Source organism: Acanthopagrus latus, chromosome 20 (assembly GCF_904848185.1).
Source record: "Acanthopagrus latus isolate v.2019 chromosome 20, fAcaLat1.1, whole genome shotgun sequence".
Taxonomy (NCBI): Eukaryota; Metazoa; Chordata; class Actinopteri; order Spariformes; family Sparidae; genus Acanthopagrus; species Acanthopagrus latus.
The window spans coordinates 2,181,010-2,599,105 of NC_051058.1; the positions used below are offsets into that span (position 1 = coordinate 2,181,010).

A 418,096-nucleotide genomic window follows, 5' to 3' on the forward strand; every position below is an offset into this window, starting at 1 on the left:
GCCTGACTTTTTTTTTTCTTCCTTGATGTCCATAGACTCTCTGCACCTTTTGCCCTCTTTTATGCCTCCAATCTATTGGTTGGTTTCCATCTCTACCTTTCCTTTGACTCTTTTTCCTTTGCCTGCCTGCTCAGTGGCCCGACAGTATTGTGTCTGTCCTTGGACCTGAAACGGAGCTGAGTAAACCATCCCAGGCATCCTAATCTCAGGTAATAGAAGAAAATTGGTCTCATCCTTTTTTTCCTCCTCCATCCTGAGCCTCCTGACCTCCAGGAGAGCCTATCCACCATTTTTTATTAATGCTGAGTTAAAAATAAATAGCAACATGAAATCCTGTAATCCATAGCCTGTTCAGGTCCATTTTTAACATCCAAGGCTTCTTCCTCACCAGATGGCAGAACGTTTCTCATTTAGACTAAATAAATTGTACATGACATTTATTTATTTTTTTCATACAGAAATAATTAAATTGTGTTTCATCCCTCAATTAGCCTGATTCATGAGCAGATTCATCATATAAGAAGGAAGCCAAACGAAGACTGGCTTAATTAGCAGAATAATTACAGAACAATGACCTTGACTTGAATAAGACACTTGCCTTCAGACTTTTATTATATTATATATTTCTGAAGTCATGTTAAAAGAGTAACAAATGGGCACAGACCGTGGGCCTGAGTTTGGTTTGAATATTGATTAGGACAACCAACGTGCATATTCTTTATTGTGCACACCATGTCACACTTACACACACAAAGAGATTATTCTGATCATGCAAAACAAATAAATACTCGTTCAGTATTTGCTCATAAAAAAAGTTTTTCTTTTTCTTTTATAAACGCAGCTATTTGCAGAATGCAGAGTTATATTAGTAACTAGAAGAAAGTTAACTTTTACCATCAGACTGCAGAGCAGCTTCTGTCCTCAGGTGCTGAGACTCTTGAATTATCCTCGGCACCCAGAGTAAAAATTATGATTGAGCACTTATTAATCTGGATAAATCTAAATCAGACCTGATGGAAGGCATTAAGATCAGCTATTACACTCTGCAGAGATAGCCACTGATGTCCTCTCACTGTCCTGGCATCAACATTAACGTGAGACTTTCATAACTAGTCAAATATATATGCTTTATGTCAATCTGAGACTAAACTTCATATTTGAAACGTATTCATCATACATTATTGACCAATAGACAGTAGGCCACGTGCTCTGCTGTGAGCCAGAGATCCTTTAGCTCTGTCCGTCTTTCACTCTGATTTGGGTTCAGAAGATTAAAATGATGCGTTCATCATGAAAGGTTACGCTCAAACATGAACCTCGCTTCAAACAGCCAAAATTCCACCCGGATTTATTATTCGGTCAGCTTGTGAATTTACAGTGATATCCACGCTCACCTGAGAGCACTGCATCTCAGCTGTGTATGTGTGTGTGTGTGTGTGTGTGTGTGTCACGACTGTCACAATTAAGCATAAATTATACACAAACTCATCACTTGGACACGCTGTGACAGATTTTGGTCATAACCTGTTTATATTACAATAACCCACACAATGATAACTCGTGACCCACTGACTTAACACTGAGGCCGTCCAGGTACATCAACAATTCCTGTTCCTGTAATCTGTGACAGTGTGACGGTCAGGGAGCATGAATGGTACCAGGACCCTGAAGCAGATTGATGGTACGCTACTATCATTCTTTTTTTTTTATTATATACACCGATGACATGTCAAAAATAACTACCCTTTTTAAAGATTATAAGTGTGGTGACCTTTGTCCTAGTCATGAATGCGCCAACCATGAATGTTGAGGTTCACTCATTAATCTGGATAAATCAGACAGCTCAGCCATGAATCACTGTGGAAGAAAAGGCGGTTCCAAACAAAAAAAGAAAGTACTTGATTTGTCTCACTCAGTCTGCTGGAGCCTCATGTTCTGATATATGCCTCTGATAAACCTTGGAAAGTATATTCCTGCTGAATGAGGACTGTGGATTTTGTCCTCCATCACAGGTTCTACTGTTTATTATGGCCATGTCCAGGTTCTTACTTTTATTTTGGGTGTTGTGTGTCATCTCTCACAAACCTGAGTAGGTACCGCCCGCAACGTTCCTTCAGCTCTGTCGATTTGAGGGTGGGGACTGCATAGTTGTGACATCATAACCTGACAGAAGTCCAGATGCCATTTAAAGACACAGTTTGAGAATACAGACCATCCATCCACTAATCTGAAGGTCACTGGCTTGATTCCCTGGATCCCCCAGCTGCACGTCAAAGTACCCTTGAGCAAGATACTGACCCCCAAATTGCTCCTGATGAGCAGGTCGGCACCTCTGCCATCAGTTTGTAACTGTGACAAATGCCGTAAAAAGAATAAAGGGAAAAGTGCTATGGAAATGCAATTCCATTTACATATTACTTATGCAGCACCTAGACATGCTATAATAATACAAAAAAAACAGACCTAAAAAATCTTCCTACATCATGGGAACTTTAAAGGACGAGATCTTTTGTGAACAGCAGGAATCATTAAGTGTTCTCATGGGCCCCTGACTGTTGTAAGACAGACATTAAGATATGTTTATCTCTCCTTTTTTTTATCTCTCACTTTTGTGGAAAACCCAGCAACCTTCTTGTGGCTCTGTGGAGACCTTATGGTATGTAGCAGTGTGTGACGGGAGCAGTGTGTGGAGGTACATTTCCAAGCAGTGTTAAATATATTAACAGTGACAATGCTGTAGCACCTTGGCACAGACGTTATATGCTATCAAGCTCAAGCAGCTGGCCCCGTCCAGTGAAAAGTGTGACATTATGTTCTAATGAAGCTGAGACAGTCTTAAAGATCTACTTGATTAACTTTTCATGCATCATTTTGTGGCGCCGACTGGAAGCTGCCACACGAAACCACTGATGTCAATTAGCTCTGCTCAGCTCAGATCAGGGTGCTGTTTGCTGTCAAGCAAGGCTGAACATCTGAGAGCTTCAAAACACACGCGCGCACACACACACACACACACACACACACACACTTACAGGCTGGGTGTGATTGGCGATCCGGACTGGCAGAGCTGCTCTGTAATTGGCTGAGCCAGCTTGTTCAGGACTGAGTTCCAGCCCCTCTGGATATTAAAGTTGTCCCTGAGTGCCCACCAGTTGCTCTCATCTAGACCGCCGCCCTGGCCCTTGAAACCAGACCCGTGACGCTGCAGCAATTAGAGGCCATCAGCCTGTAAACAAACTGCCATGCTAAACCATCCTAACTTTTTGTGTAGAAGGAAGGAGGTACAGTCAAGTACAGAAACCACGGCTGAAACAGACGCACGCTTTTGTTTCATCTGGGTTAGATTATTGCAGTGCCTTATTCTGGGTCTGTCACATGAGATCACAACAAGTCTTCAGATGGTTCAGAATGCAGCAGCTATGATCTTAACACGTACAGGAAAATGTTACCATATCAAACCAATCCTAGCCTCACTGCATTGACTCCCAATGACGTGCCTGTGCCACATGAGCACTCCCCTCCTTGGCACAAAGACCCACCCACTCTGTGAGTGCTGCCAGGGTAAGCCAATTAGAGGCAGCTTTGGCTTAGCATGTCATGACATGTTTCACGCCTTTTTTCAAAGAAAAATAAAGTAAAATCTATATCATATAGGTCTTTATTAAATAATAAAAAAAATAATGTTATTGGCCAAATTTGTAGTTTGTAAATTGAGTAGTTCAACTACAAAAAATGACCCAAAAAGTAGTTGAAATACTTGACGCAGCACAAAATATGAATGTAGTTTTAATTACCAGCAAGTTACAGCAAATTGTAGTTAAGGTATGTAGTTCAACTACATGTAGTTTAAGTCTCTCCAACACTATCGCTTCTTTACTGCTAATTATCTTGTGTGGCCTGCCCTCTTCCAGGTCACCACAGTGGAGAGGAGGTGGTGTGGCCCGGACACCACTTCGCCTCAGTCGTCTCCTGGATCCACACACTTTATATATAAATATATATATAGTTTTTTCTTTTTAAGGACAGAGGATGTCGCTCACTGCACAAACTGTAAAGCACACTTAGGCAAATTGATTGGAATTTCTGGCCATATAAATAAATTGACTTGATTTCAATTTCATTATTTGTTTGAGTCTCCTCAGTTTTGCACATTCAAATACATCTTTTTTTAAAATGTTTTTTAAATGAACCATTACCAATCAGCTGAGTGGAACAGCAGAAAAAAAATGGATCTCATAAGGTCTTGTTATTGGTAGAAACATGCCAGGCCATAAAATTAAATGGCTGCATTTATTATTTTGAGAGTATGATGAGAAAGTGTAACAATCAGATGAGATTCAGCGAAGGAGTCTATGAATCACAGCAGGCAGTCGGCTGAGGGCTTACTGCTGCTGTCAGAGATTTGAAGGGCTTAAGAGGAAAAGTGAGGTTGTTTATCTGAATCCCAGGTTGTTGTTGGTCCGTCCTTTTGCTGGTTGTCTCTCAGATTTCAATGAGCGTTTGATAGGAAATTGCAGGTCATCCGTCCAAATCGTTGGTCCCTTATCTGTCAGCTGCTACAGCCAGCGCTAATCCACAGGATAACAAGATAACTGTTGGACTTGTACTTTAGCAAAGCAGGGTGAGTTGTTACATGTTGAATATATATCAAAGTTTTAAAGGTGCAGTTCGCCTTTTTTCAGAATGATGCTTGCTTTGTCTGTTAGCTAATTTAGCTCTTCCTGAGAACTTTCGAAAGGACAGTTTGAGCCCTGGACAGCATCTGGGCCATTTACATGTCTGTTTTTTGCAAAGAGTGAACAAACAAGATGGAACAATGATAACTAGTGAGCCTTAGAGGTGCTGAGGGGCTGATGTTTAGGCCAATCTTCTCCTGGCCATACACTGACAACAGACGTTCTCATCTAGTTCTCTGCCAAAATATCAAACTATTCTTGTGCAAACTATTGCCTATTACTATTTATACAATGTGTGTGTGTGTGTGAGAGAGAGAGATTATGCCACTATTGCTAGTATTCCAAGACGTAACTTGAATAAAGGAAAGGGCAGTCTGATTCCGCTGTCCCTATAGTAGGATTAAAACTGGATATGTATCCAGGCGACAGTGATGGGAAAATTGGCCACTTTTGGCCAAATATGAAAAACATGTCACAGCCTCCTCAAATGAGCCTGACTGGCTGATGAATACAGAAACCACAGTGTGGGCTCTTAGATGCAGCTTGAAGAAGAATGCAGTGTGTGTAGCTGCGTGTGAGCGAGGCCGGCTGAGTGGTCTGTATCCGCCTGCGTCATCAGCGAAGGCTGTTGTTCAGTTTGTAACTAGCTGTGAGATAGTAGTAAACTTCAGAGGGACTTTGCTTTAGTCGCGGGGTTTTTGAATAACTGGTGCAACACATTCTCCGTGTCTCCAGCATTCTTTCTTTTCTTCGGTCCTTGGCTCGAGTGACTCTTTCCCTCCCATGGCATCCTTAGTGGACACCTGACAGGCCCAATGAAAGGCAGCTGGCGGGACAGTATTGAAGAATGAAGTGAATAATTTATCTGAGCATCTGGGCCCATGTCCCTCATTCATCTCAGCTCCCCTTCACCCCGTCTTCTTCATCTCGCCCCCCCCATCCCTCTTTCACCCTGCACCCACACATCCGTCATCCGAGCTTTTCTTTCTCTCGTTTGGATTAAAGCACGACTGAGACTCTCCCTCATTCTCTTTCTGTGTAGGTTCCTCTCTGATCGTGTGTGCAGGCACATCATTATTCATCCCCCACCTAATGAAAACAGGGAATTGACAGGGAATAAACATTAATGCTGACTGCTATGTAACTCTAATTAAGCTTGTGTTATATATCTGTGAACATCAATACTGACCCACATTCACTGACTCTGGTGCTCAGACAGGTAGTTTAGTAGGTTATTTGTGGTTGTAGAGGCGTCTTTTATGTCCTTGCGAGTACTGATGCACTTTAAATGGTTTACAAGGATTTCAAAACACTAAGTCATCTACGAAGACAATTACCTGACCGTGATAGAACACTTATAATGAAACCATACATGGTTATCACACAACTCTGGACTGTCAGCTCTATCAAGTGTTTTTGCATTGTGAAATACATTTTTTTTTTACATTGTGCTGCCTTACCGGTTTGTTTCACCTCCTCTCATCATCATCAGAAACTGCAGGCAGCTGTTTCTCTGCAAACATAAGTCTAGTGAACCTGTGTGCTTAGTGATTAACTGGTGAACACAGTGAAGCATTTGAAAGCTCATAGTCAGACATTTCTGTCAGGAAGTGGAGGGACAGTAACCACCAGGGCTGAAAAATAGAGCCAAAAACTGCAGTTCCCTGAATGGCCACTTCAGGCCGGCTCCAAATGCCAACCTCAACTAAATAAAAAATAATAAAACACCCAACTTTTCAGCAGAAATAACTGTGCTTACAGTGTGGGTTTTAGTCTCTATTGCTAATTTCGTTCATTGAAATGATATGAGTTAGGCAGAGGCACTTCTAAGATGGTCGGAGTTCCACACCGAGCTTCACAAAGGCTCTTCATCAACCTGAGGGTGACGTCACAGAGACCACGGCCACTTTATATTCCGTCTGTGGAGGGAACAGAAAGAGAGTACGTGTTGGTTCTTGGATTCATCGCGTGGCCGGGAACATGACAGCAAATGACTGATAATGTTGCTCCATGTATGATGGATAGTATTAATAGGCAACTCTTTGATAGCAAACATTTGAGCTTGTGGTGCTGTCCCTGAATGACCAAAACACGAAAGGTTACAGCTATAAAGCTTACTACGTTCTGTGTAGGTATATATTTCTGTTAAACTGTTCTCTTCAGACTGAATGCAAAATTTTCACCCTTATTTGTTTGAATTTGACTGCAGGACTGTTTGCGCAGTAACTGGCACAGGCAGCCAGTCCGCTAATTGTACAGAAATTAGCTGCACCGACCATTATATGTGGAGTGGGCCTGTTTAAGCCTTTTTACGCACTGCAGACTCCAACATTTAAGAAAACTCCAGCTTTTGTTGTAATCTTCACCCATTTTTTCCTTCTCTGCCTTCTATCTGTATTGCGGAGTTTAACATTTGCACCATTTGCAACTGATTCTACCGCAGCCTCACCGAACTTCATGCAAACAAGCAAAGTTCTGTCTTCTCTCTCCCACTTGTGTCTTTCCATTGACTTGATATGTATGTAATGCGGCGCTTGTAAAATTAGCGTTGAGCTTTGAGCTCGTCTGTCAGCAAACCTAAATAAGAGGGCATCCTGAAATATACACACTGCTGGGATGTATTTTAACACGTAGCTTCATTAGCTGACCAAAGAACAAATGCCTGTAATGTTCTATAATCATACATATAATATTCTACGACTTGAAGACAGGAGTATATAAAACAGCAGATGTGAAAGAGTGAGGCAGTTCAGAGAAATAGAGAGATTGTGTGAGGGACGATGACAGGGGAATGTATTAACAGCCTGGCAAGTTATGGAGGGTTGTTTTTAATCCCTTTGCCTGGTTTCATTAGAGCGTGCCGTCATTCGTCATCGATCACTGGTTGTCATGGAGGATATGTGGCAGCTTCGAGCCCTCAGCTCTGCGCCTCTTGCAACATACTGGGATCTTAATGGAAGGATTCGCACTGAGAGAGACAGACAGACAGACAGGAAGAGAGAGAGAAGGGAGAGAGGGACACTCACACAAGACAGGTAGCAGGACTCTTTAACCCCTCTGGCTAACAGCGAGACAGTAAGACGGGCGCACGGTGTCGCAGCATGGCCTTAATGACTTCCGCTGTTGCGGAGCGTGCGATTGGACAGAGTTGAGTACATTTCCTTCACGGGTCGAGACACACAACTGCCCTGGGTCTCCCAGTTGTTTCCACTTGACCATCAACCAGCTGATTACTGTGATCGTTAAGCTTCATTTAAACCAGAAAGCGCCCTGTGATGGGACCACACCAGCTGCATCATTAACATGCTGAAGACCTTCTCAGTGCTTGTTGCAACATTGTTACGTGAGTGCTGAGCACTTATGAGTCAGAACTAGGGTTGTCACGATTTTCCAAATGCTCAAATCGGTTAGATTTTCAAATTTGAAGCTCATTATTATCCGATTCTCAGTCTTTATTTTTTCTTTTAGCACCCATGGCTTTGCCATTTTTAGTCCAGTCTAGTTTACTCAAGGATCATTGATTTTATGCTATAATAACTCATTACAATTACAATTCTTATTTCAAAGGTGGTCTACATGGTATCACGAGTGGTATAATCTCCATTATTTGTTTGCCATGTACCACACTGAGGCCTCATTGTCAAATTTAAATAAGTCATAGACAATATAAATGCAACAATAACCTGTTTGACCAGTCAACTGGAAACTAACTGTAAACAAAAGAAGTCACAGATGGTACCTGCCACCTAGTGACTCTTTGTTGTAACTGCAGTGTGCACTCTTCACAGCAGATATGAGGAGTGCACACTAAATGCAGTGTTTGTGATGGTCACGTAGCTCTGTAATGCTCGGGAGGTCCAACAATCTGCCGCGAAAGCCACTAAATTTGCACTGCTAAGACCTCCAATAAGTTTGTATTATCACACATGGAGGACAACACCTGTGTGGTAAGATGCGACCTGCTTGGCATTTTGTAGCCTGGTTCCAGCAAGCTCATTGAATGTTTAAATCCATGGTTTTCCACCACCGAATAAGGTTGCATGTCTGATGCTGAAGATGATAACATAAGAGTTGACTGTGTTACCTGTGGAGATGTCTGGCCATATTAGTCGTGTTGCCTAGCATAGCTTACAAACTGTGGATTTCTTGCCGACAATGCAAACAATGTTGACATAACTCACCGCGAATGCAAAATATTTCCGATGATCTCAGAGAAGCAGGAGTGGGTTCCAGTTCAGTTGATGAGACCCCTGTATCAGCTGTTACATGGTGTCTTCTCATTGGCTGCAGCTTCAGGTTAGAGGAGGCAACCTTAACTCACCCATCTTTGAACTGTCCCATTTGGTAAAAACATGGCCGCCTCTGCTCGGGGTTGCTTGATTTCATGTGATTTGAACCAAAGAAAAAAAAAAAAATTCTGATGTGCTTTTTGATCACACAGACTGAGTACAACTAACTAACATGTGCCCAGCTAGAGACACTTCATTTGTCCACAGAGAGACAGCCAGCGACGTGCTGCAGTGATAATATTCAGGGCTGGTGAGTTACTGTGTGGCTGCTGTGGTTGATGGTTTCATTGTAAACTGGGAAGATTCCTGTGCTTCTGTGCTGAAGCAAATGTGTTACCATGGTTACAAAATGATTGCATTGCTATACAGATTGCATATACAGATTGCCTCTTCGACAGTTCGCTCTATGAGCAGATGAATTCAACAATAATTTAGAATCATGCTGGTTGGTCTGCTTTGCTTTTACATGGCAAACAAACAACACCAGTGTCCAGTGAGACAGATGTGAGGTGGTCATCCAACTGTTGCATCTGTAAAATGAAGGAATACGTTCACAATTCATACTTTCTTTCCTCTTAGGTAGAGTATGCATAATGTGACCACCCAGGCATTGGACATCATTACTGATCACACACATTTGAGTGTGTCTTTCTATCTGGGTAAGTCGGTGTTGACAATCTGTAGATAAAATCATACATTTAGGGATTCTAATCTTTTGATGAAAGATACAACATTAACATTACGTATCAGGAGAAAAGCAACTGCATGGTCATTGTTTGGTTCTGTTTCATCAGGTTTTATAGCAGAGCCATACCTCTAGTTCATCTCCTCATGAAATCCTCACAGAGAAATCCCCACAGAGACCTGGACTGAGTCCTTGTTGCCCTCATCCATCCAGCTGTGATACGTCACTGTTTATCCTCACTCTCCTTGCCCTTTAATATTCAAATTACAGTATAAATTAGCAAAACAAGCCAATATATGTAAACAAATATTGGATGAATTGCTGAAAATATGACCTTTCCCATGTCTTCCACAGAGAACAGTCTGAATCCTGCTGACTGCAGTGATCCCCTGACTCCTCCAAGTTTTTTTTATATGAAATGTCTCAATAACTCTTGCATGGGTTGTCATTTGAAATTTGGTTTAGGCATCCTTCTTCCCCTCAGGAGGATTTTTAGCTATGACTTGATTTTTCATCCAGCACAATCATTGGGTCATAAGTTTCATTTGTGTTTAGGGCTGGAGCATGTAGTGCTTTATGCAACACTGATGGGGAATTTGGGTTCAATTTAGCTATTTATAATAATTAATGATTATCAGGGACAGTATTAATTGTGATAAATAATAAGATCCAGTTTACATTAGATCACCTCGGGAGCACCTCCATTGAAGAAGGAAAAATATAGCCAATATGATAATTCTGTCTCATAAAAATGTACTAAATTGTCAGTTTGTAACATCTGATTAATAGTCAACCAAAATTACCAGCTGGTCGAAGGATTTTGGAGTCCTTGACACAGTCGAGGCTGGCAATATTCACTATTGTACAATATTAAATAGGCAGCCAGAAGGTTCAAGTCTTTTATTTAACACAAAACTAAAAACACACAATCTAACACAATCTAATCTGCAGCCAGTCATGGTTGTGTCATCCTCATACTACGTGTGAACAGGAGGGGGATGAGCACACAGCCCTGGGGTGCTCCGCTGTTGAGTATACGTGGCTTGTCATTTGTTTCGTGAACATTTTTATTGATTTGTGAAAAGTGACATGGCTGGTTCACGAGCTTGTCTTGTTGTTTAATATGCTGTGAAATTATAGTGCTATCTGTGGACCATACTGTTATTGTTACTTTGAATCTAGCTGTGGATACAGATACTAGCATTTAGGTAAGATATAGAATAAGACACAGGTGATAAAATCACTTTAACAGTGATTTTGACTTCATGGAAACTGTAAGGTCGATTTACAATTCAATTGTGTTATGATGAGACTCATCCCATTCTCCCAGCTTTCTCCTCGCCTCAGTAATGATTGTAATTTGGACCGGACCGTCCGGCAGTGTGTTCATGATCTTCCCAGGAAGAGTCCGGCTGCCACTCCATATGAACCCTGTATTGTCAGGCTGCTGTTTATATGCCTGACAGCAGCCTCCGCCTCTGAGGGGATTATGGTGCGGATCTGTTGTTCAGGAACAACAGGATCAATAATCTGTCTCTTCTGTCAGGCCTGAAGGGAGAGGAGTGGTGGAATTCGAGGAAACAGAGGAAGGAGGGGGGAAAAATGTGGAAAAAAAAAAGAAACAAAAAAACATAATAGGATCAAGAAATATGCCGGCTAGGAGAGGTACAAACTTGGCTCTTCCTCTCATCATACATCATTAGCAAATACGAGGCTGGCAGCTGGGATAAATATTTTGTTTTGTCAGCCAAAGGGCCGACAGAGAGGCTGTGAGTCAAGTGTAATCTCACCTGTCAACAGCATGACATCAGAGGTCAGAGACACTTTGAGAGGAGGGAAACAGAGCATGTGTGCCTCAGGCGAGCTGCAGCTGCTTTACTTTATGACTGTATCACATATCCTCAGTCTGACTGGTCTCACACCTGCATTCTATGGTGCCCCAAAATGAAATATTTAAACTTCGACTTTGTTTTCCTATGGTTGCACCACAGAGTTTCAGACTAAGGGGGAAGTGTTGGTTGAAGTTACCACTGTAAATTCTGCACATTAACTGATTGTTGCACTTGCATGAAAATGAGACGCCCTTATGACCAGCGCCCAAGAACCACCGGCAACAAGAGATTTTCTGGTTTATTTAAGGACATATCGAATTAACAGACAGACATTCTGGCGGTCCGGTTGAATTGGAGAGAGGAGAGCCCACAGGAACTGGGAGGAGCCGGCCTGTTACCTTCTGGTTTCTCGAGGCTTGACCATTTGGTTCTCTGGACAAGTTGCACTCACACTCTCCCAAACACACACACACACACACTAACACAGTGAACATGACAGAGGGTTAAGCAAGAGGAAATAAAGCATACGTGAAATGACCACATGCCTTTGGGGTCGGAACATGATGCTTCAGGTCAGAGCTGGTCCTGACCAATTTAATGCCCTAGGCAAGATTTCACCCTTGCCCCGTACCCATTGCATCTTAGATAGCTGCCATCGCACACAATGGCAATGAGGTATTGCACAAAATATTAGGGGTGTCACGATTCTCATCAAGTCATAGAGGGCACCTGCCATCGAGTGACTCTCTTTTGCAGTGTGCACTTTAATATTACTTACCTCAGCACTCCTGCCAGACTCACTTCACTTCTGTGAGCTTCATAGATGGAGGGAGTTTGAGCGACTGGATTGTCAGTTTCTCGATCATTACTGATGTACTGTTTGTGATGGTCATGTCATGTCATGTAGCTCTGTGTTGCTCCGGAAGTCCAGCAATCTGTCAATAAGGCCACCAAATCTACACTTCTCAGACCTCCAATCACTTTTTCCTTCACATTATCATACATGGAGGGCAACACCTGCTTCGCATTTTGTAACGTGGTTCCAGTGTGCTAACGAAATGTCTAAATGAGCTAAAGGAGTTAAATTTCGTGCACGTTTATCTCTAAATTAGAATGGAACAGTTGCCTCTGCTGATTATGTCGTTTTTTTCTAAGTTAAGTCTACTTCTTTATGACGCCTGTGGAGATGTCCTGTGGATGTGGATGCTACATGTGTACAGCAGAGCTTAAAAGCTGTGGTTTTCTTGTCGATAACGTGAACGTTGTTGACATAACTCATCGGAAATGCAAAATATTGTCACACCAGTGATTTCAGAGAAGCAGCTCCAGTTCAGTTCATTTGTCACCTACTGTATATCAGCAGTTGCCATGGTGCGTCTTCATTGGCTGCAGCTTCAGGATAGAGGAGATAACGTTAACTCGCCGCGCTAGAACATGCTGTGTGTGTTTCTTTTCCCACACCTGCCGGACGTGACACTGGGGGGCGTGGCTAAATCCCTGATTCCACCTTTTATTTCGAGGGTTGAGATTGTGACATCTGACTTACAATCAAGATAGTGACTCCCCTGCAAAATATAATATCAAATAAATGAGTGCATATTTATAGATAGAATATATATAAGACTATTTAAAAAAAAACAAAAAAACCCCAAAACTGTAATACAGAAACCGCCGTGCAATATGCATAATGCAGAGTCCAAGAGATGTTCTTTCCCCCATAGAAGATCTCAGATAGGTATCAATGAATTTGAGCCAGGCTGTGCTGACATGCATGGGGATGATGCTGATGCTGCCTCGCTGGGCTCCTCTGATGTGAGGGGGGAAACGAGCACTTGCTGCTCCGTCGCTGGAAGGTGCTTGGGTGAAGGGGTCAGCAGGTGGCTGAGGATCTGAATGGTAACAACATGTTTCAAAAATACATCTGAAGAGAGAAGAGGAGTATATGTGACCACTAGGTGTTACTGCATTCTATTAAGAAATACAGCTGTTGATGGTGAAACCAGCCAATAATAGCACCTAAATCACATTATATTATATAACATTATTATAGTGGTGGAAGAAGTATTCAGATCCTTGACTGAGGTATATAATACAATATTTGTTTTTTAAATGTTTTGGTATTTCTAATTCATTTTAGTACAGTAGTTGAGTAACTGTAGCATACTTAGTTACTTTCTCCCACTGATTATACCCAATAACATTTAAAACACAACCAGCAGGTAATCACACCTGCAAAACATGTATTCACTGAGCACTTCTCTCACATGATGCCTGTTGTTTGCTTTGAAATCATGAATTACATCACAGGCTGGGAATTGGAGAGCATTTTAATTGACTAACTTAGCTGGGCTAACATTTGGTAACTTCAATGAGATGTCAACAGAAATGTCCGCCTGTTTTCTGGCGGTAGACATCGGATACTTTGTGCATCACAAAACAAATTAAAATGTATTTTCTCAATATGATTTTGTAAATTATTCCCCAGACACCTTAATAGTCTTACCAACATACTCTGATGAATATGAGGTGGAGTTGCTGACGTGTTGACGGTGCTGGGTCAGAGTGGACTATGTAGCAGATGGCTCCAGGAAACCAGTCAAAGGTGTGAATCAGACCTACAGCAAGAGACCATGGTTACACACTACAGCATGGAGTTCACGCAACTCATGCAATACATTAATGAAAAAAACAACAGCACCTAGCAGCAATGAGGCACATCCCAGAGCACTTAGACAAAGGTAGAACATTCTTTGGCAGATGCATTCTGTAATATTCAGTGTGCTTGCAATCTTACTAACAAAATGTGATACTGATCATCACAGTTGTCATGGCAGACTCTGCAGGCCCTGAATCCTATTTAAGCCCTGGAATCCACCAGTGCCCTTGAGTATTCTGGGTCTTGCTGACCCTAAATTTACAAATATGTGACCAAAAGCTATAAAGGTAGCACACACATGAATTTCCAGGACAACGCAGCCTCTTTTCAATTTCACCAATTTATTCAAGCCACTTGAACCAAACGTGCAAATGTTCCAGTCTAGTTGGCTGGACACAGACAGAGCAGCAGAGATGCCAACTGTTACCAACACCTGATGAGAATATCTGTCTCTTTAGCTCAAAAATGCTCCACTATGTTCACCAGCAAAGTTGCTAAATCTGTGTGCTGGTGCTGGGCATGTAGCATACAGTAGGTTTTTCAAACATTTCTACAAGAAAGTGCTGCCTGCCTGCAGCTATTGGAAAAGTGTTTGGTGGGAGCAACGAGAGGGAAAGCAGTAAAGTTGCCGGCCATGAAGCCAAAACATTGTCCTTAAATGAGCTATAAAACTCTGTAGAGCTGAAAGGAACTGCAGAGCTGGGTTATAATTCTCTGTGGTCATTGTCAGCACAAACTCTCACTCAAGAAAGGCACCTCTATTTAAGTCTCTCTGACAGAGTTAACCTGACACCTTTGACTTTCACCAAATAACCTCGTGTTATATTATGCTAGTGCTCATCGTCTTTTACTGATGATTCAGACGGTACTTTGTATTTCTCCCCAAGCCTCAGAAGTGTTCTTGGGATGATTTTATACATATTTTCCCAAACTACAGCTTTACATATTTGGTTCTTTTGGAACTGTGGGCTCTCCAGTGAATTTCAAATACAGCTCTGTGGGTTGGAGGAATACTTGGCTGCACAGTAATGTTGGACACACTGCTGGGTCTGTCAGCTTTAAAAGAGTATGTTGCTTTGTGCCACATTTGCCTGAATTTAGGGATTTGTGAGCCCGGTGTTCATCATCAGTTCAAGGTGCACTGAGGTGGACTAAGCAGTCTTTTGAAATGTATTTCAGATTGCCTGATCTAAGTTTAAGTCTGTTGCGATGTTTAATGGCTCACTCTGCACTACATACATGACATGAGTGACATGCTTCTGATGACACAATAACACGTTGTTTGTGCACAGCGTTTGTAAGAATGATGAGTAATATGATCCACAGTAGGATCATTTAGAAGCAGGCCGTGGATACTGCATGCACAGGATCACCTTTAACACCAGTCATGTAGTCAAGAAGTGGAGTTTTCAAAAGGATAAACAATGTTGTACACCCTGAAATGAAAGCAAGGTAAAAAACCAATCCAGTATTTTGATTCCTAAGCATCACCTATTCAGATAATAATGATAGTACATCCCATTGTGCTCTGTTCCAGTTTTTGTCGAAGCCAGAGACCCCTGGAGCCACAAAATATATAAAAACAGAAGAGAGAGTGTGATACATGATAGAGACCACCACTGTGAGCAGAATTTTTATTTAGCATTTACTTCAGGGACATTTAGCCAGTTGGAATTTCTTAGTCAAAAACAAAATGATGTCTCTTTGGTGAGTGTAAACACAGTGAACTGTAAGCAGTGCAGACTCCTCACACTGTAAATAAAAACAGAGGAAGAAAAATAATAACACACATAATATATATATATATATATATATATATATATATATATATATATATATATATATATATATATATATATAAAGATATATATATATATATATATATATATATATAGACACACAGAATGACATGCTTTGCTAAAAACATCACATCTGTCCATAAAGCATTCTCCCAGAAGGATTGAGGCTTATTTAGGTATGTTCTTGCAAACTGCAGTCTGGTGTGTCAGAAGTGGGGGTTCTCCTCGGTCTCCTGCCGTAGCGCTTCATGTGATTCAGATGATGACGTATGGTTCGAGTTGACACCGTTGCACCCTGAGTCTGCAGGACAGCCTGAATTTGTGTGGAAGTTGACCAAGGTTGTTTATCCACGATTCGAAGTGTCCTGTGTTGCATTCTTTCATCAGTTTTTCTCTTCCGTCCACGTCTAGGGAGATTTGCCACAGTTCCATGGGTTATAAACTTCTTGATTATATTGCACACAGTTGACAAAGGAACTTTAAGATCTCTGGAGATTGACTTGCAACCTTGACATTGTTGATATTTTTCCACAGTTTTGCTTCTTAAGTCCCCAGACAGTTCTCGGCTCTTCTTTCTTTTCTCCATGCTTGGTGTGGCACACACCAAGCATGGAGAAAAGAATCTAGTTGATTTTTGGAGTTTTGTGTAAAATGATGTCAAATGTGTCTTTTTTCTTCTGCTTTTTTGTGTTGTCCCAATGCACTTAAAGGAAATAAACATGTGTATACCAAAACATTTGTAATTGCAACACTCTTGTGGGAGAAAATGTGCATATATATGTATATATATATAGCCTTCGCTGTACTGGAAGTAGGTGGTCGTCAGACAGAGGTCCAGTATGTCACAAATTAGGTCAGGGGTGAAGTTGGTCCTGTTGGACAGGACGAGCATTTCTTCACCATCAGCTTCTTGAGTGGGAATGCATGTAAATAGTGATGTAGCATCATAAGAAACCATTGTTTTGTCTGAGTCCAGTGTTTTTTCTCTCACCTTATTGGCGTAATCCTGTGAGTTTTTGATGTTTTGCGTATTACTGACCTCTTAAAGATCCAGAGCAGACGGAGAGGAGGAGACAAGAAAACGTAACAACATCGTCATTCCCTGTGTCATGGGAACATCTGAGAAACTCAGAAGGATCTGTAATAAACATCATATCCTGGTTTACTTTAAACCTAGCAACACACTGAGGCAAAAACTTACTAAGGCAATGGGAAACTACAAACTGGCAGAAAAATCACAATTACCAACATAATTGTTGATGTTCTGAACATACAAACACTCAGCAAACCTAACAAACTGCTCAACACAATGCATGATGGGAAAAGTGAGCTGTATGTTATGCATCACAGCCAGGTGGTGTCTTCTTTCAGACAAGTCTGTGAAATACACAGCAAGAAAAGTTAGTTGTGAAAGCTTCCAGAAATATGACAAAAATATCTCTCAATTAAAAAACAAATCTATTCCAGTACTTAATTCATAATTGTATCTTTGATTTACAATAATTTTAAATGTGACATTTTCAATTAAAAAAAAAAAAAAAGCGTTTTCAGAAAAAATAATTCTCATGAAGTGCAGCAAAATGACCAACATGCACTCCTCTTAACTTGCCATCCCCCCTCTCTATTCCCCTGATCAGAGAGAGTAAAGGAGCAGAGGGCTTGTTTAGTTGAATGTGTTAGACTTGTTGGTGCTTCATCTGACTGAGTTCTGTGCACATTCAGTCAGTTCACTCATCACAGGTGACTGAAACAAACCGCGTCCACCCCCCAACCCCCTAAAATGAAGATGTACAGCTACTGAGTAGAGTTAGAAGCAGCTGAATGTATCACCTGCAAAGGGATTCAGTTTCCTTTGTGTCATAAAATAATTAAGCAGTCTAGTGAAAAGTGACCACGTGCCACGCTAATTAAAATGCAGCATAGACGCTTATTTAATTGACGGCCAAATACAGGATGTGACCCTTCCAATAAGCACTATATTACACTGTCTGCATTTGATGTGTGCAGTTCTTTTAGAGGAAATACACGGAAGAAAAACACAAGAGTGTGACAGAGAGTGACTTAAGGCGCTGGATGAGATGATGCTGGGAGCCTCGGCGCAGTGAAATTCAATCCCTCACAGTGAGACAAATTGTTCCATTAGCGACTCGCTGTCCTTTCAATTTCTCAGCCTGTTGATTAATAGCTAAAGAGCACTGTCTGTCACAACGGGAGTCTAACTTGGCATGTCTTCCCGGCTACTCCTCAGCCAAGGCCCCCTATAATGAGCCGGTGCTCTCGGCGCCCAGCAGCAGATTGCTTTGATGCTCCTATTTACCGGGCTTCTGTTGGCTCACCATACAGAAATGCACAAATCCACCCACTCATCCGCTGCTCTGCCTGAAAATTAGAACTGTGCGCTCATGGTAATGGGAAAAAAAAAAAATGAGATAATACCATCGCTACAAATGAAAATCAGCGTGGCATTGTCACTCACTTTAATGTAACGCGCTGAGACGTGCATTTCCAATTCCCATCACCTCGTGGTTAGAGTTCTGGTCCTACGGCTCGGCTGGGATCACCGAGAGCTCATAGTTAGAGGATGGACGAACACGTCGAGCTGCATATTTCAACCCGTAAGATGAAATAAGAGAATGGCAGCAAGAATCAATTGGCTCTGGCTTAGACGTTCAGTAATGCCTCAATGTCGGGGTGGAATGCTAATGTTGCTCATGCTCTTGATCAGTGCCCTGTGGAGATGGACAGACGCTTTTCTCACTCTCTCTTTCCCCATTATCACTGGTTTTATTCCCAGCAACCCTTACTTAAGATTCACACTTTGTAACTTCAAAGATGATTATGCACATTTTACCCTACGTTTAATTTGATAATGTGACATAAAGCATCCCAATGTGTCTGAGGAGTTCATCTAAAGAAATCAACAGGATCAGTTAAGGTTTGTCACTTAACCATCAAAAATTAAAGGGGCAGCTGTGGGTTGTTGAACATATAGAGTGATCCAGGACTATCCAGTTTGATACTGGATCAGGTCTGAGTGAAGTAAATTAGATTGTTGGTACTTGTGTTTAAGAAAACAATGCAAAATGGGATTTATGTTCAAGTGACAAAACCCTGTGGGAGGGGAGGCACAGACAAACATCCTCCTGCTGACAGGGCTGTCAGATCAGAAAACACTTACATATGTTATCCTGGAGGACAAAGAACTAATATTGTTGTTTAACCCAGACCAGCGCATAATAATCTAACAACATTTAGGTATGTTTTGAGGTGTCTGAACACAAAAAAATAGGTTTGTCAGTGAATTTTCACTATTAATATCTGGTAACTTTAGAGATAATGTCATTACAAATGTCCCCTCGTTTGTAGATAAAAGACTTATGAGGATGGTACAAACTCAACTAACTAACTTTTTGATAACAGCTGCAGAGTAGTGTTGATGGCACAGTGTGGTGTGCACAGTGGTAGGGTAGGATCACAGTGTTACATATGTGTTTTCTTCAACATACACGTTTTCAACACATCTCACTGGTCTGATGTCATGAGTTGTGTTTGTAGTTAGCACCTTACATCTGAAAAACTGTTACACACCTGGGATTTGTATTTTCCACAGTGGTGCTGGTCTCAGAAACTGTCAGGGGAACCAAAAAGCGCGAAATGACATGACATTTCTACATAATGTTAATTCAAAATACGTAAGTTTAGTAAAATGGAAATGTGATTTTTTTTTTTCTAACTAATTACTCTTCTTCATTCGGCCCTCCCTGCTTGGTAAATGTCCATGTCTTTAACATCTTCAGTTCACGTCACGCGCTTTCTGTTTGCAGTTCCCAGGTCCAACTGAAATAAGGTACAACGACATACAGTATTGTATTGTTTCCACACACTAAATAGTGGTCCACCTATAAATTGATCTTCAGTTAGCTGGTGTTCTGCCCCTTTAGTACAACTCAAAATCACCAACTTGGAGGGCATACTGTGATGATCACCCTCTTCAGTTTCCAATCAAGATCAGAAGGAAATATTCAGATGATGGATGATAACAATAGCTCCTGATTTCCTGTGTCCAGTCTGAAGATGATGTACAGATCATGAGTCTAATTTACTGACTTTAACAGTTCAGGTGAGCCACTGTGCTGATACATCAGGAATGAGAGATGCACTATGAATGTCTTGTGTACTTGAATTGCCTGACTCTGGATCAGCCTGATCATTGATACATGTGTTAGTGTGTCTGCGTTGGAGGTGTTGGTGACATGTTTCACATTATAGGAAAATAACACATGTTCAGTGTTAGACCACACCTCTGCCTTTTACATTCTGCTGACTCTACTCACACTCTGATAGATGGGTAGGTGGTGGTGGTGGTGGTGGGGGGGGGTTAAAAAATTGTTTTCATGATTTCCCCGATGACAACTAAATGGAAAAACCTCCCTGATTGATTGCAATGGAATCCAGGCACTTACAGGCCAGCACGAGCTGTCAGCCACAGATAAACTGTTCTTACTCGCCTGAAATAGAAATCTACCTGACAGATATCAGCTGCGAGTGAGGACATTTCTGTGCATACCGGAAGCTTCGCAAAAGCACTTTAAAGAAATAAGATGATTTAAACAAAAAAAAAAAAAAAACACCACAGAAACAGCATTTAGGTATAAGCGAGTTGCAAGTGTGGCTCGCAATCAAGTCAGCCAGTGAGACATATGAAGAAGAGATGGAAGAGAAACTCATCTATTCCTCCTTAGTGGAGCGAGCAGTGAGCTGACTGAAATGAGCTGAAATGAATAATAAAAAGCTCCGATAAAATATGGATCAAAAGTTAAAAAAAAAAAAAAAAAAGGAGTTTTTAAATCCAGTGTGTATCAAAACTCTTGGTGAATAAAACCGGTCCGGTAAGGAAGCTTGTGGCAGCGGTGGCTTGATCCGTGTTTCCGATGACTTTAGCGCTGCATGGCAGGCAGCTCGTCTCTGCTGGGTAACGTTTTGGGGGAAAATTACTGTCACACTGTACTGTTATCCGCTTAGCAACATAATCCATTGAGCTTATCAAATACATTCAAGTAATCCAATTTCTTTGAGTTAACTACAGGATAACTCTGTTCTATCCGTAAAATCTTTTTATCTTCATCACCGTCGTCATAATCAAGCATCATTTTCACGCCGCACTGATCAATGATTATGTCCTCACAATTAAGAAATGACAGTGCCTTATAGAAAGGGTGTCTCTTCAGTTCACCTCATCTCCGCAGAGCTTTTGGTTTGGTTTTACAACCCACGACTTTAAGCAGCTTTAGTGGGAAAAAAAAAAAAAAAAAGCCCACGTGAATTTTGTATTTAATGACGATGAACCCGCAGGTTATTATCACTCATCTCTACAGTTCAGTTGTTCAACAGTCTCGTCATAGTTTTAACCGTTTATTGCTACAAATGGAATACAGTTGTGCTGGACACTGACGGCTTCTCTGAATTGTCTGAGCAGCACGCCAAGCCAAAACATGGAGCACAATGCAGAAAACCCCCAAAGCAAAGGAGCCCAACACCAAGCAAGGATAACGCCCACGCTAAGCATCAGGCTACAGCCATACATTATGTAAGAGGCCAGTCTACTATTATGTTATTCATCGGAGTGTAGCAGCAGCCTGTTGCAGACCTTATAAAGCATTATCTTAGGGATGTGAGCACGCATCAGGTGAAGGGCCGCTCTGTGATTATGTGAATTATCAATGCCTAGCAGCATGCCTTTTGCAGATCTCAAAAAAACATCACCTTAATATAGATGCAAGCATGCATCCTGTCAGAGGGCACTATCTTAAAGATGCATTCGTCACGTGAGGTCATACCTAAATTAGTGCAGTGCCAACCCCTCAAATGCAGCATTTTAACAGGATTCTTGCTGTTCTTCTTGCTTTGCACATGGGCGCATTCACAGCTACCAGATCATGGAAGACCTAGACCTAGAAAATTGTGTTAGTTTTGAAATAACAGTTGACCTTCACCCTCCCTTCATATTTTGAATGTTTAACGTGCTGCAGTAATATTAGTAATATTAGAATAATCATGTATAGGAATGAAAGCGACTTAGCTTGTCATGTATTCTTGGCACACAAGGAACCCATAAAAAACAGTGAAAAACACAGCTTCCAGTAATAAAACTGCGTAAAACCCAAACTTCCCTGCTCAAGGTCAAACACCAGATTTTTGGACTAAAGATAATGAGAAGGGAAGCTGATTCTCATTTCTTGTTTACTTGTTAAGGCAAGTGAACAGGAGATTGGAGGTGTTCCCGAGCAGGCCACATACTGAAGGATCTTTGAATACCTGCTACCAATATTTAAGGAAGAGAAGATTTTCCAGGATTCAAACTGTGAATGATACAAGTCATAGGAATATAGAAGGCAAGACAGACACAGAGAAGGCTGCAAAAATGATCACCATTGTAGATTCCCCCCCCAAAAAACCAATAGAAGGAGCCGCATGAGTAAGGACGGAAAGCAAGTGATTTTTCTGCAGTCATTGAAGGGGATGTGGTGTTTCAGTTATCACGCCGCAATGACCAAAGTATTGCATCTTACATCTGAAGATCTACATCCTTGATGTAAAGTGAAAAGATCATGAAGTTTATCCATTATTTTTGAGGGGTCAGATATGAACGCCCTTAGCAAAAAGTAGTACACTTGAAGTTCATTTTATTAAGTATGCTGATGTGAAGTTGTGAATTAACCCATAACCGTCTTACACATCATCTTATTCACAACCACATTCACGAACCATAATTACACCAACAACAGAATACCCAAGAGTCTTCAAGGGGCGTTACAGTATACTAAAGTACAAGTATAAGCTTTAGTATAAAAGTATAAGTGTAAATCGAAGTATTAATGTACTTAGTCTTAGACTATTCTTTATATTTTAAGTATAAGCCAAGTATACTTCAATATACTTTTACTAAGTATATAGAAATATAGTATATAAAAAGTACACTTCAAGTATACTGTCTCTGTTTTAGTATAAAATAAGTATACTTGTAGTACACTTGAAGAAACTACTTTTTGCTAAGGGTGATCTGCAATTCTCATTGCCACTGAAGGAATGTAACTAAGTAAAACTACTGAAGTACAATTCTGAGCTACAACTTACTTCAGTACTACCATTTCCTGCTAATTTATACTTTCACTCCACTAGATTTGACGGCAGATATGTTGCCTATCTCCTCTACATTTGTTTGATGACTTTAGTTACAAGTTTCTTTGCAGATTTCCTGCTGCATCAGAGCCAAAGTTGCATATTTTGATCCATTCGTTTAATCAAATATCAAAATAAAACATAAAGAAAATGCTAAATATCAGATGTGATAATTGACCAGGCGGGTTATTGATCAAACCCTAGTTACAGCATATAGGCCCTCATACATGTAAAAAAGATTTAGTGCACAGTTGATGGTGATGACTTGATGGGACTACTTAAGTACTGATTTAATATCAGATAAGACTTTAAATGAAGGACTTTTCACGTGGATGATTTCTCCAAATAGTCATTTATTTATTGATATTTTTACTTTTCATCAAGTATGACTTTAGGTAGACAACATTGATTATTAGGTTAAGGTGGTCTTAGTTTGGGATTGCTTTCTTTAAAAACAACTTTTGTCAACAAATAGATGCTCTGTGATAAAAATACAGATGCCTCAATTTGCCCCTTCCCAACCCGAGGCCCCTCAGCTGCCAGCCAACTACCATTTGCAACTACCATCAAGCACAACAAAGAAAAAGAGGCTATATTATACTTGTTTCTGCCCAAACAGTAGCCTCTTACTTGAGTCGCTCGTTGCGACTAGCGTGTGTCCCGTCTGACTCGGAATTCCAAGTCATTGTGGGGTGAGCGCGAGGTCAGCTATTGCGTCTTAAAAGCTGACGAAGGCAGGCAGCGATCGCACTGCGAGTCGATCTGATGAAGGACCAGACTCAGGGGTTTCGTCTCCTTCTGAAGATTATCTATTCCTTCTGCAGGCGGTGAGGAAACGGCTTGGTTGTGCAGCGTTCCTCTATGGATCCAAAACAATAATAACAAATGTTCAAACAAAATGAAAGTTAATCAAAAACAGTCTCACCACAAGTTAATGCTCCCTTGGACTGCGACGGGATTTGGGGTCTCACGACTTTTAAACTGGGAGTGACGTTGTTGTGATCCTGGCGGAGCTTCCGGGCTCACAGCCAATAGGGACCGGGTGAACGTCTTGGGGGCAGGTCAGCCTGAGTCACAGTTTTCCACACCTTTTTGGGCCCTGGTTTCATCTCTTTGTTCTTGAACTCCTCAAGCCCTAGTAGTTAGGCTTCTGATTTCTCCAAAGGCCTTCTCTTTGTTTGAGGCCATGTGGGGCAAAACCCAACAGACACTAATCAGGTGTTGTACTGCAAGATAAGGAGCAGACATTTCTGAACACACTCTTTATCTAGTAACTGCAATATACCCAGACTCCCTTAGGAGAAATCGTGCGATTTTGTGAGTTGTTGAGTTAGGAGAAACTTCTCTTTGTGAAACGACAGATTCTTAATTATTTTGGCTTCATTTATCTAGCACCTTTAAAACAGAGTTTACCAACAGAAGTCTGGTCTGAGGTGAGTTCAGTCAACATGAGCTGTCACAAGTAAAAGGAATAAAAGTGAAAAAACAAGCAAAATCACAGAAAAGACGGAGAGGAGGAAGAAAGAAAATGTAACCAAATTAAAATATATGATTTAAAAAAGGAAATGCTGAAATAGAAATAAATAAAAGAATGATCGGATTTATTTGTTTATTTGTGCATATATTTTGAGCCTTGTTTATTGTCTGCTGCTGTTGCATTTGACATAAGATGAAATTAGCCATACTGTTAGTACTTTACAATAATTGAGCTACCTCGAGATGTCGGGTGAGCTGTCACAGAGAGCATGTGTGTGTAAGTGTGTGTGTGTGCGCGCTTGGCTGGACAGCAGCCACCACTTCTGGTGGTCGCACTGTTAAGCTTTATTAGACTCCATTATAAATGCTTATTCGTTATTAGTGAGGACAAATTTAGATCTTGCTTAGATCAAACCTCTATATCTATATATATATATATATATATATATATATATATATATATATATATATATATATATATATATATATATATATATATATATAGAGAGAGGTTTGTTCAGTTGGCAGCTTGTGATAGAGCCAATGCATGATACCACATTATGTGCAATACACAATATAAAAATAAAAACAAATAAAATAGTATATCTGGTTCCAGAGGGAATCCCCCCCCCCCCCCAACTCCCTTGCACTTCTGCCACATCACAGCATCTTCAACACCGTCCTCTGAAAGGACAGATGTCTGTAAGATACAACCGGGTGAAAATTGTAGTCAAAAATATTGTATTGTAATCAGAACAGATTTTAAGAACTGTCACCGTCCATTCTGGGTCACCGCTGTGATGCCCGTCAGGTTCTGTGGTCAGCTGTAATTTGGCTGCTCTGACTCATTCTTTCAACAAGGCAACATCGTTAATCCACCAGCAGATGGAGGGGTCATGTTTACCAGCAACAGCAAGACGTCCGTATCATTCCCAGTGATAAATCAGCATCTGTGTCGCTCCAGGGTCACATACAAGGCAAACAGACTTAATGAGGGATCACTTGGTATACATACCATTTGTGACCAACCGCCTGATGGTTCATCAGATCGAAAAGTAATGATGAGGACGTCATGAAACAGATTAAGTGACACATCGTGTTTCTCATATGAAATGAATGATCCATCAAACCGATTGTGTAAGCTATGCTCACCATGCCTGAGGTACTGGCTCTGAAACGTTTGGTGTTGTATTCTTGTATTATTATTTTTGATTAAAACCTGTTTTGTTCCCAGGAACACCGGATCATTTCTGAACAATCAAACAGACTGCTATAGTATGAGGTTCTTGTTGAATTCAGCTCCAAATTGATCTTTTTTCTGAACACGTAGTACCCAGAAATAAATTGACTGGATCAGAGGGATCTGTGTGTCTTCCTTGCCATATTAATTGTATATGTAAACCCTCCCTAAAAGCCACTGTGTACCAGAGCTTTAAGGATTAGTTTGCTGTCACTTCCTCTTTGGAAAGCCTTCCATCGTGGTTAAGGGGATTAGGGCTCGGCTGGCCTTAAGAACACTTGTTTATTAATAAGTAATTGTGCTAGGCCTGACTGCAGTTGGGATCCAGCATACATGCTGAATTATAACTACATACATAAATCAAAGGAAGTAGGATACAGGCAGACCGGGTGCTTTGTTTGGTCTAAATCCAACCTCAAGCACCTTTGGAGTGTACTGTCCCAACGCTCACTGCCCAGGCATCCTAATGAGCGTCAAAATGTCACCGGCAGTTGAGGAGAGGATGGGAAATCTGAAAAAGCTGCTGGTATTTCCACATTTAGTATGCATCAGAAGCTCCTCCAGCAGTCTGGAGGAAGCTGCAGTTTTTAAGAGAAGCTTAACGGAAGTGGACAACTACTGTCTTTTTGGAAAACTTTCGTCTGTTTGGGGAGCGATATATGTTTAGGTAAATGTTTCTATCTATGTAAATGTAATAATTCTATAAAATGAAAGGCCTTTGTTTATTTTTAATAATCAACACTGTACATGTTGTGAACTACTGAACATTTTCCCTCCTCGTGATGCAAACATTCAGACTTCAGACTACTTGATATTAGATGTAAATGATAAAATTAAATTGATTGACCCATTAGAGCTATTTACCATCAGCTCGCCATACAAATGCTACAGCAGATTTGATTAATAAAACAGTGAAACAGATGTGATATCTTAAGTCTGTAAGTGGAGGGATCGAAAAAAATCTTTTTGAATTTGTGTGGATAGTCAATCAGAAAAAAAACAAACACCTTGTTAATTCATTAGCAGCTCCGCATTATGCTAAAGACAATACAGCAAGACAGTACAGTGGCACTACTGCAGGAACATAATGCACATTTACATTAATTAAGTATTGATTTGGTACAACGTCTTACACCATTAATAACTAAAAGAGGCAAAGTCCAGATATGACTATACTTTAGCCGAATCAATTTTTTACCTTTGTAGAGCAATTTTCAAAATAGCTATCAAGGCAAACTGTAGAAGAAAGGACATTAATAACTGCCAATATTACAGCAACCATAACAAAATTAAACCATGTTGAAAAAATACTAATAAATGAATGGTTGGACTGTCAGGGGAAACTTGTTTTGCTCTTGGGGAGGTGAGCTCTAGCTTTAAAATGGCTCTCTGCAAAAGAAAAGGTAACAGCTGCTAGCTTGTGAATGCCATTTACAAACAGGTTGGTGTTGGGGTAACTTGCCAGTTTCAGCATGTGGGTTGCTATCTTAGAGGTTGTTGTTGTTGTTGTTGTTGTTGTTGTTTCATGTAGCGATTTTGGGATTTTGACAATTGTAAGTGCAGGTAGCAGAGGGAAAAGGCGACCAATGACAGGCTTTATACTAACAGCCTTCATCCAGTAAGTCACACTACCTCTCCTTTACTGGCATTGTACGCCATGGGAAAGGTAAGATACACCGATGGTCAGAATAAACAGAGATCACCTTTAAAAATATCCTGGTCTGGGCATCTTCATGATAATTTTCACGTTACAGTTCTGATTCACTTTCACCACTCACATCAACCGTTTACAGGGGCTTTCAGCTGTTTTTGTGAAAATAGTCTAATAAACCAACCTGATACTGTACACTGCCTGCTCAGCTTCAACAAGTAAAGTAAAGTAAGCGACTATCAGGCGAACATTTACCAGCCAAAGAGCCAGATATTTTCCTCTGAAGACCAAACCAAACTAAAAGGAGAGTCAGTATTAACTTACATCCATCACATGGTGAGAAAATACACATATACTTCAAAGTGCTAATGTTAACAACTCGTTACACCGTCCACAAGTGGTTAAAAAAATGCACAAAACCACATGCAGGTTTAAACTGTGTTCCACTTTAATATTACATCCTTAGCATTAAACTTTTTCTGGCTCACAGGCTGTCTTTATTGTATTCAGATAAAAAAACAAACAAAAAACAAGCCATTTAATTTTGTGCAATATGCAACTGGTGCCTAACTGAAAGAAAAATTCCATCACTGTGAAAATGATTCCACCATAATGTACTTCTTTGGAGGAAGAAGAAGTAGAGAAGTAGTATGTTGATGCGTTTAAGGTCAGGGGTGAACTGACGGACTTAAAGCTGTAACTTGTGATCGACTCACTCAGGATGGAGGGACAACCAAACGTCAACAGTCTCTCTCTCTGAATTATTTATCTATCTGCGCCCTTGGTTGAGTTAATTTAGAGAACCCCACAAAGCTCAGATTACAACTTGAACCCTGGTTACAGATTCTAATTTACTCTGCAGTCCTTATTCAAGTGGGAACAATACAACATTATTTTCATTTAATTGGCTTATGGCAACTAATCATTTTCCCAATGTTTTTCAGACAGCAGAATACAGTATATAGATGTTAATCTACAGACTGGCATGCATTGCACAAAGCAGATCCACTGACTTTATTCATTAATTTAAAATTGCATTGTTGCATTAGTGTTGAGCCCTTGTGTATGTAAACAGAGGTCTCTTAACACTGGACTAGTTTCCTGCAGAATAAAATCACTTAAATTAACACAGCCTAATTGAGCATGTATTGTTCTGATGATGCTTAAGTGGACAGATGTTGGTTCATTTACCCTCAGAACCTCTCCTCTCTCCCCTCTCTGAAATGCTTTTCATGGGACCCATGAAGATGTGGCACAACAGCTCGCTGTGGGACTGTGCGTTTCAAGTGTGTTTGAATTAGAGGAACCCCACACTGTAGCTGACAGCCCCAGTATCACACTGTGTGCTTGACATGAAAGTTGCATTTTTATGTTGTTTGACGCTGAGGGCCAGAGACCCTGCACAGCATGTTTAATTGGAAGAGGAGCTTGTTACATCCTCTCAAGCTGAACATGATGAAATCTAACGTCGTCAGTCTGTGACACATGAATCTACGCTTTTTACTTCACTGAAATGGAGACAATTTAGCACTCCACTACTGTCTTTAAGACAAGAAATAAAGTCTAATGCACAATACGGATTATGGAACGTGGGTTTAAATTGACTCTATACTGGAAGAATTGTGAATTTTAGCTCCAGTGAAAATCCATTGTGAGTAAAACTGTCTGTTCTTTTTTTTTCATATTTGTGTGAATTCCACTGTGGAAATTACGCTTTAAAACCACCAGGCCCCGCGGGCACGTGGAGAATGACTTGTGCTGGTTCAAACGCTGAGCTCGGTGAGGCAGCGTCAGAACAGTATTCAAATCCCCCCACACAAAAGGAGTCGTGTCCTTGTGCTTCTTGCAGTAATGAACGCCTGCCTCCACTCAACTCTGCTGCTGGGGATTCTTCAAGCTGCAAATTCTCTTTCAACTTAACTTCGCCACAGACTTTGTGCCCAAGAAAGGTGGACTGTCAGCCTCTGAAGGGTTCATCCTCTGAGTCTGTTGGTTACATGTTAAGCTTTTAGACAAGAAGAAAAAAAAAATCTGTTGATATCACTTCAGAAACATGGACACAAAGATCATAAAAGCCCACCTATTAATAACAAGAGGAATACATTACAGAAAAGTTCAGTCTTGATGTGGTGTGGCAGGTTGGCATCAGACAGCTCCAGCTCCATAGCGTCACTCTTATTGGTTGACTGAAGTGAACTTGAAGGGAGCACTCTTTGATTCCTGACAAACAAAGAAAGTATCAAAGGGTCACAGCAAAGATCAAGAGAAAAAAGCTCAGGAGCACTGTTCAAAAAACAGCTACTTCACTGCAACTGTGCTCTGCTCTGCTTTCCAGTAGCTTCAACTTTTAAAGAAATAGTTCAACATTTTGGAAACTTTGCTGATTCACATCTTGTGGAGAGATGGATGAAATGATGGGCCAGCCACTCAACAGAATAGATGTTACCAATGTACACTGAATGAATGAAACTTTACGTTGTTTTATGATGCAACTTCATGTTTTTTGGGGGTTAAATTTACACATTTCTGTTTTGTTTTCTTCTGGTTTAGATTAAGTTACAAAAACCTTTTGGTTATGGTGAGGAAAAGATTATTTTTGGCTTACAGTGCCCGCTTTGGTTCCCGCAAACACAGCAGATATAAGGTACACGGTTATTTGGATGTATTTGACAATTAAGTCCTTGAGTCCTGCTACATCAATTTGGAGTGTTGTAGATAAGTTGAGATGACAAATGCTACTGATAGAAATTATAATGTAATGAGGCAGTCCTTAAAAAGAAAGGTACATCCAGACAGAGTGTGTATAGAAATCAGAGGTGGAACAAAGTCATTGTGCTGCAAGTCACAAGCAAACAATGTTTGTTTTTTTGAAATTTGTATTAACTTCTTCAAATAACGTTAATTCAGGAGCTAAATTGACTTCTGTTGACATTTTGGAGAGAGAGGTGGGAACATAACAATTGCAAAATCATAACAAATGCATCACCAGTTTCATTCACCCATAGGGTTTTGCTTTTTCTATTATATCAGGGCCCTATGATGTGGGCCCTATCGCACTTGCAAAAGTCAGTCATTTCTACACAGTGCAGTATGATGCCATGTATCAACAATAAAGCAGAAGAACCTTCTTCAAGATACAGGCTCATGGCCCAGCCTCATCAGATAAAGGACCTCATAGGCCAGCTGTGAAAACAACTCATTAGGACCCATACTGAAATTCCATTTTAAGCAGCTAAAACTATAATAGTACTAATATAGCAGCAAAGGAGGAAGTTGGGTGAAGACAAAGACCAACAAAATCTGCATAAGGAGGTTGAGAGGTTGGACACAAACAGGACTTTCACCTAGAAGTGTCTCCTGTAAAAACCCAAGTCAACAGTGAGTTCTTTTTACCTTAGTAACCTAGTTAAGTTACGTCATGTACATAATGTAACTTAGAAAACACATGTTCATAACGAGCTTACATCATAGTTATTTTAACTCAAACCTCCTGAACCTAACCAAACTGTGACAGTCATGTTGTTTTGTCAACGGTGAAATCAGCATATGTGTGTTGCTGATAGCTGTTGATATCTATTGATTCATCATGAATTCAAGGATTGGCAACACGTCCACAGCCACACACACTAGCTGTGTCCCAATTCAGGGGCAGCATCCTTCGCCGCCCGCAAAGGCCTTCGGAGCATTTCCTGGTTGTGTCACCAGATGTTCCCGCCCCTACCCATACATCAATATTTCTGCAGCCCAGGTCCGCAAAAGTGACAAGAAGCGTAAAGTTTGATATGTTTGAGCTACAGGAATTCCTGATTTCCTTTTTTTAGCCTCCTCCATGTGGAGGAAGAGGAGAAGCAGCTGGTTTATCTTTGGCTGAGAGGACTGTAGAGAAGAGGTAAACCTGCTATTGAACCCACAATTATGTTATCATTATCATCATTATTAGCTAGCTAACAGTTCAGGGTAATCAATATACTGATACATTACATTAATGCTGACATATAAACTGTTGATCGCCACATATGGTTTTATTTTAATCTTAAAAGCATTGTTGTAATGATTTATTATTTTTATTATTATCGTATTATGAAATTACCTCTTTCTTAAGAAATACTTAATGACATTGCAGTCGTCGATCGAGTCAGAACTGCAGACCCAGTTGATGGACGATGTGGTGGACAGAGGAGACTGGACCCCCAAACACCCTGAGTACCGACCCAGATGATGTCCCACTGACACCATCCAGCCCAGCAGGGACTCCTAACCCTAACCCAACATCTTTAACTGTTTTAATATTGTTTTTAACAATTATTGTTTTTGTTAATAGTGAATAATAATCTGTATATAGTCATTTATGCTGTTATTGTGTCATAAATTGCTATTATGAATTGTACTTGAGCTGTAAACACTGAATGGAATAGACAACGTGGAACAATAGAACAATATTTCATTTCATGAATTATATAGAATGAACAATTATAAACTAATGATTTAAAAACTAAATAACAACAGAAATAACGCAAGGATTGTCCTCTGGAGCGGAAGAGCCTCTCCATCCTCTCTGCAGCCTCATGTCCTCCTTCATCCTCCCTCCTCCTCGGCTCCGGCTGGCTCTCCTCCTCATCATCGTCTTCATCCTCCTCCTCCTCCTGGTCACTTGGCCCTGGTGTGTCCTCAGGGATGGAGGCAGTTAGGACAGTTAGGAGGCAGTGGAAGGCCGCTGTTCTAACACCTCATCCATGAGGTCACACCAGGATGCAGTAGCAGCGCTGGGCCTCCCGCTGACCCCCTCTCCTTTCCCCGGATGTTAGCAATTTTCAGGAAATTACCTATTACCTATTGCATGGGTAAAACAAATATAATCTAATTTCCACATCAAAATTTAAACCTGCACCTACTTTGTACTCGTTCTTTAAATGGTCCCACTTGTTTTTGGCCTGCTGGGGCTCGACCTTCCCCTGCAGGCCCGTTGTTTCCAGAACTGTTCTGAACACATAGAGAAGAGAAAAGGTAAACACAGGGATGCAAAGATTTACAAAAAGTGACATCAGGACTGACAGATCGACTGTTTATTATTTATTACCGCCTTCCTTCCATCCAGCCGCGGCAAAATGTTTCGCCCTGTGAACAATTCTTCGTTCTGACCTCGGACAGTGATGAAGCTCTCTGTTGCTCCCTAAAACACAATGAAATGTAAAAGATGTTTTGTGTTATGTCAGCAGACAAAACAGTTCTAATACAGCAAAGAAAATATATATAATCATCATAAGGATGATCATAAACTTAGCTCTTTATTCAAACGGTTAATTAGACTTTATAGTTTCACAGTCTGGAAATAAAGCAGGGATCACAGCCTGATCTGAATCAGCTCATCTTGGTCCATTTATGTACATGGAGTAAAACAAGTCTATAACATCTCCACAGTCACAATAAGATATGAGATATAAGTCAACCTCTGAACGTCTAGCATTTGAAAGTGAAAGCTTTTCAGGCTTTATTTCCAAAGGCATCACGCTGAGCATTACCAGCGCATTTTTACTGACATTGAGGTTTTAAGATCCCTTGAAGTTTAACATATCTGGCGTGTGATGTTCAAAGGAGTAAAAAACAAGTATAGACTCAATACTTACATTTAAATGCGAGATCTGCGCCACTTGAGGTCACCATATTTATTTATCTATTTATCCCTTATCTTCGGGTGCGCAACGAATCTTGGGCAATTTATAGCTGCAAAGGATAGTTTCAGTGCATTTGGAGGATCCTTTGTATTGGGACAGCCTTCTGCGCGGCGTTGTGACGTAATTGCACTTCAAATGCACACTCCGAAGGATGCTGCCCCTGAATTGGGACACAGCCACTGTCTTTCTCTGACACACAGTAAGACATTTGTCTGAACTCCCACCGAACAACTTAGTAAAACCTCACGGTGGCCATATTCCATGCACTCTTCAGAACAAACAAAAGTAAAAACAGAGTGGGAAAACAAATCTCATGCATAATCAAAGCACGCCAAACCAGAGACCCATGGGAGAGGGGAGAAACAAAGGAAAAGCTGTTCACTACCTTATCGCAGGATGAAACAAAGGGGGGGAAAAGAAGGAGGAAGTTGTGATTGTTGTTTGTAATTTCAAAGTGTTTGACCCAAGTTCTTGAGGCTTATTAGGACTTTTGTTCTGAGGGCAGGTTCCACTCGCTGAAGAAAGATGAAAGAAAAAGCAAACAACTTTGCAGTAAACGTCTCTATGGGAAAGAGCTCGGTTCCCTGAGGCGAAGCATACGTTGAAGTCAGCGATCACTCAGTTTTCTTCTGCAGTTCCCCCTCAACATCATCTATTAACCCCTCTCTATTGTTTTCAGTAAAAATGCTCTGATTGACTGACTGTGCCCTGCACCAAACACAGGTAGGCTAAGTTAATGACAAGCTATTGAGCATAACAGAAGAGTGAATATTGGACTTAATGTATATTCTCTATATATTCGCGGGCCAGATCCACCAATCTGACTAAATTGGAAGTAATAGTGTAATAGTATATGGAGATATGGAACTTCTGGAGAGAACTGTTGACTGATGGCTGATGCTAGTAGATCTTAAATATAGGTATGCGACAAGTTTCTCTGGCCCTTCAAGATCTGGCCGAACATTATGTTGGTCTGCCCAGCCATCAGGAAGTCATGCACAAGGAGGCATTTCAGAGACAGATTAATGACACTTGTTAGCAGCGGTCTGTAAGTCAACGCGCACTCATGTTCACGGTGTCACATTTGGCCTTCTTTGAAAAGTGATAACAGAATGATCAGAAGTAAATGCAGCTTCAGACAAAGGTTTTCATGTTGTGCGGTTAAAAATTGGTTGCCCTGCCGCTTCAGTGAACACCTGTTCAACTGTCCTAATTAAAGGGCATACCACACCTACAGATCATGTCACACTATCAGACATCCGATCATCATAATTATCATAACACCAACAAAACAAAACCTCAGCACAGTACATTCTAACACGTGATCAGCATAAGTCACATCAGAAAATGCACGATGTCTCAACATGATTGTTAATCAGTGCGGCAAATCTGCAAAATGGCTTCAACAGCACCATGGGTGGATCCAGGCACCATGTAAAAATGAGAAACTTTTTGTCAGCAGGTGAGACTTCGACACAGTTCCGGTCTGTTTGATGCTGACATGAAACTAATTGAAGTGGTGGTCAGCCTGTAAAAGGACATCCTGAAAACACTCATGTAAACAGTTTGAAAATGGTTTACAGATGAAAATGTGTGTGCTGAGAAATAAAGCAAGATTGATGATAGAGAACATTTGTTTAAATGTATGGGAACTTATCCAGGGATTTGTATTTACTTGGCTGTGTGAGATGAATGGGAACATTTAGATGTTAATGAAACACACTTTCATTGTTGATTTTGAAGCTCTGGAGGTGGAGGGGACGGTGGCGGTGTTACAGGTGAGAAGGCTGCCGAGCTGTGACCACAGTTTGAGTGTGTGTTTCAATATTTCTAAGTGTGAAACCACTGAATATCTCTACAGAGACTTTGGGACAATTTCCAGCTGAGTTCGAGGTGATGCTAATGCTAATGCCGGAATCAACAGACTTGGCTAAAAAATAAATAAATAAATAAATAAATTAATTAAATAACAGATAACTGCAAAATAACATAAAACACTGCAAAATTTCAAGCTTGATATGGAGTCAAAGACAGCAGATATCAAACTATTCTTCAGTTGGTACAGGTACTGGACCTTATTGAAAAGTACATAGTTAAATCCACACTTTTCCAGCTTGAAAAGTTGCCTTAGCAGCCCAACTGTTGTGATGACATTTCCATCTTAATCTAATCAAAATTAGAGTTAATCTGCTGGGTCTTGACATCCTCAGATGAGAGTAACACTTACAAATGTTGGAACAGTGTGTTCCCTTGTTATAACTGCGCCGGTCTGTGCAGCCAGCGAGAGAGCACCTGACATTGTGTTAGCGCTAGCAGCACTATAACAGTGAGTTTTTCATAATATTTACCCTTTAAAAACAATCCAACAGCATCAAGACAATAACTTCACCACTGTTCAGTAGCAGGACATGTGTAATCACTATTCAAATAGTCCTTAATCCTATTTGTATAACATTTCATACTTAAGCTGAAGTGGTCTCTCTAGCTACCACCACGATGATGGAGAAAAAAAAAAACAAAAAAAAAACACCTTGTTTCAGTGAATAAGACATTTTTTGATTTAGAGTCCAGATGGGACAGAAACTGAGCCTAAGTTGCCTTTATTGTTCGAAATACATCTTTATAATTTAAAGTTTCTCCTTTGACAGATTTTGACAGAAATGGGGAATTGCTGCTTCCAAGCAGCGATGATTCCACACTCATATTCATTCTTATATCACATTCTGATGTTCATAGAACAGGACAGCTTTGTGTATTCAGCCGTCCTCACAGACAGCTCAACAGCCTTTGTAAAAGAAAGCAATAATTTCACTGATACACAGCGGTCATCCATATTTTAGCAGCTAGTCCAGGTGTTTGAACCTGAAGCCCTCCTTTCATAAAACTCTTTTTCACCCTTTGGGTTTCTGCCACGCCGTGAAATAAAATTTGCAGTTACAATGTAATTTCCCCAAGACATTGCTCAAACGTACCTAACCTTGGTAACAGACACTTTCAGAATAGCAATGTGCCCTGAGTGCTTTCAGGGGTAAATACACAAAAAATCCATTCATCTGCTTCTTGCCACAGGTATAAACAGAGCAGCGGGAGTACTTTGTGTTGGCTGATGTTTGATTACAGGCCTGCAACCTCTCCTGCAGGAGCGCCAGATGACGTAAAAAAAATGTATCTGTATTTATCAATGTCCACATGGGTAGTCGCTGTCAGAGTGCGCCGATGTTACAGTGACGTCAGAATGCTTTCCCGCTCACAAGGCGTTCTGTGTCCTTGATGCAAGGGAATAATTACGAATCGATACGTAGCTAATCTCAGCAGAAAATGGATCTGGTCTGACTACATCTGTCAAAGAGATCTGTCCACTCCAGCTGCTGAATCGAGGTGCTTACTTGTAGGTCATTACCTCTCCTACAGCCACCATATGTTAACTATATCATAAGTGTGATGTCAGCAGTGTGAAAAACAGAAAGTGTTGGCCATCTGCTCTAACAGCGCAGTTAATGGATTTATGCATCCAGAGGACATTTTCCTAAATTAAAACTGCACTGAGATTCTTAAAAAGGAAGAGCCGGGCTTTCTGCAATCCAAGCGTTAAATGTCGTGCCGCAGCATCTTTAAATTCACAGCTCAAGATCAGAGAGACGCCCGTGTTGTAAATTTCTACATCACAAAAATAGCTGCCATGTAATGAGGCAAATAAAATTCATACAGTGTTCCGGGTCACCGGCAGAATACGGAGAAACAATTTTGGCACAAGAAAACAAGGTTAAAGAATTGTTGGCCTGCGTCGGTCGTCAGTGTCTCCCTGTACCTCTGTGGCCTCAGCCAGGGAGTTTAATATATAAATCACCTCCTCTGATGCACTCTGACGCTGTGTAGGTGTGGCGCTCATTCTCTGTTTCTCTGCCCCTCAAACATACTCCTATTTCTATGCTAATCCTTCAGCCAGACGCTCACAAGATCCCCAGAGAGGAAAACTTGCAGCAAGAAACAACATCACACACACAAAGCAAGCTGCACATGGACCAGCTGCAGTTTTTGAGATGGTCTCAGAAGAAAAAAAGGCACTGTTAAGAATATTTTCATGAATGAGCATCAATAAAGTGTGTAAGCTCTTGGAATTCTTTCTTTGGTTGAAATCACACATTAAACTGCAACAGGTCTATAATTAGACTCCTTTCTTCTTCTGTTTTGGAACCCGTCAGTTGTCTGTGTAAGTGTGTGTGAGCATGTGCATGTGTATCTGATGAGGATCAAATCAAAATCATCTTTATTTCAAATCAGTTCTATTTATGTAGCCCCAAGTCATGATCGTATTGCCTCAATGGACTTATTGCCTCAGTGGACAATGAACAAATTCTGACCGCTTGTGTTTTCGCATTCTCAATCTTTCAATTACTACCCAAAGTTCAGGGCCATAGGTGTAACGGGTTGGGTTTGGACCCAATTGCAAGACACAATGGGAAGAGTTAGCAATGAGTTTTATTTCCGAGACCAGCACCCAGGAAGGCAACACAGGAGATGTACAGCTGGCAGGAAATCCAGTAGAGCGAGCAGAAACTGAAATGAAACCCACCGGAGTTATAGCTAGAGACTCCTGTAGCTCAGCTGAGGCAGAAACAGGCAACCAGGAATCAGGCAGGACACAGATGAAATTTGTGGTTGGGAGAAGAAGGCGAAGATCTTTACCAGGGCAGAGACGAGGTGGGGAGGTCATGACAAAGAAGAATTGAAGCCTGGAAATCCGTCCAAGGAAAAACACTGGAAAGTCTCTCATGAAGGCAAAGGACAATCTGGCAATGAGTGAGCGAGCCAGAGGAGCCTTTACACTGTCTGACTGCAGATGAGCTGCAGCTGAGAGTCCAGGTGAGGTGAGTCAGGCAACAGGTAGGAGCAGAGGTGCGGTGAATGAGGAAATACTGGACTTTGACAACAGGTGGGGGTCAGAATGTGGATGGAATGGAGAATTGAGAGCTTTGCATTCGAGCTCAGCTCCCTTTTGACCACGATATTCATACACAGCACTGCTGAGGCCGTTCCAAACTGCCTTCCATCTCATGCTCAATATTCCCATCCCCTGTGAACCAAACCCAGAGATACTTAAACTCCTTTGCTTCAGATTTAGAGGTGCTGACCCTCATCCCAACCAATTCATACTCAGCTGCAAACTGTCCAAGCGCTCGCTGACCTCTAGGCAGACCGAAGAAGCAAGCAAAACCACGTCATCTGCAAAGAGCACGGACGCTATTCTGAGGTTCCTGAACTGGACACTTTCCTCCCCACGGCTGTGCCTTGAGATCCTGTCCATGGATAGGAGACAAAATGACGTTTAGTGGTCAGTGGAAACCAAAATCCTCAACCAAGTGAGGATTCAAAATCCCACCAAAAATGTAAGTAAAAAATAAAAATGACGGACTGATCTGACACTGTGATTCACTAGTGTGTATGGCCCCCTTGTGCCTCAATGCATTCCTGAAAATGCCTGGGCACACTCAGCAGATGCTGTCCTGGGAGATCTCCTCCCAGACCCTGATCAGGGTATCAGTGAGCGCTTGGACAGTCTACAGCGGTACTTATTGGCGTCGGACGCACCGATATATAATGTCTCATAGTTGCTCATTTGGATTTAGGTCAGGGGAATGAGAAGGCCAGTCGATGGTATGTCTTCCTCACCCAGGAACTGCCTACACACTCTTGCCACATGAGGTCGGGCATTACACCAGTATAAGGTCTGAAAATTGCTCTGAATATTTCAGCTCAATACCTGACAGCAGTCAGGGTACCATTGGTTTTGACATGGAGGTACCATCTCATGCTACCAGTAGTGACAAAGACACTAGCAGAACACCAAACTAGTGGAAATGGAAGAATTTGTTTTGTTTACGGGACAATGTGGTCATAATTTTGACTATAACAATATATATTATATGACAGGTTAAAAATCATTTTGATTGAGGTAAATAATGCTCATTAATGCTGATAGTGAGTGTGCATGGGGCTGATGGTGGTTATTGTTAGAGAAACAACCTGAATACTGTTTGTATAGTAAACTTTTCACCTCAGTGATTCTCATTCCTTCAGAAAAGTGCTCAGAGCGTCAGCCTGTTGAAGCATCTCCCACCTGTTTCCATGAGGCTGCGCTGCTTATCTCCAGGGCTGGAGTTAATTTTATCTCAAGCGCGAGAAACACGGTTCACAGCCTTGGAAAGGAGCTCTTATACTCTGCTGAGTGACGAACGAGGCTGATGACTGAATGGTAAGTTGTTTAAAAAAGGTCCACACGAGGGTTTCACAATTAATGCATACAGCCAAGAGCAATATCCAATTTACAGAAGCTAATTTCTGATAAAGGTAAAATGTGTGAAAAAACCTTCTTCTCTTGATGTAAGAATGCATGTTTGTTTGGTAGTGACACTGAAAAATTGCAATCAGAATTTTTTCCATGTCATGCAGCCTCATATTTCAAACGTACTGCTGTCATTCCTCGTTTTTGTTCCAGACTTTTCATCTTTCCTCTTATATTCTGTTTCATCACTGTCATTTGTAAATGGCAGTTTCAATATAATGATGACCATTAGGAGTGAATGTTGAAAAGCATTTTTAGTTAATATTGGACTGAGTAGGCTGTGAATGAAGTATTTAAATTAGGGCTGTCGTTCACTACATGGTAATTTTGGCCAAAAAATTCAAAATTCATGATAATGATAAAGGCTGACTAATGGTCTGGCTTTTCTAGCCCTTTTGTTGTGTTCTGGTCAAATTTGACTGATTTGAAAAACATAGTTAATTTGATTAAACTGACCTAAGATTCCATGACTTTGTCCACAAAGAGGATTTCAACACATAAAATAAATTGCATTAATCTGCATATTGTATGTTTTATCAAACTTTTGTACACTCTTGGTGTTCCCATTCAAAAAGGAAAAGTCATTATAAACACACACACAGACACACATGCGCACACACACACACACACACACAGCAATATACGTTAATTGAATAATAAGAAAATAAACAAACAAAAACTAAATAAAGTAAATGTTCATTTAACAAAATTAAAAAAAATTAATACAAAGAAGTCCCATTCCGTGACGAGCCATCTAATCACCGCTCCAAAGAGCCAGGAAGCCAAAACACACAGCTCCAGTGAGCCAAAACAGCAATGGGTCCAGGAGATGATTGCTTCAGTGTTTTTGGGCCTCACCGGCATAACATCATGGAGAGCCAGAAGGAATATTCTGAGGCAACAGTACAGAACAATGGCAATCAGCTGGGGGCAGAACAAAAAAGCGAAGAGCAGACAACGCCAACTTACCACGTGGAGACATCACTACGACACCCAGAGGGGCTTCCAGTGGGACAACCCAGCTCACCCAGCCCCATGCAACGAAAACTACTGTGTCACATTTACACATTCGGCATGTGAGTGGGAAAAAGGATCAGCAGTGCGCCTTACCGTAGTGACTGATATAGAGGTGCAGCCCCGCCTGCATCATAAAAACACAGTAGAAGAAGAAGAAGAAGGGCAGAAGAAGAGCAAGCTCCGGCTACATTTGATCAAAGGTGCCTCACAGCCTTTCAGGAGCAGATCCAAGGGTCCCCGTACCTTCGAGCCATAAAGCAGCTCAAATGGGGAAAAACCCTATTAATGCCGAGGGAAACTTCAGCAGCATACTACTGCATGCAAACCAGGAGGGACAGTGATCGTGTGTCGGGGAAAAGCCTCTGGGAAACTGGTAGCATAGTCACACACCACCAAAATGTACCAATATGGCCTGAGACCCTTTGCTGCGTGTCACCCCCTCTCGCTCATCCTATTTCCTGTCATCTCTGAAGCTGTCCTATCAATAAAGCCATACAAAGGCCAAAAATTAATAAGAATAAAAAAGCCACAACAAACCTTTCCCTACCCACACAATCACCTTTTGTTTTTCCTCTACCACCTTAGAAAACAAGAGATTCAAGGATTCATCTCGCTTCGGTAGCAAAGAGATATTATCAGCTATATTCCACATTTCATTAAAAGAGAGGACTGTGTGATTTGGTCTCCGCTGACCTCAGCTGCGTTTCATAGCAGTGTTGCCAACAGGACTTTTTTGGACTGTAAGTCCAGCAATACAGGTAAGACCCAGTCTAAGAAGGGCAATAACAGGCAACTTTGCAACCACCCCAACAGTCAACAGGTTATGCTGTTTATCACTGATCACAATTAAGTCAGCTGTGGGGTAAAGCTGCTTATCCCCATTAACACAGAGAATGTCCTTTTGTCTTTTTGTCTGTTGTAATCCACACTGCTTCCTGGCCCCAGATCCTGCCTAATCAGTGACAAGTAGGTACCACTGTGCAAAAGAGCAGTAACCGCTGGCTATTAACAGTCACAGTGTTGTAGCGCTGTGACCTCACTTCACCATCCACCACCTTTGGCCAGAGAGCATAGCAAACACAGGTGAGCTAAGCTTTGCATAATGGACACACAGAAGCTTTGTGGCCCGGCTGTTGACAATAAAAGCAATTTAGGTCCTTACCAGGTCAGTGTTTGTTTGGGGCAGAGCTGAGGTCACCTGGTGGCTCTTGGCTAGTTTCTCTCCTTTGTAGGCCAATGCTGGAGTGTAGCTTTCTTTGCTGCACTGTTCTATACTTTACTGCACTTGGCTGAGGTCCTCAACTCAGGGGGGAGCACCCTGAGTAGCTGCTCCAGGACGATGGTCTCACCGACCTCCTCCTTGTTGCGCCACTCTGGCCGAATCCAGAGACCCTTTTCCTGCTGTCACCATTCTCGGAGTGATAGCAGGGTATGGCTGGTTCAGAACGGGTGAGGCTGTTGTTGATACAGGGGCTAGGCGCTATGGGGCCTGCTCCATACCTGTCCTCCACCTCGTCCTCTTCTGATGACAAAGAAGTAGGAACTGTCTCCCAAGCTGTGACCATGTGGGGTGCTGCGACCTGCTCTAACTGCACGTGTTCCTCCAACTAGCCATACTACTCCTTAGAATATGAAAACCAATGGCATAATCAAAAAAATGTAGGAACAGTCTATTTATTCAAACGGCTTCCTAAAGTGCAAACAGTGTGAATATTTACAAAAGGTGAAACATGAAAAAGATAAACTTTACATGATTATCAGGATAACACTGAAAATTGACTCAATATCTTCCAGACAGAAACAGACAATATGCAGTCTGAAAGCGCAATTGCTTCCCGATTTTCACAATGAAAAGCGATAAACATGTTCTTGCTGATCGCGATCAAAATGCACAAAGCACTCCTTTGAACAGAGAGCTGTTATGCCCCTGTTTTGCGAGTCTTACGAATGGGAGATGACAACATGACTGTGCAGCGTTTAACGAAAGGGCGAGTGTTAATAATGTTTGTTTGAATATATGCATCCAGGAAACAGCAGAACAAACAGATGTGCACCATTGATTGCACCACTGAAATGGTTAAGAGGCGAGCGATAATTGTGAGATGTTTCCTTTTTGATACTCGGCGAACAGATCGGAGAAATGTGTGGCCATGTGCGTAGGTGCTGCCTGCAGCCAGCAACACAACGGAGAAATGCAGTGTGTGTGTGTGTGTGTGTGTGTGTGTGTGTGTGTGTGTGTGTGTGTGTGTGTGTGTGTGTGTGCATGTGTGTGTGCTGCCCACAGTCAGTCACAGAGCTGCTCCGTCACACTGATGAAGCAATACTGAGTTTTCCCCCTTGTTGCTATGAAGAGCCACTCTTCTCTTAATGAAGTTGCTTCATTTCTGGCCCCTCCCACCCCCAGCACAACTGAGCCTTAACACCACCATACATTAATTGATTCTGCCACACATACAGAAAATTAATTACACGAAATACAGATGCAGGAATATAAAACATATACAAACTGATAAATGTTGTGGCAGAGCTCGCGTGTAATAATTAAAATCATGCATTAAATCTCACAAAGCTAATGCAGCCATATGTGATGCAATATTAAGAGAGGTTTCAAGAAATTTCCGAAGGGATGCCATTCATCATTTTACATGAGATTTCAGAATCTCCCATTCAAAGACTACGGATGACATTAATAATTTTCTCAAGCATTTCACAACATTTCCGGATCTCTGAGTGAAACGTGTAGCGCAGACACAGTCGTGGACACACAGCTCAGACTCATCCTGTCTTTTTCATAAACCTTAAGAGCCCCGTCAAAAAGCTGTGCGACAAATGAACGAATGACCCATTTTCCACCCTAACGTGAGCGAGTCAGAGTTCCCTGATTGTCTCTTGGCCTCCAGCACAATGTGGTCTGATTTCACCCCCCCTCCCCCCCACCACCACCACACACACACACACACACACACACACACACACACACACACACACACACACACACACACACACAAACTCACACACACACACAACACTCTCTAATTGTGTGTGATGACTGAGAGGATAATGGAGAAAGAGTCACCTGTAATCACGACTTGTTTCGGGGACAGGAAATGAATTTGTGACAGGATTTGTTCCTCTTATTTGTGTTTGGTATCACGGGAGAATCCGGGACTCTCACCTCACTTCAACTACCGTTCTCTGCTGATACCGCACCGACTGTCTGCCAACGGCAAATAATTTGTTCTGTATTATTTTCAGTTGAGAAGCACATGCATGACTTCGTGTCCTCAGGCAGGCAACAGTCTCTGAGCCAAAACTATCATTTAAATACTCTCAGAGCTCAATAAGTAGAAGCAATAGAAACAGAGCAGCCAAATTACATAGGTTATGGAGTGTTCATGAAAAGTGGAATTTGAGTGAATAAAGAGCATAAACAAATAAGCTTGGTGGGAAATTTTAATTTGAAGGTTCCATGCGTCACACAACTGTCACAAATTCTGAAACAGTTTTACAAAAGACCAAATTGAGAGCTGCAATTTTGTAAAGAATGTGCCAACTAAGGGCCAAATGTAAATAGAAAAAAAAAACACTGCAAGTGCATCTTGTTTCTCTGACAACAAATACCTTGACAGCCGCCACTGTATGACGGACACTGCTCATTTGTGGTTTACGATCTGTACTACGCTGGTGGACTCAAACATTTTGAGTGGGCCTGCACCTATCAAGCAGCGATTTTATCGTTGTTCGGCAGACAAGTGCAAGGTACTGGAGTCTGAAGTACAGTACATGTTGGACAATCAGATTGCAGTCCCTTCATCCTCTAGTTGGGCATCGCCTAGCTTGCTGGTGGGAAAGGCAGATGGGTCACCTAGGTTTTGTAATGATTACCGTAAGGTCAACAAAGTCACGAAAGCAGATTCTTACCCACTACCACGGATGGAGGACTGTATTGATTTGGTGGGCTCTGCTAAATTTGTTAGTAAGTTTGACTTGTTAAAGGGGTACTGGCAAGTTCCTCTCTCAAAGCGGGCCCAGGAAATTTCAGCATTTGTTACGCCATTTGGCCTGTATGAATACACAGTGATGAGCTTTGGCCTTCGCAATGCGCCGGCGACATTTCAGCGCCTCATGAATCTTGTGACAGCAGGTCTGGTTGGTTGTGCAGTTTACCTGGATGATGTGGTTGTGTTTAGTGACACGTGGGTTGACCACATCCAACGCATTGCTGCGCTGTTCAGTCGTTTGGCTGGGGCACATCTCACCATTAACCTGGCCAAGTGTGAGTTTGCCAAGGCAACAGTGACGTACCTTGGTCGTGTGGTTGGACAGGGGCAGGTCCGCCCAGTGGATGCAAAGGTCAGGGCCATCTTGCAGTTTCCTGTGCCTGTTACCAAAAAGGAGCTCATGCGATTTCTGGGCATGGTGGGTTACTATCGCGCCTTCTGTAGAAATTTTTCTACAGTGGTGGCACCGCTGACAGATCTGCTGAAGAGTTCAGTCAAATTTGTTTGGGCTGTGCCATGCCAGGTGGCATTTGAAAATGTGAAGACCTTGTTGTGTGCTGCTCCGGTTCTCACAGCACCACGCCTGGAGGAGCCATTCAAACTGGAGGTTGATGCTAGTCATGTTGGGGCAGGGGCAGTTTTGTTGCAGGAGTGGGAGCAGGTTGATAAACCTGTTAGTTACTTCTCAAAGAAGTTTAACACATACCAACTCAATTATTCCACGATTGAAAAAGAGGCTTTGGCATTGATTTGGGCCCTCCAGCATTTTGAGGTTTATGTTGGGTTTGGAAGTAGCCCAGTGGTCGTGTACACTGACCACAACCCCCTGACTTTCCTCTGCTCGCTCAGTTGTCCAAACAGACGTTTGATGAGGTGGACATTGTTCCTACAGTCCTATTGTTTGGAGATTAGGCATATTAAGGGCAAGGATAATATTGTAGCAGATGCTCTTTCTCGGGCTCCAGTGGAGTAGTCCAGTTGTCTCTGGCTCATTAGTGGGCTACAGTTGGTACAACTTGGTACCTGGAGTTCTTTTGGTGGTGGCGGCTTGTCATGGTTGTGGTTGGTGGGTCTGGGGATTACCTAGTGGATCCAGGGGTCCCTGTTAGGGCCCCTGTTTTAAGGGGGGGGGGGGGGGGGGGGGGGGTGTGTGATGCCCCTGTGGGCATGTGTGGGTGTGGTTTAATTCCAGGGCTGATTACAATAACTCAGAGCACCTGTTCCCAGTGCCCTTTAGTCTTTGGCTGCTCCTCCTTGAGTTTAAAAAGAGGCTGTGTGAGGGCTCTCTCTCTCTCTCTGTGTCCTGTGTATTAACATCCCTCTGTTTTCCTCCCGCAGATGCCACCGGAGTGATCCTCTATTTGTCTGTTGATTATCAAGAAAAAATAAACTTGTTTTGTCAATGGCTGACATGGTGCGTCTACCTCTTGTTGCGGCCACTTGAGCCAGGTCGTAACAGTGTGTATTCCAGCAATCAGTTTTCCTGATTTGGAGTTTTGCCATGTGGTTGTCAGGAAGCACTTCATTGTTGCCAGGCACTGGAGATGAGGAGCACTCAAACCAGAAGCACCTGGAGCATCATGGGTATTAGTATTTGTGGTAGAGATATAGTCCAACTGCAACTTCAGGCGGTGTGAGTGCAAAACAAGTATTAATAGCAGTCGCTGTGTCATAGAAGTTCATAGGTCACACACACACACGCACACATACACACACACAAACGGACAAGCATATTACATGTTCAATCCAAATATTACTGATGGCAGAGACCAGAGGCAATTTCTTCAAATTAGGCAAACACATCCACTTAGACAGAATGATGAATTTGGTGCAAGGTCTCCCAAACACATTTTTCTCCATTACTTCAAGAATTCATGCACTAATTATGGCAAAATGTCACATGAATGTCTACTAGGATAAAACAATGAAGTCCTGAGATTATATAATGAAAAGGTCAACACCATGTTGACGTCATGTTCTGCGCAAACACTTTTTGGCACAATAACTCGGGAGCTCAACAGGAGACTGTGAACAGATTTCACATTGGTCAGATACTGAACTGATTGATCGGTTTACAAGTAGCTTTCTCGTGTCTGTGTTGTTTTTATTAACAGAATCAGCTTTATTTAAACATGAGAACACATACAAGGGATCTGACTGCTTTCTGTCTCTCTGAATATATCTAGACACTAGCAGACAGCAGCAGGCGTCGACCCTAAGTTGATTCTGAGTTGATAAATCTGTCTGTTCATCACATAAACTGGTGTAGAAATGACATTTTATTTTGTGCCGCTTTCACAACCTGTAAGCTGCCAATTACCTAAACAATATGAAACTTGTGAAGCTGTAATATCTTCAGGTTACACAGTAATTTGCAAACAGGGACTTTTCATGTATCAGTCTCATTAAAAAGGATGCTGAGGAATCATCATTTAATATTCTCTTCTGCAGCGGTAGGACAGACAGCAATAGAAGTCTCACTGATATAGACGATAATTTTCTTTGAGTCCATGTGAACATAAGTTGACTGTATATACACATGAAAAAAACCCAGGCACTACTCACTGCTGTGCTCAGGGCAGCAGACCTTTCCAGTCCTCCACTGCACTCTTCATCTTTAGTTTTTCTATAATTGTGTGTCAGTCTCAACTTGTTTTAACTGTGTCTCCCTGCTCTGCTGGCAGCTAAACAGAATTTTGCCATTTTAAGTTTTTTTTTTACCAGTGCTTCTCCAACTATGACACGTTGTGTTTGGATCCACAGATGAAGTCGTTCATTGTGGGATTCCAAAATGGACTCTGGACTGAAACTACTACCCTAGAATCCTACAATCTCCACACCTAGGTGCAAAGACTGCCAAGAGACCCAGATTTGAGCTCCTACTGGTCAGTAGGACAGACGCCCCCCTTGCCCCCAGCTCTTCTCACACACACACCTGTATATAGTACATGTTAGTTAGATTGTGTGTCTTCATTTTGAGTTAAATAAAAGTCTTCTGAACCTTCAATGCTGTCTATTTAATGTTGTACAAGAGTGAATATTGCCAACCTCCACTCTTAAATTAGCTGAGTGAGCTGTGCCTGAAGGTAATATAAACTAGATCTCATTATTTGATATGATTAATAATCATCACTGATCATCATTTAACAAAAGTGTCATATCAGTGGTGTGTAATGCCCCAACATGTGTTTCAAATTGTTTTTATTATTATTATTATTATTGCCACTAGAGTCGCACAGACCACTATACGGTTTCCATTTTTCCTCAGAGAGTCAACTACCCACAACACGGGACAAAATGTCACTTTATTCATTCATTCAGACAATAATGGAGGTGTGACAGCAGATAGTCATCGTGCCAGGCAACCAGCCTGATGCCAGTTAGCCTTCATTTTTCACACCCGCTGTGAGACAAAATGGCTTAATGACAGCGAGGATGTCATTATTCTAGAGCCATTACATTGTTCATTACATTGTCACTTTAAGTGTCTGCAGTCCTCACTGACTACTAAGTGATGAGGGGAGTCCTTTTATTACTGTACAGGCATGACTTCAGGCTTCTTATGTTTTATAATTAATTTAAAGGTTAAGTTCATCGAAAAATGAAAATTCAATCATCATCTACCATCCTATTTGAAAATATTTCATTTTTTTCTTTTCTCAACTCATGGTCGCTAGTGCACACACTTCAGACTGGGTGCACAGTAACGCTTTTAGCTTAGTAGGACGAAGATTTCTGACTTAAAAGGGCGTATTCCATTTTAAAACAAGTCTCCAGCTACTTCAGTTATTTAGGAAACCTGGTTTGTTGTGAAACAACAGAAATGTTTTGCGGACCACGAAACTTCACCTGACTTTCCGTCAGCATTGGGGGGGAGGAGATGATGACTGGATTTTGATTTTTGGGTGAACTGTTCCTTTAACCCTAACTCTGATCTTCTCACACCTCCTGCTCAGGTTAAGGTAAAGTAAACCAGTGTGCTTCCAACAGTCCTTTTCACCTGTTTTTTTTTTTCCTCCACATTCTTGCACATAACCTGCACTTAGAAGGTCTTGCAGTACCTTGAGCTCAAGTCTTTAATTTTAATCTTAAAATCAGGAACAATAGCCCGAGCACTGCTTAGCACTCTTTGTTACTGATAACTGGAAGAATCCCTTTGATTTACCTCATCTCTCATCTGTCATCCCTTCTTCTTTCATGATCCCTGCAGCCACCTAGAGATCAAGTAATTACACCTCAAGAGCAGCGAGCAAACGGACACCCCCCCCCCCCCGACACATCCGACCCAAACCTCGGTTTATTCATCAAGTGTCAGCCTGTGACCTTTCATCAGGTGCACGACTCGATCACATCCAACATGCTGACACAGGAGGAATATTCGACCGCTTCAGCCTGTTTTCGCTCACTCTGTTAGCTCTTCTCGGTACTGTACGTATGTTTACGGAGTCACTGCCTCTATTTTGAGGGTTATTACTTAAGATGGGTGCTTTGCTGCTAATTGTAATGACTGCAATTAAAGCAGGGGTGGCTTCATGCTGCAGCTTCAGTAAACTCACAGCCTGCGTGTCACTGATGACATTGCCTTTGATAACTTTCTGAATCAATGTATAATTACTCATTAAGCTGGCTAATTTGGACATAATCAAGGGCTGGTAATTTAAATGTCAAAATGGAGGGCAGGGGAAGAGATGATCGTTTATTTTTTTTTACAAGTTTGCTGAAGTGACAGTTTGAGGAGCTCAGCGTGGCGACGATCAGAGCGCGCTTCATGTGTGTCACAGTCACACACTCCCCCCCACACACACACACCGTGTTCACACTGGAGACAACAGGTGCAACACTGCCCCCTTCAGACCACATCTCTGGTGGTTGAGGAGCCGCTCGACAGCACACGTCGCTGGTCGAGCTAGATTGTTTTGGTTGCGTCAGTATTTCGTCTTCTCTGTTTTTCTGGTTGGTCTTGTTTGTCTCGCATTTTTAAATGGGTGAAAATAGGAGAGAGAAAACAGGGGGACACAGAGGCAGAGAGAGTGTTCCCATCAGACTTTAGAGCACTCACAAAGGATGACATTATATGTCGGTCTACCTTCTATACTTCTTCTTATTATTTGTAAAGGGGGAGCAAAGCCTTAGTGGAGGAAGTGGCCATGAAGACGGTCTGACAACAAATGCATCTCCACAGGATGATCATGACAGTAGTAGACTGCGTGCTGAATGTTTTAACTATAAAAGCATGCGGACACTTGAACATTACACACACGTAGGACTGCTGAACATCTTGCTCTAAACCCACGAGCATTAATCTAAAACAGCCTCCAGTCTTCTGGGGAGGTCTGGCTCACCCTCAGCATTCCAGCCAGTTCATCCCGAAGGTGTCGGAAAGGGTAAAACATTTCTCCTTGAACTGTAGTGAAGTATACAGTAACATTTAAAAAAAAACACAAGCAGTAGTACCTGTTCTATGTAACTATGTTTAATTGTTTTCCCCACTACCACAAGAAAACAGCTCCACAGTCTATAATAAGCAGATCACATGATACAGAAGCCAGAAGTATTTATAATGTACACAAAAACCACATGGGACTCTGGGTACAATGATGCAAAAGAAACTTCACACACTCTTGTGTTATTATAAATGAGTGGTTTTTTTTGCCCCCAGAGATTCTTTGATCAGCAGGAATAATCATCCACAGCATACGCAGTTTAATACTGCGATGGCCACAACACCAGGCATACAGCTAACGTCATGTCCTCTCACCCCCACCTGCACTTTGAGTTGCTCTCATTCAAGCTTTACATTCAGTGACAGTCAGTGTCAGGGTGCATATAAAGTCGACTTAAACTAGCGGCTGCAGCTCAGGAGGTAGAGCAGGTCCACCAGTAATCGAAAGGTCGCTGGTTTGAATCCCCGGCTCCAAAGCTGCATGTCGAAGTGAGCCCTTGAGCAAGACACTGAACGCCACATTGCTCTTGACAAGCAGTTGGATCAAACCTTGTTTTAAGCTGGTAATGTTCATGAGAAAACGCCTTCCAGTACAGTCGTTATTAAAGTCGTTTCCTCGGTTTTGCTGATGCTCAGTTTGCAGTGCGTTGCTCTTTTTGATTCGACCCGTTTACAGGCCCGCTGAGTTCTGAGGCTTCAATATTGAGGGAATAATTCATATTCTTATTGCCGTCTGCGCATCGGGAATACGAGTCTTCAGGCCCCGTCGTGACGTCTGTGACATTTTAAGAGGGAGGGTAAAGCTGTGAGTAATACAAACACCCCTGATGGAGCGTAGACACTGGTGGTGGTGGTGGTGGTGGTGTGATGAAGATGTGGGTGTCATGAGGTGGAGGTGAATGGGGTGGAGGGGGGTTGCAATGATTTTGCAGTGAAACTGAACAGCTATATAGAGAGAACTAGTAAAGACCATATTAATGAATGAGCATTAAAACCACAGAAACGGGTTCTTTATTTGAATACACTGAGGATCATTTCAAGGACACTTAGCTCCAAATTGCTCCATTTGTATATGTATGAAAACACCTAAGTTGCTTCAGACCAGCGTCTGTCAAATGAAGATAATCACATTCACTTTTCAAATAATGGTGCGTCGTTGGGTGACAGTGATGCTGTGACAGACTTGTACACAGCACAGCAGGTGGCACTGCGGTCTTTGATAAAACTCGGACAGACGTCACCACAGAGTTCAAGAGCTGTGTGAAGTAAATGAGAGAAGCCTGGCTGACCTTTAACTGAAAAGAGTCCTCTCTGCTGGTGCGAAGGCTTCACAGCTGTCTCTTAAGGCTTTGTTCGAAATCAGCGATTTTTCCACTTGAAAAACTTGTGTGAGAAACAAGAGCGCGGGGAATATACCGGGGGGACCTACCGCACTGCTCTTAGCTAAATTGACGTGGCGGTGATGGGGGCTGGCGCAGTGCAGCACCGAGGGACTGTCGGGGAGGGGCGAAAGCTGACATTTGACACTGTAACAGGTCTGCACAGCGTCTCCAGGCGTGGGATCTTATCTTCCTATCGAAGAGGAAAAAAAAAAAAAAAAAAAAAAAGCACTCCCATTATGTAATGGGAAGGGCCCTTCACTGGATCCTCAGTCTGCAATCCTTCTAGTTAAAGAATGTGGAGTCAACTGGAGCTGGGCCCCACCTTCCAGTCTAAATGGAGGGATTCCTGCGAGTAGACACATCCTTAGTCATGTCTGTAGTTGGGGTCATGTTCTGGGACAAGTTAGTAAGAGGGATAGAGGGAGAGAGGCTTCTTCCTGTTTCCAAACGGGAGACACTTGTGGCCAAATCTGGGCAGGATGGGAGAAACGACACAAACAGAGCTCAACCACGGGGTTTGGACGTCGGCCCGACAACGGAGGCAAAATTGATAGTGTTTATGCTGGGGAATTCTGGAGGGATGCAGGATGTGTGTTGATTTGTATCAACCTTTTCCCTTGAGCGTTCTTTTTACAGGTTGTTGAATCCATCTCCCGTGACAGTGTCGAAGAGGTATTCGAAGGCTTAGAGCTTCACAATATTCCGTCACAGAGGCCAAAAGTTCATTGTGTCCCTGCATCTGAAATTAGAAGGTGTGCTCTCTCAGGTCTGCACCAGTTGTTTAAAGACCAGTTTACCCATAATTACGAAATACATGTTTTCTCACTCACCTGCAGCGATCACCATGAGAGCAGTCAGTTTTTGTCCTATTTCCTGAGGTTTTAAAAGATGATACATCCTGAACTGGACAGTAGCTTGCCCTCCCGGAAAAAAAATCTGTGACAGTGGATGATCCACAGACCTCACTGTGAACGTTTTGATTGGAGCTACACTCTACTGAGAAGAACAGTTGCTTCGTAACTGTTTACCGCTTAATAACCAGGAGACTGCCTCTGGAAAGAAACTGCCGGCGAGTTTCATTTCAAGCACAACAAGCAAAAGTTCACTCACACTGAGCTGCTGCCAGGCGTGGATAGCTTAAAGCTTCCCGTTCTTTTCCGTAACAATTACAGTTAGCAGCTAATCAAACTAAGGCTCAGTTAGTCAGTGGGTATGCTTGTTTGCTGGAGGAGTTTGATGAAAGCTTAGTATCAGTTTGGTCCCTGTGTGTTCAGTGGATAGAGTGTCGGCATATAATATATATATATGGTGGGTGTGGTCATGGCACCATTATACTGTGTATGATTATTCTTGCTGATCAAAGAATCTCTGGGGGCATAAAACCACTCATTTATAATAACAAGTGTGTGTGAAGTTTCTTTTGTATCATATCATATCCCATGTGGTTTTTGCGTACACCCGGGAAATCCACAGGTTGCATGTATGCTGCAGAACGGTTCTGCTACAGTTTTGCTCCGTGGTCCGTCAACCCCCATCAGCTGCGTTTCAAGTGCCGGACAGCTAGAGTTGCTCGATCAAGGACTTCCCCATGATAATTACAGAATAACACACACCTGCAGCTAAACATTTGTGTTATAAACACAGCAAACCAACAAAGGTTAGTGTTCCCAATGGAAAAGCTAGAATAAGTGCTTGTATTTGTCTGGTTTTTTTTTTTATTTAGATTTTTGTGCTGGCATCAACACAAAGTGTTTTATTGTGAAAATTCACAATTCACAAATTCACGAGATGATATGTTTCAGTGTGTGTTCCTGTCTGCTTCTGCGCTGAATTCAGCTGAAGTGATGTGCCATGCTCCTGCATCCGGCAGAAATAGAAGTCTTGCATATCTCCTGGAGCTGCAACGGAGTAAATACACAGTGCAGCGGTGCCACTGGAAGCACACGTATAGGCTGGAATGAAACCCATCAGCTCCACTGCCATGGTGGATCGTAGATGGACTGAACATAGATATGGTGAAACGCGCCTCTGGGTGATTTAAAACCTGAGTTATGTACATACTGTGACCTGTAGCAGTGCCAGTGGTAGCTTTACATCTGGTTGGTCAGCCATCAGTTGAAGATGTGACTTTTCTGGTGTGTCATGTCTTCAGTCAGAGAGACTTAGCTAACATTAGCTGGGGATGGTCAGCAATATGAGAACCAAATGCAAAAATACAATACGTTTTTTTCTTTGAAAACTCGATCAGAAAATGATATTATTTTTAGTTTCCATTTTCAATTGAAGTTATTTTTTTTGTGTAACGCTGTGACACACAAAGAACTGAGATGACTACAGTTTCCACACTGTGAGCTACCAGCGCCCAACAGTAAAATGACAACGTTTGTTACTAGTGTACGGAGAAACTGTGTAACTGTTTACACCCTCCGTAAACATTTCTAAATGTCTAGCTTTGCGAGGCAGCTGGATTTGTGAGATCATGTGATCGTGGGAATCCTTCCCGCCGGGCTTCAAGTTACGTGCTGGTGTCTGACCCACAATGGTTCACCGGATGAGAGTCCTGTGAGGAGGTTCTGGGTATGGTTTAGTTGTGACGACCAACCATTGGAAGCAGCTTTCCATTTGGTGTTGCTATAGCATCTGCAACATGAGTTGACGTATATATGTCTAAATATACTATATATGTGTGATATGTGATTTACCAACCATCTCGGCTGGTGGTAGCGCTCTTCAACTGTTAACCGGATTGATTCAAGTTAGCCTGTGATAGAGAGTGATAAACTGATGGCTCGTCCAATCACCTGCCAAGAATCATACAAGTCCATTTTTCAAACAGTTTCCAAGGGTGACTTCCTAGATGGTTCTATGTGATGAACCATCCAGCACAACAGGTTTGTACAGTTGCAGCTTTAAAGTAATAATTCAAGAATGAAATACCAAACTTCACCAAATGTTGCAGTAGACCAGCTCTCCATTCAGACAAGTTTGGATGCACAGACAATGACTGAGATTCTCAGCATATCAGAACTCAGCAGCCACTTGAGAGAACACCATAACGGGTGTCCAGTAATGTAACCACTGGGCACCGAAACAGTACCAGACCTGACATTCTGGTGCCGGCTTGGCATTGTCGGCGCAAGACGTTACCTTGTGCAGCTTTAATGTCTGAGCCTCCGCGAACTGCCAAGACGATGAAATAAAACCAAGCAAAACACAGCCGCCACCATGTGCTTACAATAGCACTCCAATCCTTGGAAGCGTCCCTGTTGAAGTTGTGGTTGCTCCTCTCTGATCCTGTGTTTGTTTCTGGTCTCTCTCATTGTTAAAAGTGACTGCAGACAGACACTCCACCGCTGCGCTCTGCTCTTAAGCCACCCGGTGGATGTGCTTCCCAGTCTCGAGCTAATTGGCCGTGGAGATGAAGGAGCCTGGAGGGTTACGAATCATTAGCATCGAAGCGACTGCTGGGGCCGTGTGTGCATGCCACTGTTGGACTGTTACATGTATGTTAGAATGATTATTTATGTTAACCAAAAGCAACATTTATCTGAAGCAGACAGCTTCCTCCAACAGGGCTCTATAGGTTTAACCTCTTTTGTGAATGGTTCTGCAGAGGTGTGAACGCACCCACTGTTGCCAACTCTTCAGTATGGAAAGTCGTTATTGGCTGTCCTAAAAGTCGCTAGAAGTCGCTGAATGACATAATCACCAAATTTGAATCATTGGCCATGTGCATTTAACTGTAATGGATGCTGTAGGAGAGATGAATAGTGTCATGGGAGAGAAAAAAAAGTGAGAAGAAAAAATAAATATATTTAGAACCATAAATGTTTAATGTCACAGTTCCAGCCCTTCTCCTGATTTATTTTAGACAATGAAAATTTTGCATTTACATCCCGCCCCGACTGTAAGCCGGGGAGGGAGGGACTGCTGTGCGAGGAGAGTAAGAACGACATGTGCTTTCACATCAGAGTCGCCAAAAGTCTTCAATAGCACCGGAAAAAGAAGTGGCTTAAAAAATGGCAAAATGGATTCTGATTTCAGTTCTGTGTTGTATTGTCTTGAACCTCTACTTCAGGAAGATGAGGCAGGGGAAGTGCATTGCTGCACCCTGTCAGTTAAAACATCAGCTTATTTGGTTTCTGAGAGTGGAAATTATGTATATGTCTAAATTTGCATTTAGAGACAATGTCTGGTTTTAACTGACCAACTTGGAGATTCCCACTTGTCATCCAAGAAGTAAGTTACAGAGCCTAGTAATTGTGATAATTAATCAAGAACTACTGTTATACGGACATTATAAACTGAAATGATAGAGAACTGCATACAGTACATTGAGGTCCCCTCATGTAGTGATTAGCTTAGCTTTGCACAAACACCAGTAACCTTTACATTTTGTGTATTTACACATTAAATCTTGAAACAATAATAATAATAACCAGCCAAGTTAGCTGTTCCTCCTTCTCTCAAGTCTTTCTGCTATGCGAAGAATTTGTTGGCTCTCGCTTCATATTTACCTTACATGCATTGCTGATCTTCTTTGTAACTCATGGAAAGCATGTGAATAAGCATATTTCTCTAACTGTTCCTCTAATGTAGGGAAGCCCAAACCTTTCGCCTTAGAGAGCCAAAACTGAAACGTAATCAGAAAGTACCGTTAATGTTGTCATGGCAACATATAAAATGGTATGATACAGGAGCCATGAGAGACATTTTGGCAATATCATTTTTTCTAAATTCCCTATTGTTTTTTTTTTGTTTTTTTTGTCTTCACTTTTTCACTTGCCTCTCACGACTACCGTAGTACCTGGATCCAAAGTTCTCTGAGTTGCTTCACTCTGCCCATCGTGCTCAGATTATAATTTGGGATCCTACCTGCATTTATTTTCAAACTCATAAACTATTATTTATGTTATAATCTTCTTTTCTTTTCTTTTTTTTTTTTTTTTTACTAGAAACATCTGGTGGGCCAAATCAAACCTTACAGCCCGATCTGCAGCAGCCCTGCTCTAAGGCCTTCATTGTCTCAGATTACATAATACATACAAAGTGCAGAAAGCTGAAGAAGCCGGGTGATGAGTCGGAGCCCACAGCATATTCCTGGCGCCCCAGTTAACCCAGCCCAGAACCCATTAATATCTGCAGCCACAGAACTGGAAATTTAAGATACGATTATTGTTACAGCCCTCATTAGACCGCACTGACCTTGCAGCTGCACAATCAATTATGACTTAATGACGTGTTAGCTTGGTACGTGTTGGACTGTCCCCCCGCCTGCATCCTCGTGCTCTGCTGCGACTCTCGTTATCTCCCGCTGGGAGCACAAACAAAACAGAAGTTTTCTGTGATGAAACAGCGGCCAAAAATGTCCAGCTCGGTAGAGTGTGTGTACACAGAGCTGCCACGAGGAGTAGATAAACGTTTGAAATATTAATTATTTGATCGTTATCTGCACGCGAGAGCAAAACAATCCCTGGCTTGAAGCGCAAAAGCACGCTAACGGAGGGCGAGCGAGACATAGCTGAGGGAAACTGGAAATACACAAAGCGGCAGAACAGATAATAAATCACTAATATGATAAATAAAAAATAAAAAAAAGTTTCTCGATAATTTAATGATTTTTCAGTATCAAAGCATGTTGAATATTTGAATGACCTCACTGGAACATTTCGTATCCAAACGAAACCTTTCACCTGCTTGAACATGTCCAAGTTATCTTTGTCTATATAAACATGTCAGCAACTCTTCATGACCCCTCTCCTGAACATAAACTCCCAGCATGGATAAACATGTTTGATTACAATCACCGCTAAGGCTAATAAATTATCATTAATGCTTTTTAAGTCGTCAGAAGGCCCTTTTTTTTTCTCAATTGGCTCGTAAATTTGACTTTATTTACAAACTTTAAGTTGGCGATACGTGACAACGTGCTCATCAGAAGTTATTGTGGAAAAGTTCTATTGTAAATGTGACCATGTGAGGTTATTAGGCAGTGTTTGCCCTGTGTTTAGACTGTGGTTCTGAGAGCGTGTTTGGGAGAATGTAAATGGGTGATAAATCTCTGCTGTGCTGGCCTCACAACCCCCACTTTCTGTTTTCCTACACAAGAGCTAATCCCTCTCTCCATCTCCAGCGGCGGGCCTCCTTCAAAAGCATGCATGTGCGTAAATAAAATGAATCTAGTATGAAGGGGGAAAGTGGACAAAAATACACTTGAGTGTCCTGCAGAGAAGGAGAGAGCAGGCGGATGATGTGCTGCATTAGAGGCATCTCTTATTTCGCTCCATCAGAGCCCCAGGACACATAAAGCTGTTGAAAGGGAATTAGAGGGTTGAGTCCTGTGTCACAGCCCTGTTAACCTGCTCAATGGCCGCTGTGATGTCCCGCCGCAGGAGCCTGGATGCAATTGAAAAGCGCCTTCAGCCAGTTGGTTTGGGAAAGGTGTTCATAAGTCAGAACGAAAATCAGCATGGACGGAAAACAATGAGACAGCTTGAACGATTATTGCAGCCTAACTACTGCTGTCCGATGCTGAAACGTGACAGCGCGTCACATCGGAGTAGGAAAAGTACCAACCCGTCTCGTGTATTTTCGGATCGTCCTCGCTCCGCCTGCCGCATTCTCAGCGTGCTTCGTGTTTGCTTATCCTGTGTCGCTAATGAGTCAGACCAGGAAATGTGGTGTCATGACTACCCAGGTCAATGATTTCTCTGTTTGCTTGGCCTTTCGTCTCCATCAGCTCATTCCAGCGAATCTCACGGGCTGAAGCTGTGCAGTGCGCGTTTCTATAAAAAGCCCAAAACGTAAGCGCGTAAAAGCCAAATGTCAGTGTTATGTTCCTGCAGCAGTCCACATTCAGGACCTTGATGCATTGCTTCAAGTTGTTAACCAATCAAACACGGCGCGGCTGCTACAGCCGTGGTCTCATATGACTGGTAGCTTTATTGATTCATTTGTTTTTGAGTGTCTAAATCTTCTTTACCTGTCACTGCTACTGTTGCACCACATTTTAAATATATGACAGATGAAAGTTTCAATAATAACAGCATGTTTCACTCTTATTCTGCTTTCATGATAAGACAAGGGAAATGATGATCTGTAATGGACTAAGCTCTTACAGGGTTTTCGGCAGGGACACCCTACTCAATATATTGTAATACTTGTAATTCTACTGCATATTAAACTTAATGTATTTTTTTTTTCTAAATGTACCTTTACTATTTTTTTTAATTCATGTTGGTGCATATATTAAGACAGATTCACGTTTTTGAAGATGTTCAAACTTTCAGAATATCATCAAACATGTTCACACTTCAAAAGTGCTACAGAACAACCTATGGAATGTACTGAAAGTTGTTTTGTGTAAAACAGCAGTAGAGTTGTCCTCCAACACTCAACAGCTTGTGTTGCAGCAATGTTCCAGTTTCAAGGTCCACCAACCTATGAAAACATTACATTGCAACGTTACACATGCTTATCTATAGCACTGAAACTCACCAAATGAATGTTATTAAAAAAAAAGTTTATATCAAGTTTTGTATCTGTCGGGACATGTTATTTTAAACTTGTTTGTTCAACCAACAACACTGTCTGTTTTCATTCTTGTTAATAATCACAGCTTAGCATTAGTTCATTTAAAGCAGGGTCCTATCAGGTTAAAAGTCAGTTTTCTACCCAAAAACAAGTCATGTGTACCTTCAGTGTAGTGTGACTCTGACGTGGACCCTTTAAGTGGCAATTTCAGACAGCATTCTCCCTCCTTCTGCTACAGTATCTGCATGTAGGCGTTTTCAAAATTCCCTGTCTGTGCGGGACACAATGACCTCTGATCGAGCAATTTGCGTGCTGAAAATGGCAAGTTACCCTAACCTAACCTAACCTAACCTAACCTAACCTAACCTAACCTAACCTACTGATGAAACCCTAAGTCAGCTAGCAGTTGTTACCTTTTCTTTTGAATTTAGTCATTTTAATGTCAGGGCTCACCTCCTTATATGTTGCAACCTGGGCTTTTTTCTGCCAAGACGACTGTGATTGGTTTAAAAAAAAACAAAAAGCCAGAGCAGTTTCTCCCCAATAGCAGAACAATAAAGAGTGCCACCAGCACTGATGAAGTGACTTGTAGAGTAGCTAATGATCAATTAAAAACAATGTGCTTCTTTTTTTTCTCCTTTTTTTTTTTAACCAGTTCAGACAATTAAGAGTACATTTTTGCAGCTTGTATTTGTTACTGACCAAATGATTTCTGAAAACCGGAGAATCAAAGGAAACCGTGTAGGCGTAACACGGGTGGATCATGTGTCTCTGATGCCTTTCTTCTCAACACTGCTGTTCTGATTTTCTTGGTATCAGAAAAACAGCCATTTCCTGGTCAACCTCGGCCCCTCGGGGCGTCGACCACCTTGATGCGGCTCCGATGCTGTTATTTGGTGACGAAGCGATGCGCTGCCTCGGGCCGCGTCTGCTGTTGACCCAGGCCGACCGGTGGACAGGATGTTCCTGATCGTCCCCGGGCTCTGGGCTCTCTCTGCGGCCCCTCGGCCCTGTTTGTTTTTCCGGCTGAGAGCTGCTGTCGGCCCCCCTCCCCCCCCCCGCCATCACTCTGCCTCACCAAGAATGTAAACACACATGAGGATACATGCGCGTGTTCTGTACGCGCTGTATGCATTTATTCATGTACACACACACGTACACCGAACAGTTTGCACAATACGAGTGCAGATGTCAAAGAATAAATAATCATGTTTAGAATGATTCGCAGTTTCTTAATATCCTGCTTCACCTGGATGAGAGATCGCTCCACTAATCTGATCTTACACTGATTTTATTTTATAGTTTTACAGTTTATAAATGTAATTGTAATATTAATGAATCAATCCAAGCCATTACTCAAGGACGCTTGTTTAACTGCCCTGCATTTCCACATATCACAAAGTGTTTTCTTGTCAGCCGGCTTATACCATTACAGCATCGTAACAGCGGGCCGCCTCTTTACCAGGAAATGTTTGTACTCTTCACGGCTGAAGCTCCATCTCCCAAACACAGCAGGGCAGCGCCGCAGGCACCAGAGACCCAAACTGTTTACGCACCGCCACTGCAACCTGTTTAGCCTTTCACATAGCACCTGTCCGGTCTGCTAAACACTTCCTACCCCATTTGCAGGAGACCGTAAACATCTGCAGCGCTGTGTTTACCTAGTACGTGTAAGAACAGCACCCCCCACATCGGCCGAGGACGGACCTGCACTGAGGCGGGGGCTCGGCGAAGGCGTACGCACCGGCATGTTAATGTGGCTGACCTCTCTCAACTTTCTCTTGAGATCCACTGGATTTATGACTATTTGTGTGGGCTGAGGTGAACTTTGTGCAACTTATTCATAACAGAAGGTCAATTTGATGGGTGGGGAAAACCGGAGACGTTACATAATAGTTAATCCGACTTTATCAACATTTTCACCTGCTGTTTTAAAAGGTCACTATGACCTGAATTTTAAAGGCGGAATCCGCACTAAGATTCCATGCAATCATTAAAAACCCGCAAAACAACTTGGGATCTTGTTTTCTGCGCCATCAGTCCACCAACAGTAAACCCCAGTAGAGTCCAACACAGCAGAAGACTGGTGCCACTTATTTCTAACGTGTTGAGAAACTTGCTTGTTTACGTGCAAACTCGTCCATCTATTACTGAAGACAATTGTTTTTTCCAAGCCTCCTTTCTTAGAAAGTGAAAAACGTTTTCTAAGAAAGAGTAGTTAATCAAGGCAGATGAGGTAACACTTGATATGACAGCAACCCCTGGAATGCAGTGCATAACACAAGGTCATGATATATTAACCAGACGAAGATAACTGAAAGTGGAATTTGCTTTCATATATATCATTAGCACACTTCCACACATGCTTGCATTTAGGCTTCTGGTGATTCTGTCCTTCATTCATATACTGTGTAGCGGCGGACCAGTTTGCATGTAAGACCACATTCATGTCGAGTATATCTCCAAAGACGTTTGTTTTCTGGGTTCGCCGTGACTGAAACAGATGTCAGATAAAACTTTGTTACACATTCTGTCGAGTTGTGTACTTACATCATCCCAAATGTTTTCAACACTGTCCAAACTCAGAGGGGTCAACAGTTTCAAGAAATGACCAGAAAGCTAGGGAATTTATGGAACATTTAACTGGACAGAGACATCGCGTCAAATGAGTGATAGTGTTGCTCCACATCTACTGAATGTGTGGGAGTTGGTAAGTATACATATTTATCATGACACAGGTAGTATCTTTGGGCTGCTGGTGCTGCTGTGTCGGCTCCTAAATTATGGAATGATCTGCCTCTGCACGGTAAACAGGCCTCTTCTTTGTCGGTTTTTTAATCACTTCTGAAAACCCATCTCTTCTCCATAGCTTTTTGACACCTAGTAAGAGGTCAACTTGATCTTCTTGATTTTATTCCTTATTTTGATTACTTTCATTGCATTTTTTACTCATGTTTTATGCCTTTTAATGTATTGTTGTATTTTGCGCCTTATGTTAGCAATTATGTCTTTCTATTTATGATGTCTTATTTATTTTTTTCTGTACAGCACTTTGGTCAGCTTTGGTTGTTTTTAAAGTGCTTAACAAATAAAGTTGGATTGGATTGGATTGGATTGGATTGCTGGTGACATGTGCTGGGGCTTTTGACGGCATTAGCAAACAAACAAAAGCGTCTTCATAATAAATGGCTTTTTGGGAGCAAAACACTGGTTTATTTTTGAGAGGCAGCTGATCCCGTTTGGCGACAACAGCAACAGCAAAATGCGTCCGGACTGAGATGAAACGAGTTAAGTCAACCCAACAATGTCATCTTAAGTTGTGACAAAGTGTGGGGACTGATTATACTGCGTCAGAGTATGACACAGCTCTTTATTACATTTACATTTACATTTTGGACATTTAGCAGACGCTTTTGTCCAAAGCGACTACAATAGGTACATTTGTCACAAGAAAGACACCACGACATATCACTGTCGATAGAATAAAAAGAAAAATAGATACAATTGTCAAGCCCTCATCTGAGGATCTAGCTGCTGTTTATCAAAGATACCTTAAGTACAAAAGTGCTATTGATAAGCGCTAACGACTAACATACAAGTGCATAAACATTTTTTTTGCTTGTTTTTGTTTTTGTTTGGGGGGGGGGGGCAGATTACGGCACTATAAATAAAACTGATGTATTGTCTCATAAAGTGACATTGTAATTTGGCACAGTGCCGGTGACAATCTGCTGTCACTCCAAAAGTTTATAGATCGGGGTGACACCTGTCTCATTTGATTTTTAACCACCTGCAGAGTTGATATCAGCTCAGGGGACAAAGTTACCACTCTGTTCTACTCTGTGGGAAAAGCCTGCAGTTTCTTATTGTTGAAGACGGTCGTAACTTCAGTTTGTCACATTGAAAACATTCTGCCAGTGTGCACGGCAGGATACATCTGAGTTACATGAAGCTTGAGCTGTGCAGTCTCATACACTCCTGACACAGGCGGTAATGCTTCCCTTGAACAGTACAAATGTGCATACGGAAGTTCAACACTTGAGCTGTATTACAACCACAAGCTCAAGCAGGAAGTCTAATCCCAGCTCATTAGTTTCATACCAAACCATATCCAATTCTAGGCCTCGTATCTGGGTTAGATCTTTATACATGATTGTCACAATAGATAAACGCAGAGAGCCAGACAACTAAATTCAAGTTTCCTTTCTTGTTCTTCATGTAGGTGGAGGAGCATTAGACTTTTGATTTTTGTGTTCATATGAATCAATCCATTCAGTAGTTTTTTGTGTGATCCTGTTGACCAACAACCAGCAAGCGAGCACAGGTGCAAAATGTAACCTGCTTGGCGGAGCCAAGATGCACTCTCTTGATGAAAAAAGTCAGGAATATGGTTATTCAGTTATGGGTGGTTTGAAATTTAAAGTGATTCAGGAATAACAAATTAAATATTGGATTAGGCTTGATTGATTTGAGGGGGCTGCTTGGACTTGGCAGAGGTATGCTGTCTACTGATTTACATCCTATTTCTTCTTATTTTTTTTTTTCCAAATTATCAGCACTTATGTGCAGATAGGTTTATAGAAATAAGCACTGCTCCCAGTACAACTCAGTGTTCACCGTGCAATAAAAAACTCTATACACATAACCCATTTCTCTTTTTTTGCACTAACTAGAAAAAAAATGTTTACCCATATTTATTCTATCTATCTATCTATCTATCTATCTATCTATCTATCTATCTATCTATCTATCTATCTATCTATCTATCTATCTATCTATCTATCTATCTACAGGCCCCACATCATTGCCAAGAGAAAGCTGATGGGTTCTGAGATTAGCTTTTTGTTAATTTTGTTAACTGGACTTGTGATGACTGAGCTGAAGGCATTAGGGTTTACATCTAATGAAGCTCCGATGAATACAACCTTTTCTAAGAGACAACGGACCTCTGGAGAGGTTTCAACCATCATAACCATTAAGTGGGTTTTAAATGGGCACACTTGAACTCTCACATTACCTTCTCGACAGCCTCTTCAGCTTCTTCCCTTCCTCCTGGGTCCAGTTTTAAATGAGGGCCCGACCAATTCTATCACCCCGAGGCCATGTCTGCTTCTAACTGCTTCACTGCCAGTTAGATCTGATCAAACTGGGCTGCAATGAAATCTTTTGATATATGTATTTTCCCTTGACTCTCAACCTCGTCTTTCCTTTTTGTTAGTTAAGACACAGTGTGGACGAATGGCCCTGTCATGGCTGTATATTGTCATGCTTATGGAGCAGAAAAAAAAAAAATAAATCAATTGGACCATTTTTTCCATCCATCTCAGTCGCATATGGTTGGAACAAAATAATATTTAATATATTTTTTCCTCAATGGATTCTGTCACATCCATACCACAGGGATATTTGAAAGCTTTGTCATTATGTAATAAAACACAATTACATTCCCACATGAAGCATCACTGAGGGTTTCTTCTTCATTTCAAGCACTGAGTTTCTCCTTTCGTCTTTAATGTTTTTACCTTCTTCCTTATATCTTTGGCAATATTTGAAATTAAGCTATCCACTGTATTACACAGAGTGATTAGGTGCTTGTGGCTTCTGCGACAGCATTATATTTATACATTTATAACATGAATATATAGTATGTTGCTCGTAATGATGATCATACTAATAATGATAACTCAACTTTCAGCGGTATGGAGGTTTTTAGCCTCTTTGAGCTCATGTTTTGGTTCTCTGCCAAGCAAACCCTCAGTTGCTAGAATTCCCAGTTTTACGATTAACAAACTTCATAGTTTCACCGTTGGAAACTACTGGACGTAGCATCAAGGGTCAAAAACACATCTAGGAATTTTTTCTAGCGATGCCCTGTGTGTGCTTGATGTGTAGACCAAGGGACATATCTGCTAACACACTAGCGGCTCTATAAGGTAATGATAAATCAGATGTTGTCAGTTGTTTTGAACTCATTTCACCCATTAAAATCAAATGATCTGTGTCAGCAAACAGGATAGTCAGAAGTTGCTCTGTGTGCTGGTGGTGCGGCACTTAAACAAAGTTTACTTTTGCCATATTCCAGTTATTAATCTTACATAGCCACAAATAAATGTGTGACCACATTTTTTATGCATCCTGCAAACAAAAAGAAAAATGGCTCTAAAAATGTGTTGTAAACTGTTGTAAACTCAGTAGCTGGCCAAATCTAGATCATGACCACAGGACTACTGCCCTCGTCCACAGGGCCACCAGAATCAAAACAAAACGAATGTTCCTTGTAGCTGCTTTAACTATTAAAAGAAAATGTATAAATTAATGATGTTATTATCTTCTTCATGAAATAAAATGCATAAAAGCTTCATATATGCATGGCACGGAGGCTTGTGCAGCTGACTTCTGGCTCTCTGCTGTCCCATTTACTTGCTTGTGTTTGGCTTCATTGCTCTTAGTTTACACTAGATCCCCATTAGTGTCAGAAGTCCTGGTGATGCTCAGTTACTGTGTGAGATAGCTAAACAGACGGGAGGCTTCAGTGCCTCCCCCTCTGTCTACAGTAAAGGAAGTATTTGCTGGTGTATGTACACATTTGTTATGATTTTTAATATTTCTCCTCGTATCCAAGTGTGCATATGTCATCATGGCTTTATTAGACCTGTCCGGTGTGCCCATTAGCTCCTGTGCGATCAGTTTTCCTGGACAACGAAGTTAGTCCAGTTATGTAGCCGGCTCTCCCAGGGCCTTATCTTGATTGGTTGGGGGAGGACGGGGTGGGAGAGGCGATCTGTCGGTGAGGATCCACAGGCGCTCCCAGTTGCACTGCGTCTATAGGGAGTACAGACAGATCCAACTCCTTCACAGCCTGAGAGGTTCTCATGAACCGGAGGACGGAACTGCAGCCAAGGACTTCCACATCTGGGACAATCCTTCAAATTAGGTAGTAATTTTGTCTTGCCCAGTCAACAACCAGTTAATAGAAAGAGCATTATAGTAGCTGATTCTTGGGGAAATTGTTGGCACAAATTGAGAAGATTTAGAGGAAACTGTGGGATAACAGCGACGACAGAGATCGCAAACTGGAGAACACGTGCTGCTCCTGCGAATCATCCTCCAGCAAATCCTGAATCCACCTTTCCTGCGACGAGATCAAGCTCAAATCAGCTGTGCCTACCATGGCAAGGTGAGGTTGAGCCGCGCCGAGTGGATGTAGGGAGCTGAAACGAGGATGAGTTAGGGCCCTTGTGAGTGCAGGGGGGGGTGAGGTGTGAGGAGGAAGACCGGCTGAGGAACCAGAAACCAGACCGCTTTCAATGTAAACACACAGCACCATGCCAACCCCGCTGCCAACCTGGCACAAGAGGATCCCGACGCCAGCAGGACACACCTTCCCGCTCTTCCTCGCTTTTGTCATCTTCAGCCACCCGGTAAATTTGTATTTGACTTACATATGCATGCATTTCAATTTACTTCAACATTCAAGTTCAAAGCATTACTTAGCTTTGGACGTTACAGTGAGTCAGTCAAACCTTGGGCTGTCTGAGGACCCCGAATCTTCAGCATTTGAGTAAAATCTGAGATTTTTTTTTTTTCCAACAGAACTCGTCTCTGCAAAAGAGTTCTCCATCAGATTTACTGAAGGAGGCGGTCCAACACACTGTATTTCTCATGAAACACAGACAAGACATTAACATTTTAATTTGTCTTTTTTCATATGGAGTTTGGGCTACAGGAGGTCCCTCTGCTCATATGCATGTTCTGCAGTATCTGCCTCTGAAACCATTGCCTGGAAATTTCAGTGTAGTGAAATCAACTTGGTATCTGTTTTGAATTTAAAATAAGAGGCATGTTCTTCTCCGGGGACTAGAAAGGCACTTAAAATCTAAGACAAATATGATCACGGAGCACTTAGAAGTCTTTTTCAAATTCACTTTCATCTTCAGCATTATGATGCAGCGGGTAAGGGGAGCTGAGTCGGTGGCAGGATTTGAAACAGGCTCGGTCTCACGGGAGAAGACAGAGAAAGACAGGGGAGACAGCAACTCTTGTCTTTCCTTCCAGTGGTGATAGCTATCTGGACGGGGGTCCTGACAAGACGAGCCTCAGTGGATTTAAACGTCCTCTGTCAGCCAGCTCACATGAGAAATCTTTGTGGCGCAGGTGGCCGGTGAGCCGCGAGGCAGCCGAACGGACACACAAAAGGTTGCAGAGTTCAGCAGCTTTCTCAGCAGGGTGTGAAGATTGGGACTGTTCAGCCCAGATAGGAAAGCTACTGTCCTCAACCCCCCCGACACTGAATTATGAATGACAGAAATGGAGGCTGTGTTCAGTTGCTTGCTTTTCAAATGAAGGAAATCTGCCTCACTAATAGCAGCACAGTATGGGAATATCATATTTACCCACTGAGGATTAATTAATATCGTCGCCGTCAAATACAATAACCTTCGGTCAGGGACACGCCCACACACTGTTCATTACATTTAAACATCAGGACTAAACAGAGAGGTGTGTTTGCATCCCTGCAGTCATGGCACTGATACAGGGGACAACAGTGATAATCGCCTCAATCAATTACAATTTAGAATCAGGTGATAATGCCCCCTCTGTAAGTGAAGCTGGCTCTTATTAAATACCCCCACCATGTGGGTAAATACAAATACTGCAGCATCACTGCTCAGCCGTCAACCAGACGCTGCAGATACAGTCAAGTGAGGTGGTAAGCAAACACACTGGAAATGTACCTGTTAATATAAATATTGTCATTATATATCATCAATTTCTTATAGATACGATTGCCATGCTTGAATCATAAATTGTATCCACAATCATTAGAGATATAATATGTAGCATTTCTGCAAAAAAAAATGCCTAAAAATAAACTGTTTGAACTCAAGAAGTTGGTGAATGTAACTAAACGTACGTTAGAACAAAACTTGACAGTTCAGCCAGGTATCATATAACAGCAACGGTGGTTGTTAATCATGACCACCCATGATGCCACGCTATATTTAAGATGTTCTAATCATGAGATATCATATAATCAGTCTTGTACTTCAACTTAAGTTATTCAGAGCAAAGGTAACTCACGGCCCACCACACTCTGGTCGGAGGTCTCTTCTCTTTTCCAGTGTCTTAAACACTTGAACCAGTGATGATGATGATTGAACCCCCATGCTCTTCTTTCCCGAGCGCTTCTGCCATGAGTTACAAATAACTGAGCAGCCAAATTAGCAATTCTACACAATATAACAAACCCGTCACTGATTAAACCTAATTTCTAAAGTTCATTTGAGTTCACTCAGTGAGTATCACATTTAAGCAGCTAATGAACAAATTGAAATTACTGCTAATTCAGTTAAGGGCTACTGGGGCTCAGGAGGTAGAGCAATGGTTCCATCTTCGGCTCTACATGTTGAAGTGCCCTTGGGCAAAACACTCGACCCCGAATTACCCCCATCCATCAGTGTGCGAGTGTGTATGGATGGTTATGACTCAGCAGCCGGTAGCCTCTGCCACCAGTGTACGAAAGTGCGTGTTAATGGGTGAGTGTGAGTGTGTTGTCAAGTGCTTTGATTGGTTGTAAGACTAGAACAGCACTTTGTAAATGTGGTCATATATTAAACGGAAAATATTAAAGCTGCTCCATTTGACATTTTTCACATACTGCAAATGAGTTATCATATTACGAAGTGCAATATGAAATAAACTGCGTTTAGTGGTAAATTGTGTTGAATTTCAAGCGATTGTACAGGTTTCTACGGTAGAGCTCGTCTCACATTAGGGCTGTAATGATATACTGTTTTTACTATAATGTCCCAGCAAAGGGAAATCAGTGTTAAGTAAATGCAAAAAATGGGTTGAGAAGATGCCTTATTAATTATCCGTTAGACACCCATTTAGAGAATTGCCTCAGAATAGAACTTCAGGTCAATGTTTTTGACCGTGAGAGTAAGATGAGTATTTATGGAATAAGTTTTGTTTATAAACCTGAATGAATAAAGTTCAGTCAGTTACCTCAAAAGGGGTTTTCCTTCACAAGCCCACCAGAACAGAGACGAACCGTGGCCCAGAATTCCAGTTCTGGTTTATTCAGTTTGCTCTCGGCTGACATATGGCCACGCGTCATTCCACTCAGTATGTGGGCTTGATGATCGTTCTGGTGTAGAACAGATCTGGGCCACAACAATTTTGCCCAGAAGTGTTTGTCCTCCGCTCCAAACATTGTGGCCAGAACATTATTTCTTTAACCTGAAGGCAGCCATTCTCATTCTCTATGTAGAAGACTGTTCAACAGTGTAGGGGTCAGGATTCCAAAAGGCTATAAATTAATCTTGAGGGACTAAGGTTAAATATAATAATTCATGGACACTTCAATGTCAGCATGTTCTTCAGTGTAACGTTTTAGATCGTCCAAATGATGTTTGTCATTTTTAAATTAACACGCAGGTAACAGCCTCAGTGCTTGAAAGTCTGATAGCCAAACGGACCGAATACTTGGAGAACTGCAACAGGACCCTCGGCACACTCTCAGAAACTGGTGAGCTGTCTGTCAGGTGTTCCAGTGTTCATGAGCTTGATCTTGTTATTGCTTTTGTGGAATCCTAATAATTCTTGTTTTACAGGAATCTACTGTAAAGGAACATTTGACATGTTTGTGTGTTGGCCACATTCATCTCCTGGGAATGTGTCGGTCCCCTGTCCCGCTTACTTACCATGGATCGGCGAGGGTAATGTTACGTTTGACCACTCGAAAATCAACTAGTGTATCAGCATCTACACTGAAAATGTGTGGCATTGTGGCTTTAACTATATTACACAGTTGGACTCTGGTACTATTCAGACTTTCTCCGACAATTAATTAGTTTCAAATGAACTGATCACTGAGTGAATCACAAGACTGTCAGCTGCAACTATAGAGACGAACTCAGCGTAATCAGCAATCTCTGATTAGTTTTAAGTCATGGTTGGCTCTAGGGATGACAGTGTCAGGTGGTTGGTTGCTCCTGACTGAAATATCTCAATTATTGCATGGATTTCCATGAAATCTTGGAAAGACCATTTGTGGTGGCAGGATGATGATTTCTAATGACTCTGGTGATCTCCCGACTCTCATCTAGTCTTATGCCTCACAACGCATTGCCATGAATTATTCTTACAGACATTAACTTTCACCCTAGGGTGCCAGATTTTCTTTTTGGTGATCTTTTTTTTTTTTTTACATCTAGCGCAATCATCAAGTCAACATTTTTATTTGTAGAATTCATATCAGACTCTTAATTCTTAATTGCCAGTTGTCTAATATTAGAATGTATATTGATATATATTGGCTGATACACACACAATTTTAGCAATGATCAATCAAATGTGGTTATATAACACTTACAGCAAAGACATGTAATGGAGCAGGAAAGTTAATAGTTTAACAATAAACTTTAATGTCTAAAAGTGCACTGAAACAGTAAACTTCACTGGAAATGTGATCACTTTAAACTACTCCAAGTACATTTTTCTGCATTTAACACTCTTTAAAAAAGAAAGGTTTCATAGAGGACAACAAATATACTGATACTAATATAGCATAATTGTGATAGGCCAATATTTGGTTAATAATAATGGCCAGCTGATATACCAGTTGGACTCTAGAAGAAACCATGCATAGCAAATGTGTCTGTCTTTTACCTGCAGACGACTCCAGGAGGGCTCACCGAGAATGTTTAGAGAATGGGAAATGGCGTCGGATTGAGAATTCCTCCGATCCGTGGAGGGATGACTCTGAATGTAAGGAGGACCATTACTTCAAAGACAAGGTGAGGAGGACACACACACACACACACACACAAACAGTTTCTGCTCCCCTTAAGTGTTGGAACTAAAACCCTGGCGTGTATTTGCTGACCTGTGGTTTCTCGTATAGCCGTTAGCCTTTCTACATAAACCATCATGGATTGTTTCCTTTACAACGGCCCCAGAATGTCAGTCATTATTATTAACATCTGAAGAGGTATGTGTTCTCTCCATCAATTGTTTTTTTTTTAAGTGTGTGTGTGTGTGTGTGTGTATGTGTGTCCAGGAGGATGAAATGCATCGCCAGACTGCTCTCAGGCTCATCTCTGTCATTGGCTATTCCCTGTCCCTGTCCTCTCTCACACTGGCCACTGTCCTGATGGGCTTGCTGAGGTCAGTGGCCGGGGGTAGACAATTTTCCCGATGATCATGCAGACAAAAGTGTGCGCTTTGTGTAAGGAAAGGACAAACAAAGATTGATTTCGGTTGATCACGGCGGATCTTATTTCTCTCACGACAATATTTTCTGAGTTGACATGAAAAACAAACTATGGCCTCTCTGCACACTCACCTGAAGCATGTTCATGGTGGGTTGCAGGGACGCGCTCTTACACAGGCTGGACATGAACAGTCTTGAAAGCATTACTGAAGCAAGCATCACTGACAATGAATCATCCACTAGTCCTTTACCTTGACCTCACTTGACATGACATGCAGCCTCCATTAGTCATTCTCAAAGCAGATTTACAACCTCTGTCTACACTGATGATGTGCATGGATCCACGGCACTGCAGCTGGTCTACTAGGAAGCGGTGGCATTGGAGAGATATTTACAAGAGTATGAGGAGGATCAGTCATAACAAATGACATTATAAAAACCAGGAAGCATTAACCATGTAGATGCATGTAGCATGATCGTTTTTTAACTCCCTCTTATGTCATGACACATACCCTTAGTAATGCTTTTACAGTTGAACAGGAATCAATGCCCTCCTCAAATTGCTCCTGTATCTGTTTACCAGGAAGCTCCACTGTACCAGGAACTACATCCACATGAATCTGTTTGTGTCGTTCATCCTGAGAGCCATGGCCGTCATTTCTAAAGAAGTCATGTTATACGTCATGTATTCTAACCTGCCAAAGGACGACCCTGGTTGGAACTCCTACTCGAGCTCTGTGGTATGAAAAAAAATTAAAAAATGCTTCTTTATGTTCTTATGAAGTACAAGCTAACTGATATCTCAACTCAGTAATTACTGTCAACAGATAGCGCTGATGTGCAAATTCTCCAAAGTGTGCATGGAGTACTTTGTGGCCTGTAACTACTTCTGGCTGTTGGTGGAGGCCATCTTCCTCCACACGCTGCTCTTCACGGCTGTGCTGACCAAGAGACGTCTGCTGAAGAAATACATGCTGCTAGGATGGGGTAAACTTGATGTTGTTCTTCTGCTGTCCTCTACATTTTGTAGGTTTCGGGCTTTTCATATGATTTGTGGAGAATAAGCTAAATATATGCCAGCCCTTACTTCCATGTCCCTGTGGAATGAAAGTTCTTGCATCTAATCTATTCTTGCACCAATCTATAAATGGTGCAACATGCCAAATTTGGTGCACCCTAGGCGTCATTTTGAAAAAACAAAACAATGCATCACATTTTAAGCCGTCCTCACCATCAATCTAAACCGGGAACTGTGAGACCAAATGGCTAAAAGCTACACAGAGACTGAATCAATGTCCAATCAAGTCCCATTTTTTCCAGAAACAAAAACCTGTCATAGGTTTTTTTTCAGAGATGCTTTACTCACAGAAAAAAAAAAAAAATCTAGAGTAGTCATCTTGTTATGAGATTAAAGGAAAGGTTTACCCAAACATGAAAACAGTCGTACTTATAGTCCTTAAAACTGGAGCTTGTCCTCAGCCTGGGGGTGAGAAAGAGTAACGGCTGAATTTTCATTTTAGGATGAACTTTTCCTTTAAGATACAATAATACAATACACTAACCCTTCACGTATGATCAATTTGTGATAATTCATAACAGTGATCTGAGGGTAACATGCTGAGTCTTGCACTTTGTTACTTTTCAGGAACACCTGTCTTATTTGTGACGCCATGGACAGTGGTCAAGATTTTATATGAAAACACAGAGTGAGTGTTTCATCCCATACATCACAATTAACACGATAAATCAACTAAATTGTTCTCCATTGCATGACTTTTTAATCTTCTTGTCTTTCTAAGATGCTGGTCGATTGTGAACAGATGGTTCTGGTGGATAATAAGGGGCCCGATTACCTTATCAGTGCTGGTGAGTGATGTTTCTGAACCGGTCCTTGAAAGCCTTTCAATGGGCCGTTATCCAAGCCGAAGAGCACGTTTAGTTCCAGATGCATCTGGCTGCTCCCTGTGAGCCTTGTTCCTCTGGTGCCAGCTCTCAAGTCAATTTCATGCTGCATTTAACTCTTCCTGTCATGTGAGGGCATGTGATATTGAAGCTGTTGTGATGTCTAGCAGTCAGAGGCATGACTGATCACTGATTCCTCGGTAACAGAAACAATCTCAGATTAACATTTTCATGTAAATGTCATCTTTGTCCACCACAGCTTCTATTGGATGCATTTAATTTAAGGATGTAATATGTAAGATTTCTGCCTTAAACTGACTAGTTGGTTGTATATTTAACTGTCGCGTTGAGTTGTGAACTTATTATGTGTACTATCCCATATGTTTTTCAAGCAACGTTCTGTACCTTTAAACAACAGGACGCCTGTCACGAAACTTCCAGGAGACAGTCAGAGAAGTCGGCAAACGTGACCAAGCATAACGTGGATGAAACTTTAAAATATACCTCATCCATAAACTTCTGTGCCTGAGTCACTTGAAGAGCTTTGCCACAGCAGTGGTGGTGTAACAGTAAAGACAACAAGTCCCATGATCCCGTGCCACTTACGTCTTTTGTTTTGTTTAGAATAAGAGACCTTTAACAACAGACACTACATACTGTGCCTTAAAATTGTCATTGGATGTGTGTTGCAGGTCATTTTCTTCATATTCATCAAGATTCTGATGCTGCTGCTGTCCAAGCTGAAAGCAGACCAGGTGAAATTTACCGACTACAGATACAGGTACCTCTCCTGCAACGAGTCACCGACGTAACTGCTTCCAAATCCAGACGTCAGGAAACATGTTTGACCTTGACATCTATTTACTAAATGGTGTCTTTAAACAGCATAGCGGGCTCCTGGTTTAACATTTAAATGTTAATCACTCCCATGTTCAACACAAATTAAATCACCCCCATAAACTCTGGCTTCTTCACTCCACCGTAAATGTCACCACAGTGGGGAGGCTCATGCATACATTTACATACTCTCCTCTATTCTGTCCTTTGCTCTTTGGATCATGTGCCAGAATAAATTTTTATAATAATACACCACTCTATGCTTTTTTTTTTTTTTTTTTTTTCTGTTGATGTCCTCAGTTTGGCCAGAGCAACGCTGGTGCTGATCCCCCTGCTGGGAATCCATGAAGTAGTATTCACTGTGCTGATAGATGAATGCGTGGAGGGCAGCAGCCGCTACGCCAGGAACTTCATCAACCTCACCCTCAGCTCATTTCAGGTCACACCTGTAAAGTTACCTGCACACATGAGACAGGAGCCAAGTTGTTCTGAATCCACATTAAACACAAGTTGCGATGTGTATCCTTACAGGGATTCCTGGTTGCTGTGCTCTACTGTTTCGCAAATGGAGAGGTATGTCACTGTAAAAAAAAAAAAAAAAAAAAAAAAAATATATATATATATATATATATATATATATATATATATATATATATATATATATGTTACAAAAAATATTAATTGATAGTTTGATAATAAATAATTAGTAATTAGTTAGTCAATCAAGATATTTCCATTCGCCTGTGATATATGATTTAGGAAGGGATTCCATAATTAAATACATTTCCTTTCACTGCCACACAAGACTGCAGACAGGCTTTCTGGGAGAAGAATCCGCAACATTTTATTGTACCACATACTAACTGGAGATGGCTCAGACTCAATTCATTTAAATAATATACACTTCTTTGCAAGGAACAAAAGTTTTCCCAAAAGATTTAACTCAGTCATATTTGAATGTTTCTGCTGAAATGCCATTGCAAAACCATTTAATTCTAGGAGAAGACCAAAAGCCATTTATAAAGGAAGCAATATGCAACTTATATTGTTTGCACAATGGAGAAACCTGGAAGTTGAATTTCCTTAATATTGAAGATATAAGTTCCTATGAAAAATGTTAAAATGTTTTCACGTAGCCCATTGCAGATGAATGAGGAATTAACTGAGTTTATCGCTTTATTCCAGTCATCTTCATTCAAATCAGTTCCCAAGTCTCTTTCGATACAGATTTGGTATTTTCAGTAGTTTCTCTGGTAAGGGAGCACAGCATTTTATAACACTTATAACAAATAAAGTGGTTACTCTTATGTGAAGATGACATATGGCTTAAATCTGTAAATGTGGTCATTCTAAAACTGGGAATTTGAAGAAAAGCAAAACAGTGAGTGAGATGAAGATATTCCATAATTGGACTGAATCTGTTGAAATGACATTAGATGAGCTCCTTAATCTTAATCCCTTTGTGGTACCACTGATTAACCATGGTGTCCTCTATACCTGGTATGAACTCAGCATTTCCTATTTTAGGAATAAGAAGAGATGCCTCGTTTTATTCAACACAGTATTACATTATATCCTGCCAGGAACATAGTACTAATTATTATAGCGTTTGGGGTAATAGCTGTCCTGTTGTGTACGGGGAGTACAGCAGCAGCTATAACAACTGTGAGTTTATCCAAATGCACATGAAGCCACTGTGCAGCAATTCTGGCATGATTAGCCCAGTTATAAAATACAATGTTTGGTAGTTCAAGTCCCCCTGGAATATTAAGGCAACAGCAGCACAGCGGATCTCAGTGTCGCTTTCCTCGCTCACCATATGAATCTTATTAAACTTCTAAGAGTTCTTTTTCCAATTTTTCTTATCTATATAAACTTCTGTCATCTGTAAGATAACAAGATATTTTGATGGGGTCATTTTAGTTCGACACATGATGTCTGTTAAACGCTGCATATGGTGAGACAGTCTTTGCTGAAAAAAGCTAGTTTGATCTGGTTGACAAACTCAGGGATTATATTTCAGTTTATTTTGCAATAATCTTTGAGAGGATTTTACTGTCAACAATTATGAGGCAGACAGATTTATAGGTGATACTTTTATCATGAGATTTGCCTTTTTTATGTATCAAAACAACATCTGCCATAGCTAGAGTTTGAGGCAGCCTTTGTTTTCTACATTCTGGTCAAAAGACTGGATATTTCTTATAACTTATAACAGAACTCTGGTCCAAATCCATCCGGCCCTGCTGCCATCTAACTGCCCAGAAAGTCAGGAAATAATCAATTATTGAAAATGATTGAGGAGTCTGTGGGAAGAGAGTAAAGTCACTCTCATTTGAGTTAACAGTTCTCCAAACATCAAATAAGTTCAACTCCTTACATGAGTTAAATGTGGCCTTAGTAGTCACAACCAACTACAGGATTCAAATCACAGTTGTAGTCCCCGCCTGATATAACCAAGTCCTTGTCTACGGTAAAATTGTGACTCATACAAAGTAGGATCATAAGCACTTCAAATCAACAGAAATACATGCAAAGCAGCCCTTTTCATCTACAGTTACCTTTTTCTATTGTCAGAGGAAGACATTTATGTACCAAAATTGCAACCTATTTGCTTTTGGAGGAAAGAGTGGTGTAAGCCACTTGACAGACCCAACCATTTTTTTAAGTTTCATATATTCTAAATGATGTATGTGTGTCTCTTGAAGTAGGGCAATTTGAGTGTCTTGTTTCTTTATCCATGTGAGAACCTTTTTACGCTTAAGGGTGATTTAGACCTTTAACATTAAGTGAAGTGATTCTGATGGAAATCAGAATCACTTCCATCACAATATTGTCATGGTTACCTTACTTACAGGAAAAAAAATCTTCAGTCTTCATTTTTAATCGTTGTAAAAAAAAAAAGGGCTTTGTGTGACACACACATTAATATATAATCTACACATCATTCTGTGACAAAATAAGAAGAAGGCAAGAGAAGACAAGAAATATAAAGTAATCTGGGTTATGTAATACCAAAATAAGTTTAACTAAAACCCTTTATTTTTTTATGTAACTCCTTCCCCTGCTACAAATGAGGTCCAAGCAAAAATCAAACAACAGGCTGCTTTATATAAATACGGCCATAGAGAACAAACATAGTCTGCAAACAGGTGGACATAAAGAAATAATATTATCCGTTCACACTGAAATTAAATAATAGAATTTGATAGAGCATTTACATGTAATCGAAATACTTATAGTCACTGGCATGCCAATTCTCTGAATGTAATGTCATTTTCATAGTGACCTTGTAGAATTATTTATTTATTTATTATTATTATTATTATTATTATTATTATTATTATTATTATTATTATTATTATTAAGTCAGCTGCTGTTTTTAAGCAAAATAGTGAATGCTACCTGCTGGATACCAAACTGTGGGCAAAAGTAGCAAGAATTTAAATATTGTAGTCTAGGGTTTAAATCTAAAACAGATGTAAAAGTAGAATGAATATGAGACTAAATTAGTGACCATCTTCTCCAGATGTACAGTATGAATAAATGATACCTTACATCTAATGGTATTAGTGGTGATATTGTTCTTTGCTCTGGAGTTTAGGTCCAAGCTGAACTGAAGAAGCGCTGGCAGATCTTCCTGTTCACCAACCACTTCCAGGTCAGGAGCTGTTTTCGGGGCGTGCCCCTCAAGCACCTGTGGAAGTGCACCCGAGGACACCGTCCACAGTGCTCTCGGCAGAGTGACTCCTACGACGAGGGCGGCACCTCCACGATACACCCACACCTTCTGCAGGTGGCTGTGCGTGGAGGAGGCGGGGGACTTGGAGAGGTTAAAGGTCAGGGGGTGAAAGGGTGTGACACAGCAGGGCTTGACTTTCTCACCAGGAAGAGCCTGTCCAGTAGTGATGGAGAGATAACGCTTGGGGAAACCATGGAGGAGATTCTGGAGGAGAGCGAGTTCTGATCCGCTAACGTGGAAACTGACAAACTCATGTGGGAGACTGAAACAGTAGGACACACATCCTTAAAAAGCTGAGCGAAGGTGCCTGTGGCCCAAACCACCAAGTACCCCATGTTTACACTGAGCCAGTTGGTTTGTGGTAATTTGATATAGTGCAAAAGTGTAACATCAACTAGAGACTGGTCTGGTAGATGGGCACTACCTATAGAGCTTCATTATGGTTAACATTGCACTCAAAGGTTGTGTATTTCCATGTACAGCCACCTCAGACAAGATGACTTACAGATGACTTAAAGGGCTTCCTTACTGTCTGTTAGCAAGCTTGTTAGCTTGGTTGCAACTAGTACAATGTCACATTTGCAAAAATAGAACTGGATGGTGCAACGCAGCTAATGAGCTATGATGGTAGCTTTTTTTTTTCCATTTTGGACTCTCTGGCCTTAACTTTTGTACTGCCAGTGGGGTTTGCCATCAGCAAAGAGCACAACTTCCTGTATCACTGTTCACCAAAATTGAACGTACCATGAAAGATTAGCATGGGTTTACTTCAGCCACTCAAGCAAATTGATGGATTTCTGTGATTCCATCAGAATTTATTTATTTCGATGTGAGATTTCACCGATGCAAATGCCGGTGTAACTACGCCGTAACAAATAATTAGTAGCCATGTGTCGTCTAATATAGCGCACGGTCCTTGAAGGTTGTGTGAAGCGATAGTACAACTTTCTTAATGAGGCATTATCTGTTGAATCATGACAGCGAAGAATCAACCTCGAGTCTAAACCAGTCGGCTATTAGTTATGGAGAGAAAGGAATATTTGATTTAATTGGACAAGCATGGAGCACCTTGGTAGCCAAATGGTTAGAGGCCTTTGCGAACATCGTCATTTTGATTCATGCAGGCGACCTTTGTTGCACATCGTTCCCTTCTCTCTACCCCATCCCTTGCTGACTCTGTCACAAAAACAGAAAGGTATGCAAAGACATGTGACTGAAGGGCCTTTTAAGGAACCTGTAAATGCACTGTTTTCCTGGAGGATTCAGTTCCCATTTAATGGGAACTTAGAGACTACATGGTGGATACACACTGCATGGTGGGTGGGATCAAGGACAACTACATTTTTTTTTTTCCTTGGGGACCCACTAACAGGTTAATCCAGCTGAGCATACCCTCCAGTGAAGGAAGGTCTGAAAAATCATTCAGGTGAACTTCAATCTTGAGAATTTCTATAACATTGAGTTACAGAACATTTGTCCAGTGAGCATCCCCTTGATTCTACCAGATACGTGTCTGCTGCGTTACGGCTCCACCACGGCAGCACAGCTGATGAGTTTCACGCCTGTCTATAGTCCCATCCACACTGCCGTTTGGATGCAGATCCTGTGCCAATTCTCCACCTCCGCCTGTGTGTGAATGTCTCGAAGGCGGCAAGGGGGTGAAATTTTGCTCTGCACTGATAAACCTCTGGAGGTAGTATCAGAGGCGCGGTATTGGCGAACCGAACCTGTGGGAACAGATAAGCCGGTTGCGCGAGTCGATCTGGCAGTCTGATAACAACACACAAAATCTCAAAAAAGAGACAAATACAAGCTCTACTATTAATCCTGCAGTAGGGATCACTTTGTGTTGTTGATTTTATAACATATACAACTGTGGTCGTGAGTGCTGCGCCACACAAAACACAACTGGTATGAGTTGCCGGACGGTGGAGCAAAACCGGACCAGAGCCGGAATGCAGGGGACACGTATCTGGTGGAACCTCGGGGTAACATTATTTGAAATTGCCAAAATGCATTTTACAACTTTTTGTACATATGAACTGCGTTTGATTGGTCGTCAAGGACCAGACTGTATATTGAAAGAAAGGAAAGAATACATGTGTTGAGTAGATTTACTGAAGTCACAGTTAGGGTTAATAATTAAATCATTCCACCGTCAGTGACGACTGAATCATGTCTGTTTGCACCAATCCAGGCCAATCATCTATAAAAGGCCTTATTCAAAGGTTATAAATGGATATCTTTGATGAATACTCTACAGTTACAGCACAAACATACATTAAAATGCACTTGATGGTAGCCGTAATGTTCACTTTGTACATGCAGTAAACCTCACAGTGAGTCTCACACTATACAAAAGCAACAGAAGTGTTTTTACCTACAGTGTAAACTATAACATGTTACTGTCGGCCAGTTATAGATATTCATATAAAACAATATCTGGATGGAAATGTGCATATGAATACAATGTATTTGTTGTCTGAATGTGAATAATGCAAAAGCTCAATGTGCAGCAAGTTTTACAGGCTTTTCGTGTTTTCTATTCATATGGAGCTTTGAATGTATCAAAGGCATTGTTGTACAGTTACCTGTTACCTGAATAGCACAAGTAGTCTCACAACAATGTATGTACACAAACTAAACAACTGTGTTGTCTTCTTATTCACCTCCTACATATGGAGCTGACTGGCCTACAGCAGCTAAACTTTCCATAGAGGTTCAGTGAGCCCTTTTTGGCTATTCCCCAAACAAAATATCATATTCTAGTTCTCAACAAGTCCAGCTGGATCTCTTCCTGTCCTCCTTACTGGATATAATATCAAATGTTTCGATGTTTTTCTCCTTAAGATGTAAGTGGACAGCAGAGTCTTGACCTGAGGAGCTGGCCCTCCTGTGTTGGGCCATTCGTTTATTGAGAGGTTGTTTTGTCTCTCCATTGTACAAATCTGTGCCGTCCTGGCTGCTACAGCATCATCTACATTACCCTGTTTATGCCTGGGAGTTTTGTTCTTAGGATGGACAAGTTTGGTAGGTTTAAAGTGAACCAGGATATGATGTTTATTAAAGATCCTGCTGAGTTTCTCAGATGTTCCCGCGATATAAGGAATGATGATGCTGTTACATTTTCTCGTCTCCTCCTCTCTGGACAAAGGTCCAGTTTGGATAGCCACAGGTTTTAAATGCTCCTCTGATGTGACTGTACGCCTTCCAGTATAACACAGTTCTCTTTAGCATAGCTCCTCTTTATCTCAGAGAGAAGCACATCAAAAACTGGAAAGAATTATCCTTTACAAAACGACACCTTATTTGCGTTGCCCTGTTTTTGAACAATTGGAGTGGAAATATAATACCTTTCAAGACCAGAGCTTGGTGTGACCTGATTGCCTGGAGGTGCAGCGCCTATGTTGTATTGCTAAGCAAGGGTCACAGATTTCTCCCAAATCTCATCAAAGAGAGCTACCTCTCTAACTCCACGATTCCACCAGATACGTCTCCGCTGCGACCACGGCAGCGGAGCTGATATGTTTCAATCTAGTCTATGTGTTAACTTCCAAAGGCCAACAAACTTCAAATCTATTTGGGCTAATAGACCTCTTGCCTCCACAGCTCTGTCACCATTTCTGTCTTTAGATAGCCACCTTTGGTGCACATACGACCCTGAGACAAACGCATACAGTTTCTGCAGAAGGGAGGAGAAACAGTGCTTTCCACACTAAATTCGAGCAATGTGCATCACAGTGAACGCAGAATGATAATGGAGCCTCTGTTTTAATGCAGACCAGCACACCAGTGTGTTTACCACTCATTGCAGAGGCACGGTCGTAAGCTTGCCCTACAAGGTGGTGTTTACAATCAAGGCCATAGTCCTGCAAGACCTGTATTACTATCTTGTGCAAGTGCTGCAGCATCAAGACTCTCCGCCATTTCAAATGTTCGGAAACTTTCACGTACTTCTCCTTTATAATGGTACCAAACTACCAAAAAGGCATCTGTTCCTTCTTGCTAATGTCTTTTGTTTGATCAACTAAAATGCCGAAAGCCTCGCTTATTACTGAGGTGCAGACCATTTCTGCCAGACAGTCGATTATCTTGTTCTGTTCTGTGTGCTGTGGCCAAGGTAGGTCGCATTTAGGTTGAGTGGCTGAAACTTCACTGCTCTCTGTGGCTGAACTTGGCTCCCTGTTCCACACTTTCAGGAGAGTTATCTGAGTCTTTTATGACGCTAGAGATCATAAATGTTTCTATTGTTTGTCTCTGTTTCAGTAACCCTCACTGTCATTGAGAATGTGTTTGGTTGCAGGTGTGTCTGAGTATTTCAGGTTGTCCGGGAAGCTGACTGTTCCTGCCTTGAAGCCAAGAGTTTAGGGGCCAGCTCCTCCCAGTTCCTGTGGGCTCTCCTCGGTCAGCCAGACTGCCAGCAGGTTTGTGTGCAAAAATGTGTTTTTGAATAAAACCATTTCAAAATGCTGCTGGTGGTGCTTGGGGGACGGGAAGAGGGGAGCCTCATTTTCATGTTGCACCAGGGTTTCCACTAAACCCTGGTCGTAACAAAGGTTCTCTCAATCTGTCTCGCTGATCCTGCCTCGGCAACATGGTCATCCACCTCATTACTGTTAGGAAACTGCATCAGCAGTTCCTCCACTGTCGACTGATTCCTTTCTTTGCTGAGTCATTGGAAAAATAACAGATAATTGGAGGTGCAGCGGACTTTCTCTTTGTATGCAAATTAACCGGAAGCCATGCACATCACGGTCAGCAGCACACACAGTGACTAACGTTGCTCATGGACTAGGCCAACGTCCACTAACGTAAGCACTAAACACTAAGCAGATCAGTGACTTTGGTGTGTTTGGCACTACAGTGCATTTCCTCTTGCCTGCAGGCAAAATGGTGATGTTCCGGTCTCTTTTGAGTGCTACCAGGGCCTTCTTTTACTCAGTAGTGAGGCTGGACGGGGATGCTTTTGCATTAGCAAGAGCAGCTGATACAACTGTAGCTGTTCTACCTCTGTGTCTTGTTGTTTCAGGCAGATATCTCAACAGCTAATATCTCCAAAACTGTGTAACACTACAGATAACAGGAAAAATATGTGATTTTGACTGTGGGTTGAAGTATCCTTTTAACTAGGCTGAAAATTGCTTTCCTGCCATCTCTGGGTGTCAGTTTCATTTTTGTTTACCTCTGCTGCTGTGGGTTCTTGAACGTACTTTTTCACCTTTGTCACTGGCTGTGCTCTGACTCACCCTGTCACTGCACCAAGGTGACAACCTGAGGTCAGGAAAATCTCGATTTTCAGGGATTGCGGAGTTTCTCTTCATTAGGCCCTCTCTGCTGCACCAAGCATTTCCCAGCTGTCACATAATACACATCCATGTTGCCAACGGCATCTTAAAAAACTGTTAAACCCCCCCCAAAAACATTTGGTCTCTATCCGAGGATGCTGTATGCAAATATTTTGGTCCTTTTCTTTATTTTCACAGTCAGACTGGTGAACAACTGCACACTCACAGATAACTGTCTGAACATGTCAACCTGTAAGGAAGCTTTACTTCTACATATTTTACATTTAAGATGACAGTTTATAGCTGTGTAAGAGACATTATGTAACGACATTGTAAAGGAACATGTGCCCAATTTTCATTTTAGTTTTGGCCACCTTGGACTGAATGTATTTCTCTTTTCTCCCCTTCTTTATCACACCATCTTTTTTTTTACTCTTTAAAGTTTAAAAGTCTGTATAAATAACTTTGTGCCTCCAGCAAGCAATAAATATTTTTTAATATGCCTGCACACTAAAGATAATAGGCCCTACTTGCAGTAGATCCAGCTCTTAATAGCATCGCTCTCGGCACTAAACCCATTTCGTACCCAATTGTATTCAGTGCTGCTCCAACAGTTAGACAGCAGCCAGTAAAACTCAGCACTAGCTTCAGTTCTCTGCCATCCACATCACCTTCAGACTGCCCCTTACTGCTAGTTTCCTCCAGATGTTATCAATCACAGTGATTGATGGTGCTCAATGCTCACCACCCACATCTCTATAAATTCTGACATACCATCAGTTTGTCTGGAGCACAGCTCTCCTGAGCACACTCCCACACAACCGCAATCTTCATCAGACTTTATCACACCATAAACAGGGAGCTCAATAATGTCTGTTAAAAGAGCCCCCTGTTCATTCAAGCAGACATGTACTGTAAGTGAGCTGAGGACGGGGAGAGTTTCTGCTGGTGCTATCAAACAACACAGTAGAGCCTATTGCAACGGCAATGTACAGTGCGTGCTAACACACAGCACACACCTGCTAAAACCTGCTGACCAATGACATCACTAATGAACATCTGAAAAGAAAATCGGTTTCAGAAAAAAGTAGTCTATGTTAATGGCTTCATTCAAATCTTTTTTTTTTGCCATGGAAGGTTCACAACTGACTGAAAAGACCCAGAAGTATTAAAAATATGATGTTATTCTTATAACTTCTCAAGACTTCTATTTTTGGCGGATGCCGGAGCACGACGAGCAATTCTGCGCAAAATGCAGCACAGCGCAGACAGGAAGTCACGGACAAAACAACAGCATGACACGCGGTTAATTTTCAAAATAAGACACTCCGCAACAGAATGCAACAGACATGCATCCAGTGGAATCTTTTGGTAAGCGTCAGTAGTTGTGCTAGCCAGGTGCATGCCGATAAAAGTTACCTAAAAATGTGGATAACTGTAACAAACTGGGGTCTCTGGCAAGCGTATACACAGGTCAACCCTCAGTAGTGCAGCCTCCAAGCATTATAAACGAAACAGAGGAGGGAAACATGAGATAACAGACCCCATTATACTTTTTATTTTATGGTACTTTTACACTTATACCTCCGATAAGCATCTCCCCATGGCTGCTATCGTTCTCTGCTGCCCTGGAGTTTACATGTAGGAATTTCGACTTCGAGGTGACAGCTGGGGTCTTTTGATGAGGGGTTGTATGAGGTTCTTAACCCCGTCAGTAAGTGTGTTTACATGCACAGCTTAGTCAGATCACAGCCATAGTTCGACTCTGCCACTCAATCAGACAACTGCAATCATCCGAGTATACATGCCGGTGAGAAAATCGGATTATTGGGCCGGAGCATGTCATACCCCGGTACGCTAGGCGGCGCTGGACCCATTTCAACTAGTGGTGACAGAAACACCTCTGGCTGACCTCTTTACATCACCAGCTGCCTCAGCATTCGAGAAAGATGGCGTACAAAGAGCGAGACGAAGCTACAACTTTGTACACTTCGTATATGGCGTACATGAAAGTTACACAAACTAGATGCACAATGGTGCTCGTTCTTGCAGTGATTTCGGAACACCGACACGGAAGCAGAGCACCGTGCCGCTAACAGGACTGACAGCAAGAACTATTTTAGCACACCTAACAAAATATATATCCATTTAAATGAAAGGGCTGTGTGATGGAATATAAAGCCTTTTTTTTTACCACTGAAGCTATAAACACAATCTGAATATCCCCAGTGCAAATTCAGACTCAACCAAAATATCAATGCAGCAATTTTGTTTTTAAAGCTCCCATTTTACACGAGTTGAGGTAAAAGATGCAATCTTTTATCTGAGCTCACAAAAGGCTTATTACTCTTAAATTATGAGCACAACTGTGTTGCATTCCCTGTTAGTAAGCTCTTCTCATGTGGAAGGTAACTCCATCCATCTGACAGGTGTGGCTTATGCTGATGAAACAGCAGGATTACTGCACAGGTGTAGTTGGTCACAATGAAAGACCACTCAAACATGTTAAGGTTTACAGCTACTACTTTTACTAGTGATAGAGTATTTTTAACTTTTATTTCAAAATGCTCCTCTACAACTGCTCTATGTACCAATGCAACACTGAAATACTGTATACTGCACTTACTTCTGACATTCTGCATGGTGGACTTTGTGCTGTGGACTCATTTCTGATCAAAACTTAATATGGTCACTGGTTCTGCACATGCGCACTGATGTGATGTAACTGCGCTTTTTGCACTGAGAATTCCAAAAAAAAAAAAAAAAACGGTTAATAAGTAATAAACAGAACTCTGCTGGTGTGTCTCTCCTGGTCATCTGACAGACACACACCAGAACAAACAGTCGCCTCGCTAAAAGGCCACAACGCTGCAGGACTTGACGGTGCGTCCGGTCTCTAACCTTCCAGCCTGAGGGCTGCGTGCTGCCCTAGTGTGTGTGGGACATGTGAGTCGTATTTACGCTCTGTTTTTAACCAATAGCCTTGCAGCGTGAGTCACGGGGGGGTGTGACGGGCAAACACTTTATACCCCTCTCCGTCCGGCCGCTGCTCATCTCTCATCCCTCTCTCTGGTCTGGACATGGCCGACGTCTCAGTGAGTGACAGCGCAGCGGAGCGTGTCGGATACATCACCCGGGTTCAGAGCTTCAGCGCCTGCCACCGGCTCCACAGGTAGTCCGCCTCTTGTTGAGGAGACCCAGAGCTAGCGTTACAGCCTCTGTCTCCGCAGTGTGAGCTAACAGCTGTACGTTGTGTGTGATAATGAGCTTTAGCAGTCTTTATGTCGACAGATACGCGACCTGCAGTGTACACAGAGCGGTGTGGTGCGGCGGACAGCCGCCTGTCTTCACCTCATTACTCAGTGAACGACAACCTGTAGCGTTAGCATCAGTCTCGCGGGATTTGTAGTTGCGCAAGCGTACCCGTGCTGCCTTCAGGTGCTGTCGTAAAAGAGAGCGCGGCCTCCCCGAACGGTCTGTATGCATTTTGAGCACTATTGCTAACTGTGCTGCTAACTGAAGAGTTTATTTACCGTTTCTCTCCAGCGAAACTGATCTGACCTGTGCTGCTTCGCCTTTAAGCCAAAATAGCAGCCATCAAAAACACCTCCATAAGGTTTGAAGATCTGTCTGTATATTTCTTTGTCAGCTGTTGCAAACCTTACAAAGATTACAAAAAAAGATGCCAATTGTACAAACGAAATAACCCAGATAGCAAACTGACTCTATGTCAAGTCCACTTGCACAGCCAGACCAATCCAGATAAGGAGCACAGATCCAGACCAGTTGTGGTCCAGATACTAGTCTTATTGGCTCATGAGGCAGTTCATCTGGTCCGGATCCGAGTTTGATTGATTCATGCAGTGACTCATTTAGTCTGAACACATTCCAGATCCCTGGTCCTGAAAAAACTAGCAACAGATATATCCAAAACTGAACTAACCAACATCTACTTCTCTCTGTAAACACCTGAAAACTTTTTTATAATCCGACACATTGTCTTATCATTCTCTTTAAGTGGTTCAAATATACTGTGCGCTGCCTGATCTTTGAACCACCTGATCTAACCTGACCTTAACACTTTTAAAACATATCCAGTTTGATTTATGTTTTAAGTTGGCAACAGCATTTTCTGCGATAATCGATCACACAGGCAAGACGAATGATAGTCACGAGTGGAGACACATGAACCAGTTATTACACTATATGCTAAGACGCCTCTACTAATTGAATTCATCTATTATTTAATTATTCTCCTGCTGCATAATTTCTCACAATGTACCTTTAGTGCAAGCGGTGTACCTGAAAGCAGCACACTAGCAATACATCTCTGGCGCTTTGTCCATGTGTGGAAAAAAGACGATGTGTGCCGCAGGATTGATGACTAATCTTTAACTTCTGTCCAGTATTCACCTGAGTGACGAGGAGAACAAAAGAGTTTATGGAAAATGCAACAATCCCAATGGTCACGGACACAACTACAAAGGTCTGTGTGCTGCTTCATTCCCTCTGTTATGTAACTCATCAGTGTGAACGACTGCACAGCTGCCGCTTCACTGTCTCTCATTCACTCAACGCTCTCATTTCTGTCCACAGTGGAGGTGACAGTGCGTGGAAAGGTGAGTGTTTCTCTGGCCCTCGAGCACTAACTCACACACGACCGGATGTACTGTTTTATGTGACTTTCCTTTAAAATTATTATTAGTTAGTGGAACAGTTCACCCAAAAAGTGAAGTCCAGTCATCTCCCTTCTACACGCCGATGGAAAGTCAGGTGAAGTTTGGCAGCCCTCGAAACATTTCTGGAGCTTCACAGCAAAACGGCGTTACAGCATTCTCCTAAACAACCAAAGGAGCTGGACACGTGCTGTTTTGTTAAATGGGGGGGGAAAAAAAACCGACAGGAAAAAGCCACCGTTTACTTTGACTCAATGCTTGTAGATCAACAGAAATGCTCGGACACGTTTCACCTTCGTCCTGTTTGTGTCCACAGATTGATCGTCTCACTGGAATGGTCATGAACCTGACAGACTTGAAGAAGTGCATTGAGGTGAGATCATCTCAACTACCCTGTCTTCTTCTCACTGGGATTTCATGGTCATTTTGTAAGATTTGAGGGCAGTGGAGGATTGTTACTAAGTGTAGTCAGGCTCTGTCCTCATGTGTGTGTATCTCTTAATGCAAAGTGTTTTCCATGACTTTTGTCTGTTCCTTGACACCTAAACGGCATTTAAGGTGACTGAAAATGAACTTTTTGGAAAACTCACTCCAGCGCTAAGTTATTCAGAAACTCCAGCGTGAAGTATCTGGCCGGGAAGAAACGATGACGCTGACGTTTGCTTCCTCCCTGAGCACCATCACTGTATGCAATGTGGAAATGTGAATTGGGCATAGATCTATGATATTGTTAGAAAGGAGAGGATGCAAGCAGTTGCTTCCTCAAGGTTTTGGTTGAAGTTCCAGAGTAACGACGGATGATTTTTTTTTTCTTTTTTTTTTTTTCTTAAATTGTATAAACTTTGACTTTGTATAGAAGTTATAGCCGACCAGTTTGGAGTGTACAAACCCAGAGCAGTCCGTGTACAACTGTAAGAGCTTGGTGCTGATGGAACATGATTGAACTGAAGTATCCAATGTGGGCAATATGTGTGTCATTGCACTCAGTTTGAAAGTGCACACCACATCCTCAAACGAGATAAAAAGACAGTCCTGCTGTCACAGATATCTAATTCACCACAAGAGATGGCAGTCATACATCGTACTGGCTGCTGTGGAGGGCAGATGTTGATCGGCCCTTAATCTCCACACTCACATCGAAAAATCTTGTTTGACACGTGTTGTTCACGCCTCTGCTGTCTGGAGAATCCAGAGTCTGTTTGAAACAAGCACTCGGAACATTCAAAAATGGTTCGTGTGATTTCTGAGAGGTGTGTGTCCGGATACAGCCATCAGACAAAGCCTGGAAAATCAGTTTCAGTTAAGACCACAATAAATCTGAATTTCATTTTGCTCTTTGAAACATAATAATAAACCAGTAAAGGTAACAACAGCATTGCTGAAGCCACCCTTGGAATCGATCAGCTTAAGTACACTTTCGGGGGACAGTTGCCAAAGACAGTTACTACAGCAACACAATAGTGGAAGGAGACAAAAACTTATGAGTTACAGATCAAAGAGTCTATAGGACAGACGGTATTACAGACACATTTCCATGTATATATTTCTTTTTTTTTTTTTCCGCACATAGGATGCCGAAGACACGACCTGCACCACATTAGTGTGGTTCGGTCCTGTTACGTCGCTTTGTGGGTTGAAACGGGACCTTCCTCTTGTATTTGATGAGTGAAGGATGTGTTAAGTTGTCAGACCGACACACTCCTGTCCTGAGCTGTCGGCTCACACTTTCACACAGACATTGTCTCTCCTATGGCTCTGTTACTCTCTCCTCTGGAGGATCAGAACAAAACTCTCCCCCGATTTTTAGTGTGTTTTATCCCCTCTTGTCCTCCACGCGTCGCACCTGTAAAATTGAAGCCTTATTTTACTTATTCACTGGTATAAAGTTGACATGGCTAGCCTGAGACAAACAGTAAAGTTGCCTTAAAACAAAAACAATGAGTTGAAAAAAGCTAAAATGCTTCATAGAATATCTATGGTGCATGACAGTGCAGCTTTAATGTGCAGAGAGTTTAAAACAGTTTCCAGTCCTTCAGCCAGGTTAGTTTTACTCAAATATACGCAGAGTTTTTATGGAAAGAATAAGACCATGTTAGTGGCCTTGACTCCCGCTGCGCACCAGTGTGAGCTCTCCACCGATCAGTGTAGCAGCGCTTGTGTTGACACTTTGTCTGAAACGGTCTTCCGGCTCTGTTCAGCCTGCTTTCACACAACACATTTGTAAGATTCTCTAACTATTCTTCCTTCAGTGTTTTTTGTGCTGTATTTGTGCAACTTTTCCAATACCTGCAAGTGTTATTCTGCAGCGTTTTATCGTCTGATGGAATGACTGATTGATTGATTGATTGATTTCCTCCTGTAGGATGTCATCATGACTCCACTGGACCATAAAAACCTGGATAAGGACGTCCCATACTTTGCCAGTGTTGTCAGGTGAGTAGTCTCAACTGTTTTACCGCACTGTCCACAGATGATACGCACAATATTTACACATTTCTTTGTTTCTCTCTTCCCATCAGCACGACAGAGAACGTGGCTGTTTATATCTGGGACAACATGGTGAAGGTGCTCCCTCCCAACCTGCTGCATGAGATTAAGATTCATGAGACCGATAAGAACATCGTTATATATCGAGGAGAGTAAACAGTGTGCGCTGATGTAATATGATGTTTGATCTGGTAGCCCTGGACACGTACAAGTGCCATGAATTACTTGTTCATTTAACGTCACTGTTTGCTGACTCTGGTCATTCAGGCTGACAGGTTTATGAAGATTACATTTTGGAGTTAATGTTGTTACACTTGTACTTTATAGACCAAAGATTTTGTAGCAGATGCAGATGTTTAGTGTTCTTGTAGGATTTGGTTTGATTTTGTTTAATTCTCAAAAAATATTTTCAAATGTCTGAAGAAATTTGAAGACAAACTTTTTTGAAATATGTTAAAAAATGTAACTTTTTTTTTTTGTACCACACATGTTTTTCCTGCTTCGTCCCCTAACATTCATCTAATGATCACTTGGGCTCCGCTCAGCTTGAGAAACCTTTTTTTTTTTAAGGCCTTCACAGGCTGTTTAAGCCATCCACTGAATCAGTCATGTAGCTACAGGAAATGTGATTTTTAGTAAATCAGTTCCATGTATAACCAAATTGCTTTATCCTTAAGATGAGCAGTTACACTCCTCAGCTGTGCCTGTCAGACAGGAGGAAGAATTATTCTCATTTAAAGCCAAAAAATGCTTCATAAATATCATCTCAACTCTCAATGAGGTTTGAACCAATGTTTTACACCCAGACCACTCTGCAGCGCATCAGAGACACTGTGAATGGGACACATAGTGACATCTAGTGGTACAATTGTCTATGAATGTGTCATGGTAAACCTGCTTTTAGCAGTGAAGTGGCTACTTGTAATAAAGAAAAACAATGGGGTTTTTTTTACAACAAGTGAATTGATTATTGGTTTAAATGAATACATGAATGAGTGAGTGTGCTTCAGCTGGTGGTTTTGTGTCCACTTTCTTTACTTAGACATTTAGTTCACACACTCACAGCTTTGGGTCCTACAATTCCCATGATGCATCAGTTGTGAGACTTTATTCTCTCCACAGACTCTGTCTGCTGGCTAAAGTCATGTGATCTGGTCAAAAGGTCATAGACAGCAAAGAGCCAGTAGATGAACCTTGAGGTCAGACTGTCACAGATCAAGAATAAACTCTGAACTTCAACCTGTAAACCCATTTACTACAGATCCCATATTCTCAGGGTCACAACGTGATTGTATTTTTCATTCTGCTCTATTCAGCCAATGGTTTCATATCATTTCTGTACGCTGTGAAAATCTATCAGCATCCATCTTGCTGAAGTTGTGTAAGCCATCACAGTGAAGTCACAGCACAGAATAATACGAGGTAATGCAGCGCGAACGTTTCAAATCGAGCTGCTCTCGCGTTGCATAACCACACAGTCTTGTAGAAATTCTGGTTATATGCAGTTGATTTGAACGGCAAATGTGTTTTCTGGGACACAGTCCAAAGCAAATGACACTTGGTATGAACATAATGTGTGAAAATGTTTTAACCCACACATCAACAAGTCTTAAACTCTTGATAACGGTCAGTAAAACACTGAGTGTCAACTAAATGATTAGTTTTCTGCAAAAATAGGCAATCAATAGAGAGATGAAGCCACGCCCCCTCTGGTTTCCCCTCACGGGACATTATTTGATAAAAGCTTTGCCTGATAGTGGATTAAGACAGACAGATAATTTTTTGATCCTGTTTGAATCATGTCAAGTCAATAAAGTCAGTTTGTCATCAAACTAATGAAATACCAGACTGGAAACATGTCATTGTAAAAGGCGACACAGCCACCAGGGTCGTTAGTGACGTCATGTCCTAACCTAAACACTGTAAAAACAGAAATGAACCAGAACCAGCTCTCATTTCACAGAACTGCAGTTGTGAATATGACCAGATTTACTGTGACGTTCATCTTTCTTTACAACCCTTTCTGAGCCCAGCTGGCTCCACGTTGGCTACATCAGATTTTACTTTAATTACAACAAACTGACACTTTTGACTTGGGAATTATCTTTTAAATTGACAAACATATGTGTGATTCATGACAGAATTCAAACTGGATCAAACATTTATTTGTCTTCACCCTCGTGACAGTTTATTTTTCTGGGTTGTGACTTCGGCTCCCCTAACACAGTAACACTCACAATGACAGATTAGTCAGCTTTTCTACAGTTGTGTGTTGTCACTGGCAGCATGGGGTTAGGGAAAGATCAGCAGTGACATAAAGTTCTTCATTAACATTTAACTGAGGTAATTTTAACCAAAGTGCTGTTGCTGCATAAACTTAACCACAGACCGGATGCCAACTATGATACTGACATGACATCCTGCACACTGGACAGCCGCCTCCCTGTGACTCCAGCACGGACCATTAAACATAACCAGGAAAGAAATACATATAAATTTGCAATATACACATGTAATTTCTTTGAGACGGGGTTACAGAAAACACACAGAAAACATGACACAAATCAGTTTTAAAGTCTGTATTTCCATCCAATACATGGACTGGACTGCAGGTATTTGAAAACAGTCAAAAGTTAAAAAGTGAAAACTTCCAAACACAGTGGTACTGCAAATGCTCAGGAAACAAATGGAGTATTGAACAACTGGCCACATTCCAGTTATCAAAAGCCCAAGAACAGCTACTTAATGTCCCTCAAGGTTGTATTATTTTAGTCAAAAGGTACTGTGGATGATTAGCCACCAGGGGGTGACATGTGTTCTTCTGGGAAAACGCAGCACTTCCCTTTGGGATGCGTCTATTATTGCCAAAACATGTCTCCACAAATGACCTCAGATTTCCATGTTGACTCGAGCGAACGAGGTCAGATGAGCAGTTCATTATGCAGAAACACAGTTAGCAACACATTCTTTATCAACAGAAATGTGCTCCTCCAGAGATGTGTTTGTCATTTTTCCATATTTCCCAGCTGTTTCCACACATGCATGCTCCACTCTGCAGATCCACCTGATTTATGGAGACAATTCTGAGACTGTGCAAAGCTGTTGCGGAGCCGTCGGTAGCAGCAGCAGGTACTCTGTCTTCCAGACATAGGATAACACATGCAATCTGATTCATTACCCAGGGTTCAGCCCGGCACACGTGTAACTCTACTGCTGTCTCTGTGGCCGTGACGAATCGCAATGTAAACACAACTTGGAGTGTCGTGGAGTGCGTGATGCATCACAAGTTGTGTTATTACTGACACACTGGCATAGGCCGTTTCTCATGCGTATAATAGCACGAAGTTCACTTGAGATTGAGTTTTTATACACAGCAGAGGTGTGGCTCTTCACTGGCCTCGTGATTGGATTCGGATGCGAAACGAATCTTGATGCATCCAAGTATGTGGCATCCTGAATGAAATTTATATTACTGCGCACGGCTACTTTTCATCATTTTATTCAGAAAGTAAATGGACTCCACTCTATGCTTTAGAACACCTGTCACATTCACCCGTTTAACTATGAAGACAGAGGCAGCCGTGCAAGGCATCAGTCTGCTCATCAGCAGCAATTTGGGGCTCAGCACCTTGCTCAAGGATACTTGACGTGCAGCCAGGGTGCCGGGGCTTTGAACCACTGACCTACTGATTACTGGACGACCCACTCCACCTCCTGAGCTACAGCTACCCCAGATAACAGTCTACACGTTTGATATAATCTAAAATAATATTGCTTTCATGTAGAAGATTTAAGATAAGGCATTTACTGGCTCTGCTGCACACACCTCTCTCAGAGTCGGGCAGCAGATGTGACAGCGCCTCCTCAGATCCTGGCTGATGCGCTGGACTTGTTGTAACAGTTATAATTCATAGCTGCAGACGTTAGCTTCAGGTGAAAATAGCTAATGTGATTAGTGATTGCTGTCAGACTTCTGACATACCTCCTACATAAGTAACGTCAGGCTAATGTTCTCCCACAGTTCCAAAGCATCGGGATTGGTTTTTCAGAGTCCCACTTTGTCCATTTCCTCTTCCTGTGACCAGACATTAGCCAGCAGCCTTAAACCAAACTGGATGAGCACAGATTATTCAGACTCTCTACCTCTCTGGGATGGATGGTTGAAGACCCCGTGGGCCTCGACGGTCTCAAAGTCCGCTGCTCTTAATCCAAAATACCTGCTATCTTCACCAGATGATGATGACAGTCTTTCTGCCATTGGGTGGATGCACGTGATCATGTGTTTTTGTAGCCCAGAGTTTTAGACAAATTAGCATCAAATGAAGAAGTACTGGTAGCTATGACTGTGGTTTAGGCGTGATGGTTGGCAAGAGAAGCGACTATTTGAAAGAGGTCATCAGTTCTATCAGAACTAGAGAGTGTGATTTATGAAAAGTAGCACAAGGAACAACACTCCAATCACCTGCCAAGTATTTTTTTTTTTTTGAAAGATCCTGTCCTTTTCCGAACAGTTTCCAAGGACAACTTTGTTTCCCTCTGTCACAGCGAGGCTAGGTGTTTCCCTGTTTCCAGTCTTTATGCTACGTGAGTGGCTGCTAGCTGTAACTTTATATTTACAAGGTTGATTTACTTGTCGTCTAACGAAACTGGCTGCAAAATGAAATTTTTGTTTTGACTGATGCACAAATCGTTTTCTCCTGTAAGCCCCAGCATGACAGAAAATGAGAATATTTCGCCATTGTCAGCCTTTAACCACACCGTTAGAGAGCTGCCTCCCTGCTTACAGGGTGTCATGTAATCCCTTCGTCACCTTTGTGAATTCAGACCACAACATGTTTAAAATGTCACTGGATGCACATACATGGCTGATAACACGGGGGGCCTCGCTTTTGTGCCAAAGTTGTAATCTTTATGTCAGGATTCAGCTGCCAACTCAAACCTTTAATTAATCAGATTCCATAAACGCGTGTCATGTACAGGCAGACAACCTGCCACGAACAAGCCGGAGCAAGACAGAGAGGAGAGAAGTTCCCCCCACCGTACCTCTGATCCCAGATCAAAACCAGCCTCTCTCTTCTTCACCTCCTCTTATTCCGTGGTGAAGGTTAACTGATCCCAGACCTGCATTCGCTGACAGACTTCTTCACACAGACGGTAGATCCACAACAAATCAAACTCTGTAATTACACTGTGATAGAAGGTAGCTGGATTACTGCTATTAACAGGTAAAAGCCAGTGGTTATCCTGCTGCTTCATGGAAAAGTATTTTTTCACTTTATGATCTTGAATTCAGTTTGCTTTTATGTTCTGACAGGAGCGGCTCTGTCTTTATTGTTGAGCGCATTTAGCCCATAGCAAAGCAGATGGGTCAGATTAAATCTTTTATTTATGCTGGCAAACGCAACCACAGACGTAACTGTATCTCAAGTGCAAAGGATACAAGCTATATCTTAAAGGGATATTCCTGTGTAAGTTTAATCCATGGTCTAACACACCTTGACACCAAGTACGCCCCCCCCGTGAGATAAAGTTTTCTGACCGCTAGCTTACGTAGTTTTAGCATGCTCAGAAATGACCGCACAACAACAATACACTGCTGTAAATGGATCCAAGTATAAATCGCCATCAAAAAGCCACAAATAATGCTCAGGACAGCACCAAACTTCAGCAACATTACAAACAGGGTCCCAGCACATATTTCGAGGCATTAAACGTTTGATAGCGTTGCCGGCTTTGTCGGAAAAGATACACAAAACTCACCACCTAAGAAGCCTCCTTGTTGTTGGGAAGCAAACTTTATCTCTCGAGGGGGGGGGTCGCACTCGGTGTTAAGGTGTGTTAGACCACGGATTAAACTTAAACACCGGAATATCCCTTTAAAGCATGGTTTACAGAATTTCTGGTCGCGGTGATGGGGTGGTTTTGTCAGTGTCCGTCTGGACAGCTATGGGACGACCACCCTCCCTCCCAACAAGAGTGGGCGGCTGTCTCTGAGACGTGGCACCCTGCCAGGGCAAATCCTTACCAAAGATAAGCTCAGGGTGCAACTCAGCAATTGCACCTGAATGCAAAGAGCCCTCACAGACACAAGTGCTCTGTGAAAGGGCTCGGGAAGAATGGTTGATGGATACACGCTCTGTCGTTGGGTCATTAGTTGTTCAGGAGGGTAAGAGTTGCTCTTGGAAGAGGCGGGCTGGGAAACTGTCAGTACATGTCACTTTTGAAGTGCACTTGTCTTTTTTTTTCACAGCTCACACTCATTATGTTTGAATAAACAGAGAGTGACAGCTTTATGTTCATACATTCAGTAGACGCGGAGCAAGATTAGCATTCAATTGGAGTTGTATTTTTGGCCGCCTGATGAATGCGAGTTCAGTATTCGCTCTGTTTTAGCTCCTCTTAGCTCAAGTTCTGAGTACACCAACCTCTGCAGCTGATAAATGCTCCACTGTGCTCTCAGGATAACTAGTAACGCTGCGCGTCTACTTTTTCCTGCTGAATTGCTCTCTTAGAACATTTCTAACGAAGACGCCAAGCGGTAAAACCGATCAGCTAAAACTCCCCACAGAGCTGAGTGGAACGGCACAGTCCATTATCTGCACTGACTGGTCCAGATGGATCTTGACCCGGCCAACCTCCAGTCACCAAGTGAAGTCCCTACAGATCAAGCTACTTCCAGCCCCATGGAACTTTGGAATGAGTCAGTCTAAACTTTTAAATCACTTTTTGAGAACCTGCTTTTTGAAAATTGATTTTCGGTGATTTCATTTGCTTTAGGAAATGCTGTGTTACTCTCTTTTTGCTGCTATGTGTTTATTTTTTTTCTGGCTTTTAGCCTTTAATGCCCTTTTTTCACTTTGGAACTGTGTTTTGAAAGGTGCCACGTGAACTAAGTTTATTACTATTTATTGGAGATTTGTGTCTGGCCTCCTGTAAGTCTAATAATCACTTTTCTTTAGGCTCTGTTTTGATTTCCACCAACTCCAGAGAAAAACACCCACAGTGTCCTCATCAAAAACCTTTATCACTCCAAAACAGCTGCCTGGTGCACAGGCTGAACAGGCTGAACAGCCTTCTCATGATATGAGAATTTTAAACTTGATGCAATACAAGAAAAAAAGAACAATAGTCAATACTTCATTCAGTAAAAGGGGGAAAAAAAGCTCCAAGGCACAGAAAATAGGGTCATTCATTCTGCTTCAATATTAATATCCAGCACACAGTGTTGCTACAATAAAAGTCACTTTCACTGGGTTGAAATCTGATTGCAGATCTGTCTCTATTGAATACGGGTATTGTATTGTTTCAAACACATATTTAAAAAGTACTTAAGTGCTGAATCGATACCTTTTACAACCTCACTCTGCAGAGTAAATATTCTTTGTGGATTCGTCGCTTCCAGCAACCCCTTTAACATTACACTGGCATTTGGTCCATCGCTTAAGTTAAAAAGTGAGCCGTGCAGGTTTAACTCAATGGTCGGAATATTTAGCCATGACAAAGAGGGTAAAACAACTTTGAATAGCAGGAAATGCAACAAAAACTTCCTTGATGATTATTTTTTGGCTGAACTCTCCACTGTAACTGACATTTAAACATGCACTGCTTGGTGAAGTGCCATACTGTATATACAGGTGAAGAATAAATTGACTTTGACACGCAGTACGTTTTTTTCACGAGCACGAGGTCAAATTCTTGAACGCTGCACACATGCTGACATCCGCCCGACTTAGCGCTCTGCAAAACACGAGGCAGGAGCCGACTGTCATCTGATCCCCTTGTCAGACAATAAGCCTGTAAAAATCCCACGATTCCACTGCCAGCCTGATTAAAAACTTAAATGGCCTGTTCCCGTCATAGCTCTGAGATGAATGCAGGTAAATTAGCCTTAGCTGTCATTTGCCCTCTGTTGCAAAGTAAACACATCATTGTGCACATGATTTCGTCCTGCCTGCAGCCAGTGGATAACACAGCTCTGTAGTGAGGAGATGAACAACTGACACTTTGGCGCATGCAGGCAGACGAGCAGGGAAATGAGTTCTGTGGGAGAGGTTGACAACGAAGAGCAGCTCATTATTTGATTAAACCTCTCTGAGAACTGAGAGTTCCACGTGAATCATCTGATTTGGCAAAATGCTGCCTCGACAGGTCTGGTCTTTTTTTTGCGAAACCTGTCTCTTTGATTGTAACGTGACTGTGGTGGTGCTACAGCCACTTCATTTCACACGACCATGAAGAACAAAATGTTTTCTTCTGTGTCTGTTTATTGTTTTGAGGGGAAGTTGTGTAGTATTGTGTTTCAGCTGCTGTACTGTTTGTAGCCTACTGTAGCTACTGAGTTTCCCTCAAACATACTATTGGAGCCTTCATAGTGCTGCAGTGACCCACTTCTGTCATGTTTCACATAACATCACTAATTTCATATTTCATTGGATGCCATTAGTTTTGGAAATAAGGTGAAACTGCTGCAAAACCACAAATATGGTCAAACTGAACGTTTCTTTATGTTGCAACTTTACATTTATTCAAGTTGAATTTTCTATATATTTCTCTTGTCACAACACTGTGATTATTATCTGCTAGGCTTAGACATAAAAACCACTTGGTTAGGGTTGGGAAAACATCACAGCTGGACTTGGAATAGCCGACCTGTTTTGGTTGCCACAAACACGGCTGAAAATGTCTCCAGTGGGGTATTCCACAAGTCTGACCTAATTAAGTGAGACTTGCTTTCCATTACCGTGGCCTGAATGAATCCCTTCCTAGTAGCTGTGGTAATTCGTGCTGCAAAACAAGCCTGCTCCGTGGCAGGCTAGCTGTCAAACTTAGTTTAGCTGTGTGTCAAAGAAAGTCCGACAGGCAGAACCAGACTCCCAATACATAATATCAATAACTCCTAAGATCCTTCTACTTCTTATACTTTAGGACGTTGGCAAAAGGAACAAGCCACTGCTAACGTGAGTTGTTCAAAAACCTTCTTTTCAGTAAACTCGGTACACAAACAATGTTCTCAATGCCTTCTTGGTGTTTTGTGAAAATTGCGGTTTTGATGCTAACATAGTATTTGCCCCTAGCACTCCACTGAAAGTTATTTTGACCCACAAAATGAAAATACAGTCAATCTTAAAAGTAGCGCATTTGGTCGTAACTATGCTTTTAGACAAATGTTTGACTCAAGTACATTCAAAGACCTGAGATTGCATTTTGGTGAGAGTTGCACTTTAAGTCCATTTAAGTACATTTTCCACATTCCTTCCAGGGAGATCTCGGGCTCACAAATCTTTCCGTGCTTTAACCGCTGCGGGTTCTAGTGCATGAAGATCATCAGGGTTACTCCTAACAGGCATGTGACATTGTTAGCACCTGAGCAGTCCTCCACAACATTGCCATTATACGCCGGGAGAGACTGCCTGCAATGTTGCAATGAGAGGTAATCAACCTGACCATCCAGGGACCAATGAATGGAAGCAAAGTGAGGGACCTTTACTAGGACACTTAGTGCAGTTAATACCATTGCGATGATCTTTGTTTGAGACAGGTGGCTCCCAGGGTGGTGCAGGTGGAGGCCGGCTCAGGCAGTCAGGGTTGAGTGGGGTGGCAGAGCTGTGGGAGGCTGGGTGGTGAGTGGTAGAGAAGCTGGTCCACATCAATGGTCTGGTCACACTGGAAAAGGAGAGAAGCTGGATTAAGGTGCTGGCCTCTAACTATAAAGGCACTGGGAGAAACCAAGGCTCACTGGAGCTGGCGACAGTACACTGGCACTGTGCAGCGGGAGGGTCTGGGTGTGAAAGCGGGTGCTGATTACAACCAATGCACTGCAGGTGTGTGGACCGGCACTGCTCCAGCCAGCAGGAATGCCACGCCCAGCCTCACCAAAGCACCTTTGAAAAACACAGTGCAAAAACACACCACAGAACAGGCCACCACAAAGTCCGATCAAAAACACAATTGTTTGCACTGACTGCAGACAAGCCCAAAACATTTCACATTCGGCTCACCTCTGGCGTTTCAAATGTCTGCAGACACCGTCTCCTCATCAATGGCCCTAGATCTGACGGCAAGAAGAGGAACACTGCAGCTGCTGAAGCGCGAGAAGACACAATTGCATGTCATGCAGTGTTTTACTAAATATCAGGACCTACTCACACGTGGGTCAGGTGTGGCTTGAGGATCTATGGTTAGGGGGGTTTAGCAGATATATGGTGTCTCCTCTCACTGATTTTATTTTTACCTGTTAACACATTCTGTTCTGGCTACTGAGGTTTCTTCTGTTAAAATGTAAGAAGTGAAGAATGAGTAAGTGGGTGAAGGGTTACTGGGCCAGTGAGGTTCACACATACACACACCTCTCCAAATAGGACTAACTGACAACCCTAAATGCATTGTAGTTATAGCGATTGCAAGTTGTCCTACACCTACATTTCAAACATACATCTGAGACAAGATTACTGATGACACAGTCTATTGATCTATTTCTTCATTCATAAAAAAAAAAAAAAATGGTAAAGTGAATGTTTATTTGTACAGAGAATTTCATACAGAAAATGGAAGTGTAATATTACCCTAGGCTCTTTTATCTCCTGTAAAACAGGAGTCAAATATTGTACTCATGCAACAATTGTAGTACACTTGCATAACTTCTTTACTTAGTCTGCCCACTATATTTTGCTAAGCCATGTCCCTGGACATGTTCATGGCAGGAGTATTGTCTTTCTTAGTAAAGATCTCTTTATATTCTTTTATAGAGCTCCATTAAAAGCATTTATTCTGTTGCTGAAAAAAACATCACTATAAATTTTCCCTCTCTCTGTCTCATTTGATTGTGTTTTCATTCATCAGGACTTCTTATGTAGCCCGGGTGTGTGCGCTAAGCAAGCCTGTCTTGAGTCGGCCTTGATTAGATAAGGCTGTATTGAGTTGGTGGGATAACTTGAGGCTTAATTGGGAGATGACGCTTGTTTCAGCCTGACTTTCTCAGGTGAGCTGGGCTCTCTTTAGCTTCGTCGATGGAAAACCCCCCAGGACTCCTTAAAAAACCTCCTCTCACCTAATGGGCGACCTGCGATCATCTGCTCGCCCGCTTTGTGGCTTGCAATAATGCCACCTCCTGACCTGAAAGTCAGCTAATAAGAATTTATTGTGAACGTGATATGCCACATTTGGTACAAATGTCAACCTTGGACGTATCTGTAGTTTGCAGAAATATGGGCTGTTTGTTGATGTGGATGAGAAAATGTGACTCAACAGTGAAGGTCACTCACTGAATGATGAGCCTTAAACTCAAACAAATGACAGAGGTAGAAGTGTCACCTCCCTGCTAAAGCATTGTAGGTTTAATTTTACTTACTTCACACTTCTTGTTATGTTTTCAGCCACTGAAATGGCGTGGCTGCTGAGGAAGGTTTCATTCATTTCGTAAAAAGCTTCAAATCTACAAGATGAGCGCAGCACCTCCATCAGCCTCAGCTGCACTTTGTGATAATTTGCAAATAAGCAAATGTTAGCATGTTAAGACGGTTAACCTGGTATACATTGTAACATGTAAACACCGTCCGAGCATGTTAGCATGCTGACATTAGCATTTGGCTCAAAGCACCACCAGTACAACAGAGCTGCTAGCATGACTGTGGACTCTTTATACTATCATTAATTAATTCTAGCGATGTAGAAAATTGCTTGTATTTACTCCAGGACTGTACTTACTGTAAGGTTGGACGTACTTGGACTTTTTTAATAATAAAGTACATAGTTACTACTGGAACAGCTACACAGCTACATTTTCAATCGTCCAGTTCAGTCCATTTACATTTGTACTTGAATTCAAATTTCCTGACTTTGACTTGAACTTGTTGCTCAGGAACATTATACTGCAAACTCTTGAGTTTAGAATACTTTTACTGAAGAAGAGTTTAAACACTGAATTCTAGGCAACAATTATAGTTCCCCGACATTGCATTCTGTTGAAAAAACTTTTATTTTGCTTTGTTAAAGCACCATGTCAGTTTCCATACAGTGCAGTGTACACACAGTAGACTTGATGATTACATACTGTATACTTGTGTATCCGGGTGTTATATCTCTGCACAGGAATGTACTTTTTTTAAAGATGAGGTGTGTGTGTGTGTGGGTGTGTGTGTGTGCGGGTTGGTGGGGGTTGCACATTGCGCTGCTGGAGGCTGGCAGTCTGTCTTTTGTGTTGTACTGCTGTCAGACGGTGGTGTGGGCTTCAGGCAGGAGAGGTGTGTATGCACGTGTTGTCTGTGTGTGTGTGTGTGTGTGTGTGTGTGTGTGTGTGTGTGTGTGTGTGTTAGATGGGGGGGCTGTTCAAGCCTGTTCAGGTTTTCTTTTTGCTCGTCACCTCCCTCCCTCTTTCCCTCCCCACAGGGTCAGGTAGCAGGCGTAACACACTTTCACACACACACACACAGACACACACGTACACACACACACACACACACACTCCCACAGGCTCAAGAGAGCACACGCACATGCTTCACTTCCTCCCCAGAGCCTGTTTGGGTGAAGACAGAATGGGCGTCTGTGAGCTGTGAGGATGGAGAAGAGAGTGTGTGTGATCCAGACTGACTTCCACCAGTACAGACCCAACATCGCTCTGCACAGACGACCTGTGGCTCATGTAAGGAACCCGCCTCTCCTCCTCACACTTTCTCCATCTCGCTCTCTCATTCTCTTTGCCTAAAACTCCATCTTTATACTCTTTATCTGCTCTTCCTGGCAAACTCATTCTCCTTCACTCTCTGTTGTGTCACTGTGCTCTCCAGAATGCTGCAGGGCCCCTCCTCCGCAGGCCCTCACCACTGTGAACTGCTTTTTCAACAGGGGGCGTCAGAGTGTGTAGGATCATGCATTAGTGCCGTATGTGGTTGCTGCAGTGACTGTATGTGTGTTTAAGGGGTGTATCAGTTCACTCTTCTGTGTTTCAGTGTAATTGCCATGGTTATGCCAGACATAAGACTGGCATCAATCTTCTGTCAGCAGCAGAAGAAATAACTGTATTTTCTAAAAAAAAGTTGTCATGAAGAGCATGGTTACATATTTATCCACTATACTGGATCATATAGTGACCTTTTGATAAATATCTCTGAGTTATTTGTCCACTGCCTGGCTATGAAATGATTGATATATTTTATTAAGACAGTTTATTGTTTTTTTCCCTTTTTTTCCTTTTCAGTGATTGTAAATTCATTGTTCATCTCCATCAGCTTCAGTAACTCTTGTTACAATGGAGATTCTAGTGTCCTATGAAATACTTTTTCAGGCTGAGGGTCAAAATTCATTCTTGACCAGTTTTTGACTGTCTAGCTTCATCTTCATCCAGTTGGTATTTACAACAGATGGAGTTTGCTCGTGGAGCTGTCTCAAGTGTCATTCGTATAGAACCTGTTCACACCATAACAACTTGTTGTACATCAGTATGTGAACTTGGGGGATTAGGCGTTCTTCCCAAAAAGTTCCATATTGTGCTAATTTTTAGGTCTACTCTCTGTGCCTGTCTCTTTAAAGCCCCCCCTCTGAAAGAGCCTAGTCTCTTCTGATTGGTAAGCTCTCACAGGCCTGAGCAGGCACCACCCACCAGGTTTCCACATCAGCTCTGCTGTTGTATCTGCAATGATGGCTGTGCTGGAGGTGTGGGTTAGGGTGGTGACTGTATACTTGTTACATCACAACCTTCTAGAAGTCCTGACAGCTTGTTTAAGTTCTCTGTGAATTGAGCACTTTAATATCTATTTAGTACTTCATGATCAAAACTTTCTACAATATGGTACTTTGAAGTTTGGTCTTTCACCAAGCTGCATGTTTTTGAGAAACTTTCATCTCAGGTTAAAAGAAGTGGGTGACCAAGGGATGCTTTCAAGTCAGTTATGGTAGTGAAATGAACAATTTTAAGGACATGGACAAACGGTAAACTATGAAATACCACCTATAATTTGTATTATTTTTCAAAATATTTAAATGTTACAATTTCCATGTCAAATATTACAAGAACTCTTGTTTTCTCCGAATTAAAATGGAAGATTTGGACTATCATGGGAACTAACCCAACCAATGGATCTCCTTAAAAAATCAATATGGATTTTATAGCTTGTTCATGTAGCTGCACTTAAAGCTGTGGCTCCAAACCTGAGGTCCTCATAAGGGCTCACGAGATGATACACGGGTTGGGAAACAAAGCATAAATACATACATGTTTATACATATTTACTTTATTGCAACATACTGTAAGTTTCACCTCATTAGACCTTTTCAGCCTGTTTTTACTTTTTACAGCTTGTGAAAACAGGAAACTGTGACAAGGTGTATAGAGACACTATTACAAAGACTTACGTCCCATATCTCTGTCCAGTATCCAATGAAAAGCCGCTGTGTGTGTCTCACTCACTGCTGTGGGTGGCATTCTTGCCTGCTATCCGTCTATCTATGATGTATGACTATGTGACTTTGACCACCTTCTCTCCACTACAGACCATGATGGCTCTCAGTAGATGGATGTTGGTCTGATCTTTTTGTTCCTTTCTTCCCCTGTGTAGACTGTGTGTGTGTGTGTGTGCATGTGTGTGTGCTGGGTCTGCTAACAAAGGCTTGAGAAGCTGTGCACTTATCTCCTTTGATGACGCTGCATGTGGGTCATCATTACATCTGAGTGTTTTCAGGGTTCAGAGAAAACGCTTTGAACCTCGGTGTGTTTTATCTTATAGTACATTTGAAAGGTGCTATATTGAAAGGAATCCCAGTGATTTGCAGATAATACTGTGTCTGGGTCTGTTGACTTCAGCATAACCACAGTCTGTGTTGTCTGTAATCTGCCTGTGCTGCAGCCCAGCTATGTCAAGTATTTTCAATCAGCCTGATCAGGACAGTAAGTGCCACTGAAGAGAATTTATAATGTCAACAGATATCTCTCCAGTGCAATTACCTGACAACAGTCATGTCATTGATATGATTTATAAGCTGCTGTTATTGTAGCTGACCTGCAGTCGGTCGACCGCATGAGTGTAAGTGACCTATGAGGTGCTTCAGTGATCAAAGGCTGGCTGTGACCTCCTCCGTGGCCTGGATCCAGAGTTCAGCCAGAGGCCAGGCTTCACGCCGCGGTCCGCTCACCTGGGAGCAGTTTGCGCACTACAGTGTGAAGTCATAGTGCACGCTCCCCTGCATGAAGGCAGGAGAGTTGCTGAACAGAGACAAGGACACACTTTACGATTAATACGATGCACCCAAAATGAAGTTAAGCCAGTTATCAGATCTCAGCTCAGTAGCTCAGTCTGCAGGGACCTAGCTTGGGGATTGAAGGGTGGTTGGTTCAAAATCCCCTCAGACCAGTCAGTACAGAGGTTGGACTGGTTGCTGGAGAGGTGCCAGTTCAGCTCCTGGCAGCTGTCGAGGTGCCCTTGAGCAGGCAACGAACCCCTAACCAGCTGTTGTTTAACCCCTCGCTCTGACACCTCTCCATACACTAATGCATACTAGAGCCTGTTTGTGTGTTGTTCTTGGTGTGTTTGTGAGCATGAACACAGTTCCACCCTCAGAACTAAATGAAGTAATACATTACATTACCATATTACTGTGTGTAGAGTAATCAATTACTTATTACACTACTTCTTACATTCAACAAAGTGCCCAAAAAACCTTTACGGAACAATGAAATGGCCTCGACGTTTTTCAGTAAACAAAGGGCGTTGGACACAGGGATGAGCAGCAAAGTCTGATATATTATAAGACAGGAATAAATAGCATCATTACAGTACTGAAACATAATTAGTAACGCGTTATGTTACTCCGTTACCGCTGAAAGACATATATTACTGTGACGTGTTCCCCCGACACTCAAACCTTTGAGTGAGGATCCAGACTTTACAAAGCTGTCGTATTAAAATCACATTTTCCTTTCTTTGTTCAGAAGTAGTTTAGCTTGTTCCATGTTTGTGCAGTGTACACACAGAGCGGGATAATGTGCACTAACAGATCACTCAAGGTCTTAACCGTGTAGCCAGTAGCAGGTGGCGGCTTAATAGGAGATGAAATATTGAACAAGCTGTTCAAATAAAAGATAAGAAATGGAGATCATAGGATTAATAACCCAGTTAGCTCTGCTCATACCAGGAACACCCGGAATCAGAAGACGGGGATAGCTGTTCTTAGGAAATTTGCATTTCGGAAAAGAAAAAAAATGTCTATAAAAACATGATGTTTTGAACTCAACAGAAACAGGTTGTACGGAGCTGTGAATCTTGCGGACAATCGGGGAGTTTGTTTAACGGGGTGGAGAGGTGTGTTTGGCTCTGCAGGTTTGATCAGACAAACGTCTCTGAGCTTCAAGTCAAAACAGGAAAGCTTCACCAAACTGTAACTCACATTCATCACGCAGAGACGGGCCGCGCTGCGACAAAGGGAGCATTTCATTTGCTCGTTCTCAACAATAGCACTGGCTTAAGAGGTTGAGCCCTGTGATCATGCCAAAGGTGAACCATTGATGTGTCACATTCATCTTCCTCTGCTTTCTTGGCCCCAGCGTGCAGATTGATGTTGAGTGCGACAGTAAATCCTGCACTGACAGTGTGTTTTAACTGACTATAGGTAGAGGAAGTTCAGGTGTGTCAGCGGGCAGATCCTCATGGCAGTTAAAACACACATGTCCTAAATCTTATTTGAACATGGCAATTACCACCGCACACTTTGGGAAAGATGATACCACATTTCCTTGTCTAATTTCCCCACTGACAAACAGTACAGTTTGTCAGCTTTAAGAGATAAACTGACTGTCAGGACTCAGAGAGCTGAGCTAATGACAGCTCTTTTCCAATGGTGCAGATACCAGCACTCAAGCAGCGACAGGTTTTTCTGTGTGTGTGTGTGTGTGTGTGTGTGTGTGTGTGTGTGTGTGTGTGTGTGTTTGAATGTCTTTCTGGAACACACACTTTCCTTTTTAAAACTCTTCTTCTGATCTCACTGTGGAAAATCAGCTCACATCTGTTTTTCCAAGAGCGAAAACTACATTTTGCTGTTTTGCTTTGGAAGTAAGGCCAGATGCACTTGTAGAATCTTGTTCGGGGTGCAGATAAATACATGAGGACAGACTGTAGGTGGCATGAGTGTGAATGTGTGCAATGGACGGTTGCTCTCTGCGAGATACATTTGTTGCTTTGGATTGTGGTAAATCAAGGTCGCTTCCTTGTTGTGTAAAATGCATGGTGTGTTTATGATCATTACAAGCCCAACACATTGAGACCCTGCTGACATGACTATTAATGATACACATGAATAATACTTATCTCAAAAAATCAGCATATTAATGTCCTACTGGGGTGCTGCAGTTGCAAGGTTTGATGATGACCATGATATTCAAAGAATCTTCCTGTGGTAGTACTGTCGGGGCAGCTTAGCAACATGGCTAATGATAGCAAATATGATACTGTCCTAATGTTTAATCTCAAAACCTTGATCTCAATGCTCTGAAAAGACAGAGTAAAATTCTTTGTTGTATTAATAAGTAGGCAGGTTTTGCTGAACTTGTAGAGAGAGTGCCTGTTTTGAAGTGTCTCTAAATAATAATCCATTATTATTTCTGTTCCTTTACATTTTTGCTTTGTCACAGTTGGTTGCATGACTGCACCTCATCACTTGTTGCTGTAAAATGGAAAAAAAGAAGTTGCAGTTGCTAGCTAGCTACCAGTCTGTTGCAAAAGATGACAGGTGAGAGTGAGACACTCCCACTAAAAGTTAGCAAGCCCATGTGGAGCTTTTCGGATTTATCATCATTTCTATTGGACATCTCTTGGACAGTCTTGTATTGAAAATCCGATATAGTGACAGTCTGATTGTCCTATTCTATGCCGATGACACAATATTATAGCCCAACCCTTTGATGTCCATGCATCATTAATATGGTGAGTCATACAGATACTGAGGAATGTCTTCATTTGCAACATTTAACCAGTAAAAAATTATAATAAGCTAATAAAGTTAGTAAAGTTAGCTTCTGGTTGCTTGTCAAAAAAAGTCTATATGAACTTTCTTTTGACTCTGTTTTTGGTCTCCACCAACTTTTGATGGAAATAATCAGTTTACCTGCTTCAAACTCGAGTGTGGTCACTAGCTACTTGTCAGTGGGAAAACCATTAAGAAATCAAAACAGTAAAGTAGGTTGTAAAACCAAAACAATGAGTTGAAAGATGCGAAGAATCTCTGCAGAGCTGAAGGAAACTGAAGAGCTGAGTGATAATTCTTTCTGTTTGTGTCTCCAGGAAACTTCTTTCACATTGGGTATAATATTTGGTCCAGTGTTAATGTCTGATTTTTGCAGCTTTCAAAGACGTGTGTTGTTCTGTCAACTTTTAAAGTTTATCACAAAGACATTTTTTACTGTCATGCTACCTAATCCTCACTTCAGCCCTGTCAGTACAAGTTACACTGCTTTATCACCAAAGACCAATTTCACACTCGTCTTTGATCTTTGTATCACACAGTTGGATGGATTTCCTTTTTGAACAAAGGGATTAATTATGTTGTGATATTCATCTTTAAAGCTCTGCTACTCTCATACCTTTGTTCTCGTTCAGATTTGAATTACTACTTCACCCTAAATATCCCAGTGTTTGCATTCATTTTGGCAGAACTAGTTTCAGGTACATGCCTTCTAAATGAAATGAACAGTAAAGCGCCCTCAGGCTAAATTATTTCATTCCCTCCTTTTCGAAGATTAATTAGACCTACTTGCTTTTTTTTATGACTCTTGAATTGATATCATTAATTCTATGTTCATGTGGTTTTTGGTTGTCTGGTTTTATGTGTTGTTTCTTTTATGCTGATAATGTTGTTGACTTTAAATGTTTCTTGCCCTCAGATATCTCTTGAAATGATATGATGTTGATCATCATCTCAATGATACTTGATTTGATAATGTTAAATAATGCTGTAAATTTTAACATATTGCACCACTGAATGCATCACCTAATCTTTCCTAGTTCCTTGTTTTATTTGTTATTAGATCAGTTGGTTTTGGATTTTATGACAGGGAGTCAGAGCAGAATGTCTCTCTTTCCAAACTGATTTCCACCATAAATCTCCAGACTGGTGCATGTCCCATTGTGTGCAGAACATGACTGTGTTTACGTCAGTCTGTCAGGGGTTGACATGCATCTGTCTAGCATGTGAGTCTGTTTCTCTGTGGTTTGGTGGGCTGCTGAGGTGCTGCTGACAGAAAGAAGGACTCAGACCAGCTCTCCCCAGCAATAGAGTGCAGCTCACATACCAACAACATCTTCACATTACTGTCCGTCTCTGGTCAACTTCACACTGCTGGCTGAATACTCCCTCTGGCCTTTGGCCTCCGTACCATGTAGTGATCAGGTCTGGGTGACAGAGTACTTACAGTTCATAGTGTTTGTTTTAACTGGCTCGAAGTACCAGAGCGGTGATGGTAACTGAACAAGGAAAGCTAAACAAAGTGCTGTAAGTGGTTTGGAGGACTGGACCAAACTGAATGTCAAACTGCTGTGTACGATTAAAAGTCTCTGCTTTATTTGTCTTGTCCTATTTGGCTATTTCACATTGTGGCCAAGCAGAGTTATTACAACATTACATGATGCACAGGGGCCCAGTACTTTTTCCCATAAGCATTCATTTTAAAGGCGTAGTGGCTGTAAATCAGTGGCTCGATTTTGCTTTCCGAATTTCATCCATTTGGTCTGGTAACATTTAGAAAGTACTGAGGAGCTGCACAAGTAAATACATTTTTGCCCATTCAAGTTAGGCAAAGGCTGAATAGGACGCTGGCTGCTCGGTAGCTAACAGAAATCTCTTGCATACATGCTCCATAGGCCTGACAATGCAAAAGCCTTCAATGCTGTATCCAGTTGTGTAGCAGTACAGGATCTATTAGGCATTTGTTTTGCAGTCATTTGCACCATATTAGAGTCTTAGCATTAGTGTTTGTGTTCCTCCTCATTAACCTTGTTTCCAGCCACAGCAGGCAGCTGTTTCCAGCCAAAAACTCTCATAACCATACTGTGCACTTACCCCCCCCCCCCCAATAAAAATGTGGTCTTAATTTTGAGAAGCGCTATAACTTCTACTAAAACACATCCAGAACAGACCCCGTGCTTAAAACTACCACTAAGTTCCACTGTGGTGTCATGATGAATTTCTAATTGAATTATTAATATGACAGTTTGAGTTTGATATTGTTCTAGTGAAACAAGGCCAGTAGGAGGCCACTCTGCAGAGAGGGGAGGAAAGGTGGGCACACGTGTGTGTATTCACACATGCCTGTCTCTTTTAGAGCTCTTTGATAGAGTGTTGGTGTGTGTGCTGGCCAGAAGTACATGGAGGAGAGAAGGGAGAGCGCAGTGCCGGCAGACAGACGAAAGTGAACAAAAGTGAGAGACTCAGTCAGAGATCTGGCCAGCCAGCCAGCCAAGCTGAAATATCAGGCTTTCTGTATGTGCATGTGTGAGTATCTGGACGTGTGTGTTTCTGTGTGTGTGTGTGTGTGAATATTGCAGACTGGGTCTCTGTCGTTGCAGCAGGACATTCATACACAGCAGGCAGGGATGAGGGAGAGAGAGGAGCTGAGGAGAGCCATAGAGCAGAGTGACCGACTCCTCTCCAGGGTCCGCGAGCTAGAGGAGCAGAACAGCCAGCTTAACAAGGAAAAGAATGAGGTGGCCACTAAATACCGAGCTGTAAGTCTGCTGCTCTGCTCCGCTGCCTCCCTGTCTTTGCTTCTACTTCGCCTTTCTCGTTTTTGCCTTGAAAATAAGTCTTTGTTTCACAAACTTGATACTGTAGAACTCACATGATTTGTGCATTTGAGTCTGAATTTCTGCTTGATAAGGGATTTTGAACGTGGTCATTATACCGATCCCGGCTGAATGAAATTAAGTGGATAATAATACCCTAGAAGGCGGAGAGAGAGAGAGAGAGAGAGAGAGAGATGCAGCCACCATGGCAGTCACTGTGTTGGAGCTTGTTTTAATGCTGCGTTTCTCTCTGTGGCTTTTTACTGCTGTGTTGACCATTTTCCAGCTGATCGTTTTATTGAGAGAGTAAGTACAGTGTGTTTTTTTGTTTTTTTTTACTGAGACTGCTGTCATAGTGTTGTGAGGCACCATGCTGTTTCCTGGCCTGAGGCACATGGTATGACTGATTGGTTTACTGCAAGGAGGGCCGTTTGAGTGGCACATCCCCGGTGGTTGGGAGGAGGTGTTACCAGAAGTTTTATTGCGACAACTACAAAACCGCATTATTGTTTGGAAGTGTTCAGTCCATAAATGCAGCACATTTCATTTGACTGCTGAAAAGATCAAACGAACAATTCCAAAAACAATACTGTTTGTCCATTATAATGAAAAATTGAGGCTGCTCTAACCAATATTTTTTTTATAGGAACTATAAACCACATGATTGTGTAATGTAAAAAGGAGTGGTAGTGACGAACACAGAGAGAAATATCTCACAACTCTGCAATTCCTCTTCACTCTTTGGAGCTTCTGGCACCTTTCAACCCATTGTGTTGGTGTTGATGGTTTGCAACATTATTGTTTTGTTTCCATTGTTTGCTCTCATCAAGCTACTTCAACACATCCTCATACCTTAAGAAATGAATGGGTCATTTGCCAATGACTCCCATAACGATAGATATCACCGCTGCCAAAACAACATGACTGTTACGTACCAGCGATAGTCGAGCTGGACATTATTGGGTTGCAGTTTGCTTAGGTTTAGGCAAGAAAACCACTTGGTTGGGTTTAGACACTAAATATACTTGATGAGGTTTCAACTCTGAAACTACTTGGTAAGGTTTAGACACTAAAGACACTTGGTTTTAGTTACTTGTTTAAGCAGTGGCACAAACACTACTTAGTTTTAGGTACAAAAACTACTTGGTTTGATTTAGACCTAAAAAGTACTTTGTTTGGTTTAGACACCAAAACTACTTGGTTAGGTTTCAGCACATCAACTACAGCATTGGGTTTCGGCACTAAAACTACGTGGTTAGGTTTAGGCACAAAAGCTATCTGGTTGTGTTTGGAAAGAAACATTCGGGGTTGGGTAGAGACAAGTGTGTTTCTTATGTTACTTAAGTTATGTAGGTATGTTAGCTAGAATACGTCCACAACATAAGAGTCACAATCAGCTGCTTGCAGAGTTGTCCTTGTGGTTGTATTCTAAGGAGGATTGGCTGCCTGCTTCCTGCCAGAGTCAGCTGTTGTTATTTGTGAAGAAGGTCTGACATACCCACTACACATTTACTGACCTGAAATGACAAGGAAAGTTATGTAGTAGTTTGTAAACAACCTAGCATATAGGAGCTTGACATCCATGAGTACATGCAGACTTCGCGTTAAACAGTGATATGGTTAAGTTCAGTAAATAGAGAATAGATCCTGCATGCCTGCCTACAACAACATCTGTGGATTATCTTGACAACTCAATGGGAAAATAGCACTACACTTAAGAAGGGAAATATGTATTTCAAGTTTTTGAGTGAAGAGTTGCCCTCAAAGATTTACCTCTTCAGTGGAAGATATGGGCCTGAGGATGAGCGTTATAGATCAGAAGGTACTGAGAAACTTGGACCCCCTTGGACGGTCCTCATATAGCAAACAAAGATGACTCAGGTCTCATCAAGTGACCTCATCGTGGCATGTATAACAAGAACTTCATGACCAAATTTTCAAGATATCTCTGCAAGCTAGTTAATAAAGCTCCTTGTTACATGAACCCAGAGGTTAAGAGTGAACTTCCATGCTTCACTAGAAAAATATTAGATAACTCCAGATTTAACCATTGACATAAAACCATATCTAACCCTGCATAAATAACTGTCTTGTTTGTGAAAAAGAATTAGTGTTGGCATTGAATTAGTGCATAAATGTATCCATTCATCCATAATTTTTCTTCCTCTTATCCTGGATCAGGTTTAGTTAAGGTAGACCGTTCCTCCCAAACTCGCCCCCCCCCAGGATTTTGCCATTGGTGCCCACATGAGCATTAACGTCCCCCGGAAGACCTATGGAGTTCTGATGGAACCATTTCTATGACACCAATCAAGGACTCCAAGAAGGCTAGTTCTGTGTGTAAGTACAAATGACAGTCAGAGCCTTACCTGTAGCAACTTTCAGTTGCACGGAGGCAAATCTCACATCCCTGAGGGAGAACGCCATCACTGTGACACTCAGCCTGGGGCTTATGAGTATCCCCACACCTGTCCAGCGCTTCTCACCCTTGGCAACAAAGGAGTATAGTTCGAGAACCAGCGCTGTGCATGGAGGTGAGCCCAACTTTATCTAGCTGATACCTCCCGCTTCTTCCCCACCAGAGAGGTGACATAGAGGAATTGTCGCCTTAATGAGTGCTGGGGTTTGTGAGTCCCTGTGATTCTGGGAGCTATGAATGTCAATGCCGATGGGCATTGAGGATGGGGACCTGGGCCTCCTGAACCCCCTGGCTTTGCAGACTGGCCCTTGGTCCAAGAATTTTTTGGTCAAGTTAAATTAGGATTTTGGTATTCACACCCTGCTACGACTTGAAAGTGAAGACTTAAAAGTAAAAAAAAAAAAAAGTGCTTTCTGTAATGCCTTATTCAGGAACTTTGAAAATAATGTTAGGTTTTATCTTAGCGGTTGTCTCATTTTCCAAAAGTGAGTGGATGTCCCAATTTGAGGGATTCTCTCCTGGAGGCAGAGGATTTGTGCGAGATGGTGTGGAGCGGCACTGCTGCTGCCAGTGTTTGTGGAAAGCGCTCCAGGGTTGCCCACGGGATTTGGTCATTACTGGTGCTGAGTACCTTAGCAGACTCTTTAGGAGGCTTCAGTGGAATACATCGTAAACCGTCACTCTCTATTTTACTGCTGTCTGGATATGACAAATTCATGTGTCACTGCTGATCTTTGTCTGCATGCGCCTTTTAATAAGTTGACCTTGAATAGGACTGTACTGTCAGTTTAGATCAGAGTGGTAGTAAATTCAAGGATTTCTGTACAATGACTTATGCTTGATGATCCAAACTCCTGGATGTGTTCTTTTTCTTTACTGATATCGTGTCTAAGATTGTAACTAGTCAGTTTTCCCTCTAGAACTCTAGAACACAGTCTAGATACTTTATTTACACAATCTTTTATTTCACTAGAGGTAAAGAGTTAACCCTTTAGCTACTGACTCCTTTTTATTGCCCTTTTCCAGACAACCCCCTCCCCCCCCAACATTTTATCAAAATCACCAGGTGTGCTCTCTGGCTCCAACCGTTTCTTTTCTTCACTGCTTAGATTAGCCAGCCATAAATAATGGAGTTAATCTGTGGAGGAGATGCACCAGCCAGCAGAATTCATAGCTTGGAGCCCCTCTGATTTGACTGCAGTAGGAAATGTGACCCCTTGTCAGAGCTATTTAGTGCTGTTGCTGCCTATAGGAAACCTTCCAGTTTTCCAGAAGTTTGTCCCATTCCTCATTATCCTGTCATTTGCTGAAGCTGGGGGGATTCTTCACACATCTATTAAAGGGACTATGAATTCCTGCTTCTTAATCAGCCTTAATGCATTTCTGCCCTGTTAGGTCAACAGTGTCCCATCAGGCCAACATTCTTTTTTTTTATATACATAAAAGTAATTGATTTCTATGAAAAAGTCCTTTCCAGAAAAAAAAACTATATTACGCTATGGTGATAAAATCCAGGTGTGAAAACATTCAACACTTGGTGTTATGTTAGCTGTATGGTCCACTGGTAGCATCTTATATTTCCAACTTCACATTTCAGAAATGCTTTAAAGGCACCATGATCCAGGTGTGACATTGTTGGGCGGTGTGATTCGGCACTGTGTGAAAAAAAAGCTGTGAGTATTTGAGATTTTATGCTCATCTAAGAACCACTGGAAAGCGCATTGCCAGGCATGCTGTACACATCAACTGAGAGCTCACCAGCGCATTTATAGAGATGTGATTTTAACTTGCTAAAGTACTAACCTAAATTATGTATGTAACATACATATGTTCCTAAATAAATAACACTTACTTTAACCCAGACCACGATGTTTTCCTAAACCTCACTATAAGGCAAGCGTACAAAGGTCCTGTGTTTCTGTCATGTTGTTTTGGGAGCCAAGTATGGTGATCAGCATTGTAAGTCATTAAGGTATCAGGATGTTCTGACATAAGACGCTCAATTATTTTTTTGGCTATTTTTCATGTAGTTATCATAAGACTACAGATGCTTTAAGGCAATAAGAAAAAAAGCAATGATTGTTCCCTTTTATATTACCATAATGTCTCTACTGCAGTTGAAATTGATTTTTCTTTCATAACCTCCACCTTGAAGGCAGTACATTTAGTACTTGAATATTTTAAGTTTTGATTGTTACAGTTTATTTACAAGAGCATGCCATTTCCAAAGTTTCCTTGTTAAGTGAGTAATCCTGCTTGGTGCCATACCACCAGCTGGACTCTAGTCTCTGAGGGGAAGGGGTCTCACTGATGGACATGGCTTACAAATCCATTTCGTCTTCTTTATTTGGTTTATGTATGATGTGTGAACAAGCACGTACTTCTAGCTACTATCTCAGCTGAGAGGCAGTTTTTACTGGAATGTAGTTTCTTTTTTAAATTATATTTAGTATAATTTTGAACTTTGCCATTTTAACCCATGTTTCTTTCTCTTTTTGTTGTTGCTGTTTTTTTATTCTAACAAAGTAGTCTTTTCTATGTTCCTCTAATATGCTTTGGTTAATCAAACTAGATTTCTCCCTGTAGGGGTAGCTTTGCTCTAGTTCAGCTTCTACCAGTATGAATTAGTTAGTAGTTTGCCATGCTGTGCTTTCAAAGTAGCTTCTCCATCCCCATGGGCTAAATGTTAACAGCTAGTTAAGCAACTTTCTTGTGACAATGTGACAATGCTACTACATTGAGGATTAATAGGTCGGCCTGTAATGCTAATTATGTTTCCCATCTTAGCTCTGTGTGTTAGCATGCTAACATTTAGTAGTTTTGCAGGTAGTTGGCAACAACCAAAGGTTTGGACAAAAACACAATCAACCTAGTGATGGTGTTAGGGGTTCACCAAAGTTAATACAAAAGGACTGAATGTCTGCACCAAAATGAATGATAATCCATTCAACAGTTGTCGAGATAATTTGGTCTGGACCAAAGCGGTCGCCATCCCATAGTCTTGAAAAAAAAAAAAAAAAAGTGCCACGAAGGGAAAACTCAGAAAAACCACAGGAAAGAGATGTGACAGTCCCACCCACACTTTGCAATGAACCGCAGAAGGGCAGTGTAAAAATAACAACACAAACACTTAGACTGAATGTGGAATTTGAGGATTACCACTGCAAAAAAAAAGGAGGAAAACAAAAGATTTTTCTTCTTTTCTTCAAATCAAATCATCTTTGGTACAAATGGTTATAAACAGAGAAAAGTCCACTGTTTACCCCTCAATTACTGCTAATGGGAAATAAATGTGGAGCGTTCCTGCAGAGCTCTCCAGATGCCCCAGTTCTGCATGTGGAAAAACTTTCAATCTGGACTGGCTCTGAAGTTTCTGAGGCCTAAGGCAAACTGTGGGACAAAAGACTGGCAGGGAGAGATGAATCAGGGTGGAGAGGGGAGGAGAGTGGGAAGAAGAGAGGCTGGGGAATGGAAGACTGACTTGATGTCCAATGGCAAGGCAAAGGAAGCACTTCGGTGTATGAACAAATTGGAAAGGAGCGATCGACTTTGAGGTGAGTGTCAGGTGAAAGTCTAGGCCAAAAAATGACATGACAGTGTGTGTTGGACCAACTAGGAAACCACTCTAAACTTTTCATACTGCCTGTGCTTTGAGCTTTTCTCCTCTCTTTTTTCAGTTGGTTAATTTATTGTTGATTGTTTTTTTTTTTAAATATTTTTAGCCAAGCAAGCATGACTGTAGGGAGGGTAATGGACTTTAATTCAAACTAAAATATCTCAACAACTGAGGAAATTGAATTAGATTTAAAACAGATTTGTATGGTGACCCGAGGATGAACCCTATTGAGGTTGGTGTTCCTTAACCTCTCATCTTGCACCATTATGTGAAAAGTCCACCTTTTGCAAAACAAGTCTACCTGCAAAACAAGTTAGTGCTGGCACAAAAAATGAAGGAAAAAAAACTGTCTGTTGCTCTTCTTCTTCTTTTTTTTTTTTTTTTTTTTTTTACTGTGGCATGTACAGTGCTGTAAGCCACGTGGGTGGTGACTGGTTGACATTTATTTTCCCCTTAGAGATGATTGTAGCTGTATGCACTTGCTGCTGATACTCTTGACTGCTTCAAACACAGGAAACCAGCCTAACCTGCGTAGATTTGGCTGCAGCTGGTTCCTGTACATAATCACTGCCCTCTGCAGTTCCTTTACAACAAACCGATGCCTGTGTGCCTGGAGAAACCCAAATGGTCAGCTTTACAAGTTCTGAAGAGAAAAAGTCAGTAACGTGTTCGTTATGTCTCTGTTGTATGGCAAATATCCAAACACGGAACTGTATCTGCCAATCCTTGTGTTATTGTGCGCACAGATGTGATTCAGTTTCAACAGATTTGGTGCGGCTGCAGACATACTTCAAATAAGCATTGAAGAGGAAGATATCACGCTAAAGCACATGATTACCAAGAACAGTGAGCTTATCCAAACAGTAGACATTCTCCTTTCACATTTGTTCAAGTTCCTGGGTGGAATGAGCTGATCACAGGTAAACCATAAATATCTCAACAACTACTCCATATTCTGTGAGTATGCTCCGCACTGTCATGGTATAAAACATGTACATGACATAACTCAGAACTAGTATGTAAGCATGAGCCATGCCAAACAAAAAATAACCATGACTTTGTGATTAATAATAACGCTTTTCTAGAGATAGACTGAGGAACAGTTGGTCATTGCTGCACTAAAACTAATGGCGTTCCCATCAACCTCCGTACCTCTTGTGTAGTGCGTGCACATGTTAACAAGCTGAGGCTGAAAACAAAGACAGTAAATGTGCTAAACATCAGCATGTCGACTTTGTCGCTGTGAACATCTTGTCACGCAGATTTTAGCCATCAGCTCAAAGCACGGCTGCTCCTAAGTATAGCCCCATGGTTCGTGTCCACAGTGCTGTTCCTGCACACAAATGGTCGCGCTGCTGCCCATCATGGGACACTTTACCAACAAAGAAATCTCCCTCAACAACCGTACGAACACTCTCTGTAGGCACCTGCACTACCAGCTGCTTATGTATACAGATAATGAATGTAAAGCATGGGAATGAGGAATCCTGTGGAGACGTACGTTCACAGAGCCGCTATGCTTGTTTTTGTCTTGTTTTTTGTTTTTTTTTAACAAGATTTGCGGTAAATATCTTAGATCAAGAACATCCGGCAGCTGAGCCCAACAAACCCCCCTCTTCCCTCCGGTGTTATCACTCATCTGGCCTTCAGGAAGTTAAACGGCAGCTGGAAATTAAATGCCAGGCTTCTTACCTCTTACCTCATAGAGGTACTATTATAAACTCCGACTCTGAGAATATGGGTTACATTTAGCATGGAGCAGTCAAACATAGTCAGGGATCATCTGTGTAACCGGGGGGCTTTCCTGTAATGCTTTCATCTGCACTATCATGTCCTTGCATTACCCCCCTGACTCTGTAATCAGCATTAACTGCATTCAGATCTCCTGATGAATGAATGAATATGACTCAAGAACAGCAGTGTAAACAGGAAATTGGCCTCTCTTCACAGCGTTTCTTGGTTCCGAGCCTCAGAGTAGGTATGACTGAATCTGATGTGATCATATCTGATCCACTGGCAGAGCTTCTCGTCAGATACAAGAGTGTTGCTGTTGGATGGGAGCGGTGTCTGGAGAGGCAGCTCAGTGTCTCTGGCTTCTCCAGCTCAAGTGGGAGTTGCATGAAGAGATGTCTCTGTGCTGCCTCTCCACACAAGAACCCAGACCACATTGTCAAAATAAAATTCTCTGAAATCCTGTTCATGCTTTTCTTTAGTGTCTGGACGTCTTCCACGGCTCAGTGGCATTGGCAGAGTGCTTATCCCTGCTCATATAACTGCGTCCACTTTTGGGCAGTTTTTAGATTCAGTGTTATTCCGGCCTTATATAATTTAGAGAGGTTGCTTTTCTGCAGTCTTTGGGCTGGAGTGAGAATCACCACTGCTGTCAAACGCTGCACAGCCGATGAAGAGGAATTTGCCTCGGTGGTATGAGTAAACGCGACACAAAACTGTGTGGTTTTCTCATTTTCAAATCACTGCACCTGCCGTTCGAGCCCCAGGTGGCCTCTCCGTCTGCAGCTTCTGATGAAATGGATGGCGACCATACGTTCTCAGTTCTGCACATTCCATATGTGTTGACATAATAAAGATATATCACAAACGTGTATAGTTTAAAAAGTACGCATCTATATATGTAGATAGCCCATAAAGTAGAAATATATTGCTCTCTGGAGACCCATTCATCGTAACAGAAGTACATGTTTAGTAACTGGAGGTGTTCTCTCTACGAAGTTCTTTTTGGTGACATGTTGTAAATATTTTCCAGCTCTTCCAAATTCATCCAAATTTTGAGTTAACAATGCCACAAGTCCCAAATGATGATAATGTAGTTGGATAAAAAAAAATATTTGTAGCTTGCTGGAAATTTCGATCTAGTCTTGTGGTCTTCGTCAGCAGATGGTGTTTGCTTTGTTTTCTTGAGTCAGCTGCCATACCAGGGTCACATCCATCGCATGATCTGATATTCCTGGGTTGTTGGTGTTCTTGGAACATCTTAATTGATGTTCCTGTAACACTGTGCTTCAAGCAAGACCCAAAACCTCAGTCTCCTAGCTGAGAGACCTGTACTTAACCCCTTCAGCTACAGCAGTTTGCGCCACACTTGGACTTTTCTCTTTTTCATAAGTTGAAATGATGATGATGTAGGAACAACAGCAACACAGAGATATAAGATAAATACACCATTATTTACTGCAGTGCTGGTGGTGATGAGCTGTGGTGAAATCTCGAGGAAATGGAACTATCAAGAGCTTGAACTGAGTTTTTCTCTTCTTTTCCAAACATGCTTAGAACAATGGAGAGTTGGATGGAGAGACTTGTATGCTTCCACGCTGTCTGAGCAAACACGATCTGATGAGGTTGAAATTAGAAATGGTTGGTTGGTTTTTAACTGTTTCCACGGTCAAGTACAAACTGTCAGGAAGTTATTGTCCATTTTTGTATTTTCTCAGCTTGGATCTATTCATAGCATTTTTTAAAAAACTATTTTCTACTGCAAGACCATTGGATTTTAGTAGTAAGTTTCATTCTATCTTCAATATCGTCCCATCTTGGGACCCTTGATGTTAACTCTAGATATGAAAATGCCTAGTCTAGTCTTCGAGGTTCACATGCAAGAAAAACATCCACACTTGAGTCTAAAGCACAATATGTCTCGTTGTTCTTGCTCGGATGAATGCCGTGGCTTTGTGGGGGGACCATGTGGGCGTGGGCGCACAAGACATTTATGTCAATTATAATATAGGCCGAGAGGAGAAAAGGCACTTTTGACTCTGGAATACTGCCCTTGTTTTCTTGTCTCTCTGTGGTGGGGCTTTGATGGTACAGCTGAGGGCTGCGTCTCTGTAGCACAACGCCGAAGTCCTTTCTCCTGACCTGACATCCTACACCGACCGCCATCCCCGTGGGACCCCCTCGGATCCCCTGAAAGTGGAGGGAGCCACCTGTTTCTGGGGGAGGAGACAAGAGTGAGGAAAGAGGACTGGACCGAGCGGAGGCTACCTGCACAGGGTGACTTGAAGCAGTAAGAGGCTGTGGGCAGGCTGGGAGTACGTACGGAGGAACGACGCATCGGTGAATGGATTGATTGAGGAGGAAAGAAAGAGAGACAGAACGAGAGAGCGAAGCAAAAAAAGCAAAGGCACAAAGAGGGAGAGGGTTGAGGAAAAAATAAGGTAGACGGATCAAGAAGTGGAGGGAAGGCAAAGGTGATTGATGGGCCGTGAGAGAGACGATCAGCTGGACGAGTACAGAGTGGAGCCCCATCACTGACTGAAGTACTGTTCCTCCTGCAGACGCCCACCTGGAACAACCAGAACAGCTGTACGCAGAGCTAACAAAGAGACACAGGAGTGAATAATTAACTGTGCAGCGGTGTGGAAACACTGTCAGAAGCGGCGGGCTAGTTGGTACGCTGCCAAACAGGTGAGGTCTGCAAAGTAAGACAGCGTATAGACTGAAGATGATGTCTGCAAGGCGCCGTCAGCGTTGCCACTCCCTCTCGGATGACTCTGAGGAAGCGCATGGAAACCATACCAATCCTGGACCAGAGCCAGAACCTGAAGAACTGGCATGGGATAGCTATAGCACCACCCTGGAGCACAGATTAGCAGCTGTGGGTAACTCCCGCTGGTTTGTAAAAGACAGATTGTGTAGCTGATTTGAGCATGAACGTGTGTCAAGTTGAAACTATAATTCTTTGGTGAAAAGGGTCTGAACTACATTTTGACAGAGACGTTCATTATCTCAAGTTGTCAATAAACATATTTAACTGTAAACAAATGTAGCTTGATTACATCTGAAACATTTGCAAGGCTAAGTGGTGCTGTTCAGGTGCCAAATCTAAATTAACGATTTGCGTTAGTCCTAACCTGACGTGCCCGATGATTTGATACACTACGCTAGAAGCAGTTTGGTAACGGGCCAGCACAAAAATTACTTTGCAGGTGATTGGACAAACCATCTCCTTCTATCAAGGGCAAGCGTTAGCCAAAAACAATCAGAAAAGCCTTCAGAGTCTGTCTTTGCCCCTTTGTCAACTGAGTATACTATCCAGTTCTGGTATAACTGATGCTGAAGCAGCTACGCTAACGCCATTGTCGTTTTTAAAGGAATCGTTGCTTCTCTCACTGTCGCATCTAAACCATGCCTGTAGCTGTCCGCAGCTCCTGATAGGACACTGATTAGTTGAACCACTATGGGTTTGGCCACAGATTCATAGCTTGTAGCCTGGAGATGGAGATGAAATGATCACGCTATTTCAGCTTTTGTTCCGTTCTCTACGTGGCTTAATACCACCAGGAGAGTTTCAGAGGTGGAGCATCGTGCCTGCCTGTTGTTGTCTTGCTCGGATTGTGTATTTCATCGTTTTCCCTTGATTTTTGTGCTTCCTCCATGAACAAGCTACGTGTTTACTGTCTGGTTTTTTTTTGTGTGTCTGTTATTAAAGGAAAACTTCACTCGATTTAAACATGCAGCTTCATTGCTCAAGCTACTTTTGACTTGCCAGCACCGAAGACGCAAACACATTTGGTCCAACCATTACAGGGCTCCGCGAACGGAGCGTTAGCATTGACAGCTAACAGCATAGGGTCAGAACTTTACACTGTGTTTTAAGCGCCGAGCGTGTGCTCAACAGGCTTAACAGGCTCATGGCTCATGACAGGCTGTAACATGGACATGTACACTATGAACAGAAAAACGAAAATGCTGGAATACATTTATGTCTCCGCCAGTGAGGGACTAAGCACACGCTTGAAGGATTGACTAGTTTGGTCTAGCTACCGTCAACAAACCAGTATGTAGCTACTTGCACAAACACACTGTTTTAACTACTTTTTTATTAATTTTGAGTCATACATGCTACAGTGCTGTGTTGTAAGGTGTCTGTTGATGTTGCATAACTTTTGGTGTGAGATGTGGAGCATGTTAAGACGCTTAAAACACAGTGTAAAGTTCTGACCCCATGCTGTTAGCTGTCAATGCTAACTCTCCGTTCACGGAGCCCTGTAATGGTTGGACCAAATGTGTTCGCGTCTTCGATACTGGCAAGCCAAGGGTAGCTTGAGCAATGAAGCTGCGTGATTAAATTGACCGAAATTCTCCTTTAATATTTGAGACTTTGTTGGGCTGTAGCGCCCTCACAAACGTTTAAGTTCTTAAAAAAAAAAAAAAACCTAAACTGACCAGATTCTCGATGCCGTTCCTGTGTCTGACTTCCTGCCTGGTTCAATCTGCTCTGTGCAGCTTGTAATGGCTGCTGTGTGCTTCCATCAAAAATAGACATTTGGTGCATCTGATGGGACCAGGAGCATGGTCTAACACAGTCTAATCAGTGTGGCAGCTGCACAGCGATGTAGACGTGCCTAGTGGAAACAGGGTTAGATGTTGCAGTAAATCATACCACTGAGGAGGCACGTATACCAGGGCCTTGAAACATGAAATCCAACCATTATTAAGTAATTGATGACACTTTTCTTTTAAATTGTCTTCAAATTACTAACATTACAATACCTAGTATGCTTGGGCAGGGCTTAAATCTGAAGTAGGTTGTACACACTAGATGCATAATTTCATGAGCACAAACTGAAAGATATCTGACACATTTTACTTGGATGACACTTCTAATAAATGTTCTGATATATGGTATATTAGCTGTACTGGATATATGACAAAATGCATTCCAAACTTCCCATAACAGAAAAAGTCACCTAATCATCTAAAATTCCTTTGCCTTTAGTAGATGTGACATGTTCAGTTACATCACTTGTCGATGTTCAAGTGTCAGAAATGTTACTACATAGCATACTGCTGAGTAAATTATAATTTTTTCACAAGTCATGTAATAAGATAATAAATGAGGGTGACTTTGAAGACAGCAGAGGTTTTCTACCCTCATACCTGGGAAGTGTTTGTTAAGTACAACTACAGCCTTTGTGTGCTTTTGTGTGTGTGTGTCTGTCTTGTATGTGCATGAGCATGTGTACAGACACGTGCATTTTTCTGTGTCTTTTGCGAGTTGAAGCCGTGATTGATCCTGTTATCCTGTCATACCTGCCAACACCTGCTCACTCATCACTTGGTGAAAATCCTCAAGGTGCAAATAAGTTAGCACGAGGACACAAGGACGTGAGGAGGCTTCAGAAAAGGCAGGGAAAGAACTCGAGCCATGCACTTTTATGGAAATAAATGCAGATGGAAATGTGGTCGCCTGATCATTTCACAAATGCCCAGATATTTGGGTATGCTATTAGCTCGTTCCAAATGCCTGCCCATGATGACTGGTCCATGAGAAAGTAACAGTTACCAGAGCAGGCTCTCACAATCAGGTCCTTTCACTCCTGTTATGGATGGCTGTTGACTAAGTGATCTGGTGTTTGGTCGAACTTGCTTATCAAGTCAGAACTGTACGTCACTATGTTGCCTTTTCAGCTGTACTATAATAAGGCAACTGAAAATACACAAAGGGAAGGTTTCTTCTGACTTGAGGGAGGATAAGTTTCATCTTGTGGCACAACCTGCGGTAAGATCATCTTTGTATGACCTAATTGTCTCTTTGCTTCAGCCACTGTTATTCAGCTAATCTCTTAATCAATGCTAGAGCCTCCTCTGTCTTTTACTAAAGCCCTCTGCTTTTTGCACCTCATTTGACCTCAGTCACTCATTTCACTCTTCACTCTTCAGTCTGTTTACAGTTTGATGATCGTAATTTAAGTATAAGTTCAACTATCAGAATATTTATGTTGCAGGGATATATTATTACGTTATTGCACAAGCAACTAAGAGAAATGGGTTTAAAGATTGAATAGATTTTTTTGACCTTTCAGGATTGTCACACACACAAAAAAAAAAAAACTGCAAGCAGATACACTGACAGTGTTGTCAAAAGTAGTTGGAGGTCATACTTGAGTACAAGTATAGATTTAATGTTAAAATATTGTGTTGAAAGTGAAAAAGCACTTAAGTAAAAGGCTTTAAGTATCTAAGATAAGGTGCATGACTGAAAAGATATTGTTTAATATAATATACATATATATGTACATATATATGTATGTATTTATATATATATATATATATATATATATATATATATATATATATATATATATATATAACTGTTCATATCTTTGTTGTCCTCCAGGAGCAGGAGAGTGCCCAGGCGTCTGAGCAGCACTGTGTCCAGCTGGAGAAGGTCCGGCGTGAGCTGGAGCAGCAGCTTTCAAGCCTGTCAGACCGTCTGCAGGAGGAGGAAGCCTGCTCATCCCAGCTGTCCATCCACAGGGACAGGCTGGAGGTCGAGTGCAGCAGCCTCAGAAGAGACCTGGATGAACTGGAGAGTGCCCTGACTGTGGCTGAGCAGGCAAAACAGGTAGCATCACGTGATATTCACTAAAGGTTAACCTCCTGGTAATGATGCTTCCCTTCAGTGTTCTGTCACAAAGACCAAATGTTGAAAGATCTGTGAGTAAAACTATAAGTGAAGTGCTTGAAAAAGGATGGAGACATATTTACTGTTTCAAGTGATATTCATGAGTATAATTTAACTAAGAACTTACAATTGTTCAGAAATTTGACTTATGGATCCGTCACATGTTAACTCTCAACTCATTAATACATTGCTTTGTGGCTAAACTGTGTCGCTTTACCTACCCCTGTAGCATCAGTGTTGCACATCAAAGGCTCAGCAAGTTATCAATAATATATATGCAACATCTGGTTAGACTTTCAAAATAAGAAATTATATTAAATGACTTTTGTCGTGAAAATGTTGCAGTTTTGGTTAACTAAACTACACTACTCGGTTAGGTTCAGGCACAGAAAGTAATCTGGTTTAGGCGAGAAAACTTCTTCCCTAGGCTTAAGCCCAAGAAACAACGTGGTTAGGTCAGTCACATGCCACTGGATCACATTTAGACACCAAAACTACTTGGTTAGGTTTCGGCACTAAAACTACTCTGTTAGGTCAAAGCACAAAATCTACTTGGTTATGTTTAGACACAACCTCTCCTTGTTAGGTTAAGACACTAAAACTACTTGGCTAGATTTAGGTACACAAACTATTTTGCTAGGTTTAGGCACAAAAACTGCTTGGTCAGGTCTAGGCACCAAAGGTACTCGGTTGGGGTTCAGGCACCAGGCGAATTGGTCGGGTTTAGGCACAAAACAGTTTCCCTCAGCTTTAGGAAAACATCACCTTCTGTGTCAAAATTATCACATTCAGCCACACAACTTAAGTAAGGCAAGTTACATAAGTAAGTCACGTCATAAACGTACATTAACAAAGCTTAAAAACTATTTAAACTTGACACATGGTCATTTTAAATACTCAAGCACATCACTTCAACATGTGCTGTGAGAGGGTTACCTATGGCAGACTTGGAAACATCAGAAAATATTAACTATCTAACTCCTGTGTCATCACTTTCAGATCACAGTCAAATGTCAAATGCTTCCTGCTCGATGAAGCAGTTTTTCTGTGCTGTCTCTGCTGTAGACACTAATAAGCAGAGGCTGCGCTGACATCTCCATCACAGCCCCTCATCAAGCCCTTTATCTGTTTCACTGAGGTGTATTAAAGGATTATGATGCTATCTTTGTCGAGGAATGCCAAAAGAATGTGCTGTACTCACAACAACACTGTATGTGAGGATGGAGACAGAGTTGTCGGTGGTGCGTGGGTGGTGTTGTTTTAGCCTCTGCAAATGTATACAGGTTAATCTGATCTGGTGTACAATGTTAAGACCTGATACTCCCGGTTCATGATTGTTTTCTTGGCTAATTGCTCTCCTTCGAGGAAGAGATCATGTAAGAGGGAATTGCAAGAGGGCTCTGTCACACACAACAAGACCAGACTTGTTTGATAGCAGAGTTGACACGGGGCTTTGCAAAAATTACATGAACATGTCCAATATTTGTGGAATGCTGTCATAACAGTCATTTTGACGGTTTGATCCCAAGCAGCTAAAGCTTGGAGCAGAATACACTCATCTGTTCACCCTGGAGTTTATTGTAAGACAGATATTTGCTGCCCTTTTTGAAGAATAGGCGTAGGAACTGGCACCACCACATATCTTTGCCTCAGTCAGCTGGTTCACATTTACAGTCCAGCACTTTAACAGATTTTAAACTCACGTCTCATTAGGTCCTCATGTCTTCAATAGGAGACAGAATTCCGCGCACAAATAAAGCTTTTGATGTCTATAAGAGAGAAGCAAAATAATGACATCTGTTTCTGTCATGAAAGGAGATAATTGTTTTACGGTGCGGCTGCAAAGTCAGAGTCTGCAGGATTGAAACTTCTGTAATCACAAGCCATCGTGGCTGTTTGCCCGAGAGGAAAGCATCAATAACCATAGAAGTGTTTTAACAGGGGCGCATTAGGACAGATGCTCAGAGATGTCACTTAGCATATTTTTTTAGATATTCGATTGGTGACTTCAGAATATGTTATCACTAATATAATATGAAGTCACAGAAAAATACAGACTTTAAAGCAGATTTTCTTTGTCTCTCTCTTCCTAGTCATCAGACGGTCAGGTACGGAAGCTGTCAGAGCAGCTTTTTCAGAAGGACGAGGTGGTGCAGAGGCTGCAGAAGGAGAAGGAGCATCTGGTGGAGCTCAGCCAGGTGAGAGATGTTAATGTTCAGGGTAGGATATTACCGTACAGTGTGCAGTCAGCCTGGGTTGAAGGACAAGTTGCTGTGATGCTTTTAAAGGGTTACTCCACCAATTTCACACAGTAAAGTGAGTTGACAGGTCATACATGTGTATGCGCAATACACACACACACACACACAAAAGAAACCTGCAGTCAGCCTGTAAAAACAACCCCTTATATTTTACAGTGGTCAGAAACTCAACATTAATTCCATTTCCTAATTTGCGATGATGTGTTCCAGTCTAATTCCATCCAGTTTAATGCAGCCTGTTGTGACCCAGCAAATCACCTGCACACATAGGCCTTAAAACAAAAACTCTGTTTATTGCCCATTAAAAAAACTACTTTTGTCCCTTTGGTAATTTTGTTAGTCAGCTTATTTGACTGTTCATTAGTTATGTCTGTTGCTAAGCATAAAATGTTCAAATTACATTAGAACGTTTTAGCCCAGGCTGTTTAAGCAAAGTGACAACCTACTTCTAAGATTAAAAACGTGCCTTGTTTTTTTGTTTTTTTGTTTTTTTTTCCTGCCATTCTGTTTACTTTTTTGTAACAACTAAAAGACTAAGCACAGGAAAAAAAGAGATTGTCTTAAAGCTAGATTCGTAACCTTACAAGTCAGACTAGTGGAATGTAAATGGTGGGGCCCTTGGCACTTTTCAAATCTGGCCCCTTTAAAAAACTGCAGATTTATTCTATTGTAAGTTGTCTTTGAAAGTTCTGGAAACAGCCAGTAAGTAGACCTTGAGTTTGTTTTTTTCCTTTTTTCCTTTTGTTTCTATCTACTACTACTACCATCTATCTACTGTACTGTATACATAATGTACTGCTGTAATGTATACCACAAAGTCAGCTATTATTCAGATTTATGTCATGCTCAGTGTAAATTACACCAATACTTAGACAGCATGTCATGCTGTTAAGGTGTATTTGTGATTGTTTATTAGTGTAATCAATAGCCTCGTCCCATTTATCAGAGTATATAGAGATACCTCACTTGCCGCTTGACTGAGAATGAAGTATAAGTTTGGGAAAGTAGAACCACATGGCCTGAGGACCTGCCAAAAGTGGCACTCGTGATAAATGTGCTCGCCATCGCGCAGCACTCTCCACTTTGAAAAGCAGAGCAGATGTTTTGAGATCTATAGAAATCTTAACCCTTTATAACCTCGTCAAATTGTATGGCAGCTACAGTATGAGAGGCCCAGCACACAAACCTCTGCCAGATGCTTCGACGAACAGTAGCATTTGTCGAACATTTGCGAGGTTAGGGATTTTAGCCTAGAATACAAACAGAAGCTCATAAAAAAACACAAAATTATTGATTGAGCTGTTTCAGTGAGTTTAGGTGCAGAGTCGCTGAGTTTGACGTCCCAACCCTTTTGTTCCCAGTGGATGGATAAAACGGAGAGAAAGTCTCTGATATGTCAGATCAAACTGGAGTTGACTTTTTCTTTGCAACCAAACAACCACCGCCTTTCCACGACCAATGTGGCAGACAGATGGATATGAGGCAGTGCTGTAGAGGATGTGTGATTGAGGGACACATGTGCAGCCCAGGCTGAGGAATCTTGTTTCCCCTCTCTAGCAGGCCATTGAGGACCTGCAGTGTGAAGAGGAGAAGGTGAACCTGCTGACCAAAGAGAAAACCAAGTTACAGCTGCAAGCTGAAGATGTAAGTTCATATTCTTTAGTTTTCCTCATACTATACGATGTGTCTTTTTCTATTTCTAACTGAAATGTAGGGTCGCAGTCTGTTATGTCAGGGTGATATTTGATATGTCTACATTTGATATTTTACAGTAACACTTCCATACACCACATATTAAAGGCACAGTGTGTCAGAACTGGCCACTGGACGAAGGTCACCCCAAACCAGAGTACTGCTGCTCACAGTCCACCATATTCCTAGCCCCCATGATGCCTTGCAAGATTATGGGCTAGACTTAAGATGCATCCAGTCACTGAACCAAAACAGCTGTCTTGCATGGTACCAAGATGCTAATACTCCTTCTTAGAGTGATTGTTAGGATGGATCATTCATTCATGAAAATCTAGATTAGCGACTTTATGGAGTAAACACTGCTGACATTATAACGGTTGCTTAGCCCACCTAGCTCACACTTCTAAAGCCTTGGAAGTGCCACCATTGTGTCAATGATTTTCAATTGTGCTAGTTCCACAGGGCACCAGTCATTATCACCCTAATCGTATCCCCACTAAACTAAACTTCCTAGTGACATCACTGAAGAACTTGTGGATACTCTTTACCGTTTTGCTAGTTAGCTCATTGAGCCATAAAGCTAGCGGCCCTATTAACTGACTTGGGTCATATAGTGACGCTGCTACAGAAAATTATCACCAGAATCTGCAGTTCAGCTTTATGTCGTGCTCTAGAGGCTTTAGCTCATTGTTTTGGTTTTACAGCCTGTAACTGTACTGTGTTGGTCCAGTCAAATGGCTCTCAGCACCCTTGTTTCCAGCCATAGTAGGCTGCTCTGGTGAACAACAATTTTGGTCCAAATAAATGCTAATGTTGCTATGTGTCTTGGATGTGTAAATCGAAAACATTTAGCTAACTTTACTGTAATTAATGATACTAGTTACGATTATGAAACGATTGTTGTGTAGTCAGCTAGCTTTGCTAAAATGTGTCCGTCTCTGACTAGGTAAGACACAGTGTAACAGTACTTGTACTGGTTATGTACTTGTAAAAAAAAAAAAAAAAACTTTTAATTTGATGAAGCTGTGGTACAGCAGAGATGAAGGTGAAGCTAATGTGTTAGCAAAAAGTATTGGCACGCTCAGCGGAAATGGAATAGCATTAGCAATCACGTGGAATCGCACTTCTAGCCGTAGTAGAAATCTAAGTTCGTATTCACGCGATTCGTTTAGCTTTGTTTTGCCCTCCACTAGTGGACACTTCTAAATGTCCACTATGTTCACTGGCTGTTGGATAACTTAATGTCTGCTATGTGGTGCTGGTCAGGGGGGAATACTTGATTAAACTGATGTTTTTTTTGTTTTTGTTTTTTGCTGAAAATAGTCGTCTGCTTTTTACTGTAGCATTTTCAAAACCACACAGTTGATCTAAAATGAAGTAAACAGAAGTTGTAATGAAATGCTTCGACATATTGAGTGTATTGTTTATATTTCACAATTAATTGATTGCAATTGATTAAATATACATTTTAATTAAAGCTCAGGATGAGACCAGTATATTGCTCTAAGCTTTGATTCCAACAGAAGCACACATGCTGCTCACATTAAATGCGGTAGTAATACTAAGGTCATGAACTGACTGACACAGTAATATGAGCAGTGGAAACTTGCGGCTATTTAACTTAATTGTAACTCTGTTAGCCAATAGGCCTTGGCAAATCTGCTGAAACACTGAATACATGTAATTTTACGTCTCAAAAATGTCAAATGTAATAAATGGTGGATATAAAAGTTATTGATTACTGGCACAAAATATGTAGCCATTGGAAATTGGAAATCAGTCACGGCCTTCAAAATCACAGTCGAAACCCTCCTTTTAACTTTAACTTTTTAATGCTGTATCATATTGTGATCATTGTATTTTACATCTTGACCTACCTCTCACGTTGTCTGTGTTCAGTTGGAGTACCGACTGGAGCAGGAGCGCCGTCAGTGTGGTGAGCTGGAGAAGAGCAGGAGGAAACTGGAGGGTGACAGCAGATCCACACAGGAGAGCCTGGGAAAAATGGAGAAGAATAGGAGTGGGCTGGAAGACCTCCTCAAAAGGTCAAAGACAGACACACACGCACACACACTCTGGAGTCATCGATTTTGCAGTATAAGTGTCATTCTCAGCTTGCAAAATAAAATGGAGCATCACTTTACACCTAGCAAAACTGTGTTGAGCCTACACAGCAAAAATTTCACTTGCAGCTGAAATTAATTTCTTGTGTTAAACCCATTTTTAGCTGGCAGAAGATTGGTAATGTGTTTCTCATACGACAGGACTTTTACATGTATTGGAGAATTTTTACACTGAAGTATTTCACCTACCCAGTGGATTGAAACTTTGGGTACAAGCCTGCCATTGGATGCATGTTGCAGGCAGCGTGCTCCTCTCTACAATGTCTGTGTCTGTACTTTTTTGTTGTAATGAGTAACGTAACCCGTTAGTTCTCGGCTCAAGTAATCTAGTTATTTGGTTAGTTTTTGGGGGGGTTTTTTTTGGTTAGTAATCTGTTATTGAACCTGAAAAAATTGCTGCCATCCACTGCGCCCATAGAGGGGCTTTTTAGTCTTGGAAGTCTTGTCCTTACCCCCAGAAAGCCTCTGCCCAGTTTGCTGCCAGATTGTTAGCAGAGTAAAGATGTAGATGTGGTCTGTCATTCCTATTATTAGGCTGCAGAGTTACTGATTGTGGGCCGTAAAGCAGGCTACAAAATGATGGCAGAGTCAATACATCCAAAGGTTCATGTGAAGTTGGCTACATGCAATACAATATACCCCTTATGCGGCAAATGTAAACGTTAATGTAATGAGTTCATTTTAAAAGTAACATTACACAACACTGTTCAAGGGCTAACTTCATCAGATCATGGGGTGTGTGTGACCAGCTGCAGAGCCTGCTGGTAAATCAAATGCATACTGACAATGGTATAGAAGCTATACTCGCCTCTTGAGGAGACGCCATTGTTGTTTTCACACACAGAGTCTCTTGCTGGTTGTCACACCTTAACCACGCCCACGTATCTGCCGCTAGTTCCTCATGGGGACAACTACTGTGTGTTATGCTACAAGCCCATAGCTTGAGGCCTGGAAAAAAAAAATGGATTTGCAATAACACATGATCACTAATCCATCTGCCTTGCAAGGTAACTGTACTATGGTAACCAGCAACAACAACTTACTGGCTACCTGCCTGCACATTGCTACCCAAACAGTAACCAGGTCGGTAATGGTATGAACAAGCGGTGGTGTTTTAGCCATTTTAATACCAGAGTGCTAAAGAAGTACCCCCTGACATTATTTTGCAGGGGTAGCGTAGCAGCATGCTGGGCTTTAAAGAAATAAAAACATGCCAGAGTGTTTTTTCTTTTCCCTGATATCAAAATGAGAATTGCTTTTACGTCACACACACAGTTTACGTCACACTTTTGGATGCTCTAATTTAGCGTCCATAAGTGTGATGTAAACATAAAGCGTCCTACACTGTGAGTGGACTTTAGATTGAATTTAAGGACATATTGTGTCTAGAGGGAAAACTTAATTATATATTCAGGATTGTTTTAATGAGTGTTTGGAAGAAAAAAAAAACATATCAGTCAAACTGCAGTGTTTTATATACACCTTAAAACATGTCTGCAAGGGATATGTAAATGATAACAGCCTGGTTTTGTAAACATCAGCATGCTATATACACTTTACCGAGCCGCATTACAGGATTTTTTTTCTTTCTTCTTTTGAAGTTCAGGTCATAATTCTGAGGAATTCTCTATAATTTATAATCAGTCATGAAGTCAAGAGTTAACCGTACCTGTACCCATAACGTTCCTCCATAAACATTTTTATTAGCCCACAAAAAAATTTAACTCAATGCTAGAACTCATGCGTGAGACAACATGTCTTGATGTTCTATTGAAATGAGAGGTGCTGTGATCGTATCTGATAAGAAGCTCCTGTCCTGGAGCAGAAGAGCTTGGACTATGAGGCTCTGATGTGTTACATACCTGCTCAACAGTCCAGTCATCGCCGCTTTAAATCTACACCCCTCCAGGGATTCACTATCATCCCAACATGTAGCTATCTGCCCTCCGTAATATGAGAACAAATGAAATCATTCACTGTACTCTACCTCACAGCAACAACTAATTGAAGACAGGAATCAACTGTCAAAGAACACACACACACACACACACATACACACTTAACACACACCGGTCACTGAGCAATAACATCTGATTTATGAAGTTTAAACTTGTTCTGTTGCGTGATCCTCTTTCACTGTGAACATTAATAAAGTGGGTGACTCACCTTGTTGCTAAGGTGTTGTGTTGTCCAAACAGAGAAAATATCAAATCTGTCACTCAGCTGTAAACGCAATGAACCTTCATTGGCAGGAGGTTTTGATTAAATAGCATGTTGCAAAAAGCATAAAGCTGTACACTGAAGGAACAATGCATACAATCAATACATAAATATTTGGGAGACTCGGTACATGGAACAAAATCAGAATCAGTAAAAGAAGTGGAACATTCTGTGTATTACGGTATATAGAATTAAAATAGAAAAAACTAACTGTATAGATGAAATCATTTTGCATGTCTTGCTTTATCACAAAAACATAATTGATATTTTCTGAATATATGTTGTATCCATCAGGGCAGTTTGTATCCTATTAAAGTTAAAGTTAATTGAAAATCAAAAATACATGCGCATCAATCTAGTTAGTTTTGTGTGAGTTGAGGAGTTTTAGAGATTTCAGCTACAGTGATGTCAGCCTTTAATCTAATACAAGTGAATTAGATTTCACTCAGAGTGCCCAAAAAAACATTTCAAAATCTCATCAGCAATGTCTCTTTCCACAAATCATGATCCTGTTACTCAAGATAATCTGCAGACGTTTTTGTGAGCACCATTTTCTCTCCACCGAACTACAACCACCAGCTGTATCACCACATGGAGTGCACAGCTATTCACGGACGAGAGGCTCGTGCTTGTGCCGTGGGTGCAGGATGTAAACATAAATGTCTCCTTCCTCATCTGAGCTGTAACTTTAGCTAGCTTAGTTAGCTTAGTCAACTACCCTTTTGTCCATGCATAGATAACACGTAGTGGACACAGCTCAGCAGAATCACATTTCACAACAAGGAGATCGGTCTGGTTTCAAAGAAACTGATTCCTTCCCACTTAACAGCCACAATACTATCATTAATGACACCGTCCCGACTGGAGAGTATGACCACTCCCAAGGAAGGATGAGCTTTACAAGAGAGACCTGGTGAGATAACCAGGACCAAAAGGACAAATAACAGTCCCACGGGGGAGTTGGAGTCTGTTCTCCAGTTTGGGAATAATCAGACCTCATCTTTGATTGGTATAAACTGTAGGTTTAATGTCTGTGAACATCAACACGGAGTCAAAGTAACACATCATTGGGAAGCCCATTTTCTATAACAGCCCTGACACACACACACACACACACATGGACTCTGAAAGCCCCCTTTTTCAACTGCAAAACCTGGTGTATAACAACAGGGATCATAAATCTGCCTTCACCACCGCAAAGGGGAAGATACGGTAGAACCCACTGGCTGGTAACCACATATCACCTCAAGGATAACACCAGCCTAGTGCTGTGGGTTACGACTCAATTCCTACCCAGCTTTCGCAGCTCAAAGAAGACACAACCCATTTTCCTCAAACTACTCATGACCACATTGGGCAGACCTATTTCAAGGCAGCGTCTGGCCTATTGGTTAGTAGATCTAATGGCTTATATACATATGGGAGTGGACCCCCACCCCTTTCTAGGTTTGTGGCTCATTCTACAAGAGGAATAGCTGTGTCGTAGGTGCTTTTTCAGGGCGTTGGACATCCTCTTCTTCTTTCACCAGGTGTTATTGCCTGAATCTGGCTTCATCAGCTGTCCTCTCCTCTGTTCTTGTGGTCGCAGGGGATGATTGAGTTTTATGTTGCTTGCCTTGTCTGGGCCCTTTTTTTTGTTTATACATTCCAGATCGCTTGGAGCTGGAGTCTCGTCCGCCTTCTCAGTCAGTAGAAAGTGAGGAATGTGTTGGTGCGTGTCACATATGTAGTGTGCAGCGGCTGATACCGCATGCTCCTGATCCAAGGGTTATGGTCACCTGGTTAAAGGTTGACTTTCATTCATAAAACCACGTTTACATACGTAAACATTTGTTCGTTTCCTTTGGAGAGGAGAATGGAGAGCAATTTAATCAAGGAGTCACACTTCTGGATTTTGACTGATAACATGAGAAATGATTGATTCAATTTTTTTTTTTTTCCTCTTCGGAGGTGATGCCTCTAAAACGAGTGCAAAGCCACAGAGATTTCCTTCTGTACAAGTGATACAGATGGTAGGTGAGAACATTGTTCCCACATGAAACTACTACGTGGTCTGTGGATTATCTCGACTAACCAGGTCATGATTTGAAAAACTCTCATTGCTGTTTAGTTTTTCAAATGTATTCCTTTGAATGGGTGCCATCTCTTTCCATTATGTTGGAAAGAGGGCAGACATCTTTACTGCTGATATCTCGAAATCACAACTCAGCAACTCAAACCCAAACAATCGACATGTGTGAAGCACTGCAAGTAAGAAGATCAATATGTATTTTTGATTTTGGGGTGATCTGTCCCTTTATTTGTCATGCATTTATATACATTTGGGGAAATTTTCCAAAGTTTTTCCAAAATCATTTTTATTGGACATTAGGCATTCAACGCCACTTCACGAGCCAATCACTAAAGTTGGCTGAATTAAGGTGGTACAGTGCAACTGTCAATTGAGACTGAAAGCTGAAAGTCTTCTACTTAGTAATCAGACATGGTAAAATATAAATGACCTGGAATTTATTGTGAGTATGTCATAGCCCAACATGGCTCTGTATCACACTGTGGGTATATAAGTGGAGAACAGTATGTCCTGATTATGTACGGTACATAAATCTGGCGCTGAACTATGAATCAAACAATAAAGGTATCTACCATCCATCTTTCTGTTGCCAAGTATAAATCAATCGTCAGACTGTATGCAGTCTCATCTGAGCCAGTGTTAAATAAGTTGGTCTTTTATTTAGATGAAATGTTGGGCTATTAAAGTGACTGATAACATTCCAGTTTTAAACTGACTGCATTGGTTGTTTCCAGCTGTACGATTAAAGCAGCGTTTCTGTTTCCCTGTGAAGGAAGGACCTGGAGATCAGCAGCACCAGCTCCAAGCTAGAAGCAGAGGAGGCCCTCAACCTTGGACTGCAGAGGAAGAACCATGAGATGCAGGTTAGTGTACAGTCGATACAGCGCTGCTAACATGGTGTGCGTCATGTTAGTGTATAACTCGCACTACAGAGACGAAAATGTCACCCGTTCCTCAGGCTCCAAACTTAAGAATGTCTGTTTTCAAAAAGGGGTCTGTAATCCAGCTGGGCATTATAAAGTTTTGAACTATTGTTACTCAAACAGGAGGAAATTGGGCAGTAGTCTGGGACTTTTCTCAGCAGTGGATTAAATCACATTTGGTGCACTACTGAGCTCTGGATTTGGAGCTCTATGGCGCATTGGAAAAAGATTCATCAGGCATTGGATCAACACGTAGTTTTTGTTAGTAGGACCTGTTGTGAGCTGAAGCTGTTCTTAGTTCTTCCCTTCAGGTTGATAATCATCTCCCAGGCATCAGTAGTGGTATGTGCCTTCCATCTGCAGCCTTTAATTTAAGAGATGTGGTGAACTTTTTTCAAAGACTTGTGCAATTACGCACGTCACATCCAGTAAAAGGTACCTTGATGAAATCTTGATTAACCTGCAGCTGGCTTTCACGATGAGTCCATGCGAACCATCAGGAGCACTTAGTTCTGTTTTGAGGATATATCGGACGCCGCGACTCTGTGGAAGGTTTCCAAGGAAGACATGCGGGCAGCTCAGCGGTAGCTTATAGAACACTGTTGGGATGCATTCCTGCCTTTCAACAGAGCTGCTGGGCTCCGCTCCGTGATTGGAGCAGTCGCTTCACAGCACCACGCCTGTCAGGAGATGGTTAAAACACACCGCCTACATCCAAACCGATAACCATCTCCCCCTTTCCCTCTGATGGTGTGACTCGGGGAAGCTGCAGTCAGCAGCTTTTCTCTTCTACACTTTTTTAGATCTCGACGTCTTCTTCAGATGTGTGATTATCTTTTGCATTTTGCCAACATGGAAGTTTCTACCCCAAAGGAAGTGTCAGCGTTGATGTCTACATTATAAGTGTGTTTCAGCATTAATTTGAGAAAAAATGGTTTAGATAATAGGTCACTACAGCAAGTGATGATCAGGAACATCCTACATTTCCAACTTGTGAGTGTCCTTAATAAACCCTTCCCTGTATCATCGGGTGTTTTTTGAACTCTAGAAGCTCCTCCTGAGACACAGAAGAGAGAGAGGAGTGTCCCCCCTGTTAAATATTATTACTCTTACACACTCGTGCAATACAGTAAGCCCAGCTTCTCCACCTACTGGTCAAATGTAGTAAAGCTTGTTATGGCTAGCTGGTGATTTGTTAATTTAATTGGGGCACCCCCATAACATGAGAGTGAGTTAGAGAGTATATGGATAAACTGTACTTGGAAGAGATGCAGTGAGTCAGGCAGACTTGACTCACTGTTCAACTAAACAGCCCTTTGTCCCTGCAATCTCTGCTACCAATGAAATGTGGAGGAGGGACGGTGTCCTCCCTCAGATCATCTGCTGCTTACAGCAGAGAGAGACGGATCGCAGGCGGATGTATTGCAGAGGGCCCGTGCAGTGTTGAGTGTGAAGTTGCAGCACATTTAATAGAATAGAAGCGCAGTCATTGCTGTTTGATATGAACGCTGAGTGTATTGTAACAATATGTTTCACGCCTCCCGGAGTGAAGGCTATTAGAATGTACTAATATGTGACACACATACGTGCGTATAATTATCCTAGGCAACATCAACACGTGCAGTGCAGAGCAGGACATAGCTATTAACTTTACCTTCGATTCTGACATAGGAGCATGGGACTAGAGCTACATTTGTTTGCAGTGGATGTGCCAGCTCTGAACAGATTTTCTTTCACCTCACAAAGTAATGCTGGTTACTCTAGGTTACTGGAGGTGGTAAGCTAGTTAGCCAGGCGGGCTGAAACAAGACTCTTACATCTCATATAATGGGTATACTGATACTCACTTGAGCCCCAGTCACAAATCCCTCAGCATGGAGGAACCCAACGCTTGACAGAGACATCAGAGACTGTGACTGGTTTATTGACTGAAACCACTGTGGCCTCGTAGTGCAGCAGAAGAGTGGCACCTAAGTGAACCTCAAGTATCAACAGAACTGAGGGGAAAAGTCATTGCATTAGCAACCACGCAGATAATAAACGAGTCATTTTCGGTGTGTTCAGTGGAAAACGACCACCAAAGATGGTCTCATTTATACCACCACCTTACACGTTTTGTAGCACATGATCGTTGCACAATTAAAAGTGGACGGCAGTGTTTGCTCGGATTAAATCGGTTTTGGTGCACTGTTTAGCCTTGAGCCCGACAAGGAGAGCGAGGTTTACACTGAGGCTCTTCCTGCGAATCTCACTGTGTCATCCAGAGGGGATCAAGCGAGTCTGAGAGTCTTTTATCTGTGTCACTGGTGCATGTTGCAGATAATGTGTTTTGTCTGTGTCTTGTCGACGAGCAAAGGGGCTGTGAGGAGAGAGAGAGAGAGAGCGGTAGAGAGAGAGAGAGAGAGACATTTGGAGACAGTGGTTTCAAAGCTCGGGCAGCTCTCGTCCACTCCTCGATGCCTCTGGGAGCCTGATGTTTCATCCAGAGGTTTGTAAGTGGAAAAATAAAGAGCGCCTTTGTCTCTGATCGGACGAGCGAAAGGCGATCCGTGTGTCTTTGAGGGCGGGCATGTTTTCACATTTACTGTAGCTTTGGCATTCTCCCTATCTCACAATGAGGCCTTTATATGCGAGTCTCTGTGCGCCTGCATGTGTGCATGCACTCTTCTGCTCCTCCTACTGATAAAGGCGCAGGTGGACAACAGCCCGGCTGACTACGCGGCCCAGCTCCTCTGTCGCCCACTCACGTCTGGGTTGTGACGTAAAGGTCACATGAATATGTCCACAAACTTGGAATCAAAGAAAGAGCTTTGAAGCCATCCTCCTCCCTCTCTAGCGTTCTGGCGCTTTAAAGCAGTCGACTTGAGGGGGTCACAGGCGTGCAGTCCTGATTTCATGCCCCATGCTGTTAGTGGTTTTATTACATGGTCATAAAGCAGTTATACTGAGGGTCATCACAGTTTGAGGGGCTGGAGCTTACTCATGCCCTGTAGCCTGTTTGCACCAGATGTTTCACAGGAGGTGTCACATCAGATTGGGCCCGAGTGGTGACCGTAGTTAGGATTTAGGTGATGCTTTGCACGCAGCCTTTTCGGACTGAGGCACATTAAATTGTACATGGTTGAACGTATTAAAAAAGTAGCCGCTAACACATCTCCCACCGGGCCAGCAAGACCTAGAGAGCAGTTTCTGTGTGCTCACGTGTTCACAGGGGAGTGGGAGGAGGTTCCAAGCATGAGATGAGAAGATTGATATTTATCACAGGTCTGTTCGTAGGGACAGGCTAAGTTTAGCTTAGCCTTGCTTAACCTGAAGACCGGAAGCAGAAGTCACCCTGCATGCCTGGCCCAAAGTCAAGAACACGGGTTGTAGCTACTTTAAGCTCACTAACAACATTTCAACACACAAAAAGGAACAATTTTTGGTGTAGTGGGTGCTACGTGCTGGAATTCTTGCTGGATAAACTGCTTATGATACTGCTCCTGTCAAATAAGTACATTTCCAAAAACTATAAACTCTCTCTGACTTAATTCAATTTGAATGTGTAAGCACAGTACTGGACCGTTACCGTCAGCAGCTCCTGTGTTTATTTGCCAGGTGAGAGGAAGCTTTTGGGGCAAATACATCAGTCCAGTCTCCAGGGTCTAATGCTGGCTGTTAGCATTTCTGCAAACCACAGATAAATCTAAGGATGACATTTGTACCAAATGTGGCATATCATGGTCATATTACATGCCTATAGGGTGTTTTTCAAATCAGGAAGTGGAGGAGAAGGTGGTGGGGTCATTACAGCCAACAAGGCTGCCAAACTGCCAAGGACACCTGCAGATATTTCCAGTTGATTTGGGGGCAAACATATCAGGTAATTTCAGTCAACCGAACCCTAACCCTAACCCAACCTAACCAAGTGGGTTTTTGTGCCTTAACCTAACCAGAGCACTATCGCGGTGTTGTGAAAATTCAACCGAAACGAATGTTAAGTTGCAACAAAAAGAGACATTCAGTCTGGACTTATCTGCGGTTTTGCAGAAATGTCCTGAGCAGACATTTATTCTGGTGAGTGGGTCTGGAGCTGGAGTTGTTCTTTAGTGTCGGTCTCAACAAAACAAACATGTAAAGGTACACTCCCCGTTTCCTTTCTGGCACTGAGTTATGTTCCTAAATTGCCAAATTTCCTCTCTGTGTCTAATGTACTATGGTGAGCTGGGATCAAACTGCAGGGAATTCAAGGACAGTTTTGGGATCTGTAACAAACCAGGGAGTGTACGGTAATGATGCATTTCCTACGGTTGGTCTGGAACTGTGTTTGAAAACTCAATTTGTAACTCAAACACAATCATATATTACTGTAACTCTGTTTACATTAAATTATACACTCTAACAGAAAGAAACGTGAAATCCCCCAACAGAGTCTCCTTCAAAAGGACCCAGATCGCGCTGTGAGATCATGTGTGTCTCGTTCAAACGCCTTAATCTCTCTTGTGCGATGCGCACCTGCGCCGAGCAGGCGTCACGCTATCTCTAATTCCACTCATTCGACTTGCGTCATCTCCTGCAGCGAAAGGCTTCGACCAGTTCAACAGCGCCTGTCATCACCCGACCAATCAAACAACCGGCACTTCGGCTTGTTGGAGGCCGCACACTGCCATCTGAAGGCATTTAAGAGAACAAAGCAGATTCCAGGCCGGTCGCAGGGTCCTGAGTTATGCGAGCATGTGTGGACAGTATGGTGGACTGACTGATCAGCTGGGGGTCTGAAACGCTCCGTGTCTGGTGCGGAGGCACAACTTTCAATTGTTTGGATTTGTTCCCCCCACCCCACCCCTCCGACTGACATGGGAGGATCTCACAGGATATAACTGCCCACGCCGCTGAGTATCCCCTCAGACACAAGCACAGGGAGCCCTGAGGCCACATCTGATTGTAATTTATGGACAATTATTATGGTTTCAGAGTGCAGCAGGAAAACAGAGAGCCAAAACTTTAAGAACATACAATTATGGAGATCAAACCTCCGCGACCATTCTCAGCAATGATGGGCTAATTTTGTTATTTGCCCACAAACTCCAAGAGGGCTCCGAAGAAGAGACGCTTGTGTGGGCTCATTTCGAGTAGAATAAACGTGATTTAAAGAAGTGCACAATATAATGTATAAACTCTCTCTGACATGCACAAGTAGCCAAAATTGCAGTTATCCTCGCAGTCTGGCTCAGACATCTTAACACTGTTAGTGCACTGTGTTTTCAACAATTGTATTAGAGCCACAATATTTATTTTGAGGCTGTGGAAAGTAGGAATCTAACAAGAAACAGATATGCGAGTGGGGAACTGCGAGAGACAGAAAAAGGCAGCGCAAGCAAGGGGGTGTGGACAGTCAAATGCCGGAGGGGATCAACAGTGAAGCAGTGTGTGTGTGTGTGTGTGTGTGTGTGTGTGTGTGTAGGGGACAGTCAGTCAGTCAGTCAGTCAGTTGGGCTGCTGCTGCCTCACCATGGCTCTTCTCTCTGCAGATGTTCTACGCTGGCATGTGAGTTTTTGTGTCTTTTTTTTTCTGTGTCTCTGCTGATGCTTAACTTTTAAAAGTTCAAAAGTTGTACAAGTTGATGTTCCTTGTCTATTTTTTATTTTTTTTTTTTGCATTAGATCTGACCCCCCCCCCCCCCTTTTGGGACATTTTAATGAGCTGTCTCTGCACTAGTGACAAAATAATGATGGTACAGCTGGAAGGTCATTTCGGGCCCGTGTGCGTTAATCCTGCTCTTTAGTTTCTGATTTTGTCATGTTTGTGGAGCTTTGGGTGGCGTGTAGCCGCTGAGTGACTCTCACCACATCAGTGAGTGTACTGTAGGTGCTGTTGCTGTGAGTGGCCCCGGGCTACATGCCATGTCAGACACACTTCCTGACACCGAGACACAGATAGAGGCTGCAGATAACGCGGAACATGACACAACTTGGAAAGACGCAGCCATGTTGGCAAACTAGCCGTGCATTTTTATTAGCAGTGCAAAACGCAGCTCTGGCTCAAGATTAATGGAGCGAAATGATGTTCTGTGGGTGATTTAATTACGTTAGATCCGTCTGATTGTTATAAATGTTGGAGAAGAACACGATCAAATAATATGAGGAGCATGAAGTCATTGTTAGCAGAGAAGCAAAGTAGGAAATATTTATATGATTTACTCTAAGGTAGATGTACCACGATGTAAACATTCAACATCCAATAAAAGTAAAAGTGTTCTCGTGAGTGGATGTTTCACAATTATATATTATGTTATAGTTCATTAGTATTACTAATTTTCAGTTATTGTTGTAGTTAGTCTCAATGAAGCTCATTTTGACAACTTGATATCCTTTTTTGGAGCTCAGTTTCTGACATATTAATCCCATTTCATAAACTGATAAGATATTTAAAATATTCATTTGTAAAGTAACAAGAAACAGCACATGAGTAAGTATGTTTAGTTGCATTCCACCAACTATGTTTAGGTGTTGTAATTGCTGTCGTAACTGTCTGTCTATCACGTTTCTCATCAAAATTTGGGAAATTAGCAACCCTGGGAAAAAAAAAAAAAAGGAAATCTGTTTTGGTTTTTGGTTGACAAAATATTTAAAACATTTTATTATGAACTTCTATTTACCAGTTATAAGCAGTGCATAAAAAGTTCATTGATTTTTTTTTTTTTAGATATCAAATTGTATACCCTCGGTGATGTGTCAGCTCTTCTCTATAGCATCGTACATTCATCTCGCATGTTGCGATTTTTCAAGGTTTTGTGTTGAAGCTACAAATTCCAGTATCATGACAACACGAGTGTTTATGTAACTAAATTTAATCAGATACAATCTCACCGTGATTTAAAGTCAAGTCAGGATACAGTAGCAGCACCGCATTGATCGTAAGGATTACAGCGATAGACTGATGACAAAATACAAAGCTCATGATTGTATAATGAATCATTTAAGAACCGCCGCGCTGCATATTCAAGACCGTCTTTGGCAAATCCTCACTGACTCCCAGCCAGGACTGTAAAACCAAGAGAGAGTAAAAACACAACGCGAATTCCTCGAATGTCATGAAAATGGCACCGATGCTTTTTCGTCTCTCTGACCGGACATAGCAGACCCAGCCCTGGGTCAGAATACAGATAATGATGGTGACTACAGACATTCTTGCCCCTAAATTGCTACCTGAGGAAAAAAGCCAGAGGCGTGCCAAATCCTCAGAGAAAGCCGAGCGTATGAAACGGCCTCACCACACACAAGTGCTGCCCTGAAATAGCAAACAATCTGCGGAGGTGCCGCCCCATTTGTTCTCTGTCGGAGTGATATAGGCGCTGTGAAAGCAGAGGATAACAGCTCAACTTCAGATATCCTGCTCGTATTTTATGTTTTAGCGAAAGGCAGAGTGTTTTCTTTTAGCCCTTTCGATGAAATCCATTTCAACTTCGACTCTTCTGTCTTTAGGCCCGCATCGAGGAGCTGGAGGAGGAGCTGGAAGCGGAGCGGGCCATGAGAGCCAAGGTACGGTACCATAAGTCACGGCGAAACATCTCCCCTCTCCGTACATGAAACAAAGAGCAGCTGAGCCCTAAATCTGTCAGTCGGGCTGCGGGGCAGAGAGAGGATGATGCCAGGCAGCTCTGGGATGAGCTCAGCTCTCTGGAACAGTCGGGCCTGTGGTGCCGAGAGCCGTTTGTGAACCGAAGGAAACATTAAAAGAGAGGGAGAGAGAGAGGAAAGGAAAAGGTTGCCGATGTGTTGGCAGCCGGTGGGGTACGTGCGCTGGTGCTGCGCCTCCGGTCACCCCAAACTATCTGCACCTGTGATAATAAACTCAGGGGGAAGAAACCTTGTGTTTCTGATTAACATACAGGGCAACCCCAGAGGCATACAGGGACCCCGACATCCTCCTTCCTCTTTCTTATTTCTTATTTTCCCCAATCTTTCTCAACCCCTTACATACTCACTCTTCCTCTCTCTCTCTCTCTCTCTCTCTCTCTCTCTCACACACACACGCACACACACCTTCTGTTTCTTGTAATCTCCTCGCCTTCTCCTGGAAGAAACTTGGAGGAACAAGACATTTTTTCCACCTTCTTTTGCGCCACAGCAAACTTTCCAAGACATCTTAGTCGTGTAGAAAGGTTGCAGACCAGCATGCCTGCTTCATATAAAGATGCTCTACCAAGGTGGGCTCTTTAAGTGCCCGTCGTCTCAAGCAGGTCGCTCTTAAAGTGTGTGTGTATTCAAGCCGCAGAACCTGGCTGCCCCTCTTAACACCCGTCTGCACTCTGTGTTACAGTAGGCGAAGGCAGAAAATGCAAAGGGTACATATTTCACCCGGGTGTTGAATAGAGTGACAGCGGGCCCGAGGGCGTGTTTTGCGCAACTCTCCCCACTCTGGGTGGTATTCCTAATGGTGCTAGCTGGGTCTACCCCCACCCCCCCACCTCCACCCCTACCCCACCAGTCTCCATAGCCACAGAGCAGGGGAGAGAGGCAAGCAGAGACATGCAGGTCTTTATCTTTTCCACAGTCTTCAGGGGAGCTCAAATACAACATACCTCTGCAGCAGACAGACTCTCTATTGTTAAGGCTCTGCTCCTCAGGTCGCACAACGGGAGATATCACCGGGAGATAGAGGCTGACAGACAGCGCTGTTTTCCATCTGATCTTCTCCCAACTGGAATACCAGCTCGCCGTCACACACACACACACATGCACACATGAACATGAAAAGCACACATAGCGTTTACACAGTATGTAACTTTTAAGATGGACGTTGATATGACTTCGATATCTTTGACTTTCTATCTATCATCTTTGTCAAGGTAGAAATGCCTCGGAGACGACATTAAATGAGGTGGTACTAATTCTAATTAGGTGAAGAGCATTAGATAAAGTGGAGCACCTACTAGCCTCAAGAGTCGGTCATCATGTGTGGAAACATGACTGCTGGATGTGTAAATAGGCAACAATGTGCACCATGTCGAGTCCATGAGGTGATATATCATAGCTGTGATTCCAGCTTGTTCTGCTGCCACCAAGTGGCCAACAAAGAGACTCATTCTACTGTAATGCTACAGTAGTTGATAATGTCGGAGCTACACTTGCGCTCATACGTTGGGTCTCCAGATGAATGTCGGTCATATTCCGTCTCCTGGCTCGGGTTTGAGTTCCAACAAATCTTGGATAAAATATCTGGTTTAGTTGCTTTTGTGTTGGAGAAATGGCTGCTGAGGTCGGTGAGGCCGAATCAAAAGCTGTCGGCTGTCACACCAGAAACAGTTGAGGTGGACTGCCGAGCAGACGTGCCAGATGGTTTGTTACGTTAAATGGGGAGGAAAAAGAGCAGGCGTCTGTCAAACAAAAAAAAAAAAACCTGGCAGGTGATTGGAGAAACCATCTATCGCAGGCTAACTTCAACCAATCAGTCACCATTAGATGTGTCAGAAGACAGTTGGAAGGGTCTTCAGTGCTGTGATACTTCTGTCAGTGACATAAACTGAGCAGCATCAACACTAACTTTTCGACCCAGCGTTCATATGGAAATGTGCACAGGTTCAGGAACTCGTCGCTAGGATTAAATGTCGATTAAAGGCGCAATTTCAACAAAGTTCATAAAGAAAAACTGTGTGGCGCAGCTCTACTGCAGATAGTTGAGGGTTTTCTTCACATGGCTGAGACACCCTCCTCCACTCCATTACCGTGTAAATTACAAATGTGCGCGTTTGTTGGGAAACTATGCCCTGCTTGATCGGTATACTACCACGACGTGCCACTGACGGCCTTTCAGTGGAAGAGTACACTAATTTGTCCACTTAGTTGCACCCTCAGTCTCCTCCTTCTCCTAGTTAAGGGCCTTAACTCGGCATTCCCCACCATTTATCTCAGTCATGGTGACTTTTAACGTCACACAATCGCTCCTGAGATACGTGATTACAGGAAAGCCGTTATCAATAACACAGAAACGTAGCTGCAGCTACGCAGAACTGTGTGTTGCACAGCACCATTAGATTTAGATGTCAGATCCAGTATAAGTTTGTATTGAACTAGACAGGAGGTGTGTGCACTGGCAGCTTAATGCGCAATTGTAATGGAAATTGACACCTTCATATTAATTCTTGAGCATAAATGGCAACTAAATCTGGCATAAATTCGGTCGGGGCATGCGCAGACTGAACAGAGACACACTCCTACTCCTTCACGCTCTTGTGCTAACGAAGATGGATCTCCCCTCTCCAGCAGGAAGGCTGACCCTCTATGAGCATGTGGATGGGAGCGGGCGGTGTTGGGTGGTGTTAACCCGGGGGGGCGGCTGTTGACTCAGTCAGTGGTGCGGAGGAGAGCGATGAGTGAGCTGAGTGCTCGTGTTAACCCTCCACACAGAGCCAGGCCGTAGACACAGAGGGGTGGGGCTGGAGGCGTGGGGGTGGGGGTGAAAGAGGGGCCCACCCCACCCCCCCCCCGGTGAGTATCATCTGTTTTCCCCTCGTTCTTGCCTGAGGTGTGCTGACGGCTGTGGCTCATTGGTGCTATCAGGGAGGCCTGGGACTCCAGCTTTTTACGGACCGGTCTCAACATCTACGGCTGTCTTTAAAGCAGCTGTAAAAGATCTGCGTAAAAAAAAAACCAAAAAAAAAAACCAACAAGTGCTCATAACTACAGAGCTCTGGCTGTTTGTGCGTGTAATGGCCTAGCATTATAAACTCTCTCCGTGTGTGCTGCACCCCCGTTGGAGCGTGAGAAGGCTCTCTGACGACTCTGCTGAAGAGTTTGTCATCATCATTGGGACGCTCCTGGAGCTTTACACATTTGATTTGCTCTGAAATAGTTTAGTTTTTCCTTTGATTTGTCTAAAATCTAAAATATAAAGCAACTGCGACTCCACTGGTTTCAAAAAGAAGTTCCATTTTTTTGTACGTTTTTGAGATAATGACCCAACATCTTACTTGATTTAGTACCTCAGTCGAGCGCTAGATGATTGATTTCAATAACGTTTTGATTTCCTTCATTTTTCCTTTGTCGGCAAGTTAGTCCAGTTCAAGTTGAAGCTGCACTGATAATATTTTTATATTAACAATGAATCATATTACTGTGATAAGCACTCGGAACATTCCCACCTGACTCTGCATCCACCCTCGGTTGTACCGAGCAAGTCACTGCAGCTTTCAGGGCCATTATCAGCCTGCTGAGATAGAGTCCTCTTTCCAAAGTCTACCATTATATCAGCAGCCGGGCTTTTAGCAGCGAACAGAGCTTTGGACAGCTCACACGGGAAACATTAGTTCACAGATAATATTTGGACTGTGTGACAGCAGCTAACCTCTGTGTTGTTCCGATTGAATACCAGCTACTCCTCTGACCCCCGACCTCAGGAAAGATCACTTCCCCTTGCGGGCTGTCAGTCATGCTGATCCCCTGGTGGTTAAATATCCTGTCCTGGTGATGGGACCTCCTTAGGGTCAGAGGAGATGAAGTCCTCTGCGCGAAGGTCACTGCAGTGGAGCTGTTCATCAGCACATGTGTTCAGATGGAGGGATTCTATACTTCTTTTTGTTAATACATGATTTGATGCAGGTTTTTTTTTTTTACTTTACTTGCTCTGTAGCAAAGTGGAAATGTACATTCATGTGGATCATAAGAAAATCATTTCTGATCACACAATATTGAGTTGTGTTTAATGCTGTTTCCGGCAGGTTGAGAAGCAGAGAGCAGATCTGACCAGAGAACTGGATGATCTCACCGACCGATTGGAGGAGGCCGGAGGTTTCACCGCCTCACAGGTAAAACACACACACACACACACACACACACACACACACTTCGTAGAATAACGTCTTTTAAAACACTAGGCAAGGATACGATACGAGGTGAGGCGAGGGGTTATATGATTCAGTAGAATATGAGAAGATGTGATGTGATACGATACAGTTCGATTCGAGATGATTCAATGGAAAACCATTAAAGATGAGGTGATAGGATGATATATGACTAGACCTTATGAGACGAGGCAAGGCGAGGCAATATGATGATACGAGATGAGGGGATATGATACGCTTAGATACATTACGATACAATATGAGGCTGGGTGGGATGATGTGATAAGAGATGAGATGAGAAGTGGTGAGGCAGGACGAGAACGTTCGAGTAGATCAAGCTTCATTCTCAGTCTATACTGACATTTTTTTTTTGCAGTTCTGTTCAAGAAGTTTCCACACAAGTTAAACATTTACACATCACATATATTCATAGATTGCAAAATATGCCAACCTGTCATAACCACGACACAGATCACACTACATCCTCAGAGTCAGCAGCATCCTGATAATGGTTTTAGCAACAGGTAAGACTGATGTGTACAAGTTGTTGTTTAGCATGTTGCATTTAAATGGAGATGCTCACCTGTCGGAGGTGTTTTAGGAACATTTTGGAATTGTAATGTTGAGAATATTACTCAAAAAAAGGGTTTTCTTACATTAATACATCATGCAAAAATGATCCTGTGGCTGCTTCAGGACACAAGTTGCCTTTCAGTAAGGAGAGAAGTTGAACACTGCTCTGCAGCATTAAATACAGAGCTTCACGTGCAGACTGTGTGTGATTAACAGATGGAGATGAACAAGAAGCGGGAGGCGGAGCTGCAGCGTCTGAGGCGAGACCTGGAGGAGTCCTCCGTGCAGTCGGAGGCGCTGGCTGCCGCTCTGAGGAAGCGTCACGGTGACGCCATGGCCGAGCTGAGCGAGCAGTGCGAGGCCCTGCAGCGGGTCAGGGCCAAACTGGAGAAGGAAAAGCAGAACCTGAGGATGGAGGTGGACGAGCTGGCCGCGTCTTTGGACAATCTGCAGAAAGCCAAGGTCAGGAGGTCAGGGCCACGTGTAGCGGGGAGGCTGACACCGACCCGATAACAAGCCGGTAACGCTCAGGTCTGCCGGTGTTTGTGTTGCCCTGCAGATGTCTTCAGACGGCCAGATGAAGAAACTGGAGGAGCAGCTGTCAGAGGCCAACAGGAGAGGAGACGACCTGCAGAGGGCGCTGACGGAGCTCAGCGTAGCCAAGAACAGACTCACAGGTACTGGCCACCTGAAACTTCATGTGACCTTCAGATTAGCCCAAGTACAGTACGCAGAGAGCTTCATGGAATGGGTTTCCATGGCCGAGCAGCTGCAGCCAAGCCACACATCACCAAGTGCAATGCAAGGCGTCGGATGCAATGGTGTAAAGCACGCCGTCACTGGCCTCTAGAGCAGTGGAGACGCGTTCTCTGGAGTGATGAATCACGCTTTTCCATCTGGCAATCTGATGGACGAGTCTGGGTTTGGAGGTTGCCAGGAGAACGGTACATTTCAGATTGCATTGTGCCAACTGTGAAATTTGGTGGAGGAGGAATTATGGTATGGGGTTGTTTTTCAGGAGCTGGGCTTGGCCCCTTAGTTCCAGTGAAAGGAACATTGAATGCTTCAGGATACCAAAACATTTTGGACAATTCCATGCTCCCAACCTTGTGGGAACAGTTTGGAGCGGGCCCCTTCCTCTTCCAACATGACTGTGCACCAGTGCACAAAGCAAGGTCCATAAAGACGTGGATGTATGGCCACTGAACTATGTTCCCTCCCGCTCATGTGCTAAGGCAAACACAGCTAGTTAAGATCCTGATCATATGAAGAATACGGCGCAGATTCAAACAAGGAAAATCTTTATTTGTCACATATAAGCAACTTCTTCTTCTTCTTCTTTGTCCTCTTCTTCTTCTCTTTAAGTACTAGTAGTACCCTATGATCCTGATCACCTTGCACATTTAGTCTCTTCTCCAGCTTTTTCATAGGTCCTTGAAAATTTCAACTCTTGAAAAGTTTAGAAAACTTGTGACTCAAGGGTCAGTGACCACAGTTATTACATGTAGGCTGCAGGAGAAGCTGACTTAGACATCAGGTTTTCCAGGCCTATAAAGTTAAGAAATATTGGAGTTATCATCAGGACATACTGTAATGGAATCTCACTGTTTTTTTGTGAGGGGCACCACCTCCGAAGAGGAATAATGAAATCAAATCAATCTTTTTTTTTTTTTTTACATAATCAGTCAAACGTACAGAAATGTGACTTCTCGTTTAAATTGATCTCCATTCTCCGCTCCAAATGAATACACAGAACAACCCAATAACATTATCATTATTATGATATTTTGACATCAACCCAGTTAAGAGCATATTGAGGAGATGGTTCGTGTCTTCCTTGAGCTGCGAAAGGCGTGGCAGGAATCAGGAGCTCGGTCAGAAACCACCGTGTTGAACGAGGTGGATGGAACCTCCGAGGGTCCCATCGGGTCTCTTCCTCCTGCCGTGATTCAGAGATGGATGTCTGCCAGCAGACTTTGTAGGTTGATGGTAAAAAAATATTATTCCAATGCTATTAGCTTTGCTGGCTAACTTAAAAAGATTTGGTGCCGGCCAAAAGACACAAAACTTCATAAAGTCTTTGTGAAAAACGGCAAGGTTGTACAAACTGGTGGCAAAGTTACAATAGACTCAGTTGGCATTGAGACTTGATCGTCACATTAAGACTAGAAACTACTGCGCACAACAAAATTCAATAAGTGAGAACAAACCAGAGTAAAACAATAAGTAAAACAAAAGAGACGGAACTAAAAGACGCGGAAAATAAAGGAACACAAAGAGAAAGAGAAGAAGAACGAGCAGGCGGCAAGAAGGAGACGGCGAACACACTTTGACTTTACATTTGGAGGAAACGTGTTTACAGTTGGTCGACCAATCATGACTCTGTTCTCTCCTTTCATTGGTTGCGAAACTCTAAATTATTGAAACACAGTGAGTTTTGCATGCTAAAAAAAAATGCATGTGTGTCATCCTCCGTGACTCATTAAAATAAGCAATGTGGACGGAAAGAAAGAAACAAAACATTTACATGAGTAAATTCTTCTTTGAGGCAAATTATCAGCGAGAATTGTTCACTCCATGCAAATGGCTGTCAAACGAAGAGTAAGGATCGGGACTCTACAACACTTCCTTCACTATTTGTAATAAAAGATGTCCTCCTCACGTACCGTATGCTACAGTTTGCAGTGATAGGTGTCCTTGTTTGTCCCGCAGCCGATAATGCGGACGTGAGCCGACAGATGGAGGAGGCAGAGAGCAGAGCGAGCCAGCTGAGCCGCTCCAAGACTCTGCTCCAATCACAGCTGGAAGAGCTGAAGAAACAACTGGACGAGGAGGTCAAGGTTAGTGCACGTGTGTAGTGTGGGTGTCAAATCAAATATCCACGCCTCGCCTATAATGTGCCTGCTCTCCCGCTCAAAGTCCCGTACTGACGTGTGTCTCTGGCGCGGCTGCCAGTGTAAGCAGGCAGTCGGCAGCAGCCTGAGCTCAGCGCGGCAGGAGTGCGAGGTGCTGAAGGAGCAGCTGGACGAGGAGCAAGAGAGCAAACAGGAGCTGCAGCGCCTCGTCTCCAAACTCAACAGCGAGGTGACGCACTGGAGGAGCAAGCACGAGTCCGACGCCATCCAGCACGCTGACGAGCTGGAGGACACCAAGTGCGTTGCGTTGATCCCGGCGGCCCGCCGTCACATTTGACACGCTTTAATGCTTCTCAGTGGTCCGACTAAACATGTGTGTCACAGGAAGAAGCTGGCGACCAGGCTGCAGGAGGCTGAGGAGGCCGTGGAGGCCACCCAGGCGAAATGCTCCTCGCTGGAGAAAACCAAACAGAGGCTGCAGGGAGAGGTGGAGGAGCTCTGCATGGACCTGGAGAAGGTAGAGCCGCAGTCGTTTTGTGTGAGTGCCGCAGTGCGGCGAACTTCTCCATCATTAACTCTGTCACGCGCGCTCCCTTGCCCCAGGCCAGCAGCTGCGGTCAGGCTCTGGACAAGAAGCAGCGGGTCCTGGAGAAGCAGCTCGGAGACTGGAGGCAGAAGTGCGAGGAGCTGGTGGCCGAGGTGGAGGGCTGCCAGAAGGAGAGCAGGCAACACGCCGGCGAGCTCTTCAAGGTCAAGACGGCCCACGAAGAGTCTCTGGAGCAGCTGGAGGCCCTCCGCAGGGAGAACAAGGTCTACCAGGGTATGAGAAAACACAGACCAGGGGAGGGCTCCATTTCATTTAGGTGCACCCAATAATAATAATAATAAAAAAAAAAAGATGTTGCAATTATTTTGACAGGTGTTACTCCAAAATCATCCAAATCCTGATGATGTAACATTTGCTGGGGTCTTGCATGTAGAAACGAGACTCCACAGGGTTCAATTAGACCGGCCTCTCTTTGTCTGACAGAGGAGATAGCGGACCTCACAGACCAGCTCTCAGATGGGGGCAAAAGTGTCCACGAGCTCCAGAAGGCAAAGAAGAAGATCGAGATGGAGAAGGAAGAGTTACAGGCCTCACTGGAGGAGTCAGAGGCAGCTCTGGAGGTATGTCAGCCTCCGCTAATCCGTCTCAGTCAGAGCACACTGTGTCGTTGTTACATTCTGACTCTTAAGTCACCAAGCGTTGTTTGATTTGATATACCTGGCTTACCCCGACGCACAAATCCCCTTTTGTCCTCCTTCCTTCCTCCCCCGTCTCCCCAGGCTGAGGAGACCAAGGTGCTGAGGCTGCAGCTGGAGCTGTCTCAGGCCAAAGGAGACCTGGAGCGCAGACTGCAGGAGAAGGAGGAGGAGGCAGAAGCCACGAGGTACCCGAGCGTCCTCCTCTCAGTCCATCAGCTTCCTCCTTACCGAGAAACCCCTCAACCGACTGCTCCCCTGTGCTACACAGATCATTTTTTAGTTTAGTTAGTTTTAGTTTCAGTCTTAGATTCAGACCTACCTTGTAGTGTTATTTTGACAAGACAGAGGTCCTGTGCATCTGTCCTGAGCTGCTAAAAATGGAGGTGTGCTTTGATACTGTGGCTTTATTTATAGTCCAGTCATGTTTTTATGGACTGAGAGATAAATGCTCTCTTCTTCTTATGAGTTAATTTTAACTGTCTATTATTCTTCTTAAACTACTTGTCATCTGAACAACTTTCAAGATGAAGGATTATCTGGCTTTTGCTGTTTGGCTCAAAAAACAGATTTCCACTTAACGAGGTCACTGTCTCGCTATGAAATTTGATCTTTGGGAAATGTTTGTTCACGTTCAGACTTCAAGTTAGATTCAGTAAAATAATGCCACTCACCGGCTGCTGGCCTTATCAGATATGAGCGTGGCCAACAATGAATACCGGCTTTATAAAAACTATTTATGTCATTACCAGCAGCATTAACTCTCCGTAATTCTTAAACTTTCACTTTGTCCTTTATCTCCTTTAAAGTGAAACTCTCGCCATATTGCAGACTTTTTTTTGTGAATGTATACGAGTCAAACCTTAATTCAAAAGCATAATTAAGACGAAAGAGGCACTTTTTTTTTTTTTTTTTTTACCATATTTTGGTTTTCGGCTGTAACTCATTTTCAATGGGAGTGCATGGGGCACTGTTATGACAGCATCAAAATCTCTTTTTTTTTAAAAACACTAAGAAGGCTCGACACTCGTAGTATCACCATGGTCTCTACACATGAACACGAGCAGTGGGAACATCGTTTGTGTGCACAGAGTTTACTAAAAAGAACGTTTCAAGTTGTCATGGCAGCCCAGACTTATTTTGGGATCGACAAAGCTGGGCAGAGTGTATCTGGTTCAGTTGAGCTTTGTGTAGAGACCCCTGGTGACACACTTCCTCTGTGTTTTCCTTTTTTGTTTTTTTTTGTTTTTTCTGTCAACCCCTTCCTCGCCTCCTCTGTCAGAAAAAGCCACCAGAGGGCGCTGGAGTCCTTGCAGGCCAGTCTGGACGCGGAGGTGAGAGGCAAAGCGGACGGACTGAAGCTGAAGAAGAAGCTGGAGGCTGACGTCAACGAGCTGGAGCTGCAGGTGGACCTGCTGACCAAGAGCAATGCCGAGCTCAGCAAGAACAGCAAGAAGATGCAGCAGCAGATTAAGGTATTTTTATCTACTTTTTTTTTTTTTTAATTAGTCTGTTTTTCTAAGGCACTTTTCCCTCACATGGTTACTGTTCCCTTGTCCCAGGAGCTGCAGGCTCAGCTGGAGGAGGAGGTGCGGAGTCACGATGAGTGCAGGGAGGAGCAGGCAGCCATGGAGCGACGCTGCGCCCTGCTGGCCGGAGAGGGGCAGGAGGCTCGCGCTGCCCTGGAGAACGCCGAGAGGAGCCGCAAGGCCCTGGAGACCGAGCTCCAGGAGGCCAACGAGAAATACGGCGACCTCAACAACCAGGTGACACGTAGTGCCTTTTTTCGCTTTGAGACGTCACCTGCAAAAACTCGACAAAAAACTGACGACCCTTCCCTCTCGCGCCTTCAGTTCCAGACGGCTCTGAGTGGGCGGAGGAAGCTGGAGGTGGACCTCCAGACCCTGCAGCAGGAGCATGAGGAGCTGCAAGGGGAGCTGAGGAAATCCACGGACAAGACCAAGAAGGCCAGCTGTGAGGTAGAAGTCGACTTGCGTTCACTGAGACGTTATAGCAGCAGAGACGTAAGCACTCGTTCAGGTTTTCAATAGATGTCATTGTTTTCAGTTGGCGCGGGTCGGGGAGGAGCTGCGCCTGGAGCAGGAGCACACCCTCCACCTGGAGAGGGCGAAGAAAGGCCTGGAGGCTCAGATCAAAGACATGGGCGGCAGGCTGGACGAGGCCGAGCAGATGGCTCTGAAGGGAGGCAAGAAGATCATCCAGAAGTTAGAGGGAAAGGTACCGAGTCGCCCACCTGGTCCATCAGCACCTGGTGGGATTATCATCATGTTAAAACTGACCCTCTGATTCATAACGACACCAGCTGATCTGTCAGTGTCCACTGGTGTGCTGCGTGTCAGTCATTTTAACGGAGGTTTGATAAAACATCGATTATAATACCGCCAAAAAAGTAATTTGAAATATGACACCAGACTAACGTTACATTACCGAACATTACTCTGGGACCTTTGGGGCCCCGGGGTGCAACAATACATCCTGCTTTATTGGCCCAATGGCCAGTTAGTGCCGGCTTAGCGACGAGTCTGTCGTTTATTCTGTCTGAAGATAATCAAACTACAGGGTTATTTAGAGGAGAATTCAACCCATTTTCACAATCAGAGATAAATGCACCAGTCATGAGGAGTGCTCCCGAGTCTGTGATAATGGTGATGTAATGTCTAATGTGTCTGTGGAGGAGTTATTCTAAGTCTGAGAAAATATTAGTATATAGCATTACAGGAAGTCTGTGTTTCAAAATGATGAAACCCAGACGGATGATATAATGAGCTGCACTGGAAAGGATTTACGCTGTTTGGCAGATTTCATCAACTTACTTTAAGGAAACAAAGGAGATATACATCTAGCTGGGATGACTAATAGGATAGTTTTTATCGGGTAGACATCTGATTTGAATGAGCACGGTTCGATTGTGAAAAGTTGAGAACATGCAAAAAAACGCACACAGCATGCATCCTCAAACACACATTTCATGAACTCTCGCCGAGCAAGCAGAGGTAAAGTCCCTGCTGTGTGTCTGTGCTCAGGTGAAGGAGGTGGAGCTGGAGTTGGACTCGGAGCAGAAGAGGCACGCCGAGACGGTGAAGACCCTGCGGAAGAACGAGCGTCGGCTGAAGGAGCTGCTGTTCCAGTCGGAGGAGGACCAAAAGAACCAGCAGAGGATGCAGGAGCTGGTGGAGAGGCTGCAGAACAAAATGAAGGCCTACAAGAGACAAGTGGAGGAGGCCGTACGTCAGCTCATCCTCTCACCGACACACCGCACGTACCAGCTGATTGAATCCTTGTCTGTTTTGATCTCACACACACACACACACACACACACACACTGTCTGTCGTTACTGCAGGAGGAGCAAGCCAACATGAACTTGGCGAAGTACAGGAAGACCGTCCACGAGCTGGATGACGCCGAGGAGCGAGCTGACATAGCCGAGTCAGCGCTCACCAAGATCAGGACCAAGAACAGAGGCAGCTTTGGCAAGGGACACTCCTCTGTAAGTAACCGCTGACTGCCGCCCACCAGGCCAGCAGCTGGTGACTTGGAATCAGACGTCATCTGCAAGTTGATGTGACGATTTTTTGTTGTCCTTATTCAGTTTTGAAAGTCTAGCTATCTCTAGGATCGTATGTGCCAAAAAAAAAAAAAAAAAAAAAAAAAAAGTTACCTTGGTGATCCTCTGACTTACTGACATGCTTGTTTTCAGTCATAAAATCTGCACAATATGTCAGCATTCATGTCAGGGTGAGTTCTAATGGTGTTGTCTTAACTTCTCCTGCAGCACCACCATGAGGTCAACATGTATATTTGTGTCTGATACTTTGGCTTATGAGCAAACAGGCCTAAATGAGATGGTGAACATGGTGAACACTCTAACTCCTGCTAATCAACATGATAGCACTGAGTAGAATAGATAGAATAGATTTGTATTGTTGCTGTTTCAGAAAAAAACAAAAAAAACAATGAAACACAGACAGCAGCTCTTTGACAAATAAATAGACAAGAATGAAAACTAGATAAATGTTCTTTGGCATGTTAGCATGTAGCTGTGTCTCAGTACAGGCTCATAGCCGTTAGCATCGGGGAAACATTTCTCACTTCTTGTAGCTGTTTATCCCATTTTTTTTTTCTTTTCATTCGTTTTTGCTGTAGCACATTTGACTTCATGTGAGATTAGATTTAGCGGAGCTCTGTTGGACCTCTGTGTTGTGCTTAGTTTCTGCTAGCGGGCGCCGTTTCTGACCTAACATTAGCTACCGCTGCTCTCTGTTAGCGAAGCATGAAGTCACATCCTTCGGACTGTTGCAGAAAATATCACCCGGAATTTTGTGATACAAATTTACTCAGAACAAAGAGTTATTAATAACGCTGAATGGCTTTATGAAGGGATCATTTTACTGCCAGTATGACGAGAAGAACGATAAACAGCAAGAAAATCCTGCTTCCATGTTCATATGGGTTTCTGTTTTTAGATGGACTTGAAAAACTGTGTACCTATCCTTTAAATGAACCGAATTCAATTAGTTTTCAACAAAGCGTAAACTGAGTGTTAGCAACATGTGATTATGTTTAATAATGCTAAGTGGTGCATAGATTCACTGACTTGCTATTTTTAGATTGTGTTTTTCATTTTCAATCCAGAATTGTTGCTAATCACCATGACAACACCCTGAACCTCAGCAGAGATTTGATGAAATGACAAAAGAAAACAGAACTTCAAATGGTGTCTCTGTCTCCTGTGGTTACTCTGAGTGATGACTCTGAGGTTTGTCCGTCTTCGACAGGGTTACAGCACTCCGTACCGCAGCCTGGTCAGGTCCCCCAGCTCCGTGGGCTCCGAGGGCCGAGGGGAGAAGATCCTCACTGATGACAACGAGTCCGTCAGCTCCCTCATCCCGGCTTACCTCGACTCCCTCAAGAAGCTCATGATCGACTAGAAACACGCCGGCGACAGCTCCGACGCTCTCCGGGTGGAACATCGATGCGGGCTCCGATGCGTCTTACAGGAGTGAACGTGATCCAGAATGAAGATCGAAACATCAGAGAGGCTGAAACTGCGGTCTGACAACGCATTCAGGTCGTGTTGACTGGACATTCCTATTGGATTTTTCCTACAATGTACTCATTCCTTCCTGTCTTTTGTAGTCTGTAAGATCACAACTTTAATAACACACTCCAGCTTTAATAACACACACTTTGTATCCACTTCATAATGTTAAATTTGAATGTACAAACACATCTAAAACTGGACTGTAAGTGCTCTTAAATCCCACATAGGTAACACTTTATTACAACCACCAGTTAGAAGTCATTTATAAGCTGGTTTCAGTCATTTTGGGACGTTTGTATTGGCAGATTAACATCACAGAGAGGCTACATTAGAAATTAAAGCTTGTTAAATAAAGTAAGACAGTCTGATGATATAGTCTGCTGTTAGAGACGCTACCAAGCTTGAAGATGTGAGAGTTCCTACTGTCTATTGTAGTGCATCAATAAATTACATATATACATATATATATATTACTGATTTTTTTTTTTTTTTACATATACATAAATTATTTGTATATGACCATTTCATCATTAGCTAATGGTTTATAAATGACTCATAACCACTCATTATAATGAAGTGTTACCAGGTAAGACAACATGCCATCATCACATGGGTTGTTTTAGGTCAATAATGTCATGTGTGTATCTGTCTGCCAGATCTTTATCATTGCTGCCTGAACCTGTCACAGGGATTGGCCGATCCATTTTATTGTTGAATGTGTTGTGTTGTTGTTGTTTTTTTTTTATTAGGAAATAAAATACTTTTTTCATTTATTATACTGTGTTTTCCTCTTGCATTTGTCACACGCAAAGAACACGCAAACCAGAGCCGTCGGTGACATAAGATACATATTTTCATTTTATTAATGAAAAATGTCAACCTTTAGCTGTTAATGTACAAAAGCATCTGCATCCTCGTTTCTCAATAGTCAAGTAATACTAAGCAGTAATACTGATCGGGACATGGTGGTGAAAGAGCATTCTGTTCAACATTTAGCGTCTGCAGGCAGCAGCACTGACACTGGATCCAAAATGGCTGAATATTTAGAGGGCCAGCTATCTACTGCATATAAAACACTTTGTATGTTTCATATACTACCAGTACCAAATGTGTGTATACCAAGTCCTCGTGTAAGATTCTACTATTTACTGCACTGTACATCCTTTCACTCCACTTGCCTCCTTTCATTGCAAATCACACATCCCATATATTTACACCAGGCTGCCCTCGAACACACCACACTCCCAATTCAGAAAAAAAAAAAAAAAGCGTAACAAGTAAGCTCTCTCTAGAATCATTTTCATATGAACAGCAACTTACAGTATATTCATAAAAAAAAAAAAAAAAATCATTTGGCTATAAAGTGCAATTGGATGATTTTTAAGTCTTATTATGAATGAAGTAAAACACAGGTGGGAATGTTCTTGAGCTTTAGGTTTCAGATTTCTCTCAGAGGAATTAAGAAGATTGGTGATTTTAGTCTCCAGTGATTGACAGTCGGCTCACCCCGACACTGACTGATGATCACCGAGAATCAAAGCTACGGCTGTGACGCGTGGCGTGCGCCCAGTGTTTACCTGGCTTAGTGTGAGCTGCTAACGTTCACGCGTTACTGCATACCATTTGATTCACTACCTGTAGTCGTAACCCAGAGTCAATTCCAAAGACTAGGGGCAGATCATTAGCTAACAATAAATATGAAGTGTCACATAAAACCAACACGTATAAACATCCGCTCCATCAGAGATCATGCTGCTAGTATACCACAGTTCAGAGTAACGTTAGCGCTCCTTTGAAGCTCACAGCCAGACTTGTTGGATAGTGTTACGTTTTTTTTGTACTGGATGTGACATATACTATATCTTTTCTGCACACACTGTGAGGAAAATCACTTTATTTCAATGTCTTCTATGGCGATCACCAGTCTGTTAACATCACAAATGTTGTCAAGGTGTATATTTTGAGACTCTTTTACAGGAAAAGTCCAGCTGGGGAAGAGGTTTAGCGTGAGCTTAGACTCAACAGTCGTGATTAAAGTCAACACAGTTCAAATATCGAAAGCTGATTTTTTTTTTTTTTGTTAACGGGTGTAGCAACAGTAACAAAAGGGGTGGGGCTGCGCAAACAGTCAATACCTGCATATGGTGGGTATTAGTATTAAAATAGTTTAGTCTTACTCTGGTGCACGGTAATACAACACTCTAAGGTCAGACTGCATCTTGCTCAGCACAGCAGCACCTGTTAAATCTTTTTTTTTTTTTTTTGCCAACCACTTGCAGTTCTGAAGTCACAACAAGTGAATCAGAGAATTACCTCACAGAGCTGAAGCACGCGCACAGCTGCAGCGCCACACTGCTGCGGGACAGAAAGCTATTCAACATTTACACGTGTTCAATGTTCATCGTTGATGCTTCGCGATCGTTCGTCTCGAAATTCACACTCGTGGTTCCAATTTTCAGCTGACACCTGTTGCTACCTGACATCTTCATTCATCGCATCATTTCCACTCACTAAACTCCCCAAACACTGCCCTCATCCTCAAGCAGGCTGCTGTGGGGAGGTGAAGAGCCAGCGAGCGCTGACTGATCGATCGTCCCCCAGTCTGTTAGGAGTCACAAGTGGATCAGTGGTGGGGGGGGGAGTGAAGATCCCAGCAGATTTCAGTCAGGCCTCAGGCTGCAGCCTCTGCTTCAGTGTGAGCTGGGGGGAGGGGGGGGGGTGTAAAAGTGTGCATATGCAGAGCCGAGGTCAGATCTCCACGTCCACAGGCCTGATCTCTCCAGTCTTATTCTCCCGCACCCACAGCTCTCTGTCTTTGCACGGGTCCACGCACTGCAGGAGCTTGTCCACCGGCTCCATCGTCTGGACAAAGAAAGAACAGCCGTCAGTCAAAGCATCACGACGAACCCTCCCCTGTGTTCTGTTTGCCTCGGATCAGGTGATGCCTATTGTTCGAAACCGATTCTGCTCAAGTTGTATCATCCCATGAGAGAAATTTGGTTGCTTATTCTAATATGTGCATTCAAAAAAACATATGTTTTATTTAATATAAACTGGACGGAACAGAAGCTTAATAAGCATCATCGGTAACAATGTAGGCTGTGTTTAAAAACTGTTTTATGTCAGAACGAGTGTGTTCTCAGTCGTTCGGACAGGATCTTCTGTTAAAGTGACAGCTCTACTCGTTATCACTCGACACAGAGTCGTCGCTGGAGTTGAAGCTGTTCTTACACTTTGGTTGAACATGTCCGTCTCATGTCGAAGGGTGGTGTACTGACACAGATGCTGCCTGATCATCTCCACCCGCTCCACCTCCAGCCGCTCCAACTCCTGAGGATGAGAGCAGTTGGATCATAGAGAAATCTTCCATCTGTCTGCACTGATAAGAAACAACAGTCTGCAGCACTGACACAGGACTTAGAATGACTTAACCAGCATCATCACAGCAGACGATAGGCAGACAATGAAGCATACACGTTTAGAATAAATATTTGACACCAACAAAAATGAACATAATAAATGTATGTGTTTCCTGAGCTTACCTATTTCCAATAATATGTGTTCTTTATAGCCTTTTATTGCATTTGGTAAGTCAAGTGTATTATGTGGCACTTGTGGTTCCTTAGACAGTAAAAGTCAAAAGTTCAAAAGTTACGTTGGCGCAATTTTGGGACTGATTTCTTACCAGACTTGTGGTGACCATCTCCTCAAACCACTTGGACTGAGACTGGTTATAAAGGTCGACGCAGCGCATCAGATCGTCTCCTGTCACGAAGAATAAAAAAAGAAGACATGAAATACAGACAAAAATGTCTCTGCCGAGTCTGTTTCAGACTTTCTCCAGTAGGTGGTGCTGGTGCACAGCTAGTCCCTCGCAGCGGCGACGCACACGTACAGTATTTGTTCCACTACTCTCAGCAGATGCGATTATCCCAAACAGTGCAGACGATCTGGACTGATAGTGAATTTCATTATGATAGCATGAGCCATGATAAAAGGAAAGATCTAATCTGTCCGTTCATTAATGTCACAGCCTGTATCCTGCCGACAACACAAACGCACACTAATCATCTGGGAGATTCAATCAGAGAGGAAATGATCCTGATCACTCTGTTCTTCAGAGGATCATCTGCTCCACTAAATGTCCGCTGACACACCTGCTACTTCATATTATTCACACTAATGTTGTGTTCTACTTTTAGATGGAGGTGGCCCTTCAGAGGGTCCCATACCCCGACAGATCCACACAAATGTGACTGTTGATCTGAAGTTCCACTGTTTCCTGCCGCCTACAGGACAGAAAGTCATGATTGAGGTTTAACACATGAGAGTGTATTTAAACAATGATATAGAAAACAAGTCTTTGCTATGTGAAGCTGGTGGAGTAATGTCGTCCTGAGCAGAGAATGAAGTTACCCTCCGTCTGTGTGTGGAGTAAAGGAAGCTTTTCTGTTCTGGAGCAGGGCCGGATGCAAATGTGTGTTAAAGCATGTGAGCTACACGCTGCAAAACCTGGAGCTAACTTTTCTTCTCATCAATGTGCAAGTAAATGCACGTGAACATAACGTTGCAGGTCTGTTTTCATTAGTGACCAGCGAGAGCGTTCACGATAGTTAACTGCCCGTGACTGAAATCGTGAATTTGTTTGGCAAACGTTGCAACCGCTCCATGTGGCTGAATGTGGAATTAAGTTTTTAGAACACTTAGATATTAAAGCAAAAGGGTAAGCAGTAACTCAGGTATTTGCTCATCCAGTAGGCACAAAATTAGCATAATCTGAAACCATGTTTGACCCGTTCGACAAATGTAAGTTCGACATTCATGCTCCTTTCAGCTCTGTGTCCATGCAACCCATGCACCAGCTCACCGCTGACTGTGTCTGCCTGCTGCCTGATGCCGAGCATGTAATGTACCGTCAGTTTTCAGAGCTTTTTGCAGAAAACAGCAGCCAACTGCAACCCACAATAACGACACTAGAGTGTTAGGAAAGCCATTTCTGTTACATTGTGGGCAATAAATGAGTAAATATAATGTGCTAAACGAGGCTAAAATGCTCCGGAGAGCTGAGATGAACTGCAGCACTGGGTGATAATTCTTTGTGGCTTTCTCTTTATGAGCAACACCTTTCATGTTACACATAGTTATCAGATATATTGCTAATGTTCAAATATTGATAACAGCAGCTGTAAGAAGGTTTCACATTGGAATATAACATCTCAGAATATACACTTATTTTTCACCTGCTTGTATGTTCGTAATACATCTGCAGCTGTCTTTGTATGTCTGTCTTTATCTTTCTGTTCTTGGTAGCGCAAAACCAGAGTTCCTCGTATGTGTGCACATAGCTGGCCATTAAAGCCGATTTTGATTAAAGGCACGGATCTGGATGGATTTTCACATCAAAACGCTCAGTGTTGCTTTCGCAGCACAGTTTACAGTAAACAGTGTTTCCAGGTATGCTCGGAATGTGTTCCTGAGCGGGAAGTCAAGACAAATCAGAAGAAACCGCGCAAGAGCTGTTGTTTGTGCCACAGATAAGCCCATCGCATCCGCCCTCCAACCCTTAAAAACATGCGAAGAAAGCCCTTCCCTTAGAATAAAAAAAAAAAAAAAAAACAACAACAGTAATGAGCTCCACAATGAGTGTGATCATGGCCGCAAGTAGCTGATATAAAAACTTCAGGAAATCCCTGCTATATGGAGACATAATTGAGCAAAAGCCTTGCGTAATCCTATGCAGCGAGAGCTTGAAGCGATAATGAGTCTTTGTTATGAGCAGACAGATGCCGTGCTTTAGTTGTTTTGGCATCAGTCACCTCTCTGCTTCCCTCACACTGCAGTCATCGTCACTGGCAGCCAGACGCCATGAGCACCGTCAACAACTGCTGCTGTTTTTCTCCCTGGTTGTATAAGCAGCAACGGAGGAGGGCTGACTGCCCGTGTGTGTGTGTGTGTGTGTGTGTGTGTGTGTGTGTGTGTGTGTGTGAAGAGAGCCAGTTTGGAGGGAGGATTCGTACTCGTGTGTGTGTGTGACAGCATGTGGTCGTGCCGAGTTGAGTCATGACACCACACTCGGATGGAGAGCCGACATCTGTTTGCTCTTAGCCAGTCACTTTCTTCAGGTCGCACACCTATTAAAAGTTTCACAAAGCAAGGCGGCTGCCGCTAACGCTGCTCCTCCACCCGCCTCTCGCTCCTCTCACGCCCGTCCTCAGACTGTTTTCACAGCTGACCCAATACGCACACACGCTGCACTGCAGGTGAGACGGCGACATGCGTGTAATGAAGTCTGAAGCGCTGAAGTCCTGATTCAGGTTAGTGTGGACGTACGGTGGAAACCAAAGACACCCCCCCATTTTCAGTGTTCACACCCTGATTCAAGTGGTGAAGTCTCTACGCTACATTTACCCAATCTTCATGCAGACATGAAAACTCTCCCAACTGGGAATCGAGCCCAGGACCTTCTTGCTGTGAGGCGACAGGGCTAACCACTGAGCCACAGCGCCCCGACTGAGACCTTGAGTGGAGATTAACGACCCTCACATGTATCGGAATTCACTCAAGAGGTTTATCAAACAAAACATTTTTTCAATATGATCAGAGATCCTGAAGTATTCTCACTAGTTCTTCATACTTTACATCCCCACAATAGATGTAGTGCCTTTGTGGGATGGATGTTTCTGCAGTCAGGTTATTAATATGCATGTAAGGACCAAAGAGTTAGTCCATGTCCACGCCTCTGCCAGTCTGCTGTGAACACAGACCAGTTCAGCAGGGAATGTTTCTGGCCCCACTTCTTCCCTCCTCTTCCATCCCGGCCTTAAAAGAAATCTCTCAGTCTGGCTCGAAGTGCTGATAAAGCTCATGACTCATGTGAAAAGACAAACACAGTATCTGGGTTCCCAGCCGAACTCAAGTGACCGTTCCAATGCAGGGCTGAAGACACACTGAAGGAGGATACATGATTCTGTCCACTCAGTTAACCGTTCACTCAACTGAACGAGCTCTGCTGGTGGCGTGGAGTGTGATTTGCAGCTGGACTGACCACAAAACGCTGCTTATCATCCTCAGATGATCCCTGATAACTGGGAATCCTACATCTGGTGCAGATGGACTTTTATAGGTTGAGTGATGAATTCCAGATCCACGTATCTGCTGCGCAGAGTACCAGTGTGTTCCAAACAGCATTATCAGCCTAATTTATAAAGAAGTTCATCTTAATGTCAGTAAATCTGAAAACTGATTTAGAGGCCAAACAACGGTCTGTCTAACAGCTAGATTCTACCAGATACATGTCCGGTCCAGATCCCCTCCGCCAGGGCAAAAAAACAGATAATTTTCACTCTAGTCTATGTGTTAACTTCCAGCGGGTCAAAAAAAAAAAAAAAAGTAGTAAAAGTGGTAAAAAAAATACTTTTACTGAAATCTTTGGTAAGGATGTGCTCTTCCATTCACTCAATGAATGATCAGTGAACTGTTATTGTTAGTACTGCATCAGACAGACATGTCTGCACACACAATATCTGAAACACAAACACAAACAATCCCATGAATTTAACCAAGCATGTTCATCTTCAACAGAGGATGAACCATTTTGTTTTCAAAGACCCATGACTGTCAAGACAAACTTTACATTTTCATTTACACTGTTTTTAATGCCTTGCTTATTGAGGGTTGTAATAAACACTGTGACTTCTAAGGGGCCACTTGCAGGTATTTAAACAAAGCTGATCCGCACATCGTTCTGGATCCCCCTGCATTTCTTCCTAAGACCCCCCCCCCCTACTCAGTTTCTGATTGTCACCATGATACCTGTATCCCCTTACATCAGCTCTAACCAGTGTCACGGCTCGTGCCTAAACTGAACCAACCCGACCCTGAAAGCCAGCCAATCAAAGGTAGTGTGCGTTTTTGCAACGAAAGCAAAAGGATCCATTACAATGCTTCTTCAACACATTCTCACATAATAGACAGTGCTTAGAGTTTGATGATTTCGTGACTATTTGTAGAGCAAGTTAGTGAACGGCTTCATCTGCTGAGCCAACAGCCTTCAAACTAGCCAGCTGGGAACACGCTCGGTGAGTCAGTCACAATCATAATCATAAATGGTCTCGAATGAGGTATTTTGCTCATTATCAGGGAGAAAACTTGGTATCTTCATTGCTAAAGGGACAATAAGTCAGACAGTTTACACAGTGTTAAGATATGTATTTGTACTAAAAAAAAAATATGCGTCTTTACAGAGGAATTTTTACTTTGACAGAAAAGTGGCTGCAAGCTAAAATAGCATTCACCATTCTGGACTCTGGCTCTCTGTTCAGTCAAAGGGCGACACACACTGCCAGAACAGCTGGTGACTGACCAGTGTCAGAGTTTCCCAAAGTTTGAACGAGATGCAAAAAATGTGTGCAGATTAACTTCGCCTCGAGTCTCTCATTTTAAATGGTGGTGTGAAGCCTTTAAATTTGTGTTCATTTAGGGGCTGAAATATATAACACAGTGAAGTGAAGTGTTTTAAGTGTTTGGTTTTTTTTTTTTGTTTCCGTCTGTAGTAAAGTCAGAGAAAACTTTTGAAAACTGGATTTTTTGGAGGGCGTGACCATTTATAGAAAAATACAAATGACAGGAACTGATAATAATCACAAAAAAGTTCATATCTCTTTGTATCAGTAATCCACAGCAACGTCTGGTCACACTGTGTATTACAGGCGCAGACATGTGAGAGGCTGATGGGCAGTGCTCCCTCCTCTCTTCAACAACAAACACCTGAGTGAGACTGCGAGCCCACGGTGACCCTGCGGTTTGACCTTTGACCCCTGGCTCTGACCTGCTTGAGTGGATTTCCTGCGGGCTTTCTTGATGTCTTCTTCGATCTTGTTGCTGAGTTTGATCTCCAGCTGCTGAGTCTTCAGCTCCAGCTCCTTCTGTCTGTCTGCCAGAGCTTTACGGGCCTGCAGGAGATAAGGGACAGAGCACCTCATACTCAGGTCTCACAGCTGCACATGTGGAGAACCTTTTATACTAAAGCAAACCTCCTATGATTCTATTTTTAGTAAATGATCTGCTTTCCCTCAAGAAGACCTTTTCTGAAACAAAGGTGTAGTGTTTACAGTCTGCCACCATTCGTCACAATGGTAATGCAGTCTGCTGCGCACAGTGTTCATCCTTCATCCAGTGTCAAAGCTGTCTCATACATCACCAGCATCTTATTTCCTGTCCTGCTTTAAATGCTCAATTGTCCATCTGATGAGTACATCAGAGAGAAACCGTTTTGTCCCCTCTCTGAGCGAACGCTGCTCAGATGACAGATGATGTGAGAAAGATTTGCAGTTGCCCTCAGGCCTCAGGCGACTGCTTTTCATTGTACATGTACAAAAAGCAGGAAGACATTCCAGGGACGGGAAACAGCCGTCTGCTTATGGCAGAGATGTGGAATTTTAATCACCAGCAAGATGATTCCTGAAACTCTGCTGCTGCCAAGTAGAGGGACAGAGCTGTGCTGCAGCAGAGCTGCTGTGCTCGTTCTTCTGCCTGTAGGTGTTTGTGCGTACCTTCTCCACAGATGCATAGCGACCAACCAGCTGCTTCCGTAGGTCGGCGATGTGGTGGTCGAACCGCTTCATGTCCTTCTTGAAGTTCTCCCTGAAGGTCAGGAAAGGCTTCTCCACTTCACTCTGGAGCTGCTCAGACAAAACGCAACCGACGATTTAACACTGACCAGGAGATGACAATGAAAAGCTAATGTCACAGCTCAAGACCTTTCCAATGTAAAACAGCTCTGTGTCTCCTGGAGTGAGATGTGTTGTTTTATCTGCAAAAAAAGTTTCCTGCCAAAACTTAATGGAATAAGATTTAACAACGTCCAAGCGGCTGTTATGTTCAGGACATAAAGTAGCATTAAGGACTGGTTGAAAAGTTCTGTTGAACAGGGTAAAAGTCCAGGACTGTACAACTATGCGCCATAGATTCCAACTGAAATGTAACTGAAATGGAATAGGTCGTTCAGAAGTGGTTTATTACATCCATGGATGTTAACATTTGTGCAACTTTTGCAAAATCACCTTATGCAACATGCTGATGGTTAAATGTAAAGTTATTTTAGCAACAAGTGCAATATTTTGTCAGACATGTTGAACTGCTAACATTAGCTACTGTGCATTCAGTGACAAATATGTCACAAACACACCAATCTTTAATAGCACGTCACTTAATTTCAACAAGTACTGAAAAGGTTAGCATTAAGTTGGATTCATGCTACAATGCTAAGCAGTATGAGCACCACTGTCAACTGTGGTAAAGGTCTGTATCTGGTTAGTGTGTTCATTTGCTTTGAGAAGTGAGTGAAGGAAAGACTCAACATCTTCTTCATCATTTTTTTTTTTTTAACATAGCTGTTTGTAGGATGCATTGTTGAGGTCATGTATGCATCTGTGTCCATGTACGATTAATAATTATAATACATCACCCCTGGTGACTGACAACTTCTTGAAATGCTCTGGTCCTGGGAGTGAAAAGACGTAATATTCTGCTTTCTGGGTTCAAAATAGCCCAAAGTCCATACCAAAGGGAGTTACTCTCTCCCACAGAAAACACTGCTGCACTGCCTGATACACCTGGTTTGGATTCCAGCCCGCAATTTATGTGCATCACCATGTCACATTTATAAAATATATACACTCCAGTCAGTCAGCAGACATACGGCTGCTACTGCTGTAGCAACGTTATTTTAGATCACACTACCTTGCTTTGCATGACCCTCCCTACTCTCAGCAAAGATTGAACAGAGGCGAGATGTCTCACTCTGTGTGAGTGATGTCTCACTCTCAATGTGCAAAGGACTACTGCAGCAATGCACAATATGAGAAAAAAAAAAAAAAAATTTAAATGAAATAACCCTAACCCTAAATTAAAGTATTATTCTGCCAAGACCTTCAAATAAATATGTACAGGTTGTAGCAACCTGCAGATTAGCATGATATGATCTCTTTACCGTCTCAAAAGATCCTTGTATAAAATCCCTGTACAGAGAGTTTTGAGGTGGGACATGAATGCGTTTTTCACTTCCAGAACCTCACTGCTGAGCTCTCTGCTCATCCCACTGGCTTGCCTTGTTTCCTCAGGGGTGAGGGTATATTTGGACTTTCTCTCTAAATATTGAGTTTTGCATTTTGAGGCTATAACACTGTTAGTACGAGCTTGCTCAGCTCGCGCTGATGCTGAAATAAAGATGACCAGAACTGTATTCAGCCCCTCGGTTTATCACATTCGGTTGAACAGTGTCACATGAGGACAGCCAGTTTACAACAGGACAAATATAGAAAAGAATGTCTCAGAAAAGTCATTTCAACTCAATTTTTTTTTGTATTTCCCCAAATCAGGCTGTGGTAGGATAGAAAAAACGGGAAAGATTAGGTATAGCATACAGCTGAATTTCAATTTGGTGTCACTCAGTGATGATGCATTGTGTTCACTGGCCGAAAACATGCACGACTTTTGATTACTTTCAGATTCCTGATAACTGAAAAAAATAATAGTCTGTCAGGCAACTCTGAGTGTTGAACGACGATATGAATCCAGATGAAGATAGAGTAACTCTTCCTGCATTTAAAGTGGAGCTGAGGTGAAATGACTTCTGTCACCAGCAGCAAGTCCCAAAGACAATTATACTATGTAAGTTTCAGTAATGATAACGCTGTCAATCAAAAAAGGGAAATCACTTTAATCCCCCCTTTATCCATCTGATTGAATTATCCAAAAACCATAATTAGCTCAGCGCCCTGTAGTTTCTTTCTACATTATGTCATCATCCTCTCACAATGAGTGAGTTCAGATCAGAAAATGTGAGATTTTTGGAGCCAATCAGAACATTAGAACTATTTTCCGATTTTAAAGGACACGCAGTGGGAAAATACAGTATTATCGCGCTCTGACGATGAGACGCAATAATACTGTTTTTAAAAAGGGCGGTGAGCACTTCATTGGTTATTTGATGCTAATAAGTGGTGTGTTGTTGTAGCCCAGCCGTCAGTGATGAAGGAGATCTGCAGCTCCCTCCTGCACTCACACTGGAAACAATCGTTCAAAGTTCATTTCTACACAAGTCCTTCTTTCTCCTACAGAACCTGGAACTGTGCCGCACATCTGTGCATCTCTGGAGGATAACATCACCTCCTCCATTTCCTCCACCAGTCCAGCTGTAATCCTGGTCTTTATCTCTCAGCCTCCCTCTCTCTTTGCTCTCAAGACAAACCCATGCAGCTCTTCACAACCCGAAAATTAAGAGCAGCTCCCCTCCAAGATAGCGGTGAGGGAGATCACTTGAGCTAAGTTCTTGGGCTGAGACTGAGCCTTCAGTCTTCCTCACTCAGAGGCAGTCGCGACTAGAGTGGCGTGAAAAGATGGCGGCTGATAAACGTTGATAGTGTCGTATGTGTGTGCCTCAGCCCACAGAGTCATCAGGAAGCCCTTCACTGTGTGTACTTACATCTGAAGTCAGGCTGTCTGTCCTGTGAGTCATGCGCTGTAGGCTGCAGAGCCCATATTCAATATGGAATCACATACTGTACAACCAGAGGGGGGCTAGTGCTGTGTAATGTTCAAGGCTGGAAACCATCACACTATATACATTACATATAAGGAAAGCCGATACGGACTCTACTGACTAGAGTGACGCGATCCACATTAAAGGAACAGTTCTTCCAAAACTGAAAATTCAGTCATTGGGTTACAGCTTTTCCTATAAAATGGTGATAATTCATGACACACGTAGTAACACTTTTGTGTCATTCAAAACAGTGAACATGAAGAAAAAAGAAGGACTGAAGTTCTTGGAGACTCAGGTCCGAGTCTGAACTACAACACAAACACAGCAAAGCTCCCTCCACGTGATATGGCTGGTGCGCACATAGCTATCTCAGTACAGATATGCGTGAAAATTAGGCATGGGCATCAAGCAGGTGGCAGCTTCTTAGAGGTGGAGAGAAGTGTGGTGAATTACCTTTGAAGAGAACTTTAGGTGAACCTCAGCTTCGTCTGCCAGGCTCTTCTTCAGCTGGGCCCAAGCCTCCCCCAGAGTCCTGTAGCAGATAACAGGGAGGGTGAGGGGGAGAGTGTGCATGTTTAATATCTTACACAAGAAAGGACCACACACACTTTTATATAAAGACATGAGTTGGGGAACACACACACACACACATACACAGATGGGGTTCAGCAGCAGAGCCGGTGCAAAAGTTCACGGATACACAGGCAACCAGTAAATCTACAGAGCTGAGCCGAGGTCCACAGCCAGTTCAACAGATGATTAGGACGTATGGGACATGAGATACGGCTCAGCGTCGTCTCTCAGCTCAGAGTTCAGGCTCTCCAACACAGCTGGGGGCAATAACACTGAAGAGGACTGCCGCATTGTTTTGCAGATAAACGTTCAAATGAAGTTAGCTGATCAACAATCACACAACACTTGTCTTCTTAACAGGCCACACGTTTGTTTCCATCCAAAGAAAGTGAATGATTCATAATAAGCTCTGACAGGAAACGACCGAGGCAGAAAGCCTTTTCATATTTCTTCAAGCTGAGGACGGTTAAACAATCATGCAGCAGGCAGTCACAGCCTCCAGGCTCTGGGTCCAACTGACGCTCTTTATGGGTTAGCGGGTTGCTTCAAAGCGTCGCTGTGAATGGAAGACACGTGTGGAATTCCCTCTGACTGACATCTAAAACATTCCTGACACTGTCGGAGCGAAGTCCGGCACCTGCAACTCTCTGGCATCAAAACTTACATAGCTGAGTGTACAGTCCATCTTGCATATGACTTACAAATGCATGCATATAGGATCAGAGGCAGATCATATGTAAATCTCTCCCTGCTCCTCCCATCAAACGCTCTCCTTCACGCCAAAACGATGACAGAGGCTCAAACTGAAAAACAGCTACATCTCCGTGGCTACATTTAGAGACTTTTCAGGCCGTCTTCGCAACTTTAACGACTGGCGGCTGAGAGCGTCAAGGAAAAGGTGAGACATACATTTAAATCTATTATATTGTAATTCAGTCCCATGCCTGCTGCTCAGAGGAAGTCTGAGTCTCTCCCTCTCCTCCTGCTGCTGAATGCAGGGATGCTAAAACCTTTTCACTTGGACTGAAACTGAAACATTAAAGGTGTTGTATTGTATTGTATTGTATTGATGCATAACTGTGCTGGGATTCCAAGTTTCCTTGTTTTGCTGATTTCATGTTTATTTCACTAGAACCATGTGGAAGACCAAACCGATCCTTACAGTGGGTACACAATTTTGGCCTGCATGGTGTGGTGTTTGGTGCAGGGATTAGGACGTTGTGACTTTCTTTTGTTGTGACTTTCTCTGTAATTTTTTTCTACAAATACAGAGTGATCCCTCTCTGCAACTGACACAACCACTAAGCTTTATGCCACTTGGTACGTAATGATGTCATCAGTATGTATGAGTGTATGACATCATGTGGCGCTAATGCTAGCTACTTTCATTGGAAAACAGTTGGCAACACTGCAGACATGAAATAAAAAAACATGTCCAGATAAAATTAAATGTTTGTGTTCTGTTTCTCAGTGAAATTTGTTTTCATCACCAGCAGAATGTTTCCTTCTTCCGTCCAGTTTTCAATGCCCACTTCTTTTTTTGTTTGAAAGTAAAATATAAAGCCACTCCTCTGGCTCACCAGCAAAATATCATTTTCTGTAAATCAGTGAATTTTTTAATGATGACCTCCTCCTGCTCTGGTGGGCGTGAACAGAAAATGTTACCATTAAAGACATAAAACATGTTTAAGTAATCCCATCCTGCTGTTCCTCCCATCAAGTCAAACCTTTTCTCTCCTTAACTGACACTCTGCTGGTGGACGCTGCTCCTGAATGTGTTAAGTGCCGCCCAAACATGTTGTTTTAATATCTTAAGCATGTGAAGAGGCTTTTTCACGCCATCTTTAGTACGATTAACTTGAGCCAGACCAGACCGAAAGCTCATGGGTGTCCACCTTAAAAACAGAGCACAGACAGCTGCTTGTTTATAACTGACGATTCAAAGTTGCGAAAGTTGCGACACTCTGACACTGTAGGTGTGCCAGGTGTGACCCTGCTGAGTGTGAAGAGCATTTACAGTCCCCAGTGACAGAACATCAACTAAATCATAAACCTCAGGGAGAACTAATCTCCTGCCATGTACTTCCCCCATTCAACAGAGCTGATAAAGTGAATGGCTGGAGGCAATATAAAGTGGTCACACGCATCACTGCCACATCACTACCAAACAAATGGTAAATTCAGGAATAAATAGACGGCTGGTTCTAGGCTGCGGCCGGTCCGAGAGTAGGAACTGACCAACAAAACAGTGATTGTCCTGTCTGACAACAGAGCTGGCCTGAGGGACACAATAATGAAAGTATTGTGCTGCACTTTTCTGGGTGTGGGCAGACTGAGCCGGCTGGCATAATCTGGATTCTATATGGGACAATTCCAACCCACTCCAGCCCCTATTACCATGCTAATATGAAGAGCATTATCTTTAACAGTGCAGGGGAGGTTGAGCTTAGCTAAACCTTATTTACAGGCTGTCTCATTTGCACCGGAGTTCGCCCACTTTGTTGGTCAGATGTCAAAGTTTCAAATACGAAATAAAGTGTTCACACTCATCATTTCTAAGAGGGTACAGAGAGCCTGTGTGACGTTTTCTGAATTCAGAATTTCACACCACAATTGTCGAGGGTAGAGAGGACTAGCCTTCCGTTTGCTAATGTTAGCTAACATTAGGGACAATGACAAACTGGCTGTAAGCTAACAGACCAGGTAACATTGTAGGACCACTACACCTTGCGCCTAATCTCCGCGCAGTCTTCTTTGTCTGTAGTTAGCCTGCATATGCCCCCTAGTGTTCAACACAAGAAACTGAACTTCTGCACAGATGAGCAGAAACACCACTGCCAACACACAGCCGCGCTACAATACGTGCAGCTCGCACAAAACATAAAAATGGAGCTGTATGGCATTTTATGATTTACGATCACATGATTAGTCTGTTTTTGCGCTTACTTCCTGTGACACAGTGTAAAATGGTCTGAAAGTTATGTCAGAGCCGTGGTGCACGAGTGCCCGTCTGTCAGGTTGCTATGCACTCTGCCTGTGTCCTTGAGGAATCTCTTAATAAAGATAAGTTTAATAATGATGCCCGAGACTGTGTCCGTACAAATCACAGCTTCTTCTCTTTGTGGGTGTCGGTAGCCAACAGGGCTCCTCTCAGCTTCCTGTTAGTTTACTCTCCATGTTCCTGTGTCCCCTAGGAGAATCAGACAAAGACTTGCCCTCAGCATGATATTCCCTCAGCTGTCAAACTGGAGAAAACAGGAGTGGCTGCAAACTCTGTCTCCCCGCGGGGTTTCCCTGCATTCCCTGTCCCCTACAGCCCTCAGCACACACACAACTAAACGCCTGCCTCCTCAAATCTCAATACCCCTGTTCCAAATCTGTACCCCCTCCATCCATCCGCTCCTCTGCTCTCTCTAACTGTAATAACTGCAGTGTGCTTCAGGACAGAGATCAAAGCATGCAGTGATTTACAGGAAGGCCGTACTGTTTCACAGCATCTCTGACAGAGCCTCCAGACCCAGACGCACACCGGGATGTCTCGCCTGGTTGACTGGCTCGCTCACCGAGGTCCTGTCTGTCGACTGGCTAATTGGCCGGCTAATTCCGCATAAGCATTTATGTTCGCCAACCGGAGTCACTCAAAGCAGAGATCATGTAACTTCTAACAGACAAAATGACACATTTTTGTTACAGCATTACATGGCCAGCGCGTAACGTTCGCTAAATCTGCTAATGTAAGAAAACTTTCTGCTTATATCAGCCCTCAGCCTCTACATCAGGCTCTCTGTGTCTCTGGGGCTCATCACAAACTCATGTTAGCTCAGCTCTTCTCATCCTGCCTACCTGCTTCTCTCTGTCGGTGCTACAGCTCTTGGTAACGTTAGTAATGTTAGCCCTCTCCAACAGAGCGACACAAAGAAAACACCAACAGGCAATGACACAATAGTTTGACATTTTCCCGAGCAGTGTTGAATGAACACTTTTGCTTGATAAATTACTTAAAATTAATTATTTTTTCAACAAACTGATGAATCAACTACTCTCATGTTTCTCGTTACTCTGTTTCAAAAGAATGTTTCTTTTTGGTCATTTATATATTTCCCCCAGATTGTCAATCATCTGACACTGAATCTCTGCCAGCGTCATGGCTCTTGCTCTGCAGCTGACCTTTGACCTCACTGGTAAGAAATATGCCCTCTACAGTGCAATAAAGTGTCATTTTAATATTATTACTACTGGACCTACTGTGGAGGAAACAGCCCCAAAACACATAATTTACAGCCTCATTCCCAAAGAGGCTGCATAGTGGAAAGACCTCTTGTCCAAGTGTTGACGTGTCATTTTTGTTTTTTTTGAATATTGGTTCACATCTTCTGTGCAGCCGCCATGTGTGTGTGACAGGCTACTTTACAACGAAGAGGGTTGTCCTTCTCTGGAATATCCTTCAAGGTGGAGGGTCACTCACCCTTCTTCCTGGCTCGCGAGAGGGATCTGGGAGAGCTTGGATAGGTTCTTGGCGTACTCCTCTTCTATCTTTATCCTGAGAGGGAAGTAGAGAGTTTCATTACCACACAGCCTTTTACGCAATCTGACTGTTTCCATGTGCGTTGTCCGCGTTGTGCAACACAGTGATGCACATGAATGAGCAGAAAAAAAAAAGGGGGAAATGGTTTGTTTTAATGATAACTGTATGGTTTTCATGGTTACCCCAGATGAAGTGTGAAAAAAATAAATAGGGGGAGACGGCTGATGAAAAACGCTGATACCTTTCTCGTATGAACTCGGCCATCTCTTTCTGCATCTGTTTCCCCTTCAGCTGTTTCTGCAGCAAGACCTCGAATCCTGTGATGCAGCCGTTGCCCTGGGTGTCCCTCTTATCACCCTGCAAGATAAACACCGGAAGCACACGAGAAACACACTGAACAAGCAAACACTTTGCAACAAACATGAGAACATCACACCGGGAACAGCTAGCTAAGCGCCTCCTGCATGCCCCCTCACACACAGAGGCAGCACGCCAGATAAAAGCTGCTTTAACTGAAGCGACACCTCTAATATGATGGATATGATGTACATGGCTTGAGTTAATGATGACTTTATGTTGGTGAAATAATCAATACGTTTATATCAAATGTATTGATTGTTTAAAGGGTCTTGCTTTTTCATCTAGGTTTATGAAGTGTTTTAGCATCTTTCAGCTCTGTGTTTCGGTTTTGACTGTCCGCACCTTTACTAATGTGTTTTTCACCTCATCACTCAATAACCCTGTGCAACAACCGCAGCCTGTGACAAAATCCACTGAACACACTACCTGTCCACACCAAGTGACTTCAGACAAAGTGAGCGACTGCCTGGCGAACCTGGTGGAGCGTTTAGCTGCTGGAGACATATTTCCTGCAAGACTTTGCAGAGAGCTAAACGGAGCTAAATGGAGGGTGTGTTTGGACAACGTGTCACATGGACAGAAGTCTAACATGTTCAGTGTTAGGTGATGTCATGGTTGGGAAATGCCCTATGCAAAAGTTTAGGTCAGTCTTAATTCAAGCTGTGAGAGATGCATGTTTGATCTAAACTGATTTGTTTTACCAAAACCTGCCGTCTCCTTCTGTTCACTTTCCGCAGTCGTGCTCTCGTTCCACTGCACTGTCACCTCTGTGTGTTAGCCCCACACACCACACCTGGTAGAGATTACACTGCAGGAGTGAAAGATGTCCAAACAGAGCAGCGGAGGCCAGCTGGATCTCTGCACTGCAGCCACTTACATGTAATGTATCATCCTGCAGCACTGTCTGGTGGACCTTATTAAAGCCACTGCTGATTCTCAGCGGGCAGCTCAGCCAGTATGATATAAAAATGGAGTCATGCTGAAAGATGAAAAGGATCTGATGTTGTCTTTGTTCACATGGACTCTCAGGGATGTTCATTTAGCGATGTTCGGGGGAGAGCAGGATGTCAACAGAGGTAGAACGGCTTCATGAACGGATTGTGCTTCTTTCTTTGGTTTCTAGTTACTCACATTCAAGAATGTTCTCACAAAGTGTCCTCGTCTTGATATTTTCCTTTTTCTTACATGCAGGGCACAGAAGAAAACACACATTTCTAAGAGGTCGCTACCTAAGAAGTTAAGGAAGTACAAGTCTATGTTGTTTTTCCTACTCAGCGAGTAAGCTGTAAATTGAGATTTTGGACACTGAGGAATCATGGTTTTACATCATCACGGAAGGGCTGCTTGACTGTGAATACACACTATTTTGTCAATCTTGGACCTTTTATTTGCTCACATTGTGGGCTATCTGACAAATGGTGCCATATTAGCTACTGGCGGTCTGAATCTAAATAAAATAAATGTGAGGCAAAAATCTCAAGTTATGCATTGCAATCACGTCATCGCGATGTATTGGAGCGGTATGTGTATGTATGTATGTGTATGCGCAGAAGAGTTCCAGTTCTTTGCCGTTACAGTGCTGGTCTTAGTGTTACCCTTCAGAAAACACAGAGCCAGTTTGTGCTAAGGGGCAGCAGAATTTATAGCCTCTTAAATGTAGAGGTGAAGTTACCCAGAAGTAGTCGCAGTAGCTCCATTCGCTCGGCTTCAGCAGCTGTTGCTCCGGCATGCACGCAAGAGACGGGAACGTCACACAGTTAATCTGGGGGGGGGGGGGACAGAGAAAGAGAGAGAAGAGGGAGAGAGAGAGAATGACAGAGAGAGAGAGAGAGATGGGAGGGAGAGAGGTAGAGAGAAGAGAGAGAGAGAGAGAGAGCACCACAGGGAGGGCAGTTAATGGGGCAGTTAATAGCATCATGACACACAACTTTGCTTTGATGCCGCTGTGCTGTACAGCAGCACTACTAGAGCTCAGTGTGTTGACAGAAAATGTATATGAGCACACACACACACACACCCTTGCTCTAGTATTCAAGGTAGTCTTCACTGCGTTGCTTTGGCAACACCCTCACCTCGGCACCCCGGAGAACACACCAGAGAACAGAAGACATTTCTAATCGACCCGGCATTGTTCATTCACTGTTCTCCGTTCAGCCCGTCCTCAGGGGCACTGCTGTCAATACAGCGCTTTTTGAGGTTCTCACTCTTTTCGGGATTCATCGCCCAGCTCGCGACACTGTCAAACTTCTACTTTGGTCAAGAGCAATGGATGGATTCCCAAAGAATGGCTCTAATTATCCTGGTGCAGTTAATTGTCTGCCGCTTGTTCTCTCAGCAGCAGAGCTGCTGAATCTGTTGGCTGCAGGAGTGCGAGATGCTCGGTTCTGCTCTAGGGGTTACACTTAATAGGACGATGTGCAGTGCATGTCACTGTAGTTCTTTCTGTGCTCCGGGGCTTGGTGCAGTGCTGTTATAGTTATAGTTATAGTTTAAACCTCCAGGGTGGGAGGGAAGGTAGAAGACACTCACCTCTAACCTCTCCGCCTCATGAAATGCCGTCACAGCTGCTTTGGGTACAGCTTCACAAGTCAACGCTTCGGGGTACAGTGAAGCACAACAAAAACTCTGGTTTGCCGAGACAATTTAAAACCTGTGCTGCAGATTCTTCAGCCGCCCATTCAATTTTCCATGACAAGGTAAGGTAACAAAAGGAAAAGGAACAAACCACACGCCTCAAAGAGAAACCAAATTTAAAGCCTCATCCTCACAATAGAGATACAAGAGATACAAACAGACCCCAGGGTTAGCAAAGACTCCAGGCCAAACAAAAGGAGCTTTATCCTCTCTAACATTCATCCCAATTAACCTCAGGAGGTAAACAGCCTGCAGCGGGGATGAACTGTTTCTATTTTTAAAAAAAAAACAAAACAAAAAAACAACTTCTGTGGCACCAGACAGCACTGTGGTCTAATGCTAGAGCCTCTGCTTCCACAGCAGATCAGCAAATACGGGACTGCTGATGACTTTTCCAGAGCCAATATTCAGATTGAAATGCAAATAGAAGAAGAAGGAAAAAAAAGGCCTCTAATTCAACCTTATCTTGGCTTATGAAGCTTATAATTTGTTTGAGGGAGTTGCTCTCTGTTCAATCGCTGCTGAGGTCCAGAGGTTGACAGCTACCAGGGCTTTAAACTGACCCCCGCTTCCTCTGGTGAGGATGAGGGCAGTACTTCCAACAGTCTCCACTGAAGGGTTTACCCTGTTTGCATTCACACACACACACACACACACACACACACACACTGTTTCCAGCACTTTCTTTCCTGACCTTTGCTGACCTCGATCAATTGACATTCAATCAACCCCTCCTCCTCGTTAATGTCGAATATGAGCTTAACACTCTCATGAGGCGTGACAGGCCTGCCAAGCTTCAGCTCCCTGCACATACTTAAGTGGGGTGAACACGCATTCAGGAGAGTCTGGAGGGTCGCAAATGCTGTTAAAAACTTAAAACTTAAGAATGAGCTTGCAGGGACACAGTGCATTTATCTACTTTAACATAAGCTGCAAACATTAGCATGGCCAGGTTACAAGCCCGCTACACACGCAAGTAACGTAGCGTAGCCTCGAGGGTAAAGAGCAAGCATGTGATTAGCAAACTTCATTATTTTGCGTGGCAAGTTAGCAAACTTCATTATTTTGCGTGGCAAGTTATTTTAGAAAACACCTTGTTCAGACTGAAACACCCACCGCGTGCTGCTGTTTAAGATAATGCTAGCAGCTCGTTAGCTGGGTTAGTTTAACCAGCCAAACGTGTTATCCAAGATGGAGTCGCGTTAGCAGCGGCTCGTCCTCGCACTCGAGGTCTTTCATCTCGAGAAATGAAATATAATTTTAAAAATTAACAATGAATCTAATCCTGTTGCTTGTCCAAGTATGTTTTTTTTCTGCATATCCATAATTCTGTGCCATGACACAGTTAGCTAGCTTGACCTTTAGCATCCAGTATCAGTAGCAGTTCCATGGTACAAAGTCTCCTCTCTCCCCTCACCTCTCATGTTTCCTGTTACAACCATCTGCTTATCAGTAGCATCACACTGGTTGCTATGGAAGCTGGTACATATGTAAAAAAAAAAAAAAAGAAAAAAGAAAAAGAAAAAAGAAAATCACATTCTCACAGCAGCAGCAACACCATTATTATTTCCCAATCATGAGGCCCAACAGGATGCAACCACCTGACAACAGAGAGAAATCATCTGGACGCTGATCAGGATGATGTCACTGTGTATCTGTATACTAGCAACTGACAACAAGCTCAAACACAACTCACAGCAGTGAAGGAGGAAGTTTCAGCTCTCCTTTAGTCACCGTGTACTCTACATATTGTCCCAGTGAATCAAATGCATGTTTCGATATATCTTGTGTTTCTCTGGAAACGTAAATTCCACAGAGGCAATTTACTCTACTGGAAATTGAATTTTCCCAAACTATCCTTTCCAAACTTGAGGAAGAAATACTTAAGTTCTCGCCAGCTGGTGTCAAATCTGGCCCTTCAGGGCTACTGTAGAGAGCCAGAGTGAGTTCATTGTTAGTTAAGAGTTGCCGTTAGTTGCCCCACTCACCGTGACCGTGGTCTCCTTGTTCTGTTTCCTGGTGGGCGACGTTGATCCCGGGCTCTGCAGAGAGAAGAAGGATGCCCCGTCAAAACCTCCGTCCTCCGTGTCGGACATGACTGCTCAACATACACACACACTGTCACTTGCACGCACACAAACACAGTTGTTTTCCTGGCGAGCGCTGTTAGCGTCTGTCTGCTGCTCGCTCTGCTTCTGCTGCTGCTGCTGGTGTGTATGCATGTGTGTTTGTGTGTGTGTGTGTGTGTGTGTTGCTGTGCAGAGTAGGGAGGATAGTTCTGCAGAGCAAAGCAAACCATGGTTGGCTTTCTCTCTCTTTGTGTGTGACTGTGGATGTATGCGTATGTGATTTCGAACACTTGAGCCTATAATAGAGAAATTTCCAGCATCCTGAGATAAACCAACAGCGGGGGAGTTTATAAAGAGGACAGAAATTAGGAAGGAAGTATAAATATAAAGTGAAGTCTAGATTCTACATTTCCTCCCTTGGAAAAACAAATATATCAGAGGGACCTTGAATCATCTGTAGCAAGCGTGTAGGATGCAGAAAAGGGGCAAATGAGGATACAGAGTGAATAAGTGGTGGGTGGATCCTGTGTAACTGCACCCTGACTGCCTGCTTAATTATGATCAAGGGAGCAGATACTGTAGGAGGGATTTATCTGCTCCGACTGCCATCAGCGTCCCCATTAATAATAAGAGGCGTAAGATAGAGAGAGGGGTTTGATGTCTCTGAAATTTGGAGAGACTACGTCATGCATCATCATTATAACTATCAAACACAGGCTGTGTGGAATTTATTGTAACGGTACAAAGGTGCTTTGAGATGTAGGGCTGGTTATTAAACCATAAAGTTGCACTAATTCCGGGATCGGAAGTATGAAACAGGAAGCTTATAGTGACAAAACATCAGAGAAGTATGGCTGAAAAGTGTGGGTCATCTTCATCTACAGGGGGGCATTTTAATGTCTTTTAGCCCGTTGTTTTGCTGTAGGGCTGCTGTCAAAAATTTGCTGTTTCTCATTAACTGTGTTTCCAGCAGAAGGCAGCTAGGTGTTCCTAACAATCTTGAATAAATGTAGGAGGGATGTCCGAATACCAAATTTTGTCGAGTGACCAGGAACAAGACTGCAATTAATTGCTAATATTGTTTTTTTTGTATGTATTTTCAAACTAGAGTTGTTCTGATTCTGATACCAGAATCGGAAATGCCCCTGATACTGGAGAAAATGTAGGTATCGGCATTAGCAAGCGTGTGAGTCAATGCTGTCAATACCAACAGTCAGTCGCAACTGATCATTCTCTGCCAGGTTTTACCTGAGCCAGGTCATACAGCAATGATAGCAATCATGTCACATCCACACAGTATCATATACATCTAATAAAACACGCACTGGTATCGGATCGGTGCTTGGTGGCGGCCGATACCAGAAGTGACTGACTCTGTATCAGGAGGGAAAAAATGGTATGAAAACATCTCTTTTTCCAACAGCGCCAAATCAACTTTAGAGGGCGACACCGTGTCAGTCGCGTGTGATTTAACGATGCCACAAAAATTACTGCCGCTTTTTGTTCCAGACCAAAATTTATTGAGTTTCTAAAAAACAAAAAGCACAATAGGTCTCCTTTAAAAGAGAGAGAGAGAGAGAGAGAGAGAGAGAGAGGTCAGGTTACATGGTGATGCCTGACTATTGTGCACGTCACATAAGCTATGCTGGCAGTGGTTTAATGCTTTTTGGTGCCTGAATACTTTGGCAGGTGATTCGTGTGCGCACCACAAGCTAGTGGGAGCTGCGCTGCGAAATGATGAAATGACTTTGGCTAATTCAGGGGGTGCATGTGAAGGTCAGTGCTGTCTGTACCGAGACAGAGACAAACAGACACACACACACACACACACACACACACACGCACACACACACAGAGACAGGCAGACACACTGCTTGTTGTTGCTCTTGTAAATCAAACTTTTGACCCTAATTTAATTCCCCCCATCATTATAGCAATCCACAGACAGGAGGGAAACAACATGGGGGGGGTAACAGGACAGTCAAAGAGAGGGAGAGAGAGAGAGGGGAGAGAGGGAGAGAGAGAGAGAGAGAGGGAGAAAAAGAGAGAGAGCTACAGACCACAAACAGCTGTCTCTGAACACCTCCCCGACTGATTTAAGTGATTATTCTGAATAAATCTTTGTCATGGCGGTTTCAGTTGCCTTTAGTTTGAACAGCAGGCACCCAGGTGTTGTCCCATGTGCTTCAGAAACTGTGATCTGTGGAAACAGCGCCCCCTCTTTGTTGCAGGACCTCCTGATTTAAACTGATTTCATTTCATAATTTGAAGCAAGGAAAATAAGAGCTATTTTGTGTCTTCCTCTGTTAAATTTTAGTTCAGTTTTTAATCAATATATATCTTCAATAATTTTTATCCGCGAAGGTCAAGTGGTTTGACTGTAGCCAGGAGGCATTTGTTGCATCATCCCTCGCTCTCTCCCCTCTGTTTCCCATTTTCCGATTTCCCTCACTTGCCGGCCAACACAGATATCCCACAGTGTCCATGGATATAGGCCTACACGTGGAAATTAGACTGTGATGAACTTGATTCACGGTTGTCTTAAAATAAAGATCCGATTTCTTGTGCAGTTGCATTATTTCAGCTGCATTATAACCAGTCCTGTCCTGTCTTTGTACCGGTTTAAATATCTTTGAAGCGGACGGCAAATAGTTCTGCTGGATGATCACTCTGTATTTTTCAAAGGCTGATATCTGGAGAAACTCTCACAGCTGCATTTGTATCTCACCTCGCTGTCTTGTTTTGTGGTTTGTGTGAGTTCAGCTCCTGTTTCACTCTCACAGTTTTATCTCAGTGGACGCGTCGGGATGTTGAACCCACAACCTCAGAGTTCAAACTGTGGCTTGTGATTTACTGTGTTACCTGTTTAACAAACAGCTGTGCATGAAGAACAAGCTGCAGTCTGTGTTCATATCGTGTGCTGTGTATTTATACTGTGTACTGTGTATTTATACTGTGTACTGTGTATCTATACTGTGTACTGTGTATTTATACTGTGTACTGTGTATTTATACTGTGTACTGTGTATCTATACTGTGTACTGTGTATCTATACTGTGTACTGTGTATTTATACTGTGTACTGTGTATCTATACTGTGTACTGTGTATCTATACTGTGTACTGTGTATTTATACTGTGTACTGTGTATCTATACTGTGTACTGTGTATCTATACTGTGTACTGTGTATTTATACTGTGCACTGTGTCTGCTCGGAGGCACAGGAACCATTTCAACTCGCGCAGTGTGTTTATATATTGATTAATTATTTGCCTCTGTATTCAGTGATATTCTGATTTTGAAATCATAATTCATAAGTCAGAATGTGCTGACGGTGTCCAGCTGTTTCAGGGAAAAGTGAATGATGTAACATATGAGAGCCGACGCTCAGGAATGCTCAGTCTCAGGTGTTTAACACAGACCACGATAAAGAAAAATGTTTAATCTGTAATCTGTCTCCACTCCGCTGCGGCGTCCAATCAGTAACTGAGGGGGGCGTGCCTTCTGTGAAGGCAGCTCCTGTGTGTCATCGCTCCTCAGAGCACAAATAAGAGAACTGGGATGACCTGCAAGATGGTGGGCAGGAACCAGAAGTACTTTACGACCATCGTCAAATCACCGTCTTCCCTCATACGTGTTTTCACCTGCCTCATCATCTCTCTCAGATGTTTAGTTTGATGGCAATCGAGATTTATTAAAATCTCAATAATGTTTACATTGATGTAATAACGGCAGCGTGGCATTAACACAGCTCGATGGAAACTTTATCCTCTTCCAGCCAGAGTTGCAGCCTGCGGCAGGCGTGTGTCATGTTGTCGAGGAGTGAGAATGAGAACAGCCTCACCTGTGGCTCTGTGCTGCTCTTCCTGACCAGACTGTTGTGAGCGTGCTCCACATGATGCAAGGGACTACCCCCCGAGTGAAATCCATTCACTGGAGACATAGGGGAAAAAAAAAACAGAGAGTGAAAGATTAATCACCTGGTGAGATGAGCTGTAAACTGTAAAACTCAAATCTCTGTTTTATTGTTCAGTTAAAAAATGTCTTGGCTGGACCTCAGTACTAAAAGAGGTCCTGTGACATACAATATACTAAACTTAACTTCCATGGTTTTCAAGTGTAGGTATGACCTCTGTTTCTATATCAGCATTTATACAGAAATACGTGTTTATGATGTTTATAGTGGAAAATGTTTGCTAAACTTATCAACTTGAGCCTCGTTGGTCATGTTGTGCTACACAGCAGTTACAACGTGCACTAGAAATAATCTCCACAAGACAACCAGTTTTTATATGAAGAATTTAAATTGGCTAAATTACTATAGCACATCTCTACTTACTAAACACTTTTAGTCAAACAAAACAGGTCACAATAAGCGAGCTAGCATACAGTGTGACTAGGCGTGTTTGTAACAACTCACCTAAACATGAGAACTAGTTTTTTGTGGTGCGGTTTTTTAGTAAATCTCCAGTTACTTTAAAACCAAGCAAAGTCTGAACTATGAAGAGCTGGTGGTTCAAGCTCCTGAGCTGTAGAGGAACTGGTCGTGGATATCGTTCACACTGCCGACAAGAGAAGGCAAGATCCAGTCTATTATGAAACCTCTGCAATAACAGCAATCCAAGTATGTGCATGAGTTTCTGCTGTTTGAGGAGAAACTAAGTAGCTGTAGTCGATGTAGAGGTGATACGGACGCATGAGGGCTGCTCCCAACATGCCTCTGTGTTTATCTGCCTTTAGGAGCAAAAGGAAGACAGAGGAGGCCTTAGTTCTGCTGTTGATAAAATTTGTCACAGGAAATGTGTGTGTGTGTGTGTGTGTGTGTGTGTGTGTTTGGTGCGCATGAGCGCTTGCTTTGTGCCACTGTGGAATTTTAGGAGAATTCACAGCCCCGGGGCACTAAAACTTGAGGAAGCTGAAGTGATGGAGAGACAGAGGATTGCAGTACCTGCCGGCAGGGAGTTCTTGTGTCGGAGGGACATCTTGGGGGTCCCAGGTGTGCTGGACGGCCTCTCCCATGTCGTCTCTGACGTTCAGAAGGAGAGGGGGAAGGAAAAACAATGGCATTAGAAGAGTCCTGCTGTTCTGACATTTTGGTAACCGCGTTGCATCTATTTGTGGGCAACGATAAGAAGAAGTGATTCCATCCACTGGTGCAAACTTGGCATTTATTACAGTCAGCAGTTAAACTAGAAGAAAAAAAGCACAGCTCTTGCGGTGTCCTGCAGTACAGTAGTTGTGATGACTCGGCTGAAATGGCATTTTGTTGCACTTCACTCGGACATTGTGTTCATGTTCTGAAGTGGGCACTATCCGAAAGCTGTAGCAGCGTCCAGGAGCAGCTAATGCATGTCGTGACAGTTCTTTCTGTAAGTCAACTTAACAACCTGTGCAGCTGGGTCAGCCTGAACCACGCCCGTCACGAGTTTTGTGGCCTGGCCCTCTCTCTGTTGCTGTTTTTTTCCCCGTGTAGCTCGATAGCTGGCCAGCTTTGTAGACAGATGATTCTAAAAAAAAGCTGATATGACACCTGGTTCTGTTTCCACCAATGAGCAAGACGCCAGAGCAATCTGAACCAATCAACAGTCACTGGCTTACATTAGCAGAACCACACACAGGTTACACAGCAGTGTGTTGACTATCAAATACTGATATTTGTGTTTTTAGATGTTGGAAAATAATTAATTATACCTCCACATACCCTAAGTAACACGGTAAACTGTAGAATGGACACTTCTCACAAGTTAGCATATAAAGTCTCTAGATGTATCTGTGTTTTGTTTTGGTTTCTCAACAAGGACTATGTGTGTCAGTAAAATGGAAGTTTGCACTTCAGTACTGCTCAGCCACTGTCAGCCACAGTCTGTTCACCCTGCTGCCGTCTGTATAAAGATACAGCTGTATCTGCTGTAATACCACCGGACTACAGAGCAGCTCCTGTCCTCAGGATATGAGACTCTTCCTCAACACTCACGCCATAAAACAGAAGCAGGAATGGACCACAGCTTACTTCATTGTACAACCTGTGCTGTAAAATGACAATTAAACGAACATCTAATTTTGAACCTTAAATGTGAATGTATCACTGAATATGGTGCTCTACAGAAGACTGATCTCCACACACACCTCCCCCATCTGCTTGGTAGGCTGGGAGGAAATCTTCTCTCCCAAATCACATTTGATTGGATGAAGGTGTATCACGGCCCCCTGAGTTCAGCACGAGTTACCGAAAACATTCTCACATTCCACCCAAAAATCAGACTTTGATACAAAATACTTTTGAAGTTATTTTCATGACTAATATTAAGCATGTAACAAGGAACGGATCGACAATCTGCTCATGGACACAGGATTCATTTCACTCTGCGTGGAAGAAAAGCATCCCTCTGGGCGTGTGAACTTGATTGACAGGTGTCTCGGCTCAGGGGAACATTTGGTGTTTGTCACAGTTTTGCCACACAGTGTCTGTTGCTTCCTGGGTCCAGATTTTGTGGCTCGTTATCAACCAAGAAGCACTTGATATATCTTTTTTCTTTTACATCATGGCGGGTTGAAAACAAATTCATGGTGGAGAGCCTTAAACCCTGAAACATGGTTGTAAAAGTTGATGGTAAAACATCACCAAACAGTAGCCCAGCGAACGGATCTGAGTCCTGAATGTTCAGCTCAACGCTCCATTTTTGAAAACAGTTGTAGCACAAAGGACACAAGCTTATACAAATGACAGCAGGTTTATCCTTTAACTTGTGACATCTCTTAAAGATTAGCCAAGCTCTATAGAGGCACCAATACCGTTCCATCACCTACCTCCATTTGACTTCTGATGGAGAAGATGCCGGAGAGCACAGACACAAAAAGCAATATAGAAGGGCTCTCTTTGATTTGTACCGTCCTATGACCATTTATCACCACAGTCCAAGTTCAATTAGCCCTTTACTGTCAGCAGAGAAAGACGAGGTCCAGACATGTAAAGAGCTCTTATTTCATTTGGGTCTTTTGGCCTGGCTCTGCTCTGCTTAGCAGAGGAGACAAGTGAGCCAAGCCCATCAGCTCAAATGACACGCATGGAGGGGATAACTGGCAGCGGGCTCGTGAAGAGAGGCTGTGCCGTCCGTTTGATGCACAGCACCGGCGCGCCGCCTTTACTCACTGGCCCTAAATGTCTCAATTTCCCTCCGTTAGGTTGTCATAAACACATCAATACTGGGAGAGAGATAGGATATTAATGCACAAATATATAGTGTAATCTACTTAGCTCGGGGGGAAATTGTTTGTTACCGTGACTGTCTGCCTTGCCAAAGGGAAGGCAGTCAAAACAACATTAAAAAAAAAAAAAAAAAAAGACGATTCGTGTTACATTCGGTGTGTGGATAGTACCCAGCATGCCTGATTCAAAGCCAGGAAGCTCAAGTGAAAAGACAAATTGAGTTAACTGATCGATACATGAATCAAATCGAACAGCTTTTTTCTATTTTTCACGAGTCACATTAGGTCTGGAGATGTGAAGGCACGCTTGTTTAGTATAAAGTGTGACACCTGAGTGCAACTGGTTCAGTTTCTAGGCAACATTCCGAAATGCAGATTGCTGATCATTTCCATCAGACAGGCTGTTATGAAGGTAAGAGATCAGACTTGGCACCTGCTAGAATCAAGCCTCTAGATCCACGAGTGATTCATATCAGTGTCATTGTCAAAGACCAGCTGAAGTCTAATGTCGCCCTAAACTGTCTTGACGCTCTTTACTGTGGAATATAAACCTGAGTTTATTCACCTGTTTCATGTCTGTAATGGGTCGTTTTGACGCAAATTCAACGATAGCATGCAGCATCTAGTGATTGATGCTGCGGGAGGATCTTTTCCGGGACATGAAAACACAAACTGATGCTTTTCTGATTCACCAAATTCAGTCGTATTCGATCTACACGACTGGTTCAGACCCACCAGAGAGGAGCAGTGACTCGGTGGCTGACAGTGGGAGACAGTCGGTGCGGAGTCGCAGATGTGTGGAAGTGAATGTATGAATGAAAACAGCCAACAGCAGGTCTAAAAACAGAAATAGCCTGGCATCAGCTTACTGTCCGCCAACTACACCGCAAGTGAGGCGAGACATCGCTGATCGCAGGAGGAGAAATGCCCTAGTTAGCTCTGACACGGCTATATTTTATTCATAACCATATGACACATGGCGCTTGATGCATCGGCTACCTCCTGGCTCTGTTTCTTATCAATCACAGCCCATTAACACCTTTTATTATCTAAAGAGGAAACACAGGTAACAGACAGCGCTTTATAGATCTCCTCTCACAGCAACACAACAAGCAGAAAAAGCAGAAGATTTACTGTAGCTATTGTGGAAAAAAAAAATGTTGTGTAATACACAAAGCACTGGAGCAGGCAAGCCGGCGTACGCTGCCGACTGACAGCCGAGTCGGTGGTGCCATAGAGATCCGATGTAAACAAACCCAAGGACAGACAGCAAACTTCATAAAACTAATAACTACGCACCGAGTGAAGGGCTTCAGCTCCTTAAAGAAAGCTGGTGACATTTATCAGCTGGTGACGAAAAAGACTTAAAATAACAATGAACATTTCCCGCAACTGTGCTATTTATATGAGGTTTTGTTAACAGCACTAACAGCATCCTCCTCCCACAAGATCAAGACCACTGTGGGTTAAAGGAACAGTCCACCCAACCAGTTACTTACATCTCCTCTCCTCGTGTTGTTGCTGAAGTGTCGTAGTCCACAAAACATTTTTGGAGCTTCACAGCAAAAAACAGCGCTGCAGCGTTCTCCTAAACAACTGAAGCAGCTGGAGGTTTGTTTAAAATAGGAGAAAATCTAGGATCTTTTAAAGCCAATAGCTTCACCATAGCTCCTAAGCTATTTTTGGTTGTTTTTCCTGTTTTAAATAGAGTCTCCAGCTACTTCAGTTGTTTAGCAGAATGCTGCAACTCTATTTCACTGTGAAGCTCTAGGAATGTTTTTCTGGACTACGAAACTTCATCTGACTTTCATCAGCAAGGGGGGGGGATGACTTTTAGTTTTGGGTGTATTGTTCCTTAAAAGGTCACCAAGGACATGTGGCACCTATGCAGACAAGAGATTTACAGAAGCAGAACTAGTGGAATCAGCAGCAGCGCTCCTTGCTACAGCTGACAGGCTGATTAGCTGAGCAGCTAACATAATTAGCCCATAAACTAATGTAAGTAGGCCACTGCACGTTTCCCCTGCCGAAAAGAAGAAGACAATAGCTTGACTTTATTTCACTTTTGATGGCCATGTGACCAAAAAGAGTGACAGACTGTAACTTACTAACAAACCAAGTTCAGACAGAAAGTTAGTGGCTGGTTGTGAGTGGTGGGCTGCTCTCTGGCTGTGGACGGAAGATGACACAAACTCTCCCTGCATAGATTCGTGAGAAATGATTAAAATATAAAAATATAATGTCTTTCTTTTGAATATTCACACAGGAAAATCTGTGGGCAGCAGCAGCAGAAAAAAAAAAAAAAACCTTGCACTTTCATTTCTGCTGGACTTCACGTTATTTATAAACCTTTTTTTTTTTTTTTTTTGTGGTTTTATATGAAACAGGCTCCATGACTGTCTGCCTGCTGTAAATCTACAGTATGTGTGCTGGGACTGTTGAGTGTTGGGTTTGCTGTGTTTATGCAGCAGCCCCACTGGTCAGGCAGGGATGAGTGGCGAGTCTTAAGGAGAACGGCTGGCACAAACCGCAGCTCCGTGCACTGCTGCACCCAGCAACACAGGAAGGAAAACCTAGAAAAAAAAAAAAAACAAGCTCAACACAAGGACAGGCAGCCCTCACCCACGCTCTGTTACTATGGCGATGCTGAAACACAAACGCACACGCCAAACACACACGCCGGACCGAATCTAATCTAGCTGAACTTTAGAGCAACAAAAGGGAGGCCCGGTGAAAATAGCGGAGATGCTATAAATACCAAATGTTTCAGGAAAAATGTTATCAGATGGGTTTGTTTGGAAACGGCCGGCGCTGTGGCGCATTTGAAAGAACCACAGCGCCTGTGGTACAGTCAGAGTGTGTGCCAGGACCGAGCTTTCATTTAGTCATCACGCAGCGAAGACACTGAAAACAAGTCCTGGAGGGTTTCTGTGTCCTCCGTGGCCACTTTTACAACACCACAGCAACAGTACTGCTTTATTTATGAGCCAGGATACAGATGTTTTGATGTTGAGCTAAAAGTTATGAAAAATTAATCATTTTCTCTCTCAGGAAATATTGTGGAACTCCTGTCATATCTGTCTTTCTGGAATATGATCAGTTTACACCCTGTCATATAAAGACAACAGATCTGTCAGATTCTGACAGGGTTTACATTGAGACTATAGTTTTTGATGTTATCTCACTGTTAGTGCATCTAGTAATACCATTACAAGTGGTCAACCGACAGTGTTTAGGAATATAGTTAGAAGGATAAAGCCAGTATCTGATCAATCAACTGATACACACGCACACACACACACATATATTCATATTCTAAATGTTTTATTTCTTTTTTCAATGTAACGCTGTTGACATCAAACCATCCTTGGTCTTAACTTTATTGGAACTGTGAACATTAGGGCCCTCTCTCTGTCCCACCCTCTACGTGATTAGTTACAGTGAGACAGAGTAACTTTTAACAAGACACAAGATCTGGAAACGTGTGATGGAGTGGATTACATCGATTGGAATCTGTTCTACTGACAATGGACGGTGAGCTGCTCCGTGACTGTACTGGCCAGATTACTAAAGAGGATCCTAAAGTGTGCAATTTCATTTCATGAATGGATGGATAGTTGTGTAGCTGGATTATTTAGCTGAGAGAGTGTCACATGGGTAAGTACAGTATTAATTAACACAACATTAACTGAATGGTTTCTGATCCTGCCTGCTTGGCTACCTCAGCGCCCTGTCCCTATTGTGGACATGTTATATATTTGAGACTAGTTAAAGTGAAAAGGGGTGAGACGAGAGAGGTCTGGCTATGCGAGACTAGATGTCACTTGAATGCCACACTTTTCAGCCTGCGGTAAAATCAGCTGTTTCAACTTTTCAAGTCACGACGGGGTGGCAAAGATTAAAGTTAGCCCATATTTTCGAACCTCTTCGCCAGAGTAATGTGCAGAAGAGTGGAGAATTACTAACATCTCTGATGTAACGTTAGTCTCTTAGTCTACATTGAAAAACATGACGTGAATTAAAGTCAGCTGCACACGTATGGCTGCTGCGTAGCTAACGTTAGCGTACAGCAGTAACCTGTCTGTGTCAGATTGTTTACTTTAGATTAAGAAGATTTAGATCGTTTCAGCCCATGTGGGCCTCAAATGATGATGATGACTCCGCATATCCTCCATGCAAACTGGTGACATACTGGCCTGTGTGGTCAGTGGAGGCAGAACTTTGAGGGCACGGCTGAGAGATAAAAGGTGCTTCCACACATGTAGCTCGCTTCATCGTGGTGTCACTTGCTTCAGGTTCACAAATAAAGCAGGACCTGTAAGTCACAGAGACTGACAGGTAACAGTTTTTTTTTTATATTGACATGTAAATTCTGACGGCTGAGAGTGATTGTGCAGCTCTTCAGTGTGGCTCACTGTACGTATTTATTTTGTGGGGTGTCACAAATAAACAAATGATAATAAGCATCCTTAATCATGACTGTAACTAGACTCACAGACCACGTGATATATACTGTATATATAATAATGAACTGCTTTGGCTGGACTGCTCTCCTTTCACACCACAGTTCAAATGGAAGCCGACTAACACCACCTTTTATTAGCAAGGCTCAGTCCGGTTGTTCAGTCCACACTACAGTCCAGGGTGCTATCCTCAAACAACTCCACAATGACAAATGCTTTATTTTATAGATTCCAAAAACTGTCACTAATGATGCAAAAATATAATATTAGTAAGTGTGTGCTACAGCAGCAAAGGAGGAAGTCAGGTGTCATAGAATAAAGAGCAACAACTTCTGCATTAAGGATGAGGTCGGAGTGAATGGATGCTTAAAACAACCACAGGACTTTCACCCAGGAGACCAAACCAAATAGTTTGGTTAGGTTTAGGTTAGGTTTCAATTAGGTTAGATGTTTTCCTAAACCTAACCCAACCAAATAGTTTGGTTAGGTTTAGGAAAACATCTTTCGAATAAGATACATCTTTTGAATAAGTTATGTTAACTTTCTTGTAAGGTGTATTCCTCCCCTTTTCAATGAAACTCTTACTGAATAAAATGAAGCACAAACCCGTGAACAAAATGCCAGGAGGGAGTAAACAGCACAATACAGACAGATTATGAGGAAGCAGTTCCTGAACAGCACTCGTGATACCCTGAATTGCATGATAGCTTACCAATCCATCCCTGAAAGTTGTTCCTACATCGCCAAGCTGCATACATTTTGCCATGAAACACTCTGAGGTCAGTTTCGATGTGCCACACTCTGGTGAGTATAAGAATGCAGAAACGTTCCTACAGGAGGGCAAATTGTCAATCCGTCTGTGGGACTGGTGAGCACTGTGTCTGTGATCGTACACCTTAAACCTTTATTACATCCTGAAGTCAGAGACACATGAGAGCTGCCAGGACCACATATTAGTATCATCAGTCAGGTTTTACAGTGAGGTCACCCAGGGATAGTAAAGACAGGCTATGCTGCCATGTCTGCGGAACAGAGGAGGGCATTAAGCTGTTTCTGTGCCAGTGTGTGTGCATGTGTGTGTGTGTGTGCGTTTGTGTGTGCACAGGGAGACACTGAGTGGCGATTGTGTTGACAGAAACAAGGCACTATCAGCAGCATCAGTTCCTCCACGCCCCCTGTCTCTCACTGGTACCATCCCTGCTGTGCCGACAAAATGGAAGTTTAACTCCATTACCGACTGATGAAGTTGCTCAGGTGTCTTTTTTCTTCTGATAAATACAAGCTCCACCACGGAACATTTCTAATGAAAAACGATGTTTGATTCTTAATCCAAGGTGTAGCTGGGGAAATCTGTTTGTGCGAGGCAACAGATTAAATCTGGTAAATGAACGTTTCGAAGCACGTGTGTCGGAGAGTCTCAGGAGTGATCTCACAGACACGCGTTTGAGCTTTTTGTTTTAAGAGGTTCAGTCTTTATGTGAAACAAACAAACAGAAGCAAACCGCAAATTCTGGTGATAATTCCTCACTATACAGGAAGACTGTGTGCACGTTAACTACAGTAGGCACAGTAGGTAAGTTTAGCTTCAAACACAAAGTCAGACCGATTTTGTGGTTTAGCACTGAAGTATGTTAACAACAAGCAGTTGGGGCTTGTTTACAACCTGTCTAGAATCAGTTACGCTCTAAAACTATGTCACAGTGCACAACACCAGCCTGCACTGGCTGTGAGTACTGCAGCTGTAAGCAGTAGTACTGTAGACACTTCTGTCACAAACTAATGTCGCTAACTCCCCATAAGTTAGCGACAGGTAACCCCTCTCACTCCCCTTCATAATGGCTCTTTCTACATGTTAGCTGTTAAGCTATAAGCTGTGTAACTGAATCAGCTTCAGGGTGATAGCAAGCGTATTTTTAAATATATCTTTAAGCTGTTTTCCTCAATTTTCCAACTATATGCTAAGCTACACCAACCACATCCTGGCTGTAGTTCACCTACAGATATTATGATTAATACGCATCCCTATTAAGAGCAAAATGTGTCTTGGGCTGTTACATTTCATCACCTCTTACCATTGTTGGTGGTGTTGACGTAGTATCGCCGCCCTTGTGGAGACATGTAGCATCTCCACTGAGGAGGCAGGGGGTCCTTGAGGTCCTCGACAGGAAGCTGACTCAGGGATGCTGTCTTCTGTCAAAACAGAAAAGGCAATCAAAAACATTAGCGACCACAAATGAGCTCATCGACACACTGGAGGTGAACTTAAACACATCATTGGATCCGAAGACACAGATTTATTTGTCAGAACTGCTGCAGTCAAAAGAAGTAAAAACAAAAAAAAAAAAAGAAAGAAAAAAACTGGACCACTGAAGAAGAGACTACACAAGAGATGCAGTAAAAATGTGCAGCACTCAGCTCGAGTTCAATGAGGTTCTCATTTCCTCAAGCATTTCACAACCAGCGACCAATGACATCATAGCAGAGCAGGCTGAGCTGCGCCACTGCTGCACAAAGAACAACAGAGCGGCTCTGCAGTCGGGCTGAGACCCCGAGCTCCAACGCACAGCCCGAGAACACAAGAGAGCATGTAGGCAAGCTGCACACATCTGCTGCCGATTAGCGGGAAAACAACAGGCTGAGGCCGCTGTAACACATTGTGGAGATGCTGTTTGGAGACTTGGGAGAGTCAGATGAAATTCCATATCAGCTACAGTTACACCACATCGTAACATATCAGGACCAAGCCAAGTCACTCAAGCATCTAGAAGACGCTTGTTTTAGTAGGTGCAATGAAACTCAATCCAGTCTCTGGAGGATACGTATGATTCAACACAACACCGTGAGAGGAGGAGGCAGCTTGGCAACCATCATAGACAGAAATGACCATTCACTAGCCCCATCTCTGAACAGAGACTGTCCAATCACAGCTTCACAATCAGTGTTCGATTTCTCAGCACGCTGAAGTTGTGGTCATGATGCTCCTAAACACATGCTCAATATAGATTTGATGTATTTATTTTGTATTCATTTTCTAAACAAAAAAGAAGAGAAAATATGGAAGGAGTTTATCAAACTGCTCTAGTGTATGCCGCAAATGTGCTGGTCTGTCTAACTAGCTCACTCAGTGTATAGTTCACCACTATGCCCTGCTTTAGATTAGATTAGAAACCACAGTCACTCTCCACTCACTCACTCAAACTGCCTTGTTCTTAAAGGAGCCATACCATTCATATATTCTAGGAAGCCAGGAAGCTAAATGTAGCTTCATGTCAGGAGTAGCCCCAGTAGATAAGAGTCAGCATGCTGTCCTGACTGCCAGACAAAGTTCCAACCAAGGCAGAATCTTTGATGTTCTTAAACCAAGCAGGAGGCTCTGGGTCAGTGCAGCTTTTTGCATGATTGAGGAAGCCAGGAATGAATGAACCTGACACATCTGAATTCTCCTGGACCAGGGTGGATGATGGGAAATAAGAATGCTACTCATTATCATAAGACACTGACACACAGCAGAGGATGGATAAACTGTCCCCAGAGGTAAAAGCTGCATCACCTCTGAGAATGAAGTCATTCTCCGCCCTCACAAGATGAAGAACCAGAGCTCCCTGGTCCCACAGGACTGGAGACTATGAATCCATGTCAGCCCCGGGTGACTTATGACTGCATGTAATTACACAGTCCCTGACAGCATGGCAGCAATGTTTTCCCTTTGATGGTCTCGATGGTCACTGTTATATTTGTCCTTCGTGCGCCTTTGAATAGCGCTGTAATTTCCTACTGCAGTGCAAAGTAGTCATGGATGAAACTATAGATAAACTCCAACATGCCATTAAAGAAAAATATGAGCCCTTTCCAATCGTGTCAGTGATACTGGATCACATGTTTATGCTCTGAAGAAGAGATGGAATAGAAAAAAAGTCAATAACAGAGCCAAACCACAGTTACAGTTACAGCAGAGTCAAGTGCTGCAGAACATGAGTGTGCGCAGAGGCATGGCGCCCTTCACACAGAACATGGACCATAACACATTTGTCTCCACTGCTCTAGTGTGTAAGTGGCTGAAAACAGGAGCAGACTGATCTACTGGGGGGCCCCCACGGCAAAAATGAATAGCTGGCCTCTACTGCCCCCCCCATCTTCCATCCACTCTAATGTGTGTACCATCTCATTCAAGATAGCTTAACACTGATTCATTTAAGGATATGCATCAGTGTAATTCACAATATACAGGTGTTGACACAGAGGGCCACACAGGACTGGTCATAATAAAGCAGGCACCATCCAAAGGCCCTCATCATTTCAATGCATATTTTGTGATTTTGTATATTACCAAATCAACCTTTGCCGAACGAATGTGCTTTTAATCAACTGACCACAAAGAAATGGATGCACAGTTAACCTGAGGTATTCTGGTCTAGGTGATAACCAAGATGGTTATCAAGTCTTGAAAGTTCCTGTCTCGTCGTATAAATCACTGATCCAGAACCAGTATTCTGTGTGTCATGGCCCTGGATGTCCTCTCTGATGGAACCCACATGTTCAGCTGCTCAGGGGTTCATGGAGTATCGGCAATCTCTTCAGTGACTTTTACTGTGGTAATATGGCGAAAGGTCACGTGACTTTATTTTTTCTATTCTACAGTCTCCATTAAATTAAAACAAAATTAGAATAAAGTCTGCCCCCAGCTGCTCTGAGACCACTGTTCCAGAGCAGGAATACCTCAACATTTCTGGATGATACACATAGCTGTTTGAGCTCAGAGAGTGAGATAACCGGATCGATACATATCTCGTGTCTGTGTGTGTCAGAACGGGTTAACCCAGATCAGTACAAAGAGTAGACGAGAGGAAAACAGAAACAGAGAGTGTGGCTTTTTGCCGACTTCACAAAATACAACTACCACGGCCTCTGAAGCACAGGAATGTACATACTGTGTGTAATCTTTTAAAAATGTGCACAATTGATTTTTTTTATTGATTTATACATTTCCATCTGTTTGCATGTGACTCACTGGCTGAACTTCAGAGGACTTTAGAGGATTTTTCACCTCATTTTTGTGGCCAGCTGTTTTCCGCTGCTCCCACTGTTTATGCTTTAAAAATGAATGCTTCCCATAATGTTCAACTACTCTGTTACTCAGTAACATAACATGGCCCTAGTGTTTTTTGTTTTTTTTTATGTGTCCTGCACCGGTGGACTAGTCAGTGCGAGAAATCACTCTGATTGGCTGTTAAGCGAAGCCAATCATCGAATGAGACAGTAAATGGAAAAAGAAAGGGAAAGCCCCTTGAGCCTGATGCTGTAGTATAACCCTGTAGTACCCATGAGACCAGCAGCTAAATGGCGCCATTTGCAATTCATTTTTTATCAGACATATTCTCAGTTAGAAGTAGCTATATATAGTGTGAAAAACCACATTAGCCTTAACATAACAATCTGCAGTCCTGAGTCATCTAGTTTCCCTTTTTTGATTGGTGAACACAGACTACTGACACCTGGTGGAATGGAGACTTATCTCCTCTCACGCAAACACAGAACATATGAGCTCGTTGGCCATTGGCTGCAGTCTTTGCATTGTTTCCAAGCCCAGCTTTTTGGCCGTCACCACTATGATGACTGCCTTTAAAAGTCACCTACTGAGTTTAGGGATGGGTCATGTGGACATTAACGGCTATGGACGGCGTATTTTGTACTGTGGTGTCCATGTAGAACAAAATAGAAGTGAATTTGCTGGGAAAAAATAACTGTTGAACTCAACAAGAATGTCTGACTTTTGGCTGCTGTTGCAAACTTCATCACATGCAGGTGTCATATAAAAATCGAGCATTGTTCTATGAGCCAACCCTGCATGAGGCTGTATTGTCATCATTGGTCCCTGAACAGCTGAAATACCTCGGTTCAACCAGATTCCGATCCAGGGTCACTCTTCCTGGTGACTTTCCTTCAGACTTCCTGTTGTGTGGTCACATGTTCATTATCAGTGAAATTATACCACAGTATTGTTTTTTCCTCCAAGCTAAGCAGTTATGGCTCTCAGAAGCAGGCAGACAGATGGGAGTGGGACGCAGATAATATGCAAAAATCTTGGACGTGAAGACGATTTAGGTTGTTGACGTGGTTCGTTTCCAGTGATACAATTTCAAAAAAAAAAAAAAAAAAAAAAAAATTGTTTGTGAGTCTCGTGCGGCGGTTTGTGTCTCTTGAAACATCCCACAGATCTGCTTCAAAACGGGGCGACGCTTCGACCGAACACCGAGTTTAAATTCTCCTCCCTGACAGAGTGTGTGACAGACCTGGCAGTCCTGTCAAGCACATCAAAATAAACACACATGAGTGAGAGAATGGGAGCACCTTGGCGGTGGGGTAGCGTGACGGATCTCAGAGCCAGCTTGTCTCAGCATATGCAACGTTAAATAATGCACCATTCCAGATGGTTAACCTTCTAAACCTCAGACTGCCTTTGGCTCCACATTCACAGCGTGCCAGAAGAGCCCCTGGCAGAGAACACAAGGACTCATCCCGGGCTGCGATGACTGAGGAGCGACCACAACAATCACTGCTGCTGTCTGTGCGATCCGCAGACGCTCGACATGTCTCTACTCCAGTCGTGAGGGATGAACTTTTCAAGTCAACCTGTGTTAGTCATTACAGCAGTCACTCGAGAAGCGCGCAGAAAAGATAACAGCATCTAGGAGCGCAATCACTTTCTTCCCCAATAGATTGTGGGCTGGTGAAATGTGCTTTCATTAAAATGTCACCATCAGATACTAAATATGATGAATATGAGGGGGATGTTTTTTTTTTTTGGTTTTTTTTTTCATAATTATGTCCAGATTGCTCAGATGAATGATTTCCTACATTTTCCAAAACAACTTCAAACAACCTTTTTAAGATTGAAGGCGTTTTCGCATAAAGCTGACAGCAAAGAAGAAGAAGAAGAAGAAGAAGAAAAAGAAGAGGAGGAGTGACATGCAACTAAAACCCAGAGTGGAATTCAAACGTGGTTGTGGTTAAAGAATACATCTTCATCGCTGTGCCACCACAACACGCTGACATCCAACATGACACAACATAAACCTGTCGCTCTAAAACTACTGTAGCAAAGACTGAAGAATGAAGCATCTGTGATCGTCACTGCATCCCGTGCTGAGAGTGGTGGCTAGAATCTCAACGCTGCTGAATTAGTGTGTGGGCATTACTGTTGGTGGAGATATCGCTCTCGTATGTGATGGATTAAGGAACATCACAGCTGTTACAGCCCTTGTTCTTTTATTGTGAGTGACTCACAAGTGACGTTTACATGATTTTGTCATGACTAAAATAAATTCTAATTGTCCCTAAAAGGGGAAATGTGGCCGTCACTCAGAAGTCATAAAGGCAGTCATAAAAAACGTCAGCGATGAAACAGAAATGGCTGCAACATTCAGGCAAAAATACAGAACAACACGGTGACTGTTAGGAACTGTTTAGATTTTACTGTAACGGATATAGGCTACTTCTTTGTCCCCAGACTCCCTCAACAAATGTCTCATTTTAGTGAGCTGTCTCTGACTAATTCTTCATTATTTGGGACTTTCTTGTGAATTAAAAAAAAAAAAAGTTCTACATCAACGTCTTTTTCTGTGTAAAAAAACATGGTGTCTGTTTGTTCCGGTGATGTATGAGTTTATTTAATACGGAGCTGCTCCTATCAATGATTTTTTGTTACAAAAGAATCAACAGATTTAGTGTAATGTGAAGCATTGTTCAGGTTTGAGATCAGGCCCACCACACGCAGGAAACTGAAGGTTAGGTTTGTTGGAGTGAACAGGCTCCAATAAATCTACTGTACACACAAATTCCCAATGCCAAACAGCAGGCTGGCAACAAGCAACTAGTTAGCAACTAGCCACTAAATATGGTAGAGATGAGTTGAAGTTGAGCAGTAAACCAAAAGAGTGAGGAGTTTTTAAATAATCAATAAAGTTTATCAGCTGTTTCTATGTAGAGATACCCATATCTTTCCTGCTGCTGGAGGATCGCTGCAGGTAATGTCATTAATATGTTCCTCATCAAGGATGTATTTCATCCTCTCATCACACCTGTTATTGATCAGGATGACTTTTTATGATCCCATCCCATCTGATCCACAAACTGAGATTCACAGAGGGAAGCAGCAGTGCTCCTCCACCTCTGTTTAATATCAGTGTTGTTTTTTTTTTCATATGCAGTCAAATAGTGTTGTTGAATGGACAGATGATCACATCCCTTTCCCTCTGTGAAGACGAGTGCCACTGTTTAATAGCAATGCTTTTCTCCCATTCCCTTTAAGAGCCACACCTGGCTCCTAAAAGGAATGGGACATGATGCTCTGATTGGTCGCCCAGTGGTGGTGGCCCGCCCACCCAGAGCGCACATTTTCTCCTGGCCTAGACGACAATGAAGCTAAATACAACCCTTCTGCTGTGCGCCTTCCTTTGTGCCCAGATGATCTGCTGATAGCAACCCAGACGATCTTACTAGCAACTCTGACCTGCACGCGCCCTGACTGCACTTACACCATGTGCCTTAGACCAGGCACCATAGATCGTTTAAAAAGGGGCCCTCTAAGTTCAAAAATGGATACTTCAACACAAAAACTAATTAATTACAGAGGTCAAAATCATGATTCCAGTTATTTAATATCTACCCGCTGAATCCAATCATTGGTTTGTACATTGGTAATATTCCTGAGGATATTTGAACAATTCCTTTAATCATCTTTGCTTCACAGTGTTGTGGCTGCAGAAGAACTGTAGTATGTCAAATGTTTACGATGCTAAAAAAGAAGAAACCGAATACTTCAATGGTCTTCCTGGTATTATAAACAGATCCCAGCCCTTTCTTTCTCAGATTATAGACATTTCCCACACATCCCCAAACTCACACAGCATCTCTTATTATGGAAAATAAAATACCTCATGGTCTCTCTATTTCAGTGACACTGGCTCTCTGCCTGGAAAACCAAGAATAATTTGTTAAATCCCTTTGGAAAATGCTTTTAAATAAATAGCCAGCCTCGCTCTGAGGTCAGTCACAGAATAACAACAGTGTAGTAAACTTGATTGTTAGCCTTTCACCTTGATTTTAACAGCCTCAGCTCAGACCTGCACTCGTGAATACTTCTGAAGTTCAAACACAGGGCATTTTCTGACTGGTAAAAACAAATGTGGCATAATTGACTTCACAATAGGGAATTGAAAACATGACATCATTTAAAGGTCAGGGAAGAGAAACAGCGATTAAAAATGAATATTTGGATCCAAAAACCACTCCCTAAAGACCAAACATACACAACTTGATAAGTCAGGAGAACGAGTATTTATAGTGGTAAATATTTCCACCATTGAGCAACAACCAAACACTGAGTCGTCAGCGTTCAGGAGTTTCGCAGCGTTTCTACACAGACACCGATTGTCCTGAAAAGGTGAGTCATCAGATGCAACTGTCGCCGTCTGCGATCACATGGATGGTGAAACGCGGGTCACCCACTCACTGGCTGTGTGGAGGAGGAGCAATGTGCAGCCTCAGTGGTCCAGAGTTTCGACAGCCTGGATTACTGGAGAGGACTAACGTTTAGCTGTCCTCACACATGCCCGAGTGACTCAGCGCCTCCTGACTTGTGACAGAGGGCGGCAGCGCGTGGACATGTGCAATTTTGCATGGCGCAGCAGTGAGGGAGCTTTTTGATGCCATGTCGCTGTGACTTCAACTAAAATTGACCTCTGGTGACCCCCGGGGAAACATCTGGATTCAGGAAGAGGCGAGTGTGTAGGGGTCAAGGTCTGTAAGAGCAGCTGTCCAGTTTCCAGCTGGAAGGATACAGAGGAGGAGAGGGTTCCTGAAACATGAACGCGAGCTGCTGATGATGTGGGAGCGATCCTACGGGACAGCATCGGAGGCCGCGTGAAAAACAAGGTCTTTATGCAGCTCGTGTAGTTTTATACTCCAGATGATCCTGCAGGTGAATTCGGCACCAAACACTGACAAAGCATGATTCATAACAGTGACAATGGATCGCAGTTATTTTCTTTGCAATAAAACGTGTCAGCACCAGCATGTTGATCGCACATGTCATCGCAGGATGTACAGTTTGTCGCCAGTGATGGTCAGCCAGGCTCCCTCGGCATCAGATCGTGCAGTGAAGTCTGCGTCGTCGTTGCCAGTTTGTAGTTAAACATAAGCCGGCAATCCAGTGCAATTGAACATGAATCTGAGCAGGCTACAAGCTACAGGTTTTAAACCTGAAGGCCACCGTTTTTTACCACAGTATTCATCACATAACCTCATTTTAAGAGGCACAACAGTGGTCCTTATCACCGTTAAGGCGTTTCAGCCATCCATGAAGTTTAATCTACTTATCATGCGGGGAGAGTGTAATATTACACTGATCAATATCACAGCAGGGCGTCGGTATTAACAAGCGAGCACTGGGCGCGGGAAGTGTTTTGTTTTTGTCCCGTAGCCGTTGGGCTGTCGACAAAATTTGGCCAGATTAGTTGGATCGCAACCCGAAAGACATAATTAACAAAAAAGAGGCTCAGTCGTTTATTGATGGTCACAGGACAGATGAAAAACAGCCAAAGCAACATATTGGACGCCTCACGACGTCCTGACGAAAATACAAGAATGTCTAGAATTTTTTGCCCTCTGTGTGTTCTGTGACTTTGACCCCAGAGTGCGAGCACAGGTGACTCTTCCACACTCAACTGTGAACATGGTTAGGCCAAAACAAATTTGCGCTGGTTCCGTCAGATGGTGCACTCTGAAGTCGATCCCTAGCTACCCATAGGGGAACATCTATGGACATCATTTATGTCAGGACAGACAGAATGCTGCGATCGGTGTAGTTCGCTATTTGTGTCAGCTACACAGTCTCAGCCTCAACCAGACAGATACAGCAGCTCAGTCTGCGGCTTTAAACTTCAAACTGTGACTCTCTAGTGGCAGTTCTGTATCTATTGTGTTATACACTTTCAAAATATAGCTTGCTGAGAGATATTTCACATATTTAGACACATTGTGAATTCTGCACTGTTAAACATCGTGAAATGTTCACAGCTTGTTTAGGTTAAGCCACCAAAACAGGTTTAGAAAAGGATCCGATCTCTGGGTTTAAATGACTACGTAACATACCTAAGCGAATAAGGCAAGATACCTTCCAAAGTCAAACAGTGGACTCCTGGTCCAGCCACCCGAACCCTCTCCCAACATCAACTCTCTCTACCACTGCACTCGAAGAACGCCTATACAAATAACACCAGAAAAATGTATGTATGTAAGCCTGCCTAATCAGTGAAGAAGGTGATATTAAACATCTTTCACAAGGTTTTTACCATTTGCAACCGATCCACTGTTACTGATGCTCCGTTGCTCCCTCTATGAACAACCTGTGAGCTCCCCGAGCGACTGCTTGATCAAATTCCGCTTCAGTCCTTATTACCTAAGAGGAAAGTGTCCAAATAAGACCCTAGGGATACCTGCAAGATGTTTTCAGTGTGAACCTAATCAGGTCTTCACTTCATTTCAAAATGAGGGTGGCACAGCTACACGGTTCAGACGTTTCATACTGTGTACGGGCGTGCGCGCCTTGAGGAGAAACCAAACAAATTCCAGCTGTATACATACTGGAGCAGAGCTGTAAACAGCCACAAGCGAGCACACAGTCACACACGAGTCTCCTCATGATGCGAGAGGGTGGGCCGTCTCGAGTCTGCAGCTTCTGCTCAGTAGTGTCGAGGCACACGGTGAATGCGGACTGTGATGTTTTTCTCCCCTGCTCGCTTCTTCTCCTCCCTCGTCGTGTCAGAGGAACAGAGGTGTGACGGACAGGGGAAGTGTCTGTTTCCTATTATTCCCTCCGAAATACCTCCACCTTCCTTTTCTGTGGCAACACCGGCATATCTCCGGGTTACCGGGAAGTTCACACGCAAATGCTGATGCTAGTGTCTGTGAGAAAAGACACTGTCACAATACATCACTTAATCACTACGATGTGCTGTCGCTGTCACTGATTAATACAAATCTGATACCTGTTGAAGCTCAAGTTTAGTTCTCAGCTCAACACGGAGCTCTGAATGGTTTACTCTGAAATGATGATATATTTAAATCTCTTTAATTTTTTTTCAAAAATGTCATTCTGAAATCAGGGAGTCGAGCTTTTTTTGCCTCACGCGCAACCCAGCAGCTTCCACAGGAATGAACAGGCTCCGTCTCTGGGGCTCAATCTATATTTCAGTTATCATATCCGTGCCACAGGAACATAGCCTGAAGTCCAGCAAGATGGAGAAAAGAGATCACACACATTTTGGATCTTCTCGCAACTTGTAATATGCACGACCAGTAGTTAATGGTGGCTAGTGACAGTTAATGTTGTGGTTATATTTAAAAATGCCGTTTGGCTCAGTGGGTGTAGCAGGCGTCCCATGTACAGAGGCTTTGTCCTGTCGCTGCAGCAGCCCCGGGTTCGAGTCCCGGCCTCGCGCCTTTTGCTGCGTGTCACTCCCCCTCTCTCTCATCCTCTCTCCTGTCGTAACTTAAGCTGTTCTATCAATAAAGCTGATAAAGGCCAAAAAAATATACCTTAAAAAAAAAAAAAAGGACGGTGGTTTGGATTTTTTTCAGCCAATACCTATAATGGATAATTACCTGCTTTTCATGGCCGATGACGAGAAGAACCAATCATTTCACATCTTGTGTCTTAATGAAGTTCCTAACCTGTTGTTCATGCACAGCTGAGGACAGGAAAGGCTAAGATGTAGAAAGCTAAGAGAATTGATTAAACCTTCCATTGCCATCGTGTTGTCTCCCTCTGGAACTGTAACATTTGTCAGCGATCACATGCCCGGCCGTGAAGCCTACACTGCATTCTTCCTCTTCTTCTGATGGCAAACCAGCTTTAAAGGAGCATATTGCCACCTACTGTATCAAAGTGTGTAGACGCTGTAGTTATTAACTCAATAAATTTAGCTTCGTATTAGAGGCTCTATTCATTGGCTATAATTTCATTACCCACTGAGAGACAATTAATATAAACGTTTTCTACAAAATATATATACATATATATATATATATATATATACTATATTATACTATATTATATTATATTATATTATACTCATATATATATATCTCATCATCATCTTGGGCTTTAAGGAACTGTGATGATAATTTTTCACTTTTGTCTGACTAACTATATCTAATTATAGAGCAACCTAAATGACAGATTGATTAATCAGCAAATACATATAATCAGCATTATAACAATATAGCCCTCGTGAGTGTACTGTATCCTGCTTTCCCTCTACTTTTATGGAAAAAGTTGTAATAATTTGAAATGTATCAAGTTTTATCCTGTACATCCAAAGGCTTAAACAACAAGAGAAGAGTGTCCGTGCTGTAGGAACCAATGACATATACTGACAGGACAATTTGAGCCTCAGTTCTGAGGTAGCTGAAGCTATTTACATGGCACGTCTGTAGTTGCGGCCTGTTATCAACAGGCCTCGGCCAAAACTGTGACGCTAACCTCGTTCCCGGGAGGTCTGAAGCCGAGTCGAGAGCCTCTGGGATCACTCAGTGGGCGTTCAGGCCTCGTGTGAGAAATACAGTCGGGGAGAAATTTCTCACATGTACTCTGGCCGCAAACTACAAGACCTAGAGAGAAGAATGCGTCAAGATACGGAGAGACTGAGCTGGAGTGAATGGAGGAGGAGGAGGAGGAGGAGTGAAAGAATGAAGGAGTCCATAGAGAGAGACAGAGTGAGACGGGGAGAGAGCGATGGGGGCTGTGGAGCGTATCTTTATTTGGGAGACATTGTTTTGGTTTTGGGCAGATGTGGGAGTCTGAAGCGGAGCCGCATTCCCACATGGAGACACTTCAGACACTCGGAGACGGGGAGGGATGCACATGCCTGCGCGAGCATGCACTCGGTCGCACATGTATGCAGCGCATGAGCACATATGTTCACACAAACTGTCATCGGTGACTGCTGACTGCCTCAGCGCTGGTTTCATGCATGCTGGCGTGAGCGTGTGCAGGCTGGCATGGTCAGTATGGCTAACAAAGAATGTTTTGTTCCAATCCCGCCCCATCCACTTTACGTGACTTTCTCAAGCCTTGTCCAAGCTTCTACTTCAGCCATACAGTTACAGCACTGCACATGAAGGCGCGTGCTCTACAGTGTGCAGATCTTATCGTCACAGGCCTGCTTATGTTCTCAAGATCTGATATGGTACGCTTTACACTCAAGTACTAAACTCGCTGAGCACTCCGCAGTGAATAATGTATTTCTCGCCGTGACCAGTTGATAGCGATTGCAGGGTTTTGCAACTCCAGACGTCCTGGTTGTGTCCACATGAGTCAGGTCAGCTTTAAGCCTAATGCACACTATCCTCCTCTTTCAAAGAGATGCAGCCTAATTCTTGAGCATGCATGCCAGTGGTTAAGACTGTGTGTATACTGTTGGGAAATAACTACTGGTAGACTTCTGTGGTCGCACTGAAACCGGGTTTTCCCACCTGATCTGGATTTCCCCCTTCAAATGTCCCATGGTCCCCCATTCTTCTCAAAGCACCAAGCATGTGAATGTACGTAATATTCTGATGTTCACTGGGGACAAAGTTCTTGTATCAGATTTAACATTAATGATGTAGTTCTGCTGGTTTCATCAATGTGTGACCTTCAGGGTGCACTGCAGCAGTTTACAGTGTGATGGTACATGGTACAGAAAATTTCAGACTGGGAACTGAGTTGCTGCCCAAAGTGATGAGCTTCAGTAGCTCAGGGTTTTCCTGAAGTGGATTAAATGGATCTTCAGATCCAACGGTAGAACGGTTCAGTGAGGTAGCAGTTACGCCAGAGTTGTACCAGACTATGCTAACAGCTCAAAGTTCATTAAGCGTATATGCCAACCATGGACATGAGCTGGGGGTTTCTTGTATCAGTGGGTGTCTTTGCTTACCCTTAAGTCATCACACTTAAAAGGTTCCAGGTCAAGGTGCTACAAAAATACTGTAAAAGTATCAAAATGCTAAATCCACCCACAACCCCATAGTCACAAATTGTGGATTTAAATGAGCCGTCAGAACTTTGGGACGGGTCGGTTGGTACAGTCACCACCCTTCACCACACTCAGGAAAGGCCATGGTTGCAAAAAACAATGGCAGAACTGATGTAGAAACAAGGTGGGTGTTCCCTGCTCAGGCCTGTGAGAGCTGACCAATCCAGTTATCCAGCTATCACAAGCTGTTTTTATACCGGACAGAAATTTGGTCGTCCTTTTTGAAGCTAGGTCCATGGATTTAGACAGAGGGCAGTAAATTGGGGACCTGTTTTGGTCCGCCAATTTGCCGCCTGGAGGGTGCACTTATTTCCGCCTCGACTGCTAACTTAATCTGAGCCGTCAATGTGCCGGTAATTGCGTGAGATGGGCGGAGGTGTCGATGATGTGCACCGTTGTGCGACCCCCAGCCGGGGAGTTTTAAAACCAGGAAACAGCTGATCACAGCAGTCAGTCCATCATTTCATTCGCGGACGTCAAGATGAGCAACTGGAAAGCTGCTGAGATCCAGGAGATACTAGCGTCTCCTCGGTCTCTGTAGCTGTTTGGTTGTCTTAGCTTGTTGTTTTAGTGGCAAGCTACGAACGGTCGCTACTTTCAAATTAAAAGCCCCCCCACTAAGAGCCCAGTTCTAAACTCCAATGGGGTGCAATGTAAGGCTCTTATTTTGAAGACAAATTCATTGTTACTGTTCACTTCTTCACGTCACGTCACATGTTGGAGGCTTTTGGAAAAGGAGGAATATTACGCCTGCATTTTAGAAGGACAAGGCGGCAGATTGCTGCCCTTACCTTGGAGCAAATATGCCACCTTTTCTATTTAAAAAGGGCTACAGGGAGCAGTAGAGGTCCTGCAGCAACAGACAGTACTTTTCATGTTTTTTGAACATCATAGCTTGTAAACATTTTCTAGATGACACCCAGAAAATAACTATGAACCTGAAAATGAGATAATATGTGACCTTTAAAGAAGCCCTTAGCTCAACAGGGTGAAACACCAAAATGGACTGTCCAAATTGTGTGACACCATTCCTAACATGTTTTTCAACATCTGCAATCAAGAGTCCCAGTAGCTGTATTTGAATAACTCACCTTCCACAGAGAGGCAAATCATTTGTTCCGTAATGACTACACAATGTCTGGACATGCTCTTAAACTAAAAACCAAGCCATACATCAAAGATCGGAGACCAACAGTTGATTTTCACACTCTCACCAACACCTCCTAAGCAAGGCTTCCATGTGGGCGTTCTCTCAAATTAGCAGCCAACATAATTAGCTCAGTGAACTGATACAAACTCTTATACAGTGAGCTGCTATTGACAGTCCTAATCTCCACTCTGACCATCAGAGCTGAATGAACCCCAGTGATTCAGACTAAGAACAGAACTGATCCACCAATTTAGAGTGTTTGTCTTTGCCCTCTGAACCATATTTCAGGCCAGTGATCCCTGCAAATTAAGACTTAGAGCACTACAGAGGAGTACTTCACTAGTTTTTGGCCATATTCCATCTGTATGAAGGGAAAAAAAGGGGAAAATGAGGCCCAAGTTGAAAATAACTGTAATTACTCTTAAACAGCGCTAATGTTTTTCAGCTATAACTCAAAATAGCTGGGACACACCTCTGCCTCCATAACTTACAGCTTGTAACAATCTTGCCTTACTCTATTAATCATACTTTAAAGGTTCCTGAAGTGACTGACAGGCACTTGACACCAGGCATTTTTAATGCCTTCCTCTTTCCCTGCCCGTTGCTATGTACTGAGTCATTGTTTCTACACAGACAGCTCCGCCAGAGGATGTGTGAAAACCTCAAACCTATTCTTCGGCATCACAACAAACAACAGATTGTGGTTGACAAGGTGCTTTCTGGAGCGCCTCAGTGCTTCACAGTCACTCGGCTGATATTTCGTTGATAGTACGTTCCATGGAAGAAATGACTTTGTTTGGCACGATGTCAGCACAGGAGTAGGAGGTGGTGGTTTTCCAGCGTGCAGGGGAAGCACCTGGCTGTGTGCTGGAGGCTCTGCAGCAGCGGTCTGAACCCCAACATTCCACTACAGGGATTATGCCAGGCTACATCACCATCCAAACCTCTGCTGGAAGCCCCCCCACACTCTCTCTCTCTCTCTCAGCTCTGCAGTTTCATAATAAGCACATTATGGAGACAAAGTCATTCTCCATCATTTACAACTCTACTGCAAATTGCTTACAGTAGTTCCCCCTGACTACACACAGACATGGAGGCACGTTGTAATTCACACCGGAGAGCAGCAATACACGATGTTATAATAATGTGACACCAATATCAATATTAGGGGGGGAGAAAAAAAATCAACATTACGTCATTTTCAAATTGACTTCAATTACTGGTCTCGTCAAGTGGAAGAAAAAAGTCACACTTGACTGCGCAATACGTGGCAACCCGCACTCGACACATTGCATCCACGTGGAGGGAGTGTGGGGGGAGTCCCCTCCAGATGGCCCCTGGCAGGCCCAGCTGCAGGGTTTCTATTACATGTTAACTGGCCATGTTGATAGTTCAACACTTGTAGGGGAGCCCTGAGCTGTTACGGGGATGTCAAATGTAGCCTCAGAGCAACACGAGTGTGTTACTGCCCTCCAAGCACTCGTTAAAGGCTATAACCCAGTGTGTGTCACAGCTTCAGTGATTTAAACTGGTTTTATTACGGCCCCCGCATGACTTTTCTCTGTGACGGACCATCTCGTCGTATCAGTCCCAGCAGCAGCTGATGTGATGTCTTCAGTAATGTAAGTCAGCGAGCAAGCCATTTTTTCCCGCAGAGGGCAGAACAGAAATGGTGAACCAACGGGGTGAAAAGCAGGCACCTATTGTATCATATGGTTTAGATGCACAGCGCTGCTATACAGAAGCCCCGAGAGGCAAAGAATACATTCTGGTGATACGTTTTCTAAGACTGATCCAAGTTGTTTTCTCCTCTGTAAGACTGATTTCAAAATGGAGAAAAATGTATTTCCAGGATAATCTCACTAGGTTCCTTTAATTGCTACATCTCAGGGCTCTCTAGGATCCCAAGTTCCATTTATTGATCAATAATAATAATAGATAATAATTAATAATTATTCTACATATTTTAAACCATTAATACCTCATAATATATAAATATAAAAAACTCATACACTTCAGCATACATTTTCCTATTAATTAAAACTGCTGGAACACCTCTGGAAGACTAAATGAAACCTTACAGCAGGCCGAACGTGTCAAGCAGCCTTAATCTAGTATCAGTTTATATGGATTTTTTTTAATCAAAAAATTAAATCAAATCACTTCAGAGTTAGAACATTCAAAAAAAGAGCAAAGAAAAGTTAGCGGCGATTAATATCAGAACAAGGTTTACTGCTGAGTAGGAAAACAAAACTGTATACTAATATAATGTAGATGTCAAATACATGTACTTATAGTTAAACTGACTTCCAGTCAACAGTATGAGATATTGCACACTATTTCAATTGGGCAGGAATCAGAACAAAGTCCTGGGTGCATCAACTGTTTTGCTTATTGCATGTGCAATGATGCAAAGTGCCAAAGAGTGAGTGAGGTGGAGTGCGAGTGAGGTGGAGAGCGAGTGAGGTGGAGTGCGAGTGAGGTGGAGAGCGAGTGAGGTGGAGTGCGAGTGAGCTCTCTCAGCAGTCACATCACTGGTCTTATCGTTCAGAGACAGCTGAGCCAATCACAGTGAGTCAGGAAAACAATGTCTTAATGAAAGGAGACGTCTCTGCAGGAAGTCATATTGTTGTCTGGACGGTGCAGAGCGCCACGATCGCACAGCGCCATGGGGGTTGGTTTTTGGCATTTAATAACAACGACTACAGAAATAATAATAATGATAATAACAATTATACTAATAAGAAGAAGAAGAAGAAGGAATAAAATATGAAACCAACAAAGGTGGCAGGACACATTAATTAATAAGCTCCAGCAATTCACTGTCTCGGTCATGAACAGCAGAATACAGAGCTGCAGAGGAGCCACGTGGTGTGTGTGCGGTTGGTGTCGCCTGCAGATGATTTAATGAAGGTAAACACAGTGGTCGGCTGTGTGTCTTCTCGCATCAGACGCTGCAGATTTATTAACTTATGTGTCGCGCTGCCGTCAGACGCCGCAGCCGGTTAATGAAGCGGAGGAGAAAGTTTCATACGGTATGAGGCAGCTGTGGACAAGAGATCCTGTCAGAGTCACTCATGGCTGTAGCCACACTAAATGCACATTCTGGTTAAACACCTCTGCTGACCAGTACATTCCACCTTATTTCATCATTTCTGGGCATTTGCCACAACTGTTTATCTCCAAAAAGGCAGCAAAGTGAATCTGAATCTAAGACCCAATTTCAACCAGTAAACCAACAGCTGTCTTCGCACGGCCTGATTCAGATGAGCCTCCCGCCTGTTTGTTCCTCTGCTCCCACCTGTGGAGTGTGTTCTCTGCAGCGGGCACCAAAACACCACACAGACGAGGACGAGGAATCTCAAGGTCAGGACAACACCGAGCTGTCAGAGCGCTGCTTTTTTGCCCTGGCTGTTGCACTGCCTCAATAACAGGCCTCCCGTCGTGGTGATTCAAAACTATACGTGTGCAACATTATGAGCTTTACAATGTACAGTAATAGTACTGCAATAGCATTTCACAATAGGTATTTAGTAAGTACAACATGTGACCTTGTGTTTCTTAATTTGGATTTGCTATGTTGCAATTAGGGCTGCAACTACTGTTTTCATTAACGTGTAGTCTGCAGATGACTTTCATCAAGAACTGATTCAACAAAATGTCCATAAATGCTCAGCTTTATTTCCCCGAGCCCAAAGTGAGTTGTTCAAATAGCTTTTTTTGTCCAACCAACTGTCCAAACCCCAAAGACGCTTCAGTTATTATCATAATGACGAAGAAGAGTCCTCACAGTGAAGGGCATGTTTGACATTTTGGTTGACACAGTCAGACTGTGCTTTTATTTCAATTATTCTTTCTTTTTCTTTACTTGGCAGGAGTGAGCTTCTATGGAAACCTAAACGTCGAGCATTTATCTTTAACGGCAAACGCAGCCGCCATACACGGTGGGGTTTTAATCACGCGCTGCAGGATACAGACTGTAATTACTGTATAATGCCAAGAGACTTTTAGAGACCGGGCGGCTGTGAGGGACACAGAACTTTGTCCGTCTGCTGCTGCACTGAAGCCATCCCACCTATCACATCAATCTTCGGTGAGTTTACTGACCTGGATCAATCTTCTAATAGTTTTATAGCTGTTGTTAAAAACAAAAATAAACTACATAAGGGTGGAAATACGTCAGTGGAAATCAGCTGTCCCCCGTTTCAAACCCAAAAGCAAACGTGTTATTCATTTCTGAGCGCTGGAGATATCCTGCTGTCAGAAAACTGAGGCTAAGTAAGGTGAACATCTATCCTCTGTGACGTAGGTAAGAGCTGAAGTGCCCCTGAATCGCATGAAGGCGATAAAAATGTCACACTGTAATAGGACATTGCTCCATGGAATGATGGAGTAACAGAGCATTAAGACAGAGGCGGCGTTTAAACCTGTGTGTGGAAACAGTGATGACAGCTCCGAGCACCACGGTGGGGGGGGGGCTGACAAATTATTTTTCAAGCTAGCAGGTTGACTGAATGAGTGAATCAGTCCAATTCACTTGCGGATAAAAGCTCCCCAACATTAAGGCATTCGCGTCTGAACCGAACAATATCCCCCATTGAAGCGCGCGGGATGACATCACAGTCATCAGGCAGAAACTCATGGCAACGAGTCATCATAGACGGCTTTCAGCTGCTGCTTTAACTCCCTTTTGTTCTTGGCGCTTTCGTTCATTTCCTCCTCATTAGGTGAACAGTCAGCTCTAATGAGCCACACGGCTGACATGACTCACTGTCGTTACGGCTCAGGATGCTCTGGTGGTCGTTTGGATTGCTCCCAAAGTACAGTGTTCTCCGGGAGTAGATGAGCTAACCTTTGTGCACCCTGAACATCTCACTTTAAATCCAAAGTCTGGCAAGAGGCGGTCACGGCGTCCCTTTTTTAAACACCATCACCTGCTCACAGAACGGAGCGAAAACCATCATCTGTTTCATTTTTGTGAAATTTAAAGGACCAGTGTGTGGGATTTGGGGGAAGCTTGGTAGAAAGGGAATATAAAAATCATCATCATTTTCATTTTAAATGTGTTGATGTCATCATTTTAACTTTAATTTTACATCTTAATAATAGCTTTCCTGGGTGTAGAATCCCTTGAAACTAAGAATCCATGTTCTCTGTTACTTTACAGTGCGTCTTTCGCATCTAAAGAGGGAGCAGGTGCTCTTCTACAGAGGCCGCCATGTTTGTACGGTAGCTCAGTTGGTTTCAATATGCAACCTCACCACCAGATGCCATTAAATCCTACACACTGGACTTCTGAAGAAACATGTTCTGAATTGCTCCCATTCCCTTTGCTTCCCAGGATTAGATGAGAGGATCAGTAATACTCTCATATCTGTGTGTTAGGTACAGAACTGGAGCCAGACAGTGGTTAGCCTGTTAGGGATACAGTCTCCCCTCCCCTCCTCTCTCCTCTCTGACAGTCAAACCACAATATCTGACTAAAGTGTGCTAATATTATCAAGCTCATCATAAAAGGATAGCTGGGACTGTAGAGCCTCAGTCTACTGAAGCGAGCAGAGCTGCATTTACTGATGAGAATGAAAGTTTAGGTTTTGCGTCATCGATTCCTTTAATCGTCCAACTTTGCAGTAAACGTCTGAGAAACATCCAAACTGTGTGAGGCGCCAGGCAGCAGCAGGTCCTGAATGATTCATTATGTGTTGAAGAATGGGCTGTTTGTAGAACAAAGACACGAGACTGAAGATGACAGCGGAGTCAGATCAGAGCTGCGTTGTTCACTGTGCCAGCTATAAAAATCCCGGGCAAAGTGATCAACGTGCGCGCGCCTGGATTTATTATCATTTACGAATGAGAAAGTGAGGAAACTGGGTTTCTGCGCGGCAGCCTGTAGACGTGACGGCAGTTCCTCCGCAGGGCCCCTCTTGAATTGAATAAATGACCAGAATGAGGAAGTAGAGAAGTGTTTTTTGTTTCACCATCACAGTATCACCCTGCACCCTCTGACTGATCGGCCTACAGATGACGGAGAACCGGGGGGAAACCTCCAGTTTCAACATGATGACGTTCTGCCGCGAAGTCTGCGGTGAAACTCTACAGTAAGACTGATACTGATACTGATGCCCACAGATAATCGCATGATAAACCTATAATCACCACAGTGAGGTACAGAAATAGTCTCATAAAGGAGTTTGACAAGAGAGCTCAGCATTTTCCAGATCATGAAAACACCATTAAAGTACCTACAAAACACTTGTTTTGCAGGTGTCAGGCCTGATACTGTGTGTGTGTGTAGGTGAGACAATAATGCGAATAAACACTTCAACGCTGATTCTGACCAGCCAACACGACAATCAGTCCAGGACATCAAAAACCCGAACCTTCCTCAGTGCGCGACAGATATGCGCGAGATGCAACTTGTCTCAGTTAACATCTCTGTCAGAGACGCCTGGCAGAACTGGTAAAGCCAAGCTGATGGTGCAACACTAACCAAACAAAGCAAATCACTGAGCCAGTTGTCTCGTCTTTACTGCATATTTTGAGGCAGTTCCACTACAGCGGAGCGAGCGGTGGAGAGTGACAGGAAGGCTGGGTTAGTGGTGAGAATCTAAATACCGAAGCCACAAACGCCACAAACATCCGACAGCAGCTGCAGGCAAGCTTTTCCCCCGAAACGGAGGAGAATGTGACTGTGATAAGTCAGACCCCACATCTGATAAGCGTGTTGCCGTCGCTTAATTTAGCCCCGCTTTAGGGCTGAGCCCTTATCGCGCAGTGCATCGGCGTTTAATAAAAGGTATCCACACACGCCCAGCTGAGAAACAGTCAGACGTTTTAAGAAACCACACAATGCTTTCTCACATCCACACTGTTCGCTGTCATCCGTGTGTCACAACCGCAACTGAAGAGTCTTTTTCTCGCGTGTTTGACTGGGACAACAGCATTTTGACCAAGAGTGATCCTCAAGGTCCACTTAATAGCATTTTCTGGAGCTGCCACCGGCTCACCAGCAGCTGAAATGTCCTGGAGATGAACTCTGGTCACCGATGAAGGCCATGAGGCGTAGCTTATGTAGAAAAAAAGCAGGTAAGAAGACCTTGAGTTAACTTGTTTGATCGGGCCCCGATCACCAATACGTTACCCTAACTCTAACACTAAAATACAGCGTATCACTCATTGATGAAGATACGGTAAGGATCTAAATTAGTGACTCTATCAAAAGAATCTTTATTTAGATCATAATAACACTATGATTGTTGCTTAGCTCCCTCAGCTAACACCTCTAAGCCTCCAAAGAAGGCTCCACAGTGGGTGGCTGGAGCCGCCCCGAAACATCGCTGGTACCATCTTCAGAGCATCAGTGACATCAGTGAAGTGAGAATACTAAAAGACAGCACCCATCTGCTGCTGTAACACCCGTCTTCAGAGCCGCTCCACTCCTCGGGCTGACAGACTTTTTTTCAAGAACTTTCGTTTGAAAGCTGTTCAATAAAACAGTCGTCGGTTTATTTTTCTGTGAGGAGAGTTGACAACAAATCTTTTTTCCTGGATGAATCTGGATGAATAAGGACTGTGATTATATGCTACTTAACAATATCCACACTCATTGTGTCCTGATCATCAGACTGAATAGCCACTGACATTCTCCACTCTTCAAATCACTGAGCCAGGATGACTTAGTCACTGGCTGGCTGATGCATAACTGACTGCTCTAGAAGAAGTTCATTTTGCTTTGACCCCGCGAGAGACGGGTCAGACGAAGGCTCAGCTCCTCTCCCTCGAAACTTCACCCCTTCCCACAGAGCGGATGTCTGATGAAACTGAGACTCCCGGCCTTAAAGAACAGCCTCTCTGCTCCCTGCCACACCCTGCAGCTCCATTCCTCAGACTGGTCTCGGGGAACAGATAAGGGCTGTTGTGCTTGTCTGCTGTCTGCTGCCACAGGTTTACGTGATCCTACAGTCCCTGATGGGTCACACACACACACACACACACCACGGCTCTGCTCCCGTCCTCTCGCGTTCTGAGCGAAGACGTGACAGAAATGGCAGCGCCGGTGCCAGAGCGGGAGAACGCTGGCGTGGTGCCGGTCCCTCTTGGATACAAGCTGACTGTCAACAGGGCTGTCAGCATACTGGGGCGGTGTCACCGGCTCAGATCACTTCAATCACAGGCAAACATGACAACTTAAAAAATAAATAAATAAATACAAGAAAAGAAGTGTGGGATCTTTTCTAACTTGCCACAGCAGAGTGTGAATTGTCTGGAGGTGGAAAGGGGGAGGAGGAGGAGGAGGAGAGGGGGAGGAGGGGGAGAGCAGCATGTCCTGTGCATTCACGCGCACAGAGGAGAGGAGACCTGAGCTTTTCACTGGAATGTGTGTGGAATGAGGAAGTGTGCGGCCTCAGTCAGCAGGGAGCTGCCTGCTGGGAAGGCTAGAGTTAATCTGATCAGCACAGCACGGGAAAACGATTCATTAGTGCATCTGTCAATGCTGTCTTTATCCTCAAGTGTGTGTGAGTGAGTGTGTGTGCGTGTGTGTGTGTGTGTGACACAGAGAGAAAGTCAGGAGAACAGAAAATAGACTTTAAAAATGTGTTTTTCAGAAAAAAACAGAATCATTTAAAAGCAGACAAAACACAGGTCGGGTCCTTTCATTAACATCCAATTAACATATGAATTGATTCCAACATGCCATCATCATGAGTGTCCTTACCTCCAGGACCTGGACGTAACTGGAGGGGAACCATCCTCTGTCTCCATCCCTCTCTCCCTCCCACCAGCCTCCGGGCAGAGCCTGGACCACCTTGATGATATCCCCGGCCTCGAAGCTCAGTCCCTGCTGGTGCTGCTCCCCGCTGAACGGGTACAAACTTTTGCAGTACGCTCCCGACATCTCCGGAGCGACTTGTCACACGGTGCCCCCCCGCTGCTCGCAGCAGGAACACAACTTTCCCGAATCGCCTCGGAGTTTCTGGTCCGAGGTCCGAGCTCGACCGTCGCCCCGGCTCGTGTGTCCAGGAGAAGAGCGGTAAAAGTTGAGTGAAGTTGGTTGAACAGGTTGTTCCTCCTGCTGCTGCTGCTGCTGCTGTCGGGAGAGGACTTGCTGTCGGGACAGGACTTGCTCTCAGGACGGCCCTCGGTGCTCCGCTCCTCTGCGCTCCGCTCCTCAGCCTGTCAGCGCCGTCTGAAGGCTGCACGAGCCGCGGCGGGCTGCGCACAGCAGGACGGAGACCGCGGCGGAAGAGGGACGAGCGCCGCTTCAAAATAAAAGCACAAAGGCTTCAGAAGTTGGCAAACTGTGTCGTGTTTGCGAAGGGACTGTGAGCGGAGGCTGAAAGATTTACCAAAGAAATAAAAGTGGAACTTTAGATAGTTGTTTATTTTCTTCTGTCAAGCTAGGTGTCAACAAAAAACAGAAATGAACTTTTATGCTAATGTCATTAGTAGGCTACTACTAGGATTGTACTACTAATGGTGCTATGACATTAGATTACTGTTAGTAATAGGCTATTATTAATACGAGGCTACTATTGATAATAAAACAGGCTACAGTTGACATTACTATAGTAATAATGGTCACATGGCGACCCTCACCATGTATGCAGTAGCTCTTCTTAAGTAATAAATGTATTCCAATCTAAATTTAAAGTAGTGTGCGGGTATGCCGCCATACTATGTCCAAATATTACTATAATAAGAACTGACAGTTCCCACCCAATACCAATTTCTTCTTTTTGTGAAGTCAAACAAGTCGTTGTAAGTTTTAGATTGAAAGGTCACACCGGATGTTGCGTCTCTCATTATGTAGGACTTGACTTGTGATTGTTGATGGCTGCGACTACCCTCCACTTGTTCACACACACTGGGGAGATTGTATTTACTCCCGATGATTTAATGCTGAAACATTTGTCGTTTTATGATTTGAGTTCATGGTTTTACTGCCGAGCTGTTGCTTTGCCACTTTTTTTTCTTTTATGCGTGCCTCTGTTACGACGCTGGTGCTGAAGAAGAAGAAGAAGAAGAAGAAGAAGATGATGATGATGATGATGATGATGATGATGATATTACAAATGGAAGTGGTTGACATAAATGAAATCATGATAGGGAACTGAATATATTTGAGTCATAATGAGAGTGTAATAAAGACTTGTTTTTTTAATGGTATCTTAGCTCTTAAAGTTCAGCCTTATATACTAAATGCAGCAGCTTTGTTCAGAGTTAAAGTTGACCTGAACATGAACAAACATTTGACCCAAAGGCACACAAGCTTGATAGTTCCTTTTTTTTTTTTTTACCCTGGTGCTCGGTATTATGACACATCGCTGTTTATTATTGGCCAACACACATGACACTGACCGGTGACTCAGGTCACAGTGAGACATCAGGGAAGCTTTACTGCAATGAGTTGTGTGAGAATATTGATTCTACATTTCTTACTTGTTCTCTTCATTTGGGATCAATCAAAGCAGCGCTCACTACATGAAGGTGAGTTAGATCATGAACACCACAAGGTGGGGCTATCAGTATTCACTGAGCCTCCCAGTTTCATAGAAAGGAGGACTTGTTTTTGCCCACTTGTGCTTGTGAGAAACATCTAGATGTAGAAATGTGCTGTTCACAAGTAGTCAAACAGAAAATATAAATACATCAGGACAAGTAAACATAATGTAACACATTAATGGTGTGACACTTTTGGATAAATGTATCCAAACAATCTGCACACAATCAGACTGGAGAGTAAAATGAATGGCTAATGAAACATAAAAAAAAAGGGGTAATTGTAGTTCCACCTCTATCATCTGCAGGTTACTGAGAAGAAAGCAGTCTGAGCTCAGCAGCAAAGCCGAAATAAAATGACACCAAACAGAGAAAAACTCAAACACACATGAACTCAGGGAGCTCGTTCTGCTGCTGAAACAACACAACTCACAGTCTACGGCTCTTCAGGTTTGTTGTCACTGAGTCATTGCTGAGTTCCTTGTCTGAGGAAAGCTGTGAGACTTCTGGAAGAAACTAGTAAGCTCACCTTGAATTAAGATTTAGTTTTTGTTCCTTTCAAATACAGATCTCTTCCAGTCATGGAAAACCTGGAAAAGTCATGTAATTTTAAAAAATGTGATTTTCAAGGCCTGGAACAGTCATAGAATCTTGTTGTGTGTAATGACAGTAATGAATTGTTACAGTAAACTGTGAAATAACACTGACATGTTCTGTAATGTATCAGGCGGATCTCCACGCTCCATCTCTCTCTTCATATGGCCGCCGTCTGAGCTGATGTTAGTACAGTTTGAATCTGAGTGTCCCTGTTTGAATGTAAGAAAGCAAACAAACAAACAAAAAAATTTAAAAAAGAAGGAGGCACATCCAACAAGAGAAGACGTGAGAGATAATTCAGGCATTAGACATGAAAAAAAAGGCGCTATAATGATCTGAACTCAAGTGCAGCATATATACTGGGTATTTATGGGTTGTGAATGGTCATGGGAAAAGTTACTATGGGTTCAAGAAACATCCTGGAAAAGTTTGGAAAGTTTGTCCATGAAGATGTGTCAATCTCATTTGTGGACTGTGATTTTGTTGCTCAGTTCTGTACATGCAGCATCTACTACACGCAGATTTTCACTGTATTCACTGTACAGACTGTAAAGCCCACTGAGGCACAGTGAGTGTGAGTTTGGGCTACATAAATAAACTGATGAGATTTGATTTCTTTCATAATCCTCTTTAGTCAACGTATGACGAACACTGATGATAACATTTCTCACAGTTATGAAATGGTGGTTTTGCTTTCACCATTTCTCTAACGTTGGCTGCATAATAAATCACAGGTACATTAATAAAGGAATTATAGGACAGTCTTATCCTGGGTTGTTTTTGCGATCTTGCTTTCTGTTAAAAACGTTCAAATGAATGCTGAGTCATCAATTGCAATCAAGAGTATGAGTATGAACGACGTGGATTCAATGACCTCTCCCATTTCTGCTTATTAACCTGTTTGGTAAAAGACAAAGTAAGTATAAAGTATTCCAAGTTGAATAATATTGATAATCCTTTTGTGATGTTTTGAACGCAAATCCCACAAGACTCATCAGACTGATACATGAGCATAACCTTCGCGTTGTGTGTTGCAGAAGATGCCCATGAAGCTGCAGCGCCAAGTTCCCTTTTATTTAAGTACTGAAGATACGAAGAACTGGCCGCTGGCCGGACGAAGCTTCCTGGAAGAGTGAGTCCTCGGTGACGTGTCAGATTAAAGCTGACCGCAAACACACAACAATTTCCCAACAGGATGACATTTTTTTTCTTAATCTTTAAGGCTCCGGGGAGTAGCAAAAATGTGCAAGGGTCTCATGATGATGAAGGGTCTCAGGCATTTAGGTCACGGTAAGTCCAAGTGCTGTATTGTCGGCAGCTTGACGTGTTTCCGTTGTCATTCCTTTGAGGACAACAATGTGAACATCTTGTTCTGAGAAGACAGAGGGTTTGAAGTAGGAGTAAAGGTTTCCATCTATGTCAAACTGGAACGATCGTCTTTGAACAGAGGAGGTGGTCTACGACATTACTTGCATACCTACAATGCTGTACTGAGTTATCTCTCCCAGACAGCTTAACAACCATTCACAACCAGGCTCACCTAACCTTAAAAAAAAAAACCAAATGAAGGCCGGTTGGGTCAGCGACCCACAAGTTGCCCTAATGACCTCCTTAACATCTCTGTAAGGACACAGTTTAAAAGCCTGCAACTCCCCTCCAGTTAGTTAGACCTGAAGAAGCCTCTTGGATGAGAGGTGAAACATCTTCAAGACTCTGAAGCAGTTGCTTAGGAGACAGCGCTTAGAATGAACATATAGTGAAACTGTAGCACAAATGCAGACCAGTCATAAAGTCTGCAAAAAAGTAATGTTATCCTAAATGACCCGCTAACATACAATTAACTATGATTTGTAGGAAAAATAAACCCTATGTAAAGCCAAAAGTGTGTAATCACCTGATTATGATCAAGATTCAATTCATTTTGTGATTCTTTGATTTTCAATAACTATCAAGTGTGAATTACAATTAACCACTGATGAACCACGAAAGACCGCCTCAGGACACATCTGTATACTCCATGTTTGTGCACAGAAGATCTTGACTCACCATGAAGGTTTTAAAAGTCAGTATAAACCACAGGATTATAATGTATAAGGGAGACTTGAGCTAGTACTTATATTGCTTATTCTAGATGAAAGGAAGTACAAAGAGGTGAAGCGAGGAGCTTCCTCTGTCGAATGTGGGAGAAGATGACGTGTGTCCACTGAGGAGTGACTCACACCAGCTGCTCTCTACACTATATATCAACTGCTTACTCAAAAAATTATAATAACTACAAAGAGCAGCTGTATGTTCTTTTTATTGTCATATAGAATTTTTTTCCATAAATTGTGTAATTCAATGCATCAAAAAAAAACTGTGTGTGATGTGAAAGGTGCTGCTCATAATGATGAGCCCACACCAGTGGCAGAAGAAGAATTAAAGACTCACTCCAGGCGGGACAGAGAGCAACCAGTAAAAGGCATAGAACTGCAAATGGACTGTATGGACGTGTGCATAGCAATCTCAAATGATGGCTGAAATGTCCACACACCAATATCAAGGTTGAAGGGGGGGAAAAAAAATGCACCTCATGCAGCACACAAAGGCATAAAACCTTTCCCACTTCAGAACAGCCTCCCAGCTACATCTTTGAGACAGGTCTGTGTTTTTTGATTGGCTGAGCTCCCTGCAGGCTGTCCAAGCTGTTTCACTTGCAGGCTTTGCCAGTGTTGGCGAGTGGAGGTCCACGCTGTTCTCCTGCAACACATGTCCGAGGATGTCCAAGAAAAGAAAGGTGGAAGAAATTAGAAGCTATTTCACCAAACAAAGTGTAAGTCACCTGAGGAAAATAGTGCCCCCTTCATATAGGCTACCGCTAATGAATACAAAACATTGTTTCCAATTGTTTTCTCACTCTTAATGGTGATTGATTTGTTACTGTGTCAGGTGACAGAAGAAGCAACACAGCCGTCCCCTTTATCAGACAGTGGTGGAGTAATATTTAAAGTAGGCCTAGTGAATAAAGAAAGAAAAGAAAAAAAAGAATTGATCTTCTTCCAGATTTGATATATAATGTGGTCTAGTTCCAGGGGATAGTTCCTGAGGAGTAGAAGTAGTTACTACCATAACATTAGTACCTCAACACTGTACTCAAGCACAGTACTTGAGTAAATGACCTTAGTTACAAATAGATAGAGAGTTATCAACAGACATAGCTCCTATTTTGGTGTGAACCAAGTGTGAGCAGCACCTCAGTGACTGTATATGTGTCGAGAATATTTACGCTAGTCTGTCACTCTGTGGATGGAATATCTTCAGTCTTGGACTGCATTTCGTTTCTTTTGAGGCACAGGAACTCTTTGTGACACATGTGGATCTTGGAACAAGCTGAGCTAATGTGCTTGGGTCTTTCTGCCTCACTGCTTCTTCTGTTGTTCAAGGGGGCCCTCTAGCTGCTGTAACTCCAGTATTACACCTAAAGCAGTGTGGTGTGCAGAACTGAAGTACAATGAGAAATTCAGTATACAGTGTACAGGGATTTGAGAAATCTCTTGTTTACAGTCATTTTTAGTCTTACTATAAAAGTGACCTGATTATTAAAGATGTAGTACACACGAAAGGCCCAGAGTGAATATAGGATGCGCACAGGCGTCGTTTGGCCTTAATTCACTCATATTTCCTACTCACATGGATCATCCCTGCTGCACGATGGGTGCGATACAGAAACCTCACAGAGCCCGGCCCTCACTCTGTGGCCTCGTCCCGTCACACGGGCACATACTGTTATCAATCACTGGCTCAGGCTTGGACTCACGAGGACTGACTATACCGGTGAAGAGGGAGAAGACCACGGATATTCAAGATACGTGACTGTAAATGTAATGGTGTGGCTGTTTGAACTTTCGCCATCGTCAGATGTCACCATATTCACAACTTTTCAGATTATAGGAATCTGTTTTTTCCTTATTTGATTACTGATTCAAGACATTCATTTAAAAATGCTCTACTCTGGCTCTGATGCAGCATGTAAAGCAACTAGTGACCTATAAAATGCATAAATGCAGAAAACAGAAATACTCAGGAGAAGTACAAGTATGTCCAAACTTTACTCAAGTACCGTACTTGAGTGCAGCTCTGAAGTACTCGTACTTCATAGTAAATGTTGTCGGTGATTTCTGAATTTTGCTGTACTCGGTTTCTGTATCTGGTCTGTCTCTGTTACAGTTGCTGCACTCTGGTCCTGGTTTGCATGAATTTATGGTTTATAGACAGCATGTGTGGTCTGGGCTCCGTTATATGCATGACTCTACATGCTGTGTGTGGGAGTGTTTTTAAGGACACGTGTGAAACCTACACACACAGATCAATACTTGCTGATCGACTCTTAGAATGACTACGAGCTGGATGACTGAGGACCTTCATCAACGCGTAATATGCATCACACAATAGTAAATGAAATCGCTTCATCCATTTGTTTCTAATCAGTAACAACCTTAATTAAAATAATTACTTTCTCTACTAAAAAGCTTGAAATGTATGTGACATTTATGGGGTTCGACTCCTAACATACATTATTGTTGCACTGTATTTCTGCAGGGTTTTAACAGCTTCAAAACACATCTCCTGTTAGAGAATATGTGCTGCTAAGTTTTCCTTTGTGGACCTGTTGGCCTGAGAGACATGCTGATGAGGAATTCACTTCCATGTCCCACTTTAACTCCAAATCCAGGTCCCAGACAAAAGAAATTCCTGTCGCTGACAGAGAAACAAAAGCAAACAGTGCAGAATCCCTCCGTCAGGTTCAGGGATGGAGTGACACAGTTAAATACATGCTTCATCTTTAATCCGTCCCCCTGCAGCCTTTCTGATTGGTCCAGATTCTCCTTTGATTATAATGGTCTAATCGTGTTTAATCCACTTGTCCCATGCTAGCGTTAGGTGCTGTGTGTAGACGAGTGGCAGAGAGGAGGACGGCTATTTTAACTCGGAACGTAAATGTCAGGAGGCCTTCTGCTGGGCTCTGGACTGAGCTCTGCAAACAGATGCTCAGATTAGACACAAACTGCACTCATAGAAACCGCACACTCCAAACTGATTATCTGGTTCGCTGACTCCTCTGAGAGGCTAATTAGCACTACAGAGCCTACACTGATGTGCTAATACACCGAGAACTACGATAAACACTCAGTTTCCATTCATTTGTGGTGGTATTCAGAAACACACTTATGTTGGCTGATACAATATTTCTAATGAAAGACAATAATGCCATAAGATGTGGAGAAAAAAAACAACAAAAAAAACAGACAAAGCTGATGCTTCACACCACTTTATACTGCTACAGTCTCACAGCAAAACAGAAAGAGTTGTTCAATCTGCTGAGTTTCCACTTTCACTAAGAAGTCCAAGAGGGAAAAAGAGGAGGTCCTCTGTGTCGTCTAATCAGCTTCAGAAGCCTGACAAAGGAAAGGAAAGGAAAGGAAAGGAAAGGAAAGGAAAGGAAAGGAAAGGAAAGTTTTAATGCACCGCACAATCAATCGGATACACCTGCAGCTTCCTTTGTACAAAGCAATTCATACTGATCAGACCTGTTAATAACATCAGTCCTGAGTGATCCAATGTGGACAGTCCGTCAGCTCACGGCTGCTTTAACCTGCATCAGAGTGTGATCACCACCTGTGATCAGATGTCACTTCCTGCTCTACATGCTATGAAGTCATCCGTCACTGGGACAAACAGATACCATGTTTTTTTTACTCAAAGAAAGAAGTTCATGTAGGAAATTTGCTGAATATCCAAATAATGAAGAATTAGTCAGAGGCACACAGAGTTTATAAAGTGTCTCCTGACTCATCAACTCGATAAACTGACACATTTGTCAAGGGAGTCTGGGGACTTTCTCTACGGGGGACAAAGAAGTAGCCTATATTGTTACTGTTTAGTGTCTGTAAAATGTGACATGTTTAGATCAATAAAATGTTTCTTCTTTCATAAATGGAGTGTAAATGGTGAAATCAGTGTAAACAGTGTGTTCACCTCTGAATATTACCCCGTCCATGATGCAAAGCAGCACAGACATGAATTCAACTTTACTGAAGAGTGATGTAACAAGAAGTGTGACTGTTGACAATGGAGGGTAAATAATATAAACCAGCGTATCTGAAGGAACTTAGGACCAACGAATCATTGTAATTTGTTTCTACCTGTTGTATTAATCATTCATGACTGCCTCAGATGTTGACCGTCTATTAGATGACTTCACTGGTCAAATCTCTCAAACTCAGCTGATCATTAAATGTAGTGAAAAAAGTGTCACCTTTCCAAAGTCTCTGCTCTTGGTTCTCAACTTATTGACTTGGGACTCGGCGATGTCTGCTCGCTCCTGTGCCTCCTCCAGCTCGTGCTGCACCTTCCTCAGCTTGGCCAGGTGAGTGCTGGCCTGCTCCTCCTGTGGGCGAAACACACACGGGACGCTCTAATCAGCAGTTACCGTCGTCATTTCAAAAAAGACAATCGCTCCTGTTTGTTTCTCTGGCGGCCGGAACGGATCTCACCGCCTCTTCGTTCTGCCGTTTGTAGGCCTTGACTTTGAGCTGCAGCTTGTCCACCAGGTCCTGCAGTCTCAGGACGGTCTTCTTGTCCTCCTCAGTCTGGTACGTGAGCTCCTTCACTCTCCGCTCATATTTGCGGATTCCTTTGACACAATCAGCAGCTCTTTTCTGCTCACTCTCCACTTCGGCCTCCAGCTCGCGCACCTGCAACAGAGAGCCCCGACACCACAAACCCAACAGTTACAGCGCAAGTCCTCGCTAATGCTACGTGAATCTCATACGGCCGAGCGTGATACCCGATTTTCCAGTTTCTGGAGCTGTTTCTTTCCTCCCTTCAAAGCCAGGCTCTCGGCCTCATCCAGACGGTGCTGCAGGTCCTTCACGGACACCTCCAGGTTCTTCTTCATCCTCTCCAGGTGGCTGCTGGTGTCCTGCTCCTTCTTCAGCTCCTCGGCCATCATGGCCGCCTACATGAACAGTGCCTTAAACTGACTGGTTTGATATATGCTGCTTAATAACTATAGCTGTCTCTTTCGGTTGCTAATCATACTTTGCACAACTGTAAGTGTTAGATATACAGAAATAAGAGGTGAAGCATGTGATATCTACATCAGTGATGGCCTTCTTGGCTTTCTCCTCTGCATTTCGAGCCTCCTGGATGGCATCCTCCACCTCGCCCTGCAGCTGGCTGACGTCTGCATCCAGCTTCCTCTTGGAGTTGAGGAGACTGGTGTTCTGTAGCCAAAAGAAGGTTAGCAAACAGTATGTCATCATCTAGTGACGCTCAAACACACCTACATTTTATCTCTTTACATCTCAGCTCCGTGTCGTTTACTATCGAGCCAGTTTCTCTCCCCCTCTCTGTGTCCTGGTTAACACGAGGATTCTCGAGGAAGCACAGCTGAAGGAGAGACCGGTGAGGTGAGGATAACATTACTGGAGTCGAAGACAACTTGTAATGTTAAGTCTGAATAATTCTCTCTGTGTATTCTTCTGTTCGAGCAGGATGCAGGGTGAATTTGGAGGCAGTAAAGACGCTGGAACCTCTTTTCAGAAGCGTCAGTTTTTCCACAGCCAGGTTCAGGTGAGAGCTGATGTTACCTGACATTGCCTACCGTGACAGAATATTCATTAATAAGAATGTTATGAATGGATTCTGACCGCCTCATATCTCATATCTCCTGTTACATTCATTTGCACCATAAATATTCTGTTCAAGTCATTTTCTACCTGCAGAGATGCAGCGATGGGAGGAAAGACAAGGGGAAGATGAGACAGTGGACAGACAGGGAGGATTGTTTTACTCAGTCCTCTGAAGAAACCCAGGATCATCCTCACTAACGCATCTCTCACATCACAGCGCTGTCCCTTCAGATTTCAGGGGCCCTTATTGATAGTGTGTGATGTCGCTGCTCACCTGGGAGTGCAGCAGCCCCACTCTCTCACAGGCATCAGCCAGTTCCTGTTCAGCCAGTTTGCGGCTTCTTTCCGACTGTTCCAGAGCGGCCCTCAGCTCCTCCACCTCCGCCTGCATCAGGCAGCTCCTGCGCTCCATCACGGCCACCTGCTCCTTCAGGTCCTCGTGGCTCCGCAGCGCCTCGTCCAGGCGAAGGGTTTGTTCCTGCGGAGGGACAAGAGGGTGAAAGTTGTATGATTTACCCCAAAACAGCTAATGCCGAAGCTGAAGCTGCCAGTGAACAACATTTCACCTTGAGGTGGGCTTGGATGTTCCTCAGCTGCTTCTGGGCCTCAGCTGCCTGCCTGTTGGCGTGGCTCAGCTGGATCTCCATCTCGTTGAGGTCGGTCTCCATCTTCTTCCTGATTCTCATGGCATCGTTCTTGCAGCGCGTCTCGGAATCCAAGGCGGACTGCATGGTTTCCACAATGCGCTGATTGTTGCGTTTCATCTGCTCGATCTCCTCGTCCTTCTCAGCCACCCTGCGATCGACCTCTCCTTTGACCTGAGCCAGCTCCAGCTGGACACGCAGGATTTTAGATTCCTCATGTTCCAGAGAAGCCTGGAGTCCAGAGAAAAATTCAAAAGTATAAATTGATAAAAAAGGATGAGCCATGGCGTTAATAAAGTGTTCATGTTATTAATGTATTCAAGTTACTTCAGCCTCTTCCAAAGCGGTCTGGATCTCTGTCTTCTCCGTCTCACTTTGCTTCTTAGTCTTCTCCAGCTCATGGATGGCTTTACCATTCTCTCCAAGTTGTTCAGTCAAATCAGAGATTTCCTCTAAATGTGTCAAAATGTATTGGAGTATTAGAGGCAACATAAACTGACAATATGAACGTAACATCCCGTGTGTTTATTCAGAACCATCTGATCCGGCGTCAGATGGACCGTCCTGCCTGACAGCGGCATACGTACGTTGCAGGTTTTTATTCTCTCGCTTGAGGACCTCGAGGTGCTCCAGAGCTTCCTCGTACGAGTTCTTCATTTTGAAGAGCTCGGTGCTGAGGGAGCGAGTCTCCTTCTGTGATCCATCCAGCTCTGACTGACACTCCTCATACTTCTGCTTCCACTCAGACAGAATCTGAGGAGGACGCAAATTGTTGGTTACGTGTCTGCATGGCTGATTTTATGAGACCTGAAATCTTCTGTGACCTTCAAATGTAAAGGCTAGAAGTGTGTGTTGAGTCACTGGTAGGTATAGAATAGTAATGTTGCAGACTGTTATTGTTAGCATCTGTGGCCTGCTGTGATTGGTCCAACGTAATGAACATACATTACATCTTTGTTACCTTATCAAAGCTCCTCTGCTTTTTATCCAGGCCAGCCGCTTGAGCGTTCGCCCTCTCCACATCGACCATGAGGTCCTCCACCTCTCCCTGCAGCCTCTGCTTCGTCTTCTCCAAAGATGAGCACTTCGCGTTCACAGCCTCAATGGTCTCCTCAGCCTCCTGCAGACGCTGGGCAAGCTTTTTCCTGAGCGCAACGACATGCAGTGGAGCATCCGTTGTCAGCTATCAAATATCTCGTTTCATAATAATGTATTTGCGTGCGCGTACGACCCTCACTTAGCCTCCTCCAGCTCATCATTGCGCTGAATGGCGTCAGTCTCGTATTTGGTTCTCCACTGCGCCACCTCACTGTTGGCCTTGGACAGCGCTCTCTGGAGTTCAGCCTTGGCCTCCTGCTCCTCCTCAAACTGCTCCCTCAGCAGATCGCAGTCGTGACGTGCAGATTGGAGGGCGTGGGCGAGGGCGTTCTTAGCCTGACAGGGAGGAAGATTTGGATTTTGGCTGATTAAAGTTTTACTTAATCAAAGCAGATTTTCCCCTCAAGGTTCAAATAATCCTGTCATTATGAGTTTTATCCTGCTTCATGTTAAAGCATCAGTTCGCACAAAATTGTAAATCCAGTCATCATCTCCTCCCCAGCTTCTGATGGAACGTCAGGTGTCGTAGTCCACAAAACATTTCTGGAGCTTCACAGCAAAACAGAGTTGCAGCATTCTGCTAAACATTTGAAGTAGCTGGGGATTTAAGTTTTAAAAAGGAAAAACAACCACAAAAAAAAAACATCAAATGGCTCCATACAGCTTGTTTGCGGTAATCCAAGTCTCTGGAGCCCTGAGATCCAACATGTATCTGAACAGACGTTATTTAAACCTTTATAACTGGTGTGAGGCTGCTGAGCTTATGTGAAGCTCCAGAAATGTTTTGTGGACTACGAAACTTCACCTGACCTTCATCAGCATGGCGGGAGGAGATGATGACTGGATTTACAATTTTGGGTGAACTGTTCCTTTCAGCTAAGCTAACTGTTCCCACTAACCCTGGCTGAGCTTAGGAGTTCAAAATGTCCTCGCTACCTAGACAAAGCTAATTGGTTATCCTCCTGATGTTCAAACATTATTGATCTGACAGTCATTGTTTGGTTGCACAGCGCAGTAACGCAGCAAACCTTCGTTTCCTCTTCAACCTGCCTCTTCAGCTCCTCAATTTGCTGAGCGAAGGCCATCTTAGCTCTCAGCATCTGAGAGAGTATTGCTTCTTTCTCTTCAAGAAGACGAGAGAGCTCACCTGTTGAAGAGTTTTCAGGACACGGTGTGAGAGAAAAGTGCTCGACTCCGGGAGTCTCTCCGACGAGATTTAACTCTGCCGTTTACCGTTTTCGTTCTGAAGTTTTGCCCTCTGAGCGTTGATCTCAGCGATCAGGCGAGTGTTCTCATCGTGTTTTGTCTTGTAGTCTCCCAGCTGGTCATCCAGAGCGTGGCACATCTTCTCATAATTAATCTGTAATATTCATTTAAAAAAAAAGAAAAAAGAAACAAAAACTGTCATATTCATTTAACTACATACTGAATACTGTGCACAGTCCATACTGGCCTGCTTACCTTTGACTTGACCGTGACCTCTATGTTGCTCGACAGGTCATCGATCTCCATCTTGTACTCACTCTTCTCCTTCTCCAGCTTCTGTTTGACCCGCTGAAGGTTGTCGATCTGCTCTCCCAGCTCAGCCACACTGTCGGCGTGTTTCTTTCTTAAAGCGGCAGCGGTGGCCTCGTGGTGGAGCGTCGACTCCTCCAGGTCTCGTCTCAGTTTCTGAAACTCCGCCTCTCGCTTCTTGTTCATCTCCACCTGAGCGGCGGTGGCTCCCCCGGCCTCCTCCAGCCTCTCACTGATCTCCTCCAGCTCCCTGGAGAGGTCGGACCTCTGCTTTTCCACCTTCGCCCTGGCGACACGCTCCACCTCGATCTCCTCTTCCAGCTCCTCAATGCGGGCCTGGGTAGAGAGCATCAAAAAAACAACCATCATTCACTGGATTGCAGCACTTTTTCAGTCCAACCTTTTCAGTCTCTAAAGTACCTGAAGCTCCTTGATCCTCTTCTGAGACTGTGCCGCCACACTCTGCTCATCCTCGATCTTGCATACAAGCTGGCTGAATTCAAAGTCTTTCCTGTTTGCAAAACCACAACTTGTTGTTAGTGAATTTGTTCAGTAATGTACCAGTCACGATGCTTAGACACTGCTGCACCCCTACATACTTTTTAAGGCGTTCTTCCAGTTGTTGCTTGTCATTTTCCAAATCCATTATGGATTCTTGACTCAGTTTCAGATCGCCTTCAAGCTTTCTTTTGGCTCGCTCGACATCCATCCGCACCTTTTTTTCTTGTTCCAGAGAGCCCTCAAGCTGAGACAGTCAGATCTCACATTTAATGAGTACAATTGGTGGAGTTTCAATGTAAATATGTAAAAACATTGGTCAGAGCATGTTTCAGTTTTACATACTGTAGCTTCCAAATGGTAGAGGCCATACGCTTACATCATCTACTTGTTGTTCCAGCTTGATCTTGGCCTTGGTCAAAGAGCTGACTTTGTCTTCCTCGGCCTGCAGATCCTCCAGTGTCTGCTGGTGGGCCTCCTGCAGGGCCAGCTTCTCCTTGGACAACTTGGCGATGGTGTCATCCAGAGAGGACATCTCCTCGGTCAGATTCTTCACCTGAATGTGAAGCAAAACGTAATCTGTCAGTCAGTGTTCGGGCGCGTGGGCTTGGCGTTCAGGTCAGCGGATGCACACCTTGTTTTCAGTGGCATGTTTTTCCTTCTCCACTTTGGCCAAGGTGAGCTCCAAGTCATCGATGTCTTTCTTCAGCTCGGAGCACTCGTCCTCCAGCTTCCTCTTCTTGGCAGTTAGCTCGGCGTTCACCTCCTCCTCATCCTCCAGTCTCTCGCTCAGTTCTTTGGTTTTGGCCTCCAGTGAAATCTTGTTCTTAATAAGCCCCTCACATCGTTCCTCTGCGTCTGCCAGACTCTCACTTTCCTGTTGAAGAGGGAAAAAAAAAAAAGCACAGTTTGCATTTAAACCCCAACACCAGTCCCTCCCCATTCCATCTAAAATACACAGTGTATTCATAAAGACCAGACAAACATAAAGCAGCCTTGATGTGACAATTGGGTCTACACATATCACTCTGAAACTCACATGTGACTTACATTAACAGCAGCATCTTGGCAACATGTGCACTCTCTCTACTTACAGACTGAATCTGCAGACTCAAGTCGTTCTTCTCCTGAAGCAATGAAACCATTTTAGCTTCCAGCTCCTTCCTCTTGGTCTCAGCTTTGGCTAAATCCTCCTTACACTTGGCGAAGTCCACTTTCATGGCGGCCATCTCCTTCTCGGTCTCAGCGCTCCTCAACAGTGGCTTGATCTTAAAGTAGAGCTTCATCCATGGCCAGTGTTTCACATTCATGAAGGAGCGGATGTTGTATTGGACGATGTAAATGGACTCTCTTGAAAGTGTACGAGTTTGTTTTTAGTTTTTGGCTTCGAAATAATAAGTACATCCATACAGATCTACAGTATAATTGTGCATGTGACAAGTGATCAGTGATTTTAATCTACCATACTTGTGATTACCTCCTCTCCATCATTTTCTGATACTCCCTCCTTCTTAGGAAGCCACGACACAAGGCCTGAGTGATGGTGATGAGAGAGGCCAGTTTTTCATCCCTCATCTCTTCTAGCAGACCCAAGAGTCCAGCTTTGAAGAACACCTTCAGGAAACAGCATTTGGTCGTAACATGAGACACTCACGAACACTACATCAAATTACCTGCCTTCTCCGCAGTACAAAAGAACTATACAGCTTGTGATTCTCAAAGAGCCAAAAACCTGACCTGCTTACTTAGGATAATCCACAGACCCTGTGTGCAGTTTCTCACTTTAAACTATGTGTCTTTGTATCGCCAGTCAGAAGGAGGTGTGCATCTACTCATGGACAAGAGGCTAGCTGACTTTGGAGCTCAACCAAGAAGGACGCTACCAATGTTTGCATCACAAGCATGAAACTCTTGTCCATCAGAATCAGAATCAGAATTTCCTTCATATGTCCCATAAATGGGAAAATGTCTTCCTCAAAGCAGCCAAAGGACAGTGGAATTGTAATAAACAATGATTACAGTAGAAAAAACAAAAACAATATAATAAAAAAGTAAGAAAGAGAAAAAGAGACAGAGATTTGTTTGGCTCTTGAAGCCTCACAAGCAGAATGCTGTATAGTTCCCTTATACTGGATAGAAGGCTGACATCTTTGCAGCTGATATCTACAAAACTTGACAACACACACCGAAACTATCTAGAGGATAAAAAAAACACGACTGTACAGGAAATAGGGACAACACGTGTTTTTGATTTTGGGTATAACTGTCCCTTCAACATATGGAATCAGGCAAATGTGAATAACCGTCCACATGTGACAGAGGCGTTGCCTCACTTTGCCAGCGCCACATACTGAACAGGACCGTTGGATGCAGTGGCAGCAGCACTACAGCTCAAACACGCTGAGGCCTGTTGCATCACTCAGAATCATTTACCTTGGTGTGCCCAAACTTATACTGTGTGTGATCCACATCGATAGACCCCAAGAGCTTCTCAGCAGCTTTCTTGTTGTCAATGAACTGTCCCTCAGGTATCACACTAGCATTCAGTACTTTGTACCTATAAGACAAACCCTTGTTAGAGAATGGGTTTTTTTTTGTTTTTTGAAGTCTCGAACAACCTGACCTCTGCTTCTAACCTTTGCTTGAAATCCCCGTACAGGATCCTACTGGGGAAGCCCTTCCTACAGATCCTGATTCCTTCCAGCACACCGTTGCATCGCAGCTGATGGATGACAAGGTGGTGCTCCATAATGCCTAAAGGTCAGCCACAGCCACATTAGCATCACACTGCCTGAGACATGATTTAAATAGTCTGATAAAGAGTGTTTATCATATGACACTTACCTGGAGTTTTAGTCTCATTTGGAATTAAACACCGAACAAAATGAGGATGGGTGCTCTTAAGGTTTGTCATCAGCTTTCCCAGATTCTCCTGTTAGAGATAATCAGTCACTACACTGTCGCACAAAAGCTGAGCCATAATTTCCTTGCTTTACTATTTGTAATTACTCAAGGGAATACATTATTATTTCAGTATGCAGTTACCCGGAAGAGGGCTGACACAGTCTGGAAGGACGAGCCCTTCTTCTTTGCTGCTTTCTTAGAGGCACCGGCTCCACCGGTAGCATCTAGAAGAAGATGTTTTTTTTTTTATCTACGTCATACAGATAGACCTTAAGGTGAACACATTCTTTCAGATTCTTACCATCAGCTGTGGAATAGTTAGAATATAGGAAAGCCAGTAGTTTGAGGCTAGCTTTCTGGTAGAGCTGGACTACAGTATCATTCAGCGGGTCCTTGTTCTTGTCCAGCCAGCCCGTGATGCTGTAGTCCACAGTGCCAGCATAATGCACCAGGGAGAAGTGAGCCTCAGCCTTGCCTTTGACAGGCTTGGGCTTCTGGAAGTTGCCGGATTTTCCCAGATGTTGGTCATACAGCTTGTTTTTGAAGGTGGTGTCGGATGCTTTGGGGAACATACACTCCTCTTCGAGGATGGAAAAGATGCCCATTGGCTGATGAGGAAGGAACAACTCCGTTGTAACATATAAAGTCATTCTGCGGAGGCATGTATTTCTGTGACATTGCACAACATCGTATCCATGTAAAGTAACCTTTTCAATGAGCTCTATACAGGCAGCCAGGTCCATCCCAAAGTCAATGAACTCCCACTCGATGCCTTCCTTCTTATACTCCTCTTGCTCCAGCACGAACATGTGGTGGTTGAAAAACTGTTGCAGTTTCTCATTGGTGAAATTGATGCACAGCTGTTCCAGACTGTTGTACTGCAACGCAAAACTTTTAGAGTAGAACGACTTCATTCGTAAGAAATTCCAGCAAAAATCTTTGCTTCATGGCGACTTACGTCAAAGATTTCAAACCCAGCAATGTCCAGGACCCCGATGAAGAACTGCCTGGGCTGCTTGGTGTCCAGCATCTGGTTAATGCGGAGGACCATCCACATAAACATCTTCTCATAGACGGATTTGGCCAGAGCACCGATAGAGTTGTAGACCTGCGCAATGACAGTGAGTTCCCAGTGAGTTTCTGCTGCTCTGCCACCCTGCCTGTCTGCTCAACCTAACAAGCTCAGAGACACTGCAGTAGCAGCGAAGAGTGGCTCCTGAACCGCGAACCCAGAGAGGAACGGCAGAAGACCGGCAGAAGGGTCTCGGAGATTGGTGTGTTTACCTGCAAAGCTACTGCTCATAAACTGCCATAAATGGAGTCGTTTATGACCCAGGCCTACTGTGTGAGTCATTAAAGCCATAATAATCAACTTCTGGGTCAATAATGTATCAAATAATATTTGAATGGAGCTGTGGACGACATGTTGGAGATCCACCAGTTGGTGGCTGCAACGTGGTACTTAACTTAAATGGTTCAAAATGGCTTCCAAATATCTGTATATCAGAGCTGTTTCACTGAAAACTGCCTCCTGCTGGGACTTGATACCGGTTAGCACAGCTTTGAGGCTGTTTTGGACATGTGTTTTCTCCCAGCTCCACAGTATTAGCTACAGTCAGTTTAAGATAAGCTTATTTTGGTGAACATTTTAAGGAGTAATGTGCTCTTATAAGTGGCGACATTAAATTCATAGTACCTGCTGAACTGTCTGCCCTTTGGTCACATACTCGTTGCCAACCTTCACTCTGGGGTAACACAGAGCTTTCAGCAGGTCAGCAGAGTTCAGACCCATCAGGTAAGCTGCTTTGTCAGCCACTGGTCAGAGAAAAAGATCAAGTCAGAGAACTATGAAGCGAAGTGTGAAAGGAGAGAGGATAAGTTAGATCAGAAGAATCCATGTATGATAATAACTACAATCATGAGAAGAAACAAGGGATTCAAAGATGAAAGTAAATCCAGCTCACCCTCTGTCCCGTCTGGCTCTGCTTGCTCCTCTCTCTGCCTTTGCTTGAACTTCATATTCCCGTAATGCATCACAGCACCTGTGAGCTTGTAGATGCCAATCCTCTCCTCTCCAGTGAAGCCCAGGATGTCAATAGCACTCTGGAAGTACATCACCACCAGGCTGATGTAAGGACCAGTGAAAACTAACAGTGAAGGAATAAGAAAAGGTTGTAACTCACATCCGTGGCCATCAGCTCCTCGCTGTCATCAATGCTGGCCACGCAGATCTCCCCTTGGCTCACAAACGGGAAGTCGTAGGGGTTGGTGGTGATGAGGAGTGTCTCTGCATGGAAAAGTAATCAGCCAGTCACATCCGAGCCTTGTAAATCACACACTTCGCGTACGATTTCACTTAGAACACAAACAATGAGACACATGCATACAGTCGCACTGTTACACACTGATCTCTCTTGTGTTACCTATGAGCTCGGGCTTCTTGTTGGACATGATCTGGTAGAAAATATGGTAACTCCTCTCCGCAGCCAGCTGAAACGTTACTCTGGATTTTTCCAGCAAGTCTGTGAAGTAAAACTGGATGAGCCTCGAACAAAACATTGCATGTCTCTATTGCGTTGTGAACTCACAAGTTTCAATGTCGGCGGAGGACAGTTTCCCTGTGGTACCAAAGTGGATTCTTATGAATTTGCCCTGAAAAACAAAACAATACATATAAAGGAAAGAGGCTGGTCAATCAGTTACTGGCACCAGCAGAATCCCTATCTTTCAACTCACGAAACGGGAAGAGTTATCATTCCTGACAGTTTTGGCATTCCCAAAGGCCTCCAGCAGTGGGTTAGCAGAGATGATCTGGTCTTCCAGATTCCCCTGCAGAAACCACGCAGATGACACATGATTTGGTTACAGGTGTGTGCATTGAAACGTTAGAAGTCAACTAAAAAAAGCATCAATTCTTTCTCATATTACATGTAATTTTCCAGAGGCGGCAGCATCTTTCTTCCTGTCCGCAGTCCCCGCGATTGTTGCAAAGTACTGGATGACTCGTTTGGTGTTGACCGTCTTTCCCGCACCAGATTCTCCGCTGCGGAACAAGACACACCGGAAATGTTTTATTTCCCCTTATGACAAAAAGTATCAAACACAGGCTGAAGCATTTGGATCAACATGCAGCTTACGTGATAAGGATGGACTGGTTTTCCCTATCTACAACAGATGACACCACAGTCATGTCAGAATGACACCTGGCATTGCATCAGAAATTTATATGTAAAGGAATGTAACAACAATTTGAGTTCACCAGTGAGCATGAACTGATAGGCGTTGTCGGAGATGGAGAAGATGTGAGGTGGAGCCTCCTGGCGCTTTTTGCCCCTGTAGGCCACCACGACCTCTTGGTTGTACACTGGGAGCCACTTGTAAGGGTTCACAGTGACACAGAAGAGCCCAGAGTAGGTCTGAAAAGTGAAAAAAAAACATTTGTTTGGGGAAACAATTATTTGGTGATTTGATGGTCAAAATATATTTGGAGTTTGTGTTAAATAAGACAACTTTCTTTTCAGAAAGTTTCTTACATGAGACAGAATAACCAATGTGAAATGCAGTACTTTTGCGTATAATATTTACAGTCACACATTGTGTTGGATGTTTAAATAGAAGCTCCCCTTACCTGTATATATCATAACTAAATTATCACAACAGGTTTATGTAATTATTTTTTAATTTAATTACATTTAGTTTTAAGTTTAAATTTATGTCTGTACAAACTCATTTCAACACCCGTATTTACTGTCTATATTTAAAATCTGTATATAAATATTTGCTGTTCATTCTTGCACTATATCATGTAAATATGTATATACGTCATTTTTATTATTATTATACTATTATTATACTATTTCCTTTCCTTTTTAATTTTATTGTCTATTTTATATTGTCTATTTTGCTATTGCCCTTGTTCTTGTAACATTCTGATGCTGCTGCGACAAACAAATTTCCCCGTCTGCGGGACATTAAAGGATTTCTGATTCTGATTCTTATTACATTTAAATTAATTCAGTTTTATCAGATTAAGTTATTGTTTGTTTATGTATTTATTATTTTTCATGTACTTGTAAATAGAATACTTAATGACAGTGTTTTAGGCATAATTTTTTTGAAATTATCGACATCTTTTGAAATGCACACTTGTGCACAGCACTTTCAAAACAGTACCAATTGAAAAAAAAAGTGAATCTCTTCTCTTGGCAATGAATTGCTGATGCTCTTTGCAGCAAGCACAGAGAACCGCTTGATGCATCACGTGGACTTTTCTTTTTACATGTGGCTATGGGGTAGCAGTCTGACATTATCTGGTTTCTTTCTTAAAATCTAAAATCTTTCTACTGTTACTGCAGCTCTGATGTTGGTCTGCATGGTGTCGGTTGAGCGACAGCTCCTCCGGCATCGTGTGAGAATGACCACCATCAGCTACGGTAAGCGCTGCACTACTCACATAGATCATCCACGCTGCGTAACGCTCTTTGAGGTTGTACAGCACGGCGGCCTCGTTGAGGTGGGTCATCATGGCCATGTCCTCGATCTTGTCGAACTTGGGCGGGTTCATGGGGAAGATTTCATCATCCTTCACCGAAACAACCTGTGAGGAGAGATGAGCTCGTCATCAGCAGAACGATATGGAGAGTGCATGGATGATTAGCCTCGTCCACTGCGAACACACCTGTCCTGCGTTAGTTTTCACGGTGGCTTTGCCGCCGTCTTTGCTTTGCAGAGTGCCTTTGACAAACAGCTCCTTTGGGTCCACCACAAACACTGCAGTTTTGGCATCAAAGGGACGATTTTGGGCTTCGATTCTCTCTCTTTCAGGTCTCCTCAGGTACGGGGCAGCCTCCCCAAACACAGCCATCTCAGCATCCGAACTCATCTCTGCAACACAGCCCAGAGGGAACTGAAAGATCCAGGGTTAAAGGTTAGGGATGCTAGAATAATCATTATCATTCATCATAATCAATACCAACTCTTACCTCTGTGGGCTATAGAAGGTATGTTTCTGTATCCTCCACCTGAATCACAAACGAGATGCCAGTGAAGTCAGTATCTATCACACCCACACAACAATGACACAGAAGCACGCCCTCACCAGCAGCAGTCCCAGCCGAAACATGTGCACGGCTTTGACCCTTACTGCTTTTATAAGGTCCCCCCTCGGTGCCTTAGGAGACACAACAAACGCCTATATTTAGGTCAAAGCCGCAAATGAATGTGGGTGGAGAGAAGTGATTAGCTTGGCATGCCATATCATGGAGGTGTCGCAGAGCTTTTGTTATAAATCTGTGGCAGGGAGCAACTGCAGCTCAAGAAAAGAATGAATGCCAAAGGAGGGTGACCTCTGCCAGACAGCCAGCATCACAGAGATGCTGAAATGTTCCGTGCGTGCAGCGACTGACACAGTGTTTGTTTAGCATCTTCGTTCCTGTGTTCCAAAGATTAAGAACCACACAGTGCGATTAAAGATGATCTCCGCTAAAAGCAGCTGTAACAGAATTATAAACTGGAATATCCACAACGTTAAGTCATTTGTTATATACGTACAAGTTTACAGTGGTCTGTGACACTCGGGAGCCAGTACAAGGGGGGGTGGTATCAATCTTGTCATCTAATTCTCATGAAGAAAATTACTACTCCAATGGAATGGAAAATATGAAATGAAATAATATTTAACGAGTATTTTATGAGTGACTTTTTTGCTACACTTCCCAGTCCCACGTTACTCTGCCTCTGATTGGCTTGCGTCTGCCTTTTTTGCATTATATTGGTTCTAGTACTCTGTGCTGAATACATCCAACAAGTTTTTGATTAGAGTAGATAAAAAAAGGTGCCAAGTTCAACTTCTAGGTGCCATTTTCCCATCGCAGAAACTGAATGAATCTGACAGACATAGGAGAACAGTGAGAACTGCACCAACGCCCCAGTGCCTGTCCTCGGCTGTCTCTGGGTCAGTCAGTGCACCGGCAGCAGGGCAGCCCAGCAGGCACTGACCTGTCCACTCTGCCTAACTGGCCCAGAGGACAACGGTAGCGAAGAGCTGCTCCAGAGGAAGAGTGACCTGGAGAGGAGCGGCAGCAGCAGCAGCATCGGGGAAGGAGGCAGAGTATGTATACCAGGGGTTAAAATACAGTGTAATTACAGAATGCATGGTAACGCCTCATTTTCATAAAAATGTCAATGAAAATTATGCTGGAATCTGTTTTTCGTGCCATGTGTCTAAGCAACAGGTTTTTGATTTGACTTACATTTGAAACAAAAGTCCAATCAAACAGTCTCCGAGGCTTATAAACTGTTTTGAACTATTACACAAAATGTATCTGTGACCACCGTGATTGCTGTTACAGACTTATAAATAAAGACACAGCTGATGAGGACGGCTTTAGGGATTACAGTGGACTAATGGTCGTGTCAGAGATTTGGAGTCCCCTCTTTTCTCCTGCCATCATCTCCCAAAGAGGGACACTGTAGAACAGTGAGGCAAATAATAGACTGTATAAAAAATACTTTAACTTTAAGATGTCAGGTGTAACATTTCTGCACTAAAATATCTGCATATATAAATATAATATAACTACTTCTAGTCCGTTCATATATAGACCCCTAGTGGCTGAAGTTCCATATTCTGCATTCAAAGACAACAGTTGAACATTTTCAGAAATATTAAAAATATAAGTAAACAACCAGGATGTGAGGCAGACCATTACTGTGTGTTTTAAACTGGGGTACAGGAAGCCTGTCTGTGTTCAAATATAAAAAAGATACACCTGCTTAGTCCTGGAAAGTTTACACAGCAACATGTTGCACCTTTCTTTTACTTGCTTTAAAAACAAATGCACAAGTTAGTGAGATCAAGATCTTAATCACAAGTGCAGTGATGCTCCACAGGGGCGGCCAGATCCAACAAAAACATGAAAGTTCCTTAGCTCCTTTAAACACGTAACTGCACGTTATAATTAGTGAAATTTAAAGGTGTTGCTTGGCTTTTAATTTTCGCAGGAGCAGTTTCCTCTGTTTCCACTCTCTATGCCAAGCTAACCACATCCCAGCTCCAGCTCTGCATCTAACACACAGACATGAGCATGACATGTGATCCTCTGATTTCATAAAAGAAATCCCAACAAGATGCTCTCCAACTTTCGCTTATGACTTTTTCTTACACACCAGCCCAACATCAGTACCATTGTAACAGGGCATTAAATGAGTAAACAACTCGTGAGTGAAGTCAGGTCTTCAAACTGTCACTCATGTGTGCCACGATCGGGAGATTAGACGGCTGTAAACTGACAAGGAGGGTGCTAAATCATGAACAAGCAGCCAATGAACCTATGAGTTACGCTGCCTCCATCTTAAATGTGAGCTACTTTAGGGAATTAATCAGGAGTGAGATATTCTTGGGGACCGTCCTCAAAGGGACACTGACACTCAGCGTGAGGACAATGATGCAATGTGGATAATCACTGCAGCCACAAACTGACTTTCACTTGCCTTTTTTAACCGGCATGTGAGTTTCTATTGATTGAATCATAGCTTCAGACATTTTGAATAAGGCCTCCTCATGAGTCTCAGAAAGCCAGAGCGAATGTGGTGGATTTCAACCAGGGTTCATTTTAATCTTTAAAGCAACAGATGGCAAAATCTCATGGCTTATGAGTTAATGTCAAGTCAAGTTCAAGTTGTCTAAATAAAGGGCTGCTTAGCAGAGGTCACACCGTCCATTATCTGTCACCGATGCACTTTGATTTCAATTAATGGACAGCTGTTAACAACTGCTCCTCTCTCTGCTAGAACTCTTTAATCATTATCCATAACTGTAATCAACACCGACAATGCATCCAAGCAATACATTTTGATATGCTGAGCAGATTTATATGAAAACATATTCTAGACAATTCTGTTGATCCAATTAATGAATTAATCCAGATTTGTTTCCATTCACACATACTGTCAGTCCTGATGGATACTGCATGGTCTTCAGCATCTAGTGGTTCATCTTACAATGCTCATCTGTCAATACGATTATCGCAGCCATTTTTAAATAGCATTATATTCTGACCTAAGGAGTAATATCAGGAAATGTTCATTTCTTTGCGGTGTCACCGCTTAGAAACCACAGGCACTTGAAAGCAGCATCTCGTGCATTATAGATAGCCGTAGATAATGGTAGTGACTTAGCGCACATGTTATGAGCTGCTTGGCGATGGCCGACATAAACATAAAAAGATGTCTGTATGCTGCGAGAAACAGGTGTGTACACATTTATGATGAACGCTTATTAAGATTCAGATGGTTTTATTATGTTGTCAGATTTGAAATATGACAACTACACCTCTGTAATAAAAACACATAGGGAGACACAAACTGTTTAACCATTTAAAGGCATGCAGAGGCTCACTTATTTTCTAGCATATTGTGCAGCCGATATGGCACTGCATCATGTTTTCTCCACTGGAGGGGCAACCTAAAGGGAACTTTATTAGATTGTCTTGCACATTAGGCCACCATATCTTGTTTTATCTTCCTCAGGGGCACACAAGGGGCCCATTTTATGCAACATAGTCATCACTCATCCGATCTTTTTTGTATTTTTTGTTCCTATTTGAAACGTCTGAATTGGCTTAAAGTAACATTTTCATAAGTATTAATTCCCCATGTAGCTTTACAGTCTAAACATGAACCTTTGTAATTACAGTACAGTTACAGAGGGTGGTAGCTTAGAGAGAAGTGATGTGGCACTCCTGGATATGTGACAGGGACTGCATGTCAGACAAAGATGGTGGTTAAATGAAAATTGCTCAGTGAGTGGATTAGATAAAACTAGAGTTAGTTCTCTAGTTTTGCCAATAACAAGTGTACTTTTTTTATATACTATATGTTTAGTTTATTCAGATTAGAGCTTGATTGTATTTTCTTTTACCAGTTGTGCGTTTAGTTTCATCATGTTCTTGTTTAGTGTGTAGTGTTTTGTCCAGTTAGTTTAGTTTTTATGTCTGTTTGGGTGTGTGGGTAACACTGGGTTACATACTGTAGGTAGGAGGACTGGCTGTAGGACCATGATGCACCTGGTTGGGCCTTGATATATGACCACCACAGTCATGGAATAATGTAGAACATGTAACTTTGGGATATTACGGTTCTCTGCTTCTTAGAAAGGTCTTTCTGTTCATGCCTAAGAGATAAACGACAGTGAATGTTACTTACTGTCCAGTGAAAGCTATGTAGGCCTATCGCTCCAGTCTCCAGGAGGTGGTTTTCAGCAAGTAAAGGCTTAAATTTACAAAGGCTGACAAAGCTAATGCCTCCTGTTGTCACCTTTATACTCGCCAGATATTCTCAAAGACGGACAGTCACCAAGCTGCAAAGCAGGCTGAGTCTGTGTGGTGGAGGGACGCTGCTGCTCCTGGACGCTCAGCGGGAACTGAACAGCTCTGAGTGACGTGGGACTGATGTTGACATGGCAACAACAAACAACTGTAACTAATAACCGTAGCGCACGAGCTTCGGTTGTCGTTCACCCTAACGCAGAAACAATGTCGGAGGCTGGATCTGATGAGTTTGATGACGAGCGCAGTAAACTCGGGGTGAGAGCTGATAATACAGATGCTAATCTGTGCTAACGTTAGCTGTCGTTAATCTGCCGCTCTTCATGTCTCTGTGCGTTTGTACGAGCAGGAATATGAAGGGGACAGAAACGAAGCAGGGGAGAGGCACGGAGTCGGGAAAGCTCTTCTGCCGAACGGAGACGTCTACCAGGGACAGTACGAGAGGGGCAAAAGACAGGGAGAGGTAGGTTTCTGACCAGACACTGAGACCATGGGTTCAGCAGGGGTTACAGGTCCAACAGAGGCCACAGGTCCAACAGAGGCCACAGGTCCAGCAGAGGCTACAGGTCCAACAGAGGCTACCTTACAGGTCCAACAGAGGCTACAGGTCCAACAGAGGCTACAGGTCCAGCAGAGGCTACAGGTCCAACAGAGGCTACCTTACAGGTCCAACAGAGGCTACAGGTCCAACAGAGGCTACAGGTCCAACAGAGGCTAACGTTACAGGTCCAACAGAGGCTACAGGTCCAACAGAGGCTACAGGTCCAACAGAGGCTACCTTACAGGTCCAACAGAGGCTACAGGTCCAACAGAGGCTACAGGTCCAACAGAGACTAACGTTACAGGTCCAACAGAGGCTACAGGTCCAACAGAGACTAACGTTACAGGTCCAACAGAGGCTACAGGTCCAACAGAGACTAACGTTACAGGTCCAGCAGAGGCTATAGGTTCAACAGAGACTAACGTTACAAGTCCAACTGGGACTAAGCGAACACAGCACACTGAGTCCTTTGTACACAAACCCAGCAATTAGACCATGTACAGGATGTCAACAATGTTTTAATATACCTGAAGCAGCTTCGTTAAAGGTCATTGTAGACTTTGAATTACAGCAATGTCTCACATTCTCTGTTGACTATTAGATCCATGTAAGTCTATGATGCAAACAATATTTCTATTGTGTCCACAACCTTTGCATGGGTAGATAATTGTCTGTGTGACTAATCTATATTTGTTTTGTCTGACAGGGGACATATTGCTTCAAGAATGGCTCGAGGTATGTCGGAGATTATTACCAGAACCTGAAACATGGACAGGGCACCTTCTACTATCCAGATGGCTCAAAATATGAAGGTACAATAACGTCAGAGAATACGAGTTCAGATAATTGCCAGCTCCGGTATTTCATTAGTGAAGCCTCTGAAACTGAACTTCTGCTGTTGTATCTCTTGTCTGTCAGGGTCCTGGGTGGAGGACCTGAGACAGGGTCGTGGTGTCTACACCTACTCCAATGGAGACACGTATGATGGAGAGTGGCTGCATCACGTGAGGTCAGTGGGTATCACTGACGTGTTTGTAGTTTTCATTTCTGAAAGCTCATACTCTAGTGCCGGTTTGCATCCAGCCATGTCCTCGTGTGGCTTAAAGCCTGCCTCGCGCCTTTTATTTAAACTCTAAATCTAAATGCATGAGAATATGAAATCCTCTGTGTCATCTCATTGCCAGGCATGGCCAGGGAACTTATCACTACTACGAAACTGGCTCAAAGTACAAGGGCTCATGGGTGAATGGAAAGATGGAGTCAGCTGGAGAGTTCATCCATCCCAACCACAGATACATGGGTAACTTTGTCAACAATAATGTAAGTTATGCTTTTGATTACTTCTTCACTGAATGCCTGGGCAATGATTAGTAAAAATATTGAATATCTTGGCCAGAGTAGAGCTAGAGGAAGCCAGCCTTCGTCAGATGAGTAACAGGGTAGACACAGAATATTAGCTGTTATAGTAGCTCAGCTTTCAGTTCAATGTAAACCCTCGGGTTGGCCAAAGTTAGTGTTATTCACAAGAAATGAACAGAATTCAAAGTTGGCTCCAAACTGTAGGGGGCAGCATAAACACACACAAACACACACATATGCAGATAAGAGAGGTAAACAGTGGACAGTATGAAGCATGCACTGTGACTGAATTCACACAAAATCTGCTGTGCAACAGTCGGGAAATGATGTTTTATTTCTCTTACTCACTGCTTGGCTCCTGCTGGTCTCGTCGAGCCCGGACCGACTTTGCTTTGCTTCTTGCTTTTAAACAGCAACTGACAGATCCCACATATTACGCCTTTAAATTATTATTTCCTATTGTAGTGATTTGTAAACATGGCCTTTCTCAAAGAAGATTCATTCCCTGTCTCTGCCATCTCATTCTGATTTTGCAGCCTTATGGCCCGGGGAAGTATGTGTTTGACTCTGGGTGTGAGCAGCACGGTGAATTCCACCATGCAGAGCAGGTAACTCAGCATTAGCACCGCCAATTTTTTCATCTGATTTAACTTTAAACTGTACGTACTTCACTTACTGACCATAACCTGGAGAGCTGGAACTTTGGAAAGTCAGATGATAACCATGACAACTCTCTTGATTAAAACTCCAGCCAGCGAACGTTGAGGAGAACAGTACAAATATGAATACACAGAGGTCACCGTACCCGGGCTCCAGGGACGGTTATCGCACCTTAGGAGCCTCAGGAGGAGATGGGGAGGTGCTTCCACCGTCTGTAGGCAGCTGCTGCTGATAGATCTCTCAGAAACATCATGATCTTGTGTCTTTGCACGTATAAGAATTCATTAATGTTATTGAAAATTCTGCCAGAAGTATGATTATCTTTTTTGTGTGAACATTTGCCTGTCCTTAAGCGCATGTTTGACTTGATATGCATGATGTGATCAGCACGGGTGACTATATAAGAAGCTCTGGATGCATGTAATGTGTGCAATCTTTAGTGAGTGTGGAGTTTGCACAACAAAAACTGAACACACTCTGAGGTCTACTGTTGTTTGTGAAAGCATCAAGATGGACATATATGTGCAATTTACATGCAGTGGAAGCCAAAATGTGTCGAAATGATTCATTCTAGTGGATTTCTTCTCTGCACACAAAATTGTGAAGCTTAGTCTCCTTTTCCCTCCATTCTTTGCAGGACGTAGCTGAGGGCGAGTGGGGTGAGTTAGCCTCCACCGCCATCGTCACGTGGATCCCCAAGTGTGTCACCGGCCTGACGCTGTGGACTCCAGGCAAAGAGACTTCAGGTGAACGTCAGCAACCCAATATGACACCCAGGATTTAAAAGATACTGAGGTCATGTGTCAAAATAACACCAACAGAATCCCAGTCATGTAAGATACTTTTTATTAGCCACCAAGTAAACTCTGTTGTTTAGGATATTTTAAAAAATACACAGAAAATCACATTTTGTTGATTCATTCAACTTGTTTCTGTATTGCTTATTCCTACACAGCTCTTAACATTGTTTCAGATCCCTGTTTATATGTGAAAGAAAACCAACTGTGTGCCTTAAAATGTCTTATATGACTGTATTTATGGAAGATGCTCCTGCACCGCCACACCATCCTGCAATGCCTGGTTTGGTCTGAAACAGGGCTAAAGTAAAAAGAGCAATAACACAACACTGAGACCAAGAAAATGATAAAGTACTAAAATCTGCTCTTCAGTCACACTTTTTTTTTAATGTATGTTTCCTTTTATCAGCTGGGGAAAAGGAAACAGCTCCAGCAAAGGAGGAGGCAGAGAGTCAGCCTGCGTGAAAGATACACAACCCTGCATCTTTCAAGCCTTTGTCTACAAAGCTAAATAACAGATATTTCAATAAATGTGTTAATACATCTATTAAGCTAGCATCTTCAATGTTTTTTTATTAGATCTCTGGTTGTATTTTTTCCATTTCCTACATTTGTTATCATGGATGCATACATTGCGTGCTTCAGATAGTGCAGTGCCCCTCTGTGGCACCTAACAGAGCTACAGCATTTTTATGAAGTGAAGAGGGAAAACAGTGTCAGAAACTATACAGACTAATTAAGAAATACTAATCAAGTTTCATAGCCTCTGTATTGAATCTGCTCTGTAGTCTGGTGGTACACGGCAACAGGGTGAACAGACTGTGGCTGGGTGGGTGTTGTCTTTGAGTATCCTTTGTACTATTGTATTCACTGCTGTAGCCAGCTATGAGGTCACTGAGGTCCTCTGTAACAATGTCCTATATAACTGTTTAACCAGGAGTTTGGTCAGTCCAGCAAGTGTCCGTGGGCAGTTCTGCTTTTATTAATCGATTAATTATTTTTACCTTATGAGGCTATTGGACAGCTCGTCCAGGTCTGCTGGCACTCTGTGGTTCTACCACAGCCACTCCTCCACATGACTGTTCAAAGCAGCATAATGGCAGAAGCTGCAGCGGGAGGATGTCTTTATAATCAAGCTAACCAGACAGATAACAGTGCAACAGGCTGCAGCTGTGAAGCACCAGCTCACAGAGCAGTAAGTGTCTGTTGTGTTAAAACATACACATTTGTAACAGTCCCTTTGTTTAAGACTTGCTATCTTTGTTTTGGTCTGATTTTCATAACCCCTCTGGACAGATGGCAGGGGATTCAGATCACCTGGGTGCAGGGTGGTGGGCACTGACTCCTGATCGAGGAGTGGAAGCGGCTTGGGGCATTCCCCTCCCAGCCAATCATGGTGTGGCTACGCTCTTTTGTGCTAGCCTGAAAGAGGTGGGGAATGACACCCAGCCAGCTCTCTCACCCATTCTGAATCTGAATTGTGTCATCTTGGCTGCCTCATGTCAGTCTAATGAGGGAAAGTGGGTCCTTTTTTGAACCCCTTAAAACCCAAGACCCTATACACCTTCAGTTTTAACAGTTCATTTCACTGGTGCATGTAGCAAGGGTGTAGGTTTAATTTTGACATTGGTGGGGACATAGCCAGTCACGCCCCACCTCCACCATGCACCGCCACCAGGGGAGAAAAAATTGTATACGTTGTTAAGCAGTGTAATGACTCTAATGACAGAGGAGGAGGCTGTGTAATAACAATATCTGAACTTTACTTCAGTCATAGTGCATTTCATTACATTATAGTGCAAACCACTGCGTTAAACTTTGCATTATACATAGAGATCAGTAGTATTCACTAGGCCTACTTTAAATATTACAACTAGCTAACACTTAAAATTAAAGTAGCCCACCGTGTCCTCATTCAAGTTCACCTGCTGCTGTGACCCTGCCACTCCACCGCTGTCTGATAAAGAGGACGGCTGTGCTGCTTCTTCTGTCACCTGACACAGTAACAAATCATTCGCCATTAAGAGAGAGAAACGGTTGGAAACACTGTTTTGCATTCATTAGCGGTAGCCTATATGAAGGGGTACTATTTTCCTCAGGTGACTTACACTTTGTTTGGTGAAATAGCTTCAAATGTCTTCCACATTTCTTTTGCCCGACATCCTCGAACAGTGTGACCTCCTCTCCTCAACACTGGCAAAGCCTGCAAGTGAAACAACTTGGACAGCCTGCAGGGAGCTCAGCCAATCAAAAAACACAGACCTGTCTCAAAGACTATCTGGGAGGCTGTGCTGAACACTGTTTAGCGGCCATTTGTTGAATTATTTCAGTCAAACTTCCAGATACTAATCAAGTAACCACTGCTGCACCGTGGGCTTGTAATGTGTGCAGGCAAAAGAATTCCAGTGTCCATTCAATGTTCCTTTGGTAGAAACAAGCAAGCGGACAAAAAACAAAGGGCTCCTGCGTGCCTCTCCTGCTCTGCTAAAAAAAAAAAAAAAAACACAGAGGCCCACTCAGGTGCATCATGGTCCTACACCTATCCTTCAGCCTATTCAACCTCGGGTTCCCACAGTGTTGAATGAAACAAAAACAAAACACAATACTAACTGGACAAAAGTGAACACGCTAAAGAAGGAAATCATTAGAGTAAACGTATAAGAAAAAGCTATCAAACTGCAATCTAAATAAGCAAACATCTAGACTACTCAAACAAAACATGTGACTTGTTATTCACAAAAATAATAAGCAAAACCAACAGCAAACAGATAGTTCCAACACCCTGTTTACAAAAATACACATGTATATGTGGACCAGGCCTCAGTACATGAAAAAAACCTTTATTCCTCAAGCCCACATGGTCATTAGAAGCTTTCAGCCACAGAAATATAAAGGTGCAGTTTGTGGTTCTGACTGATTATTTCTGCCTGAACAAACTAAATAATCAAACTATCTGACTGAATAAACTAATTGGACAACGCAATTTACACTGTTTTACTTTGTTTATATGTGGCGGACCCTGCCAAATCTCTCTCAAACTGCTTTCTGGGACCGTACTTTCCTCTGAGAACATCATGTTCATCCAAAACTACACAGTGTTGTGTTCAGAATTTCTAGAATTAGTTTCTAGAATGCAGTTAAACCTCATGCAGATACGCTTCTGTTGAACCTGTCTGTCTGGCAGCATTTATTTTGAAGGACACAGGCGGAAGTCCCCGCTTTTATTGTGCCTCAGTCGTCAGTGAGCAGGCGCAGCGTCGGTGTGTGTGCTGTCATCGCGGTGGACGATAGAGGAAACTGTGCCCAGCATCGCGCAGCCTGGCCGTGCTTCAATATGTCAGAGGACACCGGTTCCTGCTGAGCGTTTCCTGTGCGGTCAGCTCCCTCCGCAGCCACAGTCCGCACCGTCACACCCCTGTTCCCCCCAGGACAACACCTCCGAGGATGGACGACTGTTCCGAGCAAACGCCGCTGTTTACCTTCGGAGTGATCGCTGACATTCAGTACGCGGACCTCGACGACGGATACAACTACAGCCGGACGAGGAGGCGGTACTACCGGAGCAGCCTCCAGCTGCTGAGGAACGCCCAGGAAAGTTGGTCAGAGTCGGCCGTCAGACCCAAGTTCATCCTCCAGCTGGGAGACGTTATCGACGGCTTCAACAAGGGCCGCGGCGCCTCCGACCGAGCGCTGGACGCCGTGCTGGGCGAGCTGAGCCGCGGCCCGGTGGAGGTGCACCATGTGTGGGGCAACCACGAGTTCTACAACTTCAGCAGGAGCGCGCTGCTGCGGTCCGAGCTCAACAGCGCGCCGAGCACGGACGGCAGCCCGAGTGGAGGCCGGGCTGCCGGGGACATCTACGCCTACCACTTCAGCCCGTGCCCCGGCTTCACGTTCGTCGTGCTGGACGCCTATGACGTGAGCCTGCTGGGCAGAGAGGAGTCCAGCGTGGAGTACCAGGAGGCCCTGAGCACGATCCGGCAGTACAACAACAACGAGGACCTCAACTGTCCCCCAGGTGTGCTCACCTGCCGAGTAGAGAGAACTTTATTCTAATACCTAGACAAATACTACTTTACTAACAATACAAATAGATATAGTGTTCTTCAGTAACGTGCGGTGAGGTCCACGGCTGGGTAGGCAGCAAGACCTTAAATCGCATAGTGCATACAAAAATATATACTAGGTAGAGCTCAGTATTAAAACTGCAAAGCCAATTAAGTTGCCGCTGTCAAAACTGTAGTTATTTACGTCGGCGGATTATAGCACGCACACAATTACTGCCAATTAATTTCAGAGACATACATTCACCTGTATTTCTACAGGATTTACATCATCCAAAGACAAACGCACAAAAACACCTGTATCTCAATACAGGACTTACAGCTCCGATACACTATATTAACAAAGCAACAACATCACCGTCCGCTCTTGGTCACATAACATTACAACTAAAAATCAAAACGTCACTCACAACGTTAATATTATTATTACCACAGAGAGAGAGAGAGAGAGAGAGAGAGAGAGAGAGAGAGAGAGAGAGAGAGAGAGAGAGACTGCGGCGCTGTCCGTGGTACGGACTGAGAAAAAGAGAGTTTGGTGTCGGCGCACCATACAGCGTGTGTGTCTGTGTGAGGGGGGGCTTACTTTATTTGTAGATGAAGTCCATGCGCCTGTCCCTCTGCACGAACTTGTTGATGACTTTGTTGTAGAAGTCATCCTTGTTTGCAGCGTTCTGTAATGTCATGAGTCTCTCCTTTTCAATGGAAATCAGCGCCAATGCTGAAAGTCTATCCTGGTGCATCCTATTACGGTTATACGTCTTGATGCGCTTTAAAGCTGAAAACGTCCTCTCCACGGATGCCGTTGTAGCAGGTATCGTTAAGACCAGCTTTAATAACTTTGTGGCCTCTGGTACAGTCTCCTGGAGGTCATTGGAAATCAGCGCCAATGCTGAAAGTCTATCCTGGTGCATCCTATTACGGTTATACGTCTTGATGCGCTTTAAAGCTGAAAACGTCCTCTCCACGGATGCCGTTGTAGCAGGTATCGTTAAGACCAGCTTTAATAACTTTGTGGCCTCTGGTACAGTCTCCTGGAGGTCATTGTCTTTAAGAATGAGAGCAGCTGTGCAGGTGACATTCCCTGGACCAGTTGTGAGCAATATAATCCCACCAAATCAGACTGTAATCGAACTTGATCAAAGAATCTTGCGTATTTTGACAAGCTATTGAGTTTATCAGTGTCAAAATTAGCAGGTCACCATAACCCTCCTTCACCCACACGCTCTCACTTCCCACCGAGAACAGTAGACAGTAGCAGGTCACCATAACCCTCCTTCACCCACACGCTCTCACTTCCCACCGAGAACAGTAGACAGGGAAAGCAGAACAGCCTGCTAGCTTGGCTGCATCCACACAACCACTCTTTCTTTTTGTACCATTCTGTCTGAAAAGTCCTCACAATTTTCTGTCCCTTCCTTTGCGTTAAATTCTCCAGGTCAGGTGTTGGTCTCCCGGTTAATATTATTTTTTTTTTTCCACAAATGTCAGACTAGACATTTTTTTTAGCGAAGTAATCTCCATAGCTAGCAGCAGAAATCAAATCACTGCGCGCCACAACAGCAGCGCGAAACCTTGGGGGGGAGGAGGGGGGTGACCCGCGAAACCCACGAAACCCACAGAAGCAGAGAAGCACTGTGCCTCAGGGATGCCCATTAGAGACAGTGTGAGAACAGACTACGCATGCGCAAACCTCCTAAACCGTTTGCGTTCATTTCACACGGCACAGAGAGGCAGAGGCAGAGTCTGCCTCCGTCCCCTGTGTTCACTTCAGGCAAGCCTGGAAAGCGCGCTTTTCTTTATGGGCATTCCTTATATCGTTAAAACAACACATTATACCTTTTTATTTTTCATTTTTAAAGCAAAAAATCAACAATCAAAACACAATAAAAAAAAAATTAGGGTTAAAAAAATTATTAAAAAAAAAATTATTTCGTTCTTTTTTCTCATTGGTCTAGGTGAGGCACTGCCTACCCTGCCTCACCTGACTGCACGTCACTGGTGTTCTTGTACTTTATATTATAGTAAGGCATTTGTTAATAGTTTTAACATTCGAGCAGAGAAATGTATATAATACAGTCTGCTGTTTACTGAAGTAATACGATTACAACAAAGTCCACTAAGCATGTCTGCTGATATATAGAAACATGTGTGAAGGACATGTCAGTGTGTCACCGTCAGCCCTGCTGGGGCATGTTCATCTGAAGCGCCTTGCTCAAAGGCACACCGTCAGTTAGCAGCAGTTGTGGTCAGGAGTAACCTTAGTTTCGATCATTCAATAAGTTAATTTGTATCCATTTTTTATTACGCTTGTGCCATTTCACAGACCCCAAGGTGATCAAGAGTGGATTTTCATGTTGTGCGTTTCAGACACAGTGGGCGTGCTTCGCAGGTTCACCATGTTCAACGGCGGGTTCAGCAAGGACCAGCTGGACTGGCTGGATTCTGTTCTGTCCTCGGCCGACGAGAAGCAGGAGAAGGTCACAATCGTCAGTAAGTGAAACCCGGGGTGTGATTTCGTCCAGTTGTCTTTGGCTTCTGACATCTTTCAAGTTGAGATACAGTATGTACAGTAAGTAAGTAAGCCATGTGAGGATTTGCAGTGTATGCTGCTTTCAGGCAGTTGTAGAGTGACATTTCAGCCTAGCTGCTGTGGAGCCAGGTGTGGCGGCGCGATCCAACCTACTGCAGGGAGTTCAGCCTGCTCCTTTCAACCAGTGAGCCCTGAGTGCACTTAAGTGATACACCTGCTCCGACACATTGTCTTTCTTATGTGATAACTGTCCTGTGACTTTGATGTAAGAGCCGACAGCCTGACAGCCAAAACCACTATCTCTTCTCTCTGAAGGAATCAGCAGCGCTTTTACTGTTGTGTCATTGTGTGTGTGTGTGTGTGTGTGTGTGTGTGTGTGTGGGAGAGTGTGTGATAAAGTATCAGACATCTGTTTGCTGTGTAAAATAACTTGAATACTAATGTTTATTAAAATGAATTGTACAAGATGATTCATTTCACAGCGTAAACCAGTGAGAATACACCTTGACCTTAATTTTGATGGTTAATTGCTCCTTTTGAACTCTGTTGATTTCTTTTACGCGTCATCCTGCAGTTTACGAGGCGAGTCTAACTAGCTAGGAGGCCTCGTGGAGCCAGAGTAACAGTTGCAGTTTATGTCATCTCTGCATCTCTGTGTGTGCATTTGAACACAAGTGGCGACATCTTGATTATGGCCTCTGTTCATAGTCCAAGTGGTATTGACCAAACAAGTCTGAGCTGGCTGTGGTGGCATACAAGTAAACAGTCCATGCATTAACCATGGATCGAGTCCACCATGTCTTTCTGCTTCTTGCTCTCTTTGCACGAGTAGTTAGACAGCAACTGTTACTGCACTGGCTGAGCAGTGTAGAGAAAGTGATACAGTACACGTACAAAACTGCCTTTCAACCCGCGATGCATCACGGAGAAAACACGTTTTCTATTGTCCCACACTGACAGGACGGCATAAGTCTCGAGCCCCAAACGTAACAGCTATAATTTGATAACTTGCAAATCTTGATTGCTTAAAAAAAGCCAAAATGTCGTCTCACGTCCATTCTCCTGTCTGAAGTTGCTAATGAGACTAAAACATACCAGTTCACGGAAGAAGAACTGACCTGGTAATGTGATGTCCTGATATCTACTGGCTGCACTGGAAGACTGAAATATTCACTGCTGTCCTTTGAGACAGTATTGTCCTCGGACGATAGCCGCTGGGTTCCAGTAGAAGTCTAACATTGTGTACATCAGTGTTTCCCACACATATGTTTTACTTGGGTGAGCAAGTACAAGTACATCAATGCCACTCAGGTATATTTGACAACCCATCAAAGCATTTAATAGACTACATAACCTGCTGTTATGATAGTGGAATCACAGTTGGGGGGAAAAAAAACACACAAAATACAAGCTGTGTTTTTTGCTTTATAAAACTTAATTCTGACAAACAAAGCAGATGATTTTGCTGGTAGAGAGAGAGACAGGAAGGAGAGGCGAGCCAGTGTACACGCATTAAAGTGGAAAATCAAAGCAACGCTGTAATGTCGGCAAACTGTTATATAAATCGCGATTGGGAAGAAAGATGGTTGATTATTGAGTGTCATTCTCAGATCGTTAAATCCGGTGCTGCTACACCTGATACCAGACATGTTTTTTCTACTCTTCCAGGTCACCTCCCTGTACACCCCTACTCCACAGGCCTCATCTGCCTTGCCTGGAACTACGACGAGCTCCTGGCCATCATCCGGTCCCACAGCAGTGTGGTGTGTTTCATGGCAGGACACGACCACGATGGTGGATACCATCAGGATATAAACACGGGGGTGCACCACTTGACATTGGAGGGGGTGATTGAGACTCCGCCTGATGACAATGCCTTTGGCACGGTCTCCGTGTACGAGAACAGGATGGTGCTGAAAGGGAATGGCAGGATCAGAGATCGAGTGCTTCTCTTTCCAGGGCACCAAAGTGATGCAGATCACGGGGCAAAATGACCCATACTGTAATCAAGGTTTTTGGAAAATCTTGTAAAATCTTGGGAAATGTAGACGATGTCTGTGACATTATCAAAGAAAAGTCAGGGAACTGAAGGAGTCACTTAAAAATATAAATGCTTTTATCTCCTGTCCCATAGCAGAGGGCTAACATTTACAAATTAGAGAGAAATGAAATGATGATAATGGAAGCCCTCAAGCAATGGATATAGTTTAACTTTAGATTATTTTATTGAGATTTAAAACAACATTATGTAGTAGTTTATTGTGTGATTTGGCACCCCGCCCCTACCATTTCTGAGTACAACTGTCCCAGGTTTCTTCAACAAACAGTTACAAAACAGTTAACTATTTTATAATGTAACATGTGCTAGTTACAAACTAAACGCGGCACAATAACGAACGTTAAATCTTGAGCAGTCAAAGTTTGCACACAGATCAGAACTGTTACGCACTCCAAGCTAATGTAACCTGTAACCAGAGACAGTAACACCTGGCTGTCACATGCTACTGGCTGAGGTGTCCTCTCACTCGGTCGCTGTCTCTTTTTCTTGATCTCCTGCCTGGCCTCTTGATCAGTCAGTGTCAACTGTTAGTTTTCTCTGATGACGTCCTCTTCAGCCTCTTTACCTCTGTCTCGATGTCTGTAGAGGCTGCTCAGCCTGGTTCTGTTGCTGTGACGGTGCCGGAGGACATCAGAGGGGAAAAGCGTATAATATGTGATCCGTAACATATGTTCCAGTTTCACCAAAGTCAGTGACAGTTAGCGTTGTGTGTCACTTTAACGTTAAAGTTATTTTGTGGCTTTGTTTTAAGACAAAAATAGTTGGCTACTGTTGCTTTAAATGCCACGGTGTACATTTTGTAAAAGGTGAAGTGCAGAAAGTTATTACAAACACACTTGCATACAGTCTGGTCTGTGTTTTTAGATGCAAGTCCACTTACCTCAGAAGAACAAATGCAGTACCTCCAATATTCTACTGCACTTAAATTACTTTTTTTCTGTTTTGGGTTGTTTTTTTTTTGTGTGAAATACATCTTATACTTATTGTTTGTGTTTTAATCTGGGGACAAATCATATAATTTGTATATTTAAATGCACATATTTTAAGAATCAAGGGATTTTTATTGCAGTTGGTGCCTTTATTGCATGTTGCACATTGCACATAAACTGATTCTCTGATGCACATGTTTTCTGAACGATGTGTTGTGCAATATAGTAAGATATTTGATGACAACAGTGGAAGTGTAACCGATGTACTGACCCGTTTCCAGGTGATAAGATCAGCTGAAGATGAGTGTATGATGAACAATGTAAAACAATATGAGGAATAAACATCTTTATAACAGCAGTAGTTGCACAACTATGTCACGCTCCCATAGCTGGCATCTCATGCTGCATTCAGGTTATATGGGAAAGTGGGAGATACTAGGGGTTTGTGTGAAATAAAGCAAAGGAAAGTTCAAGTAAGTTTTTCAGAGATTTTCAGTGTTACTCAAGGATGGATTATCAACCCCAACTTTAACCCTTACACAGTGCTGACACATTAACACTGGGGTATTTACTTGACGATTACAAAGCAGTGATATAATTGCGTGCTACGAATTAAGATTATACACATACTGTGTGGTAACAGGAAGATATAAATGGTATTCTCTTATTCTAGAGCTATGAATACTAAACAAATTTCCATCCTCTGACAAAGTATATGACGTGGTTGAAACCTCTGATATAGCTAGTGACTGCACCTTGAGTTACGGTTATATTTATAATATTTTGACAACTAAAGAACATGATAAATCGATGTGATATATTTGAATTAAATCTGAAATACTCACATGCTAAACTTATTCAGACGGTGTACCAATGAATCGGTACGGGGACAATGTTGATTAAAAGAGCATACCTACTTCTGTGTTCTTCACTATTTTGTTGAATCACATTGGGGAAAATTGAGGGAATACATAGACATTACATGGCAATATAATTAGATAAAGGGATGTAAGAAATAAAATGTGGACTGATTTGAAAACGTGATGTAATAATGAGTGAAATATGCGAGGCACTGCGCTGTGAAGCGTGATTTCCTGTACTTCCGACAGGCCGTGAAGGCAGCAGCGGCACAGACGTGGCCGTGGTGCAGCTGCTGCGTTCAGGTGGCGCAGTGTCCCGTCTGAAGGCAGAGAGGGCGAAGTTTCACTCTCTGCATTGCAGCCTGAGCGCTGCTGCCGGAATTCAACACAACAATGGCGACTCCCAGTCCTGACAGCAACTCCACAAGCTCCAGCAACAGCAGCAACATTGTTGGATCCACGTCGCACCATTTTCAGCAGCAGACGCAGAGCAGCAGCATGCAAGGTAGGTGACATTAGCCTTTATTTGGTATTGTTCCGTTTCAGCTGCGGACCGAGGAGTTAGTAGGAAAATGTAGCTCGTAGCTTCCCAGAACCTGAAAAACCATCGTCAAGGTAGCAGGATTGATTCAAGCTTTCCGGTCAGAACTTTCAAATTAGATTCCGCGTTGTGAGCAAGAATGCATTTCCAAAGTGGTGTTCGTTTATTCATATGATCACACACGATTCAGTAATTAAATATGAAAATACAAATGATCGAAATGTTCCAAAAAGAGGAACAATAGCTTTGTAGTCATCTCGGGTATAGTGAGTTGTGCGAAACTATGCGCTTTTATTTTGAAAGCTGAACTGCGTCGTTTCCGCTGTCGCTCTAGCTTTCCTCGGCTAACTTGAATGGGCTCCCTGTAACTACATGGCTACCAAGTTAGCCGCGGTGAAGTCGCCCCTTCCTCCTCCTCGCTGTGTACTGTCCGACCTGAACTGACACTGCGGATTGTTTCCACTCCTCTAGTCCGTCGTCAACCTCAGTAGAGACAAAACCAAAATCCCGAACGTGTGGGCGGCGTGAAGCTGCATGCAAGAATGTGTGTTCGCCGATATTATTAGCACCAGGTGGCTACAAGTAGCACCAAGGCCTACACTGAAGAGTGTGTCTGAGCCAGGCCACTGTTTGAATTCAGCACGGCGAAGAGCGGAAACAAAAAGAAAGTTCAAGTCAGACACGGTCATTCTATTCAACATGTCACCAGTCATCTTTAAATAACGACCGACAGCGTCACAAAAGGTCCTTCTTTGAGTCTGCTGTTACTTCTGTCGTTAAATAATGACCTAGTCTAAAACGAACACCTCCGTTTTTAACGTTAACTTCTGTACTGCCACTATATCTCGCTCGTTACTGATATCGGGATGTGCATTTCTAGCTGTGTGATGTTTTTTTGCGACGCAGCCTCCACACTGTAAATCCATTATCGGACGGAAAGCCAATCCTTCAGCCGTTTAGCTCGACTAGCAGTAGCCGTTTGGTCTGTGTGCCTGTTTGGCTCCCTGCTGTTTGTCAGAAGATGCTATGTGCTAACTTACAGCGCCACAAACCCCTGTGTGCAGTCACACATGATGGTGAATCGCCGTTCCTGTGATGTGCTGTCTAAATGTGACCGTGAGAGGGGCGCAGAGCAGGTCGGACGAGGTGGTGTCCGATAATGGATGCGTAGGTGGGAGCTGATAGACTGACTGACTGACTGTACAAGCAGTACAGTAACACATCTGAGTTGCATGTTCTCACTCTGTGGCAGATGTCTGGCATCAAATGTTTTATCTAAACCTTACAGAAACCAACACCTGCTGGAGATGTCAGAATGAAACAGGTATTCACACTTATTTTACTAGGGTTCAGTCTGCTGTTGGGGGTTTCAGTTGTCTTTGCTTAGGCCATACCATGGCACGGGAATTCCTTCAAATCATTTTTTTCTTTTTGTTTCCAAATTTCATTCATGTATGTATACATTTTTTTATTTTTTTTGTCAAACCTGAATTGTATCTACTTATCTGCATGTTTTAATCAAGTTTCGATATGATCTTATCTAGACACAGTAGACAGACCCCATGAGACACTGCATCAGACGAGCCCGTCAGTCTGTTTTTTGTTTTTTTTTTCCCAACAGCACAGATATCTGTTTGAGTGACGCGTCTCATTGGTTAGTGGTATGCCCGTGTTAACGTCTGGTATGCTGCTGCTCTTCTTCTGGCTTAATCGCTTAACAGAAGGTCGGCCATGGTCCACTGGCGAACATCACTTCCTGTTAGCGTTTCTGATTGTGTGCCGCCTGTACATGTGCAGCTCATAAATTGATCATAACTAAAACACAAGAAAGATTCTTCACGGTGGAGTGTTGAGGATGAGTTCAGGTTTACAGCCCGAGGAAAGAAGCTGCTCTGTAGTCTGGTGGTACGGCAGTGGATACTTCTGTTAATACACTGCTGAGCCTTCCTGTCCTGGGCTGTGCACAAGACATTCCAGTTTGTGATGTTCCAGTCTTCTGTAAAAGTTGATAAGATCTTAAGTTTTCTAAAGGAGTACTGTACAAATTCTGAGCTTTGTGGTGATGACCTTGGCTCCACTGATGTAGATGGGGGAGTGTGTTTGCCTCCTATTTTATATACGCCGCAATCACCGCCTAGCGTCCATGACGTCAGTGCCTGTCAGCTGCCGACCACAATCATAATCTCCTGCTCAACGTTATGGCATAAGCCACCAGTTCTACACGGTATCTGCTGGTGAAAAGTGGCTCCTGTCAGTGGAACATGACTGACTGACTGCGACTGCTTTATGACAGAAGAACAACAACAGCAGCAGCATACCAACGTCCGTGATATACCACATACAACTGGCCACTAAAACAAAGCATCAGCCACTTTTGGGCCTCGGTGTCACTCGCTTTATCGTTAAATGTGAAAAAATACTGAAGTGATTAACTGCAGGAAGTTAAGGAAGAGACCAAAACTATTCCTCATTCCACTGGTAATACAATGGAGTCACATGAATTTCCACGAACAGCTGCTTGTCACTGCACTGAGCCAGGCCCACCAAAACATGGCACTGCTTTCTGAAAGTAAGTAACGTAACCTGCCCTCTATTCCACTTTCAGCATTGGCTCTTGCTAGGATGGAACTTTTTTTCAGAAATCACGACCCAGTCACACTCACACACAAGCCCAAAGAAAATGTAGTAAAATGTTCTTTCCTTTACTTCAGGGTTTCAGATAAGCCTGTCTGGAGTGTCCCAAAGTAAGCAATAGACTCGCACACAAAGCACACCGACCTCTACTCTTTGTGGGTGCACCTCAGTAGTCTACAGTGGTCTCCTCTCGCCGGCTTTCACTGAGCCTGTTTCTGTTCAATCCTGGCTGAGGACTGTGCGAACTGCTGCCTGGCGATTGATCAGCGTTCATACTGAGCTCCACATTCTGGATGATTTTTTATTTATTTTTTTTCTATCATGCTCATGTTTAATTGGATAAAACAGGTGTGAGGATGCCACTGTGTACTATTGAAACAGCCTGTGTGGTGCTCTGGTAGATGGGGAGTCTGTCCACTGTTCACTGCAACTGTCACCAATTCAGTTATGACCAAGAGAGATTCATTTGCACCGGGGCTTAAAGGTTAAGGAACCTGTTTGCACTCAAGAGCTGGTTGAACAGGGCATGGCAAAGACGACTCAACACTGAAAATCAGCACTTTCAAAAGGGAAAAAAAAGAAAAGTTATCATACACCCAAAATATCCACTTAAAGGTAACAAACAGTGTTGAACTGATTCAGTCTTGTAATTGGAATCAAGTGCTATTTAAGTGTTGGGTCATTTTGATATCTCAGGGAAACTGTTCAGGTTTGATTTGCACTTTTGTTTTTAAGTTCTCAATGGAAATGTTTTGGACAGGGGTTCCCAGTATCAGTATCCTGCAGTGGGGCTCTTTTTGGCTCTTATGCCTTACAACCTTTTCAAAAACTGGATTGCATACAGAATTCAAGGGTCCAAAAGTCTGAGGCCAGCAGTCTTGATGCTTCTAGTTCGTATTTGTTTCAAATCTAATATTGTTTTTGTTTCATGGGAAACGATCGTGTCAACTGAACACTTAAGTGAGGAGTTGAATCTTTGAAAATTGTCCATGAATTTCAGGATATCTTAGTATTTGTCCCCCTTTTTGCTTGAATGAAAGCGCGTACTCAAGCTGCATGGACTCCAGTAGTTTGGTGCTTCTCCTTGGTCAGGGTGGAGTCAGTTCTGTGCAGGTGTCCCACTCCAATAAATTGACCTTGTTTTCAGTCATCCACTGAGTTTATGGTATTTCCTGGCTGATCCTTGTGCTCTGAGACACTACAAGACAGTTCTCTTTTGACTGATCACGCATTAGATGCAACTGATCCAGTATCTGTGAAGTGTTTTAGGGTTCCATGCACTGCCCTCTCACAAACCTCATGACCAGACATGATTTAATGCTGATAAGGACCCTCTTTACTTAGAATAACAATTCTCACTCTTTATTTACTTGGTGTCTCCTCAAACATTCTTGTAATTTCCAGGGTTACACGACAATGTTGGATATTTTCAGTGTGGGCTCAGACTTTTGGACCCCACTGCATGTTGTTGGGAATAAAAGGTATTGTGTACAGCTGAAAGAACTGGTGTGGTATCTGACTGTTGGGAGCCCCTGTACCTGCGGGCACTTTGCTTGTGTTCAGAATGCGTTGTGCGCTTCCTCTGATCTTGAGAAGAGCTTGAGATAACCCAAAAGGTCAGTCTGTAGACACAAACTCCAAATGAATGGATTTTTAAATCACGTTAATGCCATATCAGTTTTCTCCTCACCATTCTATACTGACCTGATAGCCAGATTTCATTGTAAAAGGCACAATAATGTGCTGTTTTTTAGCTCATACTGTAACATTTATCTCTTAATATAGCTTCAATCACACATGTAAAGGCTTATCTCAAGTGCTAGAGACAGAAGTTGCTGAGGTAAGACGAGCACATGTATCACAGTGTTTGTACCAGCTGGTAGAACCGACAGTGTGCCGTGCATGTTGTGGGATTCTGGATCTGCTCCTCTCTTTGTCCTGCCAGGTAAACGTAAAGCTCTGAAGCTGAATTTCGCCAACCCTCCAGTGAAACCAACCTCCAGGCTCCCGCTCAACCCAACGCCTCCCTCTTTCCAGAACCCGCACATGTGAGTAGAGGCAGCTGATGGTGGCATCTCACAGGAACTCTGTTTGTCATGACTGTGTTTTATATAAGACTTCTGGGTCAGTGTGTCCTGTATGTCAGCACTTTTCTGGAATTGCTGAGTTTTTTATGTTTCTTTTTGGTTTTTTTCCCTTTAAACGGTTACAGCAACCGCCAAGAACTGAAAGTTACCATGTGGGGTTTTTTTTTAAAAAGAAAGTTTTGTTTAAAATCACCTTATCTCACTAAAACACATTTCATATATCCTTGGACCTAATAAACATATTGAATGCATTTCTTCCCACGTAAAACATTTTCAAAGTCAAGACGAGTTTTATACTGAAATTATTTCCATCTACATTTGCATGCTAGCCGCCATCTTTCTTGCCTTTGTTTGCGTGTTAGTACATTTGTTGACATGTCATCCACTGTTGGTCAGCGGATTTGTATATAATGTAACTAGATGGCACTGGGTTTGTGGTGCTCAAAGAGACAAAAGATTAATATAGAAAAACTCAACAGCAATGTCTCTGTCCAGATATTATGTCCCTGACTAAGTTAACGATGGTTACAGCTCAGGCGGTTGCAGATATGTGAACCTAATAAAGATTCCAGATAAGGGAACTACTAAATATTATTCATCATATCCACATTAATCTATAATGCATGTTCCTGTCATTACTCCACACTGTCCTTTCGCTCTTGTCCCTCCCCTTCCCACTCCACTTCCTCTGTCTCACACGCTGCCTCGTCCAATCTTGTCCCACCCTCCAGAGAGCGTCTGCAGCGACACAGTATCGAGTCGTCGGGGAAGTTGAAGATCTCTCCAGAGCAGCACTGTGACTTCACTGCAGAGGATCTGAGAGACCTCGGGGAGATCGGTCGCGGAGCGTATGGCTCCGTCAACAAGATGGTCTTCAAACCCACGGGCCAGATCATGGCTGTCAAGGTGACCTGCTGTTGACTCTTACACTGACAGACTTTAGGTTTAACTCATTCCGACAAATCTTCTAGTTTGAGTTTTAAGGGGAAAAAAAATCAAGGCTTTAAACATTTTTAAAAATATCATTGAAGGTGCTTCAACTTATATATCTTGTGCAATAGATATTGAAATTATTTGACATATTATCATCAACCCCTCTGCCTGCATGGTACGCCAGCTGGGGAGGGTCCATCAGTGGGCCTGTTACCGTGATGATGTCAGATGAGAAAAGTCCTTGAACTTGACATTTAAGAAGGTGTTGGACTCCTGTGTGAAACACAACATTAATATTTTTAATCATCAAGGAAAAACCGCAAAAGCCACATATTTAAACAACAGATGTGTCAGCATGGCTGAAGCCACAACATGTCAGGGGTGGCAGGGGCCGGAGAACAAACAGGAACATCAGTCAAAAACTCTTACAGTTGTTTTATCTGGACATCTGATCCACCAGCGTTTAGATTTACACACAGTATCAGTAAGCATTCTCATCTTCATTCTGCCTGCAGTGTGATTAGATCTTAATATGAAAACAATCATGACTATTTACAGTTAATGTTGGTCAGATAGACCTGTATTGATAATGGATGTGATCAGGTTCATCGGACCATCTGACATGTCTCAGAATTGCTATTGACATTTGTCACATATTTGATTAAACCACAGCGTGCAGTGACATTAACTTTTCTTGGTAACACATGCATGCATATTACACAAAGTGATAACAAAAACACATCATTTGTGTGATAGTGAGAGCTTGAATCCATAACTGTCAACCTAAATCAGCAGTGCATGTTGTGGAAAGTAAGAATAAGACTGAACTGAATGTGTTCTTGTGTTGCGTCTCTCAGAGGATTCGCTCCACTGTGGACGAGAAGGAGCAGAAGCAGCTGCTGATGGATCTCGACGTGGTGATGAGGAGTAGTGACTGTCCCTACATTGTTCAGTTCTACGGCGCTCTCTTCAGAGAGGTCTGACTGAATCTCACTGACCTCAAACGCACCACACTCTATTACCTGTGTTTACTACGCAGCAATGTTACTTAGAGATCTAACATTTAACTGATGTAGTGACACCAGCTCCAGCACGCGGTGGATGTTTTTGTAGACATGAACCTCAAACCTTCAGGAAACTAACTGCCGGCTCTTTGTTTTTAGGGGGACTGTTGGATTTGTATGGAGCTTATGTCTACCTCATTAGACAAATTCTACAAATATGTATATTGTGCATTAGATGACGTCATTCCAGAGGAAATATTAGGCAAAATAACATTAGCGGTGAGTAGCCCATGCACTCCATATTTCACTGAGTTTGGTTTCATACCATGTAATGATGGAAACAGAAGTGATGTGTTTTGTTTTGTGTTCAACAGACCGTTAAAGCACTGAACCACTTAAAAGAAAACTTGAAAATAATTCACAGAGGTAAGTTTATCATTATTGTAAAATTGTATTAAAGTTCAGAGGTCATGTTATTGATGTAAGAGGTCCCATATTCTGCTCAGTTTCAGCTACATGCTTTCTCATAATGTCCATTGCTGCAGCACCTCTATTCATCTGCTAGAACGCCCTGTCATTTTAAGACCCCCCTCCTAAAAAGTCCAGTCTGCTCTGATTGGATGACAGCATGTGGACCCGCTTTATAGTCAGACAAGAGAGATGAATATCTCATTTTTTATAAAGAACACTCAGTCTTTTTGTACAAAGACAAAGATGGTGAATGTTTTTACACTGCCTCTTAAAGGTATGGAGTGTCAGAACAAACTATAGGCAGCTGGCAGTATCAACACATTTCTGTTGGTACGTGCATCGAACACCCCGGTTCACTTCTGTTAATGTTAATCTGTATAAAATGTCTTTTCCGTTATTTCAGACATCAAACCTTCCAACATTCTAATGGACCGAAGGGGTAACATCAAGCTGTGTGATTTTGGCATCAGCGGCCAGCTGGTGGACTCCATAGCCAAGACCAGAGATGCAGGCTGCAGGCCTTACATGGCGGTACGACTGAAAAACTCACAGTTAAATCTGTCAGAGACATAGACAGAAGTTCAGATGTCAGGATACCCCTTAAAGGCCAGTTAGGCAGTTATAAAGATGGGGAACTAAAGAAACAGACCGGAACGAGATGTTCGGAGATTAAACAGACTTTAAAAAACAAACAAAAAACATTATTCTTTGACTTGATCTGTTTCAGCCTGAAAGGATAGACCCCAGTGCTTCCAGACAAGGCTATGATGTCCGCTCTGACGTGTGGAGCTTGGGAATCACCCTGGTAAGACGGAGCGTTAACATGACATCTTAACACTATGTTACATCCGAGCCGGTTTGAAAGAACGGAGCTGCTGCAAGAAGGCAAACATCTGGTCATCACAGTCGCTGGTTTGTGTCTGCTTTCAGTACGAGCTGGCCACCGGACGGTTTCCTTACCCCAAGTGGAATAGTGTTTTCGATCAGCTGACACAAGTGGTGAAAGGTGAACCCCCCCAGCTCAGCAACTCAGAGGAGAGGCAGTTCTCCCCCAAGTTCATCAACTTTGTTAACCTATGGTATGCACCAATACATCCAGCCTTATATACAGCTTTACATACAGTATCCATATGGTCAGTAAACACACTGTATTGATACAGGCAATAAAGTGTCATATATATGTGAATCTGTACCAGTTAAATTGACTTTCTGTTTTACTGAAACAATTCAGCATTAAAGTTCTTTCTTTCACGACCGAGATAAACTTACCATGTTTTCACTGCAGCTTTTGACCACATCTCATGGTCTTCATTAGTCACTGTAGTCTCCATGTCAACTGAGCTAACTGAAGACCCTGAAAAGCGGTTTAAAGCTAATTTCTTTTTTTAAAAAATAATCAGTGATTGCACCTTAAGTTACTGTTTTCTCTTTTTGTCAGATTTTAAAAGGGTCCGAAATGTAAGAACGTTGAAATGATCTCCTTACTAAGAGTTTACATACAAGGACTTTTATTTAGTATATGAACCAGTTTCTGAAAGTGTAAGCTTGACATTACTATTTCTGTGCTTCTATCTATCTTTTCTCATTTTGCAATTATTTGTTTTTTTTCTGTCCAGCCTTACAAAGGATGAATCAAAAAGGCCAAAGTACAGGGAGCTTCTGGTAAGTAGTTGGACTTTTCTTCAGTTTTCAATGCAAGTCACACAAATCCATACACCAGCCTGAATTTAATAGTTAAAAGTTTGTTTCTGAATATGATGCCTTAACCCTCATCCAACTCTGCCATGCCCCTTTTTAGCCTCTTTCAGCCCATTCTTCAAAATGAGCTCTTTTCAACACCTCTGTAGCAGTAGTAGGAAAAGCTTTGAAAAATTTGCTGCTCAAAGTTTTAGCCACTGTACACATTAGTCAGTGATTAGCCGGTGAACATAGCGAAGCATCTAGCAAACTGAATAAAATATGTCCTATTTTTGATACTTGGTAGTGACCAAAACAAAGCTAAAAAGCAAAAACGTTGGACTTGGGTGGCCACAAGAAGTTTATCTGGTGATCACACGTCACTTGTTTCTTTCGCTGATCCCAAGTGGTTGAAAAATAAAGAGATTTGCAGCTTCAAATTTAAGCAAGGGTTAATATGTTCCACCATGTGTTCCAAGATTTTTGCTAACCTATAAAATCTGAGTTTGTTTCAAGGCAAGTAAATACATGTAGGAGCTACTCCTCTTGTTCTTCTGGCAAACAGTTGTTTCAGAATTTAGGATACAGAACTTTAAACTTTGAAATCAGAAAGCTCCTCAGTACCACCCACACCAGTCTGACACCCACTGTATCTCTCCTCCAGAAACATCCCTTCATTCTGATGTACGAAGAGCGTTTCGTGGACGTCGCAAGTTACGTATGTCGCATCCTGGATCAGATCCCAGCCTCTCCGATCTCTCCTATGTACGTGGACTGATGGGAGTTAGGCCGGGGAATCGGGAGTGGGGGGAGTGGGGTGGGGGGGGTCACCCAACATGCGGTGGGTGGGACACAAAGCTTTGTGATGCGACGCTTGACATCTTAGCCCTCAGAGTAACGTAGGATCACCCGTTTATTCCCACGTTCCAAAGAACACAGGAACTAAGTCCAAATTGCCCGGTGCAATGAGATGATTTATTGTTAAGAGAAGCCTTCCACCTCCATCACCTCATGCTAAAGTCGGTGAAATCTAAAATATCATCGTCCATCTGCACCCAGAAAAACTTGAAGACATAACATTGTCTTAGTAAAATGCAATGCTTCTTTTTATGTGAGGAAAAAGGAATAGAGTATACATATATGGTATATATATACTTGAACTTGTTGTACACAAATACAGAATCTACCAAATAAAATGTTGAACAGTGACACTCATGATGTATGAACAAAAATAACCAGCTATTGGGCTGTACATCGTGGACTGTATGTATGCTTATGTGTGTTGACATGTACAGATGCCTGCAGATAGTCTCTCTCTCTCTCACTCACACACACACACACACTCTCTTTCACACAGTTTGTTGTGGGCACCTTCACTCATGGTAAATGAGTATGCAAAAGGGTTTTTTTTTTTCTCTTTGGAAAGCTCATGGATTCGGTATTGTGGCTTTACTATTTTTTTTTTTCTCCAATATGCAATCTGTGAGTTAGTCAAACATTTCTCACACCCAGTGTTAGCCCCAGATTGTGCCTTCCATATATGATCACTACATTTGAGTCACAGAGACAAGCATCTGGTTTTCTAAAAGATAAATCCCTGATGATCTTTTTAAAGTCCAGGACATCTTTTACCAAGACTTGGAACTTTTGACAGTATTTGCAGAATCACTTAAATCAAACCATATTTTGTCCAATGCACAGGAAAAAAAACCCACAACAATAAAGTCTGTTTACTGAGTGAATTCATTTAAATTTTCTAAGAACGCTTTACTTTCAATATTTGCAAGTAACTAAACTTGTAAATAACTGAAGTAACTCCAAAGATCTGATGCTGACTGTCAGAAACAACATGAGTCCCTCAATTCTGTGCGGCAAACACCAAACATTAATTAATTCATGTTTTTATTCTTGTTAATGTTGCAAAAGCAAGGAGATGTGTAATTTCGAGCTATCATTAGCCAGCAACTCTGTTTGGATTAAGAACATAAAGCCTTGACTTGGGAATTAGGTAAAATGCTTTTTTATGCTATGATCCAGGTGATTAGAAGAGTATTTGAATATTTTAGAACTATAATCAGAACTGCTGCAAATGTTGTCTGAAGATGTCCCGCCTTTTTTGTGATATTATGAGCAATTTATCTTCCATTAAACTGGACGCTAACCTCAGTCCCAAACACAATGACAGTATTTAATAGGCACAAACTGAGGCTAATACAATGCTACATTGCCTGGTGTAAAGTTACTTTAGGACACTCTGTCCTCCGATGTAAATGTGTATGTATATAGTACATCTAATCTGCTGTTCGTGGCGGGTTCTGTGTGACCGTTAAGGCTCAGAGACGATCGACTCAAACAGTGACGAGGTTTGGGTGGCGGGTGTACGATGAAGACGTTTCAGCTTGAGAACGAGCCCCGATGCTCCTCAGCAGCCGGTCGCAGCACTGTACAGTTCAACTGCTCATCCACACTGATCACAGATCCACCGCGCTGCCACACGGAGGCAAGCGGTTGCGGCGACATTCGTCCAAGTCCTGGCGAGGGTCCCCTGTCGAGAAGCGTGACACCCATAGATGCTGCTAATGATGTTATTCTGTACCAACCACACCACAACTGCCGGGAGAGAAGAGAGATCACTCCTCACATAGTGGCTGCTCTTTGACCCTTAAGGTCACCGTGGACTCGGCATGTTCCTCCGTGACTCAGCATGTCTCTCTGGCTTGCACTGATGATAGAATGTTTCCCGTGCCCAAACTATGCATTACACTCTGGAGGCATCTCCATAGTCTGAACGGATTCCCTCATCTGTCCATCTGTCCAATTAACCATACAAACTTAGGGGAAGCTGAGGACACGACTTGAGACTATTGAGATCCAGCCGCCGTCATTCCCTCTCAGTAAGCCATGTCTGCCTAACTTGGAGTTAGCTACTTAACCGAACTGTCTGGATGGATGGTGGTCCTTCAAGACTGGGACACTGTAGAGACTTGTAATGTAATCAGTTACTTTAAAGGATAAGGATGACATTAATGTGCCTTATCCTTTAACTTAATACTAACTAATAATGTTAAGTTATTTGACGAAACAGCCTGTACCATCACGAGACAAGAGAAGGCAGCAACTCAGTGACTGTTAACTGTGTCACATGACGTCACTCTTTTCTGGAGTATCACTATTATTGTTATTCCTTCAGCTTAACGGACTGATTTCACTGTTGAAGGTCAGTTTTTGTTTTTCATTATTTTGCCTTTTTCTTTTCACGTTATGCTGTATTACATTTCCAGCAATTTTAGTGTCGTGCTTTCACAACATTGGGAGACAGATTAACGAAGAGCAGCCAACATACCCTGATCTTCAGTCTTTGATATGGGCCCCGAAACCAAAAAGAATAGTCTTGATGACATCATCATAGGGTTATTTATTTATGACAACTTGACAAAGCTCCTTGAGAGCCACAGAAGACATTGTACAACTTTTTTTTCAGAGGCTTACCAGTACTCCTGATGACTGTTAAATGGACATATATGTGTAAAGATTAGCTGGAGTTTCCCTTTACGTTTTTAATAAAAAGAAATTCTACAACAAAGGCCTCTATAGGTGTCCGCCATGTTGGAAAATGGCCACCATCATTTGGAAGTGTCGGCGAGTTCGAGGACAGGCTTGCTAAATGCTCCTGGCTCATTCAGAAGAGCGTAAAACGTGAAACGTGAAGTTGGTGGAGATGCAGTGTAGACCAGACATGATTCTCTCTATATAACAGAGAATGAAGTCAGATCTGTCATGCGAAATGGTGCAAACCCCCTGATGAAGCCTGTGGTCTCCATGCCACGCGACAGACGGTCGCCGTTTCACTGCAAACAGCATCCAGATTTGTTCTTCTCTCACAGGGACACATTTCCAGGAAGCTAACTTACCACTGGTGAAACTCCAGGGTACATGTTGTATAAAATTGCAATTTTACTAGAATGTTCATTAGATTATAAGATAATATTAAGGGCGAAGAATATTATATTGTATCTTTATCAAGGGTTACAAATAAAGTTCCCACGGAAAAGATTAAACAGCCGCGTTGTGTGCTTCTTGCAAATTGGACGCGAATAATGAAAAAAAAAAAAAAAAGAAGTGACTGCAGAAATGATTTTGCTGTGATAAGTTTATTCTTTCTGTAGTATACAGGGATGCAGGCAAATACTGTATTTATTTATTTTTTCCACAATAGTAAAGCAAGTCAGTGGCTAAGCAACATGGAAGCTTCTGTCAGATGTGAGTTTTCTTTTCTTCATTAGGGGGGGAAATGATTGCTAAATGAACGCCATGAGATAAAACAAACACCCAAAAATGAAGGCCGGTAGAAAATTCTTCAAACAGAAGACAGGAAGGAAAGAATATCAACTTTGTCAGATATCCCGAATGGGCATCATAGCCCACTGAACCCATTCAGCAAGTGCAACACTTTATAAGTAACAGGAGAAAAAACAACAACAAAAAATTGGTCTGAACAGAACACAAAGTGAAATTCATGTTCACGGAGGACATGATTTGTTAACGCAAGAAACTGGCCAATCCACGTGAAGAAATAGTTTGACATTTTGGGAAGTAAGCTCATTTACTTTGTTGCTGAGGGTTAGAGGAGAAGGCTGACTCCACACCACAGTGACAGAGTCCTTCCTGCAACCTTCAACAAGTGTTAAAAACACACACAAATGAACCTTCTGAACTCATCTCATTAGTGTAACTCCTGTGTGTCTCGGCTGGCTCTGGTACTATGCAGTGTTGATATGCAGTATTCACAGTAAAGATCTGAATATATTACATTTTCCTATTCACAAGTGCTTATAATGGACATTTCCTCTTCATATGATTGCCTAAAGAAAGTGATTTAAGAAAGCATGGCTTTTACAAGTGGTTTCTCCACTCGATCACATTTTTAAGAGAACCGATTTTCTAAGAAATGTCCGTGGTCAGAATGGCAGCACTGGAGTTTTTTTTTTTCTTTTTCTGGTAAAGAGCCCCAATCTGTTAGAAAGGAATGTCAGTATAAATACAGGATAAAATATAAATATATAAAAGACAAAATAAATAACTGTGATGGGCCTGGGAATAGAAAGGGTGATTTTTTTTTTTTTTTTTAGGACAAAAAACTACTTGGTAAAACAAAAAGAGATGAAGATGTGTTTTTTTTATTAAATGTTTGTTTTGTCATTTTCAACTACAAAAAAATAGACTTCTGTCGGAGCTCTCTATTTATCCATCAACAGCTTTAATTATAGTTATTTGTAAAGGGGAAGCTGGTATATATAAAAAAAAAAAAAATCCTTCATGAAAAGCTGCTGAATGTAAGGCACGGTTTGTCCTCCGCTACAATCGATAAGACCAAAGTTTTCTCAAAAGACATCAGTTTCTCTCCATAATGTCTTTCTGTGGATAAATGCGCCAAATAGCGTCAAGACACTTGTATAAAAAAAAAAGTCCTTCAAAGGAATGACAAGCATTTCTACACACATATTCTAAGCTCAAGCAAACTGTGACACGTGTATTTAGCAAGAGGTGCACAGTGAGATATTTTTTTTGTTTTGTCATATTTACAACAAATGATGAACTGGTTACATAATACACTAGATTTGTGGTTTGTGTCGTCTCCCACACCGCTGACAAAATATGCAGACGTCAACATGTCTCTGTCAGTACAGATAGTTAAGATATTTACAAAATGGCCGTGCTAAGCATCCAATTCACCTTGTAAGTCCTTTGGGTTTTTTTTCTTTTTCTTTTGTTTTGTTTTTTCCAGTAATACAAACATAGACTCAAAATATACAATGATTGTCAGAATGTGTCTTCAAGTCTAGGTGGCGTAACACTGACATTGCATAAAGTGTTGGTATAAAGCACTGTAGTCACGTGCTTCATTATCTAGAACATCCTTCATGTGTCCACATACTTGTTTGGCAGCTTGTGCGCGTCGTTGTCCAAAATGGACAAAGATCATGTCAAAAAGCACCTGGTCTTTGGATTCTAGGTATTAGGACAACATGAGAACCTCATTTCAGTGAAGTGAACGTAAGTCAAAATATAATTCTATAGTTCAACGTCTGACTTGGCCATCAATCTATGGATGTTGGCTAAGTGGTCTACTTGATGTCATGTCCCACCGTATTATAACAGGAGGAACCTCTGGCACTTGGACTGAAGCTGTTAAGGTATTTCAAAAGTCAAAATTCAATAGTTCTTTGGTATGATCATAGCTGATAATGAGCGGTCCGTACAGCTACTTGCAAGCTGGTGTCTTTGTGTTTGACGGCGTATGGCGAGCATGTTGCTAACCAGCGCTTTGGGCGGCAGTGGCGCTTTCACCAGTGCTCCAGGTGAAGGTCCATGGCAGAGTTCAAGTTAATGTCTGTGACATCCAGGAACTCTGTGTTGAAGATGCTGGGTCCGCTGGGTGGAGCCACGCTGAAGGCCGTGGCCGAGCTGGGTGGCGTCAGGTCCAGCCACTCCATTGTCTCCCACGGCGTCTCGCTGAAAGTCATGCTGACCATCCCCTGCACCTCTGGGACAGCGGACACCTTGGTGCTGATGGGCGACAGAGGGGTGTCCATCAGATCCCTGTTGGTCACAAGTTTGTCCTGTTGGGGGTGATGAGGGTGGCGGTGGTGGTTGTGGGGGCTGCCGTACCCTTCGCCGTCTCTGTTCCCTTCATCTTCCTGCCCCCTGTCCTCGGCTGACATTTTAAGAAGGGCCACCTCTGCCCCCCGGCCTATCGGACTTCCCAGCAGAGTCTCCAGGTGGCTCTCGGCGATGTGATTGGCCGAGTGGTCGTAAGGGAGCTGGGCGGCACACAGCTGTTCGTAGTGGCGGTTGAACCTCGGGATGAGGAGGCCGGGACACCCTGGGGACACAGTAATGTGAGGCACAACTTTGGTTACACAGGACCTCTCCCTCTCTTCTCTGGCGTTAGCTGGCATCTCTTGAAGAGAAAGAGGAGAGGAGGGAGGGTCACAGCAGGTACGGGGATCTGAGACCACTGTGACTTCAAACCAAGGCACTCGGTGATCTACGAGTAGACTGAAGCGCCTTTAAACCATCTACGCGTGCATGCAGCGCTAGCTACGCTAACATCATTTGCGAACTTTCACCTTACCTCCACTCTCTATGAGCACATCCAAAAGTTCGTCCATCTGCTGACTTCTGGTCAGTTGCTGGAACAATAATAAGAAAGTGACACTTTTTATTCATTGAAGACTGTTTTAACAATTTAAATGACATTACATTGTGAAACATATGCAAGCTTTCAGCAGGTTACAAAGACTTGGAGAACAGAGTTTTGGTCACACAAACGTTTCTTGTAGACGAAGCAGCTCTCTGATTGAGATGGAACTCTTAGCTTTTCCAACTTTAGGCCAAAGAAAGACTACAGACTGTTTACTGATCGTAAACGCTCTTAGTGCCTGGCTGTGAAGTTACGTGTGGACTACCGGACCCATAACTGTCATTCCCACACATGTCATGCTCTGTAAACAAAGCTGTTGCTCTCTACGTTTAAATAGAAATGTTTGCCAGCATTTTAAAATGAAATTTGCCCTACAGTAATGTTAGCCATGGGAAGGGAAAAAAAAAACACATCTGCCTTCAAAAAATGTTTGTACAACTCAAACACCCATCTGCTTCAGAGGTGGTAAAAGGGTGGAAAGTTAGTGCAGTGAACAAAGCGGATGGATGAATCAAAGAGGTGGAGTACAGGTGATGGACTGAAAGAGACAAAAAAAAAGACAGGAGACAGGAGAAGAGCAACGCCAATAGGTGAAATAAAATAACTCTGGCCAGCCATTCTCCACTGAATTTTTAGCGTGATTTTGAGTTTACCTGCTTTACTGCATCCTCATAGCATGGGGGCTGTCTTAAGTCAGATGCATCTGAATCTGAGCTACTGAAGGCAGGGGGAGAGACCTGGCACTTTTGGCCAACATGCCGAGGTGAGGGCAATACTGACATCTACATGAGAAATAAGTGAAAAGTGACATTAGCTCACCAATTAGAGTGGAGGAGCTTACCAAATGTGTATTGCAGATTTTTAAAGATGTGAAAAAAATGAATAAACAGGCCCCCGTGTTCCAATAATCTCATGACGTTAACCGTTTCACTCTGAGGAAAGGGTTGGCGTTGTGTTCTTGTAAAGGAAAAGTCACCAACACGTGAAGGAATATGTGATGAAAACAGATGAACTCTGTTTTTAAGAGCAGAGCTATGACGAGAGCGACAATGAACCTCGTAACAACACACAATTATATAGAGTCAGGGACAGAACACAAATGAATAGAGAAGACAACAGTTACGTGAAGGTGAGGTGATTCAGATGAGGTACATGACACCCACATGACAGCACTGCAGTGCTCTTCACGTTGACAGAATGATTACCTTTGGCTGGAAATTCTGGTTTTCAGTCTTGGCTGAGCCGCCGTGGCCACAGTCAGTTGAGTTGGGAAAGACTCCCTGAAGGCCTCTTTGGTCAGAAGGGTAGGAGCAGTTCACAGCCTGGCCGCCATTTTTCTGCTGCATCTGTAATCAGCCAAGAGTCAGATGTCACCATGTATGTTGGAGACATCAGAGACATGAAGACAACATTCAGAGAGACTGTGGTTGCAATTATTTTTTGGAACTACAGAAGAGAACTATGGTTAATAACCTGACGCTGTCAGTATTTATCATTATCCAGGCTGTTTTCTGATCATCAGGATCATGTTTTTTTTGTGTCGATCTGTGACGGACAAATACAGAAAAAGAGCCACTTTGTGTCTGATGCAGCATTGGTTCGTCTTTGCGAACCATCTGGGAAGTTGTAATTGATGATTTTGTCTCTTTAGAGTTGATCCAGAAATACCTGTCACCAGAGACGCAGTTTTAGTTTTGCCTGACTGTGTGACAGGGGAGGCTGTGAGGGTCCTTGGAGGGCGAACCCTGTGGTTACTACTGATGTGTGTGTGGTTAGGTGGAGGGGGGTGGCAGTTTAACAAGGGGGATTTATTATATCATCGTCTACTGACAGTTACAGTTTAGGTATTATTATCTTAGATAAACTGTCTGATTTCACCAGAGAGCATTTAAGAAGTAGTATGTCATACCTGCTGCATGTTGCGTGCTCTGTTATTGCCCTGGGGGTGAGGGTGACCGCAGCCGTCTCTTCCCAGTGGGGGTGACAGCAGGTAGGGGTTATTAGGGGATGAAGGCTGGGGGCTACAAGAAGGCTTTCCAATGGGGGAGTCCTGCGGTGAGCACTGTGGACTGAGGAAGGCGGACATTGTGGAGGGGCTGCCAGAGGACGGGGTCGTGTCCATACATTGCGCCCCACCTTGGCCCCCCATACTGGGGAGGGAGGTGTTGCAGTGTCCCATATCCTCCATGCAGCTGCCAGGAGAGCTCTTCAGCTGTTTGGGAGAGGACAGGGGGCAGCTGGAGGACATGGACATGGGCTCCTGCTTGATGGTCACCCCAAAGAAGTGCTGGCCCATCATGGCTGGAGTGTGCTGGTGGTGCATGGAGGGGTGGGATGGGGGCGGGATGGCGTCCTGTGTTGCTCCATAGCAGCGTTTCCTCTTGTGGAGCTGCATCTTCAGCTCTTCAACCTGACAAGCATAAATATGTCATTCAATTAAGGCTTCGCAGCTTTATACGTCATCTTTTTTTCCCTTGACACCATATCCTTATTTTCATATTACACTGAATGCTGGCTTAGACCTCCACACAGGGTCTTTGTCGACCGATACGCTGATGGTTACTCACCTGTCTCTGCTCCTGATGCAGCTTCCACGTCAGCTCTTCTATCACCTTCTGCTTCTCCACCAACATCTTATCTTTTTCGGCTTCCACGCCATCCATGCATCCACCATCCCCGGCCCTCAGTCCTCCCCCGCTCAGACTGCCTCCTCCCAGGCCGTCCTCCATGTTGAGCTGGGCCGGAGATGGCTGCAGGGCGAACTGTGTCGGCGAGGACATGGGGACGTCGCTGAAGCTGTCGGGGAGCGAGCCGCTGAGGGACAGCTCGGAGGAGGCCGGAGAGATGGGAGGGGTGGAGGAGGTGCTGGGGTAAGGGTAGTAGCCTCCCTGGGACAGGGCGCTGGAGGAGGATGGGGACTGGTAGGAGGACAGGGACCCTGTTGGTGTGACAGGGAAGGTCACCGTGGTGATGTCAGAGGAGCCGGAGGGCGAGGAGCCAGCGTTAGAGTCCTTGAACGGTCGGAGTCGATCGATGAGGGCCGTCTTAGTGCCGGAGACGGGCATGCCGCGAATACGCAGGTGCTGCCGGAGCTCTGATACCTTTAATAGCAAAAATGACAGAGATGTCAATCTGGTGGTTATGTCTGCCCACCTGTTGTATCTCCTGTACAGAGTCGACTTTTCTTATCTCACTTTTACTTTGTACAACCTACTTTTAGGTCATCCAGATTAGCTGGCAGGGGCCCAGGTTTGACCGGTGAGATGTTGCTTTGGTTGGGATATGTGTTCTTGACCGGGGACGAGGAGTTACTGTTGGCCTGGCTGGATGGACCGCTGGAGCTACAAGCTGATAGCTGCTCATTGGCTCCTCTACAATGAGACAATTGAAGTGGCTTAATTAGTAAAAATAGCAACAGCAAAAAAAAAACATACATCAACTTGGTGCCACCTCTAAATGAGACACCCTTTACAATTACATTACACATTGTAAATAATGGTAGAGTGAATGGTAAATGATTCTCTAATACTGCTTTATTCATAAGAACATGTTCGTAGTTGCCTGATTGGGAGAAATGAGTCAAAAATCGAATAATCGAATTGAATTGAACTGATGTTTACAAAGAAATATAAGGCATTATACAGGTTCATGTATTCTATTTTTACTTTCACATTATAATTTTCAACATTTCCCATATTCCACACTAAATTACAGCTTCCCCGGTGCTTATAATAATGTGAAGGTTGTGTGATTTCTATGCAGATTTATGGCGTTTATTCAGTGGGTGCACAAAGATAATGATTTCCTTGAGAGGTGTTAGTCACATTGAATCTATAACAGTGGCTGTAAGATGTGCGTTCGCATTGTGTGACCCTGAGTTCGGACTTTCAGTATTATGACGCAAATTGCAGCAATTCAGGGTTTCTGAGTACCTTGAAAATACATTTTCACAGCAGGCATTTTGGCATTCGTATGTCTTTGCCCTGCGCGATAACAACATTTCTATCCAGTATTTGGAGTCTGTGCCCAGCTTCCCAGCAGCAGCACTACAAACACTCTCCTGCTGCTCTCTTCTTTATGGCATACATTTCACAGGCACATTCTGTGGAAACACGAGGCTTTGGAGAAACTGGTTTCACATCCCAGGAAGATGGGAAACCTCTGTGAGATCATGAAAATACGTTCATAGGCTAAAAGCAGGTAGAGCCCTCCAAGGTTAGCACTAAAGGTGATCTATGTCAGCATCACAAATAGGACTTTTTATTGGTATGACAAACTCATATCCCTTTATTAATGCCTGACTAATACTGTCTGTTTTTAGCTATTCAATAAGCCATCAAGTCTACATTTATAAATAGTAGTAGAAAGTCATTCATAGAAAGTAATTGATATAACTTTAAGACACTTTATAATAACAACCAAGACTTATTTATTGATTTTAAGGAGCACTCTGTAGTTTTGATGAAGAAATGTTAATGATTTTTTTTTTTCTGTCTAAACAAACTAAATAATCAAACCCTCTTTGTTTCCATGACTGAATAAGCTGAATAAACAACCTGGCCTTATAGGACAACACAATTTACACTGTTTGACTTTTGTGTATATGTGGCGGACCATATTTTCCTCTGAGAACAGTTCGTTTAATCACTTATGGATAAAAGTTTGTATTATTACCTCATTAATATTGTAAATATTAAATTTCAGAGGAATTTGAAGGGAAACTACACAGTGCTTCTTTAAGTGTATAATGTCATTCTTGACCTTGAGCAGTAGACTAAATATTTGATCACCATCTCTGTGACTTACTTCTGGGTCTGGGTCTGTGGGTGGGGCTGGTAGCTGAAGGCGGGCTGCCGCTGCTGAGCCTGGGCCTGGGCCTGCGTCTGTGGTGTGTGTGCGTGCAGCTGAGACTGCTGCGACTGTGGATGTGTGTGAGCGTGCTTCTGCTGGCTGAGGATCTGCAGCTGCAGGAAGAGCTGCTGCTGCTGGAGGAGTCGGGCGTAGGCCGAGTCCATGGGCGGAGGAGACTTCTCTGCCTTCTGGTCCGGAGGAATGTACTGGTGGTACTTGAGCTTCTTCACCTTTGGCTTCACATCTTTGGGCTTCTTGTGACGGTTCTTGTCTGACGTCTTGGACTGTTCGGGGGGAGGGGGGTGAGATAGTGTCAGCTATCAGTCTTTACTAGGCATTTGCATCAAAAAAATGAATTGTAACCTACAGCAGAAAAGGGAAGGGAAGATGGAGGCACATTCTTTAAATGTTGCTGACCTTGACAATAGCAGGAACAGGTATTGGGGGAGTCGCCTGGCTGTTGTTGGCACCGGACAGGCCTTCATCCTGGTTTTGATCAGGAGGGTCTCGGGCTGCACCTCCCTGTTCACAGATATCAACAACACAGTGTATGAAGTCTTCTCTGGGTCCATCAGAGGCACTCAGCATGGCCAGCCTCCAAAACGTACACTGAGTATCTTTGACTTGGGGACTTCTGGGTGGCAAACAGGCCATTTGAAGATACACCTGTTGTGTATTTCTTGCATTCTGCAGATTAAACAGTAAATAAGCTACTTAGAAAACAAGATATAACAGTCTTCAGCCATGCTTGTGGTGTCCTTGTGGCTTTACAGCAGTGCATCAATGCAATGCAATCCTCACCTGCCTGCGACACTGATTTCTCCTTCAGGATTCTCAAGTTAAACTGAGGAGACGTCAGGACTGCTGAAGGCAGTTCAGACAGTCAATTTGTAATCCGAATGTTCTAATAACGCCCTAACACGCACATGTATTGGTGTTTTGTTTGCAGAAGTATTCCAAAAAGCTCTAAACAGAAATGTTTAACCGGCGTGAGACGCAGAGAGTTGGCGATTCAGTTGGAACATTTCAAAGATGGACGTCTAACAGATATAAACAGTCCCGTCCTGGCGTTAATTCAGTCCAGTGACTGCTGCTGATGGCCGTTGAGAATGAGGTCATCGCGAGCGAAAGGTAAGCAGTGAGAACATACAGGCAGCTGCGGTGGCGTGCAGGAATGTGACACCTGCCCAGTTCAACTCAGTCCAACGGTCAGTGGAAAACAGAGGAGGCTGAGTGCGATGGTGCTGCAGTTCACTCTGCCGCCACAGGAGGGCAGGAGAAGCAAAGCAATGGCATCAAACTATCCGGGGGACAGCAGGGTCAGAGTGGACGAGAGACGAGGGAAAGGAGAGAGAGAGGGAGGCATGTTTTTTACCTGGCGTGGGCTGGTGAGGGCAGGTGAGGAGGAGGAGGACGGCGCGCTGCCAACGGCCTCAGATGAAGGGCAGGCCGAGCCCTGCGACTCGTCGCTGTGGTGCTGCTCTGGAGACAGACTCTCGCTGCTGCTGTCCTCCTCGAACGCATACGAGTCCTCCTGCTTTGGGAACTTACCATGGTTTACTGGAGGAACGACAAAAAGAGAGATGGGTGAGGCGGTCAGTAGGCCTCGACAGAACAGATACAGAGAGGGTTTTCACATGATAAGTCCAGCTCATTACAACTTAAGTCCTCTTTTCTGTTTATTATGCTGACGTGGTCCAGGAGGTCTAGGGACACAGCGACATTATGAAGGAGTCCAATGGCAAGCCAATAGTTGATCCATGATTATTTAAACCACTTTAAAGTGAGGTTAAACTTAAAGTGAGCACATCTAGAGAGTCTCTAATAACCCCTTCACTGCCCTGGACACTGAGCGCAGACAACTACATCAAGTACAGTAGGCCTGTAAACGCTGACAGATTGGATAATACCTCCTGTGTCCAACTTTGTGAGTTTAAAGTGAGTTTAAAAGCTGTGCTCATCTGACTGCTCACGTTTCCTGCCATGTCTCATTTCTTCTTAGTGATGTCACCCCCTTTCAGCAGTTTACTGGGTGATTGTTTGAAAATCACCACAAACAGCTCGGTGAGGCAAATCTTATCAGTACCCATGTGGTCGGTGGCCAACATTCAGCCCAGCTGCCATAAAAAAAAGTGTTGGAATATTACATTTCTCCAAACAATGCACACGTTTCACCTTTTATACATATCCTATCAACAAGTTCAGATTCCATGTATATGGGCTGACTTTCCCTGTTGGGAGGAGGAGTGGATGGTGGTGACTGAGAAGCCAGAAACCACTGTTCAAGACTGTGTTTCCACAACTGCTGATATTCTTAAGGAGCCGTGTTAGCGGTAACAAAAGGAGACCATGTTTGTGGCGACACGTCCAGTTATGCTAAAGCTTTTGTTCCTAAACCTGACCAGACCATAACTGACACACACAGTTTCATCTGTGGTTTGCATCAATGTACACTGCCCGCATTTATTTTAGCAATAGGGTTGCCAACGTTGTAAAAGGGTTTGTCCCACGTTTAAGGCTTGATTATGAACTAAGTGAAGAAGCAGCTGCTCTACACAATCAGGACCACCAATTTGTTGGTAACTGCAGCTTTGTTTGTTAATGCTTTGTGCACCACTATAGCACATTATACACTGAGATGACAGGGATCTCATCATAGGAAATGCTTACATTTTTATCCATCTCTGGATGGCCTGTTTTAAAGAACCAATCAGAATATTTGTTTGCAATAACTTCTAGGAGTAAAAACCCTGCATCCTGTACTATCTTACAATTTATTTGTCCTCTTTCACGTTGTTACTTCAAAGTATACTGTAAAATGTATGTTTGATGCTTTCGTGTCTAATTAAAAACAACACATTCACCAACGTTCATGACCATGAGGCAAATCAAGTACCAGCTGTCTCCCCAGAGGTAACTGCTGTTGTTAGCGCAGCATCACAGTGATTCAGTATACTGGAGGTGCCCCACCTGATAACATATATTCTAACATCAATTTTGTCTTTTCACTGGTAAGATGTGGTGGTCGAGGAATGTGACGTCACATATTTCTGTGCATCAGAATTTCGCGACGTTCGACTCAAATGTGTCGACAGATGTGGATGCTTCTAGATCACTGTCGGCCAAATCACAACAGGTTAATCCATCAAGTTGTGATAAACGGAAATAGTCCTTTTGACACAAGAGAGAGATAGAGGACATTGTGTTGTTTAGGAGCAGACTGCGTGCACATTGCAAACCACTGCACGTTGTACACAACGCATGTCCCCTATGTGACCAGAGGTGCTCACACACTGCCTGTCTGTCACTGACACCTAGTACCACACTCAGCCCGGAGGTGTTACGCTGTGTGGGTGAGAGACTGACACTGCCACTTTACATCCACCACGCTTCTGATTGGCCAGGCTGATAGCGAGCACAGCTTTAATTGGAGGAGCTAAGAGTGGCTATCTTAACAGAGCTGAAGGGCAATGTGTGTGTGTGTGTGTGTGTGCGTGTGTGTGTGGAGGTATAAGATTCTCTTTTTGTATCCAAACATGTGACAGGCAGGAACAGACCCTGGTTTCAATCACAGCACCAGGCTCATTCTGTGCAACTCAATGACCTCGCAATACACACAAACACACACACGCGCAGAGCTTAACACATAGCTTACTGCGCAGCATTGTCCTAAATGCCATTTCCTCCCACCTGTTCATGTTTAACTCCTTCACTCACACACACACACACACACTCACACTCTGAATGGGTCATGTGTGAACGTGCTGGTCTCCCTGCTACATACAGTCTGGTACATGCTGTTTCCATGAGTCTTTAAGTCAATTTGATGTCACCGGGAGATTGAGACGGCAGAATTGCAGGAAACATGCGAGCCGTGTACACTTCCGCTTTCTAAGTGGCTGTCTACGGCGGGTCACATAGTTTCCAACTGTACCGGACAGAGGTTGAAGCGATCGTTGGGAGTGTTGTGTCGGGGATATAGAGCTTTAAGGTGAGGGGTTAATGCTGCAGGCGAGGGGGGACGCAACAGCCTGCTCCTGTCACAGAGCTGTGTAGGTGGCTATACAGGCCCGTTAAAGCGACGACAAAGCAGGGAGGAGGAGGAGGTGTGGGCACAAACGCACACACAGGTACGCCCACACGGACACACCAGGATGCACTCAAACTCAAATACACACCGCCACTTCTGAAGAAAAAGGGTGGACCCAAATACAGCTGCTGTTCATCTCAATAAACGGCGCTCCCCTCCTCCTGCAGAGGTAGTGTAAACCAGGCTGACGGCAGCCCGCCGTCTCCTTTACGCAACATGTTTACTGGGAGCTCAAGGGGGCAAAGCATAAAACCGCTAAAACACATGAGTCTCAGAAACACTAGTCGCGCTGCCAAGAATGATATAGAGAGAGGGAGTAACATGTTGAGCACTGGAAGACAAACAGTGTGAGGACAGATCCTTCACACAGCGCTACATCAGTGCAGCGTCCGAGCACGCTTATTGTGTATTCGTGTATTCCCTCAAACCAAACACCGGACGAGGTGGAGGTCTCGAGAGGGCTGCTCAGGACTCACAATACACGTCGGCAAATAGAGTCGCCAAAGCACCTCTTCTCCATGAAAACCAGCCTTTTTGTTTTCCAGCACCACAACAACAACATTTTTTGGATCCACACAGGCTTTAAGGGATTTCCTGAAATAAGCACGGTGTTCTAGAAAAATGTAAATAACATTCTCCGAGCAAGAGATACAAATAAATAGTTTTTCCTTCCAAGAAATGTGGCTCACATTAAGAAGGAACAACAGGAAACAGGTACTGAGAGAGTCCAGGAGAACGTCAAGGTGGGGATGCTGACACTTGCGGATCACCGGTCTTCTGAAATTTCATATGTGATTGTTCCACTCATCTATTAAGTCAACCTAAATTAATGGTTAATGAAACATTTCCTGATATGTTATAGAGTAATTAATACGCCATTACAAAGAGCTAACGTTGTGTTGTTGTGAAAAAAACAATGCTTGGCTGGTTGTTGGCTGGTAATGTAGGTTTCCACGAATAAATTATGAAAAGTGTTTGGCCGCCACAAGCCAGTGTCTCTGTGGTGCCTTTTCTGACACCTCACGCCTAAAACTCCAAAAGTCAGAAGGCTCATCCAGCGTGCATATTGATTTTATTTATTTTAATTTGGGGAGCATCTCCGCATTGATTAGACTTCGTTCAACTTGAGCCTGCATAAATAAACTTGGCTTTACTAAGAAAAGAATCATTTTATCTTGGTGAACCAGAGATCTGCTTAATTTTAAATCTGGATTTAAGAGCTAATCTTAGATTAAGTGAATCCTGTATCCTGTGTATATCATTTATAAAGGGGGCCTGAGAATACAGTGGTACCATTGTTTCTGTTCAACCACGAGCTCAATCAACTTAAAAGGTTAACTATTAGTTTTCTCATTTTGTACTTAACTTTGGAGAATCTTCTCATCTAATATGTTAAAATGTCCAAATGGTCTTTTCAAATTGTAACCTGTGTGGAGTTTGAAAATATTAACAGTTATTAAGAAAGAAAGAACATTGCAGGTTTGGGGGGGTAACAGCTTTAGAATTAGTGTATCTTCAGGATAAATGTGATGTCAGCGGGCTGTTGGTCCAAACCTTTTTGTGGCGGAGGGACAGAATGTTGATAAAAGATCTCCAGTAAACGTTCTTCTTGCTTGTTTGACAAAATGATGTGACTGTGTTGAAGTCCAGCAGTGCAGTCACTAAAGTACATGCTTGTTTGGGTGGATTACAATCTCTAACAGTGCTTTGTACTGCTGAGTCTATGACTTGAACAATGGTTTGTTAATACACACGGTCAGGGGGGAAGCGTGCTCTCCTTTCCGTTAAAACAAACTGATGCTACCACCAAACACACGCAACCACACACACACACACACGTGGAGTCAAGCAGCCTGAGATGCAGCAGGTGTTAAAGGTGAGTTACGCTACACGACGGCATCTCTCTGCTGATACCTGTCATTGTGACGCCAGAGTGTAGGGGAATGATATTCTTTTGGACCAGCTCCAGGGGCCCCGGCCTGAGAGCCAGCTTCTCATTCAGGTCCTCGGCGAGCCGCGCTCGCTTAAGCCTCATCTGGGCCTCCAGAGAGGAGCTGTCTGAGGCCGGGTCTGCACAACACACAGCAGCACCACACCATCAGCAACACTGGACACAGCAGGGAAACACTGCGCACACAGGTCTGTACATATACTGCAGTACTGGATAGCGACTACATGCATTTACTCAGCATTGTGTCTGTGTACAGAACATGGCAATAAACAACTCTTTTCCTTTATCTTATGGAGTTTAGGTTAAATGCACCGTAGACAGTTATAGAATAATGAAACCATCTGCATGTAGATTGGCTCCCTTTAAACTCTGCGTTCACTTTTCTTCTAACAGCCACAAAATCTCCCCAGAAACTGGTGACGAGCCCAGCTGGCACCATTCTGCCTCCGTCAGAGATTAGATGAGTGAATAAAGTCACATTCTGTCATGTGTTGATAGTAACTACTGGTCACTGATGGTGAATACTCAGGGGAGGAAACTTTACTATACAGTGTATGTTAAACATTAAATGTGATTTGACAATATAGAATATTAGAGATTGGTCTAAATTAAAGCATAAAATGAGTTTGCTGCCTCCAAATTTACATATCAGTGATAATATACATTGCATGCCATTCTGTGGCTACTTTACCATCATGGTAACCATCATGTGTCATGTTACACTGAATAAAAAAAAAAAAACAGAAAAAAACATGATGCCTAACTCTAAAATACAATATGGTAACACGTGTTGGCCGGTTGCTTGGTTTGTTGGCAGGATTACACAAAAACTACTAAACAACGAAACCTGGGTGTCGACTCAGAATAGCACCCAATAACTTCTGCTGTGAATCCAGATAAAGGTGACATTCTTTTTCCCATTTCATCTGTATCATATTATTAATCCATTAAAATACAGTGCAATGTGTTTTTTGATCACCAGAGCAACATTTTTACATTTGGGTTTCCATTTTGTTTGTATTGCGCACAGTCACAGGGGATGCAATTTTACATCCGGCTTTTAGCTTCACGATGTTCTCCCGATTGACAGTCAACGCACCAACAGTGCAATACAACAAAACACCACGAAGGCCAGACCTGTAGATGTGAACAATGCAGGATTTAAATAAACTGGCAAGTGTTTGACGAGGAGGAAACACGTCCAACAAGGTGCACAACGGTGAATGCAAATAGAACTCCACACGGCACCTTTCAGCAGCTGGGTTCAGCTGTCATTTACCCAGCAAACACACATGACTCCCCTCGCAGCCTTCAATAAACAATATTTCTGTTTTGGATCTGCTATAATATCTGTTCAGCTGCTCCACTGCCGCTCCAGCCAGACACCTTGAGTGCTAGAAAAATAAATGGAGAGGCTGTAATTAAAGGGGCTGCTTCAGGTGAGATTTTCGACCTTCCACAATCTCTCTCTGTTAAATCCAGTATAAATAATCAGGGCCGGAGCTAACCTGGCTTGGCCTACAATCTATCCGCCGCACTCACAGGACTGATTACCCCGCAGCGAGGAGAGAACATCACATCAGTTCGATTATCTGAGAGCAAGAAAGAGCAACAGCACTTATTTGGTCAAATATAATTTTAGCGGGATATCTCTGCGGGCTGAGGCAGGACAGAGCGCCAAAATAAAAGGAATGATATTGATCTTTGTGCTGGACTACTGAGGTGGAGTATTACTCCCTGGTGAAAAATGGGCCTGTAATGTAATACTTCATGAGAAACTTTCAAAAATAATTCAAACCTCCAAATTAATTTAAGATTAATGTGCGATATCAAGAATTTTTTAATCTCCAGAAACCGCAAATATTTGTAATTAATCTCTCATTCAAATTAGACTAGTCAAATTAGACTAGAGTTGAAAGATGACATAAATGAGGATAGCATAGGAGCATATATATATAAAATATATATATATATATATATATATATATATATATATATATATAAATTGTATGTGCATTGGAATTCATGAATAAAGACAAAAAGAAAAGCAGACAAAGGAAAGTAAATATAAAAATATTGTAGGAAGGCAAAGAAGAATACAAGGAAAGAAAGAGTATTTGAAATGAAGGAGACATAAAGGGCTGTGACATGGCAGTGAAGTAGTGAAGGGCACACAGATGGAGGGCAGTGGGTGAAACACATTGTCCAGCATGGCAGCAGTGCCCTTCCTTCCTCAGAGGGGAGGCTTGGAGCGATCAGCTGCCGGCTACGTTGGCACGCCGTCCTCGTCCACCAGCAGGGTGACATCATCATCTGTTTAAAACTCAGCCTTCCCACAGAGTGTCCCACCTCACCTGTCACCCACCGGTCTGATCTAAAACCTGACTTGACATCACAGGGACAGCTTTAAGTGTGTTTAAACTGCGGAACCTGAAGTGCCTAAAAAAAACCTGTCCACCCGTGGCTCCACTGGCCCGCATGGGCATAATGTAACGTGATCCGGTGAGTCTGAAACTAGCTTACGGACTTTCAAACACTCTGCAGCAGTATTAAAACACACGACGCACTTTCAACCTATTGCAATACATATACCTGCTGACTTGTATCTGTCAAATGTAAACACCGCACTAAGAGGTAAGACGTATGGCGCTTTCAGCAGGAATGATTCCTTTTGTTTCCATCCACCGAGGATTAAAGCGCCGCTGCTGAGAGAATGACAGTGAAGTGTTTTTATGTGCAAACGCACGCAGGAAAAAGCACAGTAAACCTGCAGCTACGGCCCTATTATCTTTATGAGGAAATATTAGAGTGTATGTGTGTGTGTGTCTTCAGACCTGTGGCCAGCAGGCAGACAGTGTGCTCCTATGCAGGCCACACGCCAGTCAGGCCTGAGAGGCTGGGGCGGATTCTTGAATAGCCTAATAAACACCAGATGTTCCCTGGGTAATATATACACAGACCCTGTGCCGTGTCCATCTCCCCCAGCAGGAATAACACAGCCAGGCAGAGCCAGCCAGCTTCTGAGGATCACATCTACAGCCGCAACAGAGGAGAAGGATGCTGTGACGCCACGAAAAACGTCTTCTATTTTTTTTTTTTTTTTTTTTTTTTTTGACATAAAGAGCTGGGAGGGAAAATTACACCAACGCTTGAGAGAGTTCTTTTAGAAATCTAGTGTGTGGGTGTGAGAAAGTGTGTACTAACAAATACAAGCCTTTGAAATCCTCTTCCATGTGCGCCAGCGCCTGCAATCAGGAGATAAACAGCCAATTGAAACGTCTTTTTTAAAAAAGCGCTTGCAGCCCCCGCTGGCCAATTGCGGTTCTCCTTGCTGCCTTATCTGCGAAAGACTCCTAGAAACTGATAGGGCCTCGCCGGGCCTCTGGATTCCGTTCCCCCGCACACTTACCAGCAGTTTATCTGGAGGCTGGAGCCTCTGTGAAATGGCAAACGGTGCCAGAGATATCATTCAACAAATCCCTGGCCTGCAGTCCCAGTCCCCTTGTTGTTCCTGCTGGCGAGTCACCGAATGAAAAAAAAAACAAAACATAACACTACACTGCACGCTGGCATCGCTCACCGCTCCCAGGTCTGCAGGACGACAGTGCTGCAGTATAAGGAACTGATAAGATCTTAGTTTATAAGTGGCTGTCTGCTGTGTAATGTCTCATGATAAACAAACATTCGGTTTCTTATGAATATTCAATATTTAGATTTCCACAAGGGTGCCTGAATGCCAGTAGAAATATTTATTGTGTGATATTTGTGGCACGTCATGCGTTGGCAAGGTAACATTCAAACATTACAGCGCTGCCCCGACCTAAAGAAGGCGACGGGCCGTTAATCGCAGCAGGAAGGATTTAAGAGTGCCGCTGGCTACACACGGGTCTGCTTGTTCCCGTCACGTCGTCTGATGTGACATTAAGAACAAAGCCTCCGTCTTATAAATGGCGGCTCGCGCTCCGCGTTGTTGTGTTTCGGGCGTGCCTCGGCTTTTGATGTGGCGCTGTGCAGGCGCTGTGCTGTAAACAGGTACCGTCTCTGTAAATCTGGCCGAGCGGTCGCCGATTCTTCTGAGGAAGAGAGCCTCTTCCAGCATGAGAGCATTCCACTGCGGTCACTCACCGACCTGTCTCCCTCTACTCGCTTGGCTGCAAGCGCTATCTGCCTGTCTCTCTGCCCGTCGGTGCGTATATCCACCTGCTTCCTCTACGTTCACCTTTGTGTCTGACACCACCTGTGGATTTATCCGTCTCTGGCGTCTGGATCTGCTCGTCCGTCGTCTGTTTTCTTTTCTTCCTACCTGTTTCTCTCTGTCTGCCTTTAATGTTTTAATCTGGCGGCGTCTTTTGTCTTTTTGTTCAAGCTGAGTCGAGCTCAGCCCCGACACATTTCCACTCAGGTCGCGCCGTTCGAGGGAGGTGCATCAGAATAAACTGCAAACTAGCGAGAATGTGCGTGCTTCACTTAGATTCCAGAAAAATAACTACAGCAGCTGATTTCACTGATTAGTTTCTGGTTGAGGGTCGTGATTCTTGAGCTCAGCTACTCCTGTCTTCTGTCTACTCTCCTCCTCTTGTGTTCTTTTACAAGCAGCTGGCATCTGGTTTTATTGTTTCAGCTCAAGACAGCAACAGATAATCACAAATCAGTCATATCTTTTTCTTCAGGCAACATGTCAGAATCAATGATCTGATTCATGTGAAACTTGAATGATATGCTTTCCAAGATACTAACCCTATTCCAAATAATGCTGATTGAGCCAAGTGGACCCACAATTAGAGGGCAACTTTGCGAAGGCTGTAACCGCTCATATTTCTTTCTTCATTCATTGACTTGATTACTAATAGCGTCATTTGTGTATGTAAAGCTGCACTCGCCATCACTTTTATATCATCAATGGAATCAGAGGACGATAGACGTCTTCTCCGTTCGACAGCGCTTTGGCGTCATTCAGCTCATTCTGTTGTTTGTTAAGGTTTGTAACTTGCCCGTTGTGGTTTACTCTCCTGATGTAAGGATTGTGTTCCGGACACAGCAGGCAGCTGCTCGTCGTGAAAACAAACATGCCGTACACCATCTGCTCAGCGCCAAACACTAAATACGGAACGTTAGTGGCTAGCTGGTGAACTTCATGTGAGCTGCATGTAGCTGAACCAGTGCCAGCGTTTTTATCAGCAGGTGGTGGAAACCAAACACAGAGCTAAAAGAGAGGAAACACGTTAGACTTGCCAGGCGGCCAGAAAAACAACTGCCGGCTAACATGTTAGCCTGATCAATTTAAGTGACGTCAGTTTTGTAGAAACGTTTGTAGAAAGTCAAGGTTCAGTTCATATCCCGGTTCAGGAGTCATGGTTTGGTAAAGTGGGTGATGTGGTTTGTCTGTAACACATCCCCAACACTTTCTCTGTGTGACAGACTTGCACACAAATTGTGTCACCATCACAGATGCTAACAGCACACAGCTAAATGTTTTTAGTGTGGAACTTGTGCTCGCAGACTTGAATCTAGAAACAGTGCAGTTCACTCACTCAAACGTGACTGTTACAGTCCTGCATGACACTGCAGCCTCAACTAAACGGTAGTACAAACTATCTCGCGTAGGTTCTGGTATCTATTTGTGAAAGCAGTTCTGGTTTTGTGTGTCCTGGTTCTGAGATCTCCCCCTCTGACACTTCTACCTCCACTATCGCAATACGAAAGGGGCTGAATGGGATTTTTGCTGTGGCGTTCAGAGCGCTGAAAAATTACTTTTTAAAAAATGTACACCAACATCTTGAAACAATGTCCCCCTCACTCTGGGTAATCAACAAAATAAATTGTTAACAGGTTGTGTAGGGGCTGCTTCTTCGGACAATAGTAACTCCGGTGGATTATCCAGAGAACAGCGACGTTGTTTCGTAAAGGTTACGAATCCCAAAACTTGGACGATTAAAGCCAAAACCCACTCTGCGTGACCTGATACTACAACAGGTAGGTGAAAGGTTTTTTAGGTCAGTTGTGGTTTATTTGCACCCTTCTTATTTATATCTTATTACTATCTGCCCCCAGGGCTTAGTCTGGTCCCCTGCTTGTTCTTGCGGGCGAGTGTGAGTGTGTGCCTGCGTGTGTGGCAGCTCGGTGTTGGAAGGTGTTACTCACGAGGCATGATGCCTTGGTCTGCCAGCTGCTCTCGTGTCCTCCTCTGCTGAAGTCTTAACTGTAGGACTGAAGGTGGAGGGAGGAGGAGGAGGAGGAGGAGGGTGAGACGGATGGAGGGGAAGAGCAAAATGGAGGGGAAAGATGAGAAAGGGACGTGAAAGACAGGTAAGGGGCAGACAAAAAGCGTGAAGAGACTGAGAATTCAACCCAGTTAAAATGCTGTATCACAATTCTCACTTCTAACACAAGACACTGATGTCTATTTCGAGTGACTCAACAGGCGCCCGTGCACATGTATGTACAGTATGCATACGTGTTCAGAAAACACAGACAAAAAAAAAAACAAAAAAAACAACGCTGCTTGCTCACAAATATTTCTGCGAGCAGGATGTAGGGAATGATAAACACAGCTCCTGCCTTTTAAACAGATCTGCTCGGCAGTGTGTGGTCCGCAGCGCGTGCGCACATCTGTGTGTGTGCGTGTGTGTGTGTGGAAGCGGTGGAGGTGGGAGTGCGGGGTCATAAACATAGAGCCTCCCCCGTGTCTGTTGGTCGGCTTGTGTCTGTGGCTCTTTCGGGCTTTCTTTTTCTTCCTCCGTCTGTGTGTGTTTTTCCTCCTTGCTGTTATCTGACCGGCTCTCGGCGTGACCCTGGCTCTGACACACCGGGATGACTCGTTCAGCCTTTTTCTGCAAGGCCCTGATCGCTTTCTGCTTGTCTCCCGCGTTGCCGGCCGTCTTCATCAGGTGCCTGCATTCATGCAAATTTGGCTACGTTGAAGCGTATTTCCTCAAACCCTTCAGCTGTGACGTGATGGCGCGATGAACACGGAATATGAGCGAGCGCCGGTGCCGCCTCACAGCGCTCTCCTCGGAGAGCACCTCCATTACGTAACACCAGGCCCTTCCCTTCATCTGACATCTGCTTTAGTTTACAGTGAGGGGGGTCGTGACCCGCCGCTCGCGACATCACAGAGAGCAAACGCAGGCATTAGTTGCTGGCTGAGGGCTGACCAAAACATGTAACTGATACAGACTCGGACATGGGCCGTCCCCTGCAGCAACCAGCGCCCCACCATGTATACAGACACGCATACAGGCAGGATTAGTCCCTTCTGTTCAAGAAAAAACAAGGCGACAAATAGAGTAGCTGTCAATTTTAGCTATTTTTTCTTTGATTTGAACTCCTCACTTTTGTTTCTCTGTGAAACAACACAGCAGCTGCTGTATATAACCTGCGCTTTCTTGCTGGATTTGATTTTTACAACTTTTCAGCTGACACTGAAACGAGCTTGCACATTATGTGTAGGCTACAAATTCATTCGTACAAGACCAGAGAGGCTTCTTCCTCTGAGCGACGCACTATTGTTATGGCAAAGGCGGCTGCATTTCAAGTCGGCAAACAGGCTTACTTTTATACAGATATTGTCTCATCTGTAATGGAAAAAGCAAGGTGACAATGAAATGTAACTGTTAGTGTTAAGTTAATTCTGCGGACCGTCTTTGATTCCGACTCGGCGGCTCCTCGCTGCTCTGTGCTCTGTTTACTGAACGGGTTATCAATAAATCTTCTTCTGCGGAGCCAAATCCTAACGCTGTAGAACTTGCAGTGCTTCTAACAAGCTAATGTGTCAGCTTAACTTTACAGTAAGGCTGCTGACAACGGCCTTTTCTTTTTTTTTTTCTTTTTTTTTTTTTGCATTTTAACACACACATGCAGGTTTTTGTCTCTGTCGGTTTGGAAAAAACAAGGTTGCAAATCAAGTGTTCGCGTCTGATAACTCTCTAGCTGCTTTGACTTTGACTCGGGCGACGTCTCGTAGCTGTACTTGTTTGCTGAGAGGTTATCAAGAATTGTGTCTGAAAAAGCACAGCAGCGCGCCGTGTAGCGTGCTCGCACTCTGAAACAGCCTGCCTCCGACCCAACGCCTGTCTGTCCTGATCGCAAACAGCACATGTCACGGGCGGAGGACCCGAGCCAGGCTGTGTAATCACAGATCACTGAACCATACGATACTCTGCCTCTCTCGCTGTTGACTTTGAAACCGAAGCCATTTGTTTTAACTCGGAGTTTCTTGACAACAGAGGACATACAAATCCACAGCCACATTTACAAGATTTCAGATTTATGGTGTAAATAAATTACCATTTGGCGTGGTTTGCGCTGGTGAAGTGGCGATAATTACACAAGCCAGTGTAGCGATATTGAGATTTATTGTCCTCGTGTGTCTCACACATTCACGCGAATAACAACACCACACTTTTACACTCAAACTCCAGCATCTCGGCCAAAGAGACTGGGTTGCATTTGTTACATGAATTCCCCTGAACTTTCCCGCAGCACTCGGAGGAATGTGTTCACGACAGATGTATGAGCGCGACTGTATAACTTCTAATAAACAGGTATCCCTAAATGAAGTATTAGGTTTATTTTACTCTAATGCCCCTGCATGAAGTGAAAATCCACCTTAAAACCGAACTCACATATTTTATCCCAGTGGTCTTGGACAGTTCGAGGCAGATTTGTGAATGTCAGCCAGAGGCAGATGCAGCAGAGCCAGTGCTCCACCATTAACATACAGTTTCTGGAGCAGCTCCATTGACAGTGACTTATAGTCAACACTGGAATAGCAGGCTCATGCAGAAAATAACTTGAGCTCACGAGCCAACCCATTCCACAGGTAAGTGCTTTTTTATCTGTTGCCAGAGTGTCATTCATTGTCAGTGGCGGGTGTCTAGGTTTTGCCTCTCATACCATTACTTATTTTCACTTTTGTCCAAAATATTATCGGGCAGAATTTGCAAGGAGCAGTGGAGCCAATCAAAAGCTCCACTAATATGAGAAGCACAAAATGAAGGCCTGACAGTAGAGGCTGCAGCTTTGTCGAATGGGATTATTTCAATACATTTAACCAGATTAGGCCTGAGCTACATCATGAGTTGATGTTGTTTGGTTCCTCACTTGAGTGACAAGCTAACGTTATGTCAATGCGGTCGTTTTCAAAGGATAAATAGCATGGTTTACTGACGGGCCTTCCCCTGATGGACGATCAGGGGAAGGCCCGCTTGGGAGTACAAGGCTTGTTGTGTGAATTCACAGGCCATTACAGATTGAGCATTTTTTCACATCGTGTTCCGATTGAGACTAAACAGCGACAGCTAAACTGACGATATCTATATGGAAAATAACATGGAGGGTGTGTTAACCACTGCAGAAAAGAAGATGAAAAGGATGAATCAGTGGTATCGAAATAAACAAGATATTTTTTGTGTTTTCGATTACGTAGTCTTCTCAGGTAAAAAAAAAAAAGGTCAAACAAAAAAAATCAGACTCGGGTATGGAAGCTGATAAGAGACAGGTGTTTTGTGACGGCGGCGGCGGCTGTGTGTGGCGCTGGTTTAACATATGGTCGACACCTTAATGTACTGATTTAACTTTTGACGCCTCTGTCACACCGTCATGTAATGGCAGCGAGCTTAAGAGCGGGGCCGCAGCCCTTTGAGCTGATAATCAAATCGGCATGAGAACAAGTCGGCAACATACACGCTCAGTAAGCATCGGACAGTCCGCGGGGAGCGCTTAAATGAGATCTTTATCTTTCCTTTTTGCTTCAACCATGCAGCAGCAGCAGTTCTCATGGCTTTGGTGCTGTGGTTCGGGCACAGCGCAGAAGGAGCCACAGCACTTGGTTTTCATGGGGTGCGGAGTGTAAGCTCAAGTCGCTGCAGTTTAAAGAAAACTGTAAATCCTGGACGACCTGATTGTCTAAGACTCCCCCCTGTCATCGGCGGTTATCACGGGGAGAGTTACAGGCAGTTTTACCTCTCTTACGCTCGATATGTTACTCGTGCGCTAATAAATTCACTCGACCAGTCATGTCCGTTGTGAGGTGCATCAGCCAACATTAATCCCCGCCGACTGGAACGTCACGCAGACTTGTAGGAAGACAACCTTTATGGCGGTAAAGACATTATCTCTACATCTGTCCCGTATTAACCGGCAAGCGCACGTGGGTTAGAACAACACAGAACCTGAGCCAGCTTGGTAAAAAAAAAATAAAAAAAAAAAAATCCCCCCTGCTGCTTTCAAGCACCGCCGTCCACCCTGTCACGTTCCCCGGGAGCGCCAGAGGACATTTCCCACCCTGCCGATGTGCTCTAAACAACTCAGAGGAAAAGCGTCATTTACCCGGCCATTTCTGGGACGCAATTACGGCTCGCAGGGCCGAAGTGGAAGCGAAGGCTGACGCCGGCCCGGCCAAGAGTTTTTACACTCACAGCAGTGTGAAGTGCTTTTGCTTTCAGAGGCGCTCATGTATATCAAGCTTTCACAGAGCACAGAGCGTCGTTTGAGCTCTGTTGTTGCCGCCATCAGTTACATTTTCCTCAGGGAGATGGCAGTGTTGGTCAGACTGCACGCACTGAAGTACTATCGTGCTCCCCCACACACACACACACACACACACACACACGAACACACAAACACACACGCGCTTAGACTCACACAGTGTATCTTCATAATAAAGACAGTTACAGAGAGAATTTGTAGGTGTGTGTGTCAGACAAAAGGAGCGTGATGGAGTTGAAGAGTGTGTGTGTGTGTGTGTGTGTGTGTGTGTGTGAGGGAGACAGATGAATAAAAAGCCACAACAGCTGCTGTGTGTTAAGGGGAGTTTAAATCAGAGTGGTAGTTCGTACCCTTCCTCCCTCTTTGATATTCCCAGGTACAAACACAGACACACACACACGCACACACACTCACACACACACACACACACACATTATCAGCTTCCAGCTCAGCCATATTAAGATAACCTGTGACCTCTCCCCAGTCCCTAATCTCTCTTTATCAGCGTGCACAGTGTGAGAGTGTCTCACTGGCTTGCCTCAGCAGCAGCAGGTTGGCGGCTGGCACGGAGCAAGTGCACTAACCTGCCCGAGACGTCGACGATCACATGTCGTGCTTTTACGAGGAGGCGGATGAACATCAAAGAACCCGCCCAGCTGTAAATCCATCACGCCGCGACAGGGCGCGTTGCTACGGCTCTGTGCTCAGGAGGATTTCGGACTTACGCCGGCCTCCCTCTGGTATTCCTCGCACCATCACATCACATCACATGCCCGCAGTATATTACACACACCTGTCACCGTGCTGGTGTTACTGAGGAGAATATCCAAAGTGTCAACACAACTCGTCCGTGAGGAGGGACGGATGACATAATGTGCAAAGGATTGCCTACAAATGCCAAGTGTTGACAAACTGTTTGCGAGCCTCTTGAGAACAAACACTGCTGTACACAGAAACAGTGCACACACACACACACACACACACACACACATACAGAGAGGTTTAAAGAAGTCACATGTCAATCATCATCTGGCTTACCTGATCTAAACTTGCTTCGTATCAGTATGGAGTGTTCAGAGCCCAGAAGAGTCATAATGCTTACAGTACAGTTCCAGTGTTCAAGAGTTGCAAAATAAAGTCACACACACTTGAGGAGCGGCACACACTTCGGCCCCCGCGGTCACCCCTGGACGCCAGACTGAGATGAGATGGAGCTGACCCAGCCTGCCTCATCAACAGCTCTCTCAGAAAACCCAGCGTAAGGAGAATCACACACACACACACACACACACACACACACTCTGGCTGTCCTGTAGCTCTCAGCCGGCGTGCACCTCCAGCAGCAGCCCTCTGCTCTCTGCGCCGCTCTCTCTCTCTCTCTCTCTCTCTTCCTGCCTCTTCGTCTCTGCTCTCTCTCCCCCCGCAGGCTGATGTGGGAGTGCGTGAGTCCGGGGCTGCTGAAGCTTTGGTCCCATCTGAGAACTCTGAGCAGGGCCAGGGACAGCACACAGAGATATGCCCTGCTCGGGGAGGGGCTAGCCGGGCCAGGGTTTCCTCTAAGCCCCGCCCCGTCCCAGCCGGGGCTTGGCTGATGACTTCTTCCTCCCTTGCCACCAGTGTAAATATATCTGCCTATCAGCCCCGCTGACTGTCATTAGAGAGGGAGAGCAAGATCAAGATAGAGACACAGGCGCTGATAGTGGAGCAGCAGTACAGCCAGGAGGGAGGAAGTGGGAAAAGCAGGGACGGCAACAAGTTTCCCTTTTGCGCCTCGTGATAGCAGATGAAAAATAACCCGTCAGCTTACTTTAACTGCTCTCCACGGCATACATAGGTGAAATGTATACAGTAAACACAAACTATCTCACTTAAGATAAACATAAACTTTAACCCTTGCTGTACAGAAAACAGAAATCTCAGTATTGATATTATTATTATCAAGTTCTATTTTAAAGGGAATGGTTACTTTTCGAGTTCCTGTCTCTCAAACTACCTCTACTCTTTACTGAGTACACTTTTGAGTTCTTAATCGACTTGTGACTTCTCTAGTTTGTCTGCTCCATATGTGGGGAGTTCGGGTCAGGACACATCCAGAACAAGAGGCAGCTTCCAGTGATAATCCCTGATCCTCATCCGCTCACTTTGGAGACCAAATGTAAAAAAAAAAAAAAAAAAAAAAGACTGATGCTGTGCCTCTGAAAAACCACTCTCTCATTTCAAAAACTCCTCTTCTAATCTCCGCAGGCACATTGAAGTAGTAATGTGTATGTCTGTTGTGATGATAATTTACTTATCTTGTAGCTAGCAGTCTGCTGGGCTTCAAAATGGCTGTGCTCTAGAAATGCCAAATGCCAAATTTCTATCTTTAATTTCTTCTTTATGTAAGACTTTCAATATATTTGTTGACAAATGGATTGCAATGTTGTCACAAAAATATCTGTTGTACCGTTATATATTGTATACTCAGCCTAATGAGATATGTTATAATATATGTTATGATTTTCTTTAATAGTGAGCCAAAGTCATATCCTTTGTAGTTTACCTCATGGGATCTTATTTCGTAAAAACTTTATATGGTGGTGAAAACGGAGGCAGACAATTTATTATTGATCCCCTTTTAACTGTGCCATGAATCACACACATGATGTTCATCAATTTAAATGATCATTTTCCAGGTCAATAAAGTCTCAGATGTAGTCTCAAAATACATCATTATAAGCACTACACCGCCAACAGTGTTGTTAGCGACGTCGTCTCGCTGAGCGTTCACCACAACCCGTAACTGAAACATTGTAGAGCTGCTCCTGTTCACTGCAGCTGTTGATATGAGCAGGTTTATTGTGAATTTTATATTTTTCACCAACTGTTCTGGGCCCAGCAGGCTCCATGTTGGTCACGCGTGTTGAGTGAGATGATGTAGTTCACTGAGTTTTCTAACACAAGCCTACATGAGACTTTACATGGAGACTTTATTGACTTAGAAACGACAAATGGACAAACATCATATGTGTGAATCATGACAACTAAATGGATCATTTGACATCTGCTTATACTGACAGATGATCTTATATAATAATGACCACATGACTGATGAAAGCTGAATACCACATCGGCATTCGGTGTTACCACTGTAAACTGGATGTGGTCTTTTTTTGGATTTTATGGATGTGGACTGTGATAAGTGATCGGTTGAGCGCAGAAGCAGGAGGTTTGTCTTTTCAGCGGGTGTGATAGCAGATTCTCCGTCCCATATCCAACAGAGCGTCCCTTCCTCCAGCTCCCACATACCGGGCGGACATTTGTCAGAGCTGAACTAAGCTGTGTGCCCCCGCTGCAGCTCCTATACATCGCAGAGCCTCCGAAACGTCTGTCAGCGCAGGACGTCAGCTGGACACATCAAGGCTTTCTCCTTTCTCCTCGTTCATTCTCGCAGCCGATCTGATCGCAACGTGGCACAGCAGTTAAAAAGTAGGCGCAGGTATGTATGGGAATGTCATTTATGTGTCCTTGTTTTTGTTGCACAGCAGGTGTCAAAGTCCAGGGTGGCTGCTGTTCCAGAGGGCTACTGTCTCCATAAACCCTGATTAAAAAAGGGGTTCAGTGCTTACAGCTGAGAATGTGGGGGAGGCTACATGGTGAAATACAGTATGTGTCCCTGGACCGGTCTGGCTTCCTGTCCCTGCATATGCTGAGCAAAGGGCAATGCAAGAAAGTCAGAAGATTAGGAAGTCATTACAACTTATTCCAAGGTAACTGGTCTTGATTTGTTTTAAACATACTACCAGGAAACTACTTTTCACGGCCTGAGAGAAGAAGCCGCTCTGCAGTCTGGTGGTACGGCACTACAAACTTCCCTTTGCTTCACTTTTGTCCACAGGGGCCGCCAGAATCAACTAAAAATGAAGGTTCCTTGATAGATTACAATGTTGTCACACTATTATCTAAAATATCTGTTCAAGGAATAGCTCAACATTTGGAGAAATAAACTGAATACAGAGTTAGAGTGGTACACAGACACCACTTTTTTCTTGGAGCTACAGCCAAGATACAATGATCCTCGCTTAGCTTAATTAAAAAGTTTCTGAATATGTATCGACAGCACACAAAATAAATGTTCCAATTTCTACACTTGTTCGGATTAAATGAACAAGACACACACACGCACACGTTAATTAGTGACATTCAGAGGTTCTGACATATTCTTTTTCATTTTGAAAGAGGCAGGCTAGCTAATTCCCTATGTGCTTCCAGTTTTTATGCCGTGTTATCTAAACCCAAGACTAGACTCAGGTAATGAGAGTATTTCCCAACATGTTGACCTGCTGAATCTTAAAACCAAGACAAAATAATTGCTATTCTTTTTTTTTCGTTTTCTGAATCAGGTAAAATGGATCTAGTCTTTAATACAAAAATGTACATCTCAGTGAAGTTAGATCTACACAGAAACTACAGTTAAGGCAGATCGCTGTATATACCAGATCTGTAGGATTAGTTTTGATCTCTGGAAATGTTTCATAGAGGTCCTGATTTCTAAGCTTAAATCTCGAAAAAAAGTATTTTTTTTTTTGTTAGATGTTGGCATTCCTCTAGATTACATAATATATCATGCTTGCTCTTAGAATGGAATTATTGCAGCGCTCTCTGTCCTCGTGTCATTCTCCTCTTCATTCGATCTCACTCTCGCTTCTTCTTTCCTTCTTATCCCCTTTCAGCCCAATCTCCGGCAGAGTTATTATTACCCTTAAAATATCCACTAATTTCCTACCCTGCCACTTCACGGTCTGCTACTGTAAATAAAACGAATCCAAAAAAGAAGTGTGTGGTTACCACAGGCCTTTTCTTCACATTGTTCGAAACCTGCAGCGACACAGCGCTAATCAGTCATCGAGAGCTTTGTCCAGAAACAGCTCACTGCTTCTGCCTCGCCGCTATCCATTTTAATCTCTTCACACCATAAACACGGCTTGGCTTTTGTTGCCGAGGAGTCTCCGCACACAGCGGCGAGATGCGCGCGCCAAAGCGCATGATAACTTACTGTAATAAATGACGCGTGCACGGAGCCCGCGCGCTGACGTGCGCCGCAGTGAACTCCAAAAACCTCGTACGACGCTCAAGTCAAATATTTACATAGAAGCTTCTCGGGCCGCAAATCTATCGCAGACACACGCGGGCGCGTTTGTCTTGTATGCGCGGTGAATGAACACGCGCTGGAATTACACAGACGTACACACACACACGCACACGCACGCACACAGCAGTGCTGCGTCTTAATTAGCAGGTGAAAGTGCTTAAAGGGAAGGTCTGTCAGAGGGTTTGACAGTGTACACACAGCGTCTCAGAGAGATTCCTCAAGAGGTCACACAGCCCTGGCTTAATCCTCCCCTTTAATTGGGCCCTATGTCAACGGACGTGACAAGTCTCATCTGAACTGTCTGGAGCTGCACGTGTGTGTGTGTGTGTGTGTGTTTGTGTGTGCTTGAGTGTGTGTGATTGAAGAAAAGGACAAGAGGCGATCACGCTCATATACCAATCAGACAGATTCGAGTGCGCGTTGTGTACATTAGATACAACAAGCGTGCGGCGGGGTGTCGCGGTCCGTCTCCTCGCTCTGCGGTCTGAAGCTGAACGCCGCTCCTCTCATACAATAAGTCACGCGCCTCTGCATGAGGCATGTTAAAAACACACATTCCATAATGCGGCGACTGAGCCCAACGTGTTTATTGGCCGACTGCGCAGACATCTAGATCACAAACTGACTGTTAGTGTTTTGCGTGATTTCTTGTGTTTTAGATAAAGCAGATGTGACGGGTTGAAATGCCCAAACTGCACGAAATGCCATAAAAATGATGTCCAAATTCACTGAGGGAATTACAAACACTTCACAACGTGTCTGGCTTCTTTTTTTTTTTTTTTTCTTTTTCTAAACGAGATCATCGTCACGTTGTCGTTGCCATCGGTTTGAATAAATGATGAATCAGTGGTATTTGGCCGACCCTGGCTGCTGATAGGAGCAGACACGTATTTGAAATGCTTTAAATATCTCTGCTCACGTGCCATCCGTGGAATCCAGCTGTCCCTCCGCCACTTGTCTGACAGTGTCACAGGAGGAAGTGTATGGGAATGCTCCGTCTGATGTGGCCTGCGTGGAACATGTGCCGGACGCCATGGGAGCTGCCCTGTGGATGTGCATGTTCTCAGCCGTTATACTGCAGGAAACGACTGGAGACGTGAAGGTTTTGTTTCCTTCGTCTCTTTCTCATCAAGCCTCCTGTCTTCACATCCTTCCTGCCTGCCTTCCATCACTGAAGGACAGATTGGATCAGGCAGGGAAATGGCTGGATTATCAATCAGGCGGACTGGACAGCCACCTGCGGGTATCAGATGCACCAAAACTCCTGGCTGTGATGCAACTCGTTTCGTAGGTTCCAAATTTGGTGGCTGTAGCAAAGGAGGTAGAAGCAGGTTGTCCATTAATCAGAAGGATGCTGGTTTCAAATCCCAGCTCCTCCAACCACAAAATGCTCTGACAAGTGTTGTTAAGTGAATTTGAGCTGTCAGTAGACTGGAAAAGCAATTAACCATTCCATGAAATGTTCCGCGAGAGGACAGACTGATGTGTCCCAACTTAATATCTGAAAATATTCTTTCATCACAGATCTGATCTGGTCATTGGCGGGATGTATGACACGTGCCAATACTGTGCCGTAGTCTGTTCCCTAATGAAGTTGCCCTTGTGGTACAATTGTGTCACCATCGTTGGGTGGCACACATATCAACAGGACACAGATCTGAACACAACACTGGATAAAAATTGGTCTGATAAATGGAAAAAAACAAACAAACAAACAAACAAAACAGATGTAATTAAACTACCTTGTTTTGTCAGTTCGAATAACTTTTTAATGTAAACATTTTAATCAGAAATATTTCATGGCAATTTCAAGTTAACCATTGAAAACTTTAAAGTTACGCCTCACAGCCCACCGAAGGTCCGCGGCCCACACTTTGGGAGTCACTGGTCTCACCGTTTAATCCGGACATACAAAGAAGGGGGATTTGAGGAGAGAACATAGAACGGAGGAAGGAAAGGATGGGTCAGAGTGCTGGTGCGGAGGTGTGTGTGTGTGTGTGTGTGTGTGTGTGTTAGTGTGTGTTGAGGGTGGGATGAGGCAGGGCATTACGATGGAGGAGGAGGAGGAGGAGGATGGGAGACGGAGGGCTGATAGAGTGCGGGTATGAAGTTTGTTTGACGACAAGAGATGAGTTTGTCAGGTCAGGAGTGCACAGGATATGGGTGGGGGGTCTTGGAGGGCACTTTGTGTGTGACTGTGTGTGTGTGTGTGCATGTTTTGTAGAGGGGCGGACACAGCAGGCCTCCCTCAGCAGCAGCTGTGTTCTCTCAGTCTGAGTGTTGTCTCGCTGCTCTGTCTTAGATAGCAGCTCTCCTCTGCTCACTGTCCTGATGCTGGGACGCTCTCAGGTAAACATTTTTAAAAAATCAGTCGGGATGCTGGAGACAGAGTCACGAGGGCACGGTTACACACACACACACACACACAACTTACGGCATAAGCTGACTGTGGGCAGTGCAGGATGTGAGGCATACAGACCTCAGCAGCAGCTTCGCCAACCAAGCTGTAGTGACATGCGCAATGTTGCTGGTTTGGATGACTAGCAACATTAGCAGTTCATGACCACGCTCTTTGTTTGGAATGTTAGCTCAACATGAAGATATTAAAAACAATGCTGTTGGAGCTGAGGATGTTAGCCCTGGACACAGAGCATCAGCCCTCTGTCGCATATTCAGTTTTTTTAAAAGACTCTTATATTAAAACAAGTCAGCCGGAAACACAAAGTCAGTTGGAAACTGTGATTTCAACCAACATTAATAAAACTGACCATTCCCGGCCAGATAACAGAAATTTCCTTGGTTTACTGCTCTTTGAAATCGTGGACCCACTGTTTTAGAAGTTACCTAAAAGTTTCTGTGATAAACACCCTGCCATTATCGTCGTAATTGTGCCATGGCCGAACCAAAAGCTTGACCGGGCCCTTCAACTCGGATTCGTCTGAAAAGTTCATCCTGGAGCCCGTTTCCTTCACGTATTGTGCTTCAGTGTTAAAGTGAACCTGAAGCTATGTTTTTGTAAGCTATCATTTGTCATTTAGCTCCACTGTACAAAAAAAAAAAAAAAAAAGTCATCGGGGTGATACGAGGTCAGATGATGGAGGCCGGACTCGTCAGCAGAGAGACTTGAGAGCGATTTGGTCTTTTATCAGCGCCCAATCAGTCTTATCAGAACATAGAGGAGTTTCTCACGACACAGGCCGGCTGGCTAAAAACACAAAGACGGGGAGAGAAAAGCAGAGATCATGAAACGCAAACAGAGCGAGTGAAATCTAAAGAATATAAGAGGACAGAGAGGGAAAGAGAGAATGGTGAAGGGACGAGGGTGGAGGAGCCAAACGTATACTATGAGAGGAGGAAAGGGGTGAAGGAGGGTGGGAAAGTGAGAACGAGACGTGGACGGAGCCAGACGTGAAGTCAGGTTCAGTGCGCTCCCCCTGCCCCCGAGCTGTGGTTTATAATGAAGAAGTTCCAGGGGGAGCCAGCTGAATCCAAACCAGAAGTGACAGAAAGACGAGCCCGAGCCAACAGCCTCCCCTCCTGTCTCCACTTACATCCCCTCCTTTGTGCTCGCTCTCTCCATCTTTATCTGGTCTGTAGCTCGGTCACCTTCACTCTGCTCGCTCTCCTCTGGCGGGTCGTAGCGGCGCACGTCTGCCGGCGTGTAAATGTCAGTGTGTTTGAGAGACAGCGGCGCTGCGGCCAATCGGAATGGAATCCCAAAACACAACACGAGCACGAGGGAGATAGACTGTCTCCACATCATGCAAAAAAAAAAAAAAAACAAGACACAGAGGGAGATGCTGTTTTGTGTTTTTGTGGTTGTTTAGATTTCGGCAATTGACTTTGCCTCCACCGTAGTCTGCAGCTGCTGGCGGGTGGCCACGGCAGTGTAGGCAGGAGGTGGGTGGGTGGGTGGGGTGGGGGGGGGCAGTGTGTCTGTGAGGCTTCAGCACAGAGACGGGCCTGCATCACCACAGCTTAACTCTAACTCCTGCCTATTACCAAGGGCTATGGGCTGGCTTTGCGTGGTATTCCCAAAACTTCACTATCAGAAATTTAATAACTCAAAGTCTACTTTGTTGTTGTTAATGTGTGTGTCCGTGACTAACGGGCCAGATGAAAGGCACATCAGGAGGAAACAGCCATCTATGCCAAGCAAATGTCTTTCATCATGCTCGACCGGAGTTATAAAGAGAAACCAATTAAGTAAAAATTAGTGAATTTGAAATAGAGTTACTCAGTATTAGCCAAATTAATCCCAGGGCCAGCAGTATAGATTAAAATGTGGCATGCCATGAGTCGGGTTTCGTTACGGTGACTGCTGGAGAGATCATCAGCCGTGTCGACATAAGCAGACTGCCTCAAGTGAACCTGAGTCACAGCTCAGTGTGTCTTTATCGCTGCAGAACCCGGAGACAGTAAAAACATCAGTCGTGCACTCAGAACGTCGGCTCAATCCATTAAAATGTGCCAGGTTTTGTATGAAAACGTAGTTAAATGAATGGAAAATGCACATTAACAACACTGGGCTCAGGTGTAACCCCACAGTCCAAGTTCACTGACCATCATGCAGCTGTAAAATAGCCATAGCCGAAAATTTCTATTGGTGTTTGAAAAACTCTACACTTAACCAGATGATGATGTCATCATCACTGGTGAAGATAGCAGGTATTTTGGATTAAGAGCTGCAGACTTTGAGACCATCACGGCCCACGGGGTCTTCGACCATCCACCCAGACTGGACCGCCCCAGAGAGGAAGAGAGTCTGAACATGAGCCGTGCTAATCAAGCTTGGTTTAAGGCTGCTCCTGGCTAATGTCTGGTCACAGGAAAAGGAAATAATGGGATTCTGAAAAAACAACATACAGTCAGAGACTGTTGTGTCCACAGAGACCCGTCTCCACCACAACACCTCAGATCAACTGTTGGACCATGTTCCTCTCCGGGAGAGGTGGACTCTGTGTTTGTAACATCGATGCTCATACACAGTCACGGCTGATGGACAGGCTTTACCTGATGTCGTACTTTTAATTTGAAGATGTTGACCACATTAACGTCATTGTCTTGTTTCTGCTGATTACAATCACCCTGGCGCAGACTCAAAAGATGAACTAACTGTTTATGTATATTTGTGTGGAAATAACTTTATCTTCTGTAATGTGTGTGGCATGAAGTTACAAACTTTCATTGTAAGTGAAAGTGATGATTAAATTACCTTTTACCTCTCACACACACACACACACACACACACACACACACACACACACACACACACACACTCAAAAAGAAAACAGGTGCAAGCCTATTATTACACTATCGAGAGGAACTTTAGACAGTACACATTTCTGGTACTTTTTCTTTACTTGAGTCTTTTCTTGTCATTCCACTTTATACATCTTCCTACATGGAATTGTTTGACATCTTATGTTTAGGAATAAAATATCGAACACTTCACATAAAGATTTGTGGATTTCCTTTTAATAATTTGAATTTATGTTAAATAATTTAAGCAGATTAATTTATCGCAAAATGAATCTTGAGTTACAGTCTTCATATCCTTAAAAATAGCTCCAGCTCAACCAACACACCCAGTAAAAGTCCTGCTTTTACATACATTACATACATCATAATAATCTAATACGAGTACAGCGGTCACAGGAGACAGTTTTTCTGCTTTTACTTTTAAAACTTTCAGTACATTTTACAAAACGATTCTCTCATGAAACTGACTGAGAGCTGAGAATGTATCGTGTCACGGACAATACAAATGATGGCATCCTTATGTACACTGACGTCTGTGTAGTGACTCATGAGCCTGTAAAGATAGGAAGTGAAGACTGAGCTATAACTAGAGTGAGAACAATTTTAAAAATGGCACACTCGATCTACATCTCCATCACATGACTTTAACAAGCAGTCACAGGGGTGCAGGCCCGCCGTAGCATCGTTACAGAGCTCGTGGACGACATAAAGAAAAGACCCAATAGTCAAAATATTTAGCTATCTGGATCTCCCGAGCGGGTCCAGCACTTCCAAACGGCCTGGCTGAAACGGCCTGTCAGCCAGTGCATTCTTTCTCTCAATGAGGACCGACCAGAGCCATGTTTTTGTTGGTATGACCCCACCCCCACCCCCCACCGCTGACGTCTATGTGACAGAGTACAACATGCTGCTCCAGACGCTGATACCGGGTCAGATTTGTGCTCTTTTGTAAAATACTGTTTCGCAGTAGGTTCCACCGCTGTGTAATCTGATCTGGGCACAGTGTTGGAGGCAGCTGACAGACAGAGAGCAGACACAGAGGTTGCCACGGGCCACAGACGGATCCCTGGGCACGGAGCTGGTATCTGCCAGGCTGGACTCCACTTGACCCCACAGGACCGGAGACTTATTTATAGGACTACATCTGTGTGTGTGTGTGTGTGTTTATCTGCCCATGTGTGCACGTGTGTCCTATGTGTTTGCACACTCGCCCATAGGGGAGTTCGTCTTATCAGCACCGCGGCGCATTCATCAGGGGTGACATTTTCTGCTGTTCCCCGTTCAAACCAAACACGCGGCTACATGTGCTATCTCCTCTCTGCGGGATGTTGAGAGGCCTGACTTATGCGACTTGTCAGTAAGAAATTACACTATCGTCACGCCGACCCATTGATTCGGTACGTTGCCTTTTTTATTATTTTTCCTGTGATAGGTAATTTGGTCGGACAAACCTTTCTTTCTTCCTTGCCCGATTCTGAAAGCTGAAACAACAAAGGGGCACCAACAGCTACATGGTCCTGCTTGCTTTTAACACCCCAGGGACGCTCAGTGGGTCATGATTGAATGTTGTTCTAGGGCTCTGAAAGGGGCAGCATGTGTATATGTGTGTGTTTCTTACTGTCTTTTTTCTTATCTTTGTGCTGTGTTTGTGTGTGTGTGTGTGTGTGTGTGTGTGTGTGTGTGTGTGTGTGTGTGTGTGTTAACCTCAGCACACCTTTCCAGGCTTGGTAGGTTCGGAAACTTGTTGAACTGTCGTGATTGAGAGTAATAGGATAAGGCGAAGCTGATGCTGTGGACTCAGCTAACAGGATTGTGAAACTGTGGAAAACTATTGCCTTTACCTCATTGGTTATGGCAATTTTCATGCCCTGAAGGCAGCCTGGGCCCCCCGAGTGAGGTGGGTGAACTGCGCTGACAGCCAAACGTAAAAGAGAAAACCTGACTGAAACAGAACTCTGACAGAAAAACTCAAGGTCCGCTTACTCGCTTTTTCCAGAGCTTTCCATCAAATCCTGCGTTCTTCCTCATGGAAGGGAGTTTGCTTATTTGTTACAGAGACAGCTTAGTCATCCACGACCCAACTGTGGATACACATTATGACTACTGGGGTTGGGTGAGTGCTCAACTGAAACCATTACAAATGATGTACTTTTTACAAATACAAGATTCACCAGAGTGAAAGTTTTTTTGGTCCCTCCCCAGACAGCTTAACAACCATTCCCACCTGGGCTCACCTAGCCTTAGAGACCCACATGAAGGCCAATTGGGTCAACGACCCACAAGCGGCCCTAACGACTCTGTAAGGACACTCCCACGCAGAATTCATAATCCAGCCAACTCCTCTCCAGTTACTTAGAAATGAAAAAGCCTCGTGTATGAGAGGTGAGACGTCTATCACTGTTTTCTTATTAAGATGCAGTTATTGTGAAGCCCGTGCAGGAGGAGATGATCAGCAGCAGTGTAACACACACACACACACGCACACACGCACACACACACACACACACACACACACACACCTTTAGTTCAGCACACCAAATGGATAAAGCACAGCAGGAAACAAACTGTGTCACAAACAATGCTGTCTGAGTGACTGATTCCTCAGCAGGCTGCACCAAGGATTGCTTTGTCACTAAACATCTATTGTGTGACCTGCCATAAGCAAATTAAGGTAACTGAGTTCTGAAAACCTGAATTTAATAATCACATTGGTGAACACGTATTTTAATCCACTTCAAACGACTTAAGATTAATTTGTCAGACTAGTTTCCAAGGTCAAGAAGTAACTTTTTAGGTACTCAGCCTCCAGTCAGCTAACTTTTGGTGTTGCAGAGACGTTTCTTTGGGCTCATCTAAGCCTTATTTCATTGCAGCACAGACAGCTGTGGAACACAAAATGCTCCTATATCCTGCGATAATCACCCGGTGTACGGTCACAGTGTGCTCGGGGCATCGTCTTTGGATTCACTCAGTTGAAATGACAGTAGTTCTGTTACAAATGCTTCTAAATGTCACACAGATTAGAGAGGGCTGACTTGTTAATTACTTGCTTATTGCATGCTTAATACATGTTCTGGTACAGAGTGAATTGCTGTCAGTGACAATGAGCAGCTCAAGAGAATGTGTTTCTTAAAGGATGAACTCTGATTTGACAATGTGCTTTTCTTCAGGGGTGTAGATTATATTTTCTAATTCTGATCATAGAAACTGTCATCAAATCTCAAAACTTTCTCCATGTCAAATTCAGCACTGTATTCAACTATAGTTAGGTGTAATATGGCATAGTTAGCTGTTGTAATTACAAAGGAGAGCACCGATAAAAGCAACAGAACGTTGGATTACCAGTTCAGCCATGCTCATAACCACAATTAGATCTGACTCAGAGTGCGAACTTGGTGGGTGAGACAGATAGTGTGTCACAGTGACCAGAGGTGTCACTTTCTGCCTCCCCCCCCCCACAGACACACACATCCACAGTAAAACATGATGTCATTGGCTGCCTGTCCGCTGAGTCGTGGAACAGCGCCATGATCACAGGCCGAACGACTCACAGGCTCCACACGAGCCGGGAGAATGAGGGGGAGACGAGGGGGAGGGAGGCAGAGTAAATGGCAGGAGAGAAGGTTAAAAACAACTCCACGGCGTCCTCGACCGCAGACAAATGATGCTGACATCTGAGAGACTGCCCAGTGAATCCTGTTCGACGGTGTCTCGGTGTAACATCACATTACTGCTCACCGGTTTGATCAAACCCGTGGAACCAGAAACAAGCAAACGTGGACACTATCCAAAGCAGCATGTAAGTTTGGACGTTTCTTGCATGAAAAAGAGTGACTCCAAAAAATGCGTTTCTGTCAAGGTGAGCAAAGTGAAACCAAAGACTCCCGTTTGTTTGTCTGTGCCTACTATCACTTGATGTTTTGAATTCAGGTAAGCATTAGGGTATTTTCAGATACCCTACCAACACCGGAAACACCATCTTTCTACCCTAAAATACTGGAACCTGCATGGGTGTGTGCACGAGTCTATGCACTGATCTGATATGTATTGAGAAATGGGACCCTGCTCCTCTACAGCAACGTCTCAACGACTTTAACAAAATAATCTAAACTCAAGTTCTACTAATCTTTTCTCTCGATCTTCCCATCATATCTTACAGTCTTATAGTTATATCAAAAGGTCCCCAGATAAAAAATAATACTGATGATGTTACACTCTGAACATGGGAAGTGGTTGAAAGCTCCCTGAAAAAGCTAGTAAGTAGATCCTGAATTAGGTTTATTTTGTCAAACATGGGATTTCTAAAATTCATGAAAATTCACCTTCAAACTCAGTCGGCTGTTAGAAAAAAAATAAAAAAAGATAAAGTATAATAAAAATACGTAGCAAAGTTACAATACGAAGGTTGAAATAACGACAGTACGTCATTAGTGGGCTAAAGTTAACAATAAAATGCAAAATCTGAGCGTCTCTCGTGCAGGGCTGCAGACAGCACTGTTGTGTTCTAGAGTGCAGGAAGTGCCTGACGGTGCATCTTGAAATTGCGTAAATAGTGCTTACTTTTGATGATTGAAAAGGGGCACAAACCCTGCGATATACCGGATCCATCTTTGGGTCTACAGCTCTGATGTAGTCGATTTTACGTTCAGACTCACTGTGTTGAAAGATTTGTGACATATAGCGTGTTTGGGGTGTATAATTAGTGTGTCATATAGTGTTTAGTGTAGTGTGTTTAGTGTGTAGTGTAGTCATTTTTTTGTGTTGTGAGTCAAAACAATGAGGAGACTGCATTTGTGTATATAAATAGTGTAAATAGTTACATATAACTTTGTAAATTTCAAAAACGTATGCACAATTTTTGCAAACAACAATTTGTATTTGCATTGTAAGTAATAAAATTGGTTCATTAAACATATTTGTGGTTTTCACAATCAAAAATCTAACTTTTTCCTACTCGTATTTTATGATTTTTTGTGATTTTAGGTCCATTGTGTTAATACAGTGTGTCAAAATGAAAAAAATAACTGTAGATACACACACGCGAGGTTGTGCTGAAAATAATGACACCAAACAAGGCAAGGTAAATAGTTTTTAAGGTGAAATATAATAGTAAAATCAAAAATAGTAAAAAAAAAACAGCCAATTATACCCTGGACTCCTAAGGGTTAATAGTGCTTAGTTTTAACGATTGAAAAGGGGCACAAACCCGGTGATATACTGGCTTCATCTTTGGGTCTACAGCTCTGATGTAGTCGATTTTACGTTCAGACTCACTGTCAGCTGTGGCACATTAAATATAAATAGCATGACACCTGTATAAAAAAATGACAGACATGGTCAGATTTCAACCAGTCGCCTGATAGCAACACTGTAGGTGAGGGCTGTCTGTGCAGCCTCCTGTTCAGTAGAGACGGGATTAAACTCTCAGATGCAAACAGGCCTTGACATATGGATACACGCAGACACACACACACACACACACACACACACACCCGCGTCATCTGCACTCTGTGTTTGCGTGTGATGGGAGTCGCCTCCGCGCCGCGCTGACAAGGAGGACTTTCACTCTCCGCATACTTCGCACGAGCCCGCAAACTGTCCACCGCTCCCCTCAGCTGCTCATCAGCTTGACTGACGGCTCGCAAATGTTCGGGCTTCTCGACAAGTCCGAGAGAGCAATTTGTCAGATAAACAGCTCTCAGAAGCAGACGACTGGCTTGTCAGACGAGGAGGCGGAGGGCAGCAAATTGGAGAAACTCAGTGCAGGAGAGAGAGAGGTCACTGGTGTTATCTCTGTCGGTGTGTCCTGCTCACTAATCAAGCCATTAGTGAAACAGATAACAGGAATCTTTGTCTCTGAGCTTCTGAGTGTTTTCCCCTTTTTGCATGTATGGATGAATCCAGCTTGCATTTTTGGGATCTCTTTTTGATTGAAAGACACAATTCCGTTAGTATCACCGTAACTGTGCTGTGAAAGGTTCACCGTAAACCAGCAGGGGTGTGTGGGTCGTCTGAATCTGGCAAAGGAGCCGGTTTCAAGTGTGACCTTGTGTTGTGCTGCAGGATTTGGCTGCATGGTGATCAGGAACGTGCTGCCTGGCGACTCTTAACATTCCGGTCTGTCAGAGACGGGAACACTCATGGCCTGTGGGGATGGCTGCCTGAAATTCTCTGGAGAGGTCTGCTGTTGGCTCAGGCTCTGCAGGTCACAGATCACATCAGGCACCGGACACATACCCGGACCACGGGAGAGAGGAGGGTACAGATTGTGGAGGTACTGCCTGGCTACTGTAGCTATTTCAGTTATGGAGAAAAAGGGACAATAATAATCCTTAGTGTCCCACGAATTATGGTCATATTGGGTGAATCGGCACCTACTCGACCTCGTTTCCACCGTGAGCCAACTTTCAGTGCCAACGCTGGGTGTAGAGTGTTGGAAAGTCACTATGCTTTTAACAAAGTTGTTCAGTGGGAACTGGCCATGAGGGTGGTTGGGGTGACGAGGGGAAAGTTGCAACAATGCTGCTGTTTATGTCCAGTATGAAGCCAACAGTCAACGGTGAGTTATTTTAACTCTGTATGTAACTTCATAAAGTACGTTATTAAAGTAGGTTAGTTTGCTGAACAATTTAACATTTTTCTTGCCTAACCTAACCAGACTTTTTACGTCGAAGGTCCGAGGTAGCCGTCGCTGGCGCACTCCAACGGTCACGTTGTTTTGGCGATGGTTACGTACTGACCAGTTGAGTTGTTTGGATATGAGGACGTGTTGGAAACATCTTGGGGTGTTGAGTTAGAGAGAAGTGATCTTACTAGACCTCTGAAGCCCGCTACATTTGCACTTACTAGCACAACAATCCTGAACCTCCAACCACAGAGTCCTGAACAGAAAAACTGAATGAGTGGAATAAAAAAAGACACCATCTCTGGATCTCACCGAAGTGAAGCATGCTGGGAGGGCTGTGTAACAAAGTGTCTGACATTTTCCCCTGAAGATTCCATACGTAGACAATGCAGATGCAGTCTGACGCAAGCACACGTTATTTTTTTGTATTAACATAAAACAGAAAATGGACTCCTTTCATCCCATTCTCCTCTTCTTATTAGACACAAAGCCCGGTCTTTCCACTTCGTGATTTCAAAGTAAAGCCAACTAGCACAATGCTTAGTATCATTCGACAGCCGTCCACATCAAACCAAAGCAAACAGAGGATCAAAAGCCAGATACCTGTTGTAGCTCTTCTTCATTTTAATGAAATTTCCAAGGTATATTGAAAATGAGGCACAATGTACATAAACAGAGAATGATCAGGCTAGATTGCTGTCCTGAGCGTTAATTGAAGAACATCTGTAATGAACACATACTTGACCCCTGATAAAATCTCCATACAACTGGCTCGAGCGTGCTCTCAGTCTAAAAGTTGTTGTTTTTGCTGAAGCTGATTCCCATAGCTCCTGGTATGTCAGCTGAAACCCTCTGTGCCATGTTGTACTTGGCCTTTGGGATAGGCAGCATTTAGGAGACATTTGGAGGTAACATTTGATGGATTCCCTGTTCCACGCTTTAATGAGCAACATATCTAGAACAAGGGGAAGGCCAGAGTCCGAGCATCAGATAGTGAGGCTTATCAGTCACAACACTCGGCCTCAGTCTGCCTGTGAAACCGACACTATCACATGTGAACTGGAATTCGTTTTTGTTGCTGTGCGTCCAGTGTGCTCCATCACCACAGTTGGCCAGTATTAATTGTTAAATACAGACGCACGTGGCACAATGACAGCAGATTTTGCCAGTGCTGCCACAACCATACAATGGATCTTAAGTGTGATAGCAGCTAATATGTGTCCGGTGCTTAATCTTAAAGCTCAACTAATCAATATTTTGTGTATAGGTAACGAGTGAAATGACTGTTTAGTGTAGATTGTAATCTCTTTATCATTTCATTAAAATAGAAATGATTCATGTAAATTGATTAATAACTGAGTTAATTAAGTATATAAAAACATATTTTTTAGATTTCATGGGAGGATCCATGGACTTCAGGAATCTCAGCCTGAGGGGGGAAGCCGCTCTGTAGTCTGGTGGTACGGCAGCGGGTACTTCTGTATCTGTTGTCAGATGGCAGCAGGGTGAGCAGACTGGGTGGGTGGGTGTTTCTGTCTTTTCGTATCCTTTGGAATCTGTGCAGACATCTCACTCACCGATGTCACTGATGCTCTGTAGATGGTACAAGTGATGGTCTGGGCAGTTTTAATCAGACAATGTCTTCCTGTCCAATGCCATGATGAACAATGCTGGTTTGCCGGCCCATTCCTGGGTTATTTTTTAACTTGGAGATTGGTGAATTGAAAGTGAAAAAACACATTTTCACCTTGCTCTACTTGAAATGTTAACTGAGGGATCATTAGCATTTAAAGACCATAAACAGCCAGATTACTTGGCTTTACATTAGCAGTAAGCTAGCAGGCAACTGTCTCTTCTTTTTCCCTTCTCCTCTCTGTTGCTTTACGTTCAAGAAGGACAGTTTCCCTTCCAGCTCCAGCCAGCTTGAGTCAACATTACAGCATGTAAACACTGACGTCACCTCCGCGGGCAAATGCTGCAGACAGGTCAATAAACCCGTAGATAAATCTACTTCTTAATCACAAAAGTTAAAAAGGTAATCTGTGAGCTCTCCTGCCGTCGTAAACAGTTCCAGATCAGAGCAGAATGTGGTGTTACTCCAGGTGTTTATCCTTCCAGAAGGTCTGGCTCTGCACCCAGCTCCTCCAGAGCAGGCCAGCTCTTTGCCTCCTTTCAGTTTTAACATTTACTGGATTCAGTCCCACCACGCTCATCAGAGCCCCTGCACATTCAACGCAACACACACCAGAACCGCCACAGAGGGCAGCATGGTCACCCAGTGGTCAGTTCCGTTACCTCTCAGCGGATCGGGTCGTATCCCCATTTTGACTTTTATCCGGATGAAATGCTAGTTCACTGCAAAGTGCCCTTTTTGGCTTCTGCTCCTATCAGCCTTGTCAGGAGAGGCGGTGATTGCAGTTGCGTGCAGCAGAGGAAGAAGTCCTCTCCATTGTCTGCTGCGGTTCAAGTGCGTCTGACCTGGCAGGCATACCTCACAACTCTGTGTTGCTTTTACAGAGCTTCAACTTCACCACTGAGCTGAAAAGTTGCCCTAGATGAGACATTAATGTGGCTTTCCCTTTTTTTCTCTCGCAGGTCTGCGCTGGTTTCTACATTTTTTCCATCAACCTCCTCCTTTTTTTCCATCACAGCTACAGTCGCCGTGGCACTGAAGCCTCAGCTTAATTAGGCGGGAGGATTTTGCCGTCCACATTATCATTACTCGTTATCGAGCCAGCATCCCAAAACGCGGCACAGTCCTTTATATACCTGGCTTGATGACTGTAAACTCCCCACCTGACAATAAGCGGCTTGTTCTCTATTTTCCATTTTGCTTTGAAGCAGCTGTACTTCATATTTCTGCATCGTCGACCTCCAAAACAAAAAAAATCTTAACAAAAAGCTCATGTTTGACATAACAGTTTTTTCTTCATCTTTTTATTTCCAACACCTGTTAGAAGTTTGGCTCAGAAGAAAAAAAACAAAACAAAACAAAAAGACTGAAATTTAAAAGGAATTACACCTCGAAAACGCTCCGTGGAGGCCTCTATGAGAGAAGAGAAGGACTCTGCGATCTAACCGGCCCACATACTGAGAGGGAAGTAGTAAAGTAAATTGCATTATGATTTATGGAAAATTTGCTCTTTGCGTGGAGATTCTGCCATCACCGCACTGATCTGCTCGTAAACACAGCATATGTGTCCTGAGTAAGCCTGTCCGTCAGCCTGTTCATTAAAATCAATCCTTTAGATCTTCTAAATGTTTTTCATCTGATTTGAGCCGGTGTTGTTCTGTCCATTGTGCTCTACCCGAGTACAGCCCCGTGTGTGCTTCTATCGCCGCCCTAATCACAACCAGGTGCCTCCCATTCAAATTAACATATGGTTCTAACTTTCCCCCTATTTTGACAAATGCATACCTGGGTTGCTGACTAGTAAAACCGTAAAATGAATTCTTTCTTTTTTTTTTTTTATTATTCACAACACATGAGGATGGCTGAGAGAGCAAGGTGGAACAGAGCTGAGAATGATTTCACCTTGCATGCAACCCTCCACTGCTGGTATTGTGTGCCGCGATACACGGCCGCGATCACAGTTATTAAAAGCAGAGCCTATTGTGCTCGGCCGATCCGAATTCATTTTTTCATTCATGCGTTATTTGGGTTATTGGTTGTACTTGAAGAGTGCAGCAACGCATGAGGAACGGCTTTATCTAATGTGATATTTTCATGATCTGTGACTGCAGTTCAGCAGATACATTAAGTAAAAAAAAACAGTCTTTATTTTTGCATTTCGGAAGCTGCAAACTGAACCAGAGTCAGACGTGATGTGGCGTCAGCGCTCTTATTCATCAATGCTGCTTACCAGAGAGAGGAGTCTCTAGTCTTGGCAGTTTTACTTCTGCTGAGACAGTTTCAGCCCCAAACTGAGTCCCAAATCAAGACAGTTAAGTTCGGATTCTAATCCAGAGGCAAGACCCAGTCCACAAGACCACCAGCGTTTAGCCTGCTTACACATACACAAGCTATTTGACCCCAAAACTAGAGATCCCGAATTGGAAACTATGACATCGTTGAGTTTAAATGAATGTTTCATGTTCATTAATATCATTTTAAATATGATAGGAATTGAAGTTTAGCAAGGAGTTTTTTTTTTGTTTTTTTTTATTGTTAGTTGATTTGTTTTGGGCTCGGAGAGGACCTGATGTCATTTCAAGGCAGAAGGTGTGAGTCAAGTCAAAGTCCTTCTTCGTCTGTTGTTCCACACCTCTGCTTTGCACTACCTTAAACTGAATGCAGCAGGCGCTCAGGCTCGTTTAGTTTTCAGTTCAGTCACTTTCAATGGCCAGTCTCATTAAACTAATGCTAATATGACAAATGCGTTCGCAAAGCATGAACCACTTTTCACCGTTGCAGCTCCACTCTGACATTTAGGCTGGAAATACAGTTAGAATCCTTTTACAGAAAAAATCAGAAACGCATGTGGCAGCTTAAGCAGTGCCAATGAAAGCAACCGTAGATGATGAACAGCTGAGAGAAGCGCTGCTGATGACAGACCAATATATAAAAAAAATGATAGGATGGACTAAGATGTCTCTTTTATTGATATTTATGCCAGGGTGTCAGACAGTGTTATTCAAAGGTTTGATGGGTAAAGGGGGGTCGTGAAAACCAATAAAAATTATTCAGGAACTCTAATACCTCCCGTGGGAGTATATGGCATCAACTCTCTGAAGCCCCCATTCACTTAAATGCCACACATGTGATCGATATCAGAGAATGATCGGGAGCTGTCTGTTCTCGCTTCCTTTGCTCTCCGGTCTGGAATGCGCTCCATCTCTTGCATCTGAGCCGTGAGCCGGATCAGAGCTGTATATTGTGTTACTGTTTTCATTTCTACCGTGAGGATTTCTCCCCTTGGTAAAAATTCACCGCCCAAAGCTCTTGTATCCACAATACAACACCTGGAAAAAGAAACCCTTCATTAATCTCCACAGCCCCTAAGAATCTGTGGTTTTAAGCACTCCTGTTTCCAAACCACATGTGAGGCGGCACAGCGGCTGGTCGGCAGAGCCTTTGTTTTAGAATAACTCTGGGTTATTTTCAGGTCATTGTGGGCGAGTGGTTTCTTAATTGAATTTCTAAGCGTTTTGTTTAATATGCCACCGTTAAAGGGGGCTAAAAATAGCCCGGTGGATGCAATGACCTAATCTTTTCCGGAGTTTTGGAGAGATAGATAATCCTAGACGGTCTTTATCTCTCTGACTAACAGCTGATGAATGAATTATTACAGAGGACCACAGATTAGATCACTGTCAGTGTTGTTCTTAACTTGAGAGTGCCAAATCACGTGGTGCTGCACTGATTACTGATACCTCTGAGGATATGGTCCATATGATAAACTGTATGGACTTTGTTTCTCCTGTCTCCTTCAGTGTGTGTGTGTGTGTGTGTGTGTGTGTGTGTGTGTGTGTAACTGTATCCACATTAATTCCAGGGAAGCTTTTATAGCTTTTATAATAAATATAGCTGGTATCTGTGGTGACAGATGATGGAGGGCACTCCTTTAATTGCCTGCCTTCATGAAGCCTGTAACGAATAATGAAATCTTGGAATGGAAGCTTCTGAGGTAAGTCCTTTAATTCCCTCTATATTACATTTGTCCTTGCTCATATCCACAGCGCATATTAGCGACAATCACGGAAAGTTTAATAGCTGCCCAGCTGAGTTTTTGTTTCCAGTGGACAGTAGCTTCAAATCTGAAAATCCCTTTCATAACAATAAAAGCCATGAAATCATAATAACATCTATTCCCCTCCTAAAACTGTCCAAACGTGAGTCAGTCGACGACTTTATATAAAGTCAGTTTTTCTGCTGTGTAAATATGGAACTCCAACATTTTTAATATCAAATAATTACATTAGTAAATATCTTGCAATAAAGAAATGCACCAGTGATTCATTAATAAAACTGAAGCTGCTGCTGATATGCCACCTTGCTACCTATGCACACGCTAGGTAGCTAATTGAGCTAAATGAAAAGAGCTCAGTTATTATGTATGTGAACAGAGCTTATTTACCTAAGCATGTTCTTGTTGGCTGATTCAGAATAACTAGCGAGTAGCTGCAGAGCCAGTCATTCTGGAGGAGTAAACACCTGGAGTCACATCAGATTCTGCTCTGACCCACCGCTGTTTGGGATTAAAAAAGTGGATTTATCTTCACTGCTGCTGTTTTTAGAGGTGACCTTCATTGTTGTATGTTTAGGTGTCATGTTAACTACTCAAACAGACCCGCATGCGCTGCGCTGCGCTCGCTGCTCAGTAAAGTACAGTGAGATGTTCCAGCTGTTTGGGCTGAAAAAATACCTGCCTGAGTAACATGAACAAATGATCCCCCGGTCAAAATCATGTGAGAATTCGCTGGTGTAAACAAAACATCAGGCTACAGTTGCAATTACTGATTTTTTTTTTTGGGAAACATCCATAAACACAACACTGTCATAGTATAACCTTTCAAACATTTGTCTAATTACTCATCCAGCAGATCGAGGGCCAAATTAGGACTTTTGTGGAGTTGTGTTTGTGGACACATCAGGAGTGAAAGTCCGATTCTCATCTATTTCAGCTCTGTTTTTGGTCTCTACCAACCTCTGAGGAAAATATCTACCTCTTAAACTCAACTGTGTTGAACAGTCCGTTGCTAACTTTTCCCTGTATGGTGTTTGGTGCAGCAGATAGCACGCACTGAACTTTGTTCCCAAAAATCAGCTGCGTGCTGGAGCCAAAAACAACAATGAGAGTGAGAGTGACTCGAAACAATTAGCTGAAAGTCACTATAATGCACGATAGAGCCGAGGGACACTGCGCAGTCAGAGGGGCGTCGTCTGTGGGTTTGTTACTATGAGTGACCCCGTTTTACATTCAGCGTGTGATCAAATGTTAATGTAAAGATACCGATTATAGCAGCTTTAAGCGAGACGGGTGCATGTGACTCGTGACAACACCACATGTAATGGTCCGTGGCATAATGAACAACAACGTGACAGGTTATCAGACTGTCACTGGGAAAAACGCCGTTACAAAACAAACCTGAAGTTTACAAGCTATCTTGCATGATCACGTCGGGCTCCAGTTCTCTCTGGGAGGTGCGAGTGTCCAACGAGCAGCCAGTCTGTCACCGAGCGTCACGGACACAGCGATGTGTTTTCAATGGTGACCTCATATTCTTAATTACTTGTCAGTGATCGAGGGCAGGAGCAGAACACACACACTCACTCGCAGATTTATCAACATAAAAGCGAACATGACCACCTTTTACTTCACTGGAAGAGCCCGTGACTAAGAGCTGCCTGCACTCCACACAAGGGCCTGCCATCTCTCTGCACTACAACAGCCGTGGCCTGTATTTATGTTAGCTGCAAAGCAATTTTGACTGTACATTCCAGATAGGTGAACAGCACTTGGCCCAGGCAGGCGAATATTTCAAAGCTTACAAAAAAAAAAAAAAAAAAAAGAATCAGCAATCAATATCCAGTCAACAGAGCAGTTGGCATGTGGAGGTGCGCTGCATTTTTGCAAAAAACGTAACCAAGATTTATTTATGTGTGTGAGCTCACAGAGCCCTGGTATACCTTTCAATAAGTTTTACCGTAGTACAACTAAATATGAAACCAATTACAAACTTGGGTCGGCACTACAAACACAAGTCCACGGGTTCATACTTTTCAGACCTTCCTTTTGAATGCACACGATTATTTCTTGTTCCCCCATTTGGGTTTTTTTCATCACGTCACACAGACTGGTTTAGTAAATAATAAATCTGTTTACTGCCCGTGTGGACTGAGGTAATATTTGCCCTCAGATATGTTCTATCCATCAACTGATTCTCGTTTCGGGGGCCTGTTTCTCTCGGCCCTCGCTCAGATGATGAATGAACATGTGAGTAATTTCACGGATGAATTAGGAGCTTAAAACAACAGCAGGAGAAATGCACCGGCACACGTTCCACCTGTTGCCTAATGCAAAAAAACGAGGTTTTTGTTATGATGTTGTGTTTTTGTGCTGATCGGGGCTCAGATAGAACGCCTGGCAGGTCTGCAGAAAATGCCTTTTGTAACAAGGACAGAAAGGTAAACATTTCTGTCTTACGGCGCAGACTGTTCTTATCATGTCTGCAGTAATATCTGTTCATTACCTTCATTTAAAACCTTTTTTTTTTTTTTTCGACCTAACTAAAAGTTCAAATTTTAACCCCAGGCGTGGAGTTAAAGCGATTGCGCAATACATGATTGTGTATAATCAGAAAGCTTAGTTAATTTCCCCTGATGAAAATGAATCAGTCAGTTGAGGGGCACGTAAACAAGCGAAGCTGTGCAGGGCCGATGTTAAACTGCATGAAATGATGAAGTGTTGGGCTGATCATGTCTATCAGCATCACTGACTAATCTCCTCCAGATGAGAGTAATCTCCCCGACTCCGGCCACCATCAAATCAGTGTGGAATCCACTTGGCTTGCAGGGAAAAAGGTGCCGCACGAAAAGCCAGACTGGAGCAGTAAGGCTTGTATTTACTGCAGGTGTTAGAGAGGCCTGGGCTGCCAAACAACACTCGTACCCACTCAGACTTCTCCTCCTCTCTTGTTTGACTAAATGAAAGGCGCATTGGCCCAGATTTGTATCAGGTAAATTTCTGTTTTCATGTTTAACCCAGTTAAGAATTGCAGTGGGTGTTGGGCCACCTTCAACTCAGTAACCGGAATGCTACCCAATCAACATCTCTGATGCGAGGCCAATGAAGTCTGATTGCGTGTTTTTCTGCAACCTGTTCGTTAAAGAAAATCAATCAGTTGAGTGTTTGTAAGTGGAGGATAAAAGGACAAATACACTGTGGTTTACTTTCTTCTCTGCTTCTCAGTTCCTGCCTGATGGTAAATGAAGATAACATTTACTGGAAGTTGTTTTCAAATTAATTCTTTATTGTGTCTAAATCACGACACGAAATTTGGAAATATGAAAGCAAAGGTGGAAAAAAAAAAAATTACTTCAAAGGAGCGGGCCTTAAAAGTGGGTGCACCGTGCAGCAGTTAGAGTAACACCTCTAATAGCAAAATTGTGTTAATGATGCCATCATGTGGACCCTTACAAAGCTCTAACAGTCATATTCTGAAGACGGGCACTGTCATTATCACCAGATACTAACACAGCAGAGGTGTTAGTGAGCGGAATCCCAATCTTAAGCTCTTTGCACATTTCAGGCCCGTGGCTGGAGGCAGTTTATTTCAAAGTGACATCACTGTGGTGACTACTGAAACAAAGCATGATTCATTAGAAGCACCACGGAGAGAAAACATCACTGTGATGAGATACCAGCTCTCAGTGTTTACTCTTCTGGCAGAACTGAGCCTGAAACTCCTCTGAGCTCAGTGTGAACTCACCCACTGGTTCTGTCCCAAAGTCCTTATCTGTCTCTCTGACACACACTCACAAAGACTCACACACACATTTCAAGAGGGCAGACCATGGTAACTACGCTAATAATAAATTAATACAAACTCAGATTCTGTCCATAAGTGAATAAACAAGCTGTTCTCAGGGGAAAGTAAGGGCCCACAACACTGTTTGAATGTAGAGAGGTGGCAGGGTCCGCCACACATAAACAAAGTAAAACAGTATAAATTGTATTGTCCTTTAAGGTCAGATTGTTTATTCAGTTTATTCCCTCAGGGAAACAATAAGAGTTTGATCATTTAGTTTGTTTAGGCAGAAAAAGTGAGATCTTCCTCTGCTCATTAACATTTCTTCTCCTGTGATCCTCCAAAAATGATCACCACTTATTTGACGTACGGCCTCTGACTTTAAATCCTTTATTCTCTAAGATGGAGCAAGACTGAGCCTGAGTGAATGCTGCAGACTGAACTCTTTGTCACCAGATAAAACCGACATTTAGAAGTTTCATTTGAGTCTTAACTCACAGTTACTGTGGTTTAATCCTGCTACAAGTCACACTTATATATTTTATAGTTTTCTATGGGTTTGTAATTACCTCGAAGGCTGGCAGCAAAGCAGTTGATACCTCTGCTGGTCATACAGTATCTCATGAGCCCCGTTGTGATCAAGAATTAAAAGAGATTTGTTTTTATGTTGCGTAAGTCAACGCACGTAAATGATGTAACTTACTTTACCGAAGTGACACACGCATGTCGTGTTTGAGTGTTGAGTATTACGTAACTTTTGTTAAGTAAGTTACGGGGCTGAACGCAGTTATCTTAACGCAAAGTTTCAACTTTTACTCAACGTAACCAAGTAGTAGCCCACTGGACAATGTGAATAACCGTCCAAAATTCATCATATCATAATTTGTGAATAGTTTGTTATGTCTAACCAGACACTGCATATAATATATTATTGGTAACTTGACATGCAGCCTTAAGTAGAGCGTCATAGTTTGACACTTGAGGCGAATGACCGAGCTGCTGTATTTGACGAGTCGGGAGCGACAACTTACATATAAATTGGTGTAGTGAGCTTAAGGATAGAACAAATTAGTCATTGGTGACGGGCTGTTTGAACTGACAAAAATACATCAAACATGTTCATCTCCAACATTTACCCACATCCAGTACAACTTATATATTTCATGAATTTGATTTCTCAACATGAAAGCTAAAGATGGGGAAATTATTTAATATGTGTTTATGTTTAAACAATACTGAAGACAGCCTTCAGTACCTGTATTTCTCTTTGCTCAACTTCATAATATTTTTTTTTTCTCTCCAAGTTTTTTTTTTTTTTTTTTTTGGTGTTCAGGTTACAGGATAACTGTTGTGTTTCGTCAGTTGTGTTCATTTTCTTTTAGACAAGGTTTTTTATCAGTGAAATGTGCTCAGTACATATCTTAGTCATAACCAAAGGTCTCATTGCCAAAAGTCCTTATTAATGTCTTTATTAGTCTTTATTATGGACTGTGAAAAATGATTAGGGTGAAGGAGGAGTCAGAAGGGAGAGGAGTCTGAACTCTTTTCAGAGCAAATCAGTTTGACATTATCTCAGGTTGGACTTTTGTCCTTTTGTTACCCTTCCCTTGTGACATTATATTTTATTGGAAAAATAAATGAATAAATAAATGGAAGGACCCCTGGAGCCTGACTTAGAAAGAAGTGACAGGGAGGGTCCAAAGCCAATATTATCAGAGGGCTGGGCCTTGTTTTTTTTCTCAAAAATATCAAACTCAACCAAACAAATAACTTTAAAACAGCCCTGTATTTTTTTTTTCCTATCCAAAAATTGATAGCGTCAAATATACATAATAATATTTAGGGATTAAACTTAAAAAATGTAACATTGGCCTGAAGAATTGGCATCATTCAGGTGGGATGAAATGCTCTTCTACTGTGTTCCTGAGCAGTACATGAGGAAAAGGTCAGTATGTCAGTAACAGTCTTATCTTTCAGTTGTGTTTGGAGTCTGTCATCTGGTCTTTGGCAGGAACGCGAGGAGCCACAGTCTGGGCTCCTCACTTGTTTTGTTTCCCGTGTCCCTGACGTCTACAGGCTGATCCTGAGACTGAGGCGACTAAATGAATGGCTGAATTAGAGGAGATTCCAGTTTATGTTCATCTGCCTCTTCAATTACTCTCACTCCCCCACCACACATGACATCATGGAAAACTTTGGAGGGTCTAGGAGTGCAGAGGGAAACGCTGCGTTGCTCTCACTATTCTAAGAGTCCGCGGGGATACATCGGTCTAAAAATACCGATTTAAATCACAGGATTCCTCGGATGCTTTCACCTTCATCCCTGTGATGCGAGTGGCATTTAAGCCAGGCTGATTTGGGCTGTGAAGCTTGAAAAGCGGAGATATTTCAGAATGGATTAATCATCAGATGGATTCAATAAAATGTTCAAACAACCTTGTTTTATCTGGCACCGGGACTCTCCTGGCCTGGCGTGTGACTTGCATTCTTACAGTACCTGTTTACCTACTGTATATATGTTGGCTGGACTTATTGGTTTAAAAAACAACAACAACAACAACAATTTTCTACTATTTCTAAAGATAATAAAACAATATTGTTCATATAAACTTGAGGTGTGATGATTGTTTTCCTTAGATGTACGAGTGGAAATATGTTGACTATTACTTTCACTGATAACATGCAAAGATACTGAGATATCAGAGTATTCGCTTCAGGGAAAACCTTAAAATGAAAATCACAACAATTGAAATATAAATATTTTATATATAACGATACTCCTTTTTACAATTTTCAAACTGCACCCTTTGCCCTTTTTAACCCTTTATTTACAGACTGTACTAATATTTGAGCCGTAGACTTGAATGACCACATATTGTATTTGGTTTTTTGTACTGTAGTTATCTATTTTTTCAGACCTACTTGCCCTGTTCATTATACAGGGTTAGGGTTGGCACTAAGTGTAACCACTGGAAACTTCTTCTCTGATGCTATAAGCACAACTAGAATGGCACTCAGTAGAGCGCATCCAGTATCAAGCTGGATAGTCCACTAAAATGTAAACCGCCCATAACCGCTGAACCATAATTTAATCTCAGCAGATCGAGGATCCACATCAAATTGTACTCACTCATACATACCAAGCAACTAAAAACATCTGACTATTTAGATCCATACATCATCAACAGAAACTGTCAAAAAACGTTGATGCTAATGATATGATAATATGATAAAGTGCTACCTCACATTGTCAGAGACAGAGAGTAAAAAATTCCTGGATCTGTCTCTTTATATGGGATCAGCACCAAGAGAGCTGAAGCCCACCCTCTAAACAATTTGCATTTAAAAATTAGCTCAGAATTTTTGTGTAATCCTTCTGACGAACCAACAAACAGACCCAGCTGAACACATGAATTCCTTGGCTGGGGTAATAAAACAGTCAGATGTAATACAGAAGATGATAAGGATAATTCAAATACTAAATTGTTTGGCTAAAAAAAAAGAAAAAAAAAAAAACTGTTTCCCTGCTTTCATTATACACAGTCTGTTTGCTTTACTTGTAACGGTTGAGTTGTTGCGCTGTGTCTGAGTGGGAACGATCAATGAACTCATTGTGCTGGAAGTTTAAGATCAAACTTAACAATTTATTCTTTAAAGTAAAATCTGCTTTCTAAGCGCTTTGCACTGTGTTTGAATATATTTCGAAAACTGTCACCATACTTTTAATGCGTTACTGTAACTTTGCTCCAGCAGGACAGTCTGACAACATTAGACAATCTTCCCACAACAATCACCAGATTCAGCTTCCAACTTTGCTGAACTGTGATTAAAGCTCAGATACGTGATGCGCCGGACACCATTGAGGGGAGCGCAGGCAGAAACACAGAGAAAGAGAAATATCCGTCAAGCAAAACAACTAAAGCTGTTCTAAATTTAGCAGAGAGGTTTGTGTGCGTGACCCCCTCGCTCAGAGTAAGAACCTTTAAATGAACTCCTGTGAAGCAGTAACAGTGGAGCTGAGCCTGAGTACGATCACATGATCAGTGCTCAGCGAATCACATCAGAGCTACTGAGTGTCGTCTCACTTTTATCACTTTTCAGTTGCTTTGATAAACACAGTGTTGTTCACAAGGTCTTCAAAGATTAACACATGAACTCTCCGGCTGCGTTTGAAGAACTGAACTGATGATCATTTCATCTGGCTGACGTCGCAGCTACATGTGATGGTCAGCTCCCTTGAGGCTTGAATTTAAAACCAAAAAAAAAAGAAAAAAAGAAAGAAATGTGATCTGAGCTCACCGCTCTGGCCCCCCGCTGACGGCAGCTGCTTCTTTGATACGTGGTTCTCCCTCTCCGTCAGCTGTCCAGCATCGCCATGACCCCGTGCGGCCCTCTGCAGGTGTCCAGGACACCGTCCGTCCTCTGGACCATTGACCCGAACCTCAGAGCATTTCACAGCCTGCATGGCCCACACTTCACTCCCCAGTGGATGACATCGCTTCTCGGGTCACCTCAACTCCCCTTTCAAAGAGAACGAGACACAAAGACTGAGCATATTCATCGGAGCGGGAGCACTTTCCTCTGACTACCACCTCAGTCAGCTGTAACAGTTTGAGAGCCAACATTAATTGAGTTTGAACTAGCATGAAAGACACAGCAAACAGTCATTCGAATGTTTGCGTTTGAAAAAAATCCTCCGTGGTGCCGGGGGCTGGAGCGAAGCCATGTTAGTGTTAGTGCAGAATACGGCGCGAGTTCCAGATTTTGTATTGTTTCTTTTCGGAGGTCCATCTCTGCTCAGGCGGACTGCAGGGTGCGTCTGTTTGTTTACAGAGCTTTAAGCCCACTTTCAGCCTCCCAGATGCATCCCTCCGTCGGCCGCCGCTATCCTCCGCCGCTGCCAACTTATCAATTTACACAATTTACAAAGAGCAGACTTTCCTACCTCCTGAACAAATATTAAACACATCAACTCTGTGGATTCAGTAGCTTAGAGAGCCCCCACAAGGTGTCGATCTGAAAAATGAGCCTCTTACTCAGATCCCAGACAAGCCAAGTCTTCTGTGCAGCCTGTCTACGCTCCATACACTACATCAACTCCTGAGGAGCGCACCATAGGGCACCACAAACATACATTACTGTTATCTTTAATAAGATCTGTTTGGAGAACTGCTCATATACTTACAGGACAATAAAACTCTCATAAATATATGTGTAACACCTTATAGAAATAGCATGTTTTTTAAAGGCTCCCTCAGTAGGCTCAGGCGAGCATTCAGTCTGAGTCCATGTGGACAGGAAGGTTTGAGTTCATGTTAGGCTAAGTCAGCTTCATCAGGGCTCGGCTCAACCAGGCTCAGGCAACTCTTAGTAAACATGCCCCATGAGAATGGGACTGAACTGAGATTGAGGGTTTATTTGGCCCAAACCAGAGATGACTGGAACCAAGACTGTTTTTGGTGAGTTTCATCGAGTTAATATCCATGATGAGGTAACAAGCTCGCCTCAGTTTCAGTAAAAGAGTTAAAGTTAAATTGGGATTGTGTACATTTTGTGAGGTTAATTTGTCGACTTGTTGTTTGTAGACTAATTAGTGAACTGGCTGCTTTTACATCTCCCAGCTGAAAATACAGAGCTCCAAAGTGGTATTACGAGACGGGACAGGCTAGCTGCTTAGCATGCTAATTTCAGTGGACACAGCACTGTTGTTTCTTCACTCGGTTCAAAACATTAAACTTTGCCAGTTTTAAACTAAATTTTAGGCCACATCTTACAAAGTGGCACTTAATGAGCTGTTTTTGAACATGATTAAATCGGCAAGTTCTCATTTTCAGTGACAAATAATAAATATTTTGACAGGTATTATAATGACCCTGTCCGTGAAGGACTCATGTGCTGTGTTGCAGCTGGATTGAACTGAAATTAATGCAAATGAGACGGGGGTTCAAGCAACAATAAACTTTCCACTATAAAAAGAGCGTTTCTCAGCGCAAAACTGACAGAGACATCTAAGGGGTACTCGAGCAAAAAGTAATAATTGCTTTCTTGTCCCCCCTTCATCTTCTCCACTCGCTTCCCAGCTAACCAAAATGTTACAGCCCAACAGCAGCATGATCCTGATGACTCACCATAAATGATACACAAGAATCTGCCAGATTGGGTTGATTCTTCCTGCCAAAAATGACCCAAGTGTTGCAAACTGAAGATGATTTTCAATCCACCAACATGACCCAGCTGAATCTGGCAGCCACATGTAGGCCACAGGCGGCCCGTACTCAGCAGGCTACCTGGGTACCTGCCCGCGTTCGCAATGCCTGCTTCCCTTAACTGCCAAGATGGTGGCAACCCAAATCAAAAATCCATGGGTGACTCTCATGTTTCTTTGCAGTCTTTGGTAAAATCCAGTAGAGAAGACAGCCACAGTCACTAATATGTGTCCACAAAGCTGAGCACATTTAGAAACGACCATCAGTTTGCAGCTCGTGTTGTCAAGGCCCTTCAATGTGGCTGCCGGTGGGTGTGTTATCACCTGAAAGCCCTCGAGGATGCCCGGGTCGTTTTCATGGATTTAACTCGCCTCTTCTAGGAAGCAACGCCGAAGACACTGCATCTCCTCAGGCCATATCTTGACACACAGATAGCATGTCGTGTGGTTGAAGGAACACGCTACACTGTACATAAACATCAGCGGGGGCAAACAATAACAAACCCGTGCATTTACCCCAGAAACAAGACAACAGTTACAGTAAATCATAGTCTGTTAAAAGGCTGGAGGAGACTGGGACTCCTCCACGGAGCATCGGGGAAACCTCTTTAATGAAGCCTTAACTGATGGGCCTGGCTTAAAAGCCCACCCAGAGCCCACCCAGAGACAGATAGGGCCCACTCTGCCGATTTATACCCCAGTGACAGCTCCCACCAGGATTAGGTGGAGATAGGCAGAGGCAAACCCTGCCTACAAAGCAAAGAGACACAACAATGATGCTGTAGTCCAGCTAAATGTTTGATATTAGCTCACGCTATGAGAAGTTATCAGCGAATCTGTTGGTTTTATGACACAAGGACTGAAGAAAAATGCCAATGTGCTGAAGGCTTGACGGGAAAAGTGTGGATAAAAAAAGGGGGGTGGGGGGGAACGAGGCCATCTTCAAAAGAACCAGGTTATAGTCTGATCCTATCTGAGGCAGCACTGAGTGAATAGTGGCCTATATCTCTGTGTCAACACAATGAGAGCAAAGACACGTGGCACTTGCAGCCCCATCAAGATGAGCTGATAGGAGGTTCCACTTAACAGTTGTCCTCTTATCGATTGCCTCGGCCGGCCCAAATGCCTCTGCCCTTCTCCCTAATGACTCGGGGATTAAGGAATGACTGGAAGGGTACACAATCACTCTCCTTAGGATGTTTATGACCCCCTCCTATATCTTCAGCGTGGTCGGATGTTAATCTTTATTACCTGGCAGTGTCTAAGTTATTGGTCGCAGAACTTGCCTGTGTGATGTCACACTTCAGTGATGAAAATGTCTTCATTGTAACTCTGTTTCCCAACTCCATATGTCACCAAGCATTAATCATTTCGTTTGAAGATGAGCTGAAGTTAAAATTCATTCTTGAAGAAATCTGTGTCAGTCTCTGGAGTTTGTTTGGACTTGGACAACAACTGCATCAATGCATCGCTTCGAAATTAGCACCACTGAGTCTTTCTCCCCATAGCATTGGCAGCTGGGCCTTATGGGTATTGTAGTATTTGGAACCATTTGGCATGCCAACTGAGAGACAAAATGTGGTCGTGGCCGTAACATAAACTTCTTATGGTTGTTACATAATCCAGGAGAGGCCTGTGTTTCAAGTAGATGAGCATATTATTGAAAGATGTATTCATCCTACAATCGACATAGATGCCACGTTTCGGGGCATGCAGACATAAAAAAGAATACATCTCACTGTCAAACTACAGTGAGACCATAGGGAGATGAATGAGAGTATAACCATTCAATCTATAAGGTGGCAGTATTGCAACTAAGATATTTCCAAAGTTTTCCATCCACCAAAAACAACAAAAGTAGAAGAAGAGGAAAAAGCAACAAAACAAGACGAGGAAGAAGAAGACATACATACATAACTATACATTATGACAAGTTCAAATGAGACACAGGAGCTAGAGGACACATTCCATTCTTTCAAATCAGGTGTGGGAAAATTCTAGATTCCCAGTGATCCAGCACTGGAGAGCGGGCGTTGAACTGGATGAAGATGATGATGCAACACAGATTTTAAGCAGCCTCTAAACATGAAAGCAGATTCCTTTAATTCATTTAGTTTTCTATCACCCCTACATAAAAAAGTGACGAATGCCTGAGTGTATGTTGACTGTTTCACTGATTAATGCACTACAGGCTGTACCAGCAGAGCCTTATGCATTTTGAGTCATTGTTGTGACAGAATTGTGACCACTTACACCTCGAGTAAATTGAAAACCAAGACATTTGGAAACATTAAGTAAGCCATGACTACAGTTTTCAAATAAATGTAGGTGTTACTGTTAGCTAGCAACAGTTGATAACTATCTATCTACTGTATATCCAGCAGTAACAGCTGTCAGTTCAGATGGCACAGCACCTATGGAACCAGTGACCCCTCCCACTTCCCAACTCTATTTGTACAGCGATGGTAAATGGACTTGCATTTTCCATATTGCGTTTCCAGTGTAATTACAGCTCAAAGTGCTTTACACATTACCATTCACACACACACACACACACACACACACACACACACACACACACACACACACACACACACACACACACACACACATCCATGCACTGGTGGTGCTCAGCAGGAAATTGAACCAGCGACTTTCGTGGTCACTCCTTACATTACTCCATGATATGAGTTCTCACCGTCTGGTCATTTGCCACATTCACAACCAGACAAAGAGAGCTCACTGAAACTAACTCACCCCTGCCATTCATGTGGGACAGATACAGCACTGTCATGACTTAGGAGCTGTATAATAAAAAAGCACAGTTGAGCTGGCATCAGTGTTTACACATTACGCTAACTAGCTACCTTTTTTAGAAGCTAGTTGTCCATTTTGAGGCTAACGTGTTCGAACAGCCGCGCATATCCACTTTCCGAGTGCAGCGCAGCGTAGCAGCATGATGGATCTCCCGATGCTTTGAAGGAAAATGTGTCTTAAGAGACTAACAATGTGGGGCTGCTGAACGATGGAGGCAAACACGAATTATAGACTAAAATCAGACAAAAAGTATTTCTGGCTCCATCCAGCACTGAGGTTGTCTCATCTCACTGACATAGTTTGGAAAAATATGCAGGAAGCAGGCTACTTTTAAATGATATGAACACTACTATTAGTCTACTTCCTATTATAGAATACTCAGGCACTAACAATGTCATTAAGTAATTTCTTTTAGCATTCATGAGCAGCTTTACTGTAATCGAGCTTTTGTTTTATTTAACTTGGAATAAAAGCACAGATTGCAGTGTTTCATGCTGAATTATAGCGCATCGTCTATTTCTAGATTTATATATCACAAGCCAGAGTCACACGTTTAGCCTTTGCAGAATCTCTTCATCGGTTGATTCCTTCAAGTGGTCACATCTGGTATGTTTTCTTTCCTTTTGTCTCTTTCCCGCTTCTCTCTACACTCTCCGGGGCTCGTAGGCGACCACCAGCCGAGCTGAAGCTGAGCCAAATCTACGGGAGGCTTTCATGGCCTGTGATATTTATGTTGGGGTTAGTCCAGGATTTCCGAGTGATGATTGTGAATTTCTGTTGCAATCAATATGGGGGATCCTCCAGCTGAGCTCAGCTCATTATGGTAATTCCTTCGTGAGCTCTGATTAATAACATTTGTTTTGCACATTTTGATAGGAGCACCATAATTGGCTGTTTCCAGCTCAGCTAGAGTGCAGCTACAACACCGGTCCACTTGTTTATGACTTCCACCTTAACGTTGACTGACCAACACTCTTTACTGGAATGCTTTTATCTCAAGGGCTTTTCTCCAAGACTGAACTCTTCCTCACACCATTATCAGGCCAAATGCTAATCTCCAATAATTTTTCGCATCCCATACTGCACAGTGCATCCTCATGTCTCACGCCGCTTTAATCCAGCGGCATGATAATACTTAGCAGAGTGGAATGCGAGCTTGTATCCGTGATGGGTGACAAACTGTATTTGAAGGAGACAATGTGCCTTTCAACAGGCCAGAGGTATGCTTTTATCCTCCTGTGAATGCAGCGAAAATAGGAGGAAGCAGCCAACAGTCTGACTCTATGCTTTGTGTATTGCTGTGCTCTAACCTGAGCCTTCACTCACACTGCGGCTGAAACAGGTGGTGTTTCGGGATTTGTTTGAAACTAAATAGACTTGGGAATCAGCGTTATGTACATGGCGCTTCACTTGGGACACGTTGTTATTAAATGATTTTTTTTAACAGAGGATTTGGCAAGATTTAGAACTTTTGCCATTCTATAATAAACAATGGCAGCATAATGAAAATATTTACTTAATTCTCTCAAGTGACTTATGGCAACTTTGGCCACTAAACAGAGTGTCATGAGTGTTATGGCGTCAGGTGCCACAGTCTGTATAAATACTGCCTGTACACTTGTTTATAGGAAAACCCCCATCTGGCTTCAGCCAACACAGTCAGACACACTGGTGACCCCTCGGATTTTTCAAATGGAAAATATAACAGGACTGTTTGCTAAGCCGTACGGCAGTCAACTGTCAAGTGACAGACAAGACAACGTTGTAAAAGACTGCAGGCTCCACATCCCTGAGCCCAGCCCTTTCTCAACCTGTAAACACAGAGCCTGGCTTTTGAAGAACTTTCCAAAAAACCCCAGCGGCCTTTTTTCAGCCCCCCATTTACGGGATTTATAAACGATGACGGCGTTATACTGCTGTGCAAACTGAAAAGTTCAAGTAGGTAATAACTGGAGGAACTCACTGAGGTATCTTCAAATAGACTACACCAGTGAAGAGGAAGTGAAAAAAAAAACAAAAAAAAAAACAGCTGCTCAGCAATTCCTAAGAAAGTAAATAAAAACGGTAAGACATGAAGATGATATAGTGGACGCTATCACTGCACCTTTTCAGCCTCAGCTAAGATTTATTATAGAACATGGGAGAATTAGGATTATTCATCTGAAACTGCACTAAACAAGCCCAACATTTTTTGTTACTTTTACCTATTTTATGACCAATGTGGTTTAGTCTAGAGGGCTCCTAAAAGCAGCGGGTGACAGTTGATGCATACACAGAGCTGCTGTAAATTATGGCAGATAGAGCGTCGGAGAAAGTTGAAAGGTCAGGTGTTTCAAATAAACAAAGGAGGGCTGCGGTAACTGTTTTTGTCGCCCATTGCGCAGGAATGAGTTTGCAGAAGTCTTTGTCGCAGCTCAGAACAGTTTTAATAAATTGATGGAGGGATTTCCATTTTACACCACAGAAGCACAACAGTAGCAATATAATAATGCGTGGGGCATAATAATGAGGCATCATTGCTTTTTTTTATTTGATAGAAATGTATCTGTTTATTTTGAAAGCTTTAAACTGATGAAAATCTCATAAATAAATTTAAAAAAATAAAATAAAATCTAAAAAAAACCCCATATGCCTAACGGAGCTTATTTACTTTTTACCCCTCACTTCTCCTCACCCTTATTTATAGCCTTGTTTATTGTAACACAAAAGACTTTTTGGTGCATGTTAACATAAACATGAGGTAATATTTAACATTATTAATTTGTATTTCTTTGTGTGAAATTCAGTTAAATTGAACACAGGCCTAAGGGCATTCAGACACTGGAGGCGTTATCTTTCCTTTGGAAGTTTATGAGTATTGCACATGGAAGGCGTTTATTCCACGGCGAAAGATAGAGTTTTTCTGGGCACCTCGAATTAAGGCGTCAACCGATCGTGCTGTCTCATGGGAACGGCGGACCTGTTGATTGTTTATGTTTGTCATCACGCTGTATTATATGACAAAGGACACAACATTATTGAGACAACATGACAAAGATGACTTTAGATGACTGACTCTTTAAATGCAGACTGACTGCGCTCAGGGTCAGCTGCAACCTCTCCACCTGTCTGAAAGATACTATGGCAAACTGGTGTTGCTGCCTGTGTGAATAGTTTGAAGTGGCATATTGCTAAATGAGTGTTTCGCATAGTCGTGTTTATTCGTCATGTCACCTCTAAGTAAGAACTGCGACGCATTATTGCACCAACACAGTTTGGGTTCACACATTTAAGATGCACTTTTGAGACATCTGTGACACAGGTCAGCTTTTTCATGTTAAACTGTAATCTATCAATGAATTGGATTGAAAGTTTTTGAAAAACATTGCTTTGTGTTTATTTTGCCTCAAGTATTCATTCAGACATGTACTGTATCCACTTATAATAATGATCTTATTTGTCTTATTTCATAATCTTAAAATGAATCATGAGTGAATTGATGTGTTCCAGTGACAACATCCTTTGTAATGAACCGAATGTTGAACTGACTTAGTCCAAGTGGAGTAGTCACCATTCACTGGTGCTAAAGTCAAAGTCCGGCCTCAAGTCTAGTCAAGCAAAGTGATCAGATTCATGTCTGACTGCATCTGTGTCAGACAGACTATATATAGAATATTTAAGACTCAGAATAACACTGTAATATGTAAGTGCAGTAGCAGACTGAGGATATTTGAAAAGAGAGGGCCCCTTATCATAATTTATCTACCATCGGTTCATCCAACAGGGAACCCTGCATCAAACACCAGGTATAGCTAATCTGATTCACAAAGACGAGGACAAAGGTTAAAGGGGCACTATGTAGTTTTGAAGAAAACATTCAATCCAAGAATTTTAATACTTACAATATTAATGAGGTAATGATACAAACTTTTGTCCATAAATGAATAAACAAGCTGTTCTCAGCGGTCCCAGAATACCGTTTGAATCTAGAAAGGTGACAGGGTCCGCCACATATAAACAAAGTAAAACAGTATTACTTGTGTTGTCCTTGAGGGTCAGTTCTATTATTCAGACATGAAAACAAAGAGTTTCTTTATTCAATTTGTTTAAGCAGGAAAAATATCAGCCAACGAACATCTTTCTCCTCTCATTAACATTTCTTCCCCAAAACTACAGATTGCTCCTCCAAACATACTGTTATGTAATTTTTGCCCAATGAGATACCATGAAACAATTAGTTTAAATCACTGTATATCATGCTGAGAGTCTGAGAGAACTGCTTCACTGTCACATTTGCTTTATAGCAGCTGTGTTCAGCAATGAACATCTGTGGCCTTCGATCAGTAACCACTGATTTATTGGACTTGAACACATAATGTGAGGTAAAAAAAACCCCAAAAAACTTTGACTTTAAGTTTCAAATCAATTTCTTCATATAAAAGTAACTAATGGAAAGCTTTCAGACTGTAAGAATCATGTCAAAGTTGAAGTTAACTGATCCAGATTCTGAATATTATAAGCACGCAATTACACAGAAATCATCCCATCACATGGCATCAGAGGAATACACACATTGTGATTTGTATTTGGGTTGGATGTATTGCATAGCATAACTTTTTTGCATTTAGCTTCATGGTTTAATGTCATTTGCTCTCTTCATGTGAAGAACTGTTTAAATCCTACACCAGAAACACATTTGTGCAAACACAGCATATGTGCAGGATGTCAGTTTGGTGATGTATATTTATTTGTTGCAGAGCTACTTTGGGACTCGGACAGTTAATTGTGTTTATTTTCACCTAAAAAAAAAAAATAGTGTGGCTCCAACACATCTTCCAAACTTCTGTCAAATGGCACCAGTAAGTGTGTGAATTTAGTGATTAGTATGAGAGGGTAAGTGAGGAGCTGCAGCCAGGCCGACATGCTTCTCCTCTTGTCAATGCAGCTGGGCTTCTAGTATTCCCCTCCTTCAGACTGTTTAGCTTGACGGCCTTTATCCACATCAATCACGCGAGGAATCGAGCCACGGACGTTTCATCAACAGTTTTCACAGTGAAAACAGTGGAAGATGTCCCAGGCCCACTTACGCACATTTAACAGGAGCGAACTGGAATGGTGTGCAGCAGCAGGCGCTTGCGTCGCGTCCTGTCTGGTCCCACATGCCAAGAGAGATTAAGATAGTCCAGAGAAGAGGATCTGTTAATATTTTACGGTTCACCAGATGTGTCCAGAGTGTTATGAAAAACACGCTTTCTATGAATCTATCATGTTCCGATCCTGCCCAGTGGTCAGAGTTCACCGAATACTTCAAAAGCAGTGGCACGTGGTGGACGTGGGACTATTACTGCAACATTAAGAGCCTTAAGCAGATTCCCTCCTGTGTCCCTCCCACCCTGGTGCCAAAAGATGTTACAGCATCCTGCTGAGCTGCAGGTCAAAGGTCGAAATGTACCAAATATCAATATTGGAATTGCCACATGCTCACCGAGACACAACAAGAGACATGCAGAGAGTTAGCCGGTCTGTTTGAAATGTTTTGTCACAGCCTCAGTGTAATGTGCATGATTTGCACCTCCGTGTTCACCCCGTGCGCATCAGGCCTCATGCTGCATGTCATCACCACACATGTCGGGAGACGATTTACAACCAAACTGTGTGCAAGTTTAAACATTGCACTGACTCCATGAAAAAAAAACAAAAAAAAAACGTCTTGAAGGAAAGAATGATCAGAATTCGTCACATTCCTTGTCTTTCTCAAACTGAAAGTCGAGGAGAGAGAACAACGAGATGAACAATTACGAGAATACATACAAGCACGAGGAGGTGAAGTGACCATGACCACGTCTGAACAGGGCTAAAACTGATCCAACTCACAGGAACACAGCGGACCATTAAAGGAAATGAAGACTTTTCCTGGCCACACACTGATCATTTCCAACGTGCCAGAGTTATCACCACTACACTGGAACTCGACATCAATAAAATACACCGCCTAATTAAAATAGTCGTCTGCTGCCTGAGCCTTGAGAAATTTGGATGAATATTTACTTCATGTTTAAATATTAATTGTATAAGAGATATGATTTCTCATGCACAGCCAGGGCAGCTCAGGAGGTAGAGCAGGTCGTCCACTAATGAGAGGGTCAGCGGTCCGATCGGCAGCTCCGGCTGCATGTTGAAGAGTCCTTGGGCACGATCCTGAATCCCAAATTGCTCCTGATGGCTGTTCCAGAAGTGTGAGTGTGTGTGTGTGCATGGAAATATCACAGGGCACTGTATATTAAGTGCTGTATCACTCCTGATGAGCACCTTGAGCTTCTGGTATCAGTGTGTGTGAATGTGTATGTGAATCGGTCAACGTGTCATGTGTTGTAAAGCACTTTCAGTAGTTTGTGGACTTGAAAAGTGCTGAATGTAGTTTATGTACCATCTAACTGTCGCAGCCTCACACTGGCGGAGGGTACAGGACTGCTGACGGCTCGCCACTGCTACTTCAGCAGTGCACTAAAAATGGACAGTACTCGAACAGTACTTGATACTGACAGATTTTGCACCGCTGAATGCGACTTTTATGATTTTTAAGCATAAATGTAATTGCCAGGGGGAAACTGCTAATGTTAGGCTGTAAAGTCACTACATCGCGGTCGCATGATTCTGTCACCACTGCTAGGCTACACACACTTTACTATCAATTGATCCATCTACAAGTAGTTAAGTTAGAGTAAGAATAGTTCACAACTTAAGTTGGCCTGTTAATGAACAAACCTGCGAGCAGATGAGTCTCCATGTTCACTGTGATGACATTTAATGTCACGACAACCTTTGTGGTCTCATTTAGACACTAAGCAAGTACGTTTTTCAGGACATTTAAATGCTTTTACATTCACTATTGCATTGTATTTATATATCATGTTGCAGAACATTTTTGTTGTTCGTGGGGCGTTCTGGTAACTTGATAGAGAACGGGCCCTATGTGCAGAGACTGTGTCCTCACTGCAGCGGACCACCAATCAAATCCAACCTGTGGTCTTTTGCTGATATTCATCCCCTCTCACTCTCTCTCTCCCTCATCCTAGTCATTCGAGGGTGTCCTATCAAATAAAAGCAGCGAAAAACACCTTATTGCAAGCATTGGAAACTGCAGTTGAGGAAACATTGCAAAAAATGGCAACCTGCTTCTGGGTTTTAGGTTAACTCACTAACACTGCACACAGACGGTGTTTGTGAGCTAGTGACTCTCACAGAAGTCCTATCCTGCAGTAACCCATCTGACATCACCGCTCACTGGCCCGGCAGCCTCTGTGCTGCTGAACAGGCTCCCTGCTGGCATCATGAATAATGGCCTGTGTGTTTAACTTGCTCAATACAAAGAAGCCATGTAATCTAAATACATACGGTAATATAAATACAAAGGACCCGTATAATCTAACACAACCATGGTTGCGGACTCCGAGTGTGTGCTGTGACATTTTGGCTGTGCCTCCCGCTCCGTCTCTGGTTGGGTAGGCTGGCACTCTCTGTGTTTAAAAAGCTCCCGGAAAGTTTACAGAGAGTGTACTTCTGCTGGGCTTTGTGTGACAAGCTTTAACGCACCATACCCATCAGCAGCAAAACAGCCGCAGACCTCCCTGGAATCCACTCTGCCACTTTCCATTCAAGCATTTCCATGCATTCCCCAGCTTCCTTTAGTGTCCTGTCCCAAAAAAAAAAAAAAAAAAAAAAAAACTATGTTGACAATTAATAGAGGCTTTGTTTGTCAGGCTGCAAGCGAAGAGGCTACTGTGTGTTTACCTCGCGTTTGTCCTGCCATGTGTCACCATGTAAAATATGCCTGATCCAGGCTGGAATAGAAGACACATTTCAACAGTCGAGTCAAGGCTCCGTTATTAATAAAAGGCTTGCGGTCCCTCGTCCTGAAAACCTCTGCCCCCTAACAAACTATGCTGGTCTTTATCCTGTGACCTGATATACAAGTATAGACTGCAAGAAAACAATATTGACAATTGATCAGCTGTGTACAACAATTATCAAGCAAAAAATCCCAACATTCTCTGGTTCTAGCGAACATATAGGTTGGCTGTTAAAGCAGCTTATATTTCTGTCTCTTGTTAGACAGCGACCTCTAGTGGCTGTTGTAATTATTATGGCATCAAAGGAGGAGGTCATTCGAGGAGAAGTGCAACAATTACGCATTAGGGAGGAGGTCAGAGGAGGACGGCTGGGACAATCCAGCACAGCACTTTCGCTTAGGAAGATCGCTGTTCATGTCCTGAGACAAAGAGAAAGTCAATGGTGAGTTATTTTATCTTACCTACGGTACGAGGTGAATTTATGTTACTTAACTGAAGTTATGTACGAAACATTGGTATGTTGGTTAACCTAACTGAGTTGTTGTCTTGCTTTGAGATTGTACAACAAAGATATGGTACACCTGACACTGATACACTGCAAGGGCCATGTTGATCAGGGAATGGGAGAGTTGTTTTGGGAGTCCCTGGCAAAATATCCAGTCAGTCATTGAGGTATGAAAATGTGTTGAGTCCAAAATTCTGTTTACCTACATCATGTTAAGGGCACTGCAGAATTTACCCATGGAGTCAAAATCAGTGCTTATGTACTTCTATCACATACGTCTCGCTCCATATCTCACCTATATGCCAGTATCAGGCCCAACAATGGAAAAAAAGCCATTTTGTAGACATTTTCATAGCATGTCAGACATAGCAGACAACTTTCCTGGAAAATAATTTAAAATGTTGGTGACTCATCCTGCACTCAGCAGTGTGTATTATTATTATTGGTCCAATGAATCATTATTTTATGACGCTGCCATGGATGTATATAAATACTGGAGAGTGTGTTGCTCATGACTGGACCTCACAGATTACTGTAAAAAAAAAAAAAAAAACAGTTTTTATCTTTATTCACTTATATTCTCAATTGGGCAAAACTGTGTCATGTTTTATGGAGAAGATATTTGCTGGTTTTCCCGCTGCTGCCCTCGTCAGGCTGCTCTGCCTTGAGCAAATCTGGAGAGATCGCTTTACTTGTTGCTAACCAACTAAATGTAGTTAGCTGCTTTTAGCTTGGTGAGCATCCCTTGTTAACTCAGCCCTGGTCTTCTTGGAGGCTGTGCTGTTCTGTCCTTGTCCAGGTGAGGCATAATGTGCATTCTGCACTGTTGGCTGTTGCCTACTTTTACACATAACACATAACTATCCTAAAGCAAACAGCACTCAATTAGGCGTTCCACCATAATCCTTTAACAGTTATGTTTTTGAATTGATCTGGTCTAATAAGTATTTTTACTCTCCTACTATATGACACTCAATGACAGGAGACACACCTTAATTAAATACAACCCTGAAATATCTTAGTACTGAATATCAGAAAAGACAATTTCAGCCAAGCAGGAAGATTTTGAGGTTTTGAGTAACTATACAGACATAGGCTATATTTGATAAATACTATGATGTTCTTTGTTGCTGAGTGTTATCATATTGCTCTGTACATCTGAAGGGTGGAGGGAAACTTCTGAGTCCTGTGAAGTTTTCGCCTCACTCAGGTAATGTTTTAAGAAACTGCAAGACTAACAAGATTTCTGGTGCTCATGAAAGCAGCTTGCTTCATTTGAAGTAAATGTGATCAATGTTTTATTTGTGACAGCCCAAAAGGCCTCACGTGCACTCTGCGACTGTGCAATGAACAGACACAGCACTGCTCCGCTGAAGTATGACAGAAGATAGCACATCATCGATCTGTTATTTTAACCCAACGCTGATATTTCTAATAATAACGAGTCTCCATGATGTCAGTTCTAGGAAGCCACATCCCTCAGAAGCAATATTTACAATACACGAGGTGCTTGGGATCCTGGATAACGCTCACAGGAGCTTTGTCACCACAGAAACAGTCGGGTTAAAGGAATAGTCTACATAGAGATTTGATCTCAATATTTCATGTTTCATGCATCACTCGTGCATTGCATCTGGATTAGGTAATCCCCATTTATAGCACACACACACACACGTAAACACAGACTGTGTTAACACTAGAGCCAATTAAGACAATTTGTTCTCTAGAGCTCAAACTTGTAATTTTTTTGCTCAGAACCTCTACATTTTGACTGATAGTGGGGTGTGATATTACAAGTACAGCTTCTAAACTACCTATGGGGATGGAAAATAGTTCAAAACCATGAAATCCCAGACATAATGTAAACATCTGCTTTATGTCAACTGCCTTCTATAACAGACACTTCACTAAATGTGAATTTGTCAGTGACACCCTCCTAACAGCCGTAGTAGCAGCTGAGGTCCAGTGAGGATGAAAGTTTCCCTCTGTCGTGACAATTTTAAAATCCATTTCACCGCACTCGTATGAGATGTCACTCTGACCTCAGTGCCTTCATTCAATCACTGCTACGACATGAGACGCGTGTCGTGCAAATTCCTCGAGGCGCTGAGTGCTGATGTAACGGCCTTCTGAAATGCGTTTAGTTGAGAAAACAAATTGAAGTGGTCCAGGAAACGGCATGCGGGGGGGTGACAGTAATTATGAGTGGCAGCGAACACACTTGCCGCCTACTTAGGTCCCCCCAAGTTAAGACCCAAATTCACTGTGAGCTCCAGAATGAGACCTGGCAAGTCCACCGGAGCTCGCCAGCCATTACCTCACTGGCTTTACATGACTGTCAGAAGTCCTCTCCAACACAATCTAATCATTCCCACAAATGATCTGTCTAAGGTCGCTTCACTCATGGTTGACCCCTTTTCATTTTGAGTTGGTTTCGGAAATTTGCCAAACTCATATGAAGTTTGAACATTGTACAAAAATCACAAAAAGAACAAAAAAAAAAACAAAACTCTTCCATCGTCTTATTCATTATCTGAACCCAAAAAACCCACAAGAGTCAAACTGTGATGAATGCTAACCATGGACACTTTGGTTAATAACTGTACCATTTACATTTGTTTTCTCTCTTTGAAGTAGCTAAACTGAAATTTAAGTTAACTGAAAGTTGTGTTTCATTCTAGTCTGAAGCCCAGTATCAACCGGAGATTCACGACGAGACAAAACCATTTTAGAGCATTGCAGGGACAGGCTGCAGTAGTGTGGAGTGCCCGACTCAAGCCAGCTGATGGTGTCGCCTGTGACTCAGCTTGTCAATAGCTGTTCTAGAGCTTAGGGCGCGTCACCGGTTTCACCAGCCAATCAGCTCATCGCAAAGTCAGCTGATCCAGTCAGTCACAATCAGCTGGGCGAAAACTTGCCACCTCAAATGATCACTTGGGAGGTTTTTGAATTGGTTTTCATTTAAATGCCTGAAATATGATCTGTGACCATTCTAACTTTACAACCTGTACATTGATCAGCTTATAGAAAACCTGTATAGAAATTGCGTGGTAAGACGCTTTGTGGTGATGATGTTTAATGTCATGTGACTGTGATGTAGCTTTTTACTGGTAGAGATTGAATTTAGGCTCTAAAAATCACAAAGTGGTGTTCTTGTGAAGATTACCTTGATGAACACAACATGTATGTGAGTATGATAAACATGCTTTTGTCACAGAGATTATTTTCTGCAATAATCCAAAATCCAATTCAGAGGGAACCAGGGAGATGCTAACTTCCGGGTTAGCCTACAAAGATACATCATCAGTTCACCACATCACTGCAGGTTCTCAGAACCTTGCACCAGTGAGACGTCACAACCAGTGTCTTCACATCTTCGGTCTGAACTGGCCTAAAGCTCACGGCAGAAATCCCATAATAATATAAAATATCACGATGAATTTGATGATGATGAATGGACGTATCCCCACGTAGACACATTACCATGTAGTTGGGAATGACAACCGGTGCTATCACACTGCATTTTAATGACAGTGTTCCATTCCAGGGCGACTTTTTATCATCAGTGGAGCGGCAGACGCACAGAGGACGAGAGATACACACCAGCACATTCCTCCACCCAAACATTCGAACGTGACACGCTGCAGAAGCACCTCGCCCTGACGCGACTCTATGTAGCCGCTTGACGAGGGCCATGTGTGTTTTTTCGCCAAATGTCCCTTTTTTTTCTTTCCAGGAGGTTATGAATAGATGTATATCGCAGCATGTCTTTTAGATCTGAGCCTGCGCTGGCCTCATCAGACATGGAACGCTGCAAAGGAGACTAGCAAGGTGCTGTTCTTGTTTAATAGGTGTCACATCAGCTTCAAAACACTAGAAACAGACAGCCAAGAGGTTTTTTTTTTCCATTCCTGAGGCTCCAGATCAATGTAGCCTGTGTACTTTCAGTGTTTTATAAGAGCACAGGCCGTAAGAGAAACACGGAGATGATGCTTTTTATCAAAGATGTGCTGCTTGGTGCTTGTGAGTGTGTGACGCGTGCCTGGCTGCTTAGTATTTAGCGCAGGCCTTCACGTATCCAAATAGTGCAAAATACAAACCTCATCGACTGCATCACTTTGTTATATTTATTCAAGAGGAAATAATTCTGCATCTCTGAGTGTTTAGAGAGATCTAATGCAGATAAGTGCAGACGAAATTTCTAATAAATGATGTCATCTAAATTGAAGCCTGCTGTTTCAATTGTATGTTGCTAATATAATAAATAGCTGTACTTTGGACAAAGAGCTTGAAAAATATCTATTTGTGATGAGTGCAGATAAGTGAGGACTAATATGGTGATTGTGTTTTGTCTAATTGGCAAGGCTCAAACATTCGCAAACTGTAAAATATGTGCTTCTTTCCCTCTGTTATTTTACACTGTGTGCCTTAAAAAAATGTCCCACTATCTCGCCAAAAGGCTGTAGACTGTTGTGGAGCAGCGATACCTTCCTGATGAGGACAGCCATTTCAGAAAATGAGGCTCATTTCTGAGCGCCGAAGTTGCAGGGTGTGAAGGCAGACCTGACTTCATGACAGAAACCCGTAAAAACAAAGGAGGGTCGACGCACTGTCACACATGTTTAATGAGCTCTTGCTATTCGGAGAATAAAAGAAGAGGAAGGTTCTGACGCGTGTAACATCTTATCTCCTTTGCTATTTTCCTTTGTGATTTCTGTTGTTTTTCCAAGACAAGCAAAGCCAGTGCCAGTGGAATTTGGCACAGCTCGGATGGGCCCTCTTGGGAAGCAGCACCCAAATAAGCCCTGAGGTGGTAGGAGTTTGGGAGTGGAGGGAGAGGGGGGGGCAAAGATGGGACAACAGTGATCAGATGAAGTGGTGAAGTAAAAGAAGAACTGTTATTTGGGTGTGATGCGATTCGGGCGATGATATTTAGGCTGTGAGAAGACATTTCCCTGTTGTGTTTTATGAGTCTGAAAGGACAAAAATTAAAGAAAGAGTTTTATGATTGGAGTCTGACAGCAGATTAAAAAACAAATTAAATCTGTTCAACAATTTATGTGGATTGAAATGTACATAAAACAGGCTCAAATGAGTGAAACACTTTATGCATGTTAAATCAGTTAGTTAGCTTTATTTGTGTCAAGCACATAAAGCGTCCAGCCAACATGGATTTATAAGAGACACGAAAGACAAGACACGACTCCTTACATATAACATTACACTGCAAACAAAGAGCTCTGTCCTGTCACAAGCTCCACAAATAAAATCTGCCACAAGAGGATTCCCTCCCTGAAACACAACTCAGTTCTTTTATAACCTAATCCAACCAGAGGAACTCATTTTACTCAAAAGTGTAGCTCTAAATCATGATATAATGAGCAATGAAACAAGAAATGGACTTCAGACACCCCTGAATCACAGAGGAGGTGTTTCTCTTCAGGGAGACCGAGTTAAGAGCAAGAGACCAACAGTCCTCCGACATACATTTGCACCCATATTTGCACGGTAACATGGTCAAAGTATAGATGAAAATGTATTCTACACATTAATCGTTCTTCTTTTGATACTTTATTTCTATTGCCTTTTTAATGCAACATATAAACACTGGCAAGAATAATAAAATAATAATAACAATAATAACAACAACAACAACAACAACAACAACAACAACAACAATAATAATAATAATAATAATAATAATAATAATAATAATAATAATAAACACATTGATCATTCTTGTCCAAACATGTGCCTACATTACCCACAATGCAATATCCACCAACAGTCCCACTGAAGAACTGGCAGCGTTATGCTATTGGTGGCTAATGTAGCCTGGACCTGCTAGCCTGAAGCAGAAAAGAGGAATGGTACAGACGTCTGGTGAGCTCAGACTCTCAGATTGATTTCATTTTCCATATAGTATCTTTAGCACAAACCAACACTGACTTCACTTGAGAACATTTATCAGACTTCACGGAGCTCCTGTTAAATCCACTAAAGGTGTAATACAACATTTTTTAACACATACAGCCGAACTCTCCTTCACCTTTAATACAAGAAAATGCCTCATAATGTCGACATATCGACAACACTCTCAATCTCCTGCCATTTTCACGATATTGAAATATGCAAAATAAGACATTCTACCTTAAGACTGTTATACAGAAATGGATATGAATGAATGACATGATGAACTTTGACAAGGTTCATAATGTAAGTAGGTGTTTTTGCTGGTAGGGGGACATCAATTATTTTAAGCAGCTTGTCAGTCTTGTTGCTTTCTATATGGTACTGTACCCCACCACCATAAAACTTAGATGAAGTTTGGTGGAGCGCTGCTCATTCCCTGCAGGTCCTCTCTGATTCAGATGCAGACAGCACTTGCTGCTGGGGAGACCCAATAAAGATCTTCATGTAAACGCTGCTCCTGCAGAAATCTTCAGCAATTTTAACACCACTGGTGTGAAGTGGTTTAGAGTACAGCAGGGCCCTGTTCAGTTGGCCCTCAGCATATCCAGTGATTTGCATTTGATGACCATACCTCTAAATCTTTGTACTGTCTATCACTCACGTGTCCTTCACTCCTGCTGCACTTTCTGCTTAAGTTCAGAAGTTTAAAAAAATATGACGGGTTGAATAAAGGTCATTATTTTGATGATTATATTATAATCTGATTACGTTGTAATCAGTGCTACTAACAACAATGAGAAAAGAGAAACACAAGAAAATAGACAAATTAATACTGCCTGGAAAGATCATGTAACACCGGTCTTATTGGAATTAGTTAAATCTAAGCTTTCCTGATGGATTTAGCCTATTTGAAGCCACTGGGCATATTGAGCCACGCTAAGCACTTCTGAGTGTGTGTGTGTGTGTGTGTGTGTGTCATGTGAAGGCCCTCTGTGTTTACAGGGCCAGTGAGCAGCGATCCACAGCATAACCATGGATACTGGCGCGGGGTCATATCGGTGCTGCGCACTCACCAGCAGGCAACAAACACTGAGGTGTCACGCTGGAACCTCAGCTTTTTAATTGGCTGCTAATTAGCAAACGAGTCTGACCCGCTGCTTCTTATTCTGCTGCAAGAGGCCTGTCAAAGTCCGCACAAACATTTTCATAGCCCTGCCACTTGAAACTGTCAGTGACATCAAATTTCCTTAAACAAGTTAGTACATTTAGCTGACTGCAGGGGAAAATAAAAATACTACAACGCTACAACGCGACGCTAATGCAGCAACACAAATAGACATGGAGGGATGTTTTATTTCCAAGTTCTGTGTGTAACGACGTCAAATCTTTCGAGGAGAAAAATCAGAGCTTTGGATGCAGCGTTTCAACGACTTCATTAGTCTCAGTAACGCTCCGGTATCTGGCTCTGCTGTCTCAGTCGGAAGCCAAAATTATAAAGACCAACATGCACAGAGTTCAACATGGAAGAATGTTGTGTATAACATTCTAGTGTTGAGATTCCTCCGCGGCGGGCCAGCAAGAGGGAGAAAAAAAAAAAAAAACTCTGCTTGTCTTGATGTGTTCACATGAACTCAGAAAGTTAAACACAGAGACAACAAAATCCGTTCGTCCTCTGCCTGTAAGGTGTGAGAGCTGTTTGAAGACACGCTCATTCATCTTTGCAGCGCTCCACACAAACAGACAGGAGGCCTTTTGTCACCTTATTTTTCAGGGGAAAGCTCGTTTCCCCAAAGAAAAAGTTTGGATGTGTACGATGCTGATGTATCTGTGCCCTGGGGCTGTGTACAGGGCTGAGTGTGTTCTCTGTCTGGCCTGCATCTCAGCAGCACGTCCAAAACACCTTCAGATCATCATCCAAAGGCCGACAAACCGCCTGTTGACTTTAATGTAAACCACTTTGATTTCTGCATTTTTGAAAGTTCACTTTATGAAAACGCTGAGCGTCTCAGCTTTGCTCTGACTTGTTAGTACTACAAGTGGATGAGCAGACTTGTTGAACACTGTTAAAATGTCAAACTATATTATTTGGCATAAATAAGGATTGTCATTTGTTTGGACTGAGCTCGTGTCTTGCTTTAGCAAAAGTGAGTAAACTTTTTAGCTGTTTATCACAAAGTCAGTTAACAAAGTTCTGTTAATGTGTGTTTTTAAGTTTATCCCATGTTGACATTCCTACATCTTAAAATCTAATGCTTATATCAAGCCAGCTCTTCTTTAATCAGTAACTTGTCAGGCCTCATATCATCTAAATGTTGCTTTCAGAACTTGTAATAAGTCCACTCATGTTTCATAAAATGAAGTTGTTCTTAAACATATTACTTCAGTGGCATTTCTTGTATTTGGGTTCAAATTCTCCAGAAATTCCATAGATTGTAATCTGAAAAAAACTGCACTATGGAGCCTCGTTAAGGGAGTAAAGACAGGTCAAGGTTAGTCACATCGTCTTTTCTCTGATCAAAATGAAAACTATTCAACTTGTGATGATCCACTTAAACTGCTCCCTGTTTAGTGTTTATATAATGATGTAAATTATTACTATATAATAGCAAAAGGTGTCATATTGGTCACCACTACTCCAACTCTTCACAGCAAAAGGTGTGGTGTCATGAAGTATCATGTATGAGTCCTGTCTCATTTCTCTGTCAGCACAATCAGGAACATCCTGATCATTGTTTATCATGATATTTGTCACTAATGAGAAGCTTCGTCAGTGGCCTTAAAGGAATATTCCGGTGTAAGTTTAATCCACGGTCTAACACCCCATGACACCAAGTAGGACCCCACCTCGAGGGATCAAGTTTGCAGACCGCTAGCTTACGTAGTTTTTTTAGAATAAGACAGCACAACAATAATACACTGCAGTCTATGCCTCCAATAAGAAACCGCCATCAAAAAGCCACAAATAATGCTCAGAACAGCACCAAACTTCTGCAACAGTACAAGTAGGGTCCCAGTGCATAGTTCGAGGCATCAAACAGCAGCTAGCTTAACCGGATGTCTATTGTAACGAGAACACAGCTCACCACTCTCCTGCAACAGCTTCCTCTTGTGGGGAAGCCCTGTGAGTCAGTGTATTGTTATCGTGCAGTCACTTCTGAGGATGCTAAAACTACGTAAGCTAGCGGTCTGCAAACTTGATCTCTCAAGGGGGGAGTCTTATGGTGTGTTAGACCATGGATTAAATTTAAACTGGAATATCCCTTTAAGCTACAAATTGCGATGTTCTACCTACCCCTCTAGTGCCAGGTTTGCATGTTGGAGTATCCATGGTCAACTTAGCATTAATAAATAATATGTGATATCCACCTAGAATTTCAAAATAAAGGTTGCTGGCGAACAGTATTAGGACTTTTGGACTGGTATTAATGATATTAACGGTTGTGTTTTTTAGGTTTGTGGGACAAAACCACTTGGTTAGGTGGGGGAACAGATAGAAGTCAGGGTACAATAACTACATTCAGTCCTGTCACATAACTTACATAAGTGATGTAACTTCCGTCAATAAACTTATGTCACATAATGTGACTTCCATATGTTACATCATTTATGTGCCTTTGTTATGTAACTCCTAAAAACAAAATTACACTTGACTACGGATGTAACGAGTGGTGATATGGTTTCTGTTTTCAGCAGCGTTTGAGCTGTAGCAACACACCAACCTCTTCAGCTGCTCTTACACTCCTCTGCTGCTCCTGTCAACCACCAGAGCTGTCTCTAGGCTCGTAAAGTGAGGCAGACAGGCTGGCTGTCTCTGCTCTGCCACCTTGTCTGCGTTACCTACTGAGCCCAGAGACACTGCACTTGCAACATCCAATCATCGGTGTGTGTACCAGCGAGGAAATTTTGTGACGAACCACGAAAAACGCTATGCTAAAGCAGGAAACCACACACCGCTGTCTAAAATATACATTAGCAAATATAATCATAGTCATAAACTTCTCAACAAATTTCCGGTTTTCCTGCAATTCTGTGTGTAGTTTGACATTTTGGCATAACTAGCTTCTCACGTGTCAGAAGACAGTATCCACTCACAGCACCTGGTTAAGGATGAGGCAAGATGGTGGTCTCAGATAAATAACAACATGTCCTTATATGTAAACAGCATGCAGTAATGCTCGCTTGCCAGTCCCTCCAAAATGACTTATATGGCTATTGAAAAATCTGTCATTGTCACAAGATATGGCTTAAGGTTTACGAAAAGATCATTGTTTTGGTAAAAAAATCTAAATTAGTTACGTATATAAGGGAAGTTATGTTGCATATTTGATAGGTAAGTTAACTTAAGTTATTTTAAGTGAAAATTGATGTTGATTTTTAGTTTCACACATGACATAAAAAGTGGTCTCATCCTTTGCTCCCACCATAAGAATTGTTGCCAGCCACACAAGTGTAATACTTACTGCACTTGGAAAAAAAAAGGCCTGAAGAGAAACTGCAAATTTAAGTATAGATTTTGGTTCTATCAACTTTGAGTAAATCAACAGAATTGAAAATATAAAGTTGTGACAAAAAATACATTGAAAAAGTAAAATTATAGGTCAGTCCTACTAGCGGTGAGTAATTACAAGCAAACATTCTCAGCTTGGCAAACGATTTTACCGTCTATGTGAAAATGATCTACAAGATGGAGTACAGCAACATGGCTGAAAATACGACCATTCTCCTGTGGTACTCTAGGTCTACAGCCGATCTAAAAAACTATTATAATGACATACATGAACATGTAACTCTTTCCAAAGCTGCCATGCACCAATGTAGTGGGTGCTGCTGTAGGTTCTGGGACAATGGAAGTGAAAAGCAACAGCTCTGTCTTTGATTAATGTGCCATTACGATGTTTATTTTCTCAAATCTGAATAACCAAATAAACAGCATCGCTCCACTTCATGAGAGCCCTCGATTTTTTTTGACTGTGTGGCCTGACTCAACACACATGTCTGTCAGTGGAGCATACTGTAGCTCTTTGTGTGTTTGGAAACTAAAGATGTTGCCTGACGAAAGATTCTCAACATCTGTAAATAGCTGAATAATTGCTCCACTCTGGACTTCATTAACGCTACCATGCCTGTCAATCAACCTTTTTGGTTTCAGAAAATAACAAAAATATTGTTTTAGAAAAGAATCACAAAAACAAACCCTGATAAACAGAATGATCACACGCCTACAAACAATAAGTTAATGATTATTATGATTGCTATTGAGCTTTATACAGCCGTTGGTTCTGCAGCAATCATAAGGTTCTCCGCAAAGATTAAAAGTAAATATTAATTCTCACTATCTGTTCAAACTTTCAAATCATTAAGTTGACTTATTTACCTGGAAAATGTGCACAGATACTGTCTTTGATTGTATTTCCTAGCTGTATCAGATCTGCTTCACTAGGCTACTTCGTTTAGGATTCTGACTTGATTCTTCGTCATGTGGTCGTGAAGTCCTTTCAGACATATAGCTGTTGAGTTACTGCTCATGTTACACGGACAACACACAGCTAAAAAAAATAATGTTTTCTTATTTCCACAGAAAGGAAATTAACTACCACTTATTTCGATGAGGCTGGTTCATGAAGCCCAAATCTTCCCAGTCACTTTATTCATGAAGATATAAGATAAGTTTAGGGGCAATAAACTGACTCACAGGTACCAAGAAGGTCAAGAGATACTGTGAATGAAATGCCACAGCGGGTAACAAACAGGACAAAAGCTACAGCAACAAGATGATTTCAACTCACTATTAATGAGATGTGAAGCCTGGCTGATATATGAAACAAGCTGCTTTTACATGCTACACAACACAGTATGCAGTGTGTACTACTGGCTTAGCTGGTTTTAGTAAGGAGGAGTTGCCCTTTGCAACAGCCGCATAATTTCAATACAAAACGTCAAAAATGTATGTAATGACAGAATAACAGTGGGACCTGTTTGCTACACAAGTTAAATAATTTTGGTTTTGCACAGGACATGAACAGCAGTTGCCTGGGTAAGTGTGGGTGTGTTTGAGCCACCCAACCATCTCTTCTCCATATGTGGACTTTATTCTGTCAACTGACTTCCTCCTTTGCTCCCGTAATAACTACAACAGCCACTAGAGCAGAGCTATTTAAATAGCGGGTCATGGGCCACTGGTCAGTTGGCTTTACAATTTAAAACCTGAAAAATTATGTTTTGTATGACATTTTTTTTTCCATCAATCCTTCAATCCAGGAAAGTGCTCCTGTCACATAGAACATCTATGGTCGTGTGCTGTAAGCAATCAAAAATGTGCATTGTTGCGGCTAGATGGCTAGCAAGAGTATTCAGTGTATCAGCGTTGAAGAAAAGAAAAGGCGATGCCAAAAAATCTACAATCAACAGTGACTGGACTGAGAAATAGGACAAGCCAATGTGTTTGCAAACACACTGGCTTGTCCATGTTAGCATGCAAAGAGTGCACCTCTGCCGCAAAGGATTTCGACCTTCAGAGGCACTTTAAAACAAAACACCCCAGCTGTGATGACATTTTTTCAGCAGATTTGGAAGTTAGTCAGCAGATAATCAAAACTCTGATATGAAAGACAAAGAAAATATTCACCTCGCGTTACACACAATTTTGATCACAGGATTTTTAATTTTATATTCTTGTTACTCGTGCAGCTTCCAGCGCTACCTTAGGCTGACCGCCGTCCACTTTTCAGCTGCGGAGTGTTGTGTCAAGTGTACGTACATTATGAGAATAATTGCTCAGGGAAACGTCTGGCCCCCAGGCCATTAGCTTTCAGAAAATGTGGCCCCCTGAAACAATATAGTTGAATGGCCCTGCACCAGAGGTTACCACCTAACAATAAACATACAGTAAATTTGGGTTGTGATAAGCTGCCTGCACAGATGACCTGTGCAGTGGAGCTTTTTCAACTTTGAAAATACTGAGGTACCCTTTAAAAATGCCATCAATTTTAGTAAAACTGCCAATATTCAACAAGGGGGATCTCTCCTCAAAACGTTTTTTTTTTTTTCTCCAAATCAGTACAACATCCAGGTATTTCTGTCATACTGCAGTTTTAGCTTTTACTTGCCTACTGCATACTACATGATACATTTTCACAAAATCAGCACAGTCTGCTCGTAGCCAATATCTCACTGTATGAATTAATATTTCGTACATCACCAAACGACTACCTAAATGAAATGGTTTAGTGGAGAAGGTAAAAACACTGTTTTGCAATGTCTGGACTCAAACCAGCACAAAACATATGAGAAAATGGAACATCCACAGGGTAAGTGATGCGTGTTTATCACTGTTTTGCAGCCTATAACACACTGTGCCTGTCCCTCCATTCCTGCGGCTCATCGTGACACTTGTGTTTTGACGGAGTACACCGAGGCTGCTGCCTGGGTAATCCCAGATTTCCTATGGCACAGCTCTGAGCTTAGCAGAGGGCTTGACTAATAGCTTTCTTTTCAAATGATCGCTTTGCTACACGACTTCAGAAGAAGGCAGCAAGCGTGAAATTCAATTATGGCGCACACGCTCCGCAGCCCCGTCCAGAGCTGTCCACTTTAATCCCTCGTTTACCCTCAAGGATTCTCAACCTCCTTCAGCCATACCGCTTCTCCAAGGACTTGTGTTGTGTGCCCTCTGCAGCGTGCACGCTCCTCCTTGCTCTGACCTTGTGGTGGCCTCCGGTGAACTTTTGAAGCTCCAGCATCTGAGTCATTCTCATCATCATCTCCCTGCTCTGATGCGTATTCTACCTCGCCTGACCTTTTCTCCCCGGTCCCTCCGAAGCCCCTTTCATTTTATTTGTCTCATATTAACAGAAAAATGACCACATTCAGTCATTTTTGTGAATGAAGTAGAAATATTTTCAGCTTTCCTGACGCCTACAATTGTGACTGTCAGAAGCTAAAGCTGAAGCAGTGTTATGTTGTTGTGCGCCCTGAAAACCTTTTCACAGCAGAGGTCTGGATGGATGGATGTATCAACTACACATTGACACGAGAAAACGCTGTTTCCAACCAGTGGTCAATATTTCTTTCCCAGCCACTACCAAGTAGTTATTCTTTCAACAATGATGACAGAAGCTGTTTTTAACCAAAACCACAATCCTCCCCTAACCCTAACAAGATGTGCCTAAACATGACCGAGTTGGAACATGGTGGCAACCCCCTTTAATTACTTCTGTTAGACAAAAGACTGTTAACTGATACACTTTTTTATTCTGGCCTTCAAGTAAATCTGCTCTGATGTTAACTAAAAAAAAAAACTAAAGATCTACACTTTCATTTTACAAACACAACTGTAGTCCAGATTAAATGTTGGGCATCCTCCTCAGAATCTAGACTAAACTCATAATCAAGACTAAGTACTCTTTAATACGTTGTATAACATATAGCACACTGTATCAGGACTACATTCCTGAATTGTCCTGTCTCCCTCTCACCCCTCTCCCACCCCTCCCACCCTCTGAACTGCTTTATCTGTATTTTGGTCTGAGAAGAAGGTCACTACAAGAGAAAGCGGGGGTGGCAAAACCCATCTTACATCCTGAGGCCCCATTAACCACAACATATTTTGGTCACTACTCATTCCTAACAGCCCTAGCAGTCAGAGTGACAGTGGGACAAAGGGAATATTTTGAACTGATGTGAGCAGTCAACATGAGTAGCTGATTTTCACAGGGAGGACCCCAGTTGACATCTATTAGCCACTAAGTTGCTTTTCAGTCGGCCATCAAGGCACAGGTTAATGAGTTAATACAGTCAAAACCAAAACTCAAAAGAATGGCTCTCACTTTGGAAAGCCAAAGGTGGAGATTATATTATACTGTATATGAGACATATGGGGTTGACCAGACTCCAACCTCGCAAATAACCTGCATACATACAGTATATAGCTTCCGAGCTGTGACTATTGATTATTTACATTGTCAGTTAGGATTGTTTTCTTGATTAATCGATTAGTTGTTTGGTCTAAAAAATGTCAATCAGTGTTTCTCAAAGCAGCAAAGTGATTTCATATCTATGATGATGGAATGGGGCATTTTTTACTTATTTTCCTAAAACACTCAATAGATTGAATTGATTAACAAAGCAGACTGTGATTAATCCCATACTTGGCAGCGAACAGATTAATCATTGCAGCCCTGCATGGTTCAGCAGGTGTAACTCTGCAGTGCAGGTCTGTTGAGCTCTTAACGTGCTAAAGGGATGTGTGTGGTGCACGAGTCAGGGACACTGATATTTTTTTGGCTTTACAGAACCAAAAACACAAGAGTATTAGTATTAATATTAGTATTTTAGCCTTTTCCATGGCTTAATTTACTATGGGGCACATATGGCAAGCCGTTTTAACATTTAATAGCTAGACTGGATATGTATTGCAGATATCTGTAATTCAATTCTTCCTAGTCAAACATTTCAATTTTCATTTCAGATATCCAAAATGAAAAACTATTCCAGATATCCAGAGTGTCATTTTGAATATCCAAAAATACATTGTGACTAGTAAAAATGTCATGATGGATATCCACAATATATATACAGATGTCCACAATTGCATTTTTACTTTATAAGTCATAACACAGCTTGTGGATATCCGTAATGACATTTTTACTAGTCACAATGTATTTCTGGATATTCAAAATTTCATAGTTATGCATTTTGGATATCTGAAATGAAAATTATGACTAGTAGCAATTGGATTGAAGATATCTGTAATGGGAGTTTTTCCTAGTAAGAATTCAACTGCAGATATCCAGAATGTTCATTCTAGATATCCAGAATGTAATTGTGGATATCTGAAATTGAAAGCCCAATACACATGAATGGCAAACGTGACGTCATTTGTCCTAGGAAGAATGTCATTGTTGACATCTGAAATGTTCTTTTTGACTCGGAAGAATTGAATTACAGATATCGGCAACACATATCCAGTCTAGCTATTAAATGTTAAAACAGCCACTTACACTTTTAAAGGATTTTTAAATATCTTAAATTTAGTTTTGACTTGTACAGTCAAAGTTGTTGATATCTTGAACTAGCATTTCTACTAGTAAGAATGTTATTGCTGATATCTTTAATTACCATTCTGACTAGTGAGAATTCAATTTTGACTAGGAGAAATGCTATTATGGCTATCTAAAATGCAATTACAGATAGGAGTGTGGTTCGATTAAATGTTAAAACGGCTTGCCATAGGAGAGCGAGTGGTGGAGGGTGAACAATAGACCGATGTCACATCATTCAGATGTCCAACAAATTCTCTAGGTGTGGAAGCAGGTAAGGACAACGGGAATACAACTCAACTGGCATCAGCATCTCATTTAAATGAACTTTTATCAGCCTAGCTATAAAATCTGACCAATATGTGTATTCTGAACCATCTATATCATTGGTAACCAGGTGGGACAGACTGTAGCTGTGTGTTGAAAATAAATAAAAAAACAAAAAACAAAAAACAGAATATTGCATTTGCGGATGCACTTCTTCTTCCCAACCATGACTTCTGTGTGTTGTACCACCTTTAGTCAACTCCAGGGAGATAGAGTCTTTAACTAACTCTTAGTTTTGATGCTGAATTCCTACAGCCGGTAAATCTTGCATCTATGAAGTCAAGTCAGACAGCAACACAGCTTGCGCTGAATTTTAAGTGGTTTTAACTGAACACGGTTCTGAATGTTGACTGCACACTGTGTCAGTGAGGAGGTGGGCGTTTGCAGTTAGTCAAACTGAAACTCCACATCTAAACATCTTCTAATAACCCCCCGTTTTTTGCCCCCCCCTTCTTATTCATAGAGCTAAAATGTGACTCAAACCCCTTGATAGCGATTAGACATGCTGTGGAGCCTTCGCTGGGGTTTGCAGGAGCAAGGACTGAGGTGGGCCAACACCAGACAGAGTAAGCAGTCAGGACCGCCGAGAAATGCAGGGGAGGTTTCCTGCCCCGGATCCTGGGCTGGGAACACACTATCCCATATCCCTCTCCCATTCCCAGCCCCCCCAGGAGGACGAGACACAGAGGGGGAGAATCACACTGTGTTCCTATAGTCAAAATACTTCCATTAAACTCCGCTGGCTCCACTTCTGAATCTCTCTGCTGCTGGATTTCATGTCTTATTCTTTTCCGTCCAGATCTGCCCTTCTGGCTCTGTCTCCTGGTCGTTGCCTTGGACTTTCACTCTCACTCCACTTATTAATTCTGCCTCTTACACTCTCCCTCCCCTCGCTGTGACACTTCTTTTCCTGTCCTCGGCATGTGTGGGTGTGCATGTGCGTGTCTCAGAGGGGCTGACTGGAAGCAGCAGTTGTGGTCTGGCCTGTGGTCAGGTGCTGATTCAATGATTTGTAAAGCATCATGACATAATACTATGATTTTTGCTACAAATTGTTGAATGGCAGCAGAGTTCCCCTGGGTGATTTTAATTTTGATATATGTCACAATTGGACGCTCCGGTGCCTTCAGACTGCAACATTCAGCAGAAGCCAAGAGCTTGAGGGGAAGAGAGAAAGACAACTCCTGACACGTCGTCCCAGTCAGGAGCCTTTCCTATTACTCCTCTAATATCATTACAAGAGAGAAAACATTTATCATAGATTGCTGACTTCACTGAGCCAGTTCGCACAAATCTGAAATGGAGAAAGAATTATTGAGACACTCTACGGTTGATAAGGTACATTACTATTCCCTTATCAGATCAGCTGCTCACAGCCAGATTAATGTATGGGAAATCCCATGCTTTCTGCCTTAACAGACAGTGATTGTGTCACGAAGGCCGAGAGGCTGGGGACCCACAAATCACTTCTCTGAGTATCAGCCCTCTAAATCCAATATGATGTCCAGCGGCTCCGCGTGAACTTTCACACTGTCTGTTTACTTGGCGCTGGAAGTCTCGGGCTCATCCAATTATCTCATTTAAGATTATGTGTCAGCCAGTTATGATTAAAAAAGAAAAAAGAAAAAAGAAAAAAGTTAAACAAATTGCTTCTGGGCCGATGCCAAAATGTGGGGCTCCCAGGGGTTGCTGGTGTGGGGGTGGAGGACAGTGGAATGGAAATAGCCGCCCAGACTGAGGGGAAAGCCCCTGTTAATTCTGGGACAGTGACCGCAGGCCTGCCTGATGGACGCACAGCTGTAGTAGCGGCCGTTGTTGTCGGAGTGACGTTAAGTGATGGGCCTTTTGGCAGCGCTCTGCAACATATTTGCTTGGTTCTGTTTGTGGCCCAGAAGATGGGAAACAAGCTGGGCCCGTTTTCTCGAGAGGTCCTGGGGGAGCTGAGGACCTGAGGGAAGAGATTCTGCCAAAATGCCATGTCGGCTTGGCATGACTGCGGCAACGACATGTACCCTGCGCCGTGCTCGGTCGGCTCAAGGGGACTGACTCAGTCTTCAACAGTGGTCAATGGAAGGAAACATTTTGACATCAGAGTCATAGCTCACATAGTTACACAAGGTCATAATGGCGCATACTGGCCAACAGTACAAATAAACATCAGTAAACAAAAAATGACACTCAGTTGCTATTGAACTGAGGGACGATTTAAAGGCTCAAAAGCCCCCCCGCCCCCCCCCAAAAAAAAATGCTTAAAAAACTTAATCAAACATCACCAGTGTGTACAGAATCTAATATCATTCACCGCTCCTCTTTTTACAGAGTATTAGGTACTCCACATAAGAGCGACGGTTGTGGTGAGTTATGAGAGAGCTAATACTGTAATACATCGTAAACTCAGAGAGCTCTATTCCCCCCCATCAGTTTCTAAAACTACTGTTCACCTGATGTACAAAATACCAGCCAGAGAAAGAATAGAGAATAATCATGACAGTCTCTCAGAGCTATTGTGACTGATTAGTGCTAAAACCAGCTGGCTAGTAAGGAAGCAGCTAGCTCATCGACTCTAGCAATTCATTTTGCTGTACCAGTTTGTGGTGTGAACACAGGCAAAGATGGCAAACCTTGCTCTATGACAGAGTCAGAAACATGCCATTTGCTGTGTTTTCTTCTCGGCTTACGATCACGATTACATTTGTTGCAGCCTCTCCATAAACTCACATAAACTGGCAGTTCATTTCCTGCTCAAAAAACATGGGTCTCAGTCTGGATCTGGGTCTCAGTAAAATCTTGGCATTTCACCTGGATGGGGGTGTTTTTTGATGATGGTAAATTGTGATCCATGTGTGGGTGGAGGCTTATGATTTTTACTCTTAGACTTAGTGAATTTGCTCTCTAAAGGTATTAAAATATATATATATATATATATATTTTTTAGTTGCAGTTTGATTACGTTTAAGAAAAGATCATGGTTTGGATTCAAACAATAAGAAAGAATCAAAATCATCTTTGTTTGAAGTTATGATTGACGAGACACCCAACGCGATCTGACAAGAACACAACACTCAGACAGGACATAAGGCGCAGATATGATGATACAGATATATTTCCGGCGAAATGTGTGTGTGTGTGTGTGTGTACTGCTATAAATGGGCACAGCTGACGGCATTGTTGTGACGTTGAGGTTGAGGTTGACGATTTTGCCAACAAAACACATAAAGTCGCTCTCTCTGCAGACTTAGGTATTTATGTACAAACACTTTATGTATATATGTTCATCTATGGCCTTGTGTGGAAGTATAAATCAGACCCATTATCAAAAAATAGCCCAGCGGAGCCCCACCCCTCCTTAATCAGCTTCATTAAAGGCCTAGAGTTCAATCAGATAATAAAGGACAAATAGACTTGACTTAAAGCATAATTGCGCTCCCTATTTTTGTGTTGCATGGGGCTGCGCTGTATACAAACCGAACATGCATGCCAAGTGCACCTGTTCCCATGGCAACAGCATCTAGAATAGGTAATTTTTCTTCATATGAGGCCATGTTATCTGATAATTCCCACAGTCCCTCATGTGCAGAACAACAGGCTGCAGACAGCACATATAGAACATGACCATGTACGATGGGCAAAATGATGATATATTTTAGGGCACGGTCGCGACCCTAAAGTATAGAAGATCTGGAGATCTCCATCATCCTGAGAAAGTTACAGATATCAGCGGGATCACTTCTTTGATGCTCTGTGAGTTTGAGTCAAAGGAGGGAGAGACCAATATATTTTGAGCGGCCATGTAGAAAAAATGTACTGGTGATGCCATGTGCAGCTGGCAGTACCATAAGCAAACGTGGTGCCCTTCACTGAGCTATGAATCATAAGTAGGGGGAAGTTTGCAGACAGAGGCCCTTGTGAATGTGAATGTGATGGTGTGGATATAGCTCCGGTCATGTCAGACTGTGTGGGAAACACAAAGAGGGGCAGGCCGAGTCACATGGGTCGTCCTGCTCCCAAAGACGGGACTCTCTCTCTCTCGCTCTCTCTCTCTCTCTCAATCCCTCACTCATTCCTTCTCTCAGTGGCAGGCCCACCCTCACTTCTGTCTCTCTGTCTCACACATACACAACCCATTGTGTTCTCTGTTGATGTTTTATGTGAGAGCCTCGCAGTGGACTCTGAATGTTATGGAAAGAAACAGAGGTACTTCTGCTTCATTTAAGTTTTGTTTTTATGCCACATTATACTTCTACTACTACACAACATTTCATAGGGAAATACTGTTGACTGGACAAAACAGTAGAAGTCATACAAATCTAAGACATGATGTTTTGTTACAAATAACGCAACTCAACAGTTTATAAAATCTGAGCTAAAACGATTAATCGATGGATCAGCGACAGAAAATGAATTGCTGTTTTGATAATACTACTTTGATAATATCCATTTTTTATGTTATATTATAATTGTGATGATAATTGTCTCACTATTTTGTCATGTTTTTACATACCAAATAATCAATGGAATAATAGGGAAAACAACCAACTACATTAAACCATCACAGAAATACTCATTAGTTGAATAAAAAGTTCAAACTGAGCTCTACCTCATCACAGTAGACAGAAATGGTGGAGAAGTCGTGTGCAGACAGGAGTCGTATAGTCGTAGTGAGGATTTATGAGGATTGTAGGGAAGCAATCAGAGTGTCATTATTATGATATGTTAAAGCAAAAAAAAAATAGTTTATTGCCAGTTTGAGTAAAAAGTGAAAACTTCTTTGGCTTCTGAAAGATTCTGAACATATCAGTCTTATTTATTTCATGTATTACGCACATCATACGTTTGTTTTTAATCTAATGATTTTAACCTTAATGTGTGCTTGGATAGATGTGGCTAAAGAGAGGGTGTCTCGTGTGTGAGCTGTGTCTGTTTAGCAGTCTTCAAGACTTACATGTGATGTGATCAGTGTTGGGGGTAATGCGTAATTTAATACTCTTAGCAGTAACAGAGTAATGTGGCACGTGACGCATAACATTTCAGTAATAAACAGTAAAAAACATATACAACATATAAACATACACAAACAGTTTTGTCACGTTACAATCCGCGTCACCAACCAAAGTGAAATAATATAGTCTCTGTGTGTTTAATGCAGCCGAGCCTGTATACGTTCTTGGTTTGGTCCTTGTGTGACTGAAATGAGCCACATTTTGTTAGGGTTAGGCTTTAATTTACATTCCCGAATCACATATGCTCCTGCATTCCTTGCTCTGTAGCCTAAAATCAAGAGGCATAGAAAAGTGTGTTTCATATGACTGAGCCTACAATTAAAAATATTAGACTTTTAGATCCTTTGCATGAGATCGTGGCTATTTTATTATTCTATGAAGGTTATTTGGGCATTTTTTTTTTTAAGCAACTAAAAAATAGTGTAATAAGTAACATATTACTCTAGTCAGACAGTAATACTGTCACTTTGTCACTTTAAAATGAAGGTAACTAGTTCTATGTGATATATTGCATTTTGACAGTAACGGGCCCAACACTAGATATGATGCAGCAGTCTGCTGTATGTATGACTATGATGGAATATGTGGTGCACGTGGAGAACATGTATGTAGACAGTGTCCATAAATGCAGAACATACTGTGTGGGTTTATGTATAAGTATGTCAACATGTGTTATACTGCCCCATGTAATTAAGCTTATGTGTTCTCCCGTATAACAATTTTAAAGACCCCATTAAAATGAGAGCTTCACATTTAGAATAAGCAACAGTAATGTTTAGTCAGATAGTTACATGAAATACACACAAGAATATTCCTGGCTCACTCTTTTGAAAAGCTTTTCTAGATGATACACGGTCAAACTGTTCACTGAAGCAGCCTGAATTCAACAAAAAGACAAAGTGATTTTCCTATTAAATATCTAGTAATGTCTGTAGTGTGGAGGGACATCTAGGGGCAGAACACTGAATAAAATACTCATAACCATGTTTTCACGTGTGTAAAATCACAGAAAACTGAGGATCGCTGTGTTTTTGTTATCTCAGGATGAGTCTTTAATATCTACAGAGGCAGCGGGTCCTCTTCCATAGAGTCCTCTGTGTTGCACCTCCACGTTTCTACAGTGGCCCAGAACAGACAAACCAAACACTGGCCAAGCCTCCTCTATAGCCAAAGTAAGGGAGGGAGAGACGAGGGGTGCTGAGCTGTTTGCAATCTGCAAACTCAAAACCTGCACACTGGACCTTTAAGCGCTTATGACTGCTCTATAAAGCATTTGTAGCTTATACGTATAGACTATTAAGCTAAGTCTTTGACTACAACTCACACACCCTCTGTAAAAGGAACTGCAAATCACATGTACAGCTGCTGTGAAATGACAATATTCTGCAGCTGTCACAAGTCCCCTGACATTCATTAAAGTGCTGTGTGATTAACTCGACCCCCCCCCCCCCCCACACACACACACACACACACACACTGTCTCCTCTACACTCTGAAACACAAACAAAAGCATATATACATCTGTCCAGTGAAAACGAGGCTTTTAAAAAGCATTCACATTGCACCTGTTTACCAACTGGCACTGTTTTCTGAGGCCGACAGGAAAAGGTCTTGAAATAGCTTTCCCATGAGTCTCTGGTCTAAAATAAAATAAAGGGGCTGGCAGGAGCCGCCCAGCGCACTGTTGCGACCCTGTCATGGGAACCACGCTAAACTGTCTGTGGAGATTTGAGCAGAATAAATGAAACAGCCGTCCCGAAGTATCTCTATTTACATCGCTAATGCAAATGCTCATTTATCTTGAGGAATAATAAATACACAAGAGAACGCAGCCTACTTCCCCGTGTGCGTATTTGTCTGCGTGTTTGCGTGTGCGCCAAAGCTTGCAGGCAGGTTGCAACACGTGCTTGTGGAGATGCCTTGTTGACTTGCCTCAGAAGCGATGAGTGAGAGTAAGAATAAGCAAATCCCATTAGAAGTGCGGGAGTGAAGAGCCAATAAGACCTGTAAACAAAAAAAGGGCATGCAAGCCCTTATTGCCAAAGTAAACACATGCACACGCAGCACGCCTCAACAAAAACATTTACATTGAAAACCACACAAAAGACCATTTATTAAAAGAAAACAATAATGCTTCACAACTTACAAAGCTGAAGCATCTCTGAAAACCCAAACAGGCTATATCCACCAAAGAAAAGTGAGGATTCCTCTGAAATGAATCAGGTTTTTTGGGGGGCGATGAAGCAGAATCGGCTTAACTGAAGCACACCAACCAGCACCGTTCACCTTTCTCTGCTTCATTCTCAGACTGCACTCTATTTTAGGGACCTCTGATGACTCCGTCTTGGCCACATCTGCCTTTTTCCACTGAAGAAAAAAGTTATTCATAATCCTCCCAATAACTCAGCTCTGTTTGTCCAGTGTGATAAAGCAAAGGGAGCATTCACAATCTACATTTGCATTCCTTAGAAGTGAATGGCTTTGTCGGCCGGAGTAATACAGTTTTCTGCATCTGCCTCCTCCCGCCGCCCGGGAGGCTGTTTACATGGGGACAGCGCAGAGATCCAGAGAGGAGACAACGCTCCTGACTTCTCCCCACAAGAAGGGTCTGCGTGGGTGGGCAGCGTCTCACCCACTGATGCTCCAAGATCATCCCCGAGACACACAAGAAGAACACAGCTTTCAGAGGAATTGACAGATTTGGTGCCAAATAGTCCATTTTATGACAAGGCCCTCCTCTCGGCCGCATTATCTGGACTTTAGGGCCTGTCACATTTAAGGGGAAAGTTGACAGATGAACGGAGATTATTCTCAAAATAGCAAGAAAACAGAACCACAAGGTCGCTGACGGAGGGAATCCCCTTTAATCTTTGGGGTGTAGGTCAAGACCAGAGGTTAGAGGTGGGGCGACGGATCCGAGCGTGCTCGGGACAGGACCTCAGATCTTGTACTGCTCTTAGCTATCTTGGCTTGAAGTAATCGAAAACACAAGCTGGAGGGATTCCCAGAGTGTATTCTTAGATAATGCAAGTGAGAAAGCTTTGGCAGGCAGATAACATGGAGAAACTGTCACAGGCTGGCCTTTTGGTGTGATGCACAACCAATGCACACATTAAAGGGCCGACAAAACAGTTATCTGAAGACTAGAGTGTTATAATTATCTCATATTGGGCCAAATGAAAGCAGTTTTTGCTAAAACTTGGATGGCCACAGATACCTGCACCTGTGAGGCCTTAAAGTGCAGCTCTTGGGGATTACTTCTCGCTCTGGACCGACCACAAGGAACAGCACTGTACCGCAGGTTTAAACCACAGTCACACATAACCAATTATACATAATTGTGAGCTAAATAATCAAACTGGGGTGGGAAAAAAATCAAGCTTTTCCTTTGTTGGTGTTTCTGTGATGTTGCCTGCTGACTGGAGCTGGACGGAAAGCGTACTTTACTTCATGAGCGTAATGTTCCAGGGAGGACAGTGCTGACTTCACCCTGAGAGGTTCAACTGAATTCAAACACAAATATAAACATGTATAAATGATCCCACTGTTTCTGACTTGACTGACAATCTTCCTCTACCCTTTGTCAGTTCTGGTGCTCTAACCACAGACAGAACACATCATGGCAACTCAAAGTCAGGTTTAATTTAAGTTACATTCACAGTAGTATTTATTTTTTTCTGACTCTATTTAGTACTTAAATAAAGAAGAAAAGTTAACACTTTGCTTGCGTGCGGAGTGGAATCCAGAGTTGTTGGAAGCCCACCTGCCAGTAGAGCGTTTTATCTCCTCGCACAGCCTCGCTCTGACTAAGCTGAACTTCTGCATGACTTTTTCTTTCAACGGGGAATTTACGGGCATCAAACCGAAACACTTTGTTCTATACTCAGCCTCCCGTGTCTGTTCTCTCCCACAGCTTAGAAGAGGTACAAGAAGCGGGCTTCCATCCTACCATCTGAACTTCATTACTTTGCTTGTTTATGACTACGTATCGTGTCTAGTTTTTTTTTTTTTTTTTTACATAATTCATGGGTCACAAAGTCAGCCTTGAACCTGTGATTCATCTAAGATGGCATTGCCACTGAGTGTTAGTCTGTTAGACCAATCTTACACCATGTAAAAATATGACTTATAGTGTATATTTATGTGTGTGTGCACGTGTGTATGTGTGTGTGTGTGCGTCTATGTGTGCGTGCGCGTGTGAAAAGTGTGTGTTCCCTGCACAAGAATTTTCCAGGGCTTTATTTTGGAATGGCTTCTGTATTAGTCCCCACTGTAATATAGAGAAAACACGTGCGTTTTGTATCCCCATGGGGCTCCAATCACTCATATTTATACGTTTGTATATTATACTCCTTCAATCCAAATGTACAGCTCAATGAAAGCCCCCCCTGCCCCCCCAACAAAAAATACCTAGACATGAATCCCTACAGCAATGTAAAGGGTGTGCACACTTTCCCATAATAAGGCTAAAAATAGGGATAGCTTTCCTTTGAGTTTGAGTGAGATATAGCAAAAGAATGTTCCTAATGTATGGACATAATTGAATCTGTGAGTTAAAGAAGCCGTTGAGGCTTCCATATATGGAGCTACATAGACAAATATCCAGAAAAGAAGAAGGTAAAGATTCCTAAATCACTTCTCTGATCTCTTAGACCCATTCCCCCTATCATTCCCTCAGACCACACCGACATAAAACGCTGCGCACATGGGCATCACTGACAGCAAAGTCCTCCCCTCCATCATAGGTCAAGCAATTCACCCCGAGCAGAGGAATTAAAGAAAGAAGAGATATCTGCAGATGATAATCCCCTCTTAGGTCCGGGGATGCTGTGATCTCATGACATGCACTGGCTGTTTTTCAAAAACGTGATATTCAAAAGAATCTCCCACGATCTAGTAGTAGGCCTTGGTATATGGCTTTGGAAACAGCAGTGTGACCTCTGAGTTCACCTTTGACCCAGAGGAAGTTGTAAAAGAAGAGTAATCTGCTGTCAGAAAAAAGGCATTAGCTGTTCCAAGGTCAAGAAACGACGTGGGCATGACATCCGAAGTGCCTCTAAACTGACAACATCAAGGTGCCATGACACGAGGTAAGACTGGGTGGTTGTAAAGGGCGCGCTTGTGTGTCGGGGGGGGAATGCATCTCGTATGTACTGCTTATCTCGCAGGACATCTTTCCAGGAAAATGAATTGAGAAAAACACACACATAAAATTCATGTACAGAAACCAGAGGCATGTTTGAGTGACACTGGTTTGATGTGGCAGCTCTCCTGACACACAAGGCTGTTTGGAAATAAGCCCTACGCTGCCGAGCCTTGACAGTAAAAAGGCCCTGTGAGCTTCCCTGTGACAGGCTGTAATAAATGTCACAACCATGAACTGTTTCTCATACGGACAAAAGGCACACCATCCAGCAGGTAACACACACACAGTAGGCCTGCAAAAGTGCTACTGAGAGTCAAACAGCTCTTGCAGATTGATATGTATTATGGTATTTTGGGAGGAGAACTTTTATGGGGTGGAAAAATGTACATAGTAAATTTTCATGAGGGCCTGAAATGTTTAAATCTCTACAGACCAGCCATAAAATCATCATTCTGAGACCATGAGTGTCAGGGATTTTTTTTTTTCTGTATTACTCTTACTGTATATCACACAGGACCTAATGTCAAAACTATTAGCTCTGGTACCTACACTGTAGTGGTCACCCTCGGAAAGCAAGATAATCTCTGGGTAATAAAATCATTTCCATTTAGAGTTATGATGCAAATGGGAGTTCCAAGTTGCTTATAAAATGAGAGCATTATAGAGCGGAGAGCTGGAGTCATTTAAAGCTCATAGGTGCTTCCATCAGTGTACCTCAAAATTGGTGTGTGTTTCAGATTTCCCCAAAAACTGGGAAAAACACACATCCCGCACATGAAGTAAGCAGGTATTCACCATTATGCAGGACCTGCATCTCTACATTTTACTCTTGGGCGTCAACAGCTTTTCCTAGACTTTTCACAAGCTGCAGGTTCTCTTGTCTTCAATCTCCAAAGTAGGGATCATGACCAAGGACAACCACACGTCAGCGTGGCCAGACCTCCCACCGGACATGTCCAAGTCCGACAGTCCCAACTGGCCTGATCGGTGGGTTGCTGTAAAAACACCCCCCCTGCATGCCAACATGTGGTAGTGGCACTGCTTTACTCCCACTTCAAGCATATGCGACTGATTATTCCTCCTCATGACACAGACACGTGAGACACGGCTTGTGATTTAGCGCAAACTAGAGACAATGACGCGCTCTGATGCCGAAGAAACCTGGCCTATATCTCCTCCACCGACCGACGCTGGCTGCTCGGAGCTGTGCATGTGGAGCCAGCATGTCACTCACAAGCACTTAACTCTGTGTATCTAAATGTCCTTAAAGCAGAGCAAATGATGTCCTATCAGACAGACTTGACTTGTAAATTGTATTGTTGAGTATGAGAGCTAGCCAAGCTTTCCTTTTGTATCAAGCAGCCAAAAAGCCATTTGACTTAATTTGTCAACATCACATGTGACATTTAGGTGTCACTGCTGAAACGATACAGCTGCTAATTCACTGCTCCTGGCAGTCCATAATGAGCAAAGAGAAAGTTCTTGGAGGGTTTTTGCCAGGAAACTTCACTTGCAAATACATTTCATTTCGAGCAGTGGGGTGACGCACTGAGTTGGTAACTGGCACGTGCTTATTGCTGTCTGATTTGATTCTAATTACTCAAAGTGGAGTCAAAGTCGATCTATGCAGAGTTAAAGTACGCCTGTCTTCATTGGTCTCCATTTGTTAACTCAGCGCTCCATGTTTAAAGGCCAAGGTTTCGATAAATACAACCTGCTGTTATATAACTGGGGTTTTTGTAGGAAAGATACATGACTGAGCGAGCAAGCGGTGAGCAAGAGTACTGATGTTAGAAATGAGGCTATGGTCTTCACCTACAATCTCGTATAAAAATGATGTACTGTTGTCTTAAATCAAAGAGCTGGCTGACACTCGCCACTGCCTTCAAAATCAAAATCAAAGGGGTGCTTTGGTGTGGGCGGAGACGACAGGATAGGATCCAGGAAGTCCAGTTTGAGAAACACGTACTTTACACTTCAGGTCCGACACAGCAGCCTGGCCCGTGGCCCTTCTTTGTTTAACACTGTAGGTTCCCCTGGTGTCCCTTTAGTGCAGAAGAATTAAGAGGGAGGCACATCAAGGGTGGTTGGAAAAGTCACACACTGGACTCTCTTCCCAGGGACCGAGGATCGTGTCGTGTTTGTGGCCAAGAGTCAAGTGAACTTTTTTGTAAGGTTATGTTGCAGTAGATAAGTTGATTAACGTGCGTTAATGATGTCACTCACCTTATATAAGTAACGAGAGTGAACGTAGAGCGTGGATTGGCCAGCACAGTGCTGTGTATGATGACAAACGGTGCGGAGCAGTCAAGTCTGGGAGGATCTCGTGTTGCCATCAACAACACTTCAAAACCAATTTCTCATTTTCCAAACACCACTTACCGATAGTCGACTTCAAAAGCTTCACAAACCACGGCAACAGCATGCAAACTAATAAAACATGTTCAGCATCCCAGCTATGTTTTAGTCCCCTGGAAACAGTTTCCATATCATGTGCTACTCGCAGTATTTCTGCCGTTGTGATTCCTCACTTGCAGCATTTTTTCTAATTACTTCATATGTCTTGTTAAATCGGTGAGGATGTTTTCTTAAGCTGCGGTGTGTCGAGCCCTCAGGGCCCGTGCTCATTATAAGACGAGCGCACTGAACACAGACTGTTATGGCTCAAAAACAAACAGCTATTAAACAAATGTCAGGCTGACAGAAATCCTACCTGATCACCGGTCGTCACTTGGCATTCCTGTTTCAAGCTACAGCCTGGTGTCCTCCACCTGTAAGACAGAGACATTCTCATATGACACGGCACTGACACAATAAACACGAGTAAGTAGTTTTTGCGTAATCTTGCTGACAGACCAATCAACCGACACAGGGAAATGGATGAAAACTTGGCAAATGTTCAATCCCATTTCTTCAGTGAGATCCCCATGAGTCCTACACACTGGGCCCTTGAAGTGAGACATTAAGGAATACTGTATTCTGAGTCACATTATGCACAACATTGGGACAGACAACCATCAGCATCAGCAACTTCATTTTCAACCTCATCTTTCATCAACAACATCATCAGAAGTGGTGGAGTGGGATTTGAAAACAGCCTCCATCTGTGTAGTTTCTTGCCTTTGACTGACAGCGAATCAAAGCAACGGAGCACAACCCCCGAAAAGCTCCAACTATCCCGGCGGATCATGATGCTTGGACGCGTTCGCCCTTCTCTCTGGCGGCGCGACACACTGCCAAGTAAACGCGCATGTAATCAAGCAGCCAATAAATACACGAGAATAGCACGACAAGAATGTTCACACAGTTAATGTGGATCCCATAGAGCGCCAACAGCTCTGCCAATCCCAGTGGGATCTGGGAGAGGGTACAACGGGGGGAAATGGCCACATTCCAGTTAATTGAAGAAGACTTGATTCCTGCACCTTGGAGCCAAAAGCCTGAGCTTATTACATAACCGTGTGGACCTAATGTTTGAAGTTGGTGCAGAGCGATATCAGTCAATTAGAGAGAGGAAACAAAAGAGGGTCCTGCGAGCTGGAGTCTAGCTTGTTTGCAGAGGCATGAACTTAATTGCTCGAGGGCTTTGGAGGCCATCTGATTTTACTATCTTGCACAAGCAAACACAAAAACACACAAAGGCACTCACACACCCTCAGCAGGCATAGGCTTATATGTGTCTTGGAAGAATGAACAAGAGGTCAGAAGACATAAATCTTTCAATAAGATGACTGAGACGAATTAAGATGTTGTTGTTTTTCGTCGCTGTGCTCTGCTTTTCTACCAAATGACCCTAATAAATCGGTGCAACAATAACTGTATTTCATGATGTATACGTCAACAATTTGTCAAATCTGTCACTGAAGAAACAAGGCTGGCCTGCGTGGTTAATAGATCCTGTAAACATAATTCTTTCCCATGTGATAAGAGGACTACAAAACCTTTCCAAGGAAATGACGCTGACATGAAGTCATGCCATTTCTCTCAGTGACGGATTCGAGTTTTTTGATGGGAGAGACGGCCAAAGACAACAGAAATAACCCCTCATTTGCATTATCTCAACAAGTACGAGTACTGAGTGCATCTTTTATATGCTTCAGGGTGAGAAGGAAATGAACCGTGGGCTTTATTTTCGATGCTGTGATACAATGATATGCTTTTTTGGAATGGTACACATCCCCTTTCCCCTTGAGAACATGGATGCAGTGTAACATCTGTTCCAGGACACAAACAACAAGGCCATAACCCAGTGGAAGAATTCACAGCCTCGTCCATGTCCATTCATCCACACCAGTGCCCATTCTTGACAGTTTTACTTTGGTCTTTTTTCAGCCCTGTTATTTTGATCTATGTATGCAGGCTGCTTGAGGCAAGTTACAGTGAGAGGATTCAAACCAGGAGAACCCAAGACCTCTTCCCACTTAGATTGTTATTACAGGCACATCGTGTACCCAAACATCACAAGTCTCCCATTACAACGGAACAATCTTATTCTGGTACTTTTGCCCGGGGGATTTCTGGTAGACTTCTGTCTCTCATCTGCATATGCTGATATGTGTTTCCCGATCCAGTAATTGAATCATTCCTCTTTCTTTCAGTGTCTGTAGTCCTCCTGTATTATGTATCATCTCTACGATCTCTAAGGAATCCATGGGCTCTTATTTTTAATTTGTATAAATGAGAAGTGACAGAGGCAGCTCTGGAATGGGAAAAATAGAGCCTGAAAAAGAAGCAACAGTATCTTCACCACAGAACTGTCACTGAATTAAGTGGGCTTCAATGTCAGTTTGTATGTTTCAGAGTTTTAAAGAAGTTGCTGAATGCAGCTCTCGCAATGCCATCATCGGACAGGTGTGTGTGTGTGTGTGTGTGTGTGTGTGTGTGTGTTAGTGTGTGTGTGTGTGTGTGTGTGTGTGTGTGTGTGCGTGTGTGGTGTGGAGTACACTTGATGGTAGGAAAGGCTAAACTGGAGTGAGAAAAGATGGATGATATAATATTTCATGTTTTGAATAAGACTTGTTGTGTCTCTGATGATGCAAACCAATTCTACAGGTGCATACAGTCACCTACTATTGGTGTTACGGCTCTAGCCATATTTTGCATTTGTGTTGTGCTATTAATTTGAGTGTTTATGTCTTTAAGCGGGATGAGAGCTCCTGTCTCCCTCATCTGCGGATCTCCACTCATTAGGCCGCACCACAATGGCCAAGAGCAACTGGTGTGGCAGCTGGGGATTGGCTGTAACTGGAGAGTGGGAATATATGAAACGGTTCCGCCCAGGAGATGCAACCGGTGAACAGAATCCTCCTCCCTCGTGTTTCACTTGTGTTTGCGCTTGATCAATTAGTCTTTTTTGAGAACTTGAGAGTGTTCACCTGAGTGCCACAGCAAGCCTGTTTGGAAAAAGGCACAGAGCCGTGTGGGCGAGCTGCCTTTTTCTTCACTCACTCGCTACACATGCTACAGCATCCAACAAGCAGTGTTTGGGGTCAGTGCCTTGCCCAAGGGCACCTCAGCAATGCCCAGGATGTGAGCTAGGATTCTCCAACTACTAGTCCACATAATAATTTATGTGGTCTGAGTGGGACTTGAACCAGCAACCTTTGCAAGTCAAGTCCCTAGAGACTGAGCTATTAGCAGAGACATAGTGAGGCTGAAAAAGGATAAACAGGGTGCAACTGTGGAATAGTTTAATTTCAGTGCTGTGCACGTGCCTGAATTTATTTACCCAACAAGAACAATGTGTTGGTCCCTGACATTTATTTTCAACTAAAATACATAAGTTAAAAATAAGGTCAAAATAACGTTTGGCTGTAATATCTAAGCTGCCACCAAAGGGAAATGGTCACAGCAGCTAAGATGTAAAAGAGGCAGTATCCTGCTGGGCAAAAACAATTCTTCATCATCATTCTCTCCAATGACACTTTGAGGAAACACATAACTTCCTCATCACGGTTCAGAGCCAGTGTCACAAAAGTGCTGCTCAATTACCAGTCTTAGTGGCAGGGGAAGCCACCAAGCATGAAGGCGCCCACAAAAGATCCAGGTAGCATTCAACAGGAAACATCACCTCCGCCAATTACCCATGAGCTCATATGTTGCCAAAACAGCCAATAATCCGAGTGGTGAGCACACAGGGGGCTAGTGCAGCTTCCAAAGCCTTGGCCAAGGGTGAGAGGACCCACAGGGTGAAAGACAAAGGATGAGGTATGTGATATGACAAGCAGACGAATTGATCATTTGACATGTGGCAAATCAGTGTAGATGATAAACTACATTAAATGTTCAATATTTAGTAAGGTATTAAGCTCTAGTAAGGTATTAAAGAGCAACAAACTATTCAGGCGTTTCCAGATGTACAACTTTGCCATGAGATGGAATTGATTAGGTTCACTTTTCAAACAGACTTTTGTGAAACCTGCAGGACTGCCTTTCACTAAAATGCTCTACAAACCAGTTACAAGACAGCATGACATGTTGCAAATTCTAAAAAAGTATAAAAAGGTACAAAGGTATGCATTAGATGATAAATGATGAAGGCTAATGCAGTGAAAAAATGAACAGTATACACAAGTGAAACCAGACTTCCAGGAGTCTCATTCCACACTTCTGAGCATAGAGCCCTGGAATAATGGTAGAAACACCATTTGTGTTACAAATCTCTGGGGACCCACGTGTCCTGTCATCATAAAGCTCAACTGCAGATCTGGCTATATGATAACATACAACCAGACAACTGCGGTATGGAAGGCCAGACATATTATCTTGACAGCACAGCTCTCTTCATATGTACATTGAATGCAACTAATGACTGATAACGTTTTATACATGCAGAATCAAATATTGTTTACTTAATTACTGCCCAGACCTGACTAACACCACATTAACCAGTACTGTAGCTCACTTACTGTAGAAATAAGGGGGCTAAAGTTAGCCACTGTGGTCAGGGGTAAAATGGATTAGGTCCATTCTATATGCAATAATAGCATCACTATTGGACTTAAATATAGAAGATTACTTACATGCTCTAATATTCACAGTACAGTTTGAACTGATAGAAAAGAAAAAGAATAGAAGAGTGAACATTGTTGCGGCCTTCAACATGAAGCAGAGGATCCAGACACATGGAAATGAACTGGAAGTAAAGATTTGTTAAATCACTTTTCCACCAAAGACAATTTTTCAGACAATTCAAATATTTTATCCCCATTCAAGTTAGCCAGGCGCTAAACCACAAGTTTGCCAGCTTGGTCAGCAATCCAGGTATTTTCATAGCAGGGAAGTCGAGCTTTTTTGGCTTCCAAACGCCACTGAGCAGCTTTTACAGGAATGAACGGAGCTTGGCCTCTAGCACTGTGTCCAGTAATAAAATATCCTTGAATAGACCACACCCCAAATTCCTTCCTTATTTACACGCCAACACAGGATGTTGATAATGCATCATCACTTCACAGGGCAGAATTTTGCGCGTTCACTCGAGCCTTAACACTTAAATCAAAACCGAGGAGGGCTGAGGCGATAAAAACCTGAGTTTACTGCAGGGTCAATTGAACCGGGTGTAAATGTCGAGTGTACACATTCCCATTGAACACAAAAGCCCAATCTTAGCGGGATTATGTGATTTTTGAGCAGTGGAAAAGGATCACAATCAGTATCACAATCAGTGCAAGCAGAGTGTCATAACGAAAAGGCATGTCCAATCAGAGGTGCCAGGTGTAAAAACCAACACTTAGACTAAAAGAAACATGACTATTTGTTGCCTTTAAACAGACAACCTGGCTGTTTTTAACTATTCTCGCTTGTTACTGCAGGACTAATTTAACCATGGTGTTATTTAAGATGTGACAACAAGTAACCCTTTTGTTAAAGGCTCCTTTACATGTGGCAAATGTAACATATACATCATATAGGTGCATGACTGTAGTATTGAATTGAATTGCATTTAAATTGTATTTGAAAAGCTTGAGCCATTTGTGTGTGATATCCATTTTGAAATGGAGAAGACTGTAGCCAGAGGGAGAATATGTGATCATTTAAAAAAAAAGGATTTTTACACATTTACTATAAACTGGATCATTTTGTTGGCTTTAAACACTACTTGAGATGCTGTAGCATGCTTGGGCTTCATGCGAGCTGCACTAAATACAACCAAGTATGCTTTTGTCCAGTGTGCTTTTCATTAATAGCAGTGGCACTGTATGCAGAAAGACTGCTAAAAAAAAAATATGCTGCAGACTTGTCACCGCAGGAAAAGCACAGGTGTAACCGATAACATTAACGTCAGCTCTCTCACGGTCAAGTATCCCAGGAAGACATCTCAGAGGAACAGCATGCACAGCCTTGGAACGGACACACCTGGGAGGAATGCAGCCATCACTTGTTAACGTTATGAATTGCACCTGGCCGTCTCCTGCGAGGACGTGAACATGTCTGCTGTTAAAAAGTCCTCAACGCAGGCTGCTGGAATGTAAAATAGCCTTTCAAATTCAAATTCAAATTAGATTTTTTTTTATTTTTATTTTTTTAATTATATGATCACTTATAAGCTGCTCAAATTGAGACAGGGTTCCTGGATTTTTCTTTGCCACCATCATCAAGTGAAATTATTTTTTGATTTATGACCAAATAGCAAAACTAATGACGGCCCTATCTGTACCTACTGTTTGTTTTATCACTAATAAGTAAATATTTGAATTCTACCATCCATTATCTCAGTAAAGTAGTCCAAAAGACTGCCTCATGAGTGTCATGTGCTACTTGTTACTATTTACTTTCATTTGAAAGTAATAAGATATTATATAATTAATAAATGATGGTATCAGTGAAGAAATGTGTAACTTATTACTTTTGCGTAACTTTCACCCTCCATAAAATGCATAAGTATGACTAGGCATATGAAATGACAGATGACAGTATTTAGCGGGTTTAGCAGGTAATCAAAGTGCATTTCATTATCATCATTTCATTGCAAATGCGGTGAGGGGCAATATAAACCTGTTTCATAGCAAGTATTTTGACTTGTCAAAGTAGGAAAAAGCACAGGTGCAATGTAGGATTATCGATAGTGCTTTATGTGATGGACCCCTTCAGCACCCCTCCCTCAGAGTCATGAAATGGCTTTCAGTGCACCGCTACAATGGCTCCAGGACCTCAAAAGGACCCTGAACTCCAAATGGCAGGACAGTTTATTGCAAGGTGGAACCGGCCTGTCTTGATAAACTGCCATCAATTCCACATGTCCAGACGTGGCCCAGAGTTCACAAAGAAGTGTGATCTGCCCTCTCAGGACCTCGGGCCCCAGGGTGCCGTGGCCTGTGTAGATGCTGTCTACATGCTTGTCTGCTAACTCACTCTACAGTCTCCTCATCCACAGAAGAAGAAACCGTCGTTGGAAAACACAGTGTTATTTTTAATTTTCTGATATCAATGTATCATTTCATCAGTACTTAGCAATTGATACTTATAACATTTCAAACTGAATTTATAACGTTTATCATACATTTCTGAATATGTGATATTAGTTCATGCATGTGATACCTGGCATCATTTAAAAGCTGGGAGTGGCACCATGTCAAATGTACACACCTCAACCTCTTGTAAGTGATTATGTAAGTGTTAATTTACTCTGTTCCTGCATTAATATATTACTGCAAAGCACCTTTTTTAGCATATAATGATGCGCTCCATTGTACCTGGAACTTGGATAAAATCGACCTATGACTTGGAGAATTGCAATGGTTAGGCCATCCGGGCAAGATCCACATAGCCTGTGTTCAACAACATACACAGCTGACATCACAGCAGTATGGCAGCACACATAGTGAATAATTCCTGTTTACCTCTTCATCACTTTTCCCTTCATATAGTGTTAGTTTGTGAAATGTCCAGTGAATACCATTTGTATTTAGCTTTCATTCATCTGATGTGTGCTCAACAGAAGTCTTTGGAGTATGTGTTAGGAGCCAACTCGTCCTGTCTTTGTGTCCTCAGCTGTTAAATCTGCTGCTGTGAAGTTTGCGGAATTTCCACTCAAACGCCCATTTGCATCCAACATTTTAAGGCTGGACGTTGGAACTACCAATTCGGAAATATCGACTTCCGACCATTTACGGAATGCCCCATTACCCCCAACACCGACAGATGTTAAATTGCATTGTGGGTAATGCATGTGCCAGAATATGGAAAGTATGAAGTAAAAAAAAAAAATATATATATATATATATATATATATATATCTATGATCCTGCAGAGTGAACTTTTCATTGTATTTCACTGTCCCTTGTGTATCGGACAGAGTGCAGAATTAATTCAGTGCAATAATCATCACACTGACTGGTTCGTTGTCTCTAAATAATTACCCGCAAATAGTGTTATAATAATAATAATACTGATAGAACAAAGTGTTTTGAATCAAACAACTTACACTTAAATCATTACTATCTCATGCAGTCACTTACAGTGCTCCAAAATGGATCAGATCATACATTTTTAGATTATTGGTTTCATTCATTGCATCAGGGCCTGTACTGCCAGGCTCAGCAATTAGTTAATTATCTGGATCTCCCCGAGAGGACCAGCCAAACCACAGAAATTCAGATGTTCTAAACTGTGGCTGCACGGGGCTACGAGCAGAAATATTCACTGAACATGTCCAAATCATACCTTTCATTAAACACATTTCAATAGCTTGTTTACATCAGGTCGGGGTGTCCACCAAACAAACAGCAGCAGCACACTGGTGGGTTGCCAGAGAAGCAGATAAATGTTTGTTTACTGAGAGCAAGTCACTGGTGGGGAATGCAAGCTGTTTAGTGCGGGATGCTGCTGTTATTTTGTTTGCATGTGTGTGTGTGTGGCCATAAACACACACACACACACACACACACACACACACACACGCACACACACACACACTGATACACTCACACATTATGTGACGGCTGTATACGTATGTGTATACATTGTTACTTAGGCCAAATTGTATTTACACCAAACATATGTAAGCACTTGAGAGCCACTGTATGTAAACTCTGTATGAAACCATTTCAGCACAGTAAATATGACATGGCGAAATGTTTATGCAAATGTAATTAGCAAACTAATGGGCTTTCACGTCAACAATTATTGATTGAGAACATCTGTTTGATGTGTGAGATCATTACATTCTTTGGGAAAGGTTGCATTACAACACCCAACGTGTAATCAGACACGGTGAGCAGAGTTCTGCCAAGTCAAAGACAAAGAACAAAGTTATAGAAAATAATAGCTTGTCACTGTCTTTTTATAGAAACTCTAAATCTGATTAGTAAGATCAGCGTCTTCAGTCAGGTTAACACACTATCCAATTAAAACCTGTTCTGCACATTCTGTATCATTCTGTAAACATACTGTATGTTTGCTGCGTACGTGATAGTCATCAGTGTAGTCCATTTAACTGTGGCCAGATGGTAAGGCACATTCCAAAGACAGAACATTTTAAACATGCACAATATAAAGTACACTTGCATTAAAATGGAAAGCAAGTATCACGAAATTGTCCCACTGTTTAGTCATAGTCATTTAAACATCATGCCACATATGCTTTTAGTCACTGTCTATGGAAGCGTATCGCTGCCACACAAGAAAAAAAAAACAAAAAAAAAACTACACTATCACATTATGAAATAAAACTTTCTCGTATTAATGTGAAAGTTTAGTGTGTGTACAGTAGGAGGCTCTAAAATGCATGAGGCTTTATGGAGGAAAGAGCTAGCGTAATTTCTAACTGATCAGCTGGAGGCACCATCGACACAAGCTACCCAGCACAGCACAGCTACTGACTGTCCTATCTTTCTACATGGAGTTTAACTTAGATAGTGATCAGTCATCTAGAGACATGATGGCAACAACTCCGTGTGACTTTATATCAGCAGAATGCTCTAAATAACTGAAAGAGCCTCAGTGCGTCTCCGCGCGTAATGTGATGTGTGTATCTCAGTCCACCGAGCTGGCAGGACTAATCATAAGAACCATTATTCTGATTAATAGGGGATGGATGGGTGAGAGAATGAATCTTAATTCATTTTTAATGAGAGACTGTGAAATAAAGTTTTCACATAAAAACATGATATACTCATTTTTTTTCCCCTCTTGTGTAGTGGCAGTAACTTTCCGTAACTGTTTAAGCACCCTGACCGTCTCTGCAGTGAATAACAGACACATTTTAAAGCGGATATAATGTTTATACAAGATGAATCCATTCTGAGAGATGTAATGTGCGTGCAATTGTTTCTTTTCAGGAAATGAGTGAAATGGTGTGAGGTCACCTGGTTCGGTTTGTGACACCTGTGGCTACTATTGTGTTGAAGAAGACAGATCCCCGAGTTTCACTTGAATTGACACATACAGAATAGGTGTGTCACGATATACTGATACTGTTTTCATACACTTCTGATGATATCGTGCAAAGAATTCGGCACCAATTAAATCTTTCCCTGCCTTTCTGCTCTTGTGTTATCATTACAGATGGCAGTAACACACCTTAACACTGAGTGCCACCTGCACGTGCCGTAAAATGGCAAAAGGAACAGCTGGCTGTTACCACAGCGTGTGGTTACTACTGCTGCAGAGAATCATGTCGGAGCAGCGGGTAGATACTGCCCATTCTCATAAAGTTTTTCTTGGTTATGATAAATACACAGTGAAGTCAAATATCAGGACAGTCCTAGAAAAGACCACTGGGGGAAACACTGCCCTTTGAGTTTCTACTCCTTCAGAAATGCAACAGAAAAAGGGGCGACTTCTTGCTCAAAGCAAGTAAGTGGGCAGTCTCACAAGAATGGCGGAGAATGGGCAGCCATTTCCCACCACTAACGTGCTAGCTTGACAGCGGTGAGTGCGAGTGTGTGTCACCATACTGGAATTTCTACTTTGGATATAAAAAATATACTGATATTCGATACCATGTTCAGTACCACAGGGAAAAAACTGACACAATATTGAGGGCATACACATTTTTGATTTCAATGAAAGACATATATAAGAAGGTCTGTCAAGACTGAAAAGCATGGAGAGTTTGTAGAAAGTAATGAATCAGCTGATCACACTCATTTCCCAGTTAGCCAGCGAGAACCTTGAGGTTCATGTGTTCTGGAGGGAGGCCCGATGGGAAGGCTGGAATTTTTAGGTAGGACACATTCAAAATTAAGCTTGCTACTATTGGTTCCAAAAAATGTTACCAACTGCAGTTTGATATATCAGTATTTATATTTATATAACAATAGTTCTGTTAACAAAGCACCGCTAACCTCGGTGACCCAAAAATTGAATTTCCCGTGGCTGCTTGACTTGGTTTGCCGGCTCCAACAGTTACTATGAACACTACAAATTACAACATGCACATACGTCCAGTGGCAATTTCTATCAAAGCAGGGCTCGATATATTGAAGATCTGAAGGATTATAGCTTCAAGTCAGAATTAAGAAAAGTGAGGGCTATTTCAAGAATATGTCCTCACCACCTCGCGTTTTAATTTAGAAGTTACATCATTGAAATATTTCAAATAGTTTGAATATTTCCTGATGGGTTAGGCTTAGAAACCACATGAACTGTCGACTGATCCATCGTGAAAAACATTCTCCCTGTCCCAGCTGTCGGGGCTTCACCTCAGTGTGTCAGGTTTATTTTTACATCTCGTGATGAACAGTGGCTGGATTTTGATCACAAAAAAACGGTTTGATTTATTCACCAACTTATGAAGACTCAAGACAAATCGCGTCTGTTCTTCGTTACCCTGATTGATTAGAGAGTAAATGCAGCTGACTGTATTGATCTTTTCATATAAACTCTGCACACTCACCCAATCTGTCTCCCAAACCAAACAGGATCCTGTCATCTACTGCGCATATTTAAAGCAGCATCACTCCCCATCCGAGCCTTTGAAGTGGAAGGGAACCAGCGCCAAATACTTTGCACAGGTATGAATGTGAAGGTCAGGGAACACTGAGAGCTCAATGAAAGGTTAAAAGACTCAAAAGCATCTCAGTCTGAACATGGATTATGTCTCATGAACTCAATCCCTTTAAGCCATGTCACAAACCCACCAAAGTATTAGACAGATTCCGCCCCAAGAATTCATAATGACATCTTAAAACCATTTTGTGCACAGCAGCAGAATAAACTCATTAAAGATAGCAAAGGTGTTGCTTAACCTGCCAGATTTGTCTTTAACTTTATCTCTGGGGCTTTTTGATGCTTCATTCCAATTTTTTTTTTTTTTATTATTTGGCATATCAAAATCTGACCTCTTCAAGTGAAGGTCAGAGTCCATATTAGGCACCAGAAGGCTAATGCATCTCCTGGGCATAATTTAGCTTTAATTACGTGCTTCGACAGGGCAAAGATGAGAAACTAAAACACGTACAGGCCTGCTCACCTGAAAAAAGTCTTGACTTACTTGACGTACCTGTGTGTTGCAGAAGCTTAGCTGGACATTGTGGATTATGTCTAGTTTGATATCATTACCCTTTCTGTCTGTAGGTCTATCTAGACTTCTGTCTTCTGGTTTCCATGCTTTAGCAGCCCTGCTGTTGATCATGGGGATCACCACTTGACCGGCCAGGTGGCGTCCTCTCATCTATATGCTCCGTGTGTTGGTTCGTAATGGGCATGTAAAGCACAAATTCCCCGATAGCTTGCTGACTCAGTGAGAGATCTACAGGCTCCATCTCCTTTAACAGCCTCACGGCCATCACACAGTACAATAATACTACTGTGTGACTCCATCCTGCCCACATGCCAAAAGAACTCCCTGCTTTACATGGGACAATGCAGTTCATTTCACTTTGAATTTACAATATGTACATAAGTTGGAGGAGAGATGAGGCTATTAGCATGTGCACTTTTACAGCCTGAAATTTACATGAGAGATATGAACAAACTTGACAGCAGCACTCACAATACCATGTAGAGTAACAAAGGCACAACTGCAGGATCAAAACAGATGTTTTACATCTGGACTGACTTCTGCATAATCTAAACACATTACTTATTATTGCAATTACTCGTATCTTACAATGTAATTAGACATCATAGGAAACCCATAGGCTGCATTTCAGCAACCCAAATTATGTAGGATGTGTGTGCCAATTCAGTTTACTGGAAGTCTAATTGGACACATGTGGTAGCATGTGTCCAGCGACTAATTCATGAGCAAACCGGTAACATGCAGCCTGTCCGGGTGGCAATCAGCCTCATGAACTGTCAGTGAGAGGTGAAATAAAGTGTGTGGAACACACCGCAGCCAAACCTGACCACAGTTTCACTAACTAAATGCAGATTATGCATGGACATACAATAAATCTTTAAGCGTAGCTCTTGCGGTGTCTCCGAAAGCGTCTCCACAGACCTCAGTATCAACAGTTTTACTGGAGCTCATTTGGAAAGACACGTCGCTGTTCATTTTGTTAGCCGCACTAGTTATGAGAGCTCAGCTCTCAGTCAGCTCTCAGTCAGTGAGTCCCCCACGTTAGACCACATCGAAAGACGACCACAGTCCCCTGAGGATGAATCCTGATAATTTTCCAGTGGAACAATGAGTTTTTGACTTAATAACATCGTTCCAACAAACTTTCCATTGACTTAATCACTGACAACAGTTTGACTAACTATACCCATTATCCATATATCACTAACATTTTGTTTGCATGCCCCTAATCACGTATCACCGGCAACAGATACACACATACGGCAAGATTAATGCGAGAGGAAACAACAACACACGTGAGTATGAAGCGAATGTGAGTGTGTCTTGAGGGAAACCAAAGAAAGAGAGTTATCAGAGGCAGATAACAGGACACAGTATACAGAGCAACTGATACATCACACCAGCAGGTCAAAATACAATCCTTAATGTAAGGGCATTGCTAAAAATCAGCGGGCAATAAACTAGTTGACAACATTAGCGGGTTAAGGTGACCAACGGGCCAAACTGTAGATTAGAGTGGTTACAGCCCTTTATTGCCAGGTCATCCAACAGATACAGATTATCAAAACAAGTTTCGAGAAGCAAGCTCTTTGAAATACGAGCACAGCACTCAAGCTAAGCCTTAACAGCTAACAATATACGCAGCCTATTTAAATGATTTGTCTCCTGCCATTTGAATGATCTGCCTCCTGGTGAAACTCGACCCTGTGACTGCTGCGCGCTTTTATCTACAGTAGGTCGCAACGTGAGAGGAAAGAAGAACTTAACCCAACTAGTGGCCTTGTCTCAGATATATTTTTTTAATATAAAACCTTCTAATGAATGAGCTCACAGATACACTAAATCAGGTGTCTACCTTGCTCTCCTCTGAACAGAAGAGAAACATGAAGCATAACAATATTAGACACAGAGGAATTCACAGGCACTAAATCTAAAAGACCAGCCCTCCCTCCCAGAGCACGGCTCAGTCATTGGGAGTCCTGCTGACATCACATCCAAGCAAACACACACACAGAGCGAAAAAAAAAAAAAAAAAAGGGAGACAAATGATCTTGTTTAGTCCCCTTTAGTACCAGGCTAACTGTGTTTCTCTCCTGCCTCCAAGTATCTGCTCTCAAAATCTCTTATTTGCCACAATTATAAATATTTTGCTCATGTTTTACAGAATGGCCAGGGCTGTTTGAAAATGAGGACATGTTTCACGTGAATTATTGCACTCGAGATTTATGCTGACCGTCCGAGTTCGGATGAGCTGCCATGATGCTGGGAGGTGAAAGCAAAAATCAGTGTTCGCGTAATGACACCAACAATCCCTGACTGTGACGCTGCCAGGGGTGCAAACTGTGATAGTTTTTCTCACTTTCTCTGACATTGGAAGATTTTTCGGGATATTTCAACAAAGTTCTCAGGGAATAACGCATGGATCTGGATGAAGAAAATTAGGCGTATTTAGATGGTTGATATTATTTTTTATTATTTTTTTATTAATATGAATTATGGTTGAGCAGTGAAGGGTGGTCTAACATTTGAAGTGATGCAGGGTTGTTGAGTTTGATATTGGATTAGATCTCGTTAAATTGTAAATCCTACTATCATACACTGGGGTCCATCATAACTAAGTCACTGCATGCTGCACTACCTATTAACCATAGTTGTCATTCAGTACCCTATATTTGAGCTGCTCCCAAGCAACATTAGCATTCTGTGAATATACTGATAATGCTGCTGTACAGTGGAGATCGCTGGCAGTGGCAGTAATACAAGCAAACATGACAGTGATGGGGGATTCTGTTGAAGCAGCTGATGGAATGATTATCAGTCAATAACCCCACGATCAACACCTTGGATGATGAAAATTAAAACATTTTCAAGTTTTGTTGACTTATACATATAGATGGATTTTTGTGATTTTGATGAACTGCCCCTTCAAGAGACCAGTGAAACGACTATAAAAGTTTGATGAAAATGTTATATACTGTATATTGTGAAATGTCTCTAAACTATCACTCTGAACATATGTACTGCAAACTGTTTTCAATATTGATATCAGGAACTACCCTACGTAAAACTAAGTAAAACTAGTCAGCTCCACAGTGGCAGAGCGTGGCCACCAGGGGGTCAACTAAACACCAAATCAAGCTTACAGTGCCCTTCTTTGCTTTTCTTTCAACAATGGCATACTCGCCAGTAACCACCTAACTAACCTCATGATATACACCAAATGAGAAGAAACATTTCAGTGATGGAAATCAAAGTGTCTTCAGCTCCCACCGACCAACACCTGAACTCAACAATCATCACATGACTAAAATAAAACTGAAACCACCATCCACTTTCATCAAAACACACTGACGAATGAAATCAGCATCAGGTGCCAAGTTGTGCTGCCCTGCTGTCCCAAACTGTGATGTGGAGGAGAAAGGAGAAACACTCCTCTTTGCCCCATGGCTAACGTCTAAAAATAGAACATCATGCTCTGTAGTGCTCTATCTGTGAAGTAACACACTGCTTACATTTCCTCAATGCACAGTGCTTCAGTTATCAGTCGCACAAAAGCTCTGGCCCGTTTCCTTTTCTCCATGTCGACGGCGCTGACCTGCAGCAGGCCGCGGCAAGTGAGAATTCTTTTATTGTGGAAAAAGTCACACGGGTAATGTTTGTTTTTCAGTGCGGATCCTGCAGGCTGTGGAACCAGGACACTTCCTCGCAGAGATCTTTTAAAACTCCAAAACGTAAACTGTATCATTATTCTAAATTGGGTTTTGCCTCATGCCCATAATAGTAAGTAAACAAGTTCCAAAGCCGCAAAAATATATGAAAACGCTGCGGCCTTAGCTCGCACTGCCATGCCGCAATCATGTTATTAATGGAAGAAACCAGATTGTTTGGATATCATATCCCCATGATAATTAAATCCAAATGTTTTGAAACGAAAGCTTATCCAGTACATGACTGTTGGCTGGTTCACAGATGAATTGATTCAGTGTATGTAAATAAACACACGGATAAGAGGGTTTGTACGCGACTGTAAGCAAACACGGACCTTATTTTTCTGTAAATCCATAGAGGCGAGTTATCGTGTTGTTATGACATCAGAATACCTCCATGGAGCGTGAGTTAACCGAGACAAAAAAAGAAAGACAACTGACTTCCAGTGTGTAGGCCAACAATATATCCATTCCTACCAAACACCAAGCACGCGGCGTGAGGTGTGTAGATACTCTTCTGGCTCCTCGATCGGTATCCGTGCTCAAAATCAAACACTCAAGCGGCCATTGCGTTATACAGACAAGAGATCAAAACCTCAACATTAGTCTCATAGTTTCACTCACCAGCATATGGTGCTCCGCAGCTGCTTTCCATAAACAGTAATTGGATTCACTTGTTTTAATTTACTTCACTACTGTAGGCTCTGTCCATAACTCACCTCAGATTTGTGATTATTCAAACGTTTTACGTCCAATTTCCTGTAAAGTAATCACCCCGAAGAGAGAAGTGAGTTTCCTGACACCCACCGCCGCCTGCTCCCATATCCCACAACTGTAAAGCATTCAAAGCAGACAGCCTGCCACCACGCCGCTTTGCATAAGGCACATCTGACAGTGACTTCCTTCCTGCTGCTGGTGTCGCTCTGATGGAAGTGGCTGAGTGTCACTTGGAATATTGGTAATGGCACGCCCAATGGGAAAATTGCATAATCACATGACACCCAGTAGAAAATTTCATTGAGAAAGTTACTGTTGATGATCATAGTTGGGACATGACTACTACGTGGAGCATAGAGTAACCAAATCATTGAACTGTTGAGTTAATTACAGTGTGGGGTTCCCTGTCTGGTCACCATGAACCGCAAACCTGCTGATTCGCTTCATCACTCTGCTATCAATGAGCACATGAAGGCCTGTAAAACAACAAACATTCAAATGATACCAAGGTTTCTGATCATTTGCGGCGGTGCAGGTGTTTCCAGTGTGCAGAAAAAAATCCAAATGTGATGAACACAATTTTGATAACTTGGCCACTTATGTGCATCTCTATCGGCCCCGGTCTCTCTGTGTTTCAGCCTATTCCAAGCCCATCGTCATCAGAAAAATAACCAGACTGGCTGATCGTGAAAGCAGCTTATCACCGCCCATATTTACATTTCTTGTTAGGCTTGTCAGGTTGGCCGAGGTAATTACAGCAGCAAAGGAGGAAGTCAGATATAGGTAGTGGAAAGCTCCACACAGGGACTTTGGGGTGGACAGTTGGGTGGAACAATTACAGGACTTTAACCCAGTTCATGTCCACCGCTAAACCACAAGTCAAAGGTAATTTATTTTACATACTAACAAGGTCAAGTTGCATCACATCTATAACATAATTCACATAGGTAATGTGCATACATTCAATACATAGGCTATGTAGTTATTTCATCCAGAACTACATTCTTTTCCCAAACCTAACCAAGAGTACAAGAAAACAGTTTAATTTCAGTGAAATCTAAAAGAATAGGTTCATCTTGGAGAGACGGGTATGTTTGTACCTTTCAAACCACATTCAGAGTTTCAGCCATTCGTAAAATGCCTCTCAGTGGCATTTTCATGTAGCTCTGTAAATGTCAGATAGCTATACAAACCATGCAAGGTACATGACATGGCGTTGTGTAGGTTGACTTTTTGACACCACCCGAATTTGGTGTTTTCATGCACTTGCATTTTGGTTCTAGCATAGTTGATGTCTCAAAACCAGGTTACTGTCTTTTTCACGGATTCTAAAATCAGGAATAGGACCTTTACCCAAAAACATAATCACAGCTGGCATACTAGTGCCAAGTCCAGCTGTGCAGGTCGAAGCTGTAGAACAAAATGGAACAAAAAGCAAAAAAAAAGAAGACTAAATGTAAAAACTCTTGACAGGATGCTTACAAGACTGCTGGTTCAAGTATTCTCCTTCCCAACAGTGCATCATGTGTTTATACTCATCTTTTACTGCAACGTTACTCAAGGTTTCGTATTGAATCCACACAGTAAAGTTAACAAACACTTGAGGACAAACGCTGCTTCACAGTGGAAGTATTAAGTCGTATAATACCTGTGGAAAATTTTGCCAACACATAGATGTGAGCTTCTGTGAGCTGCTTTACTGACGACTAGAGTCCCCCTGGCCAGGCATTAGCCAACATCACTTTAATGTTAACAAATCCTGTGATTAAATGAGGGCTTCAGAACATTTCAGCTGATGTGGGTGTCTCTTCTCGTGAGCAAATTTACTATACATAGTCATTTCTGTTGCTGTTATTGACCCACGTGACCAGCGGTTTCATTGGAAAACAGATAAAGCTACTGGAATGACATGGCGTTGTGTAAGTGGACTTTTTGACTCCTCCATATCAAGCACATCTGTAATTTCTGGATCTACTAAGTGACCTCTGCGGTTGAGGGGAGCCCACTTCAGTCTTTGGCTCTCTGAATACTGTTTTATTTACATCTCTGCAGAGTTGAGCCTCGCTGTCAAATAATCGGAAAGAAAGTGACTTTCTCCTCCTCTGTTTTTCCATTTTAAGATAACCTAAAGTTCTAAGTTATAATGGTGAAACAAACATGGTGGTGAGACCATGTTTTGGTTTCCACGATGAACTCGCCATTGAAGACAACATCATCATGAAAGGGAGCAGGGCACCCTGCATTCAGAAAACCTGAAAGTGTTGCACAAAGGACACTTTGTGTTATCCGCAAAGAGAAGTGTGTTCTGGCCATCAGTAAATTATGATGTTGACATTGCCATTCAGACATGCAGTATCTGCAACACCCTGAACAGCCCTGGTCTGTTGTTGCTTTAGACATATTTGAAAGGAACAACCATCATCACAACAATATCATCACAACGTCACAACAATCATTACTTGTGCTCGTGGACTCATACTTGGGATAGTTTGCAACTGCAGACAGCAGTTTTTCATCCCTACATGTGATTAACATGCTAAAATGCCAGTGGCTTTACTCAGACAATGGCTCTCACTACACAAGCCAGACCTTCCCTGAGTTTGCCAGATCTTGGCACTTCCTGCATGTGACATGCAGTCCTGAGTACCCACAGTCAAATGGTCTAAGTAAAGAGCCGAGTAGTACGAAAAAACTTTTAGAAATGGCAAAAAAAAAGATGGAACAGACTTCTATCTGAACCTGTTAAACACACAGAACATACCCCGGGACCAGGAGCCATGGTTCACCCATTTAAAGACTGTTCTCCAGAAAGACCCGCACAAACCTTCCCACCCCCAAGTGACTGTTGAAACCAGCAGCATAAGCAACAGCCCGCATTAAAGCTTACAAAGAAACGCAGAGCACAGAAACTCTGCTATGACAAGACCAGCAAGCCACTAGCTCCCCGTACACCATCAGGACAATGTTAAAAACAAGCAAGTGCTGAAGAGACTCCCAGTAGAGCGTTCCAAAGAGGTGCAGAGACACAGGGACAAGAGCCTAGTTCAGCCTACTACCTCCATGTATCTCACTAGATTTAGTAGAGTTTCTAAGCCGAATACAAGGTGCCTAAACGAGACCATACACAGAGCATATATGGACCTGGATACATGAGAAGGTGTGAATTATTTTGTATATGCATTTATTCATCGAACTGTAAGTATTGTTGCAGTTTGTACCTGGTTTATAGTGATACACTTTAGTTTTAAGATACTCCACAAGTCGTGGTTGGAATGTAGCAACGTGAGAAAACATGATACAGGAACATGTCCCAGTATTTAATGGAGATTGGAGTCCCCAATGGCCTAGAATTAGCGAGCACCACTTTTGATAAAACAAATTCTGAGGGTTTAGCTCAGTTGGTAGCACAGGTGTCCCATGTGCTGAGGCTCTGCAGTGGGCCCGGGTTCAGCTCCTGCCCTGGTTCCCTTTTCTGCGCATCTCTCGCCCTGTTTCCTGTCACTCTCTTCAGCTATACTGTCAATAAAGCCAGAAAGGCCAAAAAAAATTCTTAAAAAAAAAAGAAAACAAATTCTGAGATTAAATGAGTACTTCAAAACATTTCAGTTGATGTGGGTGTCTCGTCTCATGGACAAGTTTTACTATACATAGTCATTTCTGTTGCTGTTATTGACCCAAGTGACCAGCGATTTCGCTGGAAAACAGATAATGCCACTGGAATGAAATGGCGTAGTGCAAATGGACTTTCTGTCTCCTCCATATCCAGCACATCTGTAATTTCTATATCTGCTAAAACACAGATTTTGCTGCAGGATTTAGCCTCGCCATCAAATCATCAAAAAGAAAGTGACTTTCTCTTCCTCTGTTTTTCCATTTTAATATTACTTGACGTTCTAAATTCAGGAAGCACAGCGCAGCAATCAGAAACCTTGATTCAGTTGCATATTTGAAATCTCCAAACCAGGATAATGTCATTCGAAAATCAGGAATAGGATCTTTACTCAAAAACGTAATCATAGCTGGCAAACTAGTTTGCTTGCTATTTTTTACACAAATTGTGCAAGTGTCACTTGGTCACTTCTCAAAGTAGACAAACATGTTCTGTCTACACCTGGTGCTTTGTTTTACCATGGTCACCAGTCAAGTGCCAAGTCCAGCTGTGCAGATCGAAGCTGTAGAACAAAATGGAACAAAAAGAAAAAAAAAAAATAAGACTAAATGTAAAAACTCTTGAAAGGATGCTTACAAGACTGCTGGTTCAAGTATTCTCCTTCTGAACAGTGCAGCATGTGTTTATACTCATCTTTTACCACAACATTGCTCAATCACTTGAGGACAAATGCTGCTTCACAGTGGAAGTATTAAGTCGTATAATACCTGTGGAAAATTTTGCAAACACATAGATGTGATCTTGTATACTGACAACATCACATGCTAAGGTTTAAGACATTTTTTTTATTTAATAGGTATAAAATCTGGATTAAAACTTAAATTCCTACAACCAAAAGTTGGCATTTCAGGAGAAAAATGTATAAAGATGATGAGGTGGAGACATGAGAATACACAATACAAGACATAGGGAAGAATCACTATTTACTGAAGACTAGAGTCCCCCTGGCCAGGAATTAGCCAACACCACTTTTATGTTAACAAATCTTGTGATTAAATGAGGGCTTTAAAATTTCAGCTGATGTGGGTGTCTCATCTCACAAGCAAGTTTACTATACATAGTCATTTCTGTTGCTGTTATTGACCCAAGTGACCAGCGGTTTCATTGGAAAACACATAATGCCACTGGAATGAGAGACAAAAGCTGCCTTCAAGTGCTGTCATAAACATTGTATTTATTAGTTGTATGAATGTCAATGACCTGACAAATAAAACTAAAATGAAGTTTTCAAGTAGTACAATGTGGTAAGTGCAAGCTTTGTAAGCTGTATGAACTTTAAAGGTCACACTTTATTGTGGCTCTCTTCCAAATCTCCCGTAGGTGTTCAGATATACAGTGATTATAAAGGCTAAACCATATGATGCACATCATTTTCACTATTCAGTGAGCACTCATGCATCCATATTCACTATATAGTGAGATATATATATATATATATATATATATATATATATATATATATATATATATATATATATATATATATATATATATATATATATATAAGAAGTTCTTACATACTTTCAACATAAAAACATTCCAATTAACAGCAAAGTAAAATCAAATATAACAATATTTTTGACCACATATCTCTATAAATATTGCAACTATATTGTAGGGGTTGTGTGGTAGTATCTCAAAATATTAACACGGTGAGATTAATTAAATCAAATATGCAACAATAATGCCAGTAAGTTCAGAACATTTGATTCCTTAATTGAAATGCAGAAATGCATATATGGTCACACACATCATGATAACAAAATATATCATGTATGTGGTATATAGTGCCCAGCCCTAGTTTATAGGTGGAGGTGAGATCAAAATAAAGGTAGTTTGAAGAGAGAAATACAAAGGGTAAAAAATGAGAGTAGAAGAGAGAGGAATGCAGAAATTATACAGAAATAAGTACATTTAAAAATGGATAAATTAGTAAATAAAAGGAAAAAATTAAACTGGAAAGTAAGTAAGTAAATGAATACAAAGGTAAATAAAGGAATATTATCCCGATCATAGAGGAATTTAAAGCAGTAACAGAATCTTTAAAGCAGTAACAGAGTCTTTCACACTCAGTGGCAATCATTATGCCAATATCAATACAATGTATACCATATGTATCTATATAAACAATGCAGAGGTATAAAATAGCAGAAATGCACAAAACACCTGTCTACTTTTTTGAAGAGGGGTCATATAAAGTACATCTCTATAGTTGTTCTGTTCTCTAACATAATTGCTGATCAGCGCTATCTATATCAGTTCAAGTGTATGTTGTATAGAGAAAATTCACACCGCTTTACGTCACCCTCAGCTTCACGACGTGTTTGTGGTTCATCTGTCTCTGTGTTTGTGGTGCATCTATGACCACTTGTTAGCAACAAATGACCTGCACAAGTGGGGTCAGAGAGCAGATGTCTGACTAGTCTCAGAGAGCACAGATTATAGATCATAATTATCACTGTTAAAGTTAGCAGCCGCGGCAACAAATGATATTAACTACAGTTTACTAGGGCAAAAATCAAACTCCAAAGCTGATTCAATACAAGTCATGTTTGCAGAAAATTAGTGGATCAGACACACTGTCTACATTAACTTGTATATTACGCTTAAATGGCCAGTGCTACCTGTAGAATGCTGTGTGAGTAATAGAAGAGGAAGTGGCACCTACAGTGTGCTGCTGGGTTTTTCTCAAGAAGTATGAGGGTAATGACATATAAGGGGTTCACCCATTTTACAGGGGAGATTTAAACCCAAATCCCTAGTAACACTGTTCTGAGTGGAAAAAGGGGTTGAGGTAAATGGATGAAGGATAAGGCGATCGAGGTAGTTGGAAGATGGAAAATGGGGTCAAGGTCAGAAAATGAACAAAAGGGGAGTCAAGGTCAGTGGATAAAGAAAAAACGGGGGTCAGATACGAAGGTAGAGTGGCTGGATCATCTATGGACCAGGGAGGTTGAGTGGGGACACATCTCGATGAGCTTGCATCTTAATTGGCTCAGCTTTATCACCCCCAAAAAAGACTTACAGGGCTATGCGGGAATGGGCTTGTTGGATATCGCTGAGGTTGCTGAGGATGTAGCTGCTGTAGGCTTGGGAAGACCAGCGGCCAGGGAGTTTGATGGTAGTAGCACTGCCTATAGGGAAGGAGTGTGCAGAGCCAAGTTCGGGAGAAATCCCTGACTTGGATTGAACCTGGCAGAGATTGGGGTGGAACCAGAATCATGTGGCGACTGATTCAGTGATGAAGAGTGGGTCTTGCGGGCAAACGTGTTGTGCTATTTTCCTTGCTAGTGCCACTGTACAACCTTACTTGACCCCCCCTTCCTTCATCCACTTACCTCGACTCCCTTTTCCATCATCCAGCTACCTTGACCCCCTTTTCCTTCATCTACCTGCTTCAATGGATGGAGATGGTGGTTGGTGAGTCTTGCATGCCGAGAGCGTCATAAGTGTATCGTAAGTGGATGTGGTATAGGTGAACTCTGAGCATCGCAAGAAGTGGAGGACTACAAGAAGGATCATAGACTCAAGCGCTGACTTGACGAATGGGAATAAGTATCCCGAGAGGAGTATTTGGATGCCACAAGCAAGGAGATGTGTGGTTATGGGTAAGCGTTTTGGTGCTACCTGTAGTTCTGCCTCATGGGATGAGAAATGGAGGGGAGTGGGACACCGGAGAGCAGTTTGGTAAAGAAGTTAATGCTGGATTAGGGTTAGGGTTGGATGGTGGATGTTCCAATTTTGAGGACCAAATGGGCATACATGATCAAGCTGGTTAAAGTTACGATGTCGATTGAGGAAAAAGGGAGGCTTTGAGAGGTATGGAATGATTTGAATCCACATCATCCAGAATAGTCAGATGAAAGGATTTTAGGCGACTGTTCAGTATTGCTTGCTGAGATGAAAAAATGAGGCGGAGGAGCTTAGGGTTAAGATGTAGACGTTGGCTGAATATGGAGGGACTGGGATTAGGTGAGCATCTGCTGCCAGGGGGTTGAATTTGTTGTATAAAAATAGAGAGTGAGTTAGTAATGTAATTTTCGTGAATTTGAGTGGTGTATTTTATTAATTGTTGTTTGGCTGAGATCAAAGTCAGGTGGCGGAGGAATTTCATGATGTCTAGTGACTGAGAGCAGCCTTTATTGATGACGTCAGTGGCAGCGGGGTTGTCTGATCATATGAAAATGTATTTTATGGACCACTCGTGCCCCCTAAGAAGTGTGGCAATGATGACTGGATCATTGCCAGAGGAAGGAAAGAGTGAAGACGGCTCTAGGGAAAAATCAAGGTGACCCATCTACCACTATAGTAGCCTCTGAAGCCTACTGAGGTGCATGGTTGGAAACTGGGCCTTTCATGAAACTGCCCTTGACTTCTCTGTTTAGTAGTCAGTCAACCCCTGTTGGGTTCGGTGAGTGCAGACTGGCATATAAATGATGTGTCGGTTATTACATCAATGAAAACATGAAACAGTGAAGTAGGAAGTAAAGGAAATGATGGTAGGAGTGGTGATATAGAGGGGACTTCAAAGCAGTGATGTCAGTGGGTGTTTTTGAGGTACTGGCTTGGTTAGAGTGCATGGTTGGTGGGGTTATGGGGGCAGGTGGACCTGACATGGGCCCCGACCGCTGGTGTGTAGAAAGAGGCAGCTAGACACGTTTCAACCCAGGGCGAAGCCTGGGTGAAGGTTCCCGGCAGTCATAAGGTTAATAATATGTTGCGTGAGGGGGCTGCTCGCAAACGGGCACTATGGAACCAGATATTGGGGATGGGAGGGGTACAGAGATAGGTCTGCAAAGGTGATTGAATTGGAAAGGCACTGGGGGTTGTGTTTATGGGACACAGGTGGTAAATTAGGGTTAGTTGTGTGGTCTAAATCTCTGAACTTAAGATATCATCATTTCTTAAGGGTAAAACTTGGAACTGGGATTGGGCCAAAGAGATACATCTTACTTCTTTCTTCCCTCTGTTGAGATCTGCACATGTGCAGTACCAGTCAGGCAGTTGGTAAGGACATTGTAGTAACAGTGGTTACTTTTTAAATATCTTTTACTTCAGTCTGACTGAGTAATGTTCGAGCGCTGCTTGACAGTAAAAGATGGAACAGTATAAACAAGCCAGCATGCTTAGCATCATTGTGCATCACAGTATTGCACTTGACATGGGACGGAAATTTGCATGCCCAGCCGGGTGTTGTATTTCCATCACAATCGATCGGAGCTGGAGCCGATAAACTCCTGTGACCACTGCAGAGTCATTTGATGTGGGATTTCCAAACCGCCTATGTGTCTGTCTTTCATTTTGTCTAGAGTTTTATGATTTTCTCTGAATAATATGTAAAGTAAATGTAATGTGCTATTTACATAAAATCCCCACATAAACCGACACAGACGTGATTCGTTGGTCTGCTTGTTTATTAACGAAGCTTTCCCATGTGTTGATCACTGATCAAGGCTGGGAGATTATACACCTTTTCATTTTTAAACAACATCGCTGGCTGGACGAAACTTGAAGTGAGTAAGAAATTGGAAGCATGTGTTGTCTGCGTGTTTCATCATGTCTCTGCCTGGCTCACCAACAGTTGCATTATCCCGTTACATGTCTGAGCTGCGTTTAATTCACATTCTGCAAACAAATGTTAATGATGTGCTGTCAAAAGCAGGGGGAAGACATGGAGCAGGTCCACGATGGGCAACAAAAACAAACCAGTCTGAACCGAATACATTAAGCATCCTGATCAGACTGCTCGGTTTTACCTGTACGGCGGCAACATCAAACCAGTCCATTTAAACAAGAAGCAGATTTCTGTGGATTGAAAATCCCCACTTTGATTGTATCAGCCGAATATCAAATTTTGATCAGAACAAGGGGGTTGATGGTATGGGGTAACGTCACCACATACTTTGTGGTGAGTCATAGGCTGGAGGCTAGAGGGCTGAACAAAGAGGGTACGGAGTGACCTTATGATGTTGTAATTCAACGTAGAGCATGTCACTTTTTTCTAAAAATAACAGCCAGTTCAGACCAAAATAGCGGCTCTATTTCTGTTTGGTGTTTCTCTTGGACGCCTCTGGTGCCGTCTCACTGGGGATGTGCATGCTAGTGAGGGAGAGTGGGAGGAAGGGAGAGAATGTGTTGTTTTGTTTTTCATTCTTTCCCCCATAAAACACGAGGGGGAATCTGGAAAAAAAAAAAAAAGAAAGAAAAAAAAAAAAAGGGAGCAGCCGGAACCTTCTCCATCAGCCCTGAAAACTACCCACAGTTGTCCAAACCATTAAACTCCCCAGTCCTAAATGACTCTTTAACGTTCAGTGGCAAACACTGATGACATCCTTTTGTGGGAAAGTTGGTCGTCTGATTTAAGACTGGGGTCCCAGCTAGCTTGGCTCTACAGTATGTCATCCCAGTCGACGATGTGCTGTAATGACTGGAAGCAAATTGATACCATTTGTCTGGGAAAGCTCCCCTTGGCCCCGAACACAGCGTTTAAGCTTACAGCTAAGCCCTCGACGTGTTACGTGATTATGATGAAGGTCAAGAATTAAATCATTTTTCATTGTGTTTCTTTTCGTGCAGTCCAGTTGGAGATGGAGAGCTATGAATCATCGCAACGTGAATATATTACTCATTCCGCTGAAACTGACGAGTAGAGCGCCCCCCCACCCCCACCCCAACCATCACCCCGTTCACCCCCCTACACACACACACACTCCCTCTCTGGTCCACATACAGCTTACGTACCGTACCATACTTAAAGGGAACCCTGTTTAGGTTGACTTGCCTTTAAAAGCCTCACAGCTATAACAACTTCCTAGGGCCTTTTTCTGTCCCAAACACAGACAGAGGAATGTGCGTTTTACGAAAACAGACCAAATCCGCCATGCAGGATATTAGCTCACAACACAAGCTGACAGTGATGAGTGAGTCTGAGGAGGACAACAGCAGAATACACGAGCTGTGGCAAAGAGGAGCTCAGCATTAGAAGCACTGGAGGCTCAGGATGAAAGTTAATGTCCACCTGTATCACACACAACTCTTGTCCTTAATCATGTTGATATACATATAGAAAACATGATGCTGTCGAGAATGCATTTTCTTTTTCGACATAAGAAGACAGTGACAGATGATTTTTGTACACTGGGAGCCAGCATGTCATTGCATACCTTGGATTGGGTTAACCAGGGAGATAAGACTCTTGTAAAATATATTAAACCTTAACAAAAAACAGAAAAATACACGGCCTAATTAATGTACAGATTGCTGATGGATGATGGAACCACTCTTATCAACGGACGAATTGACAGCGTGCAGTGCAGCAGCTGCAGTTTTATGAAGTCAGTAGAACATCAGAGATGCCATCGCTGACAGAGAGCCACAGAAACGTCTCCGTCTCCTCTCAGAGGCCAAATTTTCCACAACGTGGACATGATTGGTTTAATTTTTAAGCCACAGGTGGTCTTGTGTCAATATGTCATATTTTTGAATACTGTCCTGGTGTAAATGTGGCAGATAATCTGATCAGCAGATGATGATTTTTTGTGTCGGCAGTTCACATCTTAACCTGATGAAGACGTCTGTGAAGAAGACAGAAGTTTGCCAGTGTTTTCTTCTTTCTACGTTTTTATCCCTTTGTAAGTCCTGAGTAACTTATGTAGTTAGTACTTTTGTACTCTTACTTGTAGTTACTTTGATGACAATTTTTAATTCTAACCGAGTAATTGTTCATGAACAGTAACAGTACTTTTACTTGAGTACAGTTTTTGGCTGCTCCACCCTCCTCTGGTGTAAGCAAACCTTTGCCTATTTACACATCCAAGCACTCATTTTGAGTGCGGTCTTACTTCTGGCCTCTTGATGATTGTCAGAGGGTGAGTAATTTTATTTATATTGTACATTTCAAGAGCAGACGTCGGTCAGATGTAAGCCTGATGCTCACTCGGTTAAGCCCTGTTTGCTTCCTTGTTCACTAGCGAGTCACCCTGCTCTGTCTTCTGTTTGGTGCTGGACAGGCACAGTATGGGTATAGTTTATAACGACATCTGTCTTTTTCGAACAACAGGGTTGAAGGGAGCGGAGTTGGGGGACAACTTTAATATGGGGTGGTGGCGATCCTTGGCGGGTTCATCACTGCAAAAGTGAATTTGGTATTTACACAACATGGGCGCAGGGCTTGAAAATGACAACTGCCTCAGTCTGAAACTAGTGTGCAGTAAGATAGAGCCTTATTTTGAACTGTCAGCGCTTTTGTTTGAGTGTAAATGTGCCTTATCCATTGATTACACCTTTTGCATCTTGCATGATCACTTCAACTTGGTCCACAGTCAGCGTGACTATTACTCAAGGTTGTGTCTGTAAGCCCATCTTATCATAATGTATCGTTAATCACACCACACCAGCATCTACAAAGGACATTGCGTAGAAATGAGATTTTGACAAAGTCCTGTGATTTGTATTCGCAGCCATCGACCAGGACCTGCTGCCTGTGACTGACCCCACTGTCTCACTCTTTGGATTCTACGAAACGTTTGCCTATGACGATAACGCAAGCAGCGCAGAACGTTTCCTCTACATGAAATTACCACTACATAAATGTATTAGCGAGTGTAAGCTATTGGGTTGCGATACGGTGTGAATTCTGGGGATTACGGTTGCAACGAGGCCAACCCACTTCAGTAGTCAACAGAGGAGAGTTTATTTTCAGCTGAGGATTGATTTGTTGTGACTGCGTCTGGCTCGAGGCTCGGCAGAGGCTCTGCTCCGTTATGTGCTGTATATGTGTCTTATGCAATCTCATCCTTCACACTCGCAGCACATCTCCACATCAGTTTCACAACGGCCCTCTCTCAAATCTTCTCGTCCACTCTATCAGTATATTTCCACAGACATCTCCCCATTAAAACTGTCAGGTGAGAAAATAAAGCTTATTTTCGAGCAGTAACACCATCCGCGGTGTAGAAAGTGTGTCGAAAAAGCGAGCAGAATTCCGCCCTGTGATTATTTAGTCTGTTTTATGAGAAATATTGATGTTAAACTCCATCACCTGGTTCAAATATGAGCGAGTGCCTCTGCCAGGGCTCGTCTGAGAGAGAACGTTCGGATGCCAATTGAATGAGGAACTCCCTCATGAGATGGTCTGATGACAGGATTAGATTGACTTGAAAGCTTGGAGGGGTTCATGTCTGGGTTCCTGTGTGCCAAGACGCAATATTGCCAGTACATGTAATCACTGTATGGATGGTGCATTATGGTGAAAATCACACTGTGCACTGGGTCAGAATTGCATAGTTGGATTTGAGCGACTCAGTAGTGGCACTTGTTGCTCTAAAGCTTGATCCCTCGGTGATCTCATCGCTAACGATAACTGACTCAACTCCAAACACGAGCAGGCGGAGAGATTAAAACGGAGCGAGGTACCTACAGTAAACCAGGTCCATGATGTAATGTTTCTCAAAGGCAACAGGGCAAGGTCTAAACACATGAAAGTCTGGGGCCAATTGGAAACAGATCTGACCTGACAAGTGTGATTGTGGCCTGTTGTTTCAAGACAAGGCCCGCGTGTGTGCACATGTGTGTGAGTGGAGTGATAACACCGCGGAGTAAGGTGGCGGGCCTCAAATTTCCTTTTACCGTCCATGAAATCCACAAACACCGAGCAGCCAGGGAGTCTTAAGAGATGGAGATGAGCCTCGAGGTGCAGCTGATGAACGCGCGGGACCGGCCAAGCAACATAAAAAGAGAGATCTGCGTAGCCATTGAAGTGAATTTTCGACCAGTTGTTTCTAATTAGGTCCGGCTCCTGGGATCAGCCCAGAAGATACGTTCCTCCTGAACGTCTCTGCTTCTATAAACAACCCACCTCTGGCACTTGAACTGACTGGGGCCTCAGACCCGGGCCCCCAACACTCCCCTACGCCAAGAAGTCTACATGGCTTTTCTGCTCGCTGCACTTTTGACTCTTATTTATCATATTTGGAATATTTTTCGATGACATAAAGAAACAAAAAAAAAAAAAATCACAGTTAACACGATTTTACCCCTAAAGATTGTCTAGTTTTTGTAGCCAGCGTAGCATTATCACAGGTGCGTGCTCTCACTCAATCAATCAATCAATCAGAACCTGTGTTGATCTCACTTTGTCCGCCGTCTGAGTTTGGATACGAGCAGCTGAGATGATGGTTAGCAAACATCTACGAGAGAATTTAGGTCTGTCGACGTGAATCCTGTGCCCACTGTTTACCCTATCCACAGATCTTGATCTCGATAAACGTCACAAAAAGTTAAGCTAATGCTGCATTCTTGTAACTTTAACTTACCTTTTTGTAAATGTTGACGTGATCTGCTGCTTTCATTTTTTTTTTTTTTGTCCGAGCTCGTTAATTGTGTCTTTTGGTCTAACCTTCACTGGGAGTAAGATACAGTTTAGTCCAGAAAACAGTTTTTGTTTACATCCAAAATGTGAGCTAATAGTTGCCTACTGGCTGAAACATAATCAACCCAAAATGTGGCTATTTGATGTCCTGGGAATGAGACCCAACAATCGTTTAAGAACAACTTCGACAAATCTTGCTGACTCTACTCTAAGTTCAATAGTCTTTGAGTTATATTAATATGTTGTGAGCCTCAGTTAGCTTTGACCAGAAAAGTCTTTCAGACGGAGAATTTTTACTTTGTCACTCTGAGTACATTTTGGAGTCTGCACTACTGCACTACCTGTTACTCAAGAACCCACCGTCTCAACGGTTCCTTTTGTTATTACATCGGTTGCTTGCCAACGAATATCTTTGTCAGACTTTTCACTGACAGAGTGAACAGTGGTGCAGATGTAACATCACAGAATGATACAGTGCAGTGTGTTAGAGGTGGAATACAGAAACACTGCATCGTAGAGGGCGGCCATTCCTTTATTAATCACCATGGCACCTTGTCCCTGTGTCCCTCACTCTCATCCATCCGCCTCGCTAACGTCTCGTTCACTCACCACCGCACCGTTTTCTCTTCGGGTCTCTTGAATCCTTCACTTCCACTGTGACCTTTCTCCCCGTCACACCTCTCCCCTTGAGTTTAGATAAACAAGTTCACCTTTGCATTATCGCTCCGAACGTCTGGTCGGGCCATTATCATCTTCTGAAGTTACCTATCCCAAGACTGCCGTTATGAATCTTAATACAGCGCTGCCTTTGAAGCCAGTATCACAATGCATACTTCGGTGAAATATCTTCATCCTCTCCTGCCACACTTTGATCACAGAGTAGGAGTGAAGCACAGGAACTGTTACAAGAACTCCAAATTGGACAAGTCAAGCGGAGGACAGGCGAGATTTGCAATCCCTTATGAATGACACAGCACAATATTATTTCACTGTTATTTATGTTTGAACTTTGCTATTCCAGATTGCTTCACTTTTAGCAACTGTGGCTCTGAATAAAGAAGCCAGATCCATACAGTGTTCTAATTCCGTCACATGTTAGCTTCAGCCCGCTCCGGACAGGGAAGACGAGGGAAGATACATTGCATAACTCACGCTGATTCGGCGACGGAGGGTTGATGCCGCGGCGAGGTAATCCTGATCCAGCGAGGGGGTGTCCTCACCCGGCCCTGCTGCCGCTCCACATGGACCACTCTCAACTGCGCGCGTGTGTTTGTGTGTGTGTAAAGCAACGTGTTCTCTCCTCCCAGCAGCCCGAAGCACTCTTTCAGGCTATTTATAATCAGGGTTTTTGTTTGCAGACTGGGGTTGTTACCTCCGTGTGCTTATCTCTGAGTTATTTGATAGAGTAGTGAGGTCATTAGATAAGAGTATTTCCACAAAACAAGCGTGCGGCAACAGTGAACTGACGAGTTCCAGCGGCCCGGTAATCATTCAGACAGGCGTAACCGCTCCTTCGCTTTATCTGGCGTGATCGCAGACTGTTTGTTCGCCCATCCGCACTATCTCAGGATCAAATGTTTGGGGGTGAACAATGTTTTGTCACTGTCCTGTCACCTCTGCTGTCCGCATGTTGAGAAATATTTATTTCAGCGGATGTATTAAAACTTACATGTTACTGATTTTTCCACCAGTTGAGGTTTACTGACATAACGGATGAAGCTGATTTAAGCTGCATTCATCAGCTTCTTATATGTATTTGGAGACAACTCATCTCCACCAAGTTCTGAATAATAACAACATGGACAAGTTCAAACTCCCACATGTTGGACATACAGAAAAAAAAAAATAAATAAATTGTAGCTTGCAACTTGTGAAACTGTGTGTCGTAAAACCAAAACAAAGAGCTGAAAGACACTGAATTTTGTGTAGTTGGTCATGATTAAAATCCACAGTCTAAATCGAAAAATAAAGGTGAAATAAATACAGTTGAAAAAAAATATATACTTTACCACATAACTAGGAAGAATCACACCATAGATAAACTTAAAAAGAAAAAGTAAATAAAAAAAAAAACACACTTAAAATGTACAGAGTTGAAATGGAAAAGCTCAAAATGAAAGCAACTGTTCAGATTAAATTGTAAATGGTAATGTAAACAAGACGGGTGAAACATGAAATTTGTAACTACGAATGGTGAACATTTAAACGTAAATGGAAATGAACCTTAACCCTTTTAAAGCTACAACTGTCTTAATAATTAGCAAAAAAAAATAAAAAAAGAAGTAACTAAATGTAACAACCGCTGCCCATTTTTTGCACTTGAGCATTTCAATATCCGGGAATTTAAATCGTGAACTCTACAACTGACTATCTCAGGAAAAAACTGGCCATATTTCTGCATCTTGACCATCGCGGTCCAGCCACTGACTGGGTTCTGATGAGGCCCGGCCCAATTCAAAATAGAGTACATGTTTTAGCATTTGCTCGACCCACAGCAGTGGTTGTACAGTGTATAGTTTATAAACACATTACTGTTTCAGTGCAGCCTAGTTTGTGAATTTGGCCCTATTGACTTTATAACATTTTATTGGAGGGTTTTTTGTTTTTTGTATAATTAATTATAATTATTTTGCCTTTTAAAGCTATATGTAGACAAAACACAACTACACTCAAAACTGGCTCTGTTCCACATTTAATGACTAGATTTCATTAAAAAAAAAAAAAAAAAAAAAAAAACTTTTCAGAATGATAATGATACTCTGACTACTAATTCTGCACTCTTGTGGAATAATACAGTGAAAAATAGTGCATAATGAACATGCGGTGTAGCTGTTTTAACAATGGGATTTCCCAGTGTGCTTGACATGCTGTCTGTCTATTGTGTGTATGTTACTTGTTTTGGATATGGGTATAATTCCAGACCTATAGCCGAGATCCTCTCCAAAGGAAAACAAAGTTTGACAGACAGTCCAGCTCCTGGGAAAAGTGGCATTGCAGCAGGGTGAAAGGAATTAAGAGCTTTCAGCGACGCCCTGAGGCAGGCTCATGTGATACCCGCTAAGAGAAGGGCTAATATTTTACAGTCGGCTTGGTATTTACCAGAAGCTTGTATCGTTCACCTCAGATCAAGACCAAAGTATCAAAACACTGGGAGGATGAGCAGCGGACCCGCTTCTCAGCTCTCTTCCGAGGATCGGGCTCTTTTACTTTTCAACTAGGGGTTCAGTTGTTGGTCATGTGGAGTACACACAATAGCAGAGCACAAGAGAGAGAGAGAGAAAAAGCCTACAAACCCCCCTCACTATTAGGAGGGTAAGACCTAGATGCCGAACATGACGTTGAGGTTAGGCATCTAAGATGTGAGACCATAGAACTCTGTGAGCCGTGACGTAATCCATGATGCATTGCAATGCAATGTAGAAAATTCTCTTTTGTAAAACACGAGAAGGAAAAGTCAGCCTGTTTGATTGATGGAATTGTTACAGCGTCTACTTAACAATCCTCTAAATTTAGATCTGATTTTGTATCCCTGTTCTGAGCATGGATTTCTGGCCTGCGACCCAGGCATTACCTCAGCCGTGGAGCTTTGAGCGAGTGCGGGCGCGCTTGAAGACTGGGCAGAGAGGCTGCTGTCATCCAGTCGTAATAGCAACTATTGTAATGTTGAACTGAGCCCAGTCTGGGCTGTAATGGCAAAACAAGCACAATTGCTCACATCCAGATACATTATTCCCACTGCGGCAAACTGAAAACATGCTCGTGTTAGCGCGGCCTGCTCACGCAGGGAGGTAAAGAGGGCCAGAGGAGCCAGGTGGTCTGCGTTTCCTCAGAGTCTCTCCTTCACTCGAATATCTTTATTTGCATTTTGACAAATGTTCCTGTTGTTCTGAATAAAGTGCAGTGCATGTTATGAGCTGTGGGTTGATGTCAGAGGAGGAGAAAGAAAGAGGAGATGATGACATCCACCTTTACTGAGCCTCTGGTATTAGTTGAATTGCATTGCTGTCACAGGATACGTACAGCACATATGCTCAAAGTCGGGCAGTTTTTCACATTTAGTATGGAAAACAATCAGTGTATACGGAGTGATTCAAAATGTTAAAAAAATTAAATGTTCTAAACACTAACGTAGTAAATGAAGGTATAGTTGCCAAGTGGAAAAAGCATCAGCAGCTCTTAAAGACTCAAACGACGAGGCCTTTGTTAGATATTTTGTTATTTTGTTTAAACCAGAGAAATCCACACGTTTGCTCAAGGTAACGGTGTGTTTCATTTGGCCAGGACAGATTCAGAGAGTGACACTAAAAGTAACATGATAAAACATTTCCATTACCATGAATATCTGTAGATTTGTTTGATAGATTTCCACCAGAATGTTGGTGTTATTTGGTGCGTTCACCAGCATCGAAGCCAATGTTTGCCTAGTATTTCTCACACATATTTGTGTTTTTTTCACTTAAAACATCCAGAACTTTAGAGCACATTAGCCGTAAGTTAGTGAACAATGATATTAATCGAGTGTGTGTCTGTTCTCTCTCTTCATATTCCCCCCTCCTCTTTCAAAATGTTTCATTAGACCCTTAGAACCAAAAACAACATTGTGAAATACTGCTATAATCACTTTTTTTTTTTCATTAATTATAATGGATCGAGTCACTATTTGTAATATGGAAAGGGCAGTTTGAAGTGACAAACTCACAGAGAATTATTATGCAGCTTTGTAGTTCCCATTAGCTTTTTTTTTAGCATTTTAGCATCTTTCAGCTCATTGTTTTGTTTTTTTTTACAGCATGCAATGGAAGTTCTGGTTCGGTCTCCACTGGGACACGAGGTCTTCATCAGTCTCATTTGTCCAGACACAGCAAGCAGTTCTCTTGACAGTCACTATCACACTCAGTAGAACGCAAACCTCTGCCAAGACCCAACAGTTCCCTTCATACTCACTCCTAGGCACCAGCTAGTAAATAAGCCTGACATTTTTCATTACGATACGTGCATTATTCCATGAGAAATTAACACGTTAAAAGAAGCTACAGAGCCAGATTTCCTTCTGGACACTAAACTAAAAAGATGTATCGATATTGGATGTACCATGTGGACACACACACACACACAACTCAAATATATTAATATGTTAATGTCGCACTATTGCTAGATGTGTGAATAAGCAAGTGTTATCTAGCACGATGTTAACTTGCAATATCGCAGGTTTTGACGAATACATCTATATTACTACACCTGTATACTTTTGTGTCTGCCCCACAAACCTTTCAGAAAGGCTGGCTGCGGAGAGCGGGGGAAGCGGTAGCATCAGGCCGAAAGATAAAACAAAGCTGGCGATACAGCTGCGCGTTTCAACTTCCAACCGATATAATTTACCCCCGTTAGATCCTGTTGTAGCCTTGTCACAGTTTGCCAAGACCTCAGCAGTTACTTTGGTGCGCACAGTGTTATCGTAACTGTTCAAAACGATGGCCAGAACTATTTAAATAAGGCTAAAGCTGCAATAAATCAGATTTATCCTCAAACCGTGCGGATTTGGAGCCCCGTGTTCCTCCGTACACCGACTGAACCTCGCTGCCTCCCACTAACGACGCACAGATGCCAGAATCTCTCACAGTATTAATACCTTCAGCAGGGACTGGAACCAGCGGTTTGTTTTGTTTGCGGAGGACGACAGGGGCGCGAAAAATCCCGCAAAACCCGACTCTTTCTCAGTATCGCTCGCTTCAAAGAGCGAAGGCAGCATCGTCAGACGTCTTCAGCTCTTCCAGGCCTCGGTCTGAGTTCCTCACACGTTCACGGAATGACTGAATTTCAAGTGCGGCACTGACTTGACTTTGGTGAAGTTTCATTAGCGCTACACCGACTTTCCCCTACACGGACCCACCTGACATCTTAAATGTGCTCACAATGTGATGAGGGTGCATGTCGAGCAGCTCACTGTATGTTAATGCATTATTATGTTCCTACAGCTCAATAAAACAGCTTTCATCCTCACCAGACCTGAATGCACAGGAGGTTAATCCGGTAATGAAAAGCACGTTTCCATGTTCTAGACAGCTTGTACCAAAAGGGCATGAAATTAGATTTATGTGTGTGGGAATTAATGCGTTGTCAACATCTTCTACATTCAACATATGAGGTCTTGCTCTGTCAGACGTCATTGTGGTTTTCATGGCTCATCTCTCTCACGTTTACTACATTTCACACTTTAAATAGCATGAAAGAATGCAGAGTTAACATACGCAGCGACGCCACGTTTGCGTCGCGAGTATTTCTTTCTACAACCTGTTTAATGCGCGCAGCTCAAGCTGTTTCATTTCAGGATTCTTTCGTCCTGATGGGAGACTTTCACGAAAACAAGAGAGGCGTGTGGTTTTTTTTTGGTTTTTTTTTTTAGAGCAACGGCAAACACACGCTGTTCGCACATTCCCTAAATGAAATGAATATTTCATGGGATAACTTGTGTAATGAGCATTCACAAAAAAAAAAAAAAAAAAAAAAAAAAAAAAGGATTCCATCACACTTCATGACCCGAGTCGCACGTGAAAGAGAGGAGGCAATAGTGTGCTGCTCACATCAGGCATGACTTTCAAAATAAGCGTGCTCCCATTTCCCATGAAACAGGGCTTTGGGGGCTTGAAGGGCTCAAACGCAGCGCACTGAAAGGATTTCTGCTGGGTTATCAGCAACACTGGCAGCCAAGGGATTACTCATTTGAATGGCCCTGATAATATGACAAAGTATTAGAAAATGATCAACTTACCGATACGTTAAAATCTTTTCTCAGCGGGCAGTTCACGAGTTGTTTTGTTTTGCGACACCGTTTCTCTGAGCCTCCTTTTGAAAATGGATGCAGAGCAGACGCAGGATCCACGGGAAACCAAAGGACAAAATGTTATGAACTTTTGCTATCGGACATTCAGAGCCAAATATCTAAAATATGATATTGAGTGATTCCATAAACCCCAGACCTTAAAACTCTTATCTTGATTTAAGATTGATTTTTTATTTTTTTTATTTTTGCCTTCAAAGCGCTGACATCAAACAGGGAGAAAATAGGATTTTATCCACCGAGCTTTCACCTGCGTGTGTAAACAACGCCGAGTGTCTTTAATACATCAAATGAAGTTTGATGCATATTCTTTTTTGGCCAACATAAACATTACGCTGTTGCTTTTAAATCTGGGAGGACATCTTGGGACAGCCAGCCAGGGTGTAGAGATTACAGGGGGAAACTAATTTATGAGTCCTTTTGCGTCTGACTCGCTAGATTCAGGCCTGAGGAGAAACACTGCAAACCCCTGATGTTTGAGCCAGCAGGTACTTACAGTAACTTCTTTCACAACATTTTAGACCTTTCAATTGTATAAACCTAATAAATGGTAACTTAAAGAATCCTTTAACAGATTTCCAACCTATATTTTTTACAATACACACTACAAGCGCTATGCACGGCACTTGCTCTCAGTGGTAGATTTGATTTACTACTCCTTAATCCTGCAGTATACCTAATGATGCATGACCTGAGCGGTATGATTCATGAAAATGATATGAGTATCTTTCGCTGCTCCTCGTCTCAACAAATATAAAACAGACCAGTGTCAGGCAGCATAGGCCACAGAGTACAGACTGCAGGAAAACATGACCATCCTGAAGCTCAGGTTTACCTGTTAATGCCTCTTTCCAAATTCTAAGTCAGAGCTGGTAAAAAAAAAAAAGAAATGTCAAGGCTCGGGTGAAGAGCTCACTAGCACAATTTGTTTTTGGTCTTCATCACTTATTAAAGCTGCATCAATTGATATACTGGCCACGCAGGGGGTAGAACTAGTTTGATAGCTGACTGGTTTTGCTTTTGAGACATTTGACGGGCTTTTTTTTGCAGTTGCTTGTTTATTTGGAGCCATGTCTATGGCCACGTGATGAGGAAATTCAGCTTTCAGTCTCTTGGATCTTGGTTTTTCTTCATCAGTAAGCTGCTAACTGCGTCTGTCATTTAGTTGCAAGGCAAGGAACATACAGTGGGTTTATCAGGACAGGCACCTTCTAATCTGTGGATGTGGAGAGCAATGTGTCAGATTGATTTGGGTTTCTACTTTCCGTATGAACGAGAAAAAACTCCATAAGCTTGTTTACCTATATACAGTTTGACATTGCTTAGTGATTCCCAAGTGTTGAGGACAGGGCAGGCAGTCCTCACTGATCACTTCCCCTATTTTCTCTTTTAGTATCTCCGTCAGTACTGTTTTCTTAATCTTGCCTCTGCCCACTCCGGTTGGGTTGGGACCATTACCACCTGCTCTGCTCTGAGAGGTGTGTTAAACTCCCGCCCATTCCTGCAACATGTATGTCCAGTGCCTGAAAAAAAAAAACACACACACACACACACTGTGACTCGACCACAGCTACCTGCTGCATATGCTTGACCCAGCTGCCACTGTGGATGATAACATCATCCAGGGAGGTCTCGGTCCATGAGGCACTGGAAGGTGGCCGGGGCCCCGGATAACCCAAGCGGAAGCATAATGAATTGGTACAAACCATACGGGCTGGAGAAGGCCGTCTTCTCTTTAAACCCTGGAGACAATGGAATCTGCCAGTAGCCCATGGTCAAATCCAGTATTGTAAAAAAGAGAGCTGTACCCAACCAATCCAGGAGCTCTTTGACCCGGGGCGTTGCGTAGGCATCAAATTGTGAAACGTTGCTCACCTCGCGATAGCCCACACGGAACGGGATAGTCCCATCAGGCTCTCTTAATAACTTCATCTCCCGCATGGCTGCCAGTTCCTTCTGGACCACCTTTGTCTTGTGTTCCGGTAACCAATAGGGCCGTGAATGCACCGCCACAATCAGGCGTATCTCGATAGGGTGCTGTATGAGGTCAGGATCTATCCCCCTATCCCAACTGCGGTCATCCTTGCGCACAAACTTACAGATCGCGGACTTCAAAGCTTTATTCAGACGCTCGACAAGACCGTCAGTCTTGCGATACACGCTAGTCCAAATTGACTTGATGCCCAATAACCCGTTTAGTTCCAGTAGTGTACGTGACATAAATGAGGTGCCCTGGTCAGTTAGGATATCTTTCAGGATCCCAACTCAGGAGATGACCTTGAACAGTGCCTGTGCCACACTCTTTGATATAGTGCGCAGGGGCACTGCTTCAGGATATCGCATTGCGTAGTCCACTAGAACGACTGCAGCAGCTAGAGCGCCTGCAACTGCTGCCTGTTCACCACCGCCCGCTCCTGGTGCATCACAGCGATCTCCCCCGAGCACCTGACCCAGAGCCATCACCGGCTGAAGCTGCCGCTCATCCTGTGCTTTGAGCCGCCAGGTAGCCTTCTGATCTGAGGCACAACTATCCTGTTGTCTGGACCTCCATGAGCAGGGTCTCTCTGAGCTGTATCAGTCTGGACTGGATGTCCCAAACTGTCTGTATCCTCTGTTTCCTAATAATAATCAGTGTGTAAAATCACTCCCTGATTAACAATCAGACGGATGTTTCAATCAAATTTCCTTTGTAGCTTGGCCTCTGAGCTTCTTCTGAGTGATTCTGGCTGATAACAGCTGGCTGCTTGTTTGAAACACACATCAGACTCAGCCACAAACACTACAGTGGGAAAGTCTAAGCAGTTGAGCATTGATCTGAAATTACACACATTATTGATTTGAACAAGTCAGGAAAGTCACTTGGGGCCGTTTCAAAGAAGTTAAAGGTCCCAAATCAACTGTACAACCAACTGTTTGTAAGTTTGCAAGACACAGATCCAGGAGGAAACACAAACTATCACCTACCGCTGAGAGAAAACTGGCAAGGATGGTCAAGCGTCAACCGGAAACCACCAAAAATGAATTAGAAGCTGCTGGAAGACAGGTGTCGGTGTCCACAGTCAGGTGCGGTTTTTCATCAACATGAGCTGAGAGGCTGCCATGCAAGAAAGAAGCCCTTGCTCCAGACGAGGCAAGTTAAAGCTCGACTAAAGTTCGCTGCTGATCACATGGACAGAGACAAATCTTCTGGAGGAAAACTTTGTGGTCAGATAAACAAACTGAGTTGTTTGGCCACAATGAGCAGCAGTCAGTTTGGAGAAGAGAAGGTGAGGCCTTTAACCCGCAACACCATACCAACTGTCAGGCATGGTGCTGGTAGTATTATGTTGTGGGGCTGTTTTTTTTGGGTTTTTTTTTTTTTTCAGGAAATCCTAAAATTATTAGCAGAAGACTGGCTCTTTGGTAACAGAACAATGACCCCAAACACACATCAAAAGTGGTAAGGGAATGGCTTAGTGGGGCTAGAATTGAGGTTTTGGAATAGTCTTCACAAAGTCCTGACTTGAACCCCACTGAGAACATGTGGAATGTGCTGTGTGGAATTCAGCTGAACTTCACCGATTCTGCCAAGATGAGTGGTTAAAAATAAAATAAAATAAAATATATTCTTTTCTAAATCTATTTTTTTTTCTAGAAGTGTACGATTCAACTTTTTCCCATGGTTCAGTGATAAAAAGGCAAATGTGTCTGTGTATGGTTGTGTGCATGCACGTGCCCACACATGCATGCATGTGTGTCATGAAGCAGCAGGAAAATGTACATTTTAGGGATACATTTTGTATTAAAACTGTTGGCTAGCAATTTAAAAATGATACCTTTTAAAAGTACACGGAAGTCTGGCTTAAAATAAATGAACTAAAATGTGCACAGTTGATATCATCTGACAGTGTGTAACAAAGGAAATGAAAATAGTATACTTTCTGTAAGTACACTAAATTATTAGTGACTTGGCATCATTTTTTTTTTTAAAAATGACTACATTTAGTCATATTTTTTACAAAGTACACAAGTTAGAAATTACCAAGTTTAGTTGAATTTCTGTGTTTGTTTTTAGTACATTGAAGTTCAACTTAATTAAATCTATTTTTAGGAACACTTTTTAAGGAAACATTTTAGATACAGTTTAAATTGAGCACAAGAACTGAAGGTATACTTATGATAACTGTTCTGTTAGTGAAAGGAGTGATTTTAGCTTTTTTCAAGGTCAGACAGAGCACCAGTTGCCTGGGTGTTGTCTGCATCGTAGTGAATGAGACATCTGTCATGCACTCCGGCTGCCGTTATCTCTAACCACGGGTCGACGCCACACACGCACATATCCTCCGCCTTTAGGACGAGCGTGCACCATCCAGCGGGTTTTTACTGAGTGGAGCAGGGTGAAGGAAATGATCCATCACTCAGAGTAAACTCTAAACAGCCTAATGACATGTGGCAATATAAAATGGAAAATTCAAATAAACACCCGCGGGCCTGTTTGGAGGCACTCCTGGTACAATAGCCCAAACACTGGGCATTTGAGTAATCATTACTAGTCATAACTCAGCACGCTGGAGATGTTAAATAAACAGTATACTTCTGTAAGGCATATACAACAAGGCCCAAATTTACTTTAGCCGTATCACAGGAATCTGCGAGGTAAAGGACACTCACCAGCCATGCCAGAGTCAGTATCTTTTAATGTCATGTCACGTCTTTTCATCAACAGGGGAGCCTTTCTGTGAGCTTGTTAGAAAAACTTGCTACTATACGCTTTGGTGGCCTCTCTGAGCTGATTTGTGGCTGCTGCGTGACATAACAAGAAACCCAAACTGTTTCGAGCCCTCATAACTCGACAGCCTATACACGGGCAGTCTGATTTATTACACATCTGTGCCTCAAAGAGCGCTACAGGACAGATTGTATCGCCATTTCCCAGCAAGCTTGTTTTACCAGCTCTGCCTCTGTGTTTTAGTTCAAGTGGAGGAAAAAAAAAAAAAAAAAGGAAAATAGTTCTTACTAGTACTCAGGCACATGCTCGTTATTAAATGATTTACAAAAACCACGAGCTGGTGAGCATCCAGAACCGATGTGGACACTGACCTCATGGGTGAAACCCTGCCTCTAATTGGCTCCTAATTGGACTTGATTACACGGCCATTAGGAGGCGTTCTTTCAACCCAGCCAGGCCGAGCCCCGGTGTGGGGTTAACACCGCTGCCAGATCCTGTTATGAAGCCCAGGTAAGGTGTCACCGCAGGGCTAAAACCCAGGGGGCCGACAGTTAGAGCCCAAATTGAGGCTATTACATTACTGCGATTCCTGAATACAATTTTAAGCAATTTAAAAGCGGACAAGGACAAATAATCACTTAATAAATAATGTTCTTTAAGGATTACAGAGTGGTTATTGAAAACTACCTCATGCTGTAGAACGGTAGTCTGTAATGTTTTGCTCCCCCACACACACACACACACTTTATAGTAAATAGGTCACAAGTCTTCCATCGCATGTCAACATGTCAATCACAGCACCTGCACACAAATCAAAACTGGCAAACCCAAAACCTGCCCCCACCCCAAAAAAAAGACCACAAGAAAAAAACCTTAGCTACATAAATACAGTAATACTGACTAAAAAAAACAAGGCGACACATAAAAGTTTGAGATAAATTATAAACATCTTGCCAAGTTTTGGAAGACTCTCAGAGTGTCAGATTCTTCCCATACAAAGTAAAAAAAATAAACAAATGGAAAAGAACAATGAAATACAAAAAGTAGAAGTAATAGAAAGTCTGCTCAACAATAAAGCATTCCCTCCACATTTGGATGAATCTACAAGTCCTCATAATGAAAAATCTTCCAAAATGGCGAGAGGCCAAAAAGAAAACAAAAAAAACTGTAACCCACAGATTTACCTCTCTGTAGGTTATCTGTCTAATGGTAAAAATTGTAATAATTGGTTGCGGAATAACGTTTCCTCCCAAGATAACAAATCAATTCTTTGCGACATAATTAATCACAATCAGTACCGTGCAATTTGGGATATTTATGAAAAGATCAGGCATGGAATTTAATAGATACAAACATGAACTTGTGACTTAATGAAAGCATGAATACGTATTCCTTCTTTGCTTACACTCAGGACAGTCTTCTGACATGTTGTGCTTCTTACTGGAGGAAGGTTTCAGGCTAATTTCAAAACTAGCCTCTTTAAAAAAAATGTCTTCCCTGATGACTGTAAAAAGAATATTGTGTTGCAAATAGATGAACATTCAAAAAATACTTACGCCAATTTAACAGAAGCCCATTGGTCTTTTCAGAGCTGATTGTAGCAGCAGTCATCACCTCTAAAATCAAATAACATTTCATTGAAATGATTTTTTTTTAAACCTGGAATTAATACAACAGATTATTTGGCCAAAGTATTGACAAAAGAAAAAAAAAAGCCTTCTTAACATGAGATATAAACACATCCTTATACCCAACAAACAAAAGGCTGATTACCAGTGACGCTCAAAGGTGGTGTACAGGGTTTGTGTTATGTGGCAGCCAATGGGAGCTGAGCTCCTATGAAAGCTGTGAAGTCACACATCTGTGGGGTCTCTAATATAGACTACTTATGATATAAATAGGTTAAATGTCGTGTGTGTAAAAATCATGGACATGGCGCACTTAATGAAGTGCTGGTGACAGCAATATCCCAGACTCCCTTAACAAATCATGTGATTTTTAGAATTGTGGCATCATGAGGGGAAATTTAACACACTCTGCGAAATGGCTGCAGTAAATTCCAAATCACTGGTGACTTCTTGTAAATTCGGCATTAAATACAAAACATTAAGATGTTTATTTGCTTGTAAAAAATGTATCGTTAGTCATGGTATCACCGTAAAAGCCTGTTATTCATGTTTAAAGTGCATCTTATCTCCCAGCTGCTGTTTGAACACACTGTTTCAACTGATTTCCCCATTTACACCAAATATATTAAAGAGTATAACATGTTGCAGATAATGTGACATTTATCAAATCCAATAAACAGTAGGCTACCTCATTTACGTTACTAATTAAGAGGAAAAAGCAGGTGGAGAAAGTCACTTGGTGATTCAGCAAATGTTATACATGAAGATGTTAATTAAGTTGTTAATGCACTATAACTATTTGGTTATGTTTAGGAAACCCATTCTGCTCTGTATATTACCTCTTCTAACTCCTTCCTTTGCTGCTGCAATAAATACTGCAGCCACCAGAGGTCGCCACATATCAACAATATGGGCTGTAATAAATCCAACTCTCCATCTGTACATAACTTTAGCTTCATTTGCATTTTGTTTAGCCATTTTCTGAAGATTCACATTCAATTCATATGAATGGCTTGACTATTGTTCATTTTGTTAGCACGGTACAATCTCTAGGGTTGAGTGAGCGTGTCATCTGAGTAAATTGTGCCAATGTCTGTGCTTTATCAATGTTGATACAAAAATAATCTTTGAAATCATATTCAAGAATTCTGCATTGTAAAGTCTTTAAACAACAAGACCTTTGTTATATATTTTGTTGAGTTGTGTACTTACACTATCCCAAATGACGCCAACAATTTTCAAACCAGAGAAATCCAGTGATCTCAAACGAGCATTTCCTCCCATCAAATCGATCGGATAGATTTTTATCAGCAGTGGTATATTTTTTTTTTTGTAATGTCGTAAACATCAACAGTGAACTGATTTTGATGGCAGGAACTTTTGCGTTAATCATGTGGCGTTTTTCTGCCCGTACATTAGCCATAAGCTAACATTAGCCAGCAACACAGCACACCAAGGATGTGTGTCTATGTGACTGCAATCAGGACAGCTCTCTGTGAAATCATTAGCCTTCTTACTCATGACTCTGGTGATGCTGGTGAAGTAAAGTATATTTCGGATGGACTGATGAATAATCCACTTTTAAATCCCAAAAGTTAAAAAGTCATCGCTGAGCTCTCCTCCCGTCGGTAAACGCAGAATCTGAAGTCACTACAGGTTTATTCTCCAGAGGGTCTGGCTCTGATCCAGATTCTCTAGCCGGCTCTAAACAGCTGAGCAGCGGCTCTTGACCCCCGCTTTACCTGGCCCTCCACACGACACATCAGCTTCCTTTGCTCTGATGGAGAGCCACCACCGGAAGAAGTTACATTTAGTGCAATAAGCAACAGATTAAACCACTTCTTGTCAATCTATTGCAATTTCAGGTTTGAGTTAACAGCCTGTGATTAGTCCAACCCAGTTCCAGTTTTGGTTACAGATACGGCTTAGTTTTAGTAATTAAGCTGGTTGGACAGACAATGCTGTACTTGCTAATTCATGATAATATATACTTATACACAACTGTCATTTACAGAACGCACACGATGTGAAAAACCTTCTGTGTTGGGGATGTTACATTATGTTCTGTTCGTACAAGATCACTTTCCCTCCACAGTGGTGAACAAGCACTTTCATGTTGTGCGAGGCCAAATGTGACCTAAACTTTGAGACATTTTCACAATATCAATCCAACATGTGCCTGACTATCCCATCTGAATGGGTTTCACACAGGCTAAGGCTTCTATTAGCTCTCTGTAATATGTGTGAAAAAAAAAGCCTTACATTTATGTCATTCTGCTGGTCCCCTGACAGCCATTACTAACCCAATATCCTGTTTCAGAGAGAGTGAGCCTCCAGCATGTTGCTTTTGGCCCCTCACCAAATCGCAGAAGTATGAAAATTACCCATCCAGTCATGGCCTGCAGCTCTTTAAAAGCCATCAGCGTTCCTTCTGACGAACCTCCGCATGGCTCAGAGGCCAGATCTGACTGGCAGGACACAACTCTGCCCGCCAGCACCAGCGACCGCAAACCTCTTACCTCCCTCCGCCGAGAGGGACAAGGTCGTTTCGAGCTGTTTGTCGGGCCGCGTAACTCAACGGCCGCGAGGCCTGGCGATCAAAGTTACGCAGAAAGCCCAGATAAACAGCATCGGCTTCCTCTCCGGCTTGTTATCAGCTTTTTCATACACTCGCTGGCCGGCGCTTTACCCCCTCCTCGCTCAACGTGTCACATCCCTCCAGAGTGTCGGACCAGAAATAGCCTGGCAGTGTCTCTGGGTGTGCTCTCCTTCTTCTTTTTTGTGAGACCCCCACTGCTAGCATGCACTTTCTCCATTGTAGTGGCTTCCAAATGCGTAAATGACCACTTGTGCTGCGTAAAAACACACTGTCGAAGTTCAGTGAGACTTTCAAGAGAACCGAGCGTCGCCTAATGACTGACAAACACAAGAAAACGCCAGAGGTAGAGCTATTAAGAAAATGTTTTCCTCTGATCTTACAAAGCAAAAAAAAAAAAAAAGAGTCACATGTGGTTCATGCTGCTGCTGTTGACATGAAGTGAACAAATGAATCCATCCGAACCCAGAAGGGAAAAGCATCGTTCAGGAGCGTTTCGGGATTACTGGCATTCCCGAGAGGCTGAGGTATTCGGCAGATTCCTCAAACACATTCATGCGCAAACAGCGTCAGGTGTCAGGTGCTGCTCTCGCTCCTGCCAGTGTCAGGTTAGGATCGTCAAGAACGTCGGGCTTGGCCGCTGTGAAGGGTTCGAGCGGCGACTGGCAGCGCACCAGGAGCCAGTCTTCTTTCACTGAAACAGATGCTCGCCTTTATGAACCGTGGCATCTCCTCAGTACTAGACTTTGCGTCACATTTCTTGGTCAGCCAGCCTTGCCAGGAAGGACTTGGAACCGGTGTGGAAAAAAGCCACCCCGCTACAGAACTCATGCAAATGCGAAATGCGTGCATTTAAATTGCAGATGGACAGCGCCGAGGGAAACCGGATGCGATGCGAATCGCATTTTTTTTTGCATCCACTTGTGGTCTTCCGCGTGGTTTTGGCGTTTTCGAGCGTTCGACGGCTGGTCGCTGAAATTGTTTCCTTTGGAAATCCAATAGTCCCAGTTAGCTCTGTGTGTCCAGCCATCATCATTGAGAGAGCTGGTTTTGCTTGGCATCTCGTCGTCACATGCATGAGGTCATCGTCAGGCACGCAGGCTTGAAAACTCCTGACTATCTCGCAGATGTGTTTTGCACACCCGTGTGTGTGTGTGTGTGTGTGTGTGTGAAGGAGCTGTCAGTGTGTTATGCCCCCCCACCCCCCACCCGTTGTGACTGACAGTGCTACTAGTGTGGTGTACACATTATCCAGCCAGCCAAAAGTTCATGTACTGGTACAGAGCTTGCATGAGTGTGTGTGTCTGTGTGTGAGTCAATGTGTTTGCACCCCGTAAAAAAGGTTGTGGAGCAACTCACGCAGACTGACAATGTGTCATGAGAAAAAAAAAAAAGAAAAAAAAAGTAAAGTATCCAGCACTGGAGTAGAACTTGATCTGACAAATGAAACATCGCTTTTGACAAGAAATTTGACAAGAAAACGGTTGTAAAACATGTTGGTCACACCATCAGACATGTCGTAAACAAGCTATACCGTTAGATTATTGTAACCAAAAAAGTTCACCAAAAAAACCAAACAAAGATTCTGTCACCATGTTATGGAAAGCCTTGAGAAGCTGCGTAGTCACTGATGGTGTCACAGATGGGGGCTTGTTTTAAACTTTAAAATGGCTCCATACAGCTCGTCAGGGATAATCCAAGTTTTCGAGATCACAAATTCAGTTGACACGATGTTATTAACACCCCTTTTAAAGTCAAAATCTTCACTGTAGCTGCTGAGTTAACAGGGTTGGCGCCGCACCCCGTTTTCCACGGCTGCAGGGGCTCAACTGTGTGTCAGGGGTGCAAATACTGTTTTCCAATCACTGTGGGATCTCAGGGTTTATGGAGACGTTTGATTGGGCCACTACAGTTGTCTAGGAGAACGCTGCGACGGTGTTTTGGCGTGACGCTTCAGAAATGTTTGTGGACTACGAAACTTCGCGCTTTGCACCCCGCTTGTGGGTGAGTAGCAGAATGGGCGAACTGTTCCTTTAAGCCCTGAGTTGTAACGTTTGCTTAAAAGCTGAAGCAGGAATTTGATTTGTGAACTGTCATGGATGTTTACAGTAGACAGTTTCAGTCATAATTTTATGTTAGATTTTGACTTTTTTTTTTTTCCTTGGTTCATTTAAAATCCGTCTGACTGTGTGACTCATCCTGTTTCTCGCCCGCCTGACCTCTTTGGAGAGATCCCACCACGGTCGTGGATCTCACAGCGGAGATGTTCCGCTGCAAATTCAACCGAGTCGGATTTGAAAACCGAAAAAGATGTGGATGGGCCAAGACTTTTCCAGCAGCCTGTGTTTCGGGATTGACAGAGACATGTTTTTCAGCAGAGCACCTGCTCACTGGTGACTGACAGCAGCCAGATGTTTTGAAAAGTGCGGTCGGAAGCGCATCACAGGAGAGGAGAGGCTGATAAGAGATACCCGATAAGTTCATCCCGCTGTGCACGTGCAACTCTGAACAGAGACGGGCAGGAAGCTGGACAGCTCCCTCGTCAGCCGCTTCCTTCATCACCTCTGAAAAAAAATGTTGTTGATTCAGAATGTGAGAGATTAAGACTGGCACTGATTAAAGACAACACGCTTTAACATCTTCCGGAGGCAGTCTGGTGATCTTTATGATATAAATGATCTATAAGCATAGGTGTGACACATACATTCTGTTTTGTTTTTCGTTCTTTGTATTTTAAATGTCAAGTATGGATTACCAAAGATTAGAATAAAATTTAAAAAACCGTCTTTTAACTAAGGCTCCGGTGTCGGGATTCATTTCATCCCAGTCGGTGCCTTACATGTTTATGACTCATCTATGGACTGCCTTTTCTCTCCTCCCCGCATTAGAAAACAGAAAGAGAGATGGAAAAAAAAAAAAAAAAGAAAAAAGAAAAGGTTTGCTCACCAGGTGTAGCTGCGGTCCAAAGCAGACGACCTGGACGCGGATCAAGAACAAGTCATTTAGAAATCTCCGGGTTAGACATAGAGGAATGTCTGCGAGCCCCACATTGTTGATGCTGCACGAGTGGGATAACATGTATGGAAACACATAAAGTGACTCAGAACTTTGTACGTGTTTGCTGTTCGGATCCCGGGCCTGCTTCCAAACCTGTGAGCTTTGTTTTGTAGAACCGAGGATGTGTCGATGGATAGTTTGGTTCTCCTGAATCAAATCCAGCTCAGCTCTCTCACACTGGTGCTGTTGCACATCTGAAAGCAATAAAAAAAAAAAAAAAAAAAAAAAAGAAGACGAAATAGAGAGGGACCGGTGATTTTAGATTGTAAATGAAGAATTTTAACAAGTTAATAAATACCTTTTAATACTGTACCTGTTTACAAGTTTCTACATAGAGCTGAAAAGGGTAAACTTAACACAGTGAACTGATGTTTAATGGACAAACGGTGAACTGATGCACCAACAGAAGAAAGAAAGCTATTAGCATAGGCCTGCTATTTATTTATTTATTCTTTGGGCAGATAATATCCTAATATTAGACTCTGTTTTGATCCATATTCATGCTCCGCGTTCATGCTAACCTGGACACAGATGTTGTGAGAGTGTGCCAAACGACTTGAGGACAGGATGATGCCAGCTGTCTTATTCGGAGAGCCGTGTTTGTTTCTTGCGGTCGGGTGGTTTTGTGCAACGTTCTGTTCTTCGGAAAGAACATTCAAAATCTAATAAAGGAAAACGTATCTTTTCATTTTAACAGTGTGTTTCTTGAGCGCTGACTTTTCCCGAGTACTAAAGACTGATGATGTTTTTGAACCAACTGAAGCCTCAAACAAGACATGAGGTAATAAAGAGCTCGACTGACCTCTGCTGGTTCCAAGCAGTAAATGCAATCTGTGAGAGGGCTCAAAGTATTGCGTTTAGATCATGTTGACAGGGCCAAAGCACATGGTCTGTATAGACATACAG

General features: G+C 42.9%; 9 protein-coding genes and 2 long non-coding RNA genes across 36 annotated transcripts; 6 read left to right on the forward strand and 5 right to left on the reverse strand.

Annotated features, from left to right (window-relative positions):
- The first annotated feature begins 65,679 nt into the window (after positions 1 to 65,679).
- Positions 65,680 to 81,186, forward strand: LOC119010359 (glucagon-like peptide 2 receptor). Its single transcript, XM_037082451.1, has 13 exons — positions 65,680 to 66,295; positions 69,315 to 69,405; positions 69,491 to 69,595; positions 70,554 to 70,675; positions 70,939 to 71,045; positions 71,675 to 71,831; positions 71,919 to 72,078; positions 72,737 to 72,797; positions 72,891 to 72,957; positions 73,686 to 73,774; positions 74,131 to 74,269; positions 74,362 to 74,403; positions 77,435 to 81,186. The coding sequence occupies exons 1-13, from the start codon at positions 66,200 to 66,202 to the stop codon at positions 77,795 to 77,797; spliced, it is 1,599 nt and encodes a 532-aa protein (XP_036938346.1). The 5' UTR covers positions 65,680 to 66,199; the 3' UTR covers positions 77,798 to 81,186.
- A 4,418-nt stretch (positions 81,187 to 85,604) lies between these two features.
- On the forward strand, positions 85,605 to 91,029 carry pts (6-pyruvoyltetrahydropterin synthase). Of its 2 annotated transcripts, XM_037082236.1 has the most exons (7): positions 85,605 to 85,740; positions 85,839 to 86,029; positions 87,264 to 87,343; positions 87,454 to 87,476; positions 87,850 to 87,906; positions 89,896 to 89,966; positions 90,053 to 90,176. In XM_037082236.1, the coding sequence occupies exons 2-7, from the start codon at positions 85,938 to 85,940 to the stop codon at positions 90,174 to 90,176; spliced, it is 447 nt and encodes a 148-aa protein (XP_036938131.1). In that variant the 5' UTR covers positions 85,605 to 85,740; positions 85,839 to 85,937. The 2 variants fall into 2 exon arrangements, with proteins under 2 accessions (XP_036938131.1, XP_036938132.1); XM_037082237.1 differs by lacking the exon at positions 85,605 to 85,740 and having other exon boundaries at positions 85,938 to 86,029; positions 90,053 to 91,029.
- A 6,270-nt stretch (positions 91,030 to 97,299) lies between these two features.
- LOC119010257 lies at positions 97,300 to 100,690 on the reverse strand. Its single transcript, XR_005071939.1, has 3 exons — positions 100,583 to 100,690; positions 100,019 to 100,101; positions 97,300 to 99,683 (listed from the first exon to the last, which is right to left on the reverse strand). It is a non-coding gene; the product is annotated as an uncharacterized LOC119010257 (long non-coding RNA).
- A 1,846-nt stretch (positions 100,691 to 102,536) lies between these two features.
- Positions 102,537 to 158,548, forward strand: LOC119009359 (myosin-16). Its single transcript, XM_037080510.1, has 23 exons — positions 102,537 to 102,657; positions 124,952 to 125,179; positions 127,333 to 127,437; positions 129,058 to 129,144; positions 131,092 to 131,237; positions 136,379 to 136,469; positions 143,994 to 144,050; positions 148,229 to 148,315; positions 149,141 to 149,386; positions 149,484 to 149,601; positions 151,637 to 151,764; positions 151,880 to 152,076; positions 152,164 to 152,296; positions 152,383 to 152,599; positions 152,810 to 152,946; positions 153,106 to 153,209; positions 154,304 to 154,496; positions 154,584 to 154,787; positions 154,875 to 155,000; positions 155,089 to 155,259; positions 156,066 to 156,266; positions 156,384 to 156,530; positions 157,819 to 158,548. Exons 1-23 carry the CDS (start codon positions 102,574 to 102,576, stop codon positions 157,969 to 157,971), a joined length of 3,360 nt encoding a protein of 1,119 aa, XP_036936405.1. The 5' UTR covers positions 102,537 to 102,573; the 3' UTR covers positions 157,972 to 158,548.
- Positions 158,549 to 158,919: 371 nt separating this feature from the next.
- Positions 158,920 to 218,001, reverse strand: LOC119009362 (growth arrest-specific protein 7-like). Of its 6 annotated transcripts, none has more exons than XM_037080519.1 (15): positions 217,400 to 218,001; positions 194,529 to 194,643; positions 190,522 to 190,566; positions 185,736 to 185,813; positions 184,632 to 184,720; positions 180,709 to 180,762; positions 177,759 to 177,848; positions 175,968 to 176,083; positions 175,667 to 175,741; positions 171,082 to 171,160; positions 167,636 to 167,764; positions 166,912 to 167,035; positions 161,770 to 161,849; positions 161,316 to 161,414; positions 158,920 to 160,946 (listed from the first exon to the last, which is right to left on the reverse strand). In XM_037080519.1, the coding sequence occupies exons 1-15, from the start codon at positions 217,577 to 217,579 to the stop codon at positions 160,833 to 160,835; spliced, it is 1,467 nt and encodes a 488-aa protein (XP_036936414.1). In that variant the 5' UTR covers positions 217,580 to 218,001; the 3' UTR covers positions 158,920 to 160,832. The 6 variants fall into 6 exon arrangements, with proteins under 6 accessions (XP_036936414.1, XP_036936413.1, XP_036936417.1 ...); XM_037080518.1 differs by having other exon boundaries at positions 194,529 to 194,646; positions 217,400 to 217,998; XM_037080522.1 differs by lacking the exon at positions 190,522 to 190,566 and having other exon boundaries at positions 217,400 to 217,998.
- Positions 218,002 to 220,009: 2,008 nt separating this feature from the next.
- Positions 220,010 to 251,726, reverse strand: LOC119009358 (myosin heavy chain, fast skeletal muscle-like). Its single transcript, XM_037080509.1, has 40 exons — positions 251,443 to 251,726; positions 238,791 to 239,018; positions 238,566 to 238,709; positions 237,372 to 237,528; positions 237,250 to 237,277; positions 237,041 to 237,155; positions 236,849 to 236,941; positions 236,701 to 236,764; positions 236,536 to 236,634; positions 236,296 to 236,399; positions 236,077 to 236,215; positions 235,809 to 235,927; positions 235,071 to 235,220; positions 234,820 to 234,990; positions 234,414 to 234,720; positions 234,254 to 234,336; positions 234,053 to 234,140; positions 233,845 to 233,962; positions 233,642 to 233,765; positions 232,686 to 232,822; positions 232,303 to 232,558; positions 231,843 to 232,085; positions 231,588 to 231,764; positions 231,310 to 231,455; positions 231,131 to 231,221; positions 230,657 to 231,046; positions 230,429 to 230,555; positions 230,224 to 230,342; positions 229,335 to 229,531; positions 229,059 to 229,242; positions 228,685 to 228,850; positions 228,425 to 228,549; positions 228,020 to 228,328; positions 227,728 to 227,931; positions 226,920 to 227,045; positions 226,607 to 226,777; positions 226,314 to 226,514; positions 226,076 to 226,207; positions 222,350 to 222,519; positions 220,010 to 221,152 (listed from the first exon to the last, which is right to left on the reverse strand). The coding sequence occupies exons 1-40, from the start codon at positions 251,512 to 251,514 to the stop codon at positions 221,053 to 221,055; spliced, it is 6,174 nt and encodes a 2,057-aa protein (XP_036936404.1). The 5' UTR covers positions 251,515 to 251,726; the 3' UTR covers positions 220,010 to 221,052.
- On the forward strand, positions 243,480 to 247,347 carry rsph1 (radial spoke head component 1). Its single transcript, XM_037080540.1, has 8 exons — positions 243,480 to 243,696; positions 243,788 to 243,901; positions 244,686 to 244,791; positions 244,898 to 244,988; positions 245,164 to 245,299; positions 245,875 to 245,946; positions 246,636 to 246,744; positions 247,205 to 247,347. The coding sequence occupies exons 1-8, from the start codon at positions 243,562 to 243,564 to the stop codon at positions 247,258 to 247,260; spliced, it is 819 nt and encodes a 272-aa protein (XP_036936435.1). The 5' UTR covers positions 243,480 to 243,561; the 3' UTR covers positions 247,261 to 247,347.
- Positions 250,035 to 256,735, forward strand: adprm (ADP-ribose/CDP-alcohol diphosphatase, manganese-dependent). Its single transcript, XM_037080539.1, has 3 exons — positions 250,035 to 250,813; positions 253,227 to 253,349; positions 255,058 to 256,735. The coding sequence occupies exons 1-3, from the start codon at positions 250,240 to 250,242 to the stop codon at positions 255,381 to 255,383; spliced, it is 1,023 nt and encodes a 340-aa protein (XP_036936434.1). The 5' UTR covers positions 250,035 to 250,239; the 3' UTR covers positions 255,384 to 256,735.
- A 746-nt stretch (positions 256,736 to 257,481) lies between these two features.
- Positions 257,482 to 267,797, forward strand: map2k4b (mitogen-activated protein kinase kinase 4b). 14 transcript variants are annotated; one of them, XM_037080531.1, is made up of 14 exons: positions 257,612 to 257,742; positions 258,821 to 258,949; positions 259,067 to 259,102; positions 260,490 to 260,522; positions 262,358 to 262,460; positions 263,231 to 263,405; positions 264,290 to 264,409; positions 264,596 to 264,715; positions 264,811 to 264,862; positions 265,311 to 265,438; positions 265,635 to 265,712; positions 265,838 to 265,986; positions 266,524 to 266,569; positions 267,249 to 267,797. In XM_037080531.1, the coding sequence occupies exons 2-14, from the start codon at positions 258,874 to 258,876 to the stop codon at positions 267,360 to 267,362; spliced, it is 1,230 nt and encodes a 409-aa protein (XP_036936426.1). In that variant the 5' UTR covers positions 257,612 to 257,742; positions 258,821 to 258,873; the 3' UTR covers positions 267,363 to 267,797. The 14 variants fall into 14 exon arrangements, with proteins under 14 accessions (XP_036936420.1, XP_036936421.1, XP_036936422.1 ...); XM_037080535.1 differs by lacking the exon at positions 258,821 to 258,949 and adding an exon at positions 260,293 to 260,347 and having other exon boundaries at positions 257,632 to 257,742; XM_037080530.1 differs by lacking the exon at positions 257,612 to 257,742 and adding an exon at positions 257,822 to 258,522.
- Positions 267,798 to 269,812: 2,015 nt separating this feature from the next.
- On the reverse strand, positions 269,813 to 384,407 carry myocd (myocardin). 7 transcript variants are annotated; one of them, XM_037080511.1, is made up of 15 exons: positions 384,232 to 384,407; positions 368,150 to 368,207; positions 325,957 to 326,178; positions 290,822 to 290,887; positions 284,644 to 284,799; positions 280,015 to 280,199; positions 279,057 to 279,161; positions 278,595 to 278,923; positions 277,003 to 277,159; positions 276,356 to 276,889; positions 275,698 to 276,198; positions 274,994 to 275,134; positions 274,442 to 274,570; positions 273,720 to 273,777; positions 269,813 to 273,467 (listed from the first exon to the last, which is right to left on the reverse strand). In XM_037080511.1, the coding sequence occupies exons 3-15, from the start codon at positions 326,120 to 326,122 to the stop codon at positions 272,929 to 272,931; spliced, it is 3,066 nt and encodes a 1,021-aa protein (XP_036936406.1). In that variant the 5' UTR covers positions 326,123 to 326,178; positions 368,150 to 368,207; positions 384,232 to 384,407; the 3' UTR covers positions 269,813 to 272,928. The 7 variants fall into 7 exon arrangements, with proteins under 7 accessions (XP_036936406.1, XP_036936408.1, XP_036936411.1 ...); XM_037080513.1 differs by lacking the exon at positions 284,644 to 284,799 and having other exon boundaries at positions 269,813 to 273,545; positions 384,232 to 384,406; XM_037080516.1 differs by lacking the exons at positions 284,644 to 284,799; positions 325,957 to 326,178 and having other exon boundaries at positions 269,813 to 273,545; positions 384,232 to 384,404.
- On the reverse strand, positions 297,930 to 300,386 carry LOC119009367. The gene is made up of 2 exons (XR_005071702.1): positions 300,204 to 300,386; positions 297,930 to 298,856 (listed from the first exon to the last, which is right to left on the reverse strand). It is a non-coding gene; the product is annotated as an uncharacterized LOC119009367 (long non-coding RNA).
- Positions 384,408 to 418,096: the final 33,689 nt, after the last annotated feature.

Bases quoted from the DNA above. Each gene is read 5' to 3' on its own strand.
- rsph1 (XM_037080540.1), top strand. From the start codon at position 243,562: ATGTTGACATGGCAACAACAAACAACTGTAACTAATAACCGTAGCGCA. The intron at 245,947-246,635 runs GTAACTCAGCAT...CATTCTTTGCAG, and splicing joins AATTCCACCATGCAGAGCAG to GACGTAGCTGAGGGCGAGTG. The intron at 246,745-247,204 runs GTGAACGTCAGC...TCCTTTTATCAG, and splicing joins TCCAGGCAAAGAGACTTCAG to CTGGGGAAAAGGAAACAGCT.
- LOC119009359 (XM_037080510.1), top strand. From the start codon at position 102,574: ATGGAGAAGAGAGTGTGTGTGATCCAGACTGACTTCCACCAGTACAGA. The intron at 149,387-149,483 runs GTCAGGAGGTCA...GTTGCCCTGCAG, and splicing joins ACAATCTGCAGAAAGCCAAG to ATGTCTTCAGACGGCCAGAT. The intron at 149,602-151,636 runs GTACTGGCCACC...TTTGTCCCGCAG, and splicing joins AGCCAAGAACAGACTCACAG to CCGATAATGCGGACGTGAGC.
- LOC119010359 (XM_037082451.1), top strand. From the start codon at position 66,200: ATGCCAACCCCGCTGCCAACCTGGCACAAGAGGATCCCGACGCCAGCA. The intron at 69,406-69,490 runs GTGAGCTGTCTG...CTTGTTTTACAG, and splicing joins CGGCACACTCTCAGAAACTG to GAATCTACTGTAAAGGAACA. The intron at 74,270-74,361 runs GTCACACCTGTA...GTATCCTTACAG, and splicing joins TCACCCTCAGCTCATTTCAG to GGATTCCTGGTTGCTGTGCT.
- LOC119009358 (XM_037080509.1), bottom strand. From the start codon at position 251,514: ATGACTTCTACAACAAAGTCATCAACAAGTTCGTGCAGAGGGACAGGC. The intron at 232,559-232,685 runs GTAATCACAAGT...TACACTTTCAAG, and splicing joins CAGAAAATGATGGAGAGGAG to AGAGTCCATTTACATCGTCC. The intron at 231,456-231,587 runs GTAAGCGTATGG...TGACTGTCTCAG, and splicing joins TGGAACAACAAGTAGATGAT to CTTGAGGGCTCTCTGGAACA.
- pts (XM_037082236.1), top strand. From the start codon at position 85,938: ATGGCCGACGTCTCAGTGAGTGACAGCGCAGCGGAGCGTGTCGGATAC. The intron at 86,030-87,263 runs GTAGTCCGCCTC...ACTTCTGTCCAG, and splicing joins GCCTGCCACCGGCTCCACAG to TATTCACCTGAGTGACGAGG. The intron at 87,344-87,453 runs GTCTGTGTGCTG...TTCTGTCCACAG, and splicing joins TCACGGACACAACTACAAAG to TGGAGGTGACAGTGCGTGGA.
- myocd (XM_037080511.1), bottom strand. From the start codon at position 326,122: ATGCAGGCTGTGAAATGCTCTGAGGTTCGGGTCAATGGTCCAGAGGAC. The intron at 276,890-277,002 runs GTAGGTTGTACA...TTGCTATTAAAG, and splicing joins CTAATCTGGATGACCTAAAA to GTATCAGAGCTCCGGCAGCA. The intron at 273,468-273,719 runs GTAAGGTGAAAG...CTGTGTCCCCAG, and splicing joins TGTGCTCATAGAGAGTGGAG to GGTGTCCCGGCCTCCTCATC.
- adprm (XM_037080539.1), top strand. From the start codon at position 250,240: ATGGACGACTGTTCCGAGCAAACGCCGCTGTTTACCTTCGGAGTGATC. The intron at 250,814-253,226 runs GTGTGCTCACCT...TGTGCGTTTCAG, and splicing joins GGACCTCAACTGTCCCCCAG to ACACAGTGGGCGTGCTTCGC. The intron at 253,350-255,057 runs GTAAGTGAAACC...CTACTCTTCCAG, and splicing joins GGAGAAGGTCACAATCGTCA to GTCACCTCCCTGTACACCCC.
- LOC119009362 (XM_037080518.1), bottom strand. From the start codon at position 217,579: ATGTCGGGAGCGTACTGCAAAAGTTTGTACCCGTTCAGCGGGGAGCAG. The intron at 194,647-217,399 runs GTAAGGACACTC...CTGTTTTGACAG, and splicing joins GTTACGTCCAGGTCCTGGAG to AAGACAGCATCCCTGAGTCA. The intron at 185,814-190,521 runs GTTTGTGCCAGC...TCTGAACGTCAG, and splicing joins CAGCAGTGCACGGAGCTGCG to AGACGACATGGGAGAGGCCG.
- map2k4b (XM_037080525.1), top strand. From the start codon at position 257,631: ATGGCGACTCCCAGTCCTGACAGCAACTCCACAAGCTCCAGCAACAGC. The intron at 262,461-263,230 runs GTGAGTAGAGGC...CCCACCCTCCAG, and splicing joins TCTTTCCAGAACCCGCACAT to AGAGCGTCTGCAGCGACACA. The intron at 263,406-264,289 runs GTGACCTGCTGT...TGCGTCTCTCAG, and splicing joins GCCAGATCATGGCTGTCAAG to AGGATTCGCTCCACTGTGGA.